Source organism: Melospiza georgiana, chromosome 9, assembly GCF_028018845.1.
Source record: "Melospiza georgiana isolate bMelGeo1 chromosome 9, bMelGeo1.pri, whole genome shotgun sequence".
NCBI classification, from domain to species: domain Eukaryota; kingdom Metazoa; phylum Chordata; class Aves; order Passeriformes; family Passerellidae; genus Melospiza; species Melospiza georgiana.
Window position 1 is genome coordinate 23,621,564 of NC_080438.1, and position 547,661 is coordinate 24,169,224.

A 547,661-nucleotide genomic window follows, 5' to 3' on the forward strand; every position below is an offset into this window, starting at 1 on the left:
AGGACCTGGGAAGGACAGGCAGGACAACAGGGTGTTGTCCCCTCTCCTGTCATCAGCTCATCACTGAGCAACCAGAGCAGCTTTGCAGGAGAGAAACAGGGTGGCAAGAGGAATGGGATGGAAGGGGGAGAGAAGGAGGCTGTATCTTTCTCCCTTTTCAGCCAAGTGATGCTCTTGTCCTGATCCTGAAAAGGTAAGCTTGGTTTAACCCCTTCTTTGGTCTGCATAGGGAAAAACACATAGCTCAAACCTGGGAAGGCTGAACTAAAAAATGGCAGCTGAAAGTTCCTCTGGAAACACACACCTGAGGCCTGACCCTGGCTCTCCATGTCTGAATCAAGCACAGGTGCTCAGCTCTGTCAGAACCAGGTCCAGGACTGATGTTGCAGCTGGTGCTACAAGGCTGAGTTTGGTGGAGGGAGGACATCATACACATTAGTGCCATTTCTAAACTGCTGAAATGTGCCTGACACTTGAGGGAAGATCATCTCCTCTCTCCAAAGGGCTTTCATTTGAAGGGCTTGACTCTGCTCTCAAACAAGGTGGTAAGACATTCTGGCTTTCTGACTCTCATTATCTCTCCGAGGGCCCTGCACCTCCTGGGGCGGTGCTGGAGCACCCAGATCAGGTCACTGCAATGGCTCATGGAGTGGAGAACCCCAGGCAGGACCTGGCACTTCTCTTCAGGGTTTGGAGACCTGGTGCAAAGCCGGGCAGTGGGAAGGGGCTGGGTGACAGCAGCCCCTTGCTATTCTGTATCCCTCTATCCCCCTTACAAAGCAAAAAATGCTGGGAACACTGTTCATCCCTAAATTTGGAACATTTGGGCTGGAATCTTTTGGTTGCATTTGAAGAGGGGAGGCAGGGAAGAAGAGGGGCATGAGAAGGAGAAAGAACCACAGCCTTGCTGGCATGAAGTTGATTTGTCTGAACCCTGTCCTTTTGTGGCTGTCATTGTCCCTGAACCCAGGAGATGCTGCAGCCACGTGCAGGTGGGGCTCAGCCATGCCAGAAGGATCCCACAGGTATCACAACACTGCAGCCACTTGCCTTTCCCCCTTGTTTGAACCAAAGCTGTGCCTCTCCCTGCTAGGGAAGGCTGGGAACTTCAACCAGCTTGTGCCATCAGGGGTGACAGGAGAGATGCAGCAGGTGCCAATGGGTGCCCCAGAGAGCCCATGGGCCAGTGCAGCACAGCCCCTCCATCCCCAGGGGCTGCGGCCACTCTGATGCTCCAATGAGGTTTTTCATCTCCCTCCTCAGTGTCAGCAGAGCACGAAGGCAGGGGAGAGGTCAACTCCTCTGTTAATACACGTGTTTTAAATAACTGGTATTTTTATTTCTTCCCTTTGGTGCCGTGGGCTTGGCACGCAGCTTTGTTTGCACAATTGTCCTGCCCACACGTTATGTTGCCCAAGTAAGGAGAAAAAGATCCCGTGTGTGATCTGGAGGTGTGCTGTGCTGCTTCTGACATGTAAATATTAATCAAGAAACAACAACAGAGAGACAAAAAAATCCCTCCTACCCTTGAACCCCTTCAGATCCCTTTACTGTCCAGGCATTTGTTGCACTTGGACTGGCTTTTCAGTTTCTCCTCTCAGAGAGGCTGGCTCCAGCAATGGTCCCCAGATTCCTCAGCTACATCCTACTGAGGGAAAACATTTATTGAAGTTTTCAGCTTATTAGGGAAATACATATTTCTGCTTCTTTTCCAAACTCCACTGACATCTTTTCGGAGCCAGCCCTGTGTGTCAGCATGGGGGAAGGTGAGGCATCCCCTCTCTCTCCTCTTGCAGCTGTATGAACTTTGAGTACCCCAAAACACCATGGAGAGGGAATTCCTACCACCACCATGTGCTGCACTGGTGCACAAAGGCAGTGAGTATGTGTGTAGGTAATATTCCTCCATGAAGCTGTGCTTCAGCTCACTCACACCTCTGAGGAAACACAGGGTACTGGGACACACCATCCAGCTCCCCAGGCATCCACAGCTCAGATGAACTTTGCCAGGGCAGCATTGGTGAGGTGAGAGGGCACAGGGAGGTGTCCAGTGAGAGAATTGGACAGCCTGTTTCACATGAAGAAGATGAAACACCTTTCCCTGGGTTATCCTGTAAAACTCACTCTGTCACGGCTCTCACTCTGCTGGCAGGTTCTCAGGTGGTAACTACCAAGTGCTCAAGTCTGGATGTGGCCTTTGACTTCAGATGTCCTTCAGGCTTCAGCTGTCAGAGGCTGGCAGAGAGTAGCAGGGAGAGAATCATTCTGTGCTCACTGTTTCTTTTATTTTCTTTCTAAGCATCCATCCCTAGACACCGCTGGAGGGGAGATTCTGCAGCTTTGGATGAGATCCCACAAATTTTCATGGAAGCAGAACAGCAGGAAGGCAAACAGGAAAGAAGAGGAGTAATATACTAATCTCAGGGGCACTTGTTGCATTTCTCTCTTCTCTCTGCTGCGCTGTTTCCTTTTCCTCCAGCCACACTACAGGACCACGCCAAATGAATTAAGGGATTAAACCATAAGGGAGAATTACGATCCTGCTGATTTGGAAGCAGAAAACCAGATGGGCTCATTGAACTCTAGATGATGCAAGAAAATCTTGGGTAGAGCTTTGGATGTAGGTCATAGGATAATTGAAGTTACTGGGAACCTCAGAAGATCTCTGGTCCAACAGCCCCAAAGCAAAGTCAGCTTAGATCAGATTGCTCAGGGCTTTGACCAGCAAAGTTCTGAATGTCCCCAAGGATGGAGATTCCCCCACACCACTGGTCCTCTGTGTTGAACCATCTTCAGGTTAATTTTCCCCAATATCTAATCCAAGCTTTCCCTTCTGCAACATGTATTTGTTGCCTGTCTTTCCATGTCTGTGTGTATACCAGGGAGATGTCCAGGTTCATCAGGATCCACACAGGGCCTGTTGTACCTCCCCTTGAACCAGATTGTTGGGCACAAATTTCCTGTCTCAGACAGAGGTTTGTGGGCCTTATGAGCACCTTGGATTCTGCCAGTGTGAGCAGGCCTGGATGGGAGGTGTCACCTCTCCATGGTGCATCAGCGCTGCCTTTGAAAGGCTCTCACCTGTATAACAGGGTGAGGATTTGCTGTTATTGTGACTGCAGACATCCCAAGCAGCATTCAAATATCCCTCCCATAACCCACGTTCAGGATTATCCAGGAGGTGCTGGGTCTGGAGAAAAAGGACATGTGGTGGCCTTTGGCCTGCTGCATCCACCTGGGGAAACAAAGGCATGGATAACAAAGGTCACCCGTTCACCTTCATGGCTGACAACTGAGCCAAGAAATTCCTTCTCCCCAGTGCCCTGAGCACTCCTCCAGACTGCCTGGGGTCACACAGCATGAGGCCATGCTCAGACACAGGTGGACAGGCTTGGTGACAGGCTCACAGGCAGGTGGACCTCTTCCAGTACATTTTGGCAGCTGGGAATCATCTCAGTGAAAGACAGACCTGCGACGTGTTTGGCTGTGCCTTGCAGGAGAGAAGAAAAAAAATTAAAAAAAGATAAAAAATAAAAGAGAAAAGAAAGGACAAAAAGGAAAAAAGGTTGTCTACAACATCCCGGCCTGTCCCTGATTCTAGGAATGGATGTGAGGGCTTGTTGAGGGAAAAGGTAGCCTGACCCTGTGCAGTGAGAAAGGGAGAGGCAGAAGTCATGAAACAGGGCTCTGTTTGGACTCAAATTCGATTTGCATGGTTAAAACTTGCTGATCCCATACAAGGTTCTCCTGGCTGGGAGCTGAACTTGGTTCCACAGCCAAGCTTTCTTCTTTTCCAGAGAGTTCAGCATAAATCAGAGTTTCACAGCCGTCTTTGAGTGCAAGGAGCAAGAAATCACGTTTTGTCTCCTGTCCAGAAACTCTGGGAGAAAGGAGCTGTCAGAAACCCAGGAACCAGCCCAGAACTGCTGACATGTGCTCTGTGAATCCAGCCTGGCAATACCCTCACCCATCTGCAGTCACAGCTCCCTCAGCCCCCATGTGCTGGTTTTCCCAGATGAGATCCCAGCCAGGCTCCTGACACCCAAGTGGAGCTGTGCCCTGAGCAAGGGGTACCAAGCCAAAACATCTTTTGGGCTGGGTTTCACTCTGCCCTGCATCTCACCCAAGCCATTAAGAGGGTTTTAAAACAGAGCCAGACCTGGTGTGGTGTCGTGTTGTGACTGTTTGCACTCCCCTGGGGTCACACCTTTAAGGGTCTTTTTTCCCTAAAGGATCAGCCCAGAGAAGTCACTCTTCCATGTGCTTTTCTAACTCCCTTGTCACTAGTCTCACTAGGAATTATTTTCTGAATATTTAGGTAGAATTTCCCTTGCTGTACCTTTTGCTTCCAGAAGCATGGTGGCTCCATTGTCTCCTTCTCTGACTGAACAATCCCATCTCTCTCCACATCTTCCAGCTTGGCAAAGTACTGCTAATTTTCCTTGTACAGCTTCATAAGCATTTGAGGGAGAGGGGCAAGTTTCCACAAACACTGCATGAGTCATGTCCATCTGAGCATTTCCTGGCGGGAAGGGAGGGTTTTGTGGAGATGGCTGCAGAAATCCTACCAACACCTGCAGTGGACCAAAAGCTCCACTGCTGATCCTGCTGAAACAGAAGCCTCTCTGCTAGAGCCATTCCCTGCTAGTGAGATCCATACAGTCCATTAAAATTAGGGATCTTATTATGGGCTATATAAAAAAGGTAAAGAGGAAATGAGAACCTTATGAAGGGTTTCTTATGTGTGCAGATGGCAAGGGCATCTGAGGATAAGAAAGCCTTTCCAACAGGCTTTTCCCAAACAGAAATTCTTTCTTTACAGGGTTTCTTCTCTTTTAAAAAGAGATAAATAGATACAGGAATATCTATTCTGCACAATTCCCACTTGCTAACCAGCCACACTGTCCCTGGGATGGAGAAACAGACCCTAACCCAAATCATGCTCTCTCCTGGTTTCAGCTAGGACAGAGTTAATTTTGTTCCTAGTAGCTGGTGCAGTGCTGTGTTTTGGATTTAGTATGAGAATAATGTTGATAACACACTGCTGTTTTAGCTGTTGCTAAGTAGTGCTTACCCTAAGTCAAGGACTTTTCAGTTTCCCATGCTCTGCCAGCGTGGAGGTGCACGAGGAGCTGTGAGGGAGCACGGCCAGGACAGCTGACCCCAAGTGACCCAAGGGATAATCCATACCATAGATCATCATCCTTGGTATATAAACAGGGGGGAGTTGGCCAGGAGCCAGTTGTTACTGCTTGGGGATGGGATGGCGAGCAGTTGTGTCTTGCATCACTTGTTTTTCTTGGGTTTTAGTCCTCTCTCTTTTTGTTATCTCCATTACTGTTATTAATTATTTAATATTATACAGTAACTAATTTCAGTTATTAAACTGTTCTCAGCCCATGGGTTTTACTTTTTTCTATTTCTCATCCCTACCCCATGGTGGTGAGAGGGACTGAGCAATAACCTCCATGGTATTTAGCTGTCTGCTAAACCAAGACAGGCTAAACCAAGACATGCTCTCAGGAGCAGACTGTCCTTTTCCCCTAGCACCAAATTCAGCTTTCAGATGAACTTGTAGGTCATACTCAGCTCTCTCCTGAAGCAGAAGGAGCACTCTGTGTTTGCTGCCTCCTGCAGCCTGACTGAGGACTGGGAACACATCCACCAGCACACAGGAGATGTTTGAGTCTATTGAACAGCATCAGGAGCACAGAGAGCTGGCCAAAACTGGGAATTCAACCTTCCAGCAGCGGCCACTGCTCTGCCTCTGTTGCAAAGCAGCAGAAACCAGGGACCTCAAGCATGAATGGACTTTGTGTCTGTGGCAGAACCAGAGACCCTCAGAGTCTGGGCATCTATTTGCTTGGTCTAACCACCTCCTGGGACATTTTTAACCTGTCTCATCCTGTCTCCACATGCACAGCAGTGCCAGAATGGGAAAAGGTCCCAGAGCTGCTCTCTGAAGCTCTAGGATCCTATGGGAGCCCTTGGCTACTGCCTTAGGTCCTTTAGGGGCCCAAAACCAAGCAGAAACAGTAAGCATTCTTGGAGCAAGATTCTTATTTATAGAGAAGTATAATCTCTCTCTAAAGGTGTTGTAGGACAGTGATTCACATCCCTCTGTGCAGGCTGAGAGCTGAAGCACAGTGAGGCTGAGTGCCACGAGCAGGGGTGGGCACATAACCTGTGGCAGAGCAAGAACAGCAGCCCAGCAGTGTTGTGAGCCCCTGCCACCTCTGCTTGTCACCACTGCTCAGTGTCAGAGCTGTGGCCACCTTGCCTCCTGCCCACCCAGCCAGGCAGCCCACTCCCTTCTCCTTCGGACTCTTAAAATAAGACTCGCAAAGCCTCGAGCGTGGTTTCGATTTCATTAATAAATCCCTGCTTGCACTTGAAGCTGCTGTGCCTTTTAAAACATCATCCATGGCTCTGGTTACACTCCTGATGAAAGCAGGCATGGCCCTATTAGTTTTCATGGCAAACAGCACTGCCACGTCCTGCAATCCTTTAGGCACTTGCTGTAACCCAAGTTTCACAGGAAAGGGAGGGGGCATAAAAGGCATCTTGAAAGGCAGTGTCCTTCTCCTTCCTTGCACACTGAGGGCACTGCACCCTTGAATCCCTCTCAGAATCAGCTTTCATTAATCACAACCATTTAAAAAATTGTTTTAATTATTTTTAAATTGCTACCAACAATTACCTGCTGGCTCTGCAACTCCCACCTGATGCCTGTGTCCCTCCAGCCCTGGGATGGGGCTGTACCAAGGGGCGGGAATGGGAATGGGTTGTGGAGAAGGGAAACAGGAGCTGCTTCAGCAGTGAGGAGCAACAGCTGCTCTGGAGTGCAGTCTCCTCTCCGTGGCTCAGAGAGGAGGGAGCTGGGGAGCAGAGTTAAGTGTCCACAGCCAACCAGTGTGCAAAACCCACCCCATGGCAACAGGTTTGCTCTGGGTCACGAATCCCAGACCTGCAGATGGGTAAATAGAGGCACAAAGGGTTTAATGCTCACTAGTGGTAGAGGATGGGGAGGACAAGGGAAACTTCCAAAACTGCTGAAGTGAGTTTCCAAATGCCTTCAGCTTTGCTCTGTCCCTTAGGCAATTTTTGGAGAGCTTTGTAGAAGTGAGTTTGCAGCAAAAGCAGAGAGACTGTGCTCAAACAGGCCAGCAGGAAACCAGCACAGAGATGCAGCAGTGTTAGGCAGAGATAAAGGAAATAGAAAAGGAAAACAGACAGAAGGAAAAAGATATTAAGAAAAAAGAATATAATGAAATGAGAAAAAAGGTGAGAACAGGGAGAAGAGAGGGAGGAAAGTGAGGAAGTCCCTTTGCATCTTCTGAAGCAGACAGGTGCTGAGGGCCATGATCCTTGCCTCCTGCCCTGGATCACACATCTCCACCTGTGTCCCAGCATGTTCCCTGCCCCACAGCAGTGCTGGCTGCCCTGCCCACCCCAGAGCTAAGCCTGGCAGCTGTCAGAGGGGTGGGATGGCCAAGCCCTGGCCTGGCTCTCGCTGCTCACACAGAGCAGCCGGGAGAGGGTGGCAGGTGAGCGAGGCACAGTCATTGCTACAACAGATGGTAGAGGCATGACATTACATGGCAGGGCCATTATTTATTGAGTGCTCGTGTTTGTCATGGCTGAAGATGACATCTTATTAAAGAGTCATGACACTGGGCGATTTTTTTAAGCCTAGGGGCCAAGAAGGCTAATGAACAGGGATAGCTCCAGGAATAGACAGAGGGAAGTGCTGTTTTCAGGTCACAGGCAAAGCTGACTAATGTTTCACTGACCTGATTTCTGGGTGATTTCCAGGCACATCTTGCTCCTGCTGATTAGGGATGGATGCTTCTTGCCATGGCCTGACAGTGCTGGCTCAGGGGGAAGCTGTTTTCTCAAGAGACCCCGTGGCAAGGGAGCAAAGCCTGAGATGTGTCATGAGAAAGCTCCCACCCACGGACAGCCAAACACCAGCACTCCTACAAACAAGGGCATGTGATGGGTAATGGCTTTTGGACAGGTTTCCCCAGATCTCACCTTGAAGGAGGTTTGGAGGGGAGCTCTCAGAGACCACAGGCAATAGCTGGGGGAGTGTGGGACGCAGGACAGTGTCACTGTGGCACTTTCACTCCCGTGTGATGCTTGTCAGGACAGCTAGACCCACAGCAGGGCCGCCTGGCTCATTCTGACCCTCTCAGCCTGCCCTGGCACCAGCTCTGCAAGGCTTGCCCTGCTCAGCCTGAAACAAGAGCCGTGTCCCTGCAGCTCCCATGCACCGGCTCCTTATCGCTGACCCGCTCTGTCAGTGCAGATGCTTGACTAATGTTCCCTTGTAAAATGTTGTGTTAAGCACATTCCAGGCGCTGACATTAAATACCCGGGCCAGGGCAGCGCTGAGCCAGCCCCAGCCACACGCCGCCGCTGCCGCAGCCAAATTTCCAAATTTGCTTTTTTCTGCCCCGTCCCCGGCTCCCCCTGCCCTCCCTGGGGCACAGCCAGCGTGGGCAGAGGGAGAAGGAGGCAACGGGCAGGACCGCGGCTGTCTGGCAGATGAAATAATAATTACTCCGGCAGCCTCCGGCCTCCCTCGCATTCCTCTGTGCTAACAGCTCGGCTTATTTTGTTTTCATCCGCAAATATTGACTCGTCGGGTTCTTTTCACCTCGTGCCTATTAAAAAGGCACTGCTCAGAGTATTGTTATTGAATTTGTTCTGCAGCTGCGAGAAGCATCCAGCAGCTTGGAGGAATTCACCCACACCGTGGTTAGCGCAGGCCCTGAGGGCTCTGTGCCCTCAATACCCTCCAAAACTGCTTTGCCTGCTGCTCTCCAAGAGACAGGACCTGGGTCTGGCTCAGCAAGGATTCTGTCCAGCCTTTCCTCCAAGGGGAGATCAGGATGGTGCTGGGGATGAGGCAGAACCATGATCTGCTCCTGGGGGATGCTGCTTTGCTGCTCTGTGCCTCAGTTTCCCTGCTCAGCCTTGTGATTCCTGACCATTTCTGTAATGGGCTGGGAGTGTTAATTATAGACATGCGATTTAACAGCCTGACCTTTTGTTGCTGCAACTTGTCCTTCAATATTTGCTTCAGCTTTAAGATGTGGGAGTTGTTTCCAGATGCCTTAACGTGGCTGGAGCAATAACCAGAAAAATAAATCCCTTCATTTCTCACCGAGATGAATTCTCTGGGTAATTAGTGAGCGTGACAGCAATGTTCACACAGCTCCAGTGTGAGAGTTTGGGATTGTGGTTGGGGGGATACTGATGCCTCCTCCACCTTCAGGGGGTGTTTGGGGTGAGGCACAGGGATGTACAATCCCTCCCCTCTTTCCCCACAGCATTCAGCCAAGGGCAGGGGCAGCAGGAGAGCAGCCTGCTCGTGAGGAAAGCCCCTGTTTCGGCAGCTGTGCTCAGCTTTGGCATCTCTCCCAGAATAAAACTGACTGGCACTGCATTCCCAGGGACTGCCCTCTGTCCCTAGCCCTCCCTCCAGGGGAAATCCCAGGGATGCCAGTACTCTGCAGGTGGATCTCACCTGATTCTCAGATGGGAATACGAATTGAGACAGGTGAGAAAGGCTGAAGCATCAGAGAGCACCCTGAGGTGGGTGTCCTTATTCAAACCTCTCCCTGTCATCTGTGAGTGTCCCAATGGACCCTTCTCCATCAGGGGTCTGACAGATGCTGGTTCCTGTGGGTGGGTTGGGCTGTGGTGACCCCTGGGATCCTCAATGTCCATATCTATGGCAGCTTCTCCACCCTCCTAACCTCCTTCCAGATGCCTTTTAAACCTCTTCCAGCACGGAAAGAGCCAACAGGTGAAATCCTGGCTCACCAACCCTGCCTACACCCCAGCGATAGCCACCAGCCAGATGTGGGACATCAAAAGCTCTGACCCTGTGGTGGGGGGATGCCCTTTTTGGGGGAGGGATGGATGGTGTGTGGCTCATGATCCCAAACTCCCTGCACTGAGCAGGTTGCCTCCTGCCTCGTGACCAGCCTGCACAGAGGAACGCGGCCGCCTCCTTCTCCCAGCGCCTGTTTGTGGAAAGCAAATGTCAGCGTTGTCATGCCCAAGTGTTTATTTTGGAAACAGCCGGGGGCCTGGCCAGCAGGCACGGGGGACATGATCCTCCTTCATGGCAAGGAGGATCAGCCACCAGGCAGCAGCTCCTGCCACGCCCCAGCGAGGATGTGGCTTGGCCAGAGGGCTCCTTTCTGCTGCCCTTGGCCTGCACCACATCAGGTCTGTCACAGACACTGGCCAGGCTCAGGGAGGGCACTGTGCTGGGCCCTGGTGGCAGCCAAAGCCTGGGGAACACAGACCTGCCTGCGGGTACCACGGCACCTCGGGGTGACCCGTATGGGCGCTGGCTCTGGATAACACCCAGGGCCATTCCAGGCATAGCAGTTCCATGTCCCTGCCTGGGGTGCGAAGAAAATCATCTCTGAGAAGTGTCCTGTTCTCCTGACCTTTGCTCTCGAAATATTTAAGATCCCACAGTGCACAGTCACAGGCCCTGTTGGGCTTCAGTGTGATGCCATTTGCCTCCTGTCTCAGCTGTCCCCAGTAATTCATCTCTGGCCTGCTGATCTGGGGATGTGGAAGATCCTCTAGCACCACCAGGCTTCCCTGAGGTGAGTGCAGGCACCAGGGCACCCTCCCAAGCCCTGTCTGTCTCTTGCTCCCTGCACACCCACATTGACCCCTTGCCACAGGCTGATGGTCACCAGGAATTGAGGGGACCAGCCATGGAGGGCAGTCCCCTGTCCCTGGCAGGGTTCACTCTTCCCTCCCTGGTTTGCATCTGTCACTGTTCCAGCAGTGACAAAGGGAGAGCTCAAGCATGGCCAGAGTGAGCAAACCCTGGCAAAGTGTTGGACTTTGCATTAGGGAAGATGCTGGGAAAGTGCATTTGGGTTCTGTGTAACCAGCAGGAGGAGAAAACTGGGATTTACATGAGCCAGCAGTAAACCAGAGAGGCAGGCCCAGACCCCAACATAGCCTGGGATTTTTTGGTCAAGGTTAAGGACTGGTGGCTTTGGGCAGGCTCAGACCTGAGCCCTTGGAGGGTCTGAGCTTGCTGTCAGAAGGTGGCATAAGTTAAGAAGTATGCTCTTCTCTCTTGGGGTGGTTGTGGATTTACTACCCCTGTTTCATGAGTTCCTGGAGGTATCTTTGCCCAATGTTTTCTTGGAAGGAAAAACCTGTTTGGAGAGATCTGGGCTGAGGATGGAGACCTTCAAAAGACACTCCAGAAAGAAGAACTTTGTTTGGACAGTTACACCACCTCAGTGACGAGGGAGAATGCTCAGCTGGCAAGTCCTTGAGGAAATGGCACTGACTGCCACTGAGCATTAGTGAGGGTGCAAGGGGAGAAGAGCTCAGGAGGAGGATGCTCAAAGGAGGAGGGACATTTTAAAAGGGGCCATAGTGGCTACTGAATTTTCTTTGCTCTGATCATAGGTACAGCTTATTGTAGATCCTAAAATCCCAGGCCTGGCCATTTTGGTTGAACATCCACTTCTTCACAGAGGACTTTCCTATTGATAGCTGATGCAGTAGAAGAATAAGGATTACTTAACCACAGAAGATTCAGTGCTTTATTTGAGACAGAGCCATAAAGGATGTGCCCATCAGAGACCATTAAGCCAGAAGTCCCAGACAGACCCTCTGCTCAGAAGCCCCTTTGCTAATGCTTGCCATGAGCTGAGGATGGCAAAACACCCAAACCTCAGCATGCATGGTTTTACGATGAGATAAAAGTTTTTGATGCTTCACAGAAAAAAGGGGATTTTAAAAAGCTCTTTTAAAATGACGATTTATTAAACTAAATTATTACTAATTGTATTTTCATACTTCTTTTAAAATTAGATATAAATTTTCAGTGTACTGCTTGAAATCTTGATAATAATTCTTTTATTGGCCAGACACTACATTTTCCTACCAAAAGCTGTATTTCTGATGGTTTCCAAAAATAACAATAATTTCAACACAAAATACCAATGAAATATCATAAAAAAGGTGCCAGTTTCAAATCATGTGAAAAAAGTGATTTTTTTCCTTTTTCAGATGGATTTGTTTTCTTGAGAGATGATGTTATTTTTTTGAGAGGAAAGAAACCCCAAGTGATGGCAGCAACACAGCTTAGATTTTCAGCAGATGTAAGCTAGGTCATCCCCACAGGGGCTGGCACTGTGTTGCGTGGAGGGAGGATTTAGCCTCATGTGTTTATGTGATGTCCTCGCCCCTCTCCATTTGCTGCTGACACCACTGGTAGCACTCCTGCCTGCACCAACAGGGCTGCAACTGGATGCTGTAGAGCAAAAACCCCTATGGAGATAGAGAGAAAATCATAAGTAAATGAAAAATGAAAGTTGAAAGGTGAGGTTTGAGGAGAGGAAGTGACTCACGGGTTGGGAATGAGGGATAGGGTCTTGGGGAGGCTCGGCAGCTCGAGCTTCAGTGACCCCCGACTGCGAGGAGTCGTGGGGAGGACGGAGGAGAGGCCAGGCATGGAGCAATGAAAGGAACAGTCGAGCCCAGGGAGAGCTGTGAAACCCTGGAAGACAAGTCCATGGCGGTCATGCAGAAAGGGGAGGAATACCCAGCCTTACCAGACTGTCTCAGATGTTTATCCTGCCTTCTGCTTTGACTGGGGGCTGCGTGAGACACGACGAGGTGGAGACTCGAGGGAAGCCAGGAAAGCTGATGCATCTCCAGCAATGGTTTAAAGCTGTGCTCAAACTCCTCACTCTGCATCTGCTGTGCTGCATGGAGAAAGGGGCAGCATTTCCTAGGCCACCGTGGCATAAAGGAATGGGGCTATGTTTGAAATATGTTTGAAATAGTTTGGATATCCCCAAATGAACCCTCTGACCTCCTTCTGAAAACCCATCACGTGTGCAGTCAGGGCTGGGCGAGTTGGTGAAGGACATGTGGGTGCAGTGGTGGCACACAGGTACCACATCAAACAGTGCAAATGTGGAGTGAGTTAGGGCTCCTTTCCTCACCACCCTCCAGGAAATCTCTGTGTAGTGGGATTTTTGGTGTATTTGCATCTGGTTGTGAGATAACCCATTAGGATATCTGCTGTGCCTTAGCAGATGGTGCCTGAGATATTGCAAAGACCTTGTGCCCACAAAATGGGACCAGCTCAGGAACCAGAGAGCTTCTTGCAAAGCTGCTGCAGTTGGCAGCTGGAGATCAAGCTGTGTGCTCATTTACTGGAGTTCTCTGCCTGCCCTAACCCCATCTCCCAGCTGCCTGCACCCTCCTGTCCCACTCCACATGGCTCCCAGGGCATCCTCATAGCTCTGAGATCACACAGAGGGCAAGTGCCAAGAGGCATCCTTGGTCTCTGTCTTTGGAAACACTGAGCTGTTCTTGGCTTCATTGGAGCCTGATTTGCATAGAAGGGGAATACTTGGCTCTAATTCACTTATTCTGGGCATGGTTTTCAGTGGGACACAATGCTTACCATGGAGTTATGGAGCAAAGTGACTTTTTCCACCACTCAGGGGAAGGCACTATTTATATACACACATAGATAAGAGATATCTGCTTTTGCAGGTAAATAAAGCTCTTCATTTCACCTCACCATAGTGAAAACAGACTTTAAGCTGTGACAGCAGTTTGTGTCATTTATTCTATGAACATCCAGATACATCTCTGCCATTCATACATGGTTTGAGTGAAGTATTTCTAGGGGCAAAGCAGGATGGAGATGCTGCTTTCTCAAGAGAATGCAGCAGTTGCCTGGAAACCCTACTGGTTTTTGAGTTGCCATGTGCTAGGACATTAAAAATATTTAATTCAAGGTCTGTTCCCTCAGAAGTATATAAGATAATCTCAAGGAAAAGGAGCTGAAGGGGATCTCTTGGTCCTTCAACCTTTGTATCCAATCATTGCTTCTGGGGTCAGAGAAGGAAGAACCCTGTTATTTGGAACATGAAATTATTACTCCATCTATTGCAGCATGGAGGTGCTCTATTTCTCAGGTATTAGCACATATGCAGAAAAGCACAGTTTTAAATGATTTTCTCTGGGTGGAAAGTCCCAGAAATATCACACAGAACCTACCAAAGCCCTGGCTGGGCTTCTACTCTCATGGAATGGTTTCCATGCTCACATCCAAAAGGCTTGTGGCCAACCCAGCACGTGATGAAGCACATGATGGAGCGCAGCATGAAGAAAGCCAGTCAAGGTATGCTCGACACTTCCCATCTCTTCTGATAAATCTGCAGCACTCATGAGCTAAAACTGAGCTTTTTCAAACTGTCTAAGGGAATTTCTCTCTTGCTTTCCTAGGCCAGCACTTGGATGAGTCTTGGCAGAAGTTTCAGTGTGGATTCTACTGGGCATAGCACTGGAGACTTTAATTGTTGTAGGAGTTGGCTTGGAGTCCTCTGTTTCTTGAACGCTGTTGAGACAAATATTCTGGCCAAGGAATCAACCCAGGCACCCACTAACTTGGAGGCAGCATGTGGGGCCAAGTGCTTGTGTGGAGCACTGTAGGATCCTGTTGCATTCAGCCTGGCTGTGCCCCTCCAGAGAGCCAGTAGGTGCCATCACTTTGGATGCTTAAAGATCATTCAAAGAACCCAAACCCTGCAAAACAGCACTGCTCTGGAGCTAGGAAAGCAGTGCCCCTGGTGCCATCTATCACAGCTTGGTTGCCACTCTGTGTGTGTGTGTGTGTGTGTGTGTGTGTGTGTGTGTGTGTGTGTTAGCCCTATGCTGTCACAACAGGCCTTCAACACAACATCCTCATGTCCAGGCTGGAGAGACATGGATTTGAAAGGTGGACTATTTGGGACAGGGAACTGGCTGGATTGCTGCAGCCAGAGGGCTGCAGTCAATGTTTCTGTGTCTAGCTGGAGGCCAGTGACAAGCACTGTCCCTCAGAGCTGTGTCTTGGCACTGGCACTCTTTAATATTTCCATCAATGGCATCAATCTCCATCTCCCACAGACCGTGGGATTGAGACCACCCTCAGGAAATTTGCAGGTTATATCAAGCTGAGTGGTGCAGGTGACACTCCTGAAGGATGGGATGTCACCCAGAGGGAACTGGAGAAGCAGGCCCATGGGAAACTCACAAGCTTCAAGAGGTCTGAGTGGCAGATGCTGGTCACTGGGCAATCCCAGACGTGGGTGTGGACTGGGAGAAGATGTCATGGAGAGCAGCCCTGTGGAGGAGGACTTGGGGGGGTCTAGTGGATGAAAGGCTGGACATGCACACAGCACAGAACAGGCAAATCCTGGGCTGTGTCCAAAGCCAGAGGGTCAAGGGAAGGGATTCTCCTGCTCTGCTCTGCCCTTGTGAGGCCCCACCTGGAGCACTGCATCCAGCTCTGGGCCCTGTGACACGAGAAAGTCTTGGACCTGCTGAAGTGGGCCCAAAGGCGCCACAAATGGGATCAGAGGGATGGAACAGCTCTCTTATGGAGACAGGCAAGAGAGATGGGGTTATTAAGCTTTGAAAACAGAAGGTTTCAGGAAGAGCTCATTGCAGCCTTCCAGTACTTGAAGGGAGCTACTAAAACAGAGAGGGAGTGACTTTTTACACAGGCAGGTAGTGCCAGGACAACAGGGAACAGTTTTAAACTAGAAGAGATTTAGATTAGGCACTGGTAGGAAATTTTTTGTTGTGAGGGTGGCCAGGCCCTGGCACAGGCTGCCCATGGAAACTGTGGACTCCCCATTCCTGGCAATGTTCAAGGACAGGTTGGACTGGGTTTGGAGCAACATGGTCCAGTGGAAGGTGTCCCTGCCCATGACAGGGGATTGGAACTAGGTAGTTCTTAAGGTCCCTTCCAACTCAAACCATTCTGTGATGCTATGATTCTGTGATTCTATGATTCTGTGATTCTAGGATTCAATGAACAGGCCCCACCCCATAACAACAGGTCCCACCCAGTGACAACAGGCCCATCCCAGACCCCTCTCCAATATAAACCCCTCTTCCCCCAGCAGGTTCAGCTGTGCAGCAGAAGGTGCTAGGCAGGGTGAGGATGGAGGGGTGTTCCCTGCTTGGAGGGGGAGAATTGGACACTTGGTTTGCCAGCAGGCCTTGTGCAAGTTGTTTATCCTCCAGTTAGGCAGGCGATCTCACTCTGCTGCTTGGAAAGTAATCTCTGGAATATTCACCGGGGATGGATTTGTTGGTTGTAAAATTAAAGGAGGCTTTGGGATTAGGGATTCTGACCTCTGATCTAGCTCTTCCTGAGCCTATGACTGCAGGTTGGTGTTTTAGCTGGAAAAAAGAAATTTTTGTGCTACCAAGTAACAATAAACGAGCTTAGTATAGGTTTGTTATGCCTCTGTTAGAAAGACTTTAAATGGGTAGCCCTAATTGGAGAGAGCACCAGGTTAAAACTCAGTAAGGGAAGTTTATTGAAGGTTTTAAAATTTTTTTTATTCTAAAAACCTGACTTTTTTTCCTAAAAAAAAGTGTTTTACTTTACTTTCTGAATTTATTTTTGATGGAATGAAAAAGCATGAGCTGAACTTTGTGTTTAAGTGGCATTTCCTCTTTTTCTATACTAAAATGGTAGGGGAAAGGTAAAGGAGCTTGAGGAAGGGAAAAAAATTGATTTAAAAAGATTAGCCCTTGTCTCCTAATCTTTTGATAAAAGCATTTCTAAAACATTTTTAGAGAACAATCATTGTTTCTTCTTGAAGTACATGGGTTGGAAAGAGTTGCATTGTGGTGGAATGAGCCTTTCACTTTTAAAAAGAAACTTTGGCAAAATAGCTGTAGTTTAACTGAAGGATTTTAAATTGCAGTCATCTTGAATGCTCAGAATTCCTTCCATTATCTTCTGAGAACTCTGCCATCTGCATGGTTGTATATATACATATATATATATATATATATAATTTTTTTTTTTCAAGGCATAGCAGTTGAGAGATACTGCTGAAGAGACATTCCTTTCTTTTCTGATGATCCTCTAAAGCTGCCTGTGCTGTAAGTCAATGATGGAATAATTGTAGTCTGGATAAAGCTTTTAGTGCTGAGCATGAAAAAATAAGCAATGGGAATGGGGCTAATTTGTCTCTCCCCTTGGAGAAGGAAGACTCATGTGGCCCAGTTGCCATAGTGTCAGCCAGAACTGATTTGCAAATGAAGGGTCTGAAACTCTAGATGAGTGTATGGTTGCTCCAAGAGTTCATCCCATAATTTTCTCTGTGCTTTTGTCTGCTTTACTGCTCCGGGGTAGGGCCAGGTGCCAGCAATGTGACAGATAGGGGTGAACACTGCCAACAAATCCATTTTGGGCTTAGCTATGAGTATCCCAGGTGAAAAGTGTTAGCTTAGACTGACTGAAGTGTCACACTCCATCTCCAGGAGGTGACTCTACCTGGGATGTCGTTTGAGGAAGGGAAGGATCTGCCCTGGATTGTTCTGCCCATTTGCAGTGGGATGTTGCCTTCACCTTTTGAGCCTCTATTACCAGGGCAGTCCACGCTCCATGTACCTCCCAGGATTTGCTTTAGAAAGGTGTTCTTGATGGATGGAGTTGGATGGTTGGGGTATGGAGGGAGAGGAACATTTTGGCCATTTGTAATGAGTCTGTTTTGCCTTCTGCCCAGGTTCCCTCATGTGCCAGCAGCTGGGACTGGTGGTCCCTCAGGACAGCAATGCCTGGCTGTAAACTTCACTGGGATTGTAAGGTAAGGACAAGATTTGCTCCCCAGGAAGAAGCTCCACCAGCTATGCAGCTGCCTTATCCTCGTGTGTCACCATCTGCCGTGGGCTCACAGGTGAGAACTGTTTGCTTTTCTTGGATAGATGAGTTTAAAGGTGAAGCTGTTTGTCATCACGTATTTATTGCTATTGGTTTATTTTATCCACGTGGAGATTATTGCAGTGTTATCCTATTCATATCTATTCACAATTCTGCTTTGGTGTTTCAAAAATTCCTTCTGGCTAAGTTCTTCGTGGTGTTGCTTAGGGCAACTTTGTCCATTTCTGATGAGTAGTGATGCTCTTCCAGGTTTGAGGACTGAGATATGACATGGATGGCGGTTACTTTGAGTTATATTGTCAAAGGGAAGGTTAAAAAGTTGATTTGACATAAGTTTTGTGAACAGAATCTGATGGGAATGTGGAAATTTTTTTTGCTGAAAAGAAACATTCTTTTGTTTTGCTACATTGTGCAGACCTTTTAAGAGCAGTCTTGGAAGCTTCTGAAGATAGGGGGCTGCGTGTAATTTGTGTGTCAGCTGTCCCATGTGGTAGTGCAGGCTGGTGGGATGGGAGAAGGTCACCTGCAGAATCTGAGATTCCGTGGTGAACAAACCATCTGAGCCAAGTGTGAGTCTGATTTGCTTGCAAAGGTCCAGAGTAGCAGAAGAAGCATTTCATAGGATGTGAGTCTGCTGTTGAAGTCTCATATTTTCAGTTTTTCATATCCAAATGTGCTGTTTTAGGACAAGTGGATGATTTGCTACAGGTGTTCCCTGTGGGATGGTGAGTGAGCAGTGAAGGGGATCAGGTGTAGCTGGGAGTGTAACCAAACATCAGTCCAACAAACCGGCTCTTTTGGCTCTGTGAAACCATGTCAAACTTATTTCTTTTCTTCCTGGGAAAGGATGTTTGCAGCACATGGGATTTCTGGGAATTCTCCCTTCTTCCTGGGTTAAACCAGAGGTAGAGCAGAAGCTGTGTTCCCCTGAAGTGCCTGTCCATGCAGCTCCACCCAGAGCCTTCACAGGCTGTTCCCTACGTGTGAAACCAAATCCTGGGATTGAGCAGCGTCTAATACCACAACAACAAAATCAGTTTCAAGCTGAAGTTGCTAAAAGATGTAAAGAATAAATCTGCTACTCCTGTTAGCTTCATGTTCTGCTGAGATATTCTGGAATATCCTCACTCTGTTTATGAGAGTCTCTGGATAAGGCATTGGACATTTTTTTTTTAATAAGGAGTGAAGATGCATCAGTGGGACTGAAGCAGGCCTGGAAAAAAATTGGGAATGATATGGTTTCTGTTTGTGGGTTTTTATTTTTGTTTGTGGGTTACTTGTCTCCTTGTATAACTGTGGGTCAAGATAAGTCTGTTCAACTTTACATTGAGTGTTTGGATATCATTTAACCCTGTATAATATATAAAATATGTATTTATATGTTACAAGGTTTCATATTAGTACAGAGACAATAATCCTAACAAGTCCCTTTTCTTTCAGTTAGCAAGCAAAATACAGACTAAAATCTTCACTGATTTGGGGGGAAAATTCCTGCAGATATTTCTTGACTCTGCTTTATGTCCTGGTGTTTGTTACCAGTCACTGGCACAATCAGAGATCTTCATTACAACAGCTGAAACCAGAGTCTCTGAAATGTGGAGTGGTATGTTTGACCTGGTGTTAATTGTACTTGTCAGTGGTCTGGAAGTGGCAGGGTGAGGGCAGATGTGTTATAGATAGCTCTCCTGAACCAAGATTCAGTAGCAGAACAGGATGTGGCTTTCATAAAGAGAATCCCTGTATCTGGCAACACCAGCTTCAGATCCTGGGAACCAGCGCCCACAGAAATGGACAATGCTGGGGTTTGCTTGGATGCTGGGAGGCAGCAGCAGATCAGGTATTGTGGGGCTGGGAGAGGAGCACCAGCCTGAGGCCCTTGGCTTGGAAGCAGGAAAGCTGAGACGGTGCCTTGTTCCTGGGCAGGATGTCTTCTGCTGGGAATGGGGTCAGCTGCCTCACAAACTCTCAATCTGCTCGCTCTGACATGTGAGCTCCAGATTGTATCCTGGAAATGTGCAGCTTCAACAGCAAGGCTGTTTCTGGTCTTTTTCCTGAAATGTAAGAAAATTCTGCAGAGGAAAATAAGGGTTTTATGAGCAATGAATCCAATGCAATCATGGCTGCAACCTTTACTCTCCTGTGGCTTTTTTCCAAAATGCATTCACCTTTCCCTGGTCTCCTAATGATTCTCTGGGCAGCAGTGTGCATGAGATGAATCTGGTTCTGAGGTCTTTGTGGGGTTTAGGTGATCATATTTCTGTGTTTGTGGGACAGTTGAATAGTTCTTGCTTCCTTTGCCTTGATGGACATAAACTAGACTTCCTTTATTTTTCTCCTTTGTTTCTGCCCCTCCCCACCCAATTCACAGCAGCTTTATTTTTTAAGTTCAGTAAAGTCTGATCAAGGCGTATAAAAAGTGGGAGAATGGCTTTGACTTTTTTACAGGGATGGAGAACTCAACAATCAGTGCACCAGTATCTTTGCAATTAGGTCTTGAGGTTAAGAGAAGAAAGTTAAATATTCTCATCTCAGAAAGAAGAAATTAATATTACTTTGTCAGTATGTGGACTGCTATTGCCAGGAGGAAATGGAATTATTAATCTCCTTTGGGGTTGTGTGAATAAAATCAGCACCTGATTACTAGATCTATATTCAAAGTAGAAATCAAGCATGTTCCTATTTTATTTAAATGGTGAGGAGCAAGCTGCACAGAGAAATCTGGAAGTTACTGGGTTTACACAGTAACAGGTAACTGAGTTAAATTCTGTTCTAGCTGTTACCTTGGAGGGTCTTGCCCACCCCTCCACATCTCTGAAATGCAACACACAAACCAGAGTGTTTTGCAATAATGTGTGGGGCAGGTTCCTGTAGTGGCTGGTCTATTAATCTGCATGTGTTAGCAACCCAAAACCAGAGATCAGGGGAATTACAGGGCTTCGTTCAGGGCTGTTCCTGTCTGGAAAAAGTGAATTTGGTCTTGTGGGGACTAATATCAGTTCATGTATGGGGGTCTCTCACTGTTGGAGCCAAGCTGGGTGAGAAGCTGGCTGCAGTGAGGGGCCCAGTTTGATTGAGCTGCCTGGGTTTCCTTTTAGATTCCTTGTCTAAGGTTTTGCCTTCATTCTGGGCTCTCTTCACATATTTTGCTAGTTAATAATAAAGCTTGCAAGAGGAGGTGTACTGGGAGAAGGAACATGCTGTACAAGCCTGGATCTTGTATTATTTCTGACTCTTCTGTGGTCCCATGGCAACTGCTGGCCAACAGATAGGGCTCTGTAGCTGCTCCAGTGTCACAGAATGAGCTGGGCCTTTCATCTGGCTTGTCTTGGGTTTCAGGGGAGTAGATGTTTACCCTGTGTTTGCTCTGCACCCCGTGTATAACTTGAAGTTCTCCTAGATGCCTTGTGACCACAAGTTTTTCCTGAAAAATGGAATAGGACACCTTTTTGGCTGCCTCTAAACCATGGAAATTTTGCTGAGATTTTTTTCTGTGAAAAAGGAACAATACAATCTCAACATAGAAGTTAATTATAGCAATGGAAATTTCCCTTAAAGACTTTCTGATGTGAGGCTGGTATTGCTTTTCAGCAGGATAGAATGCTCAGAAATGCCACTTCTAATGAAAAATGCTTTAGTGGCAAATACTTTCCACAGTGCAATGGTTATTCTTGGGTTTGTCTGAAGCACATTGAACCTCTGTATTTCTTTGTGGAGTTGCATAACATGGTTTGGCTCTGCCTCTTCACTCTTGCTCAAGTGCAGTGCTGGTCTAGGTGAGGTGGGTGCCAGAGAAGTCATGGGAGCTGAATATGGTCATGTTGTGCTCAGGCTGTGTTTGGTGTTGAGCTGCTGTATGGACTAAGAGTTCTGAGCCTTGGAATCAGGAATATTTGCTTCTGCTGCCTTGGGCCCTCTGAAATCATATTCCTTATTCTCATCTCTGTCTTAAACTCCATCTAGATTGAGCTACTCATGATATACCTGGGTTTAAATAGGTGATAATTCTCCTAAGAATTGATCCTCTAGGCTGGTTGCCAGGGAAAGACTTGGATGTAAGCAACAGGTCTTGTCTTACACAGACACAAACCTAAAGCAGGGTTCTGGCAACAGAACACTTATTTTTCACCTCTGTAATGATGATTTTATTGAGATAGGACAGAAATTTTCATACAGCTGAGGTATCCCATCTGCTCTTACCCTGTTCAGTCTCTGAACAGTACTTAATTTTCTGGAAACTTGCTCATTTCCCTCTCTTTTCTGGAAATCTCTGCAGCTATGAATAAGGAAGGCTTATGCTGCCTTGGGAGGTGTGAAGCAAGTGGCCAGCATGGGACCTGGTATCAGGTTGCCACTGGAACTAATAAAAGGACTGATAATCTTGTCATGTTTTTGAATACTCAGGCAACTTCTATGGCCTTGATACAGAGGGGAGGAGGGGAAGGGAATGAAGATGGGGCTGGCCATAAGTACACTTGTTAAATAAAAGAGCTTAAGGGTTTTGTAGGTCACTATGATGCTCTCTTTAGGATGTCCTGGTACAGTGGGAATTTAGAGGCTGTGGCCAGAGCTGGCACAACTCCTCCAGCACTGTGCTGTGCCTGGCAGGCACCACCACTAGAGGTGGGGAGGGGGTGAGATTGTGCCATGGGGTGCCATGATGACTGTAAGTGCAAGTGGAGTCACAGGGGGTTAATGCAGTGATGAAGAAGCTCAGCAGGGGTTGTTGATCATGCAAATCTTTACTGCATAGGAGATTGTTCAGAAAGATTCTGCACTCAGATGGAGCTTTGCCCTTTAGTGCTGGGGTGCCTAATGTCTGGGTTCTGCTGTAGCACTATCTGCTTTATACCTTTTTTGGCACAGCTGAGACCTCATCACAAGGATGGGTTTTGGTTCACAGGTCTCTCATGTCTGCATCTCCTGGAGCACCTCTAGATGTGCTCTAGGTGTGTCTAGGATCCCTGTGATGGCCCTGAGCAAGGGTGTTGAGAGCCATCATCTTCCTTATGAGCATCTTAGTGGCTGGACATGTATGTGAGTGACCTGGGGTTTCAATGGCCTGTGACTTCTTCTTCCAATACAACTTTTCCATGCTAACTAGTAATTGGATAACTCGTCTTGGATCCAAAATAAATGTGTAGCCCTGAAACCAGAGCTCAACACTTCTCAGACCACAGCACAAAATCTGGGCCCTGCTTGCTTTTCTCTTCTGGGCCCTGTGAGTCTGGTGTGGCAGCATAGTCTGAGGGAACCTTTCCCTTCTGCAGGGTCAGGATGGAGAGCAGAGGCTTCAGTCCCTCCTGGCTGTGCAGGTGAGGGTGTCTGTCACCAAGTGTCTATGCAGAGCCTGGGATGCCTCTCTTTCTGCTGAGCTTTGGGGGAAAAAATGAGTTTATCCATGCCTGAAGAATTGTGTCAAGTTCCTACTGCAGGAACAAATTAAGGGTGAATCCACCAGTTGGAGGCCTGTTGTGGCAGAGGCTTCTGTTTACTGCCTGAAAAGTTATAGACTCAGCAACATGAGTTATGGAGTCTTCTCTAGCACCCATAAATCTTGGAGGAGAATCAGAGTCTTCAACCATGTACCCACCCAGGCTAATACCATTTCTTGCAGCTGGAATTAATCATGGCATTAGGCAAACAACGGGGGTTCATTAGGACCAAAGGTGACTTTAATTTAATTGAAATATAACTTGGCAAGTAAAGAGGCGATCCAGTTCACAACACCTAATGGGAGGTCTGGGTTATATATGGAAAAGTTAATGGCCGTAAAAATATCCAAACAACATATTTGTGCACGTGTTCCAGTAAAAGTCTGAGCCAACTACTTTTTAATGGTTTGGGTTTTCAGATGTATATATTCATGTTCTTAAAATAAGAATAAGTCTATATGAGTGTGCACAGTGTAGAAATATGAGGTGGGTGAGGGCATGAGGGAGAGGAGCCTCATGGTCAGGACAGTGTTGGTGAAAGCCACCTTCCTCCCTGTGCTGAAGGAGGCTGCTGGACATCTTCTGTCCCCAGAGGATTTGTCTGTGCCATGGATATTACAGCCTTGCTCTTAGAGGTTGAGGAATAAAGGTTCTTACCTGTTTTTTGTGGTGTTTTGGGTAAAGGTGCTGTAGAAATGTACCCAAAAATGGATATTTGGAGTTTTTGGCAGTTTCTTGTATTTAGATTTCATACAACTACATGAGCCCAAGAAATAAATGAAAATCCTTTTCATAATGATATTGGCATTCCCCTGTGAATGACCACCCACATCCCCCAAAATAATCATATTTAAATACCATTTAAATCAGCCTGTAAATCAGTGTGACAACACAGGTCTTTTAACCTTCCCTCCCTCCTGTATAACAGGTCCTCCCATTTCTGCATACACACGGCCTCATAAACTGACTCCTACATAAAATATTATTTATATTTTATTAGGTAAATATATGACAGTATGCACACATCGGTGGGCTGTGACTTCATAGGACCAGCCTGCAGATTTTGTACTGTGTAGCTTTATACCTATTTTATTCCCCAGGCTGTTTTCATAGAGAAGGGGCCATCTATATTTTCATGGGTATGAAATCTGCATCACCAGCAATGAATGCGAATCTCTACTTTGGAATGGACCATTGGAAATACAACTACATACCCACAGATTTTATTTTTTTTTTTAATCCCCTTCTCACTGGTGTTTTTCCTTCTCCTCAGTTGCTCATGAAAGAGCTCATCTGGTGGGCCATGATGGAATATTGTCTTGTAGGGTAGTGTGATGCCAGCATTGTGGAAGCTTGTGAGGTGCTTGGGTTGAGAACCACAGAAGCATTAAGGTTGGAAAAGACCCTTCAAGGTCACAGAGTCCAACCTTTACCATAACACTGTCACGTTCACCACTAAGCCACATCCCCAAGCACCACCTGAACACAAGTTCTTTGAACACTTCCAGGAGCAATGATTCCACCCTTTCCCTGGGCAGCCTGTCTTTATGCTTGACCGCCCTTCCAGTGAAGAATTTTTTCCCAATATCCAGTAGGTGAAAGTAAAGAGTCTTAGATGATGGTGGGTTGGATGTGACTAGTGAAAGACTATTTATGCATGGAAAGAAAAAAAAAAAATGCAGGGGTGGAGGGAAAACAGAAGCAAGATTGAGGACAGAGAAATAAAAGGGTCATGCAGGAGGTTTTAGCTCGTGTTATCGCTTTGGGCAGGTCACTTGGGATGCTTCCATGCTGGAAGGGACTCAAGGAGGCACTTGGAGAGCACACAGGCAGGCGCCGGGTAGGAAAAGAATCCATCTCTTGATGGCTGGGCTGAGATTGCCATATGGTTCTGCTTAGATGGTGCCTCTTGGGGTTTGCTCTGTCTTTCGGTGGCCTGTGTGCCTGTTTCTCATTTCAGCAGCTTCTCTGATGGTTTTATCTCCACGTCCTTTGGGTTTTGGACTACTGGGGAAAAGGCAGTCTTTTTTACCAGCTGACTTGAGCCTTCAGCAGGGCTCACCTTGTAGTCAAGCTGGCTTTAAGCATTTCCTTTTCAGTAAAGCAGATCTCTCAGAAGTTTTGTGAAACCTACAGTTGGTAAGCAGGAAAAGAAAACTGAGATAAAGTGACAAATGAAAAACTTGCTGCAGACAGGCGATGGTGGACTTCCAAGCCCCAAGGGGAAGAGAGGGAGTGAATGTTCATAGTGAACCCCTTTCATTCTTGCCACAGCAGATGAGAGATAGGCAGTAATTTCTGCTCTTATCTCTGGTTTTAGCACGGAAATGTGTCTGCCAGACACCTCCTCCCTGTGCTGGAGCTGTCTCCAAAGGGATCTCCCCAAAAGGGGGAGCTTTTAGCCCACCATATGGTGTGTCCCCCACTGGCTGGCCTGTTTCACTGTGTTGGTGACCCTGCTGGACAAAAAGTGTGTTCTGCACCTTGAGGTTACCCCTAAATTGTGCCCATCCTCTCTGGTATGGGGGAAATGAGGAGTGAAAGCAGCCATGTTTCACCTTGAAAGCCATGGCTTGGGTTCCTTCTTATCTCTGCCACCCCTTAAGACTTGGAAAATTTTCCCCCAGAGGAGGTTACTTTTCTTCTGTTACTGCAGGAAAACAGCAGCACAGGGAGGTGAGCTGACTTTGAGGTCTCCGTAGGGTCCCACATGACAGCTCTTCCCACGCCTCCTCCTCCTGACATCTGTTAACATCCCTGTCTGTATGGTGCCTCAAAAGGCCAAAATGCCAAAAGAAGTGTGTTTATTTTTAACTGCTGATGGCATATTTGACCTTCCCCAGCACTTTTTGGCACCTGGTGTCTTGACTGTCTTCACATGTGTGACCCTGCATCTGTGAAGCAGCCTTAAAGGACTTGACTTTAGCTGTCAATCAATCAGTGTGTGGGAGCCTGATCCTGTCACCTTTCTGGGCCTGATGCTGCCCATGCCAGCCCTGCCCTTTGTCCCTGTGCCAGCTGGTGCCTGACACAGCCCCCCTCCATCACCCTGACTCCATGCAGCCTCTGTGCTTGGTGCATGGCAGAGTGGTGACAGCAGAACGACCTGTGAAAAACCTCTGTGATGGGTGTGTCTGCTCAGCACTGTGGTGGCCTGGTGTTGGCTTGGTGCCCTTCAGCCTGGCCAAGAGGCCAGGGAGAGTGAAAGTGAGCCAGTTGGTTGTTCTTAGAAATTTCCTTGGAAGAAATCTAGATTGGTCTCAGCCCTGGTCTGCGCCACCAGAACTCCTTCCTGCTTTGCACTGCAAGTGTGGTTCTCCTCAAAGGCATTGTTCTGACTCCTGCAGCCTCCAGGGCTAAACCTCTGTGGTTTTTCCTGATCCACTGGGCCTGTGAGGCTATGAGAGGCACCACAACCAGGCAGGGATGGAGAGAGGAGTGGATTGAATGAGATGCGGAGATGTCAAATGTACCCTGGCTCCTCCAGTGCTTCACCCTCATCTTTCTGTACAAGGATGGATGTGACTATTGTTGCAGGCTTGTTTCTGTGCACATCTGGGGGCATTGAAGGGTGTTGGGCTCAAGCCCAAGCTCTTGCTCACATTCTGGGGGCTGAATGTGTCTGTCCTCACCCCCTTCTCACTCTCCAGCCTGGACTTGCTGCTCACTGAGCAAAGCCAGCAGTGAGGCTGAAAACCAAGGAGTTGATGGGGCTCAATTTGCTTTTCTGGGCTTCTGTGCAAAGTAGCATTTGTCAGAAGGTAAAGGAGGTAAACTAGTTCCTAATTAGTCTGCACAAAGGGTCTAATGCTATAAATGTGGAGTGAGCACTATAAATCCAGCTTCGGGCTGGCTGCGCGGTAATTTCCCTGTATAGACAAGCCTCAAGTCACAATTCATTATGGCTCTGCTTCATAGACCCTCCAATGTTGTGCTTCCCCTTTGCTGAGGGCAGATTGTCAAGCTGTGACCCTGCCTTAGTTAATTAACCTTCAAATGGGATTTATTTTCCCTTAGTTACTTGTGCGTGCACACATTTGGTAATAATGACTGTCCGCTTTCCTCGCTCTCGCTAAAAGGGGAGCGAGTCATTTGTTACAGTGTTTTACCAGGGGTAAAAAAAAAATAGAATTAAAAAAAAAATCCAGGCCTCAACTTTAATGGAAAATTGATAGCTTTATGCCAGAAAGAGACAGTTCCATCACAGCCACTTCTTCAGCTGTCTGCAAATATTTGAAACCCTGAGATATTTAATGTTTTTCAGATGGCGATAAATCTGCAATAGTGTGGGCTTGCTCGAGCTCAGTGAGAGATGAAGTGAGATAGGAGAAAATGCATGAGCCAGCACGGGAGAGGTATTGCTGCTCACACTTCTGCTGATGTCAGGACAGGTTTTCAGGACCTTCCAACATACCAGCTGGCTTCTCTTTGCCAGGGAAAAATATACACAAATGTGAGCTTCCAGTTCATTTCCCATCCAGTTGTGAGCTAAATGTTTGCTTTTCTTTGTCTTCTTCCCCCCCACCCCCCTTTTATTATTTTTGCAGTCTGACATTAAAAATATGAACCTACAGCTGGGGAAGAAATGTTACTGGCTGAAAGCTTTTTTTTTTTTTTTTCCTGCATCTGTCAAGCCTGAGATATTGCTCAGGGTTTGTTTGTTTAACCTTTTGTTTGCTGTTCAGAACCTTGGTGGCAAGTTGCAGAATGTGATTTGACTGCAGATGTGTTGGTGTCTTACATTGGGTTTTTTTAAGGAGGAAAGAATAGTCAGATCATCTCCATGTGCTTTGCTTGCAGCATTGCCTCTGCCTGGGGTAAGCCTTGAATATCTTTCTCAGCTCCTCTGATACACCTGATGTGCTTGGATGTCGCTCTGTAGGGAGGTGCACGGTGCAGGGGAATTGGCAGGGCCCTTGAGGGCAGGAATGAAGTCTTATCTGTGGCACATCCATTAGGAATGAGCTCTGAGAAGGAACAGGAGAGGATTCTGTCTGGCTTTCAAAATGCTAGGGCTGTGCTTGTCTCACAAGCAGAGCAGAGTGGTGACCAGCTGGGGAAATATGGTGAGGTGCAGATGCTTAACTGAGCAAATTGTCATCAATATGGATGACAAGAAATATGGATGGCAAGCTGCAGCAGAACCTGCTGACACTGGAGCAGGAGGCCACCTGAATATTTTCTTATTTATTTTCCTTTGGAAGTATGGAGTAAAACAGTTATTGCAGAAAATGCTGCTTGATTTGTTGGGAGGAATGAAAGAGCAGTCTGGTTCTCCATATACCAGCACCTTTCACAGCAAGTTGGTGATGCCAGGGGGATTGTGTGTTGTGAGCAGCCTGCAGTGGCAGAGGGACTGGGCTGGATCTCAGATTGGGCTTCTTGCTTTCGGCCTGCCATGGCTAAATCAAATTCCCCCACTGCAGCTGCAATTCACTGATGGGTTTTATCCAAGTGTCTGTTCGTGAAGTTTTAAAGAGACAGAAACACCTCAGCAATTTGATTTTGGCAAACAGCTGTGAGCCAAGTGTGGAACAACAACAAAAAAAATCCCTGTAAAAATCAGGGAAAATGCCTGCAAATTTCCACACATTTCACAGAGGCGGTGTGGTCTTGGAGGCAGCAGGGTGGTCTGGATGTTTTAGCAGTGGTGCAGAAAACAGGCGCTCCTGTGCTCCAATGCCAGCTCCACCACTGATGGGCCATTTCACCTTGGCAAAATCATTTGACCTTTCCATGTCTTGGTTCCTCTCTTCTCCCCTTTCCCCCTTTTTTTTACTTCCAGAATGAGAATGAGTGGCCCCAAATCTGGGTGGTGGCCAGCGTGGGGCTGGCACAGCCAGGGAAGGTGGGGCAAAGGTGGCTGTGTTCCCAGGTTCCAGGGGAGGCCAGGGGCTGGGGATGTTCCAGGAATGAACATCTTTGACCTCCATGGAGGCCCTGACTCCGCAGCACAAGCTGTTAATGCTTAGCTGCCTCCCACCTCCCTGCTCTGCTCACTGTCCCAGGGAAGGGAAGAGGTTTTTCTAGCACTTGGGCAGCCTGGGTTTGGCAAACCAAAGTGTGCAGTCTCCACACCCTGCTTTTACATATTCATGCCTATCCAAAATGTTCCCTTCTGGGCTGGACTTTCCCAGGCTTCACCTCTGGTCTGTGAGCTCATGAATCATGGGGAAGGAAACTCTTTTGAAAAGGGTGAAATTATTTTGGGCAGAACTGCAGCAGCTAAAATGGCCTGAATGCTGTCTGCAAAGGTGGGGTGAAGGGGGAGCAGTTGTGGGGAGGTGCAGGGGCTTGTTGGGCTATGAGTTTGGGAAAGGAAGATGAGAAAGCAACCCAGGCATCCTGGCTGTCCTCTTTCCTATGCAGTTGCCTCCCCTGCCTGTCTTCTTACTGACAATCCCAATTTCTCTGCTGTTGAATGAATGGAAAAGCTCCAGTAGGAATTGATTCAGGCCCTAAATTTTGAGCTCTCTGAGGACATCCAGAGCCTACTGCCAAGTTCAGCAGAGCTTTGTAAAATGTGCATTTCAGTTACTTTTTCTTTTTTCTCTTCTGGTGTTTCAAGAACAGGATTAGGAATTTGGGTGAAATAACCCAGGAGAAAGAAGAATAATTGGTAGCTCAGGTGTGCCAAAGTTGAGGATAAGGTGAATATTTTTTTCTCCTTCTTGTTGTCCTGCTGGTGCTTATGGCACAAAACCTGCAGCTAAGAAGGACCTGCTGTGCTCAGGATTTTATCCCCTTTCTGCCAATGAGCATCCTTGAGTGGCTGTTGGCAGAGAGCTGCCAGGCCCCTGAACAATTGTAAATCAAACTGTGCCTCTAGGACAGCTTGAACTTGCATCCAGAGCTGCTTTTGGTATCCCGGAGTCCAAAGGATGTGAGGTGCTCTCTGTCCCTCTCTTCTCCTCCTGGGTTTACACCCACTGCAGTTACTGTACAACAAACAGGGTGTGTGGTGGTGGGAACACTGCTCTTTTCACTGAGACCATCTGAAGTGGAAACACCAACATAATTTAAGGCTTCTGACTTTTTAAAACTTGTATTGGTTTGATTCTGGGCTTAACTTTCCCTTCTCGCATTATTCAGCGTAACAGGGATGTAGCCACAAGTCAGGCTGCAGTGCTGGCTCCTGCCAACTCCCCTGAAAAGTGAATAACTGGAGAGCTACCTAGCAGAATAGTCAACAAATGCTCCATGTAGCTCTTTTGGAAACAAATATTATTTGCTTTCCTAGATCCACCCAAATAATGTTGTTTGTTCTGCATAATTGGCTTAAAAAGAACGAACTGTGTATCATCTTAACCCTATGAAAATGTACTGTAAGTAACTATGGAAAGTTCTTGCCTGTTGGATTCAGAGTATGAGCTGCATGACTTGAATTTTAATAATGATCTTTGCTCAATAAAAGTGTTTTTTTTTCTCTGATGAGGAATCCAACATGTTCTTATTTTCCAATTAATGCATTTCCTGGAAACTTCCACTTTCTTGTAGCTTGCTGTTTTAGGGCAACAGAAAGCAATAATGAAGTATTTTGTTGTAAGACGAGGTTATTTTTACAGGCTGCAGCCACAATTCTTTTTATGACATTTTATGATATATAATTATTAGCAATGGGAACCAAAATACTTTTCCCAAGGATTGAAATGATTCTAAGATATTTCATAGCATGTTGATCACGCTTTTTATCCTTTCTCTTATTTCTTCGTATCCAGATCCAACAAAGCACTTAAAGAAAGCACTATGAGAATTCTTTGACAACCCATTTCCCCCTTGCTGTCCCCTAACCCCTATTTGGAAACTGAAGCCTTCGTCAAAAATGAAAATTTTTACATCAAGTTCATGCTTTTGCTGTGTTTTCTGTGGGAAGTGTTTCCTCCCAGCAGCACTATGGTAAAGATATGGAGATGGGATAATGGGAGTGGCTCCAGGCTTTACTCTGCTGGGGAAGATGTGGGGTTTTGGCCAAGGCACCCCTGGAGTGGAGCAGTCTCCAGTAGGTAGGAGTTGGGGATCTGGTTCTCTTGCAAGCCATGGTTCGGGCTGTTCAGGGTTTTCTGAAGAGCTCAGGAGAAGGGTGGAGCAGGGTTGTAAAACCAAGTCCTCCTGCACCAGGATGGAGTGCAAAAGGCAATGTTCCTGGTTTGGTATGCATGGAGTTCTAGCACAGAGCTCTGGTTCCCTCAGCAGTGGTCCTGGGGATATCTACCATGGGATGATCCCCAGTGCTCCTAGATTAGTGTTTGAGAATGCCATGGAGCCAGGACCCACTTTTTGGCCCCTTTGTAGAGTGGGAAAGGGTTGGCACATCTCTTTTCCTGTAGGCTTGGCTTTCCTCCATGTTTGTTGCAGGAAGAAATTTCCAATAGATGGGCAAAAAAAATTGAGATGGGGAATTGATTGGAGATCAGCTCTTGTGTGTAATCACAGGCTTAATTTTCAGTCATGGGACCCCACTGCTTTGAGGTCTGACTTGCTCCACTCTTTATAGCAGCCTATAACTCTATCAGGAGGTGTTTGCATCTCATCTGGCCACATTTGAGGGCACTCAGCAGCAAATGCATCAGAATACATGTGCCATCTTTCCATTTCCCTTGGGTGTAGGAAACCCCACTATCTAGTGAGCTTTATAGGCTTTTAGCCTGAGAGTTAGGGCTTTTAAAATTCCTTTAAGCTACCAGAGCCCTCTTTCTGGAGAGGATGACCAAGTGCTGATGCTACTTAAGATGGGAAATACATGGGTTTGCTCTAGGCATCTAAATGAGTGGCTGAGCCTGGTAGCACTGCTTGAAGGAGCAAGAACCTTGTACTGGAGAGGCAAAGAGTTTCCACTGGAAGCCTGTCCCACTGTGCTGGACAGCCCCTTCACTATCTCGTGGAGCTGTAGCACTCTGGGGACATTCTCCATGTTATAAATGGACTTTGTGGCCTCTTGTGTGCATCCAAGTGAAGCACAAGCAGGGCTGTATGCGTATTTTGACAACTTTAAATTAACATACCATAGCTGCCTAAGTGTTGTGACAATGTTCTGTGATCACAGGTCTCGAGGGATGTTTAATGCTTTGGAACAAACCAGTCTCTGGCCTGAAGTGTCTCAGGTTAGCTGGGGTTGCACCATTGATGGATTTGACCCTGTGAGTTCAGTGGCTCCAGCAGGCTGTTTGCAAGAGTCAAACTCTGGCAAATGATCGACTCTGAGCTCAGTTGGAAAAGCTTGTGAAATGAAATCACAGTGCTTTGCCCATTAGGCTTGGGATGAAAAGCGAGCCTGAGAGCTGCCAGTGGCTCATATTTCATGTGCAGAGATTTACTTGTATTAGTTAAGATTGCGATGAGTTTGAGAAAGAGAGAGGGAGACAATTTGTAAGCCAACACAGAAATAATACTTCCCTATAGTAAGTGTGTAATGAGAACTGGTGCTTTTATTGGATTGAATAAGTTCAGATTGTTTTTAAGATATACATGTTTTGAACAGTGAACTGTATCACTTGTGATTGACCTCCTGTGTTATTTTTACATCACTTCTTATTTCTCTACATCCTGAGTTTGCTTCTGAGACTTTCATTCCTATTCCTCTGCTCTTTTCTTTTCACACCTCTTCCCTTAATCTTTCCTGCTCTGGCTTTGGAAGTCTGTTTCCTTTTAATGGACATCTAATATTTGTCATAGTGAGTGCACCCTTTGCACTAAGCAGGTCTCTAGGATGTGATTGCAGCACATGTAAGCAAACTTGAGCTGGTTTTAATCAGAAAGCAATGTACCCACGGCATCAAAGAGCCCTAAAGAGCTTTGCTTGTGGCTTGCAGCAGATGCATTAACCACTGTAGCAGTGTCCCTCATTGCCTTGGTGCTTGCTGTGGACCTCAGGTCATCTGGCAATTAGATCTGGTAGAAAGAGCAAATTCATCTACAATGCTGGGTCTGGCAGAGTCCCCACCACAGCTGCATGCCACAGTCCTGCCTGGTTGCTGACAGTTTTCCCTGTAACTTCAAGGTTTTGGCACTAGAATCTAATGGTTGAGGTCAAGAATTTAATTAAACTTTGGATAGAAGAAAGCTGCCCATCTACTGGATCCCTTCCAGAGCAAGTGAGCTCTCTCACAGTAAGCAAGGGAGCCTATTTCAACTGATTTTATACTCCTTGGCTTTGGATGTTACTTCCTCTTTGGTATGGGATTTTATTTCTTCCATCCTTTGCATTTGATGACTAGAACAAGATACAGATCTTGCCAGTTTCTTTGGGAAATGGTAGATATATCTCAAAGCAGGGACCCAACTGTTGGGCTTGGGGAGGTGACTTCAGACCCACTTTCTGTGAAATCAGGGGTTGGGTGCTTTAATTTTGGCCTGATTTGCTGAGTGAGTTGAGCATCTATCTGCATTCTGAACACCTTCTAGTGCTCTCTACAGAGCACCCTCCAGTATTGTTGACCCTTAACAAGCAGTGGCAATGAGGGTGTAGCATGGTTTATAATTTGCCTGTGCTTCCATTGGACTCTGGAATAGATGGGGAAGGCTAGTCTGTGAACAGGAAAAAATTAATCAACACATCAGCCCTGCCCTAACTCACTTCCAGACCAGTAATGACCTGTGTTCCCCAGCTTGCTGTAGTTAAACAGGAATGGCTAGGGAATACTGGAGTCAGTGAACTAATGTAGAGGTCCAGAGGTTACACTGTGTTTTAGAGTAAGAGACAGAGATAAGAGAGAAATGTATATATATATATAATGATGTGTGTGTGTACATATATATATGTATATATGAAATTTTTCATTCTGGAATTGCACTGCTGTCCTGTGTGGAAGTACTTATCCATACCTATAGTGGATATGCTGGTGGTATATATGTAGGTGGAGCATTAAGAGATCAGAAAATTCCACAAATCTCATTTATGGCAGAACTAGGTACCAAACTTGTTTTAAAGTAGGTTAAATTGAAGCTGTTGAAAAGCTGTTGAAGAATTTCTGACAGAAAACTGGGATTTCAACCAAGAGGATTTGGTTCCCCTGGGTAATTTCTGGTTTTCATCAGGCCCTGATCATACAGTCTAGCTCTCCACATACTTCCATTGTTCATCAAACTGGGCAAGCGTGGAATATTTTTTGCCCTGATACCTTTTGCCAGAATTTCTGTGTAAAAAAAAGAAAGCTGATTATTATTTTTACCAGCTCTCCCTTTGTGTGTATAAAGCCCCCATAACACACCATGTTCAGCTAGGATATCTCTAGGTGGGCTCATTCCTGTACTGAACAACCATGGAAAGTGAGAGTAAAGCAGCTGTGTCCCTCTTGCAAAGTGCCCCTCCAAGGATTTGGAGAACATTTAAGCAGTCAGCTACAAGAGGAAAGGGCCAGGAGAAATGAGAATAGAGGGGGTAGAGGTGTCTTTGATTGTGGCTGTGGCAGCAAAGCCATGTGCTGTCAGATCTGCTGGGAAGTTGCTGCCAATGGGTGAAGACAAAGTGGAATGAAGCTCCCTCCAGGGAGCAGAGCTGCTGTTCTCAGCACAAGAGCCCAGAGTTTCGCCAGCAGAGGCTGTGATCACTCTTGGTTGGGTCACACTTGGTGGTTCCTGAGCAGCTCACATCCCATTCTGTCCTGGTTTGGGGGAATTTCCTCTGCTCAGCTGGAATCTAGAGGTAGGGTGGGTCCATGAGAACATCTCTGTGGTTTTTAGGTTTAAATCTTCATTAGGAATCTGTTCCATAAACATCTCTTGCAGGCTGTTTTCAGACAAAGATCCTGCCAGGGGCTGATGATGCAGGTCACTCCAAACCCAGTGATGTTACCCTCGTCCCTGCCCCTCACTTTGCAAACGTTTTTCTCATTTGTTCCATAGTGACTTTTGAACTGCCCCTGTTTTAAGACTGAAATGAGAGAGATAAAATGTTTTTAATTTTAATTAAAACAAAGTTTATTTTATTTCATTAGCTAGCCATGTTATTTCAGGGCCTGACAGTAAAGTTATATGTTACCCTGTGGGTACTTCTAATTGTGTTACGAGGTTTCTAGTTCATTCTGTCCAGAACAGTTTGACTCCTGTGCTGAGCTCCATCCTCCTGCAGCCTTGAACCAGCACAGCTAATGAAAAACACTCCAGTAATAACATGGGGCTCTCAAGGGCTCCAGATAATTGGGGAAAGGTACTATTAATTTTACTGGAAGGCAAGCCGGCTGAGCACTGAGAGCCTACTGCTAAAGATACCAAGAAACAAGGCCTGATCACTTTGGAGGAAAGATAAGAACGTGGAAACTGGTCAAAGTAAACCTACAGATCTAGAGAAAACATTCTGTGAGTAAATGTCAGCATAGGGACATGTCAGACTGAAGCAGCCCTTGGTCTAGTGAATTCCTGTGGGTGAGGCAGGGGGTGGGATCCTCTCCTGCCATACTGTTGGGAGATGCATTCCCAATGGAGCAACTTCTAAGAGACCAGTGGGAAAATAACAAGCTCAGGGTAGAAATTTGAGCTGTCAAGGCTTTTTCCCCCCTCTCCAGTGTGCAAGAATAGTTCTTGCTCTGTCCTAGGAATATTTGAGTTGTGCCTGGACACCTGGTCCCTCTGCTGCCTGTGGCAGCATGAGCACAACACGCTTGGAAAAGACAGATAGGAAACCAAGAGGAGGCTGCTGGGGGTCGTGCTCCCTGCAAAAGCCTTTCCCAATTCATTAGGAGTTACAGATTTGCTTAAATCCCAATCGTAAATCCTGGTATCTTGTGCAGTGTGAACCCAGGGTGGCTGTAAAACACTTTTGCAGGGGGACCTGAATAGAGAATTACACTGATTTAGAGGTGTTTTGTCTGCTGTCCCTGGTATGGCTGCTGCTGAAGTTTTGGTGCCTGGAATTTATTTGCTCCAGCAGAGAAGGTGCAAAGGGAGAGGTGTGACAGTTTAATTCTTCTCTTGTGTTCCTTACACAGTTATAATGTTTTCAAGAAAATATTTAATAGGCGTTTAAGGCTGAATGAATCATGTGTGAAATGGAAGGGTGTTTTGAGGATGGTTGGTACAGCAGGATAGAGGAGGTTCAAGTTTCCTTACTTTGTCCTAGGGATCAGGACCACAGAAAGAAGATAGGATCCTAATTTCCAGTACCAGTACCTCTGACTCAATGGGTCAAATCTCTTTATTTTCTGTCCTCTTTGCTGGTGCATGGGGAGGTATTATCTCAAGTGTGGGTAGTGCATCAGCTGTCTTGCTACTTTCCCTCCTTGTTTCTCTTGTTGGTTGGCATTGTAGACTTAGATAATTTTGTAAAAATATGAAATTCTTTTAAGTTGTTTGATCCAGTTTGGATTTCCAACTGGATTGCACTGTGCTTAACCTTCAGTATGTTATTGTTTTAGTAGTGTTGTCCAATATGAATAACACCTTATACCATAACATCCTCAGTGGATGTAGAAGGAAGTTCCAGAAAGAGCTGGAAAGGGTTCCAGGAAAGTCAAGCTGTATGGCTTGTTTGATTTTTCTGTTTAGCTGCCTAAAGTAGCCAGAGAAGGGGGAATAAAAACATTACAAAGGATATGTTGCTGGATAAAAGATATTCCATTACAAACCCTGTCAACATTAATAACTTGCATCTCTTCAGTAGTGCTCTGAGCTGTCAATAAGAAACAGGAATCAACCAAGATTAAAACTGATCTGTCACAAAGGAGATTGTATCAGAAAGATAATAGAATCAAATTAATTTATGATGAGGAGATTTCACAACAGACAACAAGGCAATACTGAAAACCACAGTCCAATGTAATCCCTTTGAAGAAACGTTGTACTTATTACAGCTGTGATGATTGCAAATGTTTGGTTTAAAAGTCTGTGTTGCAGTCTGGAGGAAAAAACCCAGGCTATTTATGGTCTCCAGTTTTTTAAAGATGGGAGCTAAAGAAAATAAGCCTGGAGAAATATGAGCTGAAGCTTAATATTTCCGTCTTCATTTAAGAAGGGGTGGTTAGAAAATAGACCTGCCAGCCTGAAGGAAATTGGGATGTGTCAACATTTTGTAGGGTTTTTGAAATTTTTGGTTAAGATTAAAAAGTCAAAATAACCTGTTTCCAGTGAATAAGAAGTTTTGATGTAACAGTGTCAAAATATTTAACTCTGTCATTTTCTTCACAAAGTTAAACTGCTTCAAAACAATTATCGCATTTGCAATTAACATTTTGACTTGGAAAAACATGATTTTAAACTCAACTTGGTCCAGGATACCTCACTTCTGATTGGAAAGTGAAGCACTATGTTTCGAAAGGATACTTTTGATTTTATAGCTCTACTTTCCTAGAATTTGCCATATTCTCTTCTTTGGGGAATGGGAGGAGAAAGAGGTCACTTTGGATTAAACAATAGTTTATGGTGAAGGACAGGGAAGAAAAGAGATTTTCTGGTAGTGCAAAATTAGGGCTATATCTGTATCCCTACTGAATTTTCTTAGTGGTTAATGCATATGAAGCAGCCAATCTCCCATGGTTTGAGATCTCCCCTCGTTACTCACTGTGACCCTGATCTTCCCTTCCCTGTATGCCACTGGGTAGGGCACACAGTTGGGCTGCCTTTGGAGTGGGATCGGTTTGTGCTGTTCAGTATGATTGGGAAGGTCTGTGACTCATTTTTATTAGTCCTGGGGTTGCCTTCATACACCTGACTGAAGGGCTTGCAGGGTGGACATGGTGAAATAGTCCTCTTCTCTTTCCTGAGCCAAAGCAAGTGAGGTACAACCAAAGCAGGCCTTGGATGTGCCTTGTCTTGTTGCATATCCTGCATCCTCCTGTTTGGCAGAGGACAAATATCCCTTTGTTGTATCTGAGTGGGGACTCTGAGGTCTCAAACAGCCCAATACTGACTTTGAAGCCTGAGATGTGCCAGCACTGCCCTCCCTCAAAGGGAAAGGTGCTGGGTGCTGTTGAGAATTGTGGCAAGGGCTGTTCCCACACCTGCATGCCTGGAGGCAGGGGGTGAAACAGCAGGTTTTGGGGATGGAGTCTTGGTTTTGTTCTGACTGGTACCATAACTCAAGGAAGCCCAAACTCATGGTTTAGGTAGCAAGAGGATGAGGTCTGGAGCTGCCCTTTCCATGCCAGTGGTGTGTGCGTTGCTGTGAGAAGCCCTGCTGGCTGTTTTGGAGCAGGTGCTGTGTGGGGGGAAGGCAATGCTCCCTCCCCTTCCTCCTCCACCCTCTTTCATCACCCACCAAGAGACCTGTGCTCCAGCTGAATTGAACTTCCTCCAGCGGCCCCAGATGTGTTTGAGGAGTCTGCCTGCCTCTTTTCACCACCCCGTCCTCTTTTTGCTGGAAGCTTCTGCCATCAGTGTTGCTGGATGTGGAAATCTGTGGCTGCAGTCAAACTGAGAGGTGGGAGTACCCAGGACAGTCCAGAACCCAGGACTCCCTCACCCCTTGTGTTGCTTACAAATCGAAATAAGCAACCTGAATTTAAACTGTGCTCCTAAAGGGATGAATCCCTTGGTTCCTTCTTGCCTGTGCTGGTGCCTGCCAGGCTGTGTGTGGGCACTGTCCACAGTGCACTTAGCACTGACTCCCCTCCGGCTTAATGACAAGTTCTCACTTTGTTTGTTGCTGTTTGTTTTGTTTTGTTTTTTCTCCTTCCAGCCAAGCTGACATTTAATTCTGCCTCAGCCAGTTAAATATAACCCTGAAACCTGTGGGTGAGAAAATGTGGCTCTCTGTCACGCTCATTTCAGAGGAGCCAATTAGCAATGGTGATCCTTGGGACTTGGCAGCCTCTTCCCAGGCACCTGGCAGCCCTGGCCCTGCCTGTCATTCTTGGGGTAATGTGCTAGGAAATGGTCTCGTGGTTTACTAAGAAAAGCAAAACAAACTCCCTCTTCCCCGCCTTTGCAACCCAACAACCTGTGGGCATAATTGATTTGCAAGATTTGCAGTCAGGATGTGGCTTTGTTGCAGATGAAGCTGGTGAATAACCTGCTCCTTGCTGGCTCTTTGCCTGATTCTCCTTGGTCCAGCAATTTTCCACATTCAAAGACATCCAGTTTGGAGGCGCTAATGGGACATAGCTCCCTCTTCTACCTCACCCTTTCTTTTATCAGCTTAATTCCCCTTTCCTCTTTCCCTGCTGCAGTGCTGGTGCTATGCCTCCCATCCCTGTGGTCTCTACCAGGGGCTGCTTTCCTCCCAGGTGTAAATTCACCTCACACTGTGCTGGGTCAGGCTACAAGGTGTCCAGCCCAGTGCTGTGTGTGGGTCTGTTTGCTGAAGTTGGGAAAAATAAGATGAGAGTGATTCTTCTTCTGACATTTCCTCTATGCTGGAAGTTTAGCAATATGGTGGGGTGGAGTCAGTGATGGACCTGGCATGGAATTTGTCTTGTCCTCCCTATATTTTTTATTATTTTAACTCAACTCTGAAAGGGTTCTTGTTCTCCAAAATGCCTTAAAGGCTTCTGCTGCTGGTGTCCATTTTCCTGGTTTCTTTAGCAGTGGCCCTTTTCTTGCAGTACTGTGAGAAACTGGTTAACTTTGTCCCCCTGTGTTATGTGTTGTTTGCCCTCTCTTTACATGGAAAACATCAGAAGGTGTGTCAGTGCAACTGTTGTTTTCTGAGTTTGCAGGTAACAGGATCAAAAAAAAAAGGAAAGCTGGGCTAGTTTAAGCCATTTATGGATGGTTTATGCAGATCTCTGTTGTGTCTGAGCCAGGGCTCTCTTTCCTTCCCAGAAGTGCTCCTCCCTGACTCCCTTATGCTTTTAGGACCTGCATTTTCATTTGCAGTTTCTACTTCTGGCTTGATTCCTGCCAAGCTGAGCATGGTGCAAGGTGAACCTCCAGGGTGGAGGACACCTGTGTTGTCCATTAGGTGCTGGTGAATGAGGACAGCTGGGGCCACCATCAGCCCTCTGACCCTTGTGCAGTCGGCTCCTGGTGGTGATCACAGAGCAGGCAACACAATGGCAAACCAGCAAACAGAGGAACATATGATATTCATAAAAGAGCAGGGGTGATTCCCTGTCTGTTGCAGCAGGAGTTGAGGATTAACTCTGTGCTGTTCTCTGGGGTTTAGCTGCTGTTATCACTTCTTGCCTGGCAGTCCTGTGTGCTGCCATGTAACATCTGTTCTTGTGTCCTGCTGGTACCTGGCTGTGGAGTGGTGTGATCCAAAATCCTCTGCAAGTGAAGGAGATGGAGGAAAGCTGCCTGAAACCACCTGGACATGCAGTGCCCACAGGCATTAATTGGTGTGGAGACAGAGTGATGGTTTCATGGCTCTCTGAACCCATCTCCACTTTTCAATGCATGTGTGGGGAATGGCCCAGCTTTGGTTTTTTGACTTAAAATGAAGCATGATGGATATCTTGTGCATGGTGCTTAGACATCATCATCACTTCTGTGTTTTACAATTGCTGTGGATTATCTTAAAAACATTTGCAGCAAAATAGTTCCTCAAAACAATGTTAGTGCTCTTAGTGCTGAGACTTATTTTCCTTGTGCTCTTTTGATTTTTATCTTCTCTGCATTCTCTGTACGTCACCCTAACAAGTTGTAGAGGCTGGACAGTGTCCACATCACATCAATACTGAATTTCATTATATACAAACATCAATCTGGCTCTGGGCTGCCTTTTTAAACTGTCATCCAACCTGGTGGTATTCAGTTTCTGTTTAGGTCTGACCGTGGAAAAGCATTGCTTCAAAGCTTGTTCCCCATAATGTTCAGATCAAAACAGTTCCTCCGTGTGTTTATAATAAAAATATATTTTCACCAGCTCTTGGGAGCATTGACATTTTCATCAAGGCAATTTTCTATGGCCCCAATCCATCACAGCACACGAGCTGTTCCATTGGTTCCAATACAACTACTCATTGCTTAAAGTAAATTGTTTGCTTAAAAGCTTGTTGGATCAGGGCCTATAAGCGAGAAAAGATTGCTGATTAGAAAGCACATTTGTTTCTGTTGTGGGATTTGATGGCAAATTAAGGACACTAGGAGGATTCAAAGATTAATACCCCTGTATTTTGGGAAAGAAATACTTTAATACTTTCACATTATCGAGGCCCTGTAATAAACAGAGATTATGCAAATGGGACACTAAACACCAAATCCCAGACATTAATAGGGTTCAGTGAGAGCAAACTGAAGGCAGAATTAATCTCTGAGAGACCTAAATGGCTATTTTCATGCTTATGAACTTAACATACTTTCAACTTCACCTTAATGAAAGACACACTCGGCTCACTGTTAAAAGAGGCACTTAAAAGGTATTAGAGGCATAAGTCCAGCTGTTACAAACTCCAATAAATTTGGATTAGGTCTCCACTGTTTGAGTTGCGTGTGTGGGTGCCTGACCTCAAAGCAAGTTGTTGGTTTTTTAACTTATTGATATATAGCATTACATCAGGTTAATTACGCCTCGCTGTATTTCATGTCGTCTCGGCACAAACCCGTGTGCATCGTCTCGTGGGGACCAGGGATTTGGGAGCCCTTGGAGGGCTGGGGGGTGCTGGCCACCCGCCCACCACCAGCCCTCCCTGGAGATGGATGCTTTGCAGAGGCGGCTGCTTGGTTTTATAGTACACAACTGGCTCCCTGCCCTTCCTTTTCCACCCCACCCCATATTTTCATTCTCTGGGGTGACTTCCCTTCACCTCACTCGATAACAGAGCTTATTTTAAAATTTTTATTTTGTTGCACTGGGGCAAAATGCCTGATGTCACAGGGCAGAATTAAAAGTTTGAATTGATGGGGCTTTATGAATTTTGTCTCACTGGATCAAATATTTGGTCCTTGTGCTGTTTTGCAGTGAATTCCTGGCCACCCATGAAAGGGATCGTGCATGGGTAGAGCACGTTCAGATTTATGGCTGCATCTGTGTAGATGGGTCGAGATAGCAGCAAACCTTTTGCTCTGAAGGCACTGCAGCCGCCACGACAAAAGAGATGGCTTAAAATTGCATTTCCATTTAAAGTAACACCAAGCAGCCAGCCCAGCCATGTGAGGGAAATATAAAGCTCTGTGATAGGGAGCGAATGAGGAGAGGGGGGGAAAAAACCTGGGTAGCAAGTAACTAAAATAGATGAAGTGGAACAGTTGGAAGTCCCAACTTGAGTGACAAGGGAGAAAGAAGAGATCCAAAGTCAGCACCAGATGACTCCAGTCTCACATCCCATCTCTTTCCCCCCCTCTTTGCCACTGTTGCTGCCGCTTTCCCAGTAAAGGCAAGAAAAAAACAGAACGTCTTTTCCAGATTTGGGGGCTGAGCGGCCTCACATGTTGACACAGCAATAATTTTTAATGAGAAATTTTTAGTATTTGTGTGGGAGAAGTTAGTGTTGTGTACACAGATGCCTCTCCGGCCACCACACCGCGGTCCGGCCCGGCCGCGTCCCCTCTGGCACGGCCCGCGGGGTCCCAAGGCAGATTCCTTTCAGGCGAAGGGAAACATTTAGGATTGCTCACCTTTGAACTGCATGCGATGGTGTTTACCTTGGCAAGACAAAGTGGCAGTTTTACAGATATTAAAAACAGTCCTGAGGGGAATCTGGAGGCCTTCCTATATTTTAATCACCCAATTTAGCCAGCCTGAGGACTCGGCTGGAGGGAAAATGTGTGGCAAATCTTGTTTTGTTTTATCTTTTAAAAAGGAGATTTAAAAAAGAAAGTAGCCCAGTGCCAAAACAAGAAGGGAGAAAAATAATGTGCATTTTAGTTTTTATTCCCTTCCCTCTGGAAAAAAAAAGTGGGAATTCTCATATTAATCCATAGCACCTCCACGCTCCATATGGTTTCTTTTTTGGCATTTCCTGCTGGGCTGTGCTCTACCTCAGCTAACCCTGCTCCCCTTGCCCTCCCTGGGTGCGTTCCTCTTCTAATTTGATTTCTACCTGTCAGGAAAGATGGGTGCAAACGCGTTTTGCCCACATCTTGAGGCAAGATATCCCCTCCCTGCCAGCACTCCCTCTGGTGTGCATGATTAAAAAGAAAATTGGGTTTTTGTGGGGGAAGAGATTCAAAGGAGTCATGAGTGATGTCTGAAGTTATGCTGAGGTCAGGACCTTGCTTATTGATTTTCTATCACAGCAGAACCACGTACAAAAGGAAGAGACCTCCTTGCCTCCCCCTGATCCAAGATACTCCTCCAGCCTGTTTAAAAAAAAAAAAAAAAAAAATTAAAAAAAGGGAAAAAAAAAATCTGGCTGCAAGCAGTCAGGCTTCAACCGGCCTGTCAGACAGCTCTCTGCAGGAACACAATCCATGTTGATTTTACAGAGAAGGTTGTTATCCACATTTCACCACTGATTTATTGTTTTTTAACCAGCTCCTTATGCTGGACTTTTTTTTTTTTTTAAAGGTCCTTTTGCACTTTGTGAGCGAGGAGATTCACTGGTGGTGGGATGGAGGTGGAGGTGCTGGTGCCCTGCTCTTTCCAAGCTGGGCAGGAGCAGGGGGAGCTCTGCCATCCTTCCTGCCATCAGCCACCTGTGATGCTCTCCTTTAATACTGGTCTGAATTTATAAGTGCTATGGCCAAGGTCCCGTAACACACTCTTGGACCCACTCTGCCTGTGGGCACCTGTGGGGCAGCCTGGCTTTGAGATGCTGAGAGCTCTTCTATTGTTTCAAGGGTAAGATGGGTATGTTGGAGACAGGTCTGAGGAAGCCCTGCAGAATTGAAGTGGCCAAACACGTCCTGTCGCCTACATCTGCAGAATTCATTAGGCGAGCTTGATTGGCCTTTGTTAAACAAAGATGGGATAAGGTTTCATACTTTTTCTGTGGGAGTCGAGCTAGAGTTTCAGGCTGATGATTTAGTCAGGTGTAAGCATGAAGTTTCCAATTTAGAGAAATAAATCTAAAGTGATTTTATTATCCTCTGTTTTACCCTGACACCCTGCTTCACCCCGACTCCCTGTCAGAGCACGCATGACGTGTTTATACAGGCTGCGCTGTGATCGACCGGCAGCCAATATAACACGAGACACAAAATGCATCTTCTGCCTAACGCAGGCTTTGGTAGCTTCAATATTTCATCATCTTCCTTCTCCTCTGCAGACAACTCTTCCTTCCTTTCTCTGAATCCCTCCTATTCTGCCTGGCAGGATTGTGTGCCCTGGCTCCATGGAAAGAGTTGTCAGTGTGCCGAGACACGGAGTTTTGGATCTCCTTGTGTAGCCACAGCTTTGTTTTGCTTCATTCCATGCATCTTCCAGGGAGATCCTTGGATCAGACTAGGCATCCTGTGGCTGGAGTAATTTTAACAAATGTGTGTGCTTGAAACACCCAAAAAAATATTTTTTTTTAGTGGCAATTGGTAAAATTTTAAATAGAAAATGTCTTGCTTACTTATTTTCTGTGTTAGGAGAAAATATTCTATGAAAACTCTATGTTTAGATTTTGACAGTATACTCATGAAAAAAAATTATGTGATTCAATTGGCTGAAAATACCTGCTTTCAAAAGTTACTAACAGAGAAAGCAATATAAAAGTACAGATAGCGATGCTGGGGGGAAGAAAGCAAACTGCTTTGGCCAGGTTCTCTGATCCTGTTGATTAGGAGCCTGTGCAATTCAGTTATTAGTTAGAACATAAGGACACAAAAAGCAATAGGTCAAATTCATTTCTTCATCTGAGATATATCCCTGTTGACTTCACTGAAGTTCCTTTAATGATGAATTTGTCCCGCTGGCTCAAAGATAAAAAGAGAAGTTATTTTTGTTTAATATTTCAACAAGGGGAAGAGGTTAGCGAGGGAATTTGGTTTGCACAAGTTGTGTTTTTCCATGAAGTTTAGCAAGGGCAGCCACCACCTAGCCAGCTCTGTTGTATATTTGTCTTTTTGAGGGCTGAGTGCTTTCTCTATGGACTCTCCCAAGCCCTTGCAAGGCAATTTTTGCCAGACCCACCCCGCAAAGGACACTCGCAGCCATGGTTTGTTTGTGTTCCTGCCAGCAGCGTAGGGAGCTGCCCTCCTTCAGGTGCCTGCTGATCTGATTTCATCTGTGGTAGAACTTTGGGAGGCAAAGCTGTGTCTGTCTGTTGTCCCTGGCACTGCAGCAACTGAGTGCCACCACCTGGTACTCCCAGCAACGTGCCTAACCCTGGTCCAAATGTGACTGAGCTTTCCCTAGGTGAGTCTCTTGTTGCTGGACTTGTGTTTGCCTTAGTGCACAGGTTTGACTGATATGATGGCCTTGGCTGTCCAAGACTTTTCTCTTGTGCTTTAGCAGGAATGAGTTCATGTTTTTTCCACATCCATCAGACTGTCCTGGCTGAGGGCAGAGTAGTGAGAGAGGCCAGGACTCTCCAAAACCTGGGATTGCCTTTGGAGACTGTGTGAAGCAAAAGCCAGCTCCAGCCAGGCTGCTTCTGCTTGTACCTGCACTGTGTGGAGGAGCAGGATTCCATATTCCCCATTCAAGCCAGAACAGGACTCTGCATGGATTGCAGGCAGATGAATGAGGAGGCTTGCCTTTCTTGTGGGACCAAACTCTGGGTGGACTTGATGTGAGAATCCCTCCTCTGTACTCCCTGGAGCAGCCAACTTATGCTGTGGTGTTTGGCTGTTGAGCAGTGTGGGTTGAGTTTATGGATGTTGGACAGGTGTTCATGGAGAGTTGTTTCACCACCTCATTCCTGCTCCTGGGAAAGTGGCCTCTGGCCCAGGCAAGAAGTCAAAACTTCAATGGTCACTGTCCATCCTGGAGTTCAAGGCACCTGGCAGGTTTCTCTAAGCCTTGGCTAACAATAGCCTCTCTGCTGTGAGCAGTATTGCTTTTAAACCTGAGAGGGAAATGTTTTTACCGAAGAGAAGGAAATCTTTCCCGTGCTCTTCTCATTCTTGTATCTCTGGGTGCTTTCCAGAGTCATTCAAAACCATTGCAACTCAACAAAGGGAAACACCAAGTAGGGTAGTGTGTGGTTTGGCAAACTTCTCAATCTGAAGCAACTTTAGGGAGACCCCAGCTTTCTCCAAGGAAAAAGGACCTTTAAATAGTAATGTTTCTGGAAAATAACTGCCATTTTTTGAGATGCTAACCTGGGTGTGGTTAGTGACACAGCAGTGTCACTTTATTTCCCTCTTGGTCCACTGTCCCTTGTGTTGGCCATTGTCCATGGCTACCTGTGAGATGGGCCTCAGTGGTGGGGAAACTGGGGGAAAGTTTCTCAGGAGAATGAGCTTAGGACTTGGATGTGCTTGCATTTACCCATGATGAATGCTGCTGTTCATCCCCCAGTTCCTATAGCATGTGGAAATCTGGATGTAGGATGAGGGTCTTCAGGTGTGGGATTTTGTTGTGCCCTCATTCCTTGATATGAGGTTTGACAACCATTCCTGGATCTCCTAGTTCTGAAGGCCTCATGGCTGTCTCTGCCCAGGACAAAACACTTTTGGGACAGAAAGGGCGAGAGCAAGAAAGCCTAGAGAAAACAGATGTGAGGGGTTGAATGAAAAGTTAAGGCATTAAAACCTTGATGTAGCCACATGGCTGTGAGGAAGAATGCTGAGGTGGGAGCTGGCAGCATATTCATGTGGTACTCCCTTGCCCTGACCCAGTGTCAGTGCCCTCAGCATCTCCTGCTGTCCTGCTTCCTCCTGCCTTACCCAGTAGCCCTCATGCCAGCATGTCCCTGCTGCCACTCAAGTGGACGAGCATCGGGCTGGGAGACCACACGTGAACGTCTTGTGAGGTACAGATGTTACAGACTCAAAGCCTGGCCACCCTTGGTCTAGGAGGGACTTGGGTTTCCAGTGCCCCAGAGAAGCAGGAAGTGCAGGAGACATGGATATCATGAGAAAAGAATCGATAGTCCCCCCTCAGCCTGACCAAATATTGATTTTGCCCTTCAGTTCGTATCGTTTTTCACTGCCTCGCCAGCCCTCGGGGTGGGAGCTCCTGTCACAGCCCCACCAAGGGTGTTTGGGGAAGGGAGGGATGCAGAGGGACCAGGCCTCTCACTGGGCAGGCTGAGGACAAGGAGCAGTCACCTTCTAAGCTGGGGGACTGGCAGTGGTGGGGAGGGGAGATTTTGTCACCCACTTCTCCCCCAAACCTCCAGCCCCATCCCATTACTAATGCTATTGAGGGAGCTTATGTTGGAAGAGATTTACGGTCTTGCATTCCCTGTCAAGTGCCCCCCACTGTGCTATGACTCTGCTCTGTGTTTAAGGTTTGATATAAAATCCAGGGGATGCAAAGGATCTTCCTGGCTTTCGTCAGTTTTGGAGTAGACACTTAATTTTCAAATCCAGTCATTAATAAATGCAACAATTGGCAACCACAACTCAGCCTTCCCCAGCAATTCCTGCTACCACAACTTTGCAGGAGTGCTGCTATCCAAACACTCCCAAATTACGATCTTTAACTCAAAATTTTATCTTCCACTGCTGGAGGTAAAACTATTAATATATAAATAAAAGCTAATTCTGTCCTGGTTGTTTTTCTTCATGAGGTCAGCAGTCCCTGAGGAATCATAAGCAAAATAGCAGAGTGCCTAACAAGAAATAGAAAAAAATAATCTCTCATGGCATGAAAAAGAAAGATGTTTGGAATGTTTTTAAAGGATGTTCTTTAGCTTTCTTTGGTTGCAGCTTCTACCACAATATATTATGTTTTCCTGGGATTGGAAACGACAGTCTTCTTTTGCTGTTGCTAAAAGCTAGACTTGCTGGGAATTATGTAGCCAGTTAATATTTTTTTTAATTTGTAGATGATTTATATATTGATATAATGATGCAAACCCACTTTGAATCCCCATTAAAACAATAATTTTCAACAATTCTGTGGTCTGAAGGAAATATTGACTTGTCATCTTCACAAATCTCTGGCTTAATTTTAAGTTATGTTACCTGATGGGAAAATAGTCTTTAAAGCAGGAAAAATGGTATATGGACTTTTTTTCAGACAGTTTTGGGTAGTATTTCTGTATAAACCAAAAAACCAACCAGCCCCAAAAAAACATCAGAACACCAATAAGTGTCAGAGCTGTGTGTGTGTTCATATGATGTGAGCCACCTGTTGCAAAGAAAAACTAGGCTAATTTTCAAATTCTCATCTATATTTTGCACATCTGGACGCATTGGTCTTTTCTTAGCAGTGCTGCATGTTAAGGCAAGATGCTTCATTCAGGGATGCTTGCAGTGGTGGAGCAGATACCAGGAGGGCTGTAGGATTCCCACACCTGAGGGCTTTCAACACCTGCTCTACTCTTGGCAATAATCCTTCTGCAAGGGGGAAATGGGACCAGGCAATCTTCTTTTACCCTTTCCAGGAAAGACATCCATCTTCTATGGTGCTTTTGCACCTTTTCCAGGGCTGTCTTCTGTTGTGTTGTGGGGCAGTGCTGTCCTGAAGCAGCTGCAGGCTGACTGTAACCTCAGGGACATTGGAGATCCCATCTGGAGTGTGGATGTGTTAAATACACAAGACTGAAGTCATGCTCTTTTAAGCAAAGGAGTTTATGTCCCACACCGTGACACAGGCACAAAAGCCTGAATTTTGCCAGTGTAGGCATTTTGCTATGGCATCTCAGTTGGAGTAGCCTGGGTTTACTCTCGAGGCAGAAAAGAAAAACCCTCTAGAGAACAACTCAGTCTTGCAAAATTAGCTGGCCCTAGGGAATGGGGAGACTGAGCTGCCCTTGGGTGCTGTTGCTTTCTGTCCATGGATACAAAGGCACCCGCAGTGGTCGTTGTTGTGTTTTATGGGACCACAGATGAAAATTAGAGTATGAATCCTGGCCTGGGACTGATCCTCTCATGCAATGCGCCTTCTGTTGTAGACTGGCAGAGTAAGGAGTGAGAAAGTCCTAAGCCACGCAGTTCTAAGCTGTCACAGTGCCCATGACCAGGCATGGGGACAGCTGAGCTGTACCATGTCCTGTGGTCAGCTTTTATTTGTCTGCCTGGGCTTTTAGCCCGCTGTACATAGAGCCCATATTTTAGGATAATCCTCAGCATCATAAATTTACCTGTGCAGATGGGACCCAAAGGGAATATTAGAACAAAGTAGGGGGAAAAAAAATCAAGGAAAAAATGTACCTGTTAGGCAATGTGAACCTTTGTGCAGCCTTCATTAGTACCAGCAGGGTTATAGTTACTTTTAATCATTCAACTAACTCTACCAGTGCAAACTTTCAACTTTCACCCATTTAAATTGGAAAGGTCTTAAAAATATTTATTATTACTTTAAATCATGCCATTTAAGGTCAAAGCAGAAGCATTTGTTAGATTCATGCAGGATCCAGAGTTGTTTTCTTACCTGGAGGTTGAGTCCTGGTGGAAAGGTCTGTGTTTCTAATTTTGCTCTGCTATTTGGTTACTATGAGATGATGGGAACACCATTATGGCTGTGCTATTTTCTATTTCTTAATTGGTTGCTCATACACAGGTCTGGCTGGAGCTGAAAATCTCAGGGAAAAAGCCATTAACACCTGCATGTTTGACCTGCAGTTTATAAATCAGAACATATGTTTTCATATTTCTAACCCCCAAACCACCGGGAAATGTGTTAGCGGACATTTGCAGCACACTCTGATGCACGTTGTCTTCCCAGTGTCAGCAGGCCAGAGTGTCAAAAGGTATAAATCATTGCAATTACATGGATTTTGCCTGAGGTCTAGCCTTGATTGATGTCTCTCCTAAATAAGATATTACTGGGGATGTGAAACATGCGCACCTCTTAACCTGCTGTATTAGGGTTGCAAAATGCTGCCCCTTGCTCTCTTTGTGTGTGTGTGTAGTGCATTTAACAGTCTTGGTGGAATTCTCCATGTTATTTGAGTGATGACTGCCATCCTGGATGGTTTATTTAGCTTGCTGTTGTGGAAAACACTTCAGCAGATAGTTGCATCCTGTTGAAACTGGCAAGGCTGACTTTTGCACTTGTACTTCATCCCGGTTTAGCTGAAAGTGATTTTTTACAAATCCTGTGAAAGTGTGGTGGGAGAAATTCTCTCCTCTTTCCAACCCAAAGCAGACCTACCTAAGCATTGCTCTGAGCTGCCTAACTCATCCTGTCCTTCCCTCTTGTGATGAGAACACGTTCTGCAAATGCACTCCTTGCTCCACTTCTATTGTCCCTTGGAGTTGTTCCTGGTGCTCACCTGAAACTGTAAGAAATCCAAAACTCCTGCAGGTTTTTGGTCTTTTTAACACTAGTGGATTTTTTTATATGAAGTGGCCCAAGGAAAATGTGCTCGTAGGATTGGCTGGACTGAAAAAATCAGGGCAGCAACTGCTGTAAACTTGGATTAGAGCTAGAGAAGTGGGATGACTTCTTCAGGGTGATGTCTTGAGATCACACTGACTTCCAGAGAAGAAAGATTGGGCCTTGTCACATCCCTGAGCTGAAGACTTTAATCTGTAAGAAAACAGAAATTTGCATTATATCCAGATTTGGTTTTGTATTTAGGTTGTACATATCTGAAATATCCCCAACTAATGGGTCAGTGGATCACAATTAAAAAAAACCAAGTATATATTTTTGTGTAAGGAAGAAAAAGAGATTAACAATCTGCCAGGGAATATTATACCTTTAAAAAGTTTCTACCCCGGTTGTCATGACAAAGATGTTAGGTTTTTTAGAACAAGGATTTCAACAGAAGAAAAAATAAATAACTTTAGGTTGGGGCTTTTTTTTTTTTTTTTTTTCCTTTTCCTACAGTAACGGTACTTACTTGAAAATCATTTTAATGGTTAACTTACCCTTTAAGACTAAAAGTTATAACTTGAGTCAATGTACTTAGCTCAAAATCCCTGTAGAGATTCAGGTTTCTTGCTGGAGCTGCCTGGAGTGGTGAGTTCAGGCCTTTGCAGTGATTGTCAGCAAGGAGAACATTAATGGAGTATTAGAAAAATGAAGTCCTCGACCCCTCCTCCCCTCCTGGCTGGTTGTTTCTACATGGTGGGAAGGAAAACATTTTCCCCGTCAGCCATTTACTGTGCAACAGGGGGAAACTGTCAGCTTGCTATGAGCAAACCCCTGCAAGATAAGTCAAAATGATTTACCCTGTAAATAAAGTGGGCTGTTTTCTTTACTTGGAAGAATTGCCCATGTGGCGAGACTTCCTATGGGAGGGGATGTGGTTGGCCCTTCGCATTTATCCACTGTGTTTGTCTTTTTTGAAAAAGCAACATTGGAAAGATTAACAAGTCTGTCACTGAAGGAACTGATATATCAAAGCTGTGGAGACAAAGCAGGCCATTCATTCCTTACGTTTCTGAAATCTCACTTCCAGTGCAAACCAGGTCTTCCCATTTAGATGCAGATGAAAGGAGGGATTTCCCTCTTCCTCCTTCTCCCCAAAGTCTTGGGGATTTTTATGTATTTATGAGGGCACATATATAAAAAAATGTGTGTATATGTGTGTCCATATGCACATGCTCACTCTGTGAGCCCTCCCAGGCTGAGGATTTATTTGCCACTGTGGGAGAGACCACAGGGGGGCAGGGGATGGGAGCAACCTGAATGTATGTAGTACTAGACTTGAGGGATCACTGTTCCCATTGAGAGCCACAGAAATTTAGGATTTCTCAAATTAATTTTTTTTTAATTTAATCATGAATGGGCTTGGGGGTGAGGAGATGTTGATGTAGAAAGGGACTGCATGTCTTGAGAGCCCCCCAGGATTTATGATACGTGGAACATATGCACACAGATCATATTGATTAGGGTGTATGTATTGGAGAGGAAAAAAATCACTGATCTGTCAGGCTGCAGGATGTTCTGAGATTTCTGGGGTGGTGTTGGGTCCACATCATCATTTCTAGGGAGAAAAAGGGAGCATGTAAAGGACACCCTGGAGATGTGGCAGATGGAGATGCTGTCTAAAAACATGACTTCAGATATTTTCATTTGTTTACTTTAGCTGCTCACCTGTGTGTATGTTCTTCCACCTAAGGCAAAGAAGCTGTGGTTTCACAAAGAAAATGTGTGGTTTTGCTCCCAATGCCAGAAATAGTGCTTTTTTAAACTCTGATGTGCATAAACAGCTGGTGTCCAGAGAAGGATCTCAGCACTGAAAAAACCCCAACAGCCTTATTTAAAATTGCCATATGCTTGTAAGCATATTCAGCAGAGGCAAGAGGATGAGTGCAGCCTGCTTTTCAAGGTGTCACTGCTGTCACACGGGAAAAAGCCCTCTGCTGGGAGGTGCTGCATCCCCAGATGTGCTTGACTCCATCTGGAAAGCAAAATTCTTCTTTCCAAGGTCTCCTTTTTCCATTGGCCTGCAGAGCTGCAGCCAACTTCCCCTACACCCTTGTTTATGCCTCAGGCAGGGCAGTGCACGTGTCCCAGGCTGGGGAGGTGTTTCCTTCATGGTTGTTGCTGCTGGAGAATGTCACCCAAACAGGCACATTTTGTGTGTGGTGCTGTAGCAGGTACTGACTCTCCTCTGTACCAGTGGGGTAGAAAAGCCCTCTCTGCAGGGAGAGCTTGTACACAGCACAAAAATATTCAATGCTGTGTCAACGCTGGGCCTTTATTTATGGCACCTCAGTCAGTGCAAACTTCAGTGACATGCTTTTATATGACCTTGGGCTATATTCTTACCTGAATAAATGGAAAGTGTTTCTCTTCTGAACACCTGGGGTTGTATTTTATATAAAATATGTACATTCTGGAGAAAACAGTAAATATGGCCATGAACTCCTGAGATCGAGTTTCTTCATCAAACATGCACCACTTTCCCAAAGGAAAAAAAAAAAAAGAAGCCCAGAAAAATGCTGAAGCTTCCCTGTACAAATGACAATAAAATATGATTGCCAGGCACAATTCCATCAAGTTTTACAACAATTGCTTTTGAGCTGTTAAGTATGCTGTGCTTTAGTCAAGGATCTTGTGCTTTTGTACACAAGCCTCATGTTTGGTGACATTGAACCTTCACATGCAGATACTGATTATTCAAAAAGGGGGGGAAGAAAGAAAACATGGGAAAGCTACTTTACATTTGTACTGCAGATTGTTCCCTTTTATCTGCAACCAGAACAAAGACTCACTCAGTTTTTATTACAGTCCTCTTGGAGGCTGTTAGCTACAGTGTGAACCTCTCTGGGGTTAAAGTGTAGAAAAATTGGGAGATGCTTGTGGTTTTGACAGAGAAGTGGAAGATTCCACTGAGAGAAAGGCTGGTACCTCTGTTGGAGAGTAACAGGAGACAGTGTTAAGTGAAAGATGTTAGCTCATTTACAATCACTTTAGTTCAGTTTACTCCCTGAGGTCACCATCCTGCAGAGTTGTGTGCAGGCTTTATGCTTTTCTGTATGAATAGTTCTGCTGGAGTCCTTAGCTTAACCAAATCATTATCCATGAGGATGAGCCAGGGCAGGGTGAGGGAGGTGCTGCTATTGTTAGCCAGGTATACATAATACATACCCTGCTTGTATTGTCCAGGGCCGTGGCTGAATACCATGGATTTCACTTGGAAGTACTTCTGGGTTGGTTTTTATATTTCCCTCCATATTCAGCACCTGCTTGTGGGAGCAAGCTTCTGCAACAGGTGCCTTGGTTACTGGTTAATACATCAGTGGTTTTGGCCAAAACACCTGTTGATGAGTCAGGGAAAAATGACACAGAGCTGATTTTTAGTTGCTGGGTTTGCTTTAAATTTTTTGGCTCTGAGAAATTTTTTTTTCTTGAGTAGGAAGAGAGAGTGAGAAGTCATTGCTGGATGCTATTCCTGTCTGGGGAGGCAGCTGAGCTCCGTGTTACTCGCAGAGTGAGTGGGCACAAAGCATCCTGGCACCTTTTTATGGAGCCTGTCTGCATGGGGAGGGGGGAGCAGCCAACTCCAGGTGCTTGCAGGGCTGGGCTGGAGGAAAGGCATTGCTAATATGCCTGCATTCCTCTTCCCAACACGGCTTGCAAGGAGAAGAGAGCCACAGAATAAATTCCATGGGAGTCTGTGTGTGTGAGCTCAGAGGAAGGCTGCTGTGGGTTCAGGAACAGCAGAGGCTGTTACAGCCACATGTCAATCCACACTGGATGTCAGAATGTCTGTCCATGATAAGTGGGATACCTCCTTACCTTCCAGACCAGGCTGACAGCTGAAGGGGCGGGACCAGGAAAGTGGAACCTACCAAGCATTTGAATGGCAGGGTTACTTTGAGTGACAAGGCATCATTTATAATTCTCTGTTCCTGTTTCCTTACTCTGGCTGCCCAAGGATTGATGGACCAGCCCCATTTGCTTCCCACCAGCCATTTTAGTGAGGGCAACTTAAAAAAAAATAAAAAAGTTAAAGGAGTGGTGCTTTCAAGCTGTTGTCTCTAAGTTGTAGGACTCAGAGACAACTGGTGAATGCTTCATCTTAATTCTGTCAGTCATGAGGGGCAGAGGATAAGCAATTATTTTTCTTACCATGCCTCAGTTTCCCTTAATCATGTTTGACATGCACATGCTTTCCCTATCTGATGCTCAGGGCATAATGACATTGTTAATTAGTCTCACATTTTATGATGCTGATTCAGGTACCATATTTCAGGAAAGGGTGGCTAACAATCTGTTCTGGACCTCTGTTAATGAGCTGCATTTTGTTGCAAGAAGGGGTTAAAACCATCCAGAAAAAATCACCTCCTTTGTAACCTTTGTTTCAAAATCTTGACAACCCAAGGATGTTTGCTTTTCTCCCTGAAGGTTAAGTTGTCCTAACAGGTGCTAATTTTGTGTTTTCTTATGGAGATTTGTCCATATTAGAAGCAACTGTGAGCAAACAAAAAAGCCAATTAGAGTGCAAGGGTATTCTTCCTCCTTCTTGTTTCCGTGTAGTCCCCAGCCATCTTTATTGGTCACCTTAAGCCATAGACTTATCCTTTCAAACCTTCTTGATATTCAGTAGACTTGTGCCCTCTTTGGGGAAAAAAACATCCTTTTAATGTCATGGGAAAAATACTGTCATGGGCAAGTAGATGATCCATGCTAACTGGGGTTTGTCATCAGCTCTGGCAATCTGTGTAGCAGGGTTTGAGATTAATGGAGCCAAAGACTTTAAGCAAATATTGTTGGCGTGTAGTTAAACTGTCAAGAGAGCAAGAAAAAGACTTGCTCTGCAGCCACTAAATAAAGATTTGTATTCACCAAACACAGTGAACCTTTTATTAGCAATTATTTGCAGCTCACTACCTTCCAAAAAGGAAACAATTCGGTGTAACTTATTGTCAAGGGTTTATTTGCAATTTGGTGCCTTTTTTCCCCCCCTCTTATTCTCTATTTTGAGAGTTTAATTTGAGCAGCACTGAAGCTTTATCATCTCTGTTTTCAAAACTCTATGGGCCAAATCTTTTGTGTCATAAATAGTTCATTTAATTTCAGAGAGATTTGAGTCTATGGCCAAATTTGTACAGGCTGTAAAAATAATAAATTCCCTCCCCCGCCAAAACCCCAACAAACAAAACCTCACACTGAAATTCTCCAAATCCAAATAATGGCTATTAATTATTACAATATGCTAACATGAGGTCAGAATATTTTCTTCCATGTATTCAGCTATCTAGTTTGTGAGATGTAATAAACCAGAACAGCGCATCAATTATAATATTTTATGATTATTTTATACTCTTGGCAAAATGCATGTGCTGTTATCTCAAACCTTATTAAAGCTCAGCTGATTAGAGGTTGAAGTTTTTACATAAGTTATTGATGTTGTTTCTTTTATTCAAACATTTTCATAACAGACTAGCTAGGAAAATATTTTTCTTGGCCAGAACCTTAAGATGAGAGACTTGTGTTGAAGGTAAGAGTATGCAACTGTTTGTTTGGATTAAGAATGCTGAACAAACAACTCCCTGCATCTGTCTTTGAAACAGTTCTCTAGCACAACACACAGTTTCTGAGAAGAGACCAACATCTTGTGCTCAGAAAATGGGCTATTTAACAAGCACCTGTGTATATTGCTCATGGCTGTCCTTGGTTATACAGTGGCTGTTTAGCTTCTCTTTCACAGAAGTTTCTGGTGTATCTGTTGCCTTAAAAATCCAATGATGCTGAAAAATCTGAAGTAAAACCAACCTGCACTGGTGTGGCTTACCTGCCTTTTTTTTTTTGCACTTCTGCCTCCCTGTTCCCCCTTACCCAATGGGGGAAGAGGGCATTTAGTCTGCTTTATATGTGATGGGAAAATGGGTGTTGAGATGGAGAGATGGCATGTAGCTATCCTAAAATCCTACAAGCAGCTTGTGACAAAAGGGAATTGGATCTTGGTCTCCTGAACTTTGAGGCCACCCTCTCAGGAATGCTTGGGTAGTTGGTAGCAGAGCCAAAAGCAGGAGAAAACTGTTGGGAAACTTTGGTGGTTGGAGAGGTACAAGAATTGGCATCAAGGCTGTGCAAGGAAAAGCGCCCTTCCTGTGAACAGAGCTTAGAAAACTCTGTGTGCCCAAAGCTTGTTTTCTTTAGCTGTATCAGCTGATCCAGGAAATTATTCTTGTTTAGAAACCTCGTCCCTCTATTTTCAGACCATCACAGCTACAGCAACACAACTCACTGGGAGAAAGTGTTCTCTGCAGAATTATTTTTGGGTCAGTATGTAAATTTCCGTCTTTGAACGTCCCTCTAGATTCTGCGGGAAAAAAGGTCTAGAGTCAGCCTGTTACAGAAATGCCACTTATTTTTCCTTCATCCTTTTGACATGGAAAATGCATATCTGATGGAGGTTATTTGTTTTCACTTGCCATGTGCTAAGAAAGTTTATACATTGCAAGTATTACCAATCTAAACAACACAGGCTAATTGGTGTCTGTATAAAAACAGAACAACATGGTTGTTTGAAGGATTGTCATGTGTTTCAGAGTGGAAATGTTTAAATGTCAAAAAGATTCAGTGTCTGTGATTGAACTTTCATCTGTCTTCTGGGTTTATAGCTATAGGAAGCCCTTCATCTCTGTATTGTCTTCAGGCTTGACTTCATGCAAAGATTTGGATTCTGTCTACTTAAAGGATGCTTTTTTAATAGACAAAAGGTCTTTGTATGGAGTCATTAATGATCCTGGTTGCATGTGTCCTGATCTGTATTGACAAGGTGATGGAAGATATTTGAAAAGTGTTTCTTAACACTTCAGGGGGAAGTCACAACAGCACAAGTGAAGAAAGATGAATGGCTGCTGAACAACCTCCTGCAACACACAATGTGCTGTGTATTAAACATGTCTAGGAGGGAGTTTAGTGCTGTGGAAGGTCCCATGTGTCAGCTTCTCCACAGTAAATGTTTACAGCTAAAAGATCTGCTGTCAGTTCCTTGGTGGTGCTCAGAGTATCTTTGTAGTAGCCAAAGGACTTGACTGTGCCAATAATTTATCTATGCAGTCCTGCTGGGTTTTTGAGGTGGTGCAATGCCCTGTTTATGGCTGTACTAACACCAAGGTAGAAATTCCTGTTCCCATGGGCTGCTGTGAGCCAGCAGCAGAAGTAGCTGCACTGCAATCAGGGATCACCAAAGCAAGCAGTGACCTAGACACACTTTTTGTTGAGCTGTACTCTAGACTTGTTATATGCTACTGGGCATAAATAAGGGAATCTGAGCGTAAATAACAGGTCATTTCACTTCCCTCTGTGCCACTGGCCAAAGAAACTGCTCCACACAATGCCCATTTGGCAATGAAGCTGAATCCATAGCAGAGAAAAAGTTCGTTTACACAGGATTCTTCTCTTCTCAAATCTTGAGTTCCTTGGAAGCTCTGGGCAGTTTAGGTCCAATAGCATGAGGAAACAGAGCCCTGTTGTGCATGCTCAGTGTGTCTGGAGATATTGTATTAGGCAACACTAGGGGTTTAGACCTTCCTTAATGTATGGCATGACAAGTAGGGATGCCCAGGAAGTGTAGAAACCCCTAAGGAACAGCACAAAGGCTTGGGCAGCAGGGATGGTAACTCTGCGGATAGCTCTTCTGTTGGACTCTTGTCCTTTATCATAGGATTTCCCCCTTGTCTATGGAAAATGTTCATGGTTCTTACTGATGTCTTGCTGCCATCTGCCCTAAGCTCTCTCCTAAAGAAGGAAGAGCAGTATCACCAGAAATGTTCTGGGAAATATCTGAAGGTGTAACTGGATGGTTGGATCATGTAGAAAGCTGAGTGGAATTGGAAAAATGGTTTGTGTGTGTTTAGCTTCCAGGAGAAAATTCTTCTGAGGCATCAGGTCCTGACCAGTGCAATTCAAGTAGTGAAATGAAGGAATTTGGTCTTAAGAGTTTGCTTTAGGTGCTGGGCTCAGCCTTAATTGCTCAGGAGACTTTTACGTGTGCTTATCAGCTGTTTCTGAAGCTCTTCTTTGGGTTCAAGAGTGTGCAAAGCTACCTCTGAAAATGTCACGTGTTTTTACACCTTGAGCAGCTGTGATGAAGCTCTCATGGACCTGAGTGAGGTGGGGTGGCAGCTGTAGCTGTGAAGATCTGGGAGTTTACCCGCACCGGGAGCAGTGCTGGGCAGAGTCACAGTCCTGGCTGGGCTGGGGGAACCCCAAGGCAGTGCCCAGGAGTGTCAGCATCTGCTGAAAGGACTGACTGGGGGCTGGGGGGAGAAGGCTGGGGTGGTTCCCAGCAGAAGCTCACATCACATAAGCTATTTCCTCTCCAGCCCATCTCAGGACACTCCTTGTTGACATATGTGTTTCCATTTACACTGCAGTATGTTTGCCAGAGGGCAATTGCTCCTTTAACCCCAACCCTTTTCTTTATGCCTTCTCTGTTTGCTCATTTTAACCCTGTTCCCTTTATCACTGCCCATCCCTCCCCTTCTCTCTCCTCTGCCTCTGATTCCTATTTCTTAATCTGCCTTGATTTTTCACCCTTTGGGTTTTTTCCCCACTTCCTCCCTCCCTCTGAATTCCCCACCATCTGTCCCCTCACCTTGACTGCTCTCTTCCATCTTTCCCCACCATTCTTTCTCTTGTTCTTTTTTTCTTTGCTCACAGTGGACCAAAGGTCATCCTCACATGGAAAAATATGCCCTTTCTGGGGTCATACCTCTGTCTTTGGTTCCATTTCATCATATATGAGGTTCTAGGAGCTTAGAATTTCCTTTTTTTTCCCCTTTAATTTTCTTTTTTGTTTTTTTCACAACAGCTGAATGTACTCCAGGAGTTCCCAGAGATAGCAGGTAGCCTCTATCCAAACTCCAAAATAAACCCCCAAAATAGGAAGACTTAGGGCTGTGTGCACACCAATGAAGCATGTCTGAGTTGGTGGAGCTATGCCAGTCACACCAGTTAAGGGCCCAGTTCAGGACTGGGTTACTTCCCCTGTTCAAAGAAATGGCTTGCAGTATTTGCAACATTTTCCTGGATTGTGTACATGAGTTAGATTTTCAGCATTTCCTATTTTCAATTACTTTGACTGAGCTTGGAACCAGTCCCCAGCCTCATATAATAATGCCTTTTGTATCTGCACTTGGCACTCCCAGCCAAATCTGTGCAAAGAATCATTTCTGGTGGAACAGCATTGCAGAGAGGAATGGCTTTTCATAAAAAAAAAATTAAATATATGTATATATATGTGTGTTGGCAAATGCTGCATAAATGTTATAGCTTATCCTGGCAAAGCAGCACTTTTGCTGTTACAGGGGATTTCCTTAGGGAAACTGGAATAAATTATCCCAGCGGAAGCATCCTTTTTGCTGGTTCTGAGGAAGGTGGGTCCAAGAGCAGTGCCAGTAAGGCATTACTAACACAGCTTTGGCCTTGGAACTGACTTAGCATTGTTCAGGCTTGTGCTGAGGAGGTTGGCGTGTTTAAAATTTGAGCCAGAGCATCTGTGCAGCTTCTTACATGTGTGTTTTTTCATAATGACAATTTTTTTTATTAGCATCTTTTTCAGTGAAAAACATAAATAGTCTCTGTGAGTGAATCTATGCTAAAATGAAAGAAGCCAAGATTGAGTTTAATGGTGACCCAGGCTCTTTTTCACTCTTTCTTTCAATAGGAATTTAGGGCTCAGTATCACCCCCTCCAAAAGACACTTTGATATCAGGGCTGCCTAGACTAAAACTATTCTGTTTTAAAGGCTTCATTGCATCCAGGAGTTCTAGAAAACCATGTTGGAAAGGAGGCTGAGTGGGAGATGCGTGCATTCACGTGGCTGTGGGATCTGAGGGTTGGTAGAACAGCCCCACGTGCCGCAGAGCCATTGCTTCCCTGTGCAGAGGAGTTGTCCTAGGCAAGAATCCCTCCCCATGGGCTGTGGCTGGAGAGGTCAAAGTCATCTCCCACCTTGGGAGGTGGGGTCTGAGCCTGTGTGTGCCCTGCATTTGTACTTTGGACCCCAATCTGCTGCTTGTTGTATCAGGGTTATGTTAAGCCCGAGTAAAAATAATTTGAGCGGCGGCGTACGAGCTCATTGTGCCTTAATAAAGAAAACAACACCACATTCACTCATCACACTTTGAAATTAAAGCTGTAATGTCATAAAAGGGAACTTTTATTGTTTTCAGAGGACATAAAAGCCCTTGGAACAAAGTCAGAAGGGTATTTTGATGAATAAGGTCAAAGTCTGGTGTACATAAAGTGAGCATTGTACAGCATTATAGGTCGTACTGAGTGTCAGCGAGTTACCAGAAGCCCTGATCCTGTCAACACTCAAATGTGAGCGTGAGTTTGCCCTTGTAAATACCCTCATTCAAATACAACTGCAGCAAAGTTATGCTCAAACATGAGTGTTGTAAGAATCAGCATTTTCCTAGCCAAATGTTGAGGAATCAAGGTTCTGAAATCCCAAATTGGCCTCACAGAGCCAAAATGTGGATTTTTCAATTGCACAAAATTCTCAAAGCTCTCTTAAGCTTTTCTTTAGACAACCTAAAGCATTTCATCTTGATGTTCAGTTTTTTTATTACATTCATTATTAGTTTGAAATAACAAATATTATAACTGTAAAAAAAAACTCAAAAAAACCCCATGTAATGACATTCCAGAAGTGTTTTCTTTTAATTTTTTCCCCCGTTCAGTAAAATGTCTTTATAAATCACCAAGTTTGCAGGGAAAGACTTAACTTTGGCACAAATATCCTTTCTCAATATTTTTTATGAGTTCTAATATTCAAGACAACTGAAAATCTGCTTTCCTAACAAAAAGTTGTAATGGTGAAATTGTTTAAATTGTTTTCAAGACCTTTCTAGGCTGGATTAAGTGACTTTTTTTATTTTTAAATCTGCTTTCTGTATCTCCCCCCCCCCCCCCCCCCCCCAGTTACCCGAAAGCTAGGAGGTTTGGAGTGTACAAAATCTTTTTATAGCAATTTTGTATGTTTTTTCAAATTATTTTGGAATTTAAAAAAGGTAAAATAACACTTCTGTGGAAGAGAAGACAATTCAATAACGAGAAAATAGTTTTTGTTGCTAAACGGACAAAAAATGTATTTGATTGTCTAAATTTCAGCAGAGACTAATGTCAAACCTGATAATATCAAAAGTGTAAGTTGCCTGCTTTGGCTTTAGCTGGTGGACTGTGAACTGCATCTCCCTGTTGCTCTGTGATGTCTGGTCCCCTTTGTGCTGGGTGACATGCAGCTCCATTCCCCAGCAGTTGTAGTTATGCCTGTCTCTTAAATAGGCAGTATTTAATTTATGGTACCTTCCTGTGGCCCAAATTTCCAGCCAAAGCAAGGATGGCCTTGGATATGGATCCTCCTTATCCAGGGACCTGAGAGGTGCAGCAGGAGGCGAAGAGTAAGGGGAGAAGCAGAGGTTGGAAGCCGTGCTGCCTTCCAGCTCCATCTCAGCTGTTTGAAGCTTTAAACAATTTGAATAATGACTCTGGAGTGTGGAATAAAAGGTGGCAAGGAGAGCTTGTTGAAACAAATAAGACTTTTCCTTTTTTTTTTTTTTTTTTCCCTCTCCACATGAGAGAAGGCAGACTGCAACTTACAATGAGTGGTGTGAGTCACTGAGAGACAGAAAAAACCCACCAAGCCACAGCCTGTTTGCTCGTGCAATGGCTGTGCTGCTGCCCTCCTCCATCCCTTGCCTGTTTTGCTCCACATGGCAGACATTATGTGCAGATCTATTCTTGAGCTGTTTCTGGTTTCTCTGTGGCACCAGCTGCAGGGGAGCGGAGTCACGCGAGCAGAGGAGGATGTTTGGTGCCTCTGCCAGCCGTGCCCAGCCTGGCCGCCCCACAGTCTGGCACAAAACGTGGAGGAAGCCTCATCCACCAGATTTCTCAGCTCCTCCCAAAGAGAGTGTGTGTGCGCATTTGTCCCTGGTGGGGAAAAAAAATGGGGAAAAAAAAAAAAAAAAACCCAGAGAAGAAAAAGGAAAGAAAAAGAAAGGATCAAAGTGTTAATTGTAAAACATCTTGTGGTGCCAGGTGGAAATGAAAGCAGGGTGATCAGTGAGATGTTCGATGGGGATGTATCTGAAGTGCATTTTCCAGCAGCTCATTAGAATAACGAGAAACCCACAAAGGACATGGGAGACGAAAACAAGCTTTGTTGCCCTGCCATTATTTTTAGGAGCAATGTGATACCACTGAGGACTGGGTTAATAACAGATAATTGCTGGCTTTATTCTTGCTTTTCTCTCTTTTTTTCCCCCCCTCCTCTCTTCCCTGAATGGTTTTATGGGATATGGACTTAGTAATGTTGTGGCAAAGTGTCATTTCCTGTTTTATTGGGATGACTCAAGTGTGTGCGCTGTGGCGGAGGTCAGGAGCACGTTTACGAAGTTTGCACTGTGGTTAATTAGTAGGAGTGGGCAAGTTTCCTTCTCCCTGTCTCTTTGCTCCCGTGGGGGGAGGGAACAAACTCTCCATAAATTTGCCTGGACCATGCTGATCTCACACAAGTTTGATCCTGTGGTGATGCCCAGTAAATCAGCCAGTGGCTTCTCCCAGGACTCCCTATCCCTGTGCGCTGCTGTGCTCAGGCTCTGCAGGAATTGCCAGCCTGCCCGTGTGGAGCTTATTGAAACCCTTGGATTTTGGACTGCACAGGGGGTCTGAGCAATCAGCTGCTCTTCCTTCTTTGCCCAGGCCCCTTGAGTGACATTTGGCATACTCTTTTCTGCCTGTGGCAAATTTTCTCTCCCGCTCTGGGTTTGCCTTTGTTAGGCTGTTGGTCCAAGCTCCCAGATCAGCCACAGGTGTAAGGAACTTTTTTCCATGGCTTGTGTCCTGGCTGCTCAGGCCCAATGCAAAGGCAGCTGTTGGGCAAACACAGATCCAGAATAGGGCAAGTGGAAAGGAAAAGTGCTTGTGTGGTTGGTGGTACTGCGATAAAATAGACTTGCTGTTTCTGACGAGTTTAGGTCGCTATTTCCATAAAACCTTCATATTATTGTATTAGTTGATATAATTCATTTTTATTTCATGTTTTTATTATCTTAAGGCCAGCTCTTGGCTTTATTTTATGGCCTTGATTTAGCTGTCTGACTTCCTGGGATGGCAGAGAGATTCTCAGCTGTCATCAAAGTATTCTCAGTTGCTCAAGGGTTTGTACTTGCTGACTTAATGTGGGACTCAGGGGCTGTATTTGCAAGGGTCTGCAGCCTTGGTGCGGCAGCCACCTCACCCCCAAGCTCATTGTGCTCTTTCTGAACTTCCACAGCAGTGCTGAAGGACTCCATGAGGAAAGTATGGCCATTGATGGCTCTTTGATGCTAACAGGGACCCAGAAAAGGAAATATTCAACAGCACAGCCAATTGAAGTGTTCAACTGCTTGGAGAAAAATCAAAATGCTTAAATTTGGTGGAGATGAACAGGAGGAAATAGCAGAATGATCAAGGAGAAATGGGGCTTTCCACAAATTAAAAGAAGAAAGCTCATTAAATTAGGAATATTTTTCACTTTTGACCCAGGGATTTTTCAATAGACTTGTGTGCAGAAAAGCTGAGGCAGAGAGTTTTATGCATATTTTAAATTATATGACTTGACCCGAACCTGTATAAATTAAGGCTGAAAATGAAAAATACTTTTTGTTGTATTTCAATACCCCTCCTCTTTAAGAAATATTCAGAGTACAGATTAAAAAAAAGCCTCTGGAAGTACAATTGTTCAGATCTGATATGGGTTACACTAGTAGAAAACCCAGAATCAGTCATGAAATGTGTTAATACCCATCAAAAGAATGTTAGTGAAAAGATTTGCTCTTTATAATAAAGTATATCAAGCGGAAAATTTTACAGTGAATGGGAGGTAAGCACCCAGTTTATAGCTATCTATGTGGGTAAAAAATTTATAGCCATAACCTGGGGTTGCAAAATGTGAAGCTGGAGGTCGGGAATCAATCTCTGATTTCAGCCTGCTCCATAGTCTGATGGTGTTGGACAGAACAGCTGCTAGAGCTCCATTCAGGCCGTGTGGTCACAGATGAGGCCAGAAACACTGCACTGGGTGGTTGTGATGCTGTGTCCAGCCCCATGTTTGGCTTCCTCATGTCCTTCAGAGCAATGCTGCAGGCAATGAATGAATCAGAAGGACTGAAGTGTTTGAGAATGAGCAGAGAAGGGTCATCTGAAGGAATGCAGATGGAGAAAGTGACATGGAAAAGGCCAGGAAATGTTTGGACCAGCAGAAAGACAACAAAGCTGATGCTGGCTTGGCTGTCAGGACTCCTTAGAGAAAAAACTCTCAGTGGAGCAGACAGTGTTTGCCTGCTGCAACCCTACAGATTTCCTCATCCTTTTATGCCACATTTGATTTATAGAGGCACTTAGGGGCCAGATGTGAGGGTATAAGCATCAGTCAGGGGATGCTAATATATTCTTTGTTCCTAATGAATGTCCACGTACTTAGTCTCACTTTGAGTTGTATATTGTGAATGTGGGTTAAAATAATCAGTAACTGGTCAGCAGAGATGTGTGGAGGAAGCCTAAAAACCAGAAAAACAACTCATGTCCAAATCACGTTAAGAGTGGGGTGGAGCCATCAAAAGGAAGGAAATGAAAATTGAAAGCAATCTTAACTTGTACTATTAGAGATGGGGGACCTGGAAACCCAATATCTCTGAAAGTGACCTCGAGGTGATGGTGAACAGCAGATGAAATTCAAGTTCTTAATACAGTGCCAAAGGCAGGGAACAAAATAGCTGTTTTCAGACCTCCCACCACTAAGCTTCTGTACACATGATTGCAATGAGCACTGACATCTTGGTGCTGGACAAAGATATCAGTGAGTCAGGTTTTAGAGAACAGGTAATGTTTAAAGAGCTCAGAGGACTGACCCGTGGGGAAAACAGAGACACAGTGCTTATGAAGAAAATTAATGTCAAAGGGACAATCACTGCTGTTGAAAAAGATTGAATGAATTACAAAGGAAGAAAAAGGAGTCGTTAAAGGTGAACTTGATCCAGGTTTAAGAAAGAAATTCGTATGGATGCAGATGTATAAAAGGATAAAGAGAAATCTTTTGGAGCAGGCAGCAGCATAAAGAATAGATGAATTTCAACTAGTGGCACTCTGAAGCTCAGTCTTAGATCAAAGGTCTAATTTAATCCATGGTCATTCTGAACAAAGGACCTGAAGTGAAATGCCAGGCTTTAGGGAAAATCCAGATCACTTCCAGACTGTGACTTCCTGGAGTGCTACAACTCCAGGATCCATCTCTGTTTTGAAAAATAAGAAATGTTGGCATGGAGTGATTATGGGGATGCTGTCATGGCAGATGGGCACCAGAGTGGAAGTTCTAACATGGGAAGGCAGCACGGGGTATGGACTACGTGCAGTATTCTGCCTACTCAGCTTATGGTAGGTGGTCCAGGTTTCTTCACTCTCCCGGGCACAGTTGAGTCTCCCAGGAAAAAAAAATTGAAAAATTGTTTGTGCCTTTAATAATTGAACCACCCTTGGTGGCACACGAGGGAGAGCATGCATTTCAAATTACTGGGAAAAAAAGAAGTGGTTCACAATCTTATCCCAGTTTGTAAACCCACCAAAGTGTCTGAGAGCCTTGAACAGCCTCCAGCATCACAATGTTTGCCTATCCCAACTTTGTCTCATTATTTTCCTTCCCTTGCACCTCTGTGCGTCTGGAGCCCAGCTGAGAATGAAATGAGCAGCGCCGAAGGACTGTGAGAAAGACGATTTGTGTGGTAAACCCAGCACAGCCAGAAGCAGGAAGTACCAGATTTATCATGGGAAATCCTCTTCTTGTTAGATGTTTCCAGCCTACTTCTCCAGGCTTAAGCTATCTCAGTGCTGTGTGTAGGCCCCGGTTCAACAGGGATGCTCTGCATTTGCCAGACTTGAAGTGCATGAAGTTAATTAGCACCCTGTTAAATCAGGGCTCTGTCACTGTGTCAGACAATCCCCATTGACTCGGAGCTGCTTGAAAATTTCCTGTCTCCTGGGATAACATAATAAAGCTACAGAGGGGGTTTAAGTTACTCAAGATGGGGTTGGATTCCCCATGCTCTGCTTTGGAAATGTTCTTTCTGCCCCACTCCAGCTCTGGCCCTATGTAATACATGTAGCTTTGGGGCTCCAGGCCACCTCCTGAGGAGGAGAAGGTCCTCTGCCTGCCACCACTGTGGCAGCCCTGCAGTCAGTCATGAATTCCCTGAGGCTGGTCCTCACTTTTCCATCACATCCAGACTTAGGAGCTCATTTTCTTGCTTCTTTGTGCTACTGAGTAGTGCTGAATCAGTGGTGCCTTCAGGCCAGACTGTGGACAATACCTGTGTGTATCCATGCTGCTGTGGACAAAGAGAAGCCCAGCCCTCCCTCCCTGTCTTCTGCTCTGGTTGCCCTCAAAGGTGGGTTGTCACCCCTTGGCCCTGGAGATGGATTCAGAGCTCTTAGGAACCTTCTGGATGTGCAGCCACTGGCAATAGGGAGCTGCACAGCTTCCCTATGCACCACATGGAGAAGGGTGTTTGTCTGTTTTCCCTTTATTCTGCTTTCTGCTGGGTCTCTTTGATTATTAAGTAGGAAGCAATGGTTCGATCACTCCCTATGTGCTTTTCTGTTATTTACAATTTATGTGTCTCTCCCATCATAGTCCATCCATCTGCCTTTGTGCTTCAGGATACCTGCTTTTCTCTGGATGAGCCTCTGTCACTGCTGCACTGGTCTGAGTTGTATGCAAATTAGCACTAATCAAGAGGAATAAGCCAACCAACAGCTAGGACATAGCAGGGTGTCATGAATGATTTATAATTATTTCCTCCTAAAACCACTTGACATTTGCCATTACTTGAAGTCTGTTTGCTGTGCTTGAATCAGGCAGAAACAGATCTCCCATTGAACATAATGGGGGTCATTCCAGCAAGCAAAACTGTATGTACTGCCTATGGCTACAGTATAATTTTATTGATTTAAAGTGTTTTAAGTAAAGGCATGATTTCAAGCCTGGAGATAAAGGTGGCTCGTTGGTGTAATTGCACAGTAATCTTGTTCAGTGCCCCAAATAACACTGTGATGTGTCCTAATTTATGGACAGCGTGTAGATGAAGTGATTAGAGGTCTGGGATGATGAGGCTGCAGTATGGAGGGCATGAATGAGTGGGAGGAGATGGCAGAGTCCCAGGCAGGGGCTCTTCATGAGGGCAGCCAGCTCCGCTTTGCACTTGGCCGATGTTCTGCTGGTGGCTGCTGCTCGTCACGGGGGAGCAGAGGTCAAAAGCAGGGACTGTGAGCCATGCAGCTTGGGTGTGAGCCTCTCAGGGGGGTCCACAAAAATTTTGGGGGTGTCTAGAGCTGGTTTTTGAGTCAGGCTTGTTTCCAAGCTCTTCTGTTAATAACATAGTCTGTTTTCACTGTGGATGGTATGTATCTTTGCTGGAGCTGCTTCCTGACAAAATGAACCCAAAGGGAGGCTGAAGGTTGTTGCAGGTATTATGCTAATGACTTACTTTCTTAAGCTTTGATGATTCTTTACTCAAATTAAGAACTTTAGGAGCATTGATTCTCAAAGCATCCACCTGGATGCTGGTTTGGAGCCTCTGGGAATGGATGTATTCTGTCTTATGGGAGCCAAGCAATGCATCACACTGGCTGTAGGACTTTCATGGCTGTGAGACCCCAAATCTGGGAGAGGGCAACAGAGGAGAAGTCCTGAAGGCCAGTGTTACAGTCTTTTAAGGCCAAGAAATTTCAAACCACATGAGCTGAGGGTAAGGGGACCCATCACAGCAGGTTGAGGATGCTGAGCAGGAGCAAGCTGGCCTGTGACCCTGAATTTCCATGCTGTTGTATTTTGCTTTGATACCATAGTGACTATTAACAAAAAAAAAAAAAAAAAAAAAAAGGGGAGAAGTGATAGATTACAGCAGAAGTCATGCAAATCTCTCGTGTTATTTTAGCAAGTTAATATGTGCCTAGCACATCCCAGTGGGATGCCAGTGGCTTCCATGGAATTTTACTGGAAATGAACTGGGTACTTCTGGTCAGAGAGGGAAGCCTCAGGCTGTTGGCAAACTTTTGCTCCCTCTCTGATTATTTTATTTAGGTACATATATGTACGTATGTATATATAGTAATTTAAGGCTAAGACTATTGTATTGACTATCATTTTCAAAAGGTTTTGAAAGAAAACAGGAACTCTGTTGCCTTGCAACTGAGCTAGGGAAGCTAAGCTGAGGTGAATCTTCTCTAACATGACTCTAAGGCTGGCTCGAGAGAATACTCAGGGACTGATTATCATAATTTCAATCTCAAGCTTTCACACTACAGGCTGGGAGATCTTGAGGGCTCTATTCTGAAGTTGTTGCTCTATAATTTTTTCCTTACCACTTGGCATGGTGGAAGAACAACATAGCTGTTAATTTTGGAGTTGTCCCTGAAGAGCTGCTGAGGCCATCTTAAAGGTATAAGAGAGTTTGGCAAAGCACAACCTGAAAGGGGAATGTTTTTGTGAAGACAAGGTATGATAGGAGAAATCATCTGCATGAAGGGACCTTAGGCAGCAGCCCTGGTGGGAGAAAATTGTTCAGTTTAGGGAAAAAAATAACAATGGTGAGATATGATACAAGCATTCCAATATGTTGAGGTTGCTGTAGTGGCAGGAAATAATCTGTTGTCAACTTTCATTAGTGTTCAGACAGAGAATCATGGATTCAAATACAGTCAGGGAAACCAGTGGAGCTCTTCATCAGGTTCTCATTGCTCATGTTACCTGTTCAGCAAGAAGCTTCTTAGCTTCTGGGATGTAGGAGATTTCAAAGTGTTTGCTACCTGCCACACCATGGGTGAAAAAATAAGGATCCTCTCTCTGCCAAGGGACTGGGATGCAGGTGGGAGGAATTTTTTTTTTTTTCACTTGGTGCTTTATAGAGAGAGAGCTGGCTGAACAAGGAGGTCCTGTGCACTATTGCTGTCTCAGCACCAAGCATGGACAGAACCTGGTTCCATTTGCCTGGAAGTGGCTGTGAAGACATAACACTGCCCTCTGAGATGGCAGTTGCTTGCACACACCACCCATATGAAAGAAGCATGATGTGCCTTAATGGAATTTGCCCTGTCCATGGATTCAAACCCCAACTTGATTGGTTGATCTTGGCCACAGGGCCACAATCCTCTCCTAATGAGAACATCCCTGCTATGAATGACTAGAACCACTGCAGCCTTCTCCCTCTCATTTTCTGTGACAGCGGTGAGACAGTAAAAGCAGTCCTCTCTTAGGGTTTTGACTTTATGATGTTTTGGCTTAAAAGATTTTTGGAATCTGACTAGGCAGAAATAGAAAGAAAAGCTTCTAGAGTGGCACGCAGGGCATATGAAAATGTCCATCAGTTCCTCTGTACTTGGGTGTGTGCTTCAAGGGCGAAGATGGCTGTGGTAAAAGCATAATCGATTATGAGACCTTAATTGCTTTTGAAATGACCACAATCTTTTTATTACCACAGCAAAACGTGCTTTGGACTCCACTGTGGCCAGTGTTTAGATTGAGGCAGACCACAGGATGAAAAGAGCATGACCCTGCTACTCAGTTCCCCACGCTCCTGTCTAAAAACAGATAGACAAAAAAAGAAAAGAGAAATTTTCCACATATTCTAGTCCTTGGAGCTCGGCAAGCTGCATCTAGCTGGAGGCTGCAATATTTGAGGTTCTGTGTTACTAATTTTATGGAGCAGAGGATTTGCATTTCCTCACTTGTCCATGCAGTCTGGAGGCAGCTTGCTGGTCATTAAATATCCTCAGAGAATATTCTTGCCCATTTCTTCAAGAGGAGGGAGCTCTTTAGCCTATTTTAGAGGCAGCACCAAAGCAAAGCCTTTACACATAACAGTCAGTGTTGAAAACCCTTCTGGAGATGGAGTTAAAGCCCAGGACATTGCCCATCTGGGTGTTGAGTATCTCCAGGGATGGACCTTTCTGGTCAACCTGTTTCAGTGCTTGACCACCCTCACCAAAAGCCGAAAAAGTCTTTGGTTTCTCTTTGGGTTAAATTGAAGAGAGTGAAATGTGGACTCAGGTTTTGGCTCATGTAGCTCTGTGCTGTCTGCACTGCATACCTTGGCTTCTCTTTGTGGAGGCCAAATTGAAAGTGACAGTCTCACACTTCTGTGGCTGATGTTAATGCCTGAAATCTGGCTCCCTGGGACACAGGTTTTGACTTACCTCTGGCATTTCAGGCATCTCAGATTCCTTTTTCTCCAACATTTTTAGCCTCCACTGGGCCAGTTTCACCGACAGCTCCTTTACAGCGGAGAGGAATCGTTTCTGTTTCTTCTCACCTGAAGTGTGGTTCAGTTGTTTTATGAGGTTACAACAAATCTGCATGTGATGGAGGGTGTTTGTGGGCCCTACCCAAGCCTTTCATATTGCCTAGAAAGAATTTTCTCCTTTACTCATTCCTTTTTCCTCTGTTATGCTCTTGGGAATTCAGTAGGACTTGTGACAAGGAAATGGTGAGCAGAGCCTGGCCACAGAGGTTTGCACTTGTGAAATATCTCCATTTTAATCCACATGTTTGTTCCAGCTAGACTATTTTCACAGCTGCTTACAGAGGAAAAAAGGGACACTAACAAATCTTGTGAGAGACCTCTTCAGTGCTTCAGTTTCTCATTTCCAAACATCCTTGTAAAGGAATCACATCCACTTACACAAATGCCCCAAATAGACTTTTCTGTAAACTGAGGGAGAAAAAAAATATCCAGTCTCTAGTTGGAATTTAATTCAACAAAGGGCTGAACCCTCCCAGCACTGGAGCTGTTCCACATTTGCATCCGTTGAGGATGTGACCCCCAGCCCTCAGCCCTAACTGAACTTTCTCAGTAGTTTTATACAGCAGTAGGACACACAAGCTAAAAAATTAATGAAGATTTCAGTGGGAAGCACTTACAAATCTGTATTGTTTCCTTAGTTTCACTGCAACTCTAATTTTAATCCTAATGATAAAAGCTGTAGTATTACTAAGATATAGTTATGGGTTTTTTTTCCCTTTCTGGTCTTGGGTGGTCTAGAATGTGCAGTAATTCATGTTCTCAGCTGGGTTTCCACCACATTTCTGATTGACCTGATTACTTTCCCAATGACAGAATCCAAAATTGAAACCACATCAGAACTCACTGGAGTTGGTTCTGTTTTTGATGTTCCTGGAGCTTCTCTGGTGGCTCAGCAGGATATATGTCTTCATGAGGGTTTTTTAACCCCTTCTCTTTTTTTTTCTTCTTTATTTTATTTTTTTTTCTTCTTCTCATGGTGGGCTTACATTTGGGAAATAAATTATTTAGGAAAGTCCTGGAAGGAGGGCAACAAGGAAGGAGAGAATTCAATGGAGATGGTGTATTTTAGGACTTAATTCTGGACATCAGCATGTATGGCTTGAGGGAGCTGTGCAGAGAAAAGAGCTTTTTCTACAGAAAAAAATTCTCTTATGATATTTTATGTTGTTGCACTAACCCCTTATTTCCTTCCTCCCGCCCATCCAAAGATGGACATGTATTACAGAAGTCTAGAACTTCATTTTTTATCACCTTTGCTAAAAGGAAAGACTAGGACAAGCTGAGCTGACTTTATTATAGTGAGGAGTGCTTGTGATGGCATTGGGAAGGTTCCTCTGAATGCCATGATTCTCATTGGGAGTCCTGAATCTGAATGTAGCTGACCAGGGAGCTTTGTTTGGTTCCTTTTCTTTCCTGGCAGAGCAAAGGAACAGAGCAAAGTGTAATGGGCTCTTCCCTCACACTGGGACTGGTTCCCCTCCTCTTTCTCTCACTTCCAATAAGACATAAAGTCATTAGGGCAGTATGTGATGTGGGGTTGGAGCCAGTCCAACTTACACCGAGGACTTCCTCGTGCCCCAGCACACACATCTTTGAACAGTTAATATCCACATTTGCATGACATGGGTAAGGTTGCACCGAGGGGAACACGTGCCATATAAGGCAGTGTTAATGGTACTGGTACCTTCTCCTATTTCCTCTGCTCCCTAAAAGAGTTTGGAGGTGGGAAAGTGAGGCTGTGTGCACGCTGTATTTCCATGCGGTCATGGAAAACGGGGAACCAGAGGACATCTAGTTTGTGCTCAGCTCAGTAGCTCCTCCTAGCAGAAAATCCTCACTCTGAGGTGTATTGTTTTCTGAGCCCTTTTCAGAAGGTGGAAAAAGCATTTTGCAAAACAATAGGAAGTGGATAGTGTCATGAAAACACGCTCCAGCTGAGTTCTGGCACCAGCAGCACAAAACTTAAAGAATCTTATCCAACCCTTCATGGCTTTCAAAATGAACATCGCGATGCTGTGAGTCAAATAACATTGTCCAACCTTTTTCATCCTGTTTGTAATTCCACTAGGGACATCATTACCGTAACCAGCTGCTCTGGGATTCTCTAATGAAAACTTTGTTTCTGAATAGAATAATTAAAACTTCATATTCAATTGTCAAACAGCTCCATCTTTGCTCAGTGCATGGATGTGATTAGCCACAGCAAACCATTCTGCAGCTTAAACTCACAATTGCATCTAGTATAAAAATGATTAATTAGGCGACGTGCTGTTTGGGAAGTTTACAAGCAGATCAATGAATAATGTTTAAGTGAAAATTTTATAGACACGTTACGGGCACTGCAGGTTTTGTGCAAGCTTTGCTGACGGCTTACGGGTGCGTGTGTTCATGTTCCATAAAGAAATTCTACATCATGGAGACAGGTTCAGAAGTTGAATGTGGGAAAGGGAACCCTGAGGCTTTTGGAGTTTTCTTTCTATAAATGTTTTGGACAGAAACTCAGTCCTTTTCCCTCTCTCAAAGCAAAGTTTCTAGTGTGAGCAATATTTTCCCAATTCTCTTTAAAATGTATTTTTTGTTCTTGTGTGTTTTCTTCATTTTTTTGTGCTGAATGGGAAAGATTGAATATGCCTAGGAAAATTACCTGTGAACTGCAGCTAATCCACTATTAGTGTTTGAGGCCTTAAGAAAAGTAATTGATCAATTCAAGCAAAGTAATCCCCACCCTTAATTTTATTATGTTGTTTTGGGGTTTTTTTGCACATGTAGAGAAATGCATAGTAATGCACAGTTGTGTTTTGGTATTACAACTACTTTTATTATGTCATTCTTAAGCTTTTCCAGCTTCTTTTGTAATGTATATTTCCTGTGTCCTTGTGGCTTACTGATTTCTTACATCAGAGATGAATCAGGGCTTTTAACTGCACTTACAGCTAAATATTGTCTTAATTGTTCTCTGCAGCTGATTTGGATGATTTCTTTAGAAAAAGTTGTTAATGTTTTTAATTCAATAGGGTGGTTCTTTGTAGTGCAGGAATATCACTGTAGAGCAGTTCTTGAGATGTCTTTGCCACCCTTCATTTTAGTTCCCATCAGAGTATCACAGTTTTCTGCTCCTTGCTGCAGCAGCCCCTTCAGCTCTGCTCATGGAGATTTTCAGGTTTGGTGTTGGTTTTTCCGAGCTCTTTTCCTATAGAAAGCTCAGGCTGTAGGATGAGGCAAAAATGAAATATCAAAGATTAGCTCTGTCTTGTGTGCATGGTCCACAGATGGCCCTATGTAAAGATTTTTGATTTGCACCTTAGTCCCTACATTGACAGTCACAGGCTTTCCCTGAAGTTATTTCCAATGTATCTTTCTGCAGCCGTAAGGATAAAGACAAATAAACAAAGGCGAGCAAGCGCATTTCTATCCTGTACCGTATGTTGCCAAAAATAGTAGTCAGATGGAAAAGATTTTTCCAGAAGTCTTCTGCTGCATAATCTGTTTCAAATAAAGATAATAAAATAAACAACTGTTTATAAAGAGAATGTGAATGAGCAGGGCTCCCCTGCTGCCTGTTGTGAGGGCGCTCAGTGTAGACGTTGTCTGCGAGAATTCCTGATCCGGCACACAAAGTTCTGGTTTTTATCTCCGAACCCCCTGCTCTGAAGCACTAGAGACAGATTTCAGGAAACCTATGTTAAATGTAGCACCCCAGGAAACTCCCAAGCTCTGGTGTGAACAGGGAAGTTTTGTGGTGTAGACCCTGGATTCTCACCACCATCATCTGCAGGCAAGGTATTTGAGTGGTCCCTCTCTGTCTGTTTGGCTCAGGACTGTGAAACTTATCAGTTAACTTTGCTAACAGGCACTGCAGAGCAAACTGTGATCCTTGTAAACGTGATCCAGCCAGAGAGGTGTCACTTTGATAGAGCTCCTGCTCAGTTCCCACTTACCATGGATGTCCATGAGCTCCTGGAGATAAGAGTATGCCCACTTTTCAGAGCTCTGTGTTTTCCCTCCAACATTGCTGTTGAAGTCTTTGAGACGTAGCTCTATTTGGAGATTTACAGCTCATCCTGCATTGAGAGTGGTGGCCAGAAATCCATACAGAGCAGCCTTTCACACCACAATATGTTTAAGAAAGTCTGCCTCTGATCCTGGCCACATAGCTTGAAAAGGAGAGGAGCAACAGATGAACAAACGCCAGGGCATATGGGAAAGGAAAAAGTGACCCAGACTTGGGATTGCTTCTTCTTTCTCTGGTTATTTTTTTTTTTCTGGAAAGATTTGATTCAAATTTTGGACCTATTTTCCTATTAAAAATTAAAAACCCCTAAACCTAAGTACACAAAGAAACAGATTTCCCATCACAGGAAAAGAGGAGAGCAGACCTACATGGCAAGAACAGGGGAGAAGATTGCCAGAGGTGGAAATTTTCTGGGATCTGCAAGTTGGGTTCAGCTGGTTACGAGTAAGAGGGGCTCGATGTGAATATTGGATCCCTCTCTAATTTGATTCTTATGGCAGTGATTATATTTATATACAGCCTGTAGACTCCAACCAAGTGTGGTGTCTCCAGGGATGGCACAGCCACACGCAAAAGTGTTCCTACCCTAAATTGTCTGTAGTCTAAGCCAACAACAACTGAGAAGGGAAATGGAAGAAGAGAAAAAGGGGTGGTCACCAGGAAGGTTTGGACATGAGGTTTTGATTCAGACTCCCCTCCTGCCAGAGAATCTGCCTCGATCTCTGCAAATCTCATCCCTTTTTCACCTTGCCCTTGGCTCTGCTACCTCTGTGCTGATCCTGTTGCCTGGTGTCCAGCCTTCAAGCATTTGCTGGGATTTGGGGTAACAAGCTCTTGGTGGCACCCTGTGACTCCGTGTTATGGCAATCATGCAGGAACAGGAGGACAGGCAACTGTCTTTTCCCTTGGAAACCCAGAACCTGGGCCCCTTGTCTGGATAGGGGCCTGAAAATGTGAATCTCTTTATAAACTTGGGTTATCCAGTTTACAGTACAATTCCCTGGCAATGTGTCTTTCAATGGGCTTATTTTTCTTCTGTTTATCACAACTTTTCATTATTCATTGTGTAGTTCTGTTCTATTAGGGTAAGTTTACATGTTTTGGGCAGCATAAGGTAGGATAAAACAGAAAGAAAGGGTTGCTTTTTTTGATTAAAAAATTACTGCCTGAAACCATGGACATGGGAAGATCAGTATATGCAGCTTGTGCATTTTTCTGGGTTTCTTTAAGCCATTAATTTTGGAATTAGGATAGTATTTGCTCTCTCCCCTCCCTCCCTGCCTTCTCATCTCTCCCAAATATTTTACTTATCTGTGGAGTGCTTCTGTGAACTGGTTCCCTTTTTCTCACCTATCCACTTTAACTGCATCCAAGGTTTCCTTTTCGGAGCAAGGAAGGGAGACAGGCTTGGCTTTTCCTTTCCCATGCTGCCATTTCTGGGCTTTATTTAATTTTTAGCTGTTTTATTTAAACGTTCATAAACTTGGGGCCTAAGCTGGGCTTAAGAGTGCACCGGGAAAGCGTTAAAAAAACACATCTTGAGCAAGGCTGAGAAGAATTCATGGATGCCAGGGCAATGTGTGTTTGATAAACATATGGACTTGAAGGCAGATAGGAGCAAGGAGGCACTTTGCCTGCATATAGCTGTATTATTTATGGATGTCTTTGCCGTGCAGCGAGGACCAGGTTCTGTTTAGCTCCTCTCTTTGGGTGGTCCGCCAGAGATTCTGAGTAGCCTTCAGTAGCCTTCAGGCATAATTGCCAGGCATGCTCTTGTATCTGAGATAGCTTAATAAAGCATTACATATCTTACTGCTTCTATATTTTATTACCTAACCCAGTGCATGCGGTCAGTGGGTAATTAAATTCAGCTGTGTTTTTACTCTCTGTTTTAAGGTCGAAGTATGAATTTCTCCACGAATTCTTTGAAACGGACTAATACGATGCATGCATGATAAAGGCAAGGCTAATCAGAGCCAGACTGTTAGTGCAATATAAGGTTGCCCCAGGTGTAATTTATTTTCATATTATTGGTGGTTTTACTGTTGAACATATTAGAAGACGAAGAAGAAATAATAATTCTTTTCCGTGTATGGCCAGAAAGCTACAGGCTGGGTTGAGAAACTGGGTTTTCTTTTCATTTCTATTTTATGCCACGTTTCAGCTCGACTGCTTGTGCTCCGTACTGAAGTCGGTTTCAATTAACCTATTCCTTCATTAACTCACTCTCTAAGTACAGGAGGATATTGCTAGATTGCTCCGTGCCATTATGAAAAGGATTGTGGTGCAGCCTTTATTAAAAGCAATGTCTGCTGTGGAATGTATGCTGGAAAAAGCTTAAACAAATCTTTTTCTTGGATTTGACCAACTGGGGCTGGAGCGGCTGCGTGGGCTCCAGGAGGTGGAGTATTTTCACTGGGGGTGAGAGTGTTTTGGGAACTTGGGGTGGCTCTGGGATGGAGAGGGGGAAAGGGGCAGTTTGCCCCAGTCTTGTGGCTCAAATCAGAGAGTTTGGGTAAGACCACGTGTGTTAGGGGCTCTATGGTTGTCCTGTCAGGAATGAGGGTTGGCTGGGTGAAAGGGAGAGGCAGCAAGATCATGAATGCAGGATCCAGTCCTGCTGCTCTCAGAGGGTTGATTACCTGGGGGACTCATTGCAGGAGGGAAAGTAGATGTTTGTAATGTTCTCTGGGAATATCCAGAGTTACAATGGAGTTGCTGTGGGTTTTTTTTTCACCCTAATCAAACCTATTTTACAACTGATGTTCTCTCTCCCTTCAAAACTGTCCTTGCTTATCTCATTAGACCACCCCATGTGCAATCTTGCTGTTGTGCAGCATACCAGTTGTCAGTGCCAGAAAATTGTTTCATGAGCAGCAAAAACAGAGGCCTAAATTCCTGGAGGCTGGTGCTCCAGGGTCAGCACACAAAAGGCATCTCAGGTGCTGTTGGTGGCTGAGCCTTAACCTCACAGAGGCTCCTGGGTGAAAATTCTTAGAAAACTTACAGGAACTTGAGGTGTGATTCATCTCTGTGTCAGAGGGAAAAATAAAAGAAAAACAAATCAGGACCACTTTTTTTGGGTAGAGAGAGATGAGCACATTCAGAATGCACTTATCTGACTCAGACCCAGTGCAATGGATTAAACCCTCCTTTGCTGGAGTTCTACTCCAGAGCTGGGGAAAACCAAGTAAAGGGCCCCTGTCCCACCACTTCCAGGGCATTTCTTTTGACATTGTCCTTTCAGACAGGTGGTTTTGACCCCGGTCAGGGCAGGGGGCTGGACAAAGGGTGAGCACACAAAGCTGCTTGTGAATCTGCCCCGATCATCACTTGGGCAAAGCTCTGGGGGCTGTAATCTGGCTTTGCCCAGGTGAAGTCCAGAAGCAGTAGAAAGCCTGCTTTAACACACAGGAACTCAGGTTGATGTTTGACTTCTGCTTCCCCAGCTGTGAAGCAGTGAAAGAAATGTCCCCTCTCTCCCACAGGAATTAAAAACAGGAGACGGCATCATAATAGGTATGATGAACCTGTATGGTCTTCTTCCATGGGTAAAGATGTGTTTGAGATTAACTGCTGGACTAAAACCCACTGGAGATGATCCCATGTGTGCACATGAGGCTATGCAGACATCATGGAAGGAAGCTCCAAATACCTGTAACTTTTGAGGGGATGGACTGAAGTATAAACCCCTGACCAAACATGACAAAGCTGTGGCAAGTTTGGAGATGAAATGCTGCAATTTACCACAATGTTGCCATTTTTCACACCTGCCTAGTGACCCAGTGCAATGGATTAAACTCTCCTTTGCTGGAGTTCTACTCCAGAGCTGGGAAAAACCAAGTAAAGGGCCCCTGTCCCACCACTTCCAGGGCATTTCTTTTGACATTGTCCTTTCAGACAGGTGGTTTTGACCTCAGTCAGGGCAGGGGGCTGGACAAAGGGTGAGCACACAAAGCTGCTTGTGAATCTGCCCTGATCATCACTTGGGCAAAGCTCTGGGAGCTGTAATCTGGCTTTGCCCAGGTGAGGTCCAGAAGCAGTAGAAAGCCTGCTTTAACACACAGGAACTCAGGTTGATGTTTGACTTCTGCTTCCCCAGCTGTGAAGCAGTGAAAGAAATGTCTCCTCTCTCCCACAGCTAGCTTTTGCCTTTGAATTAATGTTTGCAAAATACTCAGAGCTCCCAGGCCGATAGGGCTGCAAACCACTCAGCTCAACTCTGCTGTCACCAATTGGAAAGAGCCATGCTGGGCTTGGGATTTAGTTCTGTAGAATTAAGATTATCTTATTGTTCTACAAACTATAGGGTGGTCTGTCTGCTAAATTACAGTACTCCCTGGGCTGGGCCTGTGCTTTCCCTGCCTGTTTGGGGTCAGGATTTGGCCCTTTCTGGTTTCATGTTTTCCTACTGAACTCATGAACCTGTATCAAATGTCGAAGCAGCAAGAACTTGATGGTGATTCTCTGCCAGCAAGAAAGGGCTTCCCAAAAAATCAGAACTTTCCTTCCACTGAACCTAACCCCTTTCTCCCCCTCTTTCCTTGCTATCTCCCTCATCCCATCCCCATCAACCCAATGGAAAACCAGCCCCTAAAACTGGTGAGCCCAAGAACTGTCTGGGATCCTGGAAAACTTGATAGTGTGCAGATGCTGTTCTGTCTTTCAGCAATATTTACTTTTCAGATGGATCTTAAGTAAGCGTGAGGCCAGGAGACGCTGGGGCGTTTCTCAACACGATGAAACGGTCATCACCTCCTCCAGCTGGAGGTGGGAAGCCCTTCCCTAAATTTTCTCACCCTCCTTGGCCTTGCTTGGGGAGCGGGTGGAGCTGGACCAGCACCCCTGTTCCTTGACCCCTGATTCACTCAGTGACCTGGGTGGGGAGGAGAAAAAAAATCTGCTTCTCCTCTCCAGCCCCCCCTCCCCAAACAGAGTCTGGGATTTATTCAGGCACTGTGAGACTGGGATTAGCTTTTCTCCATCTCCTCTTCAGCCTGTCTCCCACAGGCAGTGCTGGGGGCATGGAAATGCCTTCCTGCTGCTGGGGTGAGCAGAGGGGGATGCCCTCCCTGTGGAGGGCACTGAGGGGATGTGTTTGGGGGGATGAGGAACCAAAGGGCTGCCCCAGCCTGTGCTTCCCAGGCATGGCTCTGGGGATGTGCCCAGCCCTTGACGTGCAAAGGCATGTCCTGGGGCCCCGGGGAGCTCTTCAGGGATTTGAGGTTTTCTCCAAGCCCATCTCTGATGTTGGGATCTGACTGGAACACATGCGGCAAGCTAATCGCGCGCATCTGTGTCTTTTAAAAGCGCGGTCGCCTGCTGATTGGGTTTAATTCTTTATCTTATTCCTGCTAATCCGTTTTCCAATCTGGTTCCCATTTGGAGACAAATTCCCCCAAACCCCAGCCACTGGTGGGATGGATGTGTGGCAGCAGAGGCAAGGGGGGAGAGAGCAGAGCAGCACTTTCTATGGGGCAGTTGCAGGCTGAGGAGAGGACACAGTGGCCTGTCAGATGCTGGATAACAAAACCCCACCCAACTCGTGCCACAAATATCCAACAGCCCCATAACTGTCTCCATTTGGGATCCCACCTCCTGCAGGCTGCTATTGCCATGAAAACGTGACAGCAATGCTCTGCCAAGCATCCAAGGAATAACGGCCTGAGGATTTTATTGCGTGCAAAGATTCCCTTCAAACACACCCTGGAGCTGGCCTGGTGGTCCAGCAGCAGTGTGGCAACCTGGGCTGCTGTGGGTTTTGCAGCTGGTAGGCGGCAGTGCCCTGAGTTTGCTGTAGGGCTGGTAGGTCCCCCGAGGCTGTGCTGGCCCCTTGGCAGCAGCCAGTGCTTCCCAGCCAGGGAAAGATGTGCTGGATGTATCAGCTGTCCCCTTTCCTCCCCTTGCTCTCTCTCCTTGCCCTGGCCTCCAGTGTTTTCATGTTCAGAAGCTGCCAACAAGGGGGAAAAAGGGCAGTTTTCCTCTGCCAAGGGAGAGAGGGGAGATCTGCTCTTAGGGCTGGGAAACCCTGACCTGCCGCTCCTCTGGCATTTGAAAAATCATTAACTGTTGCACCTCTGTTTCTCCTCCTTTTTCTTCTTGATTAACTTCTATTCCACCTTAAATCTCTGCCTTACTGCTGGTCTCTCAGATTCTCAGAGAACCAGTTTCTGGTTCTCTTCAACTGCAAGTTTTCTGGGAGCAGAAGCCTCTGTGATGTGCTTCTGTCATGGAATATTTCTCAGGACTCACAGGGCTGGTTTTCCCTAGGGAAAAGTGCATGTTGTTAGTATGATGGACTTAGCACCAGGTGAAATCCGTGAGACTAGGTGTGTTTTGGTACAAGCAGGTCATGAGTTACTCATCCTGCTACTTTGGTCAAAACTGAGTTTCCTATGCTTTTAGCTCAAATGTGTAAGCTCCAGGGCTGTTTTCTAATACAGATCAAACCTAACCAACGGATAGAGCCCTTCCAATTTCTCAGTATTAAACATCAGCAGCAAAAATTTAGATCCACAAAGAAAAAAAAAATTGTGCAATCAAGGAATTGATGCCTGGTATAGAGTATTTTGGGAGCTATGTTTCCTCAGGTGCATGTAGCAGCTCTGATCCCTTGCTTTGTGTCCAAGTATGGGCTTGTTCTCCCAACATCCCTAACCACCCATGGAGTAAGAAGCAGATTCTTTTGTCCTGAAAACCACAACCCCCTGTAAGAATACCTTGCAATTTGCAGAAAGATGGAAGGGTTATGGTTGGGAAGTAACAGGAAAGTATGGGATGCAAATGAGAAATGGCTGATTTATTCTGCTGTAATTAAGGTCCAGAAGATGTGGGTCTTGTTCCCAGATTTACCACTGCTTTGCTCTGTGGCCTTGAATGAGCCATTTCACTTCCTTCTCTCTCCTCCTGCTCTTTGGCCCTCGAGCTTATGAGCTCTCCAAGGAGAACAGGCTCTGCCTTGTGCTTGTTCAGCAGGATCAGCTCCTACAGCCCTAAACTCCTGTTTGGGAGTTGTTGGGACCTACATGTTGGTGCAGCAACTCATGTGCAGAGAGCTGGGACCCTTAGGAGCTAGGTAATAAATAAAGGATTAAAAGAAAATGCAGAAATGTAGCTAAAACAAAGGAATAGAAGGAAATAACCATTTCAGATCTCTCAGAGGACAAACAGAAAAACTAGCAAGCTTATATTTTTTTCCTGATCCTGCAGCACTAGCAAATTGTGGGATTGATGGGTGATGAGTTTGAAAGGACTGTGTATTTTTAATCTGTTTCCAAGTGTATGCACATGGATAAAATCCACAGTGTGTTTTATAGGCTGGCCAAAAGGCAGATGAGTGAGGCAGCACGTGATGTGCCGTCGAAAGAACCCGTCACCCAGCCCAGAAAAAATTATGGTTGTGGCTCTAACCATTTTTTATCATTTCCATCTCTATTGACTGACATGTATTTTCTTCCTTCCCTGACCCAGAACACCAGGACTCTGAAACTACTGAAATGTTTGCACAATCTTGAAGCATTTATTTAAAAGTTGCTTTTCCCTGAAGGGTAGGTACTACAGCCAGATTCGAAGTCAGATCAAAAAAACCAAACAAATACTATCTTTACAAGCCCTTCATATCGGTATGTACCAAAGGACCTATCAGCTTCCTTTTCTTTTTGGCATGCTGACAACAGCCCAGTGCCTCAGGCAGAGAGCTGGAGTACGTGTTTACAACCCTTTCAAATTCACAGGCCAAACAGGAAAAGAAGGAAAATGTCAAAAATTACAAATAAAACAGTTGATCTTCAAAAGCAACGAGGCCTGCAAATGAATAATTTTTAGGCATGCTGTATCGGATTTCTTAAATATTTGTCACAGCTGTGAGTTGCATAGTGCAGTGTTTGTTAACCTTAGAACTTGTCTTAAGTGCTCTCACGAATAAATTTATTTATACTGAAAAATCCAAGTGTCTTAATAACTAAAACGTTTTTCAGAGGAGCTTTTCCTCTTTTTTTTTTTTTTAAATGCTGCTTCAGAGAATCCTTCCCCATGTGCTTGACATATTGCAGCTTTCCTTCAGCAGAGAGCAGGAGTGATGATAGAGATGAGAAGAGAAAAATAAAAACAATGGGAAACCAAGAAGTGGAAAAATGATGGGACTTGCCCATTTCTTGGATTTTTGGCATGGACCCACATTACGTGATGCCCTCTGGGTTGCAGGTATATCATGGCCTTGGATGTGTTGATTTTCTAAACCTTTCTGGTCTTTGTGGAGATTGTCTGAGGAACTGAGGCACAGAAGGGTTTGCAGTGGGAATGGTCTTGCATAGGTTTGGAGACACCTTAGCTGGAGGCATCTGGCCCTGGTTAGTTTGGATTTCCCCTACAGTCAGTGGGGAAAGACTGCAGCTCCACAGGGTGATCCTCCTTATGCTAAGTCCTGAAGCTGCTCTGAGGAATGTATTTTTCCCCTCTGGCTGTTGTGGGCTCCCAGATAACTAGGTTTGGATTAGACACCTCTGCAGTCACTGGAGATGAATCCTGCTTTTCCCAGTTTCTTAGGGAAAGTGAAGAAAAGTAGATGGCTCTCAGTCCAAGTGCTTGGTCAGGTGCTGAGGACAGTGTGTCTGAGTGTTTTGGGTTCACCCCAACATCCCCTAAGACTGACTGCAGAGATATTGTTTGGCAATCTGCTCTGTGCAGAAAGGAGCACTGATGCTTTCTGCTCAGCCTGGGCAGGCAGATGTGATTTGAACAAACCACCTTTTAGCTCCAAGTTTTGTCATCTTGAAGGGAGAAAGAAAATGTTACAGCCTACACAGCCTATCAGATATGGTTTGGAAAAACAACACAGCTTGTTTCCCCAAGACACCGTGGAGAGAGGCTGAAAGCAGAGTACAGCTAGTACCTGTCAGAATAGCTGGGGAGGAGATGGAGTGATCACCACTGGAAGGCTTCAAGAATTAAAGACGTGTTCCCCCCGCCTCCCTTCCCCTATTTTTGATAGGGAAACGTGTCCTAAAATATCTTCTCATTTGTACTCTGTGGATCTGTAGATCTTGGTGTACCCTACAGATGGCAATTTCAGGTCCAGCTAAAGGGGGCAATTCCAAAGAGGGATCACCATCAGTCATTTGCTGCTGTGGTCTAGCCCAGCTGCCAGTGTATCTGTGCTAGCCAGTGTGGTATTGATTAAGAAATTCCTACTGTGATGCACAGAGTAAAAAGAGATGTATTTAAAACCACTCTTTTGGCAGGACTTGCAAACTTTTTTGTTTTGTTTTGTTGAGAAAAGCAATCTAATGTGAATAATCTTTTCCTGTAAATGTGTAGAAAACCTTTAATCAAATACAAATTAGTTCTAGGCATGAGAAATAAATGTTTGATGAAAATGTATCTTAGTCATGGCACATAAATAGCTCTTCACAGTCAATATATAATCTTGCATCATTGTGAAAGGAAGTGATCATTAAAAATATAATTTGGAGAGCAATATTTTACCTCCAAGTTGTCACAAGACCCCTTCCCCTCTTCCCCCCCTCTTTCTGCACACAGTTCTGGTCGGGGTTAATCCCCAAATGACTTCAACCATTCTAAATCAGGAGTAACAAACCCTGACTTCCAGCAAAGGTTCTTGGTGTAAAACACAGGAGGATCTAATCGTGTTGCCTGAGAAAAAAAATGAAAATGTCTTAGGAAAGCACAACTGCATTGGCACTGCAGAGAGAGAGAAAAAAAGGCAAAATAATTTAAACTTCTAAAGTAATATTTCTTTTCAGCTTCACCTGTGCTTTTAGTCCTCTTAATCAGTAAGCTGTTGTAAAGGAAAATTATATGTTCCAGTCTCCTGATGAATTGTGTACTGAGATTTTGCATTAGTAACCATGAGCATTTACACTTTCCTAAGATTAAAGGCAGTTTTCCAAAGCTGTGTCTGCTTATTAATTAGTGTCTGATGAAGACAGATTGCAGACAGAAATAGTGGTTAGAAAATGGAGCTAACCTTTAAGACTAAATTAATCCCAGTTTTAATGGGTTTTAGTATGATATACAGGTTTTGTACATTTTCTGGTAAGTTTCCAATGGAAATGAAAGTGGGCACAAGCACAAAAAAGAAGGCTGAGTAAACATGGTGAGAGCAGATCCTTAAGAATGGCAGATCCATAATAATCTGCTAGAATGGCCTTTTTAATCTTTTCAAGTGCACAATGAGCCCAGAGGTTTTGAAGGTTCAGATCTTCAGTCCAGCACCACTTGGAGAGGGTTTGTTGCATTTCCAGGGCAGTCCCAGCTGCTCCCAGTATGGACCAACCTCCCTGAGAGCAATATCCTCCAAAAAGATGGAAACAGGACTAAGGCTGAGTAGGGGCATCCTCAAGGATATCTTTATAAGGGGAAATTTCCTCCTAATAAATAACTGTTTTTCTACTGCCTTACCCCCTGGAGATGCACATGGAGCAACTGAATAAATTTTCTGGGCCTGGGAGAAAGTGAAAGCTGAGTTAACAGCAGTGTGACCCCACTGCTGTGTCTTAAACAGAGGCCATGAGTTTTTTCCAGAGTTCTAAAATCAGCAGCTGTTTTATTTTCTAGCATTTAATTTTTATATTGTGCTGTCAGGCATCATGTGATGCTAAAAGCAATGGTAACAAAGCATGAGGGAGAGTTGGCTTTGGGGGAAAACCTGTTCTTGTACAACTAGTTAACATGTGTTTCCATAAATCTGCAAATCTACTTCAGTGGGCTTTGAACATAATCTGGGCCTAGTAAAATGCAGTCAATTATACATCTATTTTAATAGTAAACCAAGTTTCAGAATGCTTGTATTGTTACGTAAGTGCTTATAATTCTCCTACTTCTATCGTATTTCCTTGGCACCTCATTTGAATTTACATTTATCTGAGGTCATAACTGGAATGGAGGTTCTGCTTTTGGTTAACTTTGGAGCATAGATCAGCTATCATAAGTTTAATGGAAACATTGTCATTTTAGTGCTTGCAACAAAAAGTCAGTGACAGTTCCCTTCTGCCTGTGCAGAACTGCTGTGTCATAACATACCATGGAACAACTGCCACTGCACACAAGCTTCTCTGTTGCCCTAAATTGGTGTGATTTTATGGGTCTGTGCCATGGTGGTCTTGGTTTTGCTCTTTGAGGGTCTGGCCCAGCAGGGATGGGCAGGTGGAGTTTGCTTGTAGATGAAAGAAAAAGCAGGTGAAATTGCAATAGAGACTGAGATAGAAATGTGCACCAGCTTTGGGGTACCAGATTCATGAGCTCTTTTACACCTAGAACTAGAAAAGTGTCAAAATATTATCAGAATCTGCTATTTTTTATTTCTAGTGAGGTAAAGCTAAGCTCTGTATTGGGACAATGGGTAAAGTCAACTCCAAACATCCCCACAGGTGATGGTTGGAAGAATGATTTTCAGTCCATGCTTTCCCAGCCTCTGGCACCCCCAGTGATTGTGTAGACAGCACAAACTGCAAATAAGTGCTTCAAACTGCCCTCTATTTCCAGCTCTGGAAACACACTAAAAGGCAAATAGCTCTGGTCTTTTCCTTCACCTTGATTGATTTGATGTTGCTGCCAGAGGAAAAAAGCAAGTGTTTTTTTTTTTTTTTAATTTATTAAAATAAAATCCCCTTCAAATAATTTTAGAGTTCCGAGATAACAAACAGCATGACAAAGATCACAGCTGAAGGCTTTTATACAATCAGAATTGTTAGTCATTGTCTTTGAGCTTTGTATAAATAAATGATTGATGCCTCAAAACAAGACCCTTGAAGGTGTTTTTATAAGGCCACAAATGTGTCAAGCAGACTTATTAGATGTGAAGGGAATGATTATTTGTACAAAGTGAAATGAACATGTGCAATAATATTGTAAAATGTTTATTAGTCTAGAGTGTGCTGAATTTTCCTAAAATATATCAGGTTCTCAGCTTGCACTTAATGTAGTGTTAGGTATGACGCTATATCCTTCCTAGGCTATTTTCAGTGAGAGTTATGCTTTTTGCAGAGTAAATCATGGGTTTGTGTCCTTTAGAACAAGGATATTATCAAACATGAGGCAATGCTACCTGTCTAGAAATGCAGCATGAGGGAAAACATGCACTGATCAAAGGGTGGTTGATCAGATCATGTCTATTGAGCAGAGCAAGTGGGATGCAAGGCCCTTTGAATGCTGGAGCATCTTTTCTTTTATGTGACTGTCGATGCAGCTGGGCCCCAAAGGATGAGCTCCCTTGCTGGTGACTCTGTCCCCACATGGCTCCAGAATCGCGTGTTACATTTCCAGTCAAAAGAGGGGATTCTGCCCAGTGATGTTTTTGAGGTGAGCAGAGCTATAAAGGGATGTTTAGTTACACACTTCGTTCACACTTGTGCTCTACCATCACAACTTGATCTGTGAGGGGAGGGAAAGAGCAGCAATGCAATGACTTTGTCCAGCCAGTTCTCCACTACCCCACAGTCCTCCTCCCTCTGTGTCTTCAGGGATGATAGGGCACCTGCATGTGTTGTGTAGTTAGGAATTAATCTCTGAGCAGCTGACTTAAATACTCAGTGATGGTCTGGGACCCTCTGTACCACATCTGAAGCAGAAAAACTTTGGGGGCATTGAATGTGGGGCCTCAGTGGTTTTTCGCACCATTCTTAGGAGGGATAAATTTTGCTGGGTTTTATTGCCTCGCTTTTCAATCAGGATATTGCCCCTGCAGTTGAGTTGTTCAGTGCTCTGTCCCCTGACTCTTTTAGGTATTTGATGATGCACTTTGGGGAGATGACAAATTAAGTCATGCAGATCCATTTTGTCTTCTCTTCAGAGATATACCCAGTTAATGGGCTTCACCTGGACAGGACCTGTCAGTCCTTCTTCAGGAGAGACATTTAGGGTGTCTTTGCTAACAGACAACCTTCCCACATTAATGGCACAAAGCCTGTCCAAGATTTGGGGTTTTCTACAAAAGCTCTTCTGCAGACCATCACTGTCCTAGTGGGATTAGCTTTCAAGATGACTGATACTATTCTTTTCTTCCCTTATATTTTCTTCCCTTATATTTTCTTCCCTTAGTATACCCTGCTGAAGCATACAACTTGGAGGTGCTGTTGGTTGCAGAAAGTTTTACATGAAAGTCTAGCACAAGTGTTATCCTTTTAATATTTTTTTAAGGCATATGGTTTTGAAAAGACAGATCTTGCAAATTCCTTGGGGAACTCTATGGAAGGCATCCACTTGGAGCTCGTATACTTACACATATTTTAATGTGTTTCAGAGAATTGTCACAAGATTGCTTTTTGGTTCTGTCAGTTCAAAGAACTGGTTGGATTTAACAAAGAAATTAGGGGATCACACCTAGGGAATAAAGCTTGCTGTGAAATGTTTTCTGTAAAAGCCAGAACCAGGTGAAAATCACTTAGTTTCAGGTTTCATTACAAATTTGAAAACCATATCTCAGGTTCACTGAAAGGTTGGTTAAGGGTCATGCTGCAGGGCCTGGTTTGGAATGAATGTGGCTGATTTATGTCGTTTGCAGCAGAACTTGGTTTCATTCATTACTTTGACCCAGGTTCAGGGGTCTGCTCCTCTAAGCTCTCCTTGTGTGTTGAAGTCAATGGGAATTCCCTCCACAGAGGCCTTGGAGGATCCATCTCCATGAGAAATTCAAATTTTTGATTGCTTAAAATGCCGGCTTTATTTCAACCCCTCACCAGCTCCTCTGGTGGAAGTCAGCCTGATTCCATGTTCGCCAGATGAACTGCTCTGTTGCCCCCAGGTGCAGATCCAACCTGAATTGCAGAACCCAGGAGTCAAGCAATCTAACCAGAAATTTGCACAAATCCATCTGTGCTGAGGTCCCTGACTCCCACACAGCCCTGCTGGAGGGTCCCACTGCCATTCTGCAGGCAGTCAGACCCACAGGTTAAAAGCTAGAGCAGCGTGCTGCTGTTTGAATATCAGCCACATCTTTGCCTAATGAGCATCTGGTTCCCCTTACCATTAAGAATATCCATGCAACTCACAGACAAGGTCTTGCAGACCTGGCTGTTGATGCTGAAGGATCAGCCTCTTAATTTCCATTCCTTGGGGTTGCTGTTCTTTCCCACTCATGCTTCCAAGCAGTTCTTCATGTCTGTGTACTGGAAAGGCAAGCAAAACATGAGAAGAAGACTGAATATCTTCTTGACACCCCAGCAGCATCCATTGGAGCCTCACCACCAACTGGAACCTTTTTGTCTTGCTCTTTTCTAGTTATTAATCACTTGCAGATGCTCCCACAGCAGCATTCCTGTGGGAGACTGCCAACGTCAGTGTGGATTCCTTGCCTCAGTGTTACCAGAGTAAGAAAAAAAACTGCCCTGAAGTTCTGACTAATCCCTCAAAAGCAAGAACATTTACTCACATGACAAACCTGGAAGGCTAGGCTAGCAATTTGCCTTTGAGAAGCTGCAGCAATGCTGAAGGGTTCATCTTGAAACCAGAGGCTGGGCTCACTTATCTTGATGCCTGAACTGGGATCTGCAAATGTTAAACTGGAAATTAATTAACCTGGAAAGCTGACTTGATTTCTGCTTTTACCTCCCTGGGGGGAAGTCTTTGCTTCCCAAACCAGTGGTGTAGACAAGACGCGAACTGGTTAGAACCTTCTCAGCATTGGCTGGTGTATCCTTCTGATCTCTTGGCCGGAAGGTGCACCCTAAAGATCAGATTATGATTGAAAAATTGTCACTTGGGTGGGATCTGTGGGGAGCTCAGACAGAAAAATCTTGTCCTGTAGTGTTGAGGTGAACCCTGTACCACATAGTCAGTGGTCTCTGCCACAGGGCTCAGCAGAACCTTGGCTCCTGCTGACTACCTGTGAGATAACTTTGTAAATGTGTATTCTGACCACTGGCAAACATGAGACAATCCAGCTTAGTTTAAACCTCCCTCTGGGTGGGTTAAATTAATCCAAATTACCTCATGTTTGCTGCAGGCTGGGAACACACACAGGCTGTTGCTGTGGTGGTTCACATAATGTCAGGTTGGTTGTGCTAGGTAGTGCCAAAAGACCTCAGTGCATGGTAACTCAGGCACTCGTGGTCAAAAAAAACTACAGCAACAGGGCAAGCATCTGGTGACGTTTTTCCAGTATCACTCTTCTGACCTTCATCATTTTAAGGCTCAAACAGACATCAGACAAAGATTGTGTTTTATATTTAAGGGAGTGGGATTTTTTCTCTGAGGAGTTTGTTTGATCACTTTTTGAACCCACATACATTTTATAGCATCCCATGCAAGGAATTCTTTAGCTTCACCAAGTGCTCTGGGAAGAGCTGTTTGCTTTCATTTCTTCTTGGTCTGCTCTTTGTTGTTTTCTCCACTGTTTCCCAGGATGTGCTGGAAAGGAGAGTAAACAACTCATCCCTACTCATTGTGGCCAGGCTCTCACCGATCTCTGTCACATCCCATTTCAGTCGTATCTTCTAATTTGAGAAGATATTGAATCATGCCTCATGCAGCAGCCATTCAAGACCTTGCATCATGCTTGTCATGTTTTTGGTCTAAATGTGGATGCATGTAAGTCATGTTAATCAGGGGGTTTTATTCAGCTCTCTTTCCACTCATAACTTTGATGGACAAATCATGTGAAAAAATAAAGCAGTCTGTAATAACTCTATAATATTATAATGAATTAAAATACCTAAGCCCATCAGAATGCGGTTGGTTTCATGCTGATGCCCTCCCCACCTCTGTCTCTCCTCATGAGTCAGAGCACCATCAACGATGCTCCTCGTTACTGATATCTTCCATTCTGCATGTATCTGAGCCTTTGGAATGAATGATAGGGTGACAAAATGTGGTATTAAGAAGTTCTCTACAAGGTTAATGGAGGAAATGGGATTGTTTCTTCTTTGAGAAAACGTGGTTGGTTTCTGCCTTTTATCAGAGATTAATTTGCTTAAAAGGCTTGGACTATTTGGCACAAGGAGGTTTCAGGTTGGGGTAGGATGATGTTCAGAATGTCTGTGCTGTGTTATTGAGAGACACTGAGCAGTAACCCAACGCCCAGCCTCTGTGTGGCCTTTCTGTTTTACATGCTATGGACAAGTACATTACTGTTTTAACAGTTGACTTCTTGGGAAAGGGAAAGCTGGATTTTTATTGATCTTGTGCTGTTTCACATCCACCTACTCTCAGCTGCATGGTGTTCTCTTGGAAAGCATCTGACGGGATGTTCCTGGAAAAGCCTCACTCTGTGGAACAATACAATGCTCCTTTGTTTGTCGTCCTCTCGCTGAGGCCAGTCAGCCCTACTGAATGAACCTCAGATGTTTTGATTTGTTCTTTGGTGAAAGTTTATATGACTTAAGCTATCTTTTTAGCCTTCCCGCCCTCCCCTTTGGGTTTCTTCTGAAGAACAAAGCCATTTGAATTAAACTTCTCTGTATTGGGATTTCAAACATTAATGAATGTTGTTTCAAAGTGTTATCTCATTTGGGGCTTGAAATGACGATGGGCCACCATTCTTGTGCCAGTAGAAGAATCTGTGTGGCTTTGGGATTGTTTGCTATTTCTTTAAACAGATCGGCACTTTGAAAGGGTCATTTGTTTCCATACATTTCTTATTATAAAAGCAAAAATAATGAACAGCTAGAAGGCCAACATAAAGCAGCTGTATTGTATGTGCTGGGAGACGCGATGTGTAGTCTAGCTATTGAAACAGGATTATTAAAAAAGAACCCTTGCTACTATTTTTGAGATCCACAGGCATTGCAACTGTTTATTTTATGATTGTAAGAAGCCAAATTCTTTGCAGTGGAGCACCTCCACTTCCCTGGAATCACAGAATGAAGATGGCCTTTCTGACATGATGCATTAAAGACCTTCATTTAAATAATGCATCCCTAGGTAAAAACCTTGAAGGGAGCCTTTCAGGCTTCCTCTGAAATCAGTGTGCAAAGGCTGTATGTAAAAGCAGATGTTTGCAGTATATATATTTCCAGTAGAGTTCAATGGCAACAAATACTATGTTAAAAAAAGAATTTTTTTCTTTTTTCTTTTTTTTTTTTAAAATCAATTTTCTTAATAGAAGAAGCTGTTGAGTGGCATTCATGGTAATGGATGACTATGGTCAAGTCAGGTCCTTTATTGATAATAATCCCTGGTCCCTGTGTCATTGAGAACAGTTTCTATAGGTACAAATGAGCCAGTATAAAGGAAGCCAGGATAATACATCAGGGCTGGGTGGGAGATTACTTCATTTAACTTCCGCCTTCCTTTCTTTGAGGTCCTATTAAGCTAAATAATGGCAGTCTATAAAATGAAGGAATGATTGAAGTGTGCCTGCAAACCAATTATATCATTCTGGACATGGTCTCCAGCACTCTTTGTCTATGTATATGTACATGTATCTGTGTCTTGTCTCTCTTGCCCGGGATTCTGGCTCTCTTGAAACTGCTGTTTTATGTGCACCAGTTAATTGTGAGAGTTGCTGGTTTTCAGAATTGTTGCTTTTATTCTTTCCCTCCCCCCACCAACTGCTGGTTGCATTTTGTGTCACAAAAGGCTTTCTGAAGGGCTGTGCTCTGACTGTCGAGTTTAGAACTGCAACTTGCATTTTGTTCCTCCAGCAAGTCCCTGTTAGCTCCGTCTGAAAAGGTGGGGGAAAAAATAGATGAAAAAAGATGTTTCGATCAATGTGTACCTTACTTCAATTGCCTCTCTGGGAAAGTCATGGGTGAAAGAGATATCCGAGGTCAGGCCTGGGAGGGAAAGCATGAAAAGATACTTCACACCAAAGCCAAATATTGATTTCTTGCATGAGAGAGGGCAGGTTGGTGAGACCCACGATATCAGGTGATGACCCATTTAGTCCTTTCTTTGACTGACACCAATAATAGAGGTAAAGTTCAAAAATCCATAGCAGATAGTTTTGTATCAAGACATGAGAAAAAGAAATTTTGTGCTCACATACAATAAATATTGCATTATAGAGGACTGAAGGGATTGCATCTGTCATGGAGGAGTTAAAATTTCCATCAGAGATCATCCTTTCGCATATCTAGTGTGACTCGGGTCAGGTGATGTCATGGCAGAGGAAGTCCCATGGATCAGTGGAGCAGGAGTCAAAAAGTAAAACACGTAGCAAATTTACACACTAATCAACTGCTCTTCTTTTAAGATGTTATGGAAGAAAGGAAACGCAAAGCCAGCGTGTCTTTTTCTTTTTCTGTGAAGTGGCTGCCTGTGCAAATTTGAGGTGGGGAAAGAGAGGGAAAAAATGGACCCCCACCAAAAAACTTGTAAACTCTTCTATAAAATCTGTATGTCATTCCTGATGAGATTTAGATGAAATAAATCTCTCTGGCCATTCTTGAAACATGAAATAATCACAGGATTTTGCCATTTCTAGTCCTCTAAATGCAAATAATATATATATAATAGATCAAATGAGAACAATGGGGCTGTATAAATCATTAGAGATTTAGTGCAGTAAGACCAAAAAAAAGGTAGATCTATTTATCCAGATAGATATACTATGACATCCATAATCAAATGTGATCAAATATAAAAATGGGGCTACATAACATGGAGTTTGGCTCCTTGCTTGCTTTACACTACCATGGACGATTGTCTTGCACAAAATCCCAAGATTGTGTGTATGTTGCTTTTTATGAAAATTCCACTTAGAAGTGTTTGCTAAGGTTTACCAGGTGATTTATAGATGTTTTTAAAAAAATCACAAACTGTTAGGGAAGGCAAGAAATTAGTGATTCTACAAAGCCAAGCTGTGTAGAACCACAGCTTAGAGCTGACTTTTCTAAGGGCTTTTTAATGGTCTGAGCCTCATGGTACTTGTGTTCATCACCACATTACCACACATAATAATAATCTCTTGGCTCCTTATAAAAAGCTTCTAAGTATAACCTTTGCAGGAAGTGAGATAGACATGTCTGTGTATCTGTCTGTTTTATAATGGGAATGTTGCTGTAGCTGTGATGATATAAAAATATATTAGAGTTAAACCCACCCTTTTGTAGTTTATGGTATTATATCATGGGAGGTGTGAGATTGTTGCTGAGATTAAATGGGAACTTACATTTAAACCTCTGTTTTGATTCATTAAAAACTTGAGTTCAAAATGGTCTTTGGAGGCCATATTTTTCTCTAATATATCCATATATGTTTCTTTAAACATCTAAGATGATCCCGTGTCCAGACATTCCTTTGGGCACAGGGAGGGTAAAGCCAGTCATTTGTAGTCTTGTCATTTGGGAGAAGTCTTGTGGCAAAGGTAATTTCAGGATGATAAACATCCACTATTTCAAGGTTATTGCTGTTAGGGTCTGTAGGAACTGTCAGTCTGCTGGACTAGGATGCACACGTCTCTCTTCCTTTCTCACATCTCCTTGACATTAGAGGTTATTCTCCCTTTGTGTGTATGAAGATGCACTTGATGTGCTCAACCTTCCAATGTCTTTAATACCAAAGCATTTTGTACTCATCAGCTGGTACATTTAGGTGGGACTTTTCCTGATCATCTGCAGCCAGCTCCTTGGAGAAACAGATTGATGAGCTTTTAGTTCCTGAAGCAGCCAAGACTGACTGTTTTTATAACTTGTTTTTAACTGTCTAAACTTACTGCAAAATTGTAGTGACAGTAGAGTGCTCTGGGACAGTTTAACAGTCATGAAGAGATTACAGTATTTCCATGTTTACCCTTGGCTATTTGTCTTCAAAACCTTCTGCAAATGATTGCTTTCAGCAAGTCCTGTGTGCTGGCACATCTTCAGTCTCATCATCCCCATGGTCCTGTACCTACCTTGCTTTCTTCCCTGTTGCCATATGTCTTTGTTCCTAGGTCATCCCATCCCTCTGCACCCTTGCTGATGTGTCCAAGCTCAAGTGTTATCTCTGCCTAGCAGCATTTTAACATCTTCTGAAAGATGAGTGGGGGGAAAGCAGGCTTGCAGTCCCTCTGGGAGTTGGGGAAACACGTTGTAGAGGAGGCTGGGGCCAAGCATCTTCCTTCATCTTTTTCCCCCCTAAAATCAGATTAAAGAATCCCAGTACCCTCAGCTGTTCCTCATAGGACTAATGTCCCAGACCATGGAGGATGTATCCAGCAAACACCATCCATTCTGGACAGTGACTGAAGCAGGAATTGTGTAAAAAAACCCTGATAGAGTGTGGTGTATTTAAATGCTTTTGAAACATAGACACAAGCAATACAAAAGTTACACAGCCATTCTCAATTCCACCATTTCCTGACTTCATTTCACTTGACCTGTGCAGGTTTAATGTTCTCTCTATATAAGTTATTTTTGAATGCAATAGGTGCTTATATTCATGATTGATGTATAACTCATAAAAGTTTCCATGCCAGTATCAGTATTTATGTACAGAGATAACTGTTGCTATGGCTATGTGGTGTCCTGAAAACGCTTGGTCTTTTTTTTCTATTTATTTTTCAAACAGGGCTTGGTCAAGTAAAGTAAATATCTTGCCTTAATTTAATTTTTATGTTTGCTGTAAAACTTGTTTAAAAAAAAAAGAGAAAAGAAACATTAGCATTTCACAGCAGAAACACAAAAATTTTACATTACCAGGCAAGTCGACTTTGGCATTTTTCCTTTCAGTCAGTTTGTTTTTCTAATATAAAACTAATATGACATAATGTATAATCTAATTTGGAAATTACAATTTACTTGGAAGGATTATGCTGCCAGCCAATACCAACAAAGAAAGAAATTATTTGAGAATGTTTCTTTCCTTCTTAACGTGGTCGATAATTTATTTTTCCTTCAGAAGATTACTTTTTTCTTTACGACATTTCCTGCTGGTGTGATTTGCATTAGGATTAAATAATATGTTCCATGCTTAACTTATGCACCAAAAAAAGTAAATTATTCCTCAAATTGAAAAAAAAGGTGCAAATTACTATCTTGTTATGGACTTCTCTTTGCTTACTTCGCAATGAAGTGTGTTGATCATTTTCAGATGGCTTGGCAGTAATTACTTTATTTGTCCTGACAGTATTTACACGAAGGGGCAATTTGAAATGGGTAGATTTGTGCCTTTTGTGAATAAAGGCCACTAAGATGGCTTAGGAACAGGAGAAGTTGAAAAATGGGTTATCCAACTGTGGTAACTCCGACTAACACTGAATTACTGTGTTGACTCTTGTTAACCACAAAAGTTTGTGTTCATCCAACACGTTGTGTTACAGGGCTGTGGCATTTCTTCAGGAGTTTCCCACTCACAGCAACGTGCTGGGAGTGTATTACGTTGTATTAAATGTTCTCATATCTCCTGTGGATGCTTCAGAGGGAGCAGCTTTGTTAGCCTTGAGCGTGTAAAGGAGCATTAGGAAAAAGTTCTACCAAGTTCTGCTGGAACAAGTTTGTGCCTGGCACAGCAACCAAAAGTGCAGCCTCTATGTTAAGCAGAGAAAATTAGACACAATGGACCCATTTAATGAAGAATTCATAGTCCTGAGCGAAATGTGCTGTGGACTAAATTAGAGCGCTCCTAAAAATATGTACCTACTTCTGATTTCTACATTTCAATAACAGGTGAGATCCAACTGTAACATTATTAAGACTAATTTAAAGGGAAGACTTCTACTGGATTTGGGTGGTATTGGAGTGGGATTTGGAAAATCTGGACCCAGTTATGGCTCTGCTACAGACTTTTAATTTCAGCCTCTGGAAAGTCACTTATCCTTGGCATTCCTCAGTTTCCCATCTGTAAAAGCAGGGTCATGTCAATTCCCCCCATTATTTCCCTCTTGCCTGCTTAGTCTTGAGTTTCTTTAGGGTGGTTTCTTGCAGTGAATTTCTAGATGTTTTTTATAAGTGTCCTGCACAATGAGACCTTAGTCTCAGTTGGGATCTCTGCTGTAATACAGATAATATTATTGTTGACATCTGTTGTATCTGTGTAATGTAGTAGCATAAAGCAATAAAGCTTCCTCCCCTCCTGGTATTTAAAACTTAGAGAACAGTTTTGACTCTTCTTCTTGTTTATTCTTCAGTAAAGTTAACTCAAAGCTATTTTCTGTAAGGCTATCTGAGTACTCATGGTAGTAAACCAGGACTTTGAATGAACTCAGGGTACTGCCATCCTGCTGTAAAGATCTGCCTTGTGTTGTATTTCCTTATCTTGAAACCTTGAAGCTATGCTGATATCATAGCAGGTCATCTACTGAGTAGGTAAATGGGATCATCATTTTAGGCAGATTTTTTAGTTTTTAAAATGTTTTTTCCTGCTGTAAGTTGTTCTGTTCTTCTGAAGTTGAAAATTAAACTGTGTGGATTTTTAGTTTGTTTACCTTATTCTAGTATGTAGTCTGTCTGTTTGTCCTCATTTCCACTGACCTGTTGGATTTGGTGGAAAAACTGACACCTAGCTGAAGGTCTTAAAAATACCTTTAAAAAACTGCTTACCAGATTCATGAAAACCTGAAGCTGGGTGAAGAAAAGAGACTTTTGAATTCCCCTGCAAGACCTTCAGCTTGATCTCAGCCTGAGTACTAGACACTGGAGAATCTAAAGCACAAACATCTCAGGACAATGTATTTCACAGGCGCTGCCTCTCACGAAATATCCTAGCATGGCAGGGTTTGCTCTAAGTGCAGCAAGACCTGGTGTATTTTCCCAAACACAGAATGGTTCTGACTGTGTCTGAGGTGCCTTCTCTGTTTAAGCCACACTCTCTCCTCCTGCCCCTCTGTCTTAGGATAAGCCACAGAGTGTTCAGGTAGCATCAGGACTTGGCTGTGGCAGGCACCATGCAAACCTGCCCCTTCCCCAGGGGATCTGGTATGTAAATAGGTGCAGGAACCACAAACCATCTTGGAATAACTTGAACTCCAGCCAGAATAAGCACAGAAAAAAACCCCTCTCTTTTGTTTGGACATAAATATCATCGACCTTCTACTGTGGTTGCTGGTGTCAAGTTTAGTGCCAAAGTCCAAGGGCAGTTGATATGGCAGCAGCAGACAGCGAAGTTCAGGGCAGGCTGTAAAGATGTGTGTGCTGCTGCTGTTTGCAGCCCTCATTGCCAGACTGAAAGATAGAAAACAAAGAGATAAGGCAAGTGATCTCGTTTTTATTGAGTGAGTTTGGCCTTGAGGATTGTCCACCCCACAGCTTCACCTAAAAGCTGATCTCTGCGAGATTCATGAAGACTTAACAAAGCTGTGAAATGTATTTGGAAAATGAGTATGGACACGCTGAAACACCCTCCCAGTATATCCCACAGTAAAGGATGCGTATCAGGCTCCTTGTGTGGCATTCGAAGACTATAAACATGTTGCCGTGATTTGCTATGTTTCCTGAGGGTTTACAAAAAAAAGTGGCCCTTTTAGGGGATTGCCATATTGAGATTGACAATTTGATGCAAACCATAGCCCAGCATCGAATGTTCTGTTTAATGCAATTCTGTGTTTGTCAGCTGTAACCAATTACGCTTTCATTGTGCTCGGTGACACCGACATGGCTCCTTTTCACCCAGTTGTTGCTAATACCATTTTATACACCTTCCATGGCCAAGCCCTGTTGGAAGCTGTGTTATATGCATAACCTGCTGCTCCTTTCCCCTTGTGCTGGCAGAGTGTGAGATACCCAGAGCAGCTTTGAGTTCTAGCGAGTCTTTTGTGTGGCTTGGAGAATGGGGTCTTGAGGAGAGCACCATGACCTGGAGCTGAGTAGCAATGGGATAATAATTTGCGGCTAAAAACTGCAGCTGAGATGTTTCTGGAGGATTGTGCCTGTATATTCAGGCTGCTAATCCTGGTTTGTGACTGCACTAGGAAGCTAAGCTGGAAACAAGTCAAAGCTTTAATGTCATCTGGTTTTCCCTCCAACCCATGAACACAAAGGCCATGAAAACCTTAATCCTCATGGTCCCCAGTGCAGTCCTGCATGGTTTTGCAGTGAAGTCTAGGACCTGAAAGGACCCTAGAGGAGAGTTTTCTGGCACAGTGTTCCTATGAGTGTCTTTATACTCAGGGCTATTTTCTTGCTGTCCTTTTCCCCAAAAAAGATACTTTAACTATAGGAAAAATTCAATAGTTGGTATGGTTGATTTAAAATGGCTTGTTGTTTGTGAAGCTCTCAGTCAGGAATCTGGTGGCTGGCTCTGTGCAGGTCCATGTCTGTCAGTAGGACATGGGGCAGCTCTACATCCTCAACACATCAACTCCCATTGCCCTTCATTTGGAGTTGGCAGCTGCTCTGGAGGTGGTCAGAGGATCTCCAGGTATAAGGGCAGCCGAGGCCTGGGCATGCCTCCACAGAGCATATCAGCACTTTGATCTCATATCCAGTGGTGGACACCCTGAATGTTCATCTAATAAAGAATCTTGTCTCTGGCTGAGGCTGCAAGTGGGTACAAACAGAAGAGGAAAGGTGCAGGGCAAGCATGCAGCACACTTCCAAATATACACTTCCACATCTCCCAATGACTTCCTGGATTAGAGGTGGTTTAAGCTTTTTAAACAAATCTCAGGGGTTTTTTCTTTCTTTTTTTCTTTTTCCCTTGAGCTTGTGCTGGTCTCCATTTTTCTGTTAATTGTACATCCTGGGATAGAGTTAAGCCACAGCTTAACTCCAAGCTGCATTTGAACCATCCAACATATTTCTTTGTGTTGGCTTTTAACCTACCACCTTTGAACCTTTGAAAGTTTAATTTGATATTCCTGCTCTAAGAACTCAAATTCTTGTGTTCGGAGTCATTGTGAACAACTGCATCTTGCCCAAACCAGGATTTTGTACAAACAATTAATATTCCATCTTAAGTATCTTTTTTCCAGCCAGAGGCCTGCTTAGCCATTCTTTGTATCAAGACCATTGGCTATTTAGCTCTCTTCTCCTTGGGCAAAACAGGCATGGGAACCTGAGACTGAGTCCCTGAGGCTCAGAAGCTTTGCATGAAGCAGCAGACTGGCTCACCCAAATGGAAATGTCCTGGGTGTCTCTCCTTGTTTTCTTTTCCCAGTGTCAGCCAGCAGCCATGGTATAAACTTGATTGCATTGCAACCAGAGTTGGAATTACTCCACTTCTTATAGGAGGTCTTGTTGCAGTTCCCCATTCGTTCATAGTCTGTCTGGAAGTTTTATGAGGCAGTGGGTTTGGAGATGCTGCAACTGGAAAAGGGATACAATTTGGAAAACTTTATTGATTTTTGACCTTCAGGTCTACCTGGACAGTGAGTGTGGATTTCCCCAAGGAGCTTGGATGGGTGTCTTCACCCTAATATTGCTGTAGAGAGCCTGGGACCATGGGACAAAGCTGCCACCAGTTCACCAAAGTAATTCTTGGAAGAGCTGGGGAGAAATCAGGCTGTCTTCACACTGCAGCCAGGGCTTTGCTTGTCCTTATAATAAAGGAAAGTACTTCACTTCTTCATATTGTAAATAAATCATTAAATCCAAGATTGGAGGGATGAAGCAGAATAGCACTTTACAAAAGTGGTGTTGTTTCCTCTAGGATTGTCTATCAGCTGCCTTCAAACCCAGGATTTAGTTGCAGCTTGTTTAAAAACAGTGTCAGCCCTGCTGCAGTGCCATAAACTTTCAGAAAATTGGAAAGACCCCTCATAGTATGAGGGGGATTTCTTATATCTGCTGATTTTACAGCAAACTCTTGAGATGTCTGGATGAGTGACTCAACAATTGGTTTTAATTTTAATCACTTTCCCAGTAGAAAGTAATTTTTTAGCAAAGTAAATAGCAGGAGAAAAATTACATTTAAAATTTTCATTTTTCCCCCATGAGGCTTTGGTTTTAAAAAGCTGTAAAAACATCCTTTGCTTCCTTTGCTTTTGGCAAGCAAGAGCTTAAAATGGCTGGTTTCTAAAATCATGACATAACATTTTGGCCAGTATGGCATAAAATTACAAAAACCATTAAAACAAAGAACAAATTTCTTTTTATTCAGGCAAAAAAAAAAAAAAAACAAAACAAAAAAAAAACCAAAAAAACCCCAAACCAACCCCACCCATTTTCCCTTTCATCCATATTTTTCACCGTGGAAGATTCTTCAGCTGGGACCCAGACCCACATTGCTGTGGTGTAGAGGTTCCCACTTTCCCATCATGGACTGTGCTCTTTGAGCCGTGCACTGCTGGCTGTGAAACGATATTTCAAAGCCATTAATACCAAAACATCAGGGCTGGCTCTGCACCCCAACAAATGAACCAGTTGTTTCAGCCAGGCTGTTCCCCAGGGCAGCCCTGGATAATGGCAGAGCCTGGCAGGAGCATGGCCATGTCCCCCAGCTCAGCCCTCTGGGCTCTTGGGCTCCTCAGCCTGCTGCTGCCTCTGCTCAGGAAAGGCACAACCTCAAAGTTGTTAAATAGTAATAGTCATCTCTGCTCTTCTTTTCTCCTTTTATTTGCTGCCGAGTTTGGCTCCCTTCTCTCTGAGTAGCCCCAGTTCGATTTCTTGGCTTCGCACACTGGTGTCAGTGAATTAGCCCTTTGTACTTCCAGGAGAGATGGATCTCCAGGACTCACAGGGAGACCACCATCTGACTTGTGCTTTGCTGCTCCTTCCTCAGGGGTGGCCACTGCCTGGGGTCCCTTGTCAGTGTTTGGTGGGCACAAAGCACAGGGGTCTTTGTGTGATGTGAGGAAGGTCCTCCCAGTCGCTCTGTGCCAGGAGAGAGAAGGTGGCCACAGCAAGGAGTGGGCTTCCCTGGAGCAAAGATGTTGTGAAGTGGGGCATTTCCAGGTGATACTGGGGAAGGGGCTGCTCCCCACACAGGTTCAGCAGCTGGGAGGGAGGTGGGTACTGAACTGCTGAGGCTGGAGGGAAATTCGAAATTTGGTGCTTTCCACTCTTGAACTTCTTGTGGCCTTCAGAGCTCCTCACGTAGGAGAGCACAGTGTCTAAAAAGAGAAGCAGTACATGCATCAATGGTGCTGAGGGGCTCAGCCTAGCTAGGTGAGGTTTCATCCCACACCCCAGGCACTTTGGCTCATGCAGTTCTTCAGGGAATCTCAAGTGAAAGAAGTCTCTGGTGGAGAGCACCACCTCCTGCTTTTTGCCACCCAAGTGTCCTGGTAAGGAGGTGTCTAAGACTGAGCCTTATCCCAACCAGAGTGCTAATACAGAGTGCCTGGCCCCAGCAAGCCCTGCAGGCCAGGTGAGATGTGGCTGGGTGAGATCTCTGCCCTGTGGAGGCATCTGGAGGGGTTTATGGTGCACAGGCTGAAGGTTCACCTGGTGTGTGAGGGGAGCATGCTCCTCCTTATCTTTCCATGTCACTGTGTGCCATCAGCCAGCCAGGCTCTGCTCTTCCCCTCAGGCAGCTGTCACAGGATTTCCAAGTGCTTTTAAGGGAGAAAGGGAAGAAAATGTGCGTGGAGTTTTACCAAGTGTGACCTGTAACAGACCATTAGCTGAAAGCTAATTTTCCAGATAATGGATGTTGCTTTAAAGATTATTGCTGGAATCTTATGCTTGCCCATAAAAAACATCAAGATTACACTTGATGATGATAATGCTTTGTCTCTCTGAGAGTGCCCTTCATCTCATTTCTACTAGAGCTCTTCAAATGCTCATTTAAGCTTTGAACAATCCTATGAAGCAGATTTTTTTTTTTCCTTTAAGTAGCAGATTGACCCAAACTGAGGCATTTTGAAGTATGGACAGTTATTTTCAAGATCTGTAAGCAAGCTTGTGGCAGAACTGGGAGTTGAGCTACCCCTTCTTCCACCCTCAGCTTTAAGAGTGCCAGTACAGCCTTTGGATGGTGTCATTTGTAGGAGAAAGGCACTTGGTTGTCCCCCATAAACAAGTCCTATGTTTCTGTCATGGTTTATATTTTGCTTCTCCCCTTTCCCACCTACTTTATTTTTATATCTTTATTTATCTTTTATATCTTTATTCCTCTCTCACTATCTTGAAAGAAAAAGAAAGAAAACAGCAGCTAGGTAGCAGGTTATCCCACTGGGAAAGGAAATCTTGCTGTCTGCAGTTTGGCAGCACAGCAGAGGGGATGGGCAGCTTGGATCATAACTGGAGAGGCAGGGGACAAAACCTTTCTGTTGGGAAGGTGAGTGGGACTATGGCTTCTATTACCATAGGAGGATCCTGAAAGCAGATCTGTCAGGTATCTGTCACATCCTGTTTGTCTGCACTCAGGGGGCAAGAAAAATCCAGAAGATCTTGCAAAATCCTGTATTTTTGTGATGCTGTTTGCACATATCCAGAAGTGGCCAGGTACGACCATATGGGGGAGGTGAGGCTGTATAAAATGTTACCTCTCTCCTCTGCCAGCAGGGGATGCATTTAGAGGCTGGTAGCCTGTTTTCCAAGCAGAGAGAAAAAAATTGATGCAGGAGTTTCTAGGGGACCTTTGCTTATTTGATAAGCCACAAAGCAACTGAACACAGAAGTGATGGAAACCAGGAGTCAGGGAGAAAAACCAGCAGCAAAGAGCAAACTTCCTTCCAAACCTTAGTTTGGTTTGAAGTTCTCAGGAAGCAGCTCTGCCCTGAAAGGCGTGGTAGGGATTCATGAGCTCCTATCTCAGTCTTTGCCCTCTCTGCATGGGGTAAAAATCTCTCCAGGAGGGAAATGCATGGTTATTTGTTTGCCTGATGGGAATTTCTCTGAATCACCAGGTTATAGGGACAAATTAAATTAAAATGCTGTGTTCATCTGAAATAAACTCATATTGCCCCTGAAAATGGTGGTTCTTTTTTTACACTGTGACTATATGCTCTAATCCTCTGCCTTTTATATGGAATCTTCTGTTATCCAGGTCAGGAAGCCGACCCAGCTAAAAACAAATCCCACAGAAAAAGAAAAGTTAGCTTCAAGTTTCTTCAATTCTTGTAGCATCCCATCTTCTGTCTGGCTTCTGTTTTGCTCTAGCAGTCCTGTCTGGGCTCCACTACTCAGTGCCAGGGGTCTGAGCAACACACACACAGCTCTGGTGTGCTGGTGGAGACCCCAAAGCATTAGACCAGCAAAATACTGCCTTCTCCACCTGCTTGTCACCTTCTCAGCACTGTGAATCTCAACTGGCAAAAGGATTTAAGTGGCATGATCCCTGCTCAGAGCTTGGATGGCTGGGCTGAAATGTCCGTATTTACCTAAGACAATGAATGGGCTGTCTGATCCCTATTCCAACAATTTAATCACTGTGCTACACTTAACACAGTTTTGGCCCAGCCTCACACAGCTTCAATCCCATCTGAATCCTTCTGCCAGCTGGTGTGACTCCTCTGAAGAACCAGAAGCAGACTGTGTGAAACCTCAAGGTGCAGGAAAATCAGTAGAGTTTGGGCTTTATCAATCCAGGCCATTTATTCTTAGCCAAACAGACAGGGAAAACGTAGGAAAAAATATATGACTGATTGCACCTACAACTCTTCAGTGACTTGTAAGAGGAAATGGAAAAGCTCCAGGTTTGCTTTCAGATTGGCTTCACCCCATTTCTGCTCGGGCTCAGGAGAGCACAGCCTTGGGTAGCAAAAGGGTGACATTGTTCTCTGAGCAATTTCCAGTGTGTCTGGGGCCTTGGTTGGTTTGTTCATAGCAGGGTAAATGTCTACTTGATACAACTAAAATGTCCCCTGCTGGCTATTAGTAATTTGAGCTGATGGCCTGGAAAAATCCACTGCAAGTGATTGGGCATGACCATAACAGAAAGACTTGTAGGACTGGGTTGGCTGGGACATTCCTGCCATCAGCACCTTGTCCTCACCATTCTAGTGCAATCCAGCATTTTCTTCTGCTTTCCTTCTCAAAGAAGCCTTTGAAAGGCCTATCCTGTGGCAGGCAGTGTAGTGAAACACTCTTCTCCTTCTTTGGCAAATGCAGTTTGGGTTTGAGTTCTGCCTTAGCTTTACAGAGCATCACCTTGTACAAGTGAATGTTGGGCAACTGCAGTTTGGGGACTCATGAAGAAATGTGACCTCATCCTCACTCTCTGCTTTTAAACTTTGTACAGCAGGAGGCAGAAAACGTGTCTGTGTGTGTAATATGCTCTTATGAGCATAAATAATAGACATGAAGGAATCTGTTACATTTTTGCTGTATTTTGGTGGCCTATAGGGCTTGAATAAGCATTGATTTCCTTTTTCCTTGTCTTCTGTTCTATCTCCTAGCAGTGGTTATAGTCTTGGGAAAGTGTTTTCCATTTCCTTGATGTCTTTTATCACCCACAGTGCACATGTAAGCAAAATAGCACTAATCTGAAGAACAACCAGAAAATAGTGTAAGCCTGGCAACTGAGAAGAAACTTTGCTTATTTGTCAAAGGAGTCACTTCTGTGCCTGTAAAGCTGGAACACTGTTGGAGACTGTCTGAAAATAATACATGTTAATGAAGCACGGAAATACATGGCAAAGTCTATGTTTCTCTGCAGCACCTGTGATCTATAGAGTGCATAGAACAATCTTTGTTAGCCTCTTTAAACAAACTCCTTATTGGAGAGAAACTCTTCTTTGTTTTTACTAGGTGAGATAAATGCCTTTCTTGTTCAGACACATGGTAGAAATGATTCTTAGTAATCTTTTCCCCCCCTTTTTTTTTCTAAAAATAAGCTGTGACGCTCAAATCATCTGCCCCCAATTTACTCCTGTGTGACCCTAAGACCCTGATCTGTCAGATCTGTCCACATCTGTGCCCACCACTGAAGAATGTGGCAGATTCAACACAACATATGGCTGAAGCAGTGCATATGATATTCATGGGAAATGGAAGAAGCATCACCATTTCCTTCGTACCAAACACCTCCTTGAGCTATTTGTGCCCTGCACTCTCAGAGATTCCAGGGTTTCGCTCTGCCGTGAATTACACTCAGCAATTGAAATTTCAGTGCAACTGTTTGCAGATGCCTTTCCAGGGATTTCTTTAAGACATACTAGTGGCTGAGTTTTCCTAGCAAATAACTGAGCTTAGAAACAAGGCATGTTTTCAAGCCGTGACACCATTCCGAGGATGTGGCGAGACCCTTCTGGTTAGGGAATTCATTTTGCATGCTATGAGGTTTAACTTATTTCCCTTTAAATCCTCACTCTCTCTTCTCCACTTCTTTGGATGAGGGGTGGGAAATCCTAGAGACTCAGGCTTTTGCAAAGCTATAGTTCAAGCCAGGATTGAAAAATAACTTAGTGTTGCGTGTTTCGAGCCCGGGGTTACCTGACCCTCAACACCAGCTGCGATTTTCAGAGTTTGGCATCGCAAAAATGTCAACAGGCTTTGAAACTTGTCGGGGCTGCTCTGCTCCCCAGAGTTACCCTGATTAGGGTATCAGAGCACAGCATAAGCTGTGCCAGCCTTAGGCCAGCACTGTTTGGGGTGGGCTCTATGGCTGGGCATTGTCACACCTTGCCACCCACTGCTGAGCCAGGTGATCGCTGCAGGGTCTGAGCCCGCCTCAGACACAAGCCAGATCTCAGCCCCAGCCTCTGCACAAAGAGCCAAGGGCAACTTATTTTGGCTCTTGCTCCTCTCCTTTGAAGGACACCCACACTGCTGTTTATTGTCATTCCATTGACACATGGTAGTCTGTTAAAATGCAGGAATTCAAATGTGTTTTTAAAGGAGGCGAAAGGAAGCTGTTTGCCAGTTTCCCAAGAAGAGCTGTCCTAGTGTGGTGTAACTGTATCCACATTGAGGATTGGCACAAGTGGGAAGGTGTTGGTTAAAAACCCCTTTGCCTCCCATGGAAATCAGTTTGTGCTACAGAAGTTGTGTAGCTTAAACTCTACAAGAAATGGTCATGAGCCATCAACTCTATAATCCCAGAACAGAGAATTGTTTTTGCACTTTTGTTAGGTAAGTTTGATGTGATTCATGGTTCTCATTTATTTTCCCAGTGGGGAAAAAAGTTTTGTATTGTTACAAAAAATGCCTTAAAATAGAAAAAACATGACTTAACAAATTTTTTTTTTTTTTTAGTATATTAAGGGAAAGATAGTGCTGCTAGGAGAAGTGGAATGAAATACTGTCAAATCATTTTTCAGTTCTGCAGGCAGTCTCTTACTCAGGAAGAATGCTAATTGCTGCTTAATTGTTCACAAAACAAATGTTTTTGTGGATTTTTAGGTGGGAGGGAGTCTGAGAGTGTTACTCTTTCAGTCTCTCGTGGAATGGGAAGAGCTCATGGGGATACTTGTGTCCTGTGAAACACATGAATGTGTTTAGTGTTGGAGTGTGCAAACTGATGGTGTTTGACAGATAAAAGCAGACTCAGCCTGCGAGGTGGATGATTTGCACAATTGAAGTCTGGATGTAGGTCTGGCTCTGGGTGTTTTATGTGGCTGATACCAATCCTGAATAGAGAAATCTGTGTCTGCTCCCGAGCAGGGCATCACCACCCGTGGGTTGTGATCATGTGCAGTTCCAAGGCTAATCCCCTCCCAGGAGGGCCCTGGGTGGATGTTCTAAGGAAGGCTCAGATGCATCTCCCTGCTTCTCTCTTCCCCAGATGAGATGGGCCCCCGGGCACAGGCTCGCAGTGCCCCAGTCCTTGCTGCTTTGTTTGTGCTCTGCTCTTGGGGCAGAGATAATGGGACTGATCTAAAGCCAGCTCCAAAGCAATCGCAAGTCTTTCCTTTGTCTTCAGTGGGGTTTGGATCAGGCCCAAAGCTCATAAGCAGTTTTCCACCAAGAGTTCCCGGCACTTATGTCAGTCACTGGCAACAAGGGAAGGGATAAATCCAGCATCAGCTGCTTCAGATGCCAGGCACATTCTGTGTGTCTGTGTGTGTGTGTGTGTCACAGGGTGGATATAAACTCACTCAGCCTGCCTGGGCTCCTGCTAAATTGCATGACAACTTGCAAAGGGCAGGCAGCTACAGGGCTGCTTCCAGGACCGACCTCGATGGATCTCAGTCTGAAAAGAGCTGGGATGTTCTGTGCAGTGCCCAAGAAAGCCTTTCTCAGGAGCAGCTGCTTGGGCACGGGCAAGGAGCTGGGATGGCTGCCTGGTCAGGCTGGCAGAGAGTACAGGAGGATTTGCTCAGCATCCTACAAGGCAAGGCAGGGGGAAGGTAAGCACGGGGGAGACGCTTCTGCTCCCACGGGGCTCCCTGTGCTCCCCCAGAGCTGTTTGTTTTCTCTCCAGAGCATTACAGCTGCTCTTGGCCTGAGGGCGGGCGGTCAGTGGGGGGCACATGAGCTGCCCACACCAGTGGGAGTCTCTCGGCAGCCTCTGGTAGCCTTTGGATGCCATCCCGGGTGTGTTTCAGGACTGGGTGTTCATTTAGCATGAACCTTAGCCAGCCCCAACTGTGTGCGGGAGGAAGAGCCATGGGGGAGCATGAGGAGGGAGAGAGGGAGGTGTTTTTCTTAGGAAAAAGGCAAGCAGAAATAGACACCCCTTGTCATTTTTTTTGGCAGGCGAGGGGAGTTTTGGGAGGGCTGGAGGTCACAGGAGCTAGATCTTCGCCTGGGTTTCTAATTGTTTTTTTGGCAACCCAATTGTTTTAATCCCCTCCTTTTCAGGGGGGACAGGGGAGCCCTCCTGCCCCCTTCCTGAGCTGGGAGCAGGGCAGGAGCTCCTTTCTCACCTGCAGAGCTGTTCTCAGAGCAAGGTGCGGGCAGCTGGGATTTCCTGATGCAAAATGCAGCAGGAAAGCTGGGCTCTCCAGGCCAAGGAATTAATGACACTGTTAGGGGGGAATTTGAGTTTCCACATCACTAAGAAAAGGAACTGGATATCCAAGGCAATAGACCAAAGTCAAGCTATAAAGTAATTACATTTCTCCCTGCGTTTCATGTGTTTGTTTAATTTTAGTGTTTAAAGGGAAGGGTTTCCTGAAAGCACTGTGCCAGCAACTCTAAAAAATAATTGTGTGTCTTTCTTTAACATATATTCTGGCAGGAATGTCCTGCCTAAATTTTTTGGCAGAGACTTTTGCTTTATCATTAGTCTTTTGAATATGGTTTTAAGTTGGACTTAAGGTTAGTAAGGTGGCAAACCCCACCATTTCTGGGTTGTCACCTCCATCTCTCACCCTCTACCTGTAGGATTCTGGGGCACTTTGCTATCCTGTGCTGTGTTAATCCCAGTTCCTCCATACAGCAGGCAAGAGGAGTTTGCGCAGCCATCTTTTGTCATTGCTGCCTGCCTGGCTGGATTGAGGTGTGAAAAACTGCAGGCCTTTAAAACAGATCTTGTGAAGACACCAGGCCAGCACTTTGTTCTGCACTCTGACCCTGTTTCTGAGTTGAGCCAGTTCTGCACCTGCAGCTGGCTCAGGGTGCTGTGGGATGGTCCCTCCTGCAGCCCCTCCCTGTGCCTGAAACACAGGGCTGGGTGTGAAGTGGGGGTATCCCTAATCCCGCACAGGAGTCCCTTGAAAGGAGGGAGAGTTTTTCTCTAGGACTTGCATATTTTTTTGGTGTTCCTTTCTATGAATGACTTTTCAGTTTGAATAGTCTCTGAGGGGCTGTAGTGCCAGGAGAGCAGTCACATTGCAGGACCTCATCTTGCCAAAGTGACACCTTTGTTAAGGGCATTTTTGCAGTGACACACCTTTCTGCCTTGCCCTGCTGAAGCAGACCTGGCTGTGGTTCATGTGCCACTTCTGGGAGTTCTTTTATCTTAGATATTTTATAAATCCCATCCCTCTGCCTTTTGGCAGAGCTGCTCTTCACAGGGTCATGACAATGACAGCCTGATGCTAGACTTGGAAACATCAGGTGAACCACCCCAAATTGCCATTTGGCACCTGTGAAAGAAGCCTCAGCCCCTGGCAGGAGGAAGGGAATGTGCCTGGAGCATCCTGCAGCTGGGCACAGAGCAGATTGTCTCTCACCCTGTCACAATGAGAGGCATGTCATCCCCATAGCTTGCAAGGCAAGCAGTTCCTACTCCCATATGCAAAACCTTGCCTAAATCCCAACCCATGGAATGGGACTGACATGCTGTGCATGTTAACACACCCTTCAGTCAACTGGGAAGCATAGTGGAGAGGTCAATAAATGGGGAAATTAAAAGGAATATGGTAGAATGTGCTCTTATGTTCATGCAAGAGTCACTTGTTTTGGGATTTGGGTCTTTTTTTTAGATTAGAGGTATGTTTTATTTGGTGCAACAGAGAAACAGGAGAAAGCATATTCAGGCATGTAATGAAATGGAACCATTTCAAAAGCATGTGGCTGAGTGGAATGACATGGAAAAATGGCACAGCTGTTTTCATACACTCACTGTTAGTGTGTGTAAGCTGAAGATGTGAGGGGCTGTGCAGAGCCCTGTGCAGTGTGAGATCCAGCCCAAGCCTTATTTACAGTAGCCTGATTTCTACTTCAGGAGAGAGTGAGCTTTTTTATTTCATGGTGCATTCAGTGTGAGTGGAAAGGCTCACCCCAGCATCTCTAAAGATGGAAATCCAGTACTCCTACAGCTGCATGGTTAATTGGGGGTGTTTGGGGATATAAGGAAGCTGCTTAATTAATGCAATTGAAATAATTTGATAAGATTTAAAGCCAGTCACTTCTCACAGCTAAACCCACACACCAACAGCTATTTAGAACCTCTGTACAGCTGAGATATGTGTACAGGTACCATTCAAGAATGAGATGTGATCATCTAAAACAGGGAACAGAAGTGCTTTGCAGTGCCAAGTTTGCTGTCATGCCTGCTTTTGTGTAGAATGCAGATCATCTTAAAGTGTTCTTGTGATAAGTGGGATAGACTGAAGAGTGTATTGCTAAAGGTATATCTTTGTATTTCTGGAGTAGCTGCAGATTTAGATGTTAAACCTTATCCATAATGTGTTTGAGTATTCTGCACTGTGCTAGTTTTCCACCACAAAGCTACTCAGTCTGTTCTGTTGGAAAGCCCGTGGTCTAGTTGTTTTTCTGTGATTATCCAGTAGAAGTTGGCTCCACTGTCATCCCTGGTTTGATAAAGTTAGAGAAAAACAGTTTTCTGAAGCTGTTGAGAGGAGGCAATAACATTTTGATGCCTGTCATATTTTAAGATTTGCAGTTCCCTTCAATCATGTGTTCATTTGTAACTCCTGCCTGCAGACACAAAGCAGGTGTCCTGTGCAGTTACAAACCTGTCTCCTTTGAGAAGTTTTGGCACTAGAACCATACACAATAAAACACATGGGCCTTTCATTATAGGCAAGAACTAGGCAGAACTGGGAACAAAACTTGCTGCAGTCATTCTTTAGCAGCGCTGGCAGGGAAATCATGTAGTTTTCCCTTATTGGTATGATGTGCCCAAAAAGAATCCTCCCTTTTTTCAATAAAGACTTTCTCCTTTTTCTTTCCCCTTCCGCTTGGTCAATTATCACCGCTTGAAATTTAAGATAATTCCTGATCTCTTGTCTAGACAGTGGGTTTTAATTTTTTGATTTTTAAGGAGTTTTCTGGCCCTTCCTCATGCTGTTTTTCCTGCAGTCACAAGCTTTGTTGTAGTGGTAGGGGAGGTGCATTGATTTGCAGCCAAATTCTCTGAGGCTCTATCTGTGCTGGGTGACGCTGCAGGGAGCAGGGGGATTGTGTCAAATACATCCCCAAACCACAGCAGCCAAGGTGGGACTGTTTCAGGGAAGGCAGTGGCTGCTTCTCCCTTGCAGGCAGGAGAGTCTTTGCACAGCCCTTGGTGATGGCACCAAGTTGTGATTCCCAAGAGCTGAGGGTTGGTCATCCCAGATCCAGGCTGTCACAAAGAGCTGGGCTGTGGACAGCCTCCCTGGAGAGTAGAAAAACTGATGGAGAGGTCAATAGATGCCCTGATGGAGAGGTCCTGGACCCAGCTGATAGCAGTGATCCTCCAGCAATTGCACATGATGCAATTTGTGCTTAGACCTCAGTGTTTACTAGCTGCAGATAGAGCTGTCCTCTCCAAATGTGTCCTGTCACATCCTGAGCATATTTATCCTCCCATGCTTAAGAATGGGTACTGCCACTTTGCAAAGTGTTAGTGATGCCCATGACTTCAGCAGGAGTTTCTCCAATTGGGATTTCTTTTCTGAAAGCCTCAGCTTCTGAGGTGTGTGATGCAATGAGCAAGTATAGATTTCAGCAACAGAAAGCTAGAAATTCTGCTGCCAAGGTACAGTGATTCTTAAGGGTTAAACACTTCCTAGCTATTGTATAGTTAAAAATCACATGAATATTTATGTTATACCCATGATTTTGTGGGGAAATGATTTCCAGCCAGAGGGTCTCTGGATAGCAGCTGTGAGAGACTTTCGAGAGCAGACTTTGATTTACTGCTGCAGTTCACTACACCTCATGCATACCATCAGCATTCTCAAAATTATGGTGTTTTCTAATCTGGCTATCTCTGCCCTCTCATTACATCTTTCTGCCATTCTTTTTAGCCTGTCAGCTGTTCCAGTGGATGTTTGGTGTACCAGTGAGATGCTTTGCTGATTTTTGGTTTCCCAGTCTGTTTGGGTGGAGACCTTGGGGTACTGTAGAAATGATAACAGGCACAAGCTATTTTACATGAGAAATTAAAGCTGAAATTCAGAAGCCTTGACACATGAGAATTAAGGCCTTGTCTGTGGCCTTCATCACCTTCCTTGTGCTTATGTTGTATCTATGCTTTTATTATATATTATTGCCGGACTATCCTGGCTCATTTTTCTGCCTCATCCCAATTCCCTGATGTCATATCAAGCATCCCTATGGGATCCATCTCTCCCCTCAGGTGTTTGTGCCTGGTTTCTCCCTGGTCCTTTCCCCATTGCTCCTGCTTTGCAGTTCTTTTGCTTTCCTCTTTGCTTGATTTGGGCAGTGAGGGAGTTGGTGGGAGTCCAGGGCCTAAGATGACAGGGATGGCTTTTTAGGTCTCTCTTCTGGTGCCCAGAGCCACAGTCATGTCCAGCAGCCAAGAAGGGAATTATAGCAAGGAAAGTCCTGAGCAATCCCCAGAAGAAGAAAGCCCTAGAAGCCCCAAAATGGAGCGAGATCAAGGCAGACAGAATCTGTAGAGGTTTTTCTCCCAAAGACTAATAAATCTTCAGTGGGACGTATTCAAAGGCTTTTCACTTTGCCAAATTTAGATGTAAAAGGCATATCCCTGTTCCCAGGGTGACACCAAATTTACAGACTCCTTTCCAGAAGATGGAGGCGTGAGAGAGACTCCAAAAAAATAATTGTTAGAATTTTTATATCGACTAAGCACTTTTCTCTAATCGTGTGTTGGAAAACTGCCAGGCCTCCCCCTCTCTCACCCTCCTTGATTTCCTAGAAAACTCTGCTGGAGGCAGACACCTGGCAAAGGAGAATTTCAGCCCCAGAAGTTTTAATGTGTGAAACAGGGGCTCCTGATGGCACAGGGCATCTTGACTAACACCCTTTCGCATCCCAGTGCTGTGCTGCACCAATCTCCCACCAGCTCAAACTCAGGGCCTCGTGCTAGAAAATCCATTCCTTGTCACTTTGAGCAGGGTAAATGGGAGATGTAAAAGCACTTTGCAGTGTTCAGGGAGTATCAGGCATGAGTGCAAATGGAAAGACCATGGCAAGTGCTCCCTGCCTGTGCTTCGAGGTAACCCCTGCCAGCGTGCGCCGCCTCCTTGCAAATGCCATACAGCGCTTTTCACTCTCTGCTGGAGGAAAAAGCTGCCCTAAGAAAAGCAGAATGAGGGCTGATGTTTTGAAAGGTGTCCAAGAGTAACAAAACTCAACTCTCCAGGGCTGAGTTTTGCCTCTTGTGTTTCTCAACTAGGGTGGTTGAATGTGTTACAGACCTATCAGAAATTTTGCTACAAATGCACAAATATTAATCTACAGCCATTTCCTTTGCTTTCTTAAACATGAATGAGGATTTTTGTCTCTTTCTCCCTCCATAAATTGTTCATGGTCAGAGGGGGCATGTTCCGTGTCAAAGTCTTGACCGCCAGGATCAAACAAAAAACCCTTGTGAACTCAGAAGTGGAGACAAATAAATGACTATTACTTTTTTTTACCCCTTTTGCCTGGAGTTAAACCTTTTCTCTGTCAACAATATTGACTTTGTTCACTTGGAAGGAAACAGAGGGAGAGAGAGAGGGGGAGATTTCTCTAGATGCTGCACAGAAAAATAACATTTTGGAAGGAGGAATGAAAAAAGACAGAGGTTACAGGAAATGGTAGACATTTTTTGTTGAATTAAACCATTAGGAGTGACCCAAAAACCAACGGGAAAGAAAGGAAACAACTGGATACATTTAGGTCACAAGAACCAGCCAAACGGGGAGCTGAAACCAATTATCATAAATGAATGTTTCTCTTTTATTCATGACCACCGTGTATGCTCCCATGATGCTCTTTGTCTTATTATAAAAACAGATGAAACTATTTCGTTTTGTTCTTATACTTATTAGCTAATGCAACTTTTGGGCAATTTATCAAACACTAACACATGTTGTGATTAATAAGCTCAGAGAATTAATCACAGCTAAAGCCCCTTAAAAAACAGAGGATGTCGGGTCCCTCTTAAATATATGTTTGTGCAGGATTATGTAACTTAAGCAGTGACATCTAGTTTTGATGCATATTCATGCATTTTACACGCGGAAAGATCCCTGAAACCATATGTTCAGGCAAGCTATAATTACAGTAACTTTCATTTCTGTGGGACTTTGCCCAGCAGCACGGGCAGACCAAGCCCTGCTTGCCCTAGACGTGGGCGCTGGGGGCTGTGCACAGAGCCCACCCCTCCCTGAAGCAGCGTTTGGGGTTTGGGTTGTCACTGCTGGGCTTCAAAGGGGAGATGTCACAGTTGTTGTGGACCACAGAAAAAAACCCGTCTGCTCTTTTTTAGATTCTTTCCCATCGGTCTTGCTGTCCCCTTTAATCCAGATATCATTGAGAGGGGGAAGAAAATGCCACTGAACCTGGCCATAGCAGCTCTCAGCATCCTCCTCCCTCCCACTAACCCAGCACAGCCTCTAATGAGCCATAACTGGCTCTTAAGTGCCCCTAACCATTTCTCTGAGGTTAGAATAAATTCCTAAATGGGGAAGAGGAAAGGCAGAGGCCACCAGCACATCCTGCAGCCTCGCTGAGGTGTGGAGAAGCCGGTTCTGTGCCCTGAGACACAACTCTGGGGCAGTGGGACAAAGAGCTGGAGCTTTGCCTAAGGATGCTCTTCTTGACAGGGAGACAACCATCAGACATGCAGGGGACCAGGGGAATACTTTTCACTGGAGCATTCGTTTTTGTGGAAGCAGATGTTTTGGGAGTTTGGGTGTCCTTTGCCTTAGACAGATCTGAGTGTCTGCAGTGAGGAAGGATGTGGGAAAGGGGTCACCTGGGCACTGGCAGAGGCTGAGTTGCTGATAAATATCTCCCAACAGAAGCACTGAAGAGGCTTGCTTGTGGCCTGGCTGAGGGACACTGTTGAAAGAGTGACATGAAGCTTTTGAGAATACTTGTTCTTCACTGAAATATATACACTTATACCTATTTTTGACTTTGCACCCCAGCTCCAGGCAAGACCAAATCTTAACATCCTTGAGCATCACAATGGATGGAAAGCCTATTGTTTGGTTGCTATAAAAATGAAGAAGTGCATCGCTGTTTCTAAGCTCCAAAGTACAGTAGTGCAGCTCCCTGAGGCTCCCCGTTAGCAGCCTGTTCTGCTCAGCAAGGTACTTGCTGTGTCAACATCCAGTTGACTTCAGCAGGAACAAAGTATTTGTTTAAGTGCTTTTATTGACTAGGGAGGGACTTAAACATGTGTTTAAATGCTTTCTAGAACTAAGGCATAAATGCTTGATTCTCATAGCCCAGCAAAATAATGGGGCTGGTCTTCAGTCAAGCATAAATTCTACACTGTGCTACAGGGGTAGCTGAGTGACATTCTATAGTATGTGTCAGACCAGATTTTCATAATGATCTTAAAGTATCTGTGTCTCTCCACAGACTGCAATGAGATTTGGATCTCAGGTTTTTTTTTAAAAAAAAGGAAAAAAGGGGAAAGCAAAGTGAAGTTATTATCCTCTGTGGTCAAGGCATCTGAATAAACTCTTTCTTATTCATTAATGGCTGCGAAATGGAACTTACGCAAGTTTATGCAGCTAATTTGTCAAGCATTCAACAAAATATGCAAAAGGATGCTGCCAGGCCTGCTTGTGTGGAACTACTCTGGCATTTAAAAAGAAAGAAACATCCCTAGACAACACCTGCTGGCGTTTTCCACAAGAAAAAGATCTTTGTCTTTGCCTCTCACGTGTCAGCAAATTAAATTTTTTTTTCTCCCAACTTAATCCCAGTGAAGTGTATTTTATTTTTTTTTTCCTAAAAATAGACGCATGCCACCAAAACGTTTTTGGTGTGTGTTAACAACATGTTGGCCCTATGGGCTACATTTCTTCTGGGGAAGATAGACGACCTTCTTTGAGTTTCCAACCGAGATCGCCAGCAAAAGAAAATTAAAAAGCAGGCTTTTCGTTTTCGTCTTTCGGCAATCCTGATGTGGTTGCCGAGGCATTGCTTAGAAACACAAACATTACAGCACATATGGAAGTCTACTGTCGAGTGGAACCGAGTCCTAAAGCAACATGTTAAGTCGGAAAAATTTATGTTCATGCTAAAGCGGCAGTGTGGTAATCGGTTTCAATGGAAGTAAAAGGAGTGCATCAGAGATGGAAATGGCTCGCTCCCTTGGATGCAAGTGCAGGGATTCAGAGCCATGGTCTGGGATGACTGGGTGAGGAGGAAGTTGCTTTTGTTAGTCAGGGCAAATCAGGCTTATGGCAATTGTACTTCTCTCCTTGAGCGTGCATCTGTCTGCATAGAAGCAGCTTTATTTTGGACAATTGTTTAGTATTAAAAGACCTTTAAGTCCATCAAGTCGTATATGCCCATTTATATACACTCAAAATACTAATTTTTTCCCCTTTATTCGGATGTAAATTAGGTAGTTTCAGGCTTGCCGAGGGCAATGGAGGCACAAGTCCAAATTCTTGCTTTGGCAAATCAAGCCATTCAACTCCTTCCAGGGGCCTTATCAGGTTGCTTCCTGAGGGACCTTTGTATTAGGGAAAAGGCAGATAGGAATGTCCAGGGAGGGATTCATCATGACTCTTTTAGGATGGTCTCAATATTCTCATGTTGTGCCTTCTTCAATTGATTCAAAAGAGAGCCTGGAAAACTTGCTTAGACAAGATGCGATACATTAAAGCAAAATCACAGTATATGCTTCTTCTCTGGAACCAATGGTTTGCACTCCTGTCCATAAAAAACTCTTGGTTGCATGTCTGGTTCAATATCTAAATATCTTCAAAAAGTCCAAATCCCCATAGTTTCTCATAATTATGTGCCTCAGTTTCTTGTTTGTGAACTGGAACCTCCTTACCTAATGAGAATGGTGTAATGCTAAATAATAATGGCTGTGATTTTTTCAGATATTGGGAAGAGTGATGGTTTAAAAATATTTCAGAGACAGAGCTTCTAATACTATTAGGAATAAGAAAAAGAGGACAATGTTTATTGCTGCTTGAGTTGTGTACTTGCAGTCTCAGCATTTACTAATCTATGGGCTAAACTTTTTTCAGATATAATTGCCTTGAAAATTAGTGTTTGCCTTTCTCCATTCCCAGGGAGGCTGCCTGCCTAGACACTCCTGCATTTTGAAGTCTAGAGGTGGATCAAGCATGGTGGTGGTGGTCAAACATGGTGTTGAGGGTAGGAGGTGCTGGGAAAAGGCACTGGCCCTGCCCTTCACCTGGCCCCATCCTTGGAGCACCATTGTCACCGCTGTGGTACCTTGGGCCAGATAAAGTGCTGAGCTCCAGCTGCTTCTTTTCCCCATATCATACCCCTGGCCTCAGCAGAGCTGAAAACTTGTGCTTTCTGGGTTATTAATGCAGGTAGCCCAAGGCTGGGCTAAGCCCAGCTCAGAGGAGCTGCTGGGACAAAAGCACCAAGTGTTGCAGGAGAGAAGGAGGGTTTGAGGACCAGGCAGACAAATCCTTTGTATCCCAGTATTATCATCTTGCCTGCTGAGGGAATAGCTTGCTTTTTAAGTTGCTTATTGTTTCAGGCCTACAGCTAATCCTCTAAGAAAGTAATTTCTGTTGCTCATGGCTAATACCCCATCCTGCATTGGGAGTTATATCAGAGCAGAATTGCTGCTTAGTCACTGGCTGCTTTTCAGCCAAAGAAACATCATGGGTTCTGGATTATTGTGATGTTTTACTTTTTTCCCTCCCTCTCTCTTGTTTTTTCTTTTTAAACAGATTAATATTTAGATGTCATTTTCAATGTTCAATTCCTTGATTTTGCCTAGTTGAAAAAGCCACTTCTTTATTTGAAAAATATTTTTGGAAGCCTGAAGATAACCACGTCGCTCCCATGGTTAAAATATTTTATATAAAACTTGTTATTACCATAGATCAATGGGATATGGACAGAATATGTTACAATGGGGCCTGTGTTAAGGATTTGTCAAGATTTCCATTATAAACCACTATTTTCGAGGGTTTATAACTCGGTCATAAAAATTCATTCCAAGCTAAAACTTGGCAAACAAAATGTCAACCTAGGAGAGATTTTCTTTTACCAGATTTACTTTAATGCTTTAAACTGATTTGTCTATTTTAAAATTATACGAGTGCCCTGTTTTACAGACTTTCTGCGTATACAGGGTGCATGTGTGCTAATATAACACACATACCAAGGAAAAAACAACGTTAAAAGCACATTAGCGCAGCAAATCAGAGCTCCAAAAAACCCACAAGGTTAAAAATGAGGTTGGATTTGCAGTTTGTGGAATCTCAGGCATGGGGATGCCAACTTTGAACTAAATCTTCAACTGGTGGATTCAGCTGGTTGGGGCTGATTTACACCAGCTGAGGTGCTGTCCTGGTATGATGCCTCCCAACTTGTGACATCTGTAGGTATCTGGAAAAGCTGCTCTTGAAAATTGGTGGAAATCATGACACTAAGGTGAGGGGTGGCTAGAGAGGCTGGAGGAGCTTCTCAGGGCAGCTGGTGTGACAGGAGCAGATATTCAGCTGATCTCCCATGATGTGATTCTGGACCTGGCTGCTCTTGATGGTCTCAGGGAAGAGGTGGGTGTGACAATGAGGTGCTAAAACCAGATGATTAAAGCAAAGCTCTCTGTCTCTTCTCTGTGGTTAAGGAGCCAGAATCTGGCATCACCATGTAGTAGGCGGCCTGAGCTGTTCATCATTCTTAAACTCAAATTGGCAACACCTATGTTTTTCCTGGGTGCCACCTGGTCTGAGTGTTCCTGTCCCAGTGCTCTGTCTTTGGCTGTGGTAGATGAAGTGAGGCTCATCCCGCTCACAGCCCAAAGTCCTGTCTTGCAGCAGGGCCTGGTGCAGAGGAGGACATGCAGCTGGGCTTGCAAAAACCCAACCTGAGCCCCTGAGGTTGGACAGGCAGCAGAGAAGCACAAAAGCCTCCAGCAGATGTTGGAGAGGAGTTCTAGGGCCTGAGGGAGCTGATTTCTGTCCTTAGACCACAGCAGGGGTCTTAGGTAACCCTGCTCCCAGCTTGTGGGCCTCAGCTGCCTGTCCAAAGCCTTGAGGTGAATCCAAGCCTTGGTTCTTTGCAGGATTGAACTTTAGACACACAGGGTCAGACCAGCCATTCCCTTTATGGAAGGAGTTGTACAAGAGTTGAGTTTGGCCTCCTTCCCTGGTGCACTGGCTCCTTTTCTCCTGACATCTTGGGCTGTGAACTCTTTTTTTGCGGATAAGATCGGGGTGTTTGTCATCTCCAAGTCCCATAAGCTGTGTTACACTCTGCTCCAGCAACCCCCTCCTGGAATCTTTTGTGGAGCTTGGTGTTGAGTCCTTCTTGCTCGTGGGTTTTGTTAATTGAGGGCAGAATTAGGTTCCCCTCTCTGCCATAAATCCAGCGTGCACACACACTCAGGCACTTGTAAGATATTTAGAAAAGCTCTGCTCTGCGTATCTTAAATGTGTGTGGGGGGGTGGGGAGTAAAGAAAAGCAATAAAGAGCCTACATTATACCACATGTGCAAGCAAAGGACTGTGGTTAACTCCCTTCAGATAGGTTTCAACCAGGGCCCCTTTGTAACAGCCCCCAGAAGACTACTGAAAAGTCGGCATCCATAGTTTTAAATAGGTTAATTTAAAAAATAAATTGTATTAGACACTTTTCCTCCCCTCACCTCTGCAAACCAAATACACAAGTGGCACAAACAGGGAAAAATGAAGCTGGTTGTGGCTCACATAGAGTAGCCAGCTTCTCCTGGCATGCTGGGGACACTGACTGTGAACAGCAGGGAAGAGCACCATGAGTGCCTCTACCTGCAGTGTTTGTGTGCTGGGAGAAATGGATGGTAATTTTGTGGCCTATGCTCTGGAGAGGGGTGATTTTGAATGGGTTGGTGAGCATTTCTAGATGCATATGGGATAAAGAAAGCTTTGAATTAAATAAAGGAGAGGGGAGTACTACAACCCCTGTACCCTTTTTCCTCCCTCCCCTGCCTCACCTTCCCTTCACTTAGGAGTGGTGACAAGCTATTGCTTTTTCCATTGCTTATATTGCTGCTGATTAAGGGGTCCTCTGTGTGTCCTGATGTGCCCGTGCTGCCCTCAGCCCTACTTATCCCCATGGTGTGCCCACAGCCAGCTGTGACACAGTGGCACACAGTGACACGCGACACTGTGATGGCTGAGCACACAGGAAATTAAGGAACATTAATAACAATCAGATTGAGAATGAAGCAAGTTGAAAACTGGGCTTTGATTTTCCAGAGTGCTTTTTGGATGAAAAATGCTCCTCTCTTTTTTTTTCCCTGGATGTTGTTTTGCACAAAGGATGACATTATTTGCATTGGCACCTTTTCCAGATCAGCTCCCAAAACGCTTCCAATCTAGGATTGCTGATTTTTTCACTTGTCAAGAAAACAAAACAAACCAGAGTAGAAATGATGGGTTTGGCTTTTGCTTTGTGTGTTGTGAAAAACAAATAAACAAAACAAATATTTTTCCAAGTTTTTAATGGAAAATCAAATTCCCATGCTTGCCAGAGTCACTAATTAAGTGAGCCAGAAGGAGCATGCTTACACTCAGAAACATGCAGCATTTCCTCATAGCTGGTCAAACTGTTTTTGAGTATAAAAAACATACCTTAAACATGTCTCTGCATCATTTTCTTCATCGTTAGTACTAAAAATTAAACTATTGGATCACTGGAAGCGAGATCCCACTTTTCAACTGACCTCTAAGTCAGGAATAAAGCAGCTTCTCAGAGAACAATATAGCCACAGTGGAGGGAGCCGGGTCACCTTTTGGTGAATTTAAATGAGTTCTTAATGAAAAGGGGAATAAATTTTTCACACATTCCTCTGCATTAAAGAGGGGTCAGAGTCTAGCATCAAGGTGAGCCTAAACTCAGGAAAGACACAAAGGGAATTCCTGAGCTGCCGACAGAAATGTCTCTCCAGTCTGCCAGGAGCCAAAATGCTACTGCTGGAAAAACAGCAGGCAGGGTGGAAATCTGGGTCCAATGAAGGAGCAGCCAGGGAAGCTGTGGAGTGGGGTCGCAGAGCAGGGAAGATAAACAGCATCCCCCCACCACAGAGGTCAAGCTTATTACAGGGATGAGGCTGGTGCTGGGTGTGAATAGGTTCAGCCAGATGGCAGGGACCAGCACTTCTGTCCCCTGTTAATGAAACTTTGCAGCATCCAGTCCTTATTGTAAAGATGTGATGCATCTGAGTACTGGCTGTCAGGATTTATTAAAAATGTGTAACCTCAGGCAAGTTACCAAGTTCTCTATGTCTTAGTTTTGCTCTCTGTAAAATGGGCTGTTACTCCGAGGGAATTACTGTAAGGGTTAGCAATGGAGGTGGACAGGACACCTTTTTTTTTTTTTCCCCTGAGAGTGAATTTATGTTTATCTGTCTCATGAAAACCTTAAATGTCAATGCAATAGACTTTTTTTAATATATGGATTGTCTCAAAATCAGTAATCCTGAGCTGTTGTTTGTGTAGTGTTTTCCTGCTCTGTGGTGATCCTAAGAGATGCTGCCAGTCAGATTTGAGAATGGTCTTGCAAAAATGGATTTGATTCATGTGACTGCCACTTTACTCAGGTGGGAAGGGCTGTCCTGGGATTTCTGAGAGCAATCCAGATTCTCTGCTGTGGGAGTGGTGCCTTTGCTGGGTGCTCCTGGTGTTTCTGCCCCTCTCCAGGACTGAAGGGATGAATTGCAGGTCCATGAGTGGCCAGGAGCTGACGCACTGCTGTCAGGAGCCCCTGGCTGGATTGTGGCACGATGATGTCCCTTCTCAGCTGGACCTGTGGTAGCTCTGACCCCACAGTGGGAAGCTCAGCCCCACTGCATGGGGACAGGAGATGGTAGAGCTGTGGGCACAGTGGGATGGGCAACCAGCCCTCCTGGCCTCCAGCAGGGAGTAGTGATGGGTTCAGAGTAGGGAGACACCTCCAGGAATAGGGTCTGGCTTTGCTTTGCATCTTGTTCCTAAATTAGACATGTAATTACTTGAGTCTTTCCAGCATTAATAAGGGACAGACTTCTCCAGAGGGCAGTTCAGACCTGAGCTGTGGGAAGCCCTTCTCGACAGTGGAAGGGGCCCATTTGGGTTCCTAATTTAAGCTTCTTGGTTGAGAACTTCACATTTGGTGCAAAGGCTCTCAGTCTTTGGGATAAGCATAAGAAAACATGTTAAATCCTGCAAATATTCCCTATTGCTGATAGTGCCCAGGAGAGTTGTCTCCCCTGGGAATGGCAACCATCATCCTTCCCTGCATCTTCTGGGGGGAAATCAGGGGTCCATTGGAGGTGGACGGTGCTGAGCTGCCTTCCATGTCTGAGCACCCATTTCTTTTTCTATTATAACTTTATTTAAAAGGAGGGGCAGGGAGCAGTGGGGAGACAAGGAAAATATTTATGTAAGAAAACTCCACTTTAAAAGACAGCTTAAAACTGGGATTAATAAGTCTGCTTTTATGGAAGCATTTCTACATGTTGTAAAACATTTTTAAAAACATTGTAAAAACTACAGAGTTTCACATTAAATATGGCTGATTTTCTTTATAGAGCTGACCTGCTTCCCAGAGGTGATGTATACACACCATATGACACAGGGGTTGCTAGGGTAGGCAGTGTTTTTACATTGATTACTGTAGTAAATAATAATGTAAAACTGTGTATAAATAGGGAGTTCAATCCAGAGCTACCCCTAGGGTCTGCAGTTCTTTACACATGGCCCATTTTTCATCACTTCTGTGATTATTTTATTTTTTTGGAGGAAGAAGGAAGTATGCTGGGTTATATTTTTTCTTTTTTTTTTCCTCTTGGTCTCAGAAGAATATCTCCTCTTGGGTCAGCTGTTGAGCAGATGCCAAAAATACTGGTCAACACTATGGGGAATTTGTTCCCTCAGCAATTCAGGAGTACCAAAGGAAAACAACAAGGAGCTGAGGTGGCCAAAGAGGAATGGGCAGATGAAGTGCATGCTGTAGTTTAGAGACTGGGGAAGACATGAGAATATTATCCAGATATCCCACAGGAGCAGCAGCCAAGTGAATAACCTCTGCTCCCTATCTGGGTAAAATATGGAGTGGTGGGTTTAGACTGCAAAAAGGTGGCTTCATATTCCTTGGAAAGACTTGATAACTGCATGGATGAAGAAGTGCTGGGAGCAGGTCTTTGGGTGTCTGTCTGGCTGCTCAGGGATGACCCCCACTGCTGGGATGTACCCATGGCCCCGAGCAGCTCTGGGCAGACAGATCTCAGCTCCCCTTTGATGGAGACACAATTAATCACCCCTTAAATACATGCTTTGATGACATTGCCCCTTAGACAGGGCTTGTTCCATCTGGAGGAGAGTGGAGGGGAAACGAGGACCTTCCTGGCTGGTCTAATAGTCCTGGTGTCCCTGGTGAAATTATTGGCCGCCACTTAACGCAATTTGTTTCATTTTGCAATTATTCTTCAGGGGGATTTTATAAGCTCCTGTAATAAGTCACTTCTGCTGGGATCCGGAGAGGAAGTGACCTGCATTAGAGGCAGAGGCATTAGCCCAGCCTCCCCTCCCCACTGCCTTGGGATCCCAGCACAGTGCTTGCCACAGTCCTGTGTGCGTGCTCACCTCTGCGGAGGTGAGCGTATGTGTGGACACATGTATAGCTCTATTTATGATTTTTATGTCAAGATATGTGCTTGTGCTACATATGGAAGCAGGACTCCTCAGGTTTTAGGGCCTGAGAAGCACAAAAACCAGCTGAGCTCTCTGATGTTCCTGCTACAGGGAGATGTGCCAGTAGAAAACAGTTGCCTGCTGGTTTTCCTTGGCCAGGATTGGAGGTGCTAAAGCACTCATGCTCTCAGATCCATGGTCATGGCTGAGCTCCTGCTCTCCAGTCTATGTTTCCCCCTCAAGGTGTGCTGTGAGCTGGCTTTCCCAGGAGAGGCTTTCAGGTTATGGTGGTGGAGCTGGGTGATTCTTCCCTCAGCTGCCCTCCTGGGCTTTTCCCGCATGGACAGAAACATCAGGCTCAGGCTGTAGCTTCCCACAGATGTAAGGCAGGCATAGGCCACAGACAGAGTGCCATTTCCACATGAGCAAAAGCCCCACGTGTGCACACTGGCCATAAACATGTCACCCTGTCCCATCCACACACAATGAGCACCCATGTAACCACACACGCAGAGACGCACGCACGCTCCTCTTCCAGGATCCAGCAGGGCTGTGAGTTTTAACTACCTAAATTAAAAACAGATTCCATCTTCCAGTGGGGAGCTGCCAGGAACTGGTCTTTTCCCCCTCCCTGACTTTTCTCTCCCAAATGCATTGGGGAAAAAATACATGCAGCTCTCCAAAGGGGCAAATGGCGTCTCAGCATGCACAGAGGTTGAGGGTGGGGAGGAGGGGGATGCACGGAGGAGGAAAAGGGAATGCACAGAATTACTTTCTAGTGGTAGAAGAATAAACAGCTTAAGTTAATAAAGTTGAGGCTGAGGAGAACTATTTGGAGAGCGTGGAGGAAGTCAGGGATTAGTGAGAAAATAGGAGTGCAACAGCAGGAAATAGTGTGGCAGTGGAGGGAGAATGGAGGATGGAGGGACTTGGCCAGCACGGTGAGGATGAGAGTGGGAAACTGAAGGGCTGGCAGCTCTAAGCCACAGCCCTGCTGAAGACACGTCACCCTGTGCTCATCAAAATCTGCCTTGGGAGCCAAAACCTCTACCAAAAATGATGCAACCTATTTTTAGGAGCGGGTTTACTCATGGAGATGCCTTCTTTGTTGTGAGGCACGTGTAGCAGAAATTAAAAGGGAAGAAATTTAAGAGGAGAAAGGGGAACTCTGGGGTGAGAGGACAATGCCAGCCCTATGGGAGGACACCAAGGCTCCCAGCCCTGCAGTCCCTGCCTGTCCCAAGCCCCTCTGGCAGTGCTGCTGTCCCAGCATGGGCAGCCCCTCTGAGTGACAGCCCCGGGCGCCAGGCGCGTTGCTGACTCGATAACTTTTTGCAACTGTCGGAGAAGCTTAGCAGATAAGTACACAACAGTTTTTATTATTCCAAGAGACAGAAGACTTGCCTTAGTGAGCGGTAACAAATACGGACATTCACGACCAGGATTAGAACAAACTGCACTGGTGGGCAAGGGCCAAAGGCAGCACGGAGCTGCAGTGTAACCCAAAACCTCCACAGCTGTTTTCATTTTCCTCCCTTCAACACAGTCCCTGTGTGGTACTTCAGGGAGAATTATGAAAGTGGCGTGTAATTCAGAGAAGTAATGTCTTTCTTTTTTTTTTTTTTCCCTCCCTTCTCTCTCGCTCTCTTTTTCTTGGAGTAATGAAAATTGCTGTGGTAGATCATTTTGGATTCAAGGGAAATATCAGACTCTATTTTCTTCAGCATCTCACTCATCCCTCATCAGTCAAAACCATAAGTTTAATGAAAAAAAAATTAAGAAGAAAGAGGTGAACAACTTAGGAGTGCTGGACATTGTGCAAATGAATGCAGTGACTTCAGGGACCTTGGTGGCCTGAGAGAGACTTGCTGCTTTCATTCCAGCACAAAGCCTGATCTGTACAAATCCCCACTCCAGAGAAGGGGATTCTTACTGCCGTGAAGCCCTGCTGCTCCCACCAGCATTTTGATGGGAATTGTTTAAAAAGCGTGAGGACACATCTTCTGCTGTGTCCTGGTGATTCATACCAGCCTGGAGGATGCTCTACTTCTGAGAAAAAAATGTGCTTTTCTTTCTGGAGGACAAATCCTCACCTGATCTAATGCTCTTTGGTCTGCTGGGCTTAGAGCAGCAGAGAATTTAGCCTTCTTGTTTTTAAACAGAAATGACCACATTGTGGTTCCTCTGTTCTCTTGCTGGCACAGTCTTCCAAGACGTTTTGCATTTTCTCATTAAAATCTCTAATTCCTACATGTACAAAAAATCTGAAAACATTTCCTCCTTTTGGTCAACTAAAATATTTTGTTTAAAGCATTTTGAGGCCTTTCCTTTCAATTTTGCAACTTAAAAAGAAAAAGAGAAAATTTAAACATATTTGTCAGAAAAAAACCACATATCTTAATTGTCTAAATATTTCAAAGAGCTTTATCAAAGACCTTACATTAAAAAAAATTCATCTTAAAGAAAAATCCAACAAACTAAGCTAATATAGTAGCATTAAAAAAACCCAGCAAAACAAACCAACAAACAACAGCTCAAAGCCCTCAGTTGCACTCCAGGAAATACTTCACCTCTAGTGAATATTAGGAAGAAGTGCTGAAAAGTTATATTTCTCGCCTGAAATTGTTGGGATTGTTCAAAAACCTTAGATAGCTGTTGCATCTTGTTATCAAATTCTGTTGGTCTTTCTTTTAATGGGTTTCACATGATTTTTATTCAACAAGAAAATAACTCAGCGACTGGAAACACTTAACGTGTGTACCCTGACACATCTGCACATACCATAATAGACACATGAATTTAATGCTCAGTTGATTCAATGCAGGGAGTGGAATTTAGTGTCAAGTCAATTAAAATATCCTGTTCCCAACCCCCCCAACCCCCTCCCTTTTTTTTTTTAAATTTTTTTTCCCCTTTCCCCCCCTGAAGCATTTATCAGGGTTGCTGCATGGGAGGTATGTGGTGTGGAAGTTGTGGGAGCGCGGGGCAGCCCAGCAGTGAGCGTCCTCGCTCTGCTGCACTAACCCCGCTCAAGGCGCCACAGCCGTGCCAAAGCAGAGCTCTGCTGGGCCACAGAGAGGGGCAAGCATGGGAAAAGGCTGCCCACGTGCAGTGCTGCCCACACTGTCCTGGCTGGGCAGCAAAGCAGCAAATTCGGCTGCATGAGCGTGGCAGACACAAACCCTGTTCTGTTCTCGCTGCCCTGTGCGAGTCTGGAAGGCTACTGGAGCTAAACATTATAAAACAAACTGTTATGAGCAGCAGATAAATACAGCGTGAAAAAGATTAATGGTTAGGCAGCTGGGGCGTAGAAATATACTGCTTTCCATCTTGACAAGAGTTGTTTTGGTTTTCCTAGAAGCTTATCCGTAGGTCTGTTGCGTCCTGTCTGGGGTTTTGTACCCGCAATCCAAAGGCTTCAGGATGAGGGCTGTGTGTACCACTCTGTCCATGGAGTGTGTGGCACTGTCATGGCACTGGGAGGCACTGAACAGCATGGGGAATATGCAGAATACACAAATCCTTTATTTGCCAGCGATAATACCAGAGATGCTACAAAAGCAACATCATCTCTGCAGTGATTTTAGGATCAGTTTTGGTTTCAGTTTGGAAGATCGGCAGAGCTGGATTCCTGGGCTGCTGCAATGTTCCCTTTAAGTCAATGGATTTTTCTCTGCTGATGTGAGTGAATTTTGGGTACAAAAATTTATTAACATGTGCACCTTGTACATGAGAAAAAGCAAGGGGCAAGGCCTAAGTGTACCTAAAGACAAATGTATTTGGATGCACACATAATTTTTTTAACCAAGGGGATAAACAATTGTCCTGTTTTCTATTGTTTTATTATTTCTTCCGGTGTAGACAACCTTTGCAGAACAAAGCTGTCTTTGTAAAACTAAGTCCTTCAGCATGTGAATACTTACACATGTCCCTCACTGTTTAACTGGAGGCTGAAGGGGCTTAAACCTTGGAGATAAAGCTTGTATGTGAGTCTTTGTAGAACTGGAAGTGATCCTGCACTGTGCCACTGCAATGATCCCAGCACACCATTCCGTGTCTGGTTCACGTTTGGGGCCAGTCCTGATGTATAATTCATACACAACATTTTATTAACTGGCAAATTTCCCCCTGAACCCGCCCCCGCAAATTCTCCCGACTGTAAGGAAGGAATTTGTTGTGCGGTGGCCTCTTCCTCCTCTCCTTGCCCATTTTTTTATGGCTGAGGAAACCCTTTTATTGTATGCGAAATAAAAGTTTGATGTGGTCTGCCATTTTTTAATTTACCGTGGTATTAAATACAAAATGTATCCGCTTACAGAAGGTGGCTCATGGCTTGTGGTCTGGGGTTTATCCAGTGCTTGTTGTGACTGGTTGTAGGGGGACAGGGAGAAGGTAAAACCTTCTCCGAGGTCTGAGCAGAGATCAGTGGGGTGAAGGCACAAGAGCCTCATCCCTTCTTGCAGAGTTTATCACCCCTATAATTTTTCCTGTGTTGTGCAATGGCTGCCTCCGATTAATGTCATTCCCCTGGGCTGAGGGTGACAAAGAAACCCTGAGAACCAGCATAATGAAACCAGCAGGTCAAATTCTGCTTTTCCAGTGGAGTGAAGAGCAAAAACCCAGCTCAGCTGCAGCGGTGGGTGGTAAGATGATGCTGTGGGTGACTGCACAGAGACAGCACAACCAGCCTCTGGAAGACAATGAATCTGTGCTTCCTCAGAGAGAGGAAGACTAAAATGGCCAGGGTGCTTGTGTGGTGTTTGGGAAGGCAAAGGCTCATTTTGAGGCAGTTTGGTTGTGCTCCCTCATCTTGGTTTCACATTTGCTAAATGTTGTGGGCTTGTGGTACAGTACTAACAAAAATCGGATGAAGAGGTCTGGACAGCCTGGGTGCTGATGGCTCTGTCTCCATAAAGTGCTATAAATAATATCTGGGGCTTTGAATACAAAGATCTCTGACTCCAGAAGGCAGAATAAAAGACATAAAAGCATCTGAAATGCAAAATATTACGGCTTTTGCTTTTGAATGACCTTCCTTTATACTGCTCCATTGTCGTGAAACCTCTTTCTGATCATGGTTAGACAATGTTAAAGATGGCAAAACTGCCTTTTCTGGGAAAGGGAAGTTTTAATGAAGATAGATTGGGGCTCTTTCTGCTACTGTTATTGCTGGATTCCAATTTTCTTTCTGGAAGGAGAAAGCAAAACCTAGTCCCAAAGAAAAGCACATATGAAAAGGAAAGAGAAAAGAAGAGCAATGCCAGAAAACCGCTTCTGAAGCTGAGTCATGGCAAGATCTCCATGGGGGAGAGGGGGCAGCTCCCTGCCTGCAGCACCAGGCAAGCTCCACCATGGACAAGCCACTTAAAGCATTGCTTTTTGTTGCCTTTTTGGTTGCAGGCTCACAGAAACAAAGCTACATAAATAAATAGAAATTGTAATGTAATCTTGGCTGACTGGATCAGATATTTGTATATATATTTTAATATATAGCAGGCTAGAGAGAGAAGGATTAAATTATAGAAGGAATAGAACACATGGGAGAGAAAAGAAGATCAGGAATGGGAATCTGGGCAGTGTTCAGAGGTGATGAAGAAAGAAATATCATCTGATCATTTGCAGGGTGGGTCTGGTCAGCTCTAGGATGTGGATGCTTCAGCAGTGAGATCTCAGGAGAAGGCTTCAGGAAGCTGTAGCACTTACTCAGGACAGTCTGGAGTGTTGTCTTCAAATCTCTCTGGAGTGATGGATTTTGCAAGGGGTAGAATGAACAAATCAGATTCTTTATATTTTTCATGTAATGAAAATTCATATAATTCTGATTACATTTATTTTTATCCAGCTCTGAAAATGGTTATTTATTACAGGATCAGAGACTCAGACTCTGAAACTTACTTTCATGTAATTACTCTGTGTAACTAGCCCACAGCCATAATTTTCATTAGTTCTTATGTACGGACAATTTTCAAAATAGATATTCTGGGAAGGCTATTAATAATTAAGTATCAAAAGAAAGAACTCAAGTGTCTTGTCTGGTTGTTATGATATGTTTAGCACTAAACCATTGCTTTTTTACTTATAAATGTGTTTCAGGCAGCACAGGCAGTGTCTGCTCTCTGCCCACTGAAAGAGCTCCAAAACTTTCACCAAGACATTGAGATAGATAGTGAGTGCTGAGACCATCTTCTTTTTACTGAAACTCTTTGAAGCAACAATCAGGTAAAGAAGATCAAGAGTTGATGGGAAATAATTAGAAGCTGTTACCTGGGCCCATGGATGCTCTGCTGTTCATGTCATTTCACTTGGAAGGTTAGACTCACCAAAATAATTGCAAGCCAATCTCAGGGGCAATTATTGTAACAAAGATTCAGGCCTGTCATTTTCTTCATGAAGGGAAAGCTAAAAACACCATTTTGACTTTTTGCTGGTAACAACATTTAATGGCACACAGACAGTTTTTGAGGCAGTTTCTCTCTCCCTCTCCAGCCCTTCCCCACTCAGTGTCACACACCATGAGGTCTCCTGGGCTTATCCTCACCTGGTTTACATCCATGGCAGGAGCCAGCTGAAGTCCATTATTGTTCTGGTCATGGGCATAAATGTGGCCTGGCTCACATAGTGTGGGATGGTCCAAATGCTCACCCATAATGAAGGTTTAAATGTCTATCATTCATGTTCTCTGTTCATGCTACTGAAGATTAGTCCCCCTATGGCTTGGGCTGCCTCATGTGGGAGGAGGTGCTGATGCTGCCAGTGCCCACCAGCCCATCCCAGAGGGAGCACAGGTCCCTCTGTTCAGCAGTGGCTGCTGGAGGCTCAGTGAGACAGAGGGTTTGAGGTGCCTTTATGCTCCTGAGTGGCTTCCTTGGGGACAGCCCTTGTTTGGGGATGGCTTGTCCCCTGGAGGTGATGTGGGTGAGCTCAGGTCACGGAAACAACTGCTCCATCCATGTAACTATTGTTGTATCCCATTACCCACATCTCAGGGGAAGTTTTCAAAGCTGAGCATACCCGGTGCATGTGCAGGAGCTGTTTCTAAAACATAAATAGTGTGGCCATTAACTGAGGCTTTTTCTTTCTTTTGTTGTTGTTGCTTAAAGACAGTTCATATTATGTACTCAATGTTTTTTCAAATTGAACCATTATTTATCCAGAGGTAGCCAAAAATGTAGCCAAAAAACCACCTCTGATTATTTTTTGACCTCTCTAAGGCTAATAATCTGCTAAAACGTCTCTAAACCATCTTAAAGAAAACAGAAACACCACTGCTGACAACTCACATGCCTACTTTTTAATGCAGTGTTATTTTAAATGGCTGCGTTTATAAACCTCTAAAGACTGAGGTTTGTAATAGAAATGCTGACAGATCCTTAACACTCCATCCCATAATAACAAAGTTTTGAGAAAGAATGGGAATGTGGACACCACTGTCCCTGTTATGGAGCTGGGAATTTATTCCCCTTTTATTGATTTAACTCATGTAGCCAGAAAACTATTGTTCCTGTGGATTCAGGGTGAGGATGGAATCGAGATGGCAGCTCCCAGATGTTGTTATGGGGTGGCTGAGAAGCTCTGCCTCCACCATGGATTAGGCCCACCAGAATTTTTCCTTCTACATTCCTATTGCAAAAAAAAAAAAAAAAAGCCTCACAGAAATAGGTCTCAGTGAAAGGGGGGTGGTTTGAGGGGCTCTGCACAAAAGAGACCACATTCCCAAGTGGTGCGCAACAACATCCCCAGTCCTCTGCCTTGTAGCCTGGCACAGGGAGTTTAGGGAAATGTATTAATTACACAAGAAATACATTAATTACACAAAACTGCAGTATTTCTCAGGAATGGATGCTTTTCAGAGTCACTGCTGACATAAGAAGCTCCTTACATGCCTCCAGGTGGATATCTTTATCCTGCTCCCTGGCCTGTAAAACTCACTGAAAGGGAAGAACAGCTAAATGAGATTTATGTCCTCAGAAAGCAATGTGATAATTTGTGCTGTGCAGTGGAGAGGGGATGCTACCATATCATCATTAAATTAAGCTGCCCAGACCAGATGTGAAATCTTGATAAGGAGCTTTATAGGGCACCGTGGTTGGCTTTACCCAGGAGAGCTGCAGGCAGCTCAGAATGCCTCCATATCCTCAAGTCATTATCTGGCTCTGAGCGTGGGCTTGTTTGATCTCTGCACCCTGTGGTCTCACCCAGGTGTCCCATAGAGAGCACCCATGTGCTGTGGAAAGTCCAGGCTGCTTGGAAACACAGATGGTGTGGTTTTGTCCATCCCTCTGCTGTCAGGCTCTGTTTCCAAGGATGTTCTTTGGGAAAGAGGGCTTTCTGAATATTATTTTTCTTTCATTTTATTTTTAAATCTGGCCATCTGGTTCTGTCTCTTTCCTCTGCTGAACTAATGGATGTACACTGAATTTTTGTTGGTTTTGTTTTTGGACCTTCGGTGTCATAAAAAAGTAAAGGCAATGGCTCAGCAAATGCAGGCAGGTATCTATACCTTGACAAGGCTCCATGGATATTTCCACTGAAGTCTGGGCTTTGATGAACAGTGTGTGGCACAAGCCAGGACAGACCAAGCGAAACTGAGGGGTTTTATGCTTTTGAAGATCACGATCTCAGCTTTCTCCCTGTGTTTTCCCATGAAAAGTGAAGCAGCCACGAAAGCTACAAAGGAGCCCTTGGGTTTGTTTCAGGCTTTACAATGAAGGGAGTGGCAAAACCATAATGAATTAATTGCCCCCTCAAAAAAGTGAGGGAGAAAAGAGACACAGGAAGAGTTCATTCAGTATTAACTTGAGTCATTCTCCTACCTGCCAGGAAATCCCAGGCCCCCTCAGATGTTCTTATGGAAACCACAGCATCAGGCCAAACCAGGAGCACATCTATACATCACCAGTGTTTAAATGCAAGTTTTTGCTTTATCATAAGCCTTTAAGGACCAAAGAGCAGGGGGCTGCTTTTAGATTGTTTTCCTGTAAACAGTGTTAGTGTCTCTGTTGCTGGTGTGGGATGCCAAGCTATGATATTAAGGGTCTTGTTTATAATTTTGCAAAGATTTCAGCAGCAGGGTTGTATTTTTGCCTATGTCTTTGGCTTGGCTTGCCACAGTCAAACAGCTGGGATTGCTGTATGTGTGTGTGGTCAAATTTACTGTGAACCGATTAGGATATTAAACAAAATGAAATAAACATGTAAATCTCAAAAACCATCTTGGAGTTGAGGTTTACTTCTATGGAAAGAATACAGATGGAAAAAGTAACATAAAATTAAAGACATTCCTAATGGCAGGATTTTTTTCTTTTTTTTTTTTTTTTCCTGTTGCCCCTATTTTATTTTCAAGGAAAATAAATAGAAGGAAAATAATTTCAAGGAAAACAAATAGAAATTGCACTTTTTATAGAAATGTTTTGCGTCTCTAAGGAAAGTGTTGTGGAATAGAAAAGTTTGTTTTAAATAATTATAATGCTATATGTATTTGTGTACTCTTCCATGTGACTGAATATATTTAGGAAGGAAAAGAAAGAGAAAGAAGCTTTTATTGATTTGGTTTTTCATATTTTTGTTACCAAAAGTCATCAGCTACAGTCTTGACTGGCCAAAAGCGACTTCAGCAGACTAACAGGGATCTGATATGATCTAATCTAATCGATCTATGGATGAGAAAAGCTTTTCTTTTCATGCCAGTTTGTTTGCTTAGCAAAAATGTGACTCCAAGAATGGCAGGGACCACCAGGAATAAAGGAAATATCCTTGCAAAGTCAAATCCATGGGGTTCTTTTTCTTTTTTGGGTGGCCTGTTAATGATTCAGGTTTAATGAAGGGATTGGATTTTTAGTAGGACAGCTTAATCAGAATATTAATTATTTGTGACTCCTGCTGTTCCATAGAGGACAGATCTTCTGCCTGGCAAAAATTTCAAACCCAGTGTCTGGCTTTATTCTGTTTCTAAAAAAGAAGTTCTCAACTTTCAAATTTGCCACTAAAGGAGGTTTCTAAATCCCTTTTGATCTTAGTTGTCATTTTTTAGCTGGAGTTTCTTTTTAAAAAAGGGAATTAAAACATGGGGATTTTAAATTTTTGGTTTTAGTTTATTTGGTGTCTGGCATGTTATCTAATGACTAAATACATTTTAAAAGGACAAATAGAGTTTCTCCCAAAAGAAAAATAATTTTATTAAAATTGCTGACATTAAGTTTTTTAATTTTCTCACAACTTTTTCTGTTTTGGTTTCTCCAAAATAAAATGTCAGCTTGTTTAGAAGCAGACAGATACTCTCCTCCTTTCAGTTCTTATATCCACGGATTAAAATTTTTTGAAATTGATAAAGATTGAAACTTCTTCCTCTAGTAGCCTCTTTTTCTTTGTTATTCACCTCAGGGATCTCAAAATTCTTCCACGATGTGGCTTTTCAAAGCAAGCCAGTCCTTTCTCTTCTGCCTTGGGTGTAGGTTCCCTGGAGTGTAAATTTTTTTTTTTTTAGACAAATTTCTGCCTCAACTCTTCCTCCTCCTTTTTCTGCCAGATCTTGTGGTTGTGTCAGTGTTGTATTTTTTGTGAATTAAGTTTCTTGGGCTTTTTTTTGGCCTAGAAACATCAATGATGGGCTCAGAAGACAATTTTGGATCTAGTCTACTGCTTTTTTCTTTTCATCTTCATGGAAAGCCCTCCTTTACTTGTTGCCACCCAAGGAATGAAGGGACACCTTTAGTAATGTGAAGGCGTGATGGAATTAAAAAAAGACTAAACTTTTTTCCCATATATGGAATAACGCATTAAAACTTCCTAGAGTATTTTCTTTTAGGGAAAAATAATATTAAATTTCTTAATTTTAAACCCATTGTTAATGTTGGATCATAACATGCCTCTAAGAGAAGTGCAGAAAATAGATATTAAATTTCATCTTACTGGATATGGGCTTGTTTATATGAGTTACTTTCCACAAATCCTTTGAAGGGGAATCTACAAAACTCCATTTTCTACTCCTTTATGTTCTGTGTTCTATCTTGTATAGATAGGTTTGGTCAAAAGGTCAGCAATTCTGATGAATATGTACTACTAAATGAGTTGCCCTGGATTTTCTGATGCACGAAAATATGCAGCCTAAAATTTTATCACAATTTTGATACAGATTTTTAAGATGAACAGTTAAAAAAAAAGGCAGAAGATAAAATTTCTCTTTCTATTTTGGTCTGATGGAAAATAGCGTGGTGTGTCAAATATGTGTGTGAATTCTCTTTGAGTTATCTTGGGCCTCATACCCAGCCTTTGGTGGTTCTTTTGCCTTTCTCATTTTCTTCAAAAAAATATTTTAACACCTGACATTTCTGTTGCTTAGCCACTGAGACAGGGGTAACTTTTGAACTTTTCAATGTGCCAGACAGGGGGAATTCCTTAAATTTCTTCAGTCTTCAAGTCATTTCATCGCTACTGTCTGCCCATCTCAAAAAGATTTTAGGTCACAGCTTTGGCAGTCAGAGTCCAGGAAAAGGAAAGAAGTGAAAGCCTGAACATTGGGCATGAGGCACACCAATGTCTTCATAGGTCTGAATCCTCTCTTCCCTCTGGTATTGATCCAGCCTCATTTCCATAATGTCTCTTTCTGCCCTGCTTTTTCAAGGGGAATATTTTTAATATGAATATTCACATGTGTATGCAGTCTTCAGTAACACTTGTAAAGGAAAATCAAAGTGGCATAATAGAAAGAAAAGACAGCATCATTTTTTCTGGAGAAAATGAGCTCCCCCTCTCTTCAGCCTCGTATATGAATTTTGCGATCTTGTGACAATTTGGGAGTTATTTAAAATGGTCTCATTCAGTTATTTGGTTTTGTTTCCTTTACTTTTTTTTTCTCCTAATGCCTGTGCTGCTTTGTTCTCTGAGAACCAATTGCACTGCAGTGACTTTTTTCAGGAAAAATCAAACACAGGCTTTAATGGGGAAAAATGATAACACATATTTTAACAACCAAGGGAATACCTTGGGGAACCTGATCTCCTGAAATTTCTGTGTTAGACTGATCTGGATACACTTGCATAAGAGCCCATCCGTCTCTCCAAGGACTTGCATCCCCAGGAGAATTCTCAAGGAGTGTAGCATGCCCTCTGCAAGCCATTTTTGCCAGAGCCTGAAGCTCATTGGTGCTAATTTGGGATTTTGTTACAAACTCCAGTGCAGGTGCACAGGCCAGCAGGTGCTGACAGATGGAGTCACTTTGCTTCACTCAATGTCAGGTTTTTCCAAGGGAGCACAACAAGCAGATCTCCAATACCTGAGTGTGGACTGGGGGCAAGACATGAAGAACAAGACTATTATGTTTAAAATCAGGCTTCATATTTAGCTTGTTGGAAGCTAAAATTTATGCTGACATCCTGGGTGATTCAGGGCTACATAAATCAGAAGAGGAGATTTCTTCCTCAGGGGCCAGGTTTATGATCTCTGAATGCCCCAAATTTGTGCTGTTCTGTCATAGGTTACTCCCTTACCAGGTCTGCTCTAGGAAAAAGATTTAAAAATAAGATCTCTGAAATAAAAAACATCAAGTTTATTATTTTCTGGAATAAACCAAGTGCTGTTTCCCTTCTGTTTACATTGATTAACCATGTCTTCAGTATTATCCATTACATATTCAGTATCTAGTGAACCAACCAGTGGACAAGTCGAAATAAAATATGAAAAGGCTTTCCAATGAAATATATTAGATATCCAAACAATATTGCATAATAATAATTTCATGTAGAGGCATGCTGGTCATTTAGATGCAGGTCCAAGCAGATAATTTATTTTGTTGTTTATCCTCTCTCCTCCCATCCTCCTGATCTGTGTTCCTGCAGAAGATAATCCTTATGATAAAAACAAAACCTTAATATACATAAATAAATATGTCCTTACCCCTAGAGAGATCAGGCTGTCTCTAGTCTCATACAAATCTGTTTCCTCTTTCTCTCTCCAACTGTCCATTCAGATGCAAGGGTGAAAAAGAACTTAAAATTAATTGATTGTTCTGCAGGAATTACTGAGAATTGTGAGAAACACTCCTTGTAAAAAAAAAATTTGTGGAGTTTTGAACCTTTTATGTTATAGGCCTATGAATATGTATGTTAGGTTATTTCAGGGAAAGTCAAATTTGATGAGCCAACATGGTGAATACAAACTGCCACTTCTGCAAAACCAGAGTCACCCTTGTGTGGTGTTGGTCAGATCCAGGATAGACTTTGCCCTCATCTATTAAAAATATTATTAAAAAGAGCAGCACCAGGTAAAACCAGCACCACAAGAGAGACCAGACCTCTGCTTTCCCAGTTAACGCGTTTAACCAGGAGGATGCCATTGTCTCCTGCAGCACAGGAGTCAGGCACGTCCACAGCAGAGGAAAAGGCATGCTGGAAATATCTGCTGTGCTCTTGTGCTCTGCACCTTGTGACCCTGGCACAGAGCAGCCTCCTGCAGCCCCCATTGTCCCCTGCCCTGCTGCCCATTGTTCCCCTGCCATCGGAGATGGCGCGCACAGCATGGGCTGCTGGTGCTCGCTGCATGACATCATTTAGGTCAATCAGCATCAGTTACACCATCTGGAAAGGGAATGGCTTCTTAATGCTCCCTCACTGGAGGTCTCAGCTCCCTGCATACAGTGGTCTTTCTCCAACTGGGGTATAATGGGGGTAGCAAACATCTAGCACGGAGTGGTGGTCCTGCTTCACGGTTGGTTTTGTGGCCTTAGAAGCCCCAAAGAGCCACTTTCCCAATGATCATCCCCGTTTTCTGGGCTTTACATTTTCAATGTGCTCCCCCTGCCCTGACTCTGTAAGCTCAAACCTTTCTTTCCTCTCCCACAACCCCGTTGTAGAATTTATTTGACAGCCCTTGTGTCACTTAATTTCGTTAGTAAATTGGGATGGAAAGTTTATAAGACAGCAATAAAAACAAGGAGATTATTCCTTTCAGGCAGAGCAGGACTCTAAGTGATTTAACTGAGAGGGGATCCAAGCCCTGGCTCATGTGCCTTGTGCAGATGCTAAAATCATTACCACCATGTAAAAATATATCTACAAGTTTCCACTTTTTCATCTCCTCACTGCAGTGGACTGTGATGCCATTTTCCACCTATTTCCAAGCCCAGCAGCTGTTTCATCTCGCCCCCCCACTCCCTCCCCAGACCTTTCCACAGATTTTTGCTGACATTGTGCTGTCTGCAGGAGGCCAGGCTGGACTTTCCTCTCCAGCTCTGTCAGCAATTCATCATCTGGCTGAGGAATGAGTTATCCCAAGTGAGAATAATCCTGCTCGTCTCTGCTTTCTTCTCACTGTCTGCATGGTGCTTTCTTAGCAGAATTTCTTAACCAACAGACTGAATTAAGGAGAGCTGTGCAGTGCAGGAAGTGGAGCCATCACCAGTTATTGCTGTCACACCATGAAAATGGCACGTGGAGAGGAGAGGGTTGCTCTGCCAGCCAGAGCAGGCAGACCTGAGAGACCAGTAGACTAATGAAACCTTGAATAACTGGTTGGAAAATGAAGATGCTTTGCAGATGAGTATTTGCTTAGGGTCACTTTGGTTATTTTTTGGATGGGACAATTGAAAAAACTGCACTCTCTCCTTTGATTTTCCCTTCATTATCTCTCTTGATTCCTAGAATCCATATGAGACAGAGGATGAATGGGAATCCTTAGTCTGCTTCCCTCCTCTACTTTTTTGTTTTCTCAAAAAAGTAAGCAGAGAAAAGACAAAAGACTATTAAAAGAGGGAAGGGGGCATTCAGAAAATAAAAAATTGGAATGAGAAATTCAAGCGGCTTAGTAGTAATTGCTGGAACAGTAACATTAAACTCTGTCTCTGTAGTGTCCCTTAGCTCTGGTCTCATAATTCTGGGTAGGAAACAAAAGGTGTAACTGCAGCCAATGGATTTTCTTTTCTATAGCTAAGATCCCTGCAAGGAAGTTCAGTTTTTCAATAACATGGCTCCTGTTTTACCTATAAAGTACCTATATATGCTGTTGGCCTTGTAAGATCAGGAGCAAGCCAGTGGTTCCCTTGAGAAGCCAAGATGTGTTTTGGATTGCAAAGGTTGCCAGTACCTTAAAAACCTTTTGTAAAAAAAAAAAAAAAAAAAGGAAAAAGAAAAAATAAAAAGGCAGTATTGCTTGGCTTAAGTTCCTTGACTTGGAAAACTCTTATTTTGTAGCTCTCCCATGAATCTTCCTGCCATAACCCATCAAAGTCTATGTAAAAAAAAGCCCAAACACACAGAGTTTATCTATCTAAAGACAGAAGTGACGCCTGGAAAGAAATTCTTCCATTGTGATTTTAAAGATGCTTTTAATTACCTGGGCAAACATCCATTCCAGGATAGCTGGTTTATCACCCAAGGGTATCATTGAGGGAAATGCTGTCACACATCTGCAAGGTTCCTGGTGAACCATCTCACTCATCACAGATTTGTGCTTTGTGCACATGCATGATGTGCAGGGATATTCTTTTATGAATACAGGAAGAAAAACGAGTAATGCCTTGTTGCACACATTTGTGGCATGTGTAGGATTTACCTCTTTGCCACACCTAACAGAGTACCTTAGGAGTTACTAAAATCAGACCAACTTTTATTTTTCATTTACCAACCCTGTATTTCATTGAACAGAAGCTTTCTGTTAAACTGAAACAGATGATGTTTTAAACTAATACTAATTGATTCCATTCCTGGAGTTCACAGTGGTAGGAAGTAAAATAGCTCCCTGACCCTGCCAGTGAATTCAGATCTCAGACTGTGCTGCACATTTTGACTTCTTTTTTCCTTCTGCAATGTCCACACAGCCCTGTGATGGCTCTCAGCATCACTCCCCAAAACACCATGCTGCTAAAGGAGTGGGTTGGACTGGGATGAATGGGATGTAGGCAGGTTCCCTGCACACTGGGAAACCCTTGGGGAGTTACTTCAATATTGCTGGAGTTCCCTCTTGGTGTAGTAAGGATAAATAAGCACTGCCTTATATAAAGGTAGGATGAAATCCACCAGTGATTATGAGGAGCTTTGTTACAGTGAGGCTTGTATAAGAGTCACCTCATATATCTCATTAATAACTGAGGTTCCCTGTTCCACAAGGAAAAGAATCAGATGCTATTTCTTCTTTTCTTTGCTGCCAGTAACATAAACTATATCCAACAGTCAAAAAAATACCACCTAAGCCCTCTAAAAAATATAAATATTGGGGATGCTTGCCTTGGTCTGCAGAAAGGACCTCTAATTCTTTCAGCCAACCACGTCATAAAAACATGAACACTAATGCTGGGAACAAAACCTCCTTGTGTTATTGAAGTAGGAAAGTTGAATGTCTCATGCTGAGACCAAGGGCTTTGCACACTCTAAGGGCTGTGCACTTACAGTCTTTAAATCAGCATCCCTCCAGAATCCCCTGTGCTTGGATGGGGTTGGGCAGTCTCCCACTGACCCCTCGTTCCCTGCCTGGCTGTGGTCAAACAGAGGAGGAGCAGCCCAGTCACTCAGCAGTGCATTTAGGATGTCACCAGGAAAGCCTGTATTGAGCACCTTCTCTTTTAGGGAGGTTAGGTGTCAACAGGAGATGATACAGAAGCTGATGGTTTACTGGGAGCTGTCTGTCTGGCTGTGCATCCCTGAACCTTTCTGTTTACATCCAAACCTGCAGTGACGTCTGCCTCCTATTGCAAGGCAAATGCTCTCCAAGCTGTCAGCATGTCCAGCTCCCCAAGCAGGGCTCTTTAATGGAAATGTTGACAGCTTACTAGCAGCTCTGATGTGAAATCACGGGGCTGTGGAATTGCACTGGCTATTTTATTAACTGTGTGAATGAAAACAGTTAAATGCTGGAATGGCCACCATTGGTTCTTTGTGATAAATAACATGCAGATCTTAGCCAGGGAGATCTCTTTGAAAAGCCTTGGTTTTATTACCGTTACAAATGAATCCCGAAATTATTCTTTGCTCCAAAAGGGACAAAGCCATTTTTCCTTTGTGTCTTCACTTCCACACACATTTTTTAACTCACAACCCCTGGAACTACTTGAATTGATTTCAGTAGCAAAGATTGAAAGTTTCAGTTAGAGATGTTTGACAGAAGCAGCAAAAGGCCTGGCCTTTATTTAAAACAGGTTTGCAAGAGAGGCATGGAAATATGGGTACCACAACAGGAGCATCTGTTGCTGCAGGTGTATGTCTGGGTTGAGTTCCTCTGCTTGAGGAGTCTCGTCTCTTCAGAATGGCTCATCTTTGGCAGTGAAGGATTTGTGCTCTGTTCATTAGAGGAACCAAGTACCTTTTTCCGGGGAAATTAGTGAATTCTGCCGACCAAGGGATTGGCTTTCATAAAGGACTGAATTGATAGTCCATCCACACGGGTTCACAGAAGTGGGATACCACTGGGCAAGGCTTGAGAGAAAGCACCCTGGGGATCAGACAAGGAAGCACCAGGACATGCTGTGACAGCCCAGCAAGGCTTGTTTTCATGCTGCCCAACAGCAGCCCCACCACTCAGAGACCTCTCCTTCCCCCACAGAGAGGGGGAAGAGCCTTTCTGCTGGGTAATAAGGGAGCTTGGGTGATTACAGCCCTGCCAGTTGCATCCACAGCTGGGTGGCACAAATCCCATTGGAAGTGTCTTAATTATATTATAAACTTACAGGCAATTAACTTCCCCTCTTTGAGACACGGAGATTTAATTGACAAGCCATTACTGGGGTTTTTTTCATGCTCCCTTGGTGTTTGCTTTTGTTCTCTTTCCAGAATGGAGCCCAGATCAGGCCCATTGGTATTAAATATGTCTGGCTCAAAAGTCCTCAAATGGATCAAAACAATCTTGATCAGTGGAAAGTTTTTGACATGGAGCTGGATTTTACAGTGTGCATGTGTGCCTGAAGTGTTTCTTCTGCAATGTTCAAATAGAGGGTTCATTTCACTTTAAGACCATAAAAAATGGAGTTATTTAATAGGGCCCTTGGTTGGGTAATTACGAAGCAAAGGAAAAGCAGACAATCCACCCAGGGGGTGTGTGTGTTTTTACTTCAGTGGTGTTAAATACTATTTGGATTATTCACTGAATAAACATTAAATAATGTAATTTGGAAACCAGGTCCCATTAGGGATTTAAATGTGTAGTCTGTCACTGGTAAAGGATTAAGATATTAGTGTATTAATGTAATATCAAAAGCTGTGGATTCCTTCTGTGTTGCTTAAGTGCTTTCTGATCAAACATGTTTGAACAGTTTGTTGGTTTCTTTTTTTTTTTTAATTGCTTGTTTCATGGTGTAATGAAAGTGAGGATGGATATAGCACAGTGTTTGAGTTTGCCTGCTAAGCTTGAAACTCAACAACAACAGAAAAACAGCCTGTGGGTCTAATCCACCATAGCCTGAGACTGGACAAACTTGGCAGACCCAAACCTTCACCTTTGTTTGCAAAGAGCCCGTTGTGTTTTGGAATTATAAAAACTCCCTTCCACTGCATCTCCCCCCCATTCCTGCTTCTTTCCCCAGTGCATGTAAATAATGCTTTATGCTTGGATGTTTCTGCTATGTTTCATCTTAGAGGTTTCTTGGGACAAGGTGCCTCCACAAGGCATGAACAAGGATGAGTAGTCTGGCTTTTCAGAGATCCAGGGGCTCTGGACACTGACTCAATCCTGTATCGAGGCCAGGACTGGAAAGGATTGGAAAGGAACTTGAGTGGTCCTGAGTGACCCTTTGGAGTTTCAGGAAGTTTTCCACCTACAGTCCCTTTTGGAAATGGTCCTGTATGGGTTCAATGTGTGAGGCAATTTCCATTCCTGTGCAGAAGCATTCAGCAGGGTAACTGTGTTTGTGCAGTTAGAGGTGGAGAGTACAGCTTGATTTTGCAATAAGCCCTAATATTTACACCTTGGAGAGCTTGCAGATGTTGGTTTCCAGTGAGCAGCAAGTCGTAGGTGCCTACAACAGCCCCACCAGAAGCATGCTCTGCTAAAATGAGCTCCTGGGTTTAAAAGTGCTTTCTTCTTTTGTGTGTTTGTGAAGTTCACGTGAAATGGCCATTGCTGTTGCTAGGAAAACCTCAAGATCATGTATTTTGGAGACGAGTCCAGAGACAGGTGCATATCAAGCCTTTCTTAAGCAATCCCTTAAAGATTTGAATGCTCTGGGTTCCTTTTCAAGTGACAGACACTTTGCTGCTGAAGGAGGGTGAAATTGTGGGTTTAGCAAGTTGGATTGGCTTTCATCCACTCAGGATCCAGGCTGAAGAGTGTTTTACCAGGGCAAATATGAAAAAATAAAATTGATTTGTTGTGAGCTGAGCACATCCTATTGGCTTCTGAAGAAACACAAGGCTTAAAATAAAATGTGTGTGTTTGTTTAAGCTGTGTCAGTGGTGAATATAAATCAACAGCTCATCCAAGTCAGAAATTGTGTGCTCCAAATCTGTAGATAATCAAGCATTTTTTTTTTGATAACCAGTCACTGTTTATTGTAGTATACAGCAATGTTTTAAAAAGAACAAGTGTGTTCTTGCTCACTGGGTCAATTCCAAGTACTGTATTTCAGCAAATGAAGCAGGAACTCAAGTTGATGAAATTTGCAAACAAATCCCCATGGAACCCTGTCCATTAGAAATTAGCACTAAATTAGATATTACAAACAACATTGGAAAATGGTCTCTATAGTTATTGTCTTGAAAATACTTGGTGTAATAAAAATTTCCCATTTTTTGTACACGAGGGGAAAAAACCAGAGTTGCTGGAAAACACTTCAGTTCACCTAATTGGAAAATATAATTCAAATATTCATAATGATTCCTCTTAAAATGGACAAAAAGAACATTCTTGAATATTATTTTGGAAGCAAGTCAAAATATGCACTTGTCGTTACTATGGCAATAATCAAAAAGCCGAGAAAAAACCCCAACAACAGCAAAAAACCCTCAGGTTTGAAAGGAGCTTGCCATGTATGATTATTTTTATGATCACAAACCCCTTGCAGCAACCAATTTGCTGAGTATAAGTGATCTAATTGAGGGCAATCGTTGTCAGAGGGACCAAAAATATACTAGGCCTCCATTTTCATATTAAAATGCCATGCCTTGGTTTAACATTTCCAAGTGGTTATTTTAGTCCTTTTTTAAAAAACAAAAGCCTGTTGAGGATGGGGTAACTTTGTTGACCAGTATATTATTGAACTTGTTTATCTCTGGGAAATGGGACCACCTGATCTCAATAGAGTTTTTCTTTTTTTTTTCCACCCCCTCTCTCTTTCTCCATCCCCCTTAGCCCCCCTTCCCACCTCCCACCCCCCCTCCAATTGCTCGAAACATTTCACAATTAAAGCAGAAGAGGCTTGTTCTGTGGTTCTCACCTTTTGTCCTGAATAGCCTGGAAACAGAGGGACACTTTCCCCACTGAAGTCTGGTGTAATTTCCCCTTGAATGGGCTCTCATGATAAGAACAGGGGTCACTGGATGGGATGGTATGCAATAAAGCTTGTGATTGCATGGTTCTTCATCGTCACAAAACAGCCCAACACTCTGCTTTATGATAGCACAATTGGTGCACACAATGGCTTGGGTAGAAAGCTAGAGAAACAGAGAGACGGGTATAGATACTGAGATGGAGATATCAGTCAAGCGATTGTCCCTCTTGGTGTGTTTCAAGTGCTGAAGTGTACAAGTGGCTGAGAACAGGGTCCCCAAACATTATGCTGAAAAGCGGTGAATGAATAAAAAGGGATGGCAGGAGTGGATGAGTCTTGCCTATAGAATGCACCTTTGTGGTCAAATGTATAAGATAATATATAGCAGCTGTGTTATAAGCCAGCAAAGGGAATTGAACTTACAAAGCACAGGCTTTCAATAGCTTCCCTTGTGGGAACACCAAAAGTTTAAGAGGTGGAGGAGGGCTTATTGCTGACTAACGCCCACACTTAATAAGAGTTGCCTTGCATGCCGTGGAACCTATACTTTGGGCCAGTTGCTTAAGTCCTTATTTACTGCCCCAAAGCGAGAGCTTTGATTGAGTAAAGGCTGAGTAAAACCTGGATAAAGACCTAGGAATTGGCTGGATGTGAAGTTGGTTGCCACGAGCCAGCATTTAGAGAGTCCATTTCTGCAAGGGCTGCCAGTTCCCTTGGACTTCACTGGGAGCTGCGAGGGCTTAGTGCTCGAGGAGGTTTTAACAAACACTGGAGTTTTTTAATGATAATACCAAAACCCGGAAACATTTGCTCCCGCTTCTTCTTTCCAAGAGTTTTATTAAAAGCAAACCCAAGCATCATAAAGCAGGCCGTCAGTTTTCCTGGAGAAATCTCTCCTTCTCCCCTCAGTTCCATAAATCAGTGAGAAATGGTTTTTTATGAGCTCAGTCAGTCCTGTGTGCGTTTTGGCCCCACTAATAGTTAGAAATTGCCTTCTAGAGATGCAGGATGAAAATCATGCCCCATTTTTGTTTCTCAGATCCCCGTTCCAGCCTTTCTGTAAATCTGTGGATGGTGAGGGTGGGAGTGAGGTCAAGGGAAGTGTTGGTTAGAAGAGAAATAACAAAACTCTTAAGAGGAGCTAAAATAGTCTTTGAGTCAAAGAGTGGAATATTCATAAAGGACCAGCTGCTTTTCAACATAAACAATGCAGAAGAAAAATAGTAATGGAGCATACTGCTTTCCCGCCAAGGTCATGGACTAAAAGAGCTTTTAAAGTAAGTATGGGGTACTAAGCAAATTTGATTGCAATAGATTTCTACAAAGATTAGCTGAAAACTCTTTTGTTTCAGAAGTGAACTGATAGAATAGGTTTGTCCTGCATTAATCTCAAGATCAAAGACAAGGTCTTACACATAAGAACAGATTGATAAAATTAGTACATCCTCCTAACAGCTATACATAAGAAGAGATTGCAAATGTTTAAAGGTGTCATCTTTGTGTAAAATCTGGTTGTATAGTAAGGATGCTCCATGTTCAGTGATCCAACAACCCATTAACATCTGGTTAAAACTCCCAGTTTGTCTTACAGCACAGTAGCTTTTCTACATATCTACAAATGGACACAGCTGTAACTATATCTTTCTAGTTCTTAATCCTCTTTTCTGGCCTTTAGGAGAAAATATATTGCCAGACATATGAATTACAAGCCACTGTTTTTCAATTATAATTTTTGATTGAGTGAGTGTTTCATGGATGCACAGAAATTTTTGTGGGATGGTCAGTTTGAATAGGTTGATTTCTCACAAGATTCTGTGGGTGCTGAGGCCCTCTGGTAATTCTTCATCCTTGGGAGAAGATTTTTGTAGTCCAAATTTGGCTTCTGAGAGAGGTGGATGTGGAGTCAGGAGTCCAAGGTTTGTCAAACCCAGGATTTGTCTTTCTCTGCAATACCAGGGAGAACATGGTGATGGATTTTTTAAAAGATGGTCATGTAATCAGTGATCTTGGCAATGTATTAATGCTTTCTACTTTATAATCATAAAGGGACATATAAATTGCAACAATTGTGCAGTGTGTGCTTGGATTAATGTAACTGTAGGTGAATATGAATATATGCATGATGCATACATGCTATAGTCTGTGTCTCTAGGAATCAATATCCCTGTCTGAAATTGCATAGGGAACTCCTTAAACAATACAAAGGAAGATCACTGCTGTATTTTCTGCTGACTTCTTCTAGCAACAATTATTTGACTAATATAAATCAAGCAAGGAATCAAACATATGTAGCATCAATAACTTTCACTTTTTTTGGAAAGACTTCAAATTAAGGGAATCCTCTGTGATGTAATGGTTTGTACAACTTACTCTTGGAAGTCTTTTCTTGTGGTTATCAATTTAAATGCAGCTTTTCAAGGAAAGAATCCATTAATTGCAATTGAGTATACTTTTAAAAAAAACACCTTGAATTCCCTTGGTTGAGGAGGGAACTTTTAAACTGGTCATTGTTGTTTGTGTGTTGTTTTGTAACTGGAGAAAAATAGTTCGTTCTCCTGGAAAAATATAGGGTATCTTTTAGTCTCAGTGAAAAGTGCTACAGAAAACAGTTTTTAGATGAGGGGAAAATTTCCTATGATTCCACATAATCCTTATCTTAGTCCACATGGGGAACGAGTCATTCACACTTTTTACAGGCAGAGTAGCTGGAAATAGATTTCTGAAAACATACTTAGCTAAAAAGGAACCATAATGTCCCAGAGCACGTGTAGTGTCTTAGGCTCTGAAAAACCCCGAGGTCTGGAAATGTTGTGTTTTCACCTCTTTCCATACATTTATTCTCTGTGGATTGGTGCAGAGCTGACCGGGCAAAGTTGACTCCCACTGCACAGGTTGTGTTCACAGCATCGTGTGCAGTCAGGGCACGTTACCCTGATCCCTGGACCTCAGAGGGGTGTTGTCAAAGCAAATTTTTACCCATGCAACATTCTGAGAATGAACAGTTCTGAAAATTTTGTTTTCCAAGGCAGTCTGTAGCCAACCTAAGCCAAAAAACTTCATACATTTTCAAAACACAGGAGGGCTTTGGACCAGACTCTGACTATGATTCAGTGGAGAAATTACTACTGGACATGGGTTGCTGCTCCTTTGTGTTTTTTAGAGATAAGTTTGACCTGTGGAAGTTGGCTTCAGAACTTCAAATCTTCCAAAAAAGGAGAACATTTATACCCATTCCAAATCAGTATCTGATTCTTCTTTAGTTTTGAATAATTTTGATCATGGTGGAATTTACTTAATACAGGAGGACTTTGATCTTGCAGAAGACAGTCGTTGGAACAACATCAGTGTGATCACACATCTAAATAATTGCCATGCTGCAAAGTGATGGAATAAATACAGATGCACATATATACACAAAACGAGCATATTTTGTTTCATGCAACATATATATTTTGTTCCCAGAATATGTGTCTCAACTTGAATCTCAAATACTACAAAAAGCTACAAAAATAAGTTCCTAAAAAATATTTGGTTTCAATAGAGCCATTTGTCCCCAAGCAATGAAAAAAGTACTTTGACTTTCATGGGCTGAACACAAGAGGAACCATTGCTGGAGAAAGCAATTTGAATGGAAGATTTGAGGGGACGATATAAAATAAAATAAGAGCAGAGGAGTAAAATATGGAACAAACCAAATGATAATGTCCACTTGGGAGAGCAGAGTGCTTCCAGCCAGACCACACTGCTGGCCAGACATCATCCTAAGTAGATTATTCAAACAAATATTAATTTGAGTTGCTAGGATGGAATATCTGGTTTAACTGTTATAAAGCACTGTATTAATGTGCAAGCCAGTGATTAATAACAAATGTACTCCCAGAGAACAAAATGTAAGGTTAAGGAATGTTGTGCAAAACGCTTGCAAGGAATGGGATGTGCTTGCTCCAAAGAGTTTCAAAGCCAGCCCAGGACTCACTGACTGTGTGGTCACACTGGGTTTGCCTCAGTGCTGGCAACGTATCCAAGGCTGGGATCGTCACCAAAAGAGCCATTTTAACTGGCTCAGTGGTGAGGATATCCACTCCTCTGCCTTCCTCCTTTGCCAGGACCTCAGCATGAAAGGAAAAAAAGGAAAGCAAGGGATAAAGCATGGTGAAAGATGAGAGTATGGGGGGAGAAAGTTCTGTTGGGATAGAATGTGTGTGTGAAGGATAAAGCCAGTGCCCTTTTAGGAAGATAATAGTTTTTCACTAAATTTCCAGGCACTGGCTCTTGAACAACAGCTTAAGCCCAGAGACAGGGTTTGATTGTTGGTAACAGCAGAGGCTTCACACAGCCCTTGCTCTCTAGGCATTGAGATTTTCTGCTGACACAACTAGAGGTGACTCCTTTAGTCCTCATGAGTGATGCAGACTACTTGAAGAACCTGAGGTCTCCAGAGATGCAACTGAAGTTACTGTGGCATATCTACTTTTGGCTCTTTACTCCAAATTCACAGAATTATGGAATGGTTTGGATTTGAAGAGACCTTAAAAATCATCTTATTCTAGCAGCCCCATATTCTTATATCAAAGCTCACACCCTGCCTCTGGATAATGTAATATTACCAGACATTCTTTCCTAATAGGGTTAATTTCGGACAGTTAGTAGTGACATTGCAATTGGCACCTTTGGACCAATAGGAAATCACTCTGCCACTCTGGTTCCTCGCTGAGGAGGGGACAAAGTGCCACTGGACTGTTCTGACCTGGTCTGAACCTCAGACTGGGTGGCAGCAGATAGCAGGAACCCATGAAATCCTTCCCCAGCCTCGGGATTTGGACCTCTTCTCCTTCCTGCTCCAGAACTGGATTCTCCTGTGTGTTCTGTGGGGGCTGCAGACCATCCATATGTCACAAAAGTTAAGCTATCAAATAGGATAGTGAGAAAAAATGAAGCACCAATGAAATGATCAAATCTGTGTGTGCAAAATCAAAGAAAACCCTCTTTCCAAACAGAAACCCCCTTCCAAAGCCAAGTTCCTCAGCTGAGGCATTCAGTATGAAAAGAGCATTTTAGGTAGTGGTCCTTAGTGGGGAAAAAATGTGCCTGATTTTAAGTTGTGCATCCCCCCATCATTACCTGATGCCAATTTTTCTGCCTCCCAATAAAAGATCTGAGCAGCTTCACTTGTCAGCTTAAAAGAAGGGAGCTGATGGAATAAACTCAAGAGACACCATGGGTTTTTTTCTATGTGATGTTTTATCTGAAGAGTCCAACAAAGATATCCAAGTATTTTTTTTTTTTTTTTTTTTTTTTAAGCTGGAAAGAAATCTTGATTGTATTTCAGTTCCTTTAATTATTTTGTCTAGCAGTGAGATCAAAGGCCTAGGTCTCAAAAGGAATCAGTCCTGGGCCAAGCACTCCAAAGTGGGTCCTCCAAGTTCATAAAAAAATACCATATTTAGTCATCTAACTTAGTCTGCTACTCAGAAATGTTTGGGCCTGCTGCTCTCCAGCCAGACATGGTAAGCTGCCCCAAGATTATCAGATGACTTGTGCTGAATGAGCACCGAGTACTTATGAGCCTGTTTTCTGTGGGTTTATTTGGGTAGTCCCAGATAACCCTGAGGAGTGAGTATTTTCTGATTTTCAGTATCAACTCAGTCTCTTTCTGGTCAGGTCTCTGTTGGGGTGGCTGTGAGTGAAGGACTGGAGGGAGGTGGGGGAAACAACAATTTCCTCTGCCCCCTTTGATACAGCTTCACTTGGCTATGTGGTGATGCAGTTTTCAGATAATTCTTTTATCTGGCTCCCATTTCCATCCCTCTGTCCCTGCATTTATTACTCTTGTGCACATGAATAAACCTCTGGAAGGACCTTGTGGAAGGATAACACCATTAGGAACAGGCGAGGGAATGGAGGCTCATAGAATTGGGGCCAACTTCCCTATTTCCAAAGCAGGCCCTGTAGGTAGTAGGAGGGATTCCAGCTCTGGGGCTGGCCATGAGTCTGTGCACTGCAATTCAGGCTGCCACACTTGGAAGGTGGGTCTGTGAAACTCACTAAGGTGATTCAGAGAATCCACAACAGAGTCAAGAGACAAGAATCCATGTCTCCGGACTCCCAGTCCTGTAAAACACGTGGTAAATCTATTGCCCAAATCAGCTGCATCCATCACAAAGAGCTTGTCTCTTGAGTTACATGAGTTATAAGGAGGACTTCCCTAGAAATGAAGTAAATGAGCTGAACTCGTCTTATTTGGGATCCAGTGTTCCTATCTATTCTACATCCCAGACCTCTTCTAACTGGGCTGGGTATTTCCCAGATCCCTATTCTTTCTGTGCCATCACCATCCTCAGTAATTTCTATTTCATATCTGTCTGTCTGAGGTGCCGTGGCTTCTGCAGCCTGTGCTGCTTCTTCACCACTTTCCTGCCAAGCTCCTTCTGGAAACCCCATGGGTTTTGCAAGACTTCAGCATCAGCTGTCAGACCACAGCGTAATGGATCTCCTGCAGCACTTCCTTCCCTAAACAGCTGTTTACAAATGCATCATATTTGGCCCATATTTAAAGACTTAATTTAACGTGGAGACAGGAGGGCTGTAGACTGACACTGCTAATGCCCCATAGAGGCTGGAGGGAATCTCTCTGCACATCCTCTGTGGGCTTGTGTGGGCTGGATGAAACCAGAGTGATGAGTGTGATTGTACAAAAGCTCTTCCCTAGGAATGCTCATTTGGCTGTGGAGAGAGGAACCATCTTCTTCTGTCACCTGCAGAGCTGAGGTTACAGAGTCAGAGGGCAAACACGACTGCATTAATTCAAAACTTCCTTCAGCTTCTTCCTTGTATGCCTCAAAAAATACCACAGTATGATCATGATCTCCAGCATCTGGGAGCTGATGTTCTCTGACATCTCTGGCAGCACTAGGAGCTGCCAGCAGCCCCAGAGCCTCCAGAGGAGCTGTGGGCAGAAATTAGTACTGATTTGGGCTGCAGAAAGCCCTTGCCCAGAGGCATCCTGCAGCAGACCTGTTCTGCCTGATCTGTTAATTGAAATCAGTACCGTAACATTACAGTGCCAAGTGGGAATTGGAGGTGTAAAAGCAAACAGGTGTCCTGTGCATCAAACTCTGCTGGAAGGAGCTCAGCTTCCAGGGAATAGCTGGGGTCAGAGCTTGGGTCTAGGTACCTGGGCAGGTACCAAAGGCCTCAGTCTGCTCTAGTAGTAGGATGCCTTGGTACAGACCCCAGGTAAGGCAGTTTTTGTAGGTGTAAAACTTCCCAGTCTCAGCTAGAACATCCATATAATCAGTTACCATGGCCTAGAGCGATGCTGGTAACTCTTTGAACACTGCTAATTAATCATAGCATCAGAGAATGGTTTGTGTTGGAAAGACCTTGAAGATTATCATTCAAAGCTTCTGCCAAGGAGAGGGATGCCATGTTCTTGATCTGGTTGCTCAAAGTCCCATCCAGCCTGGCTTTGAACACTTCCAGGAATGTGGCACCCACAAATATCCCCAAGCAACCACCTGTGCCAGTGCCTCACCACCTTATGAGCAGAGAATTTCTTCCCAACATCAAATCTAATTCTCTCCCCTTTTAGCTTGAAGTCATTCCTTGTCCCATCACTCCCTGCCTGTGTAAGCACTCTACCAGCCTGTGTGAACTACTGGACACCATAATAATCCCCTTGGAGCACTTTCTTCTCAGACACCCTCAGTGCCATGAGTTGTGCTATCTGCAAATATTGTCCTTGGGGTTTTAATACCAGGCTGGGACAGCAGGGAGTTGCTGTGTCTGGATAACTTTGGGAAGCTCTTCCACCATGCCATGCTCTGCTAGCCCAGTGCTGAAGTTTCTCACCTCCTGGTGTGTAAGATTGAATCAATATTTCCCTGTCTCTTTTCTTCTCCTCTCAGCCATTTCTGCATCTGTTTAATCTGTTGGCTCTTCAGGTCAGGTCTGCTGCTCACTAAGCCACGGTGGCATTTTGATCTTGCCTGGGTCACCTCAGGTCTCCTGTGCTGTCCTTGATGATGATGGACTGGGGTTTGATGGATCTCCTGGGACTGGGATAATCCAGCTCCTGTGCTGAGCAGCTCTTTCTCTTCTCTGTCCTCTGGGGTGCAACAGTAAATTGGAAGTTTTTTGAGGCAAAGACAGTATTTCAAATAAACATCAGTAAAATACCCAGCACATGGTAGCATGTCTGGTAGACATTCTTAGGCTTTAGTGGATACAAATATTTTATTAATACTGGCAATAATAAGAGCATAATAACAGCCACAATCTAATACAAAACCGCTTTCTGTCGCTTTGAAGTCAAGGGAAAAAATCCCCTTCTAATGTTTATTTGAAATATCTTTCACTTTTGTTCATCTGCAGTTTATTTACATTTCAAGATTCTCAGGTTTTTATTTCAAAATTTTGTAGATTGATAGTTAAAAAAAAAAGAAAGCGGAGAAATGTGAATACTTTATTTTCAAAATCTAGAATTTCACTAAAATCTGAAAAGAGGATGTCCAGCTGTTCTCTGCTTGAACTTTCTTATGTGTAGGATTTGAATGCCATGTGTTTAGTGTGAGAACTAACATTTTAAACTCTAAAAAATTTCTCTTTATTACAGAATGTACATTGTCAGTCCATTTCTTTCTACAATAACTGCACCCCAGGGTTTCTTTAAGCAAAGCTATGACCCCCAATGCACACAAATTTCACTTACTAGCAGGAGGAGAGCATGTTCATGTGCATGTGACTTTTTCAGGATGGCTGTGATTGAGTAAGTGTGTTGGAACACATTAAGTGATGCAAGAGTCAGCGCTGGTGCAATTGCTTTTCTTCAGGCACTGGGGTCGTGCTCTGTATCTCAATTTTTACCAGCATAGTGGCTTGTGTTATTGCTGTGCCGTTTTATCCCAAGCTGTAACTCATGCTTCAACTTCTCAGATGGCCCTGGGCCAGACCTCTGCTTCTTGGGTGTTTCAACCAAAGTTTGCACAACGGGGACCCAGGCTATGACTGAATCCTCTCATCACATAAAGAAATATTGTTGTAGTTAACAAAAGAGGAAGGAGCTATCCCAGAGGGATTTGAAACATTTACAGCAACCTATGATGCTGATTGACAAGTTGTGTGGAAGTGTTGCTGCTCTGGTTGGGCACTGGTAACTTCTGAATCACTGGCATAAGGGCCACTGAAGGGTTAAAACCTAGTAAAGAGATGTTACTCTGGTTTTCGTTACCATGATAACAACTGAACCTTCAACATCTTCCCCAAAAAATTCTTTTTCTGTGTTGTTTAATTATGAACATACAAAGCTGAGCCTTCATGCTAACACACACATAAGTGTTGTGCTTCCATCTATCAAGCTCTTTCACTCCATTTCATTCTTGAGGGCACTGTAATAATTTATTCTCTCTGCCATCTTCTTCTTTTTGTGTAATTATTACTCTTTTGGCTAATCACTTGCTGAAAGTAAATAAATTCCTCTCGAGGTCCTGTGCTGCAATTTTGTCATGTGGAGGGCAATGGGTTTCCACATTACTCACTCAGAGTGAGAGTACTTCTAATTCAAATCTGTGACGCTGCATGTTTCCTTCAGCACCCTTTGACCAAAACTTGTTGAAATTAATTGTGCTGCACTGATTTCATGTCACGGAAATATGAAGGAGAAATATTAATCAGTTTATTAAAAATCCAGCAAATGTCAGAGTATTACCAGCCTTAATTAATATGTGTTTAAATTCTCTGCCCTGGGCCCTCTAGTCTCTTATTTTGTTTAAACTGAAGCTTTGACATTTTCAGTCAGCGCATTATTGTCTAACAGCAGGAGAGTGAAAGCTATACCCCTTTCCTTAAACACACCAGGCTGTGGAATGTGCTCTGTCTCTCTCCCATTCCCCTTCCATTTGTTACGTACTGGACATGAAACCCTGACTTTGTTTGAGAGATATTTTTTTTCCTTTGGACTAAAAAGAAAGAGTTAAGCATCAAACCACCCTTGTAGCCAGAACCCAAAAGCTGTATTTCAGGGCTTCAGTAACTGCAGTGGGTAAAATCTTTTAGTGCTGTCAGAAAGGATATTTTTTTTCTGTACCAAACCAATAATACCGTGTATTTATTGGTTCAGAGTTTTTTTTAAACTTACACCATAAATCATAGCTAAACAAACTGAAGAAAAATTCCCAGGTCTGAAAAAAAATTCCTAACTAATGGTTCTATCAATAAAAATGGATAAAAGCTAGAAGGAATATTTTCATGCCACCCACAAAATATCTCTGCTGGGAGCAATTTGACTTTCTCACTGTGGTGCCATCCTGATATTATGTCTCTATTATCATGAGCTTTTTCCTTCATGTCAGCTTTTGTGATTAGTCCCAAAACCATGGAGCTGTGGCCCCAGTGCTAGCATCAGGCAGAAGTTGCCCATGTGGACATACATTTCTGTCCTAAACCTGCTCTCAAATGATTTAGCTTAACCCTGCTTTGAGAGCATGAAGTGACAGAATAAAAGGTAATGGCTTTAAACTGAAAGAGGGCAGAGGGTTTAGATTACATTTTAGGAAGGAATTCTTTACTGTGAGAATGATGAGGAACTGGCACAGGCTGCCCAGAGAATTTGTGGGTGCGCCATGCCTGGGAGTGCTCAAGGCCAGGCTGGATGGGACCCAATCTGGTCTAGTGGAAAGTGCCCACGACTAGAGGAATTGGATCTAAATGGTCTTTGAGGTCCCTTTCAATCCAAACCATTCCATGATTCCATGTTTCTAAACCAGAGCAGAAACATCCCACCTGAGGCACTGATGAGGAGCTGTTACTGAGCCTGCACTCCTACCCTAACTCTGCTCTTTGGAGATACGTGTATGTGTCATTTGCCAGGGTGAAATACAAGACACATACTGAAAATAGGAAATACACTGAAAATAGAACACAGGCGAGTGGGTACATTATGTCTGTTACTTAATTGACCTCTCATTTGGCCAGTCCTCTTTTGCATCAGCAGTTTTATTTGCTCTCACCACTTTGTCAACATACATTTTACCTTGGGTTATCATGGATTAATCCTGCCAAGCACTCCAAAGCAGCATCCTATAGCTCACCTCCCCCAACCCCATTCTTCACTTCTGCCTTCAGGCTTGTTCCAGCTGGACTAAACCATTATAGAAGGTGTATATGGATAGTTTCTTGTGATCCTGGGTCTGTGTATGAAAGTAGATAAGTCCTTTCTGGTCGGGTGGGCCATGAGAATTCCATCTCTCTCTTCAGGCATTGGTTGAACCTTTCTCCCAACCTCTCTACAGCAGGAAAACCTGGGTTTAGTTTGGCAAGTGTCTTCCCACCTGCACATATTTTGCCCCACAAGACTCATGATCTGGGCTGTTCTCTGCCTTCCAAGTCTGGTTTTCCTTGGCTTCTCTTTCTGCGCTGGATGATATGGAAAGGAGTCTGCAGTGATTCCATGTAGATGGAGATGGTGTCCATAACCAAAATATTGCCTTCTGAAATGGACACCTTTGATCCACTGTTACTAAACCTCCCAAAATGTTTTCCAGCTTTGTTCTAATTTTCCATAATCCATCCTTTTTTGTGTAACCAGGCTCTAACACAGTGATCAAATTGTCACTGTCCTCTGTCCATGTGCCAGTCTGGATCCCCATGGATCCCAGCTATCCAGCTTCTGCCAGCCCAGCACCAAGCTGCCTCTGCTCTTGGAGCCTCACAGCCACATGAAAGGTTTTGCTTCCAACAAAGCAAAAATGTTATGGTGGGGACTGATTTTCTTGGCCGTGGGTGAACCACATAACCACAAACCCATCCTTCCTGACACTCTGCTGCGCCTCTGCTTATCACCCCACAGGCATGTGGGGATCACATCCACTGTGGCCTCGGGCAGCTCTTCCTATGTGCACCACCCCACATCAAGGGTTCTGAGTGCAGGGGTGGCAGAGGATGGAGAGGAAGTCTGGAACATGCGGCATCAGCCTGCTCAGTGAGCAGTGGGGCCTCGGGAGTCATGTGTCCTGCAGCTTTATGGTCTTTGTCACTGTTGTCCAAGGCTGGAGCACTGTGGGATGCTGCTGTGCCACAGTTTCTCTGAGAAACTTCATATTTCAGTGGGTTAGATAGGTTGAAAGTCTTATTCTTATGTCTGTCCGGGCATTTCATATTTTGGAACTGGTAGATGTGTCAGAACTCAACACTTAACAGTGTTCAGATAATAGGCAGCTAAAAGGTTCTCTACTGCTTTAAAGGCCTCTCAGATTTCTTTGTGGATTTCTTGTTTCACAGGAAAGGATTATTTTTCTTATGCTAATGATCTCATCTACATAGAGTACTTGTACTTTGTGATCCCTGGAAGTCCCATACTTGATTAAGTCTTCTCAGCAATATAAGGTACTAAATAAAAAAACTCCCATGAATACAAAAGCTTAGAATTTTGGGGTGCTTCAAGCCCAAATATGAATTGATCACTGTGTACTGTTTTAGAGGAACAAATCTCAAGTGCAGAAAAATTACCTTCATGGTTAAAGTCATCCCCTTGATCAGTTCTGCCTTTGCACATTGCTTCCTTGGATGCAGACTCTTGGAGCACAACAAGAAATCAGCTTTTTTATTTGTGCTCAGCAGTGCTCAGCAAAGCAAGGCTGCTAACCTGAAAGCAGCCTTTAAGGCCATTAAAAAACAGAAATACAGTTTAAATATTCATCTTTTCTAGAGGGTTTGATTCAGCCAGCTGTGGGAAAATCCCCGTTGTTTCCTTCCCTCTGCTGATGTTGGCTTGGGTAGTTTCCCTTCCCTCCCTCTTCACTTGGATGAGGAGTGACCTCCCTTTCCTCATTGCCTGGGATGTCCCAGGTCATGTTTCCCAGTCCACATGAAGCCTGTGGTACCAGAAAAGTGCTGCTTCTTGCACATCATTGCTCAGGGACAAAAAGAGAAAGCATCCACCTGTCAATTCCATCTTCTCTGTCAGCCTGTACACAGGCTAAAAAATGCTTTCAGGAAACACAGTGTCATTGTTCAGATCTGTTGCTACTCTGAGTAATTAAACTGGGGCTTGTAAACAAACATCACCAATGGTTTCACTGCAAAAACCCTCTTGAGAAACGAACTTAGCATTTGGTCAGCATGGCAGAGAAAAACTCTCCCCCAAGCTTTGTAAAGGAGATGAGTCATTTCCACCACTGCCTGGGACAGAAGGAGAGTTTACTCAGCATAGTCCCATTTGATGGTTTTCTGCTTTGTGAGTCATCAGGGCTTTCTTTTCAGCTGGTCACCAACAGAGAGTGGCTCTGCTGACAAGTGGGCTGTGTACAAGGGAGAGACAGCTCTGGCCATGGGCAGCCAACTTTCTCCTCTGCCCCACTGGAGCAGGGGAGCTCCAAGCTGGAAAGTCCTGTGTGACAGTCTTGTCACAAATCTGGTGGTAGATGTGGGATTTATGGAGGGATGGCATCCTGCTTATATAAGTTAACCATGGTTTTAAGACATGTAATCCCTCTGTGCTGTGATTGGTGTCCCTCCAGCTCCATTTGGCCCTACAGCACACGGACCTGAGTGGCACATGGGAATAGCCTGCAAGCCAGATGCTTAACATTTATTTTTAGTGATGAATAAACTTTGTAAGCATCTCATTATATAGTCGCCTGCCCTAATTAGTAACATTCTGACAAGCATTAATCTGCAGAAAGCTTAGCATTGCTGAGAGTTCTCAGTGGAGCTCTGAGGAGACATCTTCTTTGTGGAGGCATGGAGGGTGGGCATTATTTGAAACAAATGGATGCCTGGGGCTATGGTGGGATTTAGTTAGGTGTTCCAGGAGTTTTCAATGTACTGGGTTCTCCTGAGTGAGTTAAGTGCAACTCTTTGCTGAACTCCATTGAACATTCAGTGGATTCCTTTAACAAAATTGATTTTGACCTTGTGATTTACATCATCATCCTGTAAAGAACAGACCATCGAATGGTCTTGTATTAATTTGCAGTGATTTTGGCCCTCCCTCTGCTGCCTTTATCCTGCTGCTTTGAAAGTGTGAAGAGAGAGTGGAGGTAGGGCAGAATTGCCTGGTCTTTGGGCTCCTGGTCCCCTCCCAAGCCCAGCACTCCCTAACACCTGGGTCTCATTGCAACCTGCCTTGTGTCTGTGAATGAAACCTGGGCCCTGTGAGGAGCTCTGTGCTGGCAAAGCCCTGATGCCACCACAAAGCCACTCTTTCAGGAGCATGTTCCTGTTGAACATCCATCAAACCAGAAGTTTCCCTGTGTGCTGTTGGACAAAATATGAACACCCTGTTATCTCTTGCTGGAGGAAAGCCTGTATTACAGCAGACCCACAGTCTCCCAATGTACACAGACAGTTGTCCTGAGAGGTAAAGCAATAACTCTGATGCAAGACAGAAGACATAACAATCAAGTGGAAATTTTTGCATAAAAGAAAATATCTGAGACTACAACAGATATTAATGAACTGAGAAAACAGACAGATGCACCTTAGGGATTTGAATGATACCTGGGAGCATATTTTTTTTTATTTCGTTCATATTTTTACATCTGGCACTTTCACCATATTAATGATTTAAGGAATAATTATTGTAAGGTTGAGTTTCCTTTTAAAAACTTTCAGTGTTCCATCCTGGAATTCGTTCCAGATGCTGGTAACTAAAACTGAAGAAAATGCTTCAAAATGATAGTCTTCTCCGAGTCAGGATGACAGCAAAATATGTAAACGACCAATGGCTCTTCTAGCTGCTTGGTTCTTTATGAGCTATCTGATTCCCTTCCAGTTTGTTTAAAATTTTTACCATGCAGATGTTCCTTTGGGTGACCAATTTTTATAGTTTTGAAAAGATTATATCAGTTTTCCATGGTATTGTGTTACTGTATTTCTTGGATTTTTTTATAGCACTTGAAAGGCTAATTTCTTAATCAGACATTACTAGTGGAATGTAGAAAGAGAGGTTAAAAAGCCAAACTGGCACTGAGAATTAAACACAGGTTCATAATAATATGAAAGGAAAACAAAAAGCATCAACTTGAGGATGTTGTTATTGAATGAAAGTTGAGAAAACTGCTAGGAACATGCATTTTTTATTATTATCAAAGGTGTTAAATATATACATAGCATATGTTTGGCACTGAATTGTTGTTACACAGTTCTGTAGTATTCAGCTGTCTTGGATAAAAACTATCACTTTGATACTGGAAAATTATTATGAAAATGTTAGTTTTGGGCCTACTAGTAAAAAGCAAAGATTGCCTTGCATGCCAGTGTGGTTTCAGTGAAGGGTTTGCACTGTTTCCAAAAACTATCTTTGGCAGCCACCAACTTTCACCTCCGTCAACAAGCCTGCATAACATTTTGTCCTTCTTTATCCTTGTCGGGAGAGCTGATGGGGAGACAAGAGATTCAACTTGGCTTCACACCCTGAAATTCAGAGACAGATTTCCAACACCACTTTAGGATTATAAGTAGCAACTGAAAGGGGATTTAAGGAATGCTGGTGCAAACATTAAGAAATACTCAGAAAGAAGGAGGAAACCATTTCCCACTATAGGGTTATTCTGTTTTGTTTCAAAGTAAACATGAGTGCTGTTATATTGACACACAGCTTGCGTAGATGCACGGTTTGGGCGCAGTCCAGTGCTACCATAATTGCAACAGCCACACCAAAGGCAGGTCGGTTTTTTTTCCAACCATTCCCAAATTCCAGGTTTCTTCAGCTCACGGTCTTGAGCTAGGCTCATCCCTCCAGCAGGTATGCTGTTTCCAAATTCATTAGAGAGTATCTTATTTCTGGGAGCTTGGGATTCAGAATGGGCCGCCTATTTCCCGCAGAGTAGTTTCCATTGAGTCATATCATGTTCATGGGAACAAAAAAACAAACCGGAGCTGTGTTGGTTTATAACGCTGTGTAAATGTTACGTAACTTGGCTTCTGAAAGTTTTCTTTACCTTCTTCTGGAGCGCTGGAAATTGGCCCCAGCCAGCAGCAGGGCGCAGATCTGGTTGTGTTGGCGCTCCAGCTGGTGTTAGCATTTTCTCTGGAGTCCGTTCAGGGAGTTGTGCTCACAGAACCAGCACTAAATCATCAAGCTCAGGGTCAGGCATAAGTTTTTCATCAGATGACAGAGTCAGGGACCTGTCACCTCTTCTTTGCCTCCAGCCACAGCACAGAGGCCAGCCCACTGCTGAGGATCACCCAGGAATTAGCGCCTAACAGATTCCCTTGAGCTTGCAGGAGCTCTAGGCATCTCTCTGCCTGTTAGCTTTCCTGCTCTCCTCCTGTTTTATGTTGTAGTTTGTGGCTTTGGGTCTTTTCTGCAGCTTGTTTTAAGCTTGTTACAAGTTTGGGGGAAATGTTTTGCAACTTCCTCTGTGCGTGAGCAGGGAAGCAGAAGCAGAAATGCTCTGTATCTTACATTTCTGTCACTTTGGCTGTTGTGGAGGCCTTGGTCTCATTTTGGTCCTCCATTCCTTGGTAGAGATGTACTTTGCAGTGGAAAATGTTTAAGTGTGATAGAGAAACACTGATCTCTGTGCTGGGGTTTTAGTGCCTGTTGTGTGTGAAAAGTCACCGTCACCTGCTCTGCTCATTGGATTAAAGACGAGCACAAGTCCTCAGACATGACAATTTTTCTGAGTCATTGGGAAACAACTTTACCAACTTATTTCTGTTCCCTCCTTTTCTAAACACTCAGTGCTGAATAGCTGTGCTGCTGCCCCAAGATCAATGCCTGCAATGCCATGCAAAGGGTTTTGGAGCAGAGGTGCTGCTTGGGCCTGCAAGGAGATATGAGGCTGATGTGAGATTTCGTGGGGGAGAGCTGCCCAGAGCAGGCCAGCACTAGCCAAGCCTCCTAAGTGCCTCATTTCCACTGCTAGGAAATCCATACACTCACAATGCTGCAAGCCAAACCACAGGTCACAAATCAGATTTTCTTCTGAAAATCACCAGCAACCCAAGCTGGCGTTTTCTTTCTGGTGCATTTTATTTCTCAAACTCTCAAGGAAGTGGGTGGATGTTTTGCCTTCTGTTCAGTAGTCTTTGGGGTCAGAGCAGCTGCCTGATCTCAGGTAGACATCCCAAGGCTGTGCCTGCATAGACGTTGTATTGAGAGAGAGCAATGCTGAGGAGGCCATTAAGAGCTGAATTCTATCCAGTACAATTAGAAATAAGTCAAGCATTTCTAAGCCTTCCAGCAAACTTGATCAAAACATAACAAACCTCTCTCCTCAGCTGTTGTCTTCCACCCTCTTTCCTCCTATGCAGCCTGAATTTAGTGAAGCTGTCCATGGATTCACATGAGGAGAGGGCATGTGCAGTATCCATGCCAATCGTATGGACTTTCACTAGATTTACCTGGAACTGACTTGTTTGGTATGAAAAACTATCAAAATTTTGAGCAGTTTTAAGTAAAACAAATTGATTTCAATGAACAAAACCTGAGACCTGTGCAACTGGAGGATGAGAATGCTACAACATGATGTGCTGTAGGAAAAGGACAGCAAGAGCGTATTTCCTCTGACCTCTCTGAATTTTAGAGGTGATGGTTCAATAAATTAGGGATGGGACTAACTCTCTGAAAAGTGTTACCAGAAGGGTATTTCTGGTGGCTGAGACTACATGTTAGACCTGGCACTTTTGTTCTCCTAGCTGCTATTAAGATTGCCATGCATTTATACCAGGCTAGAATTGACCTTATACTGTGCTCACCTCTATTCCAAGCATGCTGGGAGGGAACAGAAATGGACACACTTTAGGTCACACTTTGTTTCCTACCCCCTGCCTGCATAAGTGAGAAGTCAAGGAGCTAACTAAAGAAAATGCTGTAAAGAGAAATAAAGATATTTATATAAATGTGATGTATGTTGCAAGAAAAAAAGTAATTGGGAATTAATGTAATTTTCTCAAAAATGTGAAATAATTTGGATTGTGAAAGGGTTATTAGGGTTGAGAAAATAAACATTTCCTGTTGTGGTTTCTGCAAAATATCTCCGGTGGCAGTTTTAGAGTCATCTGTAATTTGTGCTCTCTGGGGAAATATTTCTGTGATTACATATAGGTCTGAAAGTTACAGTAAGTATGTCTCTCCTGGATCAATGAGCCCTGGAAATCTTTATCTTCATTAGTTATAGCCTCTGTCATTCCAGGGCTCTGAAGGATACATTTAAAGTATCAAGCCTAGTCATTATAATGCAATAGGAAATAGTCTAATAAATTATCTGTCCTGTTATTGTTTCTAGGACAAATATTGGATGTAGGAAAGATTTATTAGACGGATATATTTGTGAATTTATCTTATAAATTAAACTTTTTGGAAACTGAGTCTATTATTAACACCAAGACCCCACAAGGATTTAATTAAAGGCCTATTAGTCAAACTAATTCCTGACATGACATAGGTTTGTATTACACAAACATATTTGACTTTCCAAACATGCTTGTGAGATTTGGCATTTTGCTGAGAGATACTTATTGATAAACATAACTGGGGGAAATTACTGAAAAGAAATTCTGGCTTCCACTAGGCGTATAAATTACCTCCTATTACTGGTGCCTGGGAAAAAAGGAACATATTGTAGAATAATCCACTGTTATAAAATCACTTCTAGTAAGACAGATTCAGAATATTGGACACGACCCTGTAGTGAGAGAGCAAAAGGATAAGGGCCACACACACTTTCAAACCAGGCTCAAATTTTCAAGATATGAGCCTGAAAACTCAGTGTGTGCTGTAACAGAGCAAAATGTCAAGAGCAGCTCAGCACCACTGGCAGCAGCACAGACCTGGGAGTTGGGATGTCTGAGCTCCAGACTGGATCATAAAACCACAGAATGGTTTGGGTTGGAAGGCACCTTAAAGATCATCTGGTTCCAACCCTCTGCCCTGGCCAAGGACACCTTCCACCAGACCAGGTTGCTCCTTTCCATATGATGTTGGGATTTAAGCCAGAGTTCTGGTTGGAGTCTTGCTTGGGACCTTGTGATTGCCTGTTTCCAGGGCTGTGGAGAAAGCAGGCATGGTCTGAATCTTTCATCACTCTTTTAAATGCAGAAAGCATTGCCCATGGCATCTCCGTGGACCAATTGCTGGGATCATTGTGCCATTCGCCTGTAGAACAGATACAACAGCATTTCCAGGCACTTCTCTCTGTATGGGTTTCAGAACAGAGACTGGGAAGGGTGAAGTCATAATGGAGCTTTGGTCCCTGCTTTGCTTCTGCATCAATCTCAGCACCACTGGATGCAGTCAGGGATGGTCACTGGGGGCTGTGCATCAGGCCATTGATGGAAGTCAGACCTGGCAGAAATTAATGGGAACAAATGTGATCAAAGCCGTTCTCCTTTCAGTCAGGGGGTTTGTACAGTGTGAGTAAATGCTGCTTAGCCTGGTTTAGGCTTTGGCTTTAGCTGATTTGCCTTGGGGTCTCTTCCAGGGCTGGCTTCTTTGACTCTATTAGATGTTTTCACACAGAGGCTTTATAGTCACTGCTGATACATCATAGCTAATTCAGCAGACACCTTGGTACAATTAGTAAGAAGATATTCCCCTATCACATCTAAAATGAAGCTTATTTTACAGTGTCTTGGCACAGAAAGTGTTTTGCTAACCTCTTACACCAGAGCCATAGAGGTAGAATTCATCAGATTAACATTTTAGCATTGTGGCTTCATCAGAAGGGTCTGTTGTGGTCTGCATCTCCTGGAAGGGCAACAATCCCTTTCTAACACCCAAATATTAGTTCATCAGCACATCAGCCAGATGTCAAAGTCAGCCTTGCTCTTACCAGAGAATAAATAAGGAAGGATTTTCACACCAGTTCTCATCTATAATCCTGGGGGTTAAGTCATGGTGTCTCAGTTTTGATGAGTACAACAAAGGCAGAAGAAATTAACCTTGTCCTGCCGCTGCTGGTGCATGGATTGTGCTGGCAGTGGGCAAAGGTGCCACATGTCACCCGTGGTGTGGTTCAGGCCAACCCTGGTGACAAACTGCTTGTGGAGGAGAATGGCTCTGAGCCAGCACACTGGGCTGGGAGATTGTCAATGAAAATGTAATTAATGAGAAAGCTTTCTGCAGCCATCCTTAATGTTCAGTAAAAGCATGGCATGATGTTTTCAAAATTTATCCAAGGGTGTTTTAAAAAAATTCTGCATGTTTATTCAAATTATTTTTTTTCATTTACCAAAATTTATATATAGAAAAAAAGTTTAGTTTTGAGATTTTTTTGGTGGACAAAGAAACCAAAACCTTCTCTTGTTCTGTGCCCTTAAAAACATCAATGCAGAAGTCTGTGGAATTTTTATTTAATTTAGGGGGTTTTTTTCCACATCCGTTAGAACAGGACTGGCTTTACAAACAAACAAATATTATAGCCTGAATTCTTGTTTGTGCTGCAACAAGATCTATTAGTGAGACTTCAATATGGGAAATATAGGGGAAAGAGTAGAAACTGAAAAAGTATCCACTCTTTAGAGAGCTACAGAGATGAATAAAGTCATTGACCATCATCTTAGCTCTTCCCTGGACAAAATAATCCACGTTAACCACCCCCCATCAGACAAAGATTAGCCTCATCTCTTTCAGCAGGGCCAAGGGGATGGAGGCAACTCCATATAATTTGAAAAAGGTGAGGACTGTAACATGACTATCATGGGTAGCCTGGATAGATGTGAAGACATCAAAGGAGAAATAATTGCATAGAAATTGGGAGCTCAGTGGGTTTTTTAGGCCTGATTTAAGGCAGAAGAAGGAAGCAGATGATGTTGGCTCTGGTCCTGGCAGTGGTGGTGAAAGTGGAGGCTGTTTCAAGCCCCACAGTCCTCTGTGAGAAACTAAAGGAAATTTCTCTGCAAACTTTAATGGAAAACGTTCTCTGCTTTTCAGTCTCATTCTTGTTGAAAGTGGAAAAATTTTCTAGAAATTAAACTTCAATGGAAAACAGGGGTTTTGAAACTTTGAACTTGTCTGTTTTCCAGGAAACACTTCATTAATAGCCAACATTATTAGAGAGGACACATGAGTCATGAAAACCTCAAGAAATTTTCAGCATGAACTAGCATATAATGAAAAAGAAACAAATTGTCTAAGAATGCGATAGAACTTTTTGGGGGTTTTTATCTTCTCTCTAAATGGCAATGATTTGGAAGATTTGAGCCAATATTAATCACCTCTCCCAGCCTAGAAAATGAGACTGAATTCTGCTGCCAGTCCACTGGGTGACACTGCTTTGCAGTCACCAGCACTGAGCCAGTTCACACCAGCCTGCCATTTGGCCCTGAATCTGCTGCTCATGTGGTATTTGAATATCATCTCTCCCTGCACCCTGTTCAGATTAAGAGCAGGACTTTAGGAGATTGGAGTCATCCCAAAATCAAGGCAGAATTCATACTCTGTGTTTGCAATGCACTGGAAAGAAAAATAGTAAAGCAAATAAAAGCAAAAGGTCTTACTAATTTCTTGATTTTCTCCTGGCTTCAGCTCAGGGAGTAGAATTAACTTGTGGCAAATGCATATAAATCTCAGACTTTAATACAAATCATCCTCCTGATCTCCTTCCTGAAGGGTTACAAAATCCTCAGTGAAAAGCCTCAGAAAAACAGTAAATATCATTGCTAGTACAGTACTAGGTGCTACTCTCGTGTCCATCAGTTGTCAGCTCTTCAGCTCAAGACTTGAAGAGATCAAGGTGTTGTTGCAAGATGGGAAAGGTCTTTGCTGAGGGAAATACACTGATTGCAGAAGGTGCTCAAGCTGCTTTAAGATCACAGTAATTTTTCATCTTTAATGATCATCATCCCTTCTTAGGGCTCTATTCATTAAAATACCTCTTTGTCCTTTGCCAGATAGTCGTGTCATAATTTTTTTTCCCCCTAGATCTGCTGAATCCAGAGTCTGTGTAGTGATATTGACTTTCCCTCCTCATTTTGACTGTTGTGAGTATTGTCAAAGAATTGTCTTTTCCTGCCAAAGCCCAGGGTCTTGAGGGCAGCACTAATGCAAATCAGTGTTGAAGACTGATCCATATATCCCAGAGAAAGATTGCTCCTCCCAAACTCCTCTAGAAATACCAATCAATGTTGCCATCTGGAGGACACACGGCTTTACAGTAGACCCTGTTTCCATTTTATGCTGCTGCTGTGATACCCCCATCATGAAAGCCCAGCTCACCACAAACAGTTGTTACTCTGCTTTTCATGTCCCAGATTTTCTTCAGTTCCTTCTGCAACTGATTATATCTGTTAGTCTTTTTTGGAATGTTCTGTGAAGCCTATCATTATTGTATTATTTTTACATCTGAGAAATTGTTGCTATTATCATTATTAAATAATAACAACCATATCTGATATCTTGATTTGTCAGAAATGCAAAAAACCCAACCAAACCCCGTGTTTCCTTTGCAAATGATTTCTGGTGTCTTGGAAAAGCATTTTTCCTCATAGCAAGGGCTGTGCAGCGTGGCAGACTCGAGCAGGCAGAGCTCTGGCTTGCTGTCTTTAGGAATGTCAAAGAGCAGATTTTTCATGGAACTGAGTCATGGGTATAAAGTGCAGAGACAGAAAGGGCTTTTACACAGGTCAATTTAACCCCTTAATTTGAAATATTCCTAAGGACAGGATACCCTCTGACAGATTTATAGATAATGGATTGGCTTCTATAACCTGTATGGTGAGAGTGGAGTATCCATGGGATGGTTCATCTCTCTTACCCAGACATCTGCTATAGGAGGAATGGAGAGCTCTTATTTTCCCACTGACTTTGGAGGGGAGTTTAGAACAGTCTTTTCAAATACATGTTCAATTTTTAGACAGCTGAAGGTGACTGGACTGAACACATATGGATGCCAAAGGTGGTTTAAAACTCTTAGATATCTTGAGATACTGACTTCACTAATCTAGACCAAGACAGGTTTTCCCTGTTTTAGTCAAAGACAGTGAATCTTTTGTGATATAAAGAAAATATTAACCTACATAAATCTAGAGCTTATGTAATTAGTTTTGTAATGATTTTATAAACAGTTGCAAGGATGAAAGAGGTAAAATCCAGGCATCTCTCTGTTTCATACCAGGTACTCCAAAAAAATTCACTATGGTGGTTCACCAGTAATTATATTAACTTGTATCACAGAAGTGATTTTGCAGCTGTACCCCAACATGCACCTGATATTCCAATTTATGCTGTACCTAAAACAACAATTAAAAATAAACCCTCTGGATTTTCTGCTTCTGAACTACTTTCTCATCACTCAGACTATTTTATAATTGACATGGGGTCCATTTCTCTAAGAGAAGGTTTCTTCTGGGCTCCATGAACTCATTTCTTGTGCTTTAGTTGAGATTATGTGGGGGATCTGTGGTTGATCTATGGCCATTCCATCTCCTTGAGTCTGAATTAATTAGCAATTGAAGTCAGCACCTTCTAGGAAAAACACTCAACCTAAAGCACCGCAGGTTACACGAACATTACTAGAAACAGAAATAGTGCTGGAAATTATCTTCAGAAGTCACCTTTGCCCATTTCCTGCCTCAAGTCTCTTGGTCAGAAGTTTGTTTAACCTGCTCCTAATGGTCTTAGATTCCAGAGATCCCACCACCTCCTCCCCAGACAGCCTCTTCCAGGGTTTTGCTGTTCTTCCTGTTTGAAAGAGTTGTTCTTCTTCCCCAGTACTTTATCCAAACTTTCCCTGCAGTGTCACACTATCACTCCCCATCATATCCTCCACCGACACAAAGTTAGAGATTGCAGAGCCAAGAAAGCAGAGCAGTGATTTTTCTTTACCAGTTGAGACTGAGACATCAAACACAGTTGTCAGCGTCAATTTGGGCAGCACAGATGGCCCCTTTTCGAACATCAGTCAGATCAGAAAGTGATTTCTGGTTCTCAGTGGAAACAACATCCCCAAGTTGCCGGATCCTGTGAGCTCCCTGGGATAATAGCTTCCAGCAACATTCTCCATGTACAAACTTTGGTGTGCCAAAGCTCCCATGACCTGGGGGCAATAACTCCAGCAGACAGTGGCAGAGGATGGATATTGCAAGGTTCAGCGGGAGTGGTCCCTGTAAAAATTAATTGATTTTAGGACAAATTGCATCCCAGAAGATCTTGACAGTAGGATCCCAGGAGGAAATGGGCAGCCATCTATTCTGTAACCTCCACAGCTTTTGTCAGCTTGCAAGTTAGGTTCCCTGCTCCATAGGGTGTTTATAAATCGAATGTGGGAGCCTGTATGGACACATATAGAGACATATGGAGACCTCGTGTTCTCAGGCCCAGGCTCTCCTATACTTCTTCTAATTTAAAGGAATGCCTCTGTTCCTAGCTGACCTTTTAGTGATTCATGGAGCACTCCTTCAGTATTCCTGTTTTAAAATTGGAATGCAAGTTTAGCAGGGACAGTTCTGTAAGCAGAATGGCATTAACTTCATAGAAATGGATTTATGAATTTATTTTAAAAGCAACATGATTTCTTACTTGATGTCCTGCCAAGTGGTCTTGTAGATAACTTTGTTCTCTGCTCAGTATAGTGGGGTTGAGTACAGCCTTAATTAGGTACTTAGTTTTCTTCTTTGATGTATTAGCAGCCTTCTTGGTAATACCTGTTTGCAAACAGTGTGAAGTTGGAAACCATGTTATGCACATATATTTTCAGCAACATCGTGGTACAACATCCCTTGTAAATCTCCAAACAGGCTGTTAAAGGGTTTTCCCATGGCTTGCGCCAGAGCAGTGATGGAAACTGAGGCACTGTGCAGTGATGGGATTTGGTCCAACAGGACTCTTCAAGCCCCTCTCTGTGCTGGTGTCCTTACCAAAGGTGCTCAGGGGTTTAAAGATACCTGGGCCAGTTTTGTGCCTTTGTCTCCACCACTGAACCTTGTGTTAAGTTCAGTTAAAACTTCCCAGTGGCCCGGAGAGGACCTTTGTGTGTATCTCCAGGTAGATGTCTGGACAGGCTGGTACACTGCGACCACATTAACAAAACCCTTGGTGGAAACACTTTCTGCTGTCTTGGAAACTGCTGTGTTTAAGGGAATAATTTTGCTATCACCACTATTTTCTTTTGTATCCCTCCCCCAAAACTGAGCAATATTTCAGCCCAAATTAAATGGGCTGTTGCTTTCAGAGCAGCACGTTTGACTCCTGTGTGTGACTTTGCCATTTTTGTCTTGCTGAATACTCTCTGTCGGACTATGATGAATGATTGCAGAGCAAAGTAGAAAAACTAGGCTGAAATCAAAATGTTTCAGCTTTGTTGAAAAAACACATTCCAATTGAGCCAAAGTGGGTTTTTCAAGGAAGTTTCCTAATGGGGAAATTGTAATTGTGAGCAGGGGGAATTGTAAGCTGCTCCTGGGATTTAGTAAAAATATTTATTTTCGCAAAGGATCTTGCAGGAACCTTTTCTATAAACGACCCCCAACAGAGATGCACTAACCCCTCTCTTCATCCTTTTGAGGATCAGAATGTTTCTTGTAACTTTGGGGATTGGGACTGGGTTTGGGAGCCTTCGGAGAGGAGCATGCAGTTCTCACTATGCCCTACCACAATATATTGCATTTATCCCCCTTCAATGTGCAAAGTGTGTCTTTAATTTCCAGTGGACAAAGATTTGGTTTCTAGTTCTGCCTTGTTTTCACCATATATTTTCCAAAACCACTTTTTTTTCCCATTAATGTTCACCTTTAACCTATTGATTTGCTATAAAAACAAGCCCTTTTGTAAAGGAAAGGTAAAAGGAAATGAGGGAAAACATAAACACATTGCAAAAGCAAGGATTTCCCAGAATAAACCCACATATAACACAAATATATGATGTAGCTTCTTTTATTAGCTCTGTAAAAAAGAAGGCAGGGAAAAATGTGAAAATACATTAGGGATTTTAAAGGCAAGCAAATCAATTAGTCATTACTGACATAAATTTCCCTTTCTTGGGGACGTTCAACCTTCTCATATCCCGTGGATGAACTCTAAAGCACCTGTAGTAGATCTGTTTTCAGTAAAGAGATTTAAACTACTGTAGATGTTTTTCCAAGGAAAATACAATGTTGACAGAATAATGCGTGGAAGAAGAGGCTACTAAGGCAGCTGCTATAAATTGCCAGCCTTGTAATCCCTCTTGCAACACGCCCAGCTTCACAGGATGTGCATTTGTTGATGCTCTACATATGGTTTTGAGCAGAAAGTAATTCCCCCCACAACATGACGAAAACTAAGCATGCCCTACCATTGCAAAGAAAGGGTCCTTCCCTCCCTGAGCACCGGGATAAGGATGCTCCTTTTGGAAAGCAGCACTGTGTTTTCACATATATCTCCCTCACCTGGATGGATGTCTGTGGCACTGGCAGCAGTTAGGACAGAAGAGTTCCCAGATGTCCCCACAGCCCCTGGCCATGTGCTGAGGGCTCGGATGGTCCCCTCAGGATGCCCAGCTGGGCTCATGCTGCCAGTGAATGTGGGTCTCTGGTGTCCCCCACTATGGCTTCACGCTTCTTCCTGTGGCCCCTCACATCTGCCAAGGCAAGAGAGTGTCTGGAGAGATGGGGGAAGCTTCTTCCACTATCTTGGTGTAGTTTGGCTGTTCAGCCTTTGTCCTCCTTTTCCACAAAGCAATTTTAGCATTTTAGCCTTGTACACAATAAGGTGCTTATAGACTCTTCTTGTAGTCAAAGCTGATTCTGTGTTATTACAGGGTTTTTTCCCCCCTTCAAATATAATTTAAGCATTCCCAGTCCTTTCTTCTGGTGGAGGCACCCCTAAACTCCACTCTTTGTAGCTGCATTCATTTTCTGACAGACCATTTTCCCTGTCTTCTTCCTTGTATGGACACAGAAAGAGCTGCCCATTTCTAGTTGAGACTAACTGCTGCTGCTGCTCAGGAAAGCCCTGCTCAGGGCTTGCTCATCTGGGATGGGTTTTGGATCCCACAGGGATGATCTGTCCATGCTCATGCATGAATACTCTGGATCCCTGAGCTCACAAAAATATCCCTGCAAGAGAACTGTAAATCAGGCAGTGGAAGAGGTTATGTGGAAGAGCCCACACTACGGGAGTGCCTGATCCTGAGAGAGGAAGAGTAGGGGAATGAAGAGACAACCAGTACACTTTCCCAGCTCTTGTCCTTTGCATAAGCCTTCCTCTGTCTTCTTCTCAACTCCAAGAATTGTTTCTACTATGTCTTGTAATCCAGTAACTTTTCCATGTAAAATGCTTTAGCAACTGCAGCAGTGATCAGCACCCAGGGCTCCTCTGCTGCACTTGAGCAGATGCAGTGAAGCCAAACCCCCTTTTTTGATCTCATATTCCCAGCAGCTTTTGAGCTGCTTCCTACAGGACCACATGGAGAGGGCTCAGGATGCTCCCACCCTGTCCCTGCTCATGTGCCTTTGTGGGCCATGATCCAGAGCCTCTCTAAGATGAGGTGTGAACTCCAAATAACATCTCCTTCTCCAGCCCCTAAACCAAGGCTGGGGTCAAAGATCTGGTCTGGGCAATTTGTGGGAGCAGTTTAGAAGCAGCTCCCACAGAAGAAACCAAATCCCATCCATGGCAGTAAGTGAGCAACCATGGCTGTGTGTCAGCATAGCACTGCTGAACCCCATGAGAGAGGTGAGAATAGGAGGATAAATAAACTGCCACTGGCATCAGGCATCCAGCATCAGGAGGGTTTCACTGCTTGGCAGGGAGATTTGCATTTTTTAAGTCAGCCAAACTGCTTTTCTGTTTGCGTTTTTTTGGTTTCTTGGTTTTTTGTTTTTTTTTTTTTTTAATTCACTCTAAATAAAAAGGAATGTTTCCTATAGAAATTAATTTCTATAGAAAAAAAAATAGATGTGTTTCACACACACACACAGAGAGACACAAACCATGCAGTTAGTAGGAATCCCATTGTCTGTGGAAAATCAACATAGATGGATGTTTCTGGTTGTTCACAATGAGCCCCCAGGCTGATGGCTCTGGTCTGACCCTCCTCAGCATGAAAGTCTCAGGAGGAAAAGGTCTCCGCACATTCTTCCATTTTGAGTTCTGCTGTGTCCTGGGGAATTCCTGGGGACTGTGGGATGCCCCTGAGAAGGGACAAAAAGCTGGTGAGACCCGGGTGTGGGAGCTAGAGAATCAAATACACTTTAGGTTGGCAAACTGTGGACGACCACAGGGCTCCTGGGTGATGCCTTTTGGCCCAGGGTTGGATATTTACCGGTTCGCACTTGCTCCATGGGTCTGTGACCTCTTTTTGAAACTTCTTCTTTACGAGTTTATTTTGGCTGGGCTCAGGCATTCATAAAATTCCTAGGGAACGGGAGGCTTGAAGCATGGCTTGTAAAAGGAGGAGTGGGGAGGTGGGAGAATGGATTGAGGAGGAGAGTTTTCCATTACCCTGTCATAGCACAGGTCTTACGCCTCTGAGTTCCTTTGCAAAGCTGCAGGCTTCTGAAAAGGGGAGAGAGAAAAGGAGCAGAGAGGGGGGAAAGCTTCCTTCCCCATTTGGGAGGCAGCATCCATCCCTGAGTATACAGGTCTTTCTCCAGTTTCCCTTGTCAGTCATCCTTCTGCAGCTTTTGGTCTTCGCAGCAGGTCAGCAGAGTTGGTGAATAGCTCGGCAAGCACAAGGCATCTGAAACAAATTAGATCTCTTATAGCCACCCAGAGACTGATGATGGATGGAGGTCTGTATTTACAGCAAAACTAATTGGCAACATACACAGACATCCAAAAAAGTATATTATTTTGCCAGACTTTGGAGTCACTAGGCCCTTTATTTTTTATTGCAGAACATTATACAGCTAGAGATAAAAAAGAACAGTGAAAGTTTTAAATCTAATAAAAGCATTTGACTGCAGAGTAAAAATAACATACACAGAGAAGTTTGATTTGGAATCGAATTTTATTAATGGTCTTTTCTCCACAAAATGTTTCCAATTAAAAAACAATTCTGAAGTGATGCATTAATAAACTGCTCCCCCCTCTCCTTTGGAGGGACTAAGAGTTTTAAAGGCTGAGGTGGATAAAAAAATCCAGTGGATGTTATTAAAACATAATTTAATATAACCTAAATATAGTGCTTGCATACCACAGAGAGAGAACCGGCTGTATAATTGAATTCGAAACAATGATAGTATGTTGACTTTTCAAAGAGAAATATTATCAGATTGTAAGCTGCTGTTCAAAAGGGGGGTCTTCTTTAAACACTGAGGCATGCAAGAAGCAATAAAGAGCAAAATCAGCCACATTTCCCTGGACAGCATGTGGCTGAATTAGATTTCTCAAAGGCATGAATATATGTGAAATTGGGAGCATGCAGTAGATGAACAGTCTGGATTCCAACAAGTCATTTGTTTGATTTTTAGATGAATTATCTCTTTGCTTAGAAAGGAGGAGAGAAGGAGGGGAAATACAGATAGAGACAGATAAATAGGTCTTGCAGATCTTGTCTTCCAAAAGTGTTTGAGAAAATTGTGTATTTCTGTCTGTCGATGTCATTGGGCAGAGCCTGGCTCTGAGTGGTGAAAGCTCGTGTAAAGTGTTTTCCCTGGGCTGGGAGCATTGTTCCCTGATAGACATATTTGCATGAGAAATAGGTGAGCTCTAGAGAAGGTGGCATGCATGCATGATGAGGGGGCTTTGGGTGGGGAGGGAACTCTGATTCCCCTGACCACCTACACTTCTGTAGCTTTCCTTAATTTTATTTTGAAGTGGGAATGAGTGGAGAGTGACCAGATGATCTGCATTAGCATCTCTCTGTGCTAAAAATCCAAATTTCTCTTTGCTTATGATGCAGAAGACAAAAGAACAAGTTCCCTTGCCTACCCCTAAACACCAAAATCTCCATCATCAGGAATCCTCCTCCTCAAGCCAGAGGCTGCAACAGACACGGTGGGACCAGGGAGCACCCACAGCCTGTGGCACCCTCAGCTGGCACAAAGCCAGAGTAAAAGGGTCCTCCTTGTGTCACCAGGCAGGGTGAAGACCTCTCTACACCCAACCATATCATTTGCATCCACTTCAACGCCCCTTCTCCCAGCAGCACTGTGTGAAGGGATCTAAGTGCAAATAAGAATTAAACCCATGATCTTCCTCCAAAGGATTATCCCTGATCGCCCATTATTACTATTATTACTGTGTTTGCCAGGGCGGGTTTTCTTATTCTAAGCTTTTTTTTTTTTTGGCCTTTTTTTTTTCCACTTTTTTTCCCCTTTTTTTTTTTTTTTTTTGTTTTTGGCTGCATCTGGGAAGTCGTCCTTTGTGTAAACAGCTATCAGAGTGAGCAGGAGTATGTGATCCATTAGCTCCGCTGAAAACACAATCATTGTGTTATTCCAAGCTGATGAAAACGTCCTCTGTAGTTTTCTCTCCCAATATCCACATGCCAATCAGCATTTGTCAGTGATATAATTTTCTCGCATAAACACATCCGTTGTGCAACTTCCACCCCGAGTAAATAGACATAATTCCAAAACCAAATAACGCACTTGGAGGGGAACGGGAGATTAGACAGACAAGGAGGTGGAGGGGGAGCGGAGGGGAGCGAAACTGCAAGGAGACTTCAGCTTTAATAGCAAAGGGAGAAGATGGAAAATTCTCAGGAACAGGCAACATGACTGGTTTATTTCTTTGTGGAGCAAAAAAGGCTGGGAAGGCGAATAGTTTGGGCTATTTTTTTTAATGAACATTTGTGAACGAGGACCACCATGAATTGCTGAAAGAAGGGTGGCTGTTGTTTATGGAATTGGGAAAACAATTTTTTTTCCCCAATTTGAAAGAGAATAGACAATATGCTATAAGTGAGGAGTGCCATTTCCCCGTTTTCACCAGAAGGCCTGCTCAGACATGTTGCATTTTCCCCCTCCTTGTTCAAAGCTTACATAACCTCCGGGTAATTGTATCTTTGAATCCAATATTGCAGACTTATGCAAAAGAATGTTTTCCATCCCATATGTTTCCAGTGTGTTTGGTGTGTCTGTGTTTGTGTGTAAGGAAATTTGTAAAATAAATCCTTTATTTACATGAGTCCTCAGACTTGGCAGACCATGGCTGTGCCATGTGCGTTCATGCAGGATTGGTCTGTGGCTCTATGCAGTGTTTATTTAAATATATCCTCTGCCTACACACTGTACAGAAAGGCATATGTGTACATCAGAAAATACTGTATGGCAGTAGAAAATTTGTCTCTTCTTTAGAGGAATGTCTTGCGTGTGATCCTGTAGGAGAATTATACAAGAAAATAGGCTGGTGCAGGAGGAGGGGATAAAAAGCCCAATTGTGTGTGTTGGTGTGCACGTACATACATTTTGGGTGTGTGTACACACACCCTTGTGTGTCCCTCCAGGTCACAGCCCTTGCAAAATTGATGTCTGGGAGGGCTCCTACATGAAATAGGATCTACCTCTTGTCCTGAGGCAGATTTAAACATATTAACTATTTTCCAAACGAATTCAAACTGCTGAAAATACTCAGCTCTGCCTCGTATGTATGCACTTCTCTGCGAAGACATGAACTTTAAATTCTGCTCTGCCGTAGATCTGGGATGATTTCAGGGGCACGCTGGGCACGGGTGGCCAGCAGAACAGTCCCATGCCTCCCTGTGCGGGCAGGCAGCTGCCTGTACGGGCAACCCACGCTGGCCGGAGATGCTTTCCGTCCCTTTTCCTTCTGCATTCCGGCCCCTTGTCCCGCCGGGGCGATGCCGCTGTGTCACCCCTGTGCTGCGGGACAGCCGTGCCGCGGTGCCAAACCCTGAACTCCGGGACAGCCGTGCCGCGGTGTCACCCTGTGCTGCGGGAGAGCCGTGCCACGATGTCACCCCTGCATTGCGGGACAGCCGTGCCACGATGTCACCCCTGCATTGCGGGACAGCCGTGCCGCGGTGTCACCCCTGCGCTCCGGGACAGCCGTGCCGCGGTGCCAAACCCTGCATTGTGGGACAGCCGTGCCGCGGTGTCACCCTGTGCTGCGGGACAGCCGTGCCGCGGTGTCACCCCTGCGCTCCGGGACAGCCGTGCCGCGGTGTCACCCCTGCATTGCGGGACAGCCGTGCCGCGGTGTCACCCCTGTGCTGCGGGACAGCAGTGCCGCGATGTCACCCCTGCATTGCGGGACAGCCGTGCCGCGGTGCCAAGCCCTGAACTCCGGGACAGCCGTGCCACGATGTCACCCTGTGCTGCGGGACAGCCGTGCCGCGGTGTCACCCCTGCATTGCGGGACAGCTGTGCCGCGGTGTCACCCCTGTGCTGCGGGACAGCCGTGCCACGATGTCACCCTGTGCTGCGGGACAGCCGTGCCGCGGTGTCACCCCTGTGCTGCGCTCCGGGACGGCCGTGCCGCGGCTCACGGGCTGAGCATCGCCCCGTGCGGGAGGCGAGGGGCTGAATCAGGGTCCCCGTTAGGCTTTACAGCATCCCTAAATGCCTCCCAGCTGCGGTGTTGGCAGCCATCACCCGCCCTGCCAAGAGCAATCTCGGCTGTCGCCCGGAGCGGTGGCTGTCCCAAAGCCACTCGTGTCCCCCGCTGCAGGAGCCCGCCCGGCTGCTCTGCACAGGGACGACGACACAAACTTTTATGTGATCCCATGGGAACGAGTCTGGTTTGAAACACAAGCGCTGAATCACCTGATTTGCATTTTTCCCCATCCGAGGGTCCCAGGCTCGGGAAGAGGAGAGCTGAAACTCGAAACCGCTTTGTGCTTATTTGCTTTATGATCCTGTTGGGTGCAGTGTTTACTCAAATCCGGCGAGCATCTGGATTAGATAATTTGTTGGAAATTAGCAGTGTTTGATGGTTATCGGCCCTTGCGTGATTAAACCCCGGCTGTCGGCGTGGTGTTTGGGTTTCAGGGAGGCAGGGACAGCAGCTGCAGGGATCCCCATGCTCAGAGCTGTGGGAGCAGAGGGGCTCACACCATCCCAGAAGGGATCCATCCAAAAGCCCCCTGCACCCATGGGGGACTTTTCAGGAGAGACAGAGGGGCAAACGTGCTGGAAAAAATTCTGTTCAGCTTGTGCTCACACATAGATGAGAAGGGAGGGAAGGGGTGCAGGGGGCTGGGGTCTGTGTCTTCCTTCTTAAAAATATTTCAGCTGCTTCTGGCAGGTCTGTGCTTTGCCCTTCATATTTACACCAAAGGTGGGCACAGCATGAGTGCAGAAAAGCTTTGCTCACTTTCTAACTTTCTACTCTGCATTTTTGATTTTTCCTATCTAGGGAAATGTTTGTGCATTCCTCCCCGTCCCTGCACTCCCACATTCACTCTCTTTCCTTCTCTTCCCCCTCCTTCCTCCACCTTCCCTTTAGGGTTGGATCTTGCTCCCTTTAAGTTACCTGGGATTTTAAGGCTGGATTAAATGGTGACAAGCTCAAACCCTGCTGGAAGAGCTTTGTCATCATTATATTAATATGTCCATTTTTTCACAAGGCTTCACAGAGCAGTTCAGCAAAACACTCATTTCATAGCAGATGTTTTGCTGGTCACAGGGAGAGGAAAGTATTAAAGACATTGCTCCATCTACCTGGGGCTAGTGGTGCTCAGTGAGTGCAGGGCCAGAGTGATTTTTGTAGAAGAGGGTCAGATATGTCAGTACCTTGTGCTGGGGCAGAACCTGGACTGCCAGACAGGTGCTATGTGCATGCCCTTCCTGGTGGGATATTCACCAGCAGGAAAAGCCAAGAGAATGCTTAAGGAGTTAAATAATTACAGTCCCTTTCTCAGCTATATCAGGTAGATAAATGATTAAGAACAAACTGTATGAATACTTTGCAGGATGGCGAGAGATGTGCATGTATAAACGTATTTAAAATATCAAATATAGGCCTTTAAAGTATGCTTTGTCCTACAGTGACTCTTAAGAATTAATATTTTCAGCTGTGCATGCATAGATATATTCATTGTATAGTATGAACTGCATAAGATTGACTCCATTGTAGTAAATGAGCAGAGCTGAAATATAAAGCACTTGTTCTGGTTTTTTAATATAGTATAAGTTGCTATGTTAAGATAAACAATATCTCTGCAGTTCCATTCTGAAACTGGCCCCACCATTTTCTCCCAACAGTGTTTGCTACAGCCGTGCCTGCCAGCTCCCCTTTACACAAGAGGGGTGGGAGTTTATTTGGTCATCTTTGCATCAGCCCAGCAGCACTGCCAGGGATGTGCCAGTGCCATAGGGATCCTGCAGTGGTGAACCCTCAGGCTGGTCCCACCTGGGCTGCCAGCCTCATCCAAGCAAGATGTGAGCATTGTAAATTTAGGAAGGCAAACCCAGAAGGAGTTGCAGTGTCATATAGGAATGGGTGTTATCTTTCAACCCTTCATTTTCAAACTGCTGTTATGCATTTAAAAGCTATTTCTCTAGTTTTCAGTAGTCATCTGTGGGACATGGCTCTGCCTACAGATGTCCCTGCCTGGGATACCTTTAGGTTGATCCATTCCATGTCAGTACATCCATATGGACCAATGCGTGGTCCCGCAGTACCTGCATCCAGGGCAGCTGGGACATGGGGCACCTCTAGACCAGACTCTGTATGTGTGTGTTCTCTGCAGGCTTCTGGACTAGGGAAATTATCAAATCATCACCCTTTAAACCTTTCCAATCACTTCCCACCCACAGCTTGATTTCTGGGGCCTTCAGATCTCCAGGCAAATTTGCTGCCTCGCGCTAATGAATACCGCGCGCTGAGTGAAAACTCTATCTGCACATCTTTAAATTAAACCAAACCACACACACACACAGAGAAACATTTCAGCCTACCCAGTGGGTTTTTGCCTTGCTGCATGTGCAGGATGTGTTATTGATGTGGGAACCGTGCAGCAGAAGAAACTCCTTAAATATGCATCAGGAGTAGTAATTTCTCCCTGTTGCCTGCAGCATGGGTTCAGACGATATGATCATGAAAAGGGAGTGATTTCCTGCCCTGTAGAATTTAATTTTATGAATGGAGCCATGTAACACAGCATAGTAGCTTTAAAAAAACACCATAAATGACATGAGAGGAGAAAACAAGTTATACACCACTCTGTCATACAGAAAACAAAGCTGACTTACATGGGTTGACTTCCTTGTTTGCCCTTTCATTGTTCCTTGATGGTAAAACCCTTGCGTTATGATTTTCAGAAGCACATAGCACTGAATGGTTTATGGTGTTTACTTAGCATATAGGACAATAGATGGAAAAGCGCCATAATTTGTGACGCTGACTGCAAAATAAACCTACCATCATTCACACAGAGTGCTGTTCCTCTGGATAAACAGCCACGTTGCTGCTTGGCAGGGACAGACCGTCGTCTCCCGGGTTCTTCTTGCTGGAGCTGCACATCTTCGGGCCTTGAGCCATGGGTGTTTGCACAGAGAGGCCTTTTGACTCCAGTGGGGCAGTGCTGGCACTGCACAAGCTCTTTGTCCCTATTTAGATAAAATAAAGATCCCTGAAAGGCCTCCCGGCTCAAAAACCCCTCATGTGTTGCTCCACAATAGCTGCTGACATGGTAAAGCTGCAGAGCAGAGAGGCCCCCTGCCAACAGTTTAGATATAATATCCTGGGGCCAGGAGCAGTTCAGATGTGGAGCAGGGTCCATGCTGTAGCCCTGGTGCCAGCTCTGTATGTGATTTACTAGGATAAGAAATCTCCTTATCCCCACTTTGATTTATGAAACCATCTCCAGTGCACCAAGGTGGGTTGGAGTCCAAAGGGACTGAACTTTGGAGCTTTTTCTGTGAGACTTTGAATAAGGCCTTGTCTCAAGACCAGAGTCTGAATCACGAGTGTGTCTGAGCAAGTCTGTCCAGTAAATTTTATATATGTTTGAATTAACAAATCCTAGAAGGCAGAGTGGGAAAGGAGAAAAATATCAGAAGGTACTCATATTTCTCCTCCTCACCCAGGATGTAAACAGCCAGCCCTAACCCTTTCCTGCCATACATACATCAAACCTCTTCTTAAAATTCCCTAATGATGGAGGTACCATAAACTCCATCAGCAAACTCCTCCAGTGCTGTCTTGTCTTTTGAACAACTTTCAAAAGTTCTTTCAACTTCTTTCAAAGCTCAAAGACAAGACTCTTCCTGTTATCCCATGGGAGACACAAAGGTCTATAACCTCCCTCTTCTCACTCTGGAGTTTATGGACTGTCACACTGGGGCCTCTTTGCATTTCTTAGACTGAACAAACTCACTAATTTTCAACCATTTCTCTTAAGTCTTAAGAGAAGGTCTTTTAGATTTCTGATCCACTTTGTGTGGCTGTTGTGCTCCTCTGAATTCAAGCTGCTCTCTGCCTTCCTTAAGAATCTCCCCCAAGGTCTGACTGCTTCTGGATTTGATCAGCTCTGATCAAAAGTTGGTTACGGATCATCTCTGTGGTTTTGACTTGAACTGGGTCCAAAGCAAATGAATCCCATGGCATTTTTTCCCATTATTTTCTTGGGATGTGGCAGTTTTAAAGCAGTTGCAGAAGATAAACACAAGGAATACCTTCCTGGTAGTGAGCAGTGAGACAGGCTTAGCTCATGTGTCTTGCATAAGATGCCCTGGGTTATTAATTTCAGTGTAAGGCTGAGTTCTTCTCTTTGGCATGTCCCATTGGCTTTTGATCAGCCATGAGCAGTGGCATAGAGAAAAGGGAGAAAGTGTACAGGTGCTGAACTTTGCCCACAGCCACACTGAAACAACAGCCCTCCTGGTTTGCTTTATCATGCATCATCCAGCTCACCAACAGCAATCTGCCAGAGTCCAGACAGACTCTGTATAACCCCATTCAATATGTCCTGTTCCACATGGGTGTCCACTCTGGAAATGTTTTTTAGCTGGCTGTAGCTTAAGTAGTGTAACAGGTTATCAGCCAGACTGCTTGCATGCACATGGTTGATAAGGAACAGACAGCATGGATTTATGTGATCTCATGTCATATCAGTCTAGACTTTTCTTCTGAATGAGTAATAAGTTCTTGTGGGCAGGGAAGCTGCAGTTGGGGTATTTTATCTTGACTTCAGCATCAGTGATGTTCCCATAAACATAACAGTCCAGTCAATACCAGTCAAGCCATTCTGCTGCGCTGGGTGTGGAGAGAAGAACAGCTAAGCTGGCTGCTTTATCCAAATCATTCCGAGAAAAACAGACATTGTTTGCCTTTTGAATCCTACTATTGTATTATTATTGTTATTATTAATATTAATATTCAAGGAACGTATCTTCTGAGGGAAAGAACTTTCTAGTTGCACTTCAGAAAAAAAAAATTATAACTCCTCTAATAAAATAACCAGGAAACTTTTCTCTAAGAGCATGCCATTATGTCAACTCTGTTCAGTGGAGAAGCATTGCATTCAGTAAATATATATTCGGGAGCTACTTGGTGATCATTGACATTTGGCACTGTTCTTACATCTCTCCCTATTAGCATGTTTATGTTTGGAGTGTACTTGACCTGTTTCAGAAATATTCCTCATCTTTTCCCATTATTTACTGAGCAGCAATAACCCCAGACAGAACTGCTGCATTTTACAGGCTGCAAAGTTTCATAGAAACAAGAGGCTCCTCTTGTGTTGCTTAAGTAGCTCATCTGTGAAGGTAAATATATTCCTGGATTTAATTAGGAGTTGTGGTATTAATATTTATGCAGATGAAGCTAGGTTGGGAGGGAGGCAAAAGGAGGGGGAGCAATGGTGTGTTCATCACTGTTGAAATGAACAGACCAATTAATTCTTCATGAGGGGTCACAGACAAATATCTGAGATCTTTTGCATGAAAATGACTGTGTCACTCCTCACTCCTTACTGGGGGCTGGAACTAGGTCAGAGATCCAAAGGCAGAGCTTGCACCAAAACCTTGTTTTGTTTCCTATTTAAATGCTATTTTTCATGCCAACAAATTTTAAGGCCAAATAAGACAGATCCTCTAGGGAGTTTGGAAAAGGGAAGTTCAGAAGCTGGAGCAACTGGAGAGATCCAATTCATTCTGTCTCATGCTGGATACAATTTTCATGTGCTGCAATACTTTTCTGGGTATTAGTGTGTTTTGAGGCATAAAACAATAATTCAGAATTTTCCACTATTTTGTGACTGATAATGGAAGATTCAGCCATGATGTTTGGCATTCATATTTTGAAGCGGTACCATTTTAAAGTACCTCCTCATTATAGTTATCAAATGCCTTTTCATTTCCAAAGTGTTAGGCTGAAACATACTGTCCACTTTCTTTCTCACACACAAGAAAAATATTTGAGTCTGCACTGACTGTTGAAACTCAGACAGTTCAGGTCTTTCTGATCTTGCCTTTTCAACACAGATGAGATAGCAGAAACCTCCTGGCTTGGACCTGGCTTTTTTTTCACTCTTGCTCTGACCTTGTACCCCTTACAGAACTTGGTTTGAAAAAGTTTGAAGGTACATAAAAAAAAGGAACTGGAGATCCATCCTGCATGAGTGGTATCACTGTGAATTTAAATATGAGCATTAATTGCTCAGAGGTGGCATCTTCATGTTGATATAATGTGTGATGGAGAGTCCTGGCACATCAGAAGTTATAAATCATGTGAGAGCACAAAGCTGTCAAAGGCAACAAGGGAAACATGCTTTTTCTGGCTCAAAGAGCAGTTCACCTCTTTGTTCTCCCTTTTGTACCCAAGCTGCACCTGCCCTCTTTGATTTTAATTATCAGGTACTGGGAGAGCGTGGGGACGGCTGTGTTAGAAAGCATCACCTTCCCTTCAGGCACAGCTTCAGCTCTTTGTTCTGCTCTCATAAGGTAATAGGATGCTAATAAATCAGCTCTCTGGTTCTCCATATTTAAGATGCTTCTAGTGACTGGAAAAATAATCACACTCTTGTCTGTTTATTCCCTGTCTTTTGTTTGCTCTGTGCTTTTCTTCCATTCTTTCTGTCAAGACCAACACTGTTACCTCTGTCCTGGAGATCAGCTTTTGCTCTTTTACAATTCAAATACTTTTTTTGGATAATCAAGGAGAAAGGGTTTCAGTCCCAGCCCTTTGCTTCTGCTTTTTGCTCTGCTGTAGAAGTCACTTATATCCAGCATGATGCCACAAGTCTGCCCCACTCCAAGGTATTACATGGCAGATGTGGAAAGCTGGAGACAGCCACCAAGCCTGACAGCAGTCCCAAGCCCCATGTCTGCCAAGGGACAGGGGGTGTCCTTCCCTCAGTGGCAAGACATGTTGCACAGTCATTCACCACCTCCTACCCACTTAGGGACTGCAGTCTTCCAGTTGAAATTCAATAGACCACAATGTCACCCCACCACTCTGAAAAATCTGCTGTCAATAGAGTTACCTGCCTCAGGCAGAGACTGTAACTGGGGCAGGGAAATGAAGTTGTGTCCATCCTTAAAAATAGACCGAGCCAGGATGATCCAGATCTCAGAGGGGGCAGCCTTGACTCCACAGGAATGGCAGAATCTGGGCCATAAATAGTCTGCACCATAAAGACACACAGGAAAAAAATAAAACAAAAAACCAAAAAACCACTTCGCAACAACAGCAACAGTTGCCACTGCAATTATTCCAGCAAATGACAATAATTTGTGCTGACCACACTGTGGTCTGCCTATACCTTGCCAACTTGTTCCTGCTCCAGCCATCAATACCAGGTTATTTTGCACACAAAGAAAATAGCTCTCATTTAAAGCTCCCTGTGCACTTTGTGAGTTGTTAATGAAGTCTCATGATATCTATGGCCTAAAAAGAGCACTATGAGCTACTTTTTCTTAAGCAAGAATCATGATCCACTGGTTGTCAGAGGAACTAATTTGTCACTTTTTGTCCCTCATATTTGTGGCCCCGTTCTTTGGAATAATAAGAGCTTGGCTTGAGGAATGGGCATGAAATGTGGTTGTGTTTAAAATTTGTTTATTTTCATTGTTTTTCTTTAGCTTTGTTCTTGGAGCTTGTACAATATAGACAAATAATTTAAAGGACACAGAGGGCTGGAGTTTGGTTTTGTATAGTGAGTGTGGGAGGCTGACAGAAATGCCATATCCAAGTGAAGGGACTGCATTCAGGGAAGCCAAGGTGAACTGAAATATTTAAAGACTCTGGAGGACTTGGACTTGGAGTAACTTCCATCTTCCCTCTCAGCTTGTAACTCACACCAGACTCACACCCAGGCTGAACTCACACCCAGTTGCTGGCAGGGAAGTTGCACCTCTTAAGTAATCAGCTGCAAAACTGGCTCAAGAGGCCAAAAGGAACTCGGTGTGGGCAAACTCACCAGTTGAATCTCATAGCCAGGGAGCAACAGGGAAGAGACACTAAGCTGCTATGAATCAATGCTAATTACTCTCCCGAGCTAATTGAGGCATTCCTAAAATTCCTCTTGAGGTTCTTGGCACTCTGAGCTCCACATAGGTGCATGAGAAAGTCCTTTCTCTTTGTAAATAAACAGACACCACTGTGGTGTGTGAGGGCTCCAGGACTGGCAGCCTGAACCCAGAGGATTTGTGAGCCTTGAGGGTGATCCTCTGCTCCCCACAGCTGCTCCTTCACAACCTGCTTGGCTCAGAACTGGGACAGCACCCCCACCACAGGCTGTTTACAAGCTGCTTATTAACATGAACTTTGTCCCCTTACTCGTGTTCAGATCAGCTCAGCTCATCTGTAGAGCTGGGTAATGGGAAGATGCAGTGAGTGCAAGGACTGTCCTTGTCTCAGGATATGCAGTGTGAAACCTCTGGCTGCTGGGCAAGGAGTCCTCTTTCTCCTGTGGTTCTCAACCCACAGCATGAGGATCCCAGAGGCTACTTTGAGGTGCTTCCTACTGCCACCTGAGAGAGGCTGGTCCATCCTCAGGAGGCTTGACATTATTGCTCTGACAATCTGTGAGTTCAAAATGTGTCAGAAACTGCTTGAGTAATGTCAAGTAGTTTTGACTCCCTCTAAAGTCAGTGAAGACAGAGCTGTCTCCTCTAGACAGACAGAGACAATTTGAGTTTGGAGATGATGACTTAGGCACTCATTGCTTTGGCAAAGTTCCCAGTTAGGTGTCACAATCTCCTCTGCAAGTGCTAAAGACATCCTAAAATAAAGTTCAGTGTTGCCTGTATGCCTTCTCAATGAGGTCTGAGAATGTGTACTACTGTAAGCACACAGGCAAAACTAATGGCTGCTAATAGCTTTAAGTTGATGTTTTCCCTTCCCTTCCCTTCCCTTCCCTTCCCTTCCCTTCCCTTCCCTTCCCTTCCCTTCCCTTCCCTTCCCTTCCCTTCCCTTCCCTTCCCTTCCCTTCCCTTCCCTTCCCTTCCCTTCCCTTCCCTTCCCTTCCCTTCCCTTCCCTTCCCTTCCCTTCCCTTCCCTTCCCTTCCCTTCCCTTCCCTTCCCTTCCCTTCCCTTCCCTTCCCTTCCCTTCCCTTCCCTTCCCTTCCCTTCCCTTCCCTTCCCTTCCCTTCCCTTCCCTTCCCTTCCCTTCCCCACATGTGTATTTTACATTGATCCTTTTCAGTCTTTACTGTCATATTTCTCTATAAATTAATATTGGTTATTTTATTAAGATAAATTAGTTTGGAGAGATAGGAGATGGTCTAAGTGAGTTTTTAAGAAACAACTGTGGATTAAGTTCTATCTAGATTTACTGCATTGGAGTCACACTGATAAACTGAAAAAATGGGTAACATCAGGTGTCCTCCTCCTAAAGCACAAGACAAATTAAAGCTGCTCTGTTCCTGTAGTTTTTCCAGCAACATGTTTCTCTCAATGAAACAATTGCTGTGGCTACATTTCAGCTGAATGAGTTCCGTATTGTCCTTCCTGAAAAGCGCTGAGCTCAGCACGCAGCGCTGCAAACTTGCTGGATTTGTTTTTGTCTCGTTTCTGTTTAGACATATGGCTAATCATGCTTGAAAACCACGTAATCTTATCCAGGCCAAAATTCATATCATTATGTAGGAAGAGTTTAAGTGTTTCCCCCTTATTTTAAAATAATGTTAAACTGGGATTACACTGCATTATATTCATTTTGGACCTGAGATGTCCATGTGCATTCATATCAGCCGTCTGGCTGTCACATCCATGCTTGCTGCCTCAGTGAGTAGCAGTGAAGGAAACCAGCATATTAGCTCCTGGAACAAATGAGGCCTTTTCTTTGTAAGAAGATAGCTTGGACATAACTTAATATAACTGCTCCCTGTTCTTCTTAATGGAAAGCTCAGTGACATGACAGATGTCATGTCAGGTGACAGATAAATGAGTATTAATGGTCTCCCAGGCTGCTGAAGTTTTGGAGTATAAAAACACATCCCGCCCTCTTAAGAAAATTCTCATTTGTGCACTTTTGAGAAAAAAAGATAGTATTTTTGAGCAGCATGATTTTTTATTAGATGCAAATATAGCCCGTATCCCACAATAATAAACACACAGCTCTCCATGCCTGCTACACCCAGGATCAATTCTGTATTTTTGCAATTTTCACAGAACTATGTAAGTAGATAACACAGACATCTAAATTCAGATTTTATTTTTGTCAGACATGCTGGGCTGTATGTGATGTACACACACATATTTTGTGTATGCAGCACTATTCCTGAAGCCATAAATGCACACAATCTCTGCAGGCACCTGGGGGTAAATCTGTGTAATTATCTACACTGAGGTCTCAAGGCAGAGTTCTGAGGTTTTTTTATCCAATTCTCTGTGGGGAGAATTTCTTGCAGGGATTTATTTATAGCTGGTGTGGTGTGTGTGGCAGAGTTTTGTGCTGTACTTTGCCCGCACACAAACCTATGTGTGCCAGCAGGGCAGGTAGGGGAATATCCATATAATATACATATCAGTGCGTTCTGAGCAGCTCATTGAGCTCAGCACAGTCCTCCTTCTGCTGCTTTTGTGCAGTTCATTATAGAAACATACTTGAGTTTGCTCAGTTGCTTATCCCAAAGGCCAACTTTTGATCTTCTCTTGGGAACCTGTCGCACTGCCTTGGTCTCTAGGTACCACAGCCAATGTGTTTACCAACTCTTTTTCTCTTTCTCGCCCTTTCTATTGTGCGTCCCCTTTTCTCTGTGGCACAAAAGCCCTGCGCGGTGCTTGTGTGTGGTCCCGCAGAGATGCGGGCCGGCCGGGAGGAGCGGGCTTTGGGCGATGCTGGCCTGGAGGATCTGTGAACCCGTGCAATTAGCGGTTTAGCTCCGGGACCCCACGTGTGGGAGCGGGGCCCGTGGCTGTGCCCCGCCGTGGGGACAGCCGCCCTCCGGGCGAGTGCACCGACCCCTGGCACCGGGGTCAGGCAGCCCCCGAGCTCAGGAAAAACGCCGGCATCAGAGCCGCAATCTGGGCTGGGGTGTCCTGCCCCCCCGCCCCAAGCCCCCCGCACAGCACATGGATTCAGAAAGGGATCATTTGGAAAGCATTTGCAAACATATGGGTCGTTTTTAAGTCAAGATTTCTTTAATTCGCTGTGTTTCCTTGTTTTTTCGGAGGGAGGAGTTTGGTGGGGGGGATGTTTTGTTTTGTTTGGGGGGCGGAGGGGGATGTAGGCTCCTGCTGCAAAAAGCCTGGCTGGGAAAAAAAAAAAACAAAAATAGGAGGGCAGAGTGGTGGAATAAAGAGCGCAGCAAAGCAGCTTGTTCCCAACTCATGTCCCTTACAGAGAGATTAAAAGAACAAACACTCTGCTCTTCTTAATGATGGCATTACCAAGTATAATTAATTAGAAGGGTAGTAAAAGGAATCAGATCCCTGATGCTAATTACTTTCCTAAAAGGATAATATGCTCTTATGTTACCAGTCTAGATCTGACAGAAATATGTCTATTACTGCTACCACTGCTACTAATCAAGTAGTAAAATAAAATACCCAAGGGACACTCGTGCCTGGGTTTATTTATATGGATGTATGTGTGCATATAATGATACACTCACTAAGTTATATATATATATTTGATGCTCTGTTATATATATAGCATGATGTGTACAAATACACATATGTTATCGGTTCGTGGAATCACAGAACCATTTGGGGTGGAAAAGACCTTTAAGATCATTGAGCCCAACTGTTAGCCAGCCCTGCCAAGTCCAGGCTAAGCCATGTTTATATATTTATAGTTAGAGTGGATTTTAGACATGTGTATTGACAGACAGCCAGGCAGAAAGACAAATATTTATGACACCACTTCTCTGCAGTGCTACCACCAAAGGAGGGGAGTGATAAACAAAAGCTTCCCCACCTTAGCCAACCTTGGCCTGTGCACTTAGGTCTGGGAAGAAGCTGTGCTTTCCTTTTCTTGGATGGAGATGTGATGGCCCATTAGGCTGGGTTGTGAAGAGCTAATGTCTGGATGGCATTGATTTGCAGAGGAATTTTAGCTGCAGAAAATGATCAATGCCTTTCAGCAAAAGATTTGTCTCAGCAGGCTGGACGTGTTTTGGGTAGCCTGCTCTGGTTACTGTGAAGGATTGCTAAATAAATGGTGGGTTAGCAGCTGAAAATCACAGGCTTTGGGTGTGCAGTGGGGGACTGAGTGGTGGAGTTGTTATTATCATCACTTTGAGAAGTTGGAGGGATTTCTGATGCAGCCCACTTGAAATCCCAGCTCTCAGATGACTTTACCATATCCACATACAGTGTGGGGGTTGTAACTGCAGGTTTTACTGTCTGTTTATCTACATCCTCCTTGTGTGCATGAGCCCAGAGGTGTGAGGGACCTGTGGATGTGCACACACACATGTGGATGTGAATACACAAATGCACATCCCTCCATGAGTGTGTGTGATACCAGTGTGCACGCTTGTGTCCCAGCCCGTGAATATATTTTGGCTATTTTTGCACATTTTAAAATTTGCACATTTGTGTGCATATATATATATATGTATGTGCATGTAGGTGCATTTTACCCACATGTGTAGAGCTGCATGTGTGCGTGCAGATGTGTGCCACGTGCATTAGCACGGACTTCATGTGTTGGTTTTAGTAATTTCCCATCCTTCCAAACAGCTTCCCAAAATATCACTCTGTCTCCTCGCTCCTGCCTCCCAGTTCTGCCATTGCCCCAGACGGTGAATTTTCTTCAGGACTTGAGGCTGAAGTTAGTGCTCCTCAGTGAGCAGAAAACAGTAAGTGCAATTTAATGTATTATTTATGAGTGGTGGGAAAGTCTAAGGGGGTTTTAATCTCTGCTTCTCCACTTCCTTCCCAGATGAAAACCATTTCACCTCCCTTCCCAGATATTCAGCTCCAGTGTGCTCCCCCACCCCACTCCCATCTGCACCTTATTTGTACAAATGTTCCCGTGTCTTTAGAAATCATCTTCAAAAAAAAAAAAAAAAACAAGAAAAAGAAAAGAAAACCCCTTGGCAAACCCATATTGTACTTAAACATTTGTGAAGATTTTGTTTCTCTCAATATGGAAGCGAGAGGGGGCTCTGGGAGGGGCTTTCGTGGAGAAATGTCACATTCAGTCTGCTGAGCCCCCTCCTTGAAGTTTCTTTTCAAGGCTGTTGGAAAGTTGGGCAAACTGAAAAGCAAAACAATAATTAGAGATAATTGCTTGTGTCCAAACACAGGCATCAAAGCCTCGGGGGTCTCATTTGTGATGGGCCTTAGTGTGTGATCCAAAAAAAAAAAAAAAAAATCCAAAAAAAAAAAAGGTGACCCTTATTTTATTTATTGAGTGGGGGAACAGAGAGAAAGTGCCAGATGGAAGGACCTCAGAGCAATCTCCAACGGCTCAGCCCTGCCTGCTTGGGCGAACAGGCACTGAGGCCAGGATAAAAGGGATAGAAAGCAGGGTCAGGAAAGGTTGCATAATTACTAGGGTGGAGGTAGAAGGGGTGAGGGGAGAGACAAGGGTCTCTCCGGCCCCACTGAGGGGATCTGTGCAGTCCCCCAGCCCTGTGTAGCTGGTGACATCCCGTGTACTCAGGATAGGTCCCAGGGAGGCAGCAGGATACCACACCAGGGGTGGCACAGGAGTCCTGGTTTCCAGGGGGGGCTGTCACCCCCTTTCCCTCCTCCCAAGATGGATCCCCAGCATGGATCCAAATGGATGCAGACCCAAGAGACTGCCCCAAATTCCTCCCTGATGGGATGCATGGCCAGCAGGAGCACGGCAGCCCCTGGGTTACCCACAGCACAGGCAGCCCTGAATCTCTGGTGTTTTTATGAAAAACAATCAGTCAGTGAGGGAGACTGGGAATAGAAATGAGGGGTAAAAGTCATAAAAAGGAGGGGTGGTATTAAAAAAAACCAACACCAAAACGGTGAAATGGTCTCAATCCCCTCAGCCTTACTGGGAAGATGCGTTGCTCTGGCTGCAAATAATGTGAGAAGGGATTCAGGTAAGGATGGAGGGTGTCAGATTTAGGGGTGCTGGACCCCTTTCGAGGGGACGACAGGAGTCTGAAGGAAAGCATTAAGTGAGAGAAACGTCCAGAGGACATTCCTGTAGGAGAGGACTAACGAGGGGCTCTCTGGGGAACCCTTGTTTCATTCTCTGGTTTTCAGAGGCTGTGATAAGACGTGGCCAGGGTTTGTCCTCACCCCGCCTGTCCCTCGGTAATGGGCTTGTAATGACCTAAACGATTTGCTGATTAGGGACAATCAATCTGCCTTTCGGTGCGGGATGTCGCTGCCCGCGGGGCGGGGGAGGCAGCGGGGACAGCCAGAGCCGGGGACACTCGCCAGTCCCCGAGCAGGAAGGTGGCAGCGTGTGTTTATTTAGCCTGTTGGGAGCTTGGCCGCAGAGCTGAAGTTATTTATTCCCCCACCTTTCCAGAGGGGCAATTCCGGGGCTCAGACGGAGGGGAAGGAGCGACTGCGGGGGTGGGTCCCGGTTCCTTTGAAAGGGGGGGTGGGGGAAAGCGGGCGGTGGCTTTGCTCAGCTCGCTCCTCCGGGGACAGGTGAAGAAGAAAAAGGTGTGTGTGTGTTTGGAATAGCAAAAAAAGCCACGAAACGAAGCTCATTCTCGGCCCCGGTCCGTCCTGCGGCGCCGCGCGGTCCCGCGGCACCCCCTGCGCCCCGCAGAGGGAAGTGCACCGGCCCCGCCGGAAAAAAGAAATATTTATTAAAAATAAGAAAAAAAAAAAAAACAAAAGAAACCCCCAACAACAAAAAACCACCAGCAGGGAAAACAAACTTCTCACTCAAAAAAAATCCCGGATCCTGCGGGACTTGCTCAAGAGCATCACCCTGTTAGCGCAGTGCCAGGAGGCAGCTGCAGGTTTTGGAAGGAAGCAAAGAAGGAGGGAGGAGGAGAGCTGTTTGCCGTGTCCCCCGCCCAATGCAGGTGCACAGGGGAGGTGGCTCCGCGGTGGCACCGGGAGGTGCCCCAGACGGGGTGGTCCCGGCGGAGCGGGTGGCCGTGCCCTCCCGGCGGAGCGCTCAGGCGCCGGCATCGCCAGGCACTTCCAATTAGCAAAGAAAGATGTTGATCATTAGCGAGCAACAAACCTCCAAGCCGGGCGGGCTGTCCCCGGAACGGGGCTGCGGGGCCGAGGTCCTGACGCTTCCCGAGCCGCTTCCCGGCCGCCGGGCGCTCCGGCCCCGTCACCTGGCGCACAGCTGCGGCTCTCCTGCACTGCTTTCCTGCTTTACAGCTCTTTTTCCTTTCCCTGCCTAGGGCTGCTGTAGTCGGGGGAAATCCGCCTCATCCCGGAGCAACCCTCAACATCCCGACTCTTCGCATCGCTAATTGTCGTTCTTGTAATTTCTTTTTTCCCCCCCGCTCATTCTTTTTTAGCATCTCTCAGTCTTCCTCCATCTTTCGATTCAGCAGCACCCCTGAGTGCTGCTCGTAGCTTCTCCATCCTCCCTGCAGCGACCCCTCCTCTCCCGCTCCCGTGGGAGCGCAGAGCTCTTCGCGGGCTGTGTCCCGAGGGGCTTTTCGCACCATCGCATGGGCCGATGCAAAATCATCCTCCAAAAATGTAGGAAAACGCTTGTCCCGAACCAAACCCAACCAAACCAAAGCAGGATTCCCCACCTTTTCCCCAGTGATTTTTGCTAAAAACAACAAATGGCTTTGGATCGGGCTGGCTCCGCCGGGAGAGGCTTTTTGGATCCGTTTCGCTGCGATTTTTAATTTATTTTCTTTATTTTGTTTTGTTTGATTTTGTTGCATCTTTATTTAAATTTCTCTGCAGAGATTTCTATGTAGATAGCAGGTCTTCATTCTGAGAACAAGCGGGTAAAACCACCACGTTTTCAGTCCCGCAGTCACCATTACCACCTGCCCGGGCAGGGGGACTCTGGGGGTCCCGGGACTCTCCTGTTCCGCCGGCGGGACCAGCCCGGCTGGCCCTGCTTTCGAATTGGCATTTCTCCTGGTGAGCCCTGCCAGGCTCCGAAACAAAATCAGCGTGTTTGCATCCCCCGGGGTGGATTTTTTTTTGATATATGCCTGCCCGGTGATTCTGCCTCCTGCTTCGTCCTGTTCGACAATTTACAAGTTCAGCGCCCACACACACTCATACCTGTGTATATATATATAGATGACACATATAACAGTTTCGTAATTAATTTCATGATACATTTGTGAAACATGCCATGAAATACACCTCATACTCACGAGGTACGTTATAAACACATTATTTGTAATTCGGAATTGTATATACAGTTCTAGGTACTCCAGAACGTATTTTGAAGTGAATTTATTACATCTTTGATGTAAACAAATATTTTCAACTAAATTTGGTGTATATATTGAGGGGAATTACGTTCCTAAATGAGAGTTGGAATTACAAACGTGGCATTTTCGCATGACAGACTATTACAGGTATCTTAGACTGACGGATATGTGAATCTATAAATGCATGGAATTTGCGAGAAACTTTATCAAATAGCCGTCTGTTTGTACGTGCATAGAGAGAAACGGCCTCTAAACGCATACATATCTCTGTTTTTTTACCTCTAAACAACCTTTGAGCTGTACCCAACTACCGAAACGACCATTCAGACACAGACATGCACGTCCTTAAGCGAACCGTGCGCGGGCGGGTGCGCACACACGGACACGCACCGTGGGCAGCCCAGGGAGGTGCGAGGGGGCTGGGGAGGAGAGGACGGGACACCGACACCCTCTGGCCGTGATTTCCGACCTGCCCGCGCAGAAATGCGCCTCCTCCTCCTCCTCCTCCTCCTCCTCCTCCTGCCCCTCCGCCCGGCTTGGGCAGGGTGGGCTCCCCGGGCTCCGGGCGCTCTCTCATCCCCGGCGCTTCCCCGTCCCCGGGGCACGGCCCGACCCTGTCCCTGCGAAGGAGAGGACGGAAACTTGGCCAGTAAAGCCAAGGTTCCAGGTTAAATACAGCCGCCTTCAGCTGTTTTAGGGACGGGGGTTGTCTCCAAACCCAGAGGCACCAGCTCCGCTTGTGCTGTCACCCAAAGTGTGAGAGCATGCGGGAGGGAGGGGGCGAGGGGATGGCTGCACCCCATCCCCGGCTGCTCCCTGGGTTTGGGTACTCACCAACCCACTTTGTGTCCTTCCTACGGACTCGGAGCCCTTTGGAGAAAGGGAGAGGAGAAAGTCACTTATCGGTTTTGTTTTAACGCCTTGATGGGAGAAACACAGAAAATTTGGAGTATGACCTGTGTGTAGCCAAGAGACTTAGCCAGAAACCCTCCTTGTAAGCTCACTTTCTCCTTCTGCAGCCAGGGGAAATCATTCTGGCTCCACTCGGCAGCATCGTGCCTCCTGCAGGATGCAGTGCCTGCTGTACCTGCCCCACTGCTGGGTTTTTGCTGTGAGCAGGTATTGTCTGCTTGTCACCAGTGTGGGTTGGCACCTGGTCCTGGCACCTGGTCCTGGCTTATGTACAAATTCACACAATATGTAATGTAATATGTAATGTAATGTAAAATTCATCCTAGTCAATAGGCTATATATATATATATATATATATATATATATATATATATATATATATATATATATATATATATATATAAAAAGTATATATATATAGAAAATATAGAGATGATATATAATGATATAATATATAAAATATATATAATATATATATTATATATATATATATAAGAAACACTACTCAGCATAAAGCACACACAATATTCTGTGTAATACTGAATTTGCAACAACAGGAGACATATAGTAATGCAGAAGATTTTTTCAAACTGCTGTGTCTTGAACGTGTCTTGTATGTAAAGCTCATATTACAAGCCATTAGTTAGGTTGTTTGGTGATCCTAAGATCATTCATAGTCAATTAACCCATGGGACTAAATTATCCCACACTACTCCTGCCTCAGGTCGATATCTACATAATCTTTCAGCTCTAATACATCAGCTGCTTCTGGGTCTGAGTCACACAAAAATGCTGTATCTTATCCCTAATTTTACATAAGTGTGTGTGTAGTCACAATACATAATGAGTGTTTCTTTACAAAGCTGTGTTGTGTGTGTAGGATTGCATATGTATGGACACTATTTCTTTGTAAAACTGTAAAATTTCAAGGTGTCTTTGTTAGGAGTGTGCATGATTTTGTTGTATACCCAAAGCTGCCCAAGCTAAAAGCCAGGAAGGAAAAGAACATCATTATGGTGCTGAGTCTGAGGAAGGCCAGTTTGCTGGGTGCCCTTCTGGGCTGTGATGCCCATGAAGCAAAAATAAAAAAGCTGGGAGGTTAATTTTCCAGCTGCTTTAGTGACCCAGCCCACATGGAGGAGCCAGCTGTGGGAGCAGAGCCAGTGAGGGGAAGAGCAGGGATCTGGGATGCACATCACAGCTGTCCTTAGGAGCTGGGTTTTCTCTGCTGTAGCTGTTCAGGGCTGTGGGGAAAAAAGTCTTGTAATTATCAGCACTAGAGTGCTGCTTGGGAGAACGATTTTCTTCCCTGCCACCGTTTCTTATGTGATTTTTGAAGAAATCACTAAAACTTAGGGTTTGCAACAGGAACAATACCAAGTGCATATGAGCCTGCATGTGTGTGTTTAGAACTCATGAACACCCACATGAATCCCACAGCTGCCAACGGGAAACATGTGCATGTCCACAGAAAATCAGTTTGCATTTGGGGGAGGATATCTGTGTCAAACACAGATAAATAGAGTAGGGGTAGACACAGACACATCAACTGCTTACAGATTGAAAAAAATTATTTGGGAAGAGAGTAAGGAAGACTTTTCTTGAATGCTAATCTATGCAAATGGATAAAATAAAACTATTAATTTTCATGGAGTAGAAAGCTGCAAAAGCACATGCAGAGTGGAGTTTATTTTCTGTGATAGGTACACGGTGTAATAATTTGATCTCAAACTCCAATCATTTGGTCACTAAAGAAGTCTATTACTGGATCATTGCTGACTCAGGGGTTCCATTTTAATCTATGATATTGAAAATTATAGTTGTTTTCTGCTCATGGTAATATTACCTAATTTTTAAAAATGCATTAATTTTGTTATAAACTTTTTTTCCCTGCCGTCTCTAAATTTAAAACCAGATTTTTTTTCTGGTCGGTAGTTTGTACTGAAAATGACTCATACTCCTTAGGTCAGGCCTATTAATTTATTTGAATTGTTGTTTTTGAAAGGAAAGAAAATTGTTTCTTTAAAGTACTATCAAGTGTGTTTCCCTTCCTCCTCCTAGTGAAAAAAAGACACTCTTTTTTTTCCCCTCCATGTGATCTGTGTGCAAAATAAACAGAAACAAACTGGTGAGGGGAGAGGGAAGAGTTGATCCAATCTTTGACTTTTCTGTCTTTCAGCGGGGTTTTGGGGGCGGGGTTTGTGCAGCACCTTTTCTGTAGCTTCACAAACATTTTGGGTTCTGTTCTGCCAGGTAACTGAGCCAAGGGGCTCAGTTCAGCCTCACCGAGTAAAGCATTCCATGCTTATCTCTCTGATGGCCACTTGTTGGATTGACACCTTCCAGCCAATAAAGGGCTTAAAGGAAGGCGTCACTCCAACACCGGGGATCAGGAATCCTGATTTGTCCTACAAGCTGTTGTCATCCATCTGCATGGAGATCTCTGTGCCAAGCGCAAGTGTCAATCTCAGCTCTGTAGATTTGTATCTGTTTCTTTTTCTAGCATCACGCAGTGAAGAAACCGATGCTTTGACCTTGAGGGAAGTGTGCTTATCTACTCTGTGTTAATTACCTCTCACCAGTGCTCCCACCCCGGTTTTAAGGGTTAAACACCCAGGGCCACAGAGCAGCCAGAATTTCAGAACATTTACTTGCACTCAGCCTGGGGTGCAAGGGCTCAGCTCTGCCTGCAGAGGCTCAGGTTTTGCTTCGTGAGGATGGGGAACCTCTATGGAGGCAAGATGATGTAGTGGCCATATTACAATGACATCGTTAATATTCCAGCATGATATAGCCTCATCTGAGCCCACATTATTGCTTTAACCATTTAACCATCAGATATTACACTGCAGGTTAGTGAGCTTGAAAAGCAGCAACCTGACACTGTTCACTTGCCCTTGGTCTTGACTGCCTGATCATCAGGTCAGATTGGGCTGGAGTCTGGTTTGGACACCAGAAACATTGTTCCCATGTCATTATCTCAACTCAACACCATTAATCACTGCTAGGGGCCAGTGCATATCACAAAAATGTCCTCAGGGACAGGGCCATTCTCTAGGATGGTGGCACTTCCCCTGGTTGGAATTTGGGCCTTCCTCCAGCTCTAGCAGCATTGCTCCTGAGCTTTATCTGACATGGGAGTGCCCCTGGTTGATCCCTTAGGCAGTTACTAATCCCAGGGAAATGCCCTGCACCTCTGTGCTGACTGTTTAATCCAAGTCTCTGCTGGTTTATTTCCTAAATCCCATCTGAGCAGTGTGGCTGGATAAATCAGCAGTTACTCACCCAGCTGGGAGCTGTGCAGAGCCCTGGGGAAGCCAAGAATGTGTTAGGGAGATCAGGACTTCTGGGCTTTGCTGCTCTCTCTCAGGGAAATGACTTTTATTTCTGCATCTTGGAGCATGGATTTCCTCAACCTTTTCTTCCTTTGTGGGCATTGCCACTGGTGAAAACACAGTTGGCAAATGTGCCCTCCTGGCCCTGGCAGCCCCTGGTTCTTCTTTGGACTGATTTCCCCTTGTAACCTACTGCAAAGGGGGTGTGTGCACCCCAAACTGGGATGTGCCTGGTTAAAACCTTCCCAGGCTTCCAGCAGAGGCGCAGCAAACCATCCCACTGGTTTTGATGACAGCATGAGGCCAGTTTCCAAGAAATTTAGGGATCCTGCATTGCCTTGTGGCTTCTGGGAGGGATTTGAACCAATGACTGAAATTAGAAAGCTGCCTGGAGTGAGTTGGTTTCACTCCCACCCCATCCCAATTTTAGATTTTCATCTCGAATCTCCTTTTCATTGTGATTATATATAATACATAATCATAATCTGTTTGACAAGCTAGGGTTCTGACTCCAAGCTCTGCTGCCAAAGAGCCATGGAAGGAAATAACCAAAAAACCATGTGTACTTTGGGCACAGTGTAGTGTGCAAACACAGCACAAACACCCCAAATCTGTTCTCCTGTCTCTGATTTTGATCGACTTGAAGAATCATTAAGAATGATGATGAGAAACTGATGATATCTCAGCCTGAGGAATGCACCACTGCTAGAGAACAGATGGTGCAAAGACTTTTTTTAAAAACTTTTTTAAAAAATCAGCTTGGCACCTTGGCTAAATGCTGAAACTTGGAGCAACCACAGCACTTGGCAGTTGGGATCCTTTGAAAACCATTGATTTTGCTGCTGAAGGATGCAAATTTAGCAAGTTACAGATTTCTTTCTCAGTGATCAATAATATTTCTTCTTTCATGTTTGAGAGGGCTCATCTTTTTTCCTCTGTTACAACTGGAAGAATTTAATTTCACAGCTCTGAAAATGTTCTGATTTTAGGGCTAACCAACTGGGCTTTGAAGTAAATAAATAATTGTGATGAGAAAGGATGATTAGTCTGTCCCTCAGCTCTGTGTTTTACCAAGTTCAGTGCTTTCTGATCTAATTTTTTACTTAGCAGTCCCATAAGCATTTTCAAGTGGAAGATAAATCAATCTGTAGTAAATTTAGTCCTATTGATAGCACAGTGGCTTTTCTCAACCTTAATTTACTGGCTTCTTATAGTCACAGCCTCTTGGAGAACATTAAGTTCAACAGCTAATGTTGTACTGCAAAATTGAACCCACCAAGATATCCTAGGAGAAAGAATTTTGTAAAGAAAAGCATCTGACCTTGGTGTGAAGACTTTTGATGGGAGAGTCCACTTTATCCTTTGATCAATGATTCCGTGTTAAAAAATCTGTGCTTTATCACGCATTCAAATTTGTCTGGCATTTATTTTCAAGCAATGAATCTTGTGTGGCATTTCTCAGCTGGAATAAAGAACCATTCCATACTGGGTATTTCCTTTTTCCATCTGTACTTGGACATCCTAGTGAAGCCACCTCTTAATCTTCTTTGTGATAGAAAAATCAGATTGAGCTGCGTAAGTCTCTCACTAGAAGGCACAGTTGGTTGTTGGGTTTTTTTACAGCCCTCAAATCATATGGATTTCCATATGGCTTGACATCAGCAGAGATTTATGCTAGCTTGGAATTTGGCTGTATATTTCAATTACTGTGAACATTTTGTGGCCTGGGGTGGAACGCGCCTCAGAGCATGACAAATTATTTGTAACATGCATATCTGTTGAACTCAGCCTAGCAATCAAATGGAGTAAAATTCAGTTGCATGCAGATGATCAGCAGAAAGCCCATGTCCCATTAAACTGTTTTCATGGGTTTATGTTCATCTTAAGTGCAATTGAGGCCATGGGAGCAAAGATAAACATCAGCCATTGAGACAAATGCTTAACTTATGCACCTCATTTTTCATGGCCTCGGTGGAGCTGGGCTGATTTACACCAGCTGAAGACCTTGGCCCACAGTAAGCAGCACAAACTGATAAAGGAGTCCAATCCTCAGCTGGCTGCTTATATGAGAGCTTGAATGCAACCCCAGTGCTTGGTAACATCTCATTAGAGCCTGAGTCAATATGGCAAGGGGACAGAGCTGTAACAGAGCAAAGCTGCAGTGGCTTCACAGAATCCTAATTGCTGTAAGGCTTCTGAGGGGGAATCTGCTCCATCATTTTGGTTATTGGCTCCAGGAAGGAGTTTTCCCTTTAAAGCAGATACAAAGACAGAGGTGAGTGAAATCCAAATGTTTGGCTAATGGAAGTTCTTTGGGTCCCACCCAAATGCTTTCCCTAGGCTGTAGAAACCACACAGCAAGGTCCTAAGCAGCCATGGGAGTCAGTGGCATGTGTTAGTGCCCTTTGCAGTCCTGGTTTTCCACATATGTGCATTTTCACATTTGTGTCTTGTATAAACATGCACACACAAACCATAGACACTGATGTTCATCTACATCTTATAAATACATACATCTAAGTAGAGTAATGTGCACATTTCTATTTCCTGCAGAGGGCTGTGGATAGGGATGGTGGCATGGATGGGGATGCCTGTGTGCTTGTGCTAAGCTGCTGCCTGGCTGTGTACAGCAGTGTGATCAAGAGAAATGTGGATAGAAAGAAGCATATGTGTTTATGTATGCATGTGTGGGGAAGGGCCTCTGGGAAATAAATGATATGAAACGTCTGTACATTCCAGGGAAATGTTCGGATCCCTGAGGTTCAGGGATATGCTCTAGTCATAAAAATAAACAGATTGGTATAGCATGCCATTGATATGTGGATAAACTCACTAAGGACGGGTAAAGTTTCAGCTTTCACCTCCTCCTGGTGGTGAGCTTGCTGCTTCCCTCGCTGCCTCTTCTGACAGTTCAAAGTAAAATGACATTTTAAATAAGAGGTTAAAGAGCAGAGGAAAACAGAGGTTTTCTGCTTGAACCAGGGGAAATTTGATAAACCAGTCTTCCAGAGATGCCAGCAATTTCAAAAGGCTCCATTTCCTTTTGATAAGGTTTTGAGAGAGTAATTCAGAGTAGGATCTGTTAGCCAGAGCTCTTAGCTGCTAAAATGTCAGATCAGAGGCTGAGCTATTTCCCCAAGACTAATGGTTAGTTATTGCAATCTATAGCCTATTGTGCTGAGCCCTTTACAAAATCTTTTTACCACTTTTATGCTGCCTTTAAAATCACACTCAGATTTGCAATGGGCAGAGGAGCTTAATTAGGCAAAACCTGAAGAAAGGCTCATGTGCTTGAAAGCTTAACCTACTTTTTCCAGCCCAGTGTGTTCTGATAAAAGATGCTATCTCCTCTTGCACTCAGTGCCTTGTACCTCCCTCCAGACCACGACAGCTGCACCAAGAGTCCCTCAAGAAGAGCAGAAAGCACAGAAGCACCCAGAACTGTAAAGGGTGGAAGTTCTAACCTACCACCATTAGCTGTGCTGGAAGGTCAACCCACTGTTTTTTCAAGTTTCCATCGTGGCTAATCAGTGGTAGAGAAATGCTACACTTCTGTTCAGATGTGAGTGAGGTGTTCCATCAGTGGTCATAATCACATTCATGGGAATGGATGTAGATTGCTAAATATGTAAAAAGGGAATTAAACCCATCTTTCTGGTCTGTATGAACCATGACCATTTCATACTTGTACTAGCTCACGTTAGTGGTTATCAGCTCAAATTCTGCCCTCAACAGATTTGGCAGCATGGGACTAACTCAGATTTTAATTCAGGTCTAACAGCGATGTAGGCACAACTGGTGCAAGCCATTTTCATCCGTATATTGACACCTGCAGCTCCAACCCCATGCTGGCAATGTGAACAGAACTTGTGTTTCCAAATCAGCCATGGGCAAATCCTGATCTGTGTTGAACTTCACCCTAGCTGAAAAACTACCTTCCCAAATTACTGAGAAACTCGTCAGCTCCTGGGAAATGATTAGCCCTATCTAAGTCACAAAGGCAATTTCTAAATATGAATGAAACACATCTGGTTTCTGAGATACATGCCAGTTCTCAGCTCCTGCCTGGTTCCTGTGTGACCCACAAGGAAACACCTCTCTGTTTTGCTCATGTGCTGAAGGAGGGAGTGCAGGACCTCCAGAAGAGGCAGCAGTGGGGAGAGATTGCTGAAACATTCCATGGAATGGTAGATCCAGCCTTGGCCATACCTGAGGACCTTCCTTGAGAGTCAGTACTCTGGCCCATCACGATGTTCCGGTGGAGAGCCTGGGCTGAGGGGCAGAGTCTGGGCAATTTCCTGTCAGGTAAAGAGCTTGGTTTGGAGGAAGGAAAATGCATGTCCCATGGGCTGCCGTCTCCCAGGTTTCCTGCATTACACAAGCCAATGGCTTCACATCTCTCTGACCCAATTTCTCCTGGTGCACACACAACTTTAATAAGTCACTGGGTGCTCCAGTGATGTCTGAAAATCTTGAATGCATGGAAAAGCTGAAAAACCAGAACATCCAAAATGCTGTCATGAAAGAATCAATCAAACACAGAGGTACAAAATTAGATTGGGTACAAACCACCCAATCTAACTTTGGCTAGTGTGACTTGCCAAAAATATTAATAGGACTGTGCTGATTCACATCAGCTGTAAATCTGAAGATATGAAGGCTGTATAAATCTGGATCCTACAGATATGCAAGTGTGCCAATGCAGGTAGAAAGATAGAAGATAGAAACAGCTACCAGTCTAGGTAAAAAGTGCAGTTATCTTTCTGTAACAAACTGGAGTGTGACACACTTAAGATGCCTGTTATGGGTGTGCTGTACAGCAAAACCTCTAATTTTCATTCAGGCTTTCACAATCACTGCTATCTTAACTCCAAAGCCTTGTTAAATCGACCCTGTCTGAACTGTGGTACAATGTTACAGCGCAGATCCTCCCGTTCCCCAGTGGGAAACTAACTTGGACTCAGGAGCCATCATTTAACCTTGGAGTCTCTGAATCAACAAGGCAGTTTCTGCAGAGACACCTGGCAGCACATGCATTTTATGCTTTAACATGGCTGGTAAATCCTGGGTGGTTAAGTAAACTTAACCTTCATTTATGAAACTTGCGAGCCAAAGGGTAAAATGTGCCTTGTGCAAGTAATTACGTAAAGGTCTTAGAGAGTGGAGTTATCACTTAAAGACGCCGGGCATTGCTAATGAGTTGACTGAGAATTGATCTCTCTGTAATTTAGTTATTTATATGCAGTTCCTGTTTTCCATGCTCAGCTATAGGTCAAACCCACTTTGAACTGCTCAGAGACCCCCAAGTTTGTCAAGCAAAGTCCCAAAGCCGTGGCACAATGATATTTTAGAAAAGTAAATATTGTCCTGAGGGGCTTTAAAAAGGAGGCAAAGCTGTTTGCTTTCTAGCTGGTTCTTTAAACTGGACAACTGCTTCCTGTTACTAAGGGGTCTCTCAGCAACGTGACTTTGCTTCTGTTAAATAGAAAAAAGCTTCAGGAAAAATGTCAGTACCATCTTCCAGGTATTTTCATATCCTGGGCAGCTGGGCAGGAACAGCCTTGACTTTCTAAATAGAAATACATTTGCATTATTCTGCAAAAAATGTAACATGGGGATAACAAATCTGGGGCTGGAGGAAGCAATGAAAAACCCAGGCTGCTAAATATTACCCTCAGGAATGATTTTATCCCAAAGGGCTGTGAGCAATGTTCAAAAATCTACTTGCTGCTTTTTACATTCATGTGTGGGTATATATCAACACATCACTACATGTGTTATCCCATTTTTGTAAACTCAGGTGTGAAGTTGCTGCTTCTGCTGCTGCCTGGAGGTTAATGCAGATGGGCTTTCATTTTCATGAGGGCATCTCACAGGGAGGAATAGGGGATGCTCCATTTTGTAAAGGGACATTTTGGATGCTGGAGCTGGCATCCGTGTGCCATGACCACCACACTCACACTGGGGCAGCTGGGGGAGCACACAAACCCTCTGGTCCTTTTTGCAGCTTCAGCCACAGAGTCGCACTGGGCTGGGCAGAGGAGGTGCAAATTTGAGCACACCTGGGATGAAGTTGCCAGCATCACTGAGAATGAGCTGTTTGCAAATAGCTGAGGCTGTGTAAGGGAATCTGGCTAAAATGGTGCAGAATTTTCATTGTAAATGAAATGATTTGCAAGAGCAGGACATTCCTGGGATCCAGTTGCTGCAAAAATGTGGCTGAAATTACTCTCCTCTAACTCACTGCCATGGCTGCTGCATTGTTTATGACTCACTAGTGTAGTTGAACACTTTCAAAACAGCCTTGCTTGGCTCACAGCTTTGTCTCACTTGAGTATTTTAAGTTTATGTGTTTGTTTGGGGGTTTTGCTTTGTTTTATTTGTTTGAGAGTGACTGGTTTGCTTATAGCCAAACACCATAGACAGAGAATTGTCCTTTCTTGTACTTCCTTGGTTGTGGTTGAGAGACTTGAAGGTACCTGGGGCAGCCAGGGCTTCCAGCCTGGCAAATCAGGAGGTTTATTCAGGTCAGACAAACACAGCCTCTGTGGAAGGATTTAAATCTGGCTCTGACGTGCTTCTGTCAGTCCTGCATCTGCTGAACACCCCTGGGACAGCAGAGGAATGGTGCTGTGGAGGTGACACACAGCTTTGGGAGCTGTGGCCTTGCCTGCAGGTTTGTTTTAAACCAAGTGAAGAGGGAGATTCTCAAACATGTGACACCATCTCTTCAAGGAGAGCTCTAGCATCTGCTGAACCATAATAACTCACCCTTCCTTCTCCAGTGGCTTTAGCAGGCCCCAGGTGTCTCCCCTGGGTGATCCAAGCCCTTTCCTCCATCCCTCCTTGCTTGTAGGAGCCTTGCAGGGAGGAAGACGTCCTTCGCCATCTAGTGAGCAACACTCACCATCACCGGCTCCTGCCGCTGCCGCAGGGGCTGCTCCAGGGCTCTGGTGGAAAATCCTTTCCTCACCCCCGACACTCCGAGCTAGAACCTGTATTGTGCTCTCCCACCCACCGCCAGCAGTGTCTGGCTGACAAGTTTTTGCAGTTAGAAAATGACTCTTACCTGGAGTTCAAGGGTTTGAGCTCCTGGGAGGAGCCCTGCTGCTGGAGATGGAGTTTCCTCTCCTGCTCTGCTGGGATTGCAGTCAGAGCAGGGGGAGCACCAGGGGAATGGGGAGACAGGTCCCTGCAATATGGTCATTTAGCTACAGATGGAGTGCAAAGTCCACAGCTGGTCTGTGGCTGTATTAGAAACAGAAACTTTCTGTGAGATACAATACATGCAGTAAAAAGGGTTTTTTCCCTTATATCTGTCATTTTTTGTTCTTCCTTTTTTATTTTTTTTTTTTTCCTTCTGGGATGCCCATAATTGTACAGGGTCCAAACTCCCTTTATCTCAATTTAAGAAATGTCTGATAAATGACTGCTGCTTTAGGGGGTTTCTAAAGGTTACCTGACATCTGCTGAGAGGCACTAACGAGCAGGAAGCAGGGCAGGAGCTATTGATAGATCCATTCCTGCCTTCCTGTCTCATTTTCTACTGCCTGTCCCCTATTTTTAGCCTGGTTTCCAAAGGAAATGAGGAGTTGTGTGATTGCTCTGCCCACATTGATACATCAGTTCCTGGCTAGTCACTCAAAGCAGGTAGGTTTCGGCCAGGTGTGTGTGTGGAATGGACTCCTATTAGAACCCTTAGTGTTTTGTGGAAATAAATAACCAAGGAAAAGGGAAGAATCCCAGATCATTGCTGTGGCTGAAGGGAGGGTTGCTAAATGAGCCCAGCACTTGATATAGACCAAGTGAAGCCACATAAAAATTGGATTCAGAAAATGAGGTTTCATGCATTCAACTATAAAGTTACTTGTTACTATCATGGCTAATTAGTAGATTAAATATATAAAGCATTTTATATAATGTTATCTTATTGCAACAGCATCTTAACAATCCCTGATTAGGAAGGAGATTCAGTGTGTCAAGTGTTGTACAAGCTCATAACCCACAGATGATCCTGGCCCCTCCACTGTGATTTTATTCAGTCCTCCCATGGCACAGCCAATGCACATTTTTAAGGATACTGTAAAATTCAGGATTTGGACATTCTTTTAGAAGGCCTGTTTTAGAAAAATAGGGGAGGATTTTCTCTATTTTGTATTAAATCCGAGGGACATCATGAATTGGAGGTTTGGCAGGGCTAGAGAAAAACTCATTTCAGCAGAGGATGATACTACAGCACTATCCAAAGGCCTGTCACTCAGTGTCACTGAGAGTCCCCAAAATGAGCTGCTGCAAGGCAGACATTGTGAGCTGGGCTTATCCCTCAAGCTGCTGTAAACCAGCTTTTATCACTGTGACTCTTTCCTGCATTTATTCTATTGTTTCAGGGCTCGGGGGAGAGGTCAAGGGCTATCTTGAAGGTTAGGAGATGAGCTCACAGCCAAGGGCAGTGTCAATATTTGGTCTCACACAGAAGATATGAGCAGCAGATAAGAGGGCACTGAGACACATCTGCTGGGAAGGTGAGGCCAGGCATCTGATGAAGAGGATGAAGGTGAGGGCAGCAGGGCAGAGGATTTTGCACAGCCCCACGTGGCAATGGTGGCACTGCATTGCAGCTCTCTGATATTTCTCTCTGCTGTGTGGAGATGGAGGAGCCTTGTCAGCCCTTAGAGGAAGGAATAAGCAGCTTGGCCAAGGTCAGAGTATAAATCCTTGCTAAAACCCAGAGCCCCTGGGCTTCAAACCCAATGCAATCCTTTTCCTCCCAGGGTTATAAATGTGGACCCCATGTATCCAGCTGCACAGTACAGAGCTCTTTGGGTGCAGTGTGGCAGCTGGTTGCCCATGCACCCTGAAGGGCAGAGATATGCGACAGTTTGGGACCTAATCAATCCTGTATTCCATGGTCACTGTGGGATGAGGGCAGTAGTTTGAGCAATCTCAGGAATATTTCACTGGGAGCTGAAGGGAGAGCTCAAAGAATGTGGAGGAGGGGATGTAATCTTGAGTGTTAATATGGGATTAAAATCCTGATAATTTTAACTCACGGGGAGAAATGTGTCTTAGCTTTTCCTTTATCCCCAGGAAACTCACTCTGATGCCTATTAAATAGTTATTAGATAATTATGGTATATATTGCCTGCTTAAATGCCTTCTGTCATCTGATTCACATGATTGGGCTATCCTTTCTTCCCCTTTCCACCTGCTTCTTTGTGCTCCAGAGCAGCAGTAAATAGCCTGAGAGCTTCACCAGAGGAATGCCTGCAGCCCACAGCAGAACAAATGGCAAGTGGTTTTAGGGTGCTCAGGGGTTTGCAGTGACACCTGGGCCTGGGGAGACCAGCTCCTCCTCAAGGCAAAGGTCACCATCCTGAGGTTTTGTTGACAAAGGAATCTTGTCCCTGCACCTTGTACTGGGCTCAGGGGGTGCTGAACTCTGATGGGCAGTGGCTTGGTCTGTGCACAAAGGAGCAGAGGGCTGGAAAGCTCCTTTTACAGTTCAAACGGATGTTTCCCCAGGCTCGTAAAATACACAGTTTAACTGGTAGCTATAGTTCTGAGGCTGCTCCCACACCTGCAACAACCTTGTAAATGCTGCTGGGATATATGGCTTTAAGGCTCCTTGTAAAAAGTAGGATCAACACAAGATTTACACAGTTTTATGGAATTGTTTTATAAGCTATTTTGACAATGAATCCTGCTATCAACATCACCTCTGGTGTTAATCATGGAGGAAGCATTTAGCAGGAGCCAACAAAGATTAGTTTAAACCTCTTTCCTAGCTAGCTGTGGGTCTGAGCTGGTTATTTCTCAAATTCTGGGACACCACTCATGCAGCATTCATGCCTGTTTCTCTTTGCCTCCTTGTCACTCCTTAAAGGAAGGAATGAGCAGCTTGGACAAGGTCAAAGAACAAATCTTTGTAAAAACCCAGAGGCTCTGGGTGGTGGGCCAGGTCTTCCAACCCTGGAAAGTGAATGTATCTTGAGTTATTTCACCTCAGACAGAAGGGGATGTCAAGGAATACAGGAGGTACAGCCAGACCTCAGCCTCAGCCTCCTGTCCTCCCCTGCCCAGAGATGGGAGACCTCAGGATGAGATCCAGGGAGCAGGAGGGGATGCTCCATAGCAAGCCAAGACTAAGCAATATTTGGGGTAGGTGGGGATGGTGCAGTACCAGGAGTGTTTCACTTGAGAAACTCTTCTCCCAGTTCACCCAAAAACCCCAATGCTAAGCCTGACCCACACTAAACTGAGAGCTGAGGCTCCCCACTGCTGATGTGCTCTCACAGCTCACCTTCCACGTGGCTCTCAGAGACAGGAGTCAGGGTCAAACTGGTACTTGCTGCTGGGATGCTCCCAGCTTTCTGTCGAGCTGTAGCTGTGAGTGTGAAACCCACAGTGCTGGGTCACACCTGCCCTGCCCTGCCCTGTGTGTAGGGCTCCTGTGGCAGCCATGGGCAGGTGCCTTGGAGAAAGGACATTGTATTCCTGAGTGCTTCCCCAGAACTGCAGCACAGGGGACTTCCAGCACTGCTACACCTTTTTGTTACCCAGTAGAGCTCTGTTTTCCTGATGCTTGTGCAATTTTCCCTTTAACCCTGGTGGACTTTAAACATTCCCAGCCTCCTCCAGCAAGCAGCCTCCCTTGGATCCTCTACTGCCCAAGAGGAATCTCTTCCTCCTCTTCCTGCTTCAGCATGGCTTCTAAACCTTTACCTGGTGGCTCTGAGTCCTGTGCTGGAAGACAATGAGCAGCTGCTCCCTTTGTGGTTTCCCCCAGTGACTCAGTTGTAGCTCTCTGCCATCCCCTGCCAAGTTGTTTCTTTTTTGATGTTCTTACAAGTCTGAACAAAAGCAGAGAGACAGAATATGCCTGTATTTCAAATTTCCTCATGCTCTGAAGGCACTCAGAGAGAAAGGCTGGAGGCTGAATCAGGTGCAGGGTATTGTGGCATCCTCTGCTGCTTGGCCCAATGGAGTCAGAGCGCATCAAAGGCAGCTCTTGGCCCTCTGCATGCAAGGGATGTTCCAGGCACAAAATAACTCCTTTGCAGTATAAGCTGTGGCCACGAGATGTCTCTTTGACTCCAGCCTGGTGAGCAGCAGCCCCAGAGGATCACAAGCTGTGCAGACGCTTCTGGGGCCAGAGGCTGGCACCATCCCTGGTGAGCACCCCCCTGATGCAGTTAACAGGATTGGAGAGCAAAGCCATTTGTGCAGGCAGAGGTGATTCCTGTTATCAGGCTTGCAGGTGTAGGTGGGAGAGAAAAAAACCCATAAGCCCAAACAGCTCAGTTTTCAAACACACAAGGCGTTTTTCGCTCCAGAATAAAAATTACCATCTTCAAATGAGCCTTAGCTGGGAACAATCTCTCTGAGTGTAATTGGGTTTTGTTGGTTATTCAGATTTGTGGAGGAGAAAAGTGTGATTGATACCTGTGGAGAAAAGGCAATGGCCTTATTAAGGAGACATTGTTGGCCAAAGGCAGAGAGGAAGAGAGGAACAAAGGGATGGATGGTAACTGGCTGTGGGATGATGAAGGCTTCACTGGTTTTAGGGAAATATGTGTGCCATAGTAGGAGTCTATGAGCTCTAATATGCAGCAGATCTTGGGATTTAATCTTATCTTTAACTGTGTCTTGTATGTTTCCCATGAGGCTCTGGACCAAACAGCCAGGAATTGTGTGACTGTTTCCTGAAAATATTCTCAAGTTGGAGACCAAGTATGTCAGATGAGGGGTAACACAATATAATTTCCAAATAATAATATTTGGTAGATTATCTCTAACATCATAAATTGACAGCAAATTCCCAGCACAGAACTGACCCTGATTAAGATCTTGTCCCTGTCAAATGACCATTTTCCAGATGAGAAACTGCTGATGGCCATGCAGGGATAAAGTTACCCACCAGCCAGTCTTCAGCTGGTTACCATCCCAACTTGGGACCAGAAGCATTACTGCAAATAAGTGGCAAAATGTTTGTTTGATCTGGTAGCTGGAACTGTTCTTTGGGAACTCACAATGTGTGAAATAAAGAAGAGAAGAAAAGCTCTGGCTGTAATGCAGTTGGAATGAATGCTTTCCTTGCCTGCCGATCAGAGCAGATTATAGCTCACCTGCTGTGAACTAATCTCTCAGGGAGAGGGTCAGTTGTTTGGATAGTGTTGCTAATGGAAGGCAAAACCTTTCTCCACATTCCCTCCTTCAGTGCTGGGTCTGTTTAGGAGCCGAGTCAGTCCTGGGTTATTCATCAACTTCGTTAGGAGCCATCCGCCCATATTCACAAGTGCCTCTAAAGCACTTTACAATTACAGGAAATTACACTTGGGAGCTGATGGTAAAGCACAGCTCTCTGCTCCCTTCTCCAGCACCAGGGGCAGAGTGGTAGCTCCGTGGCCTGCATTAGTTCCTCGTGCTGGAGAAATTATGTGGCAGGAATTTATTCCTTACCACACTCCTCTGTGTGGATCTGAGTGCCAGCAGTGCTGGGGCATGTTTCCCCAGGGGAGGAGGTGAGGCAGAGCCTTTCTGGTGGCTGCAGCAGATCCTGGCCTGTCTACAGAGCCTTTCTGATGGCTGCAGAGCCTTTCAGCCTTTCTGATGGCTGCAGCAGGCCCTGGCCTGTCTACAGAGCCTTTCTGATGGTTGCAGCAGGCCCTGGCCTGTCTACAGAGCCTTTCTGATAGCTGCAGAGCCTTTCAGCCTTTCTGGTGGCTGCAGCAGGTCCTGGCCTGTCTACAGAGCCTTTCTGATGGCTGCAGCAGGCCCTGGCCTGGCTGCAGAAGGTGTGAGGGCAGTGCTGTGGGCAGGGGGCCCTGCCAGACCCCCTGGTCACCAGGGTTGTGTGACAGCTCTTCCTGCAGGGCTCAGACTACCTGGGGACAAGATGGTGACAGTCCCCCTCTGACTCTGCTGTGCTTTCACTCCCTCACCTTCAGCCCTGGGCTTTTCACCCCAGAGGATTTCATGGCGTATACATTGTGCTTGTTTTATTCATAGCCCTCCTCTTGTAGGAGAATAAATAGCAAAGAACCATGGAATGGTTTGGGCCAGGTGGGACCTCTAAAGGTCATCTCAGCCAAGGACCCTGCAATGAGGAGGAACATCTTCACCTAGATCAGGTGGCTGAAAGCCCTTTCCAGCCTGACCTTGAATGTTTGCAGGGACAGGGCATCCACCACTTTTCTATGCAATTTGTGCCAGTGCGCCACCACTCTTGTTGTAAATTCTTCTTTCTTCTTCTTTCTCTTCTTTCTTTCTAAAATCTTCATTCTGGGATGAATGCAGGATCCATCCCAGGAAGTCCCTGTGTCAGGGCAGGAGGTGCTCTCTGTGCCCCATCAGTCCCTCCGACCCATCTCTGGGTCATGTTCTGGACTCTCCTTGAGGATCCCCAGCTGCTCTTCAGTTTAGGGTAGATTCAGCAGCAGCATATACTCTGCATCTTTGTTGCTGCTTAGGAATTGTTCTCTGTGGATCACCTGTCTGCACATGGGGAAGTATTGCCTGGTTGATTTCTTGCTTTTGTAAAATTTGCAGTGTGAGTTTTGGAACAAAGTCAACGCATGGAGGTCAATAACTCACATTTTTGTCTAAGAGACAGACCAGACCCTCTATTTAGACAGACTCTGTTAGCCCCCATAGTCATAAGAAAACAATAATTTAAAGTCTTCTTTACAGTCTTTGTTAGTGCTTAGTAGATGGTTTGTGCTATTGAATTTTACTGAGAGATGTTTCAAAAGGAATATTTGTTCAGCTATGGCTCGCAAGATGTAGTTAAAATGACAAAAAAGTTGAAAAGCAGAATATTTAATACTGCTCCTTTTATCCTTTTGTGGCTTTACCGTGGGCTCTGCAATGCCAGCATTACCAGCCAAGGATGATTTGCCACCATCAGGCCCAGCCACCTCCAGCTGCCCAGCTCTGAATGTCCCAGATGCTCATCTACAGCAGGGTCCACCCATGTGGGGCTCAGACACCACATCTCCTGGTGTTCAAACCATGTTCCCATGTACCCTGACCTACAGAATGCACAGAGATGCTAGACCAGCGACATGGAGCTCTTTTTATACCACAAAACACCAGTTCTAGGACAGTTCTCCCTCTTCCTTGGCAAACCAGCCTATCAGTGAGAATTTGGTCATGATGTCCTTTCTTTCCAAGTGACCAAAAAGGTATTTTCCATTGAAACCCCTACTACAAGGAAATTTATAACCATGGGTAATGATAAATCTTTCAGGGATGTACAAAAGATGCATATTTTGCTCTCAGGCAGCCATTGAGTGAGATCTGTATTTCATTGCCTTCTGTTCAAACCAACTTTATCCTGGGGACATTCAGCTGCAGTGGAATATAGATATTTTGCCATCAGAGGCCACTTGCCTTATGATTAAGAAGAGGTTTTTCAGTGCTAGCAAGATGATAATCAATTTTATATCCTGTAATTTCTCTGTCCTTAGCTTTACAACATTTCAATAATTTGACTTTGATTTAGTTGCTTAAATTTGGCTGTAAACCTGTTCTCCAGGGAGTATAAGAAAACATTTTTAAATCATTCTTATGTGGAGAGACACTTGCAATAATTTTTTATTAATATTATTCATTACTTTTGTGGCAAGTGAAAGCCATGCCTGAGGTACCAAGCAGCCACACAGAGATCTGACAAGAGAGAAATGAAATAAGAGAGATAAGGAGAGAGTGGAGAAGTCACTGTCAGCTTTCTGTACACCCCAGGTCCAGCAGTGTCTGTGAGACAGCTGGAAGTCTGGATTTAAACCCGTGTCTTCCTTACCAGTCCAGTGCTTTAAATGTCAGCATGCTATTTTCCCCTCCCATGTGATTGAACTTTTCATTTGCACTTCTGTGAAACCCCATTTTTCACTCCTTCAAAGCATTTAGAATCATGGAGCCATAGATTCTTGCTTTTATTCAGGTTGTCACAGGGGCATGAGGATGCTGAAATAGCAGAGCAAGTGTTGGTGTTCTCTATCTCTGCCTACACTGGCTTTTAAGAAAAAGACAGGATTAATTCCGACTGTGTAATATGTAAATTTGGTGGTGCAGACACACATGAGTGTGTTTGCTCTGTGCTGGATGCTCTGTTAGTACTTTTATACTAATAAAGATCTGATTATGATGAAATTCTCCTCCTGGGGAAGTGGGACAAGGCAAATCCTGGCTTGTGCTGAACCCAGCAGAAGCTTTTGCACTGGGCTCCTGGGGTTTGGTGGTGCAGCCCAGAGTTATAATTAAGTGCTGCTGGAATAACAAGCAATAATCATTTTGTGGGGATATGACCCCACAAAGCCTCAAAGAACACTGAGATGTTTAGGAACAAGCCCTGTTTAGTTTCTGTAGCTGTCTCTAGATGGCACTCTGGCAGTAGGAGTTCTGCAATGAGATTTGAAGGGAGTGAGGCAGAGCCAGGGGCTGCGGGCTCCTGCCCTCTGCCAGGATGTTCCTCTGCTGCAGGGAATGAGATTATATCAAATTTTTTTAGTGTCCCGCAAGACATCAAGCAAAACAAGTCAACTTATTTCTTTCTCGGGGGTTAAAACTAGTTTTATGATCCAGAGGAGATGAATTTCTTACAGCATCTCTAAGTGCTGCATAGGTGGGAGTACAGAAGTGAATCCATTTCACCTTCATAATCCTTTACAAATTTTCCATAAACTATTGCCCACAGGGAAGGATTAATTTTTGTATACTTCTCACCTTACATCAGGTTTTCAGGTGTTATTTTTCTGTTGGTATCAGGTGCTTCTCTGTGACATTCCCACTTAAACCATCAAGAACATGGAAATATCACTGAAGCCTGAATGTCTTACATTAAAAATTGGCTCAATTAGAGTCCTGGTGGGAGAAAATATTCTTCTTTAAGACAAAAAGATTGCTGGCAAATCATGCAAATGAAGTATTTAAAGGCCTAAGAGACACAATACTTAAAGGGCTAACAATAAGAGGATGACAGTGGAACACAGGGTGTACAAATAGCAGGGTGGCACTGCATTTTCAGTTTACATATTGTTTCATGTAATTGCAGCGTTGTTATTTCATCTATCAGGGAATCACTTGTGCTCCTGCCAGGGCAATTTTAATGCTCTGTGAGTCCAGGCTAGCCTTATTGTCTTGCTTTTCAAATGCTGTTTGATTTTTCAGTAGTTACACTCAAGGGATATTCTCCCCAGAACAATGAATTGTTTTACTTCCTTCTTAATAATTAAAATTAAAAAAAGGAAGCAGTCTTACTTCACAGCTTCTGACTTCAGTGCTGGATAAAGAGAGAAGCTGAGCCCTGGCTTTGGGCAAATGAGCCCAAATCTGTCCCAGGGTGTTTATCTGCAGGGGAGGAAAGAGCTTCAATTGACAGCAGCAAGGCTGGGTCTGGTTTCAGCATCCTGGGATGAGCTTTGGGATGCTGAACTCTTCCCAAGGTGCTCAGCCAAGTTTTAGGATTCCAGTTGAACTATGGCCCTCACTGTCCACAGGTAGGTGCTCCCAGATAGTGAGTGAAAGCAAATAAATCCAGTGGGTTTAGGCAGAAATGGCTTCTCGTCCTCATGGAGATCCTCACAAGTTATTTTGGTGCCTCCCATCCTTTGAACTTCACTGGGAGCCACAGACCTGGATCTGTCTGAGGGGTGAGCCTTGGTCAGGGGAGGGTTGTGCCCATAAATTCAGTTTCAGCTGAGCCATCAATCTGCCTGAAGGAGTCAGCTGAAGCTGGCATGAAACCCATGATTACCAAAGAAAAGAAACAGGAATGTTTATTTATAGGGAACAGTAATGGAAGATACAGACTCAGCTAACTTCCAGGAACTACCTTTCCACCAATTTCTTGATTTTAGATTTTAAAAGGCATTTTGTTTCCATAATGAAACACATGCAATAAGCAGCTTCCCTTTCCAGATATGTTAGTTGAATTTTCCAAGGAAAATGAGGTTCTCTATCCCCCTTTTCAGTGGTGTTGCACTTCCAACATTCAGTTGCCCCTCCAGAGCAAGGAGGCTTCTGCTGCAATGGGGACAGCTGAAGAAAATTAAGAAGACAGCCCTAAACAATTGAAGAGCATGTGCAGAGCATGTGTGGAAGTGGCTGATGCTCTGGGATGTGTGTCCTTGTGAGCCCCCAGCCTGTCCCCACCACCACCCTGCTCTGGGCCCTGCCCTGTGTCAGCTCCTGCTTCACTACAGGTTATGCCTATAGAATCTCTTGGTGCACATGAGTTCAGGTTTGGGGCTCTGTTCTCATGGGGATTCCCCACAGCACCCAAATCCTCTGCTTCCCTCCACTTTACATTCATTCCCTGCTGCTGCTGCTGCTCCTCAGCCTTTGAGGCCATCACCCCAGGGCAGAGCTCAGCCCCATCAGGATCTCTGCTGCCCTTGTGGCCTCAGGGCACCAACCTGCTCCGTGCCTGAAGCTACACATGGTTTCTGGGAAGGATCAGTCATCTAGGAGCCAGGTCCTGAGTGCCACAAGTGCCCAAAGCAAAGCAAGAAGGGGGTGAGCAAAAGGTTACATGGCACCTTTGCCACAGCATGGCTTTGCTCTTATGTCACCTGCAGCAGTGCTGCTGCCCAGTGCAATGAGAATTTCCGGTCTGGAACTGAGCCCTGGGAAGCTGGGACACTCCTGTGCCCTCCTGTCAGCAAAATGTGAGGAGGGGTGAGGAGGGGAAAAAACTGATATTGCCTTGCAACCACTGGACTTTGGGAACTGCCTGTCCAGTGTGAGCCTGCAGCAGCTTCAGGCAGCTGCAGTGAAATAATAATAAAAACATCAACAATAACAACAACAACAACAATAATAGTTAGTGTTATTATTGTTGTTATTATTATTAGTGGTATTATTAAAATATATAACTCCAGGCCCATAAGACAACATGTTCTTCACTTCTGCTGAGCAGCCACTGTTTGCGATGTAAGCAGAATTTCCATTAACTGATGGGCAAAACCAAAAGAGAAAATTATGCTTTGTACTAAAAATCCATTTAGCCATTAGACCACAGTATTGAAAGCATAAAGGAAGGGTTATTTTAGCTTTCAGCTGGCCAGAAAATGCCAGTTGGAAGACAACAGGAGGCTCCCTTTCACAATGTAAGAGCCTTTCTTTCCTGGATGAAGGGAGTGTTTCTGGCTGTGGCATCATGCTGCTGGTGTGTGTTTCTTTCTTACTCTGGCCTGAAAAGCTCCTGTCAAAAGGTGGAAAACAAACCTAATTGCACACGACATAAATAAAGTCTTGCTGTACATCAGCACTGTATTTTTGGGGGGATAATTCTGGAGTTATTTTACTGGTTTTGCTGTAACCTAAAGCAATTTCTTTGCAACAGCCGAGTCCCATCCTTGCACAAAGCACAGGACTTTTAGGGAGAGTTGATATCACAGCAGTCACTGATGGCTAAAGGATAAATACCCTGTCAGAGGCCATGGTGCAGATCACATCTGGGCCCACCCTGCTGCAGCCCTGGTGCCAGGGCAGAGCTGATATCTCTGCTGGGCTGCTGCTGCTGCTGCTGGGAGTGCTACAGCACAAATGGGAGATGCAGAGGTGAAGGGCTGCCCTCAGGGCAGTGCTCTGGGGTTTCAGCCCTGTTACCTGCGCTGGGGATCCGTGTGTTTGCTGTCCCCACCAGCTCTTAGTGCTCACTTTGTGCCTCAAGGAGCCAAATTCCCTGGCAGCCCTGGGCAGCCCCTATGCTGCTGCTCCAGCCCCTCCCAGCAGCAGCTCCTGACCTGTCCTGGAGCAGCCCAGGATCAAAGAGCAGCACTTGGGCTGCCCTGGGCAATGAGGCTTGAGGAACGCTGTGGTTTTGGGGTGGAGAATGATCAATTCTCTGTTATTTTTGCAAAGGACAATGGGTGTTTGGGATAGCTTTTCTCTCAGTGTTTGGCTCTGGACTTAGCATGAATTTCTGTCAAAGCCACCCACCTACGGAAATCTCTGATGCCAGAATGCATTTATGAGAGGATATTTAGTCTACAGGACAGAGCTGCTCAGTGTAACCCTTAATCTAGAGGCAGGATGGTTTAACTGAGGACTATTACATTTATTTTGGAGTTGCAATACCTGACAGCAATTATTGACCCAGAGACCTCCAAGCAAATGCTTCCAGCGGTGTGGAAATATTTCCCAGTGTGTTTTTGGAATGTGTCATTCCTGAAGACTCTGTTGGTTGGGTGGGGTTTTCTTCACTTGCTGATCTGGTAACAGAGCTCTGGATGCCTGGCTCATGAGTCTGCCCTTAAAAATCTGAGCACTGCTCAGTGCCAGCTCCAGAATTTCAGCAGGACTGAGATGACTCACATCAGAATCTTCTCTCAAGCTCCCTTAGTCACTAGCACGGTTCCTAACACAAAGATTTTACATATTAAGTGTTAAACACATCCTGGCACCCCCAGTTCTTGCTTTGAGCTGTATCCATCTGTCCTCAGCACATTGCACTGTCTGGAGCCACCACCACATCCCTCCACTGGCCGTGCTTTTGGCAGCTGGGACACTTTTCTTTGTTTTTAAACACAGCGCCTCCTTTTCTTGCTCATACCTCTCTTCCATGGCCATCTTCTAGCTGCCAACATCAATAAGTTAAACTGCTAAATTTAATGTTAATCTCAATTCATCCATTTAATTCAGAGAGCTGTTTTCAAGAAAAAGCTTTCAGTCATCATTCATGGGAAAGGAAGGATTCTCATGGCAGTGAAAGAGGAAAACTTGGGGTCTGGCAGACTGATGATGTAGTTCCAGACAGGAATCTGCTTGCTTGTTTATTTGTTAGTTTTTAATATAATCCCTTTTTACTTGCATATATCAGTCAGACAATAATCAGGTTTTGCAGCAAAACATTTCCAGCTTTTTTTTTTCGCCAGAATTTTGCATGCAGTGTCACAGAGCATCTGTGTGACCTGTTGCCTCACAGTTGTCTGAAAATCTGGGCATTCTCTGCATTTTGTAAGATATCCACCCCTCCAAGCCTGGTCTGCATGACTTCTGCACTCTCAGCTTGTCCCAGCTGGCATCAGAAAGTTTTCCCAGGGGCAGGAGGTAGCATGAAACAGAGTTGAGCTGTATCAGTTGAGCTGTATCAGCTGTATCGTGCTTGAGCTCCACTTACCCCACAAGAAGGCCAATCCACATTGGGTTTGCATAGCGCCCTACATTTTAAAGGAATCTTTCACTAATGAGTTCATTCACCTCGCTAGAAACAACTCTGCAGAGCTGGGCACTGGCTTTTATCTGTCCTCTGAGCCCACTAGCAAAGCACACAATCTCTCCCAAAGCAAACACATTCCAGTGTGAGTACCAGCAGATGGAATAACAAGCTCTGTTGGCATGGATAAGGTTATTGCTTGAGAAAAAATTGCAGGATTGGACCCCTAAGGAGCAAAAGTCAGCAGTGGATGGGGGCTGACAGGATGCTGTGTTCTGCAGGCCCACCGTGTCCACTACCCACTCCATGGCCTGCTAACATCTCAGCCTTGCTTTATGAAACAATCCCTATGTTTTCAGCTCAGGAATGGATCTCTTTTGGAGTTTAAGGGCAGTTATGTCACAGCTGAGGCAACTGTTCAGCACCCACCCACCCGAGCGAGCGGCTGTTCCTGTGCTGCCTTTCCAGAGGTGAGCTGGATTTGGGCATCTGTGGGTCCCAGCACAGGGCAGGGCCATGAGGAAGCCTGACCAGCTTAAAAAATATTCCAGGGAATGCCTGTGGGTGGGTTTAAGCTCCACAGCAAGGCACTGCCTGAGAGCTGGTACACATTGCCTGCCTGTCATTCCACAGATTTCAAAATGTTGCTCTAACACAAGCACACAACCCTCTGCACCTGGGCATGCAGGGAGTTCAGGGTGAGGTTCCAGCCATTTCCCCACATTTCCCCGTGATGTTTCAGCCATTTCCCCATAGCTGCTGGCCCAGGGCTCGTGCCTTGCTGTTGTCAGCCCTGGGATGAGCTGACAGCCCCAGTGAGGACAGCAGCACAGCGTGGCCACCCACAGCCCTTCACATGGCTCCTTAAAAACTCAGTGTCAGTGTGCAGAGACCTCAGAGTAAAACAAGAGATGCTCTACAGCTCACAGACACCCACTGGTGTCTCCTTCTGGGAGGTACCTGTGCTGCCACTGCCCCAGCCAGGCAGGCTGTCAAGGACCTGCAGCACCTGTTAGCAGCACCTTGTAATTTCACCCAGTTTGATTCTCTAGATGTGACCACAGACCTCTGCCATGAGAGAAATCATGGGTAAAAAGAGTACAATTAGCTGAAAGTGGAGAGGGTGTCTCATTTCTCACAATACAGGGAACAACAGAGGATGCATACAACTTCATTTCAAATACTGTAACTTACTCATTAACTCAATTTTTCAAAACGTGGTGTGCACTCCACACAATGTGAATGACAGCATGAGCACATTCCTGTCAGCCTCCTTATGGGCATTTCTCATAATGCCTCAGAACAGCACAGCAGACCACACTGAATTTGAAGTTTCCATGATTAACCAATGGATTTCAGTGCTGTGATTATGGTTTGACCAAAGATTATTGCCTTGGTCCAGTACTTCAGCATCATCATCATCAAATTATCACATTGCAGTGACATTTTCCTTCACACAGTGATTTCATTCAAAGCAATGTTTGCTAGGAGAGAGAGCTGAGTTGTGGTCTTCAGCACTTCTGAAGTATGGGAGGATTTAAATAGAGCCCATACATTATTTTTAGTAAAAGGCCTTATAAACTTAGAATAAAGGAGCACTCAAAAAGCCTTTGTTATAGAGCCCCATGAAAAAGCATGGACCTCAAAGTCCATTTGGACTAATCAAAATCCAGTTCTTGACCTCAAAACCAGGATGAGAAGAGGAATGATGCTGTTAGGAGAGAGGAGAGGTGCAGGCCAACAATGAAACCATAGTTTCAACTATCAACACTGTAAACAACACTTTCATTCAGAGCAGAAATATTGATTATTTCCATTCATTGACATTTAAATATTACTGCTGTTTAACAATGGCATATATTATTATTATTTGGGAACTTAAACAAAAATTTTAAATTTGGTTTTGTACAAACCATGTGATTTATTATTTTAAATTTTGAACTTGCAGTATGAAAGCACATTGTAATAAGAAGTCATTTCATGTTGAAGTTCAAAACCCCATGTTTCTTTCTCATAGTGGGCTATTTAGTGTTTACCTGACATATAGCTAGCAGCTAGATATAAAATCCAGGGATGCCAACCAAGGTTCAGGACATTTACTGAATGTCACAGCATCACTCAGTCCTGCAGTTTTGACCAAAATATGTTATGCAGATGATAATGGGCTTCAACTCTGTGAAATGGTAATTTTTGAAATGGTTAATCAGTGGAGGCATTTTAGGTGGAGATTACAGCTCATTTTTCACCTTGTCCAATGCTCAGCTTGCCTGGTCAGCATCCTGCCACATGCCTGCCACACCAGATATATTTCATGTGGTCAAACAGTGGCTATGAGTCAGTTGTTGAGTTTTAGCTTTGTTTTAAAATAATTTTGAAGCTGATCATCCTATATAGGATACAAACTGAGATACCTTTGCAAACATTACACGTATAACTGAGGGCAGAACTGACTGGACCAAGCACAAGAGCCTCTGTTAAAATATCTGGCAAGGCACACCAGCTGGAAATATTTCTGTAAGGGTGAGTCAGCCTGGGTGGCACCACTGGAGGAGGCAAGTTTGGGTGACAGCTTCCAGACAGGGCATGGTGCTTGCACTGAATCCTGCCTGCATGTGTTTGAGGAGACAACACGGGGGACAGTGGGCTGCATGCATTAGTTTTACACTTGCTAAAGAATTTCATCCCGTGGTTGGAGAAGCCCCTAATCCTGCAACACTGAGTGACAGGAACCAGGCCTGGTTGAACACTTGGCTGGTATTACACAGAAGGACCACTCCAGAGCTGAACTGCCAGGTCAGGCTTGTCTAAGAAGAGACTTTTAAGACGTCTATTTTTCAGTTCTAATCCTTTATGTTATTCCTAAGTTTATTCTTTTGGGCCAATTTCACATAGCCTGCTTTTATGGAAACAGCTTCTTTAAACACTAAAAGAAAACGATGCCCTTTGGTGCTTTTAATTCACTGTCTTTGCAGTAATTCATGCCAAAAAAAGGTGGCAGGGGAGCCCTTATAAAGCTCTATTAATTGAAATAAATGAGCCATGCTTTGGAGAACAGTGTACCATAGAGGAAGGTCTGCCTTCTGAATCCTGCTCCCTTAGATGTCCCCCGTGATTTCAGGCATGTCATAAAATCCACTGTCCACCTCATTTTCCCACCTTATTAAGAGGGGCCTGAGGTTGTTCTTTACCAGAAACCTCTGGGTGTTGTGAAGCCCAACTCAGTGCTTCAGAAGTACTTGGAGGACCTGGAATTTTATTTTGAAAACCGTAGCAAATGCTAGTCTTTCCCAGGGAATGGTGTTTATGAGCATGCTTTCATTAGTCCCTTAGCATTTTCTTTTTCATTTGAGTCTGGAAAAATGTGTGGAAAATCATTTCATGGGGGCCTCTGAGAGAAATGAAGCTTCTTGCAGAGTGGGAGCTCTGGGGGATCATGCAGTGGCAAAGTCAGCTCCCCAGCTCCACCAGACAGGAATAGAAAAACCACACTGGCCTTAGGCTGGACTCAAACACTTGACTTTTTCCCAGCTCTTTCATTTGTGTGTTCAGTCTCAGAGAAAGGGGAAGGTGAGCAAGGCAGGCAGAGCAGTAAATGTCTGCTCCCTTCCTCCTCTCTTTCTCCCCAAAGATCATTTCCATCCACCTGACTTCTTTCCCAGATATGGTATCATTTGCTTCTGTGACTAATCTCTGGGTGGGAGAGAAAATGATTTTGAAAGTTCAAGAGAAACATAAGCCTGCACATTTATGAGTGTTTTTCTCCTCTTGCCTGCCTCTGAATGACCAGAGTTTTATTATTCCTCTTGACTGCATGCTGAGATAGGTACTTTCCTTTCAAGCAGGACCTGTTCTGGCAGCAGGCAACAGAGGCTCCAAACCTGGGATACTCTTTTAATGTCTGAGTCTTCCATTAACACCAGTACTTTGACCTTCCCCTCACCTTCCACCCCCCTTGGTGTTACTGCTTTTGGATAAAGATGGCCCAGGAAAGGTGAGGTTCCAAGGAAAGTTAGGTATTTTTAAGAGAAACCAAAGAGGGCTCAGAATTCCACTCTCCTCATGTGCATCATGATCTCACTTCATGTGTGTTTTCACAGGGCTGCTCAACCCCAGGAGGACGCAGGTGCTGGTGTCACCACTGAACCCTCCTCAGAGATGGGGAGCCCAGCTTTGCCTCCAGGCCCTGCACAGTGAGAGGTCTCCCAGCACCCAGCAGTGGCAAATCAGACTCAGTGCCACAAACAGGGTCTGGAGCAAATGGCTGGCTGCCCATGAACTGCTTGGAGGAAAAGGCAGCAGCAGCATAAGGGTATTAATGTGGGTTGGATCCTGCCCCCAGGCACAGCCAGAGAACACAGCCAGCATTGTGCATCCCTCAGCCCACAGCCACCATGCAGAGCACACGTTGTCTGAACTAATGGGTCTTCATGGGATCCTTCTGGTTGAGAGATGATATCACAGATTATATCTGTGTCCACTTTAGGTCTGGGCTGTTGCTAAGAGAAAAACAATTCTTGGCAAATTCCTCGAAGTGCTTGCCTCCTACAGTTTGGCTGAAGACAGTCTGTTGAAGAACCATGGGTAGGTGTGAGTTTCTGTCTCTTCGCCTTCTGAGAATTGTTCTCGCCAGTGCAAAACTGAAGATGATAATGCTCCCATTAAAAATGAGGTGAATGCTCAGGCTGACATGAGTGGGTGGAAAGGACTTCAAACAGGATGAATCTGGGGACAAACTTACCCTTGCCAAGACAAACAGCTGCAGAGAGCTGCAGGAAAGAAAAAAGGGCACCGCTGTTGAAAATGATTCAGTCACAAAGGGCTGATTGAGGCTGCATATCCATCAATTCATAACAAAAACCAATGGCTTTCATATGAAGAAAGAAAAGGTACATCATATGTCACACAGGAGGACTGCAGAGCTGATATCATTAGGACAACAGACTGATATTCCATAGGAGAGACGGAGATATGGGATGAGCACAGAGCAGAAAGCTCTCACTCTCCTTCCTACATGTGTCTTTCATTTGCTTTGCCTCTATCTGCCCATTGTTGATGTTTTCTCACATTATCTTGGTCCGTTTGTTCAAGCTGTATTTCATTCCAAGGAGGCAGGGAGCTCCAGGTGTGAATGAGGGCTGTGAGCATGAACTCACTGTCACAGTTATTATTGTTATCATTCCTCTGAAAACCAGCCTGGTGGAGGTTTGGGTCTGTGGAATTTGTTCTGCTGTTTTAACTGTATCCTTGTTGAATGTGGAAAATGGAATGAAAGTGTAATGGAAATGTGGAAAGGGGAATGAAGTGCAGTGCTTTGCACGATGGCTTGCACCCAAAGGTGCAGCCTTAGCTAGTGAAGTGCTGGCATGCTGTGGAACAAGGTTTTGAGATTGCAGGATTGGGACCTGCTGCTCAAATGACTCAGGTGTCGGGACTCGCTGATTTTCCTTGTGATGGGAGCAGCTGTATGTTAAAAAAGCCAACACAGAATTTTCAATGCTCTATGTAGTTTTGATGTTTTTTATTTAGACCTCCGTGATATTCAGATATTCCCACCACCCAGCTATTTAGCAATCTGAACAGATACTATTGTTACTGTTACTATTGTTTCTATTAGTGGCGGTAGACTTGTGGATGTCTGGTTATTTTTGTCTTTGGACACCCCCCTGTGTACATCCCACTGGGCACAGATATTTTAATGCATTTTTCAGTGGTTCCCTCTGCTCCAGTTGAGCCCCTGGAGATGTTATGGAGCCCCTTTGTTTGTGTTGTTTGAACACATCTCTGGGATCAGTCTGGAGCAGACAATTGCCATAGAGCTGAGCTCCAGCTTTCCCCCAGCCTGGCATGATGTGTTGAGTCCCTCCCCAGTCAGGTGCAGCTCAGCCCTTATCCAGTGGGGATTCAGTGCACAAGCAATGGTGAGTTTTCCCTCTGATCTGCTGCCTCAAATGTCCCTTTGTCAGGGCCAGGGATAGCCCATGGCTGGACCACACAGACTCTCCAGATGGGCTGACACTCCAAAGATAGGATGGCAAGCAGCTTTGGCAGTCTGGTTGGTATTTCAATAGATGGACTCTTTTTAGCTTTGTTTTTCAGGAGTTGCCCTTCTATTTTGCAACAGGCCCTTCCTGTGCCATGTTTAGCTCATTCAAACCAGCTCCAGTGTTTATACCTCCCACTGCATTTCCTACAGTGGATATTTCTAAACCAGCTTGGCTAGTGGAGTCCTCTCCAAATGGTCTGCTAAGAACCAAATGATTTAGCACATAATTAAGAAGTAAACAATGATCAGCAAGAAGTCTGCAGTGTCAGCTACAAGACATGGCTTGGATGCAAGAAAAAGCATTATGCCAAGAAAAATGAGTAAATCTGTGTGTCTGTATCTTGATGTGGAGAGGCAGCCTCTGCTCCATCCCCAATGGAGACACAGTTCAATGGGGATTTTTTTGTTTTGCCAGTGGCAACAACAATGGTTCAAATGGGAGAAAAGAGCTTCCTGCAGCCACCAGGAGGGAGCATGGATGCTCCACCTGGGCTTTTGCACACACTCCAGCTGGTTAGTGTGGAAGGGATCATTTCCTGGCCCTTCTGCCCCTTGTGCCAGACAATAGATGATTCTGGGCTTCCCAGCATCCGTGTTTGAGCTCTAACACCAGTTACACAAACTGTGCTGCTGGTGCAGCTCCAAGGCTTGCAATGCTGCTTTACAGAACCCAGGCACATGGATTTAGTAGTGAGGGAAGGGAATAGTTAGAAAGAAAGAGATTTGCTCTGCTTTCTCCATGTTTCGTCCCGTGTTGGTGTTGGGCATAAAAGAAGCATCATGCCTAAGCCTCACATAGAGAATGTTCCTTTTTTTCAGTGATTCTCTAGCTTTTAGTGCAAAGGAAAGAATCAAGACACACAAGATTATTGTGCTATGGATTTATAATAACATTTTATTAATATATTATGCTACAAAAATATTTTGATAAAATAATATTAGAAAGCATCTTTTTATTACACTCTTCAAAACAGTCCACAAAAGCAGGAGGCAGAACAGGAAAAAATATCTGAAATACATTTGAACTGAAAACTGACAAATATGCAGTTTGAATTTCGGTGTGAGCATGATCTGCAGGATGGTTAATCAGTCCTGTAGAAGGAAAGTGTTGCCTACTTATTGCAAAGACCTCTCTGCCTTTAGCTAGATTAAGGTGCCTCCTGAAATGTTAGTCATATAAAAGGCTGAATTTGGGTTGGGACAGAACACAGACAACATACACACGTAAATGTACACGCACACACACCACACACACCCCCTATGATTTCAAACTTCAGCAAATTATCTTTCTGCTTCAGTTAAGCTGAAACATGCTTAAGTTGAAGCTGGGTTTTAGCACACTCCATGGAACATTGATCACTTCAGAGATATGACAAGAGCATACAATTTTTGGATAGAATACAGAAATACGGTACTAAGCAAAGTTTGGCATGGTAACACTTATGCTGAGATAATAACCTTGGCACTTTGGTTTCTCTAACATAAATACATGATGGGAAATTCCTCCCTAACAGTTGTATATGGTAATGACTGAGTCATATCACTTGACTAATCAATGCACTAAACATAGATTAAGTTCTCCCTCTTTCCATTCTCTCTTTCTCCACAATTGTATACTGAAGAACTTAGATAAATATACAGCTCTGTACCTTGGGTGTTCCTAAATTACAGTGGAGCTTAGAGGAATGGGAAGGGAAGTTCAACAAAGCAGATTTTTGACACCTGTATAAAGCATAGTTATCATAAATCATGTTCATCATTTATTGCCAGAAGACTTATTGCATTATTCAACAGCTCTAGGGATTGAAGAGAAACTACTTCAGTCATAAAATATAAAATACCTTCTGTCCCAGCTTACTGACTGGTTCTCCAAGTGGCAGTGCATGTTAATATAGTGTCTGTAGTTAGGCAAGAAAAGCATTAAAACACTGAGAGGGGAGAGATTAGATTTGTTGCTGATGATATGAGATTATTTATTCCACCAGGGCAAGATCTTGGCAGGTACTCAGCATTTGTTGATAATGCTACAGTCACATTTAATGTGAATTGTGTTGCTGTCCCTTGCAACAGTGTTGAGAAGATGAATCATGAGACCATTGAGCTTTGGACTCACCCAAAGTCGTGTCCTGGACTGCCAGACATGGGGTGACTCTCTTGATGCTCAGAGATAAGCAGGATCACCACTGTTTGCTTTTATATGTGGTGGGCATGAATGTTTTTGCTAAATCTCCTGCTCTTGCAACCTTGTGATAACATGGGAATCTGAGCTTTCCTTTGGAAGAAAGAGTTGAGTCAGTTTTTAGTTTTCTGAGAAATGCACAGAGGAAACTGAAGCCCTCTGAAGCTGGTAGTCAGTGCTGCTTCCAGAGCACGTATCAAATCTGCTCCAGGTTTTAAAGTCATGGTTTAGAAAACCATTAGAAATGCAGAAATCATGATCCATTGTGACAGAGTGCATAAGTCTGTGCTAACCACTACTACTGTGTTTTAATTAATGCTGGGCTGCCACAGCTGATTATAAACAACTCATTTTATCAACCACTGGGAGGGTTCATTTTCCAGCATTGCTCTGCACCCTGTATTGAAGAAAGTGACCCTAAGTTGTACTTCAGGGTAAGACAAGAGAATAAAAGGAGTGTTTGGGTAGAGACCTGTGCTGAAGCCATTCACGTGGGGTTCCTGAGCTAAGATCTACAGAAATCTACTCAACCTTTAAGCCATGTCTCCTCCCTGAGCCAGAGAGAGCTCAGATACTGAGGGAGCTGCTTCTGGATGGCAAAAACCAGGTGTGCAGAGCCCAAATCCAACAGACACCTTGTTTTGACACCTGGGCTGCACAAATGTGGGGCACCAGCACAAGGGTTCTAGTGAAATTCATGAATTTCCCAGAATTACAGAGAAAATGCCAGGAAATGCAAAGATGTTAAAACATACTTTGATATCCAAGGCATTTACATCCTGTGATAGCCAAATATACCACAGTATCTGAGCTAATGAAAATTGAATATTACTGTCCAGAAAACCTCACTGGTGGTAAAAGAGTGACTATTCTGTGCAGCACAGTGACAGCTGGGAGTGTGGAGAGATTTGTGTGCTCCTAATATTAAAAAAAAAAAAAAAAAAAAAAAGCCCCAGAGGTTTATGGAGAAAGCCACAGATTGGGAAACTTCAGAATTTTAATTTCTAGTCTTGATCCTGTTGATTTTCCTTACAGTCTTGGACAAGTTGTTTTGTTTTCTGCTCTTTTTTCTCTCCCTTATCTTTACATGGTCCTGTCTATTTATACTGTAGGTTTTCCAACACCTGGAATTATTCCTGGGATAGCACCACAGAATAATTTCTGGATACGATCCGGTTACAACAAATAAAATTCAATGGGTTTTGGTTTGTTGGCTGTTCACTTTTACTTATCATCTGTTCACTTTAACTTATCATCACCCTTTAGATTTACCTACCTTATTTCCAGTTACAGTCTTGTAAATAAGACATTATAATTTAGTTTTCATCTCTGCCTTGAACACATCAGGAGAACCAATAATCTTTTTAAAATGGATTACTTTTCAATTTGAAGGTCTCTTAAACCATAATATTCAAATGAAGGCATTTCTAGAGTAATAGCTCAAATAAAACCAAAATGAAAGTTCTCAAAATATGTTTTCAATATCCATCTCTGTGCAATAAATATTATGCAAGGTGAATGGCTCCTGTCCAAAACTAACATCTCTAATCTTCTGCTAGCCAAAATACACAATATGAAAGTATGCACAGGGTCTGTTTGAATCTCACATTTGGGGCAAAGCTCAAAGTTTTCCATTCAGCCTTATCAACTGTTGGGGGAAACTTCTAGCACTCTGTGCTATTACCCACTGAAATACCTGCATAACCTGCTGTCAAAAACAGAGCAGAGGCTGGGGATCATGGTGTCCAGTAAGTTAAAAATAAATTACCTGTATTGTCCCTGGCCTTTGCAAGGCAATGGGCTGGGATGCAGGATGGAAATGCTCAGTATTTCATCATGAAATCCCGTGATTTTCGTAGTCTAGTTTCTTTCTAACTTACTTTCATGAAATAGCTGGTATGACAACAAGCAAACTGTGAATTCTGAACTCTCTCTCACTGCAGAGTCTTGCAGATTGCATGGAATCATCTGCAGCTCCAGAGACCAGGCTGTAGGGCTGCTGGGAAACTCACAGGGTTGTTTTCAGCCAGAATTTTACCAGTGACATTGCTATAATTATCATTATTATCTTTTTTCCTAAGTGAAGAAGCATTGCTTTTCTTAGTGCTTTTAAAGAAAAGCATGTATTGTATTTTTCTGATTTGGAGGCTTCTAAAAAAGATGTTTTCATCAAATAGTTTTGATTTTTTGTTTGTAGATGACTTAGGGAAAAAACCCCACAATTTCAACTAAAACTCATTTTCTAAACTCTTGTATCCAGAGATTTTTCATCACGTTCTGATAGTGAAAAAACATCTACATAAAAAGAATTATTATGTTTTTAAACAAAATAATTTTTAAGATGGCACTGGGTTTTTTTCCACATAGATGTTGTAAATCTCATCCCTCAACAACAGCTGTTTGGAGAGGGAGCACATTTTTCAGTGAGGGTAAGGTGTTGTAACTTTTCCATCTAAGTCAGGTACCATAGTTTAAAAATGTAAGACTGTTCTGCATGTCTCCATAACATGGGGGTTTAGTTTGGTTCCTGTGGTGCTGAGCAGATTTTGGACAAGACATAATTATTTCAGCATAGAGATATCAGCTCTATCAGCTCATGGTAGCAAGAGAAAGAGGAATTTGTAGATGATTTTTGCCTCCAGGTTGTCCATGGGCATGAATACAACTGGTACAAAGGAGTTCTATAGATTAACAGGGCACTAGATCTTTATAACCCATAGACAGACCAAGCTCTCTTCTCATTTCTGCTCAAGAAACTTGTAGGCTTATATTTATATAAAATGAGGGAGAGAAGAAAATAATTCCAAGTAGGATTATTCCAGACTTTGAAAGCAATTTTTTATTAAGAAATGGGTGTTTTAATATGTGTTAGCTGGTGAATTAATTTCAGGGCAAAGAAGGAAACTGGTAATTTCTGAAGAAGTTAAATAGTTTAGTTAAAGAAAACAGGGGGAATGTAGAGGATTATCCTGAATAATGACTTACTGTGTCATGTAAAAATAACTGGTATTTTAGACTGTGGCAGCTAACGAGTTAAGAATGAACTTATTTTTCTAAAGGGCACAGGCCCCAGAGAGCAGAATCTGCTTTATTCAGTGTAAGATATGCTAATGAGATAAAAGAAGTAAAATAAAGAAGTTCAGCAGAAATGTACTTATTGGACAGTTGCTGTAAAATGTAATGGTTAAAGAAACAAAGAAAGCATTCATTTGGTGTCAGTTCAGACGTTTGCAGAGTTGTCAGAAAACATATAGAAAATATTAATTTATCTGTTTCACCATCGCTACTGATTAATAGGGATGTTATTAACATATACAACAAGAAAAATAAGTTTACCAGTCGAATAAATACATTTTTCTTTTTCTTTTTTTTTTCTTTATATGAACATGTATATTTTACAAAACCCCATAGCACTATGGGAAATAAAGATCCTTCTACAAAAAGAAGATGTAAGTCAGTGTTACAATAAAGCTTTAGAGTTTCAAAATGTATCTGGGCAAAGAGACAAAATCAGCTAGAAGGCACTACTGAGTCACTGAGAAAGTCCAGCTTGTAACTGTTGTCTTAAACTCCAATTTGTTCATAAATTATCTCTCTATTCCAAGGGATTGCCTGTGATGTAATGTGGTCAGGAGGGCTGCAGTAGGCTCAGGAGAAAGGAAGCCATGGCCATGCAGAGAGGAACTGTTACTGACGGCCAGGAGAGGCTGGCTGGGGCTGAGCTCGTGGGCTGGGGCTGGGACGGGCGCTGGGGACGCGGCCTCTGATCCAGCTGGTTGGAAATCCAGATGGGAGGCTTGACTGTGATGTAGCCATTGGTTATCCTGATATAGGAAGGCAACGTGGTGGTGCTGGAAGAAAACACAAGAGAAGGAAATTAAACAGGAGAACCTTATCTCTACTCTGTGAACTGTCATCCCAAGTGGTAGCAACCACAATGGCAACTCCTATTATCATAATTATAATTATAATTATAATTATAATTATAATTATAATTATAATTATAATTATTATTATTATTATTATTTTTTTTTTTTTTTTTTTTTTTTTTTTTTTTTTTTTTTATGCACACATTAGACACCAAAGAGAGTGCCAGAGACTGATAACTGTGATGATGTGGAAACAGCTCTGATCCAGGATGTCCCTCAGCTTCTGGCTGCTGACAAAATACAGCCAGAGGAGGGACTGCTCTTAATGTATCTGACATACTGCTCTCCATTTTCAAGCATTCATTACAGGCCAATATCAGAAATGGTGCTGAATGTATCCTCGTGCTGACCCAGGATGACCTGATTCTTATGTCCTTTCTTCCCACCAAAGGTGTGAACATTTGCCATGTCTCAGTGACATGTCTTACTCACCGTGGAGCACATACTGAGTGACCAGGAGGGTCCAGAATACATTCCTTCCCTGTTTCACAAGCCTTAAAGAGCTTCCCAGGATCCCCTTACACAACTGATAACCTTGAGCATGGGAGAGTGAGCAGGTTCATTTCTTTTCCTGGCTTTAAGCCATTTTGGATCAAATCACAAAGCCAAAACCAGACTCAGTTGCTGTTAAGTTTCCCTGAGTGTGGATTTGCCTCAATAGCAGTGTGATTGCTTATTGATTGTAGCTTGAGTTAGTACTTTGATTTGAATTTGCAGGTTGGAATTCATCATGACTCCCATGACACTGGAGGTCAGAAAGGTCCATTTACGATTGATTTGGAAGTTTAAGCTGTAATCTTCATTTCATAAAATGCCCCCATTGCATCCATTACTGGATGATCCATAATCCACCAGTTGTCAGGGAGCAGCACAACCAAGCATGCAAACTGCACAGCGTGGATTTTGGACTTAAACTCAAGACATTCTGCTGAGAAGTGAGGAGAAAAGTGGCAAGGGCCCCTGAAAAAAAAAAGATGTGACACTAATACCTGTAGATTCTCTAAATCTTGCATAAAGGGGATTTGGAGGCACTGAAAATGACCTTCATATAATTCTTAATGGGGTAAGAAGTTATGCAGTCCTATAAATATTTAGCTACAGTATCCAGGATCTTGACCTTGGAAGGAAAAGGTTGTGTCTTGCATAATATCAGATGAAAGGAATAACATCTTACTTCAGATTCCTGCACAAAAACAGAATTTAGAAGGACTAAAGGCTTTTGTCTTTTTCTGTCTAAGCAATACTAAGATAGATTTTAGCTGAGATGCTTCAAATGTGCTGAGTCAATCACAAACTGAGAAGATCAGAGCCCACCCTGAAGAGGTCAACATCAAATGCCACGGACAATCCCTGCACATTACACTTCACCCTTGAGTTTTGGGAGAAGTCACTTCATTTCTTCCCTCATCCTTTATACTGTCACCACAGCTTCTGGGTGGGACAGTGGTTCTGCAGCTAGAAGTGAATTTAACTAATGTGCAATGAATTAGAGTAAAAAGAGAAGGCAGTCTTCAATTAAAGACAGGAATTGCTTCATGGGAGCAGATAATCCCTCTAACCAGTATCAGGATTCTGACACTGAGGAGCAGTGCTTGTTCCAGAGCAACAAACTGCTGTGAACAGACAACTCTGAAATCAAGGCTTGCTGGAGAAAGTTCTCTGAATTCCCATGGTGAGTGGTTGGTTTATGTCTTGAAGTGATGATATAAGACACCCAGCTTTAGAGTTTCTGCTATATTGCATCAGAATGGCTGCAGTCACTTAACACAAAGAGCTGATCTGCCATTAACTAATGCTGCTGTTTCCAATCTGCCTGGCAGGAATGGCACTGGATTAGGAACTGTGTGGCCAAGCTCCTGTAACGTAAGTAACATCATCCCCACAGTGAACACAAAGCAGCATTAAAGCAAACTTCTGACAAAAAGAGGTACACTCTGGGTAATCCAACACAAATGCAGACAAGCTTCAATTTCTGATCCAGCTCTCATTTATCCTGCTGAGTGATGATGTGGTGCACAGGTCTGGCAGCATTGACAGTGGGATCACAACTTGGGTTTTTCCCCTATACCTGGTTTCCCTAAGGTAAGCATGGGTAGGTGTTTGTCCTCATCTTTTGATACTGATTGCCATGTTACAGAACTACAACATTTTGCCCTAAATTAAATTTTAAACTACAAGGAGGGTCTGATTTTAATTAAATTTTAATTAATTAAATTTAAATTTTAATTAAAAAAAATCAAAATGCTATTCTGACTTCCAGTTTGGGTGTATCTTGTTTTTGACACATTTTATGGGCTTGATCCTCCAGTAAGATTAAAGTTTCCCTTGCACAAACTTTCTACTCCTCAGGGATGTTCTGTGCACACAGGCTGGCCAGGGAACCTGCAAAAGCCCACTCATCAGCCAGCTCCATCTAAGGGATTCCTAAAGCAGCCTTAAATCAACGTTTTTTGTCTCTGCATGATGTTTCTGCATTCTAGTAAACTTCCATAAGTGTTTAGATTTTGTTTTGTGTGGGGTTGATGTTTGTTTGTTGTTGATTGGTTGGTTTTTGTCTATTTTCTTTTCTCCCTTATTCAAGGACCTGAGAATTGTTGACCACTTCTCCTTAGTTAATGAGGTTATTTTCTGTTTTCAAGAAATTACATTTGTATGAAAGCATTCTTGTTAAGATAAATACTGTTAGGTGGGGTTGTTTGTTTTCAAAAACTCCTTGAGTGCTTTACAAGAGAAGAACAGTGTGTTTCCACTAACGTCTACAAAGCATTTGCTAATAGCAAATGAATCACAGCTTATCCATAAAAAACATTTTCTTAATGTACTTTTAGCTAACTGCCAAGGTTGTTTAGAGATATTTAAAGAGAATTATTCCTTTTAGCAAATGCTATAAGTCCTTGTAAAACCTCTGGTCCCAGTTTCTAACTAAGCTGTAGTGAATGGGGAGAGAAACCCTTCCAGAAGCTGGTCCACCTCACTCCAGTGCAGGTCTCTAAGGGGAATCTTATTCTTGCTCAGGGTCTTTCACTTCCTGGGCATTACAGAGGGGCCCTGGACAGCCAGGTTGGATTATAACCTGATCTTAGAGGTGGCCCTGATGTCAGGAGATGACTTCTGCAACTCCCTCTGAGCAGGTTTGCATGTGCATGTAGGATCTCAGTGACCCTCGGACATTCCCTGAGGTTGAAGCAGAGTTCCCTGAACCCAACCAGAAACCTTCCTTGGGGAGGATCTGAGCGTTCCTGAAATGAACATAGAGAATAATAAAAATGAACCAGAGATCTGTGGGATAATTATCTAAATTATTATCACATCTTCTCTTGCCAGACCAGGATATTCTGAATTTCAGCCTTGTATGTCTGATAAAATATCTTTAATAAAACATTCCACATGATCTGTGGTTAACAGGCAACCACTGGCTCCGCTGTTCATACCTCTCTTTTTTGCTTCTGTGTATGGGATTGTTTTAAAAACTTGGAAGACTCCAGGTAGGTTTTAGCCAAATGACCTGCGGTATCATATTCATGAGCTTGTTCTTTTGATCAGATAATAGGGCAGTTTTTCAAATCAGTGCATTACTCATACATTGTCTTACTATCATTAGAATGTGTAAAACTTTCCCCAAAAATGGGGCCTCAGGCACATGCTTTGTGCACAGATTCCACTGAATGCAATTACATTATTCAAGTCCTCCAAGCTGGGGATGTGCTGAAGCACCTTGATGGTTTGGGAGCATTTTAAAGCTGAAAAATAAAAGAAACACACCAGCAACACATTGAGAGAATTTCTGCTCTGGTTTGTCTTGTGAGGACTTTGAAGGGAGCTCACAAACTAATTTTTAGCATGACTTGGCTCATCCATGTAAGCAGGGTTCATCTGACCACAGCAGAAGGACACAGGTCAGGACCAGAAGAGTCTTTCTGGCCCATCTGCTCCAGACACAGGAACAAGATCTAAACCCCTCCTGACATTTGTGTCATCCAGTCTCAAAAAACAGTGATAATGACTGCAATTCAAGAGTCTGTCCAGCCATCCATTCCAGCATTTCCCCATTTCTGATGCCCAGAATTACTGCCTAATGTTTGACCAGATCTCCCTTGCTACAGTGTGAGGTCATGGCTCGTCCTGTTCCCCAGGACAGGTTTATTCCTTTTCCCTTCTCAGCAGCCTTTCATGTACTTTGAAAATTTAACCATGTTTCACCTCAACCTTCTCTTTTTTAAACAAACAATTCCCTTCACCTTTCTTTTCAAGCCCTCAATGCTTTCCCTCTATCTTTTCCCCTGCTCTTCCCTGGCTCTGATCCACGTCTTCTCTGGAATGAGATGCTCCAAACTGGAAACAGTAGGCCTGGGTGAGATCCCACCAGCCCTGTGCTTGGTGCAGTAGGTACCACTGCCTCTATATCTGCCAAGTGCATGAAAAACAGGCAATGTCCAAGAGAACAAACAGTATTGGCACTGCTTTTTGCCCCCAAAGTCCAAACCACCATTATGGTCCCAGGAACTGTTCTGAAGCTCATGAAAAACTGCTGGTTCTCTGAGGGGGTGAGGACCAACCCAATTATTGTGATATTTCTATCCATTCTTAATCTGCTGCCATGCCTTGGGCCCAACGTGGTTCTGTTCAGGGTGGAGGAAATAACCCTTTCAAGTATAACTTACAGAGTGTTTGGGGATTTTTCTGGATCAAAGGAGCTATGTAAACACAAGACAACTATTTTTAATAAATGTAAGCAAATGTTGACTCAGACAGCCTTTCTTACAATAGCATCTGATGAAAGAAGCTAGATTGAAACCTGAAAAAGGCATGCTTCAATTGAAAACCTAAAAAGCTAGTAAAGTGAAAGAAAATTTTTGAGTAAATACAATAATGACTGTTTTGCATTTGTGATTTGATGTTAACCTTATGATGGCTAGGGGTTTTCTTAAGTGATATTAAGCATATGCTTCCTGTTTCTTTTCAAACAAAATTTGCCATACTTTTTTTCCCCCTTTTTATTTAATGAACAGATGTGAAAGGACTGATCACATTATTTTTCTGGTGATCAGAAATAATGTTCTGCAAGTGAAGACAATTATTCTTGGAACTAAGCAGGCCTCTTTATGTCACCAAAATTTATTCATCAAGATTTGAAAAATACATCTGCTTAAAGTGCTGGGACCAACCCGCTGCAGTCTGTAAATGAGCTGGCTGGCAAGAAGTCTGACCACACATTTGAAGAAAAAGAATAGTGCTCAACCAAGAGTTAACAAGAGTATTTTGGGGAGTAAAAAATTCACTAGAAAAATGTCACAAGGACTTAACTTTGAAGACAACTAGAGTAGCCTTTTAAAAGGAACATGGAATCCCCATCTTCCAAAATGTTCATATTATTATTTCATGTGTTTCTGGAAGGGATTCTTTAGATCAACACAGGCTCTGTTCCCCCCATCTTTCTCTTCATCATTACCTTCCTTACAGACACTGTTCTTGCAACCTGAGGTATAAATCCTGCAGGATGCTGAGCCCTGTGGTCCCAGATGAGCAGGACTGTGAGCACGCAAATACCAGAGCTTCCAGCACTAGTATTCACATACTTACAACTCAGCACATCCTAAAGCTCTTTGTGGGACCAAGGCCAAGAGGCTCATACTTTCACAAGGTTCAGTTCATTAAAAAAAATGGTAATCCAACCTGGATCTGATTAGGGAATCCAGTTTTTGGTCCAGAGGAGGCCACTGCTTATTTGCAGTAGTGTAGTAAATTGCCTTAGCTAAGTGAGTAAGCACTATCACACACTGGTGTGGGGCCAGCAGAGAAGATCTGGCAAGAGCCAAAGAAGAGCTTTCTCCCTGCTATTTTTTGGTTAGCCCAGGGTCACTGGGAGCCTGGATCTCTGGCCATGTCCACCGTGCAAGCACCCAGCCTCCCTGTGAGCAGCACAGCCTCAGCCATGTGATGGACAGAGGGGTCAGCAACAGCCCCAGGAGCATTTCCACAGCCCTTCACTGTCCATCTGAGCTCTCCTGATGAGACTCAAGTGGGAACCATCTCCATCTGAGAGCAGTGTCAAGGTCTGATCCTGCCTTTTTCCAGTGCCCTGGCTCCTCTGGAGACTGACACTGAGCAATTCTCCCTGTTGAAGCAGGCTCCTGTAAGCCTTCCTCCTGTGCAGAGGCAAAGGGCAGAGCAAATACCCTGGCAGAAGACTAATCCCTCACCTCTGCTTGTTAGGACATCTGCCATGGCTCATCTCAAGGAGAAAGAACAGGATACCAAGGGAAAAGATGGAAAGGGAAGCACAATTTTCACCAGGCAGTGGCTCTGAAAGCTGTGAGCAGCATGCCACGATCATGAACCACTCTGTCACCAGGTACTGAAATGCAGCTGGGGAACAGGACACTGCACACAAGGATGGAATACTTAAATGTGCCATAAAGAGAACCACAGGCAGTCCTTCAGCTGACTGGCCTTTAGTAGGATTTAAAAGGTGTCCTTAATTGTGGCTATGTCATGCAGGCTTATAACCAAAGCTATTCAGCTGTATTCCTGCTTCAGTTTATAAGGAACAAGACATCTTCAGAGGACAATCCTTTCCCCACAAAGATATGCCTCTAAGGTTGTTCAGATGAGCTGCTTCTAAAGATCTTTGTCTCTGGAATTCAGGTCTCCTGAATCCCAACCAAGCTCTGGCCCCACTGGGGTATCTGACTGGTAGGGATGGGTTCCCAAATTGGGTCAGGACAGCAGGGTGGGGAAGAGGAAAACTGCTGATTCTGCAGTGCAAAAAGCAGCTGCTGGTGGGACACAGCTCCCCTCTGCAGTCCTGTACAGCTGCCCAACACCAGGCAGAGCAGGGCTGCAGCTGCTGTCCCTTCCATGGGATCTTGGCTCTGGAGTTTGACACGAAGGAGGAAAAGGTGGCTCACTCGGATCAGGGGCTCCAGGAGGGCCATGATGGTGTAAGCAGGAGGAGGCTGCATGCTGAGATGCAGCTCAGATTCCTCTGGTGCAGTTTTGGGCCCCTCTCAGCATGGGCTGTGGGCTGGAAGCCAGGAGATTTGGTTTTTATCCCCGAGTCACCCACTGAGGAGCCATCAAAACCTCGTTAAATCACTTTAGTGCTACGACTCCCCTGGCTCTGCTCTGAGTCAGGACCTCGGAGCGTTGGTGTGACACCACCAGCATTAACACAACCTGAAGTGTTTTGCAGGCTCTCGCTCTGATTTGCAGGTCCCAATGGCTCAGGCCACCTGCAAAACATCTCTGTGATGACAAATTCAGCCCTGGAGAGACACTGACCTGCAGTGAGGCTGAGCAAGGGCATCCTAAAGCCACAGGTGGGTCACATCGTTAAGGCAAAGTGGATCATCTGCTGTGGGGCCAGAGAAGGGGACAGGGATGGGAGGGGACAGGGGTGGATGGGGCAGTGGGGTCTGCTGCATCAGAGACAGGGAAAGGGGAGTTTGCTGTCACAGCAGTGCAGCCTGAGGGCTGGGGAACACAGTGGGCAGGGGGATGCATCCAGCAGGCAGGGAATGAGCAGGTGAGAAACAACTCCAGCACAGTCCAAGGGCCCTTTTCTGAGGTGAACTTCCAGTTTGTGGGAAGGATTCCTGCACCTCATGGTCAGATTTAGCCCTCCCCACTCCCAGAGGAGACTGTGCATGGCCCTTCTCAATGTCCTGCCCCAAAGTCCTTTAGGAAAACCCAGTGAATACACATCCTGCACCCACACCTGTGGCTGTGGCAGAATCAGGCCTGCTGCTCCTTTCCAGACAACTGCAGAATGGTGTAAAAACACAGAATGTTGTAAAAACCAATAACCTTTGAAGCACACCCTCTGAGTAATTACCCCATTCCCATCTAATGACTAAAAGATGTTATATTCCTCTCTGATATGGCAACAACAAAGATTTTGACCTTATTAAAACCAGCCCATCAGGAAACTACATGTCATCCTTAAAAAAAAAAAAAGAGGTAAAAAAAGAAATTAAATTCTTTAAAATCCCTGTGAAGAGTATTCAAGATACTGTAGCTGAAGATGCATGATTTGTAGTAGTGTCTGGGTGGTCCTGAGACAGGAGATGACAACATTAGCTCTTTCCTTTGCCCTTCTGAGAAATGCTTTGATGATTCTCTAATATCCTAGGAATATCCCCTGTGATTCTGCAGTGGGATGAGGCAATCACAGAGCTGGGATAATGCATCCCAGTTTTACCCAGGCCCTTGCTAAGAGGGGATAGCTCAGAGCCCTTTGTTCCACCAGTTCTGCAGTGACATCTGAGCCAGGATGTGCTCACCATAGTCTAAATAGGGATGTAGGCTCCAAACCATCCCCAAACTCACCCCCTCCCACTGCACACATCTGGCTGTGTACCTGATTTGTGTGTGTGATTAAAGCACTCATCATCACAGCTCAAATAACCATTGTTCCACTGCTCCTTGAACAGATAATGACTGCATTATTGCAGCCAAAGTAAGCAAAAACATCAAGGGCACAAACACAGATGGGCTTAGCATTGGAAAAACCCTGCCAGTGAAGATTTTTGGGCAACCTGTTGATACACAACGCGTAAGGAGTTAATTTGATGGAGCTACAACCAGGTGGTTTTGAACCAAATCCCAAGCATGAGCAAAATATCTGTTTTTTGTCTGTATTTTGCAAACTGCCTGCTCTCACCAACACAGCCTCACATGCAAAAGAATTTATTTTTTTGGGGTCGTCAAAACTGTAATCCATATTTTACATCTCGGGCTCAGCTTTTCAATTAATTAGAACCAGAATGACTTGCTCTGCCCTTTCCTCTGTGTACTCAAGTGTTTGTTTGGCATTGTGTGGGCCCTATGGCTCAAATATTTTTTGCAGATGCACAGAATTAACCATGCATGTTTAGATGTGCTTGGGGAACACATACATTCATAGAGATGTATATACTTGACCCTGTCACTTTTTTGTTAAACACTGTAAAAGATATCGACTTTCCCCTCCAGATTTTAAAATGATTTAGAATAGGTGGTAGTGGGGAAATACCTAACACATCCTGTCAAATTAAGTATTTTCTCGGAGACTGTTCTCTAAGATAAAATTATTTCAGCTATAGAGATGTCTGTGCAATGTATTAAGGAGCAGAATGAACAACCAAAATATAAACCAGCTTAAATGGATGTCCAATATACTGCGTTTTTCCACTTGATTTTAATTTTCTTTTTCCTTCTCGTTCTTTTTCCATCTCTACATAACAGTTTTTCTCTTTGCTTAGTCTGTATCACATTTTTCTTTCTAATTCACTGGGCTCATTTTCTTGCTCTCTGCTTGTATTTTTCCAGTGTCTCTCTTAGTGAGAATAATCAAGGTTGGGTCAGATCTTTGAACCTGTTATTTGGAGCACTATCGAATTCAAGCTTGTACCCCTGAATAGAAGCACTGGCCTCTTAGACTCACATATAAAATAAAAAAAAGGTTCACAGAGCACATCTACCAGGCACATTGAAGTGCTGCATTGGCCACAAGGTTTGGGTTCCTCCTGCTGCTGGCAAAGCAAATACAGTGACAGCAGTCACAGCACAAACCCCTTCTCCTCAAGCACTTCCAAAGCCACTGAAAGCCTGGAGATGCCATCAGTGGCTCATAAAAAGCTGATTGCTGGTCTGTAGGGCTGGAAGGACTGAAAACCCCTCCCAGCCAGGCGTCATAGCCCAGACCCTGAGGTGTCTCTGCAGATCTGAGCTTCTGAGAGCGTGGTGTGCAGCATGTCTCTCCATGGTTCTGCCACATGAGGCATCCCTGGCACCCAGCAGACGCCAGGCACTAAACTTGTCTCCCTCAGCCTGGGCTCAGGCCCCAGGTATAAAGCTCACTTTGTTCAGTTAAGTTATTCAGGAATTGTGAAAAGGATCTGAGTGAAATCTGAATTTGGCCTGGCATTTTCATAATTGCAGGAACCCGGCTTTTACAGCATTGAAACCATATGAATTCAAATAAATCCTACTTCTCCTTCATCCCAGTGAGTAACTGGACTTAGACCAAAGCTGCCCTTTGGGATCCTGCTGGGTTTCCAGCCTGCAGTGCACCCCATGGTCCTGGGAGTGTAAGGGAATCCAGTTTCCTCCTGATTCACTCCACAATGAATCTGTCTTATTAGATACCACAATATAACTGTGGTTAAACCCCTCCTATAAAGCAGCTGCCCACCACAACAGTAATGTGGCCTTACTCCCTGTCATACTTTTCCTCACTTCATTTTCCAGGCCATGAAATTCACTAGTCAGAAGGGGAATAGCAGAATTAGAAATAAATCCCGTATCCCTTACCTTTTTCCTCTGGGCTAGCACTGACAGTGTTGTGTGTTTGCACACAACACTGAATTTTAAAAACATTAAATTCCACTGAATTTTAAAGACATTTCTCTTTCTTTACAGTAACTCACTGGAAGATGAATTTCTTTGTATTTTATGGATTTTATATCTTTGCTAAGAGGAACAGCAGATTTGCAATTTTCAGGGCTTAGATACTGCTAGATATGCAGGGCACTCAAATAGAAAATTCCAACTTGGGGTTGTGGCATTTGAGCTGGTTTATTCTGGCATTTTCTTTCCTTGCCAAAGGAAAAACCTCTGTATCCAGAATTGCAACACAGGGAGTGCAGGTGCTTTACTACCCATTCATGTGTTTGAGGAACCCAACTCAGCCTGGGCACGAGCCCATTCAGCACTTTTTAGTGTCTGCAACTGCAGTCAGCCTTGAGTTAACACAAACCACACTCCTCACCCACCCTAAACTGCAGGGTAAATGTGCTACTGGGTATTGCATTTTCTCTGCCTGTTAAATCAGACAACTTATTTTTCAGCTGAGTGAATATAAAGAGTTTTGTAGAGCTGTGTTAAAATGCAGCTCAGGTTTAGAGGAATTACCTGAGGGTACTGAGTGCATTTTCCCATGTTATCTGTTTGATAAGAGCCAGATCACTTTTATTTGTGTATGTGTGTGTGCAATAGATAATATGCCATGAGGAGTCATTGTTAAAGACTCCAAGAAGCCAATGCTCAGAACATCTGGCTAGTGAAAGCCCTGGACATGGAAAATATAAATGTCAAGGCTGATATTTATAAATTGGAAGGGCCATGACGACATCTGCTAACAAGCTTTCTTCCAGAGCCTATTTGCTGTACATGGTTATTCACAGGCAACAACAGAAACGTGCATGGATCACATGCATGGCCTGCCCTTCCTTTCAGAACACATGCTCCAATAACACACACATGCTCTGTTCTCACAACACAGAAATACAAGTGTTTGCAAAACTCACAGCAAAGCTCATGCATAGCAGACCACAGTGGGATACACACTGCTGGAACAGGCTAAAAATAGCTGGGGAAAAAGTCTTGCAATAACACAGAATACAGTCAAACTCACTTAGTGTTAACTCTTCCAGTGAAATAAGCTCCTTTTCTGCCTTGCTCTACAGGAGACACTTTGTACTACAAATCTAATCCTGAAGCCTTGTTTTTATGACTGAGTAGTTGTGGATGGGAATCTCAAGACTTTAAACAAAGTCTAACCTATTTGACCACAGTAGCTCAATACTAACATTAAAACAAACTACAGGTAAAAGAAATGTGATCCTACATTTATAACCACAGGCACCTTTTCTTCAGCTTAGTGCCAAATGAGAAATATAAAACTGATCCAATGCATAAGCATAAAGGTTTTGCTAATGACTTATTATTGTAGGTGTCTAGACCACGGTTCACCCCAACGTTCTTGGCACTGGCCACTGCCACAGAGGCTGCCCACAAGGCTGCCAAGTTGTCAAGAGAAGGGAAAACATCAGCAGAAAGAGCCTAGATTGCTTTATGATATCCATGAATTTAGCAAAGAATGGATTCCATGCTGTCTGTCCAGTCTGCAGTACAGCTGGACACACATACACCTATATGAAAATGGTAGGAAAAGCAAAGATGAAGTAATGTGGAGGAGATGCACCTCCTGGTCACAAAATGAAGGAGAGGATGCCCAGCTCTGCCTCCCACTTCCTGCAGTCTGCATTAATGACAGGTGACAAGGATATATGAGATGCAAGCGACACATGTCCCCATCTCAGAGATTCTGCTGAAGGCTGCAGGCTCCAAAATACTCCACTTTAATTGGCATGGATGGAGTGAAGAGCAAAGGGCAGTGTTTGTGTGATCACAGCCTCCTGCAAAGCGAGCTCAGAGAGGTGGAGGTGAGTGCAGCAGATGGAGATGCAGGAGGGGTCCCTTGCTAATCCCTTCTCCAGGGCCCATACAAGCAAGTGCAGCCAGAGTTTAGAAAGACAGGTAGAAAGAGCACTGGAGAAAGAGAATATTTAAGCAGGAGATGGAGCAAGATGGAACTGAAAAGATAACAGGGGGTAGAAGCCCTGGCAGTGGATGAGGAAACGAGGCTGCACTGGGTGAGAAACAGTACAACAAGGGGGGATCACAGGGGAAGAGATCATCTAAACTCAGCCACTGCTGCTTCTTGAATCCTAAGAAATCCTAAGAAAACATTTTGTTTGTGCTGCATCAAACAGATCTTAGGCAGTTTAACAAAGTTAGCAGTTGTAAGGCTGTGTCCAGCCCCAGTCAGAAATACATCAAGCTGGGACAGATATGAATAGATATTACAGACTGTCTTTACTCAGCACAGCTCAAATGAGAAGTAGAAAACAAGAAAGGAAAAGAAAGCTCTTCATGGGCTCCATAAAACATCTTGCATTGTATTTTAAATCTTAATCAGCATTGAGGAGGAAAGAACAGAAAGTGCTCTTGGATAGCCATTGCTGAAAAATACCTCATTGTTCAAAAATCCTAACTTGTGTGCTCCAATTTTGTTACTTGTTCGCCTTCAGAAATATGGATTTAATATTCATGATGGATTTAAATTTCACTAAAATAAAATACCTAATGCATTACCAATAGATAATTTAGTTTAATGAAACAAAACTGAAATCTATACACAAATTATGTTTCCAAAAGACTTCTGTGTTCTTTAATGATTTTACTTTCAGGTATTTATAGCTTTCATTAAAACACCATTTGCATACTGCTTCATATGAATTGGTCATACTGAAGCTGAGACATTTAAGTAATAGTGAAAGCAAACATGTAAGACTTTTGCTTGTTTTTCTCTAATTTTATCCATGTTAGTCTCATCCCACAGTGGCAGCACATTATTAAGAACAACAGAACAAAGTGAAACACATGGATATTTCATGTGTTTAGCAGGTAAAAGTGAGGCTGCACATCTTTTCAGCCCCATCTGGAGGATAACAAATGAACTCTTTGACTTTACAAGGGGAAAGAAGTTATCAGTCACAGCCAGCTGACAGGGAAGGTCTATTAGCACAGAGATGCTGCAGGTTTGGACATGAATGTCAGGACTTCCCGTCGTTACTGAGATGCATTAGAGAGCTGTGTGCTGAGGCCAGGTTCCACAGCTTTAATTAATATATTCTGTGCACTCTGACCAACCTGATAATCCAAGAAGCCTCAATAAAAACTATCCAGGGAGGGAGGATATGTCATCACCATATCATTTGTTACAGTCGGGAGATTTACCTCTTGTTGTTACTGTGCTGAGTTACACCACGCTCCTGTTTTACTTTCACTGGAGGGCTCGTGTACCTGGGGCTGTGCAAAGGGCATGATGACAGAACTGCCAGAGCCAGTGCTTGTTTAAAGGAGGCATTGAGCCATCTGCTCACCTTAAAGGAGGATCAAATAGAAACAGGAAAAAACTAAGGAGGGGAACATGCTGTGTTCCCTCATTTGGCTCTCCGCTCACCAGGAGCAGAGGATGCAAGACGGCATGTCTGAGAGAGGTAGGCAGGGCTGGGAGGAAGAAAGACCAACTGATGCACTGCTGAACTGCCCAAAATGTCTTTTTCTGGACACTGTATATCTACCAGGGTTCAAAAAAATTGGGCAAACCAAGAGCAGAATTTAGGCCAGTTCAAGATATAAAGGTTCACCTTCCACAAAAGAACCAGGAGAGATTATTTGCCCAGGAAGTATTTTGGAACCACTCCATATCACAGAAAGCTCTTGCACCCAAACTGACAAACCCTGAAGTTCTTCTGCTGACTGTAGATATCTGCATGCCATGCCCTGCAAGACAGAGAAGTCCTGAAGCTGTGTCCTCATCCCTGGCTGAACACAGGGCAAATAAATGCAAAGGTGATGCTGCTTCCTTGGCTGCACAGGCTGGAGGAGCAGTGATCCCCCTCCCCATGAGCATCAGGAGGCACTCCCCGAGCAGTGTCCTGACCAGGGAGGCAGACAGGGTAATTTAAACAAACAAGGCCCCAGTGATGGAAATTTCAAGCTCAAAGCTACCATATGGAGGGAAATCATCTGACCACAATTTACCTGTTAGACTTCAAAGGTGTCTAGGTCTCCTCTAAATAAAAGCAGTCTTTTCTTTAATGAAGTTAAGTACTGTATTTCAGCACCATGTGTTGTGAAAAGGAAGCAATTTGGATTAATTTACTGAAATTTACCTTTCAGATGCAGTTAAGTGGAATTAAAAGTTTGTCTGAGTTGACAGAGTTCTGTTTTCCATCACTGCATTGTCTTGAAAGAAAGGATAACAGGCTAAGTGCTTAAATTCCATCCAAACTGATAAGGTACACTCTGTACAGGCAAACTCAGTGTAGTTTATTACATATTGTCTCCCTTCATCCATCACTGCTATACATTTTTTCCCCTTAAACCAACTGCTTCTTCCAAAATAAATTGATATTTGTGATGTTATTGCATTCATCTGGGGTTGAACAGTCTGCACTGGGCTATCAGAGAGCTGCCATTTCTACTTACAGGGAGAATTCATTTCCTTTCCCACTAATGGTAGCTTTTGCAGGGCTAAGCTTACATCTGGGACAAGATTTTTTTTTTTTTTCCCTCTTCTGAGGACAATTCTTTGCCCTTAATTTCTTTCCTGTTGAAGTGTGTGTGTCCTTAGTGTCTTTCCAAACACCACCTTCACCCAGATCTCTTCCTGGACAGTGAGAATTAACTTGCCCATTACATCCTTTCTACATTTTTTCTTCCCACCACTGTACTTCTCTCTTTCACATCCTCTAGCTGTCATTGCTCCTTCCAAATCTCACCCCTCCCATAACACCCTCCTAGTTAATAACTCCCCTCCCTCCTTTTTCCCGGGAGTTTTCCTCCCTCCTTGCCTTAGGTCCCAGGATAACTCCCCCCAGCAGCTGGGAGAGGTTCTCTGTTCTCCTGGACTGGTTTTGTTGGCAGCCTTGAACCATTTGCCTGCTACAGCAAAGGTGCAGTCCTGACCTGCCCTTCACTGACCACTCTGAAACCTCAGAGGCATTTCTCTATTCCTTCAATTAACTGAGCATCTCACCATGAAAAGCCAGTGAATGATCTGTAATTAATTATTTATATTACATGGGGAAGCCCAGCTAACACAGTGTCAACAGAAACAATGATACTCTGTATGCCAAACTTCAGCCTTGCAGCCTGAGGGTTGCAAAAATCCTGCTGCCCCAGCTGGATTTTGGCTATGGGAGGTAGCCAGGGTTTGAGTCTTGTCTAAGTTCAGATTTCTCCCCAGGACAGACTTCAGATCTGCACATTTCTTCAAAATCAAGTAGTTGAAAAAAAAAAAATCTTGCTACTTGAAATCTCCATTCAATTTTGATTCTTGACAAGCCATTTCAAACAGAAACTGCAGTCAGGCAGGACTTTTTCAGTTTGTTTAGATTTTGGGGGAAGGAGGCAGAAGGGAGAGGAAACCACACATTTCATCAGCATTTTTTATTTTTTAATAGCCTTCAGTGCAGCCGATTACCCAGGAGATCAGCAAATCTTAGCTCTGTGAAAGACAGGGAGGAGACAGAGCAGAAGCTTTCTCATCCTCCACAGCAGTACTAAGCCTCCAACACACAAATCTAAACACTGTCCACCCAGGGGTGCTAACTCAAATGCCTCAGCTGTGAAGACAGAACAAAAAGAAAAGGACAATCTCCAAGGTACAACTGAAAGTAACACTAATAATGATGTGAGGCATTAAATGATGACTCATTTTTCACAAGGCCATTGCAGATTGTAGCCATAACCTTGGATCAGACCCGAATGACTGTGAGAGCTGAAGTCTTAGTGGAACCATTAATTATGGATTTCCTGGCTTTTATAGGTTGGAGTCAGACCTTTGATGTTCCTTTAAGATTGTTCTCCTGTGTTCATTTCCTTTGTTTCTCTGTTGGTAGCTTAAGAAAACACCCTAAGATTTCCATGGAAGTGTATGAGATTGCCTAGAAATGCGTAGTTCATAAAAGCCCTGCAATTCATGGCTCATAAAGTCCTCTAATCCATGGTCAATAAAGCTTTGGAAAAGAGCTGTATGAACCACAGTCATTTCACAGTTCAATGAGGTTCATACAGGAATCAATAACCTGGTTTAAATTTGCCTGGATTTGTCCTCCACCTGCATATTTCTCTTTGACTTTTCAGGTTGAAAGGCAGCTCCAACAGCTGAATCCTGGGGACCTTGCATGGGAACAATGAGCTTTATGGAGCTTTCCCCCAAAAGCTGTAACAAAGACCTAAATCCCTCTACTTTGTCTCAAAGGTGAGCAATTCAAGTTTCAGGTGACAACTGGTGAGTTAGGGAACTGGAAGAACAGCCATTTGGAAATACAGGGCCATAGCTCAAGTTAATACTAAATGCAGAGATCTCAGTCCACACAGAACATGGGGCACTCCAAATGAAATGTAGGCAACTGCACAATGGATTTTTGGGACAGGCCAGAGCAAGAACTCCCTAGTACCCCAATTATCCTTCAAAAATGAGTGCTAAGTCTCACTGCTGAAACATTACTGAGGCAATGCAAAGAAGTCCACATTTCTCTCCTGCACAGGTTAACACTCTATTGCCTGTGTGATCAGCCACCCTGCTTGTTTCCTCCCAAAAATGATCACCATACAAGGTTTGGTCACAGACACACATTTGTGCTCTTTTCTTGCCAATCAGAAAGGAACCAGTTGGAGAGAACTCACTGTTTATTGCTTTGTGCAGGGTCCAGCTTGCAATTAATGCTGATGAAACCCAACTGCCAAAAGCACAATATGCAGCAGCTGGTTTATGAAAGTTGAGACCCCATCCAATTTATGGGAAAACCAGAGCTGGTTGTGAGTCTCTGATTTAGTGAACTTTTATTTTTTGTGTTTTGTTTTGCTTTGTTTCCAGGAAAACACCAGAAGTTACTCCAGAACTGCAGAAGCACTAAAACCATCTGAAAACACTAAGGCAGGCTTCCCTTCTTCCACCAGCCTTTCCTCATTTCTAGGCCTGTGATCTCCCACTAATATCTCCCTGGGATCTTTCATCAAGGCAGGCAACACACAGTGTCTGGTTCATCACCAGCGTGGTGGGAGCAGAAACTTGTGTTTCCTCACCCCAAACTCCACCCCTATGAAATGGAAATAGAGGGATAAAAGGCTTTGATTCAGGTGAAATCTCACAGGAGCACACAGCAAATAATTTAACTCTAACCTTCAGAACTACATCTTAAATCCCTTTCCTAAGAACATTTAATAAAACCAGCAAAATGAGCAAAAATCATAAGTACCACCTTAAGCTCCCAACTGCACATTTCCACTGCCAATATCCAATATCCTTTCTGGATAGATAGGATAGAAGTGGGAAGATTGTGCCCAAGTGCCAGCCTCCCACCAGACCTATCTAAACACCTTGTACAACACATGGGGAACTTGACCACAGACCTTTGTGAAATGCTGGGACATCATGGGACACCACAAGTCAGCAGCCCCCAGGCAGAAGGACAGAAAAATCCTTTGTATTTGAGGCAATCAGCTATGGGGAACCAAATGTCACCTAGTTCATGCTTAAACATCCTCTGTGGAGGGAATCCAAGCACTGAACACACACTTTGAAAAGAAAATACATGAATCCTTCTTGCAAGGCTGGCACAGACCTCAGAAAAAGCCTTATTACATTAAGATTAATATGCACCACCTTAATAGCAACCCTCACATCATTCACCCTGAGAAAACAATAAACTACAAAAAATGAGGTAACTGCTCCATTAAAAAGAAAGAATAAAAATAATAGTAATAATAATAAAAATCTGAAAACACAAATATGTGAAGCTTTTTTCCTTAGCAAAGGGAGAAATCTCTGAGAGACTTTCAAGGAATTTAGGTGCTATGAAAATGGGAATACGTAAGGCTCAAAGACAATTATTATATGTGTAGGTGAGCAGCCAGTTCCCAACATATTACTTAGTTCCTTTTACTTGTTAGAAGATCAATAAACATTGTGGGTGTTTATCTGCACATGATTTGGTCTGCATAAAGGCACTAAGAGCTTTAGAGGTGGGAGAATGAATGGCCCAGAAATCCTAAAAGCACACATTGAGAAGCCCTGGTCAAACACGAAGGCTCTTATTCAAACATTGAATGGGAGTTTTTAACCTCAGACCAAGATTGGAATAGCCATGGAAAAGTGCCTGCCTCCATTCGTCACATGGAGGATTTAGTTAAGTACTTCATTTTGCTTCAGTTTGCTATTTTCAGTGCAGTCTGAGATGTTAAAACATTTCAGTTAAGAAGGTTGAAAGTCAAATTTGTCAGAATCTTAAGAACTCAGGAATATTCTGTATGGTTGGAAAATGGGCAAGCCTTTGTGATGAAAACTGCTGGTACAGATAGGAAAAGAATTATTGGAAGAAAAACAACAAGCACAGAGTATTTTCTATTGTTCTTTTCCTGTTTTTCCATCTGACAAATCTTTGTTTTTGTGTATTTTAAATATTTTAAGCACTAACTCTTTTTTCCCTCTTTACTTTTTGAAAAAACATGTCTATGAATATGCCTATTTTCCTCCTAGCTCTTCGTTAGGCTACAAAAACGTCATCTCACTCCCTGTGTCTCCCAGTTAGCCTTTGACTGACCCTCCCTATGGTCTAATCAGCAAGAGCTGGGATCTGCAAAGAGCACTGAGTGAGGAGCCAGCAGGAAGGGGACAGGGACCAGAGCAGTCATGACTCACCTGTCTTCTATCCGAACCCAGAGGTCGTTGAACTGCCTCTGGCGATGGTGCTTGTGCTGCTTCTTGTGCCATTTCTTCTGCCTGCCAAACTCCTCCAGCTGGCTGATGCTGTCGGGCAGCAGGAGGTGAGGAGACAGGCTGTCTTCTTCATCCATCTGCTGTGGCTTCAGGGAGGGAGATGCCAGTGGGACCTGCTCAGAAAGCTGGACAGGGGGCAGGGCTGTCACTGAGAGTCCCTCCAAGGCTGGGCTTGTCTTTGTTGTTCTTGAACTGCAAAACATAACATCTAAATATGAGTAAAGGAGGAAGGGTGCCAAAACAAAGGTGAAAGCAGAAGACTGCACTGCTTGGTGGGTGTCCCTGACTGCTGAGAAGGTGCACAAGGCTTTGCTCTGGGGCAGCAATAAAGACAGCACTGGCATTTCATAAGAAGCTTTCAAGTAAACACTTAACTGGAAAATGGGGAAAAGGCAACAGATACTCTATTGCTGTTTTCTGGCATTTTAATGATTTCTTAGAGGCCTTGGAGTCTGTGGTAGGGGTTGCCTCCCCTACTGGGCTGAAGGTCAAATGACAAAACTAGCTCCAAGCTGGCAATTACTCTCTTTGAGAAAAACAAATACCTGAAGAGAAGTGGATCTTAAATTAATAAATTATCTCTTTATCTTTTCTTTTTTGTTTCCCCCCCTCCCCCAGATTTGGGTGTCATCTGTAGAAAACAAGTCACTGTTTTAACTGCAACAAGAATTATATCTCCTCATCCAGTCAGGACTGGGGAGAAGGAAGCCTAGGCTGATGATAGAAGCATGGAAGCTTGGCAGCTGGGATAGGATATATGAGACCTGAACTCCAGCAGGTAATGAAGAAAAAAGGGGTAAATGACCTTTTCAAAACCTCCTTGAAACAATTCTGCCAGAGCTCTTCAATCCTGTCTGAAGTATTACCACCTATTGTACATGACTGGAATGAAGCAGAAAAAGACCTTTTATTTTCATCTTCTAGAGTTTCACTGATTTTAGAAGAAAGTCAATATAAACTCTCTCCTTTGGTATGCAGCTATGTGAACTTATTGTGAGCTAAGATAGCTGAAACAAAAAACTAATAAACCAGGACTGACATAAAGTTATTTTTCCCCCCTAACTTCAGTAGAAGTTCATATTGAGTCTTAATTGCAAGAAATTTTCCTGTCCCTGGGATGGGCCAATGAGTTGTACATACAGAAAATGGGAGAGAATTAATAGGCAATATGAAGCTGTGGTCTGCAAAACTATTTCTATTACATGGATGCTATGACTTTTATGACAGAAACAATTAAAGCCACGTGAAAAATTTTGCCTCCTGAGTGAAACCAGTAAGACATTTTAATGAAAAAGTAATAAAAAATCCTAAACTTCATTGGTGACAATGTACAAAATGTGCCGCAAGTGAAACCACATGTTTCATTTATGGAACATTTTGTTCTCTTCCAAAAAAGTCACATCTACTACTAATGAAAGCTTTTTTTCTTTTTGACTTTCTTGAAGTCTGTTACAATACCAGTCTTGATGGTCACCTCTATTTCCACTGCATTGTGTTTCATCCAAAAGTCTTTCCAATACCTACTGATGATTAATTATTGTTACTATAAGACTCACTGGCAAATACTACAGTAACCTTGTCACTTGTAGCCAACATTCATGAAGTTCTTCAGAGATCATACAACAGATAGAGGAGAAAAAGAAAGTTTTCTAAAACTAGTTCTAAAATTCTCCGTGGTTGATTTTCTTAATAAAACACACAAGAAAATACCTTTTTTTCCTTCTTTTCTCCATCATTCAGACTCCCAGTGAGTCCTTTCCAAACTCACTCATACTCACTCCATGCTCTATTTTGTATCACAGATAGATCTGCCGGTTCTAAATTTTTTTCCCCATTAAGACTTCCTTTCATGTTTCATGTGGAGGGTGAATGTTCCCCAGTGCTGCAGTTTCCTTTGAGAGTTCTTGGTGCTTTTCAAAGCCTTTAAGAGTTCCTCAGCTATGGCACAGGCTCATGGCTGAAGCAAAGCCACATCCTGACTCACGTAAATGAAGAGGCGCTCACAGGTTTGTACTGGGGGGGTCTCTCAGGCCACAGCAGAGAGTTGCTAATTTTTATCCAACCATGATGGTGGATCAGTGAAGTACCAACACCCAAATTCAGCCATTTAGCAGCTTGGAGGATAACACAGTGTGAACTTGGACAGGAGAGTTTAGGCAGGTAGGAAGGACCTGGACCAAGCACCTACAGATACCTTGTGGGTCCTGAGATGGCAGCAGAGACCAATGGGTGGCCAATGGAAGCCACTGGAACTGAGCTGTAGCCAAGATTTCTGTTTCCATTGAATTCCTTCTCTGTGCCTCACGCTCTGATCAGGCAGCAACTCCCTGAGATGCTGCAGGCAGGAGCAGCCCCCGTGTGCCAGCTCAAGGCTGGGGCTGCTCTTTGATTCCTTGAGTGGTCTTAGGGATATCTGAACACGTACTTTCCACCTTTTAACACCTACTATTTTGCTACATGTGTTTACCTTGCTCTGAGCTCCCCGTAAACTGGAACCAGTAGAGAGGTGTTTTTATGGGTTGAGATTTTACAAACCACTTAAGACGACTGGCAGCTCCCTTCTTATTAAAATTAATGACTTTGGGCATCAAAATCCCAGTGGTGGCTTTGAAAGTTTCTTGCTTAATTGTTTCCACTACCATCACATGAGCCACAGGTTGTAAACTTGATATTTCAGAACATTCTTTGGGAAGAGAATAAATAAACACTGGAGAAACGTTAAAATGCTGTAACCTAAAGAGGGTTATAAACTAACCACCAGCATGTTAGAGTCGAGTCAGGGGGAATAGAGCCACTGTGGCAACTGCATATTACATTTGGTTGATATTCATTCCATTATGCGTGCACAAATATTTTTAAAATTATTAGCAATTGCTAATAATTGCACCAAGACCTAAGAGAGACTTTTGAAAGCTGTATGTTGATGCATGTTTGCTCCTCTAAAAGAAAAGGAAGATAGTTTTAAACTGATTTAATAATCCAGTTACAATAATTATACTATATTAACATAAAAAATAATAATTACAATAAAAATAAACAACAAATATTATAAAAATATGATTAATTCATTATAAACCTGGTTCTTTTCATATAGGACTTTCATTCTACAGACATTCTGCCAGAAGGAAAATCAAAACAGAATAGGGATATGTAATCCAAATATATTGCAAGAATAATTGAAGATGTTAATCTAATGTAAGAAAGATTTCCTGTAAGATAGTAATTTCCTCATTGATTTCAGTAAAAAAAATTATTAATAAAAAGTGCTAGAATTTATTTATTAATTTTTATTCTGGATTTTCCCCCTAAAATATAAAGGCAAAAACCTGCCATCTGCAATGGGATACCTGGACAATCGATCTCTGCATTACGTGAAGCTTTACTGTTAAATTCAACTGCTCATTTCATGCACTATTTCGTGCCTTTCCCCTGGTCTCAGTCTCTGTGCACTCTGTTAGCACAGCTGCACTGTATGAAACCATGGGGATATAATGGACTTTTTTTTCCATTCCTTCACTACTGCTGAGACAGCTTTTCAAGATACATAGTTATTTTTAAAGTCAGGGAAAAAGCAAGGCTAGTTTTCAGTTTGTGAGGCCACAGTGCCTTTTCTGAAGAAAGAGTGAGAAAGTACCACCCAAATATCTTGGTCCACACAAAGATCTCAGAGATTTTTCATGAATAACTTGATACAATTCCAGGCTTAGAGGTTCCACCCATTTTAAATGTATCATTCCCACACAGGGTGGTCTTGGAAAAATGAAAATTATTTCAGGCCCTTAGGTGGGTTTTTCTCATCTCTGACCTTAATTTCCTTCCCTGGGATGTGCAGTCCTGCAAAACAAGTACTCTAAAACAACCAAGTCCAAATAAGAAAACGTTGGAGTCTCAACAAATATCCTATGTGGCTTGGTCCTAAGGTACAGAAAGCAGTGAAAGCAGGAAAACATTTATTCTTGCTGGTTCTTGAAAATACTTAATCCACAGACAAAGACCTCTGTGGTTTTCTTTCACTTCTGGTGAAATTTGCCATCCTTTTCTAATTCTTTCCAAGAATTAAAAGAACAAAACAAAACATGTAAGTTGTTTGTACTGAGCTGGATGCTCCATTAGGCTGTCTCAGCATTTCTCTCCGCCTTGTGGTCTGCAGTGTCACTCTGTGCTGGCACTGACCACTGACAATTGACTCATCACTGGGATTTGTTGGGGCTATTGAGTGGATCTGGTCAGAAAAATGACATTAACACCATGATGTCCTGCAATATATTGTTTTCATAAATTCCCAGGCTTAAAACTGCACAGGTCAGGCAGGGCAGAGCCCAGTAATGCCTCTGCCCCTGACCTGCCTGAGTAACACCAGCAACGTTTGGACTAAGTCCCATCAAGCTTCCCCATGGGCTTCCACAGGGCCAGGGAAGGACTTGCCCTTGCTGTATGCCTTTGCTAATGATATACATCTTCCAGACAATGAAATCATCAATCTCATTTTTTTCAGCAATCTTGCGGTAACTTCTCTGTTCCCTCAGATATGAGCAGAATCTTCTGAAGTCCCAGTCTGCCAATTTGTTATTTGCATCCTGACTTTGCAGCACGAGCAATGGAAAAGTTTTGCTCAGAAGACTGCCATGCTCTGCACGGGCTTCCAAGCACAGCAACATCACTGAGGTTTTCTTGCTTCAGTTCTCAGAACTGTCAGACAAGGGGAGATTTTGTTTCATCAAGAGAGAAGCTGCGGTGATAGCAAGGAATGTGCGATGCTGCAGCTTCATCCTCATGCTACTGTTCCTGGGATGCAGCCAGCTGATGGCCAGACAGTGAGTTGGAAGTGTTTTATTGTGGATGGATTCTCATAAATTCCAGTTGGGGTGTCTTTGTGAGGGCAGGAATTCGTCAGCCCCTTCACACACCCTTGCTCCCCTCACCACAGGCCACAGAGACCTCTGCTCCTGGCTCTGCTTTCCCTACACATCTCTCTCAGAGAGTCATGCCACAAGATGGGCACCACACCACAATGTCCTGTCCCACGAGGGGTTTTGCTTTTTTTCCCCTCTTCCACACTAGGATGGAGCTCAGACTTTCAAAGCTCTTGGGAGAGAAGCAAACAAAAGAACTGAAAAGCAGGCAGAAATTCTAACCCAACCCTGCATTGCTTATAGAGCCTCTTTCCAGTGATGGAAACTGTGGATTGAGAGCACACTCACATAACCAGGTGACACCATGGACATAATGTCCTTCAAGATGAAAAGCATAAATATATTTTACTGTAAAAGAGAGTAAGTGCAAAGCAGAGATCAGAGAGTTAGATTTTCCCCATACTTAAGCTTTATCTGAGCTGCTTCAGGCTAAGTGCTGTAAATTACTCAGGATGAATTGGGCTCAAGAGACAGCAAAAGAGAAATCCCTGATTACTCCTGTGAAATCCCTGATTATTCTCTCACCTGATCAGCTTAATTATAATGAGGTTATTTTATTTAGGATGTAGTTGCCTTAGGCCTGTACACTAAAGTTAAAACTTCTTAACAGAACTTGGAAACAAAGTTGTTTTTTCATTTTTTTGCACCATAGTCAACTATATCTCATGAGCACTTAAATTAGGTTAAGTAGTTAAATTAGATTATAGTCCACCCCCAACTTGGATGTGTTCTGAATCCATGTCAGACTATTTCTCTGGGAAGAATCACTGTTGCTCAAGAACTGTAACCATAGTTTGAAAGCACATTTAGTCCTCAGTATACACACGTATATATGTACAAATCTGTGCATAAATGAAATGAAAAGTCTGTGATGTGAAGATATTCACACAGACTGCAACGTTTTCCTTCCCACTTTCAGAAACTATAAATTAAGAGGAATAAGTAAAACTTTTTTTATCTATTCTATTTCATTAGAAGTGGAGCTGGTCTAAGGCACAGGAGAAGAAATGCAAACTTTCTGCACTTGAGAGGCTGAATTTGTTGAAAAAAAGAGGGCAGCTGTAACATTTGTAATGTGTCATTTCCACATTTTCATGTGAATTCTTTCTGAAAATTCAAAATGTTTCATTTCAGCATTTTATGAACAAAGCTTCTAATTTTTTTAGTCTTCTGTTTTCAAAGACTTACATGCTACAAAGTGCCCTTTTTTGTTCAGAGATTGATCTCAATTAAAAAGAAAAACCCAACTAATATATAAAAATGACAAAACTCAACAAAACCCAATTCCTGCCTTCAAAAGCATCCTCAAAATGTTCCATTTTAAATTGCTCTGAACTTATTTTCCCTTCTTGATTTTTTGGTTCAGTTCTTGAACTGAATAATCCTTTGTTTATGAATCTTTCATGGAAACTCTGAGAGCTGCACGCTCCAGCCCCAGAGGATGGGCTGTGCCCTCAGAGGAAGGATGGGTTGACCCTCCAGTCTTGTTTCCATTTTCCACATAAATAGCAAATAAGAACCTTCTTTGCTCATGATAGACAAGCCTCACCTCAGGCTCTATTCCCTAAATCTCCACAGTCTTATTACTACCAAACCAATTTAGTGCTAAGCTATTTCTGCCTGGGTAGTTCAGCTTAAGTAAAATATTCACAAGATAGATACTTCTGGTGCCTTGCCGTCTTATGGAAGTGGTACTTAAAGCTCCTTGGAGAGAATCCCTATCCCATAGGTCCAGATGAGCTTTTTCCTGCTCAGGCATCCTGGTTCAACATGGGAGCACAGAGACATGCAGCTGTTCTGGGACACCTGGAAGTCTCCTTCACAGAGGAGAGAGAGGCCTTCACATTCAAATTACAACTCTGTATGTCCATGCAGCGCCCAAAGGCTTGCTACATGAAGTTAGCCAAAATGTTTTATTGTCTTATAATAAAATTTTGACTGCTGAGTTTGCAATGAATTAAGAAGCTGACTGACAAAAAAACCTCCCAAATGGGCTGCTAGATTTGATTCCACAGTAGAATTACAGCTAATATACAATTGTTTATATCTTGCTCATTTACAATCCAAATTGAGTTCTGCTCCCAGATTGTCTCCACTGAGAATTAGTTTCCCTTTTTTGTTGGATCCTCCAGAGAGAACATGTATCTGCAGAAGCCCATATTCTCTACCATATCTCAAATATAAAAACCCTACAGAGACACAGCTGAGCAAGGCAACAAATGCTTAGCTTGAGGGACTACAACATTTTCACTGACTTCAGACTGAAACTAAGGGCAGGTTATTCACTGTTTGCCTGGTCCCGTTTCCTGCACTTCCCTCTGATGCTCTGGAAGTTGAGTCCTGGCTGAAGTGAGGTACTGGGTGGATCACAGATCTCTGCAAGGACAGCAACTTGTGTTCCTGAAGTACCTTGCTCAGTCGAGGCTCTTACAATTGCAAGACACAGATAACATGGGCTCCTAAGTAGCTGCTATCACCAGAAGGAGAGAGACACAGAGCACTTAAATCCAGCAGCAGGCATAAGTGTGGAACCAAAGAGCCATGAGAAGACCATGTCTGCAAGAGACTCCACATTTCTGTGACACTAAATCCACTTTTCTTCTCTGTAGCCAACACTGCAAAACATCTGATCTGCTCAGCCACTGACGGCTGCTGAGCTAAAAAAAGGAACACAGACACACTCTGACTTTCTCCAAAATGTTGTTAGAGCCCATTGGCCTTGCCCATATCACAGTGCCTGAGTGTTCCCAAGAAAAGAACAGGACAGTTGTCAGAATCCCTATTCAGGCCACACTTCAGCCTGTCTGCAGGCATTTTCACTGCACAGTAATGGACAGAGCCCTTGAAACGTGACGAAGTTTGGAGTTCTCCCTCCAAACCCCACTTGCTTTAATGTCTAATGCTGTCCTGTCAACTCTAATGCTAATGGACTTCACATAATGTCTCTCTATGTATTATTCTCATGTCACAGAGGGCTCCCTCTCTGTATCAAGTCATGCTGATGGAACTGCTTGTATCAAATACTCTTTATGTCTGACAAAGCCATCCTTCACTAAAATTCTTCATTAACAAAGCATGCACATTTCTGCTGAAACCTAAAGGAAGAAAAGAAGGTTTTATGAGTTTGCTAATTTAAACTTATGAGACCAGACCTTGAATATCTAGGATATATCTGAGGCCATAGGAGAGACTGATTTTTAATGAACTCAGGTAAATCTCACTGTCTAGTTACAAAGAACAGGCTCCAGGTCTTCCTTCCTTAAAACAGGAAAACTTGCACTGACCCCAGAAAATATCTCTCCTTCACTGAAATGTCTATGATTATTATTTTTATTGGTGCACTTAAGAATCCCAGAATTAAATTATGCATGATCATTATTTTTATTGGTACACTTAAGAATCCCAGAATTAAATTATGCAGTCATTAAAGAGCTCCATCTCAGCAAGCTGACAGGCAAAGGGTGTGAGACAATGACAACCAGTACAAAGGTGACAGCCCCTGCAGGCTCCCTCCTTAACTCTGTTGGAGACCTCACTGCACAGGAGCTCTAGGGGCTCACCTACCTCCACTATATGTGCATATCTGTTTGTTTGTTTGCCCTGAAATGCTTTCTCTAAGTGCCAGTTGTCCGAGGGGTATCACAGCTGAGTACTTGTAGCACTGCCTAGCTATTGAAAAACATGTAATATAACAAGTGTAACAGATGTCAGAGACTCACCAGAACTATGCCTGGCACCTGGCACAGGTTCCAGCAGCCACATTAGCTTCTTATCACTACACAAAGCTGAGCACAGAGTGACCAAACTAGGGCTTCTCATGAGGTGGTGCTGTAATACAGCTCAAACTGCAGGAAAGTCAATGCTGTTTAAATGATGCCCACGTGAGATGTTTTAATTAAAACTGCAGGACGACTCATCTGTCTCTCTCTACAATGAGACTGAGTGCTTGGACTGCCCTACAAGCCTACCAATTCTGAGCAGAAGGGGAGGCTACTCTGTCCCTCTGTTGCCTTCCTATTCTAGTAAGAATTCATCTGACAGCCAGTCGGAAATGAATTATCCCAAGTAGCACATAGATCAAAAAAGCACAAAGATCAAAAAAGAGTGTATGGCCTTTTTTATGTGAAAAGCCCTTTTCTATACACCACAGTTGAACCTATAGGACTCCTAGACCTCATCAGGTCTGTTATTCACAGACTGACCAGGGCTTCTTGGAAAGGCAGGAAAGATAGATAAAGAAAGAAGCAAGTGGAACAGCGAATCCCAGTAATTAAAGAAGAAGGGGGAAAAAAATCAATCTCCAGCTACATCACCTCATTTAAACCAGTGCTGGTTGTCTGTGGATTTCAATTGATGCCTTTCTCTGACATGAGTGGGAATTGCTGACCATTCAGCAATGACTGCAATCAGTATGAATGCTTGAATACATAGAAATTGTGCTAAATTCACAGCTGCATTTGTGAAACAAACAAATCAAATTCTTGTTACTTCTGCTTTCTTTCAAGTCTATGTCCTTTCTCCTTAAGGGAAATGTTTCTAAAATTGCCTCACGATTAAAAACCTCAGTGCCTGCTAAATGTCAACGGAAGCTGCAATTCCCACCTAAAACTTAATCTACATACAAATTTGATACAAGTGCAAAATTACCATTTAACATTAGCAAGAAACCCCATTCCTCTAGGGAAGAAAGATGATTCCTTTGTCACAAACTCAAAAGCAAGATTTGTTTTGATAAAATGGTGGCAAAAAGTGAATCTTTATCTACACTGCATTCCCTGACTGTAAGTCAACAAGTGGAACCACACGCTGCTTCTGGGAAAGGTCCTCAGCCTAGGAGGCACCATGGAGGAAGGAGGGGGCACCCAGCAAAACCAAACTGGAGTCAGAGGTGGGACACAACGAGGTCCTTCAGACCTCCCAGGACAAGGGAAGCAGAGGGAGAGCCACCCACAGACCTGGATCAAACCAGCATCAGTATTACCCCAAGATGTTATAGAACTTTGGTTCTTAGCATTGCCAATTTCAAAAATCAGCTTTTTCTCTCTCCAAAGTTCATGGAGGGACTAATGGATCTTCCTTGTGATGGAATATGATGCCTTGACTCTGTGGGTGTCAGGAATAATTCCTTAAAATTACTTAAAATGCCACAAATGCAGGCAATGTTACAACCTGAACCCACTACAGCAGCAGAGATTTACTGCTCTCTTTGTAGAATCACAGAATTGTTTAGTTTGGAAAAGACCTTTGAGATCATTGAGTCCAACTATTAACCCAGCACAGCAATGTTCACCACTAAACCATGTCCCCAAGTGCCACATGTACACACCCTTTACATCCCTTTAGGGATGGTGACTCTCCCACTTCCCTGGTATCCTGTTCCAATGCATGGCAACTCTTTCTGTGAAGAAATTTTTCCTAATATCCAATCTAAACCTTCCTGGCACAACTTGACATCCTTTTTTTTTCTCCTACTGCTTGTAATTTGGGATAACAGACCAACTCTCACCTCAGTAAAACACTTTCAGGTAGCTGTAGAAAGCAATAAGGTCTCCTCTGAGCCTTCTCTCCTCTGAGCCTTCTCTTCTCTCACTGGAGCTAAACAACTCCAGTGAGTTTATTTCTAGTAATGTTTTCTTTCCCTTCCACAAATCAGGAGAAGACAATACCACAAAAGTATTTGAGATCCATGTTTATCCACTGTGGATTGGGATTTACATTCCAGGGTTATAATGAACCCAGAGACGCAAAGATGTGGGCGCACAACATTATTACATCCTTGAAGATTATCCCAGTTTCACTCAATAATGGAACCTCTCCTTAATGACTCTGGCGTGGATATGAACTATAGCCTTTAACAGACTAAATGCCAACAGAAACCAGCAACTCTGCCAAGGCTTTATCGTTTTTCTTCAGTGGAGGGGAAAAGTGTTTATCTGGGAAGCGTTTCACATCACAGACAATAGGAAACTGTTCAGCTTTCCACAAATAGGCTGGTGTGCAACTTCCAAGCACTCTCCAAGGAAAACTTTGGAACACTAGCCACGTCTTTCCAGCAGGGATTTCATGTAAAGTAAGTAATGCCCCACATCCTTCATCCTGATTTATTCCTGCTTCATCCTTGTTTCCAAGGGCTGTGCTCACTTCAAACACAACACAAGACTCATCTCTGAATGTGCACTTTGATCACTGGGGACTCCAGATTGGTATCGACCCTTCAAACATAAACAGGGATGTGCTGTCCCAACAGAGGAATTTCTGGGACTACCTTTATTTTTGCAGGAGTAATGTGGAAATGTGAAGCTGGGGTCATATGACAGCAGATGCAAATCTAGTTGCCAGACAGGCACTGGGCACTAAAGCACTTGGAGCCTGTCTATGACTTTGCTGCTGAAGCGCTACAGGTTAGCAGGAAAATGTTACTATTCCTGAGCTGACTGGAAATCAATGGAGAAAGACTTCAGTGTGCTCTTTCTCACAAATGAGAGCACCAAATTGAGTCTTTTCCTCTGCAAGCTGCCACCAACAGAGAGGGGCACTATGGAATTGTGAACTGCTCTGATGTTCCATAAAGCAATAGGAATGGGAAATATCCCAAATTTAGTCCTTCTGTCAACTCTGGCTCCCAGTAGGACCAAATGTTTTCTTGCTGAAGTGACAAGCAATTGTTTTCTTGCTGAAGTGACAAAAGTTACGAACATGGTGGGTGTAAATTGAAAAATTCTGTACGATGGTGGGGCTACATGAGGCAGACAGATGGGCATAGCAAGGTCCACAGTGGCCAGGAGGGGGTGAATCCTCCAGGTGCTTCTCCTGACCAGCAAGAGCCTCTGACAGTGGCAGAAGATCCAGTTTTCACAGGCAGAATTACTGTATCACATGTAGCTGCCCACCTTAGCAAGAGGTCAGCGGGGAGGCCCATACAGTTCAGTTTCTGCCAGATACTCCCTGTGCCCCAAACTTTCTAAATTTTCACCTATGAATCCCAAAACTGGATTACTGTAGTGGTGTGTTTTCAGCAATCATTACTGGAAGAAACTGTTTTTATTCTGGATGTTCTTCCACCATATTACTTGACAGCAACTGTACCTACATCCATCTACAGCATCTGATCCATTTTTCCTCCCTCCTGTTTCCTTTCACAGGTCCATTTTTCATTCTTCCTGGAATGCAGAGCATTTGGGAGTATGGGTGGGAAACTAAAATCTTTCAACACTCACTAATAGAAATTTTTATTATTAATTAACTTTGTGGGCAGAAAAGAAAGGAGAGAGAGCTGATCTTCTACTCTGAAATCATGAATCACTGTGGAAGAGAAAACATGTCCTCTGAGGTACCTGAGGCCACTTCAGACAGAATGAGTGACTGAGCTGCTTCCTTGGAAAGTCCCGAGTCATCAGACACAGCAGTTTAATCCCCAGGAAATGGGAAACACATTGGCATGATGTTCACTTGCATGGAGCATGAGGTCCAGAGAAGGGTGAAACTCCAAAGACTCTGGAGATCAGCTTAGTTTGAGGAAGGATTTTAAAACCTAAATGCTTCTCTGAAGTATATCTGATCTGGATCTGGGTACTGTATTCCCAACACATGAGTTCCTGGATGAATTAAACTCTTTACAAACTTTACAGATTGCATATGAATTTTCTTTGACTTCTCATAAAAATGATTCAATGATCATGACACAAAAATGCATTCTGGCTTCTAAGGCATTTACTGTGACAAGTGCTTCATAAATTCACCATCCTTAATTTACTGTTATAAGAACTTATTCTTTTTGGCATTCCTGCTCCTTCTACTAGCACCTAACTTGGAGGAGGCTGATATACATGGATCTCAGCCTGACTCTTCACCAAATTCTCCCAAAGGGACACACACACAGTCATTTAGGAACCAAAGCTGGGTTGTGGCCAGCATGAAGTCACCTGGCTTGGCTGGGATACCATGAATTGTTAGTAATGAGACTATTTAGTATAAAAATGGGCAAGAAATGACACAAAATCAAACATCCCCCCCCCCATATGTACATTAGAGTGACTTTCTACTTGTGGCGGCAATGCAGAAAGGTTTCAGTAAATTTCAGAGCTTGCCACAAAAAGATCCACCCACAGGAAGTCATTTGGTCATGCCACCAGTCACATTACAGTGCTCTGGAGGGCTTCTAACCCCATCTGAACTCCAAGGAATGTCCTTATGAACACCTGATCACTCATGAAAGATGAAACACCTACTTCTCAGCAAAATTCCCTGTAGAACACTGTATCTTTGATTGTTTTTTTCTAAGGAACTGTTATCGAAGGAACCTTAGGTGCAAGTGTCAGTGAGAAAAGTCATTGACTTCCTTTCTTTCTGTTCCTTTTTTAGGAACCTGTGCATTGTAAAGAGCTCCCTGAAAGCTAAATTACTACACTCATGCTGAATCAAGCAGCTCTATTGATTGCAGCACAGCCCACAGACCCCTTGCTGAAGGAAAGAAGTCAGCTCTGGATGTGGAAAAGCTCTCTGTCCTAATGTGTGAGGTCTCTTTGCCTGACAACGTGATAGTGAAGGTAAGGGAAGTCGGCACTGCAAAGACAAAGTGACAGCAAACAGACCACAAACTTCCTCAGATAAACGACATCTTTCCAAGCACACAATACCACTTGATACCTTTGTGCCCCTTGAGCTGTTACAAAGTGCAGCTGCACTTCAGCCCAGATTGATGTCACCCGGGGTGGAGGCCATCAATCCACAGGACAAGTGCAGGCTGAATACACAAACAAAGTCACACAACCTCACTGTTTCAACACTGGGGAGGGGATGGTGCAGCTTTTCCAAAGGCTTAAATGCGCTTAGTGACACATCTCACAGAATGACTAACCATCTAAAGCTTCATTAGCCACCTAAAACCAGCCAGATACCTCCTCAAGCAAGCTGGGCAGTTGTCTGAAGACACCCATGAGCACTGCTCTGGGAAAGCCAGTCTTTTAACTTGGACTATAGAAGGCATCTGCACAACCGTGTGAACATACTCTGAGTTTCCCACCAGTTCCCTCATGGCTCCTCACAACCGAAGATGGGAGAGGATCAGCAACCATCTCATATTAACAATGACCTCTAAAAGCTACTGGCACTGATGGAAGCCAACAACTTCAGTGCAAGTTGGATCAGCTTTATCTCTAATAACTATAAACCAAAATTTTCATCTCATACTCATGACCTGAGGTGAAAAGATCTGTGTTAGAATTGGCTGGAAGCAGAAAGAAGATGAAAAATCAGCTTCTCCTGTGGAAACAAGAACGCTGAAATTTGGCTAGGAAATAAGGTAAGAACTAGCTCTGAACTTTTGAAGTCTCCAAGGCTCTGTAAGTTTACTATTAGAGAGTTTATGGAGTATGAGATACAGATCTCCTAAACCTGATAGGCTGCAGATCAGCAAAAAACCCTAGAAACCTTAGCACTGGCTTCAGGACAGCTCAGCGAGCAAGCTGCCCTGGAGCAAAAAGAAGCAAGCCCAGGGTTCCCCAGAGGCCCCCTTCCCAAGGAACAGAATTATATGGAATATGAAACAATTTTTTCAAAAGAAACCAGAAATTTTACTGAGGATAAAATCTGATTATACAGCAAAGTGAATGTCCCACTGGGAGAACTAGTCAAGCATGAAATTCCTGCAAAGTTCTGTTCTGTATTCTTACTCCAACACCATGAATTATCTTGTTCTTTCCCAGATTTTTTTTTGCAGCAAGTTGCTAAATTCCATTCTCTCAGAAGGTGTTCAGTGTCTAAAAGTGGCCTAAAGGACATGCAGATACACTGTCCCTAAGTAATGTGTAGCTCAGGAAGTGACAAGATAATTAAATTTCTATGGGTGAGAATTTGTAAGTTGACTTTGCTTCTCTACCATGCTTTGGAGATCTTCCATGTTTTTCCCCCTAGGAGTTACTTTGGCTGGCTCAGGTTTTGTGGCTGTAAGGTAGACACAGTGACAATTAAATTGCAAAGGAAGATATTTTAAAGGCACACAGGAACATGAAAATGTAATCTGCATATTTTCATGGCTAAGTATTTTAAGCATTGAGTGGTCATATTTTCCATTGTTAGATGAATCAATAAATTCACCAATGCATGCAGATGAACCCCATTTAATCCCTATGCACCTCTTACTGTAAATTATGCTGTCAGAGAACCCTCCTGAGTAATAGATTCACTTTTCTTCTCAGGGAAGTGAGCTAGTGATGGGAGTATGATCCTCAGGCTCAGATCGAGTGAAAGATCCAAAGGTTTACAAGAGGTTTAAGAAGAACTGCCACATCCCAATGGGGAGATTATTCCACTCACATAAAAAAGGGGTACATTTCCCCCTGTATCAGAAGAGATGGGATCAAGAGTCTACCTTTCTCAGTTCTTTTTCCTCAATTAATTCAGCTATTTCCAATTCAAGTGTCACAGCTCTTGTAATTTTTTTTCCCACTTGTGTATTTTCTAAATTTCACAACAACTTTAACTTTCTCCCTAACACATCCCAAAAATTAACAGCTATGCAGAGTGGAGCAACCCTGACTAGCAGGCTCCAGAAAGCTGAAGCTGTGTAGGTATCTCAAGGAACCTGGCAACTACTGGGAGATTCCTGAGAGTTCTGAAGGCATCTGTAATTTTCTAAGATCTCCTGAAAGTGTGTTTACCAAACTGGGGCTTTGGGAAATGTTATGTCAAATATTTGTCCCAATTCTGTCCATCACCTTGAGAGGGTTAGGGATCCTGATGGAGTGAAATGGCTGCATCACTGTGTGGATGGAGTGTGCTTTCAGCCTATGGGGAAGGAGAGAACATTCCCTGGGGAGCAGGGACTCCCATCCTGAGATAACAATGAGTAGCAGAGCCAGGGTCACACCTGTAGGATGCTATTGAGAGGGGAGGGAGGAAGCTCTTTGCTTCAGACAGAAGGACAGGAGTAAGCTACAACAGCAAAGACACATTGCTTCAACAGGGACAGGAAGTGCAAACAGAAGGAGCAAGGGTAATTAATTTCTCCAACAGAACTCTGAAAGTTTACAATAAACTCTCCAACTCTCAGATAAACAGACTTAAAAACTTGTGCTGAATTCTTCAATTCATCCTGAATTCTCTGATTCTGAAAGAAGGCAGCAGTGATCCCATCCTCAGAGAGAGCAGCCTGATAAAAATGAGCACTGCTGCAGGCTCTCCTGGCCAAGAGGATGGTGTGCAGCACATCCAGGCTTGGCACATGGCAGAAGGTCAGAGCTGATTCTGAGAACCCAGCAACAATAGAGTCATCATGGACACAGGTGCTTCCTGGATTGATCTTGCATTTTGGCTGTTTCTAGTTAAATGTGAAGCAGCTGTGGCCCTTTATCTGCTCAAGCCACTGGAATCCATCTAAGGGGAGACTTTCTCCCATCTCCTCTTTCCCACTCCAAGCATGCAGCTCTGTTTTCTGAAGACAGAGAGGAGCAGGGACAGCCAGTTGGCAGAACTCCACACAAAAAACCAAAAAAACAAACAAAAAAACCTCAACAACCAAAACAAACTTTCCTTTCTTATCTCAGGGCAAAGCAATGAGATATTGATTCAGTCACTAATTTTCCAATGCCTGTATCTGGGGACAAGGATGACAGCCAGCAAAACAAGAATGAATGCTGCTGAAGGCTGTCACACAAACAGATTCAGGACACTTCCCTCAGGCAGCAAAATGAACAAATTAAGCCAATGTGAGAATAAGTTCTCAAGAATTTATGACATTGTTCTGCATGATGAATAGAACAGGGTTTCTTTCACAGAAAGGGATTGAGCTTTAAAGAAGGTGTTTTCAATAGTCAGCTGGTGGAATTCTGGAAGAGGCACAGGAAGGTCAACACTGGGCCATCAGGCACATCAATGGAGGAGCCGGGAGATTTCAGAAAGCCAGTCAGTAAGAATTCCCAAATAGCTCCACACCAGCTAAATGTACTTAATATAAACTTTTCTTTGTAAGTTCACTGATTCTGGAGCCATCAGACCCCTCTATGTCATAGCTATTTCTTCCAGCCAGACAATATCTCACTTTATTTTTCCCCACTACCTTAGGAAGGGGAGGATTTGGCTCAAATTTGTGCTTGTCACTAAACAACAGAAATGTGAGACTCTAGGTATTCAGTTTGGTTGGCTTAAAGAGCAGCCATTTCACAAGCCATGCTTAGCATTTTGGATAGAGGAAGCCAACAATCTTCTGGCTTTACCCAGTCAGTATGCAACTGAAAGCATAAACAGGTTTGGTCTTTGTCCTGCTTCACACTTCCCAAGGCTTTTCTTTTTCTGATACATAAGAACAGTGCTAGTTATTTTCTACAAAAGGGATTCTATTGTCCTTTCTAAAACCAAAATGGATGGCAGGGTTTAAACATCATACCAGACTATACTCCACCTATTTATGGTAATGCTGCTGAATTATTGTTGAACAGTAAAGATGAACAATATTATTGAACAATAAAGATCAGATTACTAATCATGTCAATAATAGTAATAATCATACTGTTCTGGGAACAGAGAGATTAAAGAAAATGATCATTTGCTTTTTTGGCAAGACGGTACTGGTAGTAAGTTGGACATAGCCTGAGTGTTTTGCTAAAGTTACTTTCATATAAGGGGGCTTCTTAACCTGAGAGAAATTGTCCTGCAAATCACTGTCGAGTCATTGATATTCATCCAAAAGCACCCTCAAATTCAATCTGATATACTTCCAAACACTTCTATGTGCCAGCTTGAACTGTTCCTCTTCATTCTTCTGCATGGTCTGTCCACAACACTTTTTTTGAATTCCCTTAGCTAAAACATAAGCTTGCAGCTGCTTCAGTTTTTTTTCCAACCCTTGCATTTTTTCCATGTGCTATCCACCCCCCCAAACTCCACATTAGAATCCAGCTGATCTTCCTTGAACACTATCCAATTTTTCAATTGTCAATGCCAGAATGCAATGAAGTGGGCTTGACTCCCTTATACAACTTATTTGGAAGTAAAGCAGAAATGTCTCTTTTGGGCTTGAGCACAAAGAAATACCTCTTCATGTATGGCTCCACAAGAACCAAGATGAAAACATCTCCATCTCTGCAACCTCTGTAACCCACAAAACAATTTCTGCTTTGCAAGCAGCTCAAAATTTGTTGTGCCTCTATTTGTTTATTCGATGTATATATTTTGTTACTACACTCACTATAGCAAAATGGTTCCTCTTCTGGGCCTTTCAGTTGTTTTTATTTAATCTTTTCAAAAGGAAAGAGAAGAGTAAAAAAAGGAAGGCTAGACAAAAATGCAAAGTTCCTTAAGACACTTAATTACAGCAACGTGACAATATAACATAAACATAAACAACACAACAACTATTAAGTTGTCGTGCTATTGTGATGTTGTACTATGTTTGGCTAGACTGTCTTTTGGAGCTCACCCAGAAATCATAAAATACAAACTATTCTGTAAAAAAAGAGACAAAATGGTTTGCAGCAGCCTCCTCATTTCTAAGGGGGAGCCCCAAGCACTTCTGATAGCTACAGCCCCAGTTACAGGAAAATGACAGTACAGTCCTTGATGTGCATTTTTGAGAGTCTTTTTTTCTTCTAAAGGCAAAAAGCTGTTTCTTGTGAATATATTTAAATGCTCTTTATTCACAATTTCTATAGTTTTCTGCTGTTTCTGCACCTTGATTAATTCAGTCTAGTGGCAACTTTGGACTTTTTTGCCATGCAATTTATTTTTGTTTCTTTATTCTCATCTAGAACTGGCAGATCTACCTTATGATCAGACCACAGGAAAACTCACAGATGCTTATGGGGGGCAACCATGTGTTCTCTCTTGACTACCCAGTATTCCTGCACAACCATTTACCCTTTAATAAAGTTTTGTATGTTCAATGTTCAGAGCAGACCCCGCTGGAATAAGGGTTCTAGTCCAGGCAAACCTGCCCAACACAAAAGTTACAGAACAGAACAGAAGTTACCCAGTGTGGGACCATTCAGCTGAGGACACACACATCGATCTAGGCAGAGTCCAAGCCCTCTTGCTTTCCTGGCCATTTCCCCCAGGAATTGAGAATTTTAGGGAAGACATCATAAACAGGAGACACTGCTGCCAGGGTAGGGGAATGAGCACATAGAGGTGCCCCACTCTGCAAATAAGTCAACATTAAGCACTGGCTTTGAGTCAAGTTTCCTGCCCCATCCTTTATTTCAAGTCTGTGATGATGTGTACAGACATAGCCTAACACCAGAGAGCAGAGACTATTCTTGGACTCCTCTCACACTACTGCATCTTTAGTTCTTCTCAAGGGCTAGCAACAGCCAATAAATTAATAGTTTCACAATTTCCAGTTGAAACACTTTTCATGGGAAGACGATACTTTCAACTAAATGAAAATTGCTGAACAAAGTGTCTGCTTCCCTGAGTGGAAAGTTTCTTTGTCAGAAACCTAGGAATGGTACACCTCGGCTGTTCTGCTGTAGTTTGCTTGGTTTTTCTGTTTCACTTTTTCTTTTTTTTTTGGTTGGTTTTAGTAAAAAAATGTCCAGCTCCAGACTGCTACAGTGTTTACTGCTCTTCCCTCTACCATGTTGACTTTTCTCCTCCTGCCAAAGTGCTTCTTAAATCTCCTCTGAATATATGCTCTTACTGGTTGTGTTTAACAGCCTTTTCTTCCTCTTTCCCCCATTGTTATTTAAGACGATGCTTTTATTGCTCAACAGATTCCAAGAAGCATTTTGGATAAATGCTCTGTCAAAGAACACTTATGTACAGTTGAGCCATATTATATTCTATATGAATCACTGCGGATGTTTTCCAAACAAGGTTAGATCAGCCAGATTTTCCAACTAGATTACACGCAGCTTTTTCAGACATGGTCTGCTACCTCTGCCATTAATCCTCCTCATTGAGACTCACCTCGGTTTTGGACCATGTCATGTCTGCCCACCAGGGACAGGAGCATGCTGCTAACACTTTCTCCTAATGAGGATAACAATCCTACGACAGAGTAGCCCTGGACAAATTTTATCTGCAGAATGTAAGGGAAAGGCTGATTTTGCAAAGCTAGATGGTCTCTAACCAGCCCTCATGGTTTTATTGTCTGTGATTTCTTCAGACAGAGACCTCATTTAAATGGCCAGGAAAAAGAAAAGTCTACAGGATGAATAAAGTCTGTTTCACCAGCTAAGGACAATTTTGTGCCATGTTTTATCTTATACTAATGAAGATTGTCAAGAGCCTATTGATCAGTCCTTCTTGCCTCCTTTACCTGACCAGATATATGGAGAAGCTCAGGGAATACTGAATTGCTCTCTACCTGCCCAACACACTTTCAATGATGCATCTGCTACATAAAATGTGGTCCTTCAGGAAAAACTGAAATTCTACCTCAAGAACAGCAGCCTGACAGAGAGGTCTGCAATGGAGAAGCAACAAAAACCCCACGGAGAGCAAAAGGAAAAACAGCTCTGGGGGAAAATGAGCTGAATGAAATGTTTCTTTAAAGAAACCATGGCACTTCTGAGCTGGTATAATGAAGCAGCTGTGATATAAATAATGTCCCCAAGTGGAAAAAACCCACAAAAACACCAGCCATTCAGGCTCCATATGTTCCCAAACTCACACAATGGATGCTTTACAATGCACTTTTTGTCTGGAAATTGGGTGGGAAAGGGAGGTTCCTCACCCACCTCCTATACGAATGCAATAATCTTGCTTAGTCACAGAAAAAGGGAGAGAAAAAAGGAGAGAAAGTGATTAATAATCTGTGGGCAGCTGCTTACTTTCCAATTGGTTGTCCAGGAGGGGTGTGCTCCACTTCAAATCCTGCTTGTCTCAGTACATCAATCACAGTGTTGTTACCCAGGAAGTGACCTAAAATACAGGTAGAAAATAGCACTGTCAATCAAACTACTACTCTCACTCGCTTGAGTTTCTCCTGTTGGAACAGCAGCTTTGGGAGTCAAGGGTACGAAAAACTAGGACAGCATACAGCCCAAACACTTTCTTCTTCCATCTCGTTTATCCCTCCCTCCCCTCACAGGGCCAAGGGTGGCTAATAGGGAACCTAGATGGGTTGCTAGTCTTGCCTTCCACTGTGACCATTTTTAGGATGCACACTGATTAAATAAATTTCCAAAACTCCAATGGAGATCAGAATGACCCTGCAGTGGCAAAAGCATATTACTAGGGCTTTGACTTGTGAAATGGAACAACTTACAACTCTGACCATCACTACTCATGGACATCTGCTAATGAAGAGACTCAGGCTGCTGTAATGCACATTCAGTACTTGTCTGACTAAAACCACAGTGATTCAGGAACTGCCTCATCAGCCATTCAGCCACCTGCACAGTGGGGCTGGGAGGAGCTGGGATGGTAACCCTATCTCTCCCAAAACACAAAGATTTAGTCCTGTAATTCAGGGCTCTTTGTTGGAAGTGTAAAGGTCACATTCCTATTCACAGAAGTAACAAGGAGCCCAGTAAGTATTGCAGTGTGTACAGGCCTTGAAAGAGTTTACTTAAGGGGGTCCCATATACTTGAAATCTGAACCAAATCCCACAGAGTCGATGGGAGCCCTCAAAGGGCTTTGGGGACAGACTCAATAAGGGAGTGTAATCCAGCCAAAGCTTTCAACTTATTGTCAGAGTCCCACACTGTCTGCAGGATGGGTTGGATATATAAAGGCAGCAAAAAGTCCACAAACAGATTTATTAAAATCCACATAGCACTGTAACCTGTCTCCAACTGCAGCCATGAGTGACATGGAGGAAGAACAGAACAATCCTCTTCCATTATATCCATTAACTTCCAGCTCTGCAGGGCTGGGTGACCCCCATTTACAGCCAGGTCACTGCACCTCACTGCCAGCTCTGAACAGACCAATTCACCAGGAATGTGCCCAAGCCTCCCTGTGCTTGTGGCATCTCAGAGGAGGGAGTTCCACCACGCTGTGGGGAGTAAGAACTCACTCCTCTGGTTTGCTGCTGCTGCTTGGAGAGCATGTGCTTGCCTGAAGCACAGTCAAAGTGTTTGCAGGAGACATTTCTGACTGCCTGGCTCCACAGCAGAGCCAAACTGCACTGAAAAATCCAAGGCAGGCAAGAGGTGCCTGAGCCCCCCTCCAAGGACACCGCTGTGCAAGGAGCTGGCGCAGCCACCAGCAGAGTCACCCCTCGGATTCTTCGCCCACCCTGCACAAAGTCCTGATGAATTTGAGAGCATTCAGCCCCAGGATCTGCTCAGCCTGCATCCCTCTGCTCCTGCTGCCAACAAGGGCGCTAACTCGCCTCAGTTGTTGGAATGATGTAGCTGCATGGCTTTGAGTGCAACTCGCAAGCGCTGGTAAGAGCTTTTAGCCAAAAGACATTTCTTTAAATGATTAAATGTACATTTGCAGAGCCCTAGTGTGTTCCAGGATTCCTCCACTTCCTTTTAAGAAAACTCAAAATTTGATTTTCCCCTTTCTAACTTACTTATAACAAAAGCCAAAGCAGCAAAGAACAGTCCCAAAAATGTGTTATACACCCTCAGAGATTCAAGAAATGAGACATTTGTGAATGATTAACTGGATTTGATCATATCCTGTTTTTTTATGCAGCGGCTAAGGCAAACAAAGGTCCCCATTCTGTCACTGGCAAAGTGACACTGAGGAACCAAAGTCAAAGGTATCAGAGTCCGAGACGTTTCCGAGTCCACTTTATTTTCCCTGAGCCAGAGTCTGAAATGCCAAAAGATTTCTTAATGTAAATAATTGTCCTGATTCCAGCAAATCTTTGACAAGATGACAGCATAAGAGAAACCAATTTTAACTCTTTTAAACTCAGGGAAAAAAGTAACTATGCAAAAGCTCTGACTCCTTATCCACACAATGGTAGGTTGGTCAACAATATCCGCTCCTCAGCAGAGCCTGCAAGTCCCTTCAAATGATGGATGAAGACCAAAAGATGGCACTTCCTGGACTTCCTATTCCTGCCCTCTGTGTGGATGCCATGCTGAAAGCTGCCAGCTGCTGGGACTGGTGATCTGCTGGGCAGCATGGCAACAGGGTTTGTTCTTTTAATTCTGCCTTTCCTAACTGGAAGGAATGCTAGCTTCCATTAAAAACCCCTCAGCTTCAGATTCCCAAATAAATTAAAATCTTAATTACAAATATACCTGCAAACATAATAATTATTTCATTGTATGTCCACAATCCAACACGTACTAAAATATTTTCAATGCTCCCGTTCAACCAAGAGAACAGAAATAAAAAGAAATAAAAAAATCAAAACCAAAATCCAACTTTGAGCTGGCCCCCAAATAATTCTCCATTCCACATACATCAGCAGAGCCTGAAACTTTAACAACTACTAGGAAATGGCATGAGCAAGTCTTTGCAAAACTTTACCTTTAGACTCTGCTTAAAATTTACCTGTTTGTATTATCCCACGTACATCTGGGTAAGTTACCACCCATCTCATCCCCAGCTTGCCCTGTAAATGCATCCTCTCCACCTGATTGAAGATTTCTGACTTCTATTTGTCTTAACTTCTCTGTCCAGTCAGACTTCACATATTAAGGTGTTTTTGAATCCACCCAACACAGACATTTCCCAACAGTGATTCATGTGATCCCATGGCAAGGAGTTACTCAGGATCAGAGATGTGGAAGAGAAAGTTTTAAGGAAAAAGGTGGCACTGGAGAGGTCCAATGCAGGTAGGTAATGTAACATGAAAGGTTAAAGAATTCCTGGAAGCATTGTCTTGGCCTGCCTCCTGCTGTGAAGTCCATAATAATTATCCTTTCCAGTTTTAAAATCCAGGAAAAACTTCTATGTGAGAAATATCTTATACAAATTAACTCTCCCTAGCCACACACAACTTGAGATAAGGACTCACTTGTTAAATATTAACAACAACAGAATACTTTGACAGCCCATGTGATGAAAACAAAATCAGAGACAATTAAGCTCAATCAGAGACAATTAAGCTCAGCATCAGTGAAAAACATCAAATTGCTGCCTCTGGCTGCTCATATGTGCAAATAGAGTATGCAGTAACTGTCATATTCTTTATAACATCACTGGATTTAATTTTTATTTATAGATATGAAATAAATGATCTTTATATATGTGTGTGTATGTGCATGTATGCTTCTGCTTAAATATTTTAAAAATTTCTCTTCCTGGCCTGGGAAAAACCTCAAGAGTGTGTAACTACTGAAAATTTAGTGCATCTAGAGATTTATCAGACAGGCTAGAGAGGCAAAGGGAGTGATCTTGCATTTCCATCACTATTCCCTCTTCAGTCTAAACCTGAATAAACCATTCCTGCAGTATTAACCAAATTTATCTTGACAGCTGATGAAAACTGGATCCAAGAGGTCAGAACATCAGCTGCCTTGGGAAATCCATGGAAGTGGAAAAGGAGAGAAAGCAGACATAAAAGATTTTCTACATAGGGACCTGAAGAGAAAGTGTGTACTTGGGCATGGAGACATGCAAAGCAGCCACTCCTAACAGTTTAAGATTAAAATTGCCCAGGTGAGGATGCAATCCTTCCACCCTCTGAGGATAAGGAGATACTAATGGGATTTGCTTGAGGACAAGACCCAGTGCTAAACACAGTAATTTTGTAGTTTAAACACAAACACAAACACAGTAGAGTGGTCAGTGTGGTTGCTGCACTTAAGAGAGGGTTTCTTACTAAATTTGATGAGGCCAAGATTATCCTCCTTTCACTCACATCTCGTTTTTTTGAGACAAGGATCTGGTGACAGTGGAGGAACACGTTATACGCCATGGCTGCTAACATTAATCATAGATCTTCCATTCCTGGTTTGCTCTTTTATTTTTAATTAAGAACCGTGTTTTGGACTACAGAAAGCAGATCCATGTAATGTGTTTCCTTATCTCCCCAAGGTTTCATTTTTCACTGGTAGAAAGAAAAAATAAACCATCAATTAGGGTTTTTTTTTACTAAAAAACATGTAAAAAATACATGAAATATACGTGGTTTCCTTAAAGCACGTCGATGCATAAACACACTGCTGAAAGAATGCACTTTCTTCCTTTCTTATGGAATATCCTGAGGCAGAGAGAAAGACACCTCTCAGCCAGCTCTTGACAGCCATGTATTTCCTAATTGACCGCATAAACTAAAGCTCTCCTTTTCCATTTCAGACATCCTAGTGACCCTCATCAATAACCTAAGCATCAGGTTGCATCCCTCAAAAGTTAGACGAACTTGGGTGTTCCTACACAGAAAAATTATAACCACGTTTTGATGACAGAAGCAGAAAAAATGTTTTTAAGCAAATGTTATGTACTTTATCTAGGTTTAGAGATCTACTACAAATTACTTTGTCTATTCTTTTCGCAATTCTTTGTTCCACAGCTTAGAAGGATAATGGGGTACAAAGGAGCAGGAGATAATTCCCTCACAAAGGACCTCCATTGCCAGAGCCTTTGAAGTTGTGCTAAAAAGCCTTGCTAGCCATTAGCTGACACACAGCAGAAATCTGAACTGTTTCCATGCATACTACAAGCAGAGCTATTTTCTGCACAATTAGTCATAAAAAGGGCCAATGTAAACTGTGTCGGGAGGTCTCAATTCTTTACATTCTCCACACAGTGAATCAGACATTATGTATAACGTTTTGTTGCCATTTAGACCTTGGGCTGCTCTGCAATCAGGAGGCGGCAGCCTCTATTCCTCCTTCTCCCTCGATGCTGATTCTCAAGCCCCTTGGCAGCACCACAGTGTTTATGGTAGGAAGGCTTCACAAGAATTAGTGTAGGGAAAAAAGCAAAGAGAGCTGCCCCTTCACAGTCGGGGTAAATACTTTGTGGTCCCTTTGCCTGCTGCCTCTAAAACTGCATCTCCATTCCTCTTAATCTACAGTGGTCAAAGCTCAGTATTTTGGAAGCTGAAAGATTAATTTATCAAGATGAGGCTGTAGTAAGGAGCTACAGCAAACACTCCAGGCAATGACTTTTATTTGAATTTGATGATTTCTCCACTGAGAAATCCACTGAGACCTCTGAGCCAGAGGTCTCTGGGTAACAGCAGGAATTTACTGGGAACCACATGCCATCCCACAGTACTCTCTTCTGACATGACACATGTTCCAGAGACCTGTGGTGGGGAATCAGTGCTGTGGATAAACCCTCCCAATTTTTAATTCCCTTTCACTCCTTGTTCAGCGTATTTCTTTGCTAATGAATAACACGATTTGAAACCTGAAGGCTCTTCTGCCTTCCTCATGATGACTCTCACTGCCAGACAATTGCTCCTCTTTGTTCTTGAACCACTTCCGTGAAATCTCACTCTAGTGGTAAGGATGGCCTTGAAAAAGTATCTTGAATGCTCTTTGACAAGGAGCCAATGCTTGGTTTGTGCAGATCTTGCTTTTGCAAGTTGGATCTAGATGTAACTGAAAGATTCCCTCAGTCTGAGTAACCTTCTGATGTGAGGTGTTTTATCAAGGAATGACACCAGGTGATGGATTAGGTGGATGATCTGCAGCACCTAGGCATGAGTATGATGTTAGGACAGCCTGAATATTTGGATTTTAAATTTTACTGATAATGTGAACAAAACTCATGCGTGTGGAGATTCAACAACAATTTTCTGGAAATGGCTTGAAGGAACCCAGCCTACACCAGTTAGCATGAAATGTGAGCCATACCATGCCACAGGATGAGACATGCAGCCCTACCACACCAGACCAGATGTAACAAAAGCTTCCCAGAGCCTGGTGTTCAGATTTGAAACAAGAGCTCTGTGAGCTTTCCAAAGAGAAAGGCCCCACCTTCCAGAAAAGTCTGTCACCCCAGGTTGCTGGCTTTTGCTCTGCTTCAGGACATGGTTTTGCACTTGGAAATTGCAGCATTATGCAAAAAGCTGTGAAGGAAAGCTGGAGATGCAGAGAATGAGCTTTCCTCTTCCCCTATTTGGCAGCAGTATTCAAGCCCAAAGCATGCCTTAAAAAATACTTTGCACAAGCCACGTGCAATGGTCCTGCAAAGCAGGCTTTCATCATGGACTCCTTACATCATGCCACCCGTTCTCCAAGCAGATGGAGAAATCATTTTCCCTCTCGTTTGATGTTGTTATTCTATGCAGTTGTGAGGAACTGACTCATAGCCACTTTTGGACAGTCACGGGAATCAGAGCAATAACACATAAGGAGCCAAAGCGTGCAGCATTTCCAACGTCCAGCAATCCTCCCATGGCTCCCTTCATTCTTTTCTTGCATGTAATCACCTCTCTCCCCTCTCACCCGAGTGCACTTAGAGAACGAGCTCTGGAGAAAGGCCACACCGTAGCCAGAGGGAGAATGGAGAGATGAGGGGCCAAAAGTTGAGGGGGTTATTCCAGATTGACGCCAAGCTAATAGAGCACAGATTTGTGCTTCCCTGGGGTGTCTCGGAGATCTGCAGTGCAATTCTATACTTGGAGCATCTCAGTCTGAAGGACAGACAGATTCCCACAGACTTCTCTTTCCTTGCTGCCCCCAAGTGTAATAAACTCCCCCAATGTCTCTCCGTTTCTGATCTTCCTTTCCGAGCAGCCCTTCTACTAAGGGTATAGAGCTATTTTTGAGGAACTCACACGTTACACCATGGAAATCCTTCTCCAGAAGCACCCTGGAGTGCAATGCACAATCCTCGACAGGCTCAGCATTTGACAGAGGGACAGAGTTCACCAGTTTGGAGCTGGCTCCTTGCTGGTACAGCCCTCTGTTTCCAGTTTCAGTGCAGTGCCATAATGTGAGCTCAGCACTCAGTTCTCTGCTGTCTTCGAAGTCTTGGAGCCCTTTCCCTAGCAGACTAGCCCTAAACATATGTGATAAACAATAAAATGATTTTTTGGGGAGGAAAAAAAAAGCTCCATTCTCTTCCAAGTCTAAACCAGCTGTTTCACTTGGGTTCAGAAAAACAACACAAGCAAGAGCTAAAGTGAGATCACCTCCTAAGAATCTCCTGTGGCCTCTGTGTCAGTTTGTAGCTGCCTCAGACATTTCCAAATGAAGTGACTGGTCTGTGCTAGTCACTCACCACTGGAGAGGATGGCACTTCCACAGAGCAATTAAATCCAACATCTCAAACACTAGGTTTGGGAAGAACGTGAGCCCTCTGTGTACATCGACCATGTGAGCTGAAGGAGCTCCTTTAGCCTCGGTGTCTATCAGACATGGCATGGTGACCCACCAAGCCACCCTGTTACTGCCCAGAAGATCCTGAACACTGCACACAGCCCATCCTTCTCCCATCATTCCTCTTACTGCCCTGTTCCCCACCTTTCTTGTCATGCCAGAGTTTGCACAGAACAGGGAGCTGTGTTGATTTGGGCTGTGATTGATTATAGAGCCATTTGGGCTATTTCATATTCTTGCTTCACTTTTGTGGCATTAGAGGAGTTTTCCACAGAGAGAAGGTCCAACACAGGATGCCAATTTCACCATATATTCTAAAGAAAACATAGGATCATGGGAATATACCTTTCTACACAAGGGTGTGACTGGAGGTGTGTGCCAGTCATGCAGCTGTGTGACAGGGAACATGTCTCTGTCCTTCATGGGACTCTCTCCAATGGACAGGGTCAATGTATAAAATCTTGGAACTTCACCATCCCTAACACTGCAGCAGAAGAGAAGGAAATAGTTCTGAGGAAATTCTAGAGAAAACTCAGCATCTCTAAGAGTCTTCCCAGGGTGCTGGAGGCATCTCTGGGACCATCAGATCCCCCAGGTGCAGACAGTCTGGTGTGAAATGCACTCTCTTAGCATTCTTTGCCAGCTGTCACCAATGCCTCAAGCAATGAGGAAACTGGTGAGGAAATGCAGCCTCTTTTTGTACCCAAGGTGCTTTATTACTGCATGTGCAGCCTTGCTGAAGTAGACAACCCTCTCCCACCTGAACCAGAGTTATCAGCTCTTTCCATGGAAGCTGCTGCCAGTCCCTGGACAGCCAGTGCAGGGCAAGCAGCCTCTGAGAGAAGTGTTTCATATCCCATCACAAATCCCCTGAGCCATCCCCAAACAGTCTGGAATGCACGTGGACCTGCTTGCCAAAGCCAGGCACAGGTTGGGGTAGGGGGGAGAAATCAGATTCCCTAACTCCTGCCTTCTCTGCAAAGAAGGTAACTGTGAATATAGCACTGAAACACCTCAAGGACTTGGGAGAGCCAAGCTCAGGGCAGCTTCGGGCCTTGGAAAGCTCCTCAGTCAGGAAGACAGCTTTTTGCAAGCAGAGTATCTCAGTGAACTTGTGGAGGCATCTCTGAGGCCCAGAGAGGACCAGACCATGTGGGACCTCAGCTATTTTCAGCACACAGCCAGCGTTATGAAATGCAGCACCTTTGCTTGACCTTGACAAAGGCTTCTGACAGGTAATAAGAATGCACTAAATGGCTTCTTACAGGAAATAAATAGGGGTGAGGGCCATGGTCTGTCTGCAGGCTCAGTAGTGAGCTGGATTCTTGAGTGTCCTTTTTTGGCCTCATGGATGCATTTGACTCCTACAATTTACTGTGTCCACAATGTAATCAAGCCTGGTGTGAAACTGCACTTCACTGTGTTTGCTTTCAACCTGCTTCCCCCAGTTCCCCTAGTTTGCACAAGACAGCTCTAAACTGAATTAAACAGAACTTTATTCTGCTCTAGTGTGAGATCAAACCATTCCAGGAAAGTTATTTGGGGGCAATGTCTGTTGAATCTGTGAAATTACTTCAAAAGACTACAAGATGAGCTGTCATTTTCTGTTTGAAAAGCAGTTTGAAAACCACAAATCAAAGCTCCCAGTTGGCAGGACATGGATCCTTGCTTGTTCTTTCTGGTTTTGACCTCTCAGTCAATTATTCTACAGACTACACTGCTTTCTTCATCTATTCCAGGAGCTCCTTCCTGGTGGTTTATTTGGATTGTGGATGTCTCATAAGTGAAAGATGTGGTGATGCCTTAGCACAAAACAGAGTGATTCCTCAGCAAATTGCCAGCCTCTTGGAGTTTATGGACACAGGACAAACTCCTTGCTGGAGCAGAGAGTACTGATGCTTTCTACCCCATAGACATAGAAAAACAGAAACCATTTCACCAGACTTTTTTTTAAAAGAAAACTGCTCAAGGAAATCAAAGTTGAGCCTCCTTAGTTAGGATTTTTTTTTATCTATAAAAAACTTCACATTGTTAAGACTGACTGTGGCTCATTCTTTTCCCAGAAAAATCCTGCTGGCCACTGGATGTCACTGTTGCTGCAGAAAAACACCTCTGAAAGTTCACAAATGAGGCTGTGAATAAGGTGAGTGTCACCCCAACCTGGAAATGGCCTTTTCTTCCCGGTTAATCAGCACAGTGCTGGTAGCATCTGGAGGCTGCCCAGCCAGTGCAACACCTGGAGGCAGGACACCCTCAATGGTCTCCATCAGCAGCTGTGGGCAAGTCCTCCAGGGAACTGATGGACCCTGATTCACCTGTGCCCAGGTGTGTGTCCCCTCCTCCTGCTGGATGCCCTCTGGTTTTGCTGAGACATGTCCCTGCTGAGCACAACAAATCCAACCTGGTCTCCAGTTTGGACTCACCCCTTTCTGTTCAGCCACACAGAGGAGCCCAGCACAGCAGGCATGGTTCCAAGCCTGTCCTTGATCATGGATTAAAGGCAATTACACGTAGTGCTGCTCTGTGGTTTGAGCTGGCGCTGCTCTGAAGGCAGCCTGGCGCAGCTGCACCACTCGCAGGGCTTGAGCTAATTGCTCCATCAAAAACTGCTCTCGGCTACCTGGATCATCTGCCACCTCACAAACTACACCGGGCATCTCCAAATCCATTCAACCACACAGCTGAAACCTGCCCTAAAAGACCATCCTCAGCCTTATAATAATTCAGCTACGGATTCCTTGGCAGCACCATAGTGAGCCTTGCCAGTGCAGGCAAGGGGCTTTTTCAAGGAGTGTTTTGAGGCCCAGGGCTGAGGTCCTTCCCACAGAGTGGAAAGTAGGAGAAATAAGCCCCAAGAGTCCACAAAATGCTCTCAGACTGGGGTCAGATGCTTCTGTGGCATTCCAGGAGGTGCAAACTCAGACTTGTTTCCCACCTTACACTCCAAACCCAAGGCTCGCCGCTTGATTCACGCCTGCCCTGACATTGGGAAGCAAACCCCCAAAACAGGGCAGATCACACTAACAAATACCTGCCTCTGAGGAGAAAAGGAAGGCAGAAACACACTGCAGCACCTACATCTGGAGCTCTGTCTCCTTGGAAATGCAAGGCATGCCAAAGCTGTGGAATAATAGAAAACTGGGCTAGAAAGTACACATTTTACTGCATCTAAATGTCATAAACCAGAATTGTCTCTGCCTAGGCATGATGGATCATAAAACAGGATCAGCTCTGCCTGGGCACAATGGATCAGATAAGTTTTAAGACTAAGGATATCGGTATACATTAGAATAAGGACTTCCAGAGGACACTGACAGCATCAGGAGATTCCATGGCTGTGTATTTTCTTAATTACTTTTTCTTTCTTTAAAAGCAAAACTGAAGAAAGAAATGCTTTGTGAAGGACAGAAAGTCCTTTGGCTAAAGGTCCTGTGGTGGAAGCATGGGGAGTTTCCAGCCAGCAATGGCAAATGCTCTACCAGAAGGGTCAGTAAATCTTATCTGTCAGAGAGACCATCTGTGTGGTGGGAAAAGAACAGAACACAGTCCTGCTGTAGTTAAAGATTCTCAGTTGCAATGGTGCTGTATGAATACCTACCCCAACCCAGCAAAGATGAGCTTCATCCTACCAATGCTTTCATTTGTGAGCTACTCTGGGCATGCAAACAGTTGTATCAAGCTTCCACATCACCATGGAGAAAGGATATCTTGCTCACAAATTAAAAATTTAATTGACTAAAAGTCTTGGAAAGCTGTATTCCTCAAGTACTAATTCATATATGCTATGTCAATGGAGAAGTTCTTCTCATTACAAACTTATTCCCTATTAGACTATCAAATGTGTCTCTACATTCCACTCATTGCTAGTTATTTTTGTGAGCTTCACCCACACAAATCTATTCTCAGCCACACAGCCAAACATCCTGACCAGTTTCAATTTAGGGTTTTTTTCTATATAAATACACAGAATTTCTATATACATCCATGTTTTGAGCAAGCAGAAATATTTGATTTGAGTCCCTGCTGCAGTACTCTGGTTTTACACTGGTATAAACAGTAGTGGTTTCCGCTGTTATCTCCTGCTGCCCAGCTGTTAACACTGGGGAAAAGGAGCAACAATGAAGGCAAGCACAATTTATCTGAACATGCCCTCAGAATATTGGCTTGGGGAGCAGACTTCTAGTGAAACCAAAAAGAGAGAGATTCAGTGCTCCTGTGAAGTTTTCCTGATACAGCTGTCCACTCTGACACATGGTCACATTCAAAAGCTGACTAAGTTATTATGGAAGTTCAGAAACCTCAAAATATACACAACAGCTTTTGAAAAACATTGTGGTTGTGTGGGTTCAAGCATGCTTGAGGAACATGTCAAAATCCAAACAAACAATCCCCTCCTTCGCCCCTTTCTGTTAACACACGAGTGTGTGAGCACATCACCAAGCTTGCAATTTGTAGCTCTGTTATTCACAGCCCTCATTAAAGAATAACAGCCCCTGTTTGAATATCACGAGGCAAAATTGTTCGCACATGTGGACCAAACAGACACACCAAGGCTGTACCCTTATGGTTTGTGAGTGACAAGCTTAATAAGATTACGCTTGATCTTTCTCTTAATAAAACTGGATGACATTCAAGCAAAGCCTGGGGTTTTTTTTAATGGTACATTAAGGGAACCCAGAGTTTGGCACAGCTGGAGGGCTGAACCATCGAACAAAACTTGGCACTGCCAGCACTCCCTTACGATCTCAGACCTCACATAATGAATATTTATATCTATATATACAGACATGCACATATATTAAATACCTATCATTAGCTGGTCAAGGTCAATGCTCTGGGTAACAGAGCTGGATGTAATACCAAGAATGATGATGGCTCTTTTTTTTTTTTTCCTGTGTTATGAATCACACAAATTAAGCAACCCACAGTTTATAGAGTCTGCAACATGATGGACTGCTTTTAAACCACACATACCGAAGGGAAGGAGAACAACTCCAAGAAATTACAAAAGCGAAAGAGAAGTGTCATCACCTTACTGTTTAAACTTGAACACTGCAGAACACGGAGACTCCTGCTTAACTTTAATAACACCAGCAGCCTCAGTCGGCTCCAGGGAAGCAGTCATTTTCTTGAGATAAGTCAGGGATCGTGTGTTTTGAAGCCTTATGGGTTAGAAGCTAAATAGTGTTAGCTGAGTCACACTGATTTAAGCCATCCCTGCAACTGGCCCAAAGATTATAAAAGACAGGTCATGAAGAAATCACTCAGAAGAAGAGGAATTACTGAATTTTTATTGGGGGAAAAAAAGATAGATCTAGATCTAGATACATAGACACAAAAGAAAAATAATCCCTCCCCAACTAACAGGTTACTTTTGGAAGAGGAAAGCTTCCATAAGGACAAATTGAACATTCCCATCTTCTCTTTCCCTCATCTCTGTTGGCTATGCCCTCAAGCTGAGTGTCTGTGTATTAAGTACCAGCTCTACAGATAATCAGTGGGTCTCAGGATTAAACAGAGTTCATAATGGAGCTGGTATCTAGCTGTAGACAGGGTGGGGATGGTCTAGATTCTGTAGTTCATCTGCCAAAAAATAAATATTTTCTTTTTTGTTAGTCAAAATAGTTCCCAAATTACATTAGGAATACTGATGAGGAATTTAGGAGTACTGGAATACTGTCCTTTGCTCTTTCTAAAACAAACTAAATTTTTTTTTTAAATCACAGATTTATTTCAAAGCATGCAGCAATGGTTTACTGAAATGGAATAGGCATACATTTAATTTAAAAAAAGAAGACAAACATGAACATTAAATTAAACACTTTGCAGAGCCTGAATTTTCTTCCAGGCTTTTGTTTTGGTGAGAAAATGAAAACGTTTTTGTTCAGCATTGACCCAATATAACTTTTCCTTCAGTCATCTGGTTCAGCCGACAAAACAAGACATAAATCATTTCCACTGCTCTAGACTGAGTTCAGGTCTTGTTAATGTGGATGAATTCCTGCTCCTCAGCATCTCTCTTTTTCTTGAGATTGACTTGTAGTACCTTAAAGCCTGAACATGGTGGTAGGACCTTCCCTGGCTGTTAAAGTCATATCCACAGACAAGAGGTTCAGAGCCAAAATACCACTTTGCAGAGTCCCATCTACTTCTCTTAAAGTCAGTAACAAGACTCCCATTGAATCCAAGGGAGCTGATCAGAGATTTACACTACAGAAAAGCACATGAGGAAACTGTGCTTCCTTCTGTCTGCAACTCACAGCACTCAATTTGCTTCTGGAGCTGCAAACCTGTCCAGTCTAGCTCTTTACTCTAGCATTTACAATGCTTCAAAGTTTCTCCTTGTGTGCAACCTGATCAGAAGCTGATTAAATTCAATGAAAAATGCCTAGAAGGCATCTCCTGTGCAATGTGGGGTCCTTACTTCCAGCTGGTTTGAAGACACCAGAGGTCCACAGCACTGGGCACACACAGTTACAGGTGAGCAGAATGTGAGCAGCAGACAAGGTCCTCTTGCCTAAAAAGTGGCCCCTTGCCACTTGTCTCTTGTGGCAAAAGTGTGCCTTCTTGAAGGAGTCCAGCCCATAATTATCCAGTTAAATAATTATCTGCTCCTTTCAGTGGATGAAACTGAGATAATCCTGACTGAAGTAAGAAATTAATTGCTGGCCCTATTGGCTTTTTGTGCCCAAACCCTGCAGAACTTTTGATTCAAATGAACTCCACCTACGATGCTCTCACACTATATTTTGGCTGACTATTCTGGACTATTATATAAGCCCTTTGGCACTGGCCTATCCCAAATTTCTCCCAACTTCCACACTTTCTGTCACAGCCAAGTTTGCACAGGAAACAAACCACTTTTTGATTGAGGCCAATTAGCTCAAGAATGTCAAAAGAAAAAAAAATCAAAAGGCTTTGGGTCAGTGACAAGAGCAATAGAGAGGCCAACAAAATGAAAGGGACTCTGAACATGCTTCTGAACATGCTTTTGACTATGTTAGAGACAATTCCCAATGGAGTGAAACAAGAAAAACATTCCTTGAGAGATTTGAGATCTGTCATGAATTCCCAAGGCACATTAAGAAGTCTCACTCTCCCCTCTGTCTCTCATGCCTTTCTCAGGTACATCACGGGCTCCAGAAGGAGGATAATTAGTCTGTACACCACCCACCCATTATCATACAGAGGATGATTAGAGATCTGTACAGTGGCCCCAGACATTCGAAGTCACAATGAACCAAGGGTTAGAGAATCCTACAATAATGTTCCACAGTTTCTCATATTTTTGGGGAAAAATAAACAGAAATAAAATTTCTATTTGATAATATTTTCTTTCTGGATGAGATATTGGGACTCTTCTCAAGAAACAATCACTTGGATTCCTTGCAAAGTAACTGGTTTGTGCCCCTGCTGCTCCATCCTTACAAGAAGCATAATCTGTTTGCCTCCCAGAAGGACACATTTCTCCCATTACATGCCTAATGTTGATAAATTTGGTGATGACTGAACTTTAGAATAAACTCAGAATACTGCAATCTCTGTCTTTCCCACCACCACCACAATGCTCACACTGACTCCATGTCCAGGGTGAGGAGCCCCACCAGAGCAGCAGACACCTCTTTTTTCCAGACTTGGAGACATCAGACTCACAGACTTGTCAGTATTAGAACCAAAGCTCACCTTTCAAGTTGCTTGAAGTATGAATTCAAAGGATTACTAAATATCAGTCTTAGAAAGAATAAGACTTCTATAGGGGGGGAAAAACATCACTGGTTTCCAGCTGAGCTTTTTTTAATGACAGACTTTGCACTTCCTAATCTGTTTGGAAAATAAATGCCACATGGCATGTTAATATACTGAGCAAGGGACAGTCAGGCTCCCAGCAAATAATTCATAATGACATCTTTTGGGTTAGATTTTATGATGCTCTTTGTAGGACAATGCCACGAGTTGGTCTTGAGTATTTCACCATGAGAACAAAATATTCCTCCTGACATCTAGCTCTGTGTTCATGGGTTCATTTTTTCTGATGATTAATTCTGAGTTCACGTAGAGTGTGTTCAAGATTACATGGATTCATATTCAGTTGACCATATCTGAGAGGATTATTTTAGTGTGCCCCAGTTTATGGCCCATGAAACATGATCCCTCTTGTCTCTCCATGTCTCTCTGTCTGCCAGCAGTATTATTCTAACAACCATTGCTGAGAACTTATTATCAGCATAAAAGCAGAAAACAGTTATTCTTCTCTATGAAAACCAGCTCTCATTCAGTGCCTTACACTTGCTTTGCTCTCACAGCCAACAGCCAAGCAGAAGACATCAAAATGCTTTGAAGGAAATGCCCTTAAGAAAAAAAACTGCATTTCAGGTTTGCCACAGTCTTGATCACTTTTGGTGCATCTAGCACGTATTTCTGCTGTTACTAGGGATACTAACCTTAACAAGATGAAACACAGTGGAAATATCCTGATGCTACCTGAAGCCATTGTTTGTGTCTCTGAAGAACTGTGACACATGGATTACACTGGAAGGTGTTTCCATCTCTACCCAAGAGACTGGTGCTGGCAGCTCAGAGCTGATCCTGGCAGCCAGCAGGCAGATGTGCTGTCTAATAGTCTTGGCAACTTCTGACTATCTTTCCTATCATGGCATCATTATCTTGAGCTGACTGCCAGCTGGCCTGAATGGTGCTGGATACACGAAATGCAGAGAAGCTTTCAACTGACAACACCCTGTAAATTATGCATAGCACTGTTATTTCATGTGCAGCCCCTAAAGATCTCAGAGCAGTTTAAGGACAGAAATCAGGTCCAAAGCTGTGACCCTTACTTAACAAGCGTTAGCTAATTACAAATCTGTCCCATTGAAATAAGCAGAGTTCCTCGAAGAAGTCTGTTTAATACGCAGCTGCACAATTTAAAAAATGAAAATAAAAGTATTACTTACACTGAGGTTGTTTCTCAAAGCCACAGTTCTACTATATCCCCTTGGTGCTGTACCAAAGTAACAGAAATATGGAGCATTCCTATTCAAAAAAACCCCATTGCTGGTCAGTAACAGAGTTACTTTGGAACTGACAAATAATCGTTTCTCCAGATCTTCAGGCAACCTACAACACACTTATGTTTGGGTAAGTTCCTAAGTTCCCACAACTCAACAGCTGAACCAGAATTTCTGCTGCACACAATCTCCTGAACCAACAGGCAGCGCAACTTGCTCGTGAGAAAGAGATGGATTTGAGCTAAAACCTTTAAAGTAAAGCCCCTCCAGCAATGAGCCGTAGTAAGCTACTGTTGTTCAGTATCATTACTGCTGTGACCAGAGCTGCTGGGATTTTCTGTTGGTGTTATCATGCATCCCTTCCCTCACGTGTCACTGCCACTGCTCACAGAAAGCAGAGGTTATGTGCACTGTTCTACTGGAACAGAGAGTGCCTTTCACAGCCCCTCAGCAATTTTATTTTCCTTTGACTGATGCTGTCAACACGTTATCTGAAGTCTGCCTGCAGAGCAAGGGCTCGGTGAGAGTGTTTGCATTGCACTTGTGCGTTACGGTACACCCTGCTCGGGCACCCTCTGCCCATCACTCACCGAGCCCACTTTCTGATCACTTGACTGCCATTTGGACAAAGCCCAACTCCAGCCCTCTCTGAGCACACAACACAGTCAAAGAAGGAAAGATAGTCTTTTGCAGTTCAGTTTTCAGCTGAAAGTCAGTGAGTTGTGTGGTTATTGGTCCTTTTTTGCAAATAGAGCTTTTCTGTAAAGACTACACTTGCAGGAAAGATCAGAAGCCACTTTTTTTTCCACTTGTTTTGGGGAACTTCAATATGCAGCCTGCAGAATGCTTCTTCTTCAGATAGGAGTGAGACTAGCTTTCAGTAACTAATAAATACAACACATACATTTTATCAAAAGATCCTGAGTACAGTACTGCTCTGCAGTAGCAAATTGTTCTTGTCTCTGAACATTATTACGGTAGTTGATATATTTGTGGAATTCCTTAGCTGATCACAGAAAAGAAAGCACACCTTAATGTTGACTAGCTGACACTAGTCTATGACAGTCTATGAACAGCAAGGAATACTCTGTGCATCTGGAGCAGTGGAAGTGCATCTCATCCAATTTTCCAGGAAAGAATTTGGCCAGGACATCAGAGTCTCTTTGCTAAGTGTGCTACTGGAGCATTACTCACAGCAACTCCTGCCCAAAGCTTGTGAGTCACCACCAAAGAGAAGAGGGACCTCACAGTCCCCTGACAGCACATGGGGGGACGGCCAGTGCAGATGTACAAGGTAAAGAATTACTCCTGAGCTGCCAAGAGCTCCACCAGCACTTGGTTTTCCCTGCCATGGCTTTCTTCCATCCTTGGCTTGTGACAACTGAGAGCAGTTAATGGACAGCATGAAAGAGATTTGCCAGTCCATGGCACTGGAGTGACAGGTAAGGACAGGACTGCCACAACAAGGATTTGTTTCCTCTCCATTGCTGAGCTCCTTTTCTGTAACACTGCTTTGCTTTATTCAGCATCCAATACCTGGGTCCTGAAAACTAATAGTACCAACAATTCTACATCCACACAAATGCAGATGCACAATACACACAGATACAAAAGGCATGTATATATTTTCCTGTAGAGGAAATATGGTATTTATGCTTTATAAGATGAACAAGGAGAAGAGAAAACCAAGAATTCTGGGCTATTGCCCAAACCACACAGCTTTGAAATCAGCGGTGCATTGAAAAAAAACCCACACAACAAAAAAACCCCTACACTACTTTCCAAGAAAAGTGTCTAAGTTTTCCAATTTGTTTACGACTGATGTCTACCCACAAGAGACTAAATTCTGGGCTGGATGAAACAGGACTGGCATACAACACCAAAAATCTCTCTTTCCTGAACTGGGGAACAATATCTTAAGTGTTTGTACATGGAAGCAAACCTGGTGTTGCAGAACTTTTTCCCCAAATTGCTCTATCTGCTTTTAATTTCCAATGAATCAGCAAACACATCTGTAGACTACTACTCTTCCAGACCAATGCTCTCTTATTTTTTTTATTCTCAGAACTCATTTCTCTTTTCCTGACACCTGCTCACTGCTCCCTCTGAAATACAGTCCAGAAGTATTTGAGTACTTAGAAGTATTCAAGTTTCTTTCTCTGGAAGTCTCTTCTTAGCTCTGACTTTAATTAAATTCTATTATATGTGATGTAGAAACAAGTGAAGTTAGAAATATAGTAATTAAGGTAACTTGACTCTTTAACAGAGAAAGACAGGATCTCTAAATACTTAACCTAGGTGAGGAATCTGATACAGTTCTGCACAGGAACAATATCCAGATGATACAAATACAACTGCAATATATCCCTAATTGCCCCAATCTTTAAGCAGTATCTAACTCTAAGAGTCTGTGCTAGTATTAGTATAATTTTTCTGGAAAGCTCAGTTATTGTCTACCACAGTGGAAACAATCCTTAGTATAAGCCACATCTTTGCTCAGCTTTGAGCCAAGGAATCACTTTGGTGAATCCTCCCTTAAGTCCCTAAGTCCCAGATCTGTCGAGATATTGAAAGTAGACCTAAATTGCAAACACTGTCACTTCCCACTTCCAGATTACAGGCGCCAGCCCAGAGGCTGGGTTTGGAAAAACGTCTGGTCTGTACCCCAGGAGCTCTGAGGGAACATCACCTACTCCTCACATCCCACTACTGTTTTCAACTTAAAGACATCAGGGAGTTGTTTTTCCTCTGAGCCAACACCAGAGGTGTGCTGAGGTGTCAGGCCAGAGACCAACTCCCGCTTTTGTTCTTTCACCTGAGTTTGGCTGATGATGCTGCTGCAAACTCTTTGGTCAGGAAGCCAGGGCCAGGCCGCATCTGAAGAAATGACTTGGTCTTTCACCTGCCAGTCATTGTTGGGGTCATTGCCCAAGACACTGCAACCTCCATATCAGATCTGCTGGTAGGGAGGTCTCCATAGCAGGACAGCAGCATAATGCGGCTCCCTGCCACCCTCCTTCATGCAGTCTCCAGACATTACTGTGCCATACATGTTTTTGGTTTTTGTTGGGGTTTTTTTTTTTTTTATAGCAGAGGAGGGAATTGAACTATGCTCATTTACTCAAGGCAAAAAGAAGCTAAAAACTTGGCCCAGGACCAACAGATGGCCAGTAGCAGAGTAGGAATAGGAATACAGCTCTCCTGAGACTGATGTCCTGATTCCCTCAGAGGACGCTCTGCACACTCTGATGAAGCATGGCCTGATAACATTATGTATGACCATTTCCCTGCTTATGCTGGGGCCTTTCATCTCTGAGACTTCACAGCTCTCACTGTCCTGTGTTTAACCTTGAGCTAAGCAGATAATTTATGGCCATACCAATTCCAAAAAAGAAAAGGAAAAGCTGCAGTGCTATATTTGAAGTGAAGTCTGGCAAGACATCCTCCTCTCTCTCCACAAGTACTTTATGGCAAAGCCTGAAACGGTTTCCTGGGATGTCATATATCTGGCATGAATCCCTGCCAGGCAAAAATCTTGTCTTGTTTAATTAGCTCTCACAAATTTTCACCATCCAGCTTTCTCACTGAGGTCTGAACCACAGCTCCTGCTGTCCAGGGACCATGGGGAGCGAGACACCACGTCCAAGGCCACTGCTGGTGGCCCGGCTGTGAAAACGCCTGATGGAAACTCATCTCATTAAACTTTCGAAAGATGGATGCTCTGGCATTGGACCAGCTCCGAGCTCTCAGCTGGAGTTTCTGCTGGCCTCCAACTCTCTCTTTGTAATATTTTAGCATTTGCCTGCTGGAAAATGACTTGTAAGAATGCTCTCTAGTGCCAGTGTTTGGAACCAGAGCTGCTTCCAGCATTCCCGAATCCTGGGATGCTCAGAGCTGATGTGCTGACTCAGATCACTCGAGACAAGCAAGTTAGTGAAAAGTTCAATCCAGCGGTAATGAAATCTGGTGGAATTAGACATCTGTATGATTTATCCCGTGTTTTGTAATCAGTGTAGAGTGTTAATGTCATCCATTTGCTCCCAAAATCTGGCCTGTAAAAGAGCAAGGCTAGTCAAAGCAAATGGCTCCATACCTCCTAATGTCAGCCTCTTTTCTTTGTGAAATGAGTGATTCCAGATCTCTGCAGAGTTGCCTGGCAATTTAATCCTATCCTCTCAATAAGTATTTCTCATTCATATTGATTATTAATTGGTTCAGCCATATGATGTTTCCCAGCTCCCTGACAGAGAGACTAACATTTTTTATCGAGCATATCAATCAAACTTAACCCAACAGGTGTTGAGATGAAAGCTGTTATCAGGAAATACGGACATTTTGCGAAAAATTCACTACGTTCAAAGGGTTTTGGAGATTCACTCACAGTAAATGATAGGATTTAGTGAATCCAAAAATCATCAGGGTTTTCCAGGCCCCCTGCCTTCCGAGTTGCCTTCTGCACGCCACAGAATCTTTACCAATAATTCCTGGAAAACACATTCTTGTTTCCTGAGCTCTGTGGTCTCCATTACATAGCTTTTTGAAGGCCCAATCTGTCATATAACATAATCTGTTTATAGCCTAGAGAGAATATGTGATGGAGCAAGAAAGCTTATGGCTCTGGTAATCTGGAAAGCCCTCTGGCACACAGCAAAGCACCAAGGGAGTAACACAACACCAGGGCTTGCCACTAGCGTACAAGGAGCTGGATGTGTCTGTGCACCACAGAGTGAAGATTTTGTTTTGTTTCCTGCAACTCAATTGCAACAAGAGCTCTTCAAAGCACATCTTTCTCTTCAGTTTTCATAGCAAGGCAAAGTTAACATTGAATGACTCCACTTACTCAACAGGTTTGTCTTCTCCATCAAGGCAAACAAAGAGCTGATACTTTTGAGGTGATTTATCTTATTTCGTTAACTGAATCCTACATGTCATGCCCCAGTTTTTGATACAAATACTTTTATTTTTCCCCTGTACTCCAATACTGCTTCTGATCAAGTGGGAATCTTTCCTTATTCCTGCCTTTATTGTTGGATATTTCCCTTGGATTTTTTTAAACTGTGTCCAGCACTTTCATAGGAAAAGAACGACTGCTAAAAAATCCATTACCATGGTTTGGCCCGAGTCCAAAATTTCAGCTACTAAGAATGTTAAATCCTCCATCTGTTTGCTAGTTAGATAATGTTACCTTTGAGCTTTCCTTTGGCTGCTAAAGACACTTTATCTGCCTTAAATGTTGCAGAAAATTACACTTCAGGTCAAAGCCTGTGTGCCATTAAATAACGTGGGGGAGGGAAAGGTTCTTGCTATAAATTTCCACCTTTAGTTCCTTCCAGCTCTTGGTACACTCAAACACAGAAAGTCCCGAGCTGAGTGGAATCACACTAGTGACCTGGGTAATTGATGGTGAATGATGGATATGTTGAGCTAGACTCTAATCCACTCTTAAATATTTGCTTGACTTTTTAAAAATCAAGGGAATACCCCAAAGGGAAGGAAGTTCTTTTGCACAGGAGAAGCTAAGCAGCCACGGTGTGCTCAAGTGAACATTTGGCTAAGACATTACTTTGTGCCTCAGCTGGGGATGCAGCCTGGGCAGCGAGGCCCAGCTCGCTCCTCAGTGCCAAGTCCTGGCTGCAACATCCATCAGACACCTCCAGGGAGAGGTGACTCAACTGCTTTCAGTGATCCCACTGAGGGCAGGCCAGGAGGTGAGCTTGCACAACCCCTGCCTCCACCATTTATCTCCTCACTTCTCATTACAGCTGATGGGACACACAGCCAGCCACCTTCTCTCTGAGGAGTGTGCTGGATGTGGAACTCGCACGATTGACATGCACAGGAGTTTTCCTTATGGCTTCAACCACAACCTCTTTCCACCCACTATTTCACCAGAGAACAGGGGTTGCTCCCAAATCACATCATAACTTTCCATCTGTCCATGACCTGGCACATCAGGTGCCTTCCAGATGAGTGCTGGAGATTGTCCAAGCTGCCTCCTGAGCTCCCCAAGGAGGCAGCAGCCCCTGCTGAGAAAAGCTAATAAGGAACCACTAAGCACAACTGCATGGGACACTGACAGCTAGTTACCAGGAAGGATTAAAACATGACCCCAAACCACAGAAATTCAGGCACTGCCTGTAGCAGATCCAGCACGTATCTGCCTTTGGTTAGGTCTCCACACCCTCCAGGGCTGGGTGGCTGGACAGGATTGGTCAAAACCAGGAAAAAATGGTTGACCAGAACATGAAAACCTGAGATGCAATTGGTCAAGACCAGAGACAACTGTTTTAGGTGAGCATGAGGATCCCTGCATCCTATGCTCGGGAGGACAGCAGTGTGAGGCTGGCCTTGCCAGTCAGTGACTCCTCCTGGGTAGCAAGAGGAGCAGGGATGGGACTCCATGCCTGAAACGGGAGGTACAGACCAGCCTGCTGCCTCTCTGCAGCTGGGAGAAAGGTTTCCATCCAGCCCTGACAGGAGTTTCCCACCATCCAGCCAAGTTTCCTTTGCAGCAGCTGAGGGACTTAACTTTTAGGGCTAGAAAGAGATTTCTAGGCACAGAGCCCCATCTGCAGCAAAGTCAAAGTGACCCTGACAGCCACTGTGGGAGGTCAAGAGAAAAATGCCTGGAATACATGGAGTTGTCACTCCATCTTCCCCATCAAAGAACGAGCTGGCAGGCAAGAAGACTGGGCTGGCTGAACAGAGAGCTCTGGCTGGAATTCAGGAAAAAAAGAAGAGTTTATGACCTTTGGAAGAAGGGACAGGCAACTCAGAAGAACTACAAGAATACCGTGAGGTTATGCAGAGAGAAAATTAGAAGTTTCAGAGCCTAACTAGAAATTAATCTGGCTACTGCAATAAAAGACAATTAAAAAAGCTTTCTATAAATACATTTGCAGCAACAGGAGGGCTAAGGAGAATCTCCAGCCTTTATTGGACGTGAGAGGAAATGTAGAGGAAAAAGCTGATGTACTCAATGCCTTCTTTACCTCAGTCTTTAATGGCAAAATCTATGGCTCTGTAGGTAAACAGACCCCTGAGCTGGAAGACAGGGATGGGAAGCAGAATGAAGCCTCATGCAAGGGGAATGGTCAGTGACCTGCTACACCACTTCAACACACACAAGTGCTAAAATGACCTTATCACTCTCTACAGCTCCCTGGAAGAAGGCTGAAGTCTGGTGGAGATCAAGCCCTTCTCCCAGGTAGCAAGGGATAGAACAAGAACAAATGGCCTCAAATTGTGCCAGGGAAGGTTTAGATTGGATAATGGAAAAAAATTTATTCACCAAAAGAATAGTAAAGCCCTGGCACAGGCTGCCCAGGGCAGTAATGGAGTTACCATCCTGAAGGTGTTTAAAAGACGTGTGGATGTGGCTCTTGGGGACATGGTTTAGTGGTGGACATGGCACAGACGGATTAACAGGTATACTGGTCGTCCTCAAAGGTCTTTTCCAACCAAAACAATTCTAAAGATTCATTAAGAACTAAAGAAAGCACCAATAAAAGTACAATAGGCCTAGAGGTGGGAGAACTGGAAAGATACTAAAAAGGTCATCCAGCAGCTCAAAGTCGCAACTCCAAATCTGGCCTTCTACAGAGCAACCACAATTCATTAGCTGTTGCTATAGTCGTGAGTGCCTTGGGGAAAAGTCCCTGAACAACTGGTGATGGAGAAACATCTGCAGAACAGTTGTGAAAGAAAGGCAGCTCCCCACTCTGCATGATTCCCAGGTATACACAGGGTCTCAGGGGTGACCAGTCCTCCTGAGCATATCAAATGCATGAAAAGGGGAGCAAAGATAACATGTGCCTGGTTTGTGCAAATCCTTTCTTCAGTAATACACTAGCACTGTGTAAATGACCAGTCCTGCTCCTTCCATGGAGAAACCAAGGCTGGTTGCTACCACTGACCTAGGAAGTGAGAATGAACCTTTTGTTTGGAGAGAGATGAAAGGAAGCGTGCAAATGAAGCTTGTCTCCATCACCACGACAGATTTACTTCTTCAAGTGGCCTCAAGTAGCCTTGGAAAGGAAATCTGGAATGTTGTAACATTCATAAATATTTGACTGGTCTGTCTTACCTTGAAAACAGGCAGAAACTCTATCCTAAAGAAAGCACTCCCAGATTGAACAGCCATTTTGTTAAGCAGGCCATGACCTGGGGAACTAGGTATTGGTGACATTTAATCTGTATCTATATCTATGCACATGTACAAACACACACAATAAAATGCAGTGGTTGTCCCAAGGAAAGCCTGGCAAGCATTTAAAAACAGAGCTTAATCTAAGCTTGGCTACTTAGACTTACAAATGAAGTCTTGTAAGTTTTAGAAACAAATCAGAAATATTTTAAACATGTTAGAGGCAATAAATCATTATTTCTCCTTTATTTTAGTTACCTCCAGAAATCTGAAATATTTTATTATTTTCATTAGAGCACAATATCCAGTGTTTTAGGTGTCTCCTATCTGATCTAACACTGATCATTTATGGCAAACTCCCACCTTTCACTCAGACTTCCCACCTCTACACCACAGTTGAATTTGAGAAGAAACAAACAAGAAGTGCTTGTGGAGAGAATAGTGAATGGGTATTTTAAGATGCACCATGTAATGTGATCTACAACTTAAAATTTCCACCACTGAGCAGATCCAACACAAACCCCTTCTGCTCCTGTTGAGATGGAGTAATTCAGTACCTGTGGTGCTGCTGGCAGCTACAGAAAAGGAGAAAAAATAAATAAACTCAAGGAGTTTCCTTCTTGAGATACTAAAAAATCTGAGCACTCTCACCCAACATAAACCCCCTGACTTTCAATGGGTATGAACTGTATTTAAAACAGTTTGGTTGCTCAGCTAATGAAAGATGCTGATTCTTTAACTGAAAAAGATGTAATTTGGATCCACAGGAGATTTCCTCCACCAGCTGGTTTTGAATGCTGTGGTACTCTCTCCACTGGGTATAATTAGATTGCTGTAACCTAAACAGCCCTTCCACTCCCATCACTTTAATGTCCCCCAAGATGATAAACAGCATTAAGGCCTCATTTCTGCAGCCTCTAGATCAAGAAATATGTATGATTACATGTATATCTTAAATGCTTTTCCTTGTGACCACAGAATGAGCAACAATTATTTCAGTGAAATGAATTGCAAAATCTGACACACTCTGCTTTAAGTCTTTCAAAACCATATTAACTCAGGAGCCACATCTTATTCAACATAGTGTGATACCAAGCTCAATGGAGCCAGGAACCAGTCTAGCCTTCATGTCAATCAATAAGAATAATAAAGTGGAATGCCAAAAATGGAAAAACATTTGTTATATCTCAATTGCTTCTTTTACAAGAAAATATACTGTGCATTGAGTACCATGATAGATGTGCACAGATACTGAGTCTGCTTTTTCCAGTTCACAAGCATTTTAGTAAATCAATTAAAAAAACCCAAACAAGAAAACAATTTAAAAAGGAAATAAAGTAGAAAACTGTTTTTGTTTTTCCAGGACAAATGTCTTGAAATGTATTTGCAAAATTATTTTCATCAGTTAAATTATATATTAAATATTTTGTTCTTGAGTTTCTATATTCTTCTGTAATATACTCAGAAATTTTCTTTCGTAAAATAATAAAAATCAAAGTGCCTCACTTTTAATACATCATAAGGCATATTTGAATTTTCTGAGATACAGAAAACACTGGAGGATGAAGATACTTCCAGGATTTTTTTCCAAACTCAACCCAAATTACTATGGCATTGCAAAACAACATTTTTGGGCAAGAGAACTATTTCTACTTTTAGCATAATTATGCTGATTGAGTAGCACTGCAACTGAATCTGGTTGCTTTCAGGAAATCTCTCTGGAACAAAGGGAAAATATAAGTTACCTAAAAAACTGAAATTGTGTATCAAGAATAAAACGTAATGAGCACCGTAAATCTGTAACTGATGGTAATTATTTAAAGACACTATGGAACAAAATCCCCAACATATTAAAAACTGAACAAGGACACTAAGGAACTTCAACAGGGTTCCCTGAAAATTTTAGGATTTTGTTTTGCTGTTCTGTAGAAAAGCTTTGCTATTGCTTTCTGTTTAAAAGACAGGCAGCAAACTCTTCAAATACTTTTAAAAAGAAGTAAAATAGCAAAGGAGTAGCAAGAGCAGCAAATAAGAATTTGTTCTTTTGGACAGTTTTAGTGAGACAATTGACTAAGTTGAAATATACAAAAGTGAGAAGATGTATATTCTACAACTGGTTTTGCATGGACATATATTTTACACAAGCTTTATATATGGGCATAGACACATATTGTATACACATGTATGTGCACACCCACAATTTATACAAAGGGTGTCTTTGAATTTTCACAGCTATTTTTTCAGTTATTTTCCTTTGCTATAATTTCACTAATGAAAGAGAAAACAAGCTCTTCTTTTCTGTTGCTTGTAAGATACACAGGTATCAAAGGCAGAGGAGGGGACTGAAAAAGAGGTAGAAAAGTTTCAAGATAAAGATTAGAGAATACCCTAATTCTTCCATCTGAGCAGGAAAACTATTAAAAAATGGCTTCGTTTCAAGAGGAAGAAGCCTTTCAGATCAGTAAATCTATTTTTTTCCCACAAAAGAATTGCTTTACTGGTCTTTTAGGTCTTCAGAGTGCTATCCATCAGAACATGCTCTGGGACAGAGTACTTGAATTCTTCACAAACACTGGACATGCAGCACAGGCTACACTGCAGGGCTGCAGAGATGAAGAGCAAGTTCTCCACCAAGCTGCAAAGATTATTCTGACAAAGAGCAAAGACAGATAAAGATGGAAATTTCCTCCAGCCAGAGCTCCAGCCCATCACAGAGATGTTGTTTCTTATTAACTAGAAGGGAACATAAGAGTCATGAACAATCCTATTGTTGGGACATACAGTAAATTTCACGTGAGATTAAAGAAAGTTGATTCATTAACTAGGTTTAGGTAGAAGGAGAACCAAAATGATTAAGCAGTGGAAGACAAAGAGGAAATCACATTTCCTGAAGAAAGTTCACTAAAGTAATTTTGCTAAACACTCAAAAAATTTAATTGAACGAGTGAGAGATTCTGCAATAAATTAGGCATGCAATCAGAAAAGATTATTTAATCCGGACCCAAGAAAAGGAAATGCATTTAAGTTTCAGTTTCCTTCTGCTGTTAAAGTACTTGGCATTGCAATCACTCTTTTTTTTCCACTGCCATCTATGGTATTACAGAGTGCTCAGGATACAGGGGAAACAGTAAAATCACAAGTTTAAGTCATTTCTTTTATCAGGTTAGGTGACTTTGGTTGAAAGAGCTAGTTTGGAATAGATCCTCGAAGAACAGGATATGCCATAGAATACTCACTGAGTAGAGAAGATCCTTAGGAAACGAGTTTGTTTTCTTTCTGACATTATTCAGCATTAGTTGGTAAAATGGCTATTTACAGTAGTAAGCCAAGGGAGATTAAGTTCCTGCTTATAGAACTAGAAATACGTAATATTAATAGAAAACACCTCAAACAGTTTGAAAATTGACTATACTGAAAGATGTCAAAAAGTAGCCGTAAAAACTGAGAACCATCTGTGGTGGGAGCTTTTCCTAGAAAAAAAAATTATAGGGATTGGTAACGAGCCCAACACTAGTCAACATTTTCATCCATGATTTGGAAGTTCTTGAAATGCTGCCAATAAAATCCACATGCACGAGACAGACTGTCAGCATGATGAATTCTGAAGACATAGAGCCATCTGAACAGAACTGCCTTTTGAAACAAAGCAGGCAGGAACACACCAACACCCAGAGAGACTTTTGCAGATGGGGAGAGCAGGTAGAGCTCCTACAAGGTGAACCTTGATGCTCATTGCTGACCACTGATCCCGCTCTCGTCGTGCTGCTCTCCTGGGCTAGATGTACAGGATACCTGGTGCATGGTGAGACTGAGCTGAGACCATCATGCACAGCTCCAGGGATGTGCCTTCAAATAAAGCATCTTCAGGAGCAACGTGACTCAAGAAAACTTGTGGCAGGTCACTCCAGTGTGGATTTTTTGATGTCTAATAGCAACTGAGCACACACACTCCTGCTTTTCCTTCATTAGGGCACTACCAGGATTCCCCTTCTCTTCCTGGCTGTGTGTGTTCAGGTAAAGTGCAACTTAAAGAGCTTTAAGACTCTTCCTCCCTTTATGAAATTAATGGAGAGGGAGAGGAGGGGCCCCAGGCAGACACACAAATGCACTTTCAGTACATAAACCTTGTTTTCTTAAGAAACCATGAATAGAAAGAAGATCCACAGGAAAATTCAAGGATCCAGAAACAAGCCTTGCAGCAGGAGATTTAAGTTGGTTGGTCAACGTAGTGTGAGATGCAGATGGGCTGACTGCAGTTATGCACATCTTTGCTAGGAAAACTTGTGGAAACAGATTCCTGAGCTCAGCAGAGAAAGGCACAGCTCAGTTAGAAGTGAGATGAAACACATGCCAAACAGAGAGAAGGCACTTAATCTATTTATTTATTTAGTCAGTTGCAAGTAAAAACTACTGGAAGAGCTCTTTAAAAGGGAGGTGGAGAGAGATCACTCCATGTCCTTAAGATGATTCCAGATGCCATGAAGATAGATTTTATGGACCCCACACCACTGGTTATCTGCAGGGCAGGAGCAGAGGACACTGTCCCACCTGGTTCTGTTATTTTTTGTGGCATCTGTTCATCTTAGGGCCACACTGATTCACACAGGATGCAACTCCACAGGGGCTCCCATTGACTTTTACAGTCTCCCTGTTGTGGACTGGGACAGGGGGTGAAGAAAGTGTGACCAACCTCTACAGTGCCTCTGAACACAGCAGCTCAAGGTAGTTCAACAAGAGAGCTGGATCTTCTGTGGACCTGAAGGCACCCAGAACCCTCCCACACGTGGTCTTTGACACTTCCTAAGTCTTTCTATCCTTCCCCCTTTATCCTCAACACAACCTGACCAGTGAAACATCAGCCTGGGGATGGAGGGCAGCTGAAAAGCATCTCCACTCCCATACACAAAGTCCTGCTAATACTCAGTGCTGCTCCTGTCAATACCATTACCTCTTTTTCTGATGTTTCAGAGGGAGGAAGATCAAGTTTTTTCCAGAGGAACACTGCAGAAACAGCACTCTGCTAAAGAATGGCTCTGATTTGTCACAGAAAAGGCCTCACAAACTGACAGTTTTTGTTTGATTTTCTCTGGGCAGTGGGGGAAGGAACATATTTTCTCCTCCAAAAGCATTCAGCAAATTTGTACTGTGGTCAGCTAATTTTATTACTTCTCATAAATGTCTGTTCCTGTAATGCTCTCAAGGTATTTTCATAATTCTACCCTGGGAATTACAAATCAACTTTCTCTTTGATAAAGTAACCTGCACTATTTTATTTTATTTTTTATGTTATGAACAGCTGAAAATGTATGACATCCCATAAAATGTCTGGGTTAGGCCTTTGAATATTGCTTCTTTTAAGGAGTCTTTTAGCATTGAAGCAGAGAAATACGGTCCTAGGATTGGAGTCTATTAAGCAAAAAGAGGAAAGGAAATCCTTAAAGCCCATGTCTAGAGTGTCTTTAAAGTTGCTTTTCTGTATTCCAAAGGGATCTAACTTCCATTTAATTAAATTCTTGTTTAAGAAAAAGCAACCTGGATTATTTTATTTATTTATACATTTTTGCAGAAGTTTATGATGAAGTATATTAGGGAGGGGAGAGGAGAGACATGCTCCCCAAAGACAATACATATTTAAGTAATGAAGTATTTTACTAGAGAGCCTAAAAATTGGCCTCATGGCCTCAGAGGCAGAGCCACAGCGTCTCTCACATAGCAACAACTGCAAGCAGAGGAAAGAGCCCTCCCTCTACACTTAAACAAGCCAGGCTGCATTTTCATTTAATTACCTCTGAAATCACAGGCTGGGGAGCATTGCTGAGGTACTCGGCCAGTTTTCTGTCATGCAATTGTTATGAGAATTTTACAAGGCTAATTTTGACTTTTTTTGATAATTTTTATATCTAATCCTGACTTCAGGCAGTACCACATCTGTTTGTAAACAGGAGAGGCTGTATACAGAGTTAGCCAGCATTTCTTTTACTACATTTAGTGATATAAATGACACCCAAAGGATTTTATATTTTAAATTCAACAAGCAAACCATTTTCCCCAGTAGTAACTCTGGATCATGATTGACTCAGTATCTCTGCACTTGGAGAAATAGTAGGAAAAAAAAAGACATATGTCCCAGAGGAGCATTTCTCAGCATAACCTTCCACTCTCCCTGCGTCAGGGAATTGCTGAACCAGGGGTTACACTTCAATCATAACTTTAATGAGCCACTGGTGAGCTTATCTTCTGTGCATGCGTCAGAACTTTCTGTGGAACCACTAGAAAGAGCTATTAACACAAGAGGGTTCACTAGCTCCCTCCTTTCTTGACACAGCTGTCCCAAAGCAGCAATGGTCACAGACTATGTTCTCCTCTTTCACTGAAGTTTGCATAAAGAGTGTAAGAGGTAAAACTTCTTCAGATTCCCATAAAAGATTATTCTCTTCTGTTTAAGACTCAAGATGCTCATGATATCAGATCTAGCAATAGCTCCCTCTGTCACCTCTATTTAGGGGGATGGTGGTTACCTGTCTCCTCACAACACAGTCCCACAACTACAGCAAAGTCCAAGGACACTTCACCACCCCTGACCCCTTGCCCAGCCCTAATGAATATACTACAGACACAGTTTTTCACAGTATAAATACCTTAATAGTATAATTTCTGGTGCAGTACATACTTAAAGGTTCACAACTCCATGAGAATAATGTCCTTTAAAAGTGCCACCGATCCAACCAAGCCTCCTTGGTTTGGCATCCATCACCATCAGTTGCGTCAACCGTATCAGAAGAGAAAAAAATGCCCATTTATCAAATGCTGAGAGTGGAAACACTCTGCAATCAAGCAAATCTTTGACTGAGGGATGATTGGAAAATTTCTAAAAGCCTTTGGACTAAAAGGAAAACTAAGGATGCAGGCACACACAGAGTTTTGAGAAAAGGAAGGGAATGCTTTCAACACGCCTGTTCAGAGGCTTCCTCTCTGAGGCTGCAGACACGCCTGCACATGCCAGGCAGGTTAACAGGGCAGTTAACAGGACATCAGGTACTCAGCACCACAACGTGCTCAGGGAGACCGAGAAGACAACATGCTCTCCCCACTGCTCTCAGCTTGCTTTTTAAGAGTGATGTAGACATTTCCTATAAATCTGAGTTAACCCTATAAGCCTGGGGAGCCAGAGTCCCAGACTCGGCTCAGGACTAAGAAGGTCTCTGCAGCATTAGCTCATTCTAAACAATCAAACCTGTTTCTCGAAACATTTGTGAAAATTTATGAGGCTCTGGTGGGTGGGAACCTGAAATAGATACTGTGCTCTTCTTTTCAGTGTAAGGATGATTTATGCTGCCAGGCAGCTCCTTGGCATGAAGCCAGAAGAGATCGATCAGATGTGAGTAACAAATGTTGTAAAACTGAGTAAACCAAATGCAACTTGAGCACGTGGGCCCTGATGGGGAACAACAGGTGCATAACATAATTACAAGCAAGGAGGAAAACAAGAGGTATGTACACAGACAAACCTCCCAAAGATTGCACTCATTCCCATAAATCACTGTGACAACCACAATATCAACCAGGAATAAGGGGAAAAAAAAAAAGGAAAGAAAAATAAAGGAAAAAGAGGGAGATACATGCATGGAAAAAATGTCATAGCAGATAGAACAACAGAACAACAGAATTGGAAGCAGCCGTGTTAATCCCTCATGGACTATCTCACCATAATGATTATTTATTCCTTACAAATGGGAATTCTAATCTGCTGATTTTGTGGTTGCATTTTTGTGGCTTAACATTCCACATGTCAGAAGAAACATCGGCCTCCCCACCCTGCCTAAATCCTCCCCTGGTTAAATTGATCACATGTGTGACACACAAACTGAATGGCCACATGCAAACATCTCATCTCTGATGGGCTGAATCCTGTTTATCCTTAAAATAAAAGGGAGTCCAATCATCCTATCCCCACTTCTACAATGTGAATTTCTTTCTAAAATGCCACTGGAATAATTTTGTCCACCACAAAAAAATTCCACGGAAAAAAAACCCATAAGAAAACATCATAACATTATCCTGGATCCCAGCAGCTATTTACTAGACATTCTTTTATCTAACCAACCAAAAAACCCAAAAACCACTCCCTCCCTGAACATACACATGTAAGAGATTTAGATGTGATTTGAGTGGTGTTCTACTGTCCATTGCTTTGTAGCCAGGACAGCACCCTGGAGCTCAGTCTTTCAATGAATCCAGAATTTGCCTCTCTACAATTAGACACCTGGCTTATTTGATTCCAAAATGATGAGAACCACAGGATCAGCACCATTCAAAACCTTTCTTGTGGCTCATGATACCAAGCCCCACCAACCTCACCAAGACCTACAACACTACAGATTATTCCATGGTAATTTCTCCTACCAGGAGTACCCAGGTTCGTCTCAGCATAGACTGGAGGATGCTCAGCGTCCTTAGAGGAACATTACAGATAAATTAACTTTCTGTGGAGCTTGTTTGGGTGGGGAAGGCTTTCACACATTTTGTTGTTGATGATGCAGAGCAAAGCTCACTTAGATATCCTGCTATCAGACAGTGTCTTGCCCCTCTGGGATGAGCAATGCAATGCCTGGCTCTGCTTTCCCACACCCTCTGAAGCATGAAAGAAAAAAATATGTCTATTGCTCTCAGGTTTGGCAATGTAGCATAATAAAACCATTTTAATAGAAAGCAGCCTCCCAAGAATCACAGAAGATCCATGAACTGACTTCCCCACACACACTGCTCGCACTTCTGGTCTTTACCACACAGTCTGGTGGCTTTTCCTGCGCTTTGAGCCACATCAACTGCACAAAAGCCACAGAAAAGCTCCAGCTCCGTGCTTCCCTGGTCTCATCTTGTGAACCTGCCTTCCCAAAAAGCTGCCAAACTGATGGAGAGGTCTGACAAAACTGACACCAGGTGCCTCCTGTGCCCAGGACAGCCAGGACAGGCTGATGGGATCGCTATCCCACGAGCTCTTACAGCTGGAGGCTCCATCAGCATGTGATATTAAAGTGCAGCTGATGGTGCAGGAGGGTGTGCCAAATAGCTGAATTGCAGCCCTCCTCTAACATACCAAATAACAAGGCAAACTCAAACTAAATTAGAAGGCAAACGGTGGATTAAGTAATATAACAATCGTCATATGTAATAAATCTGGTATTTTACTGCACCAGGATGTTAGTAATGAAAACAATCCTTCCACTGCTCAGCCTCGTAAACCCACCAAAGAAAGTGTGTTCATCAGATCCCTCTGTCCTATCATCCAGGGAATGGTTTATAGCAGCAGGCCACATGAAAATGAGAGTAAAGATAAAGACAAGTACAAAGTAGGTTAAAACACTCCCAAATTAGCTGTCTGCATACAGTTACATCAATGAGAGCATTTCCAGCCCAGCTGGTACTCAGCTGCTGGAGGACGTGGAGAAAGATGATGAATCAGAATAACAGCAATTTATTGATTAGAAGTTGCACTTCATTAGAACAATTTGCTATTAAATTCCACAGTGCTTTTCTCTTGCAGACCTAAACAGCTATTAATTTTCACAATGCACATTGAATCTGTCTAAATATTTAATTAATTAATTATTAAAGTGATATTTTTCTTCTGGGAAATGCTGCCACTGCTACAAAACATTTTGCAGATTATGTTGGTTTCGACAAAATTATTGAACAAGAAAATTCTATTTCAATCAGTTGGGCACCATAATGTCACTGTTAGAATTCTCATAATTTCTAATAGCATTATGTTACTTTTGGAATAGTACTCACTTTTGCATGACACGTTATTTTAAACTATTAATATCAATGTTAAAATTATTCCACACATCATACTGTTGCATGATGGCCAATCTGCTGCCTTCAGTGCTTGGCAGGGTTTGGTCATCCTCAAGAGGGAAACAAAGTCAGGTTTCCACTGAGGTTCATTTTGGAGCACGCTGGAATTTCTGTTCCAAAACCTTTTAAGCATTGCTTTTTTCATTCATCTTAAGAGTACATTTCTTTCCTGGGAAAAAGCAGGAAGAGAAATCCCACTTTTCAACATTCTGTGTGTGTGGTGATGAGCTACTGGCAGTGAAGAACAAGCACACAGAAGAGTGAGGCTTTGGCTCCTGGTGAAGCAGTTTCCCTTCATGTACTACTGACAGTCACCATGAACTCTCTTTACCTTCAATGCTGAGGAAAGCACAGCGGCCATCTCAAAGCTGGGGACAAAACAGAGTAAAGGAACATGGGCAGCACTTATTCTTATTTAGACAATGATGAAACTACACAACTATCCAACCAAGACAGAGCTTACCAATTTCTTTATTTGCCCTGGCATTGTCTTCTACCATTTCATGTGGTAGAGCTGTTTCACAAATGTAAAGAAAGGGTCTGTGAGTGAATCTGAAAGCTGCTACCCTGAGTGTCGGAAGATATGTAAACTCCAGAGCAGGTCCAACAAAATCTTCTGTAATGTTGCCTTCATATTGCAAATGCATCAATCATAGAAATTATGCTGTGACATGTCAGCTGCTTTATTCTCTTTATAGTGCTTCTCTTTTCAATAATTTGTATCATTAGTGGGAAAGAAATGCTCCTGAACAACCTGCCCACTGCAAAAATCACACTGCCTGACTATGCAGGAGGAAAACTCCTGTGGTGAATACAGCAAAAGTAAGGACCCAGTTAAAAATGAGAGGTAAAAAGGTGATAAAATTTCTTATCAGCCATAGCACCACAGGAAAAAACTCAGTATAATGCCTGTGTTTCAAAATGGGAACTGTGGAAGGGGAACTGGTGCAGAATCAGTGCTGAGCAAATTATGAAACTGGGTTACAAATGAAGACTAGATACTTGCAGAGGGTAATTTAATACAGCTACAGTCAGCTATTTGCCAGAGACTGAAAGCTCAATAAACAACCCTATCTGGTTTATTGTTAACTTATTTTCTTTTTTTTTTGTTGCCCAGGTGTTTTTGTTCACCCGCTCAGCCTCCAGCAATCAGGCAAGAAAACACTTAAAAAAAAAAAACCTAGTCAAAATACCATCTAAAATTGTAAAAAAAAAAAAAAAAAAAGTCCAGGGAGTTCATTGGGTTCGTGGGAAAAAGGTGAAACACATGTAAAGACACCGTGGAGATCTGCAGAAGTAAACTGGCCATCACCCTACAAAATTAGATCCAGGCAGCTCCCACTGCAGCCCCTTTTTCAGAGTGTGGAGCAGATGTTGGGAGGAACTCAACTGGTGTGGTGCAGCAGTGAGGGAGAAGCTGCAGAAAGGAAAATAAGTCTACAGCAAAGAAACAACAAGGCTCTGAGGAAAAAAACCACAAACAACTAAACCCCAAATCCCAACCTTTAATCCATAGCTGGCCTGAAAATGATTTTTCCAACCATTCTTTAAACAAACAAATATTCGTTTCTAGTTCCAGGCACAGGTGTTACAGAGTAGGCCATTTTTTAGGAAAAGATTTTAGACATATTCCCTGTCCCCTCATGAAAGCTTCCCCAAGAATCTCCCCCCCAGATTCTGTTTAATGAGTTATTGGACTTTCCAATTTTAGAAAGGGGGGTGGGGGGAAAATCTAAATTATTTGTAAAAAGAGGTTTTTGTTATTCATTTAGGCAAGAATATTTTTGTTTAAAAAATAAAATAAAAAAAACCCCAACTATTTCTCTTCTCATTTCCTGACATTGTAGGTTCAAAACATCAACTGACAGGACAGAAAAGCTGCTTTATGATTTCCAGAGAAAGCTTTGGTTTTATACTAGTGGGGCCACAGGATCTGGAAGAGCAGAAACAGGAATCTCAGAGCAAGACAAGGTATCTGCTCAATGTCTTACATTCCCATGATGGGCTGCCCAGCAGGTAAGTGGCTTCTTTAAGCAAAATGTGCACAAACACCTGTTAGCAAGAAAATAAACCAACCACAGCAAAAGGATATGCATGAGGCCTGAAAAAACTGCTTTAAAGCTCTTATTTTCTAGGATTACCAAGCACTTGTCTATAGTATATTAGACTGTGAGAGAGTGGAGTCACTCATGGCATGCTCCATTAAAGGCCATCAAGGCAGACTAACTGGTTTGGGCCAGAGACTGTCAGTGCAAGGGCAGTAACACAGGGCTGGAATTTTGTGGTTGAGTCATAAAATGTGAACTGTAATCCCTGTTCAGGATGTGACCTTGCCCCTGATCCAGCTGTCAGCACGGTGATGGGAATTCAGAGTTTTTAGGAAGCCCTGCCCGGCCCAAAGCATGCTGTTGCAGACCAATGCAGAGCTTCCTGTCCCCTCTAGGAGGAGGCTCCAAACACACTCCAAGAAATCCCCGTGGCCCTGGGATGCCTGTGCCAAGCAGAGCCGTGGTTACTCCCCCCCATCTCACCACAGCCTGCTGAAAAGGGAGCCCTCAGCTGCTGCCAGAGATAAGAACATAATCCATGTTCAAGTGTGGTTAAGACATTTCTTCCTGGCAGGATTTCTTCCACTATTTTCACACAACAGGACAGACCAACTCTGTCCAGGCTTGAGTTACTGGTGATATGCACAGTGAAGGTAAAAAACCCAAATGTGATGAACATCACATGTTTTTACAATGACATTGAGACATCTTCCCCTCTGGGAAAGGCTCATACAGTGGGGCCTGCTCCCTGAGGAGAGGAAACATCTTCCTGCACCATTACACCTGGGGTCAGGGTCCATGAACAGAAGAAGCACAGCAGTCCAAAATGAAGCCTAGGAAGTTTTCAGCCACACAGCCCAAATCCCTGATTTTCACCAAACACTCATTTTAAATGGCAAGAAAGGGAGGATTAAAAACAAGCAAGAACTCTATTAACACATGCAAATGTCAGTAAACTAATGAGATTCCAAAACTACCTCGCTCCCAGAAAGAAATTACCCAAATCAGGTCAATCTGAATAATAATGAGATAACATTTTCTCCTCATGGGAGGCCAAGCCTACACACATGAAGCCATTTACAGCCCTCTTGTCTGAATGACCACATCAACCTAATAAACTTCTGTTACATCAATATTGTTCCTGTCACTGCACTTAGCATAATTAATGCAGATGCAATCAGGATGGAGAGCAAAACACTCTCTGCAAGCGCCCCCCTAGTGCTGCAGTCAGGCTGGCATTTTAAAAGTGGATTTAATCAAATGTTAATCAGGACAGAAAAAGTTCAGGCAGGTGCAGCCGCAAATAATCCAACAGGATTAAGGATGTCTGGGTGGCTGATTACCCTGCAGCACAGGAAATGCACATCGTGAGGAGGATGACAATATGTTTCCATCTTCTCCTTAAACAAGGGGCATTGTAATTACTTGAATATTTATTTTTCCAATGGGAAGCATTTGAAATATTTTGCAACATGTGACCTACCACCTCTCTTCTCCTTGTCTGTGCAAAACAAGCTGAAGTTGGAGTGACCTGGTCAAAATGAATTTGTATGAGTATTTTCTCCTGCAGTCACCTGTTTGCATTATCGTTTAATGAAATTCTACTATTAAATGTATGTTATTTTCCCCTTCAGTAACTTAATATCAGTAATGATAAGGTACAGCCACATTCAAGAGTTTCCCTGCAAGTCTGGTGCTCCAGGGAACACTGTGGATGCTGCCACAGTTTTGCTAGCACATAGGAAGGAGCTTTTAACAAGTCTGAGCTCCTACAGAGACCAGGGCGAGAGGAGTGGTATGTGCAAAGCCCAACATGCAGGTTTGGGGCAGCCCCTGGGTCCCTGCTCAGTATTTATCCACTGCACAAGACAGAGCTTGGGGACCTTTTAGCTCTGGACACCACTGGGGCTGGTCTATGTCACCAGCTTTACAGCCTGCTCCTTTGCTCGTTATCAGTCCAGGAGGGAAATGCCAATGGAATAACTCTGGCTGGAGCTGAAACTGAGCAAGAAAAGCTCATTTAGCAAAAGCGCCAAGGGAGGGAGGGAGTGGGGCTGGTGGGGCACACGGACAAGTGTTCCCATTCAGATACCAAAACACACGTGAACAGACAATTTATTTACATTAGCATTTTCTGGAAGAAGAAATGGAAGGGGGAGAGGCTGGCTCCACTGTGCATTCTCATGTCCTGTCTCAGCAGATGGAAGCTGCAGGGCCCTGTGCTGTATCCCCTTGGCACCACACCACTGCCTGAGGGCAAGGGGCCTGAGTATCCTGAACAGAACATCACAGCACCATGGAGCCCTTCCTATCCGAGGCCACCTTGCTGTTGGTCCAACCAGTCCCACCACTGGCCTCTCCATGGCCGGGCAGGCTCTTGCTGGAGAACCAGCACCACCTTCAGCCCAGGTGGAGCTTGGCCTGCAGCCTCTGTTGCAGCGTGGGATGCAAAGCTACCAGGCTTCATCCCAGAAGGCTTTGGATGCTTCCAGTGCATCTCTCCAGCCCATTGACAAGGGGAGATGAAAGGAAGCCCTGCAAACTGGAGGATGTGGCAGTTACTGAATGGGAAGTCACAGAAATGTAAGGATGCCAGCAATTCCCACAGCCCCATAGCCTGCACCTGAATGAGTACCTGCAAATGGCCTCAGAATCACAGGACTTGGCTCTGGAGCTCAGCTTCAAGCTTCCCTCAGCTTGAGGGTGCTCAGGTTTGCAGCTCCAAGCTTAGGGCTACCTGAGCTAACTAAAGCAAAGGAAAGGCACATATCACTCTATTAGAGCTCTTACCAGTGGGATGCAGATGAGTCTTTAAAAGGAAAAACAGAGCCAGAAAGCTCTCAGTGTGATTTGGATAAACCTGCAGTGGCTACATTTATGGAAAAACTCCTTACACAAAATTTGAGGACACTGTCCAGTAGACCCAAGACAAGTTCAGACTAAAAGAACAAGCTGCATTTCAAAGGTGGTGGGAATTCATGCTATTTCACCTCTCCAAGGCACGAGCTTATCTTGGATGTATCACGGAACAGAACAGCTAAACAGTGCCATGTGGCTGATAATGAAGAGCCAAGAAACCAGACTGACGTCTGGATGCTAAGCATCTCACAGGCCCAGAAGGATGAAAAATAGCTTTTCATGTGGACTTGTAACTAATTTTTTACATGTGATATTGTAAAATTGAAGTTTAAGATAAAAAACACCATTATATAATTATAAACTAGGCCTGCTCATGTTGCTCCAGTAAAGGAATGTAAAACTTTAAACTGAACTTCCTTCACAAAATACATTTTTTATCTATAAATAATTTTAATTTTAAACAAATGAAATTTTCCTAGAGAAAATTATTACCTGAAATTTTATGCATCAAGTCTTGTTTTCAGTTTGCAAAAAAGACTTTTTTAGAAGAAAAAAAAATAAAACGACCGAAAAATCCCAAGTTCCCTATTAGACTTTAAATTTAGTATCTGAAACAAATTCAGGACTTAGTGCTCCCTGTCTGATCTCACAAACTGCTGAACTCAGCTCCATAAAAACCAGGATGTCTATTCCTGAGAGAACTCCTTGTAAATCCTTAAACCTACTGGGGACTGGACAGGTGAGCTAAGTAATGAGCATGGGGATTTTTCATGTAATTTTTCTCCATGTTTCCCAAACTCAAAATACCTCAGGGTTCCCAGTCTTCTTAGTTAGCTCAGAGACACACAAAGGTGCAGAAACAGCTGACTGGAGAGAATGGGAACCAGAACAAACTGAACTGGAAACTGGTGCCATGAGGAGTCCCATGATCCATGGCTGTGGTGAAGCCTGTGAGCATTCCCTGGGCTAATTCTGGCTCACACCAAGCTGCCCCACTGCCCCATAGAGCCAACAGCACCTGGTCCCTGGCAATAATACACATCATAAATGTGAAATATTTACTAGGGTGACCAGCCTGAAAAAGGGCTAAACTTCCAGCACACTCAGCCCCTTACAAAATCAAGATCAGGAAGTCTGATTGCAGCAGTTCTCTCATCAATCTTACAGGAAACCAGTTAAAATTGCAATTTAAGGAAATTCCAGGGATGGATGTGCAAACCTGCATCCATCCCTGGAAGTGGTCAAGGCCAGGTTGGATGGGGTCTATGGAAAGAGATGGCAGGGGAGCTTGGGACAAGATGATCTTCAAGGTTCCTTTCAACCTAAACCACCCTGTGATTCTACGATCCATCTTATCCAGCAAAGCCCATGAGCACACGTTAAACTTCAAGCCATGTTTATGTCAAAATGAATCCAAGTTGAAGGTAAGCATATGTGTAGCAGGTGTTGAGGAGAGTCAGCAAAGAGGAAAGGACATCTGTCCTGAGAATGGAATGTTTCTCATTTTATAGTCACTCCCAACATCCAGAGATGTAGGTCTTGCCTCTGATTTTAGCTACTCCTCTACACTACTTAGTTTATAAATGAGTAATTGCTACTAAAATAGAACTGCTGATTTTTTTTTTTAATTTTTTTTTGCCACAGCTGCATCTGTTACCCAAGTGTACAAACATTGTGCTAACAAGATCACCTGACCCAGGTCTGCTTTTTATCACAGCAAACATGTTACAGATCTATAATCACAACCATGCCTCTCAACATGATTTGTGGGAACTCTGTTAACTGTTCATACTAAAAATAGTCTTATTCTTTTAAATTTAGCAGCATCACAATATCCCATGAGACTGTCAGTGCTGGATTCTTGAGCATTCAGGGCACTGCAGTTACTGGGAAGTTGAATAGAAGTTTGGGTTCATATTCCTTGATACACTGCAAGAGCCCACCCAAGCTCTTCTCTCTCTTTCTGGGCTGTGCTGTCAGCTTGTAGCTGATTTTGGGTACATGGGAAGGGTCCATCAGGGACAGGCTGAGCCCACCAGACAAACACCAGGGCAGCTCTGTAGGATCCTTTCCCTGATCCCCTCCCAGCCTCCAGCCTTTTGCAGCTCAGCAGCTTCCTGAGCCAAGCGAGATCTTTGGATCCAGTAATTCTCAGAGGATTTACTTCCAATCCAACACCAGACAGAGCTGGGTTGGACTTAACAGCCTTTATATTTTTTTTGTGAGAAATTTTACAGTTCAATAACACCTGGCAACTGTGGCATTAGGAAATGCAGGTGTTATCTTAATTTTTATGTAGTTATATACACACACACAGAGAAATATAATACAATATGTTAGAAAGATGTGTTTTGTTTGGAGGGGTGCAAATCCTCAGCTGTGAGCAGCAGCAATGGCACAGGAACAGTTAAGGCCATAACTGGACTTCAGAACACCCACGATCAGTTCCTAAATCTGCCACAGATTTTCTGGTTTGCTTTGGGCACATTAATTGAGTCTCTTATCTGTCAACTAAGAAAAATTATGCTGGTTTGTTCCCCTCATGAGGTCCATGGGGTGTACCAATTCCCAGCCCAGATTTTGCCTAAGTTTAGGTATTCAACCACAGCACTTTACCAAAGGTTCCATTAAAGTCAATGCAGAGAGACAGATGCTGTGAGAGTGAGACCAATCTCCTAAGAGAGCTGTAGTTTTCTCTGGAGAGGTTTACTTCCTACCTGATACAGTCTGGAGAAATCCTGTAATGTCTGAATAACTAATATAATTTGCTGAAGTACCTGGAGTCAGCTACCACGAATATCCAGGTCTTAGCATTTAAAACAATGAGCTGATATAAAGAAAATTTCCAGTAACAGCATAGAACAACTGCATCCCACCTGCTGAGCCACAGCCCAGGGTAACTATCACTTGGATATGCATTTATGGCTGTGCCTGAGGAAAGCAGATGTGAAACCCACAGGCCAAATGCATCCAGATGCAAACCACTGGCCTTTCCAGCATCACACTGACTTTCCCATTGACAGTTCCATCAAACTTTTGCCCTGCATGGAGGTTATAACCTGCAGCTTCTACATAAATTATATTTATATTACAATAACTCACCTTCTGAAAGATGTTAATTCATTTAATAAAACTTTTAAATAAGCACTTTGATGCAGCTTAGGTTCATTCCAGCTTAGGTATACAGTCAAATCCTATACATACAATCTAAGTGTTTTTTAAAAATTCTCTTTCATACTCACACACATCCTCATACACTTTTACACACTCTCTTGCTCTAACAAGAGCCCAGCTACTTTCTGTGAAGTCCATGGGTAAGGCACAGATTGATGTTACATTCTCTGCTCTGCTGTTCATCTGTAGCATAGCCTGTTTATCTCCCAGAGTGTGTTTTGCAACAGCCATAAACCTCACCTCAGCAAGAAGCATCTGAGCAATGCTTGGACAGGGAACTGTAAGCAGCCATGGCAAACAGCAGCCACCTGGCTCATGTCCCACTGCTCTTCCATTTGAGCAGCTCAGTTCTTTGGTGGCCACTTAGAGTTGTACTTTATTTATATAGTGCTGCTAAGCCTCATCTTTATTTGCTCATGTAAATTGCCTGAGTAGCCCTGGACTTGGAAGGGAAACACATTTTCTTCCCTGACAAAGAAACAGATGATCTCACTGGCAAATGGGACACATACGGCATTGTGTTTGCTTTAGAGTAAGCTTGCTTACCAATCAAGCCACTTGACTTATCAAGCTTTTTTGCCCCCTCCTCTATTATTGGGAAGTCTCCTGTCAATGAGAAGAGGATGTCCCTTCTCCACCTCGTGCCATTTCCCATTCCCCTGCCGTAGGGTTGCTGCCCTGGTTGCCATGGCAGAGCTTTTAAGCGTGGTGCTGACAGGTCACACGCTGAAGAGATCTGATCCTGCCATAATGCTCATGGAAATCAATAGGATTCAGTTCCTCCTAATGAAGGCATGAACTTACAAGACAGACTGTCCCTTTGTGCTCAGTGAACGTATAAAAGGTCTCTAAAGCCAGGCTTGCACTGAAATTCAGCCAGGTTTTCAAAACTGCTAAGGGCTCAGGCCCATTGAAAGTCCAGCCCTCAGCACAGCCTCTGGTTATGGAGCACTTAACATCTATTTGATCAAAGAGTCAAACTGTCTCAAGATTTTGGTTACATGGAAATCTGTCCCTTGGTACTGCATTTACTGAATCCTAAGATTCAGTATCCAAAGTCCTCCAATTAAATCTGCTGCAATAGATGATGCAGAGTAATCTGCTATTGGAGAATGCTTCTGGAATAACTCTTCCCAGGCATGCTCCAGCCATCACCAGCCTCCTGCAGAAAGTACTCCAAAAGGAAGTTGAACTCAATTAATGGACATAAGCTTCTGTTTTCCATATCCCAAATGAATCTAGCCACCACCAGGCAACTAGCTATTTGCAACAGAAAAATGTAAAGTCTCGTGGCATAAAATACTGATATTACTATATTGTGTTTGGCACTGGAAGGGGCTGCACTCGGAGATGGTGGAGTCACTGTCTCTGGAAGGAACCTGTCCCTTATATTCCTACAAGGACACACCATGGATTGGCATTCTGGAGTGAGGTTGTCACAAGGTTGTCTTTCAGCTCTTCCCAGGACACTCTGGTCCTTAATGGACAAATGGCCACTCATGACTTCCCAAACTGTAGAAGCCTCATCCTGCCATTTAACTCCACAACTTTTCTCAGCAACTCTTTTTAAGTTTGGACAATCTTTTCAGTGCACAAAACATAAGGTAACCTTACAAGCAATCTTTGCTGAATTTTCTCTGTTGAAGCTGATATCTATCTGATTTAAAAAGGACAGTAAGTCAATTGAATGACAGAGTGGAAGAAATCATGGAATCATCACTAGTCTGAGCCCTGATTATCCAAAAGCACAATCACATACACAGAATAATTTCAAATACAGTTCTCTGTTTACAGAACACGTGACCACAAGTGCTCCTCTCCTAATTCATGACCTGTTGCTGTGACACTCCACACAACCTCTGTTCCTTGCTGTTATTAATTAGCAGGACAGTTTTCAGCCCGGGGAATGCTGCCATGAGTGTTACCACAGCTATGAGCTAACACATTTGGAGACTCATAGTTAAATGAATTGCACATGCTACCTGGTAGTACCATTAGAATCCAGGGCTTTTTACAGCTTTTTCTCCCTTTTATTTCCTCTTCTCAAGAACAGACTTTCTGGCAGTTGTAGACCTGTTGATAAAACCATGCAAAGTCTGTTCATGTGGAGGAGTGCAGAAAGGAACCTTTTGTAAGAGCTTGCACAGTTGAGTACACAGTGTTATCTCTATCCATGTGCTGATTCACTTGTTTATCTGGGTTATCCCAGCCATAAAAATATCTGTGAACACACAGGAATCTTGTGCTTGTTTAAATGGCAGCACAAAAAATCTACTAGAGAGGGGACAGGACCCACAGATCCCCAAAGCACACAGTGTGTGCCAGCTCTCCTGAAGGTACTGAAAGTAATTCTGCAGATCTAAACAAACCCCAGCACAAAATCTCCACTGCAGCTGTTCTTCCACAACACTGGGAAGCATCACCCCCAAATATCTTTCTGACAGGCAACGTTACGGTCCCTGAAATTCATCTCGCTGTCCTTTATTGTGCTGCAGTATTCAAGAGAGAAGGTAGAGAGCAAAACTCCCCACTCCTCTGCACATGAGTTATTGTGCAATGACTCGGAGGCAGAGCTCGTAACATTCTTTTTATACATCCGCCTCAGCTTAAACCTGTTCCTGGGGTTATCCATGCAATGCAGGGAGGAGCAGTGTGAAAACAGCTGTGGGATATGGTTGGGTGCACAGGGATGAAGGGTTTCCTTCCCTGGCATCACAACCAGTTGTGCTGTACATGCACGTGAGCCCTGGACAAAGCTAACCAAAGCCAACAGCCAAGTCCTCTCAGGCACACAGTTCACCCACAATATCAAAAGAGCAATCGGCTGAGAACACATTCTGCTGCACTATTTCAGCTGTGTGCTTCAGCAATCCTGACTGATCATCCACCCAGGGGAAAAGGAAGGAAAAAAATGGAGTAAGAAATTCCTACAACATCTGAACTGAATATATAGCTGTTGGCAGCTTTTGGTTTTGTGTTTTACCCTGAGCTTTCACTGGCAAGAGACAGTAAATTCACAAGCTTTTTCCTAGGAACCCAAGAGAGGAGGGAGTCTGCTTGACAGAGTTATATCTCTGGCAAGGAGCAGTGCTGATAATCACTTTCACTGGAGATGCTGTAAAGTGGCTCATAACTCATTTCTTTTGTACAATAAATGCAGGACAATTAAATCCAGCACTCTTCGATACTGTGCACAGAATTGTGGGACAATCCATCACTGTCTGCTTATACACAACAGCATAGAATGAACCCACCCAAAACAAAGAAGAAAAAAAGCAAATGTGCTTGGGTAAAGTGTCTCATCACATTTTCCCACAGTCACAGTAATCCAAGGCTGTAACTAGACTGCACTTAGCACAGCTCCTTCCCTTTTAAGACTCAGATTTTATTTGCCTGTGTTCATTTCCCCTTTCTCAGCCAGCAGGAAGAGATTTTGAACACAACTGTGTTTGTATTTCGTTAATACAAGACCTGTGCCCGTGCCATACTGGACTGGTACTTAGCCTCCTCCCTGCTGGGACCCAATCAGGAATCTCCTTCATTTCAGCCAGATTTTGGCAAAGCCTCTTTGATTTGTCCTGCATATCCACTGGAAGGAGATGAGGAGCTGAGAGCCTGCCAGGCCCAAGAATCCTAAACACTTAATTTTAGTAGAAAATATCATTAAAATCCAAGTATTTTTTTCCTGATCAGTGTAACCAGCAAAGTGTGTTTTTCCTACAGATCCATGTTTGGAGAATGAGCTCCTTTTCCAATACCTAGGAAAGAGTGAGTTTCAGTTTATATCACAGCTATTTTCCTGAATGGCAACATTACCAGAAGTTTCCTCCTCTTGCCAAAGCTACCTCTTTCCAAGTAGGAACACAACCACAGGAACTTCCACCTTCAATAAAATTCCAGGGAAACCAGCCTATGGGTTGCAGAGTTCCTAGCAGAGATGAGTAGAGCTAGGCTATTTCCTCTGATGGAAACTGGAACTAAATCTCCCCCCTGACCATACCAAGTTTGAGGGCTCTCATGCCCCTGCTGTTTCACTTCCCAGCCTGTCATCACTGACCTCCCCTAAAGCTGCCCAGATCTGTGCAAGAAAGCTCTCAAACTTAACACACGGTCCTTAATGGCTTTTTGAGGAAATCACAGATTTTAACAAAAAGTCAATCTAAGGCAGCAGTCCTTAAGAACTTGTTGAGACCTCAGCCAACATTGCCACAGGCAATGGTCTTCAAACAGATCTCAAACCTGACCTTTTCAAGTGAGATGTTTTTGTCAGACCCAAAGAGGAGAAATAAATGATTCAGGGCCATACAAGGCTCTGTCACACAGGTCTGAAACCAGGCTAACAGGATATGATAACCGGGAGATGAAAAACAGTAATGGGAAATGTACAGCATTTAATTCTCACAAGCATTAAAAAAAGAGAAAAAATAAAGTTTATGCAACTGTATTTCAGTCTGCCTTGTTTGCAAACTGTTTGCTTTGTGCTGTTTGCCATTCTTAGGCTGCAATTAGACATCAGCATCCCTTGGACTGTTCATACAGCGACTAAGATTTAGAACAAAATCAAAAAGAATAACAAATAGGACAGCAACTAATGAGCAATAAAATCACATCCACAAGCCAGTAACTTTGTGTTCATCAGAACAGTGATACAGAAGAACAATTGCTTTCTGCCAAAGTGACATAATCACACTCTCTTTATGGATGGCAAGGACCAAAAGAAGAAAAAATAAATTTTTTAATGTTATTTCTTAAACAAAACAAATTCTTCAAGACGTGTTTACATGTCGAATCTATAAAAATGAAAAAAAAACCCCAAACATTTGAGGAAGTCAGATTTGTTTAATTAAATATTCTACAGGAAGAAATTACTAAAGAAATGATTGAAACCATTTGGTATCCTCAAGTTGTGCAATATTTACACTGCATAAATATGGCAATTTCATTTTAAACTTGCTTCCAAAAACCATGATGCTTACAGGATCCTGCTGCCTCTTTGTGTCTATGTTTTTGTTTTTATGCTCTCCCTTGAAATATTCTGAACTCACGGGCAAATTTCAAATCTATTAGACAGAAGAGCAGCTGTCTCCAAGAGAGCCCTTTCTTATATATTTTATGAATACAGATGGCTGGATAGAGACTCATTGATCTCCCCCATGGAAAGAAAAGTTGCAGAGTGAGACTTTTTAGGGACATCAGAGACCCATAAAGATAATACAAATGCCCTAATTAATAGAAATGACTCAGTTACAGTTCAAACCTTATTAGACTGCTGGGAATCCAAGCAAATGACCTAAATCCATAGGAAACCAGGCTTCGTTAATGCTGCTCCTCACAGTAAATGTTTGAGGATCAGAGGTTTAAATCCAAGTGGCTTCATGTGAACCCAAGTTTAGGTAGTTAACACCCTCAGCCTGGGATTTCACTTGATCTGTGCATCTGCTGCATCCAACCCAGCCAAGTCCCACCTCAGGGTCCCTCCTGGGGCTTCTCCACCTGATGAGTGTCACCACCCTAACAAAGTGCAGCCTTGGGTGAGTTGTATGAAAGTTCTGAGTCCCCATGGGCAGTACAGCAGTACATAATTTATTTCATGCAATTTATTAGGACTGTCCTACAAATTGAACTTTAAAATAAATGTTCAAGGCAAAACCTGGGCTTTCTTGCAAGAGGAAAAAATAGGTTCCTCCAGCCATCTTCAGCCTTCTGTAAAACTCAACTTACACAAGTAAAATCCACTCTTTAATTATTTAACTTTTTACTATTTCATGTTCTAGTTCTTTATTTCTCATGGCCACACTTGATACTGAAGGAGTTAAAAATTAATACTTGTGGCCCATGGTTTGAAGTTCACAGCTAAACACATGGTATTAGGGTCCACAAAAGAACAGGATGAAATTCCAGGAGACCAAACCAATTAATCTAACAGCTTCAAAACTTTTAAGAAGAGACTATCTCTTGAGGGCTTTTAATTGATTGTTTAAATTTTTCAAATACTTATAACCGTCTAAAATATTATTAATTTTCTCCTTTTATTAAATAAAAAATCGAGTTAATATAGGAATAAGGAAATTAATTGTGGATTCCACTAAAATATCAAGAGGAATTTTACCAAATGTCAGTCTCCTCAAGCTGCGTGTATTTATTCAAACCATTTTGGTTAACAGCAGACCGAGGGGGTAACTTTCAGGCAAGGAGTTTTGCAAATATTTTAAGTAGAGTTTTAATTGACCCAGTTTGACATTAAAAGCACTTTTTAAACTCTTGATATTGTTAGCCATTTAAGATAAGTGGCAATAAATACAGATTAATTGTAGCACATGAAATGAAATCTTGGGGCTGCGGTGGGCCGGTGAAAAGGCCCTTTGTGAGGCAGGGAGGTGCAGGATCGTGTGCTGGGGTTAGGCTGACAGAATCCCCTGTCAGGCCCAGCCAGGCTTTTGGTAGCTCACGCTGGGACCAACTGCATTGACAACAAACTTTGGGCAAAGGTAAGCGGGGTGATTGGCAGGTCTGAAGGAAAACAAAAGCACCAGGACCAAGGGCTCCCTTTTGACAGGAGCGCTGTGCGGAGCAGGAGTTAAAACGAAACCAACACTGGGCTTTTATTGTGTGGGAGATGATTGAACTGGGAATGTAAATTCAGGAAGACAACCTCTAAGATGCTGGTATTTCAGAGAAATGCTGAGTAAATACTACAGACCCGGTGAGTGACCCCACAGGGGAGACAATCTGGTGAGTCTCTCCATAATGCTAAAATAACAAAACAGAAAACCCACCCACATGCCTTCTTATTTGTCTCTAAGTCTTGCATGCAAAAAAACTAAGATACCAGAAGGCTTTTTCAAAGGGTCTCCAAGTCCGAAACACTTCTCACTGACAGCATTTACACAGATTTGGCCTGGCTGTAAGAAAGCAGCAAAAAATCAGACACATAGGATGTCAAAGTATTTTGTTTTTGGTTTTGACTGCTTGCTTTTTCCCTTGCAAAAGGATAATGATGGCTGCTGAACAGAAATGAGGGCCTGCTCTCCTGTCTGCAGCTCTGTCTCCAGGCAGACCAGGCTGTGAAGGACTGTGCTGGCACTGGAGCAGCTTTTGTTCCCTTAAGCCAAGAGGAGAGGAAAGATGGAAAACTCTTCACACTTCTGCATGTCCAAATGCACCTCTTCCATGCAACTGCAGAGATGGCGAGTTTGGTTTGAGCACTGGGTTTCAAAGGGACATCTGCACAGTGGACCAAATGTTTGGTGAACCCAGGACTCCAACCATATCACACGATGCCAAAGTTGCACATGGTCGGGTGTTACAGCTCCTTCTCCCACCCCAAAGAAACCTGGCCCTGGATGAGTTTTCCAGAGCTGGTCACAGAGGAATTTCTTTTCCTCTTGAGACTGCACCAAGATGCTCTCCAAGGCATGATAAAAAGCAATCCTGTGTCAATCTTCTGCTTGCAAATTTGCCTCAGGGCTAACAATGTTCTGTCATTGGCAGCAATGCAAAATGTTGCTCAGGGAGTGCTCAGTGCACTGAGCAGCTTGTTCAAGGTCAGGTAGAGGTAAGGACAGAACACCCTGAATTCTTGACTCCTGCTCTCAGGGTTCAATAAATCCCACTCATCTCAAAGTCAGGCATCTGTTGGAGGCCAGTTTTTAGGTTTCCTCTGTGGTCAGTGGAAAGATATCTCCAGAGGGCAATTCCTTCCATCTTAAAATATGCATCTGAGGTAAGTGGGAGGATTTGTCCTCTGAGGGTTTCAAAGGAACTGATGGTCTTATACAGAACACACACTGAACTTTCAGACACCTTAAGTTCAAGAGGGACAGTCCCACCCCAACAGCTGCCACTGTTACCAAGATACTAAATACATAATTTTCAATCTCAAGCAAAAAAGAGTAAAATTAAGCACTAACCCTGGCTTGGCTTTTCTGATCCCCATCTGTATTTTTCTTTGGAAAGATTTCAAGCCCTCTCCTCATCACAATGTTTTTGGAGCATCTTTTCCAACTGCTATGTGACAACTCCCCTTGTCTGATAAACTAAAGTTGCAAATCCCTTTCCTCCTGGTCATGCTTTACTATTTCCTTTGTTGCTTAGTTTTGTTCCCCACTGCCAGTGAGCTGCTTCAGCTCTCAAGGGAATGACCTTGGTTCTGGGGAAAGTGTTCCTGAACTCTGCACACAGGAATGCTGCCCCAGGCTGCCTCCTGGACTCACAGGAGTTTCTGATGCTCTTTTCACCCCTTGTCCACTTAAGAACATTTTTGGGCATGGTTGATGGCACACTTGGCCAATTAGCAGTAGTGAGGCTGCACAGTTTGAGTGCCCACGACTCATTAGGTTTATAGAGTCCTGGAGCCATGCCTCGGTCACATTTATTAACTTGCTCCCTGCTATTGCTCTGGCCTTGAGAATGAGCACCTCATTAGAGGGCAGCCCAGAGGTAATGTGGTTCCTCAGATACTCTAAACCTTGCTGTAAACATCATCATTACATTTAAACCATGCCATGTCTCATCTATTTACAACACACCAAACCCTCCCTTGTGCAGAGGAACCAGAAAAATGCTGTTGTCTATGGGGATGTGGCTCACCTCCCTCTCCCACTCTAATAAAAGTTGAGTTCATGCTGTGCCCTTTCAGTGGATGCACACTATGAATGTCTTTTTCTTCTATCAAATCACTTATTTTCATGAAGTATGCAAGAACTTATTATCTTGGAGCCTCAGCCATCTGTCAGGTTTGGTTATAATCAGCCAACAGATGAAAAATTTACGAGGGCGAAGGACATAGTCACACACACCTATATATACACACACACATACTCACAAACACTGCCATTGCCTAAGCCTCATTTCCTTAGGAAACCAGATTAAAAATAGCATTGATGTCAATAATGAAGTCTTTATTTCTTTGGCAGATCTCTGTTCCTTTTAAACCAATCCTCCCAGTGAGAGGTACTGCAGAATTTTCAACTGGAACCAGACCAGATTGCTAAGTGATAAGAACCTCACAGCAGTTTCACTGTACCTCAAACACCTCAAGGAAAAACACAAAGTGAATGAGAATTCTGTATAAATACTGAAAACTGGTGCTGAATTTCATACTGAGTTAACCCAGTGGTGGCATTTGATTTTTCTCTCCCTTTACCTCCAGTGTATAAATCCTATTTTAAAATGTCTGCAAACCTCAGTATTTAAGGTATTTCCCATAATAAAGTACAGAAAAATACTAAAAAAGACTTAAGTTATTAATTTAAATACAAGTCACATAGGTTTCAGTCTTGCAACATTTCTCCAGGAAAATGATGGGAGATTTCACTTTTCTGACAGAGTTCCAAACGCGAACTCCATCAAAATGTTGTGTTTAGATTAAAAACGTGTTTGGAAGTTCTCTGGCAGACTAATTGTCAGGCAATGAGCAAAATTGTATCTAAATTTAAGCACTTGGTAAGTCTCATTGATTATCTCTTGCAAATTAGAAGTTCCAAGGTAGATCCACCTGGCTTTCTGTGTGTTCACCTACCTGTTCATTCCCACTGCCTGCCTGGAGGTTGACTGGGAGCAAAGCCTGGTACATCTGAAACCACATTTTGCCATATTTCAGTTCACAACTCTTTAGCAAAATTTTCTAGGAAGAAGGTCTTGTCTACCTCCAAGTCAGTCAATTTTTGCCAAGAACTACCATATTTTCCAGTTTTGTGAGTAATCTCTCCAAAAACCAATTTGAAACAGCAGCACTTTTCCACAGATTGAAGTTTCTTCTCACTCCCCATCAGTCCAGCCCAGATTCAGGTTTTCTACTGAAGAGAGCAGAGAGGGAGCTGAGATTCAGGCACGAACCCGCACGTTTTCCAGTTTCAGATGGCAGCTCAGCTATTGGACTTGGGCTTGAGCCCAGTTTCAGTTGCCACCAGAGCAATTTTGTCCAAGAGACCTCTGTTGCTTTCTGCAGGCCTCTATAAAATGCCTGAACGGTGGCAGAGTTTGTGTTTTGAATGTCTAAGAGAGGTGAATAACTGAAGTTTACGACATCTCGTCTTGCCGGCTGGAGCTTTAATTATTTCCCTTCTGCCCCTATAAGTAATTCTACCTTCACTTTACATTTCTGATGTTTAAATATTGTTTTTGGGCAGAGGTATACTGCGCATACATTTTCTTTTCCTTGATTTCCTTGACACATCTCTTCTGATCTACCAGAGAAAATAACAATGGAACTGGTATTTAATAGGCTTATAAAGAGGGTATTGATGTGAAAGTAGCAGCCTAGATTAAAGAACTGGAATGACAAATAAATAATGTCTCATCCAGGTGCACATGCCAGTCACCTTGATGTCAGTTGCAGAGCTACCATTAATTCTGTGAGAATAGGATCTGATCCCAAATCCATAAATCCTTTCTCAGCAAGTTTTCTCTGATGATATTCCTGGCACAACCATGACTAAGAAAACCTGAAACTCTCACAAGAACGCCCAGTTTAATGAGATTTCCAGTCCCAGTTTCCATACCAGTAAAAATCCTCAAGAAATCCACATAAATTACAGCCAGGCTTTCTAAAGCTTTCAGCTTCAAATCCACTTTTGCAAAACAACTGACTCCAGCCAACAGTTGTGCCCAGACTTTCCAGGGCACCAAGACTATCACTGGTTCTCCTCCATATGCAGTCCTCCTGCAACTTGGCTCTAAAACGGGTCAGAAATGGCGTGAACCTCTAAGAGACCAACACCACAAGCAGTACAAACTGGTTCCTAAATTCCTGGCTTTACTAAATTCCCTTTCCAGCTTCTGCTCCAACAGCTGGGGGCTCCAAGAGTGGAGCTGCAGGGAATTCAGCCATGGTGGTCCAGGATGCCTTGGGACATCCCTGCTCCTCCTCCGGAGTACACACCCAGGCAGGAGGGGCAGAAGAAAGGAATGTTAACTCAGGCCAACCCCATCAACTTGCATTAATTTGAAACACCACTGAAGGATCTTTGCTTGCACTCCAGGCTCTGAATTCAAGAAAAAGGAGTAACCAGATTTCCTTCTGCTCTGGGACAGCAACAGACTGCAGGGGGACTAACACTTGGGTGCAGGCATTTTAATCTGTGCAGGCAGCACACAAAGGTATCCCAGCTGAGACAAGATCCTTGGGTCCTTTTCAATCTGCTTGCCTTTCACAGAGCATCCCGCAGAAACCTCAGTGTTAGAGGAAGGTTGCCAGTCCTTGGGTTCACCTCACTGCTCTTTTAAAATCTTCCCAACAGCGCTGTTAGAGCTGGATGGGAATTTTCAGCTGAGTTTTGGGATGGGAAGTGATGAATTGTCTGGCATCCATATATTGATTTCAACACTCCCATTATGAAACCTAGAGTTATATGGGAGCTCTGCCTGGTCTCCTGAGAGCCTACAGGGTGGCCTGTGAATCCACAGCAAGCTCTTGCGTGTGTGTGTGGGTGAAAAAGTATTTCATCCCATGCTTAAGCCCATTTCTGTTCAGCAGAGTGATTAAGCCTCTCATGCTCCTTCAGTTATGAAGAGAAAATTTCCCAAATTATGTCTACATTTTTTACATCTCAGATGTTGAAGAGAAATACAGTAAGGATATAACCAAAATCCTTATATTATTGGGCAGGAAGGGCCAATAGAGTTTTCTTTCCTTTGAGAACAGAGAGACAGAATTAGACTTATACAGTAGAACTTGGCACAGGCATAATAATAAATATGATATGAAAATGTCAGGGACCCAGAGGAGCTGTCATTAATGTATGTGCTTCTTTAAACCCAAATCCTACAGTGCACAGGCAACTTTCCCCATTCATCATGGGCAAGATTACACCAGAGTTGGTGAATGTACACACTGCAGTTTGCAAGGCTCATTTTAGTTGCTTTCAGCATTTGTTTGAATATCTGCAACTGGCAAACAAAGACCAGGATTTGGGGTTGCATGCACTTTCAGTGGAGCAACAATGAAAGCAAAGGTGGGCAGTGGCCAGGCAGGACTCCCTGCTGAGCACAATGAATTCTCCACCAGACCACCAAACACAGGCCAGGGTTTGTCCAGCTCACCTCAAGAGTTTAGGTGATGACATACCAGGGGAAAAAACAAATTGCAACCTCAAATACTGGAGTCTTTTCTTTCACCTCCTACGTGTCTTGCCTTCCTCAGTTGGTACAGGTGACAGAGGCCTCAAGACAGCTCTCACCATTGCATAGACCATGCTGTGTTTCTACAATTTATATCTTGTTATACAACAGGAGTTTCTTAAAGCAGAATTACAGGAATGAGCCTTCAGAACAGAAGTTCTCTTTTCACAAAAGGGTGGTGCAGGCAGGTTTATTTTGGCCTCCTTAACTGAGGTGCTCTTTGCCGATTTAAGCTTCAGGTGAAAAGCAAATATTCAGGGATTTCAAAACCCTTGTATTATACAAGATCAGTGTACATTAAAAAGTTCTCTTGAATTTTTTTTTTAAAGGCTGCAGGCTGGATTTCCACTTGGAACAAGCTTTTCCCCAGTGGAGTATCTCCTGATTTACAAAAGAGTGTCTGAAAAGAGAATCAGGCATTGCCTGTTTAATGAAGACTTTTAAATTAATCAGTTGCATGGTTTTGGTCAAAATTAGCATGCAAGTCTATTTCTAAAAGCAAAGTGATACTTTGCCTTAAAAACTAATAGTAAAAGAAATCCATACACATAAACAGGCTGACCTCACTACAAGCATCTGGATGCCCAAATAAACATGAGCATAGGGAATTCTAGCATCTGCAAACTGTTAATTCACCCTTTTCTTCTCTTTTGTAGGCTGGCCAAGTTCAATCTCCTGGTCGCCAACTTCTTGCTCCACTGAGACAACCCCATTGATGAACTGTGCTGGTGATGTCAGTAGCACCACTAATCAGCATTGGATCAGGACGCCTGACCTGGGGGATAAAGTCTCTTTATATTCCAGCCTGCAAGTGCTTTCTTTTTCTTTTTATCCCCTCCTTTTTTTCCTTTTGTGTTCCACACAGGATCTGAGATGACGAGTGAAAATCGTGAAGAGCTCCACAATCCTGGTGGAGAGAGGACCAGACTTCCAATGAGCTGGTTCCCAGTGACACAACAGTGGTGCTAGTGCCTGATCTGCACTGAATACCGCCTCAGTTGGGAGTGCAAAGCAGCTATTTGCATATTCAACATCTGTAAATCCCCATCCCTCAGTGGGCAGTTGGACAGCGGCCTCAAGGCACTTCCCTCCTGAAAAAACACTTCCAAGTAACACATGTGAACCCCAATGCCAGATCCCATGGCAGGTGCTAATGGCTTTCACAAAGGCTCTCAGGATTTTAATCAGTTGAGTTGCTCATAGTATCCATCACCTCCTTTCCTCTTCAAAACTACTGAGCAGAAATACGGTTCTCAAACAAAATCCCACTGCCACCTCTCTTCTGGCCCCTTCCCCCAAAATTCAACATCCATTACATTCCAGCTCAGTTGTGGTCAGCTCACTACCTGCTGACAAAGAATGCTCAAGCTACATCATCTGGATATCTCCTCAGGAATGCTTTAGTTTTTGGAGGAAAATAAGAACATCTCTGTGGTGATCAAGACCACTGCAGACTTGAGTCACCTTGGAGATGTCCGTAACTCCTCCTCATTGCAGAAGGTGAAGGCTGAGCCTGCTTCTGTCTTTGGTACATCAAGTATCTAAAATGATGTGGGCTGAAATTCCCTTGGGAATCCTCTGCAGAGAGGACAAAAGGGGAAGAGCTGGAGTTGAGGACTACAATGAGGAGATTTTATATTCTTGTGCTCTCGTACCAGTCCCACCCTATATAAAAGTTGCACAATTCTCCCTTTCCCTACTAAAAAGAGTGAACCCCACTTCTGAGCCCCATTATGATGAACCACCAGAGAACATTTACTTTGGAAGAAAGTAACTGCTGTTTGAGAGCTTGGATTAGATGACCTTTAAACGTTTCTTTCAACCCAAACTATTCAATAATTCCTGCTAACAGTCTAATTTATGAGGACCAGAATCATTCCTGATGATGCTGCCCATCCAGTGATGAGTGAGAGAACTCTGAAGGACGGGCAGGGAATTCACCTGTTCTGAGCATGGAAATTATCAAATTCTACTTCTGCTGTTGCTACTCTAGGATGGAGTCTTCTGCTTTCATGGCAGCACACAGGCATCTACAGCAAAGCCTGTATTTATGTTCTTGCAGAACATCTCAGAAATACCTAATCCATCAACAGTATAAATAAACTCTGCCACCTAAGCCCGCAGATGAGCAAGGGTGCTCTGTCACACAAATGGATCTCTGTTATCCCCAGCTTCATCAAAAGCTGTGGGCAATCTGGTTTCCAACACACCACAGAAAACAGCTGGGTCCCCTCTGACCTCTCAGATGTTGTGGAGGCTGGTGGGATGGTTTAACATGTGCTCTCCTCCACCCCAGAACTGTGGTCCAGAGACAATTTGCTTCCCCGCTTGCTATGGGAGATGCTATGGTACTTGCATTTCAACTCTGTCTCAGTAAAAGAATATTCTCTATGATATATTTATTATTTTAAGCAACAAAACCCACTGCCTAAAAGCCTACTGATTTGGCTGCTAATAAACATTGTGAACTGGAGCAGCATCTGAATTTCTGAAGCAGTAAATCCAGCTCTCAGCTACAAAACTGACAGCTCTCATAAAAGAAAGAAAGAAAAAAAAATGCAAGTAAAACATCCTAAGGAAATTATCGTTCAAATTAACTGCAGACATAAATTTATCCATCTGTTATCATAAGTGTTACTTGAAAATTATTTGCCCATAAAAATGAAATAAGCCAGAGTGGATTTTTTTCTTAAATATTGACTTCATGTGTATGGTCCTAGCTGCCAAAATATTAACTCTTTTTAACAGCCCGTGTGCTCTTGGCTGTGTGTCTTTCTTGACTGTAAATGGGCCTTTATAAATTGTCTGTATAAATGATGTCTAAGGCACTTCACTGTTATTACAGATCAATAATTCCAAGTAAACCATCTTGATCTTCAAAACACAAACCCCAAGCAAATGCCGAAATTTTACTTGGAAGAGCTTTGTTTAGCTACCTTTATTCATTCAAAGAGAAAAGTTAACCTGTCCATTAAATGAAAAACATCATTTAACTGCACAAACAATAACTGCTGTTTCATTCCTAGGGTACAGTTACTGTGAATACAGGTATGGTGAGATTTTCACATTAAGTCTGAACATAGTAAACATGGGCAGGAGTGAAACAAAGTCCACAGAACTGGGTACAGAGCTAGGTCTCTTTTACCCAGAGCCTGTATTTTTCTTGGAGAAGAGAAAGAAATTAAAGTAGAAAGAAAAAATTGCTATTTTCACTTCTACGTGTTTTATAAAGGAATAAATTAAAAGTCTGAATTACTTCAACACATTTAAATAGCGAGTAAAGTCATGGAAGATGGATAAGGCAGAAATCTATTGAAAAGTCTATTTTTTTATTTTTAAGAATGACAGAAAACTGAAAAGTTCCTTTTGGAATTGTGTAATTTTTTTGTTTGTTTTAATACTTTTTACTGGAACAAAATCCCCCATCTTTCAGCAGCATAAAAAAACTTTGCTTCACTTTATGAAAAACTGTTTTATCTCAGCTTGCTTGGATATTCAAATGTCTGTCCCCTGCCTACTCCTTTGTCCCCAGGATTTGTCTTTTGGATGTTTCACAGCCTCATGCTGTTACAGGCCAGACTCAGAACCAGCTCTCCTATGATGCACCACAAAGTCTTTGCAGCACAGCTCTAAGTGGCACATAGTGAAATTTTAGTGGGAGTCCCAGTTTACAGGAAAGCAATGACACCCAGGCACCTGGGATTTTGACTGACATCTGCAAAAATGGACTTGTTTTCCAGAAGAAAACAGAAATTTTGTTTTCCACAAATGCCAATTTTTTTACCAAAAAACCAGACACCTGCATCTTCCAGCTCAGTAGCTCCAGGCTCCTGCACCACCAGGCTGCCAGGATATCATAATCTTGATTTTCATTTGAAGCCACTCACTGGATTTGTTTGGGTTTTTTTTTTCTGGTTCTACAATCATGGATCAGGATACACTGAGCCAAACCTGACTGCAATTTGCAAAGTCACCTGCATGGTGCCTTCTGCCTTAGTCAAGCTTATTATGCTAATTAATTATTAGATGCTACAGAGCTACCCATCCACAGCACTGGAATCTTACCATAAGCTGAGGATGATGCTCCAAGAGAGCAACAGAGCCTCAGTTGCTGCACGCAGCTGTGCAATAGCCAGGTAAAACATCACTACAGCAGCATCCACAAGGTAGAGCTCCCTGCAGGGAGGCCACCAGAGGAACAGGCAGGGCTCAGCCTCAGGAGGGCTGTTTTCTGGGAGAGATCCTATTTCCCAGCCCCTTGGCTCCAGTTATACCTGGGAGTAACTGGATACCTCTGAGTCCACATGAATCATCCTGCAGGGCGCAGGGCTCCCTTCTAGAGCAGCTCTGGTCTGTAAAACTGCATTTGTTGAATGGTTCCAAGGTGCTTTTCTCATAACAGACTTATTTTCTTACTTAGAAAAACACTTATTTTCCTAATTTTATTTGACAGCACAGTTTATCCAATTCTTCCTTTCCCAAAACTACGATGGAGATTATGAAATTTGGAAAACAATTCATAATACACATATATAATTTAATTACTATTCATTCATTAGTTCAAATATCTTCAGAATTAAGACATTAATGCAACGATCAAGCTTGGCATAAAGGGCAATATCGTCTGGAACACATTGTCCAGAATATTTTTTTTCAAATTATTTCCCCTTCATCATGACAGTTTTAGAGATGCAAAATCTTAAATTGCATTGCTCTGGGAGCAAATAAACTCCCACAGACTCTATTATGCCTATCCTAATTGAAAGTGCATTCCTAAAATTTTGCACTTCAGAATTCATGGGAATATGTGAAAGCCTCAACTTTCATCAAAACATCTTTTAATTTTATAAAAGGCAAAACCAAACCCTCAAAGTTTTATATGACAATTTGAATTCATGATTCAAGCACATACCAAAGAAATCCCTCAAAATAAAAGAACTAGATATAAGGAGGCAAAATAAAAGATCTATCAGTAAAACCCACTCTTCAAATTCAGTGCATGAAGGAAAAGAGGAACAAAAATCCTTCAAGAAAAAAAAATTGCAGTTGAATCATAGGAGGAAATGAACTTGCCTGCACTGTGGTCACATAAAAGTTTTGGCATTGAAAAAAATTAATATTCTTAATGTTCTCTGCATGAAGAAAAAAACACCCCAAAGAAGAAAGAAGGAATTAATTGTAGTTAAAGCAGGGATAGCCTGCAGGGATGGCCCAATTTGGTGAGAAAAGCCAAAGGGAGGCTGGAACAAAGAACCCAAAACAAAAAGCTTTCCTCAGCATCTCCCACATCCCAGTTTTCAATAAACCCGCGTGTCTGTTCTGTCCTGCCATGCTCAGTGCTGGGGAAACAAAACAACCCAGCAACAAAGGCAGTTTTCAACATCACCAGAAATGGGCCTAGAAGACAAAGTGAGGCTTGCTCTTTATGAGCCAGCTTTCCCAAGGGATGCTCCAGAGGGAGTTTCAGGTAGGTGCCCTCTGATGGGGACAAGAGAAGAAAGCTCAAACCTCCCCTAAGTTAGAAGTGTCTTTCTAAAGAATGTAACATGGAATTAGCATCCATTGGCTTAATTTCAGCTCTGTTATTAGCACAAGCAAACAGCTGCAGTGGGTTGGATCCATGACCCACCTAGTCCATGGTCTGTGGACTAGGTATAGAGCACTACAAGTGGGCAGTGATGCCCAGTTTATCCTCTCATCTCCATTTATGTACTGGTTAAGGGATTTCCAAAACTGGAAACTGTTATCTAAGCATCATGTTTGATAATCTCCAATAAACCTCACTCCTTGGGTTAGACAGGCTGGTTTTTATGAATGCCTGTCCAATTATGAGCCATCATGATATATTTTCCTACTGTAAAAACAGTTAAGCAAAACTTCTTGGCCAGAAATATCAGCCAAGCCTGAGATTAAATAAGCTTGGGAAAATTCAGTCCGGATACGCTCAGAAAATAAATACATCAAAATGCACGTGTCTCTGCTAAAACCCACAGTCTTTAATCAAAATTCCCACTGAAGTGAGTAGCGAAAGGTGAGTTGTTGCCAAAGTTCATAGTGAGAGCCATGGGATGAGAAGCAAAGCTCTGTCAAAAATGAGAAATTGCTAAGGAGAGGAGCAGGAGGAGCAGATTGGTTCTCAACACAGCAATCTCAGCCTGCCTTTTGAGGGAGCTCAAAAAGACACTTAAGCTGGTGCTCAGGATTCTGCTGAGCTGGAGCCTGAATAATTATTATTTATACTCTTATCACACAGAAATATGAATTCCATTGGTCAAGGGAAAAGAAATAAAAAAAGGGAAAGAGAGGACAGTAGCATGTACTGTTGTAGGCTCACAGAAGTACTGCAGACATCTTTGTTCTGCAGACTTCAGGGAGAGCATTAAACAGGAAGAGGGACACTTTGGATTTTTACTTCATGGTTTAAACTGCTGGTATTTAGCTACACACACAACTCATGCACTTGTGCAAAGCCCCAAACCAGCCAGTCTGTACAGACACAGCACCAAAGCAGCTCGGTCACCCATTGAGAAAGTTTAACTGCAGCAACCCAGAAGGTTTGAAATCCCGGGCCAGTGCCTGGAGCCACACACGTGTGCCTGTGCCACCAAAGGGTTTGTGTTCTGCTACTCACTGTCACCACCACCTGGGCGTACAAATTCAAAGGCAACTGAACCATCTTCTACACCTGTGGCCAAGTAGCCCACAGGTCTGGGAAGGGAACAAACACAACAGCATGAGAAGTGCTTACAGCTTCACATTTCCACAGCCAGATGGAAAACAAAATAAGTGCAGCCTGTGTGCAGCCTGCCTGGACCTAGACCCACCTCCTACAACAATTCACTCCATTTCAGAAGCTGGTCTGGACAAACATAAGTCTTTCTGCTTCAAAGGGAAGCCTCATAAGAAGTTTTCCCACAGGCTGAGACCTGAATCATTCCAAACACTTTACTTCCAATCATAGTAACAGAGCAAAACAGAAAAAAATCATGCCATACCTGCTCCAAAGGCAAAGAAGAAGCTCTTGTCTCTGTTCTCCCTTAAAAGTGACATCACTCTTCTCCCCATCCTCTCATTCCTTTTGTAGATGAGCTCCTGTCTGAAGTAGCTGTCTATTTCCTGAGCTGTCACCTGCTCGTGGGGTGGGAGTGTTGTGTTGATGAAGTTTGGCACCTGAAACAGAGAGAGAGGTCACAACCCAGGTGGCATTGGTTAAGGAACCCACAAAACACTGCATGTTTTAACCCAGGCTTCTTTAAGCCACCACTATGACACAAAAAACCACTAGAGGATCAGAGCATGGAAGGCTGTTAGGAACTCTCAAAAAAAAAAATTCCCAATGAATATACTCTCTTTTAAAAAAAGTAAAACTAGTATTTTACTAAAGGAAACTTTAGTTAGTTAATTTTGATTTGTCTCTGTCCCTTCATGAAAATATAGTTTCAGGTGTTACATTTGGGTGAGTTACTTGGACCTTCATTCTCTGCTTGTTCAAAAAAAAAAATCATTGGCTGTTTAATACCAAATTCCTGTGATCTGTTCTCAGCTGAGGTCACCATGAACTAAGCAAGGACTGTAAGATTTGGCTTGTATATGTGGCTTTTTAAGAACCTAACAGTTTAAAGAGAGGAAAGTATAGCAAATACAGACACAGGAAGATGCACACAGGGTAAACTCTCTTATCTTTACATGCTATTAGGTCTCACCAGAGAAGACCATGCATTACAACACATAAATCCCTGGAACATTCCTGATATATCTGAGAAGGTGACTTCCACAAGAACTGCTCCTTCAGTCTCTGCTTTTGTGAAGAGAGATGTTCACAGACAGAAAGGCTGAAAGCTCAAGGACTTGGGTCAGGGCAGCAGACCCAGGAATGAGCCAACATCCAAGCTGTAAGGGACAGACAAGCCAAAAGTCTCTGATTATGAGGACAGCAACTTGTTTTGAAACAGTGAAAGTCCCAGGTTTACCACAAGGGTTTGGGAGCCCATGGGCCCTGCAGAGAGAAGAGCTGTAAGGGGGCAGTGTTTGATGACTGCTAACAGGACCCAAGCACTTCTGGTGATTTTCTGTGCCTCACCACTGGAAAGCAGCTTAAACTGCAAACCTTAGGTTCAGATTTCTGAGTCCCTAGGTAAATGTAAAGCTGCCAGGATTTCCAGTGTTAATCTGAGTCAGTGGTAATGACATTGCATGCACAGCCCATGAGGGGAACATCCCTCACTCACTGTGCTGAAACACTTGGTACAGTGACTCTGTTACTTGTGTTAATTCCATCTCTGGTTTTCTACTATACAAAATTCCTGTACTAATTTTCTAAAACTTGCCTTTGGATTTTGTTTTTCAGCCCACCTCTTCCTGTTCCACTTGCTCGCATGACTTTATCACAACAATTTTTGTCTCTTCCCACCCTCTTTGCTTATACTGCTTCTCCAAAAGTTTCCAGCAAGTCTTAGGGAGAAAAACTGATTTCCATCTTCCCAGTGACTCTCCTTAAAACTTTTTCATTGCAGCCCCACTGCATCACTCCTAATATATGTGAGGGATCAAGCAGGAGAGATTTCTCACCATGCATTATGCAGGATGAGTCTACACCTCACTCTGGATTCACACTAAAGGCTCTTCTCAGTTGAGTGAGACAGAAAAGGGGACCACATCTCCTGAGCCAAGGAATCCTAAGGGGATGGAGATAACACTCCATGTAAGAGATCCTGCCTCTGCCTATTGGGTCTCACAGACCAGCTGGACCTTTGATTTTCCAAACTGCTTCTCAACCTGCTTTGCCAAATCACCATGCTTCTCACAGCATGTCCTTCTTTAAGGGTTCAGTCACATTATCCTGAGTCACTCCTTCCTCCACGCCTTCCAACATGGCTTGGCATCACCAGTGTAACCTGTGAACTCCTCAGAGCATGCAAGTACTTTGCACCTTGTTCTCAGTTTAGCCCTGAGCCAGCACTCAACAAGTCATAACTCCCATTAAGTCAGACCTCTTGGAGACACCAGTTTCCTGTGAAAGCCCAAGAAGTTACCTCTGTGTCTGGCAAGAATACCTGTCTCAAAGGGATGGAGGAGCAGACTGACGTGTCAAAGAGATAAAATGCTGCTGGCTACAGCAGCAAAGAACATAGTGGCTTCCATTCCTGGTGAAAAACAGGGAGAGATTTATATTGTAGGAATCAAGTCTGAGGAATGAGTAGCCATTTTACACTTGCAGTAACTTCTGTAATGCAAAGCCACAAATCAATTGGTCCATGGAGATTTCACAAACCTTTGCATCTCCTCTATACAGGCAGGAGTCAGGAAAGCCTTCAGGCATTGAAGTGCAAGGTGACATTTTGTGGAAGCATCTGAAGGCTCAACACCTACATAAAGGAAGTCTCTTCTTCCCTGCTTCTGGATGAAAGAAGTGAAGGCTGGGACCTGGTTTTGAATCACTTGAGATGCTTTGGGGAGAGCAAGGTACAGCCTTGCCTGTAAGCACAACCTGCTCCTACACAGAGCAGGAGCAGAGGTGCTGGGGGACCAAGCAGTCCCTCAGCTTTGTGCATCCCACTGGTGATGGAGGTCTAGATACCCAAAAAACAGATGTTGTATGAGGTCTTTGCCAAGAAGGGAAGCACCTTTCACCTCCTTGTACAACTCCATCACTTGCAATCCTATATCCACATTTAACCTATAGTTCCTTCTCTTTATCTAACCTAAAATACAGTACACAAAACAGGGACATTTACTTGCCTTCCCCCCCACCCCCCCTTTCCCTTTTTTTCCCTCTCTTCTGTGGGGGAAAGTTTGCCAATGGCAGAGAGATAAACTTAAAACCAAGGACTGGGTTTTGTCAATCTTTCTTTTGCTCACCCATGGAACAAGACAAAGGAAGGCATCATCTAGAGAGGCACAGCATCAGCTACAGGTCCTGCTGCACTGCGTGCACTCCTGCATTTCTGATGCCTGGCAAAAATAAAATCTCCACGTGTGTTTCAGTGTGTGTGTGGCAGAGGACAGAAGATAAATGACTGCAGTAAGTATGCCCCTACACAGTAGTGCAACCACACTCTGAGCTGTGACACTTGCCCCATTAATCACCTCTGCTCCTCCCTGTATCCAGGTCCTTTCCACAGTGACACACACCATGCCTGGCTTCAGGGAGACAGCTGCTCCTGTTGATTTAAGAAACCCTTAAACCAGACAGGGATCAGGAAGTCAAGAAACAGTCACACGCAATTAGGAAACTCTTAACTGGAGCCAGAATTTAAGTTTGGGGGGTTTTTTGGAAAAGAGAAGATCTGTTATTTTCAAAAGATGGGCTAAATATGGACCAAAAGGATGTACCTTCCCCCTTCTACTTTTATTTGTTTTCATTCTCTGAAAAAATTAATTTTAACATTTTAATAATATGAATCTATTGGTTTTGAGCTGAGAGTGAATGATTGAGACATTTGCTGTGCCCCTGGTTGAGGGACTGATCTAATAATACCTGAATATTGCTACCACTGTTTAAATGTACAATGGAGTGGATTATGTGTCCGTTGAAAAATCCAAACTTCTAATTTTGCTGTTCACCTAGGAGTGTAACAGCTGGATCAGGAGAAAAATGCATCACCTGGGATGTGCTCACTTCTAATGGATACACATGACAAGAGATAAATAGATTCTTTACATCCAGTCTCTGCAAGCTGTGCAGTTTTCTGAGAACCCAGCAAACTCATATTTATATATAATTCTAGTGGAAACTCAATAACTTATCTCACTGAGGCATTCAGAATAAAGAATATTTTGTTTTACTTAATAAGGTAGCACTCCTTTTTTCTATTCCCATTTCCTTTAGGTTACAGCTTTCCTATGGACAGTACAGATAGACCACTAACTCAGTCATTAGGTACACTCTGCACTTATAAGTTAAACTTTTAAGGTTAAAGAAAGGGACTCTGAGAATAAAAAAGAAATTCCAGCCTTACAAAAATTTCTTCCCCTCCCCACTGACTGTGTAGTTTTACTTGAGTCAGTGTCCCTGATGGAATATATGTGTGGATAAAGCTCTGTACACACGTCTGAGCTCACAGTGCTGTGGGATGTGGGCCATAATTCTTCACCTTTGAAGTCAGTGGGAGCTTTAGGGAGAAGAAAGAGGAAGGATTGTGGAGTGGTTATGACACTACCCTGAAAAAATGGTTCTGCTCCCATGGGTGATACAAATCTCTTACATGATCACAAGCATGTCATTTGGGTTTAAACCTTCAAAGGAAACTCAGCACTTAACCTCCACTAAGTGTCTTTGAAGCATTTGGCTTTATTCCTCCCGTGCCTCAAAAGTCCATCTGTAAAATGGGGACAGAGACTTTTCTAAAAAGACTTTCTACCTTGATGTTACATACAAGGCACTGGCTCAGTCTAGCTCTGGAGGGACCCAAAGGAAGACCCAAAGTCCAACACAGTGCTCAGCAGTAACCTCTCTTCCTATAAATTTCCACAGAGGCTTGAATTCTGCTGCAGTCATTAGCATAAGAGCTAACAAGATACTTTACCTTAGAAAAATGCACCAGCCATAACTCAAGATCTATGCTATGCTTTCAGCTTTGTCTGCAGAGACAGAGAGAAAAAAAAGAAAAAAAAAAAAAAAAAAAGAGAAAAGCAAAATATATTGGTGCAGAGTCTTTTATCGCATTTAGGGCTTACTGCCAAAGTTCAGCTGAAAATTCATGGACACGGGACTACATTCAAAGTCCATTTTTAAAATTTACTATTTTTTAATATTTGGACAAATATTCCGGGGAGAGGCACAATGCCAGAGTTGTGAACATCTATCTGCAAATAATTTTTTTTGGACACAATAAGCACCATCATCTTTGATTACATTTTTTTTTACTTTGGATTTATTATCTACATTGGAACTGGCCTAGACTCAGTCCAGTATCAAATCATTATCATATGTGGAGTAACAGTGTTATCATTCCTACTCCTATGCACTACATTTCCCAATCCTCTGATAACCTTGTTTAGCCTCGTTCTGTTCCAGTGATGAGACTATTTCTGGAATGTGAATTCAAATTTTAATATTACATCAATCAAAAAATAACATTACCAACAATAGAATAAAGAGCTGTGTGCCTTTCCTCACCAGCTTGTGCACAGAGGTGATCTTCAACCATAATTCTACTTGCAGATGGAAAAGAGGAAGCTGAGATAGGGAAATGGGAAGCCAGCCCTGCCATGAAACACACAGTGATCCTAAAACACTTTCAGCAATTATCTTGCTATATCTTGGTCAATCCTCCAAGCTTTTGAGACTCCTCTCTCCCACTGTCCTAATCAGTAGATGACTCAAGGATTTCCAGCCTCATCTCCTGAGAAATATCCAAACTTCAGACTGCTGCATGTACAGCATCATTACAGTTGCAAGGGAATCTCTTAATAAAACAAATGCCTTATTTCCTTATTTTTCCTTCTCTCCCCAGAGGGTTCACAGCTAAACAGAGAAAACAGAAGGCAGCACACCCAGGGTCAAAAGGGACAGCTGTGGCAGGACAGGGAGCTGGCAATCAGCTTCCAGAGTTCCAGTCCAACACCCCAGTACAGACCCCATCCATCCCTCCCTGACAAGAGGGCTCTGCCTCCACACTCGTAATCCTTATCTCCAGTTGTGAGCAGGGAGTTGTTCCCAGATCACGACAACTGCATTAATTTTTTTTAAACATTATAAAGATAGGGTTCACTTTATTAGTCTCCTGGTTTATGAGCTTTTCATGGGCAGAGGCCAGAAGACAAGTAAGGGATCCCGCTTTGAAGGATTTTCCCTACACCATGCAGGTCAGGAACCTTTATACAGTTGACAGCTCTAGGAAAGATAAGGATCTCATGAGCTGACAGGCAGCTTATGGGGGCTGCCAGGGAGCCAGAACAGCATCCCAACACCCACTGGCTCCTCCAGCAAACTGAACAGCCCTAAATTCACACCAGTCCTTCTTGGATCACAGGCTGACATCCGAGATCTAGTTATCATTCCTTTATGAAGGGAGGATACCCTCCTGTTAACCAGCCTTGACAAGGCATTGTGGCTTTTACTGCAGGGCTGCAAAATATACTGCTCTGGACTTGGAAGACACCTGTTTTCCTCTGATTTATGGACCCTTCTGGCATCTGGGAGAGCCATATCCTCTTACGGCAGCCTCTGATAGGAAGGATTGAAATAGTGCAAAGTGAATGGGCTGTGAGAACAAGTATCTCCACAAGGAGGACATGGCTGCCACAAAAGCAAAAGATGCTGCCAACTCAACTGGTTTTCCTCCAGCACTCCCAAGCTTCCTTCATGAGGGAGGGAGACCAGTAATGGCCAAGGAGGGAGTGTCAGGTTAATCTGATTTAACCCAAAAGCCCAAAGTTGGCAGCTGCCAAGAAGATAAGCTGTTTGTTATGGAAAAGGGAAACCAGGAAGGAGCAGTCTCCAGTTGGAGCATGTGATTAAGCCATTATGGCTTTCCCTTAAGCACTAAAATTTAAAGTCATATATTAGAAATCTGAGTGGACTGTAAAAGGAGTCTTTCATGTTTGAAGTAAAGTTCAGTTCCATCCCTTCTTTCCCTTTTCCAGAGTTGGAGGGAGGAAAAACACAAAAATACTTTTTTTGTGCTTGAAGGGAAGTGAAGAACACAAGAACATTTCTTGGGACCAACTCTGGGAAGCCCTTTCTACCCATGAGCTCATCCCTGCCCACCTTCCATCAGGGCTCATGGTCCATAGATGTTGCAATTACACCACAGCTCAGGTTAGTGAGATTTCTCTAACTGGCCTCTTGGACTTAAGCTAGTGGGACACCCCTCAGCATGCCATGGCAACTTGAGTGAGAAGACAGAGTTTCAAATTGGCTACCTCAGACATAGGGGCCACTGGAGCATCTAAACTTGTACATGCAGGAAAATTAGGAGAAGATGGGGAGGGGAAGAGCAGGCTGAATGCCAGTGAAGTCTCTATGGAGAGTGAACACCACCTTTTAAAACCAGCTCTGCAGGTGACACAAAGGCTGCAGGAGTCATCGCTGGCCTGAGTGTAAAGCTGCCTGCAGGCAGGGTGGGCTGCAGCCCTTGGACACCCCTGTATCTGCAGTTTCAGCCCCCGCTGCACCTGCATGGACACCCTCCCTGGGAGCAAACCCATCCTGCCAGGGCTCTTCTTCCAGGTGGCCCCTGGCCAAACAACAGCTGTGTGTCCTGCCTAGTACTACCTTCTCTGTTGATTTGGGCCAAAAGAAACCATGTTAAAAAAAAAAAAAAAAAAAGGCACAAAGGCCACAAGGATGGGCTGTGTGTCTCACACGCTCACAGCTTGGGGGGTGATACTTCTATCCCTGTTAAAAAAGACTTTCAACAAATCCCTGAGAAGTCATGACCTCCATGTATGTTTTCTATTTGTTTTTCCACACCAGTTAAATAGCTGCTTTCCAAGCACTTGGGAAAAAAAGGAAAAGAAGAAGCAAGCAACACCAACCCCTCCTCCAAGGCCTCCCTCCCCATCCCAACCCCGTCCCTGCTCCCCTTGGTCGTGATGCCAAAATATGCAGCCGGCCTCTCTATCTGAATGAATGTTTTGATTAAAGAAGTCTTAACAAAACAGAGTCAGAACAATGATCCCGGCCCCCTTTCTTCAAGCTTCACCTAACTATGTGGAGTATATTTAGGACCAGATTACAGGGACCTGCTCATTAATTGACTAAGGATGACAAGCCTGCAGTGTATGCAAATAAAGGTTTGGGTTTCAGAGGGGAGGGTAAATCTTAACAACCTAATGATACTCCAGCCACACTTAAAACCCTTTTAACATTGGGATTTTTTTCAGGCCAGCTTTCACGAGCTTGCAAACATATGGAAAAGTTCACGTTTTTCTATTTTCCTTCCAAATGCTTTCTTTACTTTGACAAAGAATATTTTTTTTCTGTTCAGACACTAAAACCATCACCTATTATATTGCCATGACACCCAAGTAAAGACACTGATCAAAGGGCAAAGCAGGGCAATAAAGTGAAAAAAAATGGGACCAGAAGGTTTGTGTTTGGGGTTGGTTTATTAAAGAACTGAAATTCTTTTTCCAAAGGTATTTTTCATTTTGTCTTCTGTTACACAGTGGGAAAACAGTTGGTTAATAGTAGGTACAAACTCAGATTTGGTTGTCTTGGACATGTATTGCTCAGGGCTCTTCAATGAGTTTCTTTCCATGCCTGTTTAGTGAGATTCTAGGAAAAGCTTGAATGTGTATGTGAAATTTGCAATATTATTTTAACCTGAGGTGAGTCTGATCCAAAATATATGATTTGCACAGTATCACATAACTTAGCAAGGAGCAGAAATCTGGTTCATAACACCACAGCAGCTGGGCTGGACATGGGACCTCTGGAGCTGACCCTCCAGGGAGTGCGTGCACTGCAGAGGTGGCTCTGCCTTCCTGGCTGGTCCTGGAGAAAGTCCAGGCTCCCCCCAGTCCAACCAGCTTTCCAGTTTTGCTGGCATCTGAAACAAACTGGATTATAGCTTTTGAACTGATTTTAAGTGTCTTTAAGATGGGATCACTTGAGAGGTCTAGTACCAGATGAAAAGATGGAGAACATCTTCAAGAAAGCCTTTAGATGTGGAACAAGGACCAGTGAGGAGAAAAATAAGGAATAATTCAGATTAAGTTACCTCTGAAATGGATTTCTTTACATCCAAGCTGGTAGAACTCTACAAGGCTTTGGGTTTAGAAGATCTCTGTCTGAAGTCACCATCAGAGCTCAAACAGTTTACACTGGAGATACCTAATCTATGGCATTCACCATTTGGTAATGCACACTAACAGTGTCAGGTGAGGAAATGTGTCCAGGGGTACCCAAAAACACAGTCCTGTCAATAATGTCTAACACTTATCCTGCCAAGCCCTGCCAAACCAACCAAGCTGCCCCCTTGTCCCACTTTTCTCCCCCTCACAGTCATAACGAGGAGCAAATATAACTTCTAGATAAAACAAGGAGAAAGAAAAAGCACTTTGTACATTCAACCAACAACATACTATTTAAGATACTAACAAGTCTTTTTCATTTCTCTTTAACAATTATTTCCAAAAAACACTTCATAAACCAGCTCTTTAAAAAGGGAAAGAAAATGCTTTACAGCAAACATACAGCACTGCACAGAAAGCAGCACCTTCAAATATTTTTTACCAATCACTCTTTCATACTCATTTATAGTCTATTCCCATACTAATAAATACAGATAGTCAACATTCCCTAAATGTTCTAATGTAAATCAGCCCTTTTCTGTAGGTGAATATGTTCTTTTTCTAATAACGCAGCAGTCTGCAAGAAAAATCTTAGCTTTTTAATGTCTTGTTCCAATTTCTCCATTACTCTCTCTTCTCTCACATTGCTTTCTTCATGGAAAGAGGAGGGAAAGAACTTCCAAGGTAAAACAACTCCAAATGCAAAGATGTCATGAACATTTTCAAGCAAGAACAGCCTATTTTCAAAACCTGTAGCATGAAAATTATCTGGGCATGTTCCAGATTATTAATAAAAAAACAATCTTTGCAATGTTTTCCCCAGCACTGTCATCAACAAGTAGACTTCACTCTCAATCTGGATCTGCAACCAATTTTCTGAAACACATAAGCCAAAATACAATATTGCTCCAATCTGGAATCCTGTTCTGACATAATATGAAAATTAGACTCTGAAAATTTTGGCTCCACTCCTGTTTTTTCGTTCACTTCCAAATGCTCCCAGTATACCAAAACACGGAGCTGGAACTCAGGTGCAAGTAGAAAGAAATTATGAACCCACCACAGCAGAGCAAGAGCTCTTCTGAGTTATGGGAAGGCAGCTCCTCTGCAGCAGCATCTCCAGAGAGCAGAAGGTGGAGGGCAGGGTCTGCTGGCTGTGGGCAGAGGCAGCACTGAGCACTCGTGTCACCTGGCATCAGGACTGCCATCAGCGTCCTTGTGACAAACACTCCTGGAGTGTGACTGGCCCTCTGCCTGGACACACAATGGGAAACTCGTGGGATGGCTCCCCTGGGCTGGATACAGCCTTGCATTGGCTTTTCTGGAGAGCCCACAATCATTTTCCCTGGAAGAACGAGAGGCTGGGCCAGTTCGCCTGCACTTTGTTAGGGCTGAGAACGATAAGATGCTTCCAGAGCGTTGCATTACAATAGCTCAGCCTTCAGTTCATGGATTTATCTTCCTCTGCCCTAGATAAAACTCCATTCCTTGGACAAATTAGGTCTGCTTGTCATTCAACACTCTACCTAATGGTCTCAGCTGTGTGTTTCTGCAGTTACTGAAGCTGGAGCATTCCACAGATAGTTCTCATTGATTTGAGAAGTGAGCCAGAAATCCAGTTGTATTTTATCCAAAATGACAATAGGGCAAGTTAATGATTTAATTAGAATTATCAGGACCCTTAAATTTTAAAGGACAGGTTTCAGCAAAGAATGATAACATTTTTAAAGGGATATGTAACACAACCTGGTGATTTATAAACAGCAAGTGTCTTGTGAAGTGAGGCACTAAACATTTTCTTCCTTAGTTTAGGGAGGCTGATACTGACATGGGCTTAGTTTATGAATCTCCAATGTCATGTTATCAAGACCATCATATGCTTTTCAGAAGGTAACACTCACTATCTAAATCCATCCATGGCATTTTCAAACTGCAGAGACAACTTGAGATATGGATGGCATCATTTGATAAGGTATCCAAAAAGCTGGGTTGTTTCTGATGGACACAGCTTGAAGAAGGAGGCACAGCCCCTGAGAGGGGCTGGGAGCTGTCTGTACGCTGTGGTGACCACCAAACAACTTCACTGCACAGCTTGTTTAACCATGTGGATGAAGTCAAGACCTTACACCTGCTGTCAATGAGAAGATTTTTGTGCTGAGCTGAGCACAAAGAGTGTAAAATGGGTTAGTCACTCACTTTATTTATTCACTTTGATATCCAGTGATGGCTGGGCCTGCTGGATGAATACAAATCCTGCTGAAAGCATGTAAATATTCTCCTTTACTTCACTAGGCTCTCAATACAATCTAACATACAAACCATAAAGGCTCCGTGGATGAAGGATGCTTTGGAAATGTCAGGAATGACTCTTACCCCATGCTGTTTACCCTAAATGGGACAGGCAGAATGAAACCTGGGTAGTTGGGCCAACTGAAATTGTCTACAAAGTGATCAGCAAAGCTGCAGGTCACTGACAGGCCACATCAGCAATGAGAAAGGAAAAACCATCTTCTCCTGGGACAGGACCCTCTCCTCATGTCAGGAGAATAGCTGGAGACCACAGCCACAATTTTTGGGAAAGGCTGAAGGACAAAAATCTAAGTCTTGGATTTTCAATTTTCCTCTTAATAAAGAGTACATAGAGGTACAAAGAAACATAGAACAAGCTAATTCAATGCTGGCAATGATGAATTTGCTTTACAGAACTGTCCTTAAAAACTGAATAGCTCAAAACTGATCACAGGAAGTAACTGGTGCAAAAATACCCACACAATAAATTGTTCTGCACCCTACTTTTTCTTCACGGAGGCTTTAGGTCATTAGGCAATTTCTCAGCTGTCTCAGGTAAAAAAAGTTTCATTTGGAGAAAAGAAAGATAATTTTCTAATTTTGAACAAACAGATTTTTTGCATTTCAGTACTTCTGAACACACTGACCTCAATTCCCTAGTGAGAGCTTCAGGCAGAATACAGAAGTTAAAACTACTGATCTAATCCAATCCAATCCATTTTTGCTTTTAGGAAACATTTATAAAAGCAGAGAAAGAAGCTGACTTCTTCAAGGGGAAAAATAGTCTGGAGAAAGAGCAGAAAATACATCCATCCTATTTTAGCTTAGAATACTTTCTCTTTGGTATCATTTTGACTCTCTGCCCAGAAGCCTCAACATAAGCCTCTTGATTGCAAAAGTCACAAGAGAATCAAGTGTTTGAAGAAGGTTATTTAAAAAAGAGAGATGTTCCCTACTGCATTTTGGGTCATAGTATAACGTATTAAATTCACCCCCATAAAGTTTTACTAAGTTTAAATATGGATTTTTACATTTGGAAAAATGTTGCTTGCAAACAAAGTTTTAAAAAAACGGAGAGGGAGAAGAATGATGAACGTAGTATAACCACAGGAAAGCAGAGGTGTTTCCTCTTTCACTGTTCTTAATTAAAATAAAATTTTAAAAACCCACTGAAACTGAGAAGGATTTGTTTATTCCTCTGCTTTCATCAGGGCTGGTGGCTCTGAGAAATGAAAGGAGGACATGGGGCCCTGCTCACACCCCTTCATTCTGGGCACCCTGGCTAAGCTGCAATTCTCAAGCCCAAGGTGAGCAGCATCTCCCTGGGGTGGTCCTGTCCCTACCCATGGGTGACAAAGGAGCTGTCCTGTGACCTAAAACCTGCTTTGGACTAGGAAGTACCTTTTCTTGCACCTTTCCTCCCAGTACCATCCGGTCTGTGCAGCCCCTTGGCACAGTCTTGGTCCCTGAAGGACTCTGCCCTCTCTTCCCAAATGCTGCAGGACTCAGGAATGTGCAGGAAACCTTACACTTTTCAAACTCTCCTGGGGAGGCTGTAGAGGCTCAAGGAAATTATCTATAACACATCAGGTCAACAGTGCCAGTATTTCCTTTTTGCTCCAAGATAATTTTTGCACTAAAATGCACCTCAGCATCTTGCAGACAGCTACTGAGGCTGCTTCGTCTCTGAAGAGTCACACTGGAGGCATTTAGGAAGTTACTGCACCCACATAAATACTCTCACTCTCCCTGACACTGTCCCCACAGCAACCTTGGGCTTTGTCACCTCCTTCCCAGTCCATTACAGCCACCTCAACCAACAGGTCTGAACTGAGCCAACTGATGGACAGTTTACCTTTATTCTGCAGCTCCTGATAACCTTCAAGGGACAATGAATAACCTTAAACAGCATCCCAAATTAGTCCTCAAAGAGTGAGTCTCATTCTTTTGCAGTTCTCCTGAGCTGCCCCAGATGGAGCTGAATTCCCTGGCCTCCAGCATTCACGTGGGTTTGATTCTTACAACCCCGTTCCTGATCTTTTGTTCCCTTCTATTGGGTATTTCAAAGTTGTGTTAACAGCACCAGCTTCAACTCTTATCAGGCCTCTAAAGAGCTGGGCCAGCAGCTGAATACCATGGAAGAAGGGACACATCTTCTGAAATCACTGTGGCACTCTTGTCCCAGGACTGGCATGGGTACCTGCCCTGAACCGCAACAGACTCAGCACATGGTAAATCCCTGTGCCTACATTTAATGTCTCCAGAGAGAGATCTCACAGGGAATCTCTCATGTGTAATATCTGAGTCAGGCTAATCTAATTTGCTAACCAAATGGCAAAAACTCTCCATGACAGAGTCTTTCATCCTTGCAAAAAACCACAGAGAACAAACTTTGGAATGACCCCAACTGGCAAAACCTGACTTGAATAGGGAGTTTATTTTACATTTTAATTTTCTATTTTGTTCTGCTTGCAGTTAAAATAAATGGTATAGAGCTGGTTTATAAAAACACTACCAAACAAAAAAACTCTTTACCCAACAGTACTGCTCAATATTTAGAGTTCTGCAGGGACCAGTATACATAGAGGGATTTTAATTTTCCATGGCCTGTAAGCGTTATAATCTCCATCAACTGTGTGCACTCTGGGACCATGACTAACACCAGTGCTTGAACTCTGACTGGTTGTTGGCTTCTTTCTTCTGTCTTTAACACTGTTTTGAAACTCACACTTAATCCAATAATTTGCAGGAATAAAGAAGTTTTTACAGCAAACGGCTCCTCTCAAGTCTAACCCACAGGTCTGTTACAGGACAATGTGTCAATAAATCAGAGGTGTCTGTGAGTCCATGCAACTGCTATGAATGACCACAACTCATCTTAGGGACAAAGGCTTTACTTATTAAGAGAAATTATAGAGATTAAAAGGTAACACCAGGACTGTCTTCATGGGTTTGACTACCAGCAGTCCTTTCATAGCATCCATGTCAAATATTCCACTACATCTTGCTTGTTAATTCCTTGTTTATCATGTGTGCTGTGTCTCAACATTTCAGGAATAGTTATAATCACTGATTTCTCTAGGAACCTCTAAAGTCATGAGTTCTCCACCTTTTCTAATTCACATTCCCCATCTTTAAAGACATATTCCTACCCAAGTTGCTTTCTCCCCTCACTTTTCAGGGCAAAGCTGACCAGAATGAACAGCTCTGGCAGCTTTGGTATGACACAGTCTTGTGTTTCAGTACTGCCACACCAACCACTCTGGTATGTCCTGCTCAGTCATGCTAAAACAATGCTGCATTTTCTAGGTCTGAGTTAACTGGGACACCAAAGGGGTTTTATCCTATGTTGAGGCTCCACTTGCTTGCCCAGCTGTTCTGCTGAGAAACAAGTGACCCACAGAGGCCTGTGCAACCCAAGATAGTGATGGCAAGATAAAAATGTCTGAGAGACCTCTGCCCCAATCTGCAGACTGACCTTACTTTGTCTCAATCCTCTCTGGAAGTCACACAGCTCTCCTTGATTTGCATTTGCTATCATGGACTGCTATCATGATTTAATTCTTTCACTGGCAAGAAACATACAATAGTGTGGCTGTCAAATTTACACAGGTTTGCCCCAAGTGAGTCACTGCGCCTGAGACTGGAATCTGGGAATACTGATCCCAAAAAAAGGAGATGTTGGAGATGACATCCAAAGACCAAGTTTTCATAGAATTAACTGGAAAGGAGAAAGAGGAATCTCAGTTTGCCATGAAGCATCAAACTGGTCTGGAAAGCAGATTTTTGCTCCCTTGAGAGTTTTTAATAGCTTTGGATAACTAAGATAAACAGAGACTGAAGGGCTGTATGAGACACACACAGAATTATTGAATTATGACATGTTTGAGAGGTTATTTACTTTACAGAGTATTTACATAAGGTCCACTTCCTCTTCATATATATGCTCAAACATTACAAAGATTCCCCCTCCACCCTTAATGAGGAGTCTGCATTCAACAGCCCCAAACATCCAGAATTAAGCTTTTTTCAAGAACATCCCTTGGAAAGTTTTCCAGGCAGTCCATTCCTTGTTCCTAGTAACAAGCAATAGGACAAGAGGAAACAGCCTCAAGTGGCACTGGGGGAGGTTTGGATTGGACATTAGGAAAAATTTATTCATCAGAAGGGCTGTCAAGCATTGGAACAGGCTGCTCAGAGAAGTGTTGGAGACACCATCCCAGGAGGTATTTAAAAGATGTGTGGATGTGGTGCTTGGGCACACGGTTTAGCTGTGGACTTGGCAGTGCTGGCTTAGCAGTTAACTCAATGATCTTGGAGGTCTTTTTGGACCTAAACCATTCTATGGTTCCCCAGAGCCTGAGCAAAACCAGGGAAATTCCACTCTCTCACCAGGCAAATGAGGCACGTGTGGAAAGAAAACACAGGGCATTAAAAGGAAGAGGGGAAAGAGGGATCAGAATATGAAGTGATGACTGGGATATTGCTATTGAAGCAGCTGATTTTTCCTCAATTCTCTGGCCCATCTGGAACAATTCCGCTCACCTGAGAAGTGTCATGGTTGAATATCACAGCATTCAGGTCTCCACAGTTGTAGTGCTTGATGAGATCCTCAGTGGTGTAAGGGGCCTGCAAACTCCCTGCTCGAAGGCTTTCGTGTTGGAGCAGAGTCTGGTTTAGAGCAAACAGCACCTGCAGAAACATAGGCAGGAAAAGAGAGAAAAAGTTAAAGACAGTAGGAATCAAAACAACAGAGACTAAAGGACAAAACTTTGAAAGACTTTCCTGCACCTGAAGTCTATTCCCTTTATCCATTCTGGCCCACAGTAACAAGGGATGATCTTTAGGCATTCCCAAGAGGAAAAGCATCAGGTGCAAGACCCCATAATATTCTCCATGGAATATAACTTCACAACAGATACATATTGCTCAGAGGTCAGAGTCTCAAAACTCTTGGGCTCTCTGTGCTGGTTAATTTACTCCGTGACAGACCCTGGAATGGAAACTCCCCTAAATGAGGAAAAGTCTAGTGCCTCTGGCTGTTTTCTGTATCCTAGCTTAAATCCAAAGCCCAAACTCAGCTGACAGGTTTTTGAGAAAAAATTCAAAATCTTCTGAACTTCTGAAATCAAAGGTGTTGTATTGGAACTTTGTGCACACTTGTAATAACAGAAACTTTAGGAAATTCATTATTAGTCTCCCTCCTTTTGTCTTTCTTCCTTCACCCACCCATTTGCAAAGTGAGAACAAACAGATCTCTAACACTGTCCCAGCAGACTGGTTCAGTATCCCCAAACCAAACCTGAAAATAAGCCTAAAAAGCAGAAGCACTATTTACTGTGCCATTTTGGGTAACCGAAAAAAAAAAAAAAGTCCTTAAATATTAGATTTTTTCCCTTGAATTACCAAACAAAGCCTTAAAAAACCCAAGCAAACAAACAAAAACCCCCCACGCCTCCCCAACAAAACAACAAATAAAACCAAATAAAAAAGGACCACTACATTTCACATCAAGTACCAAAATTCTTTTCAGATTTGTGACAGACTGGGGGAGTAATAAATACCAGTTATTGGTATTTATTACAGTCTGGGCTTTACATCTTCTGCTTTCCAAGAACCTTCTGAAGAAACTTGATAAAAAGTAGATGAATAAATCAGATGAACAGCAGTGAAGGCTTTTGTCATGAACTATATAAATAAACAAACACACTTTTCCTAAAATAAAGTGGAATGTGGGGACTGTGAATTCAGACTTCTGAAAAATTACATTGATGTGTCATTTTTCATGAAAAGACTCCTGCACCCCTCAGTCTCATATTTCACCATTTTTAAGCTTTTCTCATTTATAACAGCAGTGCCCCATCCTTCCCAGAGAATAACAATCATCTCAAAATCTGAGCAAGGTAATCCCTGCTGAGCTCCAGTCTGGGACCTGAATTTTTACCTTCTTAAATTTTAGCAACTGAACCCACTTCAAGGACTGAACCCAAGAGGAGTTTAAAATCAGCAATTTACATATGCATTTGCAGGATGGAAGTTTTTCTTAGCTTAAAATTATGATTCCCATTGAAGTTTATCTGAAGGTGAAGGAGAGGAAGTTGCAAAATCTCATGTATATAAAAAAGAGTATTGGATATTTAATTATTAATAATAACATTGATAATGTTAGTAATATTAATAATAACAAAGGATCTTCAGGGCACTAACAGCCTCAATAAAAAGCTGTTACATGCTAAGTAACATACACAAATTGGGTTGAGGAAAAGCAAATGCTAGCTTTTAATTTACTTTAAAAAAAATGAAAAAGATGGTCTTTCAACTGAACCTGTTATACCTCAATTTGGCAATCAGTTCCCCATTAAGAGCAAAGCCTGAAAGATTTCCTTGCTCAGATCTAAGGGTCTCTTCAGGCTTTTCTACAAAGAGATCAAGCTTTCCCAGGACCACAGCTTGAAGTTAAGCATCTTCCTAACTTAGTTTTTCTCTAATTTTAAAAATATGCAAAAAACACAGTTTGAAAAATTTCTAACGTTTGAAAGGATCTGAGCTTTTTCTTTTTCCCCTAAGGGCTACAGCTCAAAGAGGAAATGGTTCATCCCAGGATTTCCTGGGGATTCTAAACATTTTGACTAATAAAAATAAAAGCTTAGAAAAACACTGACAGGAAAAATGAGAGCAGAGGTTTTCCCAAAATGCTTTTAGCAAAATCCTTCTCATTTTTGATTTTTTAAACAATGGAAGTTACTGGATTTTTATATACAAAAATATGTATACACACAGGCACACACACATATACAAACCACCACCAAGCCCTGAGGCAAGAGTGTGTGTTTTTTGATAAAATATTAAGAAGGCAATAAACAAATCCTTACTTACTTTACTCCCAATGCCTTTCCCCCTTCTTTTTGTTTTTCTTTTTTTTTTTTTTTTTTTTTCTTATTCTGGGGAAACCAGAGTCCTGTGCATTAATGCTGTGGGTCTTTCTCCTGTGAATAAGTTTGGAACCTACTGCATTATTTCAGTCACATTTACCGGGGGTTAGAAATCTTGAAGAAAATTGTCTATGGGCTTGTCAAAAATCAGCCTGCAGAGAAGTTCACCATACAAGTTCACTTCTTATAAGACACCAAATGAGAGAGAATGAGTTATTTTGCAGTTTTTGGCAGATGGCCCCCCATTATTTCATTGGTGCCAGGACATTAATTTCCCTGCTTTCTGCCTCAGAGCAGCTTTGGGACCCAGAGGTGATGCTGGCCACCAGCTGAACCCATCCAGCACGCTGCTGTCACTGTGGGGAGCTCAGCACTGGATTCAAACTTCTGCCCCAAAAGCTACTCCAGAGATTTTATTGTAGGAGGAAAGTTAAAATCAGAAATTTTAACAGTTGGACATGCTAAAGGAAAACTGTAATTAACCAATTTCTAGAGAAGCCATAACCACCATGGATTTTGGTTGGGTGGCTCAAAACAAATTTAAAGAGAAGTGGGGTCTCATCACAGTTGCCTGCTTCCTGGCTGGACTTGTAGACCATTTCCTTCAGAGTCAGGTTAAAGCCAGCTTAAAACCCGAATTTATTTTTCCTTACTGTTCAGATAATGCCACAAAAACAACGCTGTTTCCTTCCCTTCTCTCTATCTTAATATCACTGACCCCACGACCCCCAGGCTAATCCTCTATCTGAGTTAAATCTCCCAGAGCTGGCTGAGATTACTGAACAACTGATGAGTTCAAAATAAACACACTTAGAGTGACTGCCTATACACAGTCCCACCTAATAAACAGAGCAGACAGGATTTGTTCTGAGAAGCCACGGGAAGTTATGACTTTGGCTCTTGGGAAACACATTTTATTCACACAATTTATGGTGCTCACCCTGGTGTGCTTTGAAGACATTTTTGCATGTCTGTCTCTGGCCCCACTACTTGTGACTGACCAACCTTTTAGTCCGGGTGGTGTCATTGCCCCAACACAGAGATTTTATTTGGAGACACCAGCTCAGCCCTCAGGGCAGTCCTGTTTTACTGTCAGTGGGAGTGGGTCCCACTAGTCCTACACAGTCCCAGGGACCACTGGTCCAGACATTTTTGGAGTTGTTTTGCTCAGCCTTCAGACCTCTCAGGGGCTGGACCAGTGAAGACCTTCACTAACAGCTTTACTGATCACTTTGACACTCACACAATATTCCCCTTCTCTGTGCTTCTGGATTATAGATCCAGGAGTCACACAAGAACAGAAGGAATGGGTTACAAAAGCACACCTCCCATATAAATCAACTTGAATGTTTATGGTGTTTAACTTTCACCTTCAAAAAGACAGAGGATTATAAAACCTCCAAAGCACATACAAAGCAAGTAGACAAAACTGCAGTGAGTCCTAAGGTCTTGAGGCTCTAGGCACTGCCCAGAACAGATGGTATGAGCAGTTGTCCTTGGGACAGTTTGAATATTGTTCTGCAAACACATTGGTGAGGTTGGAGGTTTGATTTTATGTGATAATTTAATGAGAGTTGTTTTTTAGGGATGTAAACCTAATCTACAGAAACAGATCTAGAGAACCACTGCCACCTTTCTCAAGAGAGAGAAGTGAATAAATGTGTGTTTGGAAAAAATTTTTCTAGTGAAAAACTGAACTTGGGTTTGGGAGAAAAGCTAGATGAAAATGCCATTTGTTCCAAGGTACTCTCACAACCAGTCACATATAGTTTTTTTTGTGCCAGGCCAGCAGCTTCAAACTGGGCTTTTGAAAGCTCCTGAAGGCAAGCACCATGTTAGTGCTGTATGTGATAGCTAGGGAGGAGAAATCACAGCCTCTGTGCCAGAGAGATTTCTCCTTGCCCGTGTTCTGTACATTTGTCTCTATCTGAAGAGCATAAGAAGGCCTGGGACACAAAAACCAAGCTAACCCTCATCAAATACATCATCATTCCTGGTTACATCAGCGGTGAACAGGTGGACCTGTCCACCTGTGGAATCAAGTGGAAAGGCTGCCAGGTCCACCTCTTCGAATTTTCTAACTACAGCCCCAAATAATGCCACAATGAAAAAAAAAAAAGCTTTGTGGGAACATCTAATAAGCAACTGTAAAATAAGACAAGGAAACCTTATTAACAGATAAAATGCTTGAGTGGTCCTAAACCTTCCTATGAAATATATTGCTAATAAAACAGACAAAAAATTCAGGAATTACAACACAAGAAACACATTTTTTGTTAAGCTTAAGACAAATTGGAGCTGTGTTCTTCTGGTGTATTTGCTATACAGGAGACTTGAAGATGAAAGGCAACCCTAGGAAAAATCTCAGGCCAAGCTTTGCATTCACAGGACTCCAGTAGCTGGAATTACAGGATGACCCCTGCACAGACCCATGATTAATAACAATACCACAAAAACAAGTACTTAAATTTCACACTATGATGTCAGCTCTTGAGCAGGCAACTTATTGTTTTCCTTTGCTCTCTCTTTTGGACACGTGCCACCACAATGCAAACACTAAATAAGCATTACTGGAAGTGTTTGAGTGACTATATCCTGTCAGTGCCAAGATTGCAATTCCAGAAAAGAAATACCCACTCTCCTACTTGGTTCAAAACAAACTGCGATATAAATATTGAGATATATACAGTTCTGCAGGGGTTCTCCTTTCTTAGTTATCCTAATCTCTGATCAAACAGAAAATCAAATATACAGTTTCAGGTCAAAATAGTTACTTGGGGGAAAAAAAAAATAGAAGAAAGAAAAATACAAGTCCCTGATTTTCCAGATTAATGAAAAGCAATAAAAGTGCTTGCCCAAATCTGTTCAGTTCCATTGGTTTCCAGAAGACGGGTTTCCCTTTTCCTTGAATCTCTTGTGCTATTGCTAGGAATTAGTGAGCTGTGAAACTCACCTAATGAGGTCAGCATCAGGAAATAGCTCTGGAAAAACAGGTCCTGGGGGATCTACTAAAGGACTCCCCCAGTGTCCAAAAGAAATCCTGGATGCATTGGCACATTGTACAGCCGTGGCTGTGGGAGGAACGTGCCCAGCTTTGTTGTTGTTTTTCCTATAAAGGGACAGCTAAGGAAAGTGAAACTATTAACTCATCCACTGGAATTTCTACTCCCAAACCGTGCTCCCTGTTAAAGCGCTCATAAAAGCCTTTCGGCTAGTTAGTTCCATATGTTCCCCAAATCCGCAGTTATTGCTTCTGAAAGGCAGGAGTAGTTAACAGTCTGCGGCTTGGCACTGACCAGGGAGACCCAGGGACCTTGCTTTCCCCCTCCCTTTCAAACTGCCAATTAACCAGTTTAATAAACCAGCTTGAATCTGACTGAGGTGCTTGGAGAAACCCCAAACCACCACCCATCCCAGAGCTCAGCCACAGTGACAGTGACACAGGGGTACGGCCCAGGGCAGAGCAGTCACACTACTGATGTCCAGCCACTGGACTAAGATTGGTTTTCTTGATGCTGGGAAAGCTGCAGGGACCTCGAGGCCCCAGTTTTCAGCCCCTTATGCCCAAAGCCCCAGCTGAAGCTGACTCCAACAGCTTGACTTCAGCCTCCTGCTTTTTCTCCTAATGCAAACATCCCACGATGAACTTGCACAGGTGAAGCTAATTTTGTTTTTTTTATTTTATTTTTTGCTGTGTTTTGATTGAATCAAAAACCAACAGAAAATTTCTATACATCAAACACTGCAGAGTACATGAGAACCCCATTCTCTCAGCCTTAAGTCCCCCCAAACCAGAAAAGGAGTCTCCTAGTTGATGACATCCCCTGGGCTGACCCTACTGCACTATTGCTTCTGCTCCAAGTTCCTCTCTTCAGTAGGGCTGGGGCAGGCACAGGGTTCAGTGAAACCTTGGAGAGCAGCAGTTTGGGGGTCTGGTGGGTTATGTGATAAAACAGGCAAGACAGCAACAGTTTGGGCTCTTAGATTCATGTCTTCTCTTGCACAAGATCATTAAGACATGAAGACATGGAATTGATTTCTGTCCTGAAAGCACTTTTAAAACTTATACTACAATACACTATAAATACCACACCCACTCTAAATAGGTCAATAAAATCCAAATAAAGGTCTTAAGTATGTAACCTGAAGTCAGCAGCAGCTGCAGCAAAGGCAGTGTTGGAATGAGAGTAAAATCTGAAAACTTTTCTTCTAGTGGCAGTGACCTCTGTTACTTGCTAAAGGTACTGAGAGACCAGATTAACACAGAAGAAAGGAAAAGAGCTTTGGGGAAAGAGCTTTGATATGGAATTTCCATCCTTTCCCCTTTTGTGAACCACCACACTGATGGAAGGATGTTTCAATGCACTCACCACACCATCAGCAGGCTCTCTTTTGCCAGTAACTCAGCTTGATGTCCAACCAGTCACAGTGTGAGTGAGCAGTGACTCTGCAGGATAACTGCTTTGGTCAATGCCCACATTCAAACTTAGGGAAATAAATTAAGAAACAGCAAGAAGACAGATTTGCATTTTAATCAGAACTGAAACTCTGGAAGGGACAGAATTACTTCTGTTAAATTTGCAATCTAAATAAAGGATTTGTGTGGATTTTGTATGCAGGATTTACTTCCATCCAGTACTTCTGCATGGGTCTTGTTTCTCAGCTGTGCTAAACTCAGCAGATTAACTTCCATGAGCAAACCTATCTAAAAGGCTAAATATTTTCACCAAATGAGTTTCACTCTGCTCAGTCTTATTCTGCAAATGGTTTTAAATGAAGTGCAACCAGTTCCAGTTACCAACACCCTGCCCAGCAGTGATGGCTTGCAGGTCCAAGTGTCACTGTTTAGACTTCTGCACTGAGTCTTAGATCTTGTAAATAAAAAAGACTCAGTAAGATCAGTTCATACTTCTGGCATGAGAGAGCACTCTTCCCTCTTGAAGGAATATTGAACTCAGAGTGGGTCTAAAGCATATGCCTCCTTCCTACAACTCACCTCAGCTATTCAGTTATGTGACTTAAAGAAAGGACATACTAGACAACAAAATACTGCATATGAAATGCTGACCAGTAACTTAAAAATCCCATATTAGTTTGAATCAAGTCAGACATGATGGTGTAACTTGCTTCAGCTTCTTTCTTTACACCCTTCATGTTAATTTGTGACAAAGCAGTAACAGGTCTTCCAGGGCTGAGTAGCTGGCAACTGGGTTTGATTTTAAACAACTAATAAAAGGTATCAGAAAGACCATTGCGAGGGTAAAAGGTGGAGTGCTGAATTGGTGTAAATGGACCCAACTCCATGAAGAGAAAGGAGATGGACCATGTGATACTGGATGTCTAAAGCAGCAGCCCTGGATCATGTGAAACCCACAGGCACAGAGGAAGGCAGAGACATTTCTCACCCAGACAAAGCAGGCAGTGTTCCAGTGGGACACAATGGACAGGGCCCTGCTTCCTATCTGCTGCTGCCCATCTGCTGCTGCCCTGGGCTGGCTGCCAGCCTGGCTCCTTCCTGCACACCTCTGGGTCCCCACAGCTTCCCCCTGTGCCACCACCCCAGCAAGCCTTGCTTGGCCTCTAGCTCCACTGTGTCATTCCTGTTCTGGGGGTATCTCATCACTCACTAATAAAGAGCAAACCCCCTGTATTCAGAAAGCCCAAATGCTGCCTCAGTGTCAGGTAACCCTACCCCACACACCCCTCATGTAACACAGGAGCTCTGTGGGCACTGAAGTTTGTGGGGAGGTTTCTGGAGAAGAGCAGTGTTCCAGCAGAGGTGCCGCAGCGTCTGCAGCACGTTGTTCAAAGGTGTCACTGAAACAAGAACAGTCGGCTCAGATAAGCCCAACATCCCCAAAAGTGTCTGGTAGCAGATACTTTGGGAAAGCACGTAAGAAATGAGGTGAGCAGAGCATGAACTTTTCTCAGACAACACTTCCCATCTTCTGGAAATCTGCCAGTTGGGGACCTTGTGGATGAAAATACCTCCTATCACTCCTTCCCACCCACCTCCCTGCTCCCCATGCCTTCACCTCAAAATTTTCCCCATGCTTGGTTGCACCACTCTCCTGAGGAGCAGCCATCTGCCTGCTCTACGCAGAGAGGAGCGCTCAGCCTGCTGCTTTGCTCAGCAATTTCACTCCCAAATGGAAGCCTGGCAGGATGCCCGAAGGGCAGCGCCCACGATCACTTTTCTTCACCTTAAATGGGCACATTGTCCCTTCACCTTCAGAGGGGGCACATGAAATCCTTCCCAAGAACCTGAAACCACGTTTGCGCTCGGCTCACAAGTAAAATTGTTACCGGGCCCTTCTGGGGTTTCGATTTTTCTTTTTTTGTCTCCACTGTAACAGAAGGAATGTGGGAACATGCCCTGAGTGGAGCGGACCAGTTGGCCCTGGTGACGAGTGAGCTGCAATGAAAGGGGCACCCTCATGGAGAAAAGCAAAGCTCTGGGGTGGTTTGGGGAACTCCCAGCTTTAGACACCCAGCCTGAGACTTTTTTTTAAAAAAGTCTACTTTCATGATATGCTAAGCATCCACCCACTGAAAAATGCAACCTGTCCTGGGTATATTTAATTTGGGGTTTATTCATATTACTGCTTCATTTTGAACTGTTGCTTTTTAATTACCAGCTGAAGCTACATAGTAAAACGGACTAGCCCCACAGGCATGTTTTTCTTTCTATTATATTACAGTGAGGCAGCAGATTAACTCCTTCAGCCATCCCAGCTTAACACCTCGCGATGCCAGCACGGCCCCTTTCCAAACTGCTGCTCCTGCAGCAGGAATGGCTGGAGGGGACACAGATCCTTCTGTCCTGGATTTCCAAATCCCAGCCTGGGGTATCAGCACAAGCAGGTGCCAATTTCAATATACATCTATCCTGGAGAGTAAATCACAGCCCATCAGGAAGGGAGCCAGATGGAGCTGCAACTTCTGGCCAAGGACAAACACTTTGGGGCAACAACTGTCTCAGCTTTCTAGTCTCCACATGAGCACCACTGAGTTAGCAGCTGTAGAAAAGGGAATGTTTCCTAAGCCTGAAGGAGGCTGAATCTTCATGAGGTCCAGCAGGGAAAGGCAAAAAAAAAAAAAAGAAATTACAATTCTAAACAGCATAAGAAATGAAAAACTTCAAGAGAAAGCAGGGAGCTGAACTCATCAGGGATAAACAGTTGTTTTGAACTGTTGTTTTTTCTTGTAGCTTAACATTATCTCAAGATGAAATAATTTTATTATGCAAGATGTTTCTGCCACTGGGGTACATAGTGACCATGCATGGAGCACCCCATGTCTCTTAAGAAGCACAGGGCTTGGTCTGGCAGCTGCTCTCTCTGGGTCTTCCCCACCTGGAGCAAACCTATGCCCTTAACCAGGACAGATGATGGGACCCCATCTGTGCCAGCTGCTACAGGGCACAGAGGTCCCTGGGTGGCCTTACCAGGACAGCCCCTCTTTCTCCTGGGAATCCATAGTTATATCCTCAGGGTCAGGGTTCCAGTGCAGACCTTGTAAAGCACAGGTGATGAGCAGTGCTGACCCCTTGTGCTGCCTCCCTCCACCAGAGCTGCTGCATCAAAGCATGAAAATGGCTGAAGCTGGTGCTCCCCTCCAGAGTGTTGCAGCCCTGGTACAGTCTACATAAAAATTACTCAAAATTCAGTTAGCCAGGGAAAGAAGGTGACCTACCCATCAAATCACAGCAGCTCAAATTTCTAATATCATCTACTTGCAGCCAAGCACTTGCCTTCAAATTAAGCAGAGGCCAAGAATAATTACTTACTATTCACTGAGATATTTACATCAATTATTCAGCAAATAAATTCAGCTAACAAATAGCTTCAAGGAAACCGCAATCTATTCACAGTCAAGTTGCCAAGCCAGAAGAAAATTATAAAATTAATTATTTGAAACAAACTTCTCTGTTAGCTTTCAAAGTCAGAATGATAAATTCAGACACTTTATTTTCTACTATACATTGGCTTCCTCAATCTAATGCTCCTGTTTATGAATTATGGGAGGTTATAGCTGTCTCTTGAAAGATAACTACAATTATATTTTTATTATCATTGGAACTAAAAGATCTTTTTGCTTCAAGGTTTTTTAAGCCTAGCCTTAACAGTCTCCATTCCAGTCAGAGAACACCTATGAAATCAGCTACCAGTGATGATATGCTGCTAAATAACAAAGTAGAGTGTTCTCAGATTCTTCCTCTCCTGGACAGAGCCAGGAACCAGATGCTGCTGCAAAATATTCATTTAAATTGGCAAATTCTGAAGAAAGCACTTCATTCAAGTAACACTTTTATTTGATTTTTTTTTCTTCCAACTAAGAAAGGATGTAGAAGAATTCTGGCACCATTCTGGTCTATGCACATAAGCAGCAGAGAGAATACCTGATAGAGATCTGCCTCAGGTTCACCTTCTGCCCCTTTGGCTGCATCTCCTCACTCCTTACATTCTCTCACAGAATTTGAGCCAAAAAAACTCCTTCTTTCCCCCCCCGTCTTTTTTTCCTTTCCTGTTTAATACTGATGCTCTGTAAATACACCCACAACTAAGCAATTACATGCTGCCAACCCCTGAAACACTCCATAAACGTCCAACAGGTTTTTCCCTCCCCAGCTGTGCTTCACCCGGGAGATTCCCAGAAATCCTGCAGCCACTGAAGGCATTGAACATGGGGACACAACTCAGACAAGTCCTAAAGACCTCAAAGGGAGAAAAAGCAACTCCCAAAAGCAAATGTCTTTCCTCTTGCCCAGGAATAATATGGATGGATAACAGCCTTTTGCACAATCATGACAGTGGGGCTGAAATCAGAGGCTTCAGTCCACTATTCAACCTCAGGACAGAAGGGAAGATGTCCAAGGAGAAATCCCAAAGCAGTGGTGTGGGTACTGAGCAGAGCACAGAGGATTGCTTCCAGGTTTGACTTCACTTGCTAAGGCCGACTCAAGCCAGTTCAAGGAGGCTCATCTGGTGTAATTTAGCATGGTCCTGATGAGTGACACCCATTGAAATCCTGCCCACACGTCCCAGAGGAGGAGATGGGGATGGTGCAGGGGGTAGGAAATTACATCCTCCAAAACCTGTGGGGGATCAGCTTATTTTGAAGATAATATCTGATCTGCATTTCTTCCCTGCTCTGGGTCTTTTTACCTTCCATAAACCAGGTAGGATGGGGGTGGCTTTATAGGCCAATTTCTTTGCAGATGGGAGTTGATCAGATTAACTTACCCCAACCATCCTTTATTACTTCACTTGGCAGGGAATTTTGCCCTGTGTTTATATTTTGTGCACGTGCAGCTATGCTTTCCATTTAATTGTTCCTCAAATTTAAAATATAACTATAAAATTCTAAGAAACAGCTTGGATTTTGAGTAGCAAATGTTGTGGACCACTTAGAGATGAGGTGAAGCTCTGGAATTATTCAGTGAAGGCAAAAACAATGAACACATCTGAGAAAAATGTCAGAGAGTTTATATAGAGAGGGAAAAATTGAATAGATTGCAAAAGAAGTTGCTCAGGAAACATGCCTTTACTGAGCTCTGGTAACTAGAACTTACTGGATTCAAAGCATTAGGATACAAACATTACTAAGACAAAGACTTTGTGGAGTCTTGTTTAAATTGCAAATTCTGACTCTTTTTTTTCTGATGGGGTGACCTCTCCTCTTTGCTTTTAGGAAGCTAAATTACACTTTAGTTTGCCTGTTTTCATCACATTTTGCTTTGGGCACAAATGACCGCGAGCTCTGCTCTTTCTATGCTGATAGAAACTGAAAAGGGATTAACCAAAGAGCAATAAACTATTCCCTCCAAATTGTTAGCTCTACATTTTCCTATTAGTGTCTACCCACAGTGACTTGAAACTTAGCAATGCTGGTTTTCTCCAGAGCTGTCAGCTGAAATAAGCTGGTTCTGTTCCTCGCAGGCTGCATTTGCCAGAGATCTTTCTGCTTTCAAAACACGCCGCCTCCACCAAACACAGCAAGACTGTTGCCCTTTTCAGAATTTCCCACAGGTACACCGCAATGTTAAAGAGGGAACAAAACCAGCATGGCATTTTTCAAGCTATTCTCATGGGACTGCTTTGTACACAAGAATGTCAGAGTGAAGGCAAGCCTCGTGCAGAGCTCTGAAGGTAGATGGATGAGTGTACAAGCCAGAGACTTGCAAAGATTACAGACCAGAGCTATTAAAGTCTTGAGAGGAGGGGAAGGATTCCTGATGCAAGAAGATAGTAGGATCTGAAAAGATCCACAAAATCCCTTAAATTACAATGGAAGTTGCTCAAGAAAAGCAATCCCATTGTCTTCTCTTTGGACTTTTCATAAGAGCATTGGGAATGGCAGAGCAGATGTGCTGTAGCACGGAATGAAAGCTCCAGCCCAGCCCTGGACTTCTTAAGGCCCTTTTGCCAGCCTCTTCTCTAATAAATTTAGATGCTCTGGCACCTCAAAGTTTCCAGATGATACTGCAAGCCAACTGCAGAGGACTGACTTAAGTGCCCTTGCCTCTGTTACACTGCCTGACCAAGAGACCAACTCCAAGCTGGCACTGGCATTCTGCAGAAATGGGCCTGCTGCCTACTCTGCAGTCTTGGGCAGAGTTTGACCCTCTGTATTCTCAACTAAATGCTACCAGATGGATGCATCAGTTCAAAGGCTGGTGGAAACAATTAAGATTACAGGAAGCCACGTTTATCCTTCCACCTATAGCACGGAATTAATCATGGCTGATAGGGATCTAAGCAGAGCCCACTCAAGGCTCTGATTTATATCACTACCTGTCAAGACATGGCAGAAGATTGCCCAGTAGCTGCTGAAGCTTTTCTCCCACCCTCTTCCTCTCCTGGGGAGACAAATATAAGCCAGGACATTCCTGCTTTGCTCAGGATGCCATGAAACCTAACCTCCTGTTGACACAAGCATTAGGCCCCAGGACTGTATAACAGGTCACTGACAGAAAGATATAAGATAGAGCTTCCAAATTTGGCTGGCCACACACAGGCAGGCACTGGGATATGCATGTTCCTGACTCCCAGGGCCTGCATACCTGTGAGGGAGACTCGGAGGCTGATGGACATCACAGGGCCCTCACCAAACCATTTTTCAGCTGTGTCTTCTGGCAAGTCGAGTGGCTGATGCTGCCTGAGATACCTATGAATCCTGTTTCCTTCCTAGGCAGCAAAGGTTGGATTTTATTCTAAACACAGGGAAAATCCAGGGAGCACTGGACAACTGTGTCCCTACAGTTGCTGTTAAAAGAATGACAAAGGAGGAGTGCCAGAACCCATCCTTACTGGGTGGGACTGGAAGTCTGAGTGTCCCCATGTGAATCTGAATATTTGTTCTTAAATAAATTCAACCCTCAGTGCTCATCTGCCTGTCAGAAGTCCAGTGTCAAGACCAAGAGAGGACTCAGTAACTGTGAGCTCAGTGCTTTCTTTGGAGGCAAACCTCCTGAAGTCTGGATGCTCTTTTTCCCAGGAACTCACTGATGAGCACATTTCATGTCAAGCATGAAATGGGAATGCATCTGTTACCATATGCTAAGCTTTTCTCCATCCGTGGGAGGCAAAACAAAGACAAACAAGGAGGCATGAGTCAACACAAGGGTTAATTTAAGCACTGAGCTTGCTTAAAATAAAAGTTGTCACCAACCAAAAAGAACAAGTAGCCATTGAAGAGAAAACTGTTGAGATTTATGGGCCCCATTCTAGAGACATAAAAGGGGAGTCAATCATCATTTGAAGTTTATTTTTTTAATAAGAGCTCCTCAAATATTCCCCCCACTTTTCATTGCCAGAAACGTAAGCATGTGGCTGTGAAAAAGTTAAAAATTAGGGGTTTCCTAAGTGGGAGCAGAATGCATGGCCGCTCTGTATGACCCCAGCTACTCTAACAGCTACTGCTAATTCCCTGTGGAAGCATCAATAGCTTGTGAAATAGACTCCTTTCTTTTCTTGTACAAATTATTCCTTTATATTTTTGAACTTCTGAACCTCCTGGCTTAATAACAACTCCACAAGAAAGAAGGAAAATAATTGAGTGTTTATAACAGCACGCATCCTTTTTTATTATCATCCCAGGCTGTGGCACTTTCAGCTCAGCAAAGCTTTAGTCAAAGCTGCTCTGCAAAACTATTTGGAAATGAGAGGAGGAGAGGGATGGGAAGGACATCGCCTCCTACATAGAAACTGTGGTCAGCAGACATTTTTTAAATTTCTCAAACATATAGTTTCAATATTTTCCACCTACTCCCTAAATTATAACCTACCCACTTACTACCTGTTTCAGTTACAAACAGAAATTAAAACATTGCTACAGCCTCACAGCCTGTGAGCTGCAGCACATCAGAATGTGAGTCATATAAAACTGCAAAACAAAGCAAGACAAAAACCTTAACCCACCCACACATGCAAGGAAAGAAAGAAACAAATCAGGAGAAAATAACAGGAATAAACCATCTTTAGCCTCTTTCTTTTTCCAGTTTTAAATGGAAAGCAATGTGACAGTGCTGCAACAGATTACAGTCTATTTATTTTCTCTAATGGATCTACAGTTGGTGGATTCCCCTCTACCTCCCAAAAGACTTACATGGCTTGAATTAAAAAAGGCTAGCAGTAGAATGTATGTTTACTCAATAGGAAATGGCCATGCCATGCTCAGGCTCATCCTCCTCCAGCAGTTGGCTTAACAAGCACTAAATCATTGAGCCTTACATTCTAGATGATTTGCTGCCCAGTATCATCACTTTGTTGATTAATATGCTAACTCATAACAATGACAGATTCATAATAGTACACTTGGCAATTCATATTCTGAAGTAGACACTCAGCCAGGGAACAATGCTGTGCCCTTCCAGGTCAGTGCTGCAGCACAATCCAACCCTTTTATGACAAAGTGAGATGAGAATTGTAAGGACTTGGCACATCAAACCCAGCAGCATTTCCTTGAAGAGGCTCAAGAAATGCCACCACCCACACTTCAGCAGAGCCCACTGCTCAGGGACACATCTTCACTTTGCTGTCAGCAAGGACAATTGAAACCTGCTTCACTGGAGCAGCTCTTGTCAATAAAACTCACCTCAGACCAATACTGGCTTGGCTGAAATTGAGATGTGTAAATAAGAACTCAGTATCCTTGAGGTTTTCAAACATTTGTCTTTCCAGCAGTTATTTACAGGTGGTATTTTTTGGGTTTTCACTGGTATAATCCAGTAGTAACTCTTTCAAGCTGATGGATTTGTACCAAGCTCCACCACTCAATTGATTACACCATGAAATAAGGGACTCCTACTTTGCTATATACTACAAAGACCAACTGAAGGGACAAAATGAGAACTAATTTTAACAGTTTCTTAATGAGCATTGGAGGTATTTCCTTCAGTCATGTTTACCTAGACATCTTTCCTTTCTCCTTAGTGAGGGTTCTTAAATGTAGCTTCTGAGGCCAGGCTAAACCCTCACTAAATTTTCTCCATAAAGTGAGGTCCCCTGCAGCTGGAACATGTGGATAGTGTAGGATTTGAGTGGCAGCCACTGCCTGCTGCTCTCCCAACCACTGGCATTTCAATTGATGTCCATTTATCACAGGCTTACAGTCAGATCTAACTGTAAATGAGCCATTCCATGACTGTGATCTAATTATTTATTACTTCTGAGTAAGTACGTTGAGATGGAAAATAAAAATCCAAACCCTAAACACTGGAATCTCAGTAAAAGGCTAAGCAGGAGGCTTTGTGCTGCTCTTTTCCTACTTTCAAGGAAGACAAGTCTCCACCCCAGGCTTTCAAACACCAGGAGACATCTCAAACTCCTTGAGTTTCAATCCGCATCACTGGTTAACTCTGGCTGTCTCCAGAGCCACGGCGTCTGGCCATGAGCAGGGCAGAATTAATCCATCCCTGGCTGCTTGCAAAACCCTCCTTTGCTCCCTTCACCTCCTGCTCTTTCCAAGCACCACTTTTCCTTGACCTCATCCCAGCCAAGCCCGGCTGACTGAGAGCTTGTCATGCAGCACAGGGAGAGCAGCTCCAGCCAGCCCTACACGCTGGGCTTTTCCTGACTCCCTGACACTTCTGATCTGATGGATTTTGTAGTGCTCTTGTAAATGGGAATTAGTCATGCCTGGAGGGTCAAGGTTGCCAGACCTCATGCTGAAGTGCACATGTATTCCTCAAAGGAAAACTAACAAAAGCAGGTTCTGTGCCAGGCTAGGAGGGAAAGAAGATATCAACAAATTGACAGAAAACAGCTTCTGTGACTTTTCAGCCCAGCAAGGACCAGGCAGCAGGGCTGGGGGGGGGGGAAAGAAAGAAAAGGGAAAAAAAGGGCAAGTAAGGAATGGGAAAGTGAAAAAAGGGGAGAAAGGGAAAATAAAGGGGAAGGTAAAGGAGAAAGGGAATGGCAAGGGCAATGGAAAGGGAAAGGGAAGATAAAAGAAAGGAAAAAGCTCTACCACCACTCACAGTGTACCAAATAATGTCAGAGAAAGAACTCTTACTCTGGCCATGGCAACCACATTCTAGCTAATCACTCTCAATCCTTTACTAATGAGGAAGGAATTAAAAGCATTGCAAGATGTGATGAATTCAGACAGCCTGGATAATATAATCCCTTGGCCTTACAATAATGCTGTTAGGACAAAACATACTGATAGATAAATAGGAGTGAACACAAAAATACAGCTAATGAAATTACAATAGACTTAGCTGGTACCAGTCAGCCTAGGTCAGCTAAGAACAGTGAAAAGAGTCAACAATGACAATTTTCTATAGCTCACAGTCCAACTTCCCAGCTTCTAATCAAGAGAATAAATCCCATCCCTGTAAGTTGCATCAATTCACATGGACTACAGTGAAACTGAGTGAAAAGGGCTTCTTGTAAGGAGAGAGATGGAGGAGAGGTTGGGGGAAAACGCTAAAAACATCAAAGCCTGAACTGGCTAAATTGGCAAGTAGTGTGGCCTGACAGGAATGGATCAGGGGAGAGGTAGGGCCTGACATAAACATTACATACATTTCAGGAGGTTTATTTTGGCTTAGTACTATGCTGGTCTCATGGACTGAATGTCTGTTGAATCCACAATAAGCACCAAGGTGCAACAGGGGTAACACTGAGGGATATATTTCAAAAGCAAGTTCTTAATACAAACTAAATGCTGATGTGGACAACTCCAAATTTATTTTCATGTGGGGACTACATTAAATCCTGCTATCATTTATAGGCATTTTGGGGAGGAATGGGATAAAAGTCTTGTGCTAAACGTGCAAACCACAGTTGAAATTACTGTGATGCAGCAAGTTCCATGTCAGATAAAGTGTAAATAGCTGTCCACATGCCAGCCCTTGGCCTGCCACAATGGCACAGGGAGGTAACTTGACTTCATCATCATTTAAGAGCATTTGTGCAGCCCTGCAGGCAGGCAGGAATTCAGTGAGCTCCCAAAGGTCCCATATACCTGAACTCCTAAATGTTACTTTTGGGTGGGTAGCCAGTGCTGAAGGAAAGATTAATACAAGACATCCTGACCCTGCAATAAACACTCAACAATACTTCTTCCTATTAGGAATTATTTAAACTTCTGCTGTTTTATCTGCTGAACCACCTCATTTGGTGGGTCATCTCTGAGAAGATCAAGTCTGATCATAATAGAATATACAGGAAGGTTTTCCAGATGGATGCAAGTTATTCACTTACAGACAGCAAATTGGAGAAACTGCTAACACTGGAGAACTGTCCCACCTGGAGGTCTCCTTCAGCCTTTGGGAAGGCTGCACAGCCCTCCCTGTACAAAGGGTGCAGAATCTCAGGGCTGACACACAGAATCAAGGACACAGCAACAGGGCACAGGCTCTTATCTAGTGAAGATACAGAACAAAACCAACACTGCAGAAGCTCAGGCTGTCAGCTTTGTTTGTCTACAGTGCTTACATGACCTTCACTATCAGAGTTTCTCTCAGTGCCTGGCTGATACTGCCCTGAGGGGCTTCACTGTCTCTGCCCAGCGCACTCCTTATGATCTGCAAGAGCCAGCCCATTGACACTTCATTTGTCCCATACACCTTTCTGGTGACAACATGAGGCTGAAAACATGATCTTGGGGTCCCTTCTCACAGAAGAGAGACATACTGCAACCCATTTACCCAGAATCACGCAGGAAGTCCATGACAAGCCATAAATCCTTCAGGACAGAACGGGAAAATCTTTATTTTCACAGCATTCAGACTAGAGACTCAATCTATCTGATTATTCATTTACTCTCAGGTTTCTTTGTGCAGGAGGATCTATCAAATTCATCCTTGGAGATGCTGCCACTTCAATGGGAGAGATGCTACATTTTATCTACAGAATGGGAGAATGGGGCAAGTTCTGGGCAGAAAGGGCTTATAAGGAGGAGGCAAAGCTATGCAGGAGCTTGATACTTCTGTGATAACAGCAGGATACTCAGCTGAGTTTGCTTTGAATGCCTTCCTAGTCATGAACCACCCAAAGAGCTGTCAGAAAAAAGGTGTTGTGTCCTGAGAGAAATCCCAGTCCTCTGACACTTGCTTTCATGTTGATATGAGCCCAAAAACTTGAAAGAGCAGATTTTTCAAATCTCAAGTGTGACAAAACAGAGAACATCACTTTCTTTGGTGCCAACAAAAGTGAAAAATTCAAAGCAGTCTCCTGAGAGCTCTCACAGATTTCCCCTGGACAAGCAGCATCCCTGGGTTTCCTGGATTATTACTTTTAGTCTGAGCCTAATCTAAACCAGCCCCAACAAGAAGACACAGCAGACTGAAAGAGTGAGATGGAGGCACACACGGAACCCCCTCAATCTGAACAATAACCAGCTGTGATCCACCAGCCCATAAAGCACCACCCTGCCCTGCTGAGCTGCCACCCTCCCCTTTGCTCACAGCCAGACAGAAACGACTCCATGAGCTGAGCAATAATCCCAAGCAGAGAGACATGAAATGAAAGGGTCCACCTGTGCCTGTAAAGTACACTGAGGCAAAGTCACTCGTGCTTATCAGTGGTGATAGTCAGAAGTGTGAGAGTCGTCCCTGAATGGCACAAGTGTTCCTGCTTCAGTCACAAAGACATCATTTCCCTGTATTTATTTTTAATAGGTAGGCTTTTATTTAAACAGCCCCTTCTTTAAGACTGTAGGCTAAGATGGCCTTGCTTCCCCAGGGGTCTCACTAAAAGCCAAACTGCACCCGACTCACCAGTGTAACTTAAAAAGTTAAGCAGTGGTTAGGGACAAGCCACCTCATTCTTTCCAGCCCTGGAATCTTAGTGCATATGAATTTTGGATACTGCTGCAAAAGTGGCACATTACAAATTAGCAACAGTTTAGTTTATTAGTCCCCAAGTGGATTTATTTATGGCACAGACTATATTGCTGTAGGTTCCCTGAGACCGAGACTGTGACGTTACTGAAATTAAAGGGGATTTCATGTGGAAGACTGTGCCAAAATGGACTTACTCCTATTGTGATTTCAACATGTGGTATTGTTTTACCATATACTTCTTGAGCTGGATGCCTTCACACCATACAAAGATCTCCTGTTGCAGCAGCTGATGGTGCATTCTGCTGAGCTCACTGCCACAGCACTGACAGAGCCAAGCTCAACAGGAACCTGGATCCTTCAGCCTTCAGTCCATTTCTTCAGGGATCAGCAGCACCATCTGCTACTCACAGCAGGAATTCAGGACTGCTGGTGCCCTTGGCTGCCTAAACAATAGGGACACACAGGTTTGTAGTGGTGATGCAGAGGGAAAGATGTTTCCCTCTAGAGACATAACTTAGGCAATTTCTAAGCTATAGGAATTCATCCCTTCTCATTAGAGCAATGAAAAAAATACCTTCCCTTTTACAGCTGGGAAAACTGAGGCACAAAACTCAGCATATGCAACCCTTCTCATCATCTTAAGGAATCCATGATGTCTCTGATTGAGAAGGATGTTCAGAGGCTGTCTCAACAAAGTTTGTTTCCCTGAATTTTCTGAGTGAGGAAGCAGATTCCAATAACATTTTCCTCAACACTACAATGTGCAGCTCCAACATCCAAGGGTCCTTCACCATCATGATGCACACCCCCAGTACCAGAACCAGCTCTGGACAGAGTTAGGAGCCCCTCAAGCAGGTTAACCTCTGAGCATTGCAGGGACAGGAAGGGAAAGCCAAGGAGCTTCATCCCCTTTATTCTCACACTGTATTAATGTAACTCTTTTCTATGAGTTGGATCAGCCCTATGCCCACCCTGAAAGAAATATGCCAATATATGACCTTTGTGGGTGATACAATTTGATGGTACACCTTCTTTTCAAAGAACTGGCAAAGAACAACTCCATCTTCGTGTCTGGGATAGAAAGTAACTGCTGCAGGATTCACATTATAATTCACTTTATTTTAGTGTCTTCCCTCTTAGCTGCTTGTGTAAGAGGTTCTATTCCTTAGCAGGATGCTGCTGTTTATCCCAGCTGCAGCTTGGCAGGTGTCACTTCCCTGTCCAACAGAAGGAAAAACTGCTGTGCTGCAGAGCTAAGTGAGTCTTCCAAGGCCACACACCACGCAAACAGCAGCTCCAGAACTAGAAATCAGGAATCCCAAGTGCCTCACCACAAACACAATCCGCTGAGACCACAGTTGCCTGACAGCCAATGCCCACTCTCATGTACTGGAACACAGGATGTGAAAAAGCAGAGTTTGGTTTTAGTGCTGGCTAGGCTCACTGGAGCAGCTCTCAGCTCCTGGGGAGGGAGTGGGGAGGACATCAGTGCCACAGGGGGTGCAGGGACAGTGCCATCCCCGGGGGACAGCAGTTTTCCCCACAGCTATCACTGTCTGGGCAGACTGGCCCACATCATGAGCCTCTGCATGAATCCAGCAGCAGGAGAAATACAGAGAGACCATCACATTTGGGTCCCTTTGTAAGCTTTCCTACAGGGCTGAAGGAATATATGTATGAGGCTGGCTAGTGTGAATTCCTGTTGCTGAAGATGTTTTGGGGCTGATTCCCTGTCCCTGTTTTGTCTTCAAGAAAGGAGAAGATGTTGAACAGGATGGGAAGGTGGGGATTGTACTTCTTACTCCACTCTCTCTCCTCAGTTAGGTGAAGCTATGACAATCGGACTTTCTCTCAAGGAAACAAAATCTTCCCAGAGCTTCCTCACCCACTGCTGAACTGCAGAAGAGTTAAATCAGAGGTGACTTGACCAGCAGAAGGTGGCTTGACCAGCAGAAGGTGGCTTGCACCGTGTGTGGCTTGGTTCATCTCCATGGACAGATTGCAGGGACAGGACCCTGATCAGATGTTACTCATAGAATTTCTGGCCAAGTCATGACAAAGTTCACACAATCTGTCACCTTCTGCCAGGGACAACAGGTGACCAAAACTGACTGAAATGTTTGTCTTCATCCCCTGCCACATGAACTGGATGCACTGAATTCAGCAGGGTTGCCTCAGCACAGCCTCCTTTGGTTTGAAACAGCTTTTGGCATTATTTAGTACATCTGTTTCTAGTGCCCAAGGCCAAGATACTGATTACCAGATTGCTAATTTTAATTACTACCTGGCATGCAAAAAATAAAACCAGCCACATGTGCCATTTACCCCAAGGAGAAGAAAAAAGTAAAAGGTCAAAACTAACCAACAAAATACAGAACACTGCACTGGAAGAGAAACCCAACCTCCTTCTAACAAAACAGTTTCTGTGGCATTCCTCCCTTCCTGTGTTTGTGTTTCTCTTTTTCCTAAGGGCTATAAAATTTAGCATACTAGGAATTGTGGGTTGCTTTATAGACCAAGTGGTTGGGTTTGTTAGAAGTTGGCTTGAAAGGGGTACTTCTTTCTGTCGGCTACCTGGCTGCCCTAACTAGTTTGACACCTGCAAATTATTCCTCTTTTTCTTCCCAGAACACATGCCAGTCAAAAGCAGCAAACCTAATTCCTCTGAAAATTTGTGCCTGAACATGCAGTTCTCTCTACTGAAAGCAACATGAAAATAAAGCTCTGCAACCTTCAGCAACTGCCAAAGAACATCAACTTGACATTTTCCAAATTGTTTTGGACCAACACTTCTTTGTTTCTCACCCACCTATAGATCTTGACTTCTTCACTGACCTGTGCTAATCCTTGGCATAAAGGGCAGTTTAATCTCTAGAGCTGGGCTTTGACAACCCTGCAGTAACAATGTCCTGCAGCACCCTATATCACTATTCCATAGAGATTATGAATTAATTATTCCTCTGAATGGGAAGACATAATTAGTTACATACGAAGTAGCACCTCAGCAGTTCAAACCTTGCAGTTCTAACCAAGGTGCTGACTGAGGTTCATCACACTGCAGTCAGTCAACACCACTGCTCATTATCCACAACACTGGGATTCATTCCACCTCCTTTCCCAGACATGAGTTTCACCAGAGAGAGACTGGGGATGTTAGTTAAGCAGTTGTATTGAGCTGAACGGGTTTACTTGGATGATGGAGGAATGACAGAATCAGTCATCAAACAGGCAGAATTCCCACTGGTGGCATAAACATGTCAGGGCTGTATCATACTGTAAATGTCACCCGTTTCTGCCGACAAATTTTTATTTGCATTGTTTCTATATAAATATTCTTTTCTAAAAATGTCAACGGGAAATGCCAGTTAGTTTCTGACAATGATGACAAAGAGAAGATACATGGGAAGCTAAGTACCAGAGTTTCCCAGAAAATCGTAGGGGATTTTTCTAATGGAAAATATTGCACTTTTGTTGAAAAAATCCCTAATCCTTTGGCCACTGGCCAAAGTCTCTTGGAATGAACAATATTAGGTTTGGCCAATGGGTGTTCAATATGCACCCACAGCAAACGGACAGATTTGGTTAAAGAAAGAAAAGCCCAACAAGTTATACTGTCAAGGACTCAGCTGATCACCAAAAAAGTTCTGATAGCATTTTTTAAATGAGCTGTATTGAGTATGTCACTGGTATTGACACTAAAGTCAATGAATTCATTCTACTGTAAAGTATTTAGCACAGAGAACACCAGGGATCTCTCCTGATCCATAATTCAGCCTGGCATTCTGCTGATGAGGATTTTCCAGAGAATGCTGAAATGCAACCCATACTGCTCTGCTGTAATGTTGCTGATTTCTGTATATACACACATAAGCACACATGTATACATACATATACTTTTATGTATACCTATTTTCATATATATCACATTTAGTTATATACTTTGATGCGTTGGATTCCATTTATTAATTATAAAGAAGTGTTCTAGAAACTGTTTAATGTGGTTATAAATTTAAATTGAGGATTTCCCTGCTTTTATAAGCAACTATATATAAGATTAGCACTTTAGAGATTAAAAGACAGCTTTATGAAGAGCTGGATCATCCCTGGTCATTGCAAAGTCTGAATTATGAAGCTTCTACTATTTCCTGCCTGTGGTAATTAAAGATGAAAATCTAGATTTACAGAACTTTCAAAAATTATCGAAGACATAACTTTTTCTTTTAGAAGATATATAAACTAAAATGGTGTAGAAATTTAAAAAAAAGCTTTTAACTGCATTTATATAGTACTTTAAGGTCTTTCTTTTTGCCCTTTTCCATCAGGCCGAGAGCAGCTGACAGTAACACAGCCTAAAGATCAGGTGGCAGAAGCTGAGTCAGAAGAAGCCCTTCATGGCCACAGAAACTCCACTCGATTCACCATTGCAAGTCTTGGCATCATGTAAGAAGCTGTTCTGGAAACAAGGTATAAACCAATGTGTGAACGTGTCTAAGCCCCCATGAGAAAAACAACTGCTCCTAGATTTTACCCAAGCATGGATGTAAAAGCCAACAGACAGGGATTATACTTGAAAACCCTCTCAACTCCTCCGAAGCTCCAGTATCGTCTTTGAAAGTTCTTCCATTTCTTTGGAAGAATGCCCACAATTCTGTTCAGCTCAGTCTCAGCAGCACCTCCTAAAGTACCCTAGGCTCCTAGGAAAAGCATGCTTCACTTTTCTACTTTATTTCAGACTCTGAATGTGGCAAAAGAAGGATGCCTACACTTCCAATGGCAAAGGGGAGGCACCACTGCGCCACCATACATGGGGAAACCTCCAGTGCTTGGGATCACTCCCCACACTGAGGTTCCTCTGGGGCTGACCCCACATGGAAACAACACAGAGCTGAACTTCCCACTGGAGAAAGGTAACTCTGACAAGGTGAGAGCTGAAATTCCCCTCCTGGTGAAGCCGTGCTGTCCACACCTGCCGATTAGGCTGGGGGCCTGTTGCAGTGCCATATTCCCCCGACGCGCACGCTTGCCAGGCTTTGACACCACCGTGCTCCAAAACCAACTCTTCATCAAAGATGTCTTATATTCTGCTGAAATCAAAGAGCCTGAACAGATGTCTCTAAATATATTTCCTCCTTGTAATGATGGCATATAAAAGCACTGTCCTCTAACATGTTCTGCACAGCATCTGTAACGCAAGTGCCGCAAAGGGAAATCAAAAGGAGCAGGGTAGGATGTTATGTATGCTGTGTGCTCCCAGAGTATTTTAAACTCCCTTAGCCTCTGTAATGAAAACCACACTGTCTGAAAGTGAAACACTGCTGATTGTTAACTGTAGGTCTGTTGGAAATAAAGTGAGGGACACAGGGAAAGGGAATTTCACGTAAATCTAATTTCTTCTGTGTCAAACAGCGCTACTGTATTTCCTCCCATCTGCAAGGATACCCTGTGAAATGTGGATGAATGTTATTACAGTTTGCAATAAGCAGAGTTCAAAGCAGGGAAAATTTGGTTCAGATTTGGATTCGGCAGTTCAGAAGTTTCTTCACACTTTCTTCAAACGACCCAGAAAAAAAAAGTTTCAAGCTCTGACTTGCCAATCTTATATAAAAAATTTTACATGAATTAGGTTGCTATGCAAAGTAGGTAGATTTAAGCAAATATTTAAATATTTTGCTTTTTCAGCAGAACTAAACTAGATTATTTTGCGGTAGGATGCTGACTGGGATGAAAGAGAGAGCTACATCACAGTTCCCAGTTCTGTCTGGCTCCCTGCATGACTTTGGGCAAGTTATTGCTTCTCTTTGTGCTCCATCCCCTTTCTGTGAAACAAAGAGCCTGCGTTGCCTCCAGTCTACCTTAACTAGATAGAAGTAGCCTGTGGTACATGAGGAGTCAGAGGAAACCAGATGGGGATGGAGGGCTGGGGGGCTCTGATGGCAGTGAGACCTCTTGGTGCCATTATGATGGACATTAATAACAGAAGCTGTGTAAGAAGAGCTCTTTGAAACAATTTCCACCCAATTCTGACTCACTGACGAGCCAGATGACAGCTAATGTTCACTGTGCCTAACTGAACATCCAAGTTAAAGGCTGGGCTGTTAGTTCCTGAGATATGGGCTTTTCTGTCCACCTCTGACAGACTGTTCTGAAATTCAGATGCTGTCAGATGCTCTGGACAGCAAGGCTGCACCCACACCCCACAGCTCTGGGCTTCTTGTCCCCCTTGGCTCATCTCCTCCCTGGATGCCCAGTGGCAAAGTCCATACAAAACTCCAAAAAGCGCATTGGCAAAACTCAGCACCAAACACTGATGTACCTCCTGGAGTTTTCCTTCCTCTTAATGTCCTTCCCCATCAGTATTACAGATTCCTTATCACAACACAGCTCTGGCACAGACAGTAAGCTGATAGAGGTCTCACCACCAAGGAGAAACTTGCTGACACCTCTATCCTCCTGAGCAAGCTTGGCTGACAGAACAGAGGGTTATGGAGCCAGCTTTCTGTCCTTGCCCCCAGGCTCACAGCCCTGCTGGCTGTGACTCCCAGGAGACCTCTTCTCCCCTACACCCCAAAGCCCTCACCTTGGATGCTGGACCTACTCACCTCCTGAGTTCCCTCCAAGGACCATTAACCTTCCTTTCAGTTATTACTTTCTTTGTCAGCTGGGTGGAATAAAGACCCCTAACACATACACAGGTCTGTTCAGTCCTGAAGGGATTTGGAGCTCCCTGCTCAGTCTTGAAGGGACCAACATATCCCATTACAAAGTCCCAGACTAAATTCACTGAGAACAAAATGTCATCTCCCTTTGGACGGGTAAAGTCTACCTTTTGAAATGTCCACATGTTGTCTCAGCAACTCTCCTTTATGGCTGTTTACATTGGATAAGAAGTGCAACACAAAGCAACATTCAGATGAAAAAAGAGCTCAGAAGTAGTAAAATACAGTGTTATCTATTTTTTTTGCTGAATAAATTGAGCTTGCTTTGCATTATTGCTGGTTGTCTTAGCCCAGCTCTGAAAGTGAGAAAGAGAAAGGGAATCTTGAAAGGCAGCTCCCGAGAGGACACTAATATTTTTAATAGTTTGTGGGTTATGAAACAAATCTGTGTTAGCAGTATTATATATCTCAGCCTGAACCACTGGGGTGTTTCCAGGCTCTTTAATGAAACTAAAGCACTCACAGAGCATTGCCAAGAAAGTAGATTTATTCACAAAGAAATGTTTGCTAGCAGAAATGAAAGCGTAGGCAAGAGTGGGGCTGTAGCATACTAATGCACGGTCTTGTCACTCGCATTGCCCCTTATCTCACCAGCTGAACTTTGCTGTTGCTGCTTAATCACAGGTCAAACCTTTTCCCCTTTTTTCTGCCATCCAGTCTTGCCTCTTCCCTGATTTTTGGGGCCCACAGCAAAGCAACACATCAACATAGGCCAAAACCTGTGCTAGGAGCAAAACTTGATCTATAGCCGAGGAGAGCTGAACATAAAAAGAAAAAAACATACACAAACACTAGGGACTTTTTTTTTTTTTTTCATTTTACAGTGTGAAACAGGACCCAAACTAATCAATGGAGCTCAGTGGGAGTGCATAATTATTAATAGGCCCTACACGGGGCCTCAGAAAATATGCAGTTCTCTTGGAAGTTTAAAAGGTCACTGTGAATAACTAAAACATACTTTTCTTGGTAGTTATTTTGCAGTAAAAAAATAATTCATAGGGAAATCAGTTTAGGAAAAAAAATCTCTCATGTTCTAGCAGGGTGGTTTAGGAGTCATTGCTATGTCTTCCATGTATCTTTTCTGGCAGGTTAATGGGCCATGTTTTATTCTCTGCCTTACTTCCTAAAGCTCAAAAAGCCCAGTCCTTTTCCACCATTTGTTATTCCAGAACTTGCCTGCATGCTGCCCAGCCAAGAGAAGGAATGAAAAATGGGAGTGCCCCTGGAACAACGCACACTGGTGGGGAGCAAGGCCAGGTAAACACCCCTGCGTGTGCTACTGGTCAGCATCACTTACTGATTACACAGCAGCCTGAGGGGCTGGGCAGGCACCTGCTGCTCTCCAGGCTGAATCCTGGTGGCTTCAGAACTTTGAAGGAGCTCTGCACCACGTCTAGGCATCAGCAGGCATTTCAATGAGGAATGCTGAACAAACCCCCCAAAATGCTGAACAAGTCCTCCAGTCCTCCTCCTAAAAGTGGGTGTTAAGTGCTGGCACCAAAGAAGTTGTGCTCCTTCAAGAAACCCTGGGAAGTTGTAATGAAGCAGCAGGAGAGCTTGGCAGTGCTCCTGGGACACTTCAGGTACACAAGTGACCAGTACAAGAAATCCCCAGCGTCAAAATTCCTCCTGGCAGGATGGACAATGACACATGAGCAGAGATCCCACACTGAATGGTTTAAACATGCAGCAAGGTAGTGACTATGGCAAGGATCCTGATGGAGGCAATAGCTGCTGGCATGAGGCAGAGCCCAGGCAAGAATCACCTTCAGGCATCCTCCCACCATTTTCTGCAACATCTACTTGAATGATGTTGGAATAACACATACAGAGTTCAGCACGAGTGAATTCTGAATTTGTATTCATTTCAAACAGCAGCAGAAACTGCAACTGAGGATGTGTGAGATGGACAAACCAAGTCTGCCCTTACTTCATACCAGGGAATGACAGCTGAGCAGTGTGATGTGCCAGAGGGCTGCTACCACTCCTGGACATGGAGCACGTGGACAGCTGAACAAAACACCACAATGCAGTGATGGAGCACAGTGCCAGCATGGGCTGGGAGGCTGAGCAAGCAGATATCTTAACTCTCAGATCTCAGGAAAAAGCCATCCAGCCTTATTTAATACAAGCATGGCCTTCACCTGAGGTAGCTGCACACCATCAGAGGTGGGTGGGGATGTGGACAATGTCTGTGTCTCTGCCTAGATATGTGCTTCTGGCTACTGGGAGCTGAACCAGCCAGGTCCTTGCCCAGACCTGGTTTGATGAGTTTTATCTTGTATTTTTGCTGTCATCAGCTCTGCCCAACAGCACCCAGAGGTGCACACAGCAAATGCTGTCACTTGGGGCAGAAATACCCACAAACTGGCCAGGTTTCAGTATAAGCTCTTTTCTCAGCAGTGAAGTCATTTTATTACTATGCTCTACCCAGGCATGTGCAGCATCTGGTTAATATATTTCTGGGTAGTTCCTAGCTCTCCAAACACTCCATCCTGCCATACTGCAACACACACAAAAGGCAAAGTTTCCAACAGTTTGCTTGGGTACCTGTTCCAGGCACTTACAGACCTGGTTAGGAAAATTTTCCAAAGAGCTAGCCTGCATTTTCCCATGCTTAATTTAGTTATTGGAATGTCTGCCATTTATATGTGTTCTCCTTGGCTCCTGCACAGGTCAGCTACTATAAATCAGCCCTGTATCAGTGACTGTAATGGAGCTACAGTAACTTACAACAGCTGAGTATCTGGTTTATGAATGCAGTTCCCAGAGCTTCATGTTAAATACAGCCCAAGGCTGGGGCATTGAAAGAAAATGAAGAGGTTATGAAAGGTACGTGTGCCAGTTCCAGTTCAATATTGTTTGTCCTAGATACTTACTAGGTGATGAAGGGATAAATAAACAGACCCCAGGCATGGTGATGTCAGACACTGCTTATGCCAGTGATATTCTCTCTGCAAAAGGAGTGCACATGAAACAAATGAAGAAGCAGGTGAGAGCGAATGTTTGGCTGCCAAACTTGGCCACAGATAAAACATGATGAAGATATTAAGCCTGTGGACTGGAATGTGACTGGAAGAATACCTGGGGAGGGAAAGGAAATCACCATGGCCATTGAGAGCCCTGCCTAAGTACCTGATGGCAGCTAATGAGGAGGTGCACAAGGAAATTCACTTCTGAAGCCACATCAAGCATGATCCTTAAAGCTCTGATCCCATCTGGTGAGGCAAAGAATTCACTTCACAAATTCAGTTTACGATGCTCTTCCCTGATCCTGCTTCTTCTCCAATTCTGTGTAGACACATCCAAGTCAGGTTGCACATTATGGGAGCTCCTTATTCTTCATTCAAATCCTTTTTCTGCCAGCAGCAACAAAAAGCAAAAAGGAACAGATTACTTCCCACTGAAATGGAAATTGTGTGGAAAGCATCTCCATCTGATAGCACTTTGGTAATGTTTGGTTTTGCTTTGGGATAAGGTGTGGTTTTCAAACAGTGGGAACAAGCATTCTGGATTTCTTGAAACTGAATTGTGCCTAGACTAAAACCTCTTTCCAGTTTGGGCCAAGGTCTGGTACAAGGCTCCACTGCACATTTGTGAGCCAGCTCTGCTCCTCTCCCCAGGAAAGCACTAGGACCTCCTCCATCTGCCAGAGACCTTCCCACCCTCACCAAGCCTGACCTGACACCACCATCTCGGGGAGCTTTCTCTGAAAAACAGGATAAAAGCATAAACCCCACGATCTGTGCCAGCAGACTGCGATCGCTGCAGGATTCGACACGGCTAACCTGAGCCAGGAGAGACCCCAGCTGGCAGCTCTGCCCATCCTCTCCCTGCAGCTCACAGGGAGCTTTCTGCTCCCTCTCCCTGGCCATGCATTAGGGAGGGGAACCAAATGAGCAGCACAGCCGAGATGTCTCTGCAGAGAGCAGGGCAGCTCCCATGGGAACTGAAAATTCTGTGTGAACTCGCATCAAATGCACCGAGGAACGGTTTCTCCCCGCAGAATTTACTATATATTAATTAGAGAGCAACTTGACATATCTCTGGCTAGCACACATTAAAACAACTCCTCAAGTATTTACCAGCTGAGGTCTGTGAAGACAGGGGCCAGAAAGAAACGCAGAAGATTAAAAAGAAATTCAGCTAAGTGGGGCCATGGCAAATTGCCCTGCTGAGCTCTCTGAGAAGAAGCTCCTTCTCTCTTCTTCCCTGTGCACAGTTCTCCACCACTCACAAAGGTGCAAAGGGCAACCTGTGCCAGGCTAAAGTGATGCCAAACAGGGAGAACAGACCCTTATACTTGATATCAAGAAAGAAAATGTAGATACATGTGGCTAAAACACTCTGGTACCTGACATTTTGGAAATAAAAGAAGGTAGCAGGGCAGAATTTCTCAGTGGAATTGAACATAAATAAAATAGGCTGTTTCTTCTTTACTAAAGTAATATCACCAATGATTTCACTTCCTAATTTACTACTTCTGTCACTGTCATAATATAGACAGGATTCAGCAGCTCACGTTTCTCAGAGAAGAAAATGCCAAAGCCACTTTAGCTAATGTAGCCATAAAGATTCTTGTATGTTTTCATATGGATAAGAATAAAAGGCTCTTTTCTAAATTCAATGGTTTTGCTTCAAAAGACAAGTGTGAGTCTAACTAAAGCTATTTGCTGGCATCAAGCAAAACTCCTACAATAATCTTATTATTTACACTACATCATTTACATTACATTGCAGGATATTATTTGCAGTTTTCTCTCTCCCCTTTCTTCATTCCAGAAAGGGCTTTAGTGATGGCGAAAAAGCTGCAGTATTTACTGACAGATAATAGGCAAGACAGGCACAGAAGATGCTGTCTCTGAGTTTAAGTTCTTGGCAAAGGAGCTTTTTTTGCATGGTTTGGGACAGTACCTAGGGACACATTTTCTGCTGGGTTTCCCAGCTGTCCTGGATCACCAGTCTTATTAACAGCACACCCCTAGTATGAGCAGGATGGGATGAGATGGGAACAATGCTCCCATGGCATATGTGGAGAGGGCAGAGACACCGGCAGCAAGTGCATGGTCACAGCCTGACCTCCTCCATCACCATTCCCAGGGTATTTTAAAGCTTTGTCCCTTGATACATTTGAACAGTTACTCATTATTTTTGCACAGGGAGTGATAAATTACAAAGGCTGATTGATTTACTACATCAAGGTAGCAGCAAGTGATTTCCCCCAGAGCAGCTGCTCTGCTGAAACGCCAGCAGAGCCCCAGAAAGGCACATGCCTTTGGAAGGCAGAGCACCAGCAGCTCCTTTTCCAGAGCTATTTCAGTCTCCTGATGACTGTACAATAGAGGGAGAACCAAAGTCATCTGCTTTCCTATTTTACGCAAGGTGACTAAGAAAGTCTTATTTGGTTTGAATAGATTTCAAAAGTGTGCACATATATTTTATATATATATATATATTTAAACTCACATGAATAACCCTCTTTCATAAGAAAGGCTTCATGAATATTTCATGGCTTGCCTCTCGGGTTTGTAGGTATCTGGTTTGCAGGCTTTGCTAAGTACAATTTACAGCCACCGGGGCTCAGGAACAGAAGTTCCCCTGCATTCTGCCGTGTTCATCAGTGGCACAATGTCAGGGGTACCTCAATTCCAACAAGCCCCAGCATCTTCTCCAATCAGAGCCACCTTCAGCTGTTGTTGAAGCAATCAGATGACAAAGTAACCTCTTCAAGTTTTGCAGCCCAGCTAGCTACAAGCTGGCACTGCCAAGTGGGTCTTTCTTTCCCTGCCTAGTTTTTAAATAATGTTTTCTTTAACCCTGGTGCTTGCAAGATGCTGTTCAAAGGGAAAGAAAAGTACAGGGTCACCAATGGAATTCATCTCTCATCACATCCCACCACTTTCCACATATTTTTTTAAAATGTAAGCTTGGATAGCCAGGCCAGTTTGCTGTCATGTTTCCCCCTTGCAACTGCTGACAGTCAGATGTTCTTGCTTACTTTAGGGTTTGATTTATTGTCTGCAATTAGGCTAAAAATGGATATTTTAAAAAATACAAAGGAAATCTATGATTAGTTGCAAATTGGAAGCAAAAACAAAGATAGAAAGAATGATTTCTTTATCCAACTTGCCAGGCATGAACTCATTTGTGTTTTCATCTCCGTAAACCTGTTGGAGGGCTCTCTGCACTCATGTAAGGGGTACTCATCTTGCTCAGCATCTCACCAAGATGAATGAATTTCAGTTCAAACCACTGTGAACTGAACTTTCTGCTGCCCTCCCTGGAAACACGCTCAACTCCAAGCACGACATTGGTGGTGGCACAAGTTTGGTGATTTTGACAGGGCTAGGAATCTCCAAAAATCCAGGCCTCGAGTGCGGTGCTGACAAGATCAGCCCAAAAAGTGTGGTATGGACCACTGTGAAAATAAAAATTCAGCACCACAGAGCCATCTGCTAAGAAATGCCATGACTGAACAACACAGCTCAGGAACACGAGTCCAAACCAAAAGCTGGAATGAGATTCCACCAGCTTCCACCAGCTCATCAACTCTATCTCAATCAACACCTGAGCTATTCATCCCATTCCACTCCTTCCCATAAGTACAGGACATCATACATTAGCCAAAGGGTGGTTTAGTGCAAGCAGTGTCTGCTTTTATTTTGAGGCAGTAGATGAATCTAACACAGCCACCTTCTCTGGGCTTCTTTTGAGCACATTCCAGCAGAGCAAAAATGAGGACAGGCACTGTCTGGTGTAAGGCAGCCCACGGCCTTCACATGCTCCACCTGCCCAAGTGCTTGGCAAAGGCTGAGGCTCAAATACTGAAGGGCTTCAGTGCACAAAGGCCTTCTAAAAATGAGGCTGGGTTTAAGTAGCCAGGCAAAACCTTTTGCATATAATAAGGGGCATGAGAAAGGTTATGCCTACTTCACGGAGCAGATTCCAGCACACAGATCCCTTTTCTTGGCCACCAAAGATGCAGAACTCTCTGCAATTTGGTGTTTATTTATACAAAAATAGCCTTCATTTTTGTTCCATGCCTTGAGGCTGTGCAAACCACGATAGGAGAGGCATGTTTCCAGCAGTGATAAGCAGCAGTATTCTGTCCAGCCACTGTTATCACACCCCTCCCAACCTAAACAGAGCAAATTAAAATTAGCAAGATATTAAAGAATTAACACTATAAGCATTTACGACCAGTGTCAATCATTCACTCTCTCCTGGACCATGCAGCAGAGGGTGAACAAGCAATGCTGTGCTCCAGGGATTAATGGTACATGACTGAAGCCCTGATTGCTGTGGGCTGTTTAGTGGTGAAGCACATTTGCCCTCAGCCAGACAAAAGGAAGTAATGAGCTGAAATAAAGAAATGGGAAATATGAGTTGGGTAGGAGAAGAAAACATCCTAACAAGCTGCCAGGGGAAGTGATGGTTCATTGCTTGGGTCATTTCAAATTGGACTGGATAATGCACTGGAAAGCATCCTGGTTTCTGGGAGGTTGTGCACTGAATGTGAAGGATGAAGGGGTGCAGCACATTTCTGCTTTTTTGACTGGGTATCTTCCATGACCTACTCTTCAAATAGGTCATGGTTCAAATCAAGCCCAGACTTATCTTCCACCTGCAGCACAGGGCAATTACTGGAGAAAATAAATATGTTCACTGTCCATCCCTGCATTAACCACCCACAGCTCCCTGGGTAGCCTTCACCTCCTCCCTTTGGCTGCAGCATTTCACAGCCCTCCACAGCAGCTCCTACCAACCCATTTTAATCCCCACTTACCACAGAGTGGCAATGACTGTCACTGGTGTCCACCATAAATGAGACAACACAAAACACCTACTCAGAGTTTCTTCACAGGCTCAGCTGCCTCTTGGATTTTCTTCTCCACACGGCTCAATCCATTCTTTAGGGTCAGCAATACCCAAAGTAAAGCTCAGACCCCATGGGGGGCAAGCATAGTTATTAATGGCCTTATGAGCCCCACAGAAATTTAATTAATTGGACATGTATTCAGGGATCACACATATTTTCTACGTGGAGGTCGTCTGGCAATCAGAAAAAAAAAAAAATGGGGGGCGCCTGCTATTTTATAACCCTTTTTTCCCCCACAGAGAACAAGGAGGTAATATCCAGCAAGGTACGGCCACCCCAGCCTCCACAGGCAATGGGAACTCATTTATTTCTATGCTGATAGAGGGAATGGTGGTGATTTGGGAATGAAACTCAGCCAGCTTGTTACATTACATGCCCTTTTCAAACAGGAGCGATACTGCTTTCACGTCTGACATGCATCATTAAAAAGCAATCACTTCGAGCAGGGCTCTTTTTATTTATCACAAAAAGAAATGGAATGGGAAAAAGCGAGAGATAATCATCACTCAACCCTTTCCCTGCTGAAAAGCAAAAGCCTGTGTCCAACAAGGCAAGACCACCCATCTTGAAAGGGTTTGGGAAGATTTACATTTGGCCGGTGCTTTAAGAAGCAGTGATTCCTACGCCTTGCACACACATTCAGGGTGATAGTCCTGGGAGCCCCATGTACTAACCCAGAGAGTAATAAAAGTCAGCTGCTTCTGCATAATAGATATTGATGGAACAATGTGTCTGCTGAGAGTGCTCTGTCCTACCTGCAGACAGTTCGGATTTGGCTCGTGTCCTGGACAAAGTGTTTATACCACTTGCAAACGCTTACTCAACGTCATGGAAGCGAGCAGAACCGTGTAAATGTCCAACTTCCCTCACATCTTCCTGTGTTCTCAGAGTGCACTTTTGATGGTATCTTGCAGACATAGCCTGGAAATGCCAAAGCTATTAGCAATATTCACCTTTCTGGCAATGTTTGGCAGCTTTGGCAGAAGAGGGAAGTTTGGAGCCTGGCAATGTGGTGGCAGTCTGGGGGGAGAAGATCTTGGCTATCTCAGAAACTTATCTTTATGTTGAGATGTAAATTATATTTCTGCTCATGTGAAAGGGGTAAGTTAATGCTGTATCCGGGAAAAAAATCCCTAACATAAGTACCTGAAAATAATTTTTCCATGATCAGTTAGGAGTTTTGATCTAATCTGCCTTCACAGACAGAGCAAATATTTTACAGCAGTACAAGTGTTGCAAATTGGGGTGCAGGAATGAAAACATACCTACTCATTGATTTCCATGGCTTCTCCCCCCTTTTTAACACCTGAAGCCTGGAACCTGAGTCCCATGAATCCTAAGCCATCTACACTGCATGATAGGGCAGAGCAAGATAGCAATGCCTGGATGTGACCCAAGCAGCTTCCCAAGGACTTCAGCAATTGATTTCCATTTGTTTCCAGGCGTGAAACTAGAGAGTCAAAGATGGGAAATGTTTTTCTAGGTGCTGTGTGAATGAATTTCACAAGACATTTGAACTTCTCTTTATCAGAGAGAGATAAGTGAGCAAATTGGAAATCCTGGCAATAGGGCTGATCTAGACTAGCAGACTGAGAATATCCTCCCTAGTGTTGCTCTCATAAAAACTTCAGTGCTACCTTGCACACTGAATTAGCTCTGAATTAAGTCCACCATCTCTGCTAGAGAGATTCCTGGCCTGAAGGTGAAAGCAAAGAGTGGAGCAGGAGGGTGACACACCCAGGTCTGGTGCTGCTCTCAGCAGGAACAGTAGCAGGGTCCTAAAATCAGTGGCTTAGTCTGACCTATTCAAATAGCATTTTCTCTGCCCAAATAACTGATCCTTAATGAAGCTATTTATGTAAGGAAATTAAATTAAAAAGGAATGTTAGTCACCTGGGTGTTGCCACATGGCTGTAATGTGTGTCTGGGAGACCTGAGACTCATAAATTGTATACAACACACTGAATGGAGGTCTTTAGCCTGTAGAATTAAGTGGCAACTAGTTTCATATTAAAGATATTACACATACACAGGGGCACAAACAAAATGTCATATTCTCCATTTCCTGTGTATAAATCTCTGCTCACAGAAAAGTGAAAGAGTATGATGTAGGAGCAGAGTTGTGATATCAAAGAAAAAGGTTTCAGACTAAAAAGTGGCCTGCAACTCTGCACCCAAGGATTTTGGGTGGCACACACCCAATCCAGGCACTGCTATTGCCACAGGTACAGCCTGAGTCTTCAGACACTCGAGATGAAGCAGAGTGCACAGGATCTCTGAAAAATGAATCATCAATTGCCCAACGCTAAACAGTACAGGCCACCACATCACATTAGCAGAGTAGGCAGAGTTCAAGGCCAGGTTATGCCCTTTCTCAAACACGTGTGGCAAAGATGCAGGATGAGAGAAGGCCAAGAGCTAATGACTGTCAAGCTATGTTTGACACTGAACTGGCTGCTACAGCCAGAGCTCAAGGTGTGCATGGCTTGCCTGGAACCCTAAAATACAGATGGTAAATCTTCATATCAGGGCAGCTCAGGTAACTCAAAAACCTGTCTGTGTCCTACAGACCTTCACTGTGGCTCTGCAAATGCATCTTGAGTCAGAACTAGGACAGCTATTAAATATATAAACCCACACAGTCAGTTCCTGAGCACACCCACAGAGCCAGGCTGGAGGGCTTCTGAATTTCTGAATCACAGGCACACAATCCTAGCATGGCTCTGCCTAAACACAACCTGGAAACAGGATTAGTTGTCCAGACCTCACCTGTGTTCAGCGAAGAGCAACTGTACCCTCAAGCCTGAGCTGCAGCAAGGTTTCCAGGCACTTTTCAGACCAGCAAACCTTGAGCCCCGGGCTTTCCCTCCTTCAGCACACCAAGGGACCTGCTCTTCATCCTGCAAACAGCCACAGCTATTGCTAATCCCCAGGGGATAGATACATCCTCGCTCAGCAGCCAGTCCTAAGCCTGCACAGGGTCCCAGTTCAGCCCCAGCAAGCACAGCAGTGCTGGGCTCCAAGTGCCCGAGGAAAGGTGGTTCTGGTGTGAAAGGGTTTGTAAGACACAGGACTGCATCAACCCATTCGCCTCCCCAGCACTCTGCTGGCACGTGGAGCTAATGCTTAATTATCCTGAGTGATTTATTAACATATAAAGTCAGATTAAATGGGTATTTAGAGCTGAGTGGCTGAGAGGCTTTGAAAGGGAAAAGTGATTCACGCTATTTATCCAGCTGAGACAGAAGCCACGTGGCATGAACCCGCAATACTGATTTCTCCAGATAAAAAGAAATACATTTCTAGGAAAAGACCTCATTAGCATTCAGCAGATGTGTCAATTAGGAGGAATTCAGGATTTAGACAGGCACGCTGTTCTCACCTCTAAACAGAGTAGAAAACATTACTTAGGACCCTGTACTTTCTCTAAGGCACTTGAGCTTTTACTCACCCATCACACAGGATCTGTTGGGGCTCCAGATCTGTTCAGGCACAATTGGAGCTCCACTGGCTGGCAGAGCACATCATCATCACTGTGTGATCACATCCATGCCCAAAAGGTGGCTCTTAGCAACATGTAATTTCTCCTTCACTGAATAAACAACCTTAGAGTTAGAACCTGGATTAAAGTCTTCCCTCTTCCAAAGGAAATTTGGAAACAAAAAACAGAGACAGCAACAGGAAGCAATTTTTAAGTGTACTTGTCTGCCACAATCTTAACTTGTTTTTCTGTGATACTTGTTGGTATGGGCAAAACTAGAATCATGTGATGTGTTAAATGGACTTAAGTTTCTTAAATTCTACCTGTGACATGATCAAATCGCAGTCCTGGCAGGGTCTACCTTTGGTATACAGTCACTAGCACCTGGGGAGCTGTACAGACTTCAAATAACTTATATAAAAAAATAACTTCAAACATTTTTTTTCAGCCTAACTGTATGTAGGGATGCTTGTTAAGTAAAGAGAGGCAAAAAGTAAACTCTCAAGCTGACCTTGGTGGAAGATATGCAAAGATATGAAGGACAGAGATCAAAGAATGTAATGTCACAGTTCTATAAAACTTGTGTTTCTTAGGCCAGGTGTTCCCTAATCCCCATCTGCCTCTACCCTCTTCCACTTAATTACTCAGCATCCTCCTGAACAAGGATGGAGAGATCAGGCAAATGTCCTGCATCAGCCAATCAAGCAGCTGCAAAGGAATTAAGACAAAAGCAAAATTTTCACTGGGGTCAAACTACATTTTTTCTTCAAGCCTAAAATGAAGTACTTCAGAGTTGAAAGTTTTCCTTTTTAAAATTTGCTTAAAGCAAAACTCCACCTAAACTGGAGACAAAAACTGAAAGGATTTTGCCTTGAAATGGCTGAGAGGAAAATTTTGAGGTTCACTCTTTCTTTTATTTTTCTCTCCACAGATAAAAGGATGCCCTCTGACAAGCAGGTGAGCTTTTATAGCCAAATTGCCTCACCTGTCTAAAACTGGTGGGTTTGTACCCACCAACCCCAAGATGTACACAAAGTGATGTTGAACAGAGACCAGGAGCAGGTACCCTCACCTCCCACCCACAGCAGCCACTTGTGCAGCACAAAAAAGACAATCTGGTCCCTGTAATAACAGCACCCAGCAAAGCTACAGAGCAAACAGCACCTCCAACCCTGTTTTAAGACTCAGCTGCTTTTACAGCTTATTTTTATCTCTGACAGGAGATGGAGTCCAGCTGAAGAGCAGGGCACGTACTCTCACTTCTGGCTCCGCACTGAGCTTTCCCAGCCACTTCATCAGCACAGCCTCAGATTGGCTTAAAGCGGGAGTAAATTTCTATTCCTCCCTGTTGGCCAGTGAGGGAGCAGAGGTAGCCAAGATCCCCCTTTCCTGCAGGCCCAGCAGTCCCCACGTACCCGTGTCCTGCCTGCAGTCAGCCTGGTGTGAAAGGCTGGCGGTATGAAGGCGGTTGGGAATGCAGGTTGCTGGTTCCTGGCATGGCCCAAAACCCAAGGCACAATCAAACCCACAGAGAGCCACCAGCAAATCAATCGAGCTAGTTTTTTATGAGACACTTTAGCCAGCCTTCTTTTCATATCCTTTACGAGGCTGCCTTCAGCCGTACTTGTAGTAAAAAACTCCCGAGTTATGGAAATCATAAGAAAGAAATTATGTATGGAAAAATCATTACATTATAAATTGGTTCCACTGTTCAGAACATGTAGGAAATGGGGCATATAAAACTCAGATGGTGTTGCAGGCTTTGATACAAGGTTCATTATTACACCACGACACGAGTGAAATATGTGCTAACACACTGCCAGTTAATTTGCCTTTACTCACAATGCAGACTCATCGCTGGGCAGCTTCACAAATTTCATCAGCCTGGGTGATTTCTCTGATGGGACGTGGCAGCCCCCATGGAAACACCACAGGAAAGAGCAGATCTTGTATCTTCAGGGCTGGGAAGGTGTTCCCCCACCTCATTCAAAAATAACAGCCATCTCCCTGTTTTCTCCTAATCTATTTCAGATTTCATCCATGTATTAGCCTATTGAAATGCTGTTATCCAGTTATACAGGTGTTGTGTCTCTGGTTTTTAATGACCTAATCGAGGTAGGAGGCAGGAAAACAGGACAAGAACAGCTTTGACAAAATGTTCTTTGTTAGAAAATACCAATAGGTTAAAATTGGAAAATTTCCATGAAAATGCATCAGTTTTCATTAAACTTTCATCACAAAATATTCTGAAGCCAACCAGGGAATTTCAACAGTCTCAGACGGATGGCTGAAGCTGTCCCCCAGAAAAAAGGAAAACTAAGGAGATATTCAAGGTGGATGCAAGATGCTTCCCTGGGAGATAAAAAAAAAAAAAAAAAAAAGGAAAACCATGGGATTGCACCACTGAGACCTGAGCCATTAATTGACTTAGAGGGGGAACAGCCTGAGAAGTCAAGAAATCCAGAGAGCTTACACCAAGTATCCGCTGTATTTCTAGTTTTCTAGTTTTCTTTAGAAAAGCTCTTATTTAAATAAAACAGTTTAAAAATAAAATCATAGTCATTATGAAAATATTTCTTTACTGGAAAATTCAGGGCAATATTTTTTTTAAGATTCAAATGGTCTGCTGCCATACATCCACTGAGAAGTTTGGTTTCTTCCTGCAAAATTACTTTCTTTTAAATAGACTCTACTTTCTATTACATTATAAGGGGTTGAAATCTGAATGAAGTGCTTTGAATATATTGAAAATGTTTCAAATGACCCAAAAACAATTCTACTTTTTTTTTTTGTTCCAACACGGAAAAAAATTTCTTTGCTTGCTTCCCAAAACCTCAACAAATTGGAAAATCCATTTGCCATGTAGCTCTAGTCAGAGCAAGAATGTCAAGAGGTCCAATTCTTAATGCCTAGCTGGTGTCTGAATTGAAGAAGTGTCGTCAAAATGTAAAGCATTACGAACCGCTTCAAATTTCCAGCTGGTTTTGCAGAAGGATGGAGACTGATTTGGGTTGGGGCTAAGATCTCAGTGCTGCCATCATCAGGGAGCGTGCCTGTTAATAAAACCTTGGATCACCATCCAAGCCTCTCTCTGCATACCGAAGCTAACCCCTAATTTAGAAGATACTCAATTCACTGACTCTCAGGTTACAATCCTCCTGCCCGTGGGGGGTTGGTTTTTTTCCCTGAGGCATGCTGACAGACTGGAGGGGTTTACATCTTGCTGTGTGTATCTTCTTTCACATCTTTCAGCATCGTTTTAAATGAAACCACGTACGGAGTGAGAGGGAGGAGGGGAGGCAGCACAGGGCAGCCGAGGAAACCCGTGCAGGCTCAGGAGGTGCTTGGGGTGTACCATGGGCCTGTTTGTGAAATATGCTTTTTCACTGAGGTCCCACAGCCAAGGACTTACAAAACCATTACTTACAGTCTGCAAATTGGTGCGGAAAATCTTTAAGACCCACAGGCCCACATGGACTAGTGGCCTTCCACATTAGATTAAAATTACAAAAAGGCCACTTGAGGTGGGTGGAATGAGAGTTTGGGAGCTTGAGGGACACTTGAGGCCCCACTCCCACTTGAAGAAGCCCAGACTACTACAGAGGTAAGAATAAAGCATCCTTCATTGCTAACACAACATCAGGGATTGCCTAAAGGAAAGGTGCTTCTCACCACCTCTGCTCATCCACTTACAGTCTTGTCATGGCCAGGGGCTCAGGGCAGCTCACTCAGCTGTGAGTGAGCAGTGCCTGCCTTCCATGTGGGATGGAGAGCTGTGGTTGGTATCTACAGAGGAAAACCAGCCAGGCACAGCAGCTCCTTTGCCATCAGTGCTCCGCACAGTCCCACTGGCAATAACCACTCCTCTCCCAAACCCATCCTGGTACCCGTCTGCTGCTGCCTGAGGTATTAATAAGGTAAATAATGAGGTAAATACCTGAGGTATTTTTCATGGGACACATTTCACATTTCAAATCAGCAATTCTCTGGGGAGAGGTGATCAATTCCCTGCAATTCAGGTAATGGTGAAGGCCTTGCAATAGGCCTTGACAGCTGTGGAGCTGCTCAAGTCCAGCAATTCTTGCACTGAGCACATACCCTGAATTCATGAGATTCCCCTTCATTTTTACTTTTGATTTTACAGCACCATTTAAGTTACAACTTTTTCTTTTTTTAATAAGGAAATTGCATATTTAACGGAAATTAATCTCCCAGTCCCTCTCAATAAACCTTTTGAAGGTCTCTGTATGACTATGACAGGGGCAGATATTTTTAGAAGGACCATGTAGTAATTTTCTCTGCACCATTCAATAATTTACAATATCATAGCTGAAGGTAAAGATTTCCCCTAAGTATAATTTGGCATTAACTGGGCCTTCACTGCAGACATGGCACCAGCCTAGAACACAGCTTTACCCTAAGGATGCTGGGGAACTGCCAAGCTGAATAACCCAGCCTAATGCAAATTCACAGCCAGGTAAAGGCTGGACAGAAGCCCCATCTCAGACACAGTGATCTGTCACCACTGGCCAGCTCCTCTCTCCAGGTGTGCTCAGGCAGCACAGGGAGATGTGTACAAAAAAGGGAAGAGCCACATCCTCAGCCAGGCTGGCATTATCACCAGGAGCATCCTTCCTGGGAGAGGAAGGCACAGGAGGAGCTGGCCACAGCACAACAACAGCATCTCATCCACAATGCACAGATTTATACGGTTCTTCATGACAGCTCTGGGTCCCTTCCTTTATTTTCCCATATTATCGCCGTGGGTGATGTTTTGCAGCAAGACTGGGAGGGCTTAAACATAAGCACTGCAAGGCTGTGTACTGGGTCGTGGCAAGAACAAAATGCTATATAGGGTGTGAAAGAAATGCAAGGCAGAAGATGTCTGATTTACAGACTGCTCCTAAAATGTGTGTGCTGTGCACAATTGCATGCACTTCTTCACCAGAATGGCTCTGTCTCAAGCTCCTCAGTGCTTTAAGGAAAAGCATCTGACAACACTACACCCATAAGGGAATAACTATTTTATTACTTGGGCACTAGGTCATGGCAGCTTTTTAAAAACAAAGTTGAATTCAATAGAGATATACACTAGAATATGGGGGTTTTTTCTCTCTGTCTTCCCCTTGCTACAGTATCTGGAGTTTCTTATTTTAATATTAAAGGAATAATTTTTTTTACAAGTTAAAGAATATCTTGCTAAAGAATAGCACCACAAAGTCTGACTAAGGGACAAAAGTCAAAAAACTTCCTTATTTAATGAACCACTGAACATCACTGTGAAGAGAGGAGGTGGAAGCTGGCTCTTACCACCTTATCACCTATTCCCAAGTACCCCGTTAGCAGATCTGCACGCAGTGGTGGCTATCACTAGAAGTGCCAGAACAGCAAATTGTGTGGGAAATGTCAACATCTCGAGGCCTGCATTCCCAGCAACCAAAATGTCTCAAGAACAGCAGTGCTGGAAGGTTTTTTTTGCTACAAATGTGTATAGAATTACGGGCTATTAAAACACACAATAAAATATTACTAGTAGAGATGTAGAAGAAAAAATCTAGACAAAAAATACAGAAAATAATTTTAAAAAGAATAATTTGTTAAACCTGATATTTTTCAATGAACTTTTCTTCTTCAGAACCAACCATAATGTAACTGTAATGTAATTTTCATTGCTCTGCAATGCAAATTTCCCAACCAGCTTATTTCCTTCTGACAAATCTTGTCAAAATGAGCATGGTGTGGAGGGAAAAAATCTGGGTTTACAACAAGAAATAAAACCACATAAACATTAAATAATACTTAGTGTTTGGCTCCATTCAAGCTGCTGGGAGACATGCTGCTGTTTATTATGGACACACACGGATCTGCAGAGCTGGAATTCCACATTCCCCCCACGCACTCAGCCCTTTTCCAACCACAGAGAGCATCTTAAACCATCCAATATCCTCCTGCTTTTATTTTACATATGTATAACTTAATATCTGATTACATTGGCGTTTAAACTAATGACTTGTGGACCCACAAGACCTTGGATGGTGGCTGGCAAGCATCCAGGCAGAAAACATGGAAACAGAGGGCTCCTAAACCTGTGAGGGTGGGTGCCTGTGTGGGGGAAACACTCCCAGCTCTCCTGCCCCCATCTGCTCAGGATCTCATCACAAAGATTGTCGTTATAATAACTTTATTATGGACCTTCTGGGGAAAGCCAGCTCCCAGCGAGGGGTTTGCTGCAGCAGACAGGAAACTCGTTTGCTCCCCACTAGAGTAAAGCCCTTTATAATTAATGCTGGGTAAATAAAGCGCTCATCTGTAAACACTTTTAATTAGAAATTGGTTAAAGCTAAACCCCCATGACCACGCTGGCCAGGGGGATTAGACACACGTCAAGCTTTGCCCGATCAGCAAATAAGAGGCCCTTTAGTATCCTCAATTCCTGTGCTGTGGGACTTTTTTCAGCTCCAATCACACATCACTGAGCTGCTCCAGCCTCCTCTCCAGGCTCAATAGAGGATCAATATTTGTCTGTACTTTGTGAGAAAAGGCCTCCTTGACACAGGCAGCATCTGTGTTTGAACAGTCACTTGCTAACACAGAGCAGACTTTAACCAAAGACATCTCGAGCTGCTGGGTCAAGCACAGCTAGGGTCACCCAGCAGTGCTGGTGGTTTCTGGGTTTGCTCAGGGCACTGCTCACAGCACAGCCATCAGAAAGGGCTGCTGTGAACCCTGATCAGTGCTCCCAGGACAGAAAAGGCATTGCAGAAAAACAGGACATGGATTGAGATAAAGAAAACCCCCGAACCACCTGTATTTCCATTTTTTAATCTCTGTAGGTGACCTGTGCTTGATGTCTCTACTTTTGTGGTAACATTGAAGGTTTTCCATCAGTAGGGCTGCTAATATGTTATCAGATTTCAGGGAGAAGGGACTTTCTCTTCTGATTGCTGCCACCCCTCCTAGGTCCCTATGTCACCTGTGCATATGGAGAACAGCAAAGGCATTCAGGGATGAGGGAAATGCTTCCAGCAGAGATGGTTCTTGCTTTGGCCAGAGCATGCCAGCCTGGCAAAAGGTGTGCATTGCAATGGTTTGTCTCCACTGTGGAAAAGCAACAAGCTGGCTCTGCTGGAAATGGCACCAATGTGCCCTCCCCAGGACAGCCAGCACAGCACTGACCAGCAGACGTGTGTCCCCTCCCTTCCACCTGCAGGAATGCTGATCACTTCTGGTGCACCCCCTCCTCTCCATGCTCTGTATCCTAGCCTAAAGGCATTCTTTATGGAGGAAAACTCCCCAAAACCCCATCTTCATTCACCTGTGTTGCTGCCAATGTCTATCTGACAACTGAACCAAAGAGTGTAAGTCAAACCAACACCAAGATTTTTGAGATTCTCCTCTGCCTCTGCTGCCCAGGGCCAACAGGGGGACTGCAGGGGAGCTGAGGGATCCTGAATGCCATAAAATGTGAGGCCCTGGCACAGCGTAAGTGAATCTGAACACACCTGGGTGGTACTTTCAGAGATGGGGAAACTGAGGCACAGGAGGTGAAGGCAATGTGACCATGCCTGGCAGGAGTCAGAATCACTTCTGCTGAGCCCAGCCAGTGCGGCTCCAGATAATGTTCTCCCATGCCTCCCATCTTCTTTGGTCAATCTTGTCAGCTTCTTCCTGAAGAAAAGGAAGAATCTTCTGGAGCACAAGATGGGATTTCTCTAGCAGAAGTGCCTCCCTTTTCCCTGGAGGCCCACTGACTGAAGCCATCAGGCTGTGTGCTGAAATGCAGCTGGACATGGTCAGGGTGACCACCAAGACAGGGCTCATGCAGAACACCATGGCCAGAACATGCCACACTGCAGAGGCAACCTTGCCAACTGGATAATTCCTGACCCATAACTCCAAATCCATGTTTTTTTCTATTCCCAGCTCTCTTGTGATTTTTTTGCATGTTAACTTGACTTCTTTTTTCCCCTTCCACATTTTCTGTCTGTGCTGGAATGCACTGTGCTCAGTTATTCCCTTCCAGCTGCAGCTGCTGCAGCCCAGTAACCTTGCAGATGCACAGCCATGCTGCTGGACAGTGCTGGGTCTGGCCAGCCCTGACATGCCTTAGAGCACTCCCAAAGCCATTGTTCTCCAAGTCCATGGAGCCAGCACACATCCACAGCTCACTTGGCCTGCGAGGAGCTCAGACACTCCTGGGAGTACATAGAGGGGGTGTAACTTCAAAGCTGTCCTGTTCTCACTAATGGACTGGACTACAGACCTCTGGAAATGCCTTCCAAGCTGAACCGAGCTGGGATGCAGAGGGGATTTCCACCTTTCTCTTACAGATGGATCATCTCCAGACAGCCTGGCTGCAGCCTGAGTGAGACTTCCAGCCCAAGCCTCTGCTGTAGCAGTAGCTGACAAGCAGCTCTTCTCCCCTGACACATTTCAGGGAGACAAGCTCCTCCAAGTCTGTCCTGAAGTCACTTCTGTCTTGCCACCACCATCACCTGTGTTTTTCCTTCCTCCCGTGTCCAGCTGGAAGCAAGGTCCAGCTCTAGCACTAGGCAGACCTTTTGTTAATGATGCCTTAGAAAAGAAAGCCAAAACTACTCTATAGATCCCCAGCTGGCTCCTGATCAGAAGGCACTTGGTGGCAGCACATCAAATACACCCACGTGCAGCATAGCTGTCTGGACAGACATCCCTCCCACCCAGAGACCCATCAGGAGTCAGGAAGTGGTGTTGGCTAAGGGCATCTTGTGGGATGGAAAGATTTTGGAAGACGTGGAATATGCCAGTCTTCCATCAGATACTCCATCACAATTCCCAAGAAATTTTTGAAAGACAAGAAGCCTGGCTACCAGTACAAAGGAGCCTGAAATGTCAATCCCACCCGACTCCCCATCCACACTGAGGTGAGGTCTCCTCCAGTGTCTAAGCCCTGTCTTTGAAACAACTGAATTTCCTGAAGCATTAATTTCAGACATTTCCAAATTCACCCTAACATAATCTGTCATCCCCAAGTGGACTGAATGTAAATGGGCACATGTGATGTGTGGCTGCTGGAGTGACCTTCATCTGTGAGGTGAAGCCCATCACCATGTGTAGGAACAACAAACGGTCCAAGAACAACACTCCCAGCTTCTCATGGAGCTCCAGTAATTCAGGATTTGGGTCTTCATTCAGACATGCCCTCAAGCAACCTCCTTAGTGGGGGTGGTAGCATGGATGTCTCTCCTTCTCCAGGGATGGCTTTAAGTCCTCCTCCCAGCCCCAAGTGAGATTTGAGGTTTTAAGAGACAACCACCCACTGCTGCAGTGAAGGGAAGGATGAGTTGCTGGGATTCTTGTGGTTTCTGCACTCCTCCTTCCTAGCAGGAAGCATTTTAATTTTAATTTCAAATGCATAAACTATCCTTCAAAAACGAAAGGCAACAGAGAAATTTTCACATGGCCAAGAGCCCCACTCAAAAGGCATGCAGTCTCCTAAATCATGACATAGTGTCCAGATGTGTTATTAGTATATCTATTATTAGTTCTTTTTAAACCTTGTCCAGTAAAATAATTGACCTTTGGCCTCCTCTGGCCTGTTGGTGAACAAAAGGGAATGGTGCCCATTTGGATTACCTACACCCAGAGAGAAAGCTTTGATTCCACAAACCAGGCCTGAAGCTCCCAGCTGCCACTCCGCTGCCCCAGGAAACGGTGTCACCACTGCTCCCTGCTAGAGGGATCAGGGGCTTAATGGGATTTAGGGTGGAAAATCCAAGCTCAGCCAGAGGTGTCTGCAACACAGGATTTTACAGAGAAAGGGGAAGAGAGCCAGGTCTGTTCTTTCCCTCGTCTCTCATCCAGGACCTGCCTCACTTCTCTCAACCAGGCGTAGAAGGGGAGATGGCAGTGTTACAGTATCTGTTATTAATGTCATTACTATCCTAATTGCATAATTATATACCACACATGCTTAAATTATAATAATAACAACTTCAATAGCCATTATGAAAAAAAAAATAATTAGGCTGCTGGCTGAAGAAAGCAAGAGTCTGAATGCAGTGATGGATCAAATCTCTGCCAGTTCTGGATGTCATGGTCCTGCCCCAGAAAGAGGAACATGGAACAGGAGGTAAAACTTTCTTCCGAAAGAGAAAGGCAGGAAGGCAGGAAGGATTAACCATTCGTTCCTCATCCTTGGTTCATGAACACAACTGAAACCATTCCATATAAATGAGGGTAAAGTTTGGAGGGGATAAGATGTTCCTTTTTACTCCTCATTATTCTGATGTGTCTTATTCACAGGTACCTTCTCAAGAAAGCACATGTTAAACCATCTCCAGCGCCTGGGGCTGGATGATCATCATGGCCTCTCTTGCAAATGAGTGCCCTTGTTTTCCTTTTCACCTTTCATGGGGCTGAGGAGAATGGGGTTATTTGGACTTACTCTGATACACTCTGTCTTAATCCTGAACCTGATTGCAGGGAATGGAAATAATAAACTCTTCTGTTTCAGGACTTCAGATGTGTTCAGGATGAGGAAGAATTTCCTCTCCTGTGCACATACACACAAAGGTCTAGAGGTTATTTTCACTCCAGACTTCCTGCAGCAACACCAAAAACTGTAACAGTGGCAGAGAAGAGTTTGAGCAGCCTAGATCAGTGCTGCAGGTTGAGTATAGAAAAATGTGTGACTGACTGGGGTGCACAGTGTGTGTGGATACAGTGACCTCCCTCCACCCCATCCCAGAGAAACCCTCTAGGATGGCAGAGAATGGTCTCTCAGGATTATTTAGGAGTGCATCACCTGAACAGTTTCCTGCTACTGTGGGAGCCATGCCCTTGATGGGTGCTGGCAGCTGAGAGTTTGGTCTTCAGGGATCCATAATGCAAAGGTATCTTTACCTCTAATGTGGAAACACGGAAAGAAGCCAGCTCTTGACAGATGTGTGCCTAACCTCCCCTAATCTCTCACGGTGGAAACACCACATCTTTCCCAATCTATTCCCATCTAGTGCTAGAAAAGACCTCACCAAGGTCAAACCTGGCTGTCCTTGGCTGTGATTAAGGCACAGCACTTCAGGTCCTGTACAGGGGACAATTTGCCTCCTGCCTCAGTTTTGTCTGGGGTTTTTGTTTGTTTGTTTGGGGTTTTTCTTTGTTTGTTTGGGGTTTTTGGAGAGACTTCCACATTGGATAATGGACATACCTGGAATGAGGTTTATAAAGAGGTTTATCTGGGCAAAACACTCCATGAGGTGACTGCTGACTTCTCCCTGCTCTGAGCCTCTCTCACCAGCTCAGGGCATGAATTGGAGACTTGAAGGAGCTCATCTGTACACCACACCTACGTCTCCATCTTCCCTCATGGTATGCTGCTCCTGACCTGAAGCTTTTTTTGGTTCTCCCAAATTCCCATCCTCTTTTGCACTTTCCATCCTGGCCAGACCTGTGCTGCAGTGTTACAGGAACAGTGTGATGAACTGCCAAGAGCAGTAACAAAGGACTCATAAACTTTCCCTCTCAGCCAGGAATAATACCCAAGGACTAGGAGTCCTAAATTGCAGACAGGAGGAGGGAAGGAGTGGGGAACCTATTAGCTTGTTTTGCTGTTTAAACAAAAACGTGTTCTCCAAGCTATATCAACACACTGCTTGGCAAGCACAGGAATATGAACTGGCTTTGTTGGAAATGCTGACAGCACAACCCTGAAAGACATTCCTGAATATGTGAGGCGTGCAAGACAGGGATCTGGAAATCTGCATGTGTGTCTTTGTGTCTGTAACTGAAGAGATGCCCTTTGGGAAATTTTGGGAAGACACAAGTGCAGCTTTGGATTCCCTCCCATTTCCTCCTGAGAACAGCTCAAGGTGAAAGGGGTGGCTCAGCATCATCCAGAGAGCAAAAGAGGTTCATGCCTCTCTTTGAGCCTTATGATATTTCCATCTTGCCTTCCCTGTTTGTGTTCACTTCCCTCCTCTGCCTGTCTCTCTCTCCAGGACGGAGCATTTTGGAGGCTCTATTCCAGCTGGAACAACGTTCATCTGAGCTCCGTGGTTTCTCAACCAGGCAGAAGCCAGGTCCAAGAGGACTTAGGGCTTTCCTCTAAGCCATTAGCCAAGTGTTAATATTACCACCCAGAAGCTCAGATCCGTGTTCTGCTGCTGGATGCTCGTTAGGCCTGTAACCTTCTCTCTGTGGGGAAGCAATGGCTTCACACCAGCACACCACCTGGCTGCCCCATTAACTTCAGCCTCCCCAGAGGAGAAGATGGAGGGCATCAGCATCTTGTTCAGGCAGTTTAATGTATCAACATTTCATGGTGGTCATGAGAGCAGGGAATCTGCAGGATCATTACTATTCCACACAGAGACATGTGGAAACAGAGAACCATATAAATATATACAAATAAATATATACATGCTCAAACCCCAAATCTCAAGTGTCCTAGAATCCTGGCATTCCTTTAAAGAGATTTATTTCAGCCATAAAATTCCCTGCAAGCTCGTGTTCTTGTAAATCTGTACTACAGACTGTCAAATCCCTTCTATGTGATTAAGGGAAGGAAATCTGCCCATGTCATCTCAGGGCAGTCATTAGAGTCAGGCTGAACTCACCAGTCCACCTGGCTTTCTCCAAGAGGAAAAGCCTCTGGTGTAGCTGAGGGTGCAATGATGCTCCTCCTGGCCATGGCACAACCTGTGAGGACACAAAGCTGGGAGAGGAAGAGGCATGTTCCCTTCTTTGCAATAAACCAAGGAAATCACAGTATGCCACCCTTTGAGCAAAGTCCCAGTGTAACCAACTTCAGCAGGTTTCAACCGGAGATCTCAATTTACTAACTGACAGAGAGGAAAAACCATCAGGCTTTTTATTAGGTGGGGAAACTGAGGCAGAAATTTGCACAAAGCTTAGAATCATAAAATCACAGAATGGTTTGGGTTGGAAGGGACCTTAAAGATCATCCAGTTCCAACACCCCATCCCATGGGCAGGGACACCTTCCCGTAAACCAGGCTCGTCAAAGGTCCATCCATCCTGGCTTTGAACACGCCAGGGATGGAGCCATCTATAACTTGTCTCAGCAAATCACAAGCAATAGGAAATCCTCACTCTGCCTTCGTGGTCCTAGGAATTTGTGCAGTGGAACACACATTGCACCAATTATCTGCTACCCATGCAAACCCCTCTGGGATGCTCTTCATTAAAACCACTTTGTGTGTGTGTGACAGAAAGCTGGTCTTGGCTCCACTGCCTATGACTGGGTAAGGCTGCTGGGCTCTTAATCCTGGCTGCACCACACATTTCCTGTGTGACCAACTCTTACTACAACTGCCTGCACAGCCAAGAACGAAAATCATCAGTGCCACAAAGGCTTAGTTTCACAAGGCAGAAACACAGAGTGGTAAGCACAATATTCAGGAGTGGAAAAGCCTCCTGTTCTTGATCATAGCAGGATTTGGTCCAGTAGGGTTATTGTGCTGCTTCCAGCAGCTGCTGCTTCCAGATGCTACAGGAGAAGGTGTCAAAGCATCCATCTGCTGTGAGTGGTGTGATTCCTTCCTGACCTCAGCTCTTGTGAACTTATGCCTGAAGCAGGGGAACTGACGGGCCATGTGATTTTATTTTCCCCGGCGTAACTGCAGATGGTATTCGCCTTGCTAAAATATAATTGACCACAATATGAGAGATGTGTTGAAAACCAAAGGTTAGCATGGCTAAAATGTGTCAAATTCAATTACTTGGGACAGAAGGAGCTATTGCTACAGGAAGAAAAGGTGAGGTGCTTATGAAAGCTATGGATAGTCGTTTTCTGCTCTCTCTCCATTCTTTCCTTTCGGGTTTCATTGCTTTCAGGTGGTGTAATTTTGCTAGCAGCTGCTGAGAAAGCCGACCTGGGCTACTCAGAGACTCTTCAGGATGAAGTTGTCTAGTTTTTGTACTGTTGGGAGTGGCCTGACCTTTCTGTTGCGGATGCAGCCTCCAACTCAGGAAGTTCTCACAATGCCTGTCTGCCCCGAACCAGCCAGAAACACGTGGGAAAAGGTCACTGCACTTGCAGGCTGAATATTCACCACCAACCCTGCCTGTGGCTGGGTGAGATCTGAACCAGTCCTTATGAACTAACACTGACAGGGGCAACATTCCCATTTCTGGGAAGCAGCTGTGGGTTAATGAGGGGTGTGGTTTGCCCATGGCGAAGGGTGGGTGCAGGATGGACCCACGGCTAGAGAAGGTTGGGGCTGAACAGTGAATGTGTTGGACACAGCACTTGGGTTTTGTCTCACCTGCTTCTCTCCTAGAATGTCAGAAAGATGCTCTGAGACAGGAACACAACAGGAGAACTATCACACTCTCTGGGACAAGCTGCCCCATTGTTCATGATCTACTTCTCAGTGTGATTATTGTTAAAAGAGGAAAATGGTGAGCTTCAGGAGCTCACCAAGGAAACAAAGGAATTTAAGAGAGAAAAAAAGACCAAATAAGAAAACACAGTCCATGGAAACTTCAGATTCTATAATGCTCTACCTAAGCCAAATTCAATCTGGGCTGGTCCACTGGCATTGAGGATTTGTATGGCCCAATAACAGCGCCTGTAATCAATCCATCTCACCATAAAATTCATCCCAAATGCGGCAAAATACCTGGTGTCATTCCCTTTGAGTTCCTTTGTCTGCCACTTCATCATTTCCCCTGCTCATAGAGGAGTAGGGTTCCCCTTCAAGCCCATTAGCCGTGTGGTGAGGGTGGCTGGCTGGGTCTGTGCTGCAGCATTTGTATATATATTGGCTGATGTGGAGGGGCTGCATTTCTGTTTCTTCAGCTACATGAACCATACCCAGAATCAAATGCTCCATCAAAATCTTAAATTCACTTCAAACCATTAGGAATTTCTTTCCTGGCCTTGTTAGTGGTGGCCTTGTTTCAACCCAAAAAGCAGATTTTTGATGGAAACAAAGACGGCACTTATGCAACTTCAGCATTGTGGGGAGCATTCCTCAGCAAATACCAGCACTCTCTTTTTTTTAAAATCTTTTTCTATTTTGTTTTCATTTTAAACGTGTCTTTCTCCTTCTTTCTCACTTCATACAGGAGAGGCTCACGAGGTCTGCAGAGATGTAGCACGCTGGAAACCACTGCAGCCCTCCTGGTTACAAAACAACAATAACAATAAAAATAAAACATAGTAAAATAAACCCTGGAATGGATGTGGGTAACCAGCTGTTGAAACCTGAGGTTGTGCTTGACTGAGCCACGATAGGAGAAAGAGCCTCAGCTACTGAGCACACTAAACAGCTCCATATCCACCCCGCCTTTCCCCAGCATCCTTGTCCCATATCCCCATTCACAAAACAGGAGCAGCAGATCATTAGCCCGAGGGCTGTTTGTTTTCACTGGGGTTTTATTTTGCTTGTAAAGCCCCAGCCCACAGCATTAAGAAGATCTCTGCAGCGCTGTGGTTACTCCCCTCACAGCCATCTGGGGATGATGGAGCGATGCTTTCCCAGCCTGCATGCACATGCACACACAGATCATTAGCACGCTCCCATCCTGGCTGTGGATGATGCTCATACACCCCGGCTCTTGATGATGTTCATAATTCACTGGTTTCAAGATGAAAGAAAAGTGCTCCCTATATGTCTGAAGGCTGCACTGGATATGGACATGCCTTGTTCAAACCTCCAAAGGGCAACCCCAGTGAGTCTATACCTGGAGGGATAAAACCTCTATAAGCAGCGATGTCCCCAGCACTTCTTCTTGTGGAGTAACAATTCCTTGACTCCAGTTAACCTGCATAATTAAAGAACAATTATGTGTGGCTGAAAGCACCTCTGTGTCAGGACAGGAAAGGCCTTTGGATTTCCAGGCTAAAGGCTCAGCTTAGGGAGGTGCTGAACATCCTCACCTCCTGCAGACTCACTGCACCAGTGAACTCTAAGCATAGAACAAGGTCCAGAAAAAGCCAAAAAATTACTTGTTTCCTTGTTGGGTACGTATGGCCAGGATCTCACAGGTGTAGGATGGGTTGGAGCTTTATTAGAGTCACTTGCGCGTGTGAGGAGAAAATCTGTCCCCAGCAGCAGCCATGCTGCCCTGGCACCACCTGACTGCCCATTTCACTCAGGTTTCATGAGCTTTTGCATCATTGCCATGGACTATGAACATGTGCAGTGATCCTGGAGACACTTCAGCACTCCAGACTTCCCTGGCTTTAACATTTACTACCAAGGACAGCAAAGCACTGATCCTGACAGTCATGAGATTCATCTTGAGATTCAGTGCAATTCCCACCAGCACACAGGACCCCCTCAGCACCTTTCAATCCTCCAGACAAGTTCACCTTTACCAAGTCTGGCTTTCCACACAGGGGCCTGCAGATCCCATGGTGACCTGTTTCAGGACAGATCTCCAGCCATACTCACTCTTGCCCATATCACTGTAACTGGGAAAAAAGACCACAGCAACAGCCTCTCCCTCTCTACCCAAGATGGATTTCATTAAAACCCTTCTACTGGCCATGGGTCTTGTAAGTCCCCTTGAATTACAGAAAAGAGATGTTTCAGCAGACAGCAAGTGAAAGTGAACCAGATTTGGAGAGGAAAATGCATTCTTTGAGAGTGTAATAAAACACATATTGACTGGGGATTTCATTTATAAGGGGAACCATTGTGCCTTGGGTTGGAAGGCTTGTGAACACTCACTAGGGCCTGCAGGGTATTGCTGACATGTCATAAACCTCAGCTCTCCTCAATAAACAGCACATGCACACGTGGAGCCATGTACATAACTGCACACAGAGCTGCACAGAGTGTGGGTCACACACTTCTACATGGCCTTGGAAGCCCTGGAACAATAGGCTGAGCCAGATGGTGGAGCAGTCCCACAGGAGAACCTCATGCACTAATGCAGAACTTCTGGCAGAATCAGCACAGTTCTAAGAGAAGGATAAATCTCTTACATTTAGGCATGATGCCTAGGCATTAACTTTCCTTTCTTAAGTCAATAGCCTAAGTAATATTTATTTTCTGAGGTAATCTTCTTGTTTCCTCTCACAAACGTAGGACCAGGGCTGCTATTGTCATCACATTCTCCCAGACTGATTTCTCCTGTGCATTGTCCTCCTTCATTCAGAGGCCCTGGACCTGGCAGTGCCCTGCACAGCTCTGTAATAATCACCTGTAAAATTTGCACTGCTTCACCTCACAGAGGCTGAAGGTGCCACTTCCACAACACGGATTTGTTGTCTTCTTGCTAACTCCTGTTGAGAACTTATGAGAGGAAACTCAGGTCCCTTTGCAGCCAACTTCAGATATCTCAGGAACATTTCCTTTTGCAATCATAATTTCAGGTCATTTATGCCTTTCCCTTGATCACTTGTACGAGGGGAAAGAGCTTAGTGTGCTCCAACCACCTCAGCTGCAATAAGGGTGTACAATATGTCAACGATGTGGCTGACTTCCACTCCACAGTCTCTGGCCTTTCAGAGGTACATGGGCTTTAGTAAAGCCTCTTTTATGTCATGTCCTATCCAAATCTACTCAATAAATTTTGTCATCCTTTCATAGAGTTTCTAGTAAATAAGGAAAACTTTTGTGGCTTATTGTCTGCTGACTAGAAATTTGAGAAACTATGTTGTATGTTCTGTGGGTCTACTTATATTATCTTTGTTTAAATTATTAACACCTGAAAGATGAATAAATTTAGAATATTTGCTGAGGTGTTTCAGTGGAAAAAGTAAATTATTTAAAACATTTTAACACAAAAGTTTCAGAATAACTCATTACAAATTTTTCTTTCTTAAAATGACACAACTTTAGAACATGTTGAGTTTCCAATAAAGATAATTTTGGTTACATTCATCCACAATATAAATAACTTTTCCTTTAGAGTTCACTCCTAAATGACCTAATTTTCAGCGCTGGTAGCAATACCATAAGAAATTCCTTGCTTTGCTTCCAGCTAATTCAACTCCTGGGAAGGAGTACTAAGAGATCAAATTCTAGTCCTAAGTTTGAGACTGATAATAACTTTCTCCAGAACTTCAGAGATCCTAAGGAAAAAAACTACTATGCTTTTTAAATATAAAGATTTCCCAAGACAGAGAAATAATCAAGTGCTGTATCTGCCATCAACCCTGCTTGTGCAGCTAACCAGATTCACATATGCTTAGAGAATCTCAGCATCTGTTTAAGAGTCATAAAGCTGAAGCAAATGAAAATATTACTTTTTTTTTTTAATGTCTCATGCATATCTGCAGCCAGGCTCTGGCCTTCAAGGCTTTTATGGCCAACACTATCCACGTGGGATGCTGTGGATCACAGACCAGCAAGAGACACAGTACAGTGAAGGTGTTGCACACATATTAAAATTGCTAAACCTTTCCCCCAAAGCATTTCATGAAGCATATCCAATGACATAATTGCTGAGCTAATAATAAAACCTGTGGCAGGTTCTGGACAATGTTCTAGACAACATGATGTGTTTTCTTGTGATGGCCCCACAGAGGGGAGCCCTGGGATGTGATAGCACTGCAGCCTCTCCCAGCTCACTTTGTAAGGACCACAATGCTATTTTACTGGGGTTTAGCAATCCCTTGTGCAGATCTGGGATCAGACTGACTCCATAAACTCCCCTTCTGGTGCAGCTCAGTGCTACACCGTGCTAGGCTCAGGAAAATTAATGCCTTATTCCTTGATACGCGGCTACTGGAAGGTATTCCGGCACTGGTAAGGTTTGGAAACACATGTGCCCTAATAGACTCTCTGCGGCCCCGTTCAGCAGCCACAAAGCTGCTGAATTCCACATCACATTATTTGCAAACATGGAAAAAGGGGATCCTGCCAACGTTCCCAGTGTTCCCTGTAAAACATGTCTGATTTTCACTCACGGCATCACAGCCTGCTGACAATAATCAACACCTCTGCCACAGTGCAAGGGAGCGCTTGTGGGAATGTGCATCAAGCCCCCAGGCTTTGCTAAACCCAACCAAGGGGCTGTTCTGTCCTTCCAGACGTGGTATTGTCATAACTTCCCTCCCAGAAGCAAACTGTGCCTGGACTTATTCCAGCCCTGCCGAACAGCACGAGGGCCTTAGCTCATTCTTTGCTGCTTAAAACATCTAAATCCATTGCAATTCCTTAACCAAAATTAATTGTAGGTTTCCAGTTCTTAAAACCTTGGAAGCTCCAGACTGTCCCACACCTTTTCCCAGTGCTGTATTGAAGTATGCAATAAACTAAACACATCTATGCAGAGAGAAACAGGAGAGGAAAAAAGCTCACAAATGCAGTTGAGCTCTGGGATTTTCACTGTTCAGACTGCTTTCCCAGTATTGGGTATATTAGTAACTCCTGATGACTCCTGGAAGTGATTCCCAACATTGGAGAGGAATAGGTACACACTACCTCTCTGCACTTTCTCCACTTATCTCCTCCTTCATGGAACATCTCAGTCACTGATGGCACCTACTCTGGACCAAGCTTCCAGCCAAGGCTAGCAGAAATAAGGCTGGGGAGTTATGCCAACCAATAGAGCATCTGACCCTTCTTTGCATTTTATTTCAATTGTATTTTGGAAGTACAAAGTGATTAAAAAAAAAAAATGAAGGATTACAGGGTGAGCTTTGGAAGGGGCTGGTACAAATGCCATGCCAAATACCACATAGGCACCTAAATGGCATCTTTTCACAGACAAATTTAATGAGCTCTCTGTCCTCAGACTGTCCCTGAAAGCAAGTGCAATTCATAATGCCCATGCACACTTCAGACCTTGTTTAGGCCTTGACATCTGCTTGCTCAAAAATAGCTTTGGCACAGAATTACTCAACAGCAAATCTACTTACACTAGAAAAACATGTTGTTTGTTGTTATGGTGAATTACAAGTCTAATTCAGAAATATTCACAGGGAAAAAAGAGAATGATTTAGGTCTGGTTTTCTGGCATCAGTTTCTCTTTCCTCCTTTTCTTTTTTTTTTTTTTTAACCACAACATTTTTCTAAGCAGGTTTTATCTTGATGGAAAGCCACATATACACACACAGAGCCTGAAGACTGCAGACATGCAAAAATAGTTAATAACTGCAGCATCTTTTAAAGTTTTTTTTCCTGTAACCCCTGCACAAAAAGCATACATCAGCAAACAAGAAAAGTTAACATCAAGGAGTAAAACAAGAAAGGCCAGACAAACTCTGCAGTAATTTTCTTATGACATTTATGCTTTAATAGATTCCAGAACCTCATAATTTCTAGGAAGTCTGAAATGGCCATTTGACAGATTTTCACCCTGTTGAAAAAGTCATACACTTCAGAGTAAAAATGCAAAATAAAAACAAACAACCTTCCCCACATACAACAGAGTGTCCTCGAAGCTTGCACAATAAAGACTGAATACCCCAAATCCAATTCACCATCACTTACAGCTCTCTCCAGGCTGTTATGTGCTGAGGAAAATTTGGGTAGTAGGCTGGATGCTCTGCTCTTAGTAGCAGGAATTCCCTGACTCCCTGTGGGTGTGCAGTGCTGCCCATGCACCACACCCATATCCATACAGGTGCAAAGACATCACGCTGGACATCCATCCACTTCTGTTTCATTGAGTTGGTGACTTAAATGACTCCTTAATAAGCATAAACTCCCTGTTTTGGCCTTCTCCTCCTCTCCCTTACTCCCTGCTCCCCTCAGCAAGGTGGTTTGGCAGCGAGAGTGGCACAGAGAAATGCAAACACACCACTGAGCTCTGAGCACTCCAGCTCTGGTCAGAACTTGTTCTCTCTGAAATCCCCCTGGATGAGGGCTGGGGCAGAGAGCCTGTCCCTGCCAAACTACTTCCAATGATTCCTTTGGATCTCAGGGAGGCATTCTGCATTAATCCTGACTGTGTCACATCTGCACACTGGATTAAGAGAGGCTTTCATTTTCCAGAGCTGTCAATCTGGTATTTTTCCATGCTCAATAAATTCACTTTTTCTATAAACAAAAAAATAACAAAGGAAGAAGATGAACTACAAGGCAATTTAATCCTGAAATTTCTGGCTGCTTTTCCTTTCCTAGTGAGGGATCAAGACATACTGCTACATCTTCATTCAGAGAAGTCTTATGGAAATCTCATTTTGATACTAAAATGATGTTTCCAAATGTATGTTTTACTCATTGAAAAATCCACCCTTATTTATCTCTCCTATTGGACAGAAAAAGAACAACAAATTATTCCAGCTCAGAAAGCAAAGAGCCTGTGACAAAAAAAAAAAAAAAAAAAAAAAAAAAAAAAAAAAAAAAATGTTGTTTTCCACTTGCTTTTAACTTATCCACCTAAACATTTCAAAATATCTTTGTATTATGTAAAATATGTCTGGCTCAGCTTTGAGCTTTGGATGGGGGCTTACTGTGGCTGCATCTCCACAGCAGTAGTAATTAGAGATGGCAGCCAGCCCTATACAGCCCCAAATCTTCTTTTCTTGTGATTCCACTGGTCTTCTTGCCACAAGACTTGATAACAGAGTGGTATTAGCTAACCTGCTCTGTTTTTCAAGTGTTGATTAAAGCTGGAGCTTTCTTTTGGATGAAGCTGGTAACCAAGACTTCACATGAAAATCCAGAGGTACTTCAAAACTTCACTACAAGTAAAGCTGGTACATACAATGCAACTGGGGGCTAAAAAAAGCTTTTTCTGGCTATTGGCCAGAAAATGCACTTGCAGATGATGATGCAATCACCACAAAAAGCAAACCCATGGCTTTTGTTTTGCAAATATTTCTTCACCAAGATACTCTTCAGGTCAGTGTACTGGCGGACAAACCCTGCCAGGGAGTATGATGCGATTTGGCAGTGCAGATGAAAAAAGACACCAGCAGAAGGGAAATCAGGACAAGGGATTTGTAATGGAGACTGGCAAGTTCCAGGCACTCAATTTTTAATGACATAATTTTAAGGAAATTCCACACTGGATATCATAAGATCACAGAAATGCTGGTTGAAAGCGATCTCTGAAAGTCTCCAGTCCAACCTTCCACTCATAGCAGGACTATTGCTGACAGCAGCCCAGGTCAGCCAAGGCTTTGTCTAGCCAAGCCTTGAAAGCCTCCAAGGACAGAGATACCCTGGCAGCCTGGCTAAGCAGAAGTGCTTCCAGTGCTGCTCCACCTTCCTCATGAAAAGTTTTTCCTTGTGTCTAATTCAAACCTCCCAAGCTGCAATTTGTTATTGCTCATGGGTCACTGCTTTATTCTGTGGCTTTCTTCAGATTCATGCTGACATCTTTGTGATGACCTTCAAACAGCCTTAGGAGGCTACTCCAACACCCCTGTGCCTCCTCCTCCCAGTCTGGGACGGCCTGCACCTCTCATCTCTCTCCAAAAATGGTTCTCAATGCTCTTGCAGCCCTGGCTGCAAATGCAGAGGGCTCTGAGCAGCACTGCAGTGTGACAGCCCTTGGGTACAGCCTGGAGTGGCCACACTGATCTCTGCAACCCCCCTGGCCACCAAGCTCCTGTCATATCCCAGGTGCCCTCCTACAGCAATGGGATCTGCTGCCTAATGATGACATTCCACATACAAAGGCAACTCTCCATTATTTTCCATTCCAGTCTTGCTTTCCCTGAATATTCCTATTCAGGCTTAGAGTAAAGAGACTGAGCAGACCTCCAGCAGCCCTTACCCCAGCATACATATTTCATTGTATTTCATCATGGCTTCCCTTGCTCATCTAAGATACCTATCAGTAAACCAAACATTTACTTAAGGCCGGGGTCTGCTTTTTGGTTTTGTTTTTTGTTTTGGTTTTAATTCACTGCATCCTTTTGATATTAAGCAGAAACCGCAGATTACTCATGGCTACAGAGGGAATGTGCCACCCTGAAAACCAGGGCTGACTTAGTGGCTCTGCACTGACTCAGAGGGAGAAAACCTTCCTGGGAAGCCTCACCATTCCAACCTCTGGCACCCTGTGTTCTCCCTGGCAATTCCCAAGGGCTGATCCTGCCTGAGCCTGATCAGCCAGTGAGATAAGGTGAGCACACACCCAAGTAGGGATGGCTCTAGGCCAAGCTGGCAAAACCAACCCAAGGGATTTCAAAAGAAAAGAAAGACTGGCAAAATGTTGTACTCCTTACCAAAAACACAAATAATGTCTACTGCAAAAACAACTCTAAGTTGATCCTCAAAGCTGTGTAATGATTTCAAGTAGACTCCCTAACTTTGGTTTCTCCTAATACTAGCTCTTTATTTATCAGTGTTCAAAACCCAGAGAGGACATTGCTTACTGTGTCCTTTGCAGGGAGTTCTGATCTCATTTCAGACTTGATACTGTTGCTAATCAAAGTAATTCTCGGGATAGGAGTACTTCCAGGCTATTTGTAAATGCTAAAGATGTGTCTGTGTCCCATCCTCCTCCTCAAGTGTGTGGGGCTTGTTTTTTGAACGAACAGAGGAAGTACTGCATTAATAATTTTTTCTATTAGACTTGAAATTATTTAAACTAAAGTTCTGGTTTTGATTACCTATTTATACTCTCAATGCCCTTCAAGTGCCAAGCAGTTAATTGGAGTCTTTCATGCACTGAGAATACCACAAGTTAGCTGCACAGGGATCAAAAGAGGTAGGACTGATTTGATCTGAATTTAGCTGATAGCTGGCTGTCTCATCTCTCCAGTTCAGCTCCTTCCATCTTACTGAGCCAAAGGAGATGGGAGCTGCTCTCCAAAGGTGTCCCTGTTAGCCTCTGATAAAAGAGTGATCCTAGATGATGAGATACCAGCCCTGGGATTGTTAACATAGGATGAGTATCACCCCACTGGTCTGATTCAAAGCTTAGAGAAATAAATTGGGAAATTCCTGCTGAATGCCAGGAATCGTGTTCCACCCTCTAGTAGGATTATTAACTAGTACATGAAACTGTTTCTGGGTCTGCTCCAAAGCCCACAGGAATCAACAGTGTCTCACTAACCCATGTTAACAGGCACTGGATTAGGGCTTTTCTGGCAAATCAATGGCAAATCAGTGCAGTATCTTTTACATTAGACATGTCTGGGTCTGTTTTTTCCAAGCTCAAGATCCAGTAAACAAAATAACTTTACCCTTTAGAAAATAAACCCAAAAGCCCAAAGCCTGAGCAGGATTTGGCTCTTTACTTTTTTATTTTTTGTTCTCTTTTACCAAATACTCATTATCAGAACTGTGGAGCAGAATTTATTTGGAAGACAATTGCTCAAAATCAAATTAATTATTCCTTCTCTCTTTACTTGCAAATGCAAAAGCTTAAATGTAACTCCAAGCAGTTCGGATTTCAGTAGTGATGGAGAGCCACTGGAAAGTGAGGACTCTTTTCTGGTATATTGTTACATATGAAATGTGATTGACTCCTTTGCCATCGTATTTTAATATAATAGTGTTTTTCTTGGGGAGGCATCTTTTTCTTTTCATTAACAGATAATAAAGCATAAATCTCTATCTTTAATGTGGTGTAGAATTGTTTGACTTATACAATAGACTCTTCCTGGCATTCAGGAAATATTTACTGGGAAAATGACAGTAAGTTATAGAGGCTATAGCTGAGCTGAAGATGAGCTGATAGCTTTTCCTACTGGCTAAAACCAAGTGGATAATGTCACTTTTGTCATACTGCTTTGCCAGTCCCCATGTTTATCTTACACATGATCCCCCATTCAGAGCAGAATGGGTTTTCACCACTAAAGCAATTGTGGGCTGTCAGCTGAGCAGCCATAGCAGACGTGTGCATGCTCTCAGCACATTGGAAATGGCCTGTGCTGGTTCGAAACCATTTCTGGTGCTCAGACCTCCCTGGTGGTAACAAGGGTGCCACAGAGTATTGGTGGCTGGGGGTCCTTTTCAGCTGCAGCCAGTGGGCTGCTGGGCTTCTCCAGCAGAGCTCTGTAAGCCTGGAGGACAAGTCTTAGGAGAAGCAGTTGAGGGAACTGTTTATCCTGGAGAAAAGGAGGCTCGGGTGAACTCAGAGTTTTCTACAATTACCCAAAAGGAGATAGTAGTGAGGTGTAGGTTGGTCTCTTCACGCAAGTAACAAGCCATAGGACAAGAGGAAATGGCCTCAAGGTGCACCAGGGAGGTTTAGATTAGATATTAGGAAAAATTTTTTCACTGAAAGAGTGGAAGAGGCTGTGCAGGGAAGTGGCAGTCACCAACCCTGGAAGTGTTAAAAAACCTTGTTGATGCGGAGCTTAGAGACATGGCTAAGTGGTGGGCCTGGCAGTATCAGGTTAACTGGTGGGTTCAATGAACTTGGAGGTCTTTTCAGACCTTAATGATTCTCTGATTCTGTAATCAGACTTCAGCAGATATCCCAGTGACTCCCATTCCTTTGTGTAACATGCCTACTTACTTTCCAAGACTTCCAGGACTCCCAGCTTCCCAGCAGTTAAAAGAACCTGTTAGGCCCAGCACCACAAACCTGCCCTGCTCCTGCTGGGCAGAAGAACCAGGGCAGTCTGCAGTGGGGGAGAGGAGACCAACAAGCTCGAGCTCCTGCAGCGCCAGCCAGCCACCCACACCCTCCCAAATGTTCAACAAAAACTGTCACCTCTCCCACACAGAGGGATGTGGGGAATTTAGTGGCTGTTACTGGCTGATCAAAGGCCCTCAGTGAGACTGACTCAGTGCCCAGTGAAGTCAATGGAAAGCCCTCCCATAGACTTCAGTGGGCTGTGGATGAGACACTGTGTTCATAGACTATTATGGCTGTAATTGATTTATATGAATGCCATGTGTGCTGAAACAATACAGAAGAGCAGAGCATTCAGAAAATGAATAAATCTTAATTACATCTCTTCCAAGTAACATGTCACAAATTTCTGCTAATCTGAAAAAATGATAGTCCAGATGTCCTCTCCCTCTCCCTTGTGTCAGTCTCATTCCATACAATATCTGGGGTGCAACTAGAGGGAAATTACTGCATTATTCACCATCCCTCTACACAAATGTATCTTTCTCCCTTTACTTCCCTCTTCTCTCAGTGCTATTTTTTTCCTGAATTGCTGGAATAATTTAAGCAAAGAAGCCAGATGTTTCTGTTGTAAAGACAAGCTCAGTACCTGTAAGTCATGGAGGGGGCTTAATAAACATGAAGTGCCTATTCTTTAAAACGTTCCAGAGTTTTGCATTCAATTTTCATTCTGAAATGCACCAGAGCTCTTCAAAGCTTTTGCTACTTTTCAACATCATGATGTTCCTATCAAAGAAGGAACTCATCAAATCTGTTCAGTAACAAAGCTACTAATCCCAGTTTTTCTTCCAAGAGTTTTTTTTCCATGTAATTTCATAGCATCAGGATGTCCTGCCACAGTTAAAGAAAGCAAGCCAAGAATTCCATGGGATACAGCTTTTTCTAAGTATGCTTTACCCCAGCCTGCCAGTTACAGAGAGATCAATTGATTTCTAGCCATTGAAAAATAGAATAAAGTTAACTTTTTTTTAAAAAGAGGAGGACCAGAAAAACACATAATTCTAAAAACAGTCACCTTTTGAGGGATCTGTAAGAACTTTGCCAGACCAGCATATTCATAGAATAGCAAAAACACATGGAACTTTATATAATAAAGATGAATAAATAGCAGTTTCATGACAGATACTGTTGAATTGCTCAAAACTTCTCCTGCATTACTAGCCAACCAGCAAATACTGAGAATATCTTGCTGTCTGTGATGTTTTGGATGGGCAATGCCCAACTAAAGAACTCAACTGTTGCTTCCTAATCAAGCTGAATTTCTTAGGACAAATATCTATATTTTGATTACAGGCACTGCAAGATTTATATCCACCCTGATCCCACATCCTTACACATAAGATGAAGGAAAGGTGTAAAATCAGAAAACCCTAACATTTACTTTCACACCTGCACATTATGCAAGGCAAATCAGCCTCAAGGTAAGGAGTACCTGGAAGGACATCACCACCTTTAGTATTCTGCATTTGTATCAAAACTGACCCTGTACCACCACCCTCTCTGAATTCTCAACCTGAACTCTACCTTAATCATTGAGATACCTCTAAGTGATGTTATTCAACACCCTTTTTCTCTCCCTCCCTGCCCCTCCTTCTATTTCCTTCCACCTCTCTACCCCACATTTGTTGTTGAATAAAATCTGTACTGTTGACTTCAGCATTTGGTCTTGTTTGCACCATAGTTCAGGCAGAGCCATCTCCTATAATGGGATCATAACAGGTATCAAAGGGTTAATTTACAATTCCAGCTGTCCCACTGTGCCTTCCACACCCCTGGCTACATTTTCAAAGAAAGTCACTCTCTCAGTCTTTTCTGTCCTCTCCTTCACCTCATTGCCTTTGGTGACTGTCTTAAACTCCCCTTCACCTAAAATAAAACTGGACAGAGGTTGAGCTGACAAGACACCAAGGGCACTGCAGCGGTGGCAAAATCTTTTTTCCTTATCCTTTTCTGCATGGACTCATCATATCAGCAGATGATCTGCTGGAAGGCCTTTGGGGAAAGGACTGCCCTTCTCATTTGCAAACACTTATATGCACTTGTGATGGATGTTGCTGCACCACACATCTGAATTTACAACTCATTTTTCTTCTATTCATCACATTTCTGTTGTCCAATCAAAAAAAACCCCAGAGTCAACATCAGATTATTCAAGCAACAAATTGCAAATTAATCAATAATGAAAAGTATGTCCTAGCAGTTTATAAATTAACCTGTGACATGGCCTACAGTGCAATAAATTGTCCACTGAGCAGGTATGAGGAGAATTAAAGTTATTACAAAACAGCATTTTTTGTAATGAATAATTTCACCAGCTTAAGTCAACAGTTACATTTGGGCGTTTACATCAAATGCACTCATTTAGAAATCAGATATCCAAAACCACTTCATAATTTGCAATATAGCAGAGAGAAGCTGGTGGTTATCTATCCAAACAAATCTTTTTCTTTAATGAAGGAGGGAATTTCTTAGAAAGGAGAACTTGGAGAGCTCTTAAGCACAGATAACATATATTGGCTTCATATTTCCTAAATACATAAAGTGAAAAAGTACGACCATATACTAAAAAAAAAAAACATCAGTCCTATGCAATGTATTTCAGAAAATGAGGCATTTGGTTTTTAAAGACACATTCCGGATATTTGAGGATTTTGTTACCTTAGACTGTCAACTCCAATACTTGATTATGGACAAGACAAGTTTTGCATGACCACTGCCTATCTGTAGATTTCAATATATATCTTAAATTCTTTTTTGATGTATATAAAAAAAATCTTCAAGCATATTACAATGATTTTAGCTTGATTTGAACCATAAAACAAGAATGTTTACTGCCCGTCTGCCAACCCCACCACTGTGTCTTCAAACGAAAAGACCCAAAAAAGCAAAAAGCAGTAAGAAAATACTACCAGAGAGTGATAAATGCCTGGTATTTTAACTTGCTTGTCTGTAAAGGGGTGACTGAACACAGCATGATAAAAGCAAGAGGGTACCAGCTGGAAGGAAGTACTGAAATGGCAGTAGAATGAAACTGAATGAGTTAGAATAGAAACAGATTTTCTGGACTTGGTCTGAGAAACACCACATGGGCGATAAGATAAATATGCAAAGAGGCTGCCAATTTTCTAAGAAGCAGAACTAGCAAAAATGTTTAAAATATTAACATCCTGCGTGTTGCTGCATTTTTTAAAAGCAGGTGTTATCAGTTCTCAGAAACCAGGGTAAATATTTCTGCTGCAAAAAAATTTTGTTTAATCACTTCTAGGAATTTTTAAAAAAACAAAATCTTGAAGAAATCTGCTAGGGAGGAAGCAAAGAGGCCATTCAACAACTGTTCTCTCAGCTTTTCAGGAACCCATCCTTCTGTATTCCCAGATTGCCATAAAGTGTTATGAGAAGTGTGTCTTGAATTTTTGGGTGGATCTAGATAGTAACATGAAGTTCCATCAGTGGGAATACCTACTTAGGATTCCAAGAGTGTTCATATTTTAATTACTAACCTGAATTTTCCCTGCAAGTGTCAACCATGAAGTGCTCCCAATCTCACAGTAACTTCAGTGAAACACCACGAAAGGTAAGACAGCTCTCATGGGCAACAAGGGTGGACAAATCTTGCTCAGAGACTGTGCACTCCCCAGGCATGGCTTATTTTTGGTTTTTTAGCTTGGATGGCATCTAAGCCATTTGGATCCTGACCCATGATTGCCTCAGGAATTTAACAACACAAATAAATGGCAGTAGTCAGGTAACACAGCCATGACTTCAATCAGCACCTGGTGAGCTTGCTAGCTGAAACCTGGTCACCACAGCAGATTTTAGAAATGGTGATAAAACTTCCTACTCAATGTAGCTTCCACAAGCACAGTAACCTGCCCTCCCATTCCTTCAAATCCACACCATCCTTTAGCCCTGCACCCTTGGGCAGGTCTAGGGGAGTTTTTTCCCTTTATCTTGCTTTGCCTGGATCAGGCCTCTACTTGGCAAGGGGAAAACTCTGAGCACACACAAAAAATGTACATTTGGGAAGAATCCTGAGTTGTTTTCCTAAAGAAGAAAATTCTGCAGAGCACTGAACAGGAAATAATGTGCTCATGGGTGGTTTCCTCCTCCAGTGCCGCTCATACGCTGCAGCTGAGACAACACATGTGGTGGCACTGGAGTGGAGTTTGCCCAGACCCCTCAAATGGGGTTTCACAGCACTGTAAGAAAGCTGCAGATGGAGGTAAAGATGGTAAAGATTTTTCAACATGTGTCTACAGAAGATGGAAGAATTCAGTCATCTTCTTCATAAGCCAGAGCTGTTTTTCTCAATGGGATGTGCTAGTGCTTGCTCTTTGCTGTGGGCAGTGATAACTCTGCCTTTCAATAAACTCTTTGACACATTCCCATTCTCTGTGGTTTCCTCACAGAAACCATGATGGATAGCCCACACCAGAAGGACATTTCAGCAGTGATGCCATACAGAGAGGAGGATGCTCGGCCCATGAAGTCAAACACAGCGCTGAAGATTGATCTCTTCTGGAATTCCTGTCTGATGCACTGACCATTAAGTTATGCAAACATGCTAATTTGCAGCACAGAATAAAGCAACTGCCTCCTGCCTTCCCAGGAATGTTTCATTTGGGGCCCAGCAGGGAGAAGACATTCTGTTAAAATGAACATTTTGTTAGTTTTAGCAACAGGGAATGTAAACTACAATGGAGAAGTAATGAATGAGTATTGAGGAAGAAGCTCAAGGTTAAAATTCATGTCCTCCAATAAATTAAAATATGTCTGAGGGGTTAGAAATTCAAGCAAGTAGGCTTTTATAACTATTACTTTATTCTTTTAAAAAACTATGAAATGTGTCAAGAGTGTTATTTGTGAGCCACTGTATACTAAGCCAAATCTCTGGAGTAAGCAGGAGCTCTTCCTGTACAGAAATTTGGCACCAAAGTATCTTCTAAGATCAGAGCCTCTGCTCACAACTTGCTGTGGCATTGCACTTATTGGCAGGTACTCTACAAACTCATATAGAAAACAATGCCTGCTCAGAAGACTTCATCACTTAAATAGAGTGGATGAAAGAAAGGATTAGCACTTCCTTGGGGCTGTACTCAGACCACTGAAGGTGGGCCAAGATGATGAAGGAATTTCCAGAGGTCTTATGGAGAGTCTATGGCAGACCTTGGAAAAACTCCTAGATGTTTAATTATCATTTTCCTTGCACTCATTCCTTTCCCTAACTCAGTGTCTGTAGTGCTGTGTCCATTTATAAAGGTCTTGTTCCTAAAACTATTGGCCATATTGTCTTACCAGCTCTTATCCTGGAACCTAATTTCTCCAAGAGAAACAGGCAGAGGGAAGACAGAAAGAGAAGGGGCACTGGTGTCCATGTAACACAGCTACAAGACATCCATCACACCTTCAGGTTTCAGTGGGAGCAACTCACTCCCAGCCCCTGTGCTCCCCGAATCTACTCTGCCATGAACTCTGCAGCCACACAATGATTCATTAGTGTGTCTCCAGTGCTGCTCAAATCCTTCCATTTCCCAGAACCAAACTGCAGCCTAGAGCTCATCCTTCACACTCCCTGGATTAGCACCCCACCTTTTTCTCCATCTGCAGAGGCCAAATGCTGATCCATGCCTGAGAAGATGGACTCAGGCCTGTTCTTTACATCCCTCTGCCTGCACCAGCACACGATGCCAGCACATCCCATGGCACTCTGCTTACACAACACAGCTGAGCTGTCTTCCCTCTTCCAAAAGTGTCAAGTGCTTTCTGCTAGATCAAAGGAGAGGCAAATTAGTCAATCACACCCCTAATGCAGCAGTGACATGTCAGCTTCCCAGAACAGCAGTGTGCACGCTGCCAGCAAACTGCAGGTGTAGCCTACTAGTACAAGCACAGCTATCCATCATCCCTGGCATAAAACACCAAGATTCAGTAAAGAGGTCCCTGTAGGCCAGCCCTAGTGTCTCCAAGCAGAAAAACTGCAGCAGAAGTGACACTCCAAGACCACATTTGTTGGTTCAGTCCTGTCTGGGACCTGGAGCACAGGGCAGAGCATACAGCAGATGCCCAGCGCAGTTTGGACTCTTGCTGCAGCAACATACATAGAAAGTATGGCAGCCCTGCAGCATGATGCTATCACAAAATAATTGTCATCCCTGCCCCTTTTCTACCATATCTGGACTTCTGGCTTCACTGGGAGTACTGGGAGCCCTCTGTTCTGGGAAGTGGTGCAGCTGGTGAGTCCCGGCAATGCTGCTGCTGCCCAAGCCCCATAACCATATAATCAGAAAGGGCATTAATTCCACACACCTATGTACACCTCTCCAGCCAAAATATACCTTCCTCCTTCTCCCCTTGTCTCCCTTTAAAGTTCATGATGATTCGACTGATGATTCAATTTTGATTAGGCTTTATAAATAATTTTGTTATTTCTCTAGCATGTGTGTGAAATAATGTGATGTGAGGAGGAGGAAATTCTTTTGGTTTACATCTTCAGTGTTCATCTGGATGTGCAAAGTGGGTGAGAAGGAACTTAATCATGGTGGTTTTGAGGTTTTGAGATTATGGGGAACAGAGTAAACTGCTTCCTGACCCTGATTTACATTGAGTTTAATCTAATGGAACAAGTGTTTCTATAATAATGAACCCCCTCTGAAGCTACATCAACAATGAGTTTGGCATCATCTCCTCTCCTTTCCCCAACTGCTTTTACAGCAAGGAATCAGTAACAAAACAGACATCTTTTTTTAATAAACAGCCCTTGTTACTACACGATAACCAGCCCCAGGATGTTAGCAAAACAGACAACACGTCCTGCTAGCAGCAGGCACACCAGCTCCAGCCCTGTGCTCCAGCACCTCCAAACTCCCTTCTTTGGAGATAGCAAAAAGCACAAACACCACTCCTGACTAGCCCATGTCCCCAGCTCACACTGGCAAGCCTAAAAATAAACAGGTTGCAGCCTGAGGAGTAATTACATCTCATTGGCACCCAGCACAGTTCTCACAGGGAGGGGAGGCAGGAAGCCAAGGAGAGGGGATCAGCTACCAGTCCACCTCCCTGCAGCTCCCCAGCACAGATGGCAGCAGCAGTGAGGAGGGGAATCCATGTTCTGCCAATGCCAAACACGAATTCTTAGCTCTCTGCTTGTTCAGGATGATTTTAAACAACTCTTTGTCATCTTCAAGATGGAAGAGATCGCTGAGGCCAATTGAGCCCCTGAAATTGCACTCTGGTGCTTAAAACAAGTAGCAAGAAAAATAAATCCCCCATGGCCCCTGGTTTCCTTACAAACAGTTCAGGACACCGCTCCTGCATGGATGCTCAGGTGCTAGAGTTCATGCCTCAGAGCACAGCAGAATAAAAAATGTGAAGTCTCCTACAAACAGACCTCTGCTGCATGACACCAATTGCTGTTGGCCAAGACTTATTGTGAGTGGAAAGCTCAAGTGAAGTTTGGTTCAGGCTTAATGAATTATGTTCATTTTCCAGCACATTGTTTTGGCTGATAAATCACAGCTTCATGCACCATTAGCAGGTCATGATTGGAATATTTAATCAAAGGCCAGCTTTTTGTATCATTTACCTTTGAGAAACTAGATTTGCTTGCTGGAACAGTTTTGAACCATTACGCATGCTTATCAGCAAAAATCTTTGCTTTATGTCAAATGTTGCAATATTTAAAGCCCTTGCAGGCAAGGAAGGATTGGGAAAAATGAGTGGCTCACTTAGCTTGACAAATGCAAATGGTTTCGTGATGTTATTTGAAAGACTTGCAGGAAAAGAAAAGAAAAATTAGAAGGAGAACAAACAATTCTGCATTTATAATCAATTATTATAAACGCTGCTTTGTTTTGGGTTTGGATCTCCAAGCAAAATGAGGACCCTTTTGTTCGGGATGATGTAAGATCTTGTTTGGAAGACAGAACATCATTGTTTTTGCTGTTTGTTTTTCTTTCTCAGAGGATGCCTCTCTGAGAGCCGCCTCTCCACCCAAGAGTCACCCCAGAAGTCCACACAAGGCTGCCCTTGATGCAAATAAGAGCTCCCTAGGGAATATGTTTTGGTGCCAGATGAGAAATCCGGTCCTTGCCTGAGTGATCAGGATGGTTCATCAGCATGGTCCATCAGCAGGGACCCTAAACTCAGCCCTGCCTGAGAGTGGCAGAGGCCAGAGAGCCTCTTTTCATGCCTTCTTTATCTCACCACAGAGCTGCCATGAAACAGCTGGAGAGAAGGTTTTCTGCACTTCAACACACTTTTCTCCTCTATCAATATACACTTGAAAAGGAGGAGGCAAAAACCTCACTTGTTTCTGCAGAAAACTGTTGGGAAATGGTTTGTCCAAAAAAAACTATGGAGCTACCAAATGCTTAAAATTAAAAACGCCTCCTACAGAAGGGTGAATCAAAGGTATGCAAAACTGAATACAAATCTGAGCTTAAACAGGGTTTCACAACTCCCTCCTGAGTACAATTTGTGCTCCTGGATGGGAATGAAGTCTTGCATTTCCAGAGCAGTGGGTGCTTTTGTTTGCTTCTTGAAATGCTTGGTTGAACAGCAGTGCAGAGCTGTAAAAATAGGTTTATTTTTATGTGCTTTATGGGTCTGATTGTTAACAGAAAAGGCCCGAGGGCTGAGTGAGTCTGTGCTTGTGCACTTCTGCACTAGACTTTTATGTGTGTGATCTCCCACACCGTGTAAGTGGTGTCTGTGGCCACATGAACCACTTGTTCTGCCCCAAACAAGCTTCTGTTCAGGCACAGCGACAGCAGCCACAGTGTCAGTGTGGTGGCCACCAGCTCCCACGTGCTGGTGATCTCCACCTCCCAGATCCCAAGAACTAGGGATTGGGATCACAGGGGAGGTTCTACATGTGTGGGATATACAGGTACAACTGGAGCAGCACTGCACAAAGGAGTGTGACTCTTTCTCCCTGTCACTCTCCTAAGTTGTATTTTCCTTGATCTTGTCTTCCCCCAGCTGCTGAGCAGGCCCTTCTCTTCAATTTTTCAATCGTTTCCAACCTATGCTGAGAACTCCAGATGTGAATTCCCAAACTTTTGGGGTTTCCAAATCCATGTGCAGATCCAATCTGGATCCAATTAAGTCAAATCTTCTGCTGTGAGTCAGAACAAGAACGACAGTACTCAGCTTTCTGATGACAGCAGTGCTGTTAACCTGGCCCTGGACCTGATTTCTCTGCTTCAGTCCACCCTGCTTATAAACATTTGCCTTCCAAGGCAGAGGCAAAGAGATGTCTTCCCAAATGAAGAAAAGGAAGTGAAGCCCACTTGAAACAGCAGAAATTGCCACACCAGACCATAGACCTTCAGCCAACATGTTACAAATGTGCCACTAAAAAGACCTTTGTCACCAGTGGGTCTCCAGGTCTCCAAAGTGCCACTTGTGGCTGTAGAGATATCAAGAGAATATACAAGAATCAGCATTTATCTCATGCTTTCTTGGTCTTTTACATCAGCCAAACTGTGCTCAAGTAAACAGATTTGTTTGAAATGAATGGTGCTTGGCACACAGAGAGAAATAAAAATATAATCAATTTCATTTTTTCCATGGTGACAGTTTTCCAGCTCACGCAAGTTGCATTTTCCAGAAAGCTCAGTACTTTCTACCATAACTGTTCTTGTTGGACTAGAAGATGGCAATGCATTTCTTTTCTTATTCAGAAAAAAAAAAAGAGGAATGGAATTAGTTTGCTAAAGCCTTCCAGTTCCTAAAGGGCAGGCATGCTGATATGCTTTCCAGATCTTGGTGCAGTTTCCTCATACTTTCCTTGGAAAATGTTTTCCCCTTGACAAAATCTTCTGGTTTTGCACCCTTGCAGCAAGGTTTGACCAGAACCCAGAAGGACCTACAGACCAGAGACCTCTGTGACAGTGACCTGACTTGTGCTCCACACTCAAAGAGCCGAGGAAATACACAAACATCCATGCCCTATATCTCCACAGTTTCTGATCACAGATCTAGGATTCACTCTCCAAATTGTCCTCCCTGTCCTCTTGAGGAGCTAACCATCACCTTTGCCTATCAGTTTGTCCTTTCTTCTAAATTCCCCATCAAGGACACCACAGGCAGAAGCTTAGGCAGAAAGCCAATGGTGACACAGTCTCACATGTGAGATAGTCAATGACAGGCAACATGAGGGTCACATTTTACTGAGTCTGGCAATCTCTCTCTTTATTTGTTCTGACAACAATTTATTGAGAAGGTTCCTCAGGGCCAGGACAAGGGTTTTCTTCACAGTCAAAAGATAGGGGAACTCATTCTTCAGGATCACCAGCAAATCAGACACCTTAGTTTAAATATGTGTGGCTCACAGGAGGCATCAGAAGAGCCCTACAAGCTTTCTGTTCCCCTTTGATCTTGTGCAGGGTGGTCAAGTCTCTCCTTCCAACTCATCAAAAAATTTGTCCTGAACCAGAGTAGTTTTTCCCAGAGTTTTATCAAAACCAACATACTCCTCCCAAAAGTTTCTCTGTCAAAGAATGAGCCATTTCCAGAAAAATCGATGAAAACATTATTCAGGGAGCTCCCTCCCATCCCTCATGTTGAGTGCATTTCTCCCACATTCCTATGAGAAAAGCAAAGAGGTTTGTGTCTCATTTTGTGGGACAACTGGCGAGCTCAGTCAGATTGCTCTGTGACCCACTTGGTGGCAATGGCCAAGAACTCGTGTCCCCACCTCACATTACTCGCTCTGAGTCCTCAAATGTACTTGTTCCATAGGGAATTTTAGCCTGAAATGTCTAACCACAGACCTGGAAATGATTTCAAATATACTATAACGACTGTTGTTAATCACACCCACTCTCTCATAGCATAGCCTGTAAAATAAGAATAGTGAGGAGGTCTTCCTGCTCCCCATACCCTGGCAGCAGATGCATTTCCTGTGTTCCAGAGCTATACATTTCACTGGGAAGGGATGCTCTCTAGTGGTTAGATTATGAGACAGGAAAATCAGATCCTAAAAGTTTCACTTCCTGTCTCTCCCCCTCAGTATCCTGGTATGATGAGGACACTCATCCCATCCCACTGTGCCCTGGTGTGTCCCTTCATGCCTGTGGGTGCCAACAATCCCTCTGCTGTGTGGGAAGGCTTAAATGACACATACAAATATTTGGAGGGGAGGTTTTAGGGTAGAGACAAGCACTGTGGCCAAGTTGCATTAGGTTGGAGTGAAGATAGGAAAAAGTGAAAAGTGTACAAAGAAAGGCAGAAGCGTCTGAAACGCCCCTGTCAGGTCTTCCCCCCTTTAATTTTAAGTCACGGAAACTGCTCTTTAACTTGACTGCTCCTTATCTTTACCTAAGGCATCACAGAATTTTATATAATTAAAATTTCCTTGACAATTGCCAAGGATTTACAATGTGAAATGTTTCAATTTTTCTTACATTATGTCTTGGCATCAAAGAATCTGCACTCATTTCCTAAGTATGGGATAAAGATGATTTCTAGTGGGAGACAAATGAATCAAGACCTTGACACCCCCATTTTTTTTCTTTCTCTCTCCTTTTCTTTTCCTTTCCTTCTTCTTCTTTCTTTTTTTTTTTTTTTTTTAATACATCTGGTTATTATTGAACAGAGGCTTTCATGTTTTAATGATAAATTGTCTTCTCCCGCTGTAACAATGTCCCCAGACGGCTTGTCTTGGCTGAAATGTCTTCTAAGAGCATCTGCTTTTGATCTATAGGGGTTTTAAATCTTTGGATCTAATCTCTAGCCTGGCTGACTTGAAAGCTGATTTCCACAAAAGCAGAGTGTGAAACTTGTAGAAACCCTTTAGTGGAATCACTTGAAATAGTTTAAAAGACTGTATTGACAATACTCAGTATGTCTTTGTGACTTTTTTCCTTCATATTTACATATATACACATGGATATAAAAATACAAGAAAGAGACATAAGAAAGGAATTTCTTTTAACAAATGCTCCAGTGGTATTTCCATGTAATCTGCATGTGTTGTGGCTTAATACCCTAATAAAGAAGGACTGGAAGCTTTCCAGAGCACAATATTTATGCCATGTATATCAATTAAGATAATTGCCAATTATAATGATATGTCAATTAAAGTCAAGTGGCTTTTAAAAGAGTTATGCCTGCTATTAATTTAGCTCTACACACACACTGTAAGTGTATTTATAAGGGTTGATCTTAAAATTTCTCAATGCTGTTCCCATCCAGTATTTCCAGCACAGAATCCCCATGTTCATTTTGCTCTTTCTGGTCCACTTCAGGCTGCAGGATAAATACAGATAAGGTAAAACCAACAGAGAGCTGTCTTCCTTGGTGGCACAGAGTTGGCACGCTGTCTGCTGTCATTTGAAGCATGCCAAGTCGATTTTGATTTCACCCCAACACAAATGAAAATAGGAGTTGGCTTGTGAACCCATGGGATTTCTGTGGCTAAGGAGAAACCACTGTGGTCAAACTAAAGAGAACCTCGTGATGCTACAATATGTATATGGACATATACACAGTTTTGTGTGTTTGGGTGATAAATACCCTCTCAGAGTTCATCCATCTATGAAACCCCACACAGAGCACTGTAAAACATTAACAACAGTGACAGACAGACCCTAAAGGACTCAGAGTTTAGGTTTTGCTGTGATTAAACTGAATTTAGAACAAATTCAGGAGAGTTTTGAGCACAAAAGCTCTTCTGCATGAACTTTCTGGTTAGGATATAATGGAAGCCAGACCCCAGCCTCTCTGGTTGGAGGTTTGCAAAACCAAATCATAACAACTGATGAGATTTTGCTAAACCAAAGCACCCTCTGTTTTCTCATCACAAAGATGAGATAAAAGAGGAATCTTTTTTCAACCATTTACTCCTTGCACCTTAGCAGCAGCGCTGAAATATAACTTACAAGATATTTTGCCATTATCTCCAAAGCAATAATTTTGCTAGTCAGCTTTTAAAGCCTCAGAATGCAGCCTCTCCCAAGCCATCCATAGATTTCCCCCAAAGTTCATGGCTGAAGATTAATTTTCAAGGCTCCACCAAAACTTTAAACTATTTCTGTGGCTGACTGGGCCAGAGACACGACGGAAACAAATCATTCCATAACCTTTCAGCACTGCTGCTTCTATCCAAACCCAAACTCCAAAGCTGGGATGGGATGTGAGAAGCAATCAAAAACAACACTGGAAAAGCACGAATCCATCCTAGTAGTAAGGCTCAGCTTGGCTTTGGGATTGATCCCAGGCATGAGGAAATATTCAGGGAAAGTGGAGTTATTTCCTTAGATTCATTTGCCCATTTCTCATTAGCAAAGCATTTTGATACTCTGCAAGAAAGAAAACAGAGTGAATTATTCCTAGTTTGTTATAAAACTGGGCTGATAGAATAAATATCTGGGCAAGAAGCCTCAAACTGAGCCAAGAGCCTCACTCACCCCCAAAAATGAGCACTGTGCAGCACAGAATTCTTCTCTTTCCTGCAAGACGATCAGCAAGTGATAAGATTCTCCCTGGATTTGAGTGTTAACTGAAGCATCTTGCCTTAAGTGAATGTTTTATGGGGAACTTACTACACTGAGCCATTATCTACAAGTTCTTCTTGTTGTCACAATTGCTGTTGCTTTGACCTCAAAAATGTATGAGTTAACTGGGGAGCCAAGATTTCAGTCCAGGCTCCCATCCCCAGGCACACTTTCTATCAGTTTTGCTACAGCTACTGAAGGGTTTGGTTTGTGGGGTGATAAAGGAACCAGTATGAAGAAACCCCAGCTACCGACCAGAAACGATAACACAGTCCAGTGTTCCCAGGCTGGTTTCTGGCAGAGGCATTAGCAACTGTTACTTGCTGCTGCTCTGCTCCAGCCAGCCCTTTTCAAAGGAGAAATTCAACTGCATGTGGTCCTAAACTTCCTCTGAATTCAATTTGAGCCACTGAGCTGTCAGTTTAATTGCCCTGCTGTGGATGCCGCTATTTTATCCGAGTGTAAATCTCTCTGTCACTCAGAGTATCATGTAAAGTATTTTTGATGAGGCATGCAGAGTGTCTGCTCTTAAATGCTACAGCAGGGAAGAGGCCCAAGTGTCTCAGATTACCCCAGGGACAGACAGCTCACACAGAGATAAAGAAGAAGGAGACAGGATGCAAAGGGGCTCCCTGGGATGCAGGGACAGCAGAGGATGAGAGACTTGGTGTTTCCCCAATGCAAGGAAATTCCTGAAAAGCCTGTCCATGATGACAGGGAATAGCCCAGCATCTTCCTGACTCTGCCAGGTGAGTTTAGGTCCCTCTCCCACTCTAAGGGGGGTGTCCACAGCCATGGGACACAAGAGGTGTCTGGGCGCAGCACTGGCTCAGCAGAGGGCTTGGGCAGGAGCATGGAGCTGAACATCTGGCCACAGCTGGCAGCAGGCTTATCCCCTGTGCGCTGCAGTATCACTCTGCAGATTTGCTAACTCTCCTGTTGAGTGCAGTTATGCATTAGAACTGCTAATATGCAGTGATTTTGCCTTAAGCTTGAAAGCACCAGAGGTTAAACAGATTTTGATATAAGAGCCTACAAGGAACACTCTATTTAAAAAGCCTATGCATCACTGGCTCTGACTGAAAGGATGATGAGTGGTAGGAGGAGATGAAAGGTGGTTCAGACATGGGTATGATGACAACATTAAAGGGAAATTAAATACACTGCAGGGAAATAGAAGTCATAATCATCTTGGGTTTGCAGCTCATGAACAGTGAAAAGCTTATGTGATGAAACAGCAGGTAGAAGTGCCTTGAGACTCAAGTTTTAAGGCCCCAAGAGTTTAAGCTTGACATTCAAGCCTTTTAAAGTTTTATGAGGGCATCCAATAATTCCTCCTGCTCGGCCCCCACCCCCCGCCTGATGTGCTGGTTGTTTGATTTACACACCTTCCTGAATGTACAATGAATTCCAGGGAAAGCATGCAGAAACCATTGCAGGTCTGTAATTAAATAGCCTTCATGCAGCTTAACCTCTCCAATAACAAATGTCCAAACCAATGCAAAAGGTCACCACACCTTTGGCTGGTGAAAACTGACACAGTCCCACCAAAGGCTCCAGGACCCAGGACAGTTTTTACCCAAGGAAGTACAGCATGGTCATTCCCAAAATGTGCTCTCTGCTGGATGCAGACAGGAAAATCTTGCTAATTCACACAGGGCTAATTTATATGCTTGAGCATCCTCCCATAAAAATTATTAGCCCTACAACACACCCTCCATCAGCAAAGAATTCCCAGCAGAGAACTCCAGTTGTATCAATTCCACTGCCAAGCTCTATCAATTCCTCTGCCATGCAAGTGCATGAACCACCCACCAAAAATCACCTGAAATGCAGAGTGACAACAGCTGTACTGACCAGGCCAGGTTTGTGACACATTTAAAATACCTTTGTGCTAATTTTATACATGTTCTTATTATACTAACGATATTTCTAACTACAGTATGCTAATTATACTGAAATTAGACATGATTATGTTAATTATCTAGCTCTGCACTAATGCCACTTCTATTAGACACAAATATCTTTTGTTAGTCTTAAGTAAAACTGATGATTGCTTAAAAATTATCAAAAGCAATGAATGCCCTTTCTTTCCTTTTTCCCACTTTAACCATTGTTTCCTTTGCTCTAACTTCAGGAAATGTCAGTGCTTTCAGTTGTGGGCATTAATTTGAGATTCTCAGTCTGAAGAGAGCTCTGGAGAGTGTGTCCATGATCACAAAAGACAAAATCCATTCCTCAGAGAAGACACAGGAGAGCTGCTGAGTGCCTCAAATCATGGATACAGACCCAAGAGCCCATTTTGTGCTGGAGGCATTATGGAAAAGAGAAGCTGTCATTGTCAAGATCCCAGTCATTCAGCAAAAGATCAGCAGGGAGGTTGCTTTGTTCCTGATAGGCAAAGGATAGTTCAGGACTGACCATCCCTTGGAGCATGTTTGACATTTGGATGGATACAAGGACAGGCAGGGCATCTCATCCATTATGGGTTAGGAGCACACGGGGTTAGGGAGAGAAACCTGAGCTCCAGAGCGGGACAAAGAAGGAGCATTTTGTTGCAGATCATTTTTGAAAAATGGGAACAGTACATATGGATTATGAGGTAGAAGGAGAGATGAAGTGCACGTTGGGCCTGAATTTCTAACACGCTCCCACAGATGTTGCATCAGCCTAGAGTCAACAGTCAACATTGTCAGACACGTCCCAGCATAAGACTTCAATCGTGTTTTGGCAACGCTCTGCCAGCTTTTAACAAATCATAATGCAATTTTTTTTGTATGCAAGATTTTTTTTCCCAGGCAACTTGAACTTCTCATTCAATGCTCCTTATAGTCCAATTTCCTTTGCCCTATCTAACTGTGCTTCCTTTGGATCTACCTGTCACCGTAGCTCTCCGTTACCTTCTAACTCCCTAGGCCCATTTCCATCAAAATGATGGGAGCATAAGGCCACTAACTCCTACATCTTTCATGAAGAGAAATAACCAAACACAGGACAAAAAAAATCTGCTAAAAATCACTAAAGAAACAGCATGGCTGCAGCACAAAATCAACCCTTGCTAGCACTGAGAATCCAGCCAAAAATAACTTCCAGTAGAAACTTGGTTCCTGTGGGTCAAACCTTCAAAGAATAACAACTTGATACAGAACAAAAAGGGTGATAAGGATTCTGTTCAGCATCTACAAACATAGTCTTGGATGGCTGTGTGTAGATACACCATGCCCAGGGGAGAAATCTTAACAACTTTTAACAGCCACATGGCCCTGAGTATCAGCTCTGATTCTGTACAATTCATTGAAAATACACTTTCTGGGGTTTCTTTTTTTGTTTTGTTTTTTGTTTGTGAGTTTGTTTTTTTTTTCCTTTTTTTAAAGATATATCCTTGTCACAGCTCCAGGTACTCAGGATGTCCTAATAAACCTATTTCTGACATCTCAGCTATCTACCAGGCTCATTGCACCCATGAGACATAGGTTGTGCCTTACAGTGTCAACACACCCTTAACGTGCCCATGAGCTTCCAAGCACACAAACTGGGAGAAAATCAACAAACAATATGAGCCACACTTGTGCTCTTCAAAGTGTGAGCCAATGCTGCCTTTGATGCTACACACAAAGCTTCCTCATTCTTGTTTTCCTAATTCCTGCACATCTGATTGCAACATAAGGCCAGGTTCAGCAATTGACAAAATATTTCCTTTCTATTCTGTTTGTGTCACAGCTTTCTGGAGCCATGGATTGCTGTGACTTTGCAAATGACAACTGGGAAATGGCGGCATGCCCGCCGTGTTGGAAAACAAACCACAACAGCAGCAGCAGCAACAACTCAGCTTCTCTCACCCACAGACTCCCATCCCTTCCTGCTGGATGGCTGCTGTGTTGTTTTACTCCAGTTTTGATGATCACCTTTTCACTCGTGATCTGTCCAAGATTTAGACAGATATTGAGAGTACCTGAAACCACACACATTGTCTGCTGCTCTACAAGAGGCTCCAGATAACTGACAGAAAGGGCAGAGGAAAGGGGCTGAAAAGATACACACTCATTAACAGCTTGAATATTCATATGGTTGTATATTTAAACCACATAGTGTTAAAATTTGGCATTCACTCCCCAGCTGACCAATCCTAAAACTCCCCAATGAGAGGTCCAACCTAAACTCCTAATGCAATTATTATCATCACATTCTAACTCTGATAATATATTTTCCTCAGAAGAACTCAGAAAAAAAGTTGGTTTTTTCCTCACTGCAGAAGGGAAGGTGATGTGCCCAGGGCCAGCATGTGGCAGGACTGCAAACACAACCCAGATCTACTGGGGCAGTACTAATGTGGACTGGACATCTCACATAAGAATGAGCTTCACCAGTTAGCTGGTGACCATAAATAGATGCTTTGTACACACACACACACATTACACATCAGTGGGATCAGCAGCAGCATTCAGACACTCCAGCAGGACAAACTGCAAACTTGAGGGACAACTTGCAAGCACAGGATTGAAGACTCTTCCGGTTAAAAAACCAACAAGTCCCCATTGATCTTAATTTCATGTCCCTTTCAAACAAAAGGGCAAACACAGTTGAAGTGGCCTGGGGATGAATCAGAGGAGCAGAATGCCAATTCCACATAGAGTTAATTGGAAACGAAAAACTCTTCCTGCAAAATTAACAATGAAATTTAAAAAAAATAATCCTGGTGAAATGATTGTTTGGGTGTGCTCTGTTCCCTTTCTCTCCAGAGACTAAATTTCCTCCTGAAATCCTTCCCAAAGCAGCAGGGTGGTGGTTGTTTCCTGAGGCTCCCCAGGCAGCGAGCCTGAGGAGAGGTTTCTGTAGCCGGGAGCTCGACCCACAGAGGTTAACCAAACTACAGCTCCAGAGGGGATATTACACAAATGTACCCAAATTGAAACATAACCCTTTTTTTCCCCTTCCTTTTTCCTGAAACATCTTCTTCTCCAAGACTTTGAAGACAAACAAACTTTTCCCCCTGCTTTCCAGGGGCAGACCCTTTCCCACAATAAAAAAAAAAAGTAGAAGAAGGCTCGTTTAGTTGTGCCATTTTCAGAGTCTCTCGGTGGTTCTGGGGAGAGGGGGCTGCCCCCTTGGCTGGGTCCTGGCTCACCCATCTCCAGAAGAGAGGGGAAAAGAACCCAGGCTGGGGGACCCAAAGCTGCTGCTCCTCTTCCCCTTCCCTTCTCTTCCCATCAGGGCTCGGTGAGGAATGAAGCACCTCTGGACTCAGTGTGGGTTGTTCACATTAATCTGACAGAGTATTTGGGCAGCATACATTCCTTTTTAAAATAAAATTTTTAAAAAGTCCTTTTTTAAACCTTTTTTCATTCAGGGAAAAATATCGAAAATTTTACTTGACAGAGCAGCAAGCCTTAACACTGCAGAGGCTTTATTTTTCTTACTCCCATAATTTTCCCCTGCTGTGGCAGTACGTGGGGATAAAGGAAGAAGAAAGTTACTTTTCAAAATTGCAGCAAGATCTGTCCAGAATCCATCACTCCATTTATTCCCTTGGCATCCTGAAAACGAGAGCCTGTGCAAAGGGTTTGCATTGCAGGAAAGACTTCAATTGGATTTGCTAATGAAAGCCATGGAAGTTTCTTAGATGGGGGAAAAAAGTGATTTTTCAATTGTCCTTGACTTTTTGTTTTTCTCTTCAGGCTGGAATACAAAAACTTACTCATTCTCAAGACATTCACTGGAACTTTTTGAGATATAAAAGACTATGACAAGCACTAGGCCTCTCTTCACAAAGAAGGAAAAGAAATGAGTGGCAATTTGTTGGAGAAATCTACTGGAATAATCTCATTCCAAAATCCTGGGGACTCTTCTCCCCAAGCAACAGCACCTGTGGTTTTGTTTTCTGTTTGGAGAGCACCATGTCCAGTCCAGGCATTTTCCAGATCCAGTTCCAGGGAAGCAGATTTTGTCAGGGAAGTCTAGAATTCAGTGGAGTTTTAGGAGCTGCCAATGATTTCTTGCCAGAATCTTTTTAAATTTTTTGTGATTTTTTTGCTTGCTTTTCTATCAGATGGAATTTCCTACTTTTTCCTCCCACTATTTTTTCCTTTCCACTTAAAACACAGATGTATTTTTTCACAATATCTTATTTGAAATGCATTTCTCTCTTCCAAAGAAATACTAACAGTCTGTTTTTCCTACCATCTGTAATAAGGACAGACCACATCAAACTTTCAGAGTTCAAATATCAGCTGACATTGTTGAAATCCAAAGCCATTTTTCAACTGGATAAATCCCTCTGATTTTTGATATGAAGCCATATCACGAAACTTGCTGCCTTTAAGGTCCTGTTGTTCAAAATAGTAGTTCTTTCATCTCTAAAAATCAAAGAAACTATTCGATCTGTGTTTTGGGGTGCTTTTTTTTTAATTTTTCATGGTCAGCACATAACAGGGTATTACATAAACTCACTATTCCCTTCACCTTGGATGACTTTATATTTTGGCTGAGGCTTGTTCCAGGTAACCATTGCTGTTGAGTACTTGGGTATTAAATCTGAGGGGGACATCTGTGTTCTCCCCAGGTTCAGTGGAGAGAGACAGGCCTTGCCAGAAATAATTCAGACCAAGGGTGGTCTCAGCCTCTCATCTTTGAATGAAAGGAACTCCACCAGGACTTGTATTTTTGTCCTTTGATTACAGAAGGAAGAAAAAAATTCTGTGACTGGAGAGACTCCACCTTTCTGCAGCTCAAGATGAGTGTTCTACATGTGTCAGTCTCTCTGAAGCTGCCGGAAATTCCCCACGGAGGAACGGACAGAGCGGTGGCCAAGTTCCTGCCCCTGGAGATTTTCAGAGCTGAACTGGGCAAGTCCCTTGCACAATCTGACTGACTTTGAAGCCAGCCCTGCCTGGAGTGGGGCGTTGGACTGAGATCTGCAGAGCGCCCTGCCAACCTAAATGATTCCATGCATTTATGAAAGAAGCTTTGCAGGAGCTGGCATTACAGAGGGAAGTGCCCCAGCAGAACGTTTTCCAAACCACATAAAACAGGTACCATTACAGAATTCGCAGAAGAGTGCACGAGCTCCCAAATCATACCCTTCCAGGTAGTCAATCAAATTCATCATCCTCTTCTTTCAATGGCCAGTGGCAGAGGCTTCAGGGGGCAGTGTGTGGAGCCCACAATAAAAGGCTTTAGAACAACACAAAGGAGAAATTCCTCCCTAATCCCATGAAGCCAGTAATGGGTTGGTGCCCTGGAGCACATGGGTTATTATCCTCATTAGATTTGCACCTATGCAGCATCACCGGTGATGTTCTCATTGCTCATGCCAAGAACATGTTTTCTTGGCACACATCTGAGGTGATACAGAGCTTGCTCAGGCCTTTGCTACTCAAGCTAAGCTACTGCATGCCAATAAAATCTTTACACCACACCATCTTGCATTAGGCAATATATATTTACACAGTCTGTGTGGTAACAGTAAGGGTTGTTGGTTTTTTTTAAAGGCAGAAGTATGTAATAAATGACATCCCTTCAAACACACACAGACTTTACATTTCAGCACCTTCTGCCTTGCAGTCCTCCTACAACCTCAGCTCCTATATTTTGTTATGAAATTTATAGGTTTATGCATACCAAAATTGTGTGTGTGTGCGGACTGTTACTGCCAGGGTGGTCTTTAAGAAAAGAAGCAAGTAAGATGCTCAAATTTGATTACAGGATATAATAAAAGTCAAAGACTTCTTCCTGCTCATTCTCATATAGTCCCTTGAAAGAAGAAGAAGAAAAAAGTCTTTCCTTTTTTTCCTTTTTCTATAAAGGAACTTTTTTCTCCCCACCCAACAGAGCTGGCAGTGATAGCCAATTTTCCTGTGTTTGAACCTTTGAGTATGCACTTGAGAACCTCACGTGGTGAAAACTAACCCCAGAATACCCAGGAGACAGCTGAAAAACCCATTTCAAGGGCAATGCTTTGATTTCTTCACATACACAAAATTGGACTCCTTTTTTTTTTTTTCTTTTTTTCTCTTTTTTCAGTCAGGAAAAATCTCCAGTCTCTGAGTGAAGGGAAAACTGCAGTGATTACTCCTGCCTTTAGATGGCTGGATAAATATTTACCCTATAAGACCATATATTAAGGAATGAGTTTTTTCTTTTTTTTTCCTCCCAAAAATACTGTTTCACTGTCTCAGCAACTATGAATGGTGCTGGTGTCTCTCCCAGCGTGGGCAGCCATTTTGCTGATGCATCATCTCACCTTTGCTGGAAAAGGATTAGAGACCAACACCATTAGCATCAGTGGCAGAATTCCCAGGCGTTGCTTCACTGTGCCCCACATCTTGTGTTGTTGCTCATGTCAGGGCAAAATAAACACATGGTGGTCTAAATGCACCATTAGAAAAAAATCAGATCTTTCTGCAGCCACCTTGCACTTACTTTTCTAAGTAATAAGTGACTAACCAAGGGGCCAGGCTGTGATGGCTGAGAACTGTCCAATTTTGGTTGTGTAGGACCACCACTCTCCCTCCTGCATCAGCCTCAGAGTTAGTCCAGGAAACTCCACTCCCCATTCAAAACAATCACATTTATATAGGAAAAAGCATTTTAAAATTGTTATTTAGCATATTCTGCAATTTTCTGAGTCCATAGAAAAGTGGGATTTTAATATCTATTTGCACAGGGAGAGCCAGATAGATTGTAAAAACTTCACTGATGTTATACAGTATTTTACCCCACAAAACATCCCACTGGAAGGAGTGAGTAAGAAACCCACCTGGTATAGGGAGAACAAAAGCAAGAAGAATGGAGCTGCTGAATCACACTGGTTGGCTTCCCCCAGAATTTTCCCAAACCTCAAAAAAAAGTCATCCATAATGACAAAATTCCTTTACAACAGTAATATTGTTTGGCTGTTGCTGAAATAAATATTGTGATAAATACAAGCAAAATATATAAGAAAAATGCAAAGCAGTGAATTAAGCCTTGTTGTCTTGGGGAAAATTGCTTTGTGGAAAAAAAACATCCAATATGTTTATGTATTGGTGACAGCTTGAACTAATTTAGATAAAAATTAAAACTTTTGAAAAACAAAATCCTAAGAGGAAATAAAAATTTGCAAGAGAAAATATACAGTGGATGTTGCCATTTCTTCAAGCTTTTGGAAAAAAAAAACCAGAACAACAAACTGAAGCTTAATTGAAATACTGTACAACTAATTTAGTGGTATTTGCTTCTTCCATAAGAAATTCTCTGGCACTGGTGGATAAACCATCACACAGCACTGGTCTGAGAGATCATTTCCACAGCAACCTTTACTGGTAAGAACCATGGCTGGAGCATAATATATGATCAATCATAGAAATAATGAAAACCTAAAATAAATAATGTATTGTTTCATTATGGAACTGTTGCTACAATGCTAAAGTAGTGCCAAAGACAGCATTTACTGACGATGAAATTATTATTTGTATTACAAGACAAGTTATATATTGTGCATGAAAAAGCAAATTCTTCCATTTCTCGGGGTTTTATCCTGAGATTTGAATTATGTTTTCCTGTATAATATGCTTTATTTAGAAAGCACTATGGATTTCAGCAGAGTGTCCTCCTTTTGCCCCCATTCAAGCAGCAGTGACGCCATGGGACAGAATGGCACTATCCAGGTTACTGGAATGACAGAGAGGGAATTTTACCTCAGCTTGCTTTCAGTTTTCTCCAATTCACTTTGCATTTAGTAGAAAGGCACTGTGGGACAGACAGAGCATTCTTTCTTCTTTTGGCCAACAATTCCCAGCAATATGTGTTGTTCCCAGCATAACATCTTTCACTCATTAAGGAAACCTGGGTTTTCTCAAGGTGAGTTTTCCTCCTCTCCTTACTTCCACTCCCGCTGCCTGCCTCAACCTCAGCTTCATTCATCAAGTGAGGGAAAAACGAAGCAACTTTGGTTCACCATTAAGTGCCACAGGTCTCCAGTAAGAACATAGTATAGCTACTATGTTCAGCAGGAGGGAGTGAGAGAGAGAGACGACAGAGCCATCCAGTTCCTTCCAAGCACAACAAACATGACGTTGAGAAATGCGGTCGGAATAACTCTGGATAAGCCTCACCTCAGCTTGGCAGCCAGCTCTCCAGAATTTCTGGATAACAAATACAGCACTGGATGAATAGATAAGGCAGGAGATTTCTCATCCCTTTTGTCCAAACTCTTCCCTCCAGCCGCTAAGCCAGCATTTTGGCCTCTAGATCTTGCATCAGAAACAGTCATCCATTAGCTCAAAACAACATCCGAAAATAATTAAATCAAACACACAGGTTGTGCCCATCTTGAAAATGGGCTGTCACCCACAACATGCTGGGAACACATCTCCAAACTGAGGGAAAGTTTTGCGGTTTTTTTTTTGCCTGTCAGTCATCTTGAACTCCTACATGTTTGGGACTGATAGCAAGACAAAACTGCTGAGCGAAACAAGAATTGCAGGAGACCATTAACCTGCACTCTCCTATGCCAACAGAGATGCAATTCCCATAAACTGGCCATGTGTAAGCTGGTTCTGAACCACACACACCTTGCCTGATGCCAGTTCCCAGCGTGTTCACTACCACTGAACAAAGAGAAGGTTATGTCTTTACCTCAGGACCCTTCCCCATTTGCTATTAGCACCCTTCCACATAATACCATGCTTCTCACTGCACTCTATGGCATTTAAAAGTAAAATAAAATTATTAGGTGGCTACAGTTATACCACAGAATTGGTTTTCAGGGAAGACATCTAAAGCCCCATGCAGCATAATGCAGGAAACACAGAACAGCTTTATAGGCCTTCCCCTGCCCCCACAGGGGCTGAGGATCTTGGAGTGTCCCTGCATCTGTCAAGTGTGATGTTTATTTCCTCTGTGGAACAAGCTATCTTTATGGAATGAAATGACTGCCCTTCATATATTAAAATAACACCTCCTTAGGAGAGGCTTCCATGGGCACTGGCTATAGCTTACTTCATAAAGGGAACATTTACACTGCAGAAAACTTAAAAGTATCTCAGGATTGGAGCAAGACCAATTGGGAAGCATTGGGACGTGGACATTTCGTCTTTGCTATGAAATTACGGACCAAGCAAAAGCTGGGGTTTGGTTGTTTATTGTTGGGGATTTTTTAACTGACTTTTCCATCTTTCAAAGCCTCATTGCTAGAAACAAAGAAAGCTTAAATGTGGATTTTTAATAGTACTGTTAAATTTAATAGACATTTTGTGCAGCTTTGCACTGAAATTGTTTAATGGTTTATATACATGGCTGGCTTCATACCCTGGTGCTTTTACTTCATGCTAAACTATGTAAACCTTCTGCTGGGAACACAACTACTTTTGTATCCAGGAAGCAGGGCTTTGAAGCATAATATGTAAAAGCGAGGGGGATTTCAGCACCCGATACTTAAATGCCATTCTTCGCCCCATATGGACAATGTATTTCTTGTCAGTGCAACAAGGTTTGCAGAGAAAACAAGCAGACAAGGTCTTTAGGTATTAGTCAGCTAGTAAAACCTGACATTTTTGAGCTCTGCATTAGGTAATCAGCTGTATAAAACAAAAGTATTTGGGTGCCTTTCTTAAACCTTCAGTTGTGCATCACAAACTTTTTCCTGAAAGCATTCTGAGTGAAATGCCCATTTTTCCATACAAACTTTCCAGCACTTTGGTCTTTAAAGTCTGGTTTCCTACCATGGAATGCTCCTTTTGTCCGTATACAGATGATGTTACCAACTCATAAACTACATTAGATTGGCCTGGTTTTCGAACCTTTTATGCCTTATAACCATGGGATCACTTCTACACTATCAATAAACGCCAAGGGTTAGGACTTGTAAAATAATTCTTCATTTCCTCGTATGAAACATGGGGTAAACCAGCATTATAATGCCATAGTTTATAGAGAACACTAAATCTAAGAGGTTCAGAGAGCATGGAACTTGCACACTCATAAATCAGAACTTTTTAGTTCATTAATTCCCAGAAATTCCATAAGCAAGCATAAAATAAAAATTAAATATCTAAGAGGGAGCTTTCAGGATTTTTTTGTCAGAATGTAAACATCTCTTAGGAAACAGAGATGCAGAACAAGTCCACATCCTTCTCCTCAAGTCTCCCATTCATGATGCTCACTCTACACCTCACCTGGCCAATGATGCAAGCATGCACTCCCTTTATATTTCACTTAATGTGTACATTTAAGCCAAGAGTCTCCTTTTCACTGAATACTATGAAACCTATGTCTTGCCTAGAAACTTCTGCATTCCCATGCCTGAAAGAATTAACCAATTCCCTTGTGATTCCTATCATACACCTAGATGTCTGCCTGTTTCCATCCATCGCACAGAATACACCATTCTTCTCTTAAATCATTGCTGGAAATCTGATTTCTTTCTGAAATCCATTACAGCCACTTTGGCAAGGAGAATTGAAGCTGGATTTCACAGACTGCCCATGTGCATTCAAGGGTTTCAAAGCTTCAGTTTCCTGCTCACAGAAGAAACATTTTCTTTTTAACTCCTTCTCAAGAATGCTGGAGAAAGCCAGGGGTATCTGACATATTTTGGCTTGCTGTAACTAATACTTCATGGTCTGATGATGAACATAATAGGCCATAAGCTGGGTATTGTGCCGAAATTGCGTGTCAGGCATTAATTGTTGGGAGCTGGAATCCAAATCAGATGGCCCATTTTGGACTGACATAATGCAATGTGTTGTTCTTCACACCTGAGTGACAAATAAATCAGTGTTGGCCTGAGAGCACGTGACATTGCAGTGTTTATTACAGCACCAGTGCAAACAGATTGGGAAAGAAAGATACACACATGTGAGCACGCACATCCATAAATACATGGAAATTATTCAGGCTCCGTGTTGCTGCAGCAAATACATGGAAATTACTCAAGGTCTGTGTTGCTGCAGCTGCTAAGCTTTTACATTAGGGACTATTTTAAAGCTCTTTAAAAAGAAACATTTTGTCTCAGCTTTAATGTGACCGAGCAATTGCACTTTCCTTGTGTGCCAATTCTCCTTTCTCAGGATGTCTCCCTGAGTCAAGAAGAGCATTTCCAAGCCCTGTTGTACAACTGAGAAGCTTTACTAACACAACCAGAACAATCCCACCCTGTCAAATGCCAGAGCCTTTATGCGAGCGCTTCACCAGGACAGCTGAGGAAATTAGTCCTGGCTGGAGCCAACTGGTCTGTGCACAGCTTGGGGAGGAAGGGAGCAAAAGTTACAGGACTCAAAGGGAGCAGGGGGAGAAATGTTGCTGGAAAATTATTTTTTGTAGAAACAGCATTGCTACAACAGAGTTCCAGTGTTAGAAAAGGCATCATGAAGCAGAACATACTTTTGAAAGCAAAGAAACTCGGGCAATTAAGATGGTTGTATTAGCTCAAATGTTGTGTGGGAGGAGGTATCATTTGATTGACATTAATTGCTTCTTTTAGGGTTGTGTGTACTATACTTCAGCCAGGCACCAATAGAGATACAATCCACAGATTAAGCAGAGGACAGTGGCTCTTTTGTAGCTCCAGGAGTGCATTTGGAGCTGAATGACAGTTCCTGAAGCATGGAGTCAGACTGCCAAGAAATCCCAGTGGAGCTTAACATCACAGGTGGAAATAGTCTCCTGAAAGGTCTTGTCACCTGCTCTAATTGCTGAGCTTAAAAATTTCAAGGCTTTTGCATCTGTAAGCAACCTCTCTCCTCAACCTCCTTGCCCATAGGGAAAGTTCCATCTAAGCCTCTCTGGTCTATTGGTCATCTTAGCAAACACCTTCCAGCCAAAAAGGTTCCCAAAGACAGTAACTTGAGGCAGGCTTCCTTTCCAGCACTCATGGCTCCCCAGCCTCATCAGCCACAATCCACTGAAAGCAGATGGCCAGAGGAGCAGCATTTCTCACAGCTGCAGCATGAAGTCCAAATTCACATCTCAGAAGGCACTTGGAGTACTACACTACCATACTAGAAACAAATCAATTCCTTTCTTTTCTTCCTCCCCTGATAATATGGCTCAGAAATCTCCTAAAGGCAGAAACAGCCTCCCTGCCCACATTCCACAGTCCTGATGAGAAGATCTAACAGTGGGAGAAAATCAACTACAATGTGGCTTTAGACAAGCAGCTTAGCTGAGATGTTTCATTTTTAGATAACTAGAATTATATGAGATAAATCAGTCTCTCATCATTTTCCCATTGAAAAAATAGAGCTATTAGCACTTCCCTGTGAGCACACTCTGATGAAAACATTGTGAAATGCTTAGATGCTTTGTCACAGTAAGACATGAAAGGATCTTCAGAGATGTTCTTCAGGGAACAGATCTGTAATTGCAGTTGTAGAAAAAGTTTGACAAAGATACACAACATCTCATCCCAAGGTGGGCAAATAGTTGACTTTTTTTTAACTCATTGTCAGCAGTAATGAGAAATATTGTTTTAGGTTGCTTTGAGTAGACTTTTATTTTTCCCTTTTAGTTTTCTTAGTTTTAGTCAAGTAAAAGTTTTTGTTTCAAAATTCTCAAACTCACGTCTCACTTCATCTCTCAGAGAATTTCCAACCCCTAAACAAAGCCCTTTTAAAGACAAGTATGTATACACAACTTCAACAAATTTCAAAATTAATTTTGTGTTGAAATAAGAAATCTAAATGTTTCTTTCAGAAATTATCAAAACAGACCTTTGCCCAGGAATGGAGTATGTGAGCGGAGGGCAGGGATGTCACCACTCAGCACAGATTTCCAAACACTCTCAATTAACTCTAAAATTACTTTTCCCAGGAAAGAATCCATTTGTTCCCAATCATGTGACCTCTGTTGTTGGGCAGGGGGAACCCAGACCTGATCCTGCTCTTCTCTGGGATAAGAGTCCTGTGGTGGATGTATCATCAAAACACCACAGAGATGGTTTTAACTGCCTGTGCTGTAAGGCTTACAGACAGTCATAAAAACAGAATTGTAATTCTTGCAATTACATTTTAGGAGTAGTTTTAATGAATATTAAACAGTTTTAAACATCAAAGTATTGACTGAAGTGGAAAAATGGTATCTTTACTAGCAGCCCTTTCCCCTTGCTCAAAGAAGATGCAGGGAGGAAGGGAGAGCATGGGTTTTATCAGGGATGTCAGGAACAATTTATAGGAGCTCAGTGGCCTGCACTTTGAACTGGGCTCTTCACCTACAACCTGTATCATCCTATAAAAAGATAGGCTGTTATCTCCTTTGCTGCAGCCAGCCATCCCAACAGGAAGGGCAGGCTGCCTGCAATGCCTGAGGAAAGACTCGGCCTATTAAAGGCAGACAAAAGTACTCCTTTTTATTTTTTATTTTATGTGCACTATTTGCTGCACAGGATTTCTTTATAGTATCTCAAGAATAGCAATTTGGGCCTTTTGAAAGTCAGCTCTGGCCATAAAAGCTATCTAGAAGAAAATCTCAACAGGACTGTCATCACTGATGCTGCTGTGATTTTTTCTGGACTTTGTGGACGGGGGCAGAAAGCAGCCACGTTAAAGTCTCCACAGCTGTGCCCTGCCTGAGGCCAGGGGTGCCCAGAGAAATGCTGCCTCTCCTACTGCTGCCACTCCTTCCCTCAGCTCTCTCAGATACCAATCCATCCTGTGGCTCACGGAGAAAATGTGGGGATCCTGCAGGACTCACCACTGGTAGCTCTAACCCCTTCTAAGCCATGTGCACACTGGCAATCAGTGACAGGGTCAGCAGTTCAGCTGGCAGCACATCGTCATCGTGGCTAAATTGTGACACACCCCTGTGAGATCAAGGCTCCTTCTGCACATGATTATTGTTTGTGTATAGCATGTGATAAAAATTCACAGTATCATAGGGAGGCTAAAGCTGAGACCAACACAGGAACTGTAAAAAGATTTTATCACTGAGATAGTCAGTTTTGCATAAGGAACAGTTTTATATGAGAAAAGACCAATACAAGAGCGTTCCTCAGAAGTATGCTGATACTGGCAAAAATTCTAGCAGGGAAAATCAGCAAAATCTTTGATTTCAGCAAAGTCAAAGTGCTTCATTTCAACTGTCTTACGGACAAAAAGAGAGTGGGACACTACAGAAAGTGAGTCAGTCTTGAACAATTTGATGCCACAGAAACAGACCTGACAAATTCAGTTCTCAACTTCCTGAATACATTCTTCCTTATTTTTTATTTTTCATTGAAAACTTAGCCATTTCAGTTTTCACTGTAAGTACTGAGGAAAAGCCTGGCTCCATGGTGCTCCCAGTGGGAGAGTGGTCAGAGCCCTTGGCAAGTTCCATCTACAGTGCCCAGGGATGAGTGAGACTGACAGCAGGGAGCAGGTCAAACCATCTCACCCACTCAAGTCCATCCTTTTCACCCACACCAGCCTCTCTCCAGGGCTTGATGGAAACCTCCAGATGAAAAGAATGTGCCAGGTGAGCTCAGCAACCAGGTTACACCTCTCTGCACAGTGATGGCAGGAGGTGAAGCCCTGGCCATGGGCTGGATGCCCTAAACTGCACGTGTGCTCTCACCAGCATCTCCTTGCCTACACTAAATGTGTGTTTGGCTCAAGGAAGAAATCATTCAGCATGTTTCATATGGTTCCTGCTGTTTAGTTCCCCAGTCCCACTATAAAATCCATGATAAAAGGACATAAATAACCAAGCTGGAAACAGCTTCCCTAGGAATCATCCAGAATATTTCTGAGCCATAAATATTCTGTCACTGCCGATTTAATTTCTAGTACTCAGAAAAATGCAATTACAAGAGACAAATGGTGATGAATGCTGAAACCAAGGGTATGTTTTTGACAATGGGTGACAGGACTGGCTCTCTGTGAGCTGGAGTCAGAGGAATGCCAATAGCCATCCATGTTTTAGTACTGCCAGCTTTTGAAATGCCTCGCTTGCACTGAATCGCCTACAAGACATAAATTTATGCAACTGTTTCACTCAGTTATTGCATTGCCCATTTGAATGGGTGGATGTCAGAAACCCAAATGCTGGGACAACATTTATGAAGAAACTTGTCAATTAAGTTGGAAAGAATAAAAGTAGGCAGGGTAGCTCTGATTCACAAAAGCACCCAAGAGGGGTTCCCTTTGAATTCAGCACACCCTAAATACCACACTGAATGAAGACAACCATCTCACACCTCCTGAACAGCTCATAGGACCCAGATTGTCATTTACTTGCCCCAGCTGAGAGAAACTGCTGACTGTGAGGGACCCAACACTATCCTCTTCCCTGAGGCCCAGCTCCATCCTTCATGGTGAAGGATGTTGAACAAAAGCTTGAGGGCTTTGCTGAAGCCATAGCCACGGCACAGCACCCTCACTGCCCATCTTCTTTGTGAACCATTCCATTTGCACAACACTATATTTTGGTTTTTAGATCAGCAAAATGAATCTCTAAGGAAAATATGAAAGGGTGGGAAATAAATGCTGACATTTCAAAGTGAGTCTTTAAGCTGAAAAGCTTTATCTTAGCATTTCTCCCTTGAAGGTATCTTACTGAATATTTATCATATAATTTCTTTGCTCAGCGCAAAGTGGAAGTCAGGTAACTTCCACTTTAGGAAGTGTATTTAGTATTTAGGCCAGGCAAAACACCTTGCTATGGTGAACACAATCCCAGGGCTCTGAGTTTGCCCGCACACTGCGCTCCTCACCTCACTTGTGTAGCTCACTGAGAGCTGCCTGCACAGTAAATACTTCTTCATGCAGCATGGCACTGATAAAATCCCTCTTTCCCACAACACCTGGCTGCTGTGTGGTAGCTGCAGGGTAACGTTAGGCACTTTGGTTAGAGACTCATCCCAGAACTGATCCATCTCCCCTTAGGGGACAACGCTGCTAATTATCGAGCAAATAACCAGACTCTGCTCTTTTATGTTCCTCTGTGCTGAAATACAATACAAATCCTTTACGGGGTCTGATCCAAAACCAATCTGATTTTGTGGGCTGTGAATCAGGCTTGCTGCAAGTAATTCCACACACACCTCCAATAAGACAGCTGCATGAAAGGCAGGTAACCACAGGGAGAGCCTTCCTGCACAGCTTCAGAGAGCTGGGACCACGGAAAGAAAACCTCTGTGTGCAGATTTCAAGTCTTGTGGGTGCCTTCTCTCCTGGGGCTGAGCCAGTGCCATGGCTTGTCCCCTGGCAGAGGATCTGCCTGATGTACTGCCAGGGAGGACAAGGGCTGCTCTTGGAGAATGTGAATTTTGACTATCTTTTTCTGAGTGGCGACCACCCAGAGGATGATCCTTTATCTTGCCTCCTAATTCCAGTTTCTGGTGGGAAAGAGGCTGAGAAACCAGAGCTGTGTGAGAACTATGGAGCTTCCGAGGGAGCTTGAGGTGGGAGAGTGCTGGGAAGCGCTGTGATCATGTCCAGCTTTAGGCAGAGGAGCTGGCTGAGCTCACAGCCCCAGGGCCACCCCAGGGGGATGGAGCCCACGCTGTGCTCCCTCAGGAGGACTCACTCACGCTGCAGATGTCCTTGCTGTGCAGCAGAGATTGGATCAGCTACTCTGGGCTGTGCAGCAACATCCTGCAACAAAAACCCATAAACCCCCTTTTCTTCAGCCTTCACTGACAACCCTCAGGCTGGCCCACAACAGAAACCCCAGGGAGGCCAGAGGACCCCAGGAAACTTGGGGGAAAATGTTCTGCCGAGACCCCACACACTCCGTTTTCCCCTAGATTAATTCAATCTGCCTCAGCTTCCAGCCAAATCAAGACATGGGCTCATCTTGCTTAATATAGCTCTCAAGTAATTTCCTGCATATTGGGACCGAGTCATTTGGCAACTGGCAGCTCATGTGTAACAAAAACATGGGGCAGCGGCGGACGCCTGTGGCTGCCCATAAACCATTAGCGGCGAGGTCAGCAGCCTCCGACCTGATTGTGTAACCCCGGGCACTACCATTGCTCCGTTTGTTTTCTCTTCCTCTCAGGAGGATGCTGGAAACTTTAGGAACAGGGAAAGGGCATCCAGCACTACTTGCCTGCCATTTCCCAGCAATCTTCTTAATCCTATTCTGTTCTGTAACACTGCTCTTTTCCCAAGCCCCCACTCAAAAGCGAGATGGAGGTGTCTCTTGAACTTAGAACATATCGCCTAAAGTATCATCTTAAAGACTTAGTGTAATGTCTTTACATTGCCTGCCATTCCCCAGTAACTTATTCCATATGCCTAAGTACTCCTCAAGCATAGTAAGTGCCTTATTCCCATCTAGCTTCCCAGGGTTTTCAGACTATCCCCCAATTTCTGAACCCCTTGCCAATGTGATTCATCTGCCCTTCAGAATTTCTATGTCCTTTTAAGTAATAAAGATAGAACCTACATCTGTCTAGTAAAATATTCTGTCTTCCAAGCTGACTGAAAAGGGAAGAGTATAAAAGAAAAGGTCACATGGAAAATGGTCACTTTCCATGGCACGTCCTCCTGGTGTCTGGAAATCATCACTTCAAGGACTGCCCAGAGGTCACACTAGGACCAGGAGCTACTCATGGACTTACCTTCCATGAACGTTGTCTACTCCCCTCTCAAATCCATCTGTACTCTTGGCCTTCACAATATCCTGTAGCAATGAGCTATTTAATTATGTGGTATGTGCCACAGTTCTGCAGTCCCTCCTCACTAGGTGAGATTAACATCCTTTAAGCATTTCTCATGGAGACTGTCTATCACCTCATTATCCCAGAAAATGCTTCAAAAAGCAATAATGTTTGTCTGTGGTCCAGCGGCCCCCAGTCAGAACAATGTTCCTGATGAGGACAGAACAAGAGCCAGACACCTTAAAAGCATCGCCCAGGGATACTGCAGCACCTCAGCAGTCAGCCATGTCCCCTGCTCCGTGCCTGGCTCCTGGTGATGCCAGCACTTCCAGAGAAATGCTGTGAGCAGTAAGCAGTTCCAGTATCCTTCTCAGAGGAACAGAGTATTAACCCCGACGAGCAAGAGATGAATTTATGTGCTGAAGCAGAAGTGCTGACAAAACTGCATATCTATGTTATCCATGGAAATATCTCATGTTTGGGGTTCAGTGTTTGTTTATTTTTAATTTCTGCTAGGTTCTTGATCTCAAGGCATCTTAAAGCAACGAGCTCCCCTTTTTAATTATGTACCCTGCGAAGAAGTACTCTTTTATCAGCATTGCTTTCATCACCTTTCTATTTTAATCAGATGTCCCCTTCTCCTTTCATTACGAGGCAGTGCAAATATAAGTTTCTGGTCTCCAAACTGTGCATTTTCTTCCATTTACTCATTCCATCTCTTACAATTTACCCTAGGAGGTCATCAGCCATTTCTGTTCTGCAGTTTTGCCCTAGGCTGTTTCAACAATAATTTCCGGATTCATTTCCTGAGGACTGTTGCTTTTAGCCCACATTCCCTGCGCTGGCTCCACCATAGCCTTAGCTCTGCCGCCATTACTCTGCATGTTTGCCACCTGCAGCTTCCCTTATCTCAGTGATCTGTGAAACCTTGAAGTTGCTCACACTGACCATGGGCTCTGTCTCCACTTGGAGATGCAGATGGGTTTTTGTTCCATTCATAGATAATCCCATGGATATTATGCACATGACCAGAAGGGATCCAGTGGTACAACACAGCATAAATCCACACATCCATGAATTCCACCATGGGCATGCCAGATCTACCCACCCTCACCAGAATTCTGAGCTGGGGAATCTATATATGGTATCACCCATTCCTCTGATTTATCACTGTAACTTCCAATGGAGTTTAACTACTGTAAAATTCAGTCATGTTAATCAAACTGACTTGTACTAACTCAAATTTTATCAAATGATATCAAACTAAACCTCTGCTCTTCATTAAGGCCACTTAATTTACGCCACTTAGAGTTGTTACACCTAAACAGTCATGAATGAGCTTCAGGAAGCCCTGGAGGGTGGTTTGGAGGAAACATTTGCGTCCTCAGGTGCTGATTTCAGATGCAACACTCTTGCTGGGATTAAGGTCATATCTAGAGACTTATGAAACCATCACACTTCGCATGGCTCCCACCTGGAGACACTAACTCATTCCAGGCCAGATGCAGGTCAAGCCCATTCCAGCATTCATACATCCAAATGGATGCAGGTTTGCTGAGAGGTTCATGGGACCCTGAGGAACCTCACCCGAATTCATGTTAGCAAGAGAGGATTTCCCTGTCACAATGCACAATACACCTAAAATACTCTATTAACTTGTGAAATGAGAAATTATTGTCTCCTCATTCCCTGACCAAGCAGATTTTTCTATTTCTACAGTTGTCTCTTGTCTGATTTTGGACTGGGAAGCCCTCTTTATGTAACATAAGCACCTTTCCAATAGAACTAAATCAAGGCTATGTCTCTCTCCCACCAAGTGTCAAAACAAAGTCCAGGGAAGCTGGTGTTTATACTTCTCAAAGTCCACATTTTTCTCATTAATTTGACAAAACTTGAGTAACAAACTCCTCTAGTAGCTTTAAAAAAAATCACATCCCACTTATCTATCAAAAAAATCTTGTGATCATTAAATTACATATTAAATTAAATGGAACAAACATGGATGAGCCAAGAAGGAGCTAGGCAATGTATTTTTACTGAAGTATTTCTGTGAAAAGAGGCAGTTTCTCACCAAAAACTCATACATTGTGAAAAAGTTACTGTGACAATTAAAATCAGTAATAAAAAAACCTTCTAAATTGAGGTTCAGATTTTCGTGACTGTAAATCAAACTATTCTAAAATAAAAGAAAAAATAAAGTCCTTTTTAACTGAAAAGACAAACTGAAAACTAGAAGAATTTAATAGCACCATTTTAGACTAAATAAAAATTACACAGTATTTTCCACAGTAAGTAAATGAGCATGTTTTGATTGTTTGTACTCCCACCAAAGATGGCATCAGCTTCAAGGTTAAGTAGAGAAATTCTCCCTTCTACTTCCCCTTTAACTGCTTCTTGACATACATAAGATGCATTTTCTCAAGCATTGTATAATAATTTGGGCTTTTCCCACAATATGGGATAAAAATTTCTCCCCTTCAACAGATTATGATGCTGTATTATGGTAATTTGAGACTTTTAATAGATAATAAATATCTCTGAAACACCCTAACCTAAGACCAGTCTGTTTGTCATCTTCCCCTATGAGATGATGAGTTCAGTTCTCTGAGCATCCCTGCCTGATCTCAGGGAGTTGCACTGCTGCAACAATACAGTGCTGGTTTTTAACTGCAAGTAACTACAATGTGTAAGTTACCATGAGTAAAAACAGAGTCCATAATGCAATGAAAATGCAGTAAATAGTACTGTCATACCACTTTCAGGGTGAGAAACTAGGAAGGGCCTGAGAAAACTAGTTTGCAACCCCACCCTCAAACACTTGGAAAGAGTTCAGATACTACAAAGATGGGGCCAGACAGACTTTCCTTCGATATTTCAATAAACAAAATTCCCAAGCCAAATCCATGGTCTTAAATAAATGAAAAGAGAATAAAACTTCCCCTTCAGTGGTTTGGTGGAACATTGTTTTTCAATGAACACTGTGTTTCAGTGAATGGCAAAACTCTTCAGTAACCTTGGAGTGATTCCTCTCCAGATACACAGCCCAGACCAGACCTCAGGCTTGGCTTGAAAGTACTTCTTATACTCTTCTTGCTGGGAGGGATTTGGGAGTTGAACACTACTAATGCAGGACCACAAGTTCTGAGGAGCTTGAGGATCTGAAGACAACTTTAAGCAGAAAAGGACTCTAGAAAGGTATTGCTAAAGAGATCTGGGGTGCCATAAAACTTCCCATAAGAATTGAACAAAGATTGTTCACAGGCTTTTCTGCTGAATTCCTCTTTGTTGCTTAAGTCAGTGTGAAGATACCAGGCACTCTTTTCCATCTCCAGCAGTACTGCAAACCTCTTCATCTATGGCTTGTGGTAAGCTCACTCTTCAGGAACTTCTGCCACTGCTGTGTAGTGTTTATTTAGCATTTTCAGAAAGGAGATTTCAATACAGCAGCAAAAGAAATAAAGGGCAAAGCAACAGCTTCAAATTTTACACTGGCAATGAAGTCATGATGGCAGAGCAGGTGAATGTCTTTCTCACAAATAATGTCCCAAGAGAGGCTATGGATCTGGGGGCTGGTCCTCCAGGATTCCTTTGGGATGCTGAAAATGAATGCCCAGTTTGTGGAGCTGCTGGTCCAAGTCCCCCAGTGCAGGATTTACGTGACAGCCCGTCGATGCAGCCTGAATGACTGGCAGAGACCCATCGGAGGCAGCAGAAGTCAATTAAGTCTCTGCTTACACACAGCCTTTCTGAGCCAAGCTAAATTTTTATAACCCCAAACGTTCTGTTTCAAATTCTAAACTCACACTTTCACATCCCTTCCAGTAGAAAATATGTGAATTAAACACATGTGTAACAGTCAGACAGACACACTCAGAGCACCTTAGGAGACCCTGACAGTAACTGAGGGGGAAAGAGGGGTTGATTTTTGGGAGGGAGAAGAAGGATTTTTTGTTTTTACAATAGAAAGCAGGACTTGGTGTGATGGGCCATGGGGCAGCAGAAAGCCCAGTGGGAAAGGAAGAAGTTGCTGTCTTTTAAAACAGCCAGAGGTGAAATCAATGCAAGGGCTCTTCAGGAGTTAAGCAGGGGTGGTGACTATCCCACCACAGTAATCCAGGGCCACATCTGAAGAGTTACCTTCGCTCACGTTTCACCATTTTTAGGCATTGCTTCACAGTGTTTCCAAATAATTACGTGTGGCTGGCCCCAGCACAGAAATGGGGGGAATCCACCTGGTAACAGCTACCCTCAGAAAAGTTCAGGCTCCAGGCTCTTTTCCATAAGCAGGCAAATGTTCAAACACTTACCCAAAAATACAGGTACAATCTGGCAGTACAGCTCACAGGAAACATCCCTCACGTGGGAGTTTCAGCACTCGCTGTTTCTAGAGGTGCCAGAAGTACTAGATGCGGAGGGAGTGCTTTTCTAATAGTATTTGGAATATTTCTCACATCATTATGAGTATAGCTGGGAGAGTAATTTATAATGAATCATTTTATTTTAATTAATTTCCCTGTTTATTCTTTGGGTGACTAACACACTCCCTCAACTGCCTTACAAGTACTTAAAATTTCTTCCTTAGTAACTATGGCCAGGGATAATGGTGGGGGTAGGCTTGACTGTATGTGATGGGGTCCATTTTATCTTTGAGAGCTGAGGTTTTTTGATGGGTACTTCTTGTGACTTATGTACTGTGATTCTGTACTGTGATGTTTGTCACATTTTTGGCTCGAATTTCAACACCAGCAGGTGCCACTTCAAATCTGGAAGTGGTTATCCGCAAGCATCCTTTAGCTGTCACAAACTTTGCTATTTTAACAAAGAGACTTGCTGGTAATCAAAGTGAACCCAAAAGTGGTTCACACATTCAGAAAAGTTTATCTTCAACTCTAACAAGAGGGCATGTACAATTTGCAGTCACACAAAAACAATGAATAAAAGAAAAAATATTTCCTCGTGGATGTGGTTTATTTTGTTGCATGTGTTTATGAAAGAGGCAGTTTCACACCAAGAAACAGGGACACAAAGACATCTGTGGCCAATTCTTCCTTCATGGAACTCAGAGAAAACAAGCACTTTTCAATAAGCTGAAATACCTGCCCCATATCTATGTGGACAAATTCTCCATGGGTGAGGGGTCCAAGGCCTCTAATTACAATCTGTTTTCCTTAAAAAAAAAATCAGGTCTGTCCATCTGTTGTCATCAGAGCTTCACTCTGCTTTCTGCTCCAAGAGAACAGACTCAGCTCTGCTGCAGCCTTCTGAATGTTTCACTGGGGTGGTGACAAGCCTTTGCGCTGTTTCCTCAGAAGAGGACCATGATACTTGAACCAGATGTCATCACTTGAAGCCCACATGAGTTGTAGGACTTCCTCTCTGTGTTAAGTGGAAGATATATTCTTTAGCAAAGTCTTTTATCTGCCTGAATGCAATTCAGCCAGCCTGAGTTTCTTCTAAATGCCTTCCATCTGCTTTTGATTTGACTTGAGCAGGCTTCCAAGGTAGGTACATTCCTCTGTTTTGTTTAATTACTTCATCCCAGAGATACCTTGCTGCCCCACATTTCCTCTGCCTGCTCTTCATAAGCCAAGTGCCCACTTGTCAGAGTTTCATTACTTCTGAGTTGTCTCTAACCTTTTAACTGTGTTCTACAGATGCTGATGTTCACTGCATACCCTGTCTGTAAAGCTGACTCCTGCAAGACAGCACTTCAGCAAGACACAAGGAACAATGTGGAGGCACCACATTCTGCCAGAAGGTAATTATTTCTGAGTCTGCACACACTGTAGGAGAGGACTGCAGTTTTTGGTTTCTCCTAACTTGTGGAATTGACAATTATACCACAACAATGGTGCCTCTAAATCCGGTATCCTGTCACCAGCAGTATCAGCTGTTTCAGAGGAAAAAGCAGGGATTTCTGTAGTGCTCAGCTAACAGAAAGTATCATCTGAACCAAAACTATAATTCTCCAACAGTCCACTGACTGCCATGCTCCAAACCCAGGTCAGAGGTGTGATGCCACAAAAGCTAAAGGGTATCTTAGTCAAGCAGAGGAGGAGATAGAATTTTCTCCCAAAAATATTTTAAATTGAAATTTGATGTCTCAATGTCATCTTTAAATTCCTATCCCAACACTGTGGATTTAAAGGCATTCCATGAATTAGGACAGTCTTTTTGTTCAAGTTATCTGCCCATTTCCCAAATGCAAACAAATCCATTCTCCTTTTCCATCATTATGAGTCCTACCTATGACAGTTTGCTGTGCTGGGTATTCAGCTCAATTTCTCTGCCAGCTGCTATAAATGGAAAACACACTGGAACCCTTGGATTTGTGCCCACACATATTAGTGGCTTGGATTGTTTTTAATTTGGGAGGAAGACTTGATGAGACCTTGACATCATAAAGGGTGCACTGTGTGAAAGAGTTCCTCGAAATAAAGTTTTTGCAGGAAAATAGATGAGGTCACTTGCTGTGGAAGAAAAAGGATCTCATGGTTGAGAGATGCCCTGCATAACAGAAAGAGTCCTATGAGGCTGAGGCTCAAGAAAGATGGAGAACAGTTGGCATGGATGAACAGTGATTGTTAAAAAAATGTGCCTTTCTCATAGGTGTTTATGGGCAACATCTGTTCATAAGCATTGGAGAAGAGCTAGCCAAAAAAGATGCCCCAAAGTCAAAGATTATCACTAAACAATACAAGCATCAGAAATCCAGCCTGTCAAGGGGGATTAAGAAAAAAACAAACCAATCTCTTAACATTTTTTTCCTGCCACAAAATGTAAGGCAATCTATTTAGTTAGAAAAACATGGCATATTGCAATCTAAGTATTTTTTATTTCTTTATGTACCACAAGATGTAAACTAATCTAGTTAAGGAAACATGGTTTCACTGCATTCTGAGTAACAGCCCCTGCTTTTCTACACTCTGATTTGTTTTATGATGCTTTTACTACTTTCTCTGCAGGCCTAATGGGTTTCATAACACCTTGGAAACTCTCGGCCACTCCCTTCTGGAGTCCACTTGGATTTCAGAGCATACGTTGGGGGTGGCATGAAAAACCCTCAATGCACTGCAGTGGAAAAACAATTTGTAACAACATTTCCTGAAGCAATAGGTTCCAACTCATTGAAAGTCTATTTACCATATGCTTGAAAGACTCCAGGAACAACAGAAAGTCATGCATGGATGCCTCTGTGCAAACACAAGGCAAGTAAAAATAGAACTTTCTGACCACCATCCAGCTGCACTTGAGGAAGCCATTTTTAGCTTCTCTGAGTACCTCAGCACTCCTCAGTGCTCATCATTTTATATCCAGGAAACACTTGCTCTTGCCCCATGGAAAGCCAGTGGAAAACATGAGTGAGAGTTCCTGTCTGATTTCCTTGGGACGTGCAGGCACATTTGCCAGCAGAGGAACTGCTCCTGAGAGCACAGGGTAAAGTCTTGCTGCAGAAAAGACACACAAGAACATGCAAACACACTGCAGTACCACACGCCAGGAGGGTAAACATCCCCACCCAGCAACCTCCCACATCTGTGCAAGTGCCTGGCTGCCCTGGTTGGGTTCTCCTGGCTGGGGCAATCTCACGAGCAGTGAGTGCCATATATGTTTTCCATACACAAACCCAAATGTGTTTGGTTTCTGTAAGTTTGTCCCAGAAGAAAGGGAAGGTTGACCACCAAAAGCTCATGTTTTGTTGTCATTTGTAAGACAGCAAGTCAAGCAAGTTTCCCAAAACCAAAACTGTCCAACAGAGAGTTGTGGCCAATGTCTGCACAGCAGCTGACCGCTAACGTTTACCAACACCTCACATCTCTGGTCAGACAGCTTTGTTTTGCAAATATTGACCTTAGAGGTCACAGCTTAAAGAGGTCAGAACTTCTGTTTGGTTAGGATGAGTATTAGGGAGCATTTAATCTTTTTTGGTTTGGAAAGTGCACTAAAAACATGAAGGAAAGGATTCATGAAAGGATTTACTATTGGGCTAACTCTGCTCTCCTGGAAATTACTGATAAAACTGCCAGCACTGTTTAGTAAGTAGTGTTTGAGTTCTGTTTTTTGCTGTTTTTTGGGGTTTTCTTTAAACCAACACAAGGTGCCTCAGTCAATTTTTTTTTCTCAGTCAAGTACCCAGGAGTAAAGGGGGAGAGCTAAACACTGTCTAGAAAGGAGTTACAGAGAAGATGGAATTGAGCTCTTTTCAGAGGTGCCTGGAAAAAAAATTACAAAAAACAATGGACACAAAGAGCACAAGATAGATTGAAAATGGGTATTGTGAAACAAAACTGTTCAGAGGGAGAGTGGTCCAGCACTGAAGCCAAGATCCAGAGATGTCCTGTCAATTATCTTCTTGCAGATTTCCAAACTTCAGGTGGACCAACTTGGAGCAACCAGACCTGACTTTGAGGACTTTTCTGAGGAAAAGCAAACCACAACACAATTGCACTCTGCATCATTACTTTCAAGGTGTTTGTCCAAGACTCTCATATTCATATGTATTTCAGCACATTGTGCCAGTGAAGAGTTTTCACTTAACCAGAAAACTGTTTGAATGTTTTAAAAGTAAATATAGCCAAACTTGAATACCTCACAGGATATGGACCCATGGGTTCTAGATACCATGGCCAAATGCAGGTCACATCACTACTGCTCCAAGGCTTTTCCATCTGATGCCTGCTCAAAGAATTCCAGGAAATAAGCTGCTGTGCATATACATGCCATGATTTTTACCAGTTAGCATTTTGTGCCTGGATTCCTGACAGATATCTGAAATGTTTTTAAACAAAATTCAGTATTAGGAAAGGTTTCTTCGTTGAAAGGGTGATCGGATATTGAACAAGATGCCAAGGGAAGTGGTGGAGTCACCATCCCTGGAGGTATTTAAAGGACATGTAAATGTGGCATTCAGGGATGGGTTTTGTGGTGGACTTGGCAGTGCTGGATTAATGGCTGGACTCAGTCTAGAGGTCGTTTCAAACCTGAATCATTCTGTGATTCTGCTTGATGAAGAGTGGGGGGTTGTAAAAAATTAACACTTCATGGGATTAAAGTTTTTTTCTTATCAGAATTGTCCAATCCATCAAAAAAGGGGCTGAAACCAAAATATTTATTCTAAAGAAAAGGCAGGAGGAGGGTGCAGAATGGAAACTTCTTAGTACTTACAATATAATATGTATACACAGAACACATAGAACATATTTTTTCCTTCTTAATAAATAAAACTACATTTTTTCCAAGAGTATAAATACTTTTAAATACTTTTTCTGTGAAAAAAAAAATCGTGTTCTTGGCCCAGTTCTCCCTAACGGAAAGGCTGAGGGAGAGATACATGGGAAAAGAAAGGCTTCTTTTCAGAGGTGACCTTCCAGGTAAGAACTGAAGCTTCTTATAACGTTGCCAATGCTTTGCTTGACCCATTAATAAGGAATGAGAGAACACGAATGTCTAAGGCTGCCTGGTGAGTTAGCACCTCTGGACAGTTTGAATTCCCCATAAATATAAAGATTAAGGCCGTTTTTGAAAGAAAGTGCAGTAACATTTACTTGCATGTGCCCAAATGAATGGAGAATCCCTGGACTCAAACACAAATCTCTGGTTCATCACATGCAGCTCCTCGCAGCCAATGTATAACAACATTTATTCAGAAAGGTTCACCAAACTTGACTCCACATAACTTGACACACCACAAGCCACAGAACACTTCCACATAATCTATAACAACTTAAAATCTCTAATTTGAAAAACCAAAAGCCACAAAAAAAAAATTACAATGCACTACATGCAGAAAGAAGAAACTCTGATCCTTTCAAGAACAGGTAATTTGTTATGTGATAATGCCTGCTGGTCAGAGAAGAGTGGCCCATACCCAATCCTGCTTAGCAAACACAAAAAACGAAGGAAAAGAAGGCCTTCTGTCACTCCTAGGAATTTTTCCCTAAGTCAAACTCTGGTTTTACCCTGAGTGCATGAGCGAGATACAGCCACAAGGCACCTGAGCATTTTTAATATACCAAAGGGAGCAATGGATGGGTCACATCTATTCTCTCCTCTCCAGGGAATCAAGAGAAAGAGAACAAACAAAAACCATTTCAATTTAAAAGACAATAATAATCAACAAATAAATAAATTCCTGCTAATAGGCAGCTAATAGAATCATTTCACATCAAATGAGGGCAAGTGATGATGGTGAGGCCCCACAAGCCCCATTCTGGTAAAGTAAGGGAGCACTTCCCTTCACAAGAAGCTGCCCAGCACTCCTACCTGAATTTGTGGTTTCTCAGGTAGTGACTACAATAAGAAATGCATACATAATCAGACTAGTTTCTGAAAAAGGAAGAAGAAAGGTGTGGGAACCTAAAAGCCTAAGGTGTTTTATTTGTCTTCAAGTAGGTTCTTGCTCCTCCACTGACAGTAGGGAAGAAAAAAGTGGGTGTAGTCTCTGTTGCTAAGGGCAAAGTCATGTACAGTCAAGGTGGATAAATGTTGAAAGTTTTGGTTTGGATAAGTGCTTGGGAGTTGCGGTGCTTATCTACATCTCAGCTTATCTGGAGCACTTCGATCAGCAGCACTGAGTCAGGAATCATGCCATGTCTTTGGGCTCTTCCCAGAAGGTTCCCAGCACTGACTCTCACCATCCTGGTGAAGTTAAGGATGTCCAGAGATAGGTCACTCTGACAGCATCCCACTGCACTAGCATCTCCATCCCTGTGCGAAACAAGAAGGCAGCCTGTCGGGCAGAAACAGACTTACACGTAGGTTGTGGAGTGAAAGGGAATTTCATCAAATCCAAAAGCAGATTCTGTTCAAGTTTGGGCAGGAAATTCAGAAATGCTCAGATTTTTATCTAATTGATTTGCATGCCCCTGTTTATAAGGAGATTCGAGACGTGGAACCATACAGACTGTTTATTATTGCTTGCACAACTGTCATTTTCAGACAGCTTAAATTCCACCCCAAGTTCCCGGGGGTGAAATTCACTTCCCATACCATCGGCTGCCTAAAACTTAGGCGCCGAATCTAAACTCCTTGGCTAAGCTCCACTGAGAGCCAGTGGAGAGGGTCTGGCACCTCCAGGGAGTGATTCCTGCCCTGTGTCTCAGACATCTTTGCTCTGTGGAGATGAGTCACCCACCAGAAGGGCCTGTCCCTCTGCAGCGCTGCAGAGAGGAGCTGGGTGACTTGCCAAGCCCAGCCCTGCTGTCTGGAGCCCCAGACAAATGCACTCCTGCTCCCACCAAAGAGGGCAAACACTGTACTCCATCTCCCAGTGAGCCAAGGGAAGAATGAGGTGGGAAGTGCTGTACCATAAAGACCTTTAGATGTGTAACTCCAAAGGGAGCACAGAGCACCTAAGCAGCAATAAGAGGCTTAAATCAACTTGTGGATTTAGGCCTAAGTGACTTCCCCCAAGCTTTCACACTAATTTAAAACACTACTTTTCCAGTCATGCCTATGATTTTCCCCTGGCTGTGGTCCCCTTTGAAGATTCTCTCATGAATCCTTTACTGAAAACATCTCCAAACTCCTGGATAACCGGGGGGGGGGGGGGGGGAAGTAAAGACAGAAACAGAAATTAGCATGAAGGAAAGAAAGTCTCCAGCAGCACTCACAAGGCATCCTGCTGCACAACGTTTTGCCAACAAAGCAAACAAAAGCTGTGAGGCCTTTTCTCAGCCCCAGGCTAGAGAAGTGAATGCTCACACCAACTTTCTGTGCACTGCCCTGAGTGTGAGTCCCACCAAATGACCCCAAAAACCACCCCTGCCCTCCACACCGACCCCCTGCCGTTCCCCTCGCCATCACATCCCATTTAACTCAGCACAGTAGCCCCCAAGAATTGCTAGGTTCATTCTCAAGTTCCTTGCTGAGAATGAAACATTTTTATTGACATGGAAAGATTGCGCCATGTGCATAATTGCTGCATACAACAAGATGGAAACCACAAGCAATAAAACACTCCATGGGCGATGACTCGTGTTTACAGTAAATAGGAACGATGCTGCCAGATGTCAGCAGCACCAAATCATGTGTTGCTATCCCAGGTCTCCAGAAGAAGGAAATAAAACCCCACCACAGATATTTTTATTTCTGGTGAGAGGATGACTGCTGGGTTGATTGCATCTCTGAGGCTCTGGGTAAGTGGCAGAGACAGGATCTTATTTTTGTTTCAAGAATTCTTGTACATTGTAGTGGGAAAACAGACTGTTATAGTTTTTTGAGTCTCAAAATTTAGAAATACCATGTTCCCTCGTCTAGATCTGCTAGTGTGATGAGCCTGCACTGAAGCCCAGGGGAGCAATTGAATGCAGAACATTTGTTCCATATGCCACCCCTCCCCCAGGCCACAAAACAGATCCCAAAATCCTACAGTTTGAGCCTCTGGTGATAGACCAAATGTCACAATTGCAACTTGCCAGGAGAAGGAAGTAGGGGAGATCAAATATGTCACTGTCATCACTGGAACCAGGGTACATCCTCCTTCTAGCAAAGTCTTTCAAATCAAGTCTTCCCAAACACTGCTAAATCTCAAGAAAAAAGTGATGAGCCAAATTCCTGAGTAAAGCTCACCAGTTATGCAGAAGGCTGGACCAGAGATTTCTTTGTGGATTATAAAACTATGTATTTGTGCAGCTCCAGTCATTCAGGACCCATGGGATGGCTTTTAGGACTACTTTCCTGAAAAGAGTTTAGCCATTTTGAAGTGCTCCCTTTAGGATACCTCAGAAGTTGTGACCTGAAAGAAGTGCCAGGAATCAGCCAAAAAAAAAAGAAAAAAAGAAAAAAAGGACTTCTCTGAAAAGGATTCAAGTTGTCTATTACAGCTGTAACAAGTCAGTTCAACTGGCAGGTTTTGCTTCAACTGCATAGAACTTGAACATCCAATTTTCAGTCTCCTTGCTCCCAATTAAAGAATAAATCACAAACCCTGCTTTTCAGACTTCAGTGTCACAGTCTAAAAGGCACAACTGTCTCTGGGTATGTCCAGATGGAACCTGCCACCAGATACCGTCTTGCACTTTCTTTATGCTCCCAACTGTCTAGAAATGAGTCAGTTCCAGAACAAATGCTGGCTGGGAGGGTAGATCTAGGTGTACCATGCTGAAAAACACCACATGCTGCCTTGAGATCACAGAGGAGCCCCTACAGTGTCTGTTGTTAGTGGATGCAGGCAGAGAACCAAGACTGTTTGTCTTAAATGAACAGCATGCAATTAAACCAGTTAGATGTGATCCTTAATGTCAGTGTCAGAGATAGCTGCATTTGGACATCAGGCCAGTAAGGGAAGAAAAATATATAGGAAATATCCCAGAAATGGGATGTCTGTAGACTATAATTTTTAACTAGACTGATAGCCCACTGACTGCAAAATCTCTGCTTGTCTATCACAGGGTTCAAACTGTCCTCTGAGCCCTCCCTGTCAATTCACATAACTCCTGGTAATGGCCTCTTGGCAGCTTCACCCTGGAAACTAATAAGCCAGCAAATTACACAGTCTTGGCCTTATTTCAGAAATACAAGTACCTGATCTAATTCAATAATGCATGATGCTAACAGTCCTTCTTGCAGATGTGATTATCCTGGTAATGATGTATTGTGGAGACCACAATCTGGCATATGACCTCATCCTTATCTGCAGCTGCAAAGCACTACTGGATTCAGATTTAGGCTGCAAGTGGCCTCAATTCAAATATGTCCAGTGCTCTGAGGCTCTCGGTCCTAAATACCCCCATAAGACCAGACATGACCTGTTGTCTGAGCCAAATTCTCACCTAGTGTAAGTAAGCAGGGAAAATGTACATTTCCAAACGGCTAGGGTTCTTTTTCTAATTTATTTTTCCTATCCACAGTTCTGAAACTAAAATAGTTCCAAATCTGTTAGTCCTAGAAGACTGGCATGTTTCATTAGGAACTGTTGTTCCTGTAAGAATAATGTCCTGTCAAATCTAAGTGTTTTACTTAGGTTGAATACACTGAGCACAATTTTTCTAACTCAAAACTCTCCTGAAATTTTCATTTCACTGCATCTTCCACCTACTTGGCAACTATTCTGATTTCCTGTGCTCATTAGGGGAGTTATTTAGGAGTACTAATATTCCTTATTCCCTATGCAAGGAAAAAAAAAAAAAAAAAAAAAAACAAACAGTTGTGAAGCTGAGCATAAAGCACCCAGAACTAGCCAAAATTTGGTGTGTAGGATACACCATACTAGAATAGTCATGACCCTGATGCTCACACCCAGAGATGACTCTCTCAACTTTCTTTCTCTGCAGATTTTTTTCAAGATCAGGTCTGTGTCCATTTCACAACTCGTGCACATGCGTTCCCACTGCATGACCCCTGGATAAATACCCCACATCCCAGGGCTGAAACCTCTGGCTTATTCCAGTGCAGTAATCTGTTTCCCTGCCGCATCCTACAGACCTATAAACTTGTTTGTTTTCTCTTAGATCACAATGTGCAGACAAAACCATCCTCCCAGTTGTGGCTTTCTCTGCTCAGGTCTGAGGAGCACCTGTTATACATCATAAAAACTTCTCATACCATTGGCAGCCTTTCCCTGTTTGGAAATGGCTCTCTTCATAAAAAAACCACCCTAGTCTCGGTTTCATACTGCCAGAAAACATGGATTTTTTTTCCCTAAGCACAATATTTGCCTTGTGTTCCGCTGACCTTCACTGACTGTCCTGTCTAACCGTGATTTTGGTACAATGGGGTTTTCTCCACATGTCTGTGGCTTCAGGGTGACGTTTCAGCCCATTAGGAGCTCCAAGTTGGTTACAGCAAAACCTCAGTCACCCCAGATCTCAAATACCTACAGCACTCTGCTACTCTAAATGGACTTGTGTTCCCTCAAGGTCAGCAAACACTGAGCATTGCCTCAGTTAGCCCAGACCTTGGCAGAGCAGCCTATTTATTGGTCCTAATCCACACAGCTGGAGTTCACAGGGATGGCAGCACCCCAGTTTACCTTTAGTAAAGGAACATTTCTCCTTGAAAGTCAGCTGCCTGTACTTTTCCACCTTCAAGGAAATTCTCCATGCCAACAGCTGCTCTCAACCTGCCTCTATCTGCCTGAAGTGCCCTGAAGAAGCCACCCCATAGCTTCCAATGCCAGTAAAATCCAAACAGGCATCAGAGGGGCAAATCTGAAAAGGAGGTTGCAATTAACCATTCAATTCCCAAGAGAAAAGGTGGATAATCCTCTTCTCTCTTCAGAGAGACACTGGCCAATCCTCTGGAAAATTTGCTTCAGCCACCAGGCCACTGGTGGGTTTCTCTGCTGGAATAATAAACTGCCTTCCTCCATGACCTGTGATAAACAAGGGATTGAACTTGTTGATTAGTGGTCCTTTGAGCTGAATGCAGAAACCTTTCCAAGCACAAAGACCTGCAATCAGAACTCCTCACACCTCCCAACATCCTTGCCAAGCAAGGAGTAGTAGAAAGGTTTTATGGGAAAAACTTCTTCTGCAAATTCCAGCTGATATACATCTCCTTCACCTGCATTCCCATCAGTTCCTTTTAGCACTGATTAATACAGTCCTGAATACCAGTCAGTGCCACAGCAAGTGCTTTCTAGAACATCTTCTCCCATTTATCTTGATTTCCTTAATTCCCCATTCTTCTCATCTCACTATATATTTTATGTCTGCTCATTCAGATATTGTCTTTTCCCTTCTTTCTGTCAGGATGGATGTGCATCTAGAGTCAAACCAGTCCAGCTTAGCCTTCCAACCATTCAGGAGGAGCCATTTACTTGAAGGAAATTTCTATGATAATGAAGAACAAACTCCTTTAATGCTTTGATTTCCTTGCCTAAGTGAACCACAGTAAGATTTTCATGCCCTTTCCTCTATCTATAATGGCATGTTTATTGTTCATGATGGGGAAGATAAATTGCCAGGACACACAGGGTTCTTCTGGGGGATTTTCCAAGAATAAAAATTCAAATCTTCACCTAAATTACAATTAAATGAACAACAGCACTCTCTGGCTGCATTTCCAGGGCACAGCATGCACCAAGGACATGCTGCATCCATGGCTGGGGTCCCTGGAACAGGCTCAGCCTATACACCAAATCAGCACATTGTGGATGAGCCACTTTCTGCCTTGTGCCTGAGCTGAGCTTGTAAATCCACTCCCATCATTCCTAACCAGCAACAGCATCAGCCAAGAGAAGGCAGCCTGGATACTTACACTGGCCATGGACACAGGCTGGAAGCTGGATGTGTCCCATAAGGTCAGCCCAGACAGAAATAACTCTTACTTTTGAGCACCAGAGCAGCTGGCTTTGAGGACAATTAAAAAATGGGACCTTGGGGAAAATACTCCTAATTTAATAGCTGTAGCCTTCCCAAAATGTCTGTCTGTTCCCTGACAGCAGATTGTCAGCCAGAGGATCCTGCATTTCTGTCCTCTCGCCAGCTGCCCAAGGAGGATCCATCCCTCCACAAGGAGTCTGTCTGCACAAGATCCCAGGGAACAAGGGGACAGCCTGTTCTGGCCGTCACTCGGAGCCGGCAGGGAAGCCCGGAGTCACCGCCGAGCCTTGTGTCAATAAGCACCGGCAGAAAGTGCTCTCTGTTTCTCTTTAGCACAATAAACTGTGCCTCCCCCTTCCCTCAGCTCCTTCCTCCGCATCCAGACGTGCGCCACAGGGATGGACCCCTGCTCCCTCTCATCACCTCCAATCCCTCCCCCATTTTCCTGTCTCCACTCCTGAGGAAGTGTCTCTTACAGACAAGGGCGGGAGTAGTTTTGACTAATTTTGCATGGACTACAGATAACGGAGGTATGAAATTCCAGCAACATCCCAGAGGGCAAGCAAAGACCCCCTGCGATTGCTGAAGTGGAAGAAGTTGTGCACCCTGTTTACAGACCTCAAAGCTAGCTAAAGAAATGGGGGAGGGACAACACATTAGCCCAGAAATCCTGGTTTCACATGCAGGAAAACATCTGATAAAAAAAGAATAAAAATGAAACGTCTTAAGTCTAGGAGTAAGGATTGGTGTAGTACTAGAAAGAAATCTGTTTTTAGATGAGGATGTGAAAAAGACATTCCAGTCTTTCATCATGGAGGAAGGAGCTGTGAGAAGAGATTGCGGAGCTGTCCCTTTGGCTTCCTCCTTATCCTACACTCTAGATACAAACTCCTTCCCTATTGGACTTCAAAGCTGGATGAAAGCTGGGGATGAAGTTTGCCAAGCCTGACATTTGCCTTGATCTCAAACCAAATGGAACTGGGATTTTCTTTTTTTGTAGCAAACTAACAGCTTGTTAGCATGCAACAAACGGGGATATTCAAGGCCTTCCCTGCCCAAGTGACACAGTTGCTGTACTTCCACTATTCTTAGAGTACAAGACTACCTCTTAACACTGAATCACAAATCCTTGCTCTCCATGTGCTTTCTTCTCAAAGGGAAGTAACAGGGTGAGAAAGGGGCTTGATCCTTGGTCTTGAGTTTCCTTATACAAACCTGCAGAGTTGTTTCTTTTCCCCAGAACATTCAGCATGCCCAGGCCTCTTAGTGTCTTTCCCAAATGAAAGGCACCTTGCAGTTTGATGTTGACCCCCAGGCTGAGGAGCTGTGCCAGCACTGAAGAAGAGGTGAATAGGGAATTCCTGCTACTGTGGCCACATCCCAGCAGGAGGGGAGAGACTAAAGCACCTGTGGCTTCAGCTTCAGAGTAATCATTCCCTACATGACTCTTCTCCAGGCAACCAGTGAGGCATCCCAGCAGGGCCTCACCCTAGTCTGGTCAGGGCTGCTGGAACTCAGGCTGGCTCCAGACAGTCTCAGCTGGACCATGACTCTTCCTCCCCAGCTCTGGGCTTGTCTGACCACCGTGGGCTCACAGGAGGCCACCACCCTGTGGTGGCCCTGGCAGCCAAGCTGATCTCCCCACTGGGCATCTCTGTTGTTTGATCACACAAGAAAGCACTTGCTGCTGGTAAGACATGCCTTGATGGAGAGCTCTGGCTGATGGAGCTGCAACTGAACGCTACTGAGGACAAGGACCTTGCTCTTCACTGCAAACCTGTGAGGCTCTTTAAATGGTGGCCTAGTGGAAGCTACAGCCTTTCCCAGTGATCCCAGACAATCTATTTGTAAGAGTTTTTTTACATGCCTAAATACACTATATAAACCTTATACCTTTTATACAGTAGAATGTCTCCTGAATAAAATCATATTCTGTAGCTGACCTTGGGTGTCAGACAGCTTGAGATCAGAAAGGAATAGTAAACCAAGGCTTCCACCTTCCTGTTTGGTGTCTTCCTTAAAGGATTTTTCAGTGAGCTACTGAAGCCTGTAACAAAAACAGACTTAAAAGAAAAAAAAATATCTGAAGTTCCATCCAAATTCCAACTGAATAATGAGCACAGGAATAGTTTAGTTCTCTAAAGCCAAGGGAGATGTAAAGTAAAACCTGAAATACCAAACATGGAAGCAAATGGTACTGGACAATGGATAGGTAACACTAACAAACTGAGAAGAGCATTTTGCCAGTAAATATAAAATAAAAATAACATGACAAATATCAATGGAAACTAGAACATATATAAAGCTTAAATATGAAATTATATTTTAGATGGGCTGTCCAAAATTTGCATTTGCTTTCTGAAGTGCAACCTTTTGACCACTGGATGTTTTATAACATTCTACAGTAAGAAATAAAAGGAGATATTTTGATTTGTGGCACAGTGTCTGGAACTAAAATCTCAAGTAACAGCCCTGATCATTTACAGTGCATTTTTTTAAAATCCATGGATCACAAAGCATTTTCACGTTCCTAACTAACACCACGTGCATCAACACAGAGTAGCACAACTTGCCTCTGATGTAGGCGGTATTATTCCCATCAGACAGGTGAGTAAACAAAGTCACAAAGAATGAAGTGTTAGGGTCCGAAAGGAAGTCTGTGGCTGAGCTGGGAACAGAACTTGTCCCTTGATACCATCCTCTTCCTTAACCGCAGGGTAATCCTTCCCTGACCTATGCATGCAACAGTAGATCACAACTGGGATATTTTTTCCTATCCAAAACATGAGGGTTTTCAATTCTTCCTCTTCTCCCACATCTGCACACGATGGCAAGCTGAGCCCTTCCTTCAACAAGCAACTGTCTTGTACCATATGGTTAAAGCCTTACAAGGTGAAAAGGGAAGCTGAACACAACTGTCCCAAGGTTACATGGCCTATTCAGGGCAGAGAGCAGCTGGATTTCTTCCCTCAGAATAATGTCACCCTCTGGCTTGCAGAGCAGTGACTGTCCCAAGACAGATGGATTTAGACAGTGCCTCACTACAAGAATCTTAATTTTCTATAATGGTATATAGCTCTGTAACATGCAAGGAAAAAATCCCTAATGCCTAATCCTAGTGAAGAAATGCCTTTCAGGCTTTCTGAAACCTTAGCAACGGCAGCATGAGGTGTCCTTCAGCCTAGGTGTGGCACTTCATTTTAGCTGCCACAGCTTCATCTCTGGGAAGTACAGGGAGCATCTGTGACACTGATGCACATGGAAATGGAGCTCAAAGACTTTGAGCACTGATGAAGTTCATAGTCTCAGTTTTTACTGTAGATTACCCAGAATACAAGACCCTATTGTTTCTGGCAGTTACTATGCATGTTTGTGATCCACACATCACTTTTCAGACCTTGGATTTTTTCTTTCCCATCACTCCTACTTCCAAAGAAACTGGATCCATGATAAGAAAAAACTCTACATCAAATTTTCTGTCCTGCTTACCTGCGCAGAGGACGTATTTTCAATACAAAGCCTCTCTGGACCCTACCTGCTTCCTCTGAGCCTTTCCCAACCAGCGGCAGCGCAGCCTTGAAGGTACCGAGAAGGGGATGCCAACACTGGGCTGCCATGGTCAGAATGAGGGAGGGAAGGATGGAGGCTTTCAGCCCTTCAGGACAGCCCTGCCTTCACCCAGCTGTACTACACACAAGCCGACTCTCGAGCTGAGCCAAGTCATCACTGGCAGATAGAGGGTAGTGGATTTATAAGGATAAGTGATTTGATCCGTTACAACAAACCTTTATGTTCTTTGGCAAATCTTGTGAAAAGACTTCTTTTAAAAAAATTGTAATAAATACGGGTATTAAAAAACAAACCCCAGTAAATTGTACTTAGGAGCAATTCTCAGCTATGAAGCTCACTCATCCCTCAGATTACTGGGAGATTTAAGAAAGTGAAACAGTTGTTATCACTTGGTCTGTGGGATTTTGTTGGCTTTTGCAGGCTGATTGCTGTGTTTAAGGTAGAGCTGTTGTGTCAGACTCCCCGTGGGCCAAGAACAATATATTCCAATTATTGACATCCCAAATGTATCTTTTTCAAGGGACAGGATATTTTGACAAGTTTCACAGACAGAAGAGGCATGGTACCTTGAAGAGCTTAGCAAACCTGGCAGGCACAGCAGCACAGAGGCATTTGGGTGGAAGTGGTTTGAAGATGATCTCCATGCCCACGATCTCCCCACAGAGAGGGGATATAATTACCATCCATCATAATTCAGTGTCCCTCAATAAACAAAATCTGGAGAGGCTGAAGTGACTTGCCCTGGGTCACTCAGCACACCAAGGACAATGATGAACCACTGCTGAAAAGCTGAAGCCCCATCTAGCACTTGTTCCAAGCCAACTCATACCCCCATCCAAGACAAGACATCCAAGAAGGATTCTCAGATTCTTGGAAGCAGATACGTTCTGAGTTGTCTTACAGAATAATCAGCAGATCTTGTAGATGTAACTCATTAGGTTTTTTTATAGTCTCCACCTCTTTGGAAATTTTCTTTCCAAACTGGAGTAATGGTTGCAGAAATCAGCTGTGATAGCAAAACAACTTCTAACTTTGTCCCCTTTTAGGAGATACACTCCAACAACTGGTTTGCCTAAGTAGGTTCCTTACAACCACTCCCCTTCTTCATTGCTTAACAGCTGGCAGTGACCTTTCTTCTTAGTGCAGAAACATCAAGCACCAAAATAATTCAGAAAACAAACTGCAGCCCCAAATTCATCCCAGTAATGCCCAGAAGCTCTTGAAATACATCTCAGAACATGAAGCCAAGCCAAATATTGGGTTCCTCAGCCCAGACATGCTTTTAAATTGTACAGAACAAAAGACTTTAATTTATATTTGAGTTTAAAATTCTAAGAGCAACAATAAATTAGGCAAATAAACCTGTTGCCCAGGATCAAAAAAGCTCTGAGAGTGCCTAACTGGGAACATGACCAGCAGTCAATCTTCTAATGATCAGCGGAAAATAGACCACAGAAATACCCCCCGCTCAGAAGAAGCTTTCTTTAGTTTCTTTCCTTCTACCATTTTTTCCTATCCAAATCACTCACTGAGAGCCTCGTTTTCTCACGGTGTGAGGTCAGTGCAGCTCTGCTCCTCACACTGAGCTGCCTCTGTGGAGGAGTCGTGCTCTGAACCTCCAGCTCGGAGGAGGCTCTGCAGGAGCCGCCTGCCCCTTGGAAACCCCCGGCCGAGCAGGAATCCCAGCTGTGCTCACACGCGGCAGGAGGAAAACAAAGAAACAGATAAATAACTCCTTTTGTAGAGCTTTGTTTTTCTGCTTTTCCTCGGCATGTGTGTTTCTGTGTGTACATATGCAATCAAGCTGTGACTGTTAGCAACTGGCTTCTGAATTTCCTATCATCCAAAGCTGAAACCTGGCAGAGCCTGATTTACCTCAGGGATAGGAAATCAGGAATGCTGACAGAACCTGCATATTTGAAGTAACCCATCTAGGGCTGCCACAAATCTACCTCATAGGCTATTGCTTAAATACATCAGGAGCAAACCTTGAGTCAGGATTATACTTTTACTCACACTCCTGTGATGACCTAACATCTTAAAAGTAGCTGCCACCCTGAGATGGACAGCCAGTAGCTGAAATGCTGAGAGGCACCTGCCCAGTGCCACAACCAGCTTTGCTTCCCAAAATAAAATGCGTGGCAGGAAAAGTAGGGGAAAAGACAATATTGAGCTAAAAGCAAGTTTTCTGTGGAAAGAATTGGAGTAACTGTAACTGCATTTTCATATTCAGATGCTGATCTGAAATTACTTCACATGTTAAGAGAGTACCAATGAGAGGACACCCAAGAAAAGCAATATCCCCCAGCCTATCTAAGGGCATAGCAGAAACACTGTTCAAGTACAAGCAAAAAATATCTATCATTCACTGTTGGTCTTTCTATCCCTTTTTAGGAATGGCTCACTAAGCAGATTAAAGGTGCTGCCCCTGTGACTGCTTACCAATTACAATTACACACCACTAATAACAGGAGAAATTAAACATTCCCTGGATGAGCTCCAATGCTGTGGATTATACATGGGAGTTTATATCTAGACTTGAGAAGATACACAGAAATATGTGGCATTGCAAGCTCTGCCCCTGGTGTGAGATGGACCAGACGAAGCTAAGAGCATGCAACCCACAATGAAAACACAGAAATCATTGTCCTGAAAACAACAGCTATGGCTGTCCATTTTGAAGAGAAGTATTCTGTTTTCTTCACAACCTCTGTTCTGCCCCATTCGGAAGCTCCACATCAAGCAAAGAGTAGGTTTCAATGCAGTTCTCCAGAATGGCATAGATTAAAAAAAGCATCATCATTAGAAAACAGCAGTTCATGTGCTTCCTGAATGTATCTCTCTCTGTCAGGACCTGGTGGAACAGGACATGTCAAAGGTCAGCCAGTCAAGTGCAGGGATGACAAAATCATCGTCCTGCAGTGTTGGCTATTCTCTGCTTCAGGTCTGTAGTAAGCATTGGGCAGTATCTAAATCAGAGCATTCCTGCAGGAGCTCCAGGGAGTGACAAGGAAACTCACAAGGACCCAGGCAGCTGGAGATTACAGAAACTACACTCTCTGCTCAATTACAGAACTGGTCCTTGCTGTCCCAAAACCCAGTGTAAAGCCCGAAAGCACAACACCATTCTTTCCCCCTGATGTGCCTGCTTTCTAGCTAGCTGGAAAGAAGGGGATTTTTGTCCTGCACAACTCCAAGAAGCCCCTCAGAGCCCTCACTCCACCTTCCCCATGTGTAGTCAATGTACTCAAGCCTTGCAGGTCGGCTCCTGAGTTTGGCCCTTTATGAATAGATCACTATGCTGGCTGCTCCCAGACGTACACAGCCAGTTGTATGTGGTGGAGAATCATAAGCAAGGCCAGGAATGCTTATTTGGCAGCCTTTCCCAGCCTCTGAGTGTCTACTGACTTCTTTTTTTTTTTTTTTTTTATGTCTCTGTCACCTCATTTTTAAGCTGCATTTTGATCTTCTCTGCCAACATAAATCAGGGAGAGAGAGTCACTCCAGACTGACATCAAGTGGGCATGTGCAAGCTTCAGAGGGCTGTGTCCAACCATCTGCACATCTTGCAGCAGATGGGAGCTGGGATAAGTGACCACACATTTCAACCTGCGGTCTCACCCCTTGGGAGCAGCTGGGGCCTGTTCCCTGTCTGTTAAGTCAGCAGCCAGGTGAGAGAAGACAGGTCACTGGTAAAGAAAAGAAACAAACTAAGAAGCCTTGCTATTTATATACAACCTGCAAGCTCTCACCCACTCTTTCCATATATATATATTATCTTGCTTCTGCAATTAAAACACACTACTTAAGAAGAATATAATATTTCATGCCGAAGAGTAAATTGGAAAGCTGTGGTTTTCATTTACATGAGTTAAACCCACAAGGGACAGCTGGAATGGCAGTTACAATTAGGCTGCCCATTAGGATGCATTAGATGACATTAACCCAAGACCTCTCAGGTCCACCACAAAGCCGTCAGGCTGCAAGGGAGTTTAAGAGCAACCTAGAGCTTTCTGGTGACACTCATGCTCAGTGCAAACATTGGAAGGGAGTTATTTTCCCTCTCCGTGACATGGCACATGGTCAGTGTTGCTGCTTCCAGACTACAGGGGCTTGGCATTTCTTCTAAAGCCTTTACAAGGCTGAAATCAAATGCTGCAACAACCCTTTCACTTCAACAGAAAAGTATTCCAGAAATGCTATGCAAAATGCACCAGCAAGCATAGCCAGACAAGGGTGTAACCAATCAGACTCCATTCCCAAATACTGCTTATTCATCCTTCCCATGCGTGGTTGTTAAGATTGGAAATTATCCATCTTCCTGGTAAAGAAAGAAATAAAAATATACTGAGGCATCAATCCACTGAAGTGCTACACAAGCACTACTGCTTTTGCAGTATCTACCATGGCTGCTTATCTAGGCTGTGATTTTCTTCTGGGATCCAGCTTCATGAGTCATCAAAGACAGACCATGAAACACCATTCAAGTATTGAAAGACTCATAGGAAGCTTGAAATGAACTTAAGAGACAGAGTGCCTGCAACTCGGAGTACCTCCTGAGATTTCACTCACAAAATAACTGAATTATTAACTAAAGAAAGAGTAGTGTGTGGAAAAATGAAGCTTGCTTTTATGTGGCTAGAGTTCTACAGGGATTAAGAAGATCTTTAAAAATACCAACTTTTTTCCAAATGTCTCCTTAGTTATAAAAGGAGACTTGCCAATTGGAGATCATGAATGCTTTAAAGGAAAACAATCACTCACAACTAGATGCACTGCTGAGACATGTTTGAAGTCCCAGAGACCCGACCCAGTCTCGCTTGCATCACACTACCTGATCCTCTTGAAATCACCAGCAAGCTCCTGTTTGTAAAGCTGCAGAAAATCAGTCATAGCTTTTCACAAAAATGCTGAGTTGTCCATGTCAAGAAAATTATAGAAAGTCAGGCTATGGGCGGGAGGGGGAGAGGGTTAGAAAAAGAGAGCATTGTTTATGGAACATGAAAAGCTCCAGCGACACAATATATGGAATTTGGAGGGAAACAGGCCCTCCTTTCTTTCTGTACAATTCAAATAATTCCAATGGCAGACTGGATATTCCCCAAAACGAGTTAAAAAAGCACAGGGCTGTCAAAGCAATTTAGAAAGGGAAAGCTGAAGTAAACATGGTGACTTTTTTTAAGCCTTAATGCTTGGAAGACCTGAATGTTACCCTAGTGTATGCTTTCCATAGAATAGAAAGAAGTAATAGCTGGATACACAGCCCAGTGCAAGGAGACTGCTTGGGCATCTACAGAAAATGTATGGAAGTACCCCTAGAAAAAACCTCAGCTCAAGATGATAACACACACATCTAACTCTAACCCTATCTAGGTGGTTCTAGGTTCTGATTAAGGAAAAAAAATCCTTATTAAGTCCTACTACTAACTTGGAGTTGTTGTCTTCAGTAATGAGACTCTCCTACTCAACCAGGATATTTTAAAAATCAGTAAAGCATACAGTTTTTATTGCTTTCATGCTTCTGCTTTCATGAAGATGGAGATTTATCATTAAAAGTCATACTTTCCATAACTCTGTTCTTCTTGCTACTGTTTTCCCTCCTTACTCATGCCCCAAGTAGGAACTAACCCCTGAATCTGAGGGACTCTTTGGACCTTCTAATTTCAGGCAAAGTCTTGTGCAAAGCATATGTAGGATGCTATTCTCCTTTGCTATGGAATGATGGTTTCCATCATTTTGCATGATTCAATTTTCACCGAGAAAAGGAGAGGTAACACTATTTCCACCTACCTGTCATTTTTATTTATATGTATATACATGAAATTGTGATCAGATTATGGTAAGTATAATCTTGAATAATTGGATCTAAACACGTAAGATTAATGTAATCACAAGACTTCTATTCAGCTGGGTCTAGAGTAATTACACCCAGTAAAACTGCTTAGTTTATATATAAACTTTATTCCTCTAAAGGCTTCTGTTCTTTAAAATATCATTTTCACAGAGTCTGTATAAAACACAAGAAAGGCTACACACTTTGTTAATTCTGAGAGATAGTGAATTCTAGGTCTTGCTCACTTACCACTAGAAAGACTTACTGCCTGGTGAGCAAGCTCACCAGGATTCAACTTGTTTAAATTTCTACATTAATAGATGACCTGAAACCTAAAAAGTCAATCTGTCTTCCTCCTGCACAAAGCTTATCATCTAACTCTTTCTGGACTGGTGTGTTTGAAGGAATGGGGTTTGCTTTGTTACTTTTCTGAACTGCCTAGTGTGTTTTGACTGAGAAGCTAAGAATCCCAGCAACAAACTGCATCCATGTAGTCTGAGCTGCCTGCTGTAGTTCTTACAGAATGGGAGTATAAACTGGAGTATGGGAAACCAGGAACTAACCAACAGTTCCTTTCATCTTGGAATAGAAAATTTCCTTCGATAGTTTTAATTATACTCAGGCAGACAACATGTTGCTGTTGGGTTTGGGGGGTAATCCCACTTTAGAACAGATTTGCTTAATTGTTTCCATCAGAGGAGAACTTGAAAATATTTCTAGCTTTTAATTAGAAGGTTGGCAGCCTCACTCTTAACTCCTTCTCAAATAACTCTGGATGTTGAGGCTTAGAATAAATTAATTTGACACGAGCACGATGCACTCTGTAGAGTTCCTGACAGCCACGAGGTGTCTCTAGGAACTGTCCCAGAAGGGGTGTGAATCCTGCTTAACCAACGAGACAAAACCTGAAATTCATTCTCTGCAGAAGCCTGTTTTTTGTCTGCAGTTGTAAAAACTTTCTTTAATAAATGACTTCTAAAAGAGAGAGCATGATCTTGTCTATCAAAGAATGGCGCAGTACTAGAACCAGAGAAAATATATTTACAGAGTTGAAGAATGGTAAAACAAGGGTCTACATCTGGAAGCAGTAAAGGAAAACCTTAAATATGTTAGGAAAAAGTTCCAACAGTGGAAGTCACTTAGACAAAGGAATACGTTGCTAGTTGAGAATGCATGAGGCAACGCTAGAAAGAGGTGCTTCAGAGATGAATTTTGAATTTTATCATAACAACACTATTTGGCTGTGTCATCAAGAGCATTAAAACCCATGCTGATCCTCAGAACTTGAAATCCCATAATCCAAAACCTTCATCTGCATTTGGGCAGCAGCAAAGCACACAGCAAATTCTCTCTGCACAGAGCAAGTGGTCAGGACATAGAATACTGCTGAAATAGAGGAAACAGTGCCTTTGTCAGGGAGAGGTCATTGTCCTGATAGTCACTGTGTCCAAGGAATTAGCCAACATGGACTTTACTGACTGAATCTCTTAAACATGACTCTGCACTGGCCAGTCAAACAGGCATAACAGAATGGGAACGGATACAGAAATTGTTTAGAACCAAAAAGCAAAGCCAAATAAGAATTGCAAGCAGGAGCTTAAACTTTTGACTCAAAAGCTGAACTAGGCAACTCATCTCCTTAGTGATAGAAAGAGGACATTTCTTAGGATAAAAGAAAAAGATGAAGCCTCAAAGTCCAACCCATGACCACCTCTTCTGACTTTCTCCTCAAGTGAAAGGGTAAGCTGGTTGTCTGGTGAGATCTGAGCTACAAAGAATGAAGTCCTGGAGCTGCAGAGATGCAAACCCAATATTTATACAACAGCTTACCTTGGCCTTTTATGTATGTGATTTTTATTTCTGAAATGAACTTCAAGCTAGGACAATCCAAGAGAGATCTCCTTGATGAAACGTTGAGGTGAAACTGCCATGTCCTGCCTCCCATGTCATTGAACTGTACTTCAGGAACTTCAATGACCATGCACAGCATGAACTACTGATGTGAGCAGAGACTGCTGCAAATCAGGTGTAATTACACATTAAGTAAGCTGAAAATGCTATTACTCTCCTGACATCTCAAATGAATTTTCTATATTCAACAGAGGTAAAGTCCCCCTATTTCAAACAACCTTCCAGTCAGGCATCCTGGAGATGTGTTAGAGCTCCCACCAAGGAGGCACAGGAGGACTTTCTTCTCCCTTGGCAATTTATCCAAAGCTGCTACAAGATTTACTTCTGTTGCTATCTACAGTTTAGTGGGGAAAAACAATATCTCAATAAAAAGTTAAAAATTAATCCTTTTCTATCTTTAATGTGTTGTTACGCACTAATAGCACAAAAATTTCCAATTGGGTCACTCACCAGATTGTTCTTTTACTGATGAGACTCATGGTTTTTCTAACTTCTCTTTAAATTTCAGATTGAGACATTTCAAGGAATGTTTCTTTCCTCAAATACAAAAAAAAAAAAAAAAAAAACCATGAGCACTGTTTCTGTTTAAAAAAAAAAAAAAGGCATTTTCCAAAAATAAATAGCTCTAATATCTTGCCCATCTTGCACGCAGAGAACTGAACACAAAAGGCCACGTCAGGACTGTCTCTTGAGAGCCCAGAAAACTCCTGCATCCTCCTAACAGAGCTCTCCTGATAAGCTTGGAATAGTGCATGTAGAGCTCATGGAGTCCAGCTGGCCTAGGATGCTTCATGGATCATGGACAGGTATATCCCACATATGGAGAATGAGCAGAAGAAATAGTGAAGGGTGCTGCTATTTCAGAGCCTCATATACCCACCAAGGCTTTGTCTCATCCCACAAAATTTTCAGACACTTAAAGTTTATTCTCCTTGGACCCTACATACTCCAGGCTGCATCCAGCTGCTGCTGAAGGAGCTGTACAGTGTGTACTGCACACCGGGCAGAGCAGCCACAGGAGGTGACAGGAGTCTGGCACAACTGTCCCTGTTTTCCATTCCCTCTGCCCCGCAGTGCTGTCCCTTGCACCCCACCCCTACATGTTGAACTGCCACTGAAGCCCCTGCCTTAGCTGGCTGCTCTCCACTGCAGCAGATTCCAGTGGCAATGGTCCCGTTGTGCTGTGGATGGTTAGAGGCACCATGGGATGAGAGACACCAGCAGTGTGTAAGGCACAGCCCAGAAGGAACCACAGGGCCTCAGTGGGGCTCACTGGCCACACCAAATGCCAGCCTCTGCTGAGTGCAGAAGGCTCCCAAGAAAGGACTAAAGTTTGAGCAAACACAATGGCACCTCTTACATTTGGACAAGCTGAGGTAGCCCAAGTCAGCTTAAAGCACCTCGTTCACTTCAATCCTCTGTTTTAGACTTGGACAACCCTTTGCTCTTGACAGACTCCTCAGAAAGTGCCATGAGTTACACATCAAATGCACAAGGCACATGGGGGTCAACATTACTGTCTTCTCTCAAACCAGGGGCCCTATTCAGGGCTGCCTGCCAGACTGCTGGATGAACCTGGTCACCCCTCAGGACTCTTGGGAAGAGGAGGAGAACTGGACAAAGACGACCAAGGACATACTCTTCCATTGATCCCAAATGTGGTGAGGAATTCAAAGGGCTTCAGACAAGAGGAAAGGTGCATTTGATGAAATAAAACCAGTATTTTTACTGTTTTGATAAGAACGATGGATGTTAAAAGATCTTGGAAGGCATTAACTCTACTTCACACTGGAGTGCTGTTAAAGCCAGCATGGCAAGAGACTATAACCCTGTAAACATATGTTGTGTATTAGATTTTGATCTGGCAGCTTGCCTTAATTTTGATTTTTTAGGACTCCAGCTAGTTCCAAATACACTTCCATGTTTGTGTTCCAGCAAATGAGCAAAAGGCAGAATGCTTGAGCGATGGGGACAAAAGAATACACTGGACTATAAGTTCATTAAAAAAAAAAAGCCTCCATTAGTATTGGCACATTAGAAAGAGGATGACAAAAATATCAGCAAATTCTTTTTTCCATCCCTTTCTCCAAGCTTTTTGTTTTTTTCTGGTGTACACTTTGCAGCTGTTGAGAACTGTAATGATTTTCGTCTCTTCTCTCTGAATTATCAATACGGACAGAAGTGACAAAAGGACACCTTTCCAGCCAATTTTGTGACTCCCAACTCCTCACCAAAAAAGCATCCTCTGAATAGGAATTAGCCTGGGTCCCTGTAGGTGCACACGAAGAAATTCTTTCAAGAGGCGTTTCAGTCTGCTCAGGATTGAGAGTTCCAGCTCATATAAACAAACACTGTTACAAGAGGCAAAGTTGATATGGATTTATGCAAGGAATGCATAGACTGAATAAGCAATTTGATAATTAATGGGGTTGACAGGCACTTTCGAATAGTACTCAAGTATGTGCAGACTGAATGTTTTCATATACAAGCTGAACCAAAGACAGTATTAATTTTTAACCCATTTTATACCTAATCACTCAGATGAAGGAAACACATGCATTTTTTTTCCTCTTGGGTATTAGTTCTGACCTCCCAAAACCTGACTATTGGGACATAAATCCTTCGCACTTAGTAGTATTGCACACAACAGACCTGTAGATGTCATATACAGGATGATTTTTTTCTTAAAGACTGTTTGAAGAATGAATTTTCCGAGTATTGATTACTTCTTTTATGTCCCACAGCTTAAATGCAGCAGTTTTGCTCTTAACAAAGAGTTGAGAGCTTAGTTGCACGCGTTCAGGGAATTTCTGAAGAGCCCCTCATGACTAAAAGAAAATTTCTTTTATTACTGGCTTCCAAGCAAGCCAAACCACCGCTCCTACAAGCCCAGCTGCAGAAACTAAAGATGCTTAGTAAAGTCTTGAACAAAGCACTGTCCCACCTGGCAGGAGATGATGGTAATTTATTGTGCATGGAAGACATTGTGACATTTTGAACTGCACAGGGAGAATGGAGCAGTAATATAACTGCTCCCACACAGGAATGAGATACTCAATGTTTTCTCAGTCTGGAACAGGTTCAGGGATGATGCCTTGATCTGTTTCACAATTTCACCCCTCTCGGGATCAGGAAACAGTCTTCTAATACATTTGGTTTATGTTCTCATAGCCCAGACAACAGAATTATCTTCTAAAGGTTGTGTCCACAGAAACCACCTATGGAAACAAGATTTGGTCAGTCTTTCCTTACCCCACACTCTCCTTCTCCTTTAGTGATAAAATCAGAAGGAGGATGTGGAGGTTTCAGTTCAAAATTGGGCACAAAGACAACCAAGACAACCACTTTCTATGGCCTCCATAAAGGCATTGAAAGATCAGAAGGGACCACTTGGAAACACACTGTCTCCAGTCAGTAAAGCTGTAGGTAATTGGAAAATACCTATTGAATGACCCCAAAAGGTCTCCAGCAAAAGGTAGGTAACTGTCAAATGGAGTTAGATTTGAGGTGCTTCAGGCCCATTATTCTGTCCAGCTCAACAGCAGACGCCTAGGAAACCATATATTAAATATATCCTCTGTTAAAAGCTTTGTAGATGGGGCAGAATTCTGGCAGCCTGCTGGGAACCCAGCAGCAAGTCAACTTGCTATGTCTGCTCAAACATCAAATGACACAGTGCTGCCTGCTAAGTGCCCCCCACTCCAACTCTGGCTGCAGCTGCCTTTGAAGAAAGGTGCAATGCCTTCTGCATAGATGTACAGGCCGAATAAAGTCTTTTAAAGCACGTGAGAGAGAAAACTGTCATCAAAATGTACCGAGCAATTACGGGTTGAAGGTTGAACTATTATTGCTTCATGCCCTCCCATTCCCCTCCCCTCCAGGGCGGGCAGAAAGGGGGAGGATTATTCATTTGTATTCAGGCACTTCATTAATGTTTATAAGAGAATCCAAACATGCAAGCAAAACAAGGACGAAACACTCGCGCCAGACGTGTGATGCGATAAATGTCACTGGAGCAAATATTTAGATCTGTTTACAGAGAGGCCTATTAAGTCCTTTTTGAAAAGCTGTGCAGTGTTGTGGCTTGGTTTCTGCCTAGCAGCTCCAGCATAAACACATGGAAGATGGCTAAGTCTCTCTCTCTCATTTTGTTATGACATCTGGAAACCTAAGGAGGTTGGGAGAAGCCAACTGGCTGCCCTACTGTGATGTCTAGCTAGAGGGTCTGCCTGTTGAATGATGGCAGGACATGCAAAGTGGAACTGCTGAGCTCTCCAGCTTGTGCCAAAATCAGGGGATTTTCAACACAACAATCCCTCAACAAAGGTTGTTGCAACACACAGGACCTTGGTTCATTGCTAATGATGCAATTCTATGCTCTCAGCCATTTTTCAAGACCATTTGCATTTGAGAAAAACAATTCCTTTAGTGGCTAAAATAGCAAAGAGGGGTGGAGCCACTCTATTCACCAGGGATGAAGATGTGTCTCATAATCCCTTGCCCAAAGAGCTGTAGGTTGTGGAGTTCACTATCAGCCTGGACTTCTCCAGATGTCCCCTTCACATCACCATCTCATCAACTCCAGCCACTCCACATAAAGATATTGCTTTTTCTAAAAGTACTAAATAATTTGAAAGGTGTAAGAGAAATTTATAGATGGAAAAATCATTGTCTTAGCCCCAGATGCAGTAACATAATTGGGGTAGTTCAACCTCTGAAGTGATGCCTCAGTTTCCAACACATTATGTAAGGCCTACAGGTATAATATCATGTTGCATATACAAAGACTCAGGGTTCTTTATCCACATGCCCAGCCTGCTTCCCTTCATTTTGGAAGGAATGGTGCTCAGGCCACACAGATGTACAGGACTCCACAGAGTGACCTCATGTGGTGCTGACTGAATTGAAACACTTTTAGTTTTCCTTCTGACTTAGTGAGTTAAGTTCACTTTTTTCATGGCATCAAAAATTCAACATGAAATCACAAGTAACTCTACTTAGTCTGGTTTTTAAGCCTATCAAAATCACAAATAAATTAGAAGAATATTGACTAACATTTCTTTTCTCGCTCATTCTCTTAATAAATTATTTATCTACCTGAAACTCCTTTCTGCATAAACCAGCAGGAAAGACATCTTGCCTGGTTTCAAGAGATACAGTTTTGGGTTCCCAGTACAAGGATTGCCAACTTGTTTGATTTGTTTTAGTGGGAACTACACTGAGCTTTGCCTCAGAGAACAGAGGAACAGGTGCCAAGTCTTTTGGGATTCTCCCATAGTTATATTCCAAGCTATACCCTCAGGTCTGAGCACTCTTGGGAAAACACACCTCTTCCTTCCCTGACTGATAATGATGGATTATTGATGTTACAGTTAAACTTGTTGTTCTCTTAAAAAGTATAAAAAGGTTGTGATAGTTCGTGTTTTAGAAGAACAGAAAAATTCATGCAACCACTCAGCTGAACAGTAAATAAACATTGGTTGTCCCTACTGTGTAACAGGGATTAATCTTTTCAGACTTAAGCATCCAAAAGATTTTTTTTTACTGCTGAAGTTTTCCTTTCTAATTAGTGTCCCTGATTAATTCTTGCAGAAAATGTGCGACAGCTTAGTGACTTGGTCTCAAACCATGGTCCCTTCCATAATGCTACATTCAGCTATTATTCTCTGCTTTTGCTGTGTTATATTGCTCTTAATATACCAGACTCATCAGGAGTGCCAGGCCTCAAAACATTGTCAGTAGCATGCCAAACATCCACAGGGAAGAGAGAGGAATCCCTTCCCCTACTCTTGTTCAGCTACCTCCTGCTTTGGAGCTAACCCTTGGGTTATTTACGTTGTGTGACCTTGAGATGAATGGCATTTGGCAGGCCGCCGGATGACTTTGTGTTTCAAATCAAACATTCTCAGTTTCTCCCACACTGACAATGGGAATAATTCCTGAATGCATTTTTGGGGGTGGTTCTTCCCATCTCATTGCCTGCCATGGAGCTCTTTGGTAGCTACGTCAGGGTTGGTGAACTTTAGCTTGACTTTCTTGTTAGACTCAAGTACCAAGTGGTGTGTGTGGTTTTCTTCTGTGGTTTGGTGTGTGTGTGTGTGTATTTTCTCTTTGTCCCAGAGTGTCTGCACTGCTGGTATTAGAGCTACAATTGTTCTATATATAAAGCAAAGATCCCTTGAATGATCTGCCAAAGGCTTTATCTGTGAACAATCTTTGTCTGTACTTGCTTTGCCGTTAACCAGTTTTGACTGTACTCCATAATGGCTGGAGTTGCTTTGCCTTAACTGATATGTATCAAAGAGAACTGCTAAAATTAACTGCTCATGAACTGTGTCCAGGATGTTAGATTAACTCATGTGGAATCCTTCACTGAACAAACTGATTTATGATGTGTTATGACATTGTTATTTGATGTGTTGCACAACAACTCAATTTTAAAAAATGAAGAGTGCTCCATTAACAAGAGATAAATCTTTCCAGTGTGATTCAAATGAATCTGCAGCAACTTTAGAGAGAGTGTGATAAGGGATCTTGTGTGGGTTTAGCGATTGTGTTTTGCATTCTTAGGAATATCTTCCACTGGGATCTCTTTGTCAGTAATCACAAAACCCATCCAAAATGTGCCAAAATACATCACCTTTTGGGAGATTTTAGCTCTTTGTACTTCCTAAAATACAAAGGGGTACTACTACAAGTGATTCCCAACAACTAATACTTCAAGCTTTGAGAATGTACAAGTTCATCAATGACGCTTGCTTTCCACTTCAGAGCCACAATATGCTGTAGTCTCTACAGGGTACATCCATTCCAAGCTTATCCAGCCACACTTAACACACAGCAAGTGCTCAGATCAGTCAGTTTAATTTTCAAGAAAAAGTCCCATCTTTGTACATTTAGATATAAATTTAGTATGTTTTTAAAGCAAGCACTATTCCATTACTAGAACATGAACCAGTGCAAATGCTGACCTTAAATTATGAAGTTCCTAGAGTGTGTTTCAGATGACTACATGTTAAAGGCTCAGATCTCTCTGGATACCCAGCTTCAATAAAAATTCCTTTGAAAGCGAGCTTGAGTTATACACTGTACAGCATGTCTCATTTCACAGCCAAGCCACTCAAGTTAATAAAGAAAATCCTCTCTGGCCTCACACAATTAGCTGGGTAAAAAGCTGGCCAATGCCAGTCTGCAGACAGGCAGATCCATAAAGTTGGACAGTGTTTCATGCCTGCAAAGGCCTGTTGTCTTGAGCCTCTCAACTTCATCTTGCCACCAAACACCTGGATTATTTCAGGATGGTATAACTTGGTCTCATGGACTGTGGAGGTAATTTTCTCGTTGGTATTCTGGTACTGGAAAGGAGAAATGCTGAAAGAGCTGAACTGCACCCCAGTTGTTTGAAGGCTAAGCCATATATTGGCCATAACTTTGTATTAGAAAACTTGATTTTGCTCACTTCTGGGTGTTAGTAAGTTATCTGCTCCAATAGGCAGACAATGAGCTTTTTTGAGAATGTTCTTTCTAGCTTTTTCCTGTCTTAATCAAGAAATTTATTATTAAAAAGAAGGGCTTTTTGCATCATTAACTCTTATGAAAACAACACTTCTAGACATTTTTTGCACACTTGTACCTCCCCTGCCCCTGTGATATCCCAAAAATAAAGAATTACTTCAGCTTGAAAGCAAACTACAAGTTAGCATCCCACCTGACTCCCAGTATGTCAGGACCAGTTCCTCTCATGGTGTAGGGCTTAGCGTTTTCACCATTAATAGTGCTGGGATCATTTTACCAGTGTTTTAGAATCAACAAGACACATTGGGACGTCCCATCACACTTCCTTCTGGCATAACATTTATCTCAATAATCATTTCTAAAACTGTAAATAATCACATGCCAGGAATACAAAGACCTTCAAAAACTTGGGCTTGTTTCTCAAATCACCCTTTTGCCCTCTCCCTCTCTGCTGACTCTGCAAACTCCTGCACTGTGAGCATTTGGTCTCACATTTAAATAAATATTCCCCATCACTATTATGCTGTCACCTGTAATAGGAAAAGGCTGCAAGAAATCAAAGGAGAGCTAAATTTGTGCAGTGGCAGAAAGCGTACAGAGAATAATCAGTCTTCATTGTGATTGCTAACAAAAGTGAGGGAGCCTAATGGAGACCTTGGATTTAGTACAGTCTCTAAAATATTGAGGGGATACTTTCAAGACACAGAACTGCCTACTTGAAAGCAATACTTTTCCTGTGTTCCTCATAACTTGACTTTTATTAAAATGGAAAGAGGTTAGAAAATAAATGTAAGATTTGTTTCCTTTTTCTCATTCCTTGGCTCACTAAGTCTGATGAATATTGCTTTGCTCTATAAAGGCAGATTCTTCTCTGTTTTATATATTGGAGATACCTGTGTCTCCCAACAAGTGCCCCAATGGAAGAGTTCGGGTAGCAGCAGCAAGTAAGTTTAATTAAATCTGGTGGAAACATAAAGCATTTGTTGCTATTATGCTTAATTATGTTGATACAGCTAAGTAAACTGCCAATGACTGAATTCCTAGCTTTTTGCCCCATCTTAGCTAACTCCCATTTTGCAGGCATACCCAAGCATGAAGAACCTCTGGACTGGAATTCATGTGGAAGGCTTCATAACTTCCACACTAACTGAGCCTAGGAAAAGAAGATATCAGATTCATTTCTTTTTCTTTTTTTACAATCTTTTCTCTGTGTGCTACTAGGAGTTTCTGGGGATGGTTCAGTGTTTTCCCTGGCTTCAAAGGACTCTGGAATGGATACAACACACAGGATTCAGCCTGTCACTTCTAACACTGCTACCCACTGGTATGGGCTGAAATCCTGATTTTGAGGAAGTCAAGAATAAAACTCGCTTTTGACATCTCCAAGACTCTTCAACCCTTCAGCATTGTTATAGTGCCTGGATGGAGATGATCAGCAGTGGTCCACTGATAATAAATCTAATTTTTACAATCTTTCAGGGACGATGATTTCTTCAGGCATAACTGGCCTATGGGAGTCTATGTATGATGAGAAATGGGGTGTCCAGTACTATGCTAAACAACTCTCAGAGTGGAAAATCTTGGGTCTTTGATCTCATTCAAACTAAAAATACTTTTTCTAATGAGCCTCCTCAAGCCATACAACATCCACTTCAAAATGCTGAGCACATGGTTTTAATTTAAAGTTTTTACCAACTTTCATTTATATTGTGCTAGAAGTCCTGAAATTACTTGCACCAGAAGCTCTAAAATATTGGAAATTGAAATGTGAATGACTGGTGTTGGAATAACTAGTGATAAAAGCAGCAGACATGAGTGTGAATTCCTGCGTGAGCTTCTGACAGATACTAACCAGGTCACTTGTCATTCTCCATGCCTTTAAATGATAATTAGATCAAATAAACAGTAACAATTATACAAAATAACTGTATTGTTCCATTGAGCACCAGAAAAAGCAAATTCATGGAGGTGTTGAGACACCACAACTACTAGCTGTTGTGATGGATACAACCAGTCTTACAGTTTAGTTGCATGTCTGTTCCCACTCTGCACAGAGCATAGTCTTGCTCCAATTCCAGCCCAAGAACTGAGGTATTAAGTTCAAACACTGATATGTGCAGTTTTAAGCTCTGCAGGCACCAGTTTAATTTCTGGTGTCTCAAGCGGGATGGAAACTATAATGCTTTTGGGGTTACAGAAGGAGTATTAAGTTCAACAATTGTTGCAATGCTCAGAAAAAAATGTCTTAGTAATTGCAACCTAGAAATAATTTGAGATATTCTGAAAGATACTGAAATTGTGTCATCAGCCTACAGTGCTTTCTGCAGATTTTAAGTATAGTGGCATTGAGCATCTGTACTGGTTGCCTACCTGGAAGAGGGATTTGGGAAAGTTGAGAACACAAGGCAGATATGTTTCCTTGCAAAATGGGGCTCTTCTAACACTGACCCTTGAAAGTTAAAACCAATGAAGTTTCTAAAATACCAATCATTGCTGAAAATGTCCATTTTTTGCTATAACTTAAACACTGTCCTCTGAGGATGCCAGCTTACAGTCATTCATCCAAGCAGGCAGGGAACCTCACTAATAAGACCAAAAGATTAAAGAAATCACACAAAGTTCCCATGGTTTAAGCAGTAACACTGTGATTTCTTCTGCCTTTTACTTGTCTCATCAACTCCTAACAACAGTGAAAACATTAATAAGGGTTTGCAGTGTAAAGCATAGCACAGGGGAAACCTGTTATTTTACAGTATGTCCCTCTGAAGTCCCTAAATATGCTTTGCCAGGAGCCCTGCCACTGATCTGCTCTCTGCAGGAGTGCAAAGTGAGTGAGTGCCCTTGTGTAAGATCATTTCTGGCCTTTGCAATCCAGGAACCTCTGACTTGCCCAAATTATGTGGGCTGCCTTTATAATGTGGATTGCTACTCACTAGGGAGCTGAGGGGAGCTGTTAAAGACTTTCTGAGAACTGTAGGTTGCACTATACTTCAAGTGGAGGATTTTAGGGTCAATGGTTTATTCTGTTTATAAGCAAAGCACTCTAGGCCTGAAGGCGGATCCTGACTGCTGCTGCAACAGCATCAGAAAGTGACAGCAAGTAACAAACAGATTGAAAATCACCACTGTGAAAACACCATTTACTAAACAGGGGCTAACCCAGTATCTACTGGGTTAGCAGCTCTGAGGTGGCAAACACACACAGGAAAAAATGGCACGATTCTGTACGATTTGACTTCTACACACTAATAAAGTTAAGCTGCCCCAGGTACAGTAGGGACTCCCCTGAGTGTCTGTCACACTGTTTTCTGGGGATTTTGCCCTTTTAAGAACGATCTTACAAAGATATAATTTCTACCTAATACCAATTACAGGCAGCACCCATAATTTTGCAAACAAATCAACCTCCAGACCTGCTCATGGGAGGCAGGTACACCTGCCTTGGGCTTGGATGTTACCAAGGAGGGTGTGAAGGATCAGAGGGAAAAGGAGAGCTCATACCTGACCAGTAGCACAAACACTACCGGCAGTTCTGTACACAATAAATAAAACAGATTAACTGCCAGCTGCCCCTCGAGCCATCCTTAGTGACTGGCTGCTTTCTTAATAGCCATCAAATGCCTGGGTGAGCCTTCCAAGGGGCTGTGGGGCAGAAACACACATTCACTGGCTGTACAGATCAACACCTACATGCGGGTATGGCTGTAAACATCAGCTGCTGATCCTTTCAGGTGTTACTGCCACTACTGTCATTTTAATACTTGCATAGTTTCATCTTCAACGGCTCCCCGGTGAAGACATAAAGCACCTCCCACTAGTTATATGGAAGAATTTCTATTTTTGCTATACGAATTTCTACCCCGAGGTTAATTTTGCTGGGGGAATTTTTTTACCCTGGGGCATAAGAGGGTGAAGGGAATGATAGTTTAACAAAAGCCAGCAAGCTGAAAACTATGTGCACTATGTATAGCTGTGTGAAATCAAACTCTTTAACAACATTTCTTTCAAAACATTCAGCAATCAAAACAGGTAATGCTGTTTTTGATGACTCCTGATCTCTTCACAAAGCCTGAAATTCTATGAAAAGCAAGAAGATGCCATTTCTACTAGGCAAAAACCACTTTTATTTCAAAAATTTTTTAAAAATCAGTAATATTCCCTCATATAAACTATGCAGACTATCAAAAGTCAGCTAGCTCTGAAACTGAGCCCTTTAATGCAGTTCAGAAAACTTTGAGCCCGGATCTTTCATTAGGACAAATAAGTACACTTCTCTTGAAGTCAGTTACACTGGTCCTGTCAGCTTGGAGAATCCCAGCTTTGTGATCACAGACATGTTTAGTTTTTCAAGAGGACAGGGCAGATTGAATAGAGTCCAGGATGTGGCCCTGGCTGTATATTACTCTGTATATTACTGTTTTGCCACTGAAGGTCCAGCTTCGAGGCTGCAGAGCTGTCAGTGACCAAACATGATGGACCACCCATCGGCCTTTTATTAACCAGCACTTGTTCCCCCCTCTAATCCTATCACCAGAGTAATCAAAGCTGCCATGTCCCAGGGTTTGATGGAACAGCAGGACCTGGGAAATGAAGACTGATTTTGTTAACAAAGTCATTCCTGCCCCATGAATGCTGTCTCATTGGTAGAAAGCGGGGAGATGAGGTTTATTTGTGCAGAGAATGAGGCGGCAAAGAAATGAAAGGGGGAGAATGGTGAAGTGTGAAGTTTAATCTGGCGCAGTCTGAGGTTTCTTTCTTTGAGGCCGTCTCTGATCCAATCAACACTGGTTTGATATTTAACATCTCCCCCTGCAGTTGGAAATGATACCAGCCAGAGGAGACCAGAGTCAGAGCTTCCCAAACAGCCAAAGGGGAGAGAAGGGGGTGCTGGCAGCTCCTCACCAGCCTGACAGCTTCCCCACCAACAGGCTGGCAGGAAGCTGGACCCTGACACAAAATTTCCCCTACAAACACTGGGATTCAGGGAATCTGCTATGAGCTGAAGGCAGACTGTCCCTGAGGAGAGCAAGCTCGGGATGGGATGGGGAAGGGATTTTAGTTCTAATGTGGAGGAAGGGCTATGAACGCTGTCTGGGACTGTGGATCCTGCTGAGAAGCAAGATCAAATACAAGCAAGACATGTCACCCACCTCCCCAGGGAACAGCAGTTTGGGTAGGGCAGTAAGATCCCCCCCTTGCTGACTGTACAGACCTTCAGTGGGGACACACTGCAATCACTCCAGGGTGATGGGGGTCCCAAGACAGCCCTGGGCCATCAGGGAGGATGCACCAGACCTGAGCAGCTGCAGGAGCCACCCTCACAATTCTCCTTGCTCCAACAATAACCTGGGGAAAGCTTCCCATCATAGACCCACATGAGGGTCCCAAAGAGGAGAGAGAGCTTAGCCCTAATCCCAGCTGGCACTCAGAGAACACAGGGATGAGCCCTCACAGCCAGTAGTGGCTGCAGTGCCTCTGCCAGGATTCCACAAGAAGGCCTGGAATGTCATCTACCCCTCACCAATACTCAGCCGTGGCCAACTTGATTTTGCCCTTTTCTGGCCACTTTCTACATAAACATCAGTGCTGTCAGACAGACTTGTCTGCTTCCTCTTCTTCACTTGCCTCAGCCCTTTCTGTCCCACCTCCCATGAAAACCCTGAAATTTCAAATACCAAGGAGCAGTAAAAGTTCAACCTGACCCAAGCCTGCTATCAATTCCCATGCATCCAGGCTCCCAACACTGCCTTCTGCTGGGATTCAGACACCTTGACACCAGCTCAACCATATCCAGGGCCCGGACTTTGAGTGACCAGCAGCTGCCAGAGTCCCAGGAGAAGGGATAACACTTCCCCCCAGGATCCAAGCAGGAGGCAGGAGGATGGGAGTGATGTGGAAAAGCAGCAGGAAACACTGTGCAAGGGTTTTAGGGTGAGCAGAGCATCAAACTACAAAGTTTCGGGGTTTACAATAGAAAACAATGCTCCCTGCCCTACCTGCAGGAGCTGGCTCTCCAGGAAGCAGCTAATTATATGAGCCACCTTAATCTTTTTATCCGGCTAAGACAATCAACATTTGCACAGAACGTTTCAAAGATCGTTCCTGGCCAAAAATGCAAGTGTATCCACTTTCTTTCAGAGCAGATCAAAACCAAGTACCACACCAGGACCACTCCTAGATTTCCTCCTCCTCACGGTATCAGATTAACAGATTTGGTGCATGTAGTCAGATTAAATATTTGCAGTAGCACAAAGCCGCCTTTGAGGAGAAGAAGTAGGGAAAAAAAGCTTTTTTTGTCTTTTTTTAAAATTTGCTTAGGGCAAAAATACTGGACTTCGGGGATGTGGGAAACAAAAGCATTGACATGATTCAGCAAGGCTCAGTCCTAAAACCTGAATTCTGAATGCAGAAATAATGTGCAGTGTTCCTGTAATAGTAATGCTGAAAACAGGTAAAAAACCGCTGATGCCCTTAGCAGATTTGGGACTATAATTTATCACAGATGTTCTCATCAAACTGTGCAAACACCCTGCGAGACAAAAGCTGCTCAATTTCTGATTTCCATTTTAGTGGCTTTTAATTACGTGTTGCTTAAGGAAGGCTCCAAGACCTGGAATTGGGAGGTGAAACCTTGCAATACTAATCCACTCCACTAAATTAGCACAGTAATACACCAAGCAGTAGGACTGCCAGACGGTGTGATAACATTACAAATTACTATTGTTAAACAACTAGCCAGGTGTCAGGATGCATGGAAATCTAGAGGAAGCAAGAAAATAAATATCTGGTTTGTTTTGTTTAATTTTGTCTCCTGTTGTTCTGGTGGCCTTGTTCCCAGAAAAAGCTTCAATCTAGGAAAATTCCTCCTGAACACTGATCTATTTCAGCAACTTTGTCAATTCTCTCTAACAATTAAAATGGAATGTATTCTTTTAATCAGCACAAATGTTTTGCATAAATGACTGTCCTTTGCTTGCCAATAGCAGTAATACCTTTACTGTTCTTTTTTAGATTATTTTTGGAGCAAAATGAATGGGAAATTTTTGTTTCTATTTAAAAGTTGGACAGAGAAACAATTATGGTTAAGGGCAGCAGTGAGTTTTGCACTCTGTCCCTTTTCCTTTCTCTTTGCTCACTCTCTCTGGAAAGAAAAAAACGTAGCATGATTCACATTTAAAAAGCTTCCAAGTGGTACAATTTTAACCAGGTGCTTTCATGTGCTTGACTCTAATGCCATTTTTGACCTAATACAACCAAACACTATAGGATGACTGGAATGGTTAATTATTTTTACCTCACCTTAAAGAAGGGGCTCAACAGAGAGGACAGGCAATTAAACCTTTCAGACAGAATAGTGTAAAACGAATTCCTTGATTTGGATGTGTGCTAAATAATGCAAAGGTCCTGAGGGGCTTTCTTCTAATTATTTTTGTTGATAAACAAGAAAATACATTCAAAAGTGTATGGAAAAATCTGCTCTGAAGGCTGTATGCAGAGTTAAGACTCCTAGTTGAAATATAGATGAACCAAATGTTAGTGAAAGCCAGACTTTTTCCCCTTCAAATAGCTCCTACTGGACTTCAGGGGAGCAGGGGGTGAAGGCACTCTAAGGACATTTTAATCACACCAAAGATTAGTCCTTTAATCCTTATTCCCCCACATCACCAAGAATTTTTTTGGTCAAAGTAGGACAGTAAGATAAGGCTGGAAATAGACCGATCCAAAACTAATGACAAAAAGCAGGTTAAGAATGAAATATCATAGCAGTAACTGACACCATCTTAAATCTCCCCCGGATTATTTGTTTTCTTCCACACACGTTCATTTCCTCAATTTCTAGTAAATCTCATTTCACGTAAACAGTTCCACAAAGCAAAGTCAATAGGTGTTACTGTGTTCCTCATTAATCCACTGAAATGAAATAGATCTCATGGCTTAGTGTTTGGCTGTTTAAAGCTAAATCCATTGAAAGAATTCCGGAGTCCAGTTACACCAATAACTTTTGTTTCTTAACCTACATCCTTTTCTGTTTGGTGAAATTTACCTGCTCTAAAATGAAATAAACCCATGCATATTGCACACTCAATTTCCCCCAGTACAAAGGCAACATGACTTTGTTTTGACCCGGAATGACCACGAAAAAGACGACTGACAGTTTGCATGCACTTAAATCAATCTGAACAATGTGGAAATTTCTATTTTCATTGTTCATGCTTCATCCTCTTCCTGACAAGTACACAGAGCTGCTTTACTTCAAAACAAACAAACAAACAAAAAAATCACTTTTTGCCCAGCTCCGGGACAGGATGGGAAGCATGTAAGTTTCCCTCACAAGTGGCAGGCAAGCTGACACATACATTCACACCCCGGACATTTGCCTCTCAAATAAACTACACACGTGATAGACACGCAGCACTCCCCACGCACATCACGGCGGTTCCGCAGGCAGAACGGATCAGCACGATGGAGAACAGGCAGCCCAGTACAAAAGCTGCTGAGGCCCACGAGTGACCACTCCGCTGCAGCAGGCTTGGGGTTCACCCCCATCAGCTGATGGAAGTGCAAGAACACCCCCCATATCCTGGGATAAGACACGAGGCCCAGAAGCCTCCTTACCTGGGAGAAGTTGAGCCCATTCAGCGGGTGGCACTGCTCCTCCACCCGCTCCACCGCACCCGTCTTCTTCTTCATCCTCTCGGCCTCCTGGGCGAGGTAGAGATCGAGCACCGGCACCCCTCTGGAGCGGATGTCCGTCTCCGTCAAGGAGTTCACCATGAGCATCACCCAGACGGGCCTCTTGCGCTCCCAGTTCCCGGCGATGGCGTTGAAGAGGTAGTCGGCATAGAGCCCTTTGCCCCGCTGGTCCGGGGTCATCCAGTGGGGCAGCATCAGCTTGATGTAGTCCAGGTGGCGTTTGAGGCGGCGGTACAGCTCCCGGGGCAGCACGTCCTGCAGGTTCTCCCCGTGGGGCAGCATCTGGCAGCTGGCCAGCCCCGAGATGGTGTACGGGTCCGTCAGGTCCAGCTCGAAGTACACGCTGGAGCTGGCGTGGAAGGCGGCCTTGGAGTTGTCAGGGATGAAGTCCCAAACTCGCGTGTAGGGCACGTGGATGGTGCCGAAGAGATAAGCGGGGGGTTCACGGCGAATGGTCCAGAGGAAGGAGTTGAGCTCTCCTTGCTGCGGGGAAGACAGAGGGGCTGCTCAGTGATGGAGGGGCACAAAGGAAAGAGACAGCGATGCCACCCTCAGGGCTGCCCGCAGGGCAGGAGGAGCGGACGTCCCGCTTCCCCCTCTCCTCCTCGCACCAGCCCCACGCGGGCTCGCAGCGAGCAAAGCCCACGGGCACTATGAGGCCCGCGTGGGGCTGGGTCCCGCCGTGACCCCCCGATTGCGGCGGGGGCACGGCCCGGGCCCCTCCGCGGGGCACACGCGGGGCAGCGCCGCCACACCTGTGGGGGCCACGCGCGCCCGCGTGCGCGGAGCGGGGTTGGGGGGGGGGGGGGGTCCCTCCGCGCGCCCCCGTCCCGCCCGCGCCCCGCGGCCCCCGCGCGCCCCGCGGACACACGCGCATCCCCCGCGGGCCGGCGCGCCCCCGGCCCGGCCCGGCCCGGCTCACCGAGCGGGGCAGGTCGCACTGCCCCGTGTCCATCTGCTCCCGCCGGGCCGCGGCGTCGGGCAGGAACCCCCCGAAGACGAAGCAGATCAGCGTCAGGTTGAGTTGCATCCCGCTTCCTCTCGGTCTCCTCTCTCTCCTTCCCAGATGAGCCTTTTTGGATTTCTAGGATCTTTTTTTTTTCCTCCCCCCTCCTCCTGCTCTTCCCCCTTTTTTTTTTTTTTTTTAGCCTTTTTTTTTATTCAAACAAACTTTGCCAGTCCCATCTGCATCTGACAAGTGCAGGGGGAAGGACTGGCTGCCCCCTCCCTCCCATGCTCTCCCCCCTCCCGCCCTTTCCCACCCCCACCCCCTCTGGCTCCGGGCTTGTCAGAGGCGCTGGATGCTTTGGGGAGGACGGTTCTCATCGCCAGCCTCCGCCATGCTTTGGTGTTGCAGACCGGAGACGCTCCTTCCCGCCCCGCCGCTTCGGGAGGAGGTTGGGAGGAGAGGGGCGGGGGGGGAGAAGAGGGGGGAAGCGGGGGGGAGAGCAGCCAGAAAGTAAAAAAAAGTTTAAACCCAAGATTTTTTGGACTGGTTTTTTTTTTTCTTTAATTCGGCGGTCCAGAAGGGGGTCCCGCGGCGCCTTGCGGAAGGCGGGCGGTGCTCGGCAGGGCGGCGGCGGCCCCCGCGCCCCGGCTCCGCTCCGCGCTCCCCGCTCCGGAGGCCGGACCCGCGCGCCGGCGGAAAGTTCCGCGCAGCCGCCCCGGCCCGTCCGCGCCTCCCGCCGCCTGCGGCCGCCGCCAGGGGGCGATGGCGGCCCAGCGGCGGCCGCGGCTGAGGGGCGGCGGCGCTTGCCCGGCGCCCGCCCGGCCCGCGGCACCTGCGCGGCGCGTCCCGCGCGTTAAACACCAACAAACAGCGCGGAACCGACAAGTTCCGACATCCCCACACTCGATCGGTTGGCAGAGTCAGTCCAACGGGGCTTGTCACGGGCGGGAAGCGAGGGCAGCCGGCTCTGCGGGGGATGCCCTGGGGCGCCCCCGCTCAGCTCGCGCTGACCCGCGCGGTCGGGACATGTCCGGCTTTCCCCGGCCCCTGCGAGCCCAGCGGGGAGGGCAGCACAAGGACGTGGCCCCTGCATGGCGCGGGCAGCATCGTACCGCGTACCTCAGCTGTCCTCACCGGGACCCCTGCCTCCTGAGCTGCGCAGGGGGATGGAAGCAAGGAAACTTTTGTAGCTTTCAAGCATGAATCATTTTAGCGATCCAGCTTCCACTTGGACCGAAAAGCCGCAGCAACGCGACCTGAGGTGATTCTTGGTGACCGGGAATCTTCCAGGATCCATGGGCGTCTGGAGCCCTCTGTTGCAGAAGGCGTTTGAGTTCAGCAGCTCCAAATCACACACTTAGCGTGTGTTTAACAGCTACGGAGCAAAGGACAGGCTGACAGTGCTTGTCACCGTCACATGCCAGAACTCCTGCCTCTCCAGATCCATTCTGGGCAGAAATGGGAGTCAGGGTGCCGGACATAGTCCATTCTCCCCTCAGAACACTGCCCAGCCCCAGGTATCACCCTCATCCTGCTGTGTGCAGCAGAGCTGATCTGTACTCTGGCTTGCCCATCGCCTCCCCGACTGTAAACCCTGTCCAAAACTGGGAAGTTCCTCACTGTATTGGCAATAAGCAAAACTACCAAAATTTACATGATGAAATGCTGCATTACTATAATGCTGCACAGAGCCAGTAGAGTTTTGCCAAAGACAGTGACAGACTCAGGCCCACCTGGATGTAAATGTGTCTTCCTGAGAGACTGTGAGGGACACTGGTTGCTGTGGTACCTAATGGACCAAAGCAGCCATACAGGCTGCTGAAAGGCATTTTGGAACCACAGTGTGTGCATGCCCTGCACGCTGCTCCTGGCAGGAGAGCATCCTCCTCACCACGGTGTTGGAACCAGCAGCTCCTTTCTAAGTAATGCCGCTCATCCTCTTGTCTCTCCTCCCAGATCTCCCAGACAGGTAAAAATCAGGTGGAGTAAGGGACTGGTTTTTCCTCATTGTGTTTCTAGCTCTTTAATATTTCAAATAAATATTCCGTTTTCTGGTTCCACCCTGAGACATACAGTTCAGATAAGGGAAAAGTAGAGAAAAACAGAGAGGCAGAAGGATTTTTAGCACACAGGGTGTCCCATTGCTGCAGTACAGGATGGTCCAGTGAGACAACCAAGTCATGGCTGGGTGCTGGAGTCACCTGTGGCTCCGTGCTGTTGGGATATGGAGTGGCAGCTGCTCTGTGTGTGTTGCTTTGTAGGCAGTGATTGCTCTTGTGCCCTCCCCACCAACTCACTTCCCTGGCATTGCTGGTGTGATGGCACAATCCCACAAGGACAGGGAGGGCAGAGCCTGGCTTCATGTGCCCACAGCATCTTTCTCTCTGCAGCAGCCCCACCTTTCTCCCACGTGTGCCTCAGCACACACTCCCAGCCTCCCACCCCAAATGTGCCCAAATGTCACTGTAGCTGTGCCCAGACCGGAAATTAAGGTCCAGAGCAGGAAAGTTGTGCTGTCCATGTCCCAGCAGATGTCACACGACAAGGGCTAAGTAGAGTCACAGTACAGCATCCTGTTGCTTTTCCCTAAGCTGCCACAAACGATTGCAAAGCTACAGGCTGGATGCTGACACTGTAACACAGAGCTGCATTTGCTCCACCTGGATCAAACTTTCCTTGCATTCAGCAAGCGCCACATCCAAAGTGGCATGGCTGCACTTGCCTGGCTTAGTGGCTTTGACCTGATCTACCCAAATCTCTTCCAAAGCTGTGAAAGAACAGAGGGGCCTCATCAGGAGGCTGGTGGGGACGCCGGGAGTGACGTGACCCAGAGTGTCACGCCCTGGAGAAGATCCTGGGAGGTCTGTGAGGACGTGAGGCCCTGCTCAGTGCCGGGTGCTGCGCTGCGCTGTGAGGGAGGCGATTGCCCTCATCGATAGCATCCATATCAAAGCACCCAGGGCAAGAATAAACAAACATCTTTGGCACTGTGCTCGTCTTCCATGAGCCAAAAGGCAGGTGTGTGTGTGTGTGTGAGTGTGAGTGTGTGTGGATAGCAAGTTTTCCAGCCGTTTCCCTGAACTCAGCCCTGATGTTGCAAGAACTGTCTAGCTGTGAAAACACGGCCTCGCCTTGATTTATGCCGCTTGTGGGTAAGATGACTAAGAAGAAGGGGGAAAGAAAAAAAAAAAAAGAACGGAACAGGAACAGAAATCCCAGTGGGAGCACCATGAGGGTGTGTACAGATTTGGTGGGACAGTCAGGTTGGGGAAACTGCAGCCAGAGCTTCAGGCAGTAGGAAGAGGAGACCACAAAACCACATGCTATGTGTCGTGATGTTCCACCTAAGATACAAAAGCATGCCACAAGTTTTATGAAGGCAACTCTTTGGTAACAGTAAAGAAATTAATTCTTTTGTGAAATTGTAACATTTTTTTTCTCCTTCAGATGAGTTCCATATGTCCTCATGATTTTTCCTTTTAAACACAGCAGTTTAGAACAAATCTTAAGTAACATTTAGCCTGCGTCTAAAGTAAATATTTACAAAAACATTAAATAATGGTGCTGATCTTTGGAAAATGTGTATTGCTCCCTACCTGCTACTGTTTTTTGCCTATCCAGACTAACAGAGAGGCTTTGTAATAAAGCCCAAGGCTGTAAAAGCAGTATAACAGTGTGTTTAGAAGTAATCAGGTGTAAAATACTGACTATTAAAAACTGTGAAGAGAAAGGAGGGCTAAGCTGAAATGGAAGGTTACGTTAGTTTGGTTTTAACAAATTTTAAGAAAATGAATAGGAGAATTGGCTTTTAATCTTACAAAAGCTGTATTATTTTTGTGGAAGCATAATAAATAGTTATAGCTGTTATTTATGTCATGTATCATTTTCAAAGAACCTTGCTAAATAAATATTAATCATTTCACCAACCACTTAAAGGCAACCACTTTAGGGGTGTGGTGAGGCAACAACTTACCAAGTGAGTTGTGCTTAAACAGAAAGTGAAGACAGCCAGATTCAATAAGGAGTCCGTGTGGGTATAAAAAATATTTGTGGAGGCTTTAACAATATGTTTAATGAGGTAAAACAAAACTCCATGGAATAGAGGGTAGTTTTCTTTGTTAATGAGAAGCATGCATTGAAACTTGTAATTACAGTGAGTTTCCAACAGGTAAAGAAGATTATTAGATCTGAGAGAAAACAGCTTGTGAGGGATCAGTATTTGCATGCAGGGAAGTGTAACATTTTTTTAAAGAATGTTCTCCTCTCTGCTCACCTTCCTCACAGGAAAAACACCATATTGCTGGCCTGTGGTGTAGCAGTATTTCCCTGTCTCCACCTTGGTGTACTTTCATTTGAAGGCACCCGGTGAATTTCAGTCTCTGCATTTCTTAAAACCTTCCTGCAGTAAGGAACTCCTCACTGGAGTGCCAATGGCTCTCCCCAAACCTCTCCTGTGACAAAACTGGAAGAGTAAGAACCCAGCTTTTCCATTTTGCATGAATGAAGCTGAAGGTGTCTTGTGCTCCTGCCAGAGATGGTAGATGAGATTCAATCTTCTTGTACACTACAGGTCACAGAACAGTTTAGGTTGGAAGAAACTTCCTGAGGTTTCAGGTCCAACCACTCTGAACTGGGTTAATTTCAATGTTTGATCGTGCTGCTGAAATTCAATTAAAGATGCTAATTAGATTTCTTTACTCTTATACACAGGTGGCATTCTCTGTAGCTGTCCTGGACTCAAAAAAGTATTAAGCCTAAAGCAGTTGCACCGCTAGCTGCCATGCCCTGACTTGTTATTTGCTGTGACACCTGTGCTGTGATGTGTCTGGCAAATAGATTTTCCTGCAGAAGATTGATTTTGATGTTGTAGTCACATAAAACATCGTTGCTCAGCCACGCAATTCATGATTTGAAACATGCAGTTGTCAGATGAACAAGCCTCCACTACTTAAGGCTGTCATGCTGAAACTGCTGAATTACCACAACTGTTTCAATGTTTCACATCTTTTTTTTTCATGTGTGTTGCAAGCAATACAATGTAGTCACTGTAGTGGATCTTACTTTTCTTGCCTTTTGGTCCTCCTGTGTCCAATTCAGTCTTTTGTCTCAGTGTAGCAAAAACAACCAATCTAGTTCTTGAAGAAAATCCCCTCTCAGTCCTGACATCCTCCCTTCTAAGAACGAGGTATGAATTTTGCAGACCAACCAGCATTAATAGCTTGTATTACATTTTGCAAAGTCTCACCTTGTGCTGTGGCCTCTGCAATGACAGACCACATCCTGCCTGAGACTAGGCATGTAAATAGCTGAAGAAAACCTTTCCCAGTGTCAGGCTCTGGAATGCATTATCCCTCTGTATAAAGTTTAGTCTGTGCTTGTGTATGTCTATATTATTACCTATGCACACCTCTAAGAAGGTGTATGTTGCTATGTGTGTGTGTTTATATATATATTAGTGCATTCATATATATATATATATATATATATATATATATATATATATATATATATATACACAAGATGATGGGATAGGTGAGTGCTATTAATGCTCCCTTATATGCTTTTCAATCCTTTTCCCCATCTTCTCAAAAATATTCTGAATTTTAGCCTATGGAGGCAGAAGCCTCTCCTTCTCTGATGTCCTACCACAAGTATGGTGGAGCCTGTATTTCAAGATCTTTTGTCTGCACCTGAAGCAGAACACTCCTGTTCCATTCCTAAAGCATATTAAATCAGAGAGATTGTGAAAAAAAGATCTGAAAGCAGCTCATCCACCTGAACAGAAGTAATCTCCCTGCTGTATAGAAAAGGCCATAGCTGTTTCCATAGCACTACAGATTATCTCCTTGAGGCCTAATAAGCAAAGAGATTTCTTCCTGTTCAACATAGTTCAGTATGCAGTTCCAAAAGCTCCACTTAATTTCATAAACAGTTGAAGCCTCTTTCATGTTTGGAGAATGATTGTGAGTTCAGCTGCTCAAGAGTCCTCTAAATGCTCCCCTCTTCATTGTTATTCACTCTATTTTCTTTTCCTGGTTTCTAGATTGCCATTGATTTATGCAACCTGGGTATCATATTATGTTCATTGGCATTTATTAATGAGAAGCCTCGGAGGGTTTTTTAAGTGGGATGAGTCTTTATTGTAAGGCAGCTAAACTGGCACTCCAAGACAGCACTTCTGAAAGAGAGTCTCTGCATCTTTGGCCTAACCTGGAGCAAAATATTCCAAGGAAATCCAATAATGTTGTGTGTATGTCTGATGTAGCTCATTTGCCAACAGCATTCCTATTTCAGTGGCTTGGAACACATAATAGACATGCAAAACGTGCCAATATTTTGGCAATTTGGTGTAAAAACTGCTGCTTTTTTTTTCTTTTGGAGCTGGTAGAATATGGCTCACATTTGTTGCGTGTGTGTGGGCCTGCTCCTTATTAAACTCGTGGTCTTTTTTTCCAGTAACCACTTCAGTGCTGTGAATCAACATAACCAGTTCAGAAAAACACCATCTGTCGATGGGATAACCAAAAGTCTAGTTAGCTGGAAGTTTTATAGATCACAAAGTCTCACTGAGTCCATTTTTATGTTAATAAATTCCACCATGGAATATTTTGTGATGTCACATGGTGAAAGTGCCCCAAATAAATAGCAGCTGAAGCACTTTCCATTATTTATCGCCGTGTTTTGTGAGCTTAACAATAGAAATTGGCCAGGATCTAAACTTCCCTAACCTCAGAATGCCGTATGAGTGTGTCTGTTTGGTTTCACGAATCTTAGACAAGGAGGAGTAGAAGGGATCTAATCTGGCCTGGCCAGAGCTGGAACTCCACTATCCCAGCCAGGTGTTCAGCTCCCTCAGGAGTGGAGGCTGGGGGCAGCCCTCTGGAACAGCTGCTCACCTCATTCCATCCGTGCTGTGCCATCCCTTCTTTTGGGTCAGGCCACCGGCGCTCCTGCTCTATAACAGCAGGCCAGCACAAAGCGCTGCTCCTCCTGACCAGTGTGCAAATCCGTGGGGAATTTGGCGGGGAGTGAGTGTGCAAGGGGGTGTGTGAGAGTGAGTAGTGTGCAAGGGTGTGAGTGAGTGTGCAAAGGTGTGAGTGAGTGTGAGTAGTGTGCAAGAGTGTGAGTAGTGTGCAAGGGTGTGAGGAGCATGAGTGTGAGTGAGTGTGAGTGTGCAAGAGTTTGAGTGGGTGTGCAAGGGTGTGAGTGTGTGAGCAAGCATGTGAGTGTGCGAGCAAGGGTGTGAGTGAGTGTGCAAGGGTGTGAGAGGTGTGCAAAAGTGTAAGTGTGAGTAGTGTGCAAGAGTGTAAGTGAGTGTGAGTAGTGTGCAAGAGTGTGAGTGAGTGTGCAGGGTGTGAGAAGTGTGCAAGAGTGTGAGAAGTGTGCAAGAGTGTGAGTGGGTGTGAGTCGTGTGCAAGAGTTTGAGTGAGTGTGCAAGCAAGGGTGTGAGTGTGCAAGAGTGTGAGTGTGAGTAGTGTGCAAGGGTGTGAGTGTGAGTAGTGTGCAAGAGTGTGAGTGAGTGTGAGTAGTGTGAAAGGGTGTGAGTGCGCAAGAGTGTGAGTGTGCAAAAATGTGAATGTGAGTAGTGTGCAAGAGTGTGGGTGTGAGAAGTGTGCGAGAGTGTGAGTGTGCGAGAGTGTGAGTGTGTGTGGGTAGTGTGCAAAGGTGCGAGTGGTGTGCACCCTGAGTCCATGGCAAAGGGCCAGTCACAAGTTCCCTACAGTTACACGATCACTGCCGAGTCAGGCTGAGGAGGAGGAGCGCTCTGCCCGGCGCTGTGCTGCTCACACACCCTGAGGCCCACAGCCCGGGCCAGCCCTGGCTGCAGCAGGGATGTTGTAGGTTCCCCCGTGGGGATGCTCTTCCCTCTGGATTTCAGCCTGTGAAGGTGTTCCCTGATAAATGAGCTGCTGGGGATGCTACAGCCAGTCTGTGCTACCCACTCATGGCCTCGTAGGGCACCTGCTGCAGGAGAAATCCGCCTGCCTCCTTCCATGAGAAATCTGGTTGTGGTTATTAGAAGGGAATCCTAACCATCTCTGTGCTGTATCCCTTGTCCTCTTCCCCACAGGGAAAATGACAGGGAGCTTTTTCAATACCTGTAATTTGCTTGTAACACTACCAGTTCTCTGTCCAAATCATGATTTTGTCCTGTTTTTTAGAAACTCTCAGGTGAGGAGCAGTGCATATGTATGTTTTACATACCTAGTGTGGAGTGATACTCATTTCTTTCTGTTGCCTGGAAACAACTTCTGCTGGTTTGAGTAGAACATGTAAATGCACTTAATTGTGTGGAAGAAGCTTTGACATTTCAGATCATAGTAATCTTCCCCTTTCCTTCCTCATGTGCAAGTCAAAGTGGCTTATACACTTGAGATCCAGCTGTGCATGCTTGGATCTGTGATACTCAGCCCGTACTTTGAAGCTACTCCTGGCCTGAAATCACACTGTGTATATCCATTCCAAGCTGTAGGGAAGAATTAATCAAATAAAACCTGATGCTCTGCTGTGCTAAAGCACCTCACAACTTACCTATCTCCTCTTACATTTTTTCTGATTATTGCAGAACTATAAAGCTCTTCTATTGTTTCTTTGAAACAAATTTAAAATAGTCCCAGTTATTCTTTTGGACTTGAGAAAAAAATAAACATTTCACGCTATGACAAGTCCCTGAAATGCCTATAAGGGCTCCTCTGCTGAGCTGTCCTAGGGATATCAAGTTTGCTGTGATCTGGAAGGCTGTGGCCAGGTCATCTCTTATTTATTTGGTAGGATCCCATTATCAGTATTTCACAGAAATTATTATTTTCAGGGCTTTTCTCAGTGCACTCTTTTCCAAACAGTTTGAGCAGACAAAGAGAAAAAACTGTCAGTTTTGGAAGTGTGTCTTTAGTGCATGTTGATCAGTCCCAGTCTGTGTCTCATCACTTTTAGTCTGCTTGCATGAGGAGTTAAGGACTAGTCTCTCCTCATGTTAGCACTGGTCATGTGGAAAGCGCCAAAAAAGCAGGGAAAAAAGCGTCAAAGAAATGTCATAATTTGGCAAGAAAATGGGCTCTCCTCCCTTGTTAGAAGCTAGCTTTGTCTTCATGTGGAAGTAGATCTTGCAGGCACTGTGCTTTCTGACCACATCTTGTAGCATCTCTCTTTTTACATACCTAGCCCTGTGATGATAACTAATTTCTAAACATGAAACAAAAGAATGAATTATGTCTGTATTTCTGTCAAGAGCAGAGAAATATAGTGACAATAAACCTAGAAGTTTGTAGGGTGAAGTAAAAAGAGAGACTTTCTTCTGAGGAGCAAAAAGTTACGAGTATTTAAATCTCATTGAGATGATGTTCATTGGGATCATCAGTCACACTTTTTTGTTGTTGTTGCTAACTTACACATGCACATAGAAACTGCCTTTCATGGGTGAAAAATGTCTTGCTTATTCACAAGCCCTGTAGAAATAAACATCATTTTATATATATCTGTACTGCTGGCAGTGAGGATTTTATTTGTCATGCCATGTGCCAAGCTTTCATTAGTCAAAGTGTGAAAAATCCCATTTGCTGTGTTTTGGAGACTTCCCACTGGAAGCATTTAGAGAGCAATTCATTGATCTTTCAATCCCTGGAAAGGAGAAGGGATCCCCCTGGGCACTGGCCAAAAACTTGGGACTCAGGAGTTCTGCTTTAGTCCTCAACTTTGTAACCCATCCTCTTTTTGACTCTGAGCAAATTGCTTCATCTGTCCACATCTTGAATCCCCACTGACAAGGATCAGGCTTTCAAGTCATAAATTTGTTCAGTAGCATAAACTTAATATCTCAGATGCTAATATGGTGGTAACCACATGGTCAGACTCTTCAAGCTAAGTAAGTTTGATAAATGGAGGCAAGTCTGGGTCTGAACATAAGTTTTGGAGAAGCTCCAGAGTCCAAACAGCCTGACTCTGATTTCACTCTACTCTGTCACAAAAAAACCAACCACACTTTTCTACACACTTGGATCTCTGCCACTGCTGAAGTCCAGGTCCTGCTCCCTGAATCCCAAGCCTACCTCATTTGGGGGCTGATACAGGGAGGTAAGATCCCTGCAGTGTCCCCTCTGAATGAGGTCACTGTGAAGATAATAAAGAGTCATGGAATAAGTAGAGCTGCCAAGGAAATGGCTTTAGCTTGATGGATTTAACTTTGTGAAGCTATGCATATACCTACAGATCTTCAAGCTGAAGAGTTTGAGGTCCTGTGGAGGTTCACAGCTTGTGGTAATTGAGAGTGGGGCTGCAGCTGAGCCTCATCCCCATGGGCTACAGCTGTGTAGGTCAGGTGAATGAGCCATGGAGTGCCCAGGTGTACTGAGCAATCCCAAAAGGGTACAGAGGGCACACAGGTGTGATGCATGTACAATAAGGGCATACAAGGTTGTGCTGAAGAGCAAGAATGTGTGGATGCTTAAAGCCTCCTGATGGGATAGGGTGTTACTCTGTATGGGTGAACTGTCTACAGCCCCTATTCCTCTATGTAAAATAGGAAGCACCTAAAAGCCACCATGAGTAAGATCAAACTCTGCTTATTCAGATGAAAAGTATTGCTCTAGTCCCCTGGGAGTTTGCTTTCTTTTTGTTTAGGAATGGTGTTGCCAAGTTCTGGACAGGATTTACAGAACAAATCTCTTGGCATTGTAAGTCATTGCAAAGGAGACCTGAGTTTATCAACTGAATTATAGCTGATGGAGCCTTACATCAATTCTTTAAGTGTCCTTTTGGCTTCTTTTTATGTTCCTTCTCTGCCCTCATCAAGATGCTCAATGAAAGACTTAAATCTATTTTCACCTTATTTAGAGGCACCGACAATAAAAAAAATGAAATATTATTCTTTCTGAGTAGTAAATTTATAGCAGGCAATAACAAATCCATGAGAATTTATATGGCCTTTTGCCAAAGAAACCAAGGATTTGAATCCATGCACTGAAAAATATATGCATCTCTATTCTGGTGTTTAAAGAGCTGTGAGAAGTCCTTTTCTTAAGTGAAATGAGAGAAAAGTCTCCCAAATCACCTATGACCCTCCTTTTAAAGCCTGAGTGTTGTCAGAAGTTTAAAACTTTATTAAGACTTTCTCATGCTTTTAGCTCTGTGACATATCTTAAGAGGATGCAGGTATGAGAAGAATGAAGGCATTGTAGGATCAAACAGCTGAGCTTCCATTTTCCGTGCATGGGACAATGTGACTCAAGGCTCAGTGTCTGTGTCTGCCCATGGAGATAAGGACTAGAGGCCTGACCAGATCTTCCCCTGAAGGAGCCACAGAAGATGGCAAGATACTCCTTTTGAACTGGAACAGCACCATCATTCCTAAAATCAAACTGTTCCTGCTCTCCTGCAGCCTCTGTTCATTATCTGTTGGTACCTGTCTCCTTGTTGCTGTTCTCTCAGCAGCTTCCCACAAAAGGCACTGTGCTCTCCTCCCAGGAAGCCCTGTGTTCACTGGCTAAACACTCTGTTGGAGTTATTTTGTTCTTTCCATTCTCCTCTGATGCTTCTCTTATGATTCGTTCATGTTGGAAAATGAATGAGGTCCCAGTATCAAACCAGCCTGGACCCCACTGAGGTTTCTTCCTCTAGTCTTGGATTTGAATTCTCTGTTCTGAGAAGCCTCTCAGGAATGACTGACCATCACAGTGTCTTGCTTGCTTGGACAGCTCAGGTCTTCGTGGCTCAGTAGTTAAGGGAATCCACTGCATCTCTAGATGAGCATTTCCCATTTTCTAGGGCACAGTTGGGGATCATGTGCCTGCAGAGCTCGCTTTAATATTGCTGGCAAATCCCACCATGTCTTCACCAGTCCTCATTTGACTACGCATTTGGAAGTCTTCAGACATGTCTGCAGTCAGATGCTTGCCGTGTTTTCAATCAACACAATTCAGTTTTAAATTATAGCTCTAAGAGCTTTACAGGCTGCGCCGACAAGCCCGGTCCTAAAAAAACAAAAAACAAACAACAAACAACCAAGCTCCAAACCAGTGTGCTTTGAGGAGAAGAACAGAGGGAAAGTGACATCCATTCCGGGAAGGAAGAAGCAAGAATAACAAAATCTGGCACCCTGGTCTGTGTTTGCTCTAATGATGCATCTCCATGTGCTTCGTGTCCTTTGGTAACACTGCCCTTTCCGTGCCACGTCGTGGATCGTCAGATGAGGAAGCTTGGCCCAAAATAAACGCCAGGCTGCTTTTCATCTCGGGGATTTGTTTGTGCCAAGCGAACAAAGTAACTTCTTTGTGGCTGTTTGCATTTGTTGTTCCAAGTTGTCTGAGCACTGGGTTATAAATACACACCACCGATTGATAGCCTCAATATGTCCAGTCGGACGAGCTTTGCGTGCTGGCAAGGAAAGGATTTGGCTTGCCTTAATTATTTTTGTTCTAATAGTTTTTAAAAATGTTTGATATAAATCAAAGATACTGTAAATATAGCACAGGAGGAGCGGGTTCCTTCCTTACCCATATTTTAGACTGGGTTTCTGTCCAACAATTTTAGGTAAATTTTGTTTCTTGTGTGTATTCTTTACAGTCATGTTTGTAAAGGGGTGATGTCAAGCTACGTGTGTAATTTAATGTTATTGACATTTTTAATGCAGAAATAAAATGAGGTCAGAATTTTATCAATTTACCTCCTCTTAGAGAAGATGTTAGGTATGCAAGGAACGTTAAAGGCTGAGTTGTTCTGAGCTCTGCCTTAGGAGTGCTCATGGTAAGCCAAGACCTGCTGTCCTGGGCCTGTGACAACAAAGCCTGTTAATCACCGGTGACTCTGAGCAGCCTGAGCTAAACCCTGAGTCTGGGGGACTCTCAGCCAAGTCCTGACTCCTTCATCAAGGAATGTTCAGCCTTCTAGCCTTGCTTTATTTCTGCACCCAGCCCCAGCCCCTACAACTGAAAAACAATGTCGGTGAAAAATGCCTCTTTGGGAATTTAATTTGTATGGAAAACATTTTATTTTTGTATCCAAATATTCCAGTCGGTGTAGGGTTTTCCATTCGCTTTCAGCAAAGACACTTTTTCACTGTTTTTCTCATCCAAACTTCTTATTAAGAAAGTGGATGCTTTTCCCAAAAATGGGCATCTTTTCCTTCTCCTTTACCCCCTTCTCCGTTCACTACATCCCCTGAAAGCAAGCTAAATTAAAGAAAGCACATTTCTTTTAAAAAATTCCCATGGAATTGATTTTGTTGTGGTTTATGTCTGCTTGGTCTGTCTTCTGTCTGGAAGAAAATTCCTTGAAACATTATCAGACAGTGCATCTCTACAGCCCAAATGAGGTTCTAAACATCTCATTTATTCACTTATATGATACTCCAGTAACCATAATTGCCGTCATTGGCTTATTTGCAATTGGTATATCAAAACAGTTGTGTACAGTAATTTGAAATCTGGATCCCTTTCCAAAGGTCTCAGCCTCAGACATATTTCAGGAAGAATGTGCTTACTGGATGCAGTGAGATGCTATGTTGTTAGGTATTCATGCACATGTATTTTTTTATTAATGTATTGATACCTATTTATAAAATATGTGCATGTGGTTGGAAGTGAAGAATCACAATATCTTGTACCTGATTTTAGTTTTGCTTTGAGCCAAACTTTTCCAGGGTGACCTGGAAACAATGTCCATGCAGAGCAGGAGACAGACCCAAGGCAATTTTACATGGTGATGACTCAGTTTCAGGTTCTGGTGCAAAAGGAGAATATGGGACCATGTCCATGCATGGCAGCATGGGAAGGTGCATGCTGGATCTGAGTGGACTGAACTGGCCAACATCAGTCTGTTCCAGGCAGTCCAACAGTGACTGAGCCTTCACAGAGTGAGGTTCTCACTGAGAAAGCATGAAAGAAAATAGACCTGTGGGTTTGTGTCCCTTCGTAAATCCAGTTTGCAGAAGTGGGCTTCTTACTTGCACTTATTCCTGTGTGTGTAAGTTAAGGGACGAGTAATATAAATTGAAGCCTAATTTTTTCTTTGAAGCCATTAACACCCACCCACAAGCAACAGGAAACAGACTTCAACTTTAATTAGTACCAACACATTCAAAATTCACCGTATATTTGCCTTCAAGTGCAGCAAAGCAGCTTCAAAGCTAAAAGCTTCTTCACTTTCTAAGTAATAATGAGGTATTAATGAGGCAATTAGGGGCTTGTAAACATGGTGTCAAAGAGATATGAACTAATCACCAGCAACAGGAAAAAGACAGATCCCTCTGACTTCAGTGCTCTGCTCTCTCCCTAGGTCCCTGAGGCATTCTGTGCTTGTAAACTAATCCACAAAAATGTTCTAGATTAATTCAAAACACTATCCTCTTTTTAATTCCCTGACTGTCTTCGGGCTTGTTTCTGAATAGATGCTCTGTGTGAAGGCTTTTAAATACGTACTTTTGTTATTGCAATAAAACCCAGATTGAAGTTCTCTTGCACTAAGCTGTCAATTTATATTTGGCTCTTTTCTTAGATATCTATGAAATACTTCTAAATAATTTGTTAGAGTATTTCTTGCAGTTTATTTCCTTTCAGGCTATTTAATTAAAAAAATAAAGCATGTAATTTAATTAAAACCGACAAACACCATGAATTTGCCCCTAGAATTTGAAATGTTTGCATTGAAAATTAAGGATTAAAAATACCATTTAAATCTTGGAGTGATGCAGAGAGGGCAGGGACAAACATTTCCCCTCATAGATTTGTTAGCTTGAATGTTGGACTGGGATTAGTGCAGTGTGATTTTATGAGAGTAGAGTCTCTTTTTCGATTCTCATTTCCTTGTAGCAATAGAGCTCAGATCTCATCTAGCTAATGCTGAATTCAACCTGTCATGCTGCTTTCTGTTGCTAAAGGAAAACTCACAGCAGGTGTATCCACAGTAAGATATCAAATGGTGTTTTGCTGTCATGATAGATTTTGAGGTTACCCCTGTTAGAAAACCATAGGAGCCCTAAAGATCATTTTGTTCCAACCCCACTGCCGTGGGGAGGGACACCTTCCACTGGACTGGGTTTCTCAAAGTTCCATTCTTGGCCTTGAGCACTTCCAGGGATGGGGCATCCACGGCTTCTCTGGACAACCTGTGTGTGTCTCACCACCCTCACAGGGAAGAATTCTTCCCTAATGATTTCAAAGAATTTTGTATTTTTTAAGTGCAAGTAGAGAAAAAAAAAATAAAAAAACCCCTTACAGTGTAAATAATGTCACAGATATTCACAAGACAGCGAAGCTTTAGGTAAAGCATAGACTGAAGAATTTCATAAGCTGGGAGCAAACACATCCTCACAATATCCCTGATATTCACACTCCAAATCTTCACGTGACTGTTGAAATTCTGACCTCTCTGCTTCCTTCAAATTATCTCCACAGATGGTATTGCTCCACAACTGGAAGTACTACTGATTTGAGAGAGGATTTTTGGATATGGCATGTTGTCTCCTGGAGATTAGTGTGAAACTCCATATCCTTTCTCTGTGTGATCTCGTTACAGTCAGCTCTCTAGGGGTGAAAAGTGAGTTCACTAAACCAACTTATTGTGAAAAAATATTTTGAAACATAACACATTGTGGTTTGATCCTGCATTCTCACAGGTATATGTTGGAAATCACTTGGTTGAAGTCAGTAACATGTGTGTTAAGCTCTCAGAAGTAAAAACAGAATGGAAGCTCTAATAGTTTTTCCTACATCAGGAATTTGATCTAATCCACAGGAAAATTGTACATGAGTTCAACAGTCTAGCACTTTGCCTAGCAGTGTGCTGCTGATTATAACTCTGGACTTGTTCTAACTCACAGAGCAGTCAAAAATAGTCTCCAAACATTTCTGAGAAGAATTCTTATAAAGATGATGACGGTGAATCATGTCTACAAATGGGAAAGCCAGTACTGGCGCCTCCAGAAATTCAGTTTATTGTTTGAATTTTCAGCAGCATTTTCTTCTGGACATTACTCACCTCTCATAGCAGCTGGTTATTGTTGCAGAAGAGATTCATGAGTGTTCAATACTGTCACAATTGACTCTTCTGGAGGTTAGCTTGCAGAACTTGATTGTCTTCTCCACCAAAGCCCATCTAATTTATGGCTGATTTAGAAATTTTCAGTGTTTATTAAAACATTTGCACATTGAAGAATCAGCCTACCCCTGTGCAGTCTAATAATGGCTTTCCTCTCAGCACTGATTCTTGCAAAGCTTTAGCTTGTACTTGGATGTGACCAAATTTTTTTTCTGGATACGAAATTTTGTTGCAGCATCCCTGGTCAAGTGAAGCAGCCCTCGGGTGTCCCATTGTATTTGTGGCAGATTTTGGGAAAGGCACCACCCCTTCCATGCTGCATGTAAATTCCCAGACCACAAGCACACACACTCCTGGCTTTCACCCAGATCTTTGTGCCTGGAAGCTCTTAGCCACGTGAAGATTTTGGTGTGTGGTTGTAGGGCCAGGAAGGTTGACACTCGGGTGAAGATTTCATCAGCTCTCATTCAGCAAACACACATAGGCCAGTGTCACAGCCTTCCCAGTATTTCTTTCCTCAAGAACAAGAGCCATCAGTATCTGTGATGCTGTTAAGGAGAGACCACAGCTACAGACACACCTTGGGTGTTTCCTCCCAGGCGGACAACGTGCCTGAAGCCTCTGACTCCTGCTGCAAGTTGAAAAGAGTTTGGGACTGGTGACCCTAAATGCAGCTGGTCATTAATGCAGCCCAGAGAGGAGGGAATCCCCGGCATCTTGCAGGGAGTGCATGGAGCAGAGGCCGAGGTGTGGAAGGGGGGGCAGCCACAGGATCCCCATTTCAATGTGTGAGACAGCAGAGCTGCCTTGATAACTCAGAGCTGTAGTGTTGGGACTTTACCTTTCCTTCACCTCTTTCCTTCCTCTCCTCCTGTGTTAATCCTACATAACTCTCTCTGCTCTTTCCATCTGGGCAGGGATCTTAAAAGACCCCTACAGTTCTGCAGGGCCTCTCCTGTTTGTGTGTAATAATACAGGATGGCTGGACCATTAACACCTTCTCTGAGCACAGCATGTTTGAGCTGCAACATTTTCCAGCTTGAGCTCCTTTGCCAAAGAGTATTGTGTGTATGTGCTCAACTTTTCTTTTAAAATCCCAAATAGGGTTTTCTTTTCTCCCTTCCAGGTTGTGTGTGTTTTTGCTATTGGTATCCATGGGACTTTTCCTCTTGTGTTTCCTTTAGAGGTAACAGTCTAGGGTTGGGTTTTTTTTGTTTCTTCTCCTCACCAAACCACAGTTTCTGGGAGGGTGGTAACTGAGAAGGAGAGGCAGAGTGAGTCTGCAGAGTCATAAGTGAACCATTAAGAGGAGCACTTTGCTTTGAGGTCATTAGTTCAAAGAGAAGAGAAGTGCCATCTGCAGCTTTCCGCCATCTGAGAGCTGGTAGATAGGTTTCCATCACAAGAACATGGTGCAGGCAGGTTACCAGGGATTTATGACTGAGCTGGGTTCCCTGGAATATAATAAGGAGAGTCACCACTGAAACCTTTTTCAAACTTGAGACATTCCTAGTAGCTCTGTCACGTACATACTTTTGAGGATCTAAGAAGGGCCAGCTCAAATCCCAGGATTGGCAACTCAATGGTAAAGGGAGAGGAGCTTTGTAAAGAAGGCAAGGCAAGTAAAGAAAATGAGTTTTCTCTCCAAGAACACAGCTTTCTGCATTGACATAAAGGTATTGTAAGCATATAGACAAAGCCTTGTGTCCCAGAGATATATGGCAAAGAATGATTTGTCAATGCATGTCAGGTTGGTCTGAAATGCAGGTCAGCAGTGAGCAAAAAGCAGTCTGAGGGAGAGGGATGTCTACAACTACAGAGGTGTCTGCTCCTTGCCTTCACATTAAACCCCTTCCAGCAAAACTGAGGAGAGGAACTTCAGATGGACCAGGATGTGTCTCCTGGTTAGTGACAAGCCAGCTTTGTTTCTAAGTGGATAGACACATCTTTCTGTGTCTTTTCAATTCTTTCTAAGAATTGAAATTTTACTGTCTGCATGTAGCTTTCTGAGGTGAAATCTTGCTCCATCAAAGCTGAGTACAGTTCTGTCTCCTGCCTTGAATAAGGGAGATGATAGAAGTAACTGGGATAGGCCAAAAGCATCTGTAATATAACACTAAGGGAGAGAGAGCAGATGCCACGAGTGATTTTGTCACCTGCACTGCAGAGTGCTGGAGATGGTGTGAGCAGAAGTAGGTCAGGCCAGTGACTCTCCACCTGAGCTTGGACCTACCCTTAATCACACAGATTGCTGAGGGAGCTGCAAAGCTGGAGCAGTGTTTGGCTGTGAGGTGAGCCATGAGCTAAAGTGCAGAAAACCATGGATGGCTCTCCTGTCGAGAGTGGAGAGTCTCTCAAGGATCTCCTCGTGTCAGAATGATCATCTGAGACACAGCCAGAAATAACCAATGCCAGTGAAGAACTTTGCTCCCTCTCTGTCCTGGGCTCTGCAGGGGCTGCTGCTGAACTGCTGGTGTTCTCCATGCTGCAGTTCCCTGGCACGGGAATGTGTTAACAGTCTGTTTAGCTGGTCTTTGTAGACTACAAGCTTTGTGTATGCATATGCTGTGAGAGACTTGTCAGAGCCTGGAATGGGGTGCTGATTAGCCAGGGCCTCCCGAGAGCTCGTAATGGAAATCAATATAATGGTTGCAATAACTAATGATAACAAAGTCAAGAATGGCAACAAAAAGCTTCAGAGCACAGTGTCCTTTGATTTTGAGGCTTTTGAAGGGGAGCAGAAAAGAATTATTTGAGGACATAATAAAGGAACCCCCTCCCTTTCACAGAATTCCTCCTGGGAAAAATATTTTATTGAAAGAGGGTATGTTAGCCAAAGCAAGACATAAATATTTTACTTATTAGAGCACAGGCTGTTTCTCTTCTCATTGGTGTCTTTGCCAAGGCTGGCCTCAGACAGAAATTTGCAGTGTCCATTTCTGTACTGGGGGGGGGGGGCAACTGGGGGCATGGAGACCCAGGCCATGAACTGAAAGCCTGCCAAAAAAAAGGAAAAAAAAGCTTTTATTGGAGAAATTGTCTTGCTCATAAAATGTGACATTTACATGGCAGTCGCTAAAATTGTTTTTTCTTCATAAAAAGGGCTTTGGAGTAAAGATGTGGAAAGCCCACAGTGGATAGAATTGGGCAAAGGTATCAGATCTCAGCAGCCAACTTGACAACAAAACTAATTACCCTGTGAGGGCAGAACAGATACTGCCACCTTTCCAATACACACTGCCCTGTGTGAGTTCTCTGATGTCTAATAGGGCTTAGGCTTAGCACAATTTCTCTCCCTGGGAGAGCTAATAAGATTTCATTCCCTTCTACCTGACTATTTCCACAAGATGTGGAGAAATGTGGGATCACTGAGCTCACCATCATCATTGCACTTCATTGTGTCTGATAATCTTAAGAAAGGAGATAGACAGGAAGGCAGAAATGCTCAGGCAGCTGAGCTCATGTAATGAGTGAAATCATAGGTGCATTTCCTTCCCAACAGAGCTGTTTAATCCCTTTTAAAATCAAGGAAGTGTCAAGGAAGACACCTGTAAGTCTCCCTCTCAGAGTGTCCTTACACAGGAGGTTGTGAGACCCTGAGTGTAGGGAGAACTTGCTCAGAGAAGCAGACCTCTATTTCTTTCATATGCTCCCTTCCTATAGCATGAGTGTCTGGTTGTGAGCATAGATGGATCCAGACAGTTCTTATCCTCTTATACCCAGTTTTTTAAGGGTGCTGTCTGCACTGGTAGTTTTTGGCAAATGTCCAGGGAAAAGACAGATGATATCCATAGTTCCCCAAGGTGTTCTCTCTCAGCCTCTGAAAAATTGTCATTCAGAGATATTGAGCCAGAAGTGGTATCTGTTGTGTTTTGGCACCTCAGCAATTGATTTATTGATTTTTCTTCTATGACTTTTTCTAACTAACTTTTGAGCCCATGTAAAGGGCCTACACGTGGCAGAGACCTCCAGAGTTTTACAACTTCTGTGAGGGTATAAAAACCTCTCTCCCCTCTTCTACTCTGTACACACCTTCAGCTTATTCTAGCTGGCATCAAATACCTCTTGGAATCTGCAAGATGCTGTCCATCCCTCACTGCTCACACAATTCTCCCTTGAGTTTTACAGGGCAGAGCATATTTGTTTTCTTTTCTACCCTCAAGCATTCTCATACAAAAGTTCTCCAGCCGCTTTCTCCCATGTATCCTATTCCAGTTTTACTATATCCTTGGCTGTTCAGGATAAAAACTGCCAGTTTCCCAGTGCTAAGCCAAGGGTTGCTTGGCTTGTAGCATCACTTAGAGAAGTTTAGCATTTATTCCATGCTTGAATTCTTACTGGTAAGCTGAAAGAGGGCAAGAAAAGGTGATCCAGAACCTGATATGACTGGTTTCTGCTCTATCATGTTAACTCTCCAGCTGCACTCTCTGGAATGAAAGCAAGTTCAATTGAATTAGAAGTGGAGAAAGTTTGTCAGTGAGTTGGCAGATAAATTTTGGTTTACACCATGGAAACAGATATGGTAGTAGAAATCCTTGCTAGTCAGTGTGCATTCTCTCCAGCTCTGTCTGCCAATGAGAAGATACAGCAAAAGCCAACTTTTTGCTTGCCTGGTATCTCATTGTGAATCTGCTTAACCACGTGTTCATCCCCCAGTCTGCAAATGCTTTTCAGATTGAATATCTGTTGGTGAAAATAGTTCAGAGGTGACTGGTAACTTTTTAACCCCTGGAAACTGCTTGCAAAAAGCTTTTTTTGCAAGTGCTGCATTTTGTAGCCCCATTTTTCCCTTCCAGGGAATTCAGTTTGGGTACAGGGTATCTGCAAGGGGCTTGCAAAAGGTTGCACTCCAAAGCTGAGCGTGTGTTTTTATGAAATGCATGAATAGCTTTGACCACACTGAGGGAAAATGCACTCTGTAAAACTTCAGCCATTGCAAGGCAAGCTGTGAAGCTGGAAATGTGGTGCTGTCAAGGAAAAAAGAGTTCCTACAGTCTTCCAAGGTGAAATCCTAGCCTTCATCTAACTATACAAAGCTGGTGGCAGATTTCCCAGATTTGAATAGGCCATGATTTCACCTACAGTTGTCATGGACTGCAGGAGCTGAATTGGACTGGACAGAGTTAACTCTGATGTCATCCAGGCAGAGTGGGATTTTTCCCAGTGTTTTCTGCATGTAGGTCTAAGAACTTGGTATTGAATTAGAATCTGTCTAGGAGGAGTGCTGGTAATTGCAGAAACAAATCCCAGGGGTTGCCATTTAATCTACAAGCTCAGTTTTGTTTCAATTAGCTGTAAAGTTGGCAACGAGCACAAGTGGGTAACCATGAAATGAAAGCTCCTCCAGTGAACACTGTGTCCACAAACTCTCCAAATTGCTGACTCTCATTAGAAGGCAAAGGGAGGGGAGAAAATAAAACCACAAACAGTGAAATCCAATTATGGTCTTTCTTCTTTGTTCTTCTACCATCTGGAAATGTCTGGTTTCTGTTCTAGAAAAGGAGCATGTTCTAGACCTGAGTGTGCAGTCCCTCTGCAGCAATGTCCTCTGCCTGAGCTGAGAGAAAGTGCTAAGACTTCACATGGGGCAGAGGAGCTCTCCCATTCCTTTCCTCAGGATTTCTGTGCCCACTCAGGCCTAACAGCAGATCATGCTGTTCCCATTTGTGGAATCAGCTTCAAAACTGAACTTAAGCCAGTTAATATTCTGTCCATCTTTCTCCAAAGAGCAGAGCCTGCCCTCAAGTACCTACCATCAAGTAGAATTCAGGTAAATACCTCCTAAAAACTAAAACTTCTGCTTCTCTGGCAGCTTTCACCAGACTTTGTTTAAAGAAAATGTTATGTTTTCCTGACTTCTTAAATCAAGCATTCAGTCATTCAAGCGAGACTGAATATACCCTCAATTATTATAGTAACTTTTATTTTCAAAGTTCACTCATGGAGATCTTCATCCTTCATTTCAAAGGACATCCTGCAGATGAGAGGAAAAAGTGGACACAGAAGTAAATGATCTGAGGTGACAGAGCAAGCCAGGATCAGAGCTGGAATCGGGATTCCTGACTCCTGGAAAGTTTCTTATCCAGTGAACACAGATCTGTGTTGCTACTGTTGAAGAGGATGATAGCTTTTTCATTAAGCAATTCAAAAAGAACAATTGTTCTATTCAGTACTATATAGCAAAAGAATGTATATTTAAAACTCAGCCAAGAGTGTTAATACCTTGTTTCCAACCCACTGGATTCTGATGTCTTATGAAGACACCCTTAGTAATTTCACTAACAGGAAAAGCAATAAAACCATCCTAATCATCAAAGATGTTGCTATTTACAGTTTCCAGAGCTATCTCCATCATATTATCTTTGCTTTTCTTCCAGACAAGTTCTGGTGGAAGCCATCAAAGCCTTGTGATGTGAATTGAACCAGAAACCACCAAAGGTGCCGTTGAGTCTAAATTATCCTGTGATTTTATAGGCTAAGGGTCATCTAATCAGCCTCTGTGAGAAATTTCCTGGGCCACAAAATACTTGTTTCAGAATACTGAAGTCTGCAGGGGCAAGGTTTATCTTCAAATAATGCAACTGCCAAAAACTTGGCTAGAAACAGTTCACCACTATGGCTTTTTTAAAGCTTTTTCCAGGATTCTTTGCAACCATAAGCACTTTTAGTTTTTTTTTTTTTTTTTTTTTTTTTTTTTTTAATTCCATTTGCAGGCTGTTTCCTCAGCGAAAAAGTGGTGGGTGAGCTCATGTCATTCCCATACCAGGTTTTCAGAATGAGAAAGCTGTGTGTTACCTCATGTTCCTGTGACTTTGACCAAAGCAGCAGTCCTGACAGATGTTAGCTCAGAGATCACAGGGTACAGAGTGACTAAAAAAATGTGGTTCAGGGTAGATTTAACATGTAGTATTTTCAGATGTAGTAGTAAGACTTTGGGGCCAAAGAACAAGTGGCAAGAGTTGAGGGAGTGGTAAAAAATAGTGCACCTTTCATATGCCTTCATCCATTAATGCAGATAACGCTCAGAGGGAAGCAAAGAAACACAGAGAATTCCCAGAGCTTTGTTTCAATTGATTATAACCTCTTCTGGCTTCCATGGTATCTTATCTTTACCAGGACAGTAGAGACAACCTAGTGTCTAACACTTTCTCCTGGCTGCATTCCTGTGGAGGAACTCTGTGATACCCTGCCCATTTTACAAATGAAACACCACAGGGTTGAGGGACAGCCTCAGGGTCATGCAGGGAACCAGACTTAGAGCAAAGAACTAAAACAAAGCTCTCCCAGATCCTCATGAGTGCCTTAACTACCTTTACCTCCCTATCTAGTGTGTTTTAGCGCAGAGCAAATTTTAATGGGATAATGAGATAAGCAAAAGCACCTCAGGCACTGTATGAAGTGGAGCATGGGAGTCCTTTCAGAAAAGTCTTTCTCTGGTGATGGTTGCTTTTTCAATCCTGTTGATGTCCAAAAGTCCCTGGTGTCAAGGGTGGTTCAGCATTGGCCCTTCTCCATAAGCAGTGTCACTATAGAGAGAGCTATTGAAGTCAAAATGCTCTGGAGAGTAATTTGTGGGACCGGAATCTGGCCCAAGAAAAGAGAAAAAGAGTGTCAGTGCTTGTCAGGGAAACTCATCTGAACACCTCTAGCAATTTAAGGGAAGTCCTACAGACACACCAGCAAAGCATTTTGCTGGTTTCCATTAAATAGTTATCACAGATCCTGCTTGCAAGCAGATCCATTTCTTAATATATAAAGCAGTTTAGTCCCAACCATTATATATTTTTTTTAAAAAATTCCGTCAGTTCAGGAGCGTTAGCACAAAGCAATAAATTCTCCTTTGAACTATTAAAATTTTTGTTAGGCAACATAATAGCAAGAAGATCACCTTGTCTTGTGATGGTGGGTTAGTCCCACTAGCCCTCCTATGCTCTTCAGGTCACTAATGAGCTAATCAGCCCTCACTAAATAAACCCTATGGCAGTCCTCACCCAGGAACTTCCACACCCCTTTCATGAGTACATTTTTTCCCATGTTATAAGTGTGATAATACAGGTCAAGCTGTAAATGGGATTCTTGTTTCATTAATCTAATTGGACAGCAAGGTAGATTAAAGGATTAAACTAATAAATGGAGATAACAGACTTTTCAGCTGTTTTGGACTGGCAGAGCAAGTTCATTCTAACATGGTTTAACCCTGTAAGCCACATTTTTACCACCTTGTGGCCCTCTGAGGTGATGGTTCTCTGACATCCTGTAATGCTCTGCTAATTCCCATGCCAAAATATTCGCTGCCATCCTTTACCCTCTGTGAGTTACTGGGTCTGAGCCAAGAATCTGTCAGCATAAGAGAAGCAAAATCAGATGGTGCAAGGCTGATTGCAGTCCATTGCTGTCTCACCCAGGCCTCCCACTGGTCGTTCTCAGCAGAGTCACTGCTCCACCAGATTGTTCTGCTGCCAGTGCATCAGTCAACAACATTAATAAATGGTTATAAAGATAAGTTCCACCTTATCCTGAAGGTAATAGAAAAGATCCCAGCAAAGAGAAAGACATGCAAGGGTAACCTTGGCTTGTGAGTTTTTTGGTAGAGCAGGGGTAGGCAAGACCTCCCTGGGAAGCAATATTGCTCCACAGGCAGTGAGATGGGATGTGTGAGCTCAGTAAAACCCTTCTGTCTATGTTTTTTTTCTAATTCTGGTACCTGCATCCATGGGAGTTGTGCAGTGTCTTGAGGTCTTTGTTATAGCACGAAAGGAAGTCTGGAGCAGACCCAAGTACTTTTTTACTTTGCCACATCCAATCCAAGTTATTTACATATTATCACATTTAAACAGAATTAGAGAGTCTTCATCCTTTGAGTAGGGTCCCTGTGTGTTAGAGTTTCTGAGATGCTTACAGGTTAAAGGTAGTGGGGTTCTTGGATTGCACCAGCATTCTCACACAGTTCCCTCTAAAACAGGACTATGCTTATCTCTACTGGTGGCTGTGGAAAAAAGACTAAATGATGTTGCTGACATCTCAAGCTTTTTGGAGTGTGGATTATCTTTTTATAGAACACAAATTTCAGTAAGTTAACCTTATAATTCCTATAGACCTTCTTCCTCATCCACCCCTCTAATTTGTTCTGGATAGAATTAATCTCATCTCCCACCATGGCCTTTCTCTCCTGTTCCTAGGAGGACCCTTAGGCTCGCAATGGATTTCCTAACTGAATGTCGATCCTTGTGCAGAAAAATATTTTGGCCTATGGACCAATTTCATCTCGGATCCTGGGGCAAATCATGTGCCTTGTAGCATTCTCCTTTTCTGCACAGCCAGTCACCAAATGAAAGCTGGTGTTCCTGCACCACATGATGTACAGCTCCACATTCACTCTGCTCTTAGCTTGGGCCAATCCTCCTCCCTGTAAGCCAAAGAGTCTTGGATCTGTCTCACTGGGTGGGACCAGATAATGAAGATACCATCCAAGGTGTCATGTCCTAATGCCAGACCACAGGCAAAGAGAAAGTCTTAATTTAGTCCGATTGTCTTCACAGAGCTGTCAGACTAGGAATAGCTCTGCTTACAGACAACACATGGGAAACTTCCTGTGAATCCATATAGGAAATATTTTCCCAGGCAGGACCCATTTCAGCCAAGCCATTTCTAAATGAGTGCCTCAGGAAAAGGCTGTGGTCAAAGGCAGAACCTCCCCTTGCTCACCATAAGACTGGGGAGGTCTAAGCAGTGACAGCAGACTTTTCCTCCCAGCTGGCAGAGACACCACCACAAATTTCTCTCCAGCTCCTAGGGTAGAACAAAACAGGAGTCAGAATATGGTGAATGTGAACTCTCTCTGGTACCTGGGCAGAGAAGGCAAACTCCTTTGTCAACTTATCACCGCTTGTAGTGGAAATGACCTATTAAACCTCTCTTCCTACTGTCCTCTCCCTGGGTTCTTTCTTTCCTAGGTCTGTTAATTCTTTGTCAAAAGGCAGAAACACAGCTTTGACATAAAAAGCTGCTGTTTACAGTTGACAGAAAGCTTACATTAGATTGGGCCACCTGAACCGCCTCACCCAACATAAACAGAATTTATCAACACTGCTTAAGCCATTAACCCTGACAACTGAGGTTTTCCAGGGAAAGCCCTTATCAAAAGGGGGCTGCAAAAGAAACCCAGTGAGAAAAACCCTCATTGCCCCAAATGAACTCAAATAACTTCCATGAGAAGATGTGGATGAGTCTTGTTAGGCTCATCCTAATCCCTTTGACAAGCCAGGGATTCCTTCAGGTTGGAACACAAATCATCCAGGAATCTGTGTAGTTGACTTCCTCTGCTCTCCATTTGTATGGCAGCTACAATTTTTAAAAGATCATTATCTGATCAACATGGGATAGGAATGTTTGGATTTGAGCATCTGAGTCATTAGTGGAGAGGCCCTTCCATATCCAGTGGATTCTGTTCAGAGAAAGCTCCCCTTGTGTGCTCCCCACAGGGTTTGGGACTCCTCTCTTGCGTGTGCCCAGACACCAATAATGTCCTGGTGAAGCCCTGAAAAAAGGCTGTCTGAGGGAACCCACTTGGAGAATGTCTCCTGAAACTCTTCCCTCTCATCAGTGTTCAGAGCAAAGGGTGAGGCCAAGGGAAGAAGCCTGTAAAAAAAGCTTCACGTGGGCTTTCCAGATGTAATCAGGCTCTTACCTCAAACATTTGGCCCTTGTTTGCAAGGCAGAAGGCTTCTGGAAAAAGGCATTTTCCAGCACAGTGCTGACTTTCCATCTCCAAATTGAGACTCTGGAAAAAACTGAGAGTTAGAGACAACAAATAAAGAATAACAGGAACTTTTTCAACTTTGTGATGAGTTTTTAATTTTATCCACGCAGGATTTTCAAAGTTTCAAAGGAGACAAGACATTTTCACATTCCAAATGCAGAAATATTTTTCCTTTTCTCAGCTTCTCCTTCTTTTGAGAAGAAAACAAAAGGGAGTGATAGATAAAGGGATGATATAGGAGATATTACAAACAGTTTTTTAGATGCACATAAAATTGCTTTCTGAGCTATAGATCTCGCTTGTTTTCCCAAAGGAAAATCTAACACACATCTACCTCCATCTGCTGGAAGGAGATTAAAAATGTTAACAATTAAAATTTTCAGCTTAGGGACCAAAGATCTTCTACATACTGCCTGAGGCTTGAGGTGGGAAAAAAAATCATAGTGATCCCTCATAGTAAGGGCAAATATCCCAAATCCACATTTCTGGACTTAGTAAGACTTCAGTACACAGTACTAGTAAATGTTTAACACTGTAGGGCAGGGGGAGATTTGCTTTTGTACTGAGTAAATTTTTGACTGATTTTTTCCATGTTGGATAGATATTTAGGGAACAGTATTAGCCTTACTGAACAGTGGTGGAAATCCAATGGAATTTAGTTCAAGGCAGAAGCAGGCCATTGGTATGTGAACTGCAAAGGCAACTGAGTCTTTTCCTCTCTGCAGATGGTAAATTCACAGACATTCAGGACAGAAATATTCTCATTTTAATGCTTTCACTGCTGGCTGCAAAAATGCAATATGTTTAAATCACAGAGTAATCTTTTTGATCTAGGTTTGAAAACCAAAAAAAAAAAAAAAAAAAAAAGGCCTTTTGTAGTTTTAAAGAAGGTTGGCATTTTCCCACCTTTTTTTTAAACTTTTATGGTAGTTATAAAGAATATCAGACTGGTCCTGAAGAAAGGATTCTTCATGACAGTATGCTAGCTTGGATTTTGGAAGGTTCAGTTTTGGGTCTGTATTTCACCACTGATTTTCCTTGTGGTGGCAGTGGTGGCTGTAAAGCATTTTGTGTCATCGGTGACACTTCTAGCAGAAATATCATTCTCTCCCAAGTTTTCCACAGGCATTTTAACTAAAGATGCGGAATGGCAAAAAGACATTACCCAGACGATTAAGAAAATAGCCTAAAAGGAGATTTGCTAGCACTGTCCATAAAATTAGGGTTTTACAGCTCTGAGAAGATGTTTTCAGCCTTCTGAATTTGAACATGGCCAGAAAGGCAGGCCAACTGTATGGGGATATCATTGGATTCTTTGAGTTTATGCCTTGTACCTTGACAGTTACCCCAGCAGCAGGAAAATCCAGACTCAAGGGAGAAGTGGAAGGGGCTGGTGGGATAACAGAGCTGCCAAGTATAATTTCCAAGTCTTTTCTCTGCTCTCTGTGGATGCACTTCACCATGAGCATTACCAATGAAACGCTGTTTTTGCACAAAGCATCTGTGGGTTGTCAACATCTTCTTTCCTGATCCAGGGAGGAACATGGAAAAACCAATAATCTGAGAGATCCTCCGAAATCCAGGGACTCTCCCACCAGATGGCTGGTCCACAAAGTACATCATCCAACCACAACTGCTGAGCAATTCTGAAGGCCTGACAAGAGAATGCTGATATTTTATTGCTGCCACATCCCGCCCTGCTGTTCTCTTTCCAATCAGTTAAACATTGCATCTATCAAAGCTCAGCCTAGGTGACCTTGAGGATCCATTCAAAATTCAGGTTTAAAAATAGCAGACAGAAAGTGTGCATACTTTTTTTATTCATGCATGTCTCCAGAGAACCTTCCACAAACCAGAATGTGTTTTTGATTATGGTTTACATCAACAGGCTGATCTTGGGCACTTCTGTCTATGTGTGTTTCTGTTGCTGATTTTTTTTGGAGGGGATGTGTGTGTCTGTGTGTGTCTGTGTGTGTCTGTGTGTGTCTGTGTGTGTGTGTGTGTCTACTGTGGCCCTTGTTTCCTCTGGAGAAAGGAGACAGTAAAACCCACTTGAAAATTTATACACACAGTGTCAGGAGCTCAGTTCATTCATCTGAAGACACTCCTGCTGTGTTGGGTAAAATGCCCAGAAATATTCAGGGCTGAGTTGACCACAATTCTCTGTTTCCACGTTGTGCTTGCTGCCATATTTGGAAGCTGTGATTCCTTTGCTCCCTGTGGCTGACTCAGAATTTGCATTTGCTTGATACCACCATTGATTTCCTGTCCCTTTGGGTAGCTGTAATGGATGGAGTGGCCATGAAAAGTTCAGCAGGACAAGTAGTGAGAGTTAGTAAGCTCAGTGGAGCAGTGTCAAATGTCAGCCAGTGGCTGCTCAGATGTCAGGGATGCAGATTCAGGTGCTGGAGTCTGGCAGACACATGACCCGTGGGTTGCAATGTGTTGTTAAAGAAATGAAACCTACCCAAGTTATTTGAACAAACTCTCACATATTGCAATTGGCAGCCTCATGCTGGGTCTGCCCTAATCACCTGCCAGCATAAGTTAAGAATGTGATTTCACATCTAATGATATTTCTAGACTAGCAAAAGACTTCTTTGAGGGAGTGGCCTACTTTTCCAACCCTCTCTGCTTCACAGCAAAATTTTCATATAGCCAAGAGCCACAAGACTCAAAATACACGTCTTATGAAACAGAATTGCTTCTCAGCAAGAGACAGTGGCTCCCTTCACAGTCCCACTGGGAAGTGTCTTGAAGTAACCCATCTTTTCCAGACTCAGCGATCCCTGCTGGCTCATTTCCTGCCACAGCTAGGAATTTGGATTACCCAGCAGCTCTCACATGGAAAGCCACACTTGGACCACTTACAGCCTACAAGGATGTTGAGTCACAGGATGCCATCCTTGTCCTGGGACAGGACTGGTGTAAAACCCTCACCTGTGTTGGGTGGGCAGTACTTCATTAAGAGTAGAAGGTACAGGACATTCTGATGCTAATGCTGATGCTGAAGGGAATTTGCCATCATGGTAAAACCTGTAACAACATCAGAAACATTTTTCAGGGTGGACTATGAGCATAACAGAAATGGAAGCTGTGACTTTGGCTGCCTTTGAAGCGCTGGTGCTTGCCAGCAGCTACCACATAGCTCTTACAATTTTGTGTGCTTTCAGCATTTCTGAGGGCTTGTATGTGCTGGTGGGTGCTGGATGCAATGCACAAAGCCAGAGGTGCTGGGAGAGAGGGATCACATGTAATTTTTGTTTGCCTTGCTGAGACTCTGGGAAGCCTTTGTCCTGGAGAAAAGCTAACTGCTGCTGTGATGTGATAGAGGCAGTGTGCATAAAGGCAGTTCCTGCTCAAGAGTGAGATGAGAGACAGCAGCAGATACAGCTGATGAAATAAACTTTCTTTGTTGCCTCATCATAAGTGGCACCAGCCTCAGTCTGTCAGTCTGTTATCAAAGCTTTTTCATGCTTTGCAGTTTTGAAGGAAAGCAAGCAGTTGCCTCTAAGGCTTCTTGGGAATGCCCTCCCTAGCACGGTGGCAGCACACTGAAAACCTGTGCCAATGAAAATCCTGTGCCACTGAATACGAGGAAGGGTGCAGATGAGGTGTTAAAAGCCAGCAAACTGTTTAAAGTTAACACAACGAAGGAGGGCACTAAGTGAACAAAAAGAGAAGGGCTAAATTTAAAAAGTATATGCTAAGAGAACAGTTGTGTCTGTCAGACTGCTGCCCATAGGGCTGGTAGTTCTCTTCCATTCTAGGACAAGTTTGAAGGTTCAATTTCAAGTGATTTTCCTGTACCTTTTAGTACCACAAACTACACATACATTGCACTCTTCACCCAAGAGTCTTCCCCACAACATCCATTCCATTTAGTAAAATTGTATACAGGTTGCCATGGTAATTAGTATCCAGATCCCATTCTAGGTCTCAAAATAAATGGCAAATACATGACATAACATTTTCAGGCTCACACAGGAGTAGAAAGAACCTCTGGGAAAGAAATCCTGAAATAAAGGGAAAAGTAACATTTTATGACTCTTGGCAGAAAGAATTCCAACTGTACAATAGCCTTTATCCCAGTTTGATAAAGAAGAGAGCAAGAGACAAGGAAAATGGCCAGTGTGTCACAAACACAGAAAACCTTCTGGAGCAGATTGTCTTCAAAGCCTGTCACTGCATTTTGCACAAGCCTCAAACTTTCAGCTGCTCTGTCACATTCATGTCATCTGTAGAAAATATAAAATATAAAACATTAAACACTTTTGTTTTAACTAATTAATGTGTTTTTTCATCCCACACTTAAATAAGCTTAACCAGCCATCCTGCAGTGTGTGATAAAATTGAGGCTCTGCTATCCCATGCAGATGCAAATGTTTGCAGCCATGTCGATGGATGTCTCTCCAGATAGTTTTCAAGAGCAGTGTCTGGACTTGAAGAGGGAGCACGGTGCACTTGTGGCTCTGTCAGAGTAATTGCAGCATTTCGTAGAGACTCTCTTGTCTCTTCAAGGCGACAGCAGGACAGTCAGCAAATATCCTTTCTTCTGTAACTCTGCACAGGGCTTTAGATCAAAGGTTGTACAGGGAAAAAAAGGTTGTATAGGAAAAGGGAGGAAAGTGTCTGAAAGCTACTGGGAACCACCTCTACCATTCAGTTGTCAAATTTCCAGCTCTGTCACACTTTGTCTTTGCATTTATGTCTGTTTAATGAATTCTTTCTCTTCCTTTTTTGCTATTTCTGTGCTGCTTCAGATGATGAGGACAAAGCTAAGCTGAATCATTGACAGCTAACAGAAGAATTTATATTTCCATCAATATCTATAGAGTCCATAAAGCATAAAATTCAGTGGTTTTTTGAGAACAGTCAGGAGTTCCAAAGAATTTGCACTGCAGATCCTTCCAATCCTGGGCATGTGGATCCATATCATTTATTAGAAAGGATTTGAAATATCATAAAGAAATAGCTCTTCCCTGAGAGGAAAACTTTGTCCTCCTGAAAAGAGCAAAGATAAAGCATACTGCACTGGCAGTCCTCTAATGGTTTAAGAATTCAACTTCAATAGCAGATAAATGTCTCAGTAGTTCTGAAAAACATTACTGAACTCAGAAAGAAACGGGCTTTTTCAGAGTGCAGTTTATCCCACTCAAAATTGCCCAGGGAAGTCACTGCTATAAGTGCTCATTTCACCTTGTGGAAAAAGTGCAAATAAGTATCTTTCATTTCTGGTATTTTACTCTGTAGCTCTCTGCAGCTGATTCTCAGTGTTTGTCAACATTAAATATTTAAATACAATACAGCTTTTTAGATGAAGAGAGCAAAAGAGATGTTTTGTCAACCTGACTGCTGAGCAATTACAATCTTTGTGTCAGTCCTTAAAGAAAAATAAAAACTGAGACATTCATCAAATGACATTCATCACAAAGGAATGAAGTTTATATGAGAAGATTTACACACCCTAATCTCAGCCAGCCACATCCCGATTCTGAAGTAGGCCACTTGAAATCAAAATTACTTTTCCACTGTAATTAGGGCCCATTGGGAAGAGTGGTTGTCCTTGGTGGTTTATGCAGCACTCTTGAGTCCTTGTCTTTCTGTTCCCTATGGAATTCTGGATGGTCATCAACAGGATGGAGGTGTCTGAGTATCACCTGAGCTTCCCCACTTGTAGCAGTCTTTAGAAATCAACATATCTGTGCCATTTAAACCAGTCAGCAGTCTTGCCCCAAAGGTTGATGAGCAAAATACCCTCACAGTTTCTCTCATCATAATATATTTACTAATGTAGTCTCCATGGTTGATTTGCTGTCATGCATAAACTGCACAGGAAAGATCTATGGACAAAAGACCTGCTTTTTAAAGTCATTCCCTGCAAGGGGAAGCCTGGTGATCCTTTCCAAACAGCAGCTGGGAAAGCGGGGCCAGAAAATGGCTGTCACGTTCCTGCTAGCTGAGAGCAGGGCTTGTCCTCTGACTCCTTAATTCCAGGCTGCCGGAGTAATACTACAGAGAAATGTCTTATTCCAGAAGCTGTTCTTGCATTTAATGAGAAGCAACCACAGTCCCAGTAGCCAGCGCTGCCTTCCTTAAGGTGATACCCTGGCAGGTTTCCCACGGTAGTTCAGTAGCTTGGCAATTTCTTTTCTAAATTTACAAGCAATCTCCTGTTACATAGTGGGGCCAGCTTCTGGGATATCAAGTGGTTTTTCAGGTGTTGTATTACAGGGGGCTGGAAGCTTTTATTCACCAGGCAATGTACGCAACCGGTGTGTGTTCAGATCGCTGTGTCTCCAGTGTTTCTGCTCTAATTCTTAGCTCAGTTTTGCATCTTCCCTTGTCCCTTTCTCTACTTCTGGTTCCCACCTATTAAAAAATTAAAACTGTATGCGGATGAAAAAGTCTTAGCTCAAAGAAGTGATGTCTTGCTTAATTACAAATTCAATGAGAATCTCAAAGGGACAGTGTTGCAGAAAGTTTTAAAACTGGTGGCACATCCAAGCTCCAATTTATGACAAGAAAACTTAAAGTGTAAATGTAGTTCACAGGACTGCAGATGAGTGACTGGTCCAGGGTGATGAAGAGATTCTGGCTCTAGAATGTTTAGGATTGTTCTTGTGTTGTTAGTATCTGTCTAACTGCTTAGTTGAATTAAGCAAAACATCTGAAAATGATCAGTCCCCCCCTGTAAATGTCACTGTTTCTTAAAAGAAGACTCCGACTTACCAAAGATTATAATATATACACATGTGTTTTATCTCTGCAAGATGTTTTCAAGAGGTTGAATAAGCCAGTCTATGTGCTGACATGAACTGTAAGCAGAAGATCAGCTTGAAATATTAGGCCAATAATATGGATAATATACATCCAGTTGCACTGCAATCCATCTCACTAGGTTACTCGGGTCGTGGTTTTGCCAACTGAAGTTAAAGTGCAACATCTGGGATAATCCCACATTTCACATGTTCTTGCTTTGTTTTCTCAGTGCTTTGGAGTTATTTGTAACCCCAAACATTGACAAAGCCCCATCACCACTGCCTTTGAAAAGAAGACATTAACTGGGCTTTTTCCCAACTTGGTCATTCCAGTGCTATCTAAGGGTCAAGAACAGCTGCAGAAAGCTCTGCCTCGAGCTCTGTGTCTACACGGGTGGCAGATTCCTCTGTGAGGGTCAGTGGCTACTCAGCGTGTGCTTTGTATTCACCAAGTCATTCTTTAGAAGAAGACAATTTCTTTCAAAAGCCAGATTGTTTTAAGACCTGTCAGGGTTCCACTCCCCAGGTGCTGCTCACTATTCCTGTTGTCCTTGTCCTTGATATTATTGTTCCTTTCATTCTGCTACAATGGTGCAGGGTGAATTCTGTGCCCCCACACTATCCTCTTTCTAGTTCATAGGAAAGATCAGATAAATCAGTACAGACTGGACTTCATTCTCGGGAACTCTTGAAGATAAGCCTAATTGTGCACTATGTTTTTTTTTTCACATGAGTTCATGATAGCAAGCCTGTGAAATAGTTCATGACCTGGCATCCACATTCAGTATATCTATGGTACTGAGAAAAATGAAGTGTTATACCCATGACCTCTAACATGGTAGATAATTCAGATAAAATTTGTAGCGAGTAGAAAAATCTCATTTGTCATAATTCTGGCACGGACTCCATAGCAGCAGAGAGGCTGATGGGTACAACATGAGCACATTTAAAATCTAATAAATTGCAGCAAGGAAATGGTTGAGTCATGTGTAATTTTCCCCCCTGCCCCTTTACTGTCAGGGACAGTCTTTATTTCTTAAGCATATCTTATTAATGTGATGCTCAGCAACCCGTTGCAGAAGGAATTTTTTGTTTGACCAGAAGAGCAGGGAGCATTTTAGCATCTTTCCTTGGGTTGCCACTGCTCAAGTTTTCCAGTTACTCTTGTTTTCTAGTAAAGCTCCCTGCAGAACTGGACGAGGTATTTTTGACAGAGCTATAGGCTATTTGCAGCCACTTAATGGTTGTTGGTTTGCAATCAACACCAAGCTGATTGAATTAAAGGTATGATTATTCCCCTAACGGATTTAATATAAAGCTTGTGTGGACAGGTTTACATAAATAAATTTCTAGTAATGCCAATCTTAAGTGAGTAGGAAAAGGTTTCAGATCAACAAAAGTAATTTTTAATTTGACCAAGTACTCATTATAGGTGGTTTTCTGCTCATTTAAAAAGTCAGCTTAAGAATTCGAATAAAACCTAAGGGGTTCCTGTGTGGACAGGTTTCATTCAAGGCAGGGAGGAAGCATTAATTGCTGTACAATCCACAAAACCATTTGCTTCTGAGGTCACCTCAAGGCAGAGATTTGGAACAACCAAGGCACTTTCTACCATCATCAGTGTGAAATATTAATCTCATTTAATTCCACTGATCCTTCTGTTAAGATTTCTGCCCTGAATGTTTTGGGACACATGCAAACAGAGCAGCTTCTGGGAAAGTCACTTCACAATAACTCAACAAGCTTCTCCAGATTCTCAGTCAGGGCTTTTGCTGGATTGTTTGTTCATAGAAAGCTTTGACACTCAAACTGAGAGGGAGTGTCTCCTCAGCTTGGACTATATAATCTGTTCTCAATGAGCATCTTTAGATCCTTCTCTTGCTGAGACAATTGTATTTCTATATTTTACATTAACAGACTGGGAAGCAAACCAGTCCTCACAGCTTTCCTGGTGTTGCTGGCAAGCCCATTTGGAACTTCATGAAAATATATTGTACTTGAAGGAGTTTCCTAGGTCAGTTTTAGAAATTGAACTGAAGCTGCAGATTGAATCTTATCAGCTTTATAACTCAGTGGAATTACCACTGATGCAAAGTGAGTTACTGCAGGAGCAGAAGGACCTGTCCAGCACTGAGTCTTTATTGTCTGATGCCTCATGAACCACAGCTGACCCCAGACCCTGAGCAGTGTTTGTTGGGCACCTGGATAATGTGAGTATGCATGGGTCAGCCCAAGCAGGGGAAGAGAACAAATCTGTCCATAGCCACAAACAAGGCCTGTTACAAAAGAAAGGTTTGAACTGTAACTCACTAAATTCCCGCCTCAGTAGAACAGGATTGATGCTTCCACTCCCAAGCATCATGCAACAGCATGAACCATTTGTGACCTATCATTCCTACCATAGGAATAAACACAGCAAGGACTCCTCAATAGTAAAACTGATCTAAGATAAAACATGGTAAAAGGGTGTGTGCTGTTGGTGTTGGTATGTCTCAGCACTTGAGTCATCCATGGATTGGTTGGCAGGAGGAACCATCTTTTCCTCTGGACACAGTAATATTTGGGAGTTCCATATGGGCATGAAGGAATCATCTGTTTTATTGATGAAAGTAAAAGAAGACCATAATTATTTGTATGGGTGCACTTTGTATGTAGCAGTTGCTGAGGAAGCTCCATCTCCAATGGCAGTGGTGGATCAGTAAGACCCCTAAGCCTATCCATCTGTCCATCACTCAGAATTAATGGAAATATAGACAGCATGGGCTGGGCAATTCTTTCCCCTCAGTCCCTTACAGTAGAGGTCTGAGAGCAGAGGTCACTTTTTTTTTGTTAATAGCTGCAGATGGATTTCACTTCCCTGAAGTTGTCCAGTCCCTTTCTGTAGCTGTGTTTATGTCAGATCTCTTATGCTCCAATCTGAGGTTCTGTCCTGTCCCCTGATAGTGGATTTTCTGGTGCTGCATCACCCTCCTCTTCTGCAGGAACACAGACTTTCATTTCCCTGAGCTGCCACAATGGCATAAACCTTGAAGGAAAAACCCCACCATTTTTAAAAAGGGAGGAGGAAGAGTAAGAAACCTGAACTGGAGAAGCAATGATATGATTTAACAACCAGCAGCTTTTCCCTGTTTAGTGTCCCAAAAATTTTAGGAGTAGATGAAAACCACAGCATGCAGGTGATCAAACGGAGTACTTTGCTTCCTAAATCAACGTAGGGAAGAAGGACTAGCTGGCATTTGTCACGCCCGCCAATTTGGCTGAAGTGGAATTTGAACCACGCTGCTGGAGATATTGGACAGTTTTCTTTCATCTGGTTGTGGGTCGTGTCACATGGCCACCATATGTGTTGTTCCCCAGCACGCACACACACACCTCTCACTCTGCACAGCTGTAAAAACAAACATCAGCTGCCTTTTTTCAGTCCAGGAGAGTTTCAGCTCTGGAAGCAGTGGAAACCCCTTTTCTAACAGGATTTCACATTGCAGATTATCTTTAATCCAATTCATCTCTGACTGATGCACTTTTTGGAAGCCCATGACCCATCTGCAGAGTTTGCTAGATGGAAACTTCTGTCAGCTGTGCTGAAACCGCTTTCTCTGCTGGGCTGTAATAACAAGGAAAATCCTGTAATGATCTTCCTCAACCATTGAAGGGCTTTGTTGTGGTCATGAGCAAATCTGAATTTATGGCAAGAGCATTAGGTTGTATACAAGGAATAGATTTTACTGGACCTATTGAAGTCATGCATATTAAGTTAGACTCTTCTTATTTCTTCTAGAAATGAATGCCAGAAAATACATTTTTGTTGTTTCTGTTTTTCAAGTCGTGCTTAGCCTTGGGATTGCACCAAAAACCCAGAAAGCCCAAGGCAAAATGTTCTGTCACAATGCAAAGAAATGGAGATCTTTCCAATCCCTCAGAAAGAGGAGCCGGTCACAAACTGCTGTCTTGTCATAATATCTCTAGGAAAGGGATCAGTGCCACAGTACAGCACTAAGAGAAGGGTTGGAATCTTATAGAATGCTGATCTGATTCAGATTTGGGATGTAAAAATGCAACAAATATTTTGGCGCCCTTTTTTTTTTTTTGAGGGTACAGTCAGCTACCCCAAAAAGAAACCTGACCCAAAAAGTGAAAAATACTGTGGCTAGAAGTTTGCAGTCATGTTGCAGTCCAAGCCTTGGCTGATGGATGAGGTAAGATGCTGTTGGGCAGGAACAGAAGCAGTCTGTGCTGTTGTGCAGTGGCCACATAACTCTGCTTATAGCCCACTGGCTGAGCTCAGGGGCAGGGTTTCTTTGCTTCATTCCTTACTGGTGTTTCCAGACTGGGTATGGGATTCCTCTGACCTTCAGTGGGCCTGTGAGTAAAACCACAGCAGCTGTGGGAGTGCTGGGGAAGGAAGCAGTGCCAGTAAATGACACATTTCCCTCTGCCTGATACCCCACCTCCTGTTTTCCAGCAAGATATTCAAGTAGGAAGCAGGGAAGGCAGAAGCATTTGTTCTGAGATGCCACAGTCCCTTTCAAATCTTCTAAAAGCCAGAATTTTCTTTATGTTTTTTATCCCTGTTGCCTTTTAACACTGACTGTTCCTTCTTTAGCCACATTAACCATGCAAACACTCTTGCTTCCATATGCTGGCTTTATAGCCATGTTTTTATGCCATCCTTATGAACCACAAAATTTTAGACTTCTGGTAGTAGAGGTGAGTTGTGTCTCTGACACTGTTTGCTCTCTTCATTTTATGGAGGTGAATTCTCTGAGAGCAGTGGACTCCTTGTTTTGGTAGGTTTTATTAAAATGATGTATGGAGTTTGTGTGTGCAGGAGGGTGTATACATATGTGCTGATTTATGTTTGCTTTAGAAGAGGCCCCCCAGTTCAAAACCACCCAAAACTGCTGACTTCCAAAAAGCAGCATGTAATCGATGGATTTCCTCAGGGTTTGGAAGGGATGAGGAGTGGGGGTCCTTGGCAACAGGGCTGAACTCATGCTGCTGGATTTTGTATTACTACTTCTGTTTGTCTAAAAGGGAAGCCCACAAACCTCAGACGAGCTCAAGCACTGAGTGAGCTGCTGTACAAACCCAGGCAGAGATAACTGTGCCCAGATGAGCTGGAAACACGAAACATCGACCTTTTTACTCATTGTATCTTGACTTCAGAGATTTTCTTGCAAGCCACAATCATATTTCTACTTAAATTTTTTGTGTTCTTTAGGATGAAATTAGATAGCAATGGGTAAAAACAGTGAACATTTTAAAATGAAAATGTGTTTTGAAAAAATTTCTTCCATAGAAAACAAATACTGGAAAACATAAACAGTAACAGGGAGAATAATGGCATAAGGGAATTCAGCAGTTTATTGCAGAACTGTGCTAACAACCTAAGAATTCAATTTTTAACAACCACAACATTTAGACTTCAAGAGACACTCTTGGTGTGATTATTTATCCTGCTTCTTACAATCTCAGGGGCTGTGGGAGTCTTCCAGAGGGTAAAAGTTTCCCCTATAGAGTAAATCACAGACAAAGCAGGCAATTCCATTTATACTGGAGGAGCAGAAGCTCAGAGACATTAAAGGTGAGACATCTGAAAGTGCTCAAACAATACCCCCTTTGAAATATTCTTTGACACCACCAGAGTTAGGACAAGTAACATACCCTTTGAAGATACCACTTAAAAAGCTTTCCAAAATCTGCCAGTAATTTGAACCTCTCCTGTCCCTATCTCAGAGTACAGAATCCATCCCTTCCCTCTCTGGCAGCGTCAGCAAGGCAGGAGCTGCTTTCTCTGTGCCATTCCCAGGGCCATGGCCCACAGCACCACACTCTGCTGCCCTGTAAAAAGCCCAGCAAGGTTTCTTTCAGATCAAGGTTTAGGATCCTCAGGACAGCAGATGCGCAATGAGATACTCCAGGGTGGTGGCTAGAGGATGGTGTGGGCCAGCCCTGCTGACACAGAGATCTCCAGCTGGCAGCAGCTCAGAACCAACATATTTGGCTTTTGTGTAACTGCCCCTTTGTTGCAGGGATATCTCAAAGCTGGAATGGCATGGGAAACCTTCTTCCCCTGACCGCCTCCCTCCCCCAGCCCATCTGAGGAGGGCTTTGCATTCTTTGGTTGCTAAAGTGGTGTGTGGATGTGTGTGTGCAGATATTCCTGTGCTAACAGAAATGTCAGGAAAGGAACCTCCTGTTCGGTTAAAGTGCAACCGGGAGAGGCTTCCCTGCAAGATCGTGTATGTTTTCCTTAAGATAAGGCTTTAGAGGGATAATATCATTCCTTGCAAAAAGATTTTTCAGCTCCCATGACACCTGGAGCAAACAAATGTCTTGTGGCCCAGCATTGATAGATGCAACATTAAAAGCAATTTGATATCCTCTCCAAGGCTAAAGGAAAGAGCCTTCTCACATGCTGCACCGAGGGACTCATGATGAAGGAGTTTTTTTCTTCCAGCCCTGGAATACGTTCTGCTGACTTCCATTTTTGTAAGTTTGCTGATCTGGAGGGAGTTGGACCATTGAGAACATGAAGAGAATGAAGCTTTCTGTTGTGACAAGACCTGGAGGAAAAGGAGGTGAAAAATGTTCCCTTGAAAGAATTGAAAATTTCCTTCAGACACAGAGAAATCACTTCCATGTCAACCTTCTGCTCCTTTCCCCCTCACTGAATGTTAGTAGTTCCCCACATCCATTTATCTCCTGTCTTCATCTTACCCTTTCAGCCACTCCATGCTCCCAGGCTTGACTTGTTTCTCCTTTGTGGGCAGAGACCCTGAGGCACAGATTCTTCTCCATCCTCACATCACCACTGCATTTGTAGATGTGGTCTCATGCTGATTCATCTGTTTCCATGGATATATGAAGTGTCTGGAAATGGTCTCCAACTCCTAATGCTTTACTTGTGTACTCTGTTCCCCTGACTGCTCTTGTTCCTATCACCATGAAGAACTTCTGTTCTGCTTCCCTGAACTTTCCAGTCCCTGGAAGTCACTGCAGTCCTTTTTTCTTGGTTATCCAGACTCAAAAGATCATTGAGTTCTCTCAGACAGCTCCCACAACTCTTCCTGCATTGCAGGATCTGGCCAAAACACCATTCCTGGGTGATGGAGCACCTCTGCTTAATTAAATGTTTGATTAAATAATGGACTCCTTGCCATGAGATTCCACAGAAGTGAGAGGTTTGTGTAAGGGCAAAAAATTTGGGCAAAATTCATAGAGGAAAAATCCAGCAAGTCCTTTTAAATCCAAAGACATTATCACTAGCTCCAGAATCACCTGGACTTCTGATTTCTGATATTTGGACAAAAGTTTTAGAAAATCAGGACTGTGTTTGCTTTGCTCCATGAGACTGCCTGGTAACTCTCTGTACATGGGTACCATGGGTAAAAGCACATTTTGGTAGATTGGCGTCAGGCCTGAGCAGCTGCAGGTGATATCCACTTGCAGTTCCTTTTGCAATAATCCTGCCCAAATCCTGCTCTTGCTCTCTTTACCCCCCTGACTTCCAATCTCATCTATCAGTGTGTTGCAAGAATCTTCTTTCCCTACAGCCTCCTTCCAGCTTTCTGCTTCTGCTTTTCTTCTTTCCTTCTCACTCAGTCTCTCCCCCACATCGTGCTTAATAGTTGGGGGAGAAAACAGTTCCTTATCATGTAAATCTGCAAAACCTCTTAGGGTTCAAGACAATTTACATCACAGAGGCCGTGCACCTTGGAGCAATCCCGACCCCTCCGGGGGCAGCTCACGGAGGAAGTTACTCATTTTGTGGTTCACTCAGTTTGCCCAATGATTTCACGTTTCAATCCACAGTTTGCTAACCTCTCCTTTGGAAACGCTGATGAAAATCTCGTGGAGTTCAGTTTGGGGTTTCTGGATTGTAGTCCCTGCAGGTGACTTTTACTTTTCAGGCGGTTTGGCTGCTCCTTTTCCCCGGGGGCTGTACTCCTGCCTCCCCAGCAGCCAGTTGTGCAACACCGGGTGCAGTGATTTACAGTCTGCCTTTGCACCGACTCATTCAGGGCTGAGGTGCAGGACACTCCTCCTGTTTGCCAGGGAAGCCAATCCTTCCCTACAGTTGCAATGCCACTGATAAAAATCACTGCATTGTTCTTCCCCGGCATCCCTAAGGACAGTGTGCTGGGGAGGAGCTCCTGAAGGTATCTTTTACCAACGAGCAGAGCAACGAAAATAAAAGAGCCATGGAAGCCTCTGCCTAAAGCTCCAATTGAAGCTTGCTTGCATTCTGCTTTATTTTGGAGGCAATAAATAGTTTTTAAAAATTTCTTGCTGTTCACAATACTGGGAGATGAGGAGAGGGGTCAGTCAGGTAAATGTACACTTAAGCCCTCTTTATTTCATTTTATTTTATTTATGCTTTCATTTTGTTGCCTATTTTGTGGCAAGAGCTTTCTGGAATTGGAGTTGTCCTAATATTTTCTTAGGGTCCTCTCAGACTTTCTCAGTGCAGCTAATACCTGTTGATGTTGATGCAAACCTACAGACTTTCAAAATATTACCAGTTCTTCATAGATATTCACTTATATTTCTTCTTATAAACACAGGTAATCTTCCTTCAGATGATTAAAAAAATTATACTATAATATAATACAGACACCAGTAATTACATTTAGGTCAACTTTCACCTGAAATATCTTACTGCTGCAGTTCAGGATACACGTTCTGTATCCTACTCATAGTGTGCATATTAGATCTATTAAAGAGCCTACCAGAAATTCAGCTACTAAATATTTGAGAAGTGTAATGTGGCATCCGGAGATCTTTTCAAGAACAACCAGTTCACAGGAAAGGTCTGGAACACTTTGTTGGGAGAAATTGTCCTTGCTAAAAACCTCCAAGGGTTCAAATGACGGCTGGACTAGTCCATGGGAAAAAAACAATCTAAATAGAGCTATTAAATACAAAGCAACCAAGCCTGGTTCAGGGAATCCTTGCAGGCTGGGTGGTTTCAGAAGTCTTGCTGTATATGTTCTCAGTTCTTATTATTTTCCTCAAGACATGTGTTGCTCCCATTTAGAACTGTCACCCTTCACTCCCATCCCTACAAAACCTAAGAGTAGTACTTTACAAAGAAAGTTTAAAGAAGAAATTGAGGAGAATTGACCAATTACAGAGATAATAAATTTAAAAATGGGTCAAAATACAATGAAAAAAAAAAACCCTAAGAACAGGAATGTAGAGAAGGATGCTGAAGTAGACACTTCTTATGCAGCAGGAATTACTCCCTGACATTGTCCAAGGAGCTACAGCAGTGATCTAAGACTGGAGACGGGTGGGACTCCATGGAAAACACTGGTCTGACAAGGCGACTCTTCTGTGTCCATACTGCTGAGCTCATTGTCACGAATCTTTCATGAGATTCCAGACTTCAAACCCATTTTACTGGGGTGAAGTGTGGCTGCAGGACATAGTGACTGAATAACCTATTTCAACTTCATGACTCATAGCTTGGTTTTTGCCTTTTTTTTTTTTCCTTCTGCTTTTCCTAGAGGATGAGCTTTTTTCTGATACCATTTCAAAAGTGATTTAACTTTAGTTTAGTTAAGACTGACCTCATCCTATACTTGTCCAGCACTGGTTGCTGAATTAAAGACCCCTTATTCTGAACATATTCATATGTGATATGCATTACAGACATCCCTTAGCCTAGAGCAAGAACCTCATTATTGGCAGGAAAAGTCTATGGGCTTTCAGGGAGCCGTTTTCAGAAGAAATGTTTGCCTAAAACTTATTATCTGCTTAATGTCTTTTTTGTCCACCTGCCTGTGTCCTGGGTTTGAAAACACAGCCCTGAATGTAGGTCTTTATGTGTCCCTTTTGATGTGTGCTGCTGACCTGTGAGCCTCACCTCTTGCAGTGAAGGGCTGCCTGCACCTGCACTCCGGGCAGCCCTGCTCTGTAGGTGAGGGAAGGCAAAGGAAAGGCACCAGACCTTGCAAATGGAGCTGGTTTATCCCAGCACCAGACCTTGCAAATGGAGCTGGTCTATCCCAGCACTGGTGCAGTGGGGCAGCTTTGCAGGCAGTGGGGGCATGGAGAGACTCACTGCAAGGCTGGGAGAAGGGTGAGTGTTGTTCCTTGCCCTCAGCTGAGCCAGCACTGGAGAGGAGCTGTGTGACAGGGTGCTGGGGATGCAGCTGGGCCATGCTGGTCTGAAGGCAGTGCCTGTGGCTCTGGTGGACTGGGAGCAAAAGGATGTGCTGAGCATGGATAAGTCAGGAAAGCAAGGCTACCTGCCTTCCCTTTCCACCCATGCTTGAGAGTCTGTAGCTGAGCAAAAACATGAAAACTCCTGATTGAGGCCAAAGCAAAATGAATGGAAACAGGGAAACCAATGAAAGGTGGATGAGTCATCTCTTTTGAGGGATCTCATAATGTGGTGGTTCCCAACATGGAGTGCCAGCAGCGAGTTAAATTGGACAAATCTCCTAAATCATAAATCTAAGTTCTGAATGGCTGTGAAGCGTTGCTGAGTGTGCAGAGAATGTGTTGCAGGTAAGGATGAGGTCCACATCTGACTGTTCTCTTCATATCTGGGCACTGAAGTGCAGGCTGTAGTGACTGTCCACTACTGCTTTAAAATTAGTATTCCTGTGTTGTTTCCTATTGTCCTCAACTAACCCTACATGCAAAAAAGGTAGAGCTATTTCAGGATACAGGTAGGAACAGCCTAAATGGAAAAGAAGATGTGGAAGCCAAATTAGAAATAGAGAGCTTTAGAATTTCAGCCAAGTTCCAGAGAAATCCCTGGCAAAAGTTTTGATATTGGCTCCCTTAGAAAGGTCTGAATATCCTGAAGTTGAAAAGTCTGAAAAAGTAATCCAGAATATCTTGGTGCAGAGCAAGGTGACAAAATGAAGGATGCATCACTCTGTAATTACCTCATCAAAGTGCTTTCAAATGACTGTGGCCTTAGTTGCACTTCCAAAGCCAAAGGAGAGATTAGGACCTCTGTTTGCTTGGATTTTGTGCAGCAGGAAGAGTCTCTGCCCTGCAATTCCACTGTATAGGGACTGGACTTCTATATGAGGGCTGAGGCCAATACCAGGTAAGATTCTCCCAGCCAGGGGGAGCAAAACCAGACCCTCTCATCGGGGAAGCTGAGTTACGCAACAGGGACCTGTGAGAAGGTGCTGAAATTGAATCTCTGAGTTTTGCTCATCAGCCTTAGAAAAACACTTGTGTTGGAAGGCTCCGCATTTAATTGCTGGGGAAACTTGATCAGAGCAGAAAGGAGATTCCCAGCCTCTGGCTAAACTGTTGGCTTTACTCAGTGGTTTCTATCAGCCATGTGCTTCTCAGAAAGTTCCTTTCAGGTGCATCTTTCCTGAAAGATTAAATGCCTCTGTGCAGATTACAGTGCTGGGGATTAATTGCCCCCTGAGGCAGAACAACTGATCTCCTAGGCCATGTGCACAGAATGCAAAACATGTATAAAGCAGGAAGCACAGAGTGTTTGCTGCACAACACAATAGGGAAACATTATTTAAGGATAATCTCACCTCTGAAGGAAGAGAAATAGGGAAGGAGTGCAGAGCAGAGTCTGTCCTAGGCAATAAGAAATAAGTGGTCTTAGAAAGATACCTGAATTCCAGTTGCTGCAGGAATTTGGGCTTAATCCAACTCCACTAAAGTTGATTGAAAACTTGTGAATGTTGCATCCTCCATGCTGCAAGACGTGAAAAGCTGTTTGAAGGATGGGAGACGAGTGGGAGTAAAGGTTGGTGAAAATAGAGAAGCCTGAACTAAGAAAGTTTTCAAACTTTAAGAGACTTGAAGGGTCTGGAATTGAGGATGCCAGTTTGGAGAGTTACCAAGGGAGGGTAATTGCCTCAAAATTTGAACATAATCTTACTTCCAAGTCTGGTGTGCCTGCCCTCCGTTTCCCAAATTTATTTAGGTTTACTGAGAGCAACTTCCTAGATCCCATCTGTTAAGCGGCCACATCCACTTTTGTGCGAGCAGCTCTGTGTAGTATTTCAGTCTTGGTAGGTGCTCCAGGTGCCCTGCCCCACAGAGTGGACCAGGCTGGTGCTGGGCTTGGTCTGCCCGAGCCCCTTTGCCCCATCAGATGTGGAGGTAAACGCAGCAAAGGACAGAGATCCACGGGCAAGAAGATGGGAGCAGATGTGTTAGATGATATCAAGAGTTCACTCGCAGATTAAATAAACCACCGTGATAATGCAGCAGGACTTGTGGTTCTGGCAGACAGCACACTTCTCACATGACACTGAGTCACTTCGGGGGGTGTTTTCTTCCCGTTCATTTACCTCTCATTTAGCGCTGCCTGTGAGTAAATAGTGAAATGGGATTCTCAGGGTGTGATGTCAACAAAGGCCACTGCAACACTTCCTCCAGAGAGCCCTGATTGGAGACAACTGGGGCTAGAGGGGGAGGAGGAAGTGTCCTGTTTGAACTTTTTGGTGAAAAATGCAGATTCAGTGACACCAAACTGTAAATTAATTTCATTTTCTGTTGTAAATGGAAAAAAACACCCGAGAAGTCAAAACAGTTATTTTGGTTTCCAAATTGAATGCTTGTGTTTTCCCATGTGACGAGACTTTTCATGTCAAAGATTATTTTTTATTTCTTGTTTGAAATCTTGCAATGGAAAAGAAAATATTTTAGCTGATTTTTTTTCCCCATTTCATCAGATACTTGAGAAAGTAATTTCAGATCAAGCCAACATTTTATTTCAATATTTAATTTGGAAGAGGCAGGAAACTGAAATACCCACCATTCCAACAGTTCAGATTAGAACGAAAATATTCTATTTCCACGGAGCTCCCACTCCTTATCCCAGGAGTCCGGAGCCCTGTGTGCAGTTACTATGGACAGGATAAGCACCTGGCCGGTGCACTGAAAAATGAGTGTCTGGTGCCCTCTACGGGTCCATCAAACCGGTGGGCCCCAGTCTGACCCCCGAATTCCAGTTTTTATGTCTGAAAATCAGATTTAGGAGATTGTGAATTAAACAGATTACCGCTCTGGGCAAGAAAAATCGATGAATGATTTGCAAGTTCTTTTTGAAACAAAATCTGCAACTGAGTTTTAAAAATGTGTCTTTCACCCCAGAATGCAGAATCACTATTTTTTTGGAAGGCAAGAGCTAAAGAAAATTAAATTATTGTCTCTTAATCAGGTTTAATATGGCATGAATGAAATAAAACAAGTGTATCAGAGGGAAACAAGGCAGCAGGGTCTTTCTCAGGATATTCCTCTTAAACTAGACCAGTACAGAAGGGGCAAAGTCCCTCTATCTGCATACTGAGCTGGCTTAATTTCCTCATTTTGGGCAGAGCCAGTGACAAACCCTATTTTCCAAGCCGGCTGTGCCCAGAGGCAGCCTTTTGAATTCACAATTTGAATTTTGGTGTTGGTGTGTCTGTGCTGGTTGTGGTGCTGGGAGCCTCTGAGACCTGCTTCAACCTGACAGTGCAGGAATAGCTCTGGTTTGCAGTAAAATACTTGAGGTGGAGGGAGCTGAGAGATACCAAGGGACTCCTAAGGGGTTTTTTGCAAATCAATTTGCAAAGGTGCCAGAAATAACATGGAGTGCTGGCTGGGATGAGAGCAATTTTTGGGACTGAGACTTCCTGTGCAGTGCTGATAAAATAAACTCTACTTACATTTCCCTGCTTCCCTACACCAATGTGGCTTGTTACAAAGTTCATCTCTCCCAGCCCTTCTTTCTTATTTATTTCTTCCCATGAATATGGAGCTGGCTTGGGAAATGTAATGGGCAGGCTGGAAAACTGGTGGTCTCTGTGCTCAGATCTGGCAAAGCCCAAATTCTGAGCAAGTATAAAATCTTTGTTCAGATTTTGAGTTGTGGGTCCAAGACCTGTGAATATCACTGGTTCCCAGCCTCATTCAGGGTCTGTGGGACAACCAGGCTCTTCCATAACATGTGGAAAGATAATGAATAGGGAAGCCAAGGGCAGAGTGTGGACCTGAGCTTGGGCAGGAGAAGGGACAGGAGAGCAATAGGGGTGGCCCAGTGTCTCTTGCAGGCAGAGAGTTCCCTGGGTTGATGGTGGCTGCTCTTTCCTGACTGAGTTTTAGCAAACCTTTCACAGCAAAGTGACCCAAATCCCCAAACTCTTGATGGCATCTGAGCTCTGTCAGCCTGTGGGAATCTCGTTGAATTTGTGTGGCTGCAGCCCATCTTCATGTTGCCAGTAGCAACTTCCCGTCTTCCCATGCTTTGCCAGCACCAGTCCTGAATGGAAGAGATTGTACATTCACCTAGAATTGAATTTTTTAATTTGACAGAAAGCAAGAGAGGTGCATATAGAGTCAAACTCACAGGGCCTGATTGATTTGAAAAGAGAGGGAAGGGAAAAAAGTCTTGGGTGCGGTTTACCTTGTAAAGTATGTGTTTCCCTGCTGGTAAGGTATGTATATGAGCTTCCCTCCAATTCAAAGCAAGCTCTGTTCATCTCTTAAGCCCCTGTGTTGCCAGGATGGGCACTTTAGGAGGGAGCAATCCATTCTGTGAGAGGCAGCAAGGAAGAGCGAGGTTGCAACGTGCAGCTGACCAGAGACATTTCCCTGTCGCAGGTTTCTGGGTCAGATGGTGCAGCTCAGCACGGGGCTTCTCCTGCAATGCACAGACCTCAGAGCTGGAATGGTTTGCAAATGATTTAATCAGATCCCTCATGTGGCACTGACTGATGGATCCCACCTTCTGCTGACCCGAATCATATGAGAATTCACCACTTCCCGTGGTAGTTTGTCCTAAAATTAATCATCCTCTCTGTTCAAAATGTGTCTTTTATTTCTCAGTTTCTGGCTTTGCCTTTCAGGCACAGGCTGTAAGTATGCCTTTCTCTGCTGCCTGAAAGGGTCTATTCACCTGAGCTGTTTTCACTCAGTGAAGTTATTTTTTTTTCTAATTGACTCATCTTAATACATTTTGATAACCAATCAGGCTGTAAATTAATTGTTAAGAATGGTTTTGTCTATCCCTTTACTTCTGGTATTGTGTTTTACCCTCCCAAAGAAAAGCCTCCAAACTGATACGCATTTTAATTATTCACACAAGAATTGGTCTTGGTATTGTACCAACACCACACAAAGAGAGAACCACCTGCCTTCATGGCTGTCTGTTCATCTAGTCAGATGAAAGTGATATATTTAGTTTCTTTCTGTTTTGTCAGTGCATCCTCTCTAGACTCTTCTACAGATCTCAAATAACTAAGCTTTGCCTAAAACATGCCTTTATTGATGTGTTGTAATGGCAGTTTGTATGTGGAGTGTTGCATTGTGCACAGCCAATACATACCCAGAGTTTGCACATTGCATTTGCCAACCATCTCTCCAATTGATTGCAGATTTGCTTATCAAACTCTCTTTTCCATAAAATATTCTTGATTTGCATTAGTTTTATTTTCAGACTTCTGTTCTTTCTTTGCCTTTCAGCTGAATCATCTATCAACTTCTCCATTCTTTTTGCCTGTGCTGATTTCAGGCTCCCTGGATGAAATTTGGCAGGGTAAGCCACTTTTTCTTTCTAAAACTCCCCCTGTGTTTACCATGTCAGTCCTCTTGAATTTCTTAGCTTTTTAGGACATGTTAATCATGTACTGACATTTGGTTAAGTCTTTGGGAATTTACATGTGCACATAGACCTCACAGGAGGTGAATCCTCCTTCTCCATATTGCTGTGCTGAAGTGCTCCAAATCCAGAGCTAAACCACTTGCTGAATATTTTTTTCTTTTCTCAGTTGTCTCTTATCAGCAATTTTACACTCTGCAGTCAGGTAACAGACGATTGTTAGAAATTCTGTTATCACATCCTTGCTTAAGCATTTGTCTTTGGCTTCCAATCTGCCAGCAATAACTTTCCTGATATCTTTTGCCTCCTTTATCAGTTACCTGCAGTTCACAGCTTCTAACTGATATTTAACAATGACATTCTTTCTTCTAAAAATGGCTTCATGTAGCTATTTCTATTACTGCTGGGATTTTGTCTGAATTTGGCTTTTAGCCAAAACTGGCCTTATTCCTTGATTGGGAAATTAGTGGTTTATTAAATTATAAATAAATAGAGAGGAGGAGGTGGTTAATGATGCAAAAATTGGCTGAAATAGTGATCCCTTAAAAAATAAATCCTGTGCCAAGGAAAATATGTGGAGTCAGGTCAGAAAGACCCAGTCTCAATAACTGTTAGGAGAATGTGAACATGCAGAGATAAGAAGTTACTGCACATCCCAGGTTGTTTGGGGAATAGCTTAGCAAACATAAGCCTTTGATGGGAGGCAGTGAAGGAGCAGGGGAAAGCAGCACAGTCCATCTTCAAGTTCAACAAAAGAATTTCAAATTCTTTTTTTTTTTGCAGCAAGTTGCTGCAATTGCAACAACTGATCTGTTCTGGCCTGCCATATCTGAAGTGGATCTTCTTGATAGATTTTTACTTTTATTTTAGTAATGCAAATCAACAGTACAGGTTTACAAAAAGTTCATGTTGTCTGGCAAACCTTTACTTTTTTGTCAAAGTATTTGGATTTTAGGGAAGTGTAGAATCACAGGGTCTTGCAATGAAACCTGCTTAGGTAATCAGTGCAAAGTTGTCTTGGAGAGAGGTAATGCTGCTGGGCTGAAAATGCTTTCTATGGGAGCAATGAAAATAAACAGCTTTGAGATGCAGGCAGGATTGTTTTGTGAATCACTGAAGAGATCAGTATAGATCCAGGTTCTCAACTTGCAGAGCTGGTTTTAAAAGAAACAAAAAATTTTTCAAGATCATTACATGTTCTTGGTCATGAATTCTGCTGCGGTCTTCAGCTGGGAGATGGGATCATGGTTGGTAAAGACAGACGTGTTACTAAAAACAAAAATAACACAGGAGGGAGAGAAGAAGGCAAGCAAGGAAGCAGGCTGTGGAGAAAATAAATCTGAGAACAATCTATTTAGTAGGAAACATAGGGAAAATAAAACTATGTAGAAGTAAGACTGGTGGAAACATAGGGGTGTTTCCTGAGGGATCATTCTGCCACATAAAATGGGATGCAAAGAAAACCCCCATAACTAAAGTTTTGGGGCCGCTTGTGCAAAAGGCATTATCTTATGGAGTAAGGCAGTAATCAGCTCTTCTGATCTTGAAGGTTTTTATCTGAGCTTGACAATTCTGTGACTCTCTTACAACTGTATCTGGCATTGGGACCAAATATCGAATTCCTAATATTGGCAAATTTGACACAGTTCAGAGAAGAGCAAGTTAAAAAAAATTAAAAAAAATAAAGGACCAAATTTGTTGTTTTACATGACTGATAGTCCATGCTGAGTCCAGCAGAGTTACTGTGTGTTCACACCCTGAGTGAATGAGACCAAAGCTTGGGGCCCTCCTCTCCTCATGAGTCCTTAGCTCCATGCACAGAAGACATTTGTGGCCCCATTTATCTGTTCCTCTCTGTCCTGGGCCAGTGTTACAGTCAGTGAACCTGCAGCATTACAGAAATACAGGCAACAAAGGCTATTCCATGGGAAAGTTTCCTGATAGCTTGTTATATTCAGGGGATGGACGTTCCTGGAAATGAATGAATAAGGAGTAAATGCCATCATTAATATGGCATGATAAGAATTCTGAGTTACCAGGATAGGTGGGTGGATCTGCTCCCTCTACTTCAGCAAGCTGTGCCTTGGCACTGCTGGAGCTGCTGTTCCCTGGGGAGGCTGGTGGTTTGTACTCCCTGACTGCTGTGCAAGGCTGCAGAGTCAGTCTGGACTGGCCTTACAGGCAGGAAAAAGACAGAGTTTTATAATCCCCCAAGACAGCAAAAACCTATTTCTGACATACCCTTGCTTTCCTGATTTTGTTACATCTGATTGCCTGTTCATGCTGCACTGTATCGTTACTCAGCCTGGGACAGCTCGGGATGTTCTTCTGTCCTAGTTGTCAGCCCTGTGCTCCACGTCTGATGTCTGCCTTAAGCAGGGGTTTATAGAATTTCTTCAGAGTCTTTCAGCTCAGCTGTGTCAGAGTGGGCCATCAGAGATGGCTTTGAATTTGCTGCTAACTGACACATGGCCAGATTTTCTGAAGAGCAGAGGAGAATATGGCAACACTCCGGGATCTCAGTTGTGGAGATCTCATCATGCCCTTCTGTGCCAGCCAAGACTCAGAGGCATTGCAAGAAGGATTGGCCAGACCACTTGCCATGACAGCTATAAATTGTCCTGTCTTTTCAGGCAGACAAAAGAGCAGTGACAACTGTATTGTAGGCATTGGCTTTTGTGTGCAGTCGGATGTTGCCCTCATTCCAGACACACTGAATTCCTCTCCCCAGGGCTGCCCTGGCTGGTGCTCTGCCCTCATGCCTTTCCAAGGCAGCACATTGCCAGGGTAGCAGTTTCTTTACCCATGTCAGTACAACATTGTCAGCTGCCTTTATGTGCTTGCCACCAAGGCCTTTCCTCCCCTGCTGCTGGCATTCGGCCTACTTAAGCAACTAGTAATGATCAGAACATTTCTGAGAGTGTGTACAACCAACAAATGATTGTTAGAAGATGACAGATTGCAGGCCAGCAGCTCTGTGAATTTTTGTCCCATGAGAATGGCTGCAATGGACTAGACCACAGTTCTATCAGTCCCAGGATTCTGTTTCAGTCGAGGCTCAGAGAAGGGAGCTGGTAAAGGATATGAGAAAAGGTTGAGTGTGTAATACAGCTCTCCCTAATGCATTCCTCACCTCCTACTGTTATCATTTTGATCTTGCTAAGGCAGGCACAGGCTGATGGCAACCTCTGTGGATTTATCTTCCATAAAGTTGTTCACCCTCCCCTGGAGACTTTGTAAATTCCTGGTGTCTGCAATGCCCTGTGGTTCATCTGTGTTCTGTATGCAGAGACACCTTTTTTGAAATTTTTCTCTTTGCCTCTGTTAATGGCATTTACTGTACTTTAGTGTTTGTAGTGTTGTACTCCACTGGGTAACAAGTCAGAGTGACACACCAGTGATGTGCACCTGCACAGAAATCTACTCTGAGGTATCAATGTTTACTCCTCCAGATCACCCACCCACAAGAAAATACTACTGACTTCATATTTGCTAAGTGATATTTGCTGCCTAGAATAGATCTGCAAGGCACTTGTGTAGCGCTGGCCTAGTGACCACAGTCACTCTCCAGCTTCAAATATGCCTCAGATATTCCTTCTTTGCTGATTCTCTCTGCAGTGTGCATCATTGTGAAAGGAAATAAATCAGAAGGGCTCCCCAGGGTTGTGCTGGAACACCAGAAGAACTGCACAAGGCATTGTCTCTTTGACTTTTTCTTTTTTTTTTTGGTGTAATCTTGAGAACACTTTGTAGCTTTCTTTCAAACAAACAAGAGGAAATGAATGGGAATTACACATTTTTTGTTAAACAATATTGGTTTGAATATTGTTTATTGGTTGAAGCATTCATGGCAAGAGATGGCACCTATAAGTGCCATGCTCTTTTCAGCAGACAGTTTTAACCAGCAGTTTTCTGTATCACTTTCCTAACTTATCTTTAAAGAAACAGAAAGTAACAGATCTTTTCCTTGGCTGTGTGGACACTGGTGGATCTCTGCCAAGCTGTATCTGTTGGGATTCTAGGCCAACTCTTTTTATCATTAGGTATCAGTTACTTATGGCCTTGAACGAATAGGTCAAGCTAGAAATAGACCTTTTTCAGGAAGAAAACATGAACTTTTGTTTCGTGGCCTGTAGATATATTGATCTATTCATGGGGCCCTCACAAGGAGTTCAAAGTACAGTACAACACAAGCAATGGAAGCAGTGGGAGAACTGACATTAATCCACAAATTCTGTCAAGTGACAATGAATACATGTCTGTATGGGACTCATGGAAACACAGCTTGTGCTAGTCTGCCTAATAATAATTTAGATGTGGACTGTGCAGCTCAATCCAAGGTACACTTACTGTGTTATTGTCTTTCATGATCGTAGTGTAGTTGTACTCTTGTGCATGTGTGTGTCTGTGTAGGGCCTATGATTTTTCTAGAAATAAATACTTAATTTAATGAATCCCATCATCTTCTTTGTAGGCAGCCTCATGGTTTGTTCAGATGTCATTTTCAGTCCTGAAGATCTTATTTGTTCACTCAGCTGGATTGCTCCTAGCAGTGCAGTATTGGAAATTTGAGCTGTGCTGTGATAAGCATATGATGTCACTTCTTTTCCCTGATTAAAGGACTGTAACTCTCATTATTTCATTTCTGAAGTGCATAATACATTTAAAATTCACTTTTAGGGTCAAAGTCTTAGCTGGTATAAAATGATGAGGCTATGTTATCTTAAATACCTAATAGACAGCCAGGAAATACCAGATAAATACAGCACTGACAACTAAAATAACAATAATTCTGTGATTTTTAGGCCTCCTTTTAATCCGCAGCACTAGTCCAACATTTTGCTGAGATTTTTTCAAAGCCATATGGGTCTCATTTTCTTCTCACATACCCTGCTCACATACAGATGCAACACCACTGAGTTCAGTGGAGTTGTGTTTTGATTTAAACAGGTGTCACATCTCAGCCTAGAAGGGCACTTAAGCACGTGCTTAACTTGAAAGCAGGAATGTGCTAATACAACTTCTGATCTGACCTTGAAAATGTTGACTATCTGCTTGAATGCTTGCTATCATAAAAGAGAATCAGAAAATAATTACTGTGTTTCAACCACTCAAGAAATCAAATAATTGCTCCAAAATTGTTGCCATCAATCCGTAAGGAAAACTGTTGTTTCAGCAAACAATAGTAATATTTGGAGTTAATATAAACTGGTTTATATAAATTTTAAAAAAACTCTTCAGGAAGAAGGAAATCTACTCCAACTGTGCAATTTCTTGAATGGCACATTTTATCTTTTTTGATCTCTTAGAAATGACATTTCAGTTTGAATTTTAATCAAACTTGTAATTTAAAAAAAACCTCTTTCACTCCTTCTTTGGCAAATTAATTTAGTGTATACTTCCAGAGATGACAGATTGTCATAGAAAGATTTTAAACTTAGCTGAGTAGTGAAATATCACACAACCAGAATAAAGTACAACTAATAGGTGTTCTTTCCTGAGTATCTCCAAAAAAGTCAGCAATACCTAGCCCAAACATGTATTTTATTGGAAATTTATAAATTAGCCATTTACATTGTGTCTTCTTTTTAGCTAATGTAATGTACAGGCTGCAGGCTGCAGCTATTTGGTGATTCAGTCTCCACATACCATTAGCAAATCCTCTGTGCCAATATGGATATAAAATATTGAACAAATAGAAAATACTGCATTTATGTAAATCTAAAAAGCATAATTGAGTTTCAATGTAAAATTCAGAACTGAGGTGGGTTTTTCAACATCTGAAACAGAAAATATATTAATTAAACAAACCTACCTTTGCCTTCTTTTTTTTTTTTTTTTCCTAAAAGATATGTTTGAGGTAAAAGAATTTTTAAAAAAAATCTTTCCCATGTGTCTAAAATTTAAACATTGATGGTTTTATGGGAGCAGGTTTTTGAGGGGGTTTCTTTGGTTATTTCGCTTTGTTGTTGTTGTTGTTTTTTCTTTTGTTTGTTAGTTCCTCTGTGGATAAAGATGAGATGGTTTAATAAAATTTTCAGTGATGAAGGTTAGGTTCAAGCTGGTAGCACCAGCCTGGTGCCCTGCAAAGCTCTCCATGAAGATCAAGTTTCCTCACAAGACAAATGAAATTTCCTTACTTGTCTCTCTCCACTGGTAATGTGTTTTGCTCCTTGTTCTGTTCTACATCCACACCCAGAAAGAATTCAGACAAGCAAGAGAGGCCAGTTTGCCTGAATGCCATGTTCCATATTGGTGAGAGGCACTTGTACAAACAGTTTTATAAACATATCCACCGGAAGGATAAATTCTCCAATTTCTTCCTCTAGCTTGGCTTAGGATGCCTTATTTCTTGATATTTTAGAAATAACTTATCTCTTTGAAGGCTATATACCACAATTTTCACAGATCCTTCTTTCAAACCAAAAGCTGACAGGCACTTCAGTTTGCATATGCAAATCTTGTTTGTGCAGAAATTAAAAGATTTCTTCTGCGTGTGAAAGAAATATCAAATTGACTCTGCAAATCCTTGTTTCAGTTGGCCCAGTGCCAGCTGTTTTACTGCACTGTGTAATATTTCATGCAATTATCATTGTCCAATGAAAGAGCCTAGGCTGAGCCCATAAAGCTGGACAGCATAAAATGCAAGTTCAAAGTTTTGATAGAAGTGTTAGAAGCATGTTCAGTGCCCTAGCCCATCATCTGAGACTTCATAACACTGATATGCCAGTTTATGGTCCTGACAATAATTCTGTAGAGAAAGCAGTATGAAAGCCCTGCTCTGGAAGAAACCAAACACCTTCAAATGAACATCACCAAGGCTTTGCCTTGAGTTCTATGAGTGAGGAAGCAGCTAGTGCTCCATAGTATTTTGGTGTGGGAAAAAATAAAAGGAAGAAGAGCAATTAAAATACATCACCACAGTCAGTGAGGTTGTTTACAGGCTCAGTCTTTAGAGCCTTGTTTAAAGGCACTGTCTTTAGTCTCTGAAGAGGGAGGAGTTAGCGAGCAATACTTTAAATATTTAACATGACTCACCAGAGCTCACTCTGAGGAGGATAAGACTGTAGAACTATTACATGAGGAGTTGCCTTTTGCTGATGGGAATAGCCCTACTGCTCAAAAGGCTCCCTCAAATGACTATTGCAAAGCCTTTCTGGTTTACTGTGATGGGTGTATTTTTGAGCTTCTAGAAGGCACTTTGCTAACTGGGGGATGAGGAATGGATGCCCAACAGTCACTGCTGTGCTGTGGGGACCAGGCTGGACGCATCCTTGCAGCAGGATCCCCTGATGGAATGCTGTCCCCTGTGCTCCACAGGCTGGGGAGCAGTGTCCAGGTGGGAGTTGACAAGTGGGCACAAAAGCAACTACAAACATTGTTATGTCTCAGTGCAAGCTTCTGTCTCACCTGCTGTGAACACAGCTGTGCTCATCTGGCCTCCAAAGTGCTCTTACGTGCAGCAATTCAGATCACAGGAAACGGGGAAGGAGTGGATACTGTATTTTTGTAGTTTGTGTGCAGACTCCTGGCAGGATAGACTTTGGTTTTTGCACTTCAGTCCTTGCTGTGCGAACTATCATCTATCCATCTATCAATGGACATGTCCCTGCTTCCATATCTTAAGAGTCCAAATGACACAACACAAGGAATATTTTAGGTGTGGCTCAATGCTATCAGTACCTTTGGGACCTTCTGGTTGGCTGCCTGTTGGCAAGCCCACAGTTCCTGGCCTTTTCACCTTTGGTCTTCCCCCAGGAAAGGCAAGAAGGCAAGTCCATGTGCCAGGAGTTAACCTGGGAGCCTGACCTGAGGAAAACATGTCCCATTTGTGCAGTTCAGTGCAACAGCAAAACATCTGTCCGTCATGTCGTGCAAGATAAGGTGATTTGTGAGTCTGCTTACCTCAGGTGGATTCAATTTTTGATCTTGGAAGGAGCCCAAGCTCGAGAAAGCTGTGTGTATACTCATCTGTCCAGTCTGCAGAGCACGCACTGAGCAACTGGCTGTTGCAGAGATCCTGTCTCCTGGATGCTTTCTGGAGGTGCTTGGAGATTCCCAGCCCCTCCCCACTCTCTTCTCATCTAACAATAAGCAGATACCCCTGTTTGCCTGCAGTACCTAAAAGGAGATACCTCAATTAAACTGAATGTTTCCCATTATTTAGGCCGATATGGAAGTTTCTGTTGTTTCAACCTTGTAATGATACATGTGTGCAATATTTTGTTTCTCATCATAGGTTTGTTTGGTTGGGTTTTTCTATCTGCAAAACTTGCTTTAATTCTGTAATAGATCTCTGTTTTTAGGGGAGCTATATGGAAAAAGTGAGTCAGAGTAAAGCCAGTTCCAAACCCAGCCTCACACACGGCAACCAGACAGGGATGAAGCGATGCCATAAAGTGCTGATGGCCAGAAGACCTTGCAGGTGAAGTGTTCAAGTGTGCTTTGCTCCCTGCTTTGGCCTGACTTAGCTTCTGTGGAAGCCAATGATGGTTTTATCCCCGACTCCATGCCAGCAGAGTTAGGCTGCTCTGTGGAATAGTGCAGGCTCATAATCCCAAAATGTGAGTTTCTGGACTGCAGCTGACACTGAAGCACTTGCATCCTTTCAAGTCCTGTCCCAGGGTTTCTTGAAGAGCTACAGAAATATGAGTGGGGAAAGGGAGCTGGGGTGTGCTGGGGGGCAGCCAAACATCTCCTCTGGAGGATGCAGGTTAGGTCTGAGATGTACTGGGGGCTCACTGAAAGGCAGAAACAGGAATAGGGAGTTGGACTTCAGTGATCCTTGTGGGCCCCATCCAACTAAGGAGATTCTATAAATGTGTTTGCAACTCTGCATAAAGTCTGAATTCCTCTGCTCAGAAAGGAGTTCTTAAAATGGAGGCCTGGAACTCTCAACGCCTTAATTCATCTAGAGATACCTTTCCTTCAGTTGCTCAGTGGCCTGGCTTGCCATGTTGACAGGAGATAAGTGAAAGAGGAGTACATGTGATATGTATGATTTTAGAAATTTAAATATCAAGATTCTTGGGCAGCTTACAGAATCAACAATACAATTTGATGTGGGAAGAAATTCAGCCAATACAGCAGGAAATTTGATGCACTGCATTAGACCTTGTGTGTTAAGTGTCACCTGTGTGTGAACTCCTGTAGGAGGGGACCTTCCACTCCCTGTTAGAAACCTCAGCCTCCCTCCTAAACATGCCAGACTTTTTGTGCCACAGCTCTCTGGTGTAATTTTGGTATTCCCATACATTATAATCTACTTGGCATGTAATCCCTCTCAGGGTTGGATGCATAGCAAAGGAGGGTGTGTTTGCTTGTTCAGGGACAGGATGATGATCTCTCTAAGAAGAGAGGGGAACTTTATGCAAAATGTGAATAGACCCTCAGATCTCTTCAGAGATCTGATCTCTTCAGAGCAGGAACAATCTGTATCATCTCTTTGGAAAGCACATGACACAACAGGATCTCAGTTGTTTACTGGGACCACAGCAAGTCAGTAATTGTATAGTCATGTTCAGGGGGTACAGGAAACATGTTTTTTAAGCTCCACCCAATGTGCAATTGTAATCATCATTGCTCCTTTGCAAATCTGTGATGACAGATTTTAATTGGAACAGATTTTTCTGGCAAATCCCCATCATGTTGTAATTAATTTGTTTTCAGGATCTGCTCCAGTGCCAAAGCATTGGACCATGTCTGCCATGCTTCTATGGTGAGTAAGAGAAAGGAAGATCTGGTTTTGTCTCACATTCTGCAGATGATGGGATTTCCCCAAAAGAACTCAGCTTTGCTGACCTGAAAGGAGAAGGACAAATGCAACAAACCCCAGAATGTTCAGCTACTGGGAGCTGCCTTCTCTGTGGTGCTCCCCTCTGAAAACTCAAACCCTAGATATGCTGTGTGATGCAGGATCCCACATATGAACGTTCTGAACATTCTTCATCTTTATTAGAAAATTATTCAGAGTCTTGAGGAATGAAAAGTTTGAAAGATTCTACCTAATAGAATGGAAACAACAGAGATCTCTATTCCTGTTCCTACCAAACCTGGACAGAACTATCTCTACAGCAGTAATTCAAATTACATTTGATTGTGGTAATGCCTAATCAAAGTAATGAGTAAAAATCTGTGATTATTTAAAATTTGGATTGTAAGGTGCTATGATGCCAATAAGAGATTTTATCAAAGGGCCTTTTCCTTTTTAATTCACAAAAAGGAAGTCCTATTTACAGCTTGGAAAACAGAGAAATAGAAAAAAAGGATGAGCAAAAATGTGTTTGAAAATTTATTTCAAATGCAGGTTCAGTTGTCATCCTTCCATCAAATGTTATCAGATAACTCCACCATGGCTTCCCTTTTCTGTAGGCATTGTTAAGTCCTTGAGGAGCTGTGGTGAAGGCAGCCGCAGGGATTTTCACTCAAGGTCATTCTGTATGCGAGGAGCAGGGATGGACAGACTATTCTGTACATGCTGCATACTTTGGAGAAGCATTCAGCTACCATGGTAATGTGTGTGAGGAGGGAGAGAGGCAGAACACCTGTGAACTTCACCACAAGAAGGTATCCTGGCACCCCAGGCAACACAAAACTAATTCCTGAATCCCACACAAATAATTAGAAATACCAAATCATGAGGTTGTCTTGCAATAACATCATGTTTTTTCTGCCGTGTGTTCACTCCTTGTATCAGACATTCTGATTTGTTTGAACTTTTAAATCATTATTTTGTTTTGATTTTAATGAACATCCCCCCTGCCCCCACCTCAGGCTCTGTTTGTTTCAATGTAGGTTGAACATATTTGTGCAATGTTAGTGTAAGTTATAGTGGGCAAATGTTACTGTCAGAGTGGTATTGTAAAATATGGGTTAGTTCACATGGACATCTGAAAAAGTGGGCTTTGATTTCAGATCACTAACTATCAGCTCCGCTTATTCCTCTGAAAATGAAAAACTTGGAAAATTGGGAACCTCAGCTTCTACTGGCCTGGAATTTTACTTACCATTTGGTTTTTTTTATGAGAAAACATGAGAAAATGTTCATTTTTGTCCAGATTCCCCTGTGAAAATCTCAGAAGTAAAGAAGAAACAGTGCCAGTGCTGAAACATCTTCAAAGCCTAAGTGTATGTTTGAAGTTTTAAAAAAAAATCACAATGCCTTACATTCAGTCACTGATTTTTAATAAGAACACTTAATAAAATAGTTTTTTCTTCATTTACAAAAATAAAAAAAAATATGGTTTTGCAATGAAAAATGGCAAGCAAGCTGTAGACAAG

At 43.4% G+C, this 547,661-nt stretch overlaps 1 protein-coding gene across 1 annotated transcript; it reads right to left on the reverse strand.

Annotated features, from left to right (window-relative positions):
- Positions 1–229,005: 229,005 nt before the first annotated feature.
- Positions 229,006–487,330, reverse strand: TRABD2B (TraB domain containing 2B). Its single transcript, XM_058030443.1, has 7 exons — positions 487,223–487,330; positions 486,223–486,783; positions 346,249–346,395; positions 330,669–330,843; positions 269,104–269,194; positions 248,346–248,615; positions 229,006–229,228 (listed from the first exon to the last, which is right to left on the reverse strand). The coding sequence occupies exons 1-7, from the start codon at positions 487,328–487,330 to the stop codon at positions 229,006–229,008; spliced, it is 1,575 nt and encodes a 524-aa protein (XP_057886426.1).
- Between the last annotated feature and the right edge of the window lie 60,331 nt (positions 487,331–547,661).

What these genes read in the sequence shown, in the direction of transcription:
- TRABD2B (XM_058030443.1), bottom strand. Translation starts at nt 487,330, where the DNA reads ATGCAACTCAACCTGACGCTGATCTGCTTCGTCTTCGGGGGGTTCCTG. An exon ending in ATGGGCTCAACTTCTCCCAG is followed by an intron (nt 346,396 to 486,222) that starts GTAAGGAGGCTT and finishes ATGTTTCTGCAG; the next exon opens with GTGCTGTTTGCTCTAAACCA. An exon ending in CTTCTTTGCCTTTGGAGCAG is followed by an intron (nt 269,195 to 330,668) that starts GTATGGCATGAT and finishes CCTGTATTTTAG; the next exon opens with GTCACTTCCTGGGTAACAAC.